The sequence below is a fragment of the Helicoverpa armigera genome, chromosome 16 (assembly GCF_030705265.1).
Source record: "Helicoverpa armigera isolate CAAS_96S chromosome 16, ASM3070526v1, whole genome shotgun sequence".
Lineage (NCBI taxonomy): Eukaryota > Metazoa > Arthropoda > Insecta > Lepidoptera > Noctuidae > Helicoverpa > Helicoverpa armigera.
In genome coordinates this window covers 5,695,223-6,271,938 of record NC_087135.1, presented here as the reverse complement: position 1 = coordinate 6,271,938, position 576,716 = coordinate 5,695,223, and the positions used below count along the sequence as shown (strand labels likewise).

Genomic DNA, 576,716 nt, shown 5'->3' with positions numbered 1-576,716 from the left:
AAATTGCACTTTAACTACATTAAACAGTGCATGATACTGAATTAAATATTCATTATTTATTTTAGTTCTAGGATACCTGTATCCTACCAACGATTAGTATTTCTTTGAAATTATAGAATTTCTAAATTATTATTCAAGCATACGCTTAAAATGACTGAGTGCAAACAATTAGCACAGATTCAGAATACCTGAGCGATTTGATTGCAGCAGAAACAATTACACGTACATATATCTGTATGTAGGCGAGTTAGGCCACTTAGAAATACATACCTATTCAGATAGTGTCCTGGCGGGAGAGTTTCCCGGGATAGTCGCGCCAGCCATCCGCCCAGAATGCAAATTCTGATGAACTGCTTAATTTATAAGAGGGAAGAGATTCCATCTGAATATTACGCCACTCATTGCATTAATGCAGTTGTGAAGATTTTGTACTACAAGATGTAGGAATACGTGACATGAAAATATGTACGAAAGTGGGTAACTTTTGTGATATAAAAACTGTGTCGCTTCAAGCAAACAGCCGAGGAACATGTAATTTTATATATGGAGCTTGATAAGCCTCTGTAAGTACATCAATCTGATTCTACAACCAAGTTCAGGTAATCCCGCTTCGCCGATCACTTGCACCACACGGCAACCGCAGGCAAGCCAACGTACGCTTGGGCTCCACTAGTCCTCATTTCTCTTCTTTATGCTTTGTAAACAATATCTTGGTCCTTCGTATAAAATTTTGTTTGAATAAAAATCAGATCAAACTAACCTCACAGATGAAAGAAAAAATGGTAAGTTGGCGTAACTTGTCGTTTCTCACTAAGGTCTGCTCCCCAAAATGGTAAAAGGTTCCTTCTACGTGAACAATGCTACAAAAAGATAAACTTCAAATGAAATACTGAATCGATTGCACAACATTGATGTAGATAAAAAAGGTAAGTGGTATTGTGTTTGTATCCCATTTCAAGAGCGGAAATGCATGCCAATATTTCGGTGTTTGCGTTTTTTGTGTACGATATCGACTCTTATCTTAGTTTTTGTGTACAAAATAAACTCCCTTTTCTAACTTTTATGCTGACTCGAAAATTAGGTAACAGCGTTCCAATTTATACTTCATTTGCCCTACAAAAATTATCGAAACCCTTTTACTATCGTCCTCATTAACCAATTTTGCATCCATTCATTCAATTTTACTTCACATTTACAAAAATAATAAAGGGGAAAATAGTAAAACTAAGTATCAAAAAATTCATCCGCATGGCTGTCATCGGGGATCCATTCATTATAATGTAACTTCAATTATAAACTTCATGACATTTTATTTAAAAGAACGAAACCTATCAATTAACTAACTACAAAAGAATTTTCTCCAACAATCCTGAACACTCACGTAACAGATTGTTAAGAATAAATAACAACAAGAAAAGTCAGTAAAGTGCAAATAGATATTGCTTGAAGAAAATATGACTAAGCAGTATTGGAAGTGGTCACGTGGAAAGTTTGTCCTATAACAAGCTCTAGACGCCGTGCACGTGAGATGACCGCATATTACACCGTGGTAAATGGAATTATGCATTAATATCAATAATTGCACGTTACTTACACAACCAACTACTTAGGTACTTGTGTGAAACAAGATTTGTTTATGGAATTGTTTACCTCTATTTTTATACATTTTTAACAATATAGTTTTCAATATTATTTTCTCTAACCTACTTAATTTTATGAAATAAATAAGAATTGCTCTTCATCTCAAGAATTTCAAATAAAGCTAGAGAATAAATCAGGAATATATTTTTAAAACTCAGTGCTTCGTTGGAAATGCTTTATTTCTTTCCATTCCTAGATTTCAGCATTTTGCGGCAAAAATCAAATCTATTTGAGCTGTGTCATTCGTTTCAGCTTGTTGTCCAAAAATCCAAATGTCGAGTGTTTTACGACGGTAGAACATTTGGCTCGCGTCGTAACGCTTCGGTCTGATAGGCAGCCTTCTTTACAGTCCCACAGACAGATTGCTGACGAGTCGCACCATTAAAAGTTTCTGATTCACTGATACGTAGCTGCCTATCTAAGTATAAGGAATTCATTCTCTTTGAAATCTTCACAAAATTTTGGTTTACAATTGTAAACTGGGTCATATATTGTTAGATAAGAACACCTAATTACTCACTCACCGTTTCCTCCAAGGTCAAATCATCAGGTACGAGTTTGATCTTCATTAAATCACCCCATAACTAATTAGTACCGTTAAACATAATTATTACACCATTATTTACTCGTTCATTACAAGCGCCGATGGCCGTCGATAAACATAGATCTCCATGCAAAAAGTCCCATATTTGCATTTAACTTAACGAGTGTAATAGAGTAAATAAATAAAGCAACAAATTAAAAGGCATTTTTAATTGAAGAGTTCGATAATTAAGCATGAATGTTTAAATTAATTAATGAATTTCGTGAAATCGAACGGGCGGAGCGTTCCCTATCGACTGTAGTGTTCGCAAAACGAACATTCTTAATTAATGTGAACAGAACAAACGTTTCATTGTAGATGTTCAATAATGTTAGCCAATTTTAAATCGCTCCATTTAATCCGTTGTTCATTTAGATTGATTAAGTTAGAAACGGTGTGATTAAATACATGTTTCCGAAGATCTGTTGTTTTAGACAGTTACCGTATTAATTTAGAGAGTCTTAATGTTTATTTTATAACTTCGGAATATAGCTAGCAGAATTCTGGAATGTTATTGTGATGATGTCCTCCTAGCCGATTATCGGCTACGGCGGCTGTTCTCATTTAAGGAGATCAGCCAATTGCGCAGGACATATTATAGTGCACAAGGATTTGCGCAGACACAGGTGCACTCCCTATTCCTTCACTCTCATAACCCGATGGGACGGCAATCCGACACGACCGGAGAGAGATCAGGCGCAGGACCGACATTTACGTGCTCTCCGATGCACGGGTGTATCAATCACCAATTTCCAGGCTCCGGGCTGCTTTGTGAAAGTCTTCTAAAACCCACAAAGCGATTTCGGCCCGACCCGGGAATCGAACCCGAGACCTCGTGCTCAGCAGCCGCACTTGCGACAGCTAGACCAACGAGGCAGTTTAGAAATATTAACGAAATATTAGTTGTATAGAAATATTAACGTATGAAAATGGTCCCCTAGCAGTTATTCGAGGAAAATATGACGGCAGTGTTTAGCAATCCGTATAAATTTCGCTAGCGAGCAGAAAAGAGAAAGTAAGTGTGTCGGATACGCGTCAGCTGGACGACATTAGTCAGGCGATGCGAGAAAATTTAATAAAAGCACTCCTTATCGCCCTGTCCGCTACTCAGAACAGTTTTTGCAGGCTGCGAGAGTCGCTCGAAAATTTCAAAATGGACAATTTGTTGAACAGCTAACAGCCACTGATGTACTTTTTATTCCTCTGACATTACTCCGGCTTTTTGAAGTTGAATAGAATTGTTTTAAAGTCGGTTAAGTGTTTGGGCGGATTCGCCGTTACCTCTCGTTTTTGTCGTATCTACTAAGTGTATTGGTGTCGCGTTAGCTTATTAAGTACTTTACTCTGTTTCCACACGCAAAATATTCAAATAATGTTGCTTTTAATACCATTAACGAGGCTAACAATTTCCGCTAGCAACATGGCAGAGCTGGCAACATTTTAATCAATAATTACATTTAGTACAATTTTATTATTATTGTATAGTGTTGAGGGCGATGTCGCCGTAGTGAGTGCTCCCGTCATTAGTATTCAAAATGCAAATTGCTGGCAGCACTCAGGGCAATGCACCCGTCTCAGATCTTACTTTCCCAGAAATAATTTCATTAACATCTGCATACTTGCATGTTCCTTGCAGAAATTCCTTTCAACTCGTCTACAACCTCCTTGGTACGTCTAGTTAAGTGTTTGCATTGTGGACTCATAGAAAATTCAGTTTGTTATAACACGTTTATATTATGTTAACTAGATTCTGTTTGTCTTAGCGCTTTATATTCAAGCGGAACGTTTGCGCTGACCGTAATACCCATTAAATAAAGTCTTCTTTGAACTGTTTGTGTAGATCAGAAAACGCCTGACCGATTTCTTTATTCCCTGACCTACTTTTTCAGAATGGTCTGTATCAGCTAATTCAGCGTTTGTTTTTACTTTTCAGATATAAAAGTAGATAAATCTTTTTGAATTTGCTGGCTATGCTGAATTACTGAATAAATGTGTTACTGAATTTATTTTTATTTTTGAGCGTTTGACCAATTTTATTTAATAAATCGTGTTTCAACAAATATACTCCGACTTTCTGTAACAAATATTCAGTAATTGCATAACAATGCAGATTTCTCGCGGCCAATGAAATTATGTTGCTGAACCCTGTGTCACTTAAAATAAATATTTCCCCTTTTCAGTTGACGTCATCAATACCGAAAAACTCGAATAATTTAATATTTAAATTATGACCGAAAAGATTCGTCTGAGCTGACGTGTTTGCATGACAACGTTGTGATTGTTAAATATTTATATCGTATTACGTAGCCCGGTTGATTGCAATTAACTTCGGCCATGGGATATATTATCAATCTTCTCTCACAAAGGGATATGAATTGTATTGTAACAATATCAGACGTGGAACAATACTATAAGCTGGGCTATTGGTCCGTTGTAATCAAGAGAGCCATTGCTTCATTAATCAGATTTCAATTTGATATGCACATACGCAAAGCAACTATGCGCAAGAAATCAGAGCACAAACATCTTTTTAGAAACGAACACTTCTTTGTATTGCCTTGTAATAAAACTAATGGGCAGCTTGCCAAACTGACTTAGTTACATCTGCGAAGTTGCAAGACACTCAAAAATTTTGTTGCCTTACTCTAGGACCTCTAGGATAACAAAGACTCATCAAACGGTGTCAGGAGCTTGTCAGTGCATTGTCACGTCATCTCCGTACTATTGCCGTGGCAAAGAGAAGTGACCTCGTCGACAAAGCAAAGGTATCATATGATTAGATCTCAGTGTTTGCTCAAACAACGATGATTAAAGGATCTGCTCCATGCACGTTAGGTACTCTCAGGTTATTATTATGATTACAAAGTACCTACATACACGCATGAAAACAGACCACAAGCATCCATTTAGAAATCCAGACTTCTGTGTATTGCCTATCGTAAAAAAAACTAATGGGCAACATGCCAAACTGACTTAGTTACATCTGCGAAGTTGCAAGACACTCAAAAATTTTGTTGCCTTACTCTAGGACCTCTAGCAACAAAGACTCATCAAACGGTGTCAGGAGCTTGTCAGTGCATTGTCACGTCATCTCCGTACCATTGCTATGGCAAAGTGCCGTGACCTCGTCGACAAAGCTGCAAAGGTATCATATGATTAGATCTCACTGTTTGCTCAAACAACGATGATTAAAGGATCTGCTTCATGCACGTTAGGTACTCTCAGGTTATTATTATGATTACAGTGATGACCTAGTTCTGTATTCGGAGCAAGAGGTGTTACACTAATTGAATGGTTTGGTATTGACCAGCAATTCGTGTGGTGGGAAGGTCTGAACTGTTGGATATACAGAATAATAAAACGACGAGATATGTGGTGAATTGTTGTTATTTTGTATGTGTACTGATTAAGATTATTTCTTAAAAAAAATACTAGATTCATTTAAGATCACTGGTTTTATGTTGATAAGTGAGAAACACGTCTCGTTCATTCAGTCTTTACTGTAGTGTGTGCTTTTGGGAGTTTAGTAAAGACGGACATTTCATAGGTATTTTAATTTTAAATGGATTCAAAGAATTTTAAAGGGGTTCGCTATTCACATTTTGAATAGCTAAAAAAAGCTTTAGACCCAAAATTAAATTGCGTTTCAGGTGGCATTGTTCGCCCTAACTAGAAGGGTGCAGCAGTCATTAGTTAGTGTAATTCTCACAATCAACTGCTTAAGTAATCCTACAATTGTGACTAAGTGCTAGAGCTTCATTTGACTTTGATTTAATTAACTTAAGTGCATTTGCATTAATTTTAATCTTGTCAGATGTTAATTTGTTGCCAGACTTAAAGCGACTAGACTCTTGATCTGCGAATAAATTATCATTTATTTTGTTTGGAACACTCATATTTTAGGTTTTGTCAACTCGCTTTGTTTGAGCTGATTGCTTAGTTGTTATTCGGTTTGGATACTTGATGTGTTTTAATTTTGTATAACAAAACAGACTGAAATGTGGTTAGGACTTTGTTTTCGGACTCACAAATTAGTCAACAATCAGTTTAGAAAGTTACACAAATGAATTTACTTTTTTGAGTAGGGAACTTGTAACTTGATAGACTATTTATTAGATTTTTTCCAAAAATTACTTCACCCTTTCTTGTATCTACTTACGTAATTCTAACATCAATTAAGTAGTAAATCTAAGCTTAAATAAATAACCTTCTACGATCAAAAGTCCAACTTAAGATCATCATAACCAGCATGCATAATCGACAGATGCCCGGTAACTTCAATAAATAATTCAGACTTATTACGTACACGATATGAGCTGAGAACCACGTAATATACTTGTTAGTACATATAAGTAATGCTGTTGACAGAAATCCGATCAGCTTAAATCTAAGACGTTTCGAGATCAGAAATCCAATTTTACCCTCATAATAAGCGCGTCTCGTATCACTAAAGGAATGATGCCTACTCCTTTTAGAGAAAATAGGTGCTTACCTTTTAATAAGAAGGTAAAAAACGTATTTGGAGAGTTGCTTGTTTCTTTTTAGTAAAGTTCAATGGACTCTAGAGACACATGTGTCTTCGTGTTCTATTGTCACACATATGCTATTGTCTACGTTTTAAGTAATTACGCAGCTTAGCAATGAAAAAAACGATTTATTAATTACTCAAAACTGAGAAGGCTTTGAGAGGAAATCGAAATCTTAGAAGTCCAAGCCCGACTCTACTCACAGTATTTCTTGATTATTTCAAAACTTGAGACCTTTCTAGCTCAAATACTTTATATTACTTTTTGCTTGCTTGCTTCGGCGAAATTCACCGAATACTACTGATATTGTGTATATAAATATGTACATCATCAGTAGTGTACGAACTGAATTAATTTATAATGAACTCGGTCCAAATACGAACAGTTTAAAGTACATCTGGAAAACTTGTAATTGTAAGTTGTTTTCTCACGAGGTTTCCTAACATCTGAACTTGATAACAAATAAAGCATAGGCCAAAGTTCAACTTCGTGTTCTAGTGCTCTGTATGAGGTAAACACTGTTTAAACACATCGACTAATAAATGTTCTATGTTCCTTGTTTTAGAATGGCTTAAATAGGTCAACGGCCTTTTCGTAAATGTTCTCAGAAATTTGCTGAAGCTTAAGGTTTTAATTGGCTTACTTCTAAAGTTACAATATTATAATAGACAACACAATAATAACGTCTTGCCAGTATTATAAATAGATGTGTATCTATCGGAATAATATTCTTTTCAGAGGGCCATCTTACAACTGCCCGTATGATATATTAATCTGAGCTGCATTTGCACACCAAGTACCTCCACGCAGTACCTACACACATAATAATTTCCTGAAATATAACAATCTTTGGGGAAAAACATAAATAGGGACATTGCGAATCGTTACGTATGAGGTAACATTGAAAAGCTTCCTTCAAAACAAGCGTCATTATTATCACTTGAAAACTTGCAATGACTTCACAAGCAACTAAACCCAGCAACCATGTTCATACCCGTAAATACCTGCCATTTTTACAATACCCACGGGCAAAAACACTAGCGAAAATACTCAGGATACTTCTGTCTAATAAAGATTCTCTTTAGAATCCAATTTGGTACAAAACAAAAGGTTTGGAAAGAAGGTTGTTCAACAATTTATGCGGGATCCTTAGGGATAGTACGGTTTTCGTTACACTGAACAATTCATATGCCAGTGTTGTTTGAGGCCACTCATAATATTTGCTAGGGAAAGTCACTTGGGTGGAATTAATGTTCTTTTGACTATACTTCTGTCTCCCTATTACTAAAACCTGGGGCTTTTAGAATAGACAATGGGTGGAGGTTAAATAAATGGGTGGAAATTGCTCGGGTCTATAAAAATATTATTTTTGGTAGGAGGCAGTTGGTTCTAGATTTTAGGTCAGCGTTGGTTTTCCAGGAATTGTGTTTATTGTATTGAACGTTATAACAACAATTTATTCTAAATAAAGTTTAGTTACTTCAATAAAGCTTTTAACAAATTTATTTAATCAGTTTGCCCTGTTAATAGTTAATTTTATTCAATCAAAAAGAGAATAAATAAATATATCTAGATTAAACCTTTCATGAACTGTGAATTTTATAGCAATATAAAAAACATCAATGACTATCAAGTGTTTCATAAAACAGAAAAACTTCAGCTATAAAGTTTTCCGCTACCCAGTATAAAGATAAAGCGGATAACAGAATCTCAATCACCATTCAGCACTGTCAGAATTTATATGACTAGTTGAACCGAATAGAATACTGATGAAGTATCAATCAACAGCTACCCACGCTATCGGGGGATTCAATTCTATATTAGATTCATATCTTAGTATCGAGTACCTGCTAAAAGAAATATGAAAGGGACTAAGGCCGCGGCCGTGTCCAAGACACGCAAAGTCGCAGGTACGTGCGTGCAGCGACAACGTAAATCGCAACTCGTAATGTAATGAGGTGACGCCAAGACGCATGGTCGGCGAGTCGTGTTGTGCGTTCACGCCCTAAGTAATTTTTATGTGCTATAATTTGCAATTGATGAACAAAATGTTTGTTGTTAATAGCTGAAATAACTTGTGTTGAGTTTTATTTATTTTGTTTCAGTTGATTTTATGTGGCTGTTTTGAATTTTTATCTGATTTTGTGCACATATCAAATTACGATATGTTAAACTATCTGTAAATGAAATGTGAACATTGAAAACATGAAACATTTTCCATTACCCATAGCAATTTGCATAGACAAGGACAAAAATATGTTGACTATAAAAACCCCTAATTACTAAAAGAACAAAATAATGAGATGACAGTTCCTTCACTCCATAAGCCCTTCGGGAAATAATTAACAATACTTTATTGAAATCCATTTGATTATGCGCCTGCGACTGAGTGCACACGTGCGCTATAATGAGCCGATCGATGGACACAACGCATGAGTTGCTAGTGTGCACACTGCCTTACCTACCGATGCATGTTCTATTACATATAGTAAGCTATTTGCTGTATATTGCAGCTACATAGTTTAGATTAAATGTCTCGTATATAATAGTGCGATGCAAGAATGCTCGGCGTTCTGAAATTGGAGATGCTTGTTCTCTCGTAACATAGGTTTGCTTTGAAAGTGCATGTTAGGTTTAATTTAGAGGAAAGATACTGTTTTAATACGATATCTGTCTAAACAAGTACACAACACGAGTAAAACTATTGATTTTTTTCATAAATGAGTCAAGGACTTTTGAAGAAGATTTCTTTTCCTTTTTGCATTGACTATTTTCGTTAACCTAACTCTGTCCCAATATAATGCTTAACCTCTATTGGATAAGACCACTTGGTGTCACTTTTCCATAAACCATTTTACATCGATTAAATTGTCATTCCTCTAACTCTGTCATTTTTTTACTTCTAGAGAAAACTACCTCATCCGTACATTCTAGGCACGTGTTGATATCTAAAACGGCAATGGATATACCTGTCCATTCAGAATCTAGTACAGTCGGTACTTCAAGTGTCAGACATTCATCACTGTGACTGACAGCCGACTAAGTGAGCCGATGTCCCGCAATCATACGTTTTATTTATACAATTATATGTTCCAATGCTAATCGCGGGATAAAGCTGTACTGGATAAAGTGGCTTGTTTATCTTTCAACGAAAGGATTTCTAGGAAGACATGTAATATATTTTTAATGGAGAATGTAAAAGGATCCAAAATATGACTGGTATCATTGCCAAGTTGCGACTTCTTTCCATCCCTATATTTAGTCTAAGAATCCAAAACATCAAACAAGTCTAACAACCAGTAATTAACCAGTAATCCAAAGGGGTATCGGGTTAAGAAGATCAGATAGGCAGCCGCTCCATGTAAAACACTGGCACTCAGAGGTGCATATGTTAGACAGAAGCCGATCCCAACATGGTTCGGAAAAAGCAAATGATCCAAATGATCCAAAACATATGTATTTTATTACTAAAAATAGCTGCCTGGCTGCCTGGATGGCTCAAAATATCAGTAGATAAGTTTACTAAGACTCTTTTCCTTCAAGAAAAAGAACAAATAACACAGATCTAGATCCAATAACACAACAAGAAATACAGTCCGAAACGTGATCGAATCTCCCAGCCTACTTACGTAACATATCAGTTACGAGATATGTCCTTACAGGGCGATTATAATCAACAATTCATTCCGAGAGCATCCAGTCTCAGGCGACTGCTCTATACTCGTGATCCCTACATAAATCCTCCAAGTAAAGACAAATGACTTGACCTTTTTTTCCTTTGGATTCCCGTAGGATAAAGGGTACCAACAAATCCTTAGGAACGCACCTTTTAATGGAATGATTACGCATTCCTCATCTATGTGTGTTTATGTGTGCTGGTTTCTGATATGCGAGGAATATATTACAGTTACTTAGGAAAAACAAGAGATAATTTTCATTGCAATTGATATTTTTACGGAGCTACCCACAATCCCTGTACCTAATTATTCTTCTAAAATGGAAATAATTTAAATTTCATTCGAAGCCTAAAATAATACCGACAACGTAAATATCAAGAACATAACAAGATAATGTTTCTAATTCAAGAGAAAAACGTTGAACATAAATTAGGGATGTTCGACTACGTACCAAAGTAAAGGTCAACGCCTAAGGGAAGACATGATACTACATATGATTCTAAGGTAACACGTGCCTTGCCTTCGGGGTATTCTCTAAATATATACGACTACCTGTTTTCTCTCGGTTTCACCCACAACCCGGGAAAACGTCTTTCCGTCATCATTATCATCAGACCTCCTGCCTGTATCCAAATTTGATTTTGAGGTCGGCGCAGCATATTTTCTCCTTCCATACTCTTCTTTTTGCCTTCATCTTACTAGTAACATTGTTTCTAACTCCTTCCCGAACCCGGACAAAATAGAGCCATTGTTTCAACTGTGAAAGAATTTTTGAAATCGGTTTTGTAGTGTCGAAGCCACAAACAAACCAAATGTTTCCTCTTTATTATGTTAGTATAAATATATAAACAACATACATGCTTGTAATCCACTGAGAGTAATTACGATAGAAAAGATATATGCGCAGGTATAACTTTGTTTGTACTCGCTGTTTACAAATCGGAATTTGTGGATAGCAAATAAGGGTACCTACATGATCAAGATTAGCTTTTGTGTCACGGAATGAAGTAGGTAGGGTTTGTAATAAATAATCCTTACTAATATCATAAACGTAAAAGTAGCTTTTTCTGTCCAGATTTCACGTCAAACCACTGAAGTGATATAAATGTATGGTACACAAATTAGACACTACTTTTTATCCTGGTGCGGGAAGTTCTCTCAAAACACGAGTGGAACTCCGAGGATCAACTACTCTTCCGTAGACATGATTATATCTAACATTGTCTTTGTTCCGGAATTATGAATGCGATACGATAAATTCCTATTCAGCTATCTAAACAAAGAAAACTTTTAATGTCAGCTTATCTACAGCAGTACTAACAACTTCAAAAGCTTAACTAGATATTCTTTATTGTAATGTTCACGTCCTCCCCTTTTGGTAGAACATTCATTACAATGGAACTAAATACGCATAATGAACGTCGCCTAGCGATTCTATTTTAGCAGTTTTACAAGTAGATAGGATCACGCGATTTATGAATCCATTGTCTGAACCAACTATTCTCATTTACGTCTACAAGTTGGGCGATGCACCTGAATATATGGATGATTTTTATTTTAATTTGTCCTTTTGCTTTCTATTGTAAACCGTTTGTATTTCTTTGTTTACAACTGCGTAAGGTTCTGCGTAATTGAATGCAATTTAGATGTTTATCGAAGCGTGAAACTTTATGCGGCGAATGGTCAATTTGCGGTAAGTTACAGAGCGAAAAATGCATTATACCCGACGTATTTCATAGAGCTTTTAAGTAAATGACGGCACCAACTGCTGCCAAATAACTATAGAATAAAATAATAACGCACATTTTGGGCCACGTGTAGCTCCATCCATCGCGGTAATTGCTGACAGGCGGAAGATAGCTGGAGAGTTATGACGTCACATAACGTGCTAATGACGTCATAACTGCATTGCCCCGAGCGCTCGCTGACTTACGCCTCTCTCTGGGTGCAATGGATGCGATGCAATTTACTAAGCAAATCCTGTGCGCGACATTTTAACTGGTTTTACACCTTGCCATTAAAGGCACGTAATGACATTACGTGATAAGTGCCCCTGATAGCTGATACTCGTGTCATTTTTTTGTCTCCCACTGCAAATAAAGTGGTCATAGTCATGCGTGTTGAATGTTCAAGATTTTTTATTGGAGCAGATGCTTCAGATATTCGTGTTACATTTAAAATAAATATATTTCTGCAGTCGGTTGTTTAAATGGAAAGTGATATGCAAGCGATACAGATAGCGTTACAAATATAACGAGGATTTATTAACATGCGAGCTTATTTGAATGAATTTATTGCTAATAAATAGATCTTGTTAATTGAAGTGAGCCGTATATTTCCAGTTATGAATATAAAGTCAATGAGCAACGAATTATGTTTTTGTAATTTGAAGACCTACACATCACTTGTTCTAGTAAGCTCCACTTGTTCTGATAGAAAAGTATGAAACCAATACCCAACACAAAATGCTAAGCGAAAAGTCACAAATACACCGTCTAACCCCCAAAACGCTGACACGGAAAGTGCACAACATATTGTGACAAATAACACATTCGGTGCATAACCGTACAAAATTGCTAGTGTGCAGATCGAGGGCTATTCTGTGCAATAAACGTCAGACGTCAGGTTGAACTACTATAAATCTACTACGTCGCCGGTTCCTTCATGAATCACCCGACGAAATGCCAACTTTTCTACTACTTCCATTTGGTAAGGAAGAGTTGACATTTTGTGTGTTTAAAAGTAGATGGTAGATCAGGAGTGCTTGCAGATTTGGGTCGCGGTAATATCATTTTAAGGAGTCTTTTTACCTGGGTGTGCCAGCTAGAGGGTTAGGTTTTTTTTTTTGGTTTCGCTTGCTTGTTTATGTAAGAGATTGTAGAATGGTGCTAAAAATTATGCTTGTGATATCAAAATAAGTTCTGAACGGAATTGAATCGATCGTGTGAGAGTGAAGTTTCCATCAAAGCAATTTGTTTTGTTGTAGAATACTAATATGCTTAGTTATTGCGGATTGCAGTAAATAACCGTGGTTTTCAGCCAAGGTTTGTATGAAAATGTACTAGAAAAAGGAAAATACGATTCAATAATTCAATTTTACGAGCAAATGAAATAGCTGGCACGTCATGCTCCTTTACAACTGCCATAAAACTATAATATTTCCAGCTTAATGCATAAGGTAAGCATACAATACGAATTCACGCAATGCAATTAAAACCACCCACAAACTTGGGGTAGAAACCCCTGTTACGATACTAAGTTACTTTAATATTCTTAAGGGAAAGAAATACTTTTATTTATTTTCTTCTAATTTTTGCGAAGGGCGATTTAAAATATTTTATTCAGTGTGATGCTTAAAACCAAACTAATGTTTTATTTGCATAGCACTGTAAACTTTAAACGATAGAAATAGATTTAGAATACCTAATAGTATAACTGAAGTTCTCTGTATTTAAAGAATGCAAGTATGCACCGTTCACTTGCTATAAATATGTAATTTTATTTATAGGAATCAATTTAACTCAGTTAATGGTGTATGATGAAGTTTACCTAGCATAAAAAAGTAATTGAAAAATTCTCAGTAATCCTGATTATAGTCGCGGCCACTGTGTTTACTGAAAAAATAATAACCTACCGCCATTTGTGTACTTCAAAAAACACTTAAAAACACATTACACTCACCTAATAATTAGTTATTTTACCCTTAGCTTATAAATGTTACGGAAAAAAGATTACGAGTGGCCGGCATTCGGAATATGTGCTATTAACATACTGACTGGATATCTGATAAGAGGCGTTTGTGAAAATTTAGTGGAGCCCGGTAATTACAGGATCGTGATAAGATCGCGACGACACGCCCAACCGCGCGCCTTTACATATATCATGGCAACAAATACTATGTCTGTATGTACCGCCAAACAGTTTTTATTGAATTGTAGTTTAAGATATATAAGTTACTGTAAGAATAAGTTACTGTAAGATCAGTTAGGTGCTAAGTATTCTTCTTCCCGACATAGATAAACAAAAGAATCGTCAAAAGGAATACCTCAATGTGTCTGACTTTGATCTGATGGAGACTCCATATTGGTCTCTGTTGATTTCGAAGCCATAACTTGATAAACTGGAACCACCGATATAACTTTATAAAGTCATCCTAACTACTAACCCTTCAAATGCTGACCATCAATGTTTTGCCTATTTTAATACATTTTATTGCAGAAGACATTATTTACAAAGTTAAGAAACTGAGCATGAGCTGTTTTGAGTATGAACTCTCACAGCTAGGACAAGCTATTTTTAGTAAAAATGTCACGACAGTAAAATTTTACAGCAACATATTTTTAGTTATTTACGCACGGACAAAAATAAGTTCAGATAAGAATCAAAAATTCAATGCTCGATATTTAATCCGCATAATCTGCAAATTGCAATAACTTTAATATCCAGTTTATGTTAAGCATAAGCATACCAAGAGTTAATTTTATCATAATGATTTTTGATGTTATGAAAACTATAAAATTTTATACGCGATATCTTCAGTCTTGGTACTTCACTACTTGAAATTAAATGCGCATATATGCTTTTGTACATAGAGATTTTGGATATAAGTACCTACACACTAACATTTTTTTTTTTCAGATACCTACATCTATGTCTGGGCAGGGCCAGGACAGCTGTTACATATCCAGGAGCTCTTCAAGTAATGTATACCATGTCACAACTCAATAAGTACAATCAAAACTATCAATAGATTTGCCTGAATTATTTGGTCCTTCGATTTTGGACACAATACTCGACTTTAACTCAACCTCTTAGGTTTTTTAATGTTCTTTGCAATTCAGATCGGATGTTGTCATGATTCCACGAATTCTTGTACCGCCGCTTAATGTTTTAATTAACCCGTGGTTAATCTCGACTGCCAAAAAGACCCAAAAGTCTATTTTTTTTCGTTTCGGAACCAACGTCTCGGCCACTTGTTGCCACTTCCCACGCAAGCGATCTGCATACATTTGCAGGCTCTTTCATCCTCGTACTTAGCATAAAACAAGCCCGACACCAAGTCATTATGCAGTCTCGGATTTCGAAGTACGACTGCATAAATTTACGCCATTATCAAAATATCGTGAATGAAACAAACCGAGCATGAAACGGATTTAACCAGTTTAGGGGTCATTAACGCACGCAATGCGTATTGTTCGGTGTTTATTTGCACGTACGCGTTCGTGGGGTTAATACGAATGGAAATTGACGTAATATGATGAATCGTTCAAATTAATAAATACGTAATTAAAGACAAATTAGTGAAGCCGTTTATTTGTGGAATTTGTATTTGAATTTGGTAAAATAATAGAAATTGTTGCGTGTTTTGCTCGAGTCTATTATTTAGTGAAGTCACACTAAATTATACTTGTGTGGGCATAAAATGAAAAATGATGAAGTTCCCCTCATGTAACCTGTGTAGGGTGCTTCAGATCTAAAGACGTTGGCGCCCACGCAAATCCTTTGCTCGCTTGACCTAAGGGATCCGTGATTCCACCTCAAATATTTGGCACATTTCTCCACGAACGTTTAGATCAAAGAGCATTGAGCAATGACCGTCAAAAACACTCATTGTTAACTCCCTTTGATGATCAGTACTCGAGGTACCTACTCCATTATTATGAACGCCGCTCGAGGCGCCGGCCGCCCTAACAATTCACTCAAATACTTAGCTTGAGATAAACAGACGAAAATTCGGCTTAGATATACCCAACCGGCTGTCTTCCCTAAATCCAATGTTCATGAAAGAGGTTTATTTATACTGTTACTACTATTATTCGCTTAATTTATTATTTAAAATACATGTTTACTGTGGACTAAATAAAAAAATAATTATATCGAAATGTACGGATTTACGCGACAACTCAATCTATTAGAAATCTAATAAAACATTTTGAGTTCTCAGAAAATATAGATGACATTATGACCCCATCGATTACAATCCCAAGCGACCACAAAACTGTCACCGCCATTACAAACACATTACAAAAGCAATCAAACGGCTAATTACATCGGCAGCTGTACACCAACAAACCGTCACAGCATTATCCTTTGATATTGTTTAAAGCAATAATCGAATTTCACTAAATCCCTATAAGACAATGAATATTCATATGTGTTTAGTGATGCCATTAGTAAGCTAAACGCGTCGAGCCGCTCAAATCTGCCGATCGTGCAATTTGGACGCCATCTCAGAAATTATACGCAACCAAACGGGTTGTGCCATAAAATTAATGTACACGATAAAGTGACCAAACAGTAATTATGTCTTAAATCCTTCAACGACAGTTCACTTTAGATCATATTATCAAGTTGTTAGTTTCGCCACGACTCCATTGAGAACCCTGCTATCTATGCCAATTTAATGGAAGCGAAATTTGAGCAAAGTAATTTTCTGAGCTATAATGATGTAAATAAAATTTACTAAATTAATTATAGGGAACGTGCCAGAGAAGTATGTCAAGGAGTTAATTCGGGGATAAGTTTATTAATCTGTAACACAACGCAAAATAATATATTTCTTGTTTGAAGCGAGCGATCTAAAGGGAATGCTAAAATAGATTTTGATAATAATATACGCATCATTCTAAGAGAATGAATTAATATTGGATGTGCCCGTGATAAATAATACAAAATAACTTCTGAGTGAAGATGATTTCGGCGCCTTTGTATTTGCTTTGTTTCGTATCACGATTGCCAGGTGGCGACAATTCCAAACTTTTCAATGGGGGCCGTCCTCTAATTAATTCTTGGTTGTAATTCTCGGAGACTCTATTCATTTTAAGTCTCGAGCTCGGAGTATACAGCCATAACTCATTAAAAATTTCAACCAGAGAAGTATTCCGCGAATGTTATTATAAATTCCGCTCGGTTCGGAACGCTCCACCGCCGCTTAACTTCACCACAGTTTACGTGTAACGAAATTCGTGTCATTTTATAAAATTTCAGATGGTTAAAAACTCTGGAGGTTTGATAACGAACGCCGCTGAAATTTGCGAAGCTCAAACCAGAACAAACATTTCGATAAATATTTTAAAGTGTTTCGGCAACTTTGCCATTACGCTACCACAGAGCCCAGGGTTTTAATTATTCAGCAATGTTACCAGTTTATCCAATACAAAACCTGAATTAATTGAATCTAAACCTCTATAGGCTTGGGTCTAGTTTGTTTAGGCTACCTACACAAGTAATATAAATGTACAGAACTTAACCACGCAATTGTTGTCCATCAGCCACTAATTGGTAACCATTGCCAATATTGCCCTGTATGAATACGTTTATTCTATCTAAAACACAATTTAAACTCAGTATCAGATACTTCTCTTTAGTAAATAACATCAAATATAATTTACTACACAGGTTAAAAAGGAAAATTACTATCGAACATTTATTCTAGTTAAAAATATATGACCGTGGAGAGGTGTTATAACATCTATTAAATTAGCTATAACATCATATCTTAAATAAACAGAAATTCCTTCAACACAAACAACGTATTTCCGATAAAATCCACGCAGGAAACTTATAAGGAAACCTAATCAAGTCCGTAACTAAACAACCTATTCGAACACATATGACCTAGCCTAACCTAGATTCTGTAGAAATTAACCGAGTCTTAACCGAGCTATATAATAAAGACATAAGTAAGACAGGTTGGATTGAAGTGTGTTCACGACGTCATAAAATGTTTTTAAAGGCAATCAACGTCATTTCAGCGTGAGTCCCTCTCTTACGGTTTACGCACAGCCTAAAATATGACGAGAAATCTCAGCTGAATTACGTACTTAATGTTAGATGTCCAATATATCACACGAGCTGTTTGTAATGTCGTAAATTGTGTAATGGATAAATGTCAACTGTGAGAAGGTTGGCAATAAAGAATGTATGAAGGTTGTATGTCATGTTTAGCTAAGAAGGTATGTTAGTGAAACTACTTAGGCTGTCTAAGAAGTTTTCAATTAATATGAAAGATGTTTTCTCATTTCAGCCTGTTGGTTAATGGTTACTCAAAATATTCTCATGTAATTTACTGACTACTAAGCACTTCACAGTCTTGAAACCAATCAGAGACATATCAAGCTTTAAGTTGAAACCACATGTCCGACGAACCAACCGATCTCTGAACCTTATACTTTACGACTTCTAAACCATTAAGACACCCAATTACAAATACACCTATAATATAATTAGTGACTACAACGTTCTACAGTACCACATGCTTATGTGACTGACATACACATACATACATAGCATATGCTGTGGCTTTCCTCGGCGTGTAACCGCACGTCGCAAGGCGTTGCATGAATCTCCCAAAGATGTGCTTGCCAGCAGCTGCGGTAGACCGACATATTGCTGGCAGTGTGAAGCTGAGATGGCTCACGTGGTATATGCATAGTAAAAGTAATATAATCGGTTGTTGTATTAGGTCAGAACTAGGGTTTCACACCCATTAGACATTAGCTCTTAATTGTATGTATTATAAAATATTATAAATAGGTCCCCAAGGCCTCGGCCTCGAATTTTGCGTGCAGCGGGGCGGCAGCGGCGGCGGCGCGGGAGCGGCAGGATCTTACGCGTATAATCAAATGGACCGGCCCTCGAATACAGCGGCGCGGGAGCGGGCAACGAGCGGTGCACTCGGTGACCGCCCGCGCCGCCGCCGCTGCCGCCCCGCTGCCCGCAAAATTCGAGGCCGAGGCCTTAGGAAGCGGGTGAAACCGCTGGCGGAAGCCAGTGATAATATTAAGCTGCATTACATTACGAATCACAAGAAAGAGTTTACTTACTTTTCATGGAAACTGTACCTAAAGGTAAGGTTAATGTTAGGTTCTCAAAAGCACAATAAATATTTACCACTGAAAGTCAATAAGTATACGAAAACAATTCCAAACAAATGAAGCTCAACACATAAAATTACATGAATAAATAAAATGAAAACCTCTAATACTATTTACTTAGCAATCTAAAATAATAACAATACAAATAATGAAAGCTAATAACAAATACTCCGTACTTTATATACCTTAGCCACGAGCCTCATTCTTATTCAATGGGGCTACCGTTTAATCAATCTAATTCTAAGGTTAGCATAACTAGGGGATCGGTTGCGAATACTAGATACCCTCTGAAATTACGTGCTTTCATTGTAAATAGAATACTGTTGCTGTAAAGTTACCTTAAAGCTTGTGGCACATTATAGCAGCACGGCAACAGCACGGCTGCAGCACGGCGTCGCCTCGAATTAAGACTACGGCTAGCCGCCAGCGCGCCAACCACGCGCTGTCCGCTCGCCGTCGGCGCGCCGGCCGCGCGCCGGCCGCGAGGTGTAAGCTTGCTGTCACCGCAAACTCAATATTATTTTAAGACGATTATGATTGATGTTATGATTGAACACGACGTAATGACGTTGTTTCGCTGCCGGCTCGGAGTCGGCGCGCAATTAGCACGCCGTCGGCGCGCTGTACGCATGAGGACCGCTCGCTTGCAGCACGCGGGCGGCGAGTCGAGTTGTGTGGAAGCGGCAAGCACGCCGACTGCTCGCCGTTGGCTTTTTCATATTGACATTACGAAATATATTATAATATACACGATTTAATGCTCTAAATTGAATGACAACTTAAATGCTGGTGTGGAGCCGTGCTGTTGCGGTTCTGCTGTAATGTGCCACGTCCTTTAGAGTATCTGCACACTGCAAACTTTTAGTCGGCCGATAGTTTGATCGAACTCATGAATGGAGACGAATGGCAGTACGGACATTACAACAATCAGGTATTTAGCGGGATTTTTCAGACCGACTGAAATGTTTACTAAAAGTGGCAGACATAAAAGTAATTCAAAATAGTTTTAAATTATGGGAAATATGTACGACGCATCTTTCAATATAAATATTTTATTGTAATTCCAACAATTCTTAAACAAAAATTGCCATCCGAAAGGTCAATTAATGTCGGCCGACTGCTAAGACTGTCTGTAGTGTGCAAGTATTCCTAGATAGATCGAAGCCTCTAAAGCTCTATTAATAGATTGGCACTGTCCATCTACACAAATTGCTGAAACGACTTTATGCAATTCTACTGATGAAAAGGAAAAGATTTCATTACATATCGGACCGTTATGTACACGTAAGCTATGTTACTATTATAAGTACTTTGAAAATCACCAAATAGGAAAATCTGTTCGCAGAAGTTTTCTTCATTCACAAAAGCAATTACAAAATACTGAAACAGTTTTTCATTCGAAAAAAATCTGTTTCACGAAAAACTTTTTGGATTCACAACTGCCACTAAATTGAATTTTTAACTAAAATAGATTCTTTATTACACAAATAACTGTAAATTAATTAACAGTCTGTATGTCAAGACTTATATAATCAAAAGTTATAAAATTATTCGTTTGTTTGTATAAATGCTCCAAAAATACTGAAGGGATGAAAAAAAAATTGTCGTTGTTCGAAAACTACACTAATTATTTTATCCGGGTACAGGCAGCAATTCTGACGGGACACGGGTGAAGCAGCGAGAAAACTGCTAGTTACAGAAATAACACAAATGAATAAACAGTCTAAATTCTCTTGTATGATATGAGTAAAGTCTAGTAGGTCTTATTAGCACTCGCTACTCGTCACATTCGCATCACAGGCTAACGCGAAGGGTGTGCATAGTGCATGATAAATCTTACTTGTTAAGTCCTCTGATTTTACACGCTAGTTACTTACAGAGATCAAAGGTATAGTAAGTTGAAACGTATGGAAAATCAAGAATATTTATTTACGGCTTTTTTTTTTAAGATTAAAAAAAAATCTAAAATATTATTTTTGTGTCGATTCGCAAAAAAAACATAGTTTTATATTTCCAGGTACATACCTCATAAAAACTTGTATGAAAACCCGAATAAATCATGAAACTGATAAAGCTGCTGTGCACGGTTTTGCTTTAAAACAACGCTTATCATAATATTTTAACCGAGTCGATTCGCCAAACAGAACCAATGTTATAATCGGTTCAACAAACTAAAACTTTCGAACGATTTTCCAGCGTAATAAAAGTGAGCAAAACTAAATTTTCACCTTCCATTAGCACTTAATAACCTACAATTTGGTCGAACTCGTTATCCAGCTACACTTTCAATTTAGTAACAATTAAAAAGTACAAAAAAATCGTAAATCACTAAGACATGCGATACTCGAATTATGACATTGGCGGGAGTTCGCTCGCAGGGTTGAACAATCACATAGGTAGCTGAAAATAGGGTTAACACGCTCAAAACATTTACACGATCAATATTTGTACCCACTTTTATGCAAATAAATATTAATGGTGCAGATATCAGATTTTCAGTGAACAAAACTCTGCAATTCCAGTTCCTGGAAGGACTGATTTTTGTTTATCCATATTTTATGACGTTTTTACGGATATATTTTTAAATCTTTTTCGTTTGCAAGAACCATTCATTTGTAATCGTGCATGATTCAACAGCTCTTATCCGACTATATTTTGGAATATACACAATATGTTCAAATCACTCAACGATAATCTGCCTTAAAAAGATCCTTAAATCACTTTTAAACCATCCTCCTTAGACGCAACTGCCAACGGCAATACCTAGAAAGTTTGTTTAACTTTTCTTGAATTCGCTCACCTGTACCTGGCAGCCCTAGGGCTCACGAGAACCCTCCGGTACGGTGTAATGACTGCGATTACAGCCCACCCGACTGTGGGACCGACTCCACTATTTGTCTAAAATCACTTTAAAAACGGCTGCATGTTACTTAATGTACGTGTGTTTGTATTAGCTCTAATCTGTGTCTTGAACTGATGTTGGATGACTGGGAATATTTTTACAGTTATTGACAGTTACGCATGTGACATTACATAGGTATATGTCTGTATATGTACCTCATAGTGAGTTATGCAACTACTAAATAGGTTATTCAACACGAAAAAGATTACTTAAAAATATAGCCAAAAAATACGTTTAATTGCTTCAGTAAAGCATAAATACTTTTGTATTGTAAATAATGATATTACAATATGTACTTGTTGCGTCCAACTGCTGTTAAGTCTATTTATCAGAAGTTCAATAAAATACCTATTATTCGTATTAGTTGTTCGATTCCTGGAAAATTTATAATACGTTTAAAACAATGCTTATTTACCGTTGTATTCATTGAAGTGTCTACGAGAATTTTCTCAGTTTTCCAGGAAAACAGGAATTATGAACCGTTGCATAGAGAAGTATTTCAATGAACATTTACTATACTGTTATTAGGTCTTTCATAGTTAAAATATTGTTTATGTTTTTTTTCCATAATTTAAGAGATTACAATATTTACTTTATGCAAATCATGATCATCTAAATCTAAACAGAAAACAGTTCCTACGCAGTCCTTAAACGACATGCCAATAAATAGCATTGTAAAGATAGTAAGTTTGCCGAAATGGAAATAACTTTGATTAGCTAATATTTTTATTTGGTCACAATATCCTACCACTATTTATTAAAATATAACCTACGTTACTCGAGTAGAGCTTACCAGCAGTGAAAGAATTGTTCAAATCGGTTCTGTAGTTTCGGAACTTTTAGGGTAGGTACAAACAAAAAAAAATACTTTTTATTACATTGGTACAGATAACTTTGATTTTATTGGTCTCAATATTCTACTAGTATTTACATTAAATACATAAATAGGTATCTCACGAATTAAAACACAAATAAATTCGCTTTTTATAATACCAGTATGTAAATCTAACTAGATAACTACAATTTATAAACATGCAGCTATATGAGAAAAATATTCATATTCCCTTTGACAATTTGTAAAGTATGAATCTCGTAACATATTTATTTTTACATTTTGTGAAATGAAAACTGACTTTAATATGCTGTTTGAGTTTTACGTAATATTTTGTTTCTACATATAAAAATTTCAACGTTCTCTAGTGATGGTTGGTACAATTTTAGGTCAATCTTTGACGATAAAATACGAAGAATAGACATGGTCAAAGACTTGTATAGGTACTATATTATGATAAAGTAATATTAAAATACCTATAAGTTATAATAGAGCAAAAAGAGCCGATTAAAATTGTTAGTAGATTTCATTAAAAGTCCTAATGTGAATACTCTGCTACAAGTAAACAATTCAACAGTCAATTTCAATAATTAATCATCAAAGGCTTCCCCGAACGCTTGCAATACAAATAAAAACATAAACATCACCAAAAATGTCCCTTATATTTTCAATAAAACACGTGAAAACTAACGAGCGAGTTAATTAAGTTTTTCATACACACAGGTAGGAAATCGATTTTTCTTCAATTTCCTAGAGTTGAGATAAAATGGACGGTGTTATTTCGTTATTTCCGTATCGAGTGAGTTAACGAGTGCATTTATGAGGACCACCCGAGTGTGGGAACATTACTGAAACTGTAACCGTTAACTGAGCAACACGCGGTTATTTGTACGGTAACTGTTTGGCGCACTACCGATTAACTTTAGCAAATTGAATACTAAATTGCTTGCAACTGATACTTTTAGTCTTTGGTTGCGTGTGTGGTGTGTCTTTATTTTATTTATGCATATTTATGCTAATTTCTGTAGTTATCCTATTTGCTAAACGGTTGTGGAATTATTTGACTCTGGTTTAAGTTCTAGTAATAAGTGGAAACTAATATACAAAGTGTTTGTATGGACTTGCCATTTTTTTTTTCAAACATTCTTTTATTGTATTTAATAATCTATTCACGCATTTCCTACAGAGGAATTAAACCATAGCCAATTTTTATATTTTCTATAGAAACAATTGACAATCCAGCCCAAAATCAACGGCCGCAAAAAAAAGACAAAACTTTCGAAAAATTAATTCAGCCCCCTTTTTCTCGGAACGACCGACGCGGGGAGGCACAGAGATGTTAAAGCAAATAAATCATACAAACCTTTATAAAGTTTATTCTGTCCTCCGAGAGCTTGTTATCATTTGTTTATTGTTTGCCTAAGCCCAATTCCAATGTTTGCTAAGCCCTCTCCGAAATAGCTGTGGACACACTAGCGACCTCTGTGTATTTGCAATTTAAATTCTTTAAGCGTTTCTTAGGATCGTTAAAAGAATACACAGAACATATGTCAGAAACATTTAATTTGTGGGCTCTGTATAACTCAATGTGCCTTGAAAAGTACATTTGAAAAGAATGGTCTTTTAAGTGCATAAGTACCTACCTGATAATAATCACTCTAATCTTTTTACGTAATCGTAACTGCATCGTAATAATCTCAGGATATCTCTTAATTCGACTTATCTATACATATAATAAATCTGTAAAAAAACTGTGTCTGTACATTGAATATATTAAAAAAATAATAATTGGGTGGGGTTTAGAAACAGTAATGGAACACAAATCCAAAAAAAAAATTCTGTCTGTTTGTCTGTATGTCTGTATGTCTGTATGTCTGTATGTCTGTTTGTTTGTACACGCTAATCTTCGGAACTACTGAACGGATTTCAATGATTTTTTCTTTGTTGTATCGGTATTAAGCCTGGTCAACATATAGGCTATAATTTATCTTCGAAACTTGAAGACCTGATGCAGAACTCCAACAGACCAACAAAACTATAAGAGATACAAAAATGGTGCCATGGCAAAAATTGTTTCATGTGATGAGCATTTTCAGCTGAGATAATAAATTTTAAGATCTGGAACACCTGATGTGGAACCCCAAGAGCCCAGCTTCTCTGTACCATATACAGGTATGACGTTTTAGCAAAAGTTGTTCAATTTGATAAGCACTTTCTATTGACTTATACAAATTGAAGATCTAAAACACTTGATGTGGAACTCCAGGGGCCCAGCTAGACTATAGTATATAGAGGTATGACGTTTTAGTAAAAGTTGTTCAATCTGATAAGCACTCTCTGTTGACTTATAAAAATTGAAGATGTAAAACACCTGACATGGAACTGCAGGGGCCCAGCTAGACTATAGCATATAGAGGTATGACGTTTTAGCAAAAGTTGTTCAATCTGATAAGCACTCTCTGTTGACTTATAAAAATTTAAGATGTAAAACACCTGATGTGGAACTCCAGGAGCCCAGCTAGACTATAACATATGAAGATATGGGGTTCTAGCAAAAGTGGTTCAATCTGATAAGCACTCTCTATTAAAGTACAAACATCGAAGATCTGGAACACCTGATGTGGAACTTCAAGAGCAATACTACACTTGAAATTTATAGAAATGAATGTTATGAAATAGGTATGGTGAATCAAAAAAAGTAATTAGTTCTCCCTGGAGAACTCAGTATATATAGCAACGCGGGGTCGCTACTCCCCGTCATCAGCCTCAGATGTCCTGCGGTGCTTATATCTCATTATTATTGTCGTTATTATCTCAAGAGCCTTTGTCCCAATTATGTTAGAGTCGACTTCCAGTCACGATGCAACTGAGTACCAGTGTTTTACAAGGAGCGACTGCCCAGCTGACCTCCACAACCCGGTTACCCGCTCAACCCAACACCCCTTGGTAAAACTGGTCAGACTTACTGGCTTCTGACTACCCATAACGACTGCCAAGAATGTTCAATGTCAGCCGGAACCTACAGTTTAACTTCCCCTCCAAATAACGGTCATTGGTATCCAAAATATACGTAGAAAGTACATACGAACTTAGAAAAGTTGCATTGGCAGGTATTTGCCAAACCTGGAATCAAAGACGCACGCTCATACTTGAGAGATTGGTTCTCTACCCACTAAACCACCAGGACTTCCACTAAGTTACCACGACTTTGTCATCTATTTAATGTTTTTTTACGTAATAATACATGTTATATTTTTGTCACACACAACTTAAATGCGGACTAATTAGAATCACTACTTTTATCCCTATGGTCACGTCTATTGCGGTTCAGTTCTCAGCGTTTTGTTTAGTCTGCTGTGCTTTTGCCGTTAAACTACAAAAATTAAACATATGGAACGTTTCTAATGGTTATGCGTATTTCGTTGTTTTCAAGTCAACGGGCCCTTAAAATTCAATATCAGACTATTCAGATCTTTGATTTTGCTGACCCCGTAGTCGCTGGCATAAGGGACAGGATCCGCGTACGAAGTCGCGGGCAGAAGCTAGTGATAAAATAAGTCTACCTAAGCGTCTGGCGATCTTTATCAAACTCGAAATCAACATATCTCCGAACCATCAAACAAACATCAACAAATTCCGTAAAAATACCCCACAAACACGCATTTAACTTCTTAAATACCTCACTTGTTGCTTCCAAAGTCCTATTATACCAAAAAACAGCCTTTGAATTTTCGAATTTCCGATGGATTCACAATCCATTGATTAAAGCCAGGAGTGTGGCCACCGCGAGTTTGTCGACTGGCTATTAGACTATCATCAATCTTGGACAACAATGATCCCCTAACTAAGAGTCGATGACACCGAATCATTCAGGGAACACACAACATCTATCTACGGTCACAAGTTCGCTCGCCTCTCTCTATCTACAGATGAACTTTGTGTCAACATCGTGGGTGTGTGTGTGTGAATTTTCTCCCACCTACATCATTTAATTAAAGGTAAATAGTTCTTGGAAAATGTTTTATTTACATACGTATCTTTTAAGATGGGTATGTGCATTTGCGAAGTACAAATATTTTGTGTGTATTTTAAGTATTTTGCTCCAATGTGAATTTACTTCATAATAATTTAAATAAATAAGATGATAAATTGTACTAGAGACCATTGTATACAAAGTGTTCCCGACTGTTAATTAAATAACTAGTCTTGATCAACATAACAGTACTTTTGACCAACTGCAAAAAAGTGTGGTATTTTTTCTAATCTAACTGATTAATAAAAACATTACTCACCGGAGACCATTCAATATTTCATTTATTCAACATTCATCTGTATGTGATACCCAACTAAAGGTAAACAGTTTTTATTCGGCGCATAATCTAACTGACTCATTTATACAATGGAATATCATTAAAGATGCGTTCACACGAGATATTGCTAGATCTTTGATATCACGAAAATTTTGATTAAACATAGGTTGCTAAAACATAAATGTTTAATATACCTTCCATTCTATTTGTGAAGCTTTTTAAAGAACAAGCAAAAAGGCTGAAACGGTTTATTGCAACTAACATTAATGAGGATAAAATGGGATACTTACTGGAATACTTTACTTGATAAAATATTACAAACATTATGAATTATTATTGTTATAAGAATGCAATCTTAATCTCTACGCGAAGTGGTATTTACCCAAAATCGATGACGCTGATGATGCAACTTATGCCTATATTATATGGTATCATGACGCACGCCTTTACACTATGTGATATATGAAGCGTATTTTGAGATATCTCGATATATAGGTACACTCTTTTTTTTACCCAAAATAAACTTGCAATTTAAAAAAAAAAATACAAAATGCGTAGCTGAGTAAAGAAGCCTTTGTGTTTTTGGAACTCATTGATCAGTCTCATTTATTTAATTAATTTACTAAAGGCAAAACTGTAGCAATCTAATATCCAGTGAGTACCCATCCTTACATACAGTTGAAGCAACGGTAATGCTCTGAGCGCCATTAATCATTAGAGTTCTTTCTCATCAGTCATTCATTCAGTGTTTATTGACTTAAAGTTCACTAAGCTGTGAGATACTTTCACTTAAAGACGTTGTATTCATCAGATGAGTTTACATACAAACACCTTTAGATACCTTGATGCTTATTTCTATTTGTGTTTAGTGAATAATGAAGATGGGTACTATTTAGGTATGTTTTAAGTTTGACAAAGGAATTTACGAAATTCCATTTGACTAGCCAATTACGGACATGATTTTGATTCAGGGAATCAGGACATTCGTTTAAAGAATAAAATATGCTATATTGCACACAAATCAATCAAACTTGGCGCATAATACTTTTAAATTCATGGATATGCAATTTTCAGACCATATTTAAAACAGCATGAATGGCAAATAAACTACCATTTTGCATTATAAATAAGAAGAAATGTATAAAGATGAGCCAAGCATTTAATTCGTATGCCTACTTGTCGATGAAAGCGGATTATAACACATTTACATGTCAATCTCAAAAGCAATACACAAAAGGGTGACGAGCATTAATCTTTAACAATTTTATTTCCTTTCATTGCAAGATTGGTACAGAAAAAATACGGACCTATAAAATTTTATCGATCCTAGAATTCGTTAAGCTTGAACATAAACCCTGAACGATGTTCTATAAAATCAACAATACCTTGTACCAAATAGGTATTCGAAATCATTACTCAAAAGTGACATGAACATTTTATAAAAAATCGATAGTGGTACACAGTGGCTATATCGATACCTACAACAGTGTATCGATTGAGTGTGTAATCGTTGCCCGCATGAATATTTATTGTTAATTTGTAAGCCCGATGCCCCGATAGTCCCAAGGCGCACTGAAAGCAATATTTTATAATTTCGACATTATTATATCAGTGTTTAATGGTCCCCGGTTAACCGTTCGAGTTATGTTCGACTTTCAAATTCACATTAATGGTCACGAATTGACTTTGCATCGATATTCAACTATACGCAGTTTATTTATGAGTATCGTGATTCAACCGCGAAGTCAGTTCGATATTTTGTGTTAATTGAGAACGCTTTGCGGATGATACATACATTATAACCTGCAACTAAATTAAAATCATCAAATGGGAAAGGAATAAAAGATTTATTCGAAATTCCTGCAACTTAGTTCCATTAAAGTACCTACTTATTATTTTCGCTACTTTAGCACTGCAGTGTTACCTCTAAAATAACAGAATAATAACCTAAATGCAGCAACTAGCCTTACAATTTATGTCTGCATTAAGCAAATTTACTCAAGTCAAATCTTGCTTTATGCGTCTATTTGATAAACGGACATTCGCAGGACCGCATTCAGTTTGTAAACAAACAATAAAAACATAGCGTGGGCGCTTCATAAAGAACTTTAATCACAATCCTTCGTTAATAGAATAAGACAGGCAGCGCGTGGGTTGAATCGCTTTCGATTTGACTCGATTGTCTAACATCGATATATCGAAACCAATTGATTAGGGCCGAGATCAAAGATGTGCTTCCGCATGACGGCAGCTGATCGTATTCCTACGATTAACGAGTGGGCACTGAGATGTAAGGCATCATGTATACGTACATGCACAGATACTTGTTGTGTCTATAAGTACAGTTTATAATCTCCCCTGCAGCTAGATAGTAACTTGGGTTTTATGCGTTTAACAGTCAGTTTGTTCTACTCAAAATGTGATAGGGTAACTTCTGTAAAATGTTCAAGTTTACTCTGTACTAATAGTTTTCATTTCTTTTAAAAATAACTATATAGTTTAAGAGATGTCAAGTCACATAGTAAGTGAAAACAATATCAATTTTGTAGAAAATCTTCAAGAATGTATTAATTTATAAGTCTCTTGCTAAACGCAAATGTTCTTGTTTAAAATTCAATCCGGTGCACATCGATGCCTACATTGGCTTGCGTGTCACTATCTCCTCTGTTGGTACCTCTAAATATCGGAAAGAATTCCTTGGAGCCATTCCGACTCTTGCAAAGATATCACGGTGCGAGCATCTCGAGAGCCACAGTTAAACCGGTTGTAAACCCGTATCTATATGTCACAGTTGTACTGCCCGATCTGACTTACCACAATACGCTCGCAAATGACCGCAACTAAAGCAAATAACTTCAATTTTTTTATCAACATCAATTATTAAACGTACACATATCGATTAAATATTTATGGTCTCCCCGGCACCAGAGCTATTCGCCTGTAATTTCAGGTTTGACTTTCAACTATGTAAATCATACCACAATAAGGCAAACCAAAATACAATGTTGACACGAGATTTCCATCATAGTCGCGTGTATCCGCAAACGTCGGCTTTGTGGCAATTTAGCAAACGCTCGTATTTACAATTTGATAGCAACAATACAAGCCCTGAGCGGACGGTACTACCAATTAAATATCTTAGTTTTATTTATGTGCACCGTGTTAAGTAACCGTGTTTGCTTTTATACGCTTTTCGCTCGCGATAACTTCTGCTAGTTTATTCTATTTAGACAGCGGATAATAATCTAGTATTATTAAAGCTACTGCCAGGATGAAAGTTACCCGGGACGAGCCATCAATTAATTTGCATTAGCTGTTCTATTAAACATGCTTCCGGCACTTAGTTCGCATAAAATCGCGTTTTTTATTCGATCGCGAGCGAAGTTATCATGCACATATTTTATTCGTTCGTTAATAGCAGCTTAGTAAAGTAGATTGAATTAAATGTATCCTTAGTTAATTAACTATCGCAATCTCGATCTTATGTTTTACACCGTGTGAAAATCAAACACCAATCCACCGCTAACAAGTTTACTTACAAGCTGTAATTGAACTGCATCTTACAATACGGCGAGATGGTATCTCGTCGGGTTAATTGATAGAGTATTAGTTACTGTTTGTTTTGGCTCCCCATCGTAACAGGGTTAACTGGCGCAAAACACTTATCATCATCATCACATCGTGACCCAATAGTTTTAATGAAAGCCAACCGGGGACCAGTAAATCGATTAGTTCCATCTAATCCGATAGCATCGGTAGGTAGTTAGCTATCATTGTCCGCGGTACGGCCCGTTACCGGTAGTCCAGAGATTAATGATACGAGCCTCATTGTTTGAAATGTTAGAAAAATCATCTATTAAATCTACACCGTCCATCAATGACACGACTCCAGACGATCTGAGTGGGTATTGTTTGATTATATTCTGATGACGTGGCTAGAGGTACTCGCGATAGCTAACTTATGAACTTTACGGAATATGACAGCGGCAATTATTAAAGCTTGGATTCACGAGAGATTCGAGGTTGATAAGGAATCATTAGTCTGTGTCATGCCTATATTTTGGAATAAAAAGATTAATTTCTTCGCTTATTCAATTTATTTGGAAGCTCCAAAAAAGTTGCGTACCATTATTTATTTAGAAATACGTGCCGTCAAAGAACTATATAACTCGTCTAACACAATTTGAAACAAAAACTCATCAAAGGAAGTTTTAAAGCTCCTCACTGGACGTCCCCCGGTAGCATAGGTCCACACTGCGCGCCGACTCACTTTGACGACAGAGCAAAACATTTTTCGATCAAACTTCGAAATTAATTTTGAAGTTTCCGTCTGACCAACGTTCAGCTAGATCCAAGAGCCAGTCCCAACTGTCGACCCGTCTGCAAGTTATAATTTTATAGCCAAGTTGAATGTTACGAAAATACAAAGACTAACTTTTAGTGCGACTAAGCTTATACAGTCTTATATGTACCTCGGGGTGGTGACAGACAATTTGATCATGTTACAGATAAGGACCACGGTACATGCTTTATTTGTATGAATTATGATTTTATCTTTTATGTTAATTTAATTACGGTTGTGTGCTGGTAGTTTGACGTTTGAAATTGCTTACACTGTAATTTAGTTCGCCAGCTAACCAAAGGTAGTATTGTAATGAGTTAGGAATCTGGTTTTCAGTGAAGAAGAGGCGGTGTAGAACTCCATCTTGGAATGAAATCTGTATTACTTTGAGGCAGAATAATGCTACTGGTGATCAAGAAAATGAGATGACTTTAAGTGCGTAAGCTAAATTTTTCTCAATAAAACCTAATTATAATTACAATTCATAGATTATTCGTCTTACAAAAAAATTACAGCCCAATAAAAGTCCATAAGAAAACCTTATTCATATTCATGAAAATAAAAATCTGGCGCAATGATACTTGAACGGCATACAGTACGCGAAACAAATTCACCATATATTTTTATAATATTCCCAATTCAATGTTTCAGCGTCCATTTGCAATTTAAATTCCCTCGCCTGGGAGACGCGTGTCTTCAATATTGACTCAATGGATAGAAGAACGTACTCGAAGCCATGAATATATTTCACTTACTTTCCGTATGAGTTAAATAAACTATTAGAAACCGACTGTCATCAAATTATTCAGAGAACCAGCAAAGTAAAGCGCTGAATGTAATTTCAATGTTCGAATACTTGGAAAGAACATATAAATTAAATACATGGCATAATCATTCCTGCGCAATGGACATTTTAGAAGTAATAATGCAATTTCGAATAGAATTGAATTAGATGATTAATTCATATTTAAATTGGAATCGAAACAAAGAGACCGAGAGAGACCTATGTCTCTCATCAACTGTCATTGTCAACTACTTATTATGTATTTACCAAAATTAAAACCTATCTGCCATCGGTAAAAACTGTCACTTATCTACAGTTTTTGTAAAAAATAGGAAGATCGTATTCATTTGATCGTATTATTAAATATATTTTCCCACGGAAGTCCCTTAAAAGCTTCGGCGTATAAGCGTGGTCTTACTATAATAAGAACTATGGGTTCTCGGTAAGGCACGCCTGTTTCTTCACCTGTGACCAAATTTACATCCCTACGAAGCTAGGTATATTTTTATACAAATATGCTAATGTAAATATGTTACATGTAATTGCGCAATTTTTATTGATATCACAGAAACAGCAAAGACAGATAACTTGCAAATTTAGCATATTTATCAATCGCGCTCGCCAATATATTAAGTGAAAAAACATAAAATTATTTTCTTCACACATATTTCTACGTCAAATAATAGATGTAAGTAAGTCCGTTCACCGGCTGCATATGACGTAGCGTTATTAAGAGACTGCATCATCCTCAGAACGCAAAAAATAGATTAAAATCATAAAGAGCTTGCATATGAAAGTAATTACTCACACGCTTTATGCATAAATCTTCGAAGATAAACATCGAGCTTATCCTTAAATGTACTGCGAGCAAATGAACTGAATAAATATAAAATTCTAGAATGATAGCGCGTTGCTTGTAAGCATTAGGGTTGATACTTTCTTAAATTATCTTTTACAACTTTTTTGTTGCAATATTGTGCTTCATATTCAACGTTTTTTGTTAATCAATAATAAAATTATTGATTAATTATCTGCTGTAGGTACTCTGTCTATTCTAAACCAAGTGGTATGACAATTTCTAACGTGTCAATACAGAAATTACTCCTTTATTGAATCCATTTGAAACAAAAGGTGATTATATAATTGTATAACTCATATAACAACTTAGTTCATGGTATACCTATATCTTTGAAGAACTAAATAAAATAAAAGAAATAAAACTGTCGAGTATGGATTTTCATATTTTTATTTTTACTTTACTATAGTTTCTTTTTTATTGATGAAATTCTTAGTTAGATAGTGGCTTCCCTTAAACGATAAACATGAACCAAAAGATAAAGTACCTATCCATCGATTAGATTTGACATAAATGTCGTTTCATGAGTGTTACAGTCGAGAGTCCACCTTAAACAGCAATATAGCCGTTACTCCAACCAGTTCCCTTTAATTAAGTATGCGATATAGATTTATTAATATACTAAGTACATATACGGTAGGAAATCAACGGTGGTGCGATTAATTCCAGCTTAAGATTAAGTGTTTCCTAGAGGTTACGACAAGCGCCATCTTTCCAATAAGAAGTGAACTAGGAAGGAGTAGAATCTATCTGTTGCTGTCTATCACGTTGTTCGATCGATAAATGCTCTGCTTTTAATGACTAGTATACCGTTGGGTAAAATAAATAGGTAGTACCTATAATGGGGAAGGTAAGATCGCTTTAGCTATAAGCTGTGAGATTATAATAGTATATCGGGTGTGTCGTTCATAATCACATTAAATGAAATGCGATAATATACTGGTTAATATATGTCGATTAACAGAAATAAAAAAAGAAAAATACGTAAAAATTAAAAACTGAATTTTTCAAACAAAGTAAATAGAATAAAAATGTGCGAAAATTAGAACACCATATAAAAGTCAGTCATTACAAACAACTGAAATTCTCCCTTGAAAACTGACATCTGTCAACTGAGCAAAACATTCGATACTCTTAACTTTATCTCTGCTTTACACATGATGTTGTAAATTATAAAAACGAAAAATGACTCCTGTGGTTAAACCACTGAATGGTTTAGGTTATTTTTATTACAATTCGCCATAGAATATCATAAAGGATATTTGGTAGGATTTAATGTGATTATGAACGACACACTCTGTATGATAACAGTAAAGACTTTTCATTTTTTAAGATCCGAACTTTTGAACTACCTATTGACAAAATCAATAAAACAACAAAAAATAAAATGCTTTAAACCTGCCCAAAATACAGAACAAATGTTAATGTGGAAACACAACACATTAAAACACAGTTCTCTAATCAAAAGTAGGTAAGTTAACTAGCAGTACCGGCCATTTAGAAAACGGTTTTCCCCATTCTAAATTCAAATGATCACCACTAACAATTAAGGAAATGACATCATTGCTGAAAAACAATGGCCGAAAAGTGTAGCGTTCTAAATTCGTATCATTCAAAAGTTGGATGTGGCCGTTTCATTAACATTCATAGGGCGTGTACAGACGGCCCGGAAATACTTTTCGGATATCCGCTGGCTATGCATCCCTCTTTTCTAGTGATAGATTGTTTTTACTGATATGAACGTTATACTTTGGTTTATTGATAAAAATAGTTGTTGCTTTGAATCACATTATTAGCGATATTACATAGGCACTTATTTATGATTTGTCATAATTTTGATACTGAAAAATCTTTATATTAAAAGACTAAAGTTATACGGTAAGTAACGAAGAAAAATGGAATGAAAGACGGTAAATGTTTTTAAGTCTTATCAATGCAACTAATGAATGTTTTCTGATTGACTGTGTATCGTTATCTTCTTGTAGGTATTCTGTAATACAGTGCAGTTTGGACTATGTAACTTATTATCTTTGATATCCCTACGATACCTACTCTTACTAAAGATAATATTTACAAAAATCTAGCAAACAAGTTGATTTATAATGTTCAGTTAATACATCACACCTTTACTTCAAAGCAATTACAAACTAATGAATTAATACCAAAATTCCAAACTAAATTAAATCGACGATAGGAAATTGTCGGGCCACGATAAAACCCCGTTTATTTTCCACTGGCAATAAATTTCATAATATCCGCCTCTGGTTAGCAAGTCCCGGTAGCTTCACTTAACTCGAGTTTATAAATTAAAAGTCGTTAAAGAACCAAGTCGATCGAGTACCTTCTATTCCAAAAACATATTCTCGAATAATATTCGAAATTTCGTAATAAATACGCTTGTTATGAATTTACCCCATCTCTTGTAATTAAGAAAATGAAATTAGGTCAAATTGATTCTTCAGTGTTCTCGACCCATGAGCAGATTAACTTGTCTTGGAAAAGTAATTAAGGACCACCAGGGAAAGTAAATAAATCATATTTAAAATCCTAATAAAAACACGAATTTCAATTTATCCTATAGGTCGTAAATAAGGATTCTGTTTCTTTATATGACTTACGTATACTGGGAAGGTGTAGGCTTATTTTTATACTTTTATAAAAAATACACGTCTAGGCGCGATTCAGATGTCTTTAGAAACGTAATAAGTGTCATCACAGTGGTAATGTATGCCCATTGAATATGAGAACTGCGTATTATATGTAGATTTTTCTAATTCTCCTCGCGAGGCCAAAAAAGGAGATGAAATTGTATTTTATTTCAACGCCATCATAAATCTTCTCGCACACGCTTTCAAATGAAATACCTGTGTGTATATATGTATATTATAATATACATACATATATAATTTACATTTTCAGTACACGCAGCATTACAATGTAATTTCAGAGCCATTTTCCATAACAATGAAACTACATACGCTAATTAAAATATTATAACAACATTACACGTGCCAACAAAAGTGCTGTATTAATTTCAATTGTAATTATGTTTTAATAATTTATGGTTGTGGGTAAATTAATTCGAAGAATTCTCTGTAAAGAAATTTTTACTTAGCAAATATACAAGAAAATTCATAATTAAACATTCTTTAATGGTAAATTAAAGACGAAAGCACGTGTAATTCGAGTCAGAGTTGAATTCATGACCTAGAAACATGACGTCACAAAATTATTAAAGGGAGCCGAGGGCCTTTAAATTGAAGACACATCTAAAGCTCACATACGAAGGTGGATTGAAAATAATCCAAGTAGAAAATTAATCCTTGATTACGTCCCACTCCTGCTTAGATTTGAGGGGTATGTCAAAGATGTTGCACGAAAATGGATGTGATTTTATTCTAGAAGAATTTATTTTCTTTTTCAATTTTAGAAAAATATTCGTGATCAAAATTATACTTCCTAGCGTCTGCGAGTGCATTTATAAATTAAAAACCATTTTTCTTTTCTCTTTTCTTAGGCTTCCTTTTCCTAAGCTCAAAAATGTATCAATAGTGGTTCTGGAGTTTGAGCATGATAAAAATGTCCTTTGACCACAAATAACATTAGTAGTCGATTATACACACTCCATTTCTTTAAAGCTAATAATGTTTCTCTTCATTCTTACATGTTCCTAATTTAGTGAGTGTCAGGAGATATGAATAGGGAAATTTCCACGAAGGTCATTCGTATATCACAAACTTTTGCTCACACCTCAGAATACCCTCATAACTCCTCATAATATATAAATTTCCTTCCACACTTTCGCGCTTCCTGTAATTCAGTATCCCGGGCTTCAACCTGCATATATTTAAGGAAATCGAAACATTCCACCTTACCTACTTCATCCACTGGAGATACTTTAAAATTTTCAAACGTAATCCTGCTTGGTTATTTTATGGGTCCCCCCTTTATGGCAGAACTTTTTATGGCATAATCTTATTTTGCATACCAACAGTTGGCATAACCTTCATTTCGCAGAAAATCGTGTGGCATACACTCATTTCGCATAATTTAAAAACGCATAATTTTGGCAAGCAGAATTATCTTTAGGCATAAATTTCATATTCATAATACTTAAATAGTAGAAACATCATTTAGCAGAAAGTTGTCAGTCAGAATTTCCTTTTGGCATACATCTCGTATAGTCATCAAGCATGCAAGCAAGCATGCAGAATGCAAGCAGGCATGCAGTATGGAAGTAAGCATGCAACATGGAGCAAGCATGGCTTCTGTCACGGCTCCGGCGCTGCGGGGCTCCGGCGGTACCATGCGAGCTTATCGTCGCAGATGGTTTTCACGCTCACCACCGCAGCTTCGGCTTACTGGCCGGCGAGCCGGCCAGCCTCAGCCGCGTCGGCAAGCGTTAAAACTACCTGCGCCTCAGCTCGCAGGCCGCCTCGCCCCTCCGCGCCTACGCGGTTTTGAATTGCACTCTAGGGGTAGGGCAGACAAGACTACGTGGAGTCGGTTTTGCAGCGATTCGTTTTCGTTACTAGCTTCAATTTTTAATACAATGTTTTTTAATTGAAGGTTATAAATGGCAATTTGCTAAATAAATTGAATCTAAATTAAATTCTTCCATCTTCATAGTACGCCAAATGAGATTATACCAAATAATAGTTTCTCAAAATATACATTATGCGAAACGAAATAATGCGAAACTCTAACTATGCCAAAAGAAATTATGCGAAATAAAATTCTGCCATCTTAAAAGTATGCAACTGTAAATTCGGGCATATAAATATTCGGTGAAACAATAATTATGCTAAATATTTTTTATGCCTTAAAAACATTCGTTGAAAAAAAATTATGCCAAGTGTGTTATGCCAAATAAAATTCGGCCAAATAAAATTCTGCCAGATAGAAGGAACCCTTATTTTATACCTTCTACTTTATATCGATGTAGATTTTTAATTAAAAACCTCATTATTCTGCGGCTTACCTACATACGTGTACTGACGTTTGTTATTAATTAAGTAGGTACGGTACGCTTCTTAGTTATAGGTTGCAAGTATATGGCCCATTGTGTAGTAATGAGTTACGTGAAATGCGGACATTGAATTGCATGGCTAAGTTTAGTATCTGCTTAAATTAATTTGTGACTGCTGTTTTTGTAATGGCTTCTATAAATTAAGTTTATTAACATTTAACTACCAGCAGTAATAAAACCTACGACACAACATCATATATTTGTTTTCTAAATACCAAGCGGAATATTATAGCCGCTTACAACGAATAAACCCAAATCTTTATTTACCTAAATATACTGTACCAATAAATAATATTTACTTCTGCAGGATTATCAGTCCAATGGCCACGAAAAACCAATTTCCCTCAGTTCCCTAATAACTCTCGCTTGACAAAATATTTTCCTTTACCAGTAACTATTGTCGCCCTCCGCTTAAGACAATCGTTAGGCGAAATACAAATACTTTGGTGTCCAAATTTCAACGTTGGAGCGTAATATCAATAGGATCGCGTGGCAATTTATATTTTCGTTGAGGGATCCCCTCACTAAAAGATCAATTTCGCGCTTGGACAAGTTTAATGTAAACTTAAGTGCCTAGGGGAGACACCGCCAAATGAAAGGCGGCCCGGTTGCGCTAACAAATGTCTCTATGTTATTGAATTTTTCGCCTCGAATCAGGGGAATGCTGGGCGTAAATTACGTCCTGCGTTTATAACTGTTTACTCGTGTAATGGCTGGAATTAAATGCAATGCTGACGTTATTGCTAATAAAACTGCTGCTAATTATGTGCTGTATGAAATGAAAAAATGTCCTGCACCAAGTCATGAACTTGTAGAATATTTTTGAATTCACTGAAAACTACGATGATATTTTTATTACTAAATCTTTTGATTTCTCAGCTGAGAGAGCAACGATATTTTATGAAATATAATCAAACCTCTTCACAAGTCATATTTCAAGGTCTTATGAGAAAATACAGTAAATCTGAATACTGAATGATGTGAGCGGCTCTAACCTAAAAATCTTTGAAAATTTTACATAAAAATGGCGGTAAATCAGAAATTGTCGTATTTCCAGACATGGCATTTTGCGGAGAGATGCCTACGGTCGTAAACTCCCACTTGTCTGTAGACGATGAAACGGAAAACTTTGATCGAAAACCGCACGTTGCAAGAAACCTTGTAGCAAGAGAAAATGTTCTCGCTAGGGGAACTTTCATGGATTTTATCGAATATGCTGCAAGCAGCACACTCTAAGCCAAACAAGTTCGGAACACTTGGCGTGTTTGATCTGAGATACTCGTGAGATGGATTCTGATTGATTTTATCCAGTCATGTTTGTGTTAAGAAAAAGTTGCGATCGTCATACCGATATGTTGGGGATGTTCGCAAACTACGTAACGATGTGTCTACAGTCGTCAGCACCACCAACACCAACTCATTAAATGAAACGAAAGTTTGTATGTGTAACACGTATGTTCTACATTTGTATATCTAACTACTTTGTTCGGACCTCTGTCTTTATCTAACAAGGGAATAGAGGGGAACTTGGAAAACTAGATTGTAACTTTACTAGAAGTTAGCATTCAGTTTATAAGTCGAAATAAGGTTTATTGACTTTTGAATAAATACGACTATCTAAGTTCAACAAACTTTTACCATCAGTCTGAAGTCTTGCAAAGATAATACGCCTACAAACACAATAATTTGTACCTCTTTCCGCTCCTCCCAAAAATATTAATTTTGTAAGGGAACACCGATACCGAAGGATCGAACCACATTAATAAACCTATAAGCAAATGTCTAACAATAAGCAACAGGACGAACACCGATTAAGATAAAACTAATTAATGGCAAAAACGTCAAACCGAACAGCAACATTTATCTGTGGACAAATAGCCCAAACAGCAGGTGTAGACCCTAATAGAAAGCCATTTGTTTACCGTCGGCAAACTTCACCTCGTAACCCTAAAATCTAATTGGATTTAATTCCATTAGCAAAGGTCCAAACGGGACCCCTTAATTGTGCTGACCGATGCCGGTTTATTATATAGCCTGGACCTCGGCTGGAACGTGCGTCATTTCATTATGGAAAACATTTGCAAACACGAACATTGGCTGGTATTAGGCATGCTGTAAATTGTAATGTGCGCGCACCTTTATATCTGCACGTGTATCGTATTAATAAGATCCGTGTATTCCGGATTACGTTGAGATAATATTTTGGGTTCTCACAATAAATGGGAAAACATGAACCTTGTCATTATAGCAAATGTACGCTTGTATCTGTTTGTTCGTTGTATGGTAAGAAGTCAATTACGCGTAATTAAATTTGTTGCGAGGAAATTTAATTTACTTTATATTTTCCGTTTAAATTAATTATATTCTACGCTTATAATTAATTCGCTATTTATCGTAATTAATACAATACAGTATTTTAACTAAGCACCAGTGGCTAATCACAGGAGTCAATAGCCTAGCTAGGCCATAGTTTCGCCTATAAATAACCTTGTCGAATTTCTTTTTTCGTCCATCACCCGTGGGAAGTTTAGAAAGCAAGGACTACATACAACTTATAACACTTCAATTTCGTTTGTCCCTATAAAAATATAGCATAATAATTTAAGTTTGAATGTTGGTAATTGAAATTCACTCGAAACAAATAAATAGTTCACATTGTGAGCCTAATACAGAAACGACCTGAACATTAATTAACATTGCCAATAGGACCTACACCCTTCTAATGACTCTCAATTTTAGATACAGCTTAGGTACGTAATACGAGAGGTAGCGACAAAAAAAGCATGTACCAAACATATTGTTAAAAATCAATATTAAAATCGGTCTGTCCGTTTAAAAGTTACAGCGCCACAGAAAGATACAGACCCGCAGAAAGACACGAACAGACAAACCCACCGCAAATATATATCTACTATTCACTCCAATTGTGTCAGGATTGCACATAAACAAAACATTTAGTCATTTTATTTAAATCGTTTTTGTAGTTTTGTTGTCATGAAGCATTTCGCCAGTGACTGAACAATAACCATTTTTAGGTATCAGCGGGTAGTGGAGGTGCGGAAGGGGTATGGCTTGCTTTTTCAAGTCTAGTTTTCAAGGACTTTTCTCGTGGAAAATTAAATTAAAATTCCATATTTCATAAACGCAGAATCTTATCACTAACACCACACCCCATTCTAAGAGGCTTAAACTCCATTACTTGGAACCTAAACATTGAGCGTTAAATATGCAAACCACACTTGACCTGCATTTCAATGAACCTTCGAACCTCACTCAACGGCAAAGATATTAATTGTAAGCTACATATTTACAAACGATCGATCTTTATATATGTACTGGTTTCTATAATATATCATTCGTCAAAGCTAGCTGCAGAGTTCAGTAAATTTCAGAGAGAAGTAGCTATATTGACATCTAGAAATTTTCTATTGAAGCTCTAAGTGATCTTTTCTCATGTAAGATGATTTTAGTCTGGGTTAGGGTTAGTCTAAAAAGGCGTTATTTCTTTATATACTTAAAGTAACGACTATCATTACGGATGTTCACTTATGTCTGTATCTAATCTATATCCTGTGCAATTTAAAGATTATATTATATTACATCATACAGTACACCTGAAGGATACGAAACGGTCACTTTAGAATTATAATGAAAAGAATCCTCCTGCCAATATCTAAATAACCTAGTTTTAAATAATTCTGATTATCTTGATAGCCGCTAATCTTTCATTAATATTTCCCAACTGTATGTCAATTTCGATCTACAAATAACTTGACTGGCATTTCAACATGGACGGTCGAAGCTAGCGCGCAAAAAATGATGGTATAGATAACTCAATGTGCCCAAAATACTCATAGTGTGTGATAAGAACTGTGATACATTTGTTTAGTGACATTTTAGATAGAAAATCGGAACAGTGAAAATGTCTTCCTCAATGTTCACTTATGAAGAAAATAATATAGTAAAAACTATTCTGTCAGGCTGCAATGTGTTGGTAAACTTTCTTATGGGAGTTATAGTGGCACTGCCTCTCCTCTTTGCAGTGGTAAAGGATTTCAATGAACCTTCAGCACCAGATAATATTATAATGCTTCATATTCTGCTGTGTGTACCTGGGGTGAGTTTTTCTTATAAAATACATCACTTATCATGTTGAAAAAAGTGAAAGATTATAGATTAACATGTCTTTTAGTATCTGAAAAACACCATCTTGAGAGAATTAAATGAGGTAGACAAAAATCTAATTCACGAAGACAAAGAAGGGAAAACTCGAATAGTATGTACCAATCACTTTTTTTCATGTAACTTGACTTTAATTAAGCTCTTTTGAATTACTATCGCACCGCCCATGATTAGCTTTCTCTCTCTAAAGAAATAAAGTTTTAACAAAACCCAAGAAAAAGTGATCCTCTTGCAAATGATGCAAAAATTAATTTAAAGGATTAGGTAAAATGTCGATAAAAGAAGTCGGTCAAAGTCGATACTTCAAAAGAACACGACAACACACTAGCACGTTCACGTCCGTTGTATCATTGACGATTCCAGCTATTATACGAATGTTTAATACCTTAAAAAATGTACGAAACTTATCAACCTTATCTTGGTTCATGTTCTGATAAAATAATGAACTGATTGTGGCAAGCTCATCGCACATACCTTGTTTGATAATATGATTACGTGGCGAATTTCTGTTGCTTCAACCAATATTTACGATAAACCTTATCGATATGGGTAATTCCAACATCCGTGAAGCGGAATTTGGGACACAATTTTCTAGTACTTAAAATTAGGTACGTACCTAGAATTGGTAATGACGATTTAGAATATTACATTAAAGTGTACCTATAGTATGACTACACATTAGCAGAAAGACATTTTTTAACAATCGCTGTAGTCATACATACAGTAATGTACCTACCTATTCTTAGTTAAATGACTATGAAATAAAATGTAAATACCTGAAACACCGTCATAATTTTCCTTTATTTTACAACCCATACCTTCCTGTACCAACAACGTCATGCGGTACATTTTCCGACAGTGAAACTTATTACCCGTTATTCTCTTTTCAGTATCAACTGCTGATGTCTCACTCATTTCTCAGTCTATGCCCCTACAATTCATGGTCTTCAACACTCAAAAAGGCTAACCAGAGACGAGCGCATTGGATCCTGCAGCTGTTGGCATCAGGAATGGCAATTAGTGGCAGTATTATTATTATGATTAATAAAGACACCAATTTTACCACCACCCATGGACGACTTGGTAAGTTAGAAATCCCCTAAATGAGTAGGCGTACAATATGATAAGTGGTTCTTGGCCAGGATTTGTATATAAGTCATAATACCTTCACTAAAACTTGTCTTATGAACCTTAGGTACCTATTGGTGAAAACTGCTTAACAATGCTCGAATAGGTAAGAAGATAAATGTTCATAAAAATAATCCATCTCTAACGTAATACTATGTAATATCTATATCGTAATTTCTAGAAGTTTTCTATGTGTGTTTACTAACTACTGATAAAACCTGCTGATAAGCATTAGAAGATTGTGAGTTTATTAAGCTGATAAAATTATTATCTAATAGTTACCGGATTTAGAAGATTAATATCCAGGAATTTCTTTTGATTATAATTCTTCTATCATTTATCTAAGTATCTAAAACTTTGTACAAAAAATTGTACCAAAAAGCAGATTCTCAATAAGGCACACTTAGAATAATAAGAAAATGAAATAAAATATTTTTACGTAAGATATATCTATCTACATTATCTTATCTTACCTACTCTGCGTTACACTTACAAGTGCAGATTACAGATCACAACACATAAGTGCACAGAGACGTAAACACAATAGACTTTAAAATAAATGACTGACCACCATAATGACTGTGCAATGTACAACCATGGTCCTTTTGAATGCCAAAACGAAACAGCAAAATAATATTTTTTTGTAAAACATTTTCATGTAACTTATTTTATTTTTTTCTTCCAGGTCTAAGCGCCCTAATTTTCACAATGCTGAACCTCATAACTGGAGTGCCAACGCTCTTCGCTCATTCACTAAAGAGGTTCATTCCAAAATCCGTCTTCAAGCTCATTCATATTATCCTGGGTATCACTGCATTCGCCTTAGCCACCTCTTGCCTCTGCCACGGGTATAACAAGGAGTCTTTTAGAACCTGGACCAATGATAGAGTGACTTCTGGCATCATTGCTTTCACTGTCATCTTCACATTCTTGATGCTGGTCAACCCTTTGATCACTTTGGGTAAAAAAGTTTACAGACTCATAGAGGAATATAGGATGAGTTATTAATAAAATTTTAGTAATGTGTGTTATTTTATTTAACAACCTCTTTATTAAGGGAGTCAAAAGTCTACTAGTAGTAGATGAAAAGTCATGAAGGAACAAAATACTTTCAATAAAAAATTCTAGATCACGATTGTTTTAAAAAGGCCTTTTGACTGACATGTTGATAATGAAGCCATATAATGTTAATTTAAGTATTCGTTTTAGTATTTATTTTATTTAAAAATTGTACTTTATGTTGTAAAATGAAAAAGTATGTAAGAGATTATAATTATGGAATAAATAAATTATTCAATAAATTAATAGCCTTAATTCAATAAACTGTTTTCAGCGGTGTCAGGGCGCACTGACAAGCAATTATTAATCTAGATTGTTCCATTACCGATTCAATTACTGTTACAAGGTGTTTATGATATGTGTCTGATGTAATAAACACTGAATGTGAGAAATTAATTTAGGTCACCAGACTACCAGATTACTTAATTAGATCTTGGATGATATCGGACAACGAGATTCTTTAAACGTTCTTTCTAACAGTAGCAGAAAACATTTGATGACTTTCCACCAATCAGAAAAAAGCGACTTTGGCCACTGAAGTAAAAATCTAGAATTCCAAAGCTTACTGCGATTCTCTTCGTCAACATACATATATGTATGTATGAAAATAACACTGTATACCTTTCACGCACATCTACGCCTGATTATGCGATTTCAATTAGGAGTATGTATATGTATACCTCACAACTTTCTTGAAACTCCTTAAAAATATTTGGCGCGTAACATGCTACAGGTACCTACCTGTATTTCGATGACTCATTTTTTTTAGGCATAAATTGATTTCATGTCGATATCTTGTACTAAACAATTGATTACAAAATGCTTATTCATTGTCATAATATGCATTAATTACATAAAAGTTTATCGTTGCTACAACTAGATGGGGCTGATAGTATCGAGAAAGTATTTCTACGATTTTTTATGAAATAATGTAATAATATGCTTATATTTATCTAAATAATATACTTATACTTACCTGAAGAATATTTTGGGGGAATAGATTTGTTGCTATAATAAGAATCTCATAATCAGAACATACTTTTAAATTTTATTCGACATAATGATTTTGAAATACAAAATCTTTTTCTACATCATATTGCAGTAAAAATTATACCAGTTTGTGGTGATAGCTGTTTCAATAACATTCAAATTAATATAATAATGGCGTCCACGGCCGATTTCGGCCACGGCGGCTTTTCTCATATAAGGACGTCAGCCAGCTGCGCAGGACATATTATAGTGCACGAGCATTTGCGCAGACACAAGTGCACTCACAATTCTTTCACTCTCATAACCCGATGGGATGGCAATCCGACACGACCGGAAAGAGATCAGGCGCAGGACCGACATTTACGTGCTCTCCGATGCACGGGTGAATCAATCACCAACTTCCAGACTACGGGCTGCTTTGTGAAAGGTTTTAGAAAACCGACAAAGCGATTTTTACCCGACCCGGGAATCGAAACCGAGACCTCGGGCACAGCAGCTGCGATTGCGACCACTAGACCAACGAGGCAGTTGATTAATATAAAAACTAATTACATTCCACACACACTTATCTTATATTTTTATCTTTTTCACTGATTTTGCCGTCTCGTCTACATATCATTAAAGGCATTGTTGACCAAAAATGTTGAATTCAGTTTTTTTTTTCTGAATTACATTCTTTGGATCAATTATAACGAACCCTTGTTAACTTAAAAAAAATACATAAGTGATTTGAAATGAAATAATTGGTACCTAGTTATTATTTGAAACCATGAGTGAGTAATGGAATTAGGATTCGATAAGATTAGCCATAAGCGTAGAGATTAAATGTTAGTAGCTGGGCTGAATTTCAACTCATTCTTAACACCTACAAATAATTCGAGAAAGGTCGATGTCTGGCATAGATGAAAAGTAAGGTTCACCAAAGACTTTGGCGACCTTTTTGGTTAAGCCTTCAGAGATAGGTAATCAATTCATTAGATATTGTTTTCGATAGCAAACTACCTCATATTTCATTCTAATTTCTGAAAATAATACATCTGAATGCGGCTTTAACTGTGTCTCTACCATAAGTTGTCGATACGTTTTATATGAAAAAATTTACAGCGCCTCTAGCGGTTGCCTCCGGAACTATAAATTGCCCTGCAAAAAAAAGTAGTAATAGGTATCGAGTATCGACATATACTATAGCTTGTGTATCTCGCTCCAATAAAGAATTCGATTATTTTTTAAATCTCACGGTAAAGGTACAGATCCAGGAATTCCGCCTTTGTTATGAACAGCGATGCCACATGAGATAGATAATTATGATAATAATAATTATCTAATTATCTCGATGACGTATATCGACGTGACTGCAGGCATGCATTGTAATAAACTGATACTGCATCTACTATACAACAAGTCACTACTAGGTACTTTGATTACCTGCATTGGTTATCTTTTTATTATTGCAACGAAATTATCGTAATCCCAAGCGATATTTCCGCATAATTACACTTGAAGCTACTTGTACATATTGCACTGACCTACCTACTAATTCTTTTATGAAGGAACTACTTCCCGCACTAGCTAGTTAGTAATATGTGCCCGTACTCTGAAAAAAAGTAGCCTATCTCTCACAGCCTGTCTCTTTTCAGGCTCTAGAATATATGTGTACCAAACATTTAAATTGGTTCAATAGTTTTGGCGTGAAAGCCCGACAGACAGTTACTTTTTCATCTATACTAATATTATAAAGAGGAAAACTTTGTTTGTTTGTTTGGTTGTAATAAATAGGCTCAAAAACTACTGGACAGTTTTTAAAAATTCTTTCACCATTCGAAAGCTACATTATCCACGCATCCAAACTAATATTATAAATGCGAAAGTAACTCTGTCTGTCTGTCTGTCTGTCTTTCTGTCTGTCTTTTCTTCACGCCTAAACTACTGAACCGATTTGTGTGAAATTTGGTACAGACATAGTTTGAAACTTGAGAAAGGACATAGGATAGTTTTTATTAAATAAATAAAATAAAATTATTCCGGACATATAGCGCCATCTATTGGTCAAATCAAAAATCTGCTGGTAGTCACTATTCCACGCGAACGAAGTTGCGGGCAAAAGCTAGTAGGCTATATTTTATCCCGGTACGGGCACTAGTTACCACGGGACGCGGGTGAAACCGCGGAAAAATGGCTAGTTCATTATATTTTTGGTAAGAAGAAGAGTCTGTATGACACAACATTTGTTTGATTTATGTTTTTTATTCACGTCATATACACAGGTCAATCTTAAAACCTAGGTAGTTCTACCACCCAATCTCTGCAGATAATGCAAGCGACATGCACCAAGAAAATGAACTAACGTTATGATGAATGTAGGTACGTTAACTTAAAACATGAAATATATTGATGACATAATAATGAAGGTATCTAGGTACACACGGCAGTGTGTCCGCCAAGTTCGAGCAAAAAAAGCGACACACCGGCCGTGGGTTATATTACACGAACCATTTCGGGCCAAATTCGACCCCCCTGTAACTCAAAATCTATTTTATTTACGCATATCAAATTTCTAGTATCTGTTGAGACCCCCTCACTTATCTAAAATACAAAATTTCATTAATATACCTATTGTAGGTCTTGAGATATTGACGTCAGAAAATCGCTATTTTTACTATACACTCACTGACTGATTCACTGATTCACTGACTCACTCATCAAAAACCTAGACCACTTCCAATGGTTGTATTGACTTGAAATTTGGCATGGAGGTAGGTCTTTATGTCAAGGTAAAGGGAAAAATCTGAAAATGGCCAAGTGTGAGTCGGTTTCAAAATAATGAAGGTGTTTTATACCCGGTGTGAATTTATACCCCTAAGGAACTAAAACGAACTAAATTTATCTATATTTATATAATATATCTTCGAATGGTACAAAGATTTGTATTTAGTCAAAGTAAAGTAAAAATCTGAAAACGGCCAAGTGTGAATCACTTTCGAAAATAACGAATGTGTAACTTTGATCCACGAACATAATATATGATAACATGTCATGTCAGTCAGTTGGTAAATCTAGTCATAGTTAATCTAGTTCATTTCTTTGTAAGAAACATAGTGCATATTAAAAATCTAAAAGATAGTATAAATGAGACATTTCTTTAACTAACTTCATCATAAGAAAAAATAAAATAAACAACCTTACAAAAATAAATGAAATCCCACCCAAAACAAAAATGTGAAAGACTGCCAAGTTCGATAATATGGAATGCTTCGCCTATAAAGTGAGATCTGAATAAGTACCAAGTTCCATACACATACCTCAGTTAAAAATAGTTACCTTTTAATGATGATTACTTGGCAAGTTTTAATAGAAAATTAAATACTTGATTCATTGCGTTTAGTAGGTTTATAACAAGGTGTATGAAAACTTGCCAAGTAACATCATTAAAAAGTAACTATTTTTAACTGAGGTATGTGTATGGAACTTGGTACTTATTCAGATCTCACTTCTTTTATAGGCGAAGCATTCCCATATTATCGAACTTGGCAGTCTTTCACATTTTTGTTTTGGGTGGTTTAACTAAAGCGAAATACTTCTAGTAAGTTCCATAGAATTGACGCAAATAATGAAAATCATGATGTTTTTGGGCGTAGCCGGAATTAGGCTGATTGTACCTAGATTAATGAAATACTTGATACTTTTGTGATAAATTAAAAGGACATTGCCACCCGTTGGGCCCCTTATTTGTGATAGAGTGTCAAGAATATTTTATTATTAAAAATCAAGTCCTAATTTTATAAAACTAACTATTTTTTTTCAGAATTTCTTGTACCCTAGCATTGAAAAACATAATTAATATTTATTTTATTGAATCTAAGCTAGTTCCGCCATTAAAACTTAAAATGAATGTTGCCAGGTAGACGACAGACTATCTCATTTAAATGAACGAGGTGATCGATTGAAAATATCGATATAATATATAGCATTTTTCTCTTATATCAAAATGTACAAGTATATATATTAAGTATGCACTCGTAAATAGTAAACAAGAAAAGAAGAAAGAAAAACTGTTTATAACTGTTGCACAAACAATAAAATATCAACACTAACAAAAGTCACCACTAAACTATATCTATAAAACGGTTACACCTAACACCATACATGGAATACAACAATAACACAATAATTAGTAAATGATATTATTTATAACAAATCGATTTAGGAAATCGATTAACAAAATATTTAACATGGTAACATCTACTCGGAACGCGAGTCTATCTGTCAAATCAATACGTCATTCAAATTGTTTTCGTGCCGGTTGTTATGTTATGCGTAGAGTTGAATTTATTCCTCCGTATTTGCTTCTGATCGTTACAATTTGCGTAAAAACTGTCGAGCTGATCGTTTTCGTGCCTCCAGTGGTTTTTTTTTAGATATTGGACTCTTTTCTTAATGATAAGTGAGCACATTGACTCGTGAGCATTGGACTCTTGTTTTTAGTGATATTTTTGTTTTACTCCGGAAAAATGTCTGCACCTGGTAGAAGTCGAGTAAACTACTCTTTGTCTCGCCGGTGTGTTAATTGCTCTTTACGTATAGCGCCTAATCTTCGTAGACGTTAAATTGAAGAAATAGATGAACCAATGCTTATCCTTCTAAGATCCTGGGTAACACCTACATTGGTAAGTTTGTTTTATTATGTTTGTGGATTTCACACGTCTCTAAACTGTCTAAACTACCTTACATTTTATTTTGTCATTTTTTCCAGATATCTTCTGATGATATCCTGTGTATGAAATGTTTTGTATTATTACAAAACCAGACAGCATCTAACTCAAATCTGTCACTTGTATCCCCTGCTCGTGGACACCTAAACATATGCTACGCATGTGGCTTGTCAATAGCAAGTCGCAGAACTCATAGAGTCAGTCAAGATAGTTCCTCAAAGGAATGTTATACTAAGATGGACACCAGTACATCACGTAAGTGTTTATTCTTATTTATTTAAACTTAATGTATGAATGCATATGTATGTGTGTTGAACTAATTAAATATTAATGAATATCAAGTATCTAAATATAATATTTTTGTTATTAGGTGTTGCATTTGGAATGAGTTTGTGTTCCTTGTTGGGCGGCTGCATCAAGACAAGTCCGGAGGCAACCCGTTGCTGGCAGTAGCCAACACTCTGTGGAGTCTGCACCGGAGACTGGTATCATGGATGGAAACATAATTACAGATATGATGATTCCTGTACCACCACCACTGCCACCGCTTTAATGATATAAGTGCTCCAGCACAATTTCTAGACAACATATTCCTTGAAGAATAAATGTTTATTATTTTAATTGGTTGTGTTTTTTCTTATTAAACATCTGTATAGCATTTACTATATTTTAAACTCCTTTATAATTAAGCCCTTTCTAAAATAAACTACAGCTAATCATAGATGGCACAGGGATCTTACTAAGTAGCAGGGCAGTGATTTTACTATGTCGCTTGCAGGAGATGCTGTCATATATGTCATACATACTCGTATATACTAGGTACCTAGCAGTTTGCCAACAATCTTGGGGTCGGCGTTTAGTCTAACCGATGCCGCTGAATATAGTATTGCTCAAAGAGTGATTGCCCATCTGACCTCCATACCCGATACACTGGGTTATAACATGTTACCTCTTGGTAAGTGGTTGTCACACTTGCTGGATTCTAGCTACTCATAACAAGTATAAATAATGCACCCAGAATCAGCAGTTTAAATGTAAGTACTAGCAGCCACCCAGCTGAAGTTTGTAATGGATGGTCACCCAAGTGCAATCTGACCAAGTAGCTTAACTTAAGATATCTCCTTGTGGTTGTTGTAACGTAGCCACATGCTCCTCCAACCAATTTAGCCCTAAGTATATTTATTCCTACTGGTGCCAGCAAAACCTACTTCCGCTGACTGCAAGATAAACAGTTTAACATATTATTTAGCAAGAAAAGATGATATCTGATGTTTTTATTTCATTTGGGAATCAATATTAATACTAAAAATATTTTATTGTTTTAACGCAAATTGTTTTTGAAAAAATATTGTCTAATAACCTCAATTTCTTCATCAGAAAAAATTCAATAATTCTCGGAAACTAGGGTGAAAAATTATAAATTGTTTTCAGGGTCTGAAAAGGTAATTGTCGTTCTTCAAAATAAAGTTAAAACCACCATGGCACGCAATTTTTTTCTGGGGGCCCAAATCTCCTAACAAAACGGGCATTCTCCTTTGTCATGTTATTGTATTTTGTTGTAAGCATATCTATATTATTAAAGGTCGTTTAGATATAAAATTCAGATGATAATATTAATCCTACGCATTCTTGAAGCCAACTGTTTTTAACGAATAATAAATCATATCTGCCAAATAATGGCATGGCCATGGAATTTCCAGCTTGCGTGATCATGACCTGAATAATGACATGGACATTAACAGACATATTGAAACAAAAATAAAACAATGAGAATTATTCCGCATTTTTCTTCCGCTACTTACCAAACACCAAACTTTTCAGTTAACTATTAGTACATTATATACTTACTAGATAAGACATGGTTATGTGATCCTTCAAATGAATAACTCTTGATGATTAGCTCATTTGACTGCTTACTTCTTGGACTAAAGTTTTGTTTTCAAAATATCTAAACGAAAAGCTGTGATCGGGCTCGTGTCAAAGATAGATATTTAGCAGTATGTCCTTACATCACACATTTCAAAAGCCGATTACTGTATGAAAAACAATCTCACCAGTGTGAACAATAATACCTATGGGTACAATTTCTATGAGTTGCGTGAAATCTTATCAGTCAATCGAATTTAGTGACAACTTATCTCTACGCATCGCTAATACCCAATATTAATAAAAATTTCACAGTTTTGTTGTATGTTCGTAAACCAATATTCAAAGATTTCCTATAGTAGTTATTTTAGAGAAATAAAAAACTTTTCGCCATTTCATATCAACGTGTTTAATTTCTACTTTTAAGTGGACAACAATTACGTATCAAATGCTTGAAATACATAGAGTCAAAAAATGAGCACGCAAAGTCTAGTCAAATTGTTAGTCTGTGATAAAATAATCATTATATTACTTTGTCGTTATTTCTACTGGCGACTTCATTCACAGTTTGAACCTCAGGGTGTCGATAGTCCTAATATTATTTTTAATTAAATAAATAATTCTGTGAATCATGGACACCGAAAACGGCAGAGAGGCAAAAATTGCAGCACCTTTGGATAAAAATGAATACCATTTGAAGACATTCCAGATTTCTTTGAATTTGTTTGCCCAATTATTAATAGGAATAGTAGTTGGTGTTTTACTCGTCTTCGCATTAAAAGATGGATTGCCGTCCAACAAAACATTCATACACATTATTTTATGTGTACTTGGGGTAAGTTTTTTTTAATATTAATTTCTTTTAGTTCTAGATAAATTTGAACAGAAATTATAAAGTGACTTTTTTGAAATAGGCACACCTTAAGTTAAAATTATTTATTAAGTTTTCAATTTGTTTACAGACTATGAAACTTATGTTCCAACAATATATACCGCATACAAGTTCCTTCTTACTATTCTCCAATTGCCACAGCTATACAACTGAAACAACTCTTTACTTTTTATATTTTAATTCAAACCTTTCTTTGTTCAGTACCAACTTCTGATGGCGCATGCAATCCTGAGCCTGTCTCCGCACAACAGCTGGTCTGCTCATCTGAAGCCGGTAGACAAAAGACGCGCGCACTGGATCCTGCAATGTTTGGGATCCGGCATGGCTATCGCAGGCAGCTTCATTAAGATTTCCGACAAAACAGTGCATTGGAATACTCTCCACGGACAATTTGGTAAGTTACAATAAATGCCTTTATCAATTGTTAATTAAGAAAAAAAAATACTGAAATAAAAAATAATTAAAGTATCTTTATTTTATAATGGACTTGACCTAAAATAAAAAAAAATAATTGAGTAATCAAAGTTTTGTGTAAAACTGAGTTCTTTTCTTTTCTATATCGTACGACTATTTTTCAAATTATAATTATAAATCTCACAAACTAATTAAACTCTAAAACAATTTTCATATGATAAATATACTAATTATCGTTTATAAACAATTACGTTGTTGATAACCTTAGGTTATCTAACACGAGACAAATTAATTGACTATAATAGGGGAATTTTCATCTCGGAAAATCCATATTGTGTTATTGTAAACAAGAAATCTATTTAAAGTAGTACTTTACGGTACTATCACAGTAATTAAAGTTAGATTTTTTTGTCCACCGCCATTCACCATTCGCCACCTGCAGTAATTTTTCCCGCATTTGCCCAAGTTTACTGAAAACATAAACGTCAGTTTTCTTAAAACGTCTGTTTACTACGATTTTTTATATTCAATTTTAAAAGTAAAAGTTGTTTAAGTAAAACAGACGTTTATGCTACCGGGACCTTGAGCCTAAGCAGTGTAAACAAAACAACATCACAAACTAACATTACCAATTATTCTCCACAGCGTTGGTAGCCCTGGTGTTCTCAGTAGTCAGCATGGTCAACGGGCTCGCATCCCTCTACGCCTACGAACTCCGCAAGTTCATTCCTGCCTTATTATCCAAACTCACCCACATTTGCTTCGGAATCGTCGGCTTCGCTGCCGCTGGCATCAGTCTTTGTTACGGCATGGAGAAGGGCTTCTTCAGGTCCTGGGTTGGTGATGCCTGTGCATACACCCTGATGGGTTTCGTCGGAGCCTTTACAGCTATCATCATCATAGCTCCACTGATCACCTTCTACTCGAAAATCAAGAGGAACTAAGCAATCGAATTTTAAAAGATTTGTTATGTGAACACTTGAGTTTTGAAAAACTGTTTTTATAATAAAACCGCCTAAATGTAATATTTTTTTTGCAATGTGTGGTTTCTTATTAATAGTATTTAACATAAGTCTTAGTTTAAGTATTAAATAAAACGTGTAAGTGACCTCAAACAATGGATTCCTAACAATAACCTATTTTTACAGTACCTATATAAAATGAAAGATATTGTTAATTTTAAGGTTTACTTTGATAAGAATATACCAATGTTAATAATTATTTTTGCTTGTATTATTTGACACATTTTACCCATTTGCCTCTTATTTTAACCTACCTTGAGTATCATTCCTTCCTCACTAATGTGATCGGACCTGAAAATTAGTTTTACTCTAACATAAAAACGGTTTAAACATTTGAAATTAAATTCCCAACATAAGTAGCTCAGAAGCAGCTATTATAAGTAGCTAATAGCAGTAGACTATAAGCAGCTCTGAAAATGATTGGATAGGTACATTTTCTCCGAGTACATGTTTTGGTGAAACTACGGGGAACTGCTAAGTAGTATTTTGATGAAAGTAACCTACTACTAGAGTTTTGAAAACCGGAACAGACCGGGAAACCACTACAATATTTTTCCTTGTTAATGGTAAACTCGACAGCCTATGTATCTTCTTTGTACATGTTGATTTCTGACACTTACACGAATATAAAACACTAGCTTCCGCCCGCGGCATTGCCCGCGTCGTGTTCTGTTATATCGCGTTTCCAAGGGAACTCTTCAAAAGTCCGGGATTAAAACTATCCTATGTTCTTTCTCAAGGTCAACTCTATAAAAATCAGTTCAGTGGTTTAGACGTGAAAGCGTAACAGACAGACAGACAGACAGACAGAGTTACTTTCGCATTTATAATATTAGTAGGAATTTAAATCTCGCAGTTTTGTTTTCTGTGTACATGTAAACTTTTGTCGCAATATAACGTTATCACATTCAATGCACAGATGTCACCTACTGAAGAAACGCTGATGCATTCTTAAGTTAGTCACCAGATTATAAGATAACAAAGACATACGCCCTCACCGTGTAATGCATTTTTTTATTAATTTTATTTATGCAATTTTGTTTAATTTTTTTCATTTATTGCGGCAGTGATGATCATTTTTTTTTATCATTCCACGTCAAAATCATAGTCTGATAACAAGTAAAGTAAATAAATTAAATAATTATTACTTGATAAATCATGTTTAAGTAACCTTAACAATTCAATATCTAACTGAGATATTAATCTACAATTGACAAGAAAATCCTTCAGAATAATTCAACTGAAGTTTAATATTCCTCCACATTTAACTGTTGAAGGTTTGATTAGACCTAGAATCTAAGAAACCATGTGTAGAAACTTTTGTGCCAAGAATGTGACAGAGTGAAAGAGTTTTTTTTTTGTTTTCAAGGAAGGTCCTAGAAGCTTAGATTTACTATTGTTTATCATTACCAGTGAGCCATTCATGACAAGTTCATGAAAGCGACATATTTTACCTGTGAAGTCATAACAATTAGATAAAAATGTGTGACCACTAGACCAATACTGCAAATTCAGATACTGTATTGTTCAAAAACGTAGCTAGCTTATACATACTTGCATAGTTGTTTGCAAGTTTTCTGGAATTCGCAATATAAAATTTTTTAACGTTGATTGATGTTTTATCTATTTATCCAAAAGTTGGCTTTGTAGATAGTAAATAATGAGTTAATGATAAAGCAAAATGTTTTTCCGATATCAATGAAACAACACGGTTACATTAAATTAGCATTTTGAAGCAGTTAAATGTTCAGGCTATATTAATTCTTGATAAAAATGCTTTTAGTAACATAAAATTGGCACCAAAAGCTTTTTTTAAATCGATCAAGTTCTGTTATATGTTACCTATTTATTGATAACTAATGCACAATGAACTTTATCATATGATTGATTAAGGTATTAAATTGTTTACCTACTTCCTTTCTACTTTGATAAATATACAGTTTTCCTGTAGCCTAACTTAATTATGATGGTTAGTTACTGACTGCTGATAGAATAAAATATACAACAAACTTACCCCAAGTACACTTATTAATATTTATTTACTTAATTTTATACTCCCTAGTCTTGATACAAACTTCGTAACATTTGTAGAATTTCGTTATTTTTTATTTAAATCTAGGTCCACAATGTTGGCATATTTTTCTAACTTCTTTTATATAGGTATGTATATAAATCTTTCACGGACTAATTTTCTTATTGTGTACGAGTAAGGAAGGTAGAAAAATGTGTCCAATATTATTATGGAGCTAGTAAAATTGAAAGAAATTACGAAATTCTTCAAGTTTGTATTAAAACGGGCGTATAATTACTATATATAATTTTTGGTATCCACGATTTTTCACATACTATTAAACTGAATTTAACTATCTACTCTTATCGGAATGGCTTTCAGACTCCGAATGAAGCTGCCAGTCAGAGCAACGGAATGAAATCACCACTCATTGATAATTTTATCTGAACCGAAGGTTTTTGATAAAGTCATAAAGATTTTCATTTCATATCACGATTGACATATAGATTCGTATTTTCCTTTTACATATATTATTTATTGAAATAGTTACTCACTTCAGTTATAATCTGAAGCTCAGAGCGAGTATACTGTTTAACTTTAACAGTTATTTATTTCTGTGAAAAATGGATTCTGAAAACGGAATTGCAACTAAATCCGAACCAAAACCTTTTGACAAAAATGAGTACCGTTTGAAAACGTTCCAGATTTCTTTAAATCTTCTGTCTCATATATTAATTGGTATAACAGTGGGTGTAGCCATAACTTTCGCATGCAGAGGAGGATTACCATTAAATGCAACATCAATCCACATAGTGTTATGTGTAATTGGGGTAAGTTGTACCTATATATCTACATCTAGCAAGATGCCTACATAATATTAGTGCATGTGTACCTAATAAATATTTATGAATGGACCGACAATACAGCGGTATATGGACTTGGGTTCACAGTAAATGCTTTAGAAAATGTATTTATCACTACCACAACAGAATCGTCAGTTAAAAATCTATTTTCACGTTCAGTTTTCAAAGTAAACTGTTGTTTTAAAAAAAACGTCGCTTATGTAGTCGAGGAAAAGGGGCCTAATTATAGAGATATTTTTATTTTCTCATGGACTCATTGAATCAGTTTCTTCATTTTTTTTATTCAGTACCAACTCTTAATGGCACAAGCAATCCTGAGCCTGTCTCCGCACAACAGCTGGTCTGCTCATCTGAAGATGGTAGACAAAAGACGAGCGCACTGGATCCTGCAGATTTTGGGCTCCGTGCTGGCTATCGTTGGCAGTTTCATCAAAATTGTGGACAAACCTATTCATTGGAATAGTTACCATGGACAATTTGGTACGTTGATATTTTTCATAATTAATGAATTCAATTTTCTCACTATATTTTTTTATTCTCATTTTTTTATGAAATCATCAAAATATCGCCATCGTTCATTGTATACGATCATTGTCATCGTACCAATTTTCAAAAAAACACTTTCCTAAATAAAAGTTCTCGCAACTAAGTATTTAAAAGATTTTCAAAGTAACGAAACTCATCATCATCCTCCGAGCCTTTTCCCAATATGTTGGGGTCGGCTTCCAGTCTAACCGGATTCAGCTGAGTACCAGTGCTTTACAAGAAGCGACTGCCTATCTGACCTCAACCCAGTTACCCGGGCAACCCGATACCCCTTGGTTTGACTGGTGTCAGACTTACTGGCTTCTGACTACGCGTAACGACTGCCAAGGATGTTCAATGACAGCCGGGACCTACAGTTTAACGTGCCATCCGAAACACAGCCAATGGTATCTAAGATATACTTAGCAAGTACATACAAACTTAGAAAAGTTGCATTGGTACTTGCCTGACCTGGAATCGAACCCACGCCCTCACACTTGAGAGGTTGGTCCTTTACCCACTAGGCCACCACAACATTCTAAGAACGTAACGAAACAAGAAAATTATACATTTATATAATTTCATGTTTATTTCTCAGTTTCGTTTTGAAAGTGAACGCGAACGCAAGCGATAACACTAGTTTATCTAATACAAGAAAAACATACTTATACTCTTATCATACTCTTCATATGGGGAATCCACTTCTATTCAACATTATCATCTTTTATACATCACTAAGTTAGCCCCCTAGTTTTATCACAACATCTTTATCTAGATAGGTATTGGAAACCCCAGAAAACTTGTATTAACTATAACTGCAATTTGTCATCTTTACCTCTTGCACATTTATATAAAATACAATAAAGAGAAAACAAGCTCCAAACTACTAAACCAATTTGAAAAAATAATTTCACTGTTTTATCCCGGTATGGGCAATAGTTCTCACGGAATGCGACTGACACGGGAAAATAGCTAGTATGTACTTATAACATAAAGAACAACAATCTAAACCCTTATTTTCCTTTTTCTAGCTCTGGTAGCCCTCGTATTCACAGTAGTGAGCATGGTCAACGGGCTCACATCGCTCTACGCCTACGAACTCCGCAAGTTCATTCCTGCAAAGCTATCCAAACTCACCCACATTTGCTTTGGAGTCGTCGGCTTTGCCACGGCTGGCATCAGTCTCTGCTACGGAATGGACAAGGCTTCTTTCAAGACCTGGGCTGGTCTCGCTAATACCTATACTTTGATAGGATTCGTGGGAGCCTTCACAGCCATCATAATTATTGCACCATTGTTAACTTTCTTCTCAAAATTTAAACGCAACTAGTGAGAACCTTATTCCGAATCGACTCGTATTAGGTACTATTTATTTATAATGCCGATGAATAACCTAGTTTCATAAGTGTACAAATGTATATAGAAACATCTTTAAAATATTTTGCACGATGAGAGATATTGGTAATTTAAGTTTACAATAAATTAAAAATCAAACCTCCATTATCTTTGTTTTGTTTCATTGCTTTAAACCCGTTACGCTAAAGCAAAAGATAAAATAATTAAACAAAGGAAGACACACCACAGAAACTGCGGACACAATAAAAACTAAAAGCGATATCGTTAAATTCGATTGAGAACAGGTAGGTAACCGATCACCAGAGATAACTGGTCGGTGCGCTACCAGCTATCTTTATGGCATCTAAACATATAAAGGAAACTCGGAGAAGAGTAATGGTTCTCGATACGCACATTCTGGAATAGAGTATTGTTGCCATTGCTAATGTTTGAGATGTACGACCATATCTTTTGATAAATGCGACACTAGGAGCGGGTGTACGGACCTTTGACCAGGAGCCCACTGTGACATTATTCGTATTCTATCGGCGGATTTGAGAGTCGCTAACCGTAGGACATGGCGTATTACGATATTACATTGTCAAGTCAGGTGACACGTACTAGATAAAAGCTAGCTATGAAGTAAAATATCTTCCAACAGAATGGTGTATTTAAAAATAAAATTGGTACTAAACTGGCCTATTAACATCGAGAAATAGCCTGAATCATCAAGGATAATATACAATTGAGAAAGTAAGTACTAACTAACTAACTAACTAACTAATCAGGAAAGCAACGTCGGAAAATGTAGTTTTTTTTTAGATGTTGTCACGTAGAAAAATTATTAAAAACTTTTTCTAATTTACTTTATTCACCAATGAATCACGTCCAATATTTCAAAGTTCTGTAAAATACGAATGTTACATTCAAAGAAAATAATGAAACCATTTTGCTTAACAGAAACGAGTTTTCTATTGTATGTGAATATTCATCCTCCGCAGATACAAAAGCGATTATAAATTATTATTTGTAAAGAATTCAATGGTATTATACTCAGAATATAGGCTACCTTACTTATGTTTGAAATGCAAACGTGAATTTGTTTGTTTGTTTCGCTTTTCCGCAAAAAACACTCAACCTATTTTTAACATAAGTGTCTGGATAAAAATCCCACAAAAGAGGAACCGAAGTTTCATCTTTCAATAACCTGAATTAAAAAAAATGATCCTGGAAACGAGATGTAATATAATTAAAGGTAACTTTTAATAATCGGTTAAGATAGATAAAACTGTGATTAACAAAGTATTCAAACTTAAAGCTGAGATTTGTATCTCACACAAAATCAATCAACTATGTACGTAGGAACTGCTGAGCAAACTTCGAAATCTGCATGGGTTTTTGACATGTCTTTACAATTTGATAAAAATAATACCAATTGACAAAGACTCTCAGAGGCTCAAAGAAATAAAAGATAATAAAACATGTTTAGTCTGAGAAAAGTGGGCAATTCCCTATTGATAGTATCGTATTTTGTAGAAATAAAAGAAAAGCTAACTAAATGAAACAAACCCCTTTATCCAGATACAAAATTTTAATATAACAAACCTAAAAAATATAAAAAACTTAAATCTTTTGTAAATACTTTATAGATGTTGTAAGAGTTATTAAAAATGTGTAAAACACTACAAAAATGAATAATATTCCAAAGACTGTTTTACCGGCCCATATCCTAAATTCGTCTTTGAATAACCCTGAACACAAGCATAGAGAAGATGATACAAAACATGGAATACCAAATGACATGTGTGCTAGATGCGCTCTGGGAACCTTCCTTATCGCAAATGGACCACCTGCAAACGTTGCCACTGTTAAAACTAGTGTCAGCATTCCTGGAAAAAAGTTTAAACAAAATATAACAAACATTATGTCACAGGTTGATGCATCTATCAATACTAATGATATAAACTACCTACTAGTCCGATTTGAAAAATCCGTGCAGTGTTAAATAGACAAAACGATGCGCGGGGAAAACCTAGGTTAACTATAGGTAGAAAAAAACAAAATAGCTTTGGGATAATTCAATACTTTTAAACAATGATTCATTTTGTGTCGTCAACGAAAACTACATATATTGATGACGAACAAAAAGATAAGCTAGCATAATATTTTCAATAAGGCAGAAGACCTACTAAACCATTCTTGTTGACTACTAACATTCATTTAGAACAACAGGCGTAACTGACCTGAAACTAACTAACCTACATTCAGATGAGCGTTTGAGCGTGCACCTGCATTGTCTCAATGACACATAGCCGTAGATTTGTGCACAATACAGGGCCGATGATATATAGTAAGGCGAAAGCGGTCAATGCACAATCGTAATATGAGTAGTCACCTGTTATACCATGAAAACCCCTTATTCTTCCTCTATCAACCACAAGCTCTATTGTTCCAATTACTGCGAAAACAAGTGCACATATTTGAAGAAATGCATGAACATATTTCCGATGCTTCCACCGCATTGGAGTTGACCACCCGTTGACGTAACTTAGAGTCAGTATCGCTTCCGCAGAAAAAAAGTGATACTGAAAAATAATGTTTTCTTTAATATTACGAACAATAATGACGATTGCATTAAAGTATTTAAAGAAATCATCCACAAAAAAACTAGTACTAAGCTGACCAGGTTGTACTGAAACGCGACCCCATGTTTCATCCTAAATGAAGCCCATGATGGGACTTCTACTAAATATTACCGGTAAACCGCAATTTCTCTCAAATCCATACAGTATTTTTGGCAAAAAAAGAATCAATGAGAACGAAGCATTAGTTCACTCGTTGGGAGAAATATTGATAAGGAAGGAAACTTACAGCAAAAGCAAACACTGCTGCGTGAAAGTCTCCTCGGTGAAACGAATAAAGACTTATTGACATCACAACACCGCCTATGAGCAAACGGGCGAAGCCCTTCAGCATGGCCATGTAAACTGATTGGAAATACTTAACCCCACTATTATCGATCACTCGAGTCTTTACACCCCAAGCGAACCTTGCCCTATTAGTACTTCCCACTGTAATTCTACTAACATTGTCTGCTGTCTCTTCTATTTGCATTATAACATGTGATAACGCGTAATGTGTGCAAAAATCGGCATTATTTTATATAACTTAATCTATCTATAGATTGTTGCTGACATTTTCAGTAATGACATTAGTGACATTGAAGAGTCACTAAAATCCATTGACTAAGGGCTGATTTTTCAATCATCAGTTAACCTCTATCTGAGGAATAAATATGGCGGTTTGACATATTTTCCATACAAAAGCTGCCAAAACGTTAAAAATATTCCTCAGATAAAAGTTATCTGGCGATTGAAAAATCAGCCCTTATAAAATCATTCTGTTGATAATTCAAGCATGAAGTTTAGATGCATGGTCTCTTCTCGTCTTTGAAATGCTAATGCCAATCATGCAAGTATTTTACATGGGCAGTATTGTCTCAAATCGAACCTCAGTAGCAAATAATCCTTCTCTAATTAGCCTCTATTAACACACATAACACCTGTCCAGACAACCATGGCTACAACCATATATGGAGCGACTGCCTATCTGACTTCCTCAACCCAGCACAGTTACTCGGGCAACCCAATACCTCTTGCTGAGAATGGTTGTCAGACTTTCTGGTTTCTTGCTGAAACGGTGGTTGGTTCTTCTGTAACCACTGCCAAAAATGGTGAAATAACGACTGGGACCCACTAGTTTATCGCGCCTTCCGAAGCACGGAAGAACTCGTCATGGTCACCCGTTTATGGACCAACCGAGCCAAGCGTTGACCTCTTTTCTAGATTTAAAAGAGTTATGCCCGATTCGTCATTTTAGTGATTTGGCATCCATAAAAAACGTGTCCCAGTTGGTCATTCAATAAAATATTTTATTTTGCTTAGTCCCAATTGGTCATCCGTACTTTATTTTGTAAAAAGTACTGTCAACAAGATAAGCTTTACAATATTGTAATATGTTTTTTTTTTATTTATTTTGATTATGTTTTTTCCGAATATGGCAAGACGCTATTAATAAAATCGCGATTTCAACGGCGTCACACACCGCACGGCCAAAACCAAAATACCAGGATCGCATAAATCAGATGAGTAATATACCAATCAACGAGTGTCCATGGAACTGCCCACCGTGTACTAGGACCGCATAACTTACAGGAGTATAGCAGTCAAGAGTGTCAGGATTTTACGTTTTTTTCCTAATTGTAGATAAACATACCAATTTACACCATCATTCATCATTTTTATGTATACAATCTCTTTGCTAGTTATGGGCCCCTGGTACTTTTGTTACCGGCACAAAAAGTATCGAGTCACATTTTCGGGTTTATAAAATACCCAAGTTGTCTTCACCTGTGTTTTAATGTAAATTTTATTATATTTATATGAGAGCTCTATACCTTTACCTACATCGAAGTTTTTCATTTAAAATTTCTTCTAACACTTTTATTTCTGACGGTACTCTGATACGTGAAATTTTATGCGGGTGACGAATCGGAACTCAAAATTTAAATATTAAATTATTTATTTTGTTCGAATGACCAATTGGGACTTGGTGTATGGAAAAAATAGTTGGTGACCAATCGGTACTAATGACAAATTGGGAATAACTCATTTAAACATACAAATTGGAAGAACAAACTTACAGCTATTGTAAAAACAGCGGCATGCGACGAGTCCACATGGAATGAATATATCATTATGGATACAATAACAGCGCCAAGGAGTGAATGTGTGACTCCATTTGACGCAGCAAACCATAGTACTAAACAGTAGGAGTCACCACGAGTCTCACCAGCAAGCAATCTCTTTAACATCTTATGTCTTTTGGCCTTTGATGAAGGCCCAGAGGTGCCATCTTGCTTGTTTTTGTGTAATCTAGTCACTTCGTCCTCGGGCACAGGCATGCTTGTTCGCGATATTTATTTTAACTATTTAAATATTTAATAAGAAAACAATTTGGACAGTAGTCTTTGACATCTTTGTATGACAGTGATCATTTATGGTAATACACAGATAGTATTTTTTTAAGAAAAGGAACAATGGATAAAGGGCTTTTACAACGCAGGTTTAACTGCAATCTTATTACTTTCAATATGCTTCTGCAGTTTTTCTGCGAAAATTATCAATAAATTAATATCATCTCCGAATAATTTCTATAAATACTGAATTCATATTTTTTAATTGAAAAAAAAAACTCATGCCCCGTAAATTCTGTGCTCGGGGTACTCTCTTTTAGCAAGAGCCCTATACATACAACGTAGATTGCAGTATCAGGTTTGTTACTGTTACAGCCTTCTTTTATCGTCCTACTGCTGGGCTCAGGCCTCCTCTCACACGGAGGATTGAGCATTAATCACCACGCTCGATGCAGGTTGGTGATTTCAGACTATATAGTCCAGGTTTCCTCAAGATGTTTTCCTTCACCTTTTTATCAGCCATTGGTGTCCAAGATATACTTAGAAAGTACAAACAAACTAAGAGAAGTTGCGTAGGTACTTGCCTGAACTGGAAACGAATCGTACTCGAGAGGTTGGTTCTTTACCCACTAGGCCACCATGACTTCTGAGGTCTAGGTTTAGGTCAGGTTTATGATACAGGAATCCTTATAAAACATTACGATCACACCATCAATGAATAGGCTACGAACTGCATTCTGATAAAGGAGGTTCTAAAAGGTACTATTAATAAAACAATGTTTACTATTCAAACTTTTAAGTGCCATACATAGCCCTCAATATAATGGAAACCATAGTAACTACAGAATATAATACGGTAAAGGCAATTAAGATATAATGTAAATGTTTGATTGGTGTCCATTTTATGAAACTTGCTTTCATTAGCCCCAGAACAAAGCATACGGTTAACAATATGAAAGTTGGTATTACGAAGACTCTGTGCGCATTCTTCTTGAACAGGCCAAACTTTTTTGGACCTGTGAGATATACTGTGGGACCAATTACACTGCTGAGTACTGCTAGGATTGCTCCAATCAAGCCTGAAAGGAAATACCGTTTACTTCATCAAGTATGTATTAAATATAGGGCATCCCGTAATACCTTTCACTCTTCTAACTTTTCCCTACCAAGTTAACAATTTTGGACCGATTTAACTCATATTCATATTGAATATCCTTGCATAGCGTTGAGTAAATAGATCCACTATACTACGGAAGCCATAATAAAAATATTTATTATTATTAATTAAGGTAGTCTGTAAGAGATGGCTCTTGGTGCTTAGTCCGCCCAAGCCACCTATCACCTACCATAATTAGGTGTAAGATCAAAAATGAAAAATTTGGTGCACTTATTAAAGCACAAGAGGGTATAATATATATCTATATATTTAAATAGGTACCTGTAAGTGCGTGCACAGTTAGTTCCTGATATTCAATCATGAGGAGGATTCCAGCCCAGCCAATGAGAAAACCAAATACTTCTAAAATTATATGCTGCACCTTTCTGTCATCTGGTGTCAGGTGCATTGATCCACCAAATAAAGAACTGAACATCAGAATCCCAGTCGTCGTAAATAAGTGAAACTATAACAAATATTATTATGTAAATAACAAAAAGAACAGTCGCCTGAACATAAACCAAGTAAAATAGTAAATTCAACAAATTGGCATCTAATACATAAATACACTGTATGACAAGAACTTACTCCCATAGTACATAGCACCACGTGCAAATTAACGAACAATGGTAATTTAAAGGACAAAGTAAACAAAAATACTGCGAAAACGGTAGCTCCCATTAACATCGTGGCCAATGTAAATGCAGCTGAACCCCAGATTTTGCGTTGATAGTCAACTGCAGTTGATTCAACTAACACTATCTTTACTGGGCCCACGAATTCGTGCGTACACTTGACCGGTTTTTTTCCACATTCAAGATCACACACCTTATTAGCATAATGCATTGCAATACTCTTTAATTTACATGTGATACATCTGTAATCATTTATTGTAAATCATTTACTTGTAACATTATTGTAGTACAAATATTGCGTTAAAGTATTAAAGTAACAGTCAAAAAAGTTGTCAACACAAATGACAAACTGTAAATCATTAACATTCCATGTCACGCAAAATATTGCAACAGTCTGAAATCTAAGGTAATGCTTTTGCTTTTTATTATTATATATCATTCTTCTTAATTCTTCTTAAAAAATATATAGTATCATTGTTATCTTATCCCATGGTTTTTCAGTAATTAACTTTGTGACTATGTAGGGATCAGCAAAAAGACAGAGATATCTTTAAAAAATGTTATCAACTGCTCTTAAGGACCCACCCTCAGAATTATAAATAGTTTAATTAATTATAAAGGCATCTCCAAAGTTAAAATCTTACTGACGCATGCTGAACAATTAATATTTGAAGAGAATCCAATGTTTCGCGCAATGCCGGCCGGACGGGCCCACGGGACGTTTGAGAGTTTCCCGTTTAGCACAAACTTTTATGCAAAGTTCTAAACTAGAATTTTCAACTTTATTCCCAAGTATTAAAGATTCTAGGATGCACATAAACAAGTTTGTGTATCAGTAATTCAGTTATGGGAGCGTGAAAAAGCGGATCGCAAGCGTACACACATGGCGCGATCCCTTGTCGACGATGTCGCGCGGAAAGGCAAACTTCATTTCAAAATAAAAAAAGCCTTTTCAGCGTCCAAAAACCAAAAAATATGTGATCGGCATTCAATTTCACCTTTGTTTTGTTTTAAACAAAAACACACCTGGCTTACAGCTACAAAAAAAAAACGAGTGTAAAATGTTTTGCTGTAAAAATATTGGTAACATAAATTATGTAATCACCACAATTTGGGTATTTGATAGAATTACTAAGAATTTTATACTCGTAGATAGTGCAAATGGTAAATCGGATTTTCATAGGTGTTTAAACTAGTCACGCAGTTTCATAATCTCATTTCAGGAATACACGTTTTATACGTATGACAATCACAAAGACATTATTGGACAGACATCAAAGCAATAAAACTCAAATACTTTGTTACGATGCCATCACTATTTTAAATTGTAAAACATATATCACATAATAAATACTTTTATGAAGTCACATACACACTTATCGATACAATGGATTAATTTCAGTGTTAGGTAAGTTGATTTTATTCATAAAACAACTAAAATCCGTACCGTATTGCTAAGGTTATCGACTCATGAATTGCGATCTGATTATTTTCGTTGTATTGACGGCATGATTTTATTATCAAAGACATTTTTAGTGCAGGTGTCGCCAACGTCATCATGGTACCCAGTATGCATATTTTGTGAAGTGATGCCAGTTTTAATATTAAAGACTCTACATAAGAAATCAGTATAAAATCCTTTCGAGTCTAACCGTTAGTTGCAGAAAGACCCATTAAAATTAAAGTGTCATTAAATCTATTGCTCACTCTTTTTATCTTGTCGACAAAGAAAGAGTCAGCAATAGCTTTAAAGAAGCTTTAACTTTAATAGACCTTTCTGCAACTGACGGTCAGTAGATAATTAACACAGTTCGTATAATTTCTCCATCGACGTTTAATATGGGTAAGCAATACAATCAAACAATCACTTGATTCTTCTCACAGCAAAGAAAACACGTTTATTCCCAAAAAATATGACCCCTGAAATAATATTAGGTCAATATGGCGTTCTTATATAGTAACAAAAGCAAACTATTTTCCTCTTGGTGCACCATTCCACACACGCTTCCGATAAACTAGAATATTTTACTATTGTTATTGAATGGGGTTCGCGTGAATCCAGTAGTTATCATAAAAAGTAATGATGGTTGCCGTCATATCAATATCAACAAATTGTTTTATTTTATGATAAAATCTCCATCAGCGTCAAATAGTGTGTGTATAACAAATGGTGCACTAGATACCAGATCTGGATAACGTAATCAAATGAACGTTAGGTACGTCTGGTTTACTCTTTGGAAATGTGAAATAATACGAGTGCTGTGATAAAGTGCTTTGAGAATTGTTTATCATATTATGAATAATACATGAAATGGATTAGTTAGAAAGTGTCAAATGGAATGATTACCCCAAACTAATTGAAATTAGTAAACAGCAACAATGTACTGTATTTCTTCAATTGATGTCTGATAGATGTTTGGCTCGTATCGCACAATGATCTACTTTTGAGCACCCTTAACTTTTAACTCTTACTCAAATAGCTTCTTATAGTATTTAGTTTAGGTACAAGTACGAAGGTTTAACCTGTACCTTTTTCTAATTAAACTTTATAGACATGTCCACCTAACCTCGGTGTAGCATCGCCCTCTTTTAATAAACATGAAATTACACGGAGACAGTCCGAAAATGACCAGATTGTTGTTTTTAATGCTCATTCGGGGATGAAGCTATAATCCTCGACAAAATGACTCCGCCTCAGAGATTCAACCTGCCAGACAAAACGATACGACGGGCCGCAGCACCATTACCTTTTATTACTGCAAAGGTACATGAGTTTGCTTTTTTGACATATAAATATAAGAAATTGTCGTAATAAAAGTGAATATCTCGGGTCTCCTTAATACAAAGAATAATTTCGACTAAACCTTAACAGTGTCCCGGAAAATATTTCGAGCAAATAGACGCTTGTAAAATTTTTATGTTTGTTGGACGAAGTCACATTATGGTTTATGATAATAAGTAATTTTCGCGGTATTGTTGGCACAAATTAGATGGATATTTGATGCTACTTTTATGTTCTCACCTTTAAAGGCTGAACTACACAGTTCCTATACTTATAACGAAATAACATACATTCAACATAAGAATGCAATATACCAACAAATGTTATGACATTGCCTCCTTGTAGTAGTTGTATTACCTCCTTTAACTGGAGGGAGTCGAGCAAAAACGATAACACCATAGAAAATAGAGATCCCGCCGCCAATAAACAAAGAAACATTTATCAAACAGCAATAAACTTCATATACCCCATGATACACGAACACTAGCAATTGTTATAAATTCCGAACAACATTACATAACGTTAAACAATAAACATTCAAAAATATGACCACTATAAACACATTTTAAACTTATTGATAAGCCGGTGGAATCAATTACAAAAACTGTATCGTAAAATACTAAGCGAAGGAATTAATTCGATTGGCAAAGCAATTACGGGCGGTCACGATGCCGCTTGATTCATGATCTTCATTACGACGTAAATCATTTATGGTGGACGTGTGAATTTACATAGGCCCTACAAGAATTTCTATAAACATGCAAATTGATAAGGTGAAAAATTTGCGTCGAGTATGTAGCGTTTTTATTTACTTATCGTACACAACCGCTGTTGTTCATTAATCGTGTTGACGTAGTGATTACATTGCAAATCTTTGTAGCCATATCAGATTTTACGTGATAAGACGTAAGATTGGACGGTTGAAATATTGGTATATAAACTGCCATATTTATAATCTAGAAAACCATTTACCATTTTTTTTTAATTGTAAAACTTCGCAGATAATAAGCATTTCGTACTTTACACGCTTAAAATTACAATTAATAGGTAGATACATGTACCGACTAGATTGTAATGGTTTATAATACCTAATATCCCCAATTTTAATATGTTTTCAGGGCACGTACAGATAAGAATTGCTTTTATCATTTCGATAACAAAATGATAGTTGCTATCTATCTATTACTTATTTATGCAAGTCATAACCATTATCAATAAAAATAAAGTGTAATAAACTAGAATAACCGTATTTTTCTCTAGACCTGCATATGTTTATACATATTTCCGGGAAACTTCGGAAAAACTCTTAACGGAAAATGTAAATATATGAGCTGTGGACCCTCCCACATTAGAATCTGTTAAAAGCATTGTCTTGTTTTCCCGCGCAATGAGATGTCGGGGTCTTAACGGCTTTCAAGATTCCTTGAAGTTGCTAAACTTTCTCTCACATATGTGTTTTCCGTTTAAACGATGTATCGTCTCTTGAACAACATTCTCATACTTGGAAGTTTCATAAAGTATGTAGCTGCATTGATTTAGCAAGTTTGGTAACGGGTGATGTTTTTGAGAAATCTACCTACATGACGAGTTTTGGTATGTTTATTTTTGATTTGATTTTTTTTCGTAGTTTTTTAATAAATTTTTGACCCAGCTGCAATTCCGTTTATCCTTGAGGGACTTCAAACCTGACACATGCATAATAAACCAAGTTGAAAAACAAAAACCGGTCAGTTCGGCGATATTTTAATGATGATCAAACAATCTGCGCCACACTATCCAGGCGTCACCATGATTGTTGCTATAAATCTCACCGCGTGTTTCAACAATAATTGCGTCCATAAACTTCACGGTTGACATGCAAAAAGTAATAAAAATCCGTCCGAGCACAGCTTTAGTGCACTATAGTTGGATGAAACTGCGTATAAACTACGGCTGCGTCGATAGTTACATTGTCAGCTGATTTGTGCATTGTTAGCTTTTATTGTGAGCCTCTGATCTATATCAGTAGCTGTGTTGAAGTTAACACTACAAATATACATAAAGCACGCAAGTCTCCTGTAAATAACTGCACCTATATATTTACTACAGCAGTATAAGTCAATGATACTGTATAATATGCATACCATGTAGCCACACATACAGATGCACAACTCGATATTCAAGAGAAACTCGTTTCAAAATGTTACCACTGCATTGTTTCAACAGAATATATGAAATATAGACGAACCCGATGAAATACCGCCAACATTGTGGAAACTATTCTTAACAATAGAGGTCTTTGATTAAGCCGCACTCCATTCGTGGTACACCCAATCTATACATAGCAGAGGGAATAAAAACGTGCGCTTGACAAAGAACGTTACATTAACTTTGCCAAGTCTATAACAGCCTCGTTCTCCTTCAATTTGCGTACACCCTCTGTTCAAGTTCCAAAGCAGTTTTTGTTTCATTAAGTTCGCAAGCTAGGCCGAGAATATAGGTCCTGGGCCATTGTTGTCTCGTCTCATTGTGATATTCAGGCTAGTGGCAGTCAACGAGCAATTTTCTCATTCGCCATTATGCGCTGTTATTATTCTCTTTGTTTGAGACACATACTTATTGTCTTATTAACGCACGCTCTAGTGCGCCAGAATAGCGGGGCTGAATAGAAAACTATTTCTCTTACCTATTCGCTGCGCTTAGAAGTAAATACTACTGAATGTTGACACTTAACATTTTTCAATTAACTTTAATCTCATGTCCATCACCATTTGGCATTAAGTTTTAGTTATTGGATAGTTAATGATATAACATTTTCTTGAGTTGTAAACATTCCATTAGGAATTTGATGTTCTTTTTGAGGATTCATTTTCGCAATTTATGACCGTCTATCCTTTGTATAGTCGGCTATCTATGAGGAGTTTTTCCGCTTATTATTTTTAACAGTTATTTCCCCTCTGACCCGGCGCTATCGTTAGTGGGGCGGCGACCCTCAGGTGCCATCCTTCATTAATCTTATTCCCTTGCGCGGAACTCGAAGAATCTTAATTTGAAGTTTCGACGCTCCTCTTTATCAGAACTATGCGGAAAGAATCCTTCGAAGGTATTCATTATAACGAGATAAGGGCAAAAGGAAAATTTTCATTGTTTAAAATTTTCTTTTGGCCTGTCGGCTAGGGACTAGGGTCTGTTTGTGCTATAATTAAATTCATTAATTTAAGAGAAGTTCATCTGTATTCATTATATCGAGGCAAACTGAATTTTCCACGAAAAACATTGCAACGTAAGTCCAAATACGCTGTAATATAAAAGTTACACGGAACTCTGCCAATACTTAGCAACTCGCGTAAAAGTGTGACTTGTAACTCACTAAGCTTCTTCGAGATAAAATAACGAAAGTGCTGGAGGTAGGTACATCTTTAGTTAGCAACAATTAAGACGGCATCTAAAGGTGCTCGAGCATGTCTGAGAGCCCAACTTTGACCGGTGCAGGCAAACCGTAGCGTCTTAATGAACTTCTGAAGTTTCCTCCAACACCCCCGCGATACATACACAACCCTACGGCTTAGATAATAAGTTTGTAATTGCTGTGGCAAGCCGTGAGTGATGTTAAATTTCGTGGTCAGTGCAGAGTTGTAGTTGAGGTTACATTGGCTTTATATTATACAGAGATGTACATTGTTACTGCTGTATAATGGATATAGAGCACAGTTGGGAATTATTTAGTTTGGGATTACGTACAGCCCCTAATCATATAAGTGCTAAGTAATTGTTCAGGGTTCTAATAGGGCTTCGGATGTCATTTAAAGGCTTCAGAATTTAGTTTTAGACTAATTATTAAGTTCCATTACTAATCAGAAGTAAGACACGTGTGGTCAGAATGAGCAAGTCTTTCTGACCCATTTCTTGAGCAGAAAGTCTTACCGCATAAAAGCTTTTCCTCTTTTATTTTCCAATCAATTAAGTGGTATACTTACTAAAATAAAATCAGTATTACGCTGTAAGCTCTAGACCTTCCGAACTACCCGCATTTTGTCCAAAGCGCTCCGTTCTCTTTCATTATATAAGTGCTTTCTAAAAGATAACACTAAGGACTGAGCGCCTTTAGATACTAAAAGAGCAATATCGAACAATCGTTATTCCGTTTTACTTAAGAACAGAACAATTGAAAAGGTACTTGCTGTATCTTCTAGTTGTACCTATTCATTCCTTTGAAATGAATTGCAAAACAGAATACTCAGCCCTCGTTTTTGCCAGTAACATGGACATTGTTCAAGATAAGTATATTGAGGTAAGGTATATAATAAAAGCATATAATTCATATATCAGAAGTAGTAACAAAACTAATGACTACTCTACAAATAAAATGTTCTTGATGCGTTCCCGCGCACTGCAGACTCAAAGTCGGCAGTTGTTTATTTTTTTATGAAAATCTTGGTTCCAAACAAAGCTTCAGTCGGTCTAATTCCGGCTGATTATCTGGTCTTTGTAATGTGCGTACTAACAATCTTCTTCATACTGATTTATGAGCCCCAACACACTATCGGCCGACGAAAAGTTTGTAGTGTGCTACTCTAAGTCAAACCCATAACGTTATGTGGTAATTTCGTCAAATATTATTCGCACTTATAGTAACTCGATATTTATGACGTAGGATGTCGAAAAGGCCTTTGAGTTTATTGTTTCATGCTCGAGGAGAAGCGATGAATAAACTTGGCAATTTATAGCAGCTGTAAAGTTAACAGTTACACTAAACTCAAAATAACAATCGCGCAAATCTTCAAAGCTATTCAGTGCGTTCTAATTGTCAGCCTAGTATAAAGCCTGTGTAAATTGTTCAGAGATATTGTAATGTTTTGTTTAGAGAAAATATTTTGAATATTTAATTGAGACTTACATAAGTTTCTGTCTAGACTTAATGTCCTTCGTAAACTAATACAAATCAATTTGAATTATTCTAGACGAGACATATTTGTCACCGTGTATGTCGTTTGTCGAATCACATCAACTTATATACTGATTGTGTCTGTTATAAAGTAATTTAAACAGGTAATTGATGGTTACAGTACCTAGGTACTTTACAACTTTCATTTTATGATTTTAACTGTAACAAAATCTACAACAGTCAGTTTTAAGAACACATACCTATAATTCGTTTTTAAGAAAGCACATCAAAGTTATTGGCATTTGCTGTAGTGGCAAAATAAAACAATAGTTATTTAATCTATTATGACGTAAATTGCGTTATCTCAATTTATCTATCCGTTCATATTTTTTTAATCAGTAAGCACCCATTATTATACATTCCTTCCGTATCTATAAAACCTACTTCTATGATAGTGTTTACCTACAATGTACATTTAGGGTTCACTACCCCAGAGCGCAACTTTGTCACAGTAAATGGGTCACCCGAGGTTCCCGATATAAATATGCGTCGTGGAATGGAGTAAACAATGCAACGTGCTTGAGTTATGAATCACGGAATTCGGGATTGCCACTCGCTGACGTCATTTGGAACTACCCTTTATTTAATTTAAGCTTGCATGTTTCCATAGACACTGTTCAAGAATAGAACAAGAAAGAAGTCGTAGCTGAAAATAAGACTTATAGAGGCAGTTTTAAAACTATACCTGCAGAAAAAAATTAACTAGCCTATAATTACCCCTGTCAAATAATTTTTATATGTTTTATTATTACAGCTTTGATACAGCTTTGATGCACCAATCACTCCGTTTTCTACTGAAATATTCTACAAATGATCCTGTAATTTAACTGAAAAATGTAAAAATGTCTTACGTCACATGTAAAGAAAATGAAGCCATTTATCTCAATAAAGCGTAAATTAAGTACATCAAATTCAATATTTCACCATATGTGTTATTAATACCTAAATCTACAAATCAAATAGAGCAAGATTACTTTCAATATAAGTACTACGCTAGTACATTGAGATAACAGATTTAAATTATCGCCCTTGATTAAAGGTTCGTTTGCCTATCACGCAAATTAAACATGCTAGATATTTAAATACAGATAGGTATCTATATAGGTATTTTTATTTACCTACTTTGATAATTTATTAGGTATTTAAACACATTAATTCTGAGTCGTTGCGTACTTTATTTGCAAGAGACTGGAGATACGGTATTTTACGAGGTGTTCAATTATTTTGTACATATCTCACCGTTAATTAAGTATCTGACTATATAAAAAAAAAACATAATATGTAAAATATATTAAATAAATGTTACTTTTGCGAAAAGAAAAACGCAGTACAAAAACGGTTACGAAAAATATTTAGCAGGTGAATCAAGAAAAGTTTACCAATAATGAATGATTAGCAGAATAAAGTACCTCCCAATTCAGTGGATGTCGGTTATCGATTCGGGTCAATGTCAGCTACATCAATCATTGCCGGGGGTTCCGTAAAAACTGAACGTATGGATCGCCTCGAAGCCTCACTCATATATCACTCGGCCTCTCGTCACTTTTATGTGATTGGCCTAACTTATAGCCTGTAGCGGTGCTAGGCAACACTCGAAATGGCCTCTGAATTTTCACGCAAAACCGGTGACAATTGGGGAAGCATCGTTTTTCGTAAAAATGTGTAAAGAAATCAACAAATGCTTTTCTGGTTGCACATAAAAACAAGATATATCTGTTATCGATACAGGTATGCTTATCAACACTTGTCAATTATAGACAGACCAACATCAAGAGATACCTACAGGCAAAAATTAAGTAACATTTTTGTCATTTTTCATTCGATAAAGGCAGCGTCGACTGATACGCAGCGATGACAACGCGCACAACGCAAAGAATTTCTGGTATGCTTTGTATGAATATTTCTATAGAACCCCTGGAAAAATATTCTACACAAACATTATTGGCCCGTCGAAGCATACCTTAAACGAATATTTCTTGAATATCCTACGCTTACATAACTAGCAAAGGCTTTCTTGTAACAATAGCATTTAGAACTTTTACACTTTACTAACACTTTATATTGTGTAGCTGAAGAATTTCATAAACTTGCTACCTTTATTTACATTGCAAATGCCAGTTATAAACCGTTTTATTAATTATGATAATAACTATCGGTATGTTTAATAAAGGGAAATGGGTCACTCGTTAAAAAGTTAGTGTAATTTAATGTATGTGCATAACTTATTATTCACGATGTGTATCGCGTGATTATCATTGCAAATGCTCACGCATAGTCGTGAGGGACCGAGCAGTATAAACGGACAAATGAGATTAGCGTCCTAATTCCTTGATTGATGCTAAACCACCCCTCCCACGAACCGGCGCCGTATGCATAGTAAAGTCATAATTTGAGCTCGCAGAGAATTATGCTAATAATGCTAGATATGATACAATATTATGTAACAACTGCAACTTTATCAAAAGATTGATTAGGAATCAATCAAATGCGTCATGAAATTAAACCAAAGTGCACACAGATAAGTGTTCAAATCATTATGAAAGAAGTTTACATTCAATATGGTATTCATTCGCGTTTTTGAGCTTGCATCTTGCAATCAAGATTTTGGTTACATATTGCGAGCACAGACGCACCTAATAAATAGCGGCGAAAACACAGAGCTAAAATTAATGTGCAAGAACACAAAAACAATGGCATTCTTAATGAAGGTGCGCGTATAAAAATATTAACAAGCTCTTCCAGTGATATTTTATTATTTATTTAGTGTAGTGTGCGCGGGGCGTCAAAACGAGCGTGCGGTTAATATTTCACAGTGCCGACGTTAAGTCGACGGAGATTTATGGCGCGGCAATGGCCTGTGTTCTACAATTAACTAGCCTCGAAACCTGGAACCGTTTGGCCTATTGGCTGCAACGCGCACCAATAATTAGGGCTGGGCTCGCTAATAATTTAAGAGCAACTGTTACAGCAAACGAGGAATCAATAGCTTTGGATATCGATACAGCATTGTATCAGAGTATGCCAATTCATTCTAAACACTAAGTTGTAACATTGTAATCTGATCTGGTATAAAATGTAGATATAGTATCTGGCAGAAAGCTTAAAATTGGTTGTTTATGAAAGCAGCAAGATGATGTGATGTGGTTTTCACTCGAAGAATAGTATACACTTAAATGATCCTTTAATGGTCATAGGTTTGTTATTATTATCGTCCTTGTCAAAAAATCCACGCTAAAATTTGCAATCTCTGCTAAAATGTACATACACATTTCACATGTATCTACATATATCCATGTACAACTGAAAAAAATATTGAAAACCTAAAATGCTTACATAAATTGCTTGTATCAAAATCGGTGACATCAGCTAAATCACACGATACGTGCAATATAGCGATTCAATTGAATATCCAGTCTAAAATATTGCTACCGAACAAAATTCGGACACATCTATGTTGCAGATTATTTGTACTCGGAATAGAAATGGCATTGTGACAATTAACCGGAAAATGCTTCATTGTTTCACGGAAATTTCACGAGACATTGAATTCATGTGAAAATTCCCTCACATGTGGAAATAATAATTTGATAGACCACTTTCCGAGGTAAAACTTTTATTGTTATCTACAACCATATCTTGAAATCGAATCAAAACAAAATGCGGCTAAAACCAGTAAAATAAAATCCACGGGAAAACCTAATTGATTTATGTAATTAATGAAATGTACATTGTACCTACCTAAACATCTACCTTTACTCACTTTTTTATCTTATCCAAATATGCCGTACAAATAAATAATAAATAATCAAATCTAAGCATTTAAGTAGATGACATTGCATAGATTTTCATATAGGTATAATTGAATTTAAGGTGAACGTCACAATATTCGGATAATGCGGCTTTGAAGATTAGCGCTAGAAACCTGCATCGTGAACTACTGCAACAGAAAACCCTGCTATGCAATACGTTTATAATAAGACAGTGCAGCAGATATAACTTGAGTCGTCTTTCATTAACAATAGTTTACTCATATTCATAATCTTTTGACTTAATTGCGAGCAACGCAAAAAAAATGCTACGGCTACCTAAATATATTTATCTACCTAAATATTTATAGGCATAGACTTGTTATACATATTTTACTGCAATATATAGCCATGACTTAAAAGCGTAGATTCACAAACATATATTTGAATTTGAATCATCATCCTCCGAGCCTTTTTCCCCAACTACGTTGGGGTCGGTTTCAGTATTGTTTCAGTATATTTGAATGCATTTGAAAAAAAGCCTTTCCTAATAGACACGCCTATTTAACACGAAGTCCACGCAATCCATTCCATAGGGTAATCCCTTTGCACCACCCTAGGGAACTCCAGATTTGTTACCCACAACCATTAAACAAAAAGGGCACGAGAACTGAGATATTTCACCCATCAATACAGGTAAAGTCCATTACGAGTATAACAAACAGCAGTAGTCCTACCATCCCCTTGTGAACGTAACCGAGATAATAATAATACATTACTTTTTATACGTCCAGTAATTAGCAGCTGTTTAATAATCCTTTTAGCGTTTATCGCAAACATTTTACGAGCAAATGGAAATGGATCGGCCATATTAACTTTTATATACCTACTTACATGCTTGCTATGTATGTATGTGTAAGTGAAATTGTATTTTGTATTACTGGTATTATGAATTGCGATTTATATTTAAGCTAATTGATATAATTACAAAATATATAAGGGATAATTACCGTGCCAGGAAACCATACAAAGATAGTCCAGTCGTGGTTAATCCAGATTATAAGTTTATGACAAACACACAGTCAACAAAGATTCGAACAAATTGAAAGCCTCCTCCTTTCTGGCAAGTCAGGTAAAAATTGGTGTATTGCTAATATTTTTTCAGCATAATGAATTCTACGAAGTCTACTCAAAGTCTAGCCAACTCATAAACTGAAATGATAAGCGTTGGCGTACACAAAGGGGTTACATACGTCAGTAGTGTGGGTCAATTTGTCTGGCAGCATATTGTGTTCATCTTTCCAGTACAACACAGGGATTATCCTCCCACGTAAATGCAGTTATGGTACAATGCTTACGTAGGATGCAACTCCTACAAGCATGTAACAATGACGTCATTTCAAGTGGGGTGATTGTGGGTAAAGAATCACGTAAATGACTGATTCAATCAACATAGGTATTCATATGACTTTGACTGATCAAAGTCACATTGATTTTGCTTCCCCTTTGACTTTTTACCAACAAACAAATAAGAACGCAAAGATACTCTTAACTTGGAAACCTAATTCAAAGTTCGAATCCCATTTCACCGACAGTTGATAGAACTATCCGTTGACATCAGAGATTTAGTTCCGACCCTAGGGATACCACGGGGTTGACCAAACTAGCAAACATTTTTTTTTTTGTATATCTAGTAAAAGTTTTAACTTGAGCTATAACTCCATGGACGTCTATTACTTTCTCCTATTGAGCCGTGGCGATAACTTTTTAACCCCAGTTGACGTGGGGTGAATAACTCGCGTTGACAGTTGTAAGGGGTTCGAGGAAACTTTCCTCCCCTAACGCTTATTGACCTCTTACCCTACGAGAAAATGCATTCTCCAACTCCCGGCCAAATATAAAGCCGTATCCTTGACAGGGAGATGGAAATTCCAATGGAAATCGACAAAATAGCATTTGTGTTATAATATTTTGGTTAGGGGAATCGAAAGGCATAAATCATTTTATCTATTTTACGATAGCGTGCTATCCAATTTTTTTATTCTAATGTGCCCTATTTCTATGCTGATCTCTGGATATTTTGCTATAAAATTCGTTTTTAAATCATATTTAAGATGGAGACGTCGCTGGCAAATTGCCACTTATAAACCCCAAAAACTTCCACTCGCAAAACCAAACTTCAGAACTCGTACAACATTTTATTTAATATTTATAGAGTACACGGCAAACTCCTTTGAATTTATAGTAAAGAGAAAAAAATAAAGTGAAGATAAGGGCATATACGTCGCCTGTAATGTCACGCAGCGTGGTTACATTAAAATGTATGCCACCGTTTGTGTAATGGGGAGCTTACAGGTCGGGATAGCGGGTGTACAAATTACACACCGGTGCAACAGTGAGTGAATGTGGGCTCTTGACCCATTTCGATGTCACATCTAGTCGCTCTAAATTACAACCGTCACTGGCTTCCACCTAAATGCTAGTGAAAAGCGAACTTTAGAAATTTCGGTGCTAATTTCTCATGAATTGGGATGCAGTTTCGTTAAAGCTCACAGTTTTCAGCATGGCATTCGTTTGGTATACGCCATACCGTTGGAAGCAAAGGTCTCTCTTGAATAGTACACGCTGTTTGTCGATTTAGATTTAACAGTTTATTTTCGAAATACTAGCGCTTCTAGGGATTTTATCAACGATGTCACTATGTATATTTACAGCAGTTTCCTGCAATTGAAATATTTATTTATATGGTACTAACACTTAGAATTTTCCCCCACAGGGGTCCGATGCCCTATCCATTAGGAAACCCACGTAAGCCTCGCTTGACTCAGGCATCATAGTTTGCATTTACACTTTAGCACTAGAAACATGATAGTTCTCCCCACAAAACCGTTCTCCATATCCGAGAGGTAAAAGAGAGCCTGATAAACAATCTTAGTAATTATGTGATTTAATTTAATCTTAACCACAATTAATCAGGCTAAGATCACAAGAGCGTCATAAGAGTAATTCAATCTGTATTGTTACCTACACATTCAATAATTTAGATTTAATGATATGATTAAGATTTCCGGATCTTGGGACTTCATTTATCAAAACCTTATGAAATTTTATTTCGGAAAAACCAAAATCCCAAAGATCAACTTGAGAAAACAATCTACATATTTCACCAAAAAATGCACGTGTTGTGTGCAAAATTTTAATTTGTTTATCTAACACATGTTGGTACATAATGCGGCGTCGTGGGCGTGCATACCTACGTGCTGCAACTTGTTATTTCTAATATCGGAGAACTGGCGCAGCTAGCTCATTTCATTTGTATTCCACAATGTGGGCCACATTTCGTACAAACATTGGTAACCTCTGAATTGAATTCTTAATACTAGCAAAATGTTTCCTTGGTTTTATTGTGGCAGTCAGCCTGTAAAGGTTTTCTGCGCTCTGAACATTCAAGAGTAGAAATAAAATAAATAGAATTAGAGTTTGTTTTGATTGATTGTCTTATTAGCTTATTAGTTTCAAGAGCATGCGGAAAGCGTTGACTGCGTTTGTCTTATCAGGAAAAAAGTAATTCGATACATGCAATTCTAACCAATTATAAACTTATAAAGACATGTTTTTCTTCAGTAAGTACTTCCCATTATTTCATAGATACGCCATCGATAAATTTATTGAAAAAAAATTGTCGTTTCATCTAATAAGCTTTAGTCGCCATCGAAGATATCCAGTTTTTCAAACATAACTAACGCATGTACCAGTCATCATTGGTTGTAATGGCTACCAGATACAACATGTATGATATTGTATCCTGTACAGCATAATCTGAAAAGTAATCTCAGATTTAATGTGTTCGAAGCTAAAACTTAATGCAAACTAACACGGAACCAGCTTCATCTAATCTGCTAGCTACTGTAGATGTGACACAGTGTTTTGTTGGAAAACAGAGGGTCCGCATTCTGTGCTCGTTACCTCAGTGACATGTGTCAGCTGACTCCAGTTTATACCGACTCGCTATTACAGCGCAAACTAGTTGGACTGTCGCAGAAGATGGTCTGTGAACTCTAATAATACGGGCTGAGTGAGTCTTTAAAGATTTATGTGACGTCAGCTCATCGATACGCCAGTGCTCTTGTAGCTAACAAAGGTATGTGAAGTTTGTATTCAACTGATAGTAATGTTGGAGACTTTTTTGTGCGACTGTACTTTGGATGTGTGATCCTTTGTTATATTTTTATGGTTTTGTCTAGGTTTAAGGCACAATAGAAGATTCACAAGAGCATTTCAAATAAATGTGTAGTTTTATTTATAAGTAGAAAAAAAAATATTTTCCCAGAGCCTGATTTCGAAAAGCAACCAGACCTTCTATCAACAATATCTCCCTAGTCCAACAACCAGCTGTGATTCAGCTGTATCTCGCAAATAAGACGAGGGCATGTCAGTTGACACAGCCTCGTGTTAACTGTCAACACGGCTCACCTACAACGCAAACAAGACAACTAGTTTAGCACCCGATGACAATCCGACAAGACGCAGAACCCCTGACGACTCATTCAATCCACTAACAAACGATTATGGCCTGGTCATTCCACATAATTGGTTTGGACGTTTCTCTGCTGATATTTGAGAATTTATTCAAAATGGGTAACGTATTTTGGAAGCAATGAAATTGCAGTCTGGTCACGTGTCTGAATCTAGGCGTATATTTGCTGTTGAGGCGCTTTCATATGTTAAGAACGGGAAAATATTTTATTGTAACTCTAGGTAAAATCTTATTTGCATTTAGATCGCCATGTTAGGTACAGAAAAAATTAAAGAGTTAACCATTTGAACGCAATTAAGACCATAACATACACGCAGTTTCAGAGAGAGAATAACAAAAATCTCGACCACATTACATAACTGGACTGCAGTATAAATGCCACACAGAGCAATCCTAAAGGGATATTGCATGCAGTAATTAGCTCGCATTGCAGCCTGATTGGTAACCGCAGTACGACACAGCTGTCAATGCTCCTAATTTGACATCAAACACGAAAGTAATTGGTCAAACCAAGACCACATTGGTACATTCGATACAAAATTATCGTAAGAAAGTTTCAATTTAACACATTTATCTAACATTTCATTTACTTGAAAAAATAAAAAAATGTGCAGCCATGAACCATGCTTAGGGTCTTTAACACTAGCATACAAGGAGTGATTTCCATAAAACTACATCAATAAAGAATGAAAAATATTTCTCAACTGCTGAGCGAACACCGTAAAGAAACAGACGTCGTATCTTTTTACTTTACGAACTCCTTCAGTATCCGCGATGCAGACACAATATTTAAACAATTTGCTCGCATCACACAAAGGACAGTAAAACTGTTAATATTCACAACACTTGCGTTTGTAGATAAAATTAACAGTTTATGGCTTCTAACTGGCCGGAGTCCACTCGGTTCCACTCGTCCTGAACAAAATGAAAACTTACGATGCTTAAAAGCACCTTAGCCAGGAGAAACAAAGAAGTAACATAACTTCAACGTCGCCCACCGCGCTAGGAACTAACTTGTAAGTAAAAGTTAAAAATTATAGTGCCTACTTAGTCTAATATAAACCCTACAAGAAACTTAAGACTTTACTTAACTTCGTTTTCTTAGAATCTTGATGCTATAATATGCTTAACAAGAATATTACAGAATTTAAATATTGTGAAAGTTCTATCTCTAGATAAAAAATTTACTTTCTGAATCTCATAGTAGGTATATTTAAGCGTTGGGCTGCCATCACAAGCTGGATGGCTATGTGCGCGACGGTGGCGACGCGTAGCGTTTACAACATTTGCGGAAGCTGTCAAATAATAACCATGTAAACATTATAATTTTCTTTGCAAATATAAATAAAACCAAAGATTAAAATAGTGTTGTTGACATTATTTAAGTGCAATTTATTCAATAGTTTTACTGTAAAATGAATATAATGATAAAAACCGGGTTTGAAACATCCGCATTTGTTTCCAATTTCTGCCGTGTTGTGCGCTGCGGTCTTTATTGTCCGCAGCTACTCGCTTTGCACATAGCCAATAGTTCCAACATTCATAAACATATGAAATCACAGTTAAATTATGGTACCAGTTTGTTTCATGCTACAATAAGCTGACAATATAAATTCGTAACTCTGTGCCACGGTGTTGCCAGAGTAACCAAATTATATAAGAAAATCCTATCGGAGCAAAGAAAAAAACAATATTTTTATCTCAAATGTCTCTATCATTACTGCCAAGTATAACATAAAATAACTACAGGTCACATACAATTTTGTATAAAAAATATCTACACGATGAAAAATACACAACACGAAATCATTATATTTTCATAAATCAAACACGTTCTATATTTTACATTCCTACCACTCCAAATTCTAATTCTATGGCATTGCGAATGGCAACACCGGTGTGACCAGCGAAGCGTCTCAAACTAACGCATCGTACGTAGCGAGTTTATGCGACAGACGCGCTGTTTATTTGCCTGTGTTGCCACACTGAATTTACACGATGCACTCATGAATGGCCGGCTGTGGGCTGACTAGCTATTCTTTCAGTTAAATTTACTGTTTTCAGATGATTGAGTAACGACTGTATGAGTTTATTGTTATGGAAATTGTGTGAAATATTTTGATGGAATTTGCTGTTTTCGGTTATGACGAATGTTAATTTTCGTTGTCATCGTTTTGTGAGTGAACTGTTACCTAGGGCATTGGCAGATGTAACTAAAAGTGTTAATTTTATCTGTATATTTTAACGAATAAGTACATACATCTGATGAAACATAGCCAAAGCATATTAATAATACAGTCTGTAAACAGGCAATATGCACTTGACTATACAAGCGATGCAGATGAATGAAAAGAAACGGTCCGAAGAATCTTCCATCTCAGCTTCAATACATCATCCGTGAAAATAATGAAAAAAGCAAATCAAAATGTCAATTTATTAAGGTGAAAATAAAAGACAATCGGAAAACGAACGGTCATATTGGAGAAACGCCAAAGGAATTGACAGTTCTTGTCGACAATAAGTAATCAGATATCATTTACGATATTAAAAAAGTTCTTTTATTTCCTTGTTACATTTTCTTGCTGATTTGGCAGCGGAAGAGGATCCTCCATAGTTGCTCTATTACAACATTTCAAGTCATGTTTATTTCAGACTTCATTGAGTCCAAAAACACTCCAAGTTAGTTTAATGTACATTATACAATTTGGCGCTTTTGTCAACAATCTTTTGTCTTTGCGAAAAGGTGACAACACTATTACTTTTGTTCAGTAAAAATACAAAATTGATACCCCCAACCTAATAATTGCCAATTTTATCCAGGCCAAAATTTCAACACGTATTTCAAGTAAAGAAGCTTACCACTAAACTAGGAACAGCTCACTTAAAAGACTTTCAAAGAAATTACCTTCAGTGGTTAATACTAAAACGCTTTAGTAAATAACAACTCGTTTCCCGTAGTACGTGATGCACTGAATAGAACACACAAATGCCACACTTTTTAATTTTAAAAAGCTCTCAACTGATTGGTCTGTAACAACTGGTACTTTGCAAAGTAAACTTGGGTTTTATCTTGAGAGATAAATCTTTGGGTCATTCGCTTTAGCCGAGTACACTGAAGAAACAACAACAGATTTTATGTGTAAGAGAAAAAATGTACCAGCTCTTATCTCCACAATAGTTGAATAAGTTTCAGCGATATATTTATTTGATGTGCTTGTCTTACTGCGTCAATTTTTCAATATGAGAGAAATTGATACACTTATGAAGAAAATAAAATACGACGATATTACTTTTATACGAGATATACCCCAGCAAAACCTTCAAATCTGAAATACGTAATTTGAGCCATTACGACAACCCGTCCAAGGGATGTCGCCATATGATGTTAATATTCATATTGAGATTTTTGAACAAATAGCTTCGCACACGTCCGCTGATTTGGACAGTGAGGCGGCAAGGTATATCAGTAAACATTATATTTTGGTCGTAAAACATAACAAGCTTATAAAACCGCTACATAATCGCGAGGGGTCCCGATGAGCGTCCCGGAGGAACCATTCTGTGTGGCTCGCCCCTAAAATTACTCGGCCAACGTAATTTTGAGCTTTTTCCTTTTGTTATTCTTTAAGGCCTCCCGAGATTTGCGACGTTATGATCTCATTTTGAGTTATGAGAAAAAACTCTTAGTTGGTCCCGCTTCGCGAAATCATTGTCCATAGGATTAGCTGCTTACTGGGAATTGAGGGTATTTTATGAGGAAGATTTCTTTTGTTTTGTGCTACAATTTCCTCGTTTGGACATATTTTAATTATTCAACAAATTGAGTTATGCTTTTATGTAAGGCTTTTTATGATCCAGGCTGAAAAATACTGTGTAGCAAAAGAATAAATAATGATCTCTCGAAATATTTCAGTAGCTGGCATTTTGGTACTTAGGTACTTGAAACCCCAACATATTTCTACTATTATTGATAAGCAAATAATACATTAGGAATATTACAAAGTAAAAGTTAGTTGGCGGCTACTTGAGCATATCTATTGGGAGTCATAAAGAACTATTTCCCTTTTATTACAAACGTGTCCCGAAGTTAGTGGTAACTTGGACTGCCTTTCTTATTACCAAAGAAAATAAAACCAGAACTTAGTGCGGAAGTTTCGCCAGTCATTCTTGCACCGCATCTCCGAACGATACCTCTGGGTCGCATTTTGTCCAGGTTTTATCTATCTTACCTATTTGTTTTATATTGTATTGGCGAGAGTAAGTTTGTTACTTTCTCTTCTACAATAAGAAAGAAAAATAAAAATAACTGTAGTTTATAACAAACATGTACCATGATACCCGTTCTAATTGACGCACTTTATCGATATTTCTGAAAACGAGTCAGAAAGGTCGTTTATTTATTGTGTCACAAATATTGAACTAATACAAAAAACAAACAGTGGATGATCAAAATGAAACTGCTGTTATGTGCCGTCAAATATTCCGGGAAAGCGACAAATTTTAAACGGTTCGTTACTACACAGGGTTTGTGTGGCAAACCGGGTCACAGCAATTTTTAAATTCATAGATTTAAAAGAGAATCCGGTTCGATTCACACATTTGTTATCGCTCCAATTTGGTGGGACGTTTCGCTACGGCGAGTGTACACTGTCCCTCGGCATCCGCGCTGTGGATGAAAGCGGCAAATCTGTTGTAACATCGGCTTAACAGCTTGAACTTGACGCGTGGCGCAAGTTACGACCTAAGTTTAAGTGTGTGTTTTAAAGTAACGACCTCACTTGAGAGCTTGTTTTAAGGTTTACTTAAGAATTAAGATGTTCTGTGGCTTAATAATATGTTTGGGGAGGTTGAATATCTTGAGTTAAATAGTACAATAGGAGGAACATAGAACTTAGTTATGAAGTAAAATCAGTTGGAACACTGCGGAACACATGCAATTAAAGGAAGTTATACATAAGCTGTCTCAACTGGGCTTCATTTGGTTACTGTGGACCCACACTCGCCTTCTAAAAATCCGAATCATTTAATTATTAGCGAGAAAGATAACGTGGTAATTACTAATTCCATTTTATTCGTTGTAACTGATTTCCATTGTTGCATCCCCAAAAGGTTCAAAGTCTATTTCTAGGAAATTCCTTGCACTCTTCAAGTAACATTTATGCAAACATATTCTGAATCTAATGGACTTCAGAATATGTTTACACCAATTTCGCATCGCCATCCGCTCTTAACTTGTGGCACACGAACTGGATAAAAGCACTCAGCACTGGCAGGCAAACCCGCGCGTCCACTAAAATTGCAGTCTGCACCAACAACAAAACTTTGCCACCGTCTCAGTGACAACTAAACTATGTCCTAATCCGAAACGACATAAAACATAAACATAAAATAAAAAAATATATACGTCACCTTCCCCGTCTAAAGTTTTCATACGGGGAAGGTGACGTATATATTTTTTGTAATTTAACATTATCATTTGGTCGAATTAAGCATGCAAATTTAAAGGATACGATGCTAGACGTATCGATATGTCATAGTATAAAAATGTTTAGGTAATTAATCGTAATGAGTCCTATGTAAAAAGGCAATGAACTTTCAGATCTTTGTTCTGTTCCAATCGACGACTTATCAACATATTGTTAGCAACATGGAAATAAAAATAGATACCTACTTCTATTGTTATATCGAACTTGATAATACAACCACAGAAATATGCTAATGTAATGTTAAAACATTCTCACAACTCGTGTCTATGATGTTTCACAAAACTGTAAAAGCAACAAGTTTTGCAAACACTTGGTAAATTGAACTTGAAGATATAGATAAACGAAATGTATTTCAACCTATTTATTGACAAGGAAATGGTAGGTCTTATCTTTACGTACAGGTCCCAAGAGACAAATTAAGGAAACGCGAGTTATTCACGCCATTAAATAACTAGTTTCCTCTCAGTTGTTCCTTGTTCAAGATACGAACAATCTATAGGGCTCAGGTGCTCGATCGATTTGAGTTGGACAACACAAGTCAATGATTGGAAATGTAGAATACCACTGCCCACACAACTGACTTGGCTAAACTGTGCTAGCTAATTTAAACTAACAACAGGAGGTACTCGTCTTTTAAATGGGATTTAACAAACAAGCTTTTATTTTTTTCAACGAAGTATTCAGAATACCTTTTCATACGTAATTTGATCGTATTTTCCACGGGTATTTTCACACCCCCACTCACATTCGAGATTCATTTCAAATAAATGTTCTCATTGATACGAACCTAATTTTATTTTACTGCACTTACAAAGTCGATCGAATATCACCTCGTTCTAAACTTTTCTATATAACATGAAGGAATCTCAAAGTTTTTGATCGGAGGAGGTAATTCGGTATGATTGGGATCTATACAATTTCACAGTGAGTGAACGCAAATTTCTTTAAAAATTTCTTTGTAACCGTACCTCGGTCCAGACTTTTATAGTCGTCTAGTGTCGCCGGGGCTGCCAACACGGCCCGTTATCTTCGGATTTGTGAGGAAACGAGACATAAAGCCCGCCTGAACGGAGCTCGAAATAAGGATTTTGGTGACACACACAGATTCCTTGTATTGATTGCGTATCAATGGAAACGTCCGCGTCTTGAGAGAATAAAGTTTTCGAACAGATTGTGGCCGATTTTATTAACAACGTCCGGGTTCTCTGAAAGATGGAAAAGACTTTGTTTTAAATTCCTTAAGCTTATGTGTAAGACTTTTGTCATAATTTATATACTATACTCACTATTTCTGACTATAAGGCTCCTTTATATTATGATACTTTGTAAGTAGGCAGAATTATATTCTCCAAATAAAAATATTGAGGCCTTTATCGAGAACACATTAAGCAATAAATTTCGGCAGTCTTTTTATTCCTATGGTCATCAAAACTATGCCCAAAACTGGCTCTACAATAACAAAAAGCAACATAACATTTTGTTCGTGATCATACATTTTATAGTCTCCAAAAATCTTAACGATTGGCCCCTTAAGGAGCACCATGAATAACAAGACTTGGACGATGAAGATTTGATATGAATTTAATATGAACTTAGCTTTGTCGAACAAAGGAATTAAATATTAATAAAATATCTCACATGCATGCTTGAGATTGCCAAAAAATACATCCAAAGGTGTCAGACGCTTCATTATGATTTATAAGTTATATTTTATGTATTAATTCATGTCTTGTCTGCTTCTTTATTTTATAGAAAGTTATTTATTTGCGAGTTGGGAAATCTCATGTTATATTTCAAGTTGTTGAAAATACGACTAAGTAACAAAAAATATTGGAAGAAATTCGTCTTCATAGTTTTACATATTATTATCTTTCTTTGACAAGTTGATAAATATTCAGAATAGGAGTTCATGACATTTTCAAATTAGCATAGAAACACTCACTACAAAATCCTTTGGTTTGGAGACAATAATGACGACTCAAATTCGCCATTCGGAAGCGCTACCTCACAATTCTCGCATGAATATGGAATAACATCGGCGCTAAGTTAATATGTATGAATGTAACTTGTTAACTCGCACCAGCCCCGCCAGATGGCATCGAGTCCCCCAAATGTCCCACCTCACTCCACTTTATAATTCAAAGATTTGCTCGCGACGAATAAAGAGGCGCCTTCGCTAAATTATTCATGCTTAGACACTCTGCGTGCACTTGTTTGCAAGAGTTTTAATGTTTCTTACCAACATTTTTACAGTAGACACTGCGACTTGGAACTGCATTTGGGTGAACTTTGCGGCGACTTCAAATTTAATACTGCTTGATAAACTTTTGTGCAAGAGCAGTTCAGTGCGCCAGACGCGTTGGGAGGGGAAAAGTAATTTGGCCAATTACTAGCTAAATGGTATTCTTCAAGTCTTTGCAAAATTGTGAAACGCTATACTAACCTACCTATTTGCTGATACTCAGAACGAGACTCAAGTATTAGGAGGTCCACGTTGAAGAAATCAGACAAAGTGATTAAATTCCTTAATACTTTTCCCCTCTACTCTAATGCGTTAAGATCTGCATTCTCTATAAGAATACTCCGACAAATGAGACTTATATTTTATTTAGACACTTACACATTCAAGAACACAATCAAGCACCAGCACTCGTAATTTATTGACGACAATACTTTCCTCCCGTAACGCGACAATATGTTAGTGCTCAATATCGAATCGGTCCCGTGTAGGCGTCGTTTACCGAAAAAGGAGCGATGTTACATCCACGAACGATAAATCAGAAGCCTATTGTTGGAGAAAAGTCGCAAATCGTAAGCAAAGCCGACTCTGAATATTGTAAGACCGCTTGGAGTTGCCCTTCAATAAAATCTCACAAATAAAACCGTATTTAGGGATGAATCTTGGTCGGATACGTTCATTATTTGATTATTGGGTTATGATGGGAAGGCAATATCGAATACTTTTTCAGAAAATGTTGACTATGTTGTATAACAAATGTGAGAAAACATTGTTATTTTATAAGGTCTGCTCTCTAATTTTAGTGTAAATAAACTGTATCGAAATAATACTACCTAAATCATTGCTATATTTATCAAGTGGTCCGTACAAATCACAATCATGTTTTCAAACGGTTACTCAGCAAAATCAGTGTGAATATAAAATGCAAGGAGACAGGCGACAATACAAAATGCTGTGACTACTTCAATTGGGGAGATTGTGCGCGCATTGGATTCTCGGCGCCCCGGCTAGGACACCTAATATCGAAACCAGTAGAGTGTTGATTTTATCTGAAAAGGACTCCTTTTTTCTTACTAGTGAGTTAATTTTTGAACACTTAGACTTATATCACGGAAAAAGGCATAGCAGCTTAGCTTAGCAGTCAAAAGGCACCATGCGTACCTATTGATAATAAATTCATGAATAATTAAGTCTTTCATATTACTGATGTTAAATAAGACATACATGTTCACTAAGGCCATGTGCAATTTTTTGTATACCGGCTCGCTCTTTCCTCTATTGTTTGCCTTCAGTCTGCGGAAATATAAGAAAAGTTTCAAAACGTATATGGCGTTCATCATAACCTGAGCTGAGTTCATTTTTAATTTTTTTATTGCAAATTACCTCTAATCATACAATATTAGTAAAAATACAGTTTTCTGTATTATCATACTGTTAAAACATTTTTCTTGAACGCAGTTTTTGTCAGGAAAATCAATATAACTAGGTACGAGTTACTATAACTATTTACTAGTATTTTTACCGACCGTCGCGTCGCCTTTCCCACGTTCTTATAACACCTCAAAAGAGATAACGGGTAAAGAAAACAATGGCATATCGTAGATATCGCAGCATTTAGCAATAGTATCCCAAGATCAGGTCTCGGAGCGTGGAGAGCAGTGCAATGTGGCTTCTTGTCTGATGCCATTCGAAGCGCAGCGCTGTCAAATTGTAACACCGCACTTTTATTTATTACGTGTAAGTATTTCCTCGGTTTCTTAGTGTTAGTATTGGAAAATTTGTGGGTCATTTTCTTTTTAATTTTGTTTTACCAGCTTGTTTCACCCGCTTTAAGTGGGAACTGTGCCCATACTGGAATAAAATATAGCCTATGTTACTCGGAAGGGCTATAGCTTACCAACAGTAAAGATTTTTTCATACCGTTTCAGTAGTTTCAGAGCCTTTAGGGCACAATTGAACTAAAAAACCTCTTTATTATATGTATTAGTGCTGATATGATACAAAGCAGGGAGTTCAAAAGGCTTTTTTTCGAATTTTAATTGCCACGTCCCCTTTTGAATAATTTACAAAAATAAATCTACATTTTTCTTAAAATTGCCTCTGCGCCATGCATGCGAAAACAAGAAAATATGAAACACACAACGGCACAAAGCAATGTAGCATCCATAATTCTGTAATGATATTTGCACCAAAGCGGAATTGTAGCAGATTGCTTATTTATTACATTTACTTGCGTACCGTTCACACTTCTGCACGAATTTTATCACAGCTAAGATTTTCCCAGCTAGATTTTTACTTGAACATTAGACGACTTACGTACTACTCTATTATTTATTCTAGTAGGATTCTAGGTACTAAATTTCTTTTTCATAAGTAGACTTTTTTATTTCCATAAAAATATTTAATTTATTTTACTGTCTCATAAATTCCCATTGACGCACCCAAATTCCATTACATTCAGCTAAATTTAATTTTGGAATGCCTCTCATTTTAAAGCATCCTTCAGGAAAGCCTCAGAGTAACGTGGCGTCGTCTCATAAAGGTCAGTTCACACTCGCAGGCCGGGCACGGCACGGCGCCGCGTGCTACTTCGTGAATAAATTCGAGCAATTCCCGACCTGCCTTTTACGAGCTGAATGAAGTATGAACTCCGTACGTGCAGAGCTTCTCTTTACTACGCAGAAAATAAAAAAATCTAATGAACCCAACTTTATTGCTGTTAATAAAACGTAACGAAAGTAGTTCGCGCCGACGACACTAAAGGTTACACCTCATAGTTGCTCGATTTGTTATAAAATTGGCCTTTCTACTGCCGGGGAGATAACGAGCCAGTTTATGCTTCGTCCAGGTCACTTTCTTTTAGTGCTCGTGAAAGATCATACTCTTAGGTCGTAAAGTTTAACTACTGAGTACAGCCAGAATATTACATGTGTGCAAAATAAACTTACACGCGTCTTTTCTGAAGCCTTACACGAGAGCCTCCCTAAATAAATTATTGTTGTGATAAAATCTTTTTCCCGCGAACATTTTCTTCTAAAATTCTATGATTTACGACTTGGGGCTTTGTTGTATAAAACTCGAATCGTTCGATCTTCTTGAAAAGAATCTTGGTAGCATAATATTAATAATATGTTCTCCATAGTGCTCCATAGAAATATATTTACAGTAGACTTATTCATACAAACTTATAGTTATCGCTTTTTATATTCGTAGGATGCTGCACAAGCAAGTTGACTCTAATAAAGCTCAGAATATACTTTTATATATTGAGAATAATCTAGTGTTTTATACGTTTTAAAAGATCATAAATATGTCGATGATACAAACTCCTATAAAGACAAACCCGTACCTATCGTTCGCAATGATTCAATGCAGCAAGCATTCCCTCAACGCCGCAAAAAAAAACAAATGAAAGGAAAACTTAAAACAATCAACGAAAGCCAGCCAGCAGCCGACTGATACAAACTTAAACACGGCACACACGCCATACTTCGCTTATTAATTCCGCTCACGTACGGCTCCGGATTATATTTACTCATTAACTAAATCGTTGGACTGATCGTTTTAATTTTTGTCTTCCCATTTAATTTCGTCGTGTTTTGCTATCTGGATAAGCCGTTTTAATCTGGGCCTGGTCGTTTAATTTATTATAACTTGTGTCGGAAAGTATTGGTATAAAGTAACGGAGATAAAAGTGCAATTAATTCGCTATGTGTTATCTTTCATAAGATAATTATCGTAAGTAGAAATTAAGGGGGCTGCTTAATCGGGCAATGCCGTTTTACTGTTTTTTCATTTACTTGCTTGTCTCATTCAGGTACATATAGGGAGATGATTCTGCTAATATAGCCTATATGAGGTACGCTTCCAAACACCTACGATTATCTGATTTTTGGCAATGTCTATAAATCGGTGAACAAGGAAGAAAACTCGCTGTCAACACGTTGTAGGATCGCTTACATAAATCAACAGCAACATTAACATCCTGTATCGTTCTTTGTTTTGTGAAAACACGCCATTTATTTCGCTTTACCTTGCCAAAGTCTATTTTTAAAGCAACGTTGTTCAAAACGATCCTTTGAAAAACAATTTCCGTTGGCCCGGCTGTGTCCGGGCTCGCTGTACAAGGAACAAGATAGATAGCCATATAAATCTCCCATGTGTCTAATTGACGGGTACGAAGTGAGGCCACCCCGTCCCGGCCAGACTTGTAGAACTGATTCACTTACCTCATTTGGAAAAAGTGTTGTAAGTAATGTTACAGTCTCTGTTTCCACCTTAACTATCTAGTTCAGACGCGGAAAGTTTCAACGTTCCTCCGTGAAATTGCGAGATTAGTGCGGTCAACTTGTAAGGTGAGGTTCAGCCGATTGAAGACGTGGCTTTCTTAGGTGCTCAAGTCTGTCTTGCCTAAGTTTATACAGCAGTTAGAAACATACAGAAATAACAATTGTATGAACGATGGAAAATACCACTGAAACTAGCTCCTAAATCTGAGAATGTGGATATTTTAGTTGAGAAAATCTTATCAGTGTGACAATTCAAGCGGAAAATAATTACACGCATGGCACTCCGACTTTAGTTCAGTAGCTTACAGACAAAGGTGTCTGCTATGTAATGTCTGGGAAAATAGGTAAGTACTTACTACCTATAATATACCAACAATCTCGTTTATTCACCATCATTAATGGAGCTTTTTTTCTTCCAATAGCGCCGTGTAGAAGCTCTTAGCTCAAGTGCACATTAAATATTCTCGGATAAGTTTATGTGGCTGTTCGCGCCCACACTAAACTTACTAAAACCGGGCGGATGTGTGCCCGGCTCTACGGGACGCGAGGGGGTGGAGAGAGGGACGCGGGCGCAAGACGCGCGCGCTGGAGCCACGCGCGGCCATATTGCTAATTACGCCACCACAAGAGCATTGTCGAAATAATACAAAATTAATATTAAGCGAAGACAGTGTCGCGTCGTCCGTGTCCTTATACCTGTATTTATTTTATTTTAATTAAATTACTTTTCTTTACATATACAAGAAGAAGTATTATTTTGTCTCCGACAAAAGTGGCGACCGTGACAGGACAAAGAAAAGGACGCCGCGGCGACGCCATTACGAGCCACATATAATCCGACGCGCCGGCGAGGAAAGGAGTGAAGGTGGAGGACATCTGAGCTGCTCGGGAGCCTACTGGAGCCACAGGAGGTCTAGCCCACAAGGAGAGTAAGCCCTGTTCCTTTAATCTGTCCATAATCCTAAATATCCTTTGTGTGTCCTCGACTGTGCGTAGCGGACGCTTGCTACTCGAGCGTTAGGTTTATATTCCTAATCTAGCTCCCGGTGGCAGGCTGTGCACGTAATTATAAACATAGCGCTTCGCCTAAGTTTTCGACTCGGCTATTTACATAAAAGGGTGTTGCATTTTTATAACGTTTAAGCATGTGTGTGTGACGTTTTCATGGCGTCAGCTCTATAAAGTTTTCTAGCTTGAGAGTGAGTTTTAACTGTAATACACGCACGTTGCACGTACCTAATTTTCACGCAATTATTTATAACTCATTATTTCGATTTTCACGCTAATTCCATAGCACTCACAACGCTATTTATGTGCAAATACTAAGGTGTATACCTAAGTATATAAAGCCTTTCTAGACTTTTCAATACTCGAACCGCTTTTTCATTTTATTTGCCGACTATTCCAGCTTCCCTCCCCTGTTGGGTGGAGGTCGACACGGCGTGCTAACGGGTTCATCGTGTGCGCGCGCGGCTACGGGCTGCTGGCCAAGCTGTCTGCTCGGCGTGAGCTTCAGCACCGGCACCAGCAGCGCGTGCGACTGGACCTGAGCTTCTCTACTTCCCGAAACGGGTTTGAGTGCACATAGTAATTTATTATTACTTATTATTTTCGTTATTTGCGTTTGTGATTATTGTATAAGTGCTATAATATGAGTGAATCAGAGCTCAAAATGGAATTATCCACCTTAGTTAAACAGCGTGGAATAATAAAAGGTAGATTAACAAGATTTGAACAGTATGTAAAGGAATTAACAAGTTTAAAGGATATACCTGCTCTAAAATACAAAGAACTTGAATTAAAAACTAGTAAAATACAATCATTAATAAGTGAATTTGAAGAAATACAAAACAAAATTGATATTTTACATTCGGATCCTGACGAGCAGATCCAAGAAAGAGAAATGTTAGAAAATAAGTTCATTAATTTAATAGCAATAAGTCAAGAATTATTAGATAATAGCGGTGTTAAAAAAGAGACAGATCATAATGATCAATATTCAAGTAATTATAGTTCTCATAAACACAGCGGGATCAAATTACCCACTATTAAACTTCCCACTTTTGATGGAAACTACCTAAAGTGGTTAGAATTTAAAGACACATTCCTGTCTGTTGTAGATAGCAACTTAGAAATTCCACATATAAATAAGTTTCATTACCTTAGGTCTGCGCTTGAAGGAAGTGCAGCTGTAGTTATAAAGTCCATAGAGTTTAGCGCTAAGAATTATAAAGTTGCCTGGGACTTATTGTGTCAACGGTTTGAAAACAAAGATATTTTAGTTAATAATCATTTAACAGCATTATTTAATATCGAACCATTAAAGAGGGAATCATACAAATCTCTGAGATTCATTGTTGACCATGTCATGAAGCATCTCAGAGCACTTGAGACGCTAGGCCTGCCAACAAATAAGTGGGACATTCTCATTATATTTATGATTTCATCTAAGTTAGACTTGCATACCGCCAGGAAGTGGCAAGAACACAAAAGTAAGTCTAGTGAACTTGTAATGTTGACCGATTTCTTTGATTTTCTTCGCAACCGGGCTGACATACTTGAGACTTCCTACTTTAATAATACTCACTCAGACAAAGTTCCTGATCACAAACATAAAACAAACACACACTCCAAAAGTTTTGTTGCAGCTGTTGATAAGAAAGTAAATAATAATGAATGTCTTGTGTGCAAGGAAATTCACCCACTTTACTTGTGTGATAAATTTAAAGGTATGACTGTGGATGAACGTCTAGGTGAGATTACTAAGTTTAATTTATGCAAGAATTGTTTTCGAAGTGGTCATAATGCATATCAGTGTAGATTAAAGGCGATGTGTCGTACATGCAAGAAAAAGCATAACACATTAGTGCATGTCACACAAACAGAGAATAGTGAACAACCATCAACATCATCTTTACCGGTGTCACTGTCTGTGGTCAGCAGCGACCAGGTGTTATTAAGTACAGCTCTTATCCAGGTTGTGAAAGATAAGAAAACATACACAGCCAGAGCCCTGTTAGACACAGGAAGCCAATCATCCTTCATTACTGACAGTTTAAAAGAAAAATTAGGTTTAGTGATTAACCCGGGAGGGTCTGTAAATGTTTGTGGTATTAATAATTCTAATTGTAGTATTAAGCAAAGTTGTAATTTAAAGCTGAAGTCTAGGTGTAATTCTTTTGCGATTAAAGTTAAGTGTTTAGTTGTTCCCAGAATTACTGGAATTTTACCAAATTCTTTAGTAAATACTGAATATTTGAAATTACCAAATAACATTGATTTAGCTGATCCTAACTACTTTTTCCCTTCTGAGGTAGATATCCTCTTAGGGGCAGATGTCTACTGGGACATAGTAGGCTCTAATTTAATTAAATTAGGTAATAAAAATCCTGTTTTACAGGAGTCCAAGTTTGGGTGGCTAGTGAGTGGCCCAATAGGTACACAACAGCCAACCTCACAAGTTTATTGTAATTTCACTCAAGAAATAAAGGAATCTTTAGAGAGGTTTTGGACAATTGATGACCTTCCAGTTACTAAAACATATTCTGTAGAAGAACAGCTTTGTGAAAACAATTTTATTGAGAATTTTTCTAGATTACCAAATGGTAGGTTTGCTGTGACAATGCCTTTTAAGGAGTCCCCTGAGGAAGCTCTTGGGAACTCATATTATATAGCTAAGAAGTGCTTTTTAAATCTAGAGAAAAAATTTGCTAAGAATCCTAGTCTTAAGATTAAATACAAGGAGTTCATAGATGAGTATGCTAATTTAGGACATTTAAGAGTTTTAAAAAATAAACCTGAGTTCGGATATTATATGCCCCACATACATAGGGAAGTTGTTGCTACTCTTGATTCAGCACAATTGCCTTTAAGAAAATTCAGAACAAATTGTCCTAGCTTATTTGAAAATGATGATGATACAGCCAAATTTGTAGATTTTAATAAGGAATCTAGTGTATTAGGTCTTATTTGGTGTCCTAAGTCTGATAATTTACTATTTTCCACAGATTTACAGCATTCTGCTCAAATAACCAAACGGTCAGTAATCTCTACTACGGCCAAAGTATTTGATCCTTTAGGACTATTAAGCCCTTGTATTATAGTACCTAAAATTTTACTACAACAATTATGGTCTGCTAAACTGGACTGGGATGACCCAGTACCAGTTGAATTTTGTAAGGATTGGTCTAACCTTTTGAAAGAATTTTCATATTTGTCTGATATTAATATAGAACGTTGGGTTTTATGTGACAATCCTAAAACTATAGAACTACATTGTTTTGTCGATGCCTCACAACAAGCCTACGCGGCATGTATCTACTTGCGCTCTGAAGACTGTACTGGAAAAGTAACAGTTAGGTTGTTGTGTGCTAAAGCACGAGTCGCCCCAATGAATCCAACCACTATACCGAGACTGGAGTTGTGTGGCGCACTCCTAGGGGCTCGTCTATGTTCAAAGGTATTAGATTCCTTACAATGTAATATATCCCGAAAAGTTCTATGGTCTGATTCGATGGTTGTGTTGGGATGGGTGCAAACTCCACCCAGGGATCTTAAAGTATTTGTTTGTAATAGAGTGAACGAAATAAATCAACTGACACCGGGATTCGACTTTAGATATGTACCAACTGATCAAAACCCTGCAGACATGGGTTCTAGAGGTGTGTCTCCCAAGCAGTTAAAAGCTTCTAGCCTTTGGTGGGCAGGGCCTTCGTTCCTCGCTAATGACCCTACTTGTTGGCCTACACAACAACAAATCCCTAGTTTACCAGAACTTAAAATCCCACGCAACATTGAATGTCACACCACAATTGTAAATAATATAATTGAATTTGAAAAATATTCTAACTTTAATAAACTCATTAGGATCTATGCATATGTGCAACGTTTTGTACGTAATTGCTTAAATAAAAATAGTAGAATTAGTGGACCATTAGATGTTAAGGAATTAGATAAGTCATTATTCACTTTAGTTAGGTTAAGTCAGTTGGATAGTTACTCTGACGAAATTAAATTAATTAGTGATAAGAAAACTCTTAATTGTAAGTCTAAATTACTGTCGTTGAATCCTTTCTTGGATGACAACAATATATTGAGAGTTGGTGGTAGGCTTCAAAATTCTGAATTTGATTATGATAAGAAGCACCCCATGGTTTTAGAGTGTGCGTTCGCGCAGCGGAATGTTGTTGAATTTAAAGATTTTAATTATGCAGATAATTAGTGTAAGACGTCCTATAATTGTGTATGGTAAATAAAAATTTGTGTATGCAGCCATTGTGGAGAAATTCACCAAAAACAGATTCCGCTGGGCGAACGTTGGCGAACGTTGTCCTGGCGGAACTTTTTTTAATCCATAGACTTTAGAAGAAAAGAGATGTGTCCGAAAATTAGTGTGTATTTGTGTATAATTGATTATGTATGAATGCAATCAGTGCATGCATAAACTTCGGAGAAATTCAAGTTTCCGCTACGCGAACGTTTGGCCATTAGCTAGTTTTCATATAAAGCGCTTACGTAGAGAGCTGTAGATTTTTACGTACGTTGTTTTGAATTTGTTTATATTTGTTTAAAAAACAGATTTAGAAAAAGTCGTAGGGTTTAAAAGATAAAAATATAAACGTAAAATACACTTATTAGGTCTTAGTTCTTAAAGTATGCAGTTTGGGGTCTAGCTTTTCACGTTTACACAAACCTTGTAAGTGTCTCCAACATGTTGCCAAGTATCAATGATATTCCGTTAGTAATTAAAAAGTTATAGGATATTTTACCATGAACAGATCACTGTTTACAAAGCAGTCGAATATCACGACGTTCTAAAGTAATTGCATGGTAAAATGTATGCCAATAATTAGTTTAGTCATTCAACTATTCACTTGCAAAATTTCATGTCATTAAATTCAGTAATTAAAGAAAGACAATTAAAATATCGAAACCCTACATAATCCGACCAAGTTCGGATTGCTACCAAAAGCGCCGTGCCATATGTCTAAGCAACGTTCTTAACTTGGAAGGTTAGTATATTTATTAATATGGTACAGTTGCGTACACAAGCGTTAGGAAAAATAAAACAATTGCATTTCTTGAATGAAAAATATTTTTTAATAATAACGCCACTATCTACGACATTTTAGTTAAAATTCGTAACGTTTATTAACGTTATTTTTAATCACGTAGTTAAGTAATTTATGTAAGTAATAATAATAAAAATATTTTTGTACACTCATATTTAAATAGAGAAGTACTTGTTAATTGAAGATTTATTTTTATCGTAGATAGTGGCATTATTATTAAAAAAATGTTTATCAATCAAGACATACAATTGTTTTATTTTTTCCTAACGCTTGTGTACGCAACTGTTCCATATTAATAAATACTAACCTTCCAAGTTAAGAACGTTGCTTAGACATATGGCACGGCCGCTTTTTGGTAGCAATCCGAACTTGGTCGGATTATGTAGGGTTTCGATATTTTAATTGTCTTTCTTTAATTACTGAATTTAATGACATGAAATTTTGCAAGTGAATAGTTGAATGATTAAACTAATTATTGGCATACATTTTACCATGCAATTCCTTTAGAACGTCGTGATATTCGACTGCTTTGTAAACAGTGATCTGTTCATGGTAAAATATCCTATAACTTTTTAATTACTAACGGAATATCATTGATACTTGGCAACATGTTGGAGACACTTACAAGGTTTGTGTAAACGTGCTAGACCCCAAACTGCATACTTTAAGAACTAAGACCTAATAAGTGTATTTTACGTTTATATTTTTATCTTTAAACCCTACGACTTTTTCTAAATCTGTTTTTAAACAAATATAAACAAATTCAAAACAACGTACGTAAAATCTACATCTACGTAAGCGCTTTATATGAAAACTAGCTAATGGCCAAACGTTCGCGTAGCGGAAACTTGAATTTCTCCGAAGTTTATGCATGCACTGATTGCATTCATACATAATCAATATATACACACTAATTTTCGGACACATCTCTTTCTTCTAAAGTCTATGGATTAAAAGTTCCGCCAGGACAACGTTCGCCAACGTTCGCCCAGCGGAATCTGTTTTTGGTGAATTTCTCCACAATGGCTGCATACACAAATTTTTATTTACCATACACAATTATAGGACGTCTTACACTAATTATCTGCATAATTAAAATCTTTAAATTCAACAACATTCCGCTGCGCGAACGCACACGGTTTTAGATGCAAAACATCAGTTCACTCAATTATTATTCAGGCAAGAACATGAACGTTTATTTCATGCAGGACCGCAACATCTGCTAGCGTCTATCAGAGAGCGATTTTGGGCCATAGGAGGTAGAAATTTAGCTCGCAGTACGACTAAGAAGTGTCTACTCTGTACTCGCTTTCGAGGAAAAACCATTCAACCAATAATGGGTAACTTACCTTCGGAAAGAACTTACTCAATGTTTCCTTTCTACACATGCGGTGTAGATTTTGCTGGTCCTTTTACTATTTCAAGTCGCAAAGGTAGAGGAAGTCAATCCTCAAAATGTTATTTATGTTTATTTGTATGCCTCTCGACTAAGGCGATTCATTTAGAATTAGTAAGTAGTTTGAGCTCTGATGCATTTATATTGTCTTTAAAAAGGTTCATATCAAGAAGAGGCAAACCTAGTGTCATCTATTGCGATAATGGCACTAATTTCAGAGGCGCAAATAACGAAATGTGTAGAGTGCTCAGGTCCAATCGTAAGTGTACTGATAATTTCGCGAATGATAATGGTATAAAATTCGTTTTTAGCCCGGCGTACTCGCCTCACTTCGGGGGCATATGGGAAGCAGGAGTCAAGTCGGCAAAGTTTCATTTAAAACGCACGGCCGGTAAAGCTTCCTTGACGTTCGAGGAGCTTGCTACGTTATTAGCACAAGTCGAGGCCATACTTAATTCCCGTCCTCTGTCTCCCCTATCTTCCGATCCTACCGATCCTACACCACTTACCCCAGGGCACTTTCTTGTCGGGCGACCTCTCACGTCGTTACCGTCGGCACCTATTAATACGAAGAGTCCAAATCGTTACCAACTTATAGAGAAAATCAGACAAGACTTCTGGCAAAGATGGCGCCGGGAGTTCGTCGCGGAGCTGCAGCAACGCACGAAATGGAAAACCAGGCAGCATGAGCTTCGTGTGGGTGATCTGGTGATCCTAAAAGAAGAAAATGTTCCCCCACTGCAATGGAGACTCGGCCGTGTCACACGTTTGTATCCTGGGACGGATGGAGTCAGCAGGGTGGCCGATGTCATGTCTTCCAGAGGCACAGTACGAAGGGCTGTGAACAAAATGTGCATCCTACCAAGTTCAGCCCCAGCAGACACGACACTGATCAATGATGACAAGGATGCTGCCGAGAATAAAGAAGCTTGAAAGCTACCCTTTCAACCCCGGGAGGATGTTCGCGCCCACACTAAACTTACTAAAACCGGGCGGATGTGTGCCCGGCTCTACGGGACGCGAGGGGGTGGAGAGAGGGACGCGGGCGCAAGACGCGCGCGCTGGAGCCACGCGCGGCCATATTGCTAATTACGCCACCACAAGAGCATTGTCGAAATAATACAAAATTAATATTAAGCGAAGACAGTGTCGCGTCGTCCGTGTCCTTATACCTGTATTTATTTTATTTTAATTAAATTACTTTTCTTTACATATACAAGAAGAAGTATTATTTTGTCTCCGACAGTGGCTACTCCAAAAATCCTTCGTAAGAAAGTTATTTATTTGTACGTTCACCTCACTTAACCTTGTTGCTTAAATCACCACGCTAGTTAATGAGATGGCTCTTATTTAGTGCGTCCTCGCTAAGAAATATCGTGCAATACAACTTTACTTAATTGTATTCCTGCTTTCCAAGTACAATGAGATATCTTACGTATACATTATCTTACCGAATAATAATAAAGTATTTCACTAACCAATTATCTTACCTAGAACACTTAAGCAGCCATGCGTACAATTAATTGTCGTTGATTGCAAATCCCATCAGTAATTTTTCTGAGGCAATGTATTACGGTGGGAGCTTAAATGAGAGAGCTTGCCATTTAATCATCGTAAAAGGGACATAAATCCCAATTACACGGCTTATTATTTCGAAAAAGGCTCAGAAAGTCGCGATGTGACGGAGTCCGAGGCAGGACAATACGGTACCGCTGAAATATTAGCTCGGGGACCAATGCGATGCCGAACGAACATCTAGTCAGCCTTAGCAACAATTTACTACTAAGACTATGTCGTTTTATTTCAGACATTGTCCATCATTCATTCAAGACCAAATAGTAAAGTTTTCCTTATTAAGATCTTCCTCAGTTTAGTTGTGCTTCACCTTATCGATTTTCAACTTTATTGTCGGGTATAATAATGTTTACTGTATTCTTGATCAAACAATGAACCCTTTGGTTGTTACGTCTCAACAAGTCAAACACTCGGTATCACCCTATGGATACTTAAAGATGGTCCACAAAAAAACTATCCGAATAAAATGTTTGAGGTCCAAGAAACCGCACTGATTGCACAAAGGGGTCCCGCGGGACTGAATTATCGTCACGTACTTCTACCACCCCACTTCGTTAGTTCGCTTGATGACGTGTGCCGAAACATCCCCCCATACATTTGCAATTCCATTCACAAACTGTTACCATCATCGCGCATTTATTTGCTTTTACTTTTTTATCCGCTGACTCACGAAAAATGACGTCGATAGACAAGGTACAATACCTAAGATCCTTCAAGGAAAATGTCTTTTGTTTTCCAAAGAGAATAGAATATATCTTACTGTTCTCTAAAAATATATCTAAGTATATGACGATAACTAATAAAATATCCTTGTCCGCTTACACGTGGCATGTATCAGATAATTGAGCGATGTCGACGAAATGAAGGCAGTATTGAATCAGGCTTCGAGATCCGTAGCGCGAGGCTGCGGAGTGGTTACATTAGATTACAGTAAATGAATCGCAGTTGAAATCATGTTTGACTATTCATTGTTAAGTGAATCTGATGTGGAACTCTGCAGATAGCTAAATTGGAAAACATACCATATCAAGAAATTACATTTTCTGGTTTACTTAACTACCTTCTGCAAAATGTCAAGAACTATGTTTACGTAGGTTAATAAAACTGTGGTCGTCGTAACAAACTCTCCGGATATAACCAGGAAATTAAGCTCATTTCGAATCTACTTTTTTTTTGTCAACATCCTTTAATATCATCCAGGACTTACACTCCCGTGAACAGATTTGTGAAGTTATTGTTCTTCGTAGTAGATATCTTTACTATCCTCTTGCTTTCTTTGGGTAAGCAGACTTACCTGAACGTTGCTGACAAGTGACACTATTGATTTCTTAGTTGGTTTAGTTGGTTGGTTTTGCAATTTACCTACTATTAAAATGCTCGCCATTCATCATGCAAAAGCATAGTTTGTTCGTATTATGGATAAATAGGTGTTTAGTACAATAACAGTTCACCATCCGAGAGCGAAAATACTCATCGAGATATATTTTCCACTGCTTTTAAATAAACCTCCTATATTTCCTCTTTATATTAATGTTGTTTAATTTTACTCCGCTAAGTAATAACTTAATCAATATCACATGAAGCCTTTTAATGAACTCAACATTTTCAAATGCCTATAATGACTTCTTTTAATTAACTCCGGCAATGCATAAACCGTTCGTTGCTAATTAAAACACAGCTATATTAATTAGAAACCCTTTTGGAAAATATAATTACTTATTTTAACAGCGTCGGCTGCCTAAATGTAATACAGGAAAGGCGTCTAAAGAAAATTCCCGCGGGATGGGAATAAAAAACACGCGGTTTACGTTAAAATAAAGTATTATTCGCCTAATTAGGGAGTTTTTATTATGAAATGTTCATCGTAGAGGCTTTGTGGTGAACTACAATGCGCTAGGAATTGCATTTGATCATTTTCTGTGTTCTGTTATTAAGAAATGTATACAAAAGAGGACAATTGCAACGATAACGAATGAGAGGGGAGAGGAAGGCGCTTTGTGCAATCAGCGCGTTTTATTCGCCGTCGACGTGCCGGGGACTCTTCGCTGAGGGTAATTGTGATAACACGATGTCGTCGACTCTCCAAAAACGTGTCTGCAATCGCGATCATCATTTGCACGTTAGGAAATCTAAAAATCTTGGCAGCTTTACCAGATCGCATATAGAAGCGGAATGGGGGAGACCTGCTTCTGACCTATCGCGCATGCACGCATGCAATTTAGCATCAGTTGGTTTAATATCGATAGGTTTGTTGTTTAAGTGCACTCAAAGCTGTTAAACCACTGTTATAATAATCAATATTATAACAGTTATTCGAATGTTAAACTAATATTCACATTTATACAAAATACCATTTGCAATATTATTTACAGCTCTATAAAATACCACTTTAGCTAATATAAAATCACTGTAAAACGGGGTCTAAACGTGCATTCGGTGTGTTTTGGTGCCAAAGATAACACAAACAGGCTGGAACCGCACAAATACTATTGCTTCACGCATACTAATGTGTCCCGAATGGCTATCGGCTAGCCAATGTCCTATATTATATCGATTCGATAAGTTTTACTTTAGTATCGATAGTAAATTGGGGGATATATAGCCGGTTTGTGCGAGTTTATGGCCGATAAAGAAGTGTTTTGCATATTGTCGCGACTACTATTTCGCAAAGGAGGTTAATTAGTAGAACAGTAGACGTGTCTTGAATTAATTTACTTCTATATGGGACAGTCGTTCATTCTCTTTGTGTAAGTGTTGCTAGGCGGTATTTATACATACCTACTAAGCTAATTTCTGTCTTTTGCCTGCGGCTTCATTCAGATCACAATTATCCATTTATGTTTTTCTCCAAGTGCCGAAAAAGCCCTCTAAGTACTTCATAAGCATTTTAATATGTATGTAACTACCCAATACACCTACTTACTTACTTCATGAAATTTGGTTTTGGCTGGTACAAGTATCTACAATTTTGCAGTGCCATATGAGTATCTCACTATTTATAAGTTTTCACCCATCTCACAAACGATTAAACACTAATCATTCAATTCAAAACAAAATGGAATGACAGGCAAATAATTATTTTAACCTGCAATAGTCGAGGAATGGAGTGAAGTAGTTAAAAACATCGTTAAGCACATTGTCGGAGGCGTTTAAGTCGGCTGAAGTGAAAGTTTTCACGTTACGAATACTTGAAAAGTCCATTACACGGTTGACGGCGCCGACGTCGACCTTAAGACGCCAAGTTGTTTGTAATTACACAGACATAGCCCCGAGATTTCATTTAAACTTCGTGACAGCACCCGCCGTTGACAGCTCTTTCTGCAATTGTTAACTTCTTAGAAAAATATTATCATAGTCGGACGGTGGTGGCGCTCGGGCGCTCGGGCGCTTGAGCGCGGAACACCTGACTTGATACGGCTACTTTATAACAGCTATTTGCGGTAACCAAGACTTTGATTATGAAGACTCTCTTTTGCAGTCCCCGGAGAAACTTTTCTGTGCTTACTATAAAAGAGTTTCAGTCGGTCTGTGCAGTAAGAATATCTCTATCAAACGGCACTCATAATTCTTCTATTTTTAAACTAATTTAGCATACTTAAAGCTTTTTAGTTAGCAGTAGTTTTTGAATAGAAAAGTTTCCTACGCGAGCACTCCATTGTGTCGTACCAGCAACGAACTCAATAAACATTGGCACATTTGTTCCACAGCGTCGGCAGTAGCGCGACAGTAAGCGGATTGGCGTGCCTACATAGTTGTGTAGTGAATTAATAAGTTAGTAGTTCATGCATATTAAGGCTGTAGACAACCGCGGCTCTCCATATTCATATACAGTTTCAGACCCAACTAAACACCTTGAGAACGTTTGAGCTGGGAAAATTTAAATGAAGCACCTCGATCGGTTGTAGTTTCTAACGCGATTGCAGGTAAATACGAAAGGAGAAGCTACTTCATTTTGTATTTTATGAAGGTATCCGATAAGGAGTATATATTTATCTAACATTTATATAAAATATAAATACAAGCGAAATTACAGCTCTGATACGTTCACAGGTAGAACAGCCTACCGAGACCCGCATTACCGAGAAAGCAAAGTAAACATTTAATTTAAACAGTAAAACATAGCCATTAAATACGTAAACGGAATTAACAACAGCAATGGTAGTTTTATACACTGATTCCATCTTTATACTTAAGGATATCTAACCTGACAATATCCACCTTCTCACATTTTATGACTGGTACAAATACAATATCGAGTTTATACCTCTAAATAACATATTTTCTCATCTCCATTGTAATAGGCATTCTATAAATTGTATTCCCACGTCGTAACTTCGCACAACCGCCGCGGTAACTTCCTTAAGTATGAGGTATATTGTGTCTAACTAGAATACTATACAAAGAGGTGTAATAAACATCACATTCTCTCTAGGTTATACAAATAATTGACGATCAAAGGAAACAGAAGTGGTGTTTAAAGGAGAAATTATAATGAAGGTGGATATTATATGACTCATAGCAATAAGTGTTTTATGCATGTTTCCGACTCTAAGGACGTCGACGAACTTATGTCTTAAATTATTTCGTCTTCAATTAATGTAACGGTCATTTATAGTAAGTAAATAGTGTAACTTCCAAAGATCTACATCGAACTTACCCCAATTCAGAATCCAACCAAAAAATCTATGAATTCGTGCATATTTTTACCTGAAATGTAGATGGATCACTCAAAAATTGGTTCCAATTAAAATTCGTACGGTTTGAGTGGCGCAGCTACCCGCTTCGGCGGGCGCGGGCTGCGATCATCGCCAGCCAGCGTGGCTTGGTGCAAACCTCTTCGGAAACGTACTCTATGCTAGGTATTAGGTACTTCACTTTACACCAATTTACCACACTGTGGTGATTTTGGGTTTATTGTTTTGTAAATAGTTACGTTAGAAGTGTAAATGTTACCCTGGTAGGATCGACATTTAAAATAATCAAGGGAAAGATAATTAGACACACCTTATTTCTACATAACAGTCGACTATATAGCTGTAAAAAAGAGGCTGAAACGAGAAAAAACTTCTAGTTTTCCATTGAGTAGGTAGGTACCTATTCGAGCGAAGGACATTTGAAGATAGCTTGTTTCACTTCACATTGAAATTCTTGAATTAATCGTATATCCAGCAAAGGAATTGGCGTACAGCCAATCTACAGCATCATTTAAATAAAAAGAAAATACCTAAGACGCTGTGCTTCTTGTATTTGCTCCAATCTCAGCATCTGACAAAATAACAAAGCTACGTGATATTCTGACAACAGCCAAACGAAAATAATCCGACATACAACATTATTATTGTTCGTAAATATATTGTTGATTGTGTGTTACTATGTAAGACTGACTTCCACAGATATCTTATCTTTATAAATAAAATATAAATAACACGACATTTTCCTCCCGATACGTTATTTACATTGAGAAAGTATTAAGTGAGTATCTACTCAAATTACTCGAAGAAAATATTTGAGCTTTTGACTTTACTTCATAATTTATGAATAAACGGCGTTCTTAATTCTTTCCTAAAGTCGGGAATTCAAATAACCATCATTATAATGATTTATGAAATCTCGTCCTAATTAGGACAGTCGGCGTCTCTCAACTGAGCTCTACGGGGACTTGGGTAATGGACGAACAGAGGATAGGGTCATCCATTTGACGTCACAACTTAATCGGAATCTGCGGAAACATTTTGGACTGGGAGCGATTGATGTTAACTGCATAAATTTTCAAGTATTCTGATAACTTTCAGCAGTCTATCGGTCTAATAAATGCTAGTCTTAAAGCCAAATTAAACAGGTTGTAACTTACCTGTTTCTTTATAAGTGAGTGAATAGGATTGTATTGAAATATTATACCTGCACTGATCGGTACCTACCCGTACAGGTTTGTCTGTACCGGAAACCTGTTTCTTTATGTAAGCACCCTAAGTAGGTACCTAATTAAGTTCTTGGTGATATTTAGGTAGGTATTTACTACGTAAGCAGTTTCCATTTAGACAAGTAGGATATCCATCTGTAATCCATCAATCCTATCTTAAAACCAACAAACCCGAATGCATTCATTAAAGCCTGAAATATTCATGCACCTTCAGTGTAAGGATGAGTAGGTAATCGATCTCAACACTAGGCTAGCAATAGTAGCTTTAGCAGCACTTTGAGCAACCTGAGCACTACCTGCAATACGAAGGTATATGTAGCTACATATAGGTATATCTAGGTACATTAATATTGCTTCGAGACCAATAAGGCTGTTTACAAACGCGCTTTGTACTTTGTGGCTGGCTTGCAAACAAGCCTGTCCCATTATTGCACCATTGTGTGCCATCCAGTGTCTGGAAATTTTGCAATTAATATGGGCTTGTAACCACGCTACCGTATAGCTGATTAAATTCATGACGTTCCTACCTACCTGTGACAATGCAGTGATGTTGATCAGATTGATTAATATTGAGAATGAGAATGCCTACCTTTAATATACAAAATGTGTTATAGGTACATAATTAACTACATTAAATTAAATACGTTAACAACCTGGTTAATATTTGTCAATTAATACAAAAATAAAAAAATCCGAATTTTTCGAACAAAATAGATAGAATAAAAATAATTTACTGACCTGTGTTGTAGGAGAGCAGCAACATCGCATCGCAACAAAATGTCGGCGAATCAAATGCGGCAAACTTAAACTATTTGAAATCCGATTCAGATTCAGGCTTGGCCATTAGGCGTACAAATTTTAATGTTTATTTCATTATCTATTTTTGCAATAGGAATATAATAGTTATTTGTTATACAAGAGTGCAAAGTTGCTTTTTAACCGCGGGCTCAATTTTGATGACCGAGCAAGCAAAGGATTCTAAAATTGAAAATTGTTTCAATGTTGTTTCAATAATTAGAATCCTGAGCGATAGCGAGGGAATCAAAAGAGCACAAGGTGAAAAATCTTTGCACTCGAGTGCAACACGTAACTTTTCATCCCACCTCATCGAGGAAATTTCTAAATGCAAAAAAAAAACAAAATGGCGCGCACCATTAAAGTTCCTTTATTTGAAAACTCAGTTTAAAAATGGAACGAGGTTAGAGATATATTATGTAAAAACAATATTACTTATTTAATTGAATAATTATTTTAAGCAGTATTTTATTTATTTAATATGTATTTGTTTGAAAAGTCTTAGCAAGATTGTTACAAATAGAGTATTGCACACGATGTTCTAAATTCAAATCACTTTGCCGCTCTAGAGGATAAAAACGGCTTTTGCGCTCAGATATCAAAGGGTAAAACTACTCTTTCCGAGATGGTGGGATGAAAAAATATAAAAAGCGCTGCAGTACCTAGGTAATATATTCTTTCTTTTAGTCAAAGGTTTTGTTAAGAACGGCAACCTTTATTTTGATAGCTAGCCGGGGTCATTGACCTTTACACGGGTGTTCCAAATCTAAATTATGAAAACGAAAAATAATTCCTGCGGCTAAACTGAATGGATTTGTTTTTTTTTTGGAATTCGTAATAAAATAGGTATGTGATAATATTTGATGTGATTAGGATTTCATCATTGGACAATCCAAGTGTGCAGTTTGATACTTTAGCTTTTAAAAGCCTTTTTACCGAAGTACCAGTACACGGGTGCAAATTAATTGAATGTTTGTAATAAGTTATTAGATACAAATACCTATACTACATAAATAATATTTGAGCAGAATAGTGCAGAATTGATTGGTTGAGTGAGACCGCGGCCGCGCGGGCACGCCGAACTTTCTTAATTAACTCGTTATTGTGCAGTGCACGAAACAACGCTAGGTACGTACCTATAGCTTAAACCCGTCCACACTAGCTAAATAGCACCAAGTTATTATTTATTGTATTTCACTTGTTATTGTTCCGATGCAGTAAATTATGTAAACCCACAGCAACTTCGTTATTAGTGAGACTAGTGTGTGAAAATGTTTCAGATAAACCATCAACTTGTATTTTCTAGCATGTACCTATGTGGTTAAAGATTTTATAGCAGCATAATCTTCACTATAGATAAAATAAGGATAAGAATTCGATCTTCTCTTGTTCTGCGCTAATGTTAATTAAGTTTGTTTCTGATATCACAATCTAAAGCCCCTTGATACGAAACGTACAAAAGAACTAAACATAACACACCAACATTAGAGAGAAGGCTTCGAACCCATTCGGATAATAAGGAAACCCTTCGCAGTAGAAAAGGTCGAATTAATTATGTAGACCGTATCGAAAGGATGGGCCGACGCAGAATCAATGTCAGGCTTTTTCAGACATACCCATATTTGTCCCCGGCTACCATCACACAATGCTCTTTAATCTGATCATTAATGACATGGCTCTCACCACCCCACGCCTTATTAAGGGCCGCACTTTTATTTTTATAGTTCTCTAGCAAAAAATTCACCTTCATGCAAGTCAATGGTGGTGACAACGGTATTAAATCCTCATTAATTTGAAGCCATTCGCTATTCCGCAGCCGTAAAGTCAGAAATTGATCGATTTTGTTTATATATCCTGTGTGCACAGACCACACATTACATTGCACCACATTGATTGGATAAGTTATCTAGATATAAAAGAGTAATGCGTAGAATAATGTTTATTTCGTTAACTGCTGTAATAAATTGAGAATTGGTTGTGTAAAGAGGTAGATCTACCTCAAAGAAGGTTGATCTACTTGTCTACCTACATATTTAGGTAGTTTCTGTTTGGACACAAAAATATTGGCAATAAGGACCTTTCCATTTTGTGGAAGCTCACACTTTTGTCCATAAAATTATATTGGGTAACTATTTAAATGGTTATCTGAGCCTTTACTACGTAATGACCAAAGAAATGTAGATAAAGCGAGATAAATGAGGCACTTGCACACTGCCTTCAACTCCAGTCCCCGCACAAAAACAAGCTTAGCTCATGGATGGACGGCGCCAACTACTACAATATAAAGAATTAAAGGCCTTATTTATAAGAGTACATATAGGGTCATTACACAGACTTGCACATCACCACAACAAAAATTAATCAGTAGGCAAAGCACTTGCCCGGCTACGCACCACAGCCTAGGCCACAAAAACGCTCCATTAAAACGATAAGTTTTTCAATGAGGGATTTAGCAAAAGCTTCTTTTTTCATCCACTTCGTTCACCCATAAACGAACGCTGTCAGCCATCGCCATTGAAATCGGTCTCCTTTAATTTTGAAGCCAATAAATTTTGTAATCCGCCAACTGAATTTATATCGGCCATTTAATGTCAATAAAAGAGAAGACGCCAGCTCGCGCTTTTTGCCGGGCCCGCCAAATGTCACCGAGCTCATTTTACATACAAAGGTGATGTGTCAATGATTATAGTTAGGTAAGTTGGACCGAGTTGCGAGGTCCATGCATTCCATTACAAGAATAACTGAAGAATTTATTAAAATAAACAGGTAACACACTACGCTGTGCCTACCTCTACCTACCCCCAAAGATTAAACGGGTCTAAATACCTCTTCATTGTTTAATATTGTAGCTGCCTATATTACGTATATTACGTAGGTATTTACTTAACGTAAGAACAATTTTATTCAACGATGAACGTGTCTCTACGTAATATTGAAATCCAATTTTCACTAAGAAACATATCCGCTCAGCAATCACATCACCGAGACTGAACGTCAATATTTGCACATTAATACAAAGCGTATTGTAATTACATCCCGATCACACACCTACCTACGTATAGGCAGGTAGGGTAGGGTGGTAGCCAATGAACCACCAAAAGTTTGGAGATCTCTAGCGCGCTCGTTTTTACAGTCTAAGAAAATATTTTTGTCTCAAATGATAGGTTATTTAATAAGCTGCCAAATTGTGTTGAAATAAGTGGAAAACATTTGCTGTTGCCTAATTTATACATGTTTTTTTAAAACATGAGAAATGGTTCATAGCGTACTCCTAGGGGTACACAAAGAACCGGGGGGGTGGTACTAAATGAACCATGTGGTACACAATGAATCACGGTAATATAAAAAAAAAAACAATATTGTTTGTTTTAAAGAAAAATAAATACACTATTTATAACTTTTTATAATTATTAAGTTTCGGGTTATACATACGTTTAAGAACCAACAAATCAGCCTTAAAACTTAATTTTTAACAATAATTATGAACATCTTAAAAGTTACGCACAAACTCTTTCCGGGAAAAAAGAAAAAACATTTTGTACTTGTATATTTATATTAATTAAAATGCTCTTAGCATTATAAAGTCGACGTGTTTTTATCACATTCAGACTTATGTTTTTTTATTGTCCAAATCACAAATTGTAACAATCAACATTTCTTTATGCTGTCTTCATGTTGGGCAGTAAGAAATTTACTTGCATCATAATGGGGCTCTAGTCTACAAGACGGATTGTTCCTGTACTTTGTTTGTGACATATCTTCGCACAAACACTTCGCCTGTCGCAATACTGGATAGAGCAGGTTGCAGTTTTTGCTGCTTTTAGAATGCTTAATCCCGACCAGTGTTTTTTCTATACCTCTTTGTGTAGCTTCCGCGGTGTGATACCCTTTTTTACGTGCTTTCCTCCCTACCGTGTTTCGCCCCATGCTGAAATAGACGAATAATGGTTATTAAGTATAGGCACATTAACACTTAGAGGTTAACTGTCTAATAATACTTCCCACCTCATCATATATCATACAAAGCACTAAGATGTGGTACACAATACACAATGAACCGTGGTTCATTGCTTACCCAGTATAAATGGCTCACAGCGTACCCACCCCCTCTTAGGAAATGTTAGGTCATGTTTTACACAAAAACCGTTGAGAATTAATTCCAAAAAATAGTCTCAGATAAGCCTAATGATCTACATTACACATACAATTCACACATAGTTAAGTAAGAGTTAAATTATTAAAGTAACAACAAAAAGAAACTCACCTTTTTTTGTCGTTTTTGCTTGAGTAGAAGACTAAGACGCGGCTCATAGGTGAGTATATCGCGACAGACCCACGGCGAATAGACCAAACTTCTTGACGTGGCAAGGGAGTCTCGACATAATTTTTGCGCGAGCTAGCAACGTTAGGTATGGCCGGTAGGTACTATGGTTCATAGTGTACACGCGGTTCATTGGCTACCACCCTACCCTACTATGTAAGCACATATCGCCATCTCGTTTAATTACGTCTGAGTACATAATACGCAGATGTCTAGTCATATAAGACATCACTCAGGTTCCATTAAACCGTCGATGGTAGATTGAGACCTCGGTTGCGTATGACAGTATACTTGTTCAAGTCTAATCGCTTGACGAGGGAGTCATGTCGACACGCACGCAAATTGCTCCGCTTGTTTACGACACTGTACCTACCTAACTCAATTTGCGTATTGTAGTGAACAACACTACCTACTTAATCGCTCCGGTAGAGGGTGGTGGAGCACTGAACGTGCTTTGTCTTGTTGCATAATACGGGATTGGAGTAATGAGTGGCAAATCGGAATCGAACGCCGATCCAATATGCACCTGATTGTGACGTGAAAAACGTTTTTGTTAACTCCAACAATGCTGCTGTTTGCAGCTGCAGTTTGTGTTGAGCATTTAGATGCGATTTTTACAAAATAATGGAAGAGACGTTGAAAGTATCTTGAGAATAATCATCTTTTTTGAATGGAAACGCCAAATGGCATTTCCATTGAGCAAATGGTAGAGCCGTGCCGCTTTGTCGTCAGCCATTCGCTCCGGATTGAAAGGGCTGGATTCGATATCGTATGGAGCAGCTAACTGCCGATCGTAGCGACGAATGAATACCTACACCCGATACAAAGAACTGATCGGAATATTGAAGCTTACTCGAGTAGCGAGTCAATAGTATCGGTACAAAATACGAAATTCTCATTTAGATCTTGCGTAACAGCTTTGAAAAAGCTCTCTAAGACTATTATGTTTGCTTGAAGATAAGATCTAGTAGATTCTATTAAGACCTTAAAATTGTAAACGGACCTTCTTGATAGAATTACATTTTGAAATGGTCGATATCTTTTTCAACTTGCCGAAGGTTGTCAAATTAGACATTTTCACTACAAAGCCAATATTAGAACCAATGGTATAAAAATTGCGGAGTGATTATTTTTTATTTTATTTTTTTACCATCTTTTCTACAACATGTTGGTTAAGTCGCGTATAAAGTGCGATGGGTGTTTCAAGCCAGTAGCGCGGCGCCTTGCTCTGTTCCAAGCAAAGGATGAATATGAATGTTACGCCGAAAGTTATGTCAAATGTTTTTGGGGACTTTGCGATCTTCACAAAAGCAAAGAGAATATTGTTCCCACACCAGGCATTAAAGGTGAGCCTAGAATTGTTTAGGTAGGTAGGTTTGCCATCTAGCTTCGGAGTGACCCAAAAACTTTGATAAATCTGTAAGAGAGGACCTTTAGCTAAGGGATAACAACTTCACTTGAACTACTCGTATCTACTTTCATTACGGCTTTGTCAGTAGTCCTTTAGTCACAGTGCGTAAGACATTGATCATCTATTGCACTCTAGCAAAAAAAGCATCAACTTAAATTTTTAAGATATTCAAGAATCATAATAACTACATAGGTACCAATTATTTGTTACAGTTGTAACAGACCAACCAAGAGCACAGGAGCTGCCATACAAAAATCAAATGATAATGCACGACTTAGCCATAAAATCTTGAAGAGTGATCAAATTATACAAAAAACAACAACAACAATGTAAAAACTGTATATCTTTTATTTACATCATAATAAAAATTATTGCATTAATATACTGGTCTGGTTTTCATTTAGTACTTGTCGTACATTCATATTTATTCTTGATTCTTTGATGTAGTCTTTAAATCTATGCCACTTATTGTCAATATTTTCTTTCATACTTAACATGATATCTTCTGATTGTGAAATATACTTAAAATTAATATTTTTACTATCAGGCATAATTATTTCTGTATCTAATACATCCCATGGTGAATCTACGGCAGGTAATATTTTTGGTACAGCATGGTAGCAGAGACGAGCCTCTTTTGACATCACCACTATGTCCCCACTGTTAATAAGGAGTGCTGAAGGTTCTACTGACTTGTCTCTGCCTCCTATTAGAAATATTGCTGACTGGCCAAAGCTGAAACAATAAAGTAATAGCTTAGTCAAAATTAAAATAGCATATTTTTAGCATGTCATATAGTTAAATCCCAAGGTTTAGCTACATCTTGTTCTAACCATCTAAACTTACACACATTGATCTAGCCGGCAGCTAAACTTAGCTGCATCCTTTTAATTTCGATTACAACTTGGTAGTCTTCATTATTAAAATAAAATACATTTATTACCTGAAGGAAAACAACGGTGCTTTCAAATTGACTTCCGAATGATCAGTATGGGCAGACAACGTGGAGTTCATGTGGTAATAATTTACAATGGCCGCCTCAGCGGTGAAGTCTGAATAACCCAGATATTTTGCCAGCACATCTGATAATTCTGCCAAATCCTCAGGAAACTTGGACTTGTTGCTCTCAGTGTAAACCTGGAAGGATTTAAGATGATCATTGTTAGTTTTAATTTAACAGAATAATAAGGCAAATTATATTTGTTTTCTTTTAAGTCATAGAAAGCAAGGCAAATTATATTTGTTTTTTTTAAAGAGTCATAAAAGCAATGATAACAATATTAACATTTTACTTTTGTATCCCAGTTGTGGTGATAACCTAATGTTGTCCATCTAAGTTTCTTTTGTAATTGTTTTTCACACTCTCCGTTCCTAAAACATTCTCTCCACCAATCTTCCAAAGTAATTTCTATATCAATGTTCAGTTTGTTAGGTTTCTTGGGGTATTCTTCTAAACATTTTCTTATCCAATATCTTTGGCCTAAGGCTGTAAATGGATTTCTGATAAATAGTAAACCTGGATGCTTTTTCAAAGTAAACACTTGCCATTCTCTCAAGTTCTTTAACCCCAACAATTCAGCTCTTGGATCTTCAATAACAGTATTTGCAGTAATATTTATAACCTGGAATATAATATGAAAAGTTATAATAGTCTGTGAATCATTAACTAATTGCAAAACTTGCTAAAAGATTAATGGTACCTGATGATCTGAACACTTTTCCGCTGTAATAACATCTTTCAGAGACGGTTTAGGCTTATTAGACTTAAAGTATTTAAATGTCTTCATAAACCTATCTTCTGTGATAGGTAAGGATGTATTTTCTTGCATTTCTTCGTAAAATTACAATCACAACCACATCACATGTTTGTTGTTTTGATTTTTGACATTTTTTTTTGACAAATCCACATTGACTGACAGTTGCATCAGACGTCAGACCTTAAAATCCGGAGAACTCTCCGAAATCTTCATAGTATTTAGAAAAATGATGGAATATTCTGTTCCCCTCACCTCGGTGCGATTACAGTTCAAATCTTTGATACTTTTGAAAAGTTTGAGATAAGACATTTTTTTGAACATCAACACCATCGCACCGCCCACATCTTGGCTGACAATTTCGATGATGACATTGACAATGACATTTCAAAATTGTCAAAGAACAAAACATTGGGTTCCAGTTGAGCTGATTATTTATTTTTAAATAAAATATTTAAAGAAGTACAGTACTAAAATAAATAAAACATGAGTGATACAACTTCTGAACAACCAATAGACACTATCAAGGTAGTAAATACCCTTTCTTTTACTAATTTTTGGTTATTTCACATACCTTTTGGAGGTCCTGGCTGCCTACAAGTGTTCATTATTTAATTCAAGTTAAATTACAATAACATACTTTATATGTGCCACGGATATAAACTATATTATTCTCGTTCTTTTCCAGAATGTTGAAGATGGTAAAGCGAAGCTGAGGAAATGGCTAAACATGAACTTCAGAATAGAGATGACTGATGGTAGGGTTCTAATTGGAGTGTTCTTATGCACAGATAGAGATGCCAATGTGATATTAGGTAAGAGAAATAAAATAGTCTATATTCTGTTATTTATTTTTATACACTGCCAACATCTAAGCAACCAATCAAAGATGCCAGAAATAATTTTGATATTTTCTTGTGTTTCAGGAGCTTGTTCCGAATACCTCAAAAGTAGTGATGGTGAAACAGAAGAACCAAGAGTACTTGGCCTCGTTATGGTTCCTGGGCGTCACATAGTCTCCATTCAGTTAGACGACACTACACCACCACAAATGTACTGTTATGATGAGTGATTCCTCACCACCCTCCTTGGTTTTGTTATCAAATACCCCTTTCTGTTAATAAGTCTCATTAGTTTGACATTGTACATGATATTTATACTGAATACTGATACTAATTAAGTTAGAAAGAAAACAATTTGTTTTAGTAAGATAGGCAATGATTTATTTATGTATTACACAGTGTTTAAGTTTTCAATCATTTGTCTAAGTACATCTGGTTCGAAGTAAATATTTTTGGAATTATTTGCAAAAGGATTGTATTCATCAATGACTTGACTCGATTGTACATTGAATATTTCTGATAATTCTTCTAAAAGTTTCTTAACTAATATTTTGGACCCAAACATTTTATACAAAAATTGGCTATTTAAAATATTTCTTAAACAAATATATGGTTGCACAACTACTTCATCTTTACTTAATCTATGATAAAAGTGTACAATTAAGTTTCTTACATCCTCATCTTCATCTTGCAAAAGCAATATTGCACATTTGGTTGAAGTAACTTTAATTGAATCGGGTAACTCATAAAATTCATTTGCAACTTCATTGTTAGCTGTTGCTGCTATACATCTCATATCAACATCAGAATTATCAAAGTTACTTAACTTCTGAATAATTTTCATCAAACTCAACTTATTATCATCGGAGATACTAGAAATGTTCCTTGCCAATAAGGGAATAATGTATCTTAATATGTATATTGATTCTTTTTCACATATATTTTTCAGGAGCTCCTCTGCATCTAAGTAACCAGATAAATCAGTTTGCAGTGATATTTCATACAGTATGTTCCAAGTAATACAGCTGCAAAATTTATTTTCAAAAGATAGCAAAACTTCAACCATCTTCAATAGAACTTCCTTTTCTGCATGGCTGGTTTTAATTCTCAAGAATATAAATTCAATGTACTTTTCATAATGACTTTGTTTTAAAATAACTTTCAACAGTGCTAATATTTCATCCCATGGACACACATTTATAAACTTTTTTAGTCTTGCTTCAGCCCACAGATTTACACCTGGCGAGTGTAGATTATCATTCAGCTCAAATATAGTTTTCTCAATATCTTCAAAATTAAAATTGTTTACAAAAATATCTTCGTATAGTTTTTTGCTAAGATATGAGTGGTTTCTGTTACAAAATATTGCTTTGTACTTGTTTCTCAATCTTTCAAAGTGCTCTTCATATGCCTTATTTAGTGAATAATATTTATGGCAGAGGTTGATCAAAATTAGACTGCCATGTAAATAATTTTCAGACAAACAAGTATGGTTCAGTAATACATTATGTATGTCCTCAAAAGCATGAATGTTAAATATACATTTGGCTGTCAATCTTCTGACTGTATGTAGAGGGCTGTTGAGAAGCAGAAACAAGTTTTTCAATAATTCATCATCACTAGCTTTCTTGTCCGCTATATCATAAGAAAAGCTGTATCTTTTTGCACTGTTTGCCAGTAAATTCAAAATAGGTACTAAGTTTGAGTGTGATTGCACTGTATCAGGCCCGTGGATTAATTTCAACTGTAGCATGATGAATTTCCATAGCTTTGGTGAATGTGTTCGCAGCTCATCACAAGCCACTGTTGCTGTTGTTTGCTCATCACTGCTTGACGCTTTCTTCTCACCTATTTGTTTTGGAATTAAGGCCCCATACAACTGCAGAGCTGCGTTTCTGGAAATAAGACACCATGGTAAGTTAATTTATTTTACTTAAATCCAAAAATTTTTTTTTTAAAGCTGTATATTTTACCTGATTTGCCAATGTGGACTAGTAAGGTTAGCAAAAGCAAGTTCAGCTAATTTAGCAAAATAAAACATCATGTCTGAAGCCAAACTGCTGTCTGTTACAATTCTCGTCATAAAATGAATATAGATAGCTTTTGGCAAGTCTATCTGATTCTCATCATTTTTCTTTGGAGTGTCCCTTGTGGCGTTACAGACTTCTAATAGCGTGTTTATGAAGTAATGGAATAACGGCTGAAACAAACGTAAAAATGTATGTTAGATAGATATAATAGCTGTTTACACCAAAGTATGAAAGTAATTTAGTAACATACTTTTCCCTTCTTCATATCACTTGAAACAATTCTGTGTACCATAATAGAAAGGCCTGCACCTCTTCTCGTAATAGACGCCATCTTATTTGTCTCGGATATCAAATCATTGAGTTTACATTTAAGTAACTTGTTGGGTACTTCTGAGGCTTCATTTTCTTCAGGTAAAGACGTCAAATATTGAATGGCTTTTCCTGTTTTAAATCAGAATTAAATATTTTCATGTCACTAAAAAAAATATCAATCTAGATGTTAAAATATAATTTACCAAGAGAAGCTCCTGCTGCTTCAATGGCTCCTTTGTGCCGAGAAGTCTCCAAAACGTGAGTTATTATGTTCAAACATTGCTCACACATACTGGCATCATTCTCGTTCAGTTGCACCAAAATAGATGCCAAGTCTGATGATGCCTACAATTGAGATTATGGTTTATACAAAAGCCACACGCCAAATAATCAAAATATGTACGATATATTTTTAAATATTACCTTCACATTCAACCAAAGAGAGTTCAATACAATCTGATGGTAACCAGATATTTTCGTGTGATCAGTATCATCACCAAGACTAACACCAGAGTTACCTATAATGTTTTCTACCATCTCATTCATTTTTGAAAAATCTGAACTTGTTGAGCTTTCCTCCTCCCATGCAAATTGATTGGATATACTTCCCAAAACATTCACAAATTCCAGCATATTACTATGAATCTTGATTTTATAGGAATGTATAATACAAGTTTCTATTACAACAAGCAGAATATTCATAAAAGAGTGTAATTGTTTTCCTGATTCAATGGATTTCATGATGTTTGTTTTTGCATTGTGTTCAGAAATTAACTGATTATATGCAAAATAAAAAATGTCCTCCACATTCTTGAACTCTGCTATGGAATGTTTATCTCTTATTATTAAATAAGTTATTAATTTAAACATGCTCTGGCCACAACTGATTTCATAAAAGAACTTGCTCCTCATGCTACTTAGAGCGCCATCTACTAAGTGCTGCATAATATTCGGTTTTCGTAATTCTTCAGAGAAGTGGTTTTGCAAAAGCCTTATCGCATTTTCTCTAACATCATCCGTAGGCGATGTCAGTAAGCTTACGAGCTTCAAAACAAATTCATCAGCAGATAGAAGCCAACATCCTTTTTTCTTTACATACTCAATCAAAGTTATGTTTGCCTGTCTAGTTTGACCTTTTTTCTTGTTTGGTATTTCACTAAAACAACTTATGATAGCATTGCATAGTTTCACACATGTAATATTCCTTTGGTAATTACCATTGAATTTCAGTGAGTCAACAATGAAATTCTGCATTTTTTTACAAAATTCCAACAAGTCTTCTGTATTATCTTCTTGAACCATTACATTTAAAAATACGGAATGCAATTGCGTTAAGAAATTGATAAGACTGTTAAGCATGCTCAACCTCAATACAGTGCAGTCTGAATTCACATTATCATATAAAAAGTCCAATATTAAATCATACTCTAGGTGACTTGGGACTAACTTCTTCTGGGAGACACAAACAATATCAAATGCTAACATCCTCATGTAGTAATTACAGTGCCCTATTCCAATTAGGGTAGTCTTTTCTATATGGCCAAAATTTTCAGAGGAACTCCAATCTTTTTCAAGAAGACTAAGTTTATTAGCTTGTTTCATTACACACAACTGACTGCACAGATTTTGCTCTGTAGCAATATGCTCTTTTAATTCATTGAGTAATATTTGAGGTACTGTAGGAAACTTCTTCATAGTTATAAGACACCAGAAGTTATGAAAGTTCTCAATAGCTTTGCTGCTTGACCCATTCAACATTTTAATAACTGGCTCTAGAAATATTTTACACCATTCAGTGTCAAAGTTGGTTTGTTTGAGCAATGCATAGTACATATCGGCACCAGCAGAAACTAAACCTGGCTTGTGTAGACTGTATATTAGGCCATCAACCCAAAGATAATCATGTACCAATGTGGACAGGTTTTTATTTCTGTGTTCAATAATTTCTGAAAGCATTAAATACTTTGCTTTGTTCCAGTAGAAGCCATTGACTTCCTTAAGCAAAGTATCATACAGTTCATCATCTAGTACTGATAAAAGAATCTGAAATATGCTCCTGTTCAAGTCTCTAATACCAGTTACTGGATTCTCCCAATTATGGTTGACAAAGTTGAGCAATTTTATTTGCTTTTCTCTATTGAAGATGCAGTCTTGGAAAACTGTGCCTTGAACCTTTTTATATAATTTCATAGTTTTGAAAGATATGAATGTATACTGAGAGTACTCATAACCCATTATGAGTAACAATTCATAAATAGAGTTTAGGACAGATGCAATTTGGGGAACATTGTCATAAGATTTTTGTGTAAGGAACGTTGATTGATATATTCCATACATCATTGACACCACATTACAAGTTTTAGGAGAGTTTTCAGCATTATCTTTTTTGATGATTAATTCCTGGTCAATCATTTGAAGCAATTGTGTTAGATAGATATCTTGCTTGTTTGTGCGTGGTAACACTGTGAAAAAGCATGTGGCACAAAGTAACTGATCATCAAATATTTTAAATCCTGTTTGTAAATGGATCCACAATATCTCTGACACTTTATCCCAGAAGTCTTGGGTGATATTGACATTTTGTTTGGACAATTTTAACACCTCCTGAAAATAAATTAAACATTATATTATTATCTCTCAACAGATTTTTATGTATCACACCCTTATTGTAAAACAGGAGTATTTAATCTAATGGGACAATTTTATACTAATAAGATTGTTTACCTGTACAGAAGTTATCTTTATTTCACTTGTAGAAACACTAATCTCTGCTAGAACTTTATCATATCTTTCCATTATGTATTTCAGAACTGTAAAAAAATATTTAAGGTATTACATAATTGTCAAGGAAACAAAAACATTCCAAATAAAATAATAATTACTTTACCTACTAAGATGGTGTTAAATAAAATTCTTCAAAGAAAAAGAACCAAAATAAAAGACAATAAACATAATTTACTACATAATCTATATTTACAATAACATTCAAAGGATAACAACACTATGAATCTTTAATGGGTTCATATCCCTCTTTCTGTATTTTCTCTTTATAAACGTTAAAGTCTCTCTTTCTATCAAAGTGCGAGACCCACTGCGTAGGGCAGGACTTTTCGAACATTTTCCTTAGTTCCAAACATGCTTTAGGTTTCTCTGAATTGTCTTTAACATTTTCCTTATCTAGGCATTCCCAGTAACGATCTCTGGAGTCCCAGCAAGTTTTCCGCTGCTGTCTATCGGGAAACGACATTTTTCACCGTTTTTGAACACCTATAATGTAAATTTATTTATTTTAATTCGTGCCGATACTTGAAATCAATATTTTTGTAATGTTGTAATGAATTCAAGGAAACTCACGCAAGAACACTCCAGAAATGATTACTCGAAATAATATATTTAATAATGATTATTTACCACTATTTTTATCTGATGATTATTAAATTATTTCAGTTTCGCTTTATACCAATCAGCCCACCATAACCTAAAATTCGCTTGATATTTGACACTGACAGTAAAGTCACATTGACAGATGAAACCAGAATTTACATTCCTTTTAACGCGTTAAAGTATTAATTTTAGCGCATTTAAAATATTTTATATCTACGACACCTGCCATCAGCCCATTATTACTTTAGACTGGGCAAGTCAATATTTCTATTCATGGTATATATTCCATCAGTTTCCGTAAATGAGGAGACTTCGCTGGGAAAACATCCGGTTATCTGAATCAGTCCGTGTGGAATCTTCGCCAAAAGCACTATGGTGTACACAGGACCTGAAGTAATTTCTCAAGAACTACTTTAAAAGTTATTTTTAAGCCAGGCTCTACCTGGGATTTAAAAGAAAGAAATAAAACGACTAATTTCAGCGAAATCAATTTATTTGTTCAATTAATTTTTGTATGTTATCCAATTTATTTATTGTAAAGAAATGGAAATGTGAAGTGGTGCATTTAGAGCGCAAATTTTCTATTAATTGCTTAATTAATTCGGTACAAGGCTTATCCATCTTCTCGTTATCATTAACAGCTTCCAGCAAATCATCAGATACTTTTATTCTGCACATTCTTATAAAACCTTCTAGCTGTTTAAGCGTTTCGAATGGGAAAACTCCAGGAATAATAGGGGCATCGATGCCCATCCTTGTGAAACGATCCTTAAATGATTTGAATGCTTCTACATCGAAGAATGCTTGCGTCAAAATGAAATCTGCTCCAATCGCGATCTTATCTTTAATTTCTAGTATTTTTTCTTCAGGACAACCGGGGAAGCCAGCAATACCAATACAAAAATATTGACCAGTTTTCTGCCTAATAAATTTTATCATTTCTGAAGTGCTTTTGAAGTCTGAATTGTCAGGTTCGTATCCCTCTGAAATAACAAAAGATAGGAGTTAGTTATCACCTATTAAAATATTACATAAATACTTGAGTTTTTACAGGTTCCAGAGCTCAGTTTCACTTCAGTGTGGTAGTCTGGACTACCGTACCTACTCAATAAAAATCCAATACTAACATCCGCTATCGACCTTACCTACCAGTTTTTGCGATCATTATAAATCGCCTTTCAAAGTACTTACCTACCTAGATTCTTAAAACTCTACTTAGCTTCGTGTGGTTTACAAAACCTAGATAAATAAAGGTATAAAGAACTTACCTCCTAAAACAACGAATAAATTGCATATATTTTTTTCTTGAAACAATGTTAGAACTTGTGTCAAATAATCAGATTTCATCTTATCACAGGACAAGTGCATGAGAACTTGTTTTTGTTTACTTCTCAAAAGACTGGCGGTTTTGATAGGGTCTATGTCCAAGTCTCTGCATTGGTGAGATTTTGCATGCCAAGTCACCGAATAAAATAAGGGATCCACCTTTAAGTTGTTAATATCTTCTTCGGATACATCAGGGGTAACCTCAAACGAGTAGCTGAACTTTCCTTTATTCTTGATCAGTTCTGTTACCTTGATACCTTCCATTCTAGAATCACCGAAAGAAATAATTTGTATGTAAACTACAAAATATTGAACTAATGACAACTGTGGACTAAAATGACACTTGAATTTATTTTTCTTCACTGTCTACGACTGGCCAGTTATCAGCAAGGTCCAGTTTTGATGATTAACCTCTTTGTTGTATCTGGTAGGTCACGATTGTTTAAAAATAACTTGAAAAACAAAAGAACTCAAGCACCACACAAACACTGCACAAAGAACGGAAACGAATGGAAAGTGTCTGCGCTGGGTGCGTCTACGTCGAATGCGATAAGATGTGGGGAAGTAATATAAATAATAATTCTAGTTGTCGATACGTGACATGATAACAGTTGCACCAATTAGTATAGATTTATTGATTATAAATATACTTACCTACCTAAATGAATTTGGAACAAGGCACCTCCTCACACAAGAACTGAATACAGTTACTGCCTGCCAAGATTAAATACATAGAGTTGGTGTTCAATAATATAATACAATAAGACTTAAGATTTCATTTTATTTCGAGGAATCGGTCACTTTCAAAATAACTAGTCAATTTGTTTTTGATAGAAAGGAAAGGATAATCCTGGGTAAATGAAACACAGCACTATTAATTAGGTATTGTATTATGACTGCTCTATACATTGATTAACAATCAGCCATTTATTTTATCACAACCCAAAAGGTACAATCAACAAAAAAAACTGTAAATAGGTAACGTCACTACAAAAGTTCAAATGAAGCCGTTAAGCCGTAACATGTCGTGTAATACTCATACAATAAACATATTGCTGTCACCTACATCTTCTACATTCTCCATTATATAAAATTGTCTACTTATCTAATGACCTAAGATTAATTTATTAATTGCGAATAACATGAAGTCTGCTCGATAATGTCAGAATATAATACAAGTGGCAATATTCTAATTGTGTAAAAGCCTCCAAACACCTATTCTACTATCCTCTACATTAGTAATGACTTATTGAAAACTAGTTCCAATGTAATAATAAGATAATTCTTACGTATGTAAGTTATTGTTACGGTTCGGTAAAGCTTCATAATGATCAGTGTGGCGCTGATCATAAATGGTAATTTTGATGGCGATTCGATTATTTTTATCTACTTAGTAGATAATAAATGGACAATGATACCTAACAACAATTAAATGCGTCGATAAAATGCTTCGCTACAATGCACGTGTATTTGGGACATCGAGACTATACTGTTTATAGCCACAATTATTTGGACACGTATCGTGACTTTTAAAAACTACAATACGTTTTACCTTATGATTTCATATGAAACGTTGCAGATTTTTAAAAATGTCAATTTGGGTGAAACAGTGTACTCCTGTTTTAACTACGCTAAATTATCGTGCTGTGACGTTAACTAACAAACTGTGATATGTCCTAACTTTAACCGTCACAAACACATGCCACTGATATCAATCAATCTGTAATGCAATGTGATCCTAAAATAAAACCGTCTTGTGTTTCAAAATAACAAAAAATCTTCGACTTTCGGATGGTATCGTGTGACAATACATTGTTCTGAATTGACACTGAATTCAGTCTTGTATTCGAAGTTAATTAGAGGTAGTTTATTTACAAGGAATATTGTTATCTAATACAAGATCGACATTTGGAAAATTATACAGTCAAATAAATTAAAAATATCAATAATTTCCTAAGTTAAGAGCAGGTTATAAGGTCTTCAACACTTGATTAGTTGTGACACCTTTATTTACGTTTTTCTACCGTAAAATGGTGTCCCAATCCATTGCTCATAGTTTGCTATACTGAACCATTATTGTGGCGCCATAAATATACCTACCTAGAATTGGCTATAAGATAAATCGTCTAGCAATAAAGATAGGAAACCTACATCATATCAGTGTATTAGGTACCTATATCATCAGTTTTTTTCTAAAATTAGAAACAAAACTGTTGACAGTTTGTTTAAGTTTTCTACGACATACACAACTAGGTAATAACTACTAAGATTAAGAAGTCATGAAGTCAGAAAATTACCCGCTAATTTCGGACATTGTCCTTTCTCCATAGTATAGATTGTATCATTAGTTAGGACAAAAGGTGGATACCTCAGGTGATTTTTAGTGTTATAATGTAATCCTGGCTATGTGTCTCCTTGTTTTGCAAGGATTGCGTCTAATGAGCCCCTTAGCAGAAGTAGGTACGTCAGCCTGCCCACACAAATTCGTATCTAATAATTTGCTTTCGTAATAACCGCAAGTCAGATATGCACAATGTGGACACGGCTTACGTTTATTTAGGGTCGGCGCCCATTGCGGCACAGGATAGCGATGGATACTTCGACATTCGTCTTCATCAATTGGAAAACCGAATTGTCTATCTTACCTACACACGGCAACAAACGGGCTAAATAGGACCAACCGCCAAATAGGCAGTGGCCTGCATCAGTCCACCTGGGGCAGTATATCACTTTGTCATTAGAGGTTTGGGTGGGCGAATAATGCCACAGTTTCCCGAAGACTGCCTTTTTATCTGCATCCCCCGGGATGCAGATTTTCATTATGTTAATTTATATGTTTTTGTTCGTCACTTACAAATACCGTGCCGTCAATGGGTGCCGGCTTCCAGAATATGTTTAAATTCGAATGCATTAAATACACCTAGGAGATACAAAAGTAAATTCATTTGAAAAATAGAGTGCAGGTTGATACCTACATGCATTTTTAATTTTATTGTCCAAGCAATCATAACGAGAAGTCAAGAAGAGTATCATAATTCATAAGAGATTTTCAAAGTTGCTTAGAAAATTAAAACGCATCCACGTAACAACTTAACCTATGGATATTGTCGCGTTATTTATCACTAAATTAATTTAATATTTATTGGAATTGTATCCAATTTATTGGCTAACATAGTGCATGTATACTAACAATAATAAATGTTTGTGTGTACTACAACGATCGCGTTATATTACACTAAATAATGGTAGTGTTGTCAAGCGTATCGGATATCAGTTGTATTGTGTCGTCGATGAGGACAAACCCAGGGTTTTGTCCGTATAAGTATTTGCTGGTTTCAACGGTACGGCCGATTACCTATTTATAGCTATTGGAAAATCCTTTGACCAATTAAAGAAAAAGAAATACCAAAGTTTTATTTCCTGTTTCGATGGCTATGTTACCTAACCGATATTTTGTCATTTTTCAGTACCTACGAATTACCAAAAGTCTTTCAAGTTATATTTTCTCAAATCGACGACACAATACGACCATCGTTATAATATTAACAACGTTTACAATTTCCTAAGGTCTACAACTAAATGGACTCCATTTGTTCGGTGAGCTCCAAGATGGGGCTCTCGCTGAGAGGTAGCATGGCTGTCGGCGGCAAGCTGTGGCCTTGCCAGTTGGACTGGAAATAAACATTACCAATTATAAATTAAGAGTTTAAACAAATAATAGGAAATTACATATTATACCGACTTTCCAACCAAAATTAATCGTGCACAAACGTTCTGAAAAGGAAATACTTTTCATATTCAAGTTTTTGTACGATGAATTTTCGCAATTAATATGAGCAAAACTTCCTAGAGCGAGTGAACCACATTAGGTAATCGGTGTGCGTCACATTGCCGCATACCGATGGAATCTCGCCTTTTTAGAAGAAGAGTCAGTTTTAGAAGAAATCCGTTGGAGGACTTGAAAAAATAGGTTTCATACCTCTCAACTACTCACCTTTTAGATCTGGGTTATAGTAATACCACCTTTCGTTTTGGATGCTTCCGTCATTATGAATGTATCGATGCTAACCAGCGATCTTTCAATGGCGTAACTACCTTTAATTCGCTCGTCGAGTTGGGACTTGGGCCCTTTTTATACGAGAATGTAATTGTATTTAAAGCGAGCGATAAAGATACGGTAGGTTTTGACCCACTAGCTTTTTGGTACGACACAAAAAGTAAATGTATTTCAAACAAGCGGAAATAAATAAAATGCATCTAATGCAAACGTGCACAGCAAATGTGTCGACTACTAAAAAGCTACTAGCCAAAAATAATCAGGTGTCAAAATAAAACTATTATTATAAATTTACAGTAACTTGTATTTAAATAAAACTTGCCTCTAAGTAAAGCTATCACATCTTACATAAATTATTTCATAATTAGCAAATAATAACAAAAACTATACAGACTTTCACAAAGAAAAAGTACAGACTCATACGTTTTACTTACAATATCTATAATAAATAGATACTTACATCTAATAAAAAGTAATGTACCATGGAGAAAATAACGAACATAATGTAGGAACATTCTCACGTGATGTAGCACAAGTGGGCAAAATGCAAAACATCAGCTTCTAAATTAATACAATACTTGGCAAGTAAAAACGTAAAAATGGAATAGCTAGGCATAGTACATACTTATACAATACACTATAGTGATGATATATTTGCTTTACTCGTAAGTAATGAACAACAGGAATGAATACTTTGTAACAAGGTCTTGTATATTTTTAATAAGTACCTTAATCGGACATTAAGTGCATCTATTATATCGATACAATGCTTATTATGCTAAGAATACATGACTATTTTATTGGTGTTTATCATATTTTTAATAAAAAGGTACTATCGGCAGTTTGGATTATATGTATTGCAGTGAACCACAGATCTACTGTGTAATATATAATTTTAAAGCACTAGTTATTGTCATGCACTCTAAATATACGCAATATATCTGTGAAATTACAAATTTCTACTGACTTACATTCTCACAGTACGATGCTTTACAAAATATAAATCATAATGAGACCATTCTTTCATGTAACGTAAACACAGACATGGAAACCGAAGGTTTCATACCCAGAGATCAGAGTCGACGTCGTGTTTACGCTATGCACACTACAAAATCTACAGCACTACTCTTTACGTGGAGTACTACTAATTGATCTGTTGGAATACCTGGAAGCAGGGCTGCGGCTGGAACAGCGAGGCGTTCCACTGCGCCGGCCACAGCGCCGCGTCCGCGGCCGCCGCCGCCTCGCCCTCCCCCTCGCGCGCCTCGCGCCGCCCCGCCAGCTCCGAGATCTGGCACGCGCTCTGCAGGCTCGACGGCAAGTTCGACCAATTCTCGTTACCCAACCTTTCCTTATTCATGATGCTGATCTCCATCGATCCTTGATATGCGAACTTCGGCTCCTCTTGGCTTTCATCGGACTTGTGTTTCGGTGTTCTGTTCGGCCCTTCCACTAAAGCTTGGAAGGCGAGCAGATCTCGATTCTCCGTTTCCGTTAATGGCAAGGGCGGTAGGATTTGTTGTTGCTGTGCTATCTTGTAACTTTGCTGCCGTAGCATTTGTCGCCTGCTGAGGCCCACTTGCAGAGTATGAATGCCCATCTCGTGAGAGGGGATGTTAGGTGGAGTCATTTGCTTCTGTAATAGCTGTCGCTTTTGTTGGAACAGTCTGTGTTGCATAAGCTGCTGCTGCAAAGGAGGTTTGACTTGTGAGGCAGCGTGTTGCAACTCTACTTGGTCCTGTAATTGTGCTACCATTTTGGGGCTGGCTGGCATAGGTGGCGATGTGCTAGAGTAGTTAAAGGTTTCGGGAAGGCTGATACGCTTAGGAGTCGGTGCTTTTGTCTCTAAGTAGTGTGGACTGAAACTTGCCGCGAACTGATTATGTTGTATTTGTCTCTGTGTCATCTCTTCTGCCGGTATCGTTGACTGGTACTGAGTTTTCAACTTTTGGGCCTCTTTTTGCACAAGGTGTAGTTCTAAAACCCCTTTAGCCTTACAGTTTTCATTCAACCGCTGGCTATTAAAAGCAAGACTATTCTTTTGCGATTCATTGGACTGCGCAGCTTGTTGTGCTACAAGGCCGTCACTTGCCCGACGACCTTCCCGAAAGTCAACCGGACTCCGCGTGATTGCTCGAGGACAATTCTTATTATTGACTGATTGATAGTTCAATGGATTGTGTCTCGCAATGAATCCCACGCCCGGAGTTTTATTGTTGTAAGACGATATGTAAACGCATGGGTGCATCGGGCTAGTGTTCACGAGGGAATTATTGTCGTAGGCCAATTTTTCTTCATTAGACGTACAGCTTGGCAGGCTACTGGCTAACTCACTGGAACAGTCGGACAATTGGTAATCCAAGCTCTCAAACGTTGAAAAATTACTTTGTGACGAATCGCAACTCAGGTTTTGACTTAGACTTTTGTTGTTAAAAAATGTGACTACTCCGCTGCTAGAGCTTGAGCTTGCGTACGAACTCAGTCTGTTTTGAACTCCGCTTGATGCGTTCGCGACGTCCTCCATATCTGTCTCGCAGCCTTCGTCGGTTGACGAAGAATACTGTTGTTGAAATTTTGTCGTCTCTGTCGTATTGCCGCTACCTTGAAGATTTTGGGAATAAGTTTGTCCCGTTGTATATCGATTAAGAGAAAATTTGCTGTCTGGTCTGTATAGTCCGGTCGGAAATAAATCACCGGTGCCTGCAGTAGACATAGAAAAATTGCCATCAGCTGTGCTCGATATCGGAGGCAGAACGGAATTTTGTAAATATGCATAGGCAGGAAGATGATGATTCATGTAATCTTTAAACGGAGGAGTACTAGTTTGAAGACGATTGAGATCTTGTTGTTGCGCTTGTGACACAAGCCTTGTGGATTCCAGAGGCTTTGGTTGTTCTAACACACTGCTGAGTTTGGATTCACCAAGCTGTGAAGGGATGGGGCTTGTGCTTAGGTTCACAGTTCCCTTTAGAGGTAGAGGTGACTGTTGTAAGGTATTCATAAGTTTAGCTGCTTCGGAACACATAGTGAATGTAGTTGAATTAGGTAACTTCATAGTATCAACATTGAAATTAGTGGCTGAAGCCGAATTTTGTAGAAAACTCGCTATGGCGTTATGATCAGTCGCTGAAGAACTTCTTCCACCATCAATAGCACACTTTGAATCAAAACTAGACGAAGTAAGCAGTCTAGTACCGTCGATAGTACCTTTGCTAGTTTCAGGCCCCACAGTTGTCGACTGCTGCAACAGCCGTCGGCAGTCTTCGCTTGATTGTTTTAGTATGTTTTGTTGTTGTTCGTAGGTTGAGGTGAGGAGCCTATGTGTGGGTATAGTAGGCTCGTTAACTTTAGCACCTAGCCTTTGGTTTGATTGAGTCACATCAATATTTCTCATGGACAGTAGCCTAGTTGATTCTGATTCATGACTTCTGGAGATAGCATCAAGGTTACTGACGAGAAAGCTCCGGTGCGTATCCGAGGGGTCGGAGTTTCGCTGGAGCAGTCTTTGTTCAGTCATGTTGACGGCCGCGAGGGACAATAGTCGCTGCGTTTCGGCAGACGATGAGTCCGCCGGTGCAGCGGATATTGTCGGTGTGGCTCTATTGTAATCCCTTGACTGAGAATCCCCAGCATGAAGTAATCTGCAATCAAGAAACATTAAAATGTAGATTGTCTATCTCGCTTTTTCCTCGTTCAGTTAACTAAAGCATAATTCATTTTGGAATGGTTCTTAACCTCGTTAATAGTCTTTGTAATCAAAATATATCCTACCTAGTATGATGTTCTCGTCTGGCATCATGAGCTTCTTTGGCTAATGCTTGGTCCGCCACTGAGGATGGTCGGCGTGATGGCCTAGTACGAGCTTCCACGGTTGACACACTGGCCCCGCTCGCAGCTCGGGCTCTTAGCCTCTCTAGTAGAAGCAGATATATGGCCGCATGGTGGTCATAGCTATTCGACCTGAGGCTCTGAAAATTGAAAGACAAGAAATATAATACACAACTTCCTATTCAAAAATAATTATTTTGAATACAAACAGTCCGGTGTTTTTTCTCTAAAATGACCTCATCTCATAGTGAAGTGACGGGCCGAAGCGACGGGTTAAACCCAACATAAACACGTGACTTGATGAAACCGTTAAAAACTAACTATCATGTTTCTTACGAAAGGTCATTTCACACTATACTTGTTGTAAGTTTTTTTGTGAATTGTTATATACAGACAATGGTATATTCAACGGTAAAAGTAGCTTTAAAAAGTGGTCCAGGTTATACATCTAGGTATGGCCTTTTCTCTTGTTATATGATTCAACTTTTGTTCAAGATGTTGTTGGCTAAAAAAAAATGTATTTACATACCTCTTTGGTTTTAATGGGGTCTATTCCTAGGCTCTGCATGAGCCTCAGCACTTGGTCATTGGGCTCATTATGCGCGGGTGCATGCGCGGGGCTCCGGGCTGGGTCTGCCGATACCACAGGCACTGCGTAGGGCTCCGCTGCCATCCACCTGTGCTTCTTGATCTGCTCTATCGTGTACCTCTTCATCGGCTCCAAAACAAGCATCTTGCGAATCAAAGACTCGCAATCTGAAAAGAGGATTGGAATGTGTTCAATACTTTTTAAGTATTTGAAAATTGATCTTCTTGATTTGTCTTATTAGGTACAAGTGTGAAACCTAGACACTCAATTATCCTATTTAAGATATCGATAGTCATCTTAATCAAATCATCCTGCAAAAATGGTTAATGATGCAATAATGAAGTAATAACTCTTCTTTACGGCATTTTTTGTAAACTTAGTACGTATTGACGTTGGTAGATTATTCATAATCATAACCTTTGACGTTAGCTATGTCTGGGCATTGTTTTATATTGCGTAGGTACGTCCATTAGTGCAATGTGTTTCTCATAAAGCAATTGACGTGCGGTACAACTATACACACATTTTGTAGATATACTCGTAGACCAGTGACGTAGCACATAATCAGTTCAGTTCGCGTTAAGAGGTAACAAAACGTTTAGAGTGTTTGGCTCTTTGTCAATTACGTGCTGCAGAGTTCAAGTTTTTATCAGCAACGGTCATTAACCTGAATAACACCAATCAGAACACGGTGAGACGTAATGCGACGCAAGATAATAAGCTACGATTAAGATATCTTATAGGGATTTAGTAAACAGGTTTCTTTTTGTTTGATTTTCGGCTATAAACATAATTACTTCACAAGTCATTACGTATTTAAGTGTTTTGTGTTTGCTTAGATTTGTAACCGATGTGCCTTTTAACTTTTGCAATAAGTACACAGCACAAGGAAAAATTAATTGGTTTTCTATTGAAGTCACTGGTGTACAAACTTTTCAGACCTCATTACCAATAATCGACTTTCTTGTACCCGACTGAATTACGCTCACTTAGAACTTTCATTAGTTAGCTTACAGACGTCAGATCAAAGTCCTAAAGTTAATCCTCAGTGACGTCACAGCTGAAGTAGGTGAGCACGGCAAGGTGGTCGCAAAACGCCGAAAGGTCACAGGCCGGGTGACTTGGTAACGTGTATGACGTCATAGTCCCCCGTAGCCGAGCAAATTCGGTCGTTGCGCCAAATGACGGTCACATCCGTTGCAAAATGTACGGAGCGAACGAAACTCTAACACCTCTTTAGTAGTCTTTAGTATGTAACCTCTTTGGGAAGGTACCGAGGTAATTTTCAGTGTAATAGAAGACGAGATAACAATATTATGTGTTATATCCTTTTACTAGCTAGTCTTCATAAATAGCTGTCAGCCAGCTCTTTTGTAAATATGTATATGTTTTCGCTTTCACCTTGTGACATTGGAGCCTAAAGTACAATGGACGAACTTAGGATAAAAATAAACCTCTAGACTTTGACCTCTGAGTTTTTTAGAGAAACGTTCTTTAAATGCTGTGTCAATGTGTTATTGGGTATATAGGTCCATTCTAAAGTCTATAAAATAATGGTATCTTCTACGTAAAATTATGGAAAGGATCCTTTACGATTTGCATATTGTATAACGTAGATTGCACAAATGAAGGCATCGACATAAGAAACTCCTACGTGTTGGGGAACATCGTTATCCATGACCTTTCCTTTGTGAAAATTTCATTGAAAGGCCCCATATATGGTGATTTAGCTTTTATATAAAATCTACGTAACTCCATCGCTAATTCAGTTACAAAGGCTACGTTTGCGTCACACGGAGTAATGACATCAACTCTGGTATCAAAGTACATAAGCCGGATCACAGTGAGCCGATGACTGCGCCCACAGTACAATAATAATTATATTAAGGCCTAGAGTGGGTGTCCACGATTCCACGTTTTTTGTGAGAGCCTACAAGATGAAAAGACTTGACAGGCAATCATTAAAAAGCTCAGTCCAAAGTTTAAGTGTTACACTTCAATCGTCGCGCTTGCTGGGGTTTCCCCGGTAATTATTATGCGGTAATACCTGCCTATTAATTTTGAATAATATGGATTATCCGCTTTTGTGGCTATTCGAGACATATCCGGCATGGTTCTGCCTTATATAATGGGTAGATATGTTTAGTCGATATATATTTGTCAATATAAAAATACCCATGGGGGAAAATAAATTTAAAAAATCGGTAGGAGTTTTCGCCTAAATCCTAATAGACCAAAGAGAAAATTGTATCTTGAACTCCCTCAACTGACAGGCCTACAGAAAGACGTGAACCTTATACAATTCTTATGATAAAGCTGGATGTTTGCCCGGCTAAAGCTGAATAAAAAAACTGAATGAAAAATATATTATGATACAAATATATCTAGATTATAGGCAAGATAATCTATTTAGAAAATTGTTGTCCTTTCCAAAACATTGGGGTCATGCGTCACTCCATCGAAAATACGTATAATTGCTTTCATGTGGCGAGGGAGAATGACGCCCGTTGAGAAATAAATAAATCCAATACCGAAAATAATCTTATGTAAATATTTCATTCGCAGTACTCCCTCTTTACTTAGCACTAACAAAACATAGTTTCAATTGGAGTGACGAATACGATTATAAATATTCGTTTAACCGCAGTTGCGGCTGAAAATAGCCAACGCGCGTCCAAAATCGCGCTAACAAAACACACCACGCTGAGAGTAATTCTGAAGATACTATTTTATTTACCTTCCTTCAGTGCTTTCTAAAATAAAGTCGATGATTGGTCGACTTTTTGCCAGGCGAATCTATTAATAATCGCTCGGACGCAAATATCGCGTGCTTGGCTTGACCATTGACGCAATCGGGTGAAAAATGTGCGGGTGTTATTTAATGAAACGGTGGAAAGTCGGTGGGCGGCCGGCAGCGGGCATCATGGTGTGCCATGAACTTGTGCCGCTCCGTCACTCGCGCCCGCCTCGCTGGCATTGGCCCGCCGCTAATACCGCCAATTATTCTACAAGCCATAAAGTACATGTAAACATAGCCATAAGTCACTTGACGTACATCCAACAATGTTCAATACAATAAAAATCTCGATGAGCTCCAGCACTCAGACAACTCTGCGCCAAAATATTACATGTAGCTCATTGTTTGCTTTTCAATTAGCACCATGCCTGTAAGTGACGACTTACGTGTGACGCTTCTGTACAACGAAATGAATGTTCAAACCGAAAGCAAATATTTCGTTTTACCTAACTCAACAAACATCTCCAGTCTTGTCTATGTAAATTAATTATAAGTTTATTAAGTGGATAAACAAGTCGTTAATTTACTTTAGATTCCCACTAACACAGATTCATCTTTTTACAGATCTCCAAGAGAAAACGTAGTCTGAACGTTCTCCACGAATGCAACGTGCAGCTCAATAATCATTATTGTTGATTCAAACTGTCCGGAACGAAGTGGTTACTGCGTTTTTAAATTAACTGCATAGCATGATGCATTTAATTTACGATAGGTTTTTATTTGTATTTTTAAGTGCACATAAATTGGTTTCTTATTGTTTGAGAAAATACCTAATAGTTTTGAAACGAATCTCATTTGCATGAAAAGCCAATATTTTGACGTTGTACAATGCTGACGCACGACAGAGGAGAGCAGAACAAGCGATCGCCTCTGAAAGAAAATACATTTTTCATAATGTCCTCCATTACTTATGACGACGAGAAGACAGGCCTGCGGATAATGTATTATGGACTTAAACCGGCATTGTGCACGTTCGTCTTTTTAGGGATTTTAATAATTTTTCTAGAATCAATATTTTCACCGAATGTTACAATACCGTTATGTGTGGGAGTAGAGGTTTCGTAAACAAGCCTTGAAAGGTTTGTTTTTAACTTTATCTGTTTATAATTTCTGAATACAAACTCTTTTGAAATCCAAACTAGGTAATTTAGGAGTGTGCCGACTTTCAAATGAATGACAAAAGCTATGATAATGTTTTTGTATTTCCGCTGAAGTCACTGTACCTACCTACACATAATAATGTACAAAAGAAAAACGAAGAAGTGAAATACGTGCAAACAATAATTAACTGAAACTAAATAGCGAATAATTACAATCAAAATAGCTGGTTGTTTGTATGATACCTAACCAGTTGTTACATGCACATTGATTAGATGTTTCATAATCTCTATCCGCAATCTTAATGTGCACAATACAATGCACACTAGGTTAATACGAAACATTAGAAACATGCAAGCGGGACCGTCTAAAGCAATTAATTTTGCAACGGAAAGGAAATCGTCAACGTACATGAACATGTAGGGAAAAAGTAAATTATACGCACCTCAAATATACTCTGTTTGAGGCGTTAATACCGACACGCAATGCTTTACTATTATAAAAAGTGAGACATTACTGCTTACTGCTAGTCGCGTGAGAAACGCTACCGATTGCGCCTGTCATATCCGGAATGTGGTATTAAATGTCTTTTATTACTTTATCGTAATACAGACCGCTTTTAATAACGTATTTAGGTGGGCTGACTGACGTACACTGTGCACGGCATTCAAGTTATTAAAATATTTATTTGATTGAAGTACCACCTAGTTATGATATTGACCGCATAAGCATGCATGATTGGAACTGAATGGACTGAGCGTCAATAGAATCAACACAAAAGAAGGCGTATATGTAATTAGTAAAAAAACTAAAGACATGCCCTCTGACCCCCGATGATGTTCTCCGAAATTCACATCAGGCAACATAAGGAAAACTGCGTAAGCAGCATTCCAAAATGCAAAACAGCAATCTTTGGGCCGTAACAATACGCTGACAAAAACAATTGAACCTAGACAATAACATTGTTGTTGAAAAACCTTTTAATAATAATATAACTGATTGACTAACAATCGACGATCGATGGCAAGTTGGGAACAAATTGAAACATCTCAACGTGTTCTTAAGAAAAACTCACGTGCAACAAACATCTGCCCAGTCCACGATATGTTTGGGTAATAAGATGCCTATGACAATATAAACATGTTTTTCATGGAAAAGTTGATGAATTTACTATTCTAATGCTCTCTACTTTTAATACATTCTTTTTCTCAACACTGATTCGATAAAAATGTTGTGTCAAGTTTTCAACCCCTAAATTCGATTTAGATTAAACAAAAAATTTACAGGGTTTCCTTTTCTTCGCTCCTCCCGTAATTTGTTTTACGTCTGCAGATCTATTTAGTTACAAAAAACTTTCTGTAGATACAAACAGAATTTACGAGTCTTCTTACACTTGCCTTGCGATACTAATCCACAGTCGCCCAATCCAACAAGTTTACAATTGAGTTTTAAGAAACTTGTTTTGCTTCCTAGTTTCCTACTTAATTCAGGAAGGGTTTTCTCGAATTATCAAAACTCGTAAACTTCCGAAGACAAGACGAAATTTTCCACGACACGAACTTCCTATTAAGAATCTGAATAATTCATAAAATAGCCTCGCTCGTTACCCAAATATAAAACACTCTTGTTTTTCGAATTAAAAGTTTAAAACAGAAGAGTAAGGTCATTAAAATATGTAAGAGCGTAATCATTTTCTATGTCAAAAGTAAGGCATAAAAAGCGACGATCAAAGCTAGAGATTACATCCCCCGAGCGACCTCAATCTTCCCATGGAAAAGGAAATAATCCGTTCGTTAGCGCTATAGCGCGGGGAAGGATGGGCAGCATTTTTTTAATTTGTTGAAATGGGCACGTTCGCTCCCTCTGGCGAAGTTACAAGCACTGCTCATGACGAGGACGCAGACAAGGTGCTCCGTGGGCGAGGGGCATAAAACGCCCGTAATAGGGCCACAGCCGACTGACTACAACGGTCTAGAGGGCGTTTTCAACCGCACTCGTCCTCTGTAAGCACTCGACGAACTGGACTGATGAATTTACGACCTACTAAAAAAGTTCGGAGACCAATTTAAAAACTTTGAATGGTTAACGAGACTAAAGATAAAGTGACTTGCTTTTAATGTGATAAATTATATCGATACTTTTTATCACTGCTAGACATATTGGCCTAATGAATGCCCTTCACAGTTTCTTAGTTTTTCTATTAACAATTGGTATCCGCGTCACGTAACATCCTTTTCCACTAGCAACATTAACGGAACAAGACGGAATCCTTGAAAGTCTTAGAAATGTTCCCTGAATAAAATAAAATAAAGTTGCTATTTTCTAGTGAAACATCGGAAACTATTATTTATTTATAGTGTGGAACGAAATGAACAGAGTTATTCTAAATTGTGAGAGTACTTTGCGTCATAATAAAAGAAAAATATTCTATCGCTTGAGTCATAAGCTTTTTATTTATTTAGGACTTAGATTGCCAAGTGCTGACCTTATTTGGTACCAGACAGATAGATAGGCAGACGATACCATATTATACAATATTGTGACAGATTTATTTCTTATTGAGAGAAACTGTGTACCCCAAATATAGCAAGTCATGAAGATGTTGTCTTAAAGCCTTACTTATTAGTTTGACCTACAACCGAGCAATAAACCCAAATTATATAGAACATCAACCTTGAATCTACTATTATATTTTGTAACTTAAGATTACTAATAGCTGGAAGATCGTAAAAGCAAAATTTAAACAACAAAGGATTTCAGTGGACTTTTCAAGAATTTTAATAACTTCTCATTTGCTCCTTGTTTATACAGAGTCATTAACATTTGTTGCGTCAAACCTTCGGCGGGAAACGTATCGACGTTGAGCTAACGTCAGCAGCCACTATTTCTGGATCGCCGGCCGTCATCAGCATCAAGGTGCTCAGTGAATTAACTAAAAAGGACATGCATAATGTGAAAGACGTTGCCCTTTTTAAGTACGTTATTAGGGGTGACTTTGATTCGTCATCTAGACAACATCTGAGGTTATAAAATAACATTTATTTGATAGCTAGAGCTTCGCTGTCCCGTGCACGTCAACTATGAAAACAATTTCAATTAAATTAAAAACGTTTGCATGGATTTTCTTCGTAATCTAATCTCACATGCTTGCGTCAAAGCTGTTTATCTTCTTTTGTTTAGTTTAAATACAAACAAAGTCACTTATTATGTACCTGCCTGAGTACGTAACAGGTGACCTAGTCTTATATTTTCATGACAAAGATGTTATCATCAATTTAACAGACGTATCTGTATCTTAAGTACAAATACTCGATAACTTCTACTGACTATTGTTTATTATTATTCACTGTTAGCATCGAATATTTAATGTTAAGAGTTTTCAAAGAAAAGACCTACATGAATAATGTCAGCTTTTTGTATACTTAACTAATAAAAACTTCAATATAAAGCAAAAAGCTTTTGTGAATGCGATGTAATGAATATCAATATAGTGTCACACTCTAGAGTGAATTAAGTTCAAAAGGAATCGTTTCAAACTTTCTTATCAGTGTAATTCATACGCTTGAATTACTCAACATAATAGAAAACCAATGCTCCTCGGTAATCGAATCTGAATTAATAGCTTTTGGCGTTGGCCCATTTCGGGAAAATTTAAATCACAATTTCATTTTGTACAAGAAATCCTACAAGTAGATCGTGCCACTTGGAAAGTTCTAATTTAATAAGGACCAACGAAATGGTTTTCATGTCAATCGTACTACAGAAGTGGGATGGCTGTAATATTGTTTCAACAAATCTGTAAATAAAGATAAACGCGAGATATTCAAGTTATTTCCACAAGAATACGTGTCGGCCAGTCATAATAATTTATTGGTCGGTGTTCGCGGTCGGTCCACGGAATGCATGATTGAACATGCCGATGACGCAAGTGGACGGTGGCTTATCGATTTCATTATTTTTTATCTTCCACGTTCACAATAGTTTCCAGGCTAGTGTAATGCTTCATTAATACCAACTAATTGCGAGTAATCCCTACGGATTTAAAAACGTCTGACGTAAATTCGTAAACCTATTAGATGTGGTCGCGGTTTTTATTTTTGCGTTTCTCTTTCAGTTGGCGAAAATAAAAATGGAGCTATGTTTTACGGATTTCGACATCCTTTCCCGATTAATACAGTTTTCAGGAACTGATATCATCGGAAAAGTTTTGAATCTGTTAACGTAATGCGCTCAGTACTTCAGCAACTTTCGATTCCTATTTAAGGTGAACATTTTTCCTTAAAGGCGCTAAATTAGGAATTGTTAGGTAACTTTTATTTATGGGTCAAACTTTTAGGCTATTTCGAGATCAACATATTTTTAGCTTTTTAACACGTTTCCTCATCACGTTTTTGGTCTTAAAATGGAGTTAACATACCTTGACTTTATTTTTATATTTCTCTTGTTATGTCATAAAATCCTACTTTTTATAAGTAGGCTAAAAATAATCATACAAAATCATACTCTGACTCAACTGCGAATATAAAGTTGCTGTCTCTTTAAATACATCTAACTTCTTTTATTATTGAACGTTTTGTTATGGTAATCTGTAACTTATATTTAGAACAGATAACCTTTCCTGTAATAGAATTGAGCTAAGTTTAACTGCATAATTATCATTTCACTCAACAGATTACAATGACAGGCACTATTTTCCTGCGTTTCATCAAAAAGAAAATGATAATTTTCAATGTGTCGTATCAAAGCAATTAAGATAGACTCGCAGACTATAAATAACCTTCTTAATTAGAAGGAAAATTGGCAGAGTGAGTGGAAACGTGTCAGTCAGTCCGAGCCCCACTTAATCTCTCGGTAACACGTTGAAACTTGCTCATACAGAAACGGTTTTCTTTTCAAAGTCGACGCGAGGAAAGTGTCATTGTTCCTTGCATGTATACCTTTTTGAGCAAATGAGTTTTCGCCTACATCGCCCTTTAAAAGTAAAGCAAAATTGTTAGTTCGCGAAGGTATTCCAAATGAGTACCTATTCCTACGTGTAGAGACTTAAATGGGGCGAAATCTCGAAGAACGTTTAGTAAGAGTCATAACGAACGGCTCCGACGCTAAGCATATACGTCATCCATTTGTAGAGCGTCAAGGGTAATTTAGTTTACAGTTTCGGTACGATAGTCGGACAATGCTATGACGTATCAGCAACCTTGAACGATCTTCAATGAAGAAAGCAATGTCGAGGCTCAGCGTACAACAATCACGGTGCACTATGCGAGATATTTTTCCTATCCGCTCTATGTAGCACAATCTTCGAATAGAAACGCATTGTTATAAATTTTATGTAGACCGTCTGGAAAATTTCTCGGATTAAGCCGTTGCGTATATCAACGTCGATAAACGTCATAGTAATACTTTGATAAGTTTCAAATTGAAATATAATGAGTTCTCGCTTACCTTCGCTCATAAAATATGGTATCCTAAATCTGCCGGAGAGCACTCTGTCCCTTAATGACTGAAGAGTGGAGCCGTCGAAAGGCAGTGCCCCACATACGAGCACGTATAACACCACGCCGAGACTCTGAGGAAAGTATATCATCATTAGTCTTCAAAGTTGCGTCGTAGCCTATCTACGAGAGAGAAAAACATACTTTACTAATATATTCTCAAGAACTTGAAGTTTATCACGTAACTCTTAAGCGAGTATGAAGCTTCTTAAAATATTTCTCTCATATAAGTTTTTACAGCATATTTTCACAAAAATAAATCATTAGCTGTGTGTGGCTGTATTAGTCACGCTAGGACCTAAACTGTAGCATGATACTGTTTTATTTTTACATAGTAACTGCCTCGTTGGTCTAGTGGTCGCAAGTGCGGCTGCTGAGCACGAGGTCTCGGGTTCGATTCCCGGGTCGGGCCGAAATCGCTTTGTGGGTTTTAGAAGACTTTCACAAAGCAGCCCGGAGCCTGGAAGCTGGTGATTGATTCACCCGTGCATCGGAGAGCACGTAAATGTCGGTCCTGCGCCTGATCTCTCTCCGGTCGTGTCGGATTACCGTCCCATCGGACTATGAGAGTGAAGGAATAGGGAGTGCACTTGTGTCTGCGCAAATGCTCGTGCACTATAATATGTCCTGCGTAGTTGGCTAATCTCCTTACATGAGAACAGCCGCCGTAGCCGATAATCGGCTAGGAGGACATCATCATTTTTACATAGTATACTGTATAACAAGTTGTTATAAAAATAATGGATGACATTTTATGTTAATGTCTCATAAATAATAGAGCAGTCACCCACAGCTATGACGTTATTAATTTATAATGAAAGTAATGTCGTCTGTATGTCGACAATGATGAAAGTAGGTGCTCAATTACGTCTGTGATGAATAACACAGCTGAGAAAAGTAACTCTGACTTTAAAATAATATTTAGAAACATCAAATGATTAATTAGAAGCGCAGTCAATTAGTGACTTGCATAATCCTTGGGAAAGACCCATAAAGCGTCACAGCTGTTTTTACAGTTGATCTAATGTATTTTTAAAGGTCAATAGCTAGGGATTATCCCCGACTGAGAACAGTAAAAAATGGAATGAAAATAATTGTGACTTACCCATATATCAATTTCTGGGCCGGTGTACCTCTTGCCCTCGAAGACTTCGGGGGCAGCATAGGGAGGAGATCCACACCACGTCGCGAGCAGTTCTCCCGTCGCATAGTAGTTACTGAACCCGAAATCCGCAATCTTGATGTTCATGTTCGCGTCCAAAAGTAAATTTTCCGCCTACAAGAAAAAAATACTTTTAAAAAGTTTGACCTACTTAAAAAACGTTTTTACAATTCACCTCAATCGTTGATGAGGAAATAAAAAATCTTAATAATAGTGTCGCCGTTTTCCCCTGAGCTATAAATAATAATTATTCAAGTCGCAAACCATTTCAAGGTGCTAAGTTACCTCTGATCAACAATATATTCCACTCATAGACGAACTAGAATAGGTACCTTATTTAAATTCTGAATTATTTACTGTAACATCGGCCTAATCAAATCAATAGAAATATCTTAATAACTTTGACTTTGTCTCTCTCTTTATAATATCAATTTTCAGTGCTATTAAGTGCATGCAGAAGTGGTTCTAGTAAAATGCAAAACTAATCCCTGCCAACTAAACTATAAGTAAATTCATTCAGCAACAACAAAAAAAAGAATATACTCATTCTATGTTTAAAATTGGTGTAGTGTAAATAAATTCTGTTGGCTGAGCGTAAGTGACTCCTGAAAGGACACTGAAACGCCTCGTAACTACGCTTTAACACTAAAAGCGCGGGCTCGGTATACTGCTCCACGTCGACTAACTAAAGTGAAGTTTGATAGATTTATGCAAAATGCTTAGCGAAACTGTTATTTTAGTCTAGTTCCTAACTATGTTTAGTTGTACTAACCACTAGGTAAATTTCCGTCGGGCGGGCGTCGGGAATGTAGGAATGTATTTTTCACGTTAGGCTGGGGCTTACAGTCCCTCGTGTAATTAAATATTATGCCGGTCTCCGCAGCTTACAATGATATTTATTTTTTAATTAACCTGTGCCACGTCCCCGGTAGGTATACTTATACACTGGGTATCTAAATGGGTTAGTGTTCCAAGGCTTCACGCTTTACTTGGCCGCCAATAAATTACCACGAGTTATTTATAGGTGTTAATGAAAGTAATACCTATTTGTTCAATTAAGCATAAATAAAACATTTACATATTTATTTCCCTTTGAGTAATAAATTTTTCCTATAATAATGAGACTTTGATGTTTTATAACAATAGAATTTCCTCGAAAGCTCGTTGTGGTAGTTTCAGCAAAATACACGCGTTTTGTGATTGTTAGCCGTGTATTTGAACAGCTGGAGGAAAGTCTAGTGTCCTATATGTGCCTGTATTATGAGCATGTATCTGTCTGTCTGTCTCCTCACCTTGAGATCTCTGTGAACGATTCGCCTCTCGTGGCAGTACTCCACAGCAGAGAGGATCTGCCAGAACTTGCGCCGCGCAGCCTGCTCAGCCATGCGGCCGTACCTCGCGATGTAGTCTGCAAGCAACATGTTGATGTTAACCACAGAAATCTAAACGTTCTGTCTCTGTGATGTTAATCAACATTTCATAAAATAAAAGTCTTTATGTATACAGTATAAGCCTTGCCGAGATGCGGCTTTAGCAAAACGCACAGTGCGGCTTTGAGCACGTTCCGAGGGATTTGCTTGAACGACTTTTCCAAGTAAGCAATGATGAAGGCAAGTTGATGAAGTAGCTATAATTTCGATGGTTATAAAATTCTCCACGTAATAAATCCAAGGATATAAACTATATGACGAATGTAAAGCCAACATGTGGGTGGCATACAATTAGATACCACCCAACATACTATTTACTTAAGCATTCTGATGATGCAATTCTTCTTTACATTACCTATGTATTAGCTATACACATACCTAACCTATATAGTAGGTAAATACTACAAATACGTCATCGTGACAAGTTGCCAGTGCAGAGAATTATCGTTTAGCACACTGTTATTAAGTACGGGGAGTTTCCGGTAAAATGATGATGTATCTCGATACAAAGGTATCTAGGTACTACATCTCTATTCTATATCATTATATGTATGTACCGATAGTACTTACATAGAAACATTTATTATAACAAAGAATAGAGATAAGTATGTGCGTATTCTCCGATGTCGCTCGCTGTATCTACGTCATAAATTGATCGTAGGACTGATTATAAATATGTCGTGGACGAATGTACCTATCTATCTACTTTATAAATAAAGAAACTCAGTTATTTGATTGCTTACCGGACATGCTTATATTTTGTCTTTAAGTATATTTTTCATCAGTCATTTGACTACTAAAGCAAGGTTAGACAGGGAATCAATTCCAAAAGTTGGTGTCACTACTCACGCAATCGTTTGGTTTAGTTCCCACATAGATAAAGAGATGACCTATGTACACATTATTATTTTTATTACCATTGCACAAAAATACTGGTTAGTATCACCCAGGAAATAATTGTTTTATATTCATCTCCACATTTGTCATTTGAGAATTTAAACTCCGATTATGATCTCTTCGTTATAATTCAGTATGTATTAGGTATGATTGTATCATCATTATGAAAATGTTAACAATGTGAACAAACTATTACGTAACAACAAGCAAGTCTGTTGCAAGAACAAAGAGCTTATTTATTATTAACTTTCCGTACAGATAAGTAACTTTAGCACCCAGCTAATTAAAAATAATAAGTAATAATAGGCCTACGTACAAAATATTTACGTAGGTAAAGAATATAAAGATTGTAATGTTTCGACACAACGCGCACGTTTTCCATCCAAACACTAGGGAACCCGTCCTGTTTATTATTAAAGTGGGTCAGAGTTTATCATCCACTCAAACTGTAGATCCACTAATAAAAACATCTATAGGCATTGAAGGCCACAGTTCGATTCCCAGGTTGATAAGTCAGTATGAAAATTTCCCAGCCCGAAATGGGAATTATTGACCCAAAAATAAAGCTCGACCTTAGGGAGGTAATAGGTTGTGTGTGTGATTGGTCCCTATGGACCTATTTTAGGCTTACCGTTCATAATGATTACATTAAGTAGGACATGCGGTCTAGCCCCTTGGGAATCATACGCTTCATGTTATGTTACGGCAAGTGTCGAACCTTCGGTATTTAATAACAAAGCTGCATGTACGAAACAGGAATTGTAATTCACCCGCTTTGAAATGAAAACACCTGACGCAGGTGTTGCATAAAGCCAAACAAAGTGCATATTGTGGGACTGTTTTCTCATCGACATGCAATCGAGTTTTAATTTCTTGTTATGTACACAGGTAGGTACGTAGGTACTATGCTCACATCTGTTTGAGAAGATGGGACCAAAGTGCATGGGACTAAATGGCAGGGCGTATCGACTATCGGTGGAGCCATGAAATTAATCTCGTTTGCGAGATATATAGCCTCAAAGCCACGTGGGCGTCACCTTCATAAAATACAAGGGAATTGTGACCATAATGCCTCTTGGACCATCATTTATCATTATATCTTTACAAAGCATTTCAATGTTATCTAACTACTAATCTGTTAAGTGAAGCCCTTGACGTTTTAGGTAGACTTTTACAAGGCAATGCCGACTTTAATCCTTGGTAAGTGATATTAAAGGAAATTAAACAAGGTTTTCTCTTTAGCTAATTTTAATTAAAAGGAACCGTATAATAAGTGTGCCAATTAGTAAGACATTTCCCTCTCATTAAAAATGATGAATGTTAACAATTACCAAAGACTGTTAGAGCGAAACCTCCTTAGTATTTTTTAAGCTTTAAAATTGTTACAAAAACGCTTCAATTGCTTTCCAAAACCAGGTAAACTGCTTAAATATGTATGAAGCTGCCTGGAAATCAGAAACACTCGTTGGACATAAAACTCTTTTGGCATGAATCATAATCTCTGATGAGTTCATATTTAATGAAATTCATGCAAAAGAACCGGGATTCGAGCCTTGGAGATCGCAGTTGGATTTTGGGGGAACGTAGTCAGCTGTGCGCGAAATTGCTTCCCTCTTCCACCCACTACCCCTACCGGCGTCAGCGACACCCTGCCGGTGACGTCACGCCAGGCCTGCTTACGTCAGAGACAAAGCGGCCACGAACTTACCAAACGAATACCCTTAATCGATTTCGAGGTTATTTACTACGTTATATTTTCGGTCGCGTTTACATGAGAAATATTGTTTACTTATTCATTGAATAAATATGAATATGTTGACTCACAAATTCATAGGTGTTTAGTGAATCAATCCGTGAGAATTAGAAATGTTTGCTTGACTTTTTCGTAACCAAAGGGGCTCGTATTAACATATTTATAACATTTCGGTGGCAACAAGATATCAAGAAAAACTTCAAGGGTCCACACTGAGAGTTATGTTAAATTCATGTAAAACAAAAACATGTGAACATGGCGGGCTACGCGATTACTAAATAAGTAAAGATTGATGATCTCATTGAACGTAGGTATACTGGAAACTTGCCAGTGGTAAATACTTAACACAGACTGTCTGAAAAATTATGATATAACTAACGAGATCGTATGACAAATAAACAATGACGATGAATACACGAGTTGGTATGTGAAAATTGTTTTATGTAGGTATGTTTGCTGCAAAATTATCTAATGTGTATTGTGTATAAAAGATGGATCATTTAATTGGTATATAATTTCTTCTTTAGATGGAGAAAAAGACGTTCAAGGGGGCCTGTACTTAAATTTTCTGAGTCGATACTTTATAAAGTCTGAAAACACTTACCAAAAATTTCGCCTTTGCTTGCATACTCAGAAACTATGTAGATCATGTTCTTCGTCTCCATGACCTGAAACAATTGAAACATAATTTAAGTTATTAATTTACAAGTTAATTGTCCAAATTGTATTCTACTGGTCTCTCAAAGTTTTCTACGTTCAAATAATATTTAAGTTTAATCCCGAAAACTGCAAAGTTATGTAACTGAACTGATTACTAGGATAAGTGGTAACCGTTTATTTCAAAGAGAAATGGGTAACGCAATTAGAGTAGCCATTAACCATTACCTCCCTAGATAAATGCTAATAAAATGTTCTGAATTAATGTAAGTACGTTCTACTAATGATTCCTTTCTAATAGCTCTAGATCCTGCAATTTATGTGGTCCAAACCAAACTTGGGCATATATTTATTCCACTTATTCATAAGTCCGTAAGCTGGCTAACTGCGCAGAAGTAACTTTACTGCAACCTTCGTACATTCTTTATGTGCTACCAGTAATTACAGATCTGCTGGCTTACATTTACCCATGAAGTCATAATAAGACCTAGGGTCCTCTTGTTGTACTTAGCCTTGTTTAATTAAATCTTCGGACGAGTAGCTTTTACTAAGCAGTACGTTAGACTACATTATAAGTATTTAAACCTGCGCCGTGTAACCTTTTTAAAAAATGACCGTCCTTTTGTTGGATTCTCCTGGTAATATAGAAGTTACAATGTTATATGTATTATTTTTCATAATTTAATTCCATTGATACAGAGTAGGTACGGAGTATAAACGTGTTTAGTAATCAAACCTTATTATTAAGTACAATTATCCTCCCGATATTAACGGGGAAAAACATTTGCTGAAAAAGCAACTAAAGTGCGTGAAACCTTTGCGTTTCATTAAAATTATTGTAATTGGTTTATTTGATACAAGATAAATTATTACAACATTACAAGGTAAATGTGTATAACAAAAGTAAAAAAATATGCGGTAATTTTAGAAGCGTAACGATACCGATTGAATTCCGATTTTTTTATTACTGGCCTTTGACTTTTTTGTAAGTGAATACATATAGAATGTCGAAAATGAACTCATTATATTAAATGACGTCATAACTCTTCCCTCGCGCTGCGCAGTCGGGCAAAAAATACATTCGTATCTTGAATTGTTTCCTAATGAAATTCATATTCGCACATAATTTACTATTTAAAATTGCCAAAAGTAAAATTATGTTATAATAAAACCTGTTCTCTTTTATGGTTACGAGACCATAAATTTAAAGAGCCATTATTATTTCAATTTGATAATAAACACGGCTGTTAATTATTGTTACATTTAAATAGATATATTAATGTTTTTTTAAACGTTTAAACTAGCAACATAAGTAAGACAAATATAAAAGTCAGTCATTAAAAAGTCTGACACCATAGACAGTTTTCAGTTGAATAAAGACGTCTGACAATATTACATCCGTGTGAAAATAAAAGTCAACAGTTTGTGAACATCTTATTTGAAGTGTAGTTAATTGCTTTTGCTCTTAAAGCCACTTTAATCATTTCGATGGAGAACTTCGTAGCGTATTTACAGTATATACATGGCTAGTACGCAAGCGTGTGAAACTAGTCGCGAATAGATTGGAATTCACTTTTTATACAAAGTCTTCCGATGTATACAGCAGTAGTACGCAAATACTCGCATATATTTTGTAGCGGCCAAAGTATCTTGCTTTGTTCCATAATATACAGTGCTAGTCCGCATGCAAACTAATCGTGTATACATTGGAATAGGCGCAAAAAACTTTACGATTCCAATCTATTCGAGCAGTTGCATGCACGCCATTTTTATTAGAACACGACCTAGCATTTAATGTTAATTTAAATATTAATAATGCTCGTTCAATTAAAAAACATTGTATTAAAAATTGAAGTTAGTGACGAAAACGAATCGCTGCAAAACCGACTCCACGTAGTCTTGTCTGCCCTACCCCTAGAGTGCAATTCAAAACCGCGTAGGCGCGGAGGGGTGAGGCGGCCTGCGAGCTGAAGCGCAGGCAGTTTTAACGCCCGCCGACGCGGCTGAGGCTGGCCGGCAGAGCCGGCCAGCAAGCCGAAGCTGCGGTGGTGTGCGTGAAAACCATCTGCGACGATAAGCTCGCATGGGACCGCCGGAGCCCCGCAGCACCGGAGCCGTGACAGAAGCTATGCTTGCTGCATGTTGCTTGCTTACATTTTAAACGTACTGAGTAAAAAAATTAGAAGCTAATAAAATATATTTTATGATGTCATTTAATAGTATTTTAGAAGTTTACTGTTAGAATGCCTGCTACAAAAGATGCTAAAAAATAACCATCATGCTGAGTTGTATTTAGAGTGGTTTACTTAGAAGATAACTAGTGGCTAAGATAGTATTATTTAGATGCTCGTTAATTGTGGCTGATTTAATAATTTAGAAGGCAACATACATTTTTGGGGGCGAATAATGATATTAAAAAGAAGCCTGTTTAATTAGCATTTTTAATAAACAAACTCAGATTCAAAGCCATTTTTATTTAATGCTTTACCTAATATAATTTTGTATAGTTAAATTTGACCGTGTATAAATTGGAAAGATGCATGTGCACGTCTAAGCTACGAATTATACGCGAGCAGTACGCAAAATTCGTGTATACTTTGAAATCACAAATTAAAAAACAGCATTACAAAGTATCAGCGAGCAGTTTCCTATGGATGCGTTTTGGCTATGTACACTCTGTAAATACGCAACTTCGTAACCCGGCAATCAATGAAGGCCTTTTACTCGTATAAAACCGGCCAAACTTTTCTATTTCCAAAAAGTTTAATTTGTCATTGCTAATCCTTCTCTTTAAATGTGTTTTTGCTTAATTGCTTTACATAGATATATGAAGATGTTTCAGTATCTATTAATAAATATTCATTAATGGCTCAAGACATGTGGATTGTGGAATGACTGTTCAAATATCTGAAAACTATGACCGCGAAATGACCGATAGTTTTCGAACCGTATAAAATATTTTCTATAGTCTGATTTTTAATTCGAGTCAGTAAAATGACATTTCCAGTGTTGCACAGTTTAAAAAAAATAGGGTCCCAAATAAATAGTCATGTGGCAAATCGAGATTTTTAAATCGAGAATTAAAAGTTAGTATAGATTACATTCATTTATTTATTTGTACATACATTAAATTTTTTTATTAATATCAAATTGGCTTTATATTAACATAAATATGTAATTTACGGAAATTAAACTGAAAACATGTAATTAAATATTACATAAAATACTGTTATTATATTTTTTTTTGTTATTGGCAGGACTAAAATCATGACTAAACTTCTAAGTCGATCGATTGTGGAACATCACTATTGTAGTGGGTCACCCTTTTTTGTGAAAGTGACAGTTGCCCCTGTCATTTTACTGACTCGAATTAAAAATCAGACTATAGACATTTTTCAACGAAGTATTTTTTTGCGAGGACTACTTTGTTTATGGAAGACCATAATAAAAGAAATAAGCGTAGCTCAAACCGGTCTTGGACGATTTCCTATAGTATAGGTAAACTACTCACATTTAATTACAAGTAGAAAGTATGATAAAATCACGAGACCTTGATACATTTTCATATAACACTGATGTCCTAGAATTTGGTTTGTCATTATTACCTGCCTATATATTTTCTTATCAGTAGATATGTACAAAATATTCATAACGTCATCAACATATCAGTATTCTACGTAGTTTATCTATCAGTAAATGGAATCTATTAAGGAATCACCACTTAGGCCCGGAGCACTTTAATCCACTATTAAAATAGAAGTTTTCGAGATTAGTCAGATTAACCGCGCCCGTGACCTCGGCCTTAAATTCATATTTATCACAAAAATACAAACATGACTCAGTATTTCTGGTTTGTCTTCTGAGAACGGCTTCCAGCTGTTCAGAAGTCATCAATACATATGGAAATGAATGAAAAGCGTGCTCAGTGTTGTCTGTAAATAAACATTGTGGGTACATAACGTGATTGTTTTGTAACTGAAAACAACGGATACGGGTGTTTGGATGTATAATGATAACATCTCAATAAGCGGAAACGTTCTCTTCCCGTGGGTTAAGGACAAAGCATGCACACTAAATGCCATTCAAAATGACAATGTTTGTACACAAGGAACTTGGTACCCCATTCAAGCTTTTAATAATAGTATCAAACCCATTCATACTTTGGCACGTGTTACGAAACGTGATTACGTAACATTGCATTGTTCAAATTACAAGAATTGGTATTGTGCTGCACTGTAACCTATTTGCCTGGTTAGTTTCATCTGTAGGACTGTTACTATGTTGAGATCAGCATGCAAGCGGGATTACTTCGCGCATACTATAGCAACAACTGATTTAAGTGCCGGTTTCTTAAGTAAATTCCTGGCTTTGAATACATGGCTTGGGAATGTGTTTATTGAACGCAATATTTTCAAATGATTAAATCCTCCAAGCCTTCTCATTCATTCATAATGGTTCTCAACTTTATTAAACACATTCTTTATTGTCTGCCATTACTTATGTATGTATGAATCAAGTGGTGCTTTCTATTCATAATCGCATAGCACTAGAAAGTATAATGCTGCATGCTTGCTATTATAAAGTCCTGAGATCATCTACCTCATCCCACATGAGTTCCTATGACGCATATCTAAACATTTATCTTTGTTTCTCAATACACCTTTATCTTTCAATTTTAAGTGGGTTTATCGTTTTCTGATTCATCAGGAGGCAGACGGTTTTTTATGATAACCAGTTTCTCAAGTATGAATGTCTATATGCCAAGTTCCGTTGACGTCAATTAATTAAGTTCATCATTAAAACTGGACGCTATACTCTCTTATTCCGGAATTTGTGAATTGTGTACGTCATCTTATTTCCTTTCCTTTTAATTAGGATGGTTCTGCATCCTAGGGGCAATCTTTCTGTGGAAAATCCCGTCAAAATGTTCATAGTATCTGAATGTATACTGTATAGCTTTGCCTACGAGCGATGTTGATTATTGATTTGTCACCTGTCGTTCGCTCCAAGTGTTCGTTAGCTGTAACGTGAGGGTGATGCAGGCATCTAATCAATTAGTTAGGCGCGCTGCGATCGGCACGAGGCTGCCTCCTCGCCTTCAATGCCATTAGTCCTTTCCGCTCATGTATTACTGAGCAAGGACTAACTTAAATGCGTTTACTTCGCTTTTAGTTTTAGCCTTTGACTTTGTGATATCGGAGTGCAGGCTTCACAATATTATATTTTTCTCTACTTTGCCTAGCTACGCCAGTAGCTTCATTAGCCGAAAATGGAAGGTGATTTTATACAAAAAATAAAAGGCTTTTAGTTCACTAACCGTAAACATAGCCAGAATTTATCGCGTCCTACGTAAAATAAGTAGGTAAACCCATAAATAATAAAACTGCCGACAAAATTACATGTTCACTAATGCCATGTTCTAGTTATTTGGTTAGTGACAATTCATAAATAATGTATTCCCATTACCTAAAGCGGCCTTAATCCCATTTAAGGGTACCCATAATACATTGGAGCTACGCGTTAACCTATTTTTATCCTCTCCTTTATGAAAGGTATACAGTGAACTACCAAATTTCGACGTGAAATATGAGAGCCAAACATGCAAGTGCTGACGTAAATTGCCTCATACGTAAAAGCTATTCACATTGACTAAGTTTCTGACGTAAAGAACATTTGAAAGGCAAAGTGTACCATGATAGGCCGCGGCCAGTTTTTGTTTAGTTACGCATGTAGGAAACCGACATTTCTTATCATAAACGGCGCAGAACGAGTCACATACATAATGTGGCTGGGTGGTGTTACCACGTAATCCATATGAGCAAAACATGACCTTAGTAGCAATAATATGCCTGCGAAGCCGTCCCATTCAACTAGTTTCAGCTGCCAACATGTAATGTCACGCGTCAGAACAGCTAACGGCTTGTCGTACTAGTGGCTCATTTTGTCTGGCTAATGGCATTATTGTCGCATTATTCGGAGCGAGTCATGTGCACTACGTAACATGAACGGAGTCGCTCCATCAGGTCGGTAAGACTGCTAATTCACACGCATTAGTTCCACCGCTTAACGGTGGCCGCAGGAGTTTCTCTTACAACCGCTACTGACCTATGTCGATCCCCATAACCGTAAAGCAAACCGTTTATACAATAGTTTGCAGACCGACTATAAATCTCGTATGAGATCATCATCATCGTCATTCACTCACGGCTTGTATTTACTTACATATCACGCTACTAGTGGGTGCAATATAAGACTCGTTTACCCACATCTTACAATATACCATACCGCAAGCGTATAATTTTAGCACTTATGGACTATGTTATTTATTAGTTTTGTATCTCACCTGGTAAAGCTTAATAATATGAGGATGATCCAGTCTCTTCATGATGTCCACCTCTCTGTAGACCTTTTGAAGATTGCTGGCGTCTAATTGTGATTTATCTATTATCTTAATTGCTACCTGCAACAAAAAACAAATGTAACATTAATGGACACGTAACTTTGTACACATTATGGGAAAATTTAATCTAAGTACGCCTTTTGAGTGATGTATTAATGAAACGTGTAGATTTGAGTACCTACATTTTGACGAGCATTTTGATAGTCGAAAATAACTAAAGATACCTAATCAAATCTAAAGAAAGACTAATTAGCTCACATTTTTGATATCCTATATTTTTACGAAGTCATCGTGACCGTTCTAACAGAGCGCTAAAGGATTTTCGCACGTAGCGTGGAAAGTCCCAGCTGCTTCATAGAGTTTTTCAGCAGTCGTAACGGAACAATACCGTTAGTAGTTCGTGAGTTTCCAGACTTACAAGGGGGCGGTGACGTCAAAACGAGCGTCATTCCCCAACGATCGCAGCAATTGACGTGATTGCTCCAACGGATCCGTCCACCGCAGCTAGGTTAAATTATGAGACAGCAAAATAACCCAGGAAAGAAAGCTGTACATAACCATTGCAATTTTTGTAACGTACAATGCAATCCGCACAAGCCAAGAAAATATATCCGCGAGAATAATGGAGAGATCCTTTAACATGGATGGATGAATACGAGCTTCACAATGGTTTCCGAATGTTTGCATTTTTCATTACATCTTCTCGGTTTTCGGGGTAAAACATTTCGAAATAATATGTGGAACTCTCATTCAAAAATATTATTCCTGTAAATGTAAAATACTATATTTCTGAGTGGAAAATATTTTGCCATCGAGGATATGAGTTCGGCAAACAAGGTATTCCAAACAATCCATATTAATACAATAGAATTACAAGGAGCAGCCATGCATTGTTATCGTTTTGAATCTATATTGCTCATCACAAGACGGTCAAGTATCTTGCAAAATATTTTGATAAAGCAACCGCATCGTTCCATCGCATGTACTTCATAAATAGTGTCAATTATGTGGTGTTGTAGTGCGTGACTAGGTTGCTTACGCATAGATTTGGAAACCATGGTTCAAGAATGTACAAACCAATTATTTCGAACTACCCAATTGTATCTTGTTAAAGAATAAACAAGAATAGAAGTTCTAACGCAATTTACCAGACCACATGCGAAATGCGTGCGTTTCTAGTACACAAACACGTTTTCTTGGAGATAATATTATTAGACCAGGACACAGGGACAGTTACGATTGTAATTGCAGTAATAGAAGCTGAACTACCGGTCAGCTGCTCTGACATTGACCCCATTGAACAGATAGCGGCATTGCGCACACGACTCTCTTACGTCACTACATCGGAAACACCCCTCTTTCCAGATTCATATACATTAGAACTTACGTAACTTCACTAGGAGAGCCTTCGTCTAGCGGTGACGTAGTTATTCCATCATTCCCAATACATACTTTATGTAACTCTTTTCTATTCACGGGAGTGCCAAAGCTGTTAATAGCTTAGAAAATAATTATTGAACGCAATAGTGTTCGCATAATGCTAATGAATGCATCTCTAAACTGCATTCCTTGTAGATTTTAATGTTAGTCCGTGAAAGTGACACAACACGACGTGACAAATGAAAGAGAAAATGTAATAGTCCAATTAAGTGGCAATCTGTTAATTGTTGTATAATACTAACATTAGTCACTGTCCACGTGACAGATTACAAGCTGGTCGTTATAATGCTCTATTGTTCGCCCATTCAAGAAAAACTAAAGAAAATTGTCCAATTACAATAACAAATCAATCATTTGTTAATTGATTCAGGAAATCGAAAAGAAATCATTCATTATTAAGATATTTAAAATTGATAGAAATCTATCTTCGGAACGTTAATCAGGATAACATGCAACAAAACGTGTTATCAATTCAAAATACGCCTAGCTTGGATGGTAACTGGCAACCGAACAAGAGTATGACCTTATTCAAGTATGTACCTATGCGTCATGTGTCACATGTTACCAAGCATTTATTTCCTTTAATAGAATTCGTTTAAAATAAAGTAGGTACCTAATTATTTCATCGTCGCCACTCGAATATATTATCTGTAGATAACATAATACCACAACCGTCACCTGGCACACAATATAACGATGGACATAACATAATGTTATTAAAACACCGGTGCAACGATTTCTCAAGACTAATACGGCCGGTAATACCAACAACGGTTGGTTGTGGGTACGGGTGGGTGGCCGGCGTGGAATCTCGATTGCACAACGCGGAAAGACTTTTCTAACGAAATGAACCGAGGAGTTGCCAGGCTGCCAGTACAAGCTGCCTATCCGGATGTGGTGTATCACGGATACACTTCAAACCTCCGTTCATCATGCGATAACCTCTATGGTTGGGAAACTTGGGGTCGTTGACCGCAGCCTCCATTGTTCCAATGTGTCCTGGGTATTTAACTTGAAACATTGGGTGTTGCAAGAAATATTCCCATAACACAAACCGAACGTGAAGAAACTGAGCATTGTGCACTTTTAACAAGTAATTAAGACTACATTTATGAACATTGCTTAAGTTTTCCTCAATCCTCAGGTTATTTAACTAAACAAGACTATCTCTCGGCTCTCGTAACATCTCACAGGAGTAATTAAGTAATTTTAGATCGATAATAATAATTGCTCTGGAGGAAATATTAAATTTACATTATTTTAATTCATTTGGCGCCTTTCGCTTATCCTTAAAACAAAGGGAAAATAAATTAACTTCTCTTGATACTGATGTAGCGTGATGAAGATAGTAAGTAACGCGCAAAAAGTGTTCATAGAGTCGCGGGGCCTATTGATTTACTTACCTCATTAAACATTGAATTATTTATACTAAAACAACAAACACCGTTTTTGTATTACATTTAAATATTAAATAGCCTACACATAACCTGAACTATTAGTCAGTTTGTCAAGAATTTATTAGGTATTTGATTACCTAAGAAGGCAGACATAAAAAATGCAGGTAACCTGTTTTAGGTAGTTTACTGTTATAGTCCGAATTTATTTGTGTTTAAAACATTCACGTTTCATTAATATTCAACGCATTATGTTACGATTTTCTAAATCATCGATATTTATAAAGCAGACAAGAAGACATTATGGCAAGAAAAGCCGCTTTCCAATTTCCTTGTGCCGACAGTTCACAGCCAACTTTTCTTAACATTTGACCTCATTTCCAATGATATTCTGTGTCCATATAGGATATTCTGACGTAAAGATCACGGCAATAGGCAGTAGAGTTTTCAGGCGTACGTAGTTCCACAATCAAAAGATGAAGTACGATAGATAAGCCGCAAAAAATAGTAAAATATCAATTTACACTACCGAGAAACGTAACCATAAATCTCCAAAGAGATACTAGATTAATGATGATAGACCAACGAAAATTACCTGTTAGATCTTATAGTTAACTATTAATAACAGTGTCACCGCTCACACAATACCTATGACGCACATCGGCCATTAGTTTCCTTCAGCCCCAAACCCTAATAACTATAATTAGGAGGCCAGTGATAAATTAGCACTAGTCTCCTAACGTAGCGACAACGAAACTTTATGATTCGCACCTCCTTGTTAATCATTCGAGATGACTCGAAATACGCGACTCATTGATTGACAAATTGACATGATTCGCTATGGGGATTTACCAGAACACGGCTTTGATTGTAGCAACGATAGGGCAAATAAAGACGAATCTTCAAATATAAGGTTTAAGTTGTCATTGTTTAAGACACATTTTCTTTCCCTTTGTCCCGGCCGTAGTAGCTTTTGTGCAGACATCATTTGATTGAGAGTTAATTTTTATACGTAAGAAGGTTTTTTGTTGCCTAAAACGGTCTTCGTTACTGGCTTCCTCCTTCAAATATACTTTAATCAATTCTTGCACCTTTGCTTCCTCAATTTTCAACTACAGTTACTGCAAAGAAGAGTCCACTTTTCTACTAGCATCCACTGGCTATCTCTGGGCTTTCTTCAACATTGAGTATTGAACCAAATGCACGCTCGACGTAATGCTCCCAGAAACTTCCTTCAATATTCTGTCGCCTGCACCTGACTTTTTGAATATCTTGCAAAGTATCTACATAGAGAGGAAATGTTTAAAGTAGACGCAAACTTTTCCATTTTCCATAGGTAATGGTCAGTACAGAAATGGATCGTAATTTTCTCTTAAACGACATTTCGTCGAATTTTTAGATTGTATTTATTATCAAAACAAAACGCCAATAACATTTTTACGTCAACACCAGCTGGTAGATAATCTGTGCATGTATTACGCAAATAATATAATTTATCAATCATGCATGTATGTGACTATTTATCATAATTAACTGCGATCTTTATCGCCTAATTATGATAATTCTCATAATAAAAGCTGTTCGATTATCCTTCTGTCGTTACTTACGCCTTTTATAAAGTGAGTTCGATCACACTCAGAAATGATGTCAAACTAACTAAGGATTATGACGACAGCAATAAGAACATTAATCAATACGGTAATGCATGTATCGGTTGTCAGACTATTGAATTGATTTACAATTATCATAAAGAATTTTACATAACGCAAAAACCATCGAACAATGTTAAACGAGGAAAATGCTTTGCGTGAAGTTTTCCTTCTTACTAAATATTAGCACTAAACCGCAGATATGTGTCTATACTGGATTCATAAGTTTTCAGAAAGAAATCTCGTAATTTAGCTACAAAATATGTCCAAGCTTCGACCGAATTCAGGGACGTTAAGCCCTTCAGCCACAATCAACAAGTCTAGACGACGATCAATATACTCGCCAAAGCGAGACAGCATACGTAGGAAGAGGACAGACGATGTTCATTTTCTCCTCTGCTCTACAGTCCTTAGCAAGGCTGTAGGGGAAATTCACAAAATGCTGTGTCGTAGTATCTTTTGATAAACGCTTTGAATAGAAGATAAGATTTTACAATCTACGATGAAAAATGTAGGCGCGCTGATCAAGTTAAAAATTAACTAGAACGCTGACGTTATTTTTTTAGGTTTGGAGGGGTGGGTTGGCTATAGTCTTGAGGATAAAACAATTGTATTTCAATAATAGCCTTTGATAATAGCAAAATGGATCCTTGAATGTCAAAGAATTGACGCGTTTTTACGTAACATAGGGCAAGTCTAGGTTCTGTATCTGACACTGAAACTCTGTCTGGTACTTTATAATCCATCAACATAGCAAAGTTGTTACGTACAGCATTCTGCCTACGCATTTCATAACAATGGACGCAAGAGTGGGCAACTTCTAGTAAATGTAGTACGAAGCGACGTCGCGTCGGGGAAGCGTAGTACCCTCCATTCTAGTGCCCCCCTTCCATCATGTCGTCCGTACCACTACAGACGACTTTTTCAAGGATAAAAACGGGAGGCATCACATAGAGCATTCAATTTGTCAGCACATATGTCTTCTTCCCTGTTACACCATTCGTTAGGCAGGAAGCATGAGTAATACAAGAAGGATTCTACACTTCACATTCAGCGTTAATGTGAGAGTAATTAATTACATGTAAATGTAGCACTGGTTCCTTAGAATAAAAACGTAATAACAATCAAAACATTTAATAATACGTCATCGCACAAAGCATACCTACCAATTAAAGAGATTTGCACCGAACATAAAATTTTATTAACCATTTTCAATTCGAAATGAACAATTGACGTCATGACAGGAGATAACTACTTATCGAGAGCAAACAAACACGCGTGTCTCCACGTTATCATGCTGAATTATCTGTTGATAAACGGATCCTAGTTGCGAGTAGTTTCACCAGTGTCTATGAATAGTTTATTTTAGTCATGTGGAATGAGAAAGTTAGGAATAGAAGACGAAGAAGACGCTAAGGGTGACCGTCAGACTGCAAAGTGTAGATAACAACCAACTAGTGACGCAGAGCTCCAAAATAGATAACGCATTTGCGTCAAGCGCACATTTTTAAAGCAGTGTAAACGGAGCGCGTGCCATACATGATTTCCTGGCAAAATATTCGCCAGACTTGTGCCGATCACGCATCTCCTTGCTGATCACGCTTTCTTTATTTTACCAAGCGCAACGCAATGATTCAAACTGTCTAGGCCCCATTTATTATCTATTTTACTCCAAGATGGGTTATTTGTGTGGAATTTGCGTTTACTGCCTTTCGTATTCAAATAGAGACATCGAAGACTAAGTACTATGTAAAACAAACTAATATCCGTTACATCTACTCATCCATCTGAACGTAGGTCACTAAAGGCAACAATGAATGAACAGTTTCTCAATGTGAACTACGAAACCAGTGACCAGACATTGGAAACACCGAATATCTGGCCGTCACCTTGGTGTTAACGTCTCGCACTAAAAAAGTTAAATAATAAAAACAACACGATGCGTGCACCGGAGGCAAGGTCGATGCCGTGGTATTTCTGGACGCGGCAGCCAGCCGCCGGCGCTCGTTTCGACCTCATCCAACCGACTACGCTGAATCACTGATTGATAGCTGCGTTCCTTGAAACGAAACGTTTCGCCAAGTTTTTCAAATTACTTTTTTGGCGCTTTGTTTACATTTACCGGCCGATTTGCACCACTGCTGAATGCTGCTCATACATTTCCCAGTAAATGAACACGATTGGATAAATTCGCGAAAATATTTTCTGCCAAAGCCGGTAAATTTAAACTAGTCAAGATTTCAAAGAACTTGAGCAGTGCTGCTAACAATTCTTCTAAATGTATAAAAAAGCTTTGAAAGCTTTCCTCCATCTAAAGCGAGGCATCTTTTTTGAGATTGTGTAAACATTTAACCGGATTTACGGTATCTCACTAACTTGTTAAAAGCTTACCATGTACATATCAAACACAGTAAAGCAGGCTGAGGCGAAGGCCGAGGGCGTCAGTTATGTTATTTTGGTGCATTCATTCAACGTCGCGTCCTCGTAAGTCACTTTCTGCTGGTGCGTCATCTTCACCGTCGATTCTAAACAAAAGTCTTTATTTATATTCCGCTTTATAGTGGTAGGAACCCTGAAATCGATGTAATCGCCAGTTAAAAAGTCGTTCATAAACGACGCAGGCCGTGCGCCGTGAGTCATTTACGACGACGACGAACAGTATTCGGCCAATGACCCACTTCGGTGCCATAGACTCGTATAAGTAGACTTATACCTGATGGCTATTGTCGTGAACACTTTGACAACATTCATTGAACATCTTGATTTCAGCAATCTGCGTCTATGATGACCCGTATGCATAGCAAAAACGTAATTGAGAAAATTGAAGATTTTGACAATCAGACATACTGAGCTTGCTGTCTTTCATATCAGATCAGCTAAATGGACTACGCTAAATAGAGACCATTAACTTGACCACGTAAAATGCAATCAACGTACACCGTATCTCCTACAAACATACTTCAGTTTGAAGTTTACAAATAGAAAGTGACCTTTGCAGCGACATTTTGCTCCTATCGCTCTTGAGTAAAATTATATTTTGAAATCCATTGCATCTTATAAAAAGCAGAATAGCTATAAAGCTTTCTGCAAGTTTGAAAATGGCTATCATTTATTTATCGTACAAAACCTAAGATTTTAAGTACGCATGTACTTTCAAAAACGGTTTTTACCGCTATTTAACAATGACATATTCGCACGGTCGCTGACACTTTAAGAAGACTCAATCGTCTGTTCTATATCCCGCCTGGTTGCTATGCAAGCACTTACTCCTCAGATAGGACGTTGGCATACATTCGTTCCTCAAGTCAATTTAGGAATGTCGGTGGCACAATAAATAAATTCTAAATTAAAACATAAAGTTCAAGTTCTTTGAGCGAAGTCTTCTAAAGTAAAACAACACGATTGAACAATGGTATTCGTATGTTTAATTAGTAAACTAAATTCAAAACTTGTATGTACCCCAAATTGATCGGAGTTAAGCATATGGCTTAGGAACGTGACCAAGTTCGGCAGGTTGGTTTTAGTTGAAAATGTGATTGCGGTTTTCGTAAGCCAATAGTGATTAAATTAAATTCAATGATCCGCAGGTTGGTAAAAACCTCTTGAATGGTGTAAAAACACGTAAAAGAGTTTTTTCCATCTTTGCTTGCCATTGATTTGTGGTATTACTTGGGAATCCCCGCCAAATTTTAGTAGGCAGAAAAAGTTATGACACGAATTTTGATGTGCTCTTGATTCACTATGAGTACAATGCGACTTTAAAAGGATACATTTCAAGATTTTAGAGATACAATGAATTAGGGCTTGCAACTTTAGGAAATCATCGAATTCTGATGAGTGTCGTAAGACGTAATTCAGCTCAACCCAATTACGTCTTGTGACTTAATGATCAAAATTGGTATCAAACCGAATTAAGTATTTGTTTGTTGACGACGTAATGTGACCGCGGAAAACTTGCTATGGGCAGATTCTGTTTTCTGTCACTGCAGGCCCCTTTGATGGTTTAACATCCATAGTAAATAAACGAGTAATGACCTCTCAGATACCTACTTCGTCAAACGAGTTTAAACTGACTTTTCCTTATAGACTGTGTTTAATATCTACACTTCCACAGGTATTTCATTAGGCTCCATCTTTTTCATGTTTGCGACAGATTCCGGATTATTCAATGTTTCTTTCGTTATCTTTTGCGTCATTCTGACGATATTCGTGTGCTGCCATTAAAATCATAAGAGATATTAATTTCAGGTCCCTCTTTTGCTGGTATGTAGATAGAATTCAAATCCATTATTAGTCGTTCGCTTTCTCCAGTTAAGATACCTTCGATAACGTTATGCATGGTTACATCAAAAAATTCTTCATACATAATCGTAAGTCTTATCTATTGTGATAAATATCGACGTAGTAAGAATTTACATTGTTTACAGGGCACCGATGATCCTACCTATTTTCAGTGTAGGTATATGATTTATTAAGTGCGTAGTGGTATTTAACGCGACGCCGTCTAATTCCGATGTTATTAATTTGTCAAACAGTTTAATTTACAGATTATAGCTCCCGTTTGGATTTCGGTGTGTTAATTGCCTAGATAAATTAAATAAGTTTCAGATCCTAAGTAAAACGTTATTGTCTTAAAGATTTTAAGCACTCTGGAGCTGGTGTTTTTAGATTAGAATAGATAGGGAATATTGTGATATTTTCAGTTTATTAAGCATATTATAAATAAATTATCCCGTGTTAGCAACTCCTTCGTCATTTCGATAAACGAGTTGCGCCGGATGAAAAACTTGAATGATAGTAAAATTTCAGTACCAACCACTGAAATAACATCAAATCTTATCTTATTAGATAACTATGTAGGTAGGTAACATGTTCTTTAGTTGACTCGGTTTGTTTGTGCTTTGTATGTTTAATTTTTAATCAAAACTTGGACTTCCCAATACGAATGAAACCTCAAATGTGTAACGTAACAAAGATACCTGTTATGTTATTGACACGATATTGAAGTTCGGTAAATCCAGATAATAGCAAAAAAAGGATGGGTCTTGTTATTGTTCGTAGACGTAGTGATGATGCCTAGTAATTGACTGGTGTTTGATAATGAGGAGGTAACATAGTTTATGAATCAGCATGTAGGTACTTAGATAGATAGCATGTGCATTAGGTGTCGTAACTATCGATTGGCATCCCTTACCTCAGTCTTCGTTATTCGATGTCGTGCTAACTTAACGACGGCAAAATTTCCCTTGCCAATGGTCCTCTCGATGTCATAAAAACCCACCCTAATAGGGGTTTTCGCAGGACGTTCCCGGTCCGCCATTGTTATTATTTTATTATAATCATCAAATTCCACTTAGATTTTTTAACACTTCGGAGGATTTATACAAAATCATCCACAACACTTTTTTGTTTTTATCCATCGAAATCAGTCAATGATGCACACTAAAATTAGAGCGAGTAAGCAAGCACACAACATAAAACGCATGTATAATCCCTTAATACGTCATTCAATAAATAAATACCGTGTTTTGATTGTGAATTACGCGATTCGTTACTCCCTAGTTCGTATCAAAGACACTACATAACGTGTTCCGTATAAATAAACAACACTATTACAGATTGTTTTAAAAACAGCATAGGTAATCACATGCTGAACAGTTAATATTCTTTATTGTATACAAAATTTATTTACAATTTATAGAAAATCGCGCAGAGGCGGCGTGCGCGTATAACACGCTTGGAACACCACGTCACGCCGCCGCCTCACCGGCTGTCAACCGGGTACTGAACTCGAGTCTCGGTCTACAGTCGATCGAGTCGAGTACTCGTAGAACCAAGCACACCACCTAACGCGGCGGTACACGCGCGCGCTTTCAGTTGCCCGCCAGCCATGTTGATTCTCTTCATGACGTCAACAAGGCGTTCAGCGCTAAGTCGCACTACATAAATACCTATAATGCATGCTTTAAATAGTGTAGTATAGTACTTTTAGGAGCGCTACCGTTTGTACAACTCTATACATAATTTTAATTCGCTACTTAACAAAGACAATCGCTTTATCAAACTCTTGATTGATGCATTTCCCCGCATTGTGTAATTGCCTCGCTTTTGATCCAATTTCCTACAAAATCATAACAGGAGTACCTACATAAAATATTCAGTTAAGTAGATGGTGATGCTCAATGCCACCTTTTGTTTTTTGAGTAGTAGTTCGGGTAGTTGTATTTTTTTTCTAACCGTACCAAATAGTATTGCCATGTTTCGTATGGATTCATTGCGCATTCAACTAAGCGAATTCATGTCACAATCAATGCAATTTTAAATAAGTTAATGGGGGAAATACTCCAGTACATCCTATGAATGCGTTAAATACAGCGTAAACCACAAATAGATAAATCTGAGAACAATTAAAACAAATGATAGTCACCTCTCACAGTCAGATTTAAATTGATGATGACAGGACGTGCATTCTTAAAATTCAGAATCTGAAACATGATAGTTTCATGTTTCTAAACATCAACATATAAAAACCGGAATAAAATTCTAATTTTCTCGGTTGCACTGTGCGTTGAAAAGATAATTCTTCAAGTGTGGAACTCAGTTTTGGACTTTTCGTCGATCATGATACTGGTTTTATAGTTATTCGTGAATACAATGAGATAAATTATTTAATAAATACTGAAATCCGTTGCCATTGAAGATCGAACTTATCTAAAGCATAGTATGCATTTGTGATAATTTATTTTGTTTATTTCCTTTTGGTAGCAACACTAGCTCTACTTTTTCACTATTAGCAACATTGGATAACGTTTCAGGTCAGAAATGTGTAGTACAATTTAAGCATTATTAATTTTCTTTCTTTGTCTGATTGCCTACATTTTCCGATAAGAATAAATGAATAACGACTATCCCAAATATACTACAGTTAAATAGTATTTGTAATGCGACTGATATTTTTTTGCAATGTGATTGTGGAAGGCATTGGACATATTACAAATTTCGTATATTTTCAAGAAGTATTTTCAGAATTCTTATTTACTGTCTCATCATTTTACTAATATATGCCTATTTTATTCTAAGAACGCACATAGATACAGTCAGATCAAGTTTATATGGGAACTGTTGCTTTTATACTTACCAAGATGTCGGTGATACTCTTCTACAATTTTGACAAGAAAAAGATGTATGTATCGTCATAAAAGCTAATGTGGAATTTATATGAGCTTATAATCGTTTGAATGTGTAAATAATTATAGCTAGAATAACGTCAATATGAATCAACTTACCGAAGAAAATGTTCAGAATATGAAGTGCAGTCAAAAAGGCACTAATATAAAAAACAAAAGTAAAAAGGCCAAAGATCCTTCTGAAAATCCGGACGAAATAAGTATATCTAATCAAGAGAATTTAAGCGATACATTAGCCAATACTCTTCATATTAATAACATCAATAGTAACCTAACTAATGGGACGAGCGATCATCCAAACGGCAGTCCCGAAGGTCCCAAGGATAAATCGGAAACCCGAGAAGACGCCACGAGCGGGGACGTGCAGGATGTAAATAGTGTACAGTGTAGTGATGGGATATGTAAACGAGAGTGCAAGGACGCGCCTGCCCAGCACACAGGCAGGTGTATTTACGATGATGCTTTAGAGAGCCTTGACAATGCTATCAGTCACGAGGAGCACGAACCTCAAGATGAAATTGAAATAATTTCCTATGAATCTGAGCTACAAATGCCAGAGATCATGAGACTTATACAAAAAGATTTGTCAGAACCCTACTCAATCTATACATATAGATATTTTATTCATAACTGGCCTAAGCTTTGCTTCTTGGCAACTCATGAAGGGAAGTGCATTGGTGCCATCGTTTGTAAGTTAGATATGCATCGCAATGTTGTGAAAAGAGGCTACATTGCTATGTTAGCAGTCGACGAAAAATATAGAAAGAGAAAGATTGGCTCTAGACTGGTTCGAAAAGCAATACAGGTATTTATAATGTTTGCTACTAAATTTGCTTACAAATAATTTTAAATCATAATGTATAATAATTACTAGACTTAAAATTTTGCTCATTCAACATAATCACATATTCCAATTAGTTTCAAATTGCTTTCTAGTGAGAAACCCGTTGAAAGTAAATAATGTTCCATCCAATTGTTTCAGGCAATGATAAACGACAATGCAGATGAAGTAGTTTTAGAAACTGAAATCACAAATAAACCAGCACTGAAGCTCTATGAGAATCTCGGCTTTGTGCGAGACAAACGCTTATTTCGATATTATCTGAATGGTGTAGATGCATTGCGATTGAAATTATGGCTTAGGTGAAATAAGTAGGTATCTAAAGAGAAATTCTCAATGTTGTGTTACATACTTCTGGAGGCTGTACAGTCTCAAGCATATATAAAGCAGATTACTGTTGTTGAAATGGTGTAACCTTCTATTGCCATCCATGAGGATTTAGCCAAATGTATAGTTTGTTTCAATTATTTTTTAGTCATGTGATAATGTTTATCTAATTTATGTGTTGAAATTGTTAATGAATTTTTCACCAATTATTTTATATTTTGATTGTAAGATTTTAAAGTGGTTAATATCCAATCTAAATACACAACTTTGAAGAATTATACTGTAGTCACTGTTTATTTATATTTGTCACCCAACTGTATGTTGATTTTTATCAATGCAATCAATATCGTTTTTTTTTCATACTAACTTGACAAAGGTAGACATTTGTATCTACTTGTCTTTTATGTAATGTTAAATAAATAAATATATGAAGTCCTTGAATTCATAGTAAAGTATTTGAACAATAGTATACATTAGATTTTATTTTTGCCCTATCTGAATCCAGAGTTAGTGATTGATATAAATTAAATCCCATGATTTTTCGAATAATTTATTATTTATTGAGTATTTATTCAAAATGTAAATGTAGCAGTGTTGGTTGAAGCAGCATCATATATAAATGTATTGTTGACTGGTTTGTATTGTTTGGTAACAATTTTTATGGCTTCATGAGCCACACAGCCTCCCAAAAAGGCTGATACACTATGTATTTCAGCACCCCCATACCGGCACATCTCATGAACATGATCATCCTTTGGGAATGGAGTGCATGAGACATCACTGAGGAGCTTGGTCACACAAGCCTTTAGCTTTGCAATATCACCTTCCGGTTCCCAATCACCTGGAGCTCTGCAATGTTCTGATACAAACATTTCTGCAGCTCTTAGCAATATGTAATGGACCATCATAACATCAGGTTCTTCTAGGTACCTGGCTATATAAGAAGCCACAGAACTGGACAGTTGATACTCGGAAACAATGCTTGATCCACTAATTAGATGTAAATCGTGTGCATGCCTGCAGAACAATTTCACATCAGCCTCACTGATGTTCTCACAGTGTAATTGGGCAACAATTTGTTGCACTTTCCTGTACACAATTTCTGCATCCATTGAAGATTGTGTCCTGTACAAGTTTTGTAACTTGATGTAATGGTCTGTTGATGCAGTCATGTCTGGCAGGACACCTTTCACAGGAAGTTTACCTTTTCCTTCACCTTCTACAAATCCCCTCAAAGCTGAGCACATGATCCAGAATGGGGCACTTTCTTTAGTTAGATTTGTAGCTGCACTACAGTATAAAAGCTCTTGACTCTTTGCAGGCAAGTATGTAGGAATTAGAGCTGTATTTACTGCTCTAAGAGCTTCTTCAAAGTTTTCTTCATTAATTGGGCTGTCATTTTCATCTCTTCTTATAAAACTTTCAATAATAGCTTTGATCTCGTTTTTCTCCTTCCTGCTCAATGGCCAGCGATTCTGATTATCAATTTGCCATTTTTTGACTGCTTTGTATACAATTACAATCCATGGTATGTGGCCATGGTCTTTCAAATCAACAGTATCAATATCAAAACTATCTAAGAAGTCTGACAAAGCTTGAAATGGTGCATCTAAGCGTAGATCTGTTTGTTCATTATCTGGGTGGGTTTCAATTACAGCATGTTCCCTCATTTGAATTCTAAAAGATCCTAAAAACCCAACTGACCTGCATAGAATTAAGGGGACATTAACATCCCATAAATGTTGAGCTAGATTTTGTATAGTTGTTTCTCCAAGTGTAGTAGCTATAACTACACTAAAGGTCCTAAAGAAATCTGGGTTTTCCTTGAGGATTTGGTCTGGGGGTTCCTGCACCGCATGACCTTGAACTGCTGGATTTAGTTCCAGTAATAGTCGCAGCGTCTCTGATCCTCTGTTCAAGCCTTTACTAGAACACTCCAAGAAAAAGTTACTTCCGATATCTTCATCGCTCACTATTTTATCATCAACTATAGTGATTGCACCAACGCCAGGTAATACTATAGACTTTAATATTTCAGTACCCAAGGCTGTGGCGTTTATTAAACAGATATGTGCATGTTCAAGAGCTGATTGACCGTGGTCTCCCCATAAACGAAGTTGCCGGTCGTACTGCTTCGTCTTTTCACTTTGTTCCGGCGATTTAGGTGACGGCGAAGCCATAATAGTAATGTTATGAATAACTTTCAAATGTGTTTAAGATGAGCACCTGCGGTATAGGCAGCTTTTTCAGAAACTACTGTCTTCCCCTTATAGTGTTTATTGCAAAAAGTACAAATTCTGATCCTAAGCTTCATGAGACGGAACGACTTAACTTGACTTTGACAGTTGTCATACGTCAATTAAACAATAGATAAAGCAGAAGATAGAGATGTACCCTTCAGAATTGCGTCCTTCTAGCCGATTGTCGGCCAAGGCGGTTGTTCTCTCATAAAAAGAGATCAGCCAGCTGCGCAACACATATAATTATTCGTAAACACAGGTGCACTTCCTATTCCGTCACTCTCACAGTCCGAAAGTGATGGAAATGGAAATCCAATGCGACCGGAGAGAGATCAGGCGCAGGACCACAATTTCCAGACTCCTGACTGCTTTTTAAAAGTTTCTAAAACCCACAAGACGATGTCGGCCTACCCAGAAAACGAACCCGGGACCGAGGGACCGACGACAGCGCACTTCATAGGAACGCAATCAGCAAGTATTGCGAGAATAGCAGTTCGGCGTTGACAAGCAAGAGAATGATAATTATTATGTATTTGTTAACTGTGGAATGGAAGTCCTGACGCATCTGTATTCTGTGCTCTGTGATTCTGTGGTTCACTCAGATAAAAATGGAATGGCTCTTGTGTTGTGATTTGTGAGATTATCAAATAAATCCAATAATTCAGTCGTCAAGACAAAGTTTTTTTAAGTGAGATGATAAAAACATTCAACATCACGAATGTGTATGGAAATGAATTTACAAACTTTATTTCAGGATTTTAATCCTAGGTAATGTGTGTTTAATTTGTATGTTATTGAGATGACTGGTAGGTGATTAGCAAAGTAAAATTGTTTTTGTTTTTCACAGCAAATTCGTGGTGCACAGCTGTTTACTAATATTTACAGCATTATTAGCTTTAAAGTTAGATAACTCGATAACATGGTCTTACTGGGCCGTGTTTACGCCAATATGGGTGTGGAAATTCCTAGTAGTTCTTGGAGCCACAGTTGGCACATATGTTTGGTGGCAGTACCCTCACTTCAGGTAAGTGCCATAATTCAAAATAATTTATATTTGAATCGCGTATCCACTTACAAGATGTAGAACAAAAATAGAAAGTAAATAAACAAAATGATACCTACTGTATATGAAATTATGCATATTTGATTTAAAAGTTTACCTTGACTAATAATTTGGTAGGTCACATACAAAGGTGATTTTATTTCATATATTTGTGAATGATATTTTACGAATTTTAACTGTTATATCTTTGGTGAACTAGTAAAGCACAGTTAAAAGTTCAACATAGGGGAAATAAAAAATGCTGTATTATAATAGAAGCTTGTTTTTGTCAAATGTTACGACTACTGCTTAGGATATGTTCTAGAAAAACCTACATTCATTCGTTAAATGGTAATAAAATTGAGTATCAATAAAAATAAAAAGGAGTAATCACTTAATAATTGACTTTGACTGTAAAAAAATTACCATCTTTACAATGATGACAGCACCATAGTGTAAATATATTGTTCTATTATTAAACTAGACCAAGTCCCAAATAAATAAACATGTTTCACTTCACTTCAAGTACAATAAATATGATCTCAATAGATTATTGTATACTAGCTTCTGCCAGCGGTTTCACCCGCATCCCGTGGGAGCCTCTGCACAAACCCGGATAAAAAGCCTAAAGCCTTCCTCGATAAATGGGCTATCTAACACTGAAAGAATTGTTCAAATCGGACCAGTAGTTCCTGAGGTTAGCGCGGTCAAACAAACAAACAAACTCTTCAGCTTTATAATATTAGTATAGATGTATATGCCCATAACAGGTCAGGCCATAACTTTTATACCCTGTTTGGAATGCAGATTGTTACCAATAAAGAAATAAAATTCCAGGTTGGAGGGTGAGGCGTACATTCACTACAAAGCTATGCTCATAAGTCTTGCCATTCACCTTATACTGCTGATGTTTGAGTTACTCGTCTGTGACCAGTTGACCACGGGCCGCCATGTCTGGATACTGGTCTTTATACCACTTATCTTTATAAGCATAGTCTCCATTGCCATCTGTATATGGTCTGTGAAACATGACCGCAGCTATGAGGTATGTATTATTCTTTATATATATAAAAACCATACCCACTTGCCATTTTCTGTTGTAATTTTATAACTCAAGTACGGTTTCACCTATCCCAACCAAATGTGAAGACTTTGTTTGGATTATTTAGTAAATGCTTTTTGTGAAGTTTGCACGAAATTGGTACAGTGGTTTTTCATTTATCACATTTTTTGTAACAAAAAGGTGGACTTTATACATAAGCATGTACCGCATGCCACCAGTTACTTTAAATGGAAATAAATTTACATTACGTTTCCTTGTCCTCGTTGTTAGATAAGTATTTTATTGAGACAGCTAGAACACAGACAAGACCATCTGTTTGGCTATGTTTAGTTGCAACAGTAGATTATGAACTCATGACCCACTTATCGAATATTTGTTGGTAAACATTGTAGTATCCAAAGTCCAATTATTACTGGTTTAAATGAATTAACTATGGATGAATAGTTATAAGGTAATTTATAGATCAATTTCACATGGTTTCAAAATGATATTAATAAAATTCATCTTTTAAGAACTTCTAAGAAGTGTAGAATAGATTTCATCTATGTATATTTTATTTTAGCTATATGGAAAATCTGCACATTCGATGATTGTGCTCTTGATAAAAGATTTACAACAACAACAGTATATTATTCTATGCAATGCTGAATTGCCAAAGACAAGAATATTTTTTTAAGGACCAAAGTTGTATGTCAAAACTAAGCACATAAAACCTTTTTGTTACAGTTGGAACTATTTTGTGCTGTAAATATACTCCAGTTCATATTCCTAGCGCTGAAGTTGGACGAGTTCATCAGCTGGTCGTGGGAGGTGGTGTTTGTGCCTCTGTGGATATTGATGTGCCTCAGTCTTGTAGGTGAGTGTATGTACGGCTTTATTACTCATTCTATCAGTTTCTATTAGGTCACATTATGGATTGAAAACTGACCTAGATTCCATAGAGATAAATGATCTGATAAATATCTTCTCAGCACAAAAAAAAAGAGTTTTTTTGTTTGCTATAGCAAGCTAATACTGTAGCTATTGGTCCTATGTACAAAATTATATCAATGTTCGATATGAAAAGTATCACAGGATAGGGTTTACCTCAGAAGCTAGTCCATAATAATTTAGGTGAATTGCCAGATTAAAGTAAAGGTTTTTTCAGTATAGATAAACAATGGTTAGTATTAGTTCCCTTAAATCCTTAATCCATTAAGCCAGTAGCGACAAAGCACTACCAATTTTTGCATAAAAATTTAAGAAAATTTAAAAATTTAATTAGCCTACTTAACGTACACTGATAAAAATGTTATGATAGCACTGATACAAATACAACAATATTTAGTTTTAGGATTGATCTAGTTTTGCAATGCTGATAATTTTAAAATAGCAAATGTTTTTATACAATTGCTTTGAAATTGAAATAATTTAACAATATTCATGACTAATGAGTAATTAATTATACTGTGTTTCCTTATTTGTATTTCCTTCTAAGCAAATGTTTGTTACATACGATATCAACAAGGAATATACAACTAACTTAATTCTACATTAAGGTTTGTTTTTCTAAATGATATTATTTATTTTCCCAGGGGTCCTGTACAGCATAATATTCGCTGGGATCCTACTCCGCACGCCCGAGGTGAACATTCAGCAGCGACGGACTAGTTTCAACTCGGCTCTCGCTTACACATTCACGGTCATACCTATATTGGTGTTCCAGGTTCGTATCATGACATGGTTATTCATAGAATACTAGCAACTAGCTGTTAACCGCGGTTTCACTCGCGTTACGTGGAGACTACTTCCCGTACCCGAACAAAATAGAGCCTTATAAAAGTCATCCGGGAATAGAAAAGCTTCCCAACAGTGGAATATTTTTAAAGTCAGTATTTTCAATACAAGTAAAGAACAGATGTATCCTCCTTCATGGAGGAGGATGATGGGTCTGTTAATTTCGATTGCTATATCAACAGCACATTGCTTGGTTGAAAGTTTCAATAAGATAAATGCTCCTATGACTATTATATTCAATTATAACTAACATAAATTCTAATCGTGGCTAAAGAAAAATAAATCTCTTATATGATGTCATATGGGAACAATTTCCTGAAATAAATGATTAGGTATCTAATTTATTTAAAAGAAATGATTATGAATTAAAGACTTGCCATTTATATTAAACTCGCGTATTGTAATTACAATAAATACATTTGAATGTTCGCGATGAGTTCGTGAGTAATGTATGGAATTTGTTGCCTCATTTTGTTCACGTGGGCCGGTTGGCAATACGCCAGGGCTAAGGAACGTTCTAACCTGGACGCCCCGACTTACCTGCTATTTGGTATTAATACCTAGCGTTTTATAACTGGGCACATCTTTGGAACAATGTGGCATAAGTAACATTTTTGCTATAGATATTATTTAAAAACACATAATTTCATTCAAAAACTTAAAAGTGTTCTTGACTATAAAACATTTTAACCGATTTACCAAAAAGTCGAAATATTCCGCCGAGATTCACAAGAGAGTTGCTACAATATCCTGGCTATCCAGACACTTATGTGCGAAATATCTTCTATTTCCACCAAACAACAAATTCAGCTGTTTTTCCTCCGAAGGGTAACAAATCATATAGCATAAGCTCGACTTCAAAATAACTCAATTATATACATTTTACACATACTTGCATCAAATCTGACCTAGTCATCTCCCGTTCTAATTACCTAATACTCAAATCTGCCATTTGTTCCCTTCAGGTGCTATTAACAAACAGGTTGGACGATGGACTTCCACTATCATACACGGTGGTCGTCAGCCCGCTGTTCGTCAGCTATGCGACCCTTATCATCATGTCGTTTAGCTCCAAAGGCGGTAATAAATGTAAGTAAAATTTGAACGTGGTCGAGAATTTTTGTAGTGAGTGTAACTAGAAAATGGTGGTAAAATCAATTATGCTTTTGCACAGAGTTCATTTATGTACTCATTTAAGGAAAGGGTAAATTAACTGCAGTTTATTTTTCATAATGAACCACTATACAAAATTTCTCTGATGTAGTTCAGTTGCAACTCCCATTTTTGCGACCTTTTCTTTGAAGAATTGTGCCGTTTTATGTTTTTGCTATTTTCACGAGATTTTTCAAGCCTGTTCATTGTTCAGCCGTTGCTACTTCAGTGATATATTGATTGTTTTAGCATTTCCCTATTTTTTATTAGTGAACATTCGCAAACCTTAACGTTTATGTTGTTGGCTTGTTATATTGATTAAACTATTTCAGTCCTCTGTAAAGACGATACATTTTATAGCCAGACTGGCTATAACTCTCTAGACTGTATTTTATCGAGATCCTAAAGTACTAAACGTGCACATCGATTTAACGTCAAGATGTAAATGAGTTTCGCGATAATATATTTTCTTTATTGAATTTCCAGGGTGGTTTGGTATCAGAAAAGATTTCTGCCAGTTCCTTCTATCAGTATTCCCATTGCTGCAAGAGTATGCAAATATCGCGTACAATAATAATGCGAATAGAGGTGCCAACGTGGTGCCCAGCGAACCACCAGAGCCTTACCGCGACGAGGAAACTCACAAGAAGGTCAAAGAGAGCAAAAAGTCACAGAAAAATCAAAAGAAGAATGAATTCATGAAACCAGTAGTGCCTATTACGAGTATAGACATGCCAGATTGATGCTTAGCTTGGTAAGTGCTGAAATGTGTGTTCACTCGTTAGACGATACCTTCTGTAATCGGGCTTCTAAATATGACAATGAAGCAATATTAAACATTGTTAAGTTTGATATTAGGGCTAAGCTACACGTTCCGTGTTTAGGTTAAATTAGAAAAAAGATATTACATTGTGTACATTATTTTTTATTGTTATTTCTATGTAGGCTAATTCATTGATGTTTATTATAGTACAGTTTATTTGTTGCTATGTTTCAACCGGCCTTATTAAGTTTTGTGTCGTTTAATTGCCCTACATTCAAGTTTTTGTAATACCAAATACCAACCGTTATTTTACTCTTACATGTTTCCGGATCAATAAAATAAGATTTTACATAGACAATACTGAATATTGATGAATTATTTTGGTATAGTATTTTTTTGCAACATGATGTAAAAGTGATAAAATTTTAAAGTATTTTTATAGGAGGTACCTGTGAATTAATCTCTTATTTAATGAAGTGGCTTTAGTATTAAACCTGGCAGGTAATGGTGATAATTGTTAGTCATATCAAAATAAGCAATCTTGCTGTGTAGCGTCTAGTATTGTTGGTTCTCGTCACATTTACGTCTTCTATCATATTATCCAAGTTTTAAATCATATTTTGCCATTATTTTTTAGATGCTAAAATATCAAGTCTCAACTTTTAGGCGTACGAATTAATATTTATTTCGCAATTATGTGCTTAGGTAAATTTTTGTAGGTTTAATTTTATTTTTAACTGATGGGCATGGAAATATACTTAACAATGTAAGCGGACGATTTGTCGTTATGACAATACATAATATAAGATTTATCATTCAACTGGTCCTAGAAAATAACTAGAACAAAAAAGTAAAATAGCATGACTACAAATTGACGGTGAAAGTTTTTTAGAGTTCATATATCCCATATAGCCACTATCGTTAAAAATATTCGGCGTTTACCAGATAGCCTATTTCTGAGTAGTAAATTAAATAGCGAATTTAACAAAAAATATAAACTTAGCAATAATAATAAAGAGATTGAATTTGAATTTTGAATTTTCCTAAACTTGTAAACGCTCTTACTTCTTATTGCGTTAAATAAAAAAGTTATCAAAGGCTATGCGGCATGGTAGGGTATTATTGACTTAACATGACGGTAAACGTCACAAATATTGCTACGTCATAAGGCTTTAATGACAACTCAATTTTTTTTTAGTATGCACTAGTTGACCATAAATCTGATGCCATTACTTTTTTTATTGTGCTTTACTTTTGATTTGGGCTTAGCTGTCCCGTATTTGTATGAACTCATCAAGTTTTAAATGGACCTAGGTCTAAAATAATGCTTCAATAATGCAATTTTAAATCATCTCAAAGTTTTAGTCTTTGTGTTGGGTGACTTGGTTCACTTTGAGTGTTTCAAGGTGCAAAATTGTCTTATTCTTGCCAGATTTTAATTGTGACTAAGGCTAGAAACAAAAGCACAAATGATTATTCTAGCTCAACATTCAACATTCTACCTAAAATACAGATAAATTCTACCTATAATAAAATCGAAGTGATTAGCGGGAAAATACTCTGCCTCACAGAATTTTAAGCGGATTCTAAAACTGATTGAAAATTATTGTGAACTCTAAGAAGCCTGATAGATCAAGTAAGGAATTAAATGCTATCTTCCAGACAACCTTTTAATGGAAAGGGCTGATTTAATCGCTAAGTAAATTCGTGACAAAAATAAACAGAGAAAGTATTGCAATTTGTGGGATCTCGAATTTATCAAATTATTCATTTAAAACAAAATAATGTGTGTTATCATTATTTCTGTAGTCGTACTAACTCTGATTTTTAACGTATTGAGTAAAAGTACCAATACATTGTATGATATCTTGTCAGACATACACTAATAAAGAATTTATATAGCGTTAAATTGATAAAAAATACAAAAAAAAAAAAAACATATCTTTTCATGAAGGAATTGCTATAAATAACGTAGTATTATAACTGATATTTATCAGTTAGCATCTTAAAGTGTTATATTATTTGTAATTCAATAACAAAAATTCCTTGATGTCTCTAAATAGTAAATGCGAACTACATGACCGGTTCAAAAGTACAAGTAACGTGATAAAAACCCATCTGTGTTGTATGAAAAATGTCATAATATTTTCACTCTGTGGCGTTAGTGACACCCAGAATGGTACCGCTCACGCACCACTCTATGATTTATTGCCGCCAAGCTTTTGTTTTTTTTTTCGGCCAAAAGGGTATGTTTATGAGAAAAAAAATTTTGATCGTATCAGAGAAAAAGTAAATAAATAAAAATGTGCTAATATAAAAAAAAAGTCTCTGATAAAATAACACCAAGTAATAAGTAAGAAGGAAATTAACCCAAGCCGATCGTAGCGTGTCTGACAAGAATAACACTGAATTATGTGTAATGTATACTTATTTCCAAATTCAGGAAGAAATAAACCATTTTCAAAGAAATAAAAATGTCTGTCTTGCCGCGTCAATGAAAAGCTGAAGTATTTTGTACTAAAAGCTTCATGTACTAACTTTGTACCTAATGAAATAACATAAACTCTTTTGCAAAAAAAGCGGGCACCTATGCGAAATCTGAGTTTTAAGGACTTTACGTGTATTTCAAAGGGTTTTAATGATTGGAGTATGTTTCTAGCATCAAAAGGGTTAGCCAAGCATGCGTGAGAGTGTATTCTAAATTTGAATTTTGTACAATTGCAAAGAAATTGGTTAAAGCTTGTTTTGGACTAATTGCTGGCAGAAAGTTCGTCGGGGTTTTGAAAAGTTTTTGAAGTCATTTTCAGAAAACTGATAATGCAGTTTTAATAAATGATTAATGTACCTTTTTGTTAGATCAAAACATTTTTGAAAAACTATGCGTATTTGATAAAATTTTCACCTGCTCTAAATGGGCTATACTGATGATTGATGGCGATGTTAAGAGCTTCGGTATTTTAGTGTAAAGCATTCTACTGTTTAGATATTGTACCCACGTGTTTTAAAATATCGCTTTTTCATAATTAAACACTATTTAGAGGAGAATCAGTACATTGGGCTGCGACAAAACCAATTTAAAGTAAGCAGTGCCGATCACAACTCGTCTCCTTTCGGACTTTGACATTTTTAAAAGTCTTGAAATTCTACAAAATACAGAAAATAGCGCATGGACTGTAAGCACGAGGTCTTAAGGTCTCGTAATCACTGATTTTCAAAGACCTCGTCTCTTGGGAAACTCCGTAGACCTCCGAAGATCTGTGAGTCTGAGCGTTCAAATAGCGTGTTTTCTACTCCACATCATTTTTCACGTGGTTAATTTTAACATTTGTCACAAAATTTGATATTTTTTAAATGTCAAAGTCCGAAAGGAGACGACTTGTGATCGTGCCGATCACAAGTCTTACTTTAAATTTGTTTTGTCGCAGCCCAATGTACTGATACTCCTCTAAATAGTGTTTAATTATGAAAAAGCGATATTTTAAAACACGTGGGTACAATATCTAAACAGGAGAATGCTTTACACTAAAATACCGAAGCTCTTAACATTGCCATCAATCATCAGTATAGCCCATTTAGAGCAGGTGAAAATTTTATCAAATACACATAGTTTTTCAAAAATGTTTTGATCTAACAAAAAGGTACATTAATCATTTATTAAAACTGCATTATCAGTTTTCTGAAAATGACTTCAAAAACTTTTCAAAACACCGACGAACTTTCTGCCAGCAATTAGTCCAAAACAAGGATTAACCAATTTCTTAGCAATGAGGGTTTTCTCTCCTTTTTCTGCCACCGGGCGGCGCCACGTATGCGTCTGGTCCAAACAGCTGTCAAATAGTATGGAATTGTAGGGTCCGAACTTATTGTTTATTGAAATTCTGTTATATTGAAAGTGTTATTGATTTTATTATGGACTACGGTCAGAATAAGCTTTCCGGACTAAAAATTGAGCTTAGAAAGAGGGGTGCAAAAGTCACTGGTACTAAGGAAAAGCTCGTTGAAAGGTAAATAACGTAATGTACTAGAATTTGTTTACAAAATATGATTTAGTTTTTTATCTTCTCAACCGCAATTGTAAAACAATAATGCAGTGCTTTAATTATAAAATAAAAAATCAGTAAAATCGTTCACTTTTCATAGTAAAGATAAGCACTTTGACAGTTACCTGGACCTGACGCTCCAGTGCTGCCACCTCGTGGACGCCATTTTAGAAAACCCTCATTGTACAAAATTCAAATTTAGAATACACTCTCACGTATGCTTGGCTAACCCTTTTGATGCTAGAAACATACTACAATCATTAAAACCCTTAGAAATACACGTAAAGTCTTTAAAACTAAGATTTCGCATAGGTGCCCGCTTTTTTTGCAAAAGAGTGTAGTTACATGAAATAACCTTTATGCTGTACGTACAGGGCTATCTATAAATTATGTTACTGTGATACTCTCTTCCTATGATGTCGCAATACGCAATATCGTTCGAACAATTACCTGAATATTTTGTTAATAATAATGTTTGTTTATATTGTTTCGCAAATTATTAAAAATACTTATCAACTGTACATATTTTGTGTTTTATTTTGTTGCCTTGTACAGTCAGGACAGGAGTCCGCTAGTAAAACAAACGAAGACTGATGATCTTAAGATAAAAAAAAATAGTCAGCAATGTTTTAAAAACCAACAGTAAAAAATCCAAAAATACCAACATAATTAAGCCAATGGGTATTTTCCATTTTCGATAATGTGAAACAAAAATTGGCAACTAAATTAGACTTATATAAAAGGCCGATAATACCAGCAATAAAGATAGTTAATAATATAGGAAAGGAAACCAATTCCACTATGTGCCTCGTTAACCAAGGACGCATTTCGTAAGCAATGCTGCTGAACTTTCCTTGACCCGTCGCATAGAAACGCTATAACTATACTTTTTTAAAAGAGCCGTTTAGATTCTAAAGAGCAAAAGACTCAAAAACTGATAGAAGAGTCATAACTTAACCCAGCATTACACACTGCGTTTTGGTAGAACAATGGGCGTTGGCGACGCTATTTGCAAAGAAATGCATCTAGTTAAAAGTGAAATTTGAACGTGGAAACTTAAACGATTCAGGAAGCGTTTTAGCTAAATCGCTGTCATATAATAAAAACGAAATTTAATAGCCAATTTGTTCTGTCAATAGAAACTTTTTACAACTTTGAAAAGGAAAGTCCTCAAACATTTCGCTAGTCATAAATCCAAGGTTGAACACCAATAAAAAGTTTAACGATCGCATTTCGCAAGTTGTCCAGCAAGGGTTTAGACGCTTCGTGGGCCGTCGGAGTCACCCTGGAGGCTGGCACCGATGTCTCTACACATTGATTTTGTACACAATACAATGCAGTGATTCAGTCGTTACCATGATTCCTACCAGCTAGTACGACCCTTACCGTACCTTTTTATTTTTATTTTCGCCGTAAAATATTTTTTTAACCATGCTATCGAATAAAGTGACGAGTAAAAAATGGATTAGCGAGGAAACGCCGGACGAAGAAGAGTTGTTTGCTCATTGCCGAGAGATGGAAATGGTTTGTTTTGCAGTTACTAAAGTGATATTAGATTCCGACAACAAATGGAAGGGTGCATTGGGAAAGAACAATTCACATTCGTTGTCCAATCGTAACTACATTATGGAATTAGTGAATATACAGGTAAGCTTAATAATAAAATATGAAGGAACTTCCTTTGTTAGCATGAGGCTTATCTTTTGATAATTGTCTATTAAATTGGCATTTGTACACTAAACTGATAATCAATAGCTGTAAAATTAAAGCCCCATAAGTACAAACCCTCAAGGAGAAGAAAGCTACCTTGGTCTACTACTAGCGTGACTTGAAAAAAAAAACACTGAGACAGCTGATTCTCATTCAGTTTCATGATAATCGCTAATCGATACCGTTATAGAAACCAAACGCTACGATAGGTATCACGTTGCATTATGATCCTCTTTTCAATTTCAGGTATTAGATCAAATAATAGAGTATTTAACGAAATTAGTGAAGTCATTTTATAAACTGAAGCCGAAATTGGCTCGATTGAAGAAAGACAACGGTCTACTGCTGAGTAAATACGATCATATTTTTGATAAATTGTGTAGCATACGATTTGTGATGTTACAAGCTATACACGGACTTATAAATACGATACTGAACACATGTCTCCATAGAGAGGATTCGAGGAAAATGATTGAATCCTGTTTGAGGTGAGGTGAAACTTGAGATATCTATTTACCAATATTTATTTCTGTCTGTGTCATCTATAATTTTACATTATTAAAAATGCTTATTATAAAATGACGCATATTTCCTGCACGGTGTTAGGGACAAGTGTACCTCAGGGTCTTATCATAGGTACGACTCAGTTTCACAAAATACTTCACGACTCGGGCTAAACCTTTTTAGACAATCAATAATAACCCACCTAATGTTTTTCAGCTTGGTTGGAATCTATAACGACTTGATTGGACTGAGCTACAAAAAATTCGCTGCAAAGTTCAATATCGGGAGCAACACGTATCCTAACATTATTAGCGAAACTAAGAATCTCACCCTGACGAAGATTGTACAAGTAAGTCACATCCCGAAATGGTTTCGATAATTAATTGTAAAAATGTATGCTATGCAATGCAATACATAGGTAGGTAGGTACCTATTACTTCTCACCTGATAGAGATGTCACCGTAAGATTACAAACATCGTTAGATTACAATCTATCTCGAGAGATTGTAAACTGTCGGATTATTGTGAACCGTAACATCTGATTGCAATTTAACGTATTCTTTTTCGCTATATTATAATCTATCGATGAGAAATTGACAAATTGTCAACTGTCCGAAAGCTCTCCCTGATTGGTCAGTCTTTTTGTAAGATCGACCAATCACGACCAGCCATTCTGTTCCCATTCACAATAATTCGAAAGTTTACAATCTCTCGAGATAGATTGTAATCTAACGATGTTTGTAATCTTACGGTGACAGAGACAACATATGATTTCAAAAAGTATAAATTTAAAATTCTGCCTAAAATCTTCCTAATTTACAACCCCTTCCTGATTTTATAACAATCGATTCTGTTATTCAGATAACACGTTCACGAAAAGGAAAATATTAATATGATGCCAATGACTTTGAATCCCTGAAACCTTGTTAAATACCGTTACAGTTATAGGTACGAACAATAGGTAGAAACATATTCAGCGATAAATATTACAGTTTATGCTCAGTGAGTTCTAATGAAATATTCATATCACTATTGGAAATGGTTAGATTAGGTATACATATAAAGGCCCTAGAGATAAACCGTACTATTGAATTTGTAACGGGAAGTCATTATTTACTATTTAGATGGGAAGTGGTTGGCTATACGATTATGCATAGCTAGCGTGGCTATGTACCTTCAACTGTTATTTGTGACGTCGGCAGATAGAAGAAATTTAATATGCTGCATCGACCCCACATAAAATTGGGATAGGAGCAAGAGGATTATTAAGTGACACAACTGTACATATAAGTTAGATACTACAAATTAAAAGTGATCTAATTTAGATGTAACCTGTAATCAAAGAACCTTATTTCTACCAAATTTTCAGGTCCTCGCCAAAAGCCGAGCTGAAATCAATTGCCAACGTTTAATCAACTGCTTAGTGAAAGTTTATGAGCCCCATAATCATTCTGATAATGATTCAAGTTCAAGCTCTGCGGAGAGTTTAGAAATCTATCAGTGAGTAGTCTCATATCCAAATGTTCTTTCAATAATAGACATTTTTTTTTTTTTTGGCCTCAATCGACTGAACCAACTTGAAAAATTTCTTTCACTGTTGGGAAACAAGACTTTCGCAGTATAACTACTCCGGGTAGTTCCCCATGAACACGGGTGAAACCGTGGGAAACAGCTAGTCTATCATAAAATTAATCATTCATGTTTTAATTTCCAGCACTTTAACGAAACACATCACCCCGCCCACTTCCACAATGTCTCGCAACATGACTGTCGATAAACGTCGAGACGCCTTCATAGTGAACAAGAAACTCAAAATGAAGCAAGCGCAGAGTCTCATCGATTTGAAAAACGAACACAATAAAAGACTAAATGAGTTGGCGACCACGCAGAACTCGGATGCGGAAGTCCCTTATATCTCTCTCCTGACAAATGAATATACTTTAGAACATATATTTAATAACGAAGGTAGGTACATATTTAATTTCTTATCCTAAGGATTGAGTTTTCAATCATCAGTTAACTTCTATCTGAGGAATAAATATGGCGGTTTGACATATTTTCCATACAAAAGCTGTCAAAACGTTAAAAATATTCCTCAGATAGAAGCTATCTGGCGATTGAAAAATCAGCCCTTAGTCAAGAAATCAAATAATGTCATTGGTGACTCTTTCATACATTTGTGTTATTTTCAGACAATATAAATAGTATACTTCAAAGCGAGGAGATGTACATAGAAATACTTTTAGATACAGTGGCGAATATGTCACCAAAGCTACTAGGGCAGAATGGTGTTAAGAAGTTGAAAAACGGTACGCTATTCATTCATTCGTCAAATGACAATTTTAAAGAACGCACTAAGATTAAAATCATGGATGATGTCGGTTCTAAAATATTGTCACTTTACAAAAGCACATCAAGCTACTCCTATTCGTCTTTTTTTTATCAATTAAAATGGAACCCTATACTTTGGAGATAAAGTTGAAAATTATTATTTTTTCCTCAGGCCGTATTCAAGCCAGCAAGAAGGCAGCTCACAAAGTGACTGACTATTACCAGAACATTCTCTGGGGTGATGTTGGGAGCTGTCTCGAACACATTGTTCTGTGGTGGTCTCATTATCCTTTAGCTATGAGGTAATTTCACAACTATAAAAAATAGGTAGAGCAGACTTAAATGCAATGCAATTTAAATTTTAATTCTATTCGTTATAGGTCCCCAAGCACAAGCCAAAATCTTCGTGAATGGTTATTCGCAACTTTCAATGTGAACAGTAAGTATACTTTGTTCTTAGAGTCCATTCAAAAACCGCCGGGTTAACTTTCATTATTTACATATTTCAGATACCCCGGAATTAATATTATCAGCTATAAGAATATTAGCGGATGCTCTCGGTTGCCACGTAACATCCACATCTTGGGATAAAAATTTTGGGTAACTTTTGCACATTCTACTGACAAAACTTCAGAACTGTTTTGTTTAACAACATGTTTGATGATTTACAGCGCAACTTTGACTACTAATTTACAATTGACGACGCAGAAAGTGAATCCTGAAATATCGTTATATATTACCGAGGTAAGTAACACCAAATCTTATCTTATCATCAGCCTATAGCAGTCCACTGCTGGACATAGGCCTCTCCAAGTGCACGCCACTGAGATCGATTTTCGGCTTCTCGCATCCAGCTCAGAATACCATACTAATCTGGTATTTCTATATTCTTTATTTTCTTGGTCTTACTAATATCCCGTTTATGTTTTCAGAGCACAGAATCCGGGGCAAGTTTTGCGTTAATGTTGCAATCGCTGGTGATGCTGAACAACCAATGTGAGGTGACGTGGGACTATATTCTAGGAGCGCCTTTGGAAGACTTGCCTATTGTAGAGCAAATACCTATCTTACATCGATTGGGTAAGAAGTTCATGTACTATGGCTGAAATAACACATTAAAATTTGTAGTTTGTATGTATTTTTGTCTGGGACTACTGGGGCCCGATTCTCCTGAGTTAATAATGTCAAAACGAATAGAAATCGAATCGCAATATGATCGCAATAGTAGTTTTAACCATATCGGGCATTCTGCTACTAATAAAAGACCAATCGTATTCGATTGACATTTGATTGGTCTGCTATTTTGGTAATTTTGGTCTATACGGTAGTTTGCTGTGCAATCATTTTGCAATCGTAAATCATTTGCAGACAAAATGATTCATTATTGAATGACAGAAAAGGATAAAAACGTTTATTTCAAAGAAAAAATAGCGGAATGCCACATACGCGTAATCATTCAATCGTAATCGAGTCGGGATCGGATCTCAGTCGAATCGAGTCGAACGTCAATCGTATATTGCTTAAGTAAAATCAGGAGAATCGGGCCCCCTGGTCCGATTTGAATAATTACAAAAAAACTAAATATATTTCGCAAAATTGATGGTCCTACACTATAATTGAGACCTACACAGATCATCATCATCCTCCGAGCCTTTTTCCCAACTATGATAGGGTCGGCTTGTAGTCTAACCGGATGTAGCTGAGTACCAGTGCTTTACAAGGAGCGACTGCCCTATCTGACCCTGTCTCTCTCTCTCTGTTAGACTGGTGCCAGACTTGCTGGCTTCTGACTACCCGTAAAGACTGCTAAGGATGTTCAATGACATGTTAGACCTTCACAGATACATTATATAATTCGTTCCGTTCACCCCTTATGTTCGGTTTGTTCCCACTAGTTCTACTGCTTAGTTCTACCGTAGAACTAATGGGAACTTTTTTTCCCACTAGTTCTACTATTTGAGGTGTAACAAAATAGTAGAACTAGTGGGAATTATGGTTTTTATTGGTATTCCCACTAGTTCCACTGAACATTGGCAGTAGAACTAATGGGACATTTTGTTCTACTAGACAGAAGAAGTACAGTCGACGGCCTGGGTGACATCTGGCCGTATCCGTGGTTATCTGTAGTTGTGATTTTTTTCAGAGCTCAAAATCGATAGCAGTCAGAAAAACTTAGATTTTTTTCATGAATTTCAACAAAAATCAAATGTTTTTCTTTATAAAAGTACTAGGGCAGCAGAAATAAAGAGGAGCTATTTAATCTTTTTGTTCATCTAATTTTATAACACCTCTGTGGTAGTGTTTAAAAATCAGACATTGATAAAAAACACGCTTTAAAAAGTTTGTTAGATGTGATTGTTGTGTTGGAAACTAACAGTCTTATTACAAAAAGTTAAACATCTGTTGAACACTTGCCTAATAAAAGTGTGGCTATAAAAGGGACCTCAGTTCAACGTCATAATTTGTCATTTTTTAGACAAGTGTTCAACAGACGTTTAAAAGCTTTTGTGGTACGACGGTAAATGTGCGAATTATTTTGTAATGTTTAAAAGCGTTTTTTTTGGATGACAGCAATTGTTAGCTGCAACCAAAAAAAAAACGAATGTAAACGACGCAAGTAGTTTTGTTTTCCTTTCTATTTTTTAGTTATATATTGTTTTTGTTATTTAATTATAATTCTATTTTATAAATAAATCGACGACGGGGGCAAGGTTCACGCACAAGTATACGAACTTTTTGCAGCACTGGCCACATAGACCGTTTTGTTTTTTAGTTTGTGTTTTGTTTTGGAGCTGTCATAAGCATAAATACAGTCCCCCTCAGCGAGCACCACATTAATATTAATTTGTAATTATATAGATAACAATGAGTGAACATGTCATAATTTCTAGAGGACGGGGAAAAGTTTTGCTACTATCGGGGCATCAATTTTACCGACAGCGAATTTATCAAAGTGGGCAATCCATATGGAAATGTAAGAGGTACAAAGATAAAAAATGTCCTGGATCCGTAACATTGACCACGGTGAGAACTTTACAGAATAACATCACGCTTGTGCAAATACAAAATATTGTTTGGCACTAATATTGTGGCGCCCCCTAGTGAGTTATAGCCATGACACCTATCTAAGAACATAAACTCATCGAACACAAAACCGTTTAATGACTTTTTAATGAAACAAGTAGTTTTACTTAGTAAAAATAGCAAAAACTTTAATAATTATCTAGACACACGGCAGTGTGTCCGCCAAGTTTCATATACAGTACACCGGCTAGTAACGTCCACGGAGCAGAGGGAGACCATAGATTAAAAATACAAAACTATAACTATGCTGAATGGAACAAGGGAAATTGAGTACAAGGCGCTAAATCAAAATATTACAACACCGTTATTGAAAACCGCATCAAAATCGGATCATTAGTTTAGAAGGTAGGTGGGAACATTACTTTGCACAAACGCACACACAAACGCACATCTCTCACCCTAAACGCATATACCTGCTCCGTTCCGTCGTGGGTAAAAAAGATTAAATAGCTCCTCTTTATTTCTGCTGCCCTAGTACTTTTATAAAGAAAAACATTTGATTTTTGTTGAAATTCATGGAAAAAAATCTAAGTTATTCTGACTGCTATCGATTTTGAGCTCTGAAAAAAATCACAACTGTCGGCCGTCGACTGTACTTCTTCTGCCTAGTAGAACAAAATTATGTCCCATTAGTTCTACTGCCAATGTTCAGTAGAACTAGTGGGAATACCAATAAAAACCATAATTCCCACTAGTTCTACTATTTTGTTACATCTCAAATAGTAGAACTAGTGGGAAAAAAAGTTCCCATTAGTTCTACGGTAGAACTAAGCAGTAGAACTAGTGGGAACAAACCTTATGTTCCAGATCATTCTATTCACACGTACAGACTGTGGTGTTTAGCGGAGACGCGGCGTCTAGCAAATCTGTGGGAAATGAGAGACTTCTTCCGTATAGCTCATAATGATATGCAGTCTTGTATGGAACAGCTTATCAATTTGAGATTTGCTGATCATACTGTTACTATTGAATCAGGTACATTCTTATAAAAAGTAGTAGACATGTTTTAAAATATTGTAATCGATGATTTTCTATTTAACTTTTTTATAATATCAATATTAATGTTTAAGACAAGGCCAGCAGTCGAGAAATTCTATTAGGATCATGTTTTCAGGTAAAATTGGAGTTCATGAAAACGTTTGCGCCAAAATGAGAGAGAAATTAGTTTCCGAAGTCAAAGTTAATATTCAAAAACTGAAGGTAAGAAATATCTTTTTATTAAGAGATCATATTACGGCTGTATATAGAGATGCATAGTAGATTATATTCTTGTTAAGTAATGTTAATAAGTAGTGGTGGCCAAGCGGGTAAAGAACCAACCTCTCGAGTATGAGGGTGTGGGTTCGATTCCAGGTCTGGCAGGCAACTTTTCTAAGTTTGTCTGTACTTTCTAAGTATAACTTGGATGCCAATGGCTGATAAAAAGGTGAAGGAAAACATCTTGAGGAAACCTGGACTGTAAAGTCTAAAATCACCAACCCGCAATGAACAAGCGTGGTGATTAATGCTCAATCCTCCTCCGTTTAAGAGGCCTGTGCCCAGCAGAGGACGATAAAAAGGCTGTAACAGTAACAACAGTATTCTTGTTTTAGGAAGCGATCGAAGAGATAGTTTACGTGCTATCATCGGTTTGTGCTACGACCAGTTTAGCGCATTTGACTATGATATTCCCGAGCAACGCGGAGTGGCGACTGGTCACAAGGCCACCACAAACTGTGCACTCTATTTATGTGCATGAGTTTTTAAGTAAGTACTATTCCATGCAGTTAATTGTTTTCAGGAACCAGTCAAAAAAAGTCTTTGAATATAATTTTTTTGGAAATGAAACTTGCTTTGAACCCATTTTATTAATAACAAGGCAAATTAAATGACAACGTGTAAGATCATTATTTTTTGTCAATGCGTTGATGACCCAGATTGAAGAATCATCATCAAAATATTATTTTTTACTGTAACATATTCGACCAGAGCGACAGTTCTTAATGCTATTTATTAGTTCATCATATCATCAAATATTTCTACTGTTACAGATAAAATGTTGCTACCAGTAATAATGGCAACACAAGACATAACGACATTGAACATGGTGCTCAGAATTATGTGCGAATCGTGGCTGCATCACATCTACGTGGCTAAAGTTAAATTCACGTATGTTTATTTATGAACTATTTTTACCGACTTCAAAAAAGGAGGTTAAATGTTGGCTTGTATTTATGAATGTTTGCTTGTGTGTAAATATCTTACGTTTGGCTGAACCGATTTTGATGCGTAGACGTTTTGACTTAGATGGTCTTACTACAAAAACTTAAACATGTGTCAAACACTTGACTAAAAAAAGTGTGGTTGCAAAATGGATCTTATTTCAACGTCATAATCTGTCATTTTTTTAGACAAGTCTTAAACTGACGTTTAAAACTTTTTATGGCAAGACAGAGAAGGTTTTAGGTAGGTATATTATTAAAAACTGTTTTTTTTTTTTTGTAAAAATGTTTTTATATATTTTTTTTTGTCTAGAACCTATTCTACTATTTTTATAATAAAAATTATTTTCAGTAAAGACGCAGCAATGCAACTGTTGCATGATTTTAACGAAGTGAGGAATTGGCTGAGTGAATGCAAACCACTCGCTACCGCATCCAGAAAACAGATGCTGCAAAACGAAGTTTTGAGGTATGAAAACAATTAGTATTTTCTCAACGAAGTTCATTCTTGCCCACTTACTTTAAATTTAACCTGAGTTGATATTAAAAAAAAAGTAATTTTACAAAATACAATAAGCATGTGCCCACTAAAAATAGATAGTATATTTCTTAGAACTCTAACGGCCAGTTTCTTCATCAAAAGTAAAAGTTAAAGTAATGTCTAAAGTAAAAGTAACGGTCAAATTCGTTTTTTCAAGGCTAAAGTGACAGCAAAACTAATAGATAAAATGAATTTGACCGTTACTTTTACTTTAGACATTACTTTGACTTTTACTTTGGCTTTTACTTTTGATGAAAAAACTGGTTGTTAGAGATATTGTAATATAGGTACAATACGATAATATACGTTAGCATGACAGAGAGACGTTTTTGCTGTATTTTCACCAATGATTTAATTTTTGTATGTGGTAATTAGAAGGTGTGAAGGTGTGGGCAGGTTGCTGTTACACGCTCCGGGAGATTTGATATCGATGCAAGACTCCACGTTGCAGTCTGCCCAGCAAGTTCGTAAGGAGGGTAAGCACTATTTAAATTTTTCTGTATAAATAATATTAGATTGCGTGTGATGATTAATTAGTGATCCCTTCAAAAAAAGAAAAACTAAATCCATCACAATGATAAAAAGTTTTAAAGATAAGCCTTTGACTTCGCCAATCAAATTGTTTGTATATTTTCAATATTCCGACTCCTGAAGGTCAGTTATAGAAGGCCATTTTTTCAGCTATTATTTTCTCAAATTATAGATTAATCTTTAGCAAAGCAAGATTTTGACCACAGTTTTTCCTTCCAGTATCAGAAAACGACACTCCAGAGCAGCTAATGCCAGCTGAGATGTACGTCCCCAATCAGAAGCAATGGCTTACGTTACGCGCTAAGAAAATGAAAGGACCAATCGCTTTTACATTATGCTGCATCGTACTCTGTTGATGTAGTTACCAATAAAACTATATATCTATATTATAGCATAGCATTTTATTTATTTCATTGTCCTTAGTTTAATTTAGATATCTTAGTATTAAATGATTCCATTTTACGTCAATGACTAATCGAAGACATATTTTGTTTCTAGTATTTTGTCAGATAAAAATGTATTAGATATGATTATAAAATTCATTTCTGAATGCACTGAGAGACTAGAATAATGTTCATGTTAAAATGTTTTGTTTGATATTCTTATCATATTTGAAACATTTATCGGATACAATAAATAGTCAATGTCGGTTAGCAATTGATATTTTCTGAAATGATTAAACTCGAACTAATTAGTCAATACAGAGAGAAGAAATCAGTTTATAGTAAAGCAAAAGTATCAGTAGGTGTGTCATATTTAAGTACAAAGTATTTCATCAAATTACTGAGCACTACTTATAATAAGAAGAAGTTACATTTCTTTAATTCATGTAAAATATATAACAGTCCACTTTACCAGTCATAAGCATTGTATGCTTCATCAAATCAAATTGCCTACGCCCTACATCACTATAAAGCTTTATTTTATAGAGACAAAAATATATAAATCTTAAGCACTGGAAAGAGTGAAAATTAGTCCTAAATCTAAAAACTATAACTTACAATCTAATTTCACTATTCGTCATCGTCGTCGGATCGCCGACATTTTTCCTTCAACTTTTCATACTCATTCCGCCTAATAAGGTCATCCTTTAATTTCTGCATATCGCTAAGAAGGCTGCTTACTTGAACATTTTCGAGTTTCTCCGTTGGTTGAGAGGTATCACTGTCTAATCCTGAATCGTCGTTAGATTTCTCAGGAGGAACAACTTCCTCGTCTGATAATTCTTGAGCACTTTCTTCAGAATGGTCGTTTTGCTTGTCAAGTCTGTATGCCTTGGGTACTTTGTCGTTAATTTGTTTGCGTTTGGGGTTGTTCCCGGAGCCCTGGGGACTGTTACGCCCGTCCGCGCGTTTCTTCTTTTTGCGCATGCTCTTTGCTATCACTCGTTTTTGGTGGTCCAGTTGTGGGAATAATTCTGTTGATAGAGAAAACATAATTGGATATGTGCTACGAAAAGTATATACATGTAGATTTCAACAGCGCAATGAACACAAGAACAATTTTGTTGTGATCTCACATTGCAGGTTATTAAAACACGTTATTCACAATAAAGGACAGGACATAGTCAGAAAACAAGTAGGTATTCAAAGAAAATGTTGTTACTTGCAGATACAACTCCTAACGAAAGTTCACAACCCGATTTTTGCCTACCCTCAAGTAGTAAAAACATTGATCACTTTACAACTACCTATTTCATACTGGTGGATTCTTAGAGCAGAAAAAACCGAGCGACATCGCTTGGTCGTAGATACAGACAGTGCCGCGCGGTAAAATAGGTACATAGACTTTATTAAATTATTTATCACCGCCATTTACCAAAGTTTATTCTAAAAATGGCATTTAAGTAAATTATAATGCTAATACATTTAGATACATACCATGTGCACAGCTGAGAGCTTTCTCTGCGGCGTTCATCTCGGCCTCCTGTATGGAGTGTCCGCGGGCGGCGGCCAGGCGGGCGCCGCGGAAGTACACGCCGACCGTGTACACGCGCGTGTTCGTCGGGCCCAAGCACTCGATCACCCTGGGATAGAGAGGTTTTTGAGTATATAATTATTATAGTTAGGATACTCTTTAATATTGTGTATGGTCTTGGGTAAAAAGGGCGAAAAAATCTGTCATTGTGATAGATTCTAAGGCTGGAAACAGTGCTCAGTGGTCCGTCGCACGAGTACGCTGAGGGTACGCGTGTGATTTTGTATGTGATTCGGTCTGAACGTACGGTCAGCACTGACCGTCGGCCGAACACTGTTTCCAGCCTAAGGAATATCCTTCTCTGTATTGGAAGAGGTCTATGCCCGACAGGAAAAAGGTGATGATTTATGAATATTAATTTAAGTTTCAAGATTAATTAACAAGTTCAATATAACATCAGCATAATTAAAAAAAAATCCTTTTTTTTTTTAAATAAGCTGTAGTCATTATTTATGGGTTTTTAGCTCTCTTCAAGAGAAAAGGGGAAAGTTCTCTAAGGGAGTGTATCTTTTTTGTCGTCTATTTGTACTTCTTCCTGCCCTGTGCCTGTAACTTGAAGCTAAAACTATTACTGAAACTCGAGAAAATATCAAACGAAGCATATCTAAACAAATGACATACTTATAAACCGGTATATCAGGCTCCCCTCCCTCCATGGACCGCAGAGTGAGGCAGCACTGTTGCAGCTTAGACTTGGGGTCGTTCCAGTCCTGGTTCATGATGAACTCCTGCAGGCGCGGGAATAGGCACGCGTTGCAGAACGCTTGGCAGTAGTCTAAGTTCTGCGAATAATAATAAAGTATTGTTAATAGAATTTTTGTGGTATGTTTCATTATTTTTGAAGAATTATGTTCATGTATTCGTTAATTTTTTTATGTGTTGACACCAACTTCCTAAGTAAATAAGTTTTATTTTTTTAAGTTAACCATTTGACTTACAGCACATTCGAGATATCGTTAAGAAGCTTTGCTTGTCCGAAGTTGACAACTATTGTCTTCACAACAGTCAAATAATTAGGCGATAATTAGCTAGGCGCGGCCAATTACTTCCGCGCGTACTATAGTCACAAACGATTGTTGTACTGTACTCACTTTATCAATATACAATGCGCCAAGGAAAGCCTCAAGCAAATCAGCCTTATGTTTCTTAGCGGTAGGCTTAGCTTTAGGGTTGTTGTATATCGCGTACGATGACATATCGAGATCATCGCACACCATCGCTTGTGTCCGGTTGTTGACTAGAGATGAACGGAGTAGCTGGAATCAAGAAAAATAAAATCTTAATACGATCATGACTGGTGGGTACCTACTGAAAATGACTCTTACAAGGTGCCCTTGCAATTGAGTTGATCAGAGAAAAAGGTGTCTATGTATGATATTACGGTTCTTTATTAAAATATATATTAGCTATTTTACAGGAAATTTGGTCATTCTATATAATCAACTCCAAATATTCCTTTAAAAAGAAACTACGCGACCACATTCACAAGAAATTGGCAGAATCGCTACCATAGCTTGTTTTCTATTTTTTTTTATTTCTTTGTCTCTCATGGCAAATGTAATATGTATGTATATATATTATGTTTATGTATTATTGTCCATATATTCTATATATTATATATTTTTTTCTTTTTGTTTGCGTTTGTTATATGGGAGCCCCCCAAAATATTTATTTTATTCTAGTTTTCAGTATTTGTCGTTACAGCGGCAACAGAAATACATCATCTGTGAAAATTTCAACTCTCTAACTATCACGGTTCATGAGATACAGCCTGGTGACAGACGGACGGACAGAGGAACGAAAACAATAGGGTCCCGTTTTACCCTTTGGGTACGGAACCCTAAAAATGTTCTTCTTTTATCAAATTATATAACACGTTACTTACAGACAAATGTCCCTCATGATGGTCAGGGAAGTGTCGGTACAGTCTGTCAGACACTACCAGCTGTAGCACTGTGTCGCCGAGGAACTCCAAGCGTTGGTTGGAGCCTAGCGTCAGGTGCGTGAAGCCCACTGAACGGTCCGTGAACGCTCGGGCTAGGAGACGAATGTGCTTGAATGTGACACCTATAAATAATCAGAAGCTTTTAGGAGCATGTTAAATTCTCCTAATATAGTATATTACGTGGACACTTCATATAATTCAATCGAAGTTTTGAAATTTGGTACAGAGATAGAGTTGACGTTGAGAAAGAACATAGGATAGTTTATATCCCGGACTTTTGAAGAGTTCTCTTGGAATTGCGATATAACCGAACTCGAAGCGGGCGAAGCCGCGGGCAGAAGCTAGTATTATATAATTTTCAAAAAAAATAATTCCAACAGAACATACCTATAGAATTTTCGAAATTAACGAGCCTTTGTAGGAACTCGAAGTCCTTGATATATTTCCTATCTCCGAGTGGTTCTTGTTCTTGCAAGGGATGCGCTCTGTCCTTCACCCATACTTCGAGCAAATCTGGTTCATTATGCCAAAGGGCTAGGGCGAATACACGGTCTGCCACCTGGGGATTTATTTAGGACATTAATACTATATTAAGTATAAAAAAATTATAATAATCAAGGACTATAAGAAATCTGAGGGCATGGCAGTGCCTCAGCCAAGTATAAATTTTCTGAAGATAATAAACTGTGTTTGATAAAAATATCCATAATTTTGATTACCTGATGTATGGTTATGGTTTGACCAGTAAGTATAGTTTAATTTTTATACTGTCTCTGAACCTACATAATATCACGTTTTAATTACAATAAAATTCTACCTAGGATAATTCTGAATTTATCTTGTTAAGCTTTCTACTATTGAATGAAATTGTACGCGGGTTTACACCAAATATTGAATTATTAGAAAAAAAATGGTGTTATTTTTTGAACATTCGTACTGACCTCTATCCCGGCATCCAAGAACAGTGATCCCATGAGTGCTTCGAAGCAGTTGGCCATCGCGTGTCTCATCACCACGTCGCGACACAGGTCTGTCCCGTGAGTGGCGTACAACATGTACTGCTCTAGCTCTATGTTCTGGAATTGGTAAAAATATCCATATTAGCGTAAATAAATAAAATAACGTTTATTTGCAAGAAAGTAACATAACATTCTGGTAGTTGACGTCGAGCCACAAACTAAGCTCGGCTTGTGTCTTGTGGCTCGGAGTGCGATGTTTCCTTATTATTATAAGTTACAATATCTTGGAGTTACAATAGAGAAAATTATCAACTAATAGAAATTAAATTAGGGTTTAAATTAAGGTCTAGTATAGTCTATTAAGGTTCAAAATAAGTTATGACGATGTCCTCCTAGCCGATAAGCGGCTAAGGCAGCTGTTCTCATGTAAGGAGATAAGCCAACTGCGCAGGACATATTATAGTGCACAAGCATTTGCCCAGTACTTTTTGAGTTTACTCCGGACGTACCTACAAACAAAAATTCTAACAACTACATATTTGGGTTCGGAATCTATTATAATTATAGATCATCCCGAAAGTATTCTTTAAAAAGAATTCAATGTACAGTTTTGACTTTCCTACGATTTTATTTTTTGTATAAATTAATCGCATACTTTCAGAAGCGCTGGTAGTGGTTGAAAACTGAGTGGAAAATTCGTCAGTTTGAAAGCGGTCATATGCCCGTAATTTTTACAAACTCACCTTGGCCAGTTGAGCTAAATGCTGGTTCTGGACAATAGAAGCCCTGTATGTAGCTAACCCTCCTTCAGCCAGTCCCGGAAACATTCGGAACAGGTGTATAGACGAGAGGAACTCAACTACAGCGTCGCCTAAGAACTCTAGTCGTTCATTGTGCTTTATATCCGATTCCGTTTCGCGAAGTTTGCCGAAACGGGACATTATATTTATTAGGGTCACGATACCTGGAAGAAAATAGAGAAAATTAAATCTTTGGAATAATTTGCGCATTAGGGTGCGTCCACATCTGGCGAATGCGCAGCACGCGAGCCGATCGCGAGCTGTCCGCGAGCTGCGCGCGTGCAGTCACTGCAATAGTTCGGTGCGCCTCTTTAGCGCAACTCACGCAAGGCTCGTATAGAGCGCGCGAGCGGCGCGCAATCAGTTCTCGCCCGCACAGTTCCGTATATTGGCTCAGTACTATCGAAGATGGCAGACGTCACGCGCGAGCTGATCGCGTGCGGCACATTCGCCAGATGTGGACACACCCTTAGGGAAACCAATTTTTAAAATTTATAGTAATGTGGATCAGGCTCGTTCTCTCTAATTATAAAAATATAAATAACTTTGTATCTCTGATGTCAGCAATAAGATAAACATTTAGCCTATTTTGTTATCACTACTATCTAACTTTAGAGGAGGGCAAAGTTGTTTGATTTGAGCTGTAAACACATGAATCCCGACATTTTTATTCATCGACATAAAAAGAAACATCATAACAAGAACAAACACCGACAATAAATCAAAAACTTACCTTTCTTCCTAGTATAATGTATCCTCCTGTCTCCATACTCAGGTTGCCTAATCCCGCAGTTGGTAAGACTGTTTCGTGCATGATCAGGATTAGTTCCGAAGTTCTCTCTGTACGAGGGATGAGTTAAGGCTGTTTGTAACAATGCTCTTTGTTTGAACACGTAACCTATCTTTCTTTCGAGACTGTCCAAAGATTTGTGGAAACGAAGATGTCTTACTAGGACTGGGATTAACATGGCGTGCTGAAAAAAAGAAAAAAATATATTTCATTCATGGTGATACACCTGCAGGCTACTTCGAAACATTATATAAAACTAATTTTCGTTATTTAATCCTTTCTTCCCAAAGTAATTGTGTCTGTCTGTTGGGCTTCCACGCCAAAACTAATAAGCCAATTTAAATGAAGTTTGATACACAGATAGCTACTACTTTCAATCCGGTTGCGGGAAGTAGTTCCTTTAAGTCGCGGGTAAAACTGCTAGATACTTAGCTAAAACTTTTCTATACAACTTTTGAGGCTGTCAAAATTGCCACTTACCTGTACTACATCACACATGAGTCCAGTCGTATGGAACCCTTCAGACGATATAGCAACGGTAACATCCCTCTTCATCTTACTCTGCGTCCTCATTTCCTGCAGTTTGGCCTCTTTAGCGGCAAGCTTCTGTCGCTCCTTGAACGATGGCTTGGCCATGTTCGCGATCAAATGCCTGTACTTTACGTAGTAACGCCACGCTTTTTGGTACCTGAAATTTTTTACGCCATTTGTTTTTAAGCCAAATGAACGCTCATTATATCACCACCTATATTATTTTTAGGACAACGAAAGAGTGTTTATTTAAAATAAACAACAGTTGATAGTATTTAATAGGATAAACATATTATATAGGACTTGCGGTCGTCCGCGACTTTGTCCGCGTACAATTTTTTTTTATCGTAAGCGGGCTAACTGCAAATTTTAAGACTATAGTTTAGAACTCCTCTATGTATTTTCTTATGTCATTGTACACTCTATGAACGACTCAAAATAAAAGGATGCAAATAGGACATAGAGAGAGACATGAACTTCGACCGTTTGTTAAAATGTTCACAAATTGGGTACAACTCTTACCCTCCAATTAAAAAGTCATACTATAAAAAAAAACCGGCCAAGTGCGAGTCGGAATCGCACACGAAGGGCTCCGTACTATTATTTAGAAAATAAGCAAAAAATTTACGTTTGTTGTATGGGAGCCCCCTAAAATATTTATTGTATTCTAGTTTTCAGTATTTGTTGTTATAGCGGCAACAGAAATACATCATCTGTGTGTGTTTTCGGTTCATGAGATACAGCCTGGTGACAGACGGACGGACGGACAGACAGAGGAGCGAAAATAATAGAGTCACGTTTTACCCTTTGGGTACGGAACCCTAAAAAACATACAAAACTACTTACTCAGGGTTGCCAGCATAACTGAATTGCGGAGGTCGAATACCAAAGTGAACAATCTCTGGGTAGTAAGACTTCTTGTCGGTAGAACAACCTGGTTCGTCGCTCGAAGTGGGCGGACTTCGGTCTATTTGGTCTACTCGCACCGAACATGGTTTCTTGCCAGGGTATGTCACTATCATACCTGGGAATATAAAGTTTTGTTAGAGGTATAGTGATATTTATGTACTGAAATTGAGATCTTCAAAATGAGAGTACAGAGTCCAACAAAGAGGAGCGGACGAGTTCTTAAACAACCAATAAAATTTCTCCGATCAGGGATGCTGAAGTGTATATGAATTATTAAAATATCATTAGTAGTAGGTATCTTCTTCTTCTTTTCGTGTCGATGACATGTCTTATAGTGAGACTACTACTTTGTCAGCCCAATTTGCCGCCACAGCGAGAGCACGGCCGGATGCACTCATGAGGTCCTGCCGCGAGCAAGTTTCAGGGCACAGTGGACATGCGATGAGTGGTAGTAGGTATGTATTAGGTGTAAGTAATTAATGTGAGTAGTAATAAATCGGATTGATCTACAAACAGGCGTAGGCGAAATGTTTGAATAATAAGATTCTATTGGTTGTTTTAAAACTTCTCCGTTCCGCTCCGCTGGTGGCTAAATGAACTATGAACTATGAACATTGCTTATTTAGTTGTACACATTTTTGCAGTTTGTTTTACATTCCATTGTTCTAGTAGTTAATAACTAACTTCAGACCTGTAAAGTTATTTGACAAGAGCTATTATTATCCATATTTTAGTTTATCTACTTGCCTTTAATTCTATCAACAAACTTCTGCCAAGTATAATGATCCATATTATGAACATCTTCCAACTTGTCCGGTGCAATCAGCAGTCCACTCTCTTCTATTAAGTACTTGAGAACTTCACACATTGACAGCACCTAAGATTAAAGAATAAAATCATACTGTAGCATGTCTCAATAAAACTTTGATAGATGAAAACATGAAATATTTGATGATTTGGGATGGGAAAACATAACATATTTTATTTCTACTAACTTTATGTTCTTCTCATTTATTTCTTGATTATGTGTACTAACTGAAAATGTGCGGTAACGTAAAGAGCACACACACTGACCTTAGATGTCTTCATAAAGGTAAGGTGGGTTGTACACGCGCCGGTGTGCATGTATAAAGAGAAGGATAAATGTGGAACAAGCAAATGAACTGTCTAAACCCAACGCCCTATGTGAGCGACAATAGTTCTATAGTTGATAACTTTCTGGTTAGCACGCTAGCAAAAACTACAAGGACTCCTTAAATCTTATTTCATTGCAGCATTTTGCAAGAAGTTACCATAAAATAAAATTACTAAAATACTCACGCTTGATGAAGGACAAAGTGTTCTCATAAAAGTATTTAGTATCTAAATTGGTATCTAAAATATATTATTATCTTAATGTAGAGACATTCCACTACATTAGTACAATTAATTTTAAAAATATGTACGTCATTACACGTCATTCCTATAGGTATACATAGATGATAGAGGAAATGATGAAATCCTTTGCTAAAAAAGTCGCTTATCACCCAGGACGAAGGGAAGAGGGTTGTAAAATATACCACAGCTTTTAGGATTTATGATTATATTAATGATATTATGAATGTTTTAATTACGTAATTTGTTTGAGGAAACATACCTCACATCCTCCCTCGGGTAAATATCGTACGAATCTTGGCATGAAGTGGAACTGTGAACATGTTGTGTCCGTGCCTTTGCCCAGGTCCAAATCTATGAGCTCCAGTAACTCGTAGAATAAGAATTCCTCTGAAAACAAACAAGAGGTCTTTTAAATTGGAAAAAGAAAGTGAAAATGCGGAAATTTTCGCTACGTGCCTGCCTATCTGACCTCCTTAACCCAGTTACCCAAACATTACAACACTGAATCCTCCTGTATGACAAAGATGTACAAATGACATGAGTATGCAGTATGATCTACTAGCTTCTGCCAGCGGTTTCACCCGCTACCCGAGGGAAGTATTTCCCGTACCAGAATAAAAAGCAATATAATATTACATATAGGCTACATTAATTTTATCCTGACCTGTCAACCAAATTCCAACATGAATACGTAATTTATACGCGAAAGAGGAACAAACATCTACATATGCACCTAGCCATCTATTCCGCATTTTTAATATTAGAAGAAACTGCGGTGGTTGAGTGTCGTAAAGAAAGAAATGAAAATCTGCGAACTCGAAGAGGAAGATGTCCAGGATAGAGCGAAGTGGAAGAAGAAGATACGGAAAGACCCCGTCACAAGGCGGAATAAACGCTAAGAAGAAGAAGAATAGCAAAATGAAATCTTACCAAACAAATCCAACTCCTTGATAGTAAAGTTCTGAGGCGGTGGCTCTTCCACATACAGAATGGTGTACTCGATATTGAACCGTATAACTTTGCATGTCGGGAGCTTAGCTAGCTTGTAATGAGAGAACATTGAGAAACCAGAGAATAGGAACTCGTGTTCATCGTGCGCTATTATCGTTGGTGATTTTATTAAGAAGTTCGTTGGCGGTGAAACTGTTATTCTGAAAAAATATATAAGATGTACATTTTATGTTTTCTAACATGGTTTTTAAACTTTTAATTTATTTATTTTTGGGATGGGATTAAATTTCTCTCTGAAATAAATCCCGCATGGTATTTGAACAACGGTATATTTGCAAGAACAACGGAAATTAAAAGCTCTGTTATCTGTTATTTATAGCCCTTTTATCGTCCCACTGCTGGGCACAGGCCTCCTCTCACACGGGGAAGGATTGAGCGTTAATCACCACGCTTGCTCAATGCGGGTTGGTGATTTCAGACTTTATAGTCCAGGTTCTTCGAGATGTTTTCTTTCACCTATTTATCAGCCATTGGTGTCTAAGGTATAATTAGAATTAAAAGTTATCTCATACAAATACGAAATTGATTCCTTTGTTCGGATTTGATACCATCAAGTAGTAGTAGCATCAAGAGAGATTTCCCGTCATTTCGTATTAGGCACAGCCTGTGTATCAAAATGTTATTTACACGAATTATTATTACCTGTTAAACAAACCTTTAATTCTAATAATCTACGAACCTGTAATGGTACAGCTTGTCAATATTGCTCTGCGTCGGCACACATTTAGGAAAGGCCTCCTCGCACGCATACACGCCGTGTCGCATACCGAAGCGCCGAGCTCTAGCGCTACAGCGGCAGAGCGGACCGCTATTCATTTCGCCGGTGTTGTTAAACCTGAAGGGTGAAGATACAGAAAATACGGACTTACAGTCTAAGTCAAGATGAAGCCCTAAAAATGGATAAGATGTTGAACAAATCGTGTGTCTTCATCGGAAAACGAATTTATTCACCCCTCATGATTTTGATTTTTGATTTAATTACTCGTATGATACTTATTTCTTGTTTGTTTTTTAGACCCTAATGGCTCCGAAACTACATGCTCCGAATTGATTCACTGTTGGGCAGCAGATTGACATAGGCTATATTTTGTCCAGGTACAAGCAATAGTTCCCTTGGGAAGTGGGCGAAACCGCAAGAAATAGCTAGTAAGTTCTATTTAATTTTCTTCAATGATTCAACACATCAAGCATGGCAAAACTTACCACATCTCAGGGTGGAGTCTTCTAGGATGGCTTTGTTTCCTCTGCAACTCCATCATTATTCTATCCGTGTAACCTTGCAGGCAGTCTTCGTCCAAGCACTCATCCTCACTCTCAGATGAAGAACTTCCATCCACAGCTTGAAATAAATAAATAAATGATGTTGGGACACCTTTTCACACACGGTTGGTTAGCCCCATGCTAAGTTATTGATTAATTTGAGTTATGGGTGCTAACACAACTGATAAACAGCGATGAGGAGAAATATTTTGACGCTTTTTAGTTCTAGGTTTTTTATTAGAATAGGTTTTAATTTGAAGTAGTAAATATTTGTAAATGAGATAAATAAAAAGTTAGAGAACGTGCCATTTTGGATGCCTGACTGAGGGAGTAGTCTTGTAGATACAATCAACATGGTTATTAAATATTACAATGAACTTACATCTATGTTTGCACATTGCTACTTTGGAAGGCTTCAAAGGTGGCAGTTCATCGACCTCAGGCCTAGCATTCCGGCCTCTTTCAATGAGCTGTTTCATGAAAGTCTCACAGATCTTCTCCAGCTTACTGGTCTGTTGGACTCCTGGACCATCTTCAACTTGCTTGTAGTATAACTCCGCTGGTGAACTTCGGTACCACATTTTTGATGCCTAAAATCAGGTCATGAGTATAGCTGTTTTTATTTCTGATTTTTAAATTGCAAAGGAAAAACTAGAAAAATACGGAATAGAAGTAGGGTTTATAGTTCTGTATAATATTAGAAAGCCAATTATATTGTAATGTCTCGACTAATTTCCGTTTTTTTAAGAGATTTTATCAAAAGACCATTTATTACCTCTTCTTCATCTGAATTGTGTTCTTTTGACCACTGCTCCATTTTCTCTATGAAGTCCTCAGAAGTCTTGCAATAGTTTTTCCTTTAACAAAAATTTTACACAGGAGATTTTAGTAGTCTTTCCTTCAATTCTCTTCAAACTTCCAGATGTTAAATGTACATACCTGTATTGTTCCAAAATTTTCTCACGATCTGTCATCGGTTTTGCAGGCTCATTTCTTGATGAATGTGACAGCTCCCGTGACCGACTGTGAAGACGCGACTCACGGCTAGGTGACAGATTGCTACGTCTACTAGGAGACCTCAGCCTTCTACTGTCACGGGGATCATAAGCCCGACTGTGACTCCTATGGTCTCTGCTGCGGGAAGGACTATGACGTCTTTCATATTCACATCTTTTTCTCTCATACTCTCTTCTTTCATCAAATCTTTGCCTGTAAGATCGTTCTCTATCTCTTTGGCTTGAGTGTGATGGACTCCGACTCCTGTGACTATGACGACTTGGACTGCGGCTGTATCTACGTTCACGGTATCTCATTTCTCGTTCCCTGTCCCTTTCACCATCCCTGTCATAGCTTCTATCACGACCGGGTGAATAACTTCTATGAGATGTTGAACTACGGTAATGTCTGTCATGAGAATCTCTGCTTCCTCTTATATCTCTGTCACTGTGAGATACTGGTAATTTGCTTTTCACAGAACTAAAACTTGAAAGTGGATCAGACCAGTCTCTAGAGCTGCTTGCTGCCTGCCTCATATGACTGTCACTGTAGTTCATTTCAGAATAACTATGTGCATAGTAAGGCGGTGGTTGTGAGTGCATGTCCAAGGGCATCATAGAATAAGGTCCGGTAGGTGGAGGTACGCTCATTGGAGGAAACGTTGCCATGGTGCCGTATGGTGGTGGGGGTGGCGGCGGCGGCTGATCGATAGCAGGCAGCGGTGGCGGCATGAACGGTGGCGGATGGCTAAACATTTGCGGCGGCTGCATCGGAACCGGCGGAGGAATGTCCAACCGTGGCGGAGGAATACTGTAGTTTATAGGCGGTATAGACATTTTCATTCACTTTTTATGGACTTTTTATTATTAAAAACACAAACAACCGATGCACATCCTCATTTTTATTATATTTTTATGCATATCGGAATTAGAATACGATTCATTACAAAAAATCGCTAAGAAGCAATAAGAGCGATCCCATTTTCTTTGAGTGGAAACAGGATAGCAAACAATGCAAAGCACTAAATAGAAAATATCCGAAATCTGGACCACAATACAAATGCATTTGACACTGTTGACACTGTTGATAAATAAATTGACACTGACATTAGGCTACAGATATTAAAATTATTGCAGATAAAAAAGAATAATAAGATATGTGTTAACCAAGTGGCCAAGAACATCCACCAGCAGCTTGCTCTGCTATACAACCCAGTTCCAGTATGCGCACGACCCAGTTCTCGAAAAGGACCATATCATGTTGTACTGGGATTGATCTATCATCACTGACAGAACTATTGTAGCAAATAAGTCTGATATAGTGGTGATAGATCGATTAGCGAGCCGCGCGATGATAATCGATGTCGCCGTTCCGCATGACGAGAACCTCGTGAAAGCTGAGAAAAAGAAACAAATAAAATAACTTGACTAAGCGCACGAGGTCGTTGCATTGTGGAATGTCGACACGGCTGTTATTGTGCCGATTGTTGGCACAATAACATGGCCAATGGTCTGATAATCGAGAGCCTCGACCAACACCTCATGAGGTTCTCGTTAGACGGCTGGATCAAGGGACTGATTCAGAAGGCAGTACTCCTTAATACGGCGCGTATTGTGAGGTTTCTGTCTCTGGGACCCTAACCACCGGTATCTTGGACCCTGTGCCTTATATCGGTGGCCATCTATTTTATATATTTTTAATGTATTAAAATAATTAAAAGCTATATTATCTGCGAGTAAATATATAATCCCGGTGCGGGCAGCTCCCACGGGACGCGGGTGAAACCGTGGAATAACGGCTAGTTATAAATATAATAAAAAAAATAGATTTTTTATTGAAAAATGTTTATGTAAGCATGGGGGAAGGGGTAAAAGCTTTGCTTACTTTTGCTGACAAGCGGGATGGGGGGGGGGGAATAATTGTAATAAATCTGCTTACGTAATAATTGAACGGCCCCTTATATCTAAAATAATAAAAATATATAAATGTCAACAACTTTATTCAACAATAACTAAACTAAATTATGACAAATGTTCTTGATCTTTGCACTCCCAAGGCATTCTCCATCTTTATACAGTACTCCAAATTGGCCTTCTGTTAATGCCCTTAATTTATTATCTAGTATAATAGTCAGCCCTTCAGCATTTCTGACCACTCTACAGGCTGTGAGTGGCTTTGTGTGTTGAAATCGAAAGTAGCAATTCAATACACTATTATTGACTAATTCTGTGGGTTCACTATGTATCCAATGGGGTGGGCCTGTTAAACATATATTATTCCAGAGTGCTGGGTGCTTAGTTCCTGATACCTGAAAATGTTTTCTTGATTATTTACTGGTGTTCAAAATAATTAACCAATTCACATAGAGCAGTTTGAAATTTTTTGTACCACATAAATATTGTTTGTATCCAAATCTTTTTTAAATATGAAGTATGCTTCTTTATGGCTTGGTATGCAACATCTTTGACCAACTGTCCACTTGTGCAGACCTCCATGTTCTCCCACTACTTGACCTGTGTCTATGTCTATGAACTGACCTTTCTTTGTTTCAATGTACTGTGAAAAAAAAAGATGTACATTAGTTTTTATAGATTAAAAAAATATTTTATTATGATTTTTTTTTCTCCAAAACTTACTTCTTCAATGAAATCCTGAAACTTATTTTTTCCAATGAAACAGATACCAGTGCTGTCTTTTTTACCAGCTACATTCAACAGGCCTTCAGATTTAGCTATTTGTCTCACCTCTTTCTTGAACAACCCCGCTAAGGGAAACATACATTTTCTGAGTGAGAATTGTTTCACTTGTGATAGGAAGAATGTTTGATCCTTGTGTTTATCGGCAGGCTGTAACAACCTAACTCCTGAAAACAAATATCAATTCAACAGGTTAACCACTCAATAGGTTTTTACAAAAATAACACTATGTGTTAATGCATCAATGGTAATAGAAGGTACCTTCATTCTCATTGTACTTTTCCAAAAACGGGCCGAATGATGTATTTGCATAGTGACCCGTTGCTATAGCATCAAAGCCTAAATTGTTCCTGCAATGTTGGAAAAAGCTGTCAAATTTAATATATCTATTGCACAATATGTCCGGGTTTGGCGTTAGACCTGTCTCATACTCTTCAAGTAACACACTGAACACCTCATTCCAATATTCTTTAATAAAGTATACTCTATGCAAAGGAATATCGAGCTTACGACACACAAATGTTGCGTCTTCGAAATCTCTTTCATCTGAACAAAAACCAGCTTCATAGTTATTGTCCCAATTCCTCATAAACACACCTTCAACTTGGTATCCTGGAAGTATTACATATTTGTATACTACTTTACTTTTATTTACATAAACACAACACATAATACTATCACATGAGAGTTCAGAATTTACCAGCTCGCTTGAGGAGAAGTGCAGATACGGCACTATCAACGCCTCCTGAAATACCTAATGCTATTTTCTTAAACATCATTGACGTTTAATTTAAACTTCCTTAATCGTAATTGAGGATTTTCTTCTTCATTTTGTAAATAACCATGCTCATGCATGCAGTCAATGAAATGTCAATTGTCAAAAAGCGAGACATAACGAAATACGTTCAGTTGCACGCATGACATTGCCTGCCTACAGTGCCTACTAGGATTCCGACAAGTTCTGTTATAACGATAGGAAGTACATAATAGCTATTCAATAAATTAGCTCAGCTGCAGTTTATCCTGGCTATTTTGTATGCGTGACTTATTCCTAGTATGTTTAACTAATAAGGAGTATGTAAACAACCTTAATAATCGACTAATTAAAATAATCGACTAATAATAATTGCTAGTTTTAAAAATCATGTCTTAATATGTTATCTGTGACACTCGGTGATTTGGTGATTTGACAAGATTGAATAGGATTGTTTGTTGAAGTTTGCTTGCTTGGTAGGTTATTCTTGCGGTCTAGGAATTTTGGTATATATTTCCACCAAAATGTCGAACATTAACTTGCAATGTCTATTAGGGATACAGTGTAATGATTTCGTAATGATAGCAGCCGATCAGAGCAATAGCCACAGTATTATGGTGATGAAAGACGGTGAGTTAGCGGTTTTCGTTATGAAGTATTATTTTCATGCTACCTGCATTAATGTTTTAATTATCTATTTCTTATTATTTCTAGATGAGGAGAAGATTCACAAGATATCTGACAAACTGATAATGGGTGTGATCGGTGATCAAGGCGACTCTACTCAATTTGCTGAATACATTGCCAAGAACATCCAGTTGTACAAAATGCGTAATGGATATGAGCTAGGACCCACTGCTGCTGCTAATTTCACTCGCAGGAATCTCGCCGAGTATCTGAGAAGCAGCGTAAGTATCAGATGCTACCAGCAATGTATGGTTCTTAGAAGCTAACACTTGATTTTCTAAGTTAAGTGGTTACCCATCTTCAACTTTTCATTTGTATCACTGTTTATATTTGTCAGTATTATTTATTTTGTGTGCCATATAGTTATGCTGGTTCTATTTGTAACATCCTATTATCAATTTTTCATATTTTCATCCTCAATCTAATTTATGTGCATAGCTTTTCATCCCTACTTCTATATGTAGCTTAAAGTTGTAAAACAAAATTGAATCCAGTTGTTGTTTGGTTAGATAGCAGCACTTACTACGATATGAGATGATCTCTAAACTCACTATAATTCCATATAACTTCTTATGGAATAATATGAAAATATTCTTTACATTTCAGACACCTTACTTTGTGAATGTTCTGATGGGTGGCTATGACAAAGAGAATGGTCCAGAACTATACTTCATGGACTACCTTGCATCCAGTGTGAAAGTACCTTTTGCCTGTCACGGATTTGGTGGTTACCTCAGCTTGAGTATTATGGATCGCTACCACAAAAAAGGTGGGTTGATGTATTAATTTGATGCAATCACATGGTATCTATATTAAAAAGTGTCTCCTAAATCAGTGAATAAAAGAAGATTTTCTGATTTACATCAGTTTAATATGCATTTAGTTGTAATAGCTTACGATTATTCATTTTTCAGATGCCACTGAGGAAGAAGCTTATGAAATCCTGAAGAAGTGTGTGAAGGAGGTTCATAGGAGACTGTTTGTCAGCCTGCCAAACTTCCAAGTGACAGTTGTCGATAGGAATGGCATTAGAGTACTGCCTGTTATTAACTCTGAGCTGTTGAAGTGACTTTCTCAATAAAGTAATATTTTCATCATAATTGTTTTATTAACAACAGAATTAGGATTAACCATCCAAAAATCCAAATTAAATATCTGGGGTTCTGTTGAGAAATTATGAATTGGTTGTTTTGGATTTTGTGAATAAATCTAGCTCGCACTTTCCGGGTATTTTCAAGTAAAAATGTATTTGAATAAAATAAAAACCAAATAGACTTAAATTGTATTTTTATTTAAATACTATGTTTTCTTAGCTTAGCCTTAAAGAAGTCTTGATAAGTTTGTATTTATCCACCAGCTTTGCTCCGTTCTGGGCTAGATGCCATACTTGTATCAGGGTTGTCCATTTGTGAACTATTTGGGTTATCACCATCACCCATATTGTCAGCTTCATTGTCAGATTGATCTGCAACAGACATTTTATTAATTAGTAAATACTCTTTATGTACTACCCTGTACCTTATAATTTCACTAATGTTCTCTCCCTTATGTACTTCCCCTAAGTACCTATGTGCTACTCCTGTTAATTTCCCTGAGTACTTCCCTTATGAAACCATTTATGTACTACTTCTACATACTCCCTCATATACCTACCTGAATTGAAAAATGCATGTGAATTTTCTGCCACATAGTCCTCAACCTGATAGAGGGTGATGATCTGTCTAGTTCAAATCTACATAAACAAATATCAACAACAAACACATTACCTTTCTTGTCAGCTGGCATATCTTCAGTTCGATTGTTAACAGCAAAGTGGTACTCCAGTTCTTCAAAATCAAATACTTGGTCTGTAGGTAACAGACATGGTAAGTATGCTGGGAATGTTGGCTTGCAGGCTATTACTGTAAAAAATAATATGAATGATGAATAAAATATATAAAATAGGGAGAGTATTAAAAAGGCTTGAAAGGACCTTCTTTTCAAGAAATTACTGCATTTACAGTAAAAAACTTACATGGGAACACCTGATTATCTTCAGTATTGAACAGGTTGTGTGTTTCACTAGTTTTAGCTAAGAACTTAGTTAGCGCTCTCTCAATGTCCCTCTTTTGTGAGGCAGCCTTTTCTCTTATTGCTTCATATTCTGTCACTGGCTGCTTATGGGTCTGAAAGATTTTTGAAAAAAGAATTAATGTTAAGGCACAAAAAATTATAGCGACTCGCCAAGATAAAAAAAAGGCATAAAACATGGTAAAAGCTTGACCATAGACACTTATGATGTGGAAAGAGGTTCTGGTTAAGTTCATATGGTACTAACTGGTGTCCTTATGTAAGCATGTGGATCAGGTAGTGGAGGCAGATGGAATGGTATATGAGGAGCAGCCTTGGCCTTAGATCCTGCAGACAGCATGGCTGGTGTCCGAGGAGCTGGGGCTTGCTGGGGAGGCTGAATCACATGCCTGTTGGGCCGAGCAGCATATTGTTCCAAGCCTTGTAAGTTGATGCCTGTAAATTAAGGAAGTCCACATTATTTAAGTAACTGATACATTATTAGATATAAACCTTTAGCCTGTCATCCTTTTACAAAGCAGTTTTTTGGAACTTTCGTTCACACATTCTTTGGAATGTGTGTGACTTTTCATCAAAACAAGACTAAGACAAAATTAAGACTTTTGTTGGTGCAAGCATATATTTATGTAATACTCCAAAATGTTTTTAGACACTTCTGAGTTTAGTGAATTAAATAATAGGCCAAGAACTTGCGTATGTACTACTTAACAAACTTAACTACTACATACCCATATTGATTAGTGCCATATACACATCTCCAAGTACTGGTTCAACTCTTCCCGATAGCTCACAGTATCCTTTGGCTGAGTTACCAACCTCTGTAAGAACTGAAAATAAGAAAAAAAAACAGGTAATGCTTCTAACTCTTTCAGGGGAGCATTTTAAAAATCACTATCAGATTCTATCGTATAATTATGGTGAGTGGCGTTGACAGTGCGTACAAAGCGGAAAGAAGGAAATAGGGGTCGCGAGCATTTAATATCTGTTACTTAGTTCAGAGTAATTATAAATCACTTACAACACTGAAGCATTTCTGTAAGAGTTTCTAGTGCCATTTTTTCAGCAGACTCGAAGCCTGTTTCCAGCAAAACAGTGGATACAGCTATGTTTAGTATTCGTCTCCGTGCATCTAAACCACTTTCTACTTTCTCAGTATTTTCCGCCATATTGTACTATTCAATATTGTGGAGTACCACAAAGTTTTGTAATACAGTCAAGAGTCAACAAGTTGATACGTTTTTATCCGATTCAGACGACAAAAAATATTTTGTATGGTTTGACAAAATTTTTGACACTGACCAACACAACACTGACAGATCACAGAAAAATTATATTTTTTATCTGCCCCGATGGCAGACTCAGCTAAAGTTGTCTGTTGACTAAATGGTCGACTATACCGACTAAAGAAAACGTAAAGTTAATTAGTTGAATGATTTTTAATTAATCTTTTATTTTACTTCGAAACACAAGGTGCTTTTCTATTTATAAAGGTACAGTTTGATGAATTTGATACGCGAAATCTGAAGAAAAATAAAGAAACTTTACTTTGACATTTTTGAAGTATGACACATTGTCACTGCGTATTTGACGTTACGTGCGTAAGCATCGAGCAAGCATCGATTTCATCACGAAAATTACATATTCCTTGTTCTTTTTGGTACTTGTTTAATTAGAATTAACTGATTTTGAATATAAAGTAATTAAGAGGATCTGTGTGCAAGTTTCGATGAGAAGGTAAATTTAAATTAACATATGTGTCACTTATCAAAGTTACAAATAGAAGAAGCAAATTGGGTAAGTGCCTTGGCTAATCATTATTGCATTTGTATAAATCTCAATTTCATGCCTAATAGATCCACCTACCAGGTCACCAAAAGTTCTTGATGTCATGTGTCTGAATGCTATACGTGTCCAAATTCTTATTATCTAATAAAAGCTCTTGCTACTACTTCTTTCTTAGGAATTAGAAAGTTACAGTTGAAGTTAAACTTTAACTATCAATAATAGTAAAATTTACATTTGTGAATCTTAATGTTTCAATTTACTCACTTGCATTATGTTTTATTTAAATTTCAGTCAATTTGGAGTACCTGAAGCAGTTAAATAGTTATCAATATGGTGAAAATTTATGCACTGGGTGTGCTATACAAAGGAGTCAACAGTGCGACACTCCTTAAAGCAGCGTACAATCTACAAAGCTTCAGTATATTCCAGCGAGGCTCAGTTCAAGAGTTCATGGTGTTTGTTAGTAAGACAATAGTAGAAAGAACCCAGCCAGCGTCTCGGCAGTCTGTTAAAGAAGGAGAGTATATGTTACAAGTCTATGTCAGAGCAGATAATTTAGCAGGAGTTCTGATATCTGACCATGAGTACCCTAACAGAGTGGCTCACACACTGATCACCAAAATACTGGATGAGTTCACAGCAGCAGTGCCTGCTACCCAATGGCCGACAGGCAGTGAGGACAGAATAGATTTCCATGTGTTGCCAGAATACTTAACAAAATACCAAAACCCCAGGGAAGCTGATGCATTGACAAAAATACAGAATGACTTGGATGAAACAAAGATCATTCTCCATGATACTATTAAGGCAGTGCTAGAAAGAGGTGAGAAATTAGATGATGTTGTTGCTAAGACTGAGAGTCTATCGATGCAGAGTAAATTATTTTACAAGACTGCCCGAAAGACTAACAGCTGCTGTAATTTCTAAGGCATTCTGATGTTAGACCTGACTTGGCCATAGTTCAATTATTTTAATATGATTTTAATGTTATTGACGGCTTGATTTCATTATTGTGGCCATTATTATACCCACTGTAAAAATTACTAGATAAAATGTTAGATTTATTTTTCTGTCATTCTTTACATAATGTCACATGTATTTGATTAAGTAGGTATTACATAAATGTTATGTTTTTTGGGGTTTCCTGTATTATTGGACATATAGTGTAATGTTAAATGTATGTGAATAATTTTAGGTAAGACAGTGGTCAAATAAAATATTCTCAGTAAAAAAAATGCTATGATGCCAAATCAGAAATCATCACAATGTTGTAATTAAAGATACTAAATATGGTATCATTTGAAAGCTTTCCCTGTGGCCTAAGTGTTATATTACAATAAACTTTAGTTAAGGCTGCACACATCCAAACTTCTATGGGTGCAAGTTATAGACGTATGGTGTCTGAACAAATATTATTTAGTTATTACTTTATAGTAGGATCATAAAATGTATGATTTGTATTCTGCTTGTGTGATAAAAATAGCAATTATTGAGATCTATAAGTAAATTGTTTTAAGCATATCCACCTGAATATATTGATGCAATTTGGTTCATTAAAAGATATGCACTTTGACGGGAGACCTAGAGGTTTAATTTCTTACTATTCACTAGCAAAAGTTTGAGTTGGAGATATTTTGGGTGATGGATGTGTGTAAGCAATAACCTTATATTATGTATAAACAATAAATGTCCTTAATGTAGTACTTGTTAAAAAGCTAGAGTAGTATTGAGTCATGAGATTTAAATGTTTGAAAACAGGAAGTAAAACTTTATACGAAATACTGTCTGAATGTAAAAGATGTGGAAATGAAATAGGTACCTGTTTACTCAGCGCACAGTTTATCACTATATCTTTGGTTTTCATATTTGTATATATGTATCTTACATTTGCTAGCTGTACCTATCTCTTATCTATTTGGGAAAGTGTTTCATATAAATAAACGTTTTTCCCACATGCTTAAGAAGTTGCCACTTATCTTGTATCTATTATTTGTTTTTAAATCCATATTTTCATGTGCTAATGAGTCATTTAGGCAGTGATTCATGCTTATAAGTGGTACCCATCGCTGCAAGGCAGTGATAGTACAAAGGTTATGCTCTTATAATCTATTCTGATATGATATTTCCCTGTTAGAGGTTCAATATTAATTGCGATTCTTGTCTTAATTTAATTCAGTACAGTTAATACGATGTTTTAAAGATGTGTTAAAACTATTATCATAAATGTCTAGAGAGAACAGATTGTCGGATTTGCGACGCAGTTGTGTGACGTCACAATCAAAGGAGTATTTTTATGGTGCATGCTAAACAGATGATACAATGCATTTTGAATAGTTAACTTGCATACATCCTGTATGGTACGGAAATAGGCTTGAGCAGTATTTTTTTTTAAGTAAAAGTATTGCGTTAATACTTTACCTAATGCTAAAGGTCATGGCACACATGAACAGCACAGCACGACGCAGCTGTCAGGTAGCTGCAAAGTCGATGTCATCCCGCCATTGGCTTTTTAAATTGACGTTATAAAATGTTTTAAATATGAGATACGATTTAAAGGTCGAATCAAATGTAGTTAATCGCTTAGTTGAAGCTGCCGTGCGCTGCCGTTCATGTGTGGTACCTTAAAATACTGCTACCAATAGAATATACAGCTATCCGGGCTATATGTGTTTGTAGCGGCACTACAATTTACAACACCGCCATCTACACATTCGAAGATGCAACTATCATCTACTATCCTGCATCGCACATGCAGTGTTCGCGCGCACAGTGAACACAGACAGATCACCCCGACAACAACTGCCGGGCAGTAGCCCACCGGACAAAAACACCTGTCCGGTCGGAGGATCCTCCCTTTAGTGCGAGGTATGATGAGCTTTACTCTCTGCTCTCATACCTCCACATGTTCAATAATGACATTTTACTCATTGTGCACTCGTAATGTTTTACATTTCAGTAAAAGCTAGAAAGTATCAAAGTATACTGCAGTATGAATCTATAACTGCCAATTTATACAGATAAAACGGGGTGGCGGGTGCATTGACACAAGGTCGCATACCAACCTTTAACCAACCTGACCTAGATCCTTGAGTGATGACCTGATTTACGTAGTGGCTGCATTCGATTATACGTCGGCATTCGGCATACATTTATAAAACAAAAAATACAGCTATACATTCCTACTATGTAGTAAATTAGATCTGTATATTGTACACGGCAGCCGGGCCTTAGATAGTTTGATTTGATTTGTTTAGTACGTAAATCGTGTTTAGAGGGAAAGTATAATGTTGAAGTTGTGGGAGCCAACTTGATTATATGGTCGGTACATGTAAGTTAGAAGCTAAACAGTTGCCGAGCTTTTCTCCACTAAACCCCATTCATCTACGTGTGCCGACTTGATAGAACACCACAAGCATTTTGCACCCATATTTATTTTATAATGCATCTTAAATTGAGGACAAAAGAAGTAGGAATAGGTAATGCGTTGTGGGTAAAGTGGCGTTTATATTTAGATGTCTGTGGCGATAATAAGGTTATATAATATCTTTACCCTAGTATTGATAACGTTATAAGGTTATCCTTGAGAATTTTGGATGTGATTTGAAAAATTTAATTGATGTGTAATATCTACTTTGTATTAACATGTTAATGGAAGTTGGATGTTATTTATTGTATACTTGCTTCATGACGTGTTAGTCTATAAATAAATCGATATTTACAATTTATTTTGGGCAGTTTTATTAGTGCTTGGTACCAAAAGACACAATACAAAGCACGATTTAAATGTTTAGTCTGCCCGCCCATGTCAGACTTTGTGAAACAGATAATCGGGGCCATTTTTGTAAGACTGTACTTTTTATAGGACGTTGTGTTGAACTATTTCTACCAGTGTGCTCTATTTTCCTCCTACAAAAATCTGTTACCGGTTATAGGACGTGGGCGGGAAACCTTGCCATATGATACTGTTCATTAGCGTAGATATAAAGATGATGGAATTATGTTAAATTTCTGTCCAGATTCTTCCGATCGGGTTCTCTATGTAGGTAGGTAAGCATTGTCGTTGGAAATGAAAATTCAAAGTTGAAATAAAAATACATATATTAATTACATCAATATTAAATTACAGCCAACATAACTATTTAGTTTACGATAATAAAATATACCTATATAATTTTCATTGAAACAAAATAAATAATAAAAACAAGGTATTCTTCCTTATTAGTAGAGCTAACACTAAAATCATTGACTATAGAAGGTTGCAATCGCACTTTGTCCAGGTAACATTTAAAACAATCCTCCTACAAGCAAGGGAGAGCTCACTTATAGTAATAATAGTATTATTATGGAATTTACTCATTAATCCTATGATTAATTAATAATGAGTATTGATGTCGGGAGAATCAGCACATGAGTAACTTGTAAAGAGCGTCCATTTGTGGGTACTTTGTGCTCTAGAACTATCACCTACACAGACTACGATAAATACAGTTGCAAGCATGCTAAGGGGTTCATTAGTTTTTAATTAAAACTGGAGTTCTCATTGGACCTAGATACTAGGTATGGACTATAAATATTAGCTGGAAAGAATCAGGCGCCGACTCCCCCGTCATCCTTTAACCTAAATAGAAGGAGATTGGTATTACATCATTACTGAATAATAGATTTTTCGCAGCAAAATTTTTGGCATCAAGCAATGATAAAGAAAAAAGAACATAGAAAACTTAAGCTTTGGAATAGACAACCAGTGAGATTGTGCCATACATAACTTATGAGAATAAAATAACATAGTTTATGCTGTAGGAACACAATGCCTTAAAATTAGTTCTAGAAGACATAAGTTTCGGTTAGTCAATACCATCGTGGTTATACCTAAAGGTATCTGTATATTCAGGTAGGTACTACAATATACCAAATGTAAATAAGGTACAGCTTAAGAAAGGAAACGAAAAATACTGTAGTGATGCCTGTTTGGTAGACAATGATATTGTATGACTCTAAAATTTCTATTTATCTATCGTTTAACGGAATGCACATTTCACATGAATCGTAGAGAATATTACCTCCATTTATTTGGAATTATCAATACAGTTAGCGTTTACAAATCTCACTGGATAGATAACAAATAATAGCAAGTTCTAAAACAAAATTATAGTATTTACAAAAATAATAGTCAACACAATACAGAGATACATTGTAGGAAATAGTGAAGGCAGGAAGTGACGTAATAGGTCAAATTGAAACGTATAAATGCCCTTTTTAATTTTCCACACGGGAAATATAACGTTAAATATAATTCTTTATTTCGATCGCACTACTTAAAATTATGTTTCTAATGATAAAGAGATTTCACTATTATAGTCTTACAATATATCTCTTTAACACCAAAGTGTTTTTTTGTTTACATCTATGCTCTAATATTACATTTAAAATATGTTACAATGTTCCCATTTGTTATTTTCCGTAAATTGTAAATATTGGCTGACGTGTAAATGAAATAATAAAAAAAACTTTGAATTTCCATGAAGGTAATGTTGCTAAATAAATAAAGTAAATAGGCAACATGGTCATTTTTGCAAAATCAGTCTTCCTGTAACTACTCTGGACCGGTCCTACTTAAAACAATTACTTCCTACTTTGGATGTTAAAGGCCGAAATGCAAATTTAAAATCAATTCCTTTGAAGGCAGGGTTAACGTTCATCATATTTGCGTTCTATCCATTAATTGATATTATTAAAAAGTTTAAAAATCTACTGCGGATACAAACACGCGGACGCGCCTACGGGTACGGAGATAGCTTGTAGGCGGGCTCTACACAATACGGAACTGAACTGAGGCAACCTTCACCCCGTTATCCGATTAAAATTACGTTCCTATTACATTAAATTATAAAACTTGCAAAATTTGTGATGTATCAATAACTACTTAATATAAAATTGGTGACTCTTTGCAAGAGTCGCGTATATTTTAGAAACTTAAATAGTATGGTTTGAAACGATACGAGTATCGCGAGCTGTGGCGCCCTTGCACCTGTCTGTGATGTACCAAACCGCGAACAAATATACAGAAGAGATCCAATCGCGACGATTCTGACATTGCTCACGCGCATCTATGTGCTCTTAAAAAATAAAAGAATAATTTAATATAGACTCTACCTTGACAACAATACACAGACAATATAACTCGATAATGTCTGTGCAACAATATAACAAATAGGTACATAATTAAACATAAATTGTAATAATTATAAATGCCTTTTCATTTTCCGAGTAGCCAATCAAAACTTAAAAGTCATACAAAATCGTATCAGCTATTACAGAATAGCCATCGAATCAGTACTCAGCTTTCTCATCACTTTTGCAGGAGTGAGAATAAATAGGACATTCGCTCATCTTAAATTCAAGCAAAAAGAAAAATATATTGCTATACATAATTATGCATCTTCTTCAAACATGATTTTCTTACAACTACTTACACATTATAAAAGGCATCCTTTGATACAAATAATTATTCGTCCAAATTATTTGAATCGCAAATCACTGTAAATCTAAATACGAAACAAACTTCTACGACAAATCACGACACAAGCAACAAAACTGACCGATCGGCGATTACTAACACAACGATTACGTAGTTTATTTTCACATAAAATGGCCACAGGTCACACATTCTACGATTTGCACCCGGGAACGCGTTTTTGTACTAATTTAAAGGTTTGCGATGAGACACTACTAGATAAATGATCAAGTCCGTAGAGGACTGGGAGCGTCCATCCGCCGTCACACACCGAGCATCATGACGTGCCGCCGACGTGCTAGTTTAATCTTCGAGACGTTACTTTGGTGTTTCACTTTCTTCAGGTAAAATACGTTATAAAAATTTGTTTTGGCGCTACCGTAGCGCGTCGACGTCTCATGTCCGGTGCACAGATCCACACAGATCTTACGAACGATATCCAGAGGGTACCGTGTGGGAGTTCATTTGTTGGGTACGTGTATTTTCTTGGATCTGAAGTCGTATATCTTTCGGCAGAAGAGCACGAGCTCGGGCGACACGGAGGGCGGGAGGCGGCTGTCGTTGGGTGCCACCGCCGGACTCACTTCGCTGGCCGGCATGGGGGGCACGATCGAAGGCCCGATAGGTACGCCTTCTTCAGCCGCTTTTAGCCGTTTGCGATACCTGTAATGACAAAGAAACTTTATTAGATCAATATAACCTAATGCAGCTGTCTACTGGTGGCTGCCTAAGCCATCCCCCTGTGTCGGTCACTTGGGCAATCTCTTGGTAAGACCTCGGAGTATTTGTAACTCTTTGTTCGGAGTACAAGTATCATATCAGCCGGCTTTAGAAAATATGTACGTATTATATAAATAGTACTAACCGGCAGTACTCGTTAAAGGTGAGCACATAACATTTGTCCTCGATGCAGGCGACGGAGTTGGCGTCGCGGTGCCGTGATGCGAACACTTCGTCGGGCGCGTCCGTAGGCTGGCGGCCGTGTTCCGTGTGCTCCGGCCGGTAATACCACACCAGGGACACCATCATTTCACCTGGATAGGAAAAGATGCACAAATAAGTATAAAATCGTAAATAAGTAAAAAAAGGTTAATAAAGGGTTTTTGGATAGGTTTACAAAGCAGTCTGCAAGTTGGTGGTATTCTAAGGGACATTGTGGCCAACGTCGTTAAAATAGAACTGAGAAAACTGACACTGGGCTCATTAGGTGATTAAGGTTTTGATTTGGCTTGATAATTAAGTATGAATGGTTCTCACGGTTCTCACCATCATCAGGGTTCTCCCATAGACTGGCGACCCTGGCGACGTAAGGCTGGGCTCTCGCTTGCGACGCTCGCAGCAGCACGCAGTCGCCTCGCGCCACGCTGTCGCCGCTCGCGTGCGTCATGCGTGACCAGCAACGCGCCGTGCGATCCAATCGGGAGTCGTTCTGCAATCGTAAATAATATAAAAAACTCGAATTTCTCCACAAAAACATTAGATACGTATTATCTTTCAAAAATTGTAAGACAGTCAAGGCGTTACTTTTTTGTGATCCCTATCACAGAAGGCTTGTTGTATACTCACATTGAGGTAGACTTTGGATAGGTAATGTTCTCCGTCCCAGTTCCAGCCGTTGCTCCAGCGCGGGGGCGCATGTGGCTCGAGCGCGGGCGGCGCGGGAGGCGCGAGCGGGCGGCGGCCGCGTCGCGACTGCCCCGCCCCGCGCCGCCGCGCCCGTCTCACCGCCGCCCCAGTCGGCGCCGGCGACGCACAAGCCTCCTCCACCACCAACGTCGCTTCATCCGTCTTGATCGCCGGCCTCTTTGACACCAACAACTTCACCACCTTCTCCACATTCTTAGCCTTCAATTCTCCATTTGTCAGCTTGCACCGCTTCACCGTCGTCCTATCCAGTTTCACTGGATTTAACTTCTCTTTTTCAATGTCTAACATCTTTTTCTCCTCGTCTTCTTCAAGTTTATCCGTGAGGTCTTCCTCAATTGGCATTTCCTCGACGTCTAGTTCAAAATCTTCTTTTTCCTTTGAAGCTATGGTGATTGAAGTGATTTGTGCAGGTATCGTTATATCCAACGCAATAGCGTTAGTAATATTTTTATTGTCTTTTATTTCTGGTACTTCCTTATCGACTTGTGGTATAATAACATCCGATTCAGTTTTGGTACATGGCATGAGTTTGTCATCAACATCGTCAGACTTGCTTAGGGGTTTACGGTCTTCTTCTGGACCTGGTTTTACGGTGGGTGTTTTTAATACTGATTTAACTCCGTTAGTAACTTTAGAATCAACTTTTTCTACTTTACATGCCATTTTCTTGCCTATTAGTTGAGAAACGGCAGCTAATGTATTGGCTCGAACTCCGTTTACGGTGTTTGCATTCTCTACAATATTGTTGTTGATATTCAAAGTTTTCTTGGCACAACTTTGTGCAATATTTTCAGTAGGAGAGAGAAAAAGCTCAGCAGGATTGAGCTCAGCATCTAAACCCTTCGCATCAGGCCTGTCGATGCTATTTTTGCGGATAAGATTATCGAGAAGTAGAGCGCTTTTATTTTTTGGTTTTGTAGGTAAGGTTTCTTCTACCACTGCAGCAACATTTTTTAGTCTGACGTCCTCGTCAGCAGGTTTATCGAGAAGCATTTTTTTTGGTTTTGAACCTCCGGTAGTGCTTTCTGATTTCCTTTTTGTACATTTCTTCTCTGCGGGTGGTGACTTGGGTGTTCTTTTAGTTTGAGTAGGTTTTTTCTTGGGTTCCTTAGTGATAGTTTCTATCCTGGGAATTTCAGTTTGGTCGCCTGAAACTTTCCTTCGCTTCTGAAGTTTAACATGTTCACCAATTCCGTTTGTCTTGCAGGCTTCCTCAAGTTGAGTATCCTTCATATCGATCTCTAGTTTAGGCTTCGAATATCTTCGCTTAACTGCTTTAGCGGCATCAGGAACAGCGTTGGTATCTAAAACCGTGGTGCTATTATGTTCTCTGAGTGCCTGCGCTTCTGGTTTTCTAGCAGTATTATACGTTGGACCTTCGTTCTCTTTTTTTACATCGACTAAGGGGGTCGACCTCTCATCCGAAGAAGATAAGTCAATAGGGGCACATGTGGGAGGGGAAATAGCGAGGACATCATCATCGGCATCGCTGTGGTGTGCTAGGAGAGCTGGTTGCGGCGTAGAGAGGAGCAGGCCGGTGTCGTCGCCGGCGAGGGAGCGCCGCGCCATGGCCTTGCCGAGGCGAGCGCGGCGCGGCGCCACCGGGGGCGGCTGCGGCGCGCACGCCCCGGCAGACCCTCTCGCGGGAGATGGAGGTCCGAGAGCTTCGGCCGGCCCGGGTATGTCGCTAGCGATCCGCAACTTATCCCGGACGTCATAGATCTCACGTTTAGGCGAGACCCCACCCATGGCGGGCATAGCACAAGGATGTGGAGCATCCGCCGCAGCTGGTGGTTCCAGCTCTAATGGCGGATCCTATAACAAAAGAAATACACCATTAGGTACTCTGTCTATGTATATGAGATGACATAATTTATATTTTTCAATTAATAATGACGCTTTGCTAATGCTTCTGCCATTATTAAATCAGCGAAATATAAATGGAGAACTAACCTTGCCGCTGCCATGTGTGTCGGCGGCAGCGTCGATGGCGCACGCCCGCACCTTCGGTCGGAAGGCGCCCCCGGGCGGCGCGAGCGCAGGAGGTACGTCTGGGCCACCACCGGCTGGGGCTTTACCAGTAGCGGGCCCAATAAGCACGTTTTTTGGACACGCGTTTAATGGGCACGGGCATCCGCGATATTCTGTAACAAATCGTGATCACGTAAATATGCTGATTTAAAGCTGGTGAAGTAGTCCAAAGACCAAACTTAAACAACATAGTCGATCCTAGATAGCTGTCATATCTTATCCAGGAAGATCTTGATACTTGATTAAGTAAAGGAATACTAATAGTACAGGAAAAGGAAGGAAGGCTTTGCGACTCACCTACGTATGGTATTCTTTGTGGTGAATGTTGGTAACATGGTGGCGTACCATAATACTGTGGTGGTGGTGGGTACGGTTCACTACCGACGCCAACCATCTGGAAAAAAATGGTCACCTGGTAAAAAATGTGTTTGTGTGATGTTCGTGAAAACCCCACTCATTATGGTGGGTTTGTCCACTTATGTTTGAGTAAATTATGGTTGTTTTTGTTATGTTGTAGGTACCTGTGCATCCGGCTGTGGTGGCGGCATATGGTAGGATCCCGGAGGCCGGTAGTAGCGGCCGTAACAAAGGTCCGGGTAATAAGGTGGTCCATATTGCTGTAGTACCTGAAATAAAAGGTTTCTCTTTAAACAGTCGGTAGCCTCAAAAGTTCTTTAAGTATTTAACATTTTTCAACAGGTCAATTAATTCTTGACATCTGTTCTTAGCCAGTCTAGTACTTGAAAAATGTGTCGAATAATCGAAATCTCTATACATATACATCCATAGTTTCCAATACAGTCTGCGCCAATTAAAGATGCCCAAAGTATGAGAGAAATGACCGACTGATTGCTAAATAAGTAGGTAAGTACGTAGTAACTATTTAGTAATCTATGAATAACCTCGAGGTGCCGACTTCTACAGAGATGTGTTTCACAAGCGTCCATTTTGATCTTTTCTGTGTTTTTGGAAGTTGCTTCAGTTCTCTAATACATAACACATACATAATAAGTACTATGTGACCCTGGCCTACTAAGGTATTCGGATTCAAAGTTTTAGGCACCACGGCGAACGACGTTGTGGTCGAAAATTTGAAAAGTCTATTTCTATGTTCCTAGTAGGTCCTAGTTCTATGAATGTTGCTTACCGGTGGATGAGGCGCGTGGTAATGTGGATGATATCTGGCGAGCGCGCGCTCTGCGTCTGCGCTCGTCTCTTTGATCAGCGGTCCTGCCGGCTGATAATATCCTGAAACAATTGAAATGAAGTTTAGCACTTTGAACATTATTTGTAACTATTGATTGAATAGTAATTTGTTTCGATCATAAGCGATAAAGGTATTGTGATCTTCGATTAGGTAAAGATTAGATAGAGACTTCCTCCACGAAAGTGCGAGCCTATACAGATGACATAATTTATTGTCACTTAATAATTTCGTCAATTTGTCAAAATACAGAAGGCAAGTCTAATGACACCAGTGTCTGAAGTTGCCAAGAGCTGCGCAGTAGACAAAATCGGTTCCAAAAATTGTACTGCGGAGCCAAACAGCCGACTTCAGACCACTTCAGACTTGGTTAATGTATGACGGTTTTCGTTTTTAAAAAAAACCGGCCAAGTGCGAGTCGGACTCGTGCACGAAGGGTTCCGTAAATTACAGTTAAATCAACCTATCTCAAAATCTATAAGAGATACTTTGATCAAACCAAAAATCGTTGAAAGAGTTAATTAGCATGCATCACCTCTATTTTTTTTAGAATTTTATACCCCGTAGTTATAAAAATAGAGGGGGGGGGACATACTTTTTACGACTTTGAGAGCTGATATCTCAAAAACCGTTCACTTTAAGAAAAATGTTTTTTAGAAAACTTTATATCATTTTAAAAGACCTTTCCATTGATACCCCACACGGGTATGTACATCGAAAAAAAAAATTTCATCCCTCAGTTACATGTATGGGGGGCCCCACCCCCAATTCTTTTTTTTACTATTTAGTGTCATATTTTTGTAGCGGTTCATACAACACATATTCCCATCAAATTTCATCACTGTAGTACTTATAGTTTCCGAGTAAATCGGCTGTGACAGACGGACAGACGGACAGACGGACAGACGGACAGACGGACATGACGAAACTATAAGGGTTCCGTTTTTGCCATTTTGGCTACGGAACCCTAAAAAGGAAGGTACGAGTTTTTCTTTTGTTTAATATGTTCATAACTAGTGATATAAAAACAAAGGAAGAACTAGTAACAGTTTTATCGTGTCTGCGTGTACATCTGTCGGATGTGGTCAGCAGAACGCGATGTTAACTTCTAACATAACACCATTCGATGACTTCGCACCGCATTTGTAGATATCTAGTGTTGCCCACTACTTCCGATTGTGTAATGTTTAATTTTATTTACATTTATAACTGTTTTATTTAATTATGTTCTGGTTTTGAGCAGGCTTGACAAGGAAATATCTAAGTGTAGGTAAGTATATTATTCTCTACATATATTTTTTTATATCGAATATTTAACTCTCGACATACCTAAATAGTGTTCATTCAACGCTCGAAAAAAATAAAGATTTTAAATAATTTAATGTTCATTATGTAAACATTAATTTCAGTCAATTGGTATAATACCTACGCTAATTTATCACTAATTAAAAAACTGTTATTTTAATCCAAAATAATACAAACATCTCATCAAGAAAACATCGCATCAGTCAACTGTCGGCAAATAGTTCCGGTAAATTCCGCGCGGCGCTGGCGTGCTCTCGTACCGTTATTGCGAACTGCGTGGTCGGCCGATACGAGGGCGAGGAGGCGGCACTAGTTTGGAGTACGGCACTCCAATTGCACCGCCTCTCGAACTGTAGCGGGCTTTGTACGATCTTTTTTTACATAATTTGCTTTACGAGATCGCTGTTTGTTATTTATTTTTTCGAATTGAGTTTTTTAATTTTAGGTGAAGAGACAAAAATTTTAATGAATGAATGTTTTTAAATTTCTTTCCTATGCGATTTTTGATTCCTATGGTTAATTTAGTTATGCAAGTACCTACAATAGATACTTGGTCATCTCGGTTATCATACAGGGTGTTAATTCATATAAACTCATTACACACAGCAAATTGATGATCAATAATGTTAGTTTTATTGCAAATTGCCGTTTTATGCACAATTGTTATCTTGAGACTGAAGCAGGCTGGCCTATTCGTATATTAATAAACGTAAATAGGCAAATCATTTCAACCATTTATTTAAGTATCTAGACGGTATGGTCGAAAGACTATAGCCTGCTCTGTAGGCAAAAAAAAAAGCATCCAAGTAACAGTATTTGTTTTTTGACATTACACTTGAAATTAATATCGCGATTTATAGTTTAAGCACTTACATGTACAATAAGTATGTTATAAAATTTAGTCATCCGAAAACAAAAGACAATAATTTCAAGTAGGTAAAATAAAATTGAAAAAGTTGGCTATCAAACCTGACAGGTCTCGTAACTAACGAATACTCATAAAAAAATCTTACAATATCGTAAAACAACAGCAGTGTTCATTAATTCATTCAGATCACAATCACTCCGGTAATAATGGCGGTAAAAAAACATCTGATATTATAGAAAGGGACAGACTTATGTTGCAACGATGCACACGATAAGGACGGATGTATCAAAGTCGCGGGCAGGTGCGTTCCAAGGAATAAAACTACGCAGAATTGCGAATAAGTGAACATATTTTAACTTAATTCTGTTTGACTTGAACCGACTGATGTTCTAGCATCCCAATAGAGTATCAATATTTAAGTTTCTCTTTCAGAGAACATTTTTTAGGTAAGCACTTGATGAAGGATTTAATAAACCCATTCCATGTTGACATTAACGACTACAAAAAAACTATGTGCAAACAATCTTTACGAAAAAGGAACACATGTTCGCAATAAATTCTATAATAAATAATAATGGAGCAATAACACCATTTTTGTCGTCGGCTTGCGTTTATCAATTAATTAACTTCAAGTGACTTCCATTACCGTCCATAAACTAAGATGGCATTTTAAACTTATCCGTGGCATTGTAAGCTCTAGTCTCTTTGGTAAAGAGAAAAAAAAAAACACAATTTACGTTGCAAAACGGGGCCTAAAAGAAGCGGGCGGTTTGCCTTGAGCCGGTATGAGGGCAGCTGCAATTCTATAAGGGGCTCTATTTCTGAAACAACTTTTTTTTTTCTCTTATTTTATTTATCTACAGGTTTCATTGTAGTGTTACAGTCTGGATCGGGAGTTAGGAAGATGCGCGAAACATCGAGTAGCCGTTTTTGAAAAAGGAATTGTCATTTTGAGGACGCTTTTTAAAGTCGGATGTGTCTCGTGTGAGCTAATTAATTTTTTAACATCATTATGCGAAGAGCATAATTTAATTAAACTAAATGCGATACACTACATAAGTACCTAGATGAGCCCAACACTACTAACGCAGAACCATCCAAAGGAAATGAATCAAACATAGAACATCCTATTCTAGTACTGGAAAAAAACCACAAAATTCGCAAATCACATTTAATAAGCCGCTTAATCGTTTAACAAACACCGCTTGGACCGGTACCGACTAACCGTTCAATTAGTGACAGAGCGGCCAATTAGGCTCGCCGCACACTGCACCACAAAAAGCGGCGAGCAACCAACGGCCGGTCGACACTTGCTGGCGATTAGCAACCTAGTACGGACTACGGTACTCTAGTACGTATTACAACAGACGATTTTGAGATTAAGTTTGTGCTGGGTTACTTGAATTTAGAATCCATGGTTTGGTTGGGATATTCCACGGATTTTCCAATTCGTACGCGAACAAAGTCTACAGCAAAAAATCTAGCCAAAATATAAGATAAACATGACGTTAAACTAATAGGTAGACTACCTACAAATTTTGAAAAACAATAACAGCTTTGTTCTGGGACATTTTAATGAAAAGCAGGTTTTCTTATATAAACGGACAATTGTTGTTTCCATTCCCTTGTTTCTATTTATAAAATGTTTCACAAGTTGCAGAAGTCCGTTAAAATCCAAACTTTACCGGCCCTGGACGTTAGATTGCTCAACACTCGTATAGAATGTACAACACTATTTTGAAGTCCCGATTTAACCTCCAGAGGATTCTATCATTAATATTTAACTAGCCAATCTTAGCTTTGTTTCGAGTTGGAGGAACTTTTAATGTTTTGTACAATACACAATATTGTTTACTTTGTTTGAAAATAGCCTGGTAGGTAGATACAGTCATCGCAGACTGATTGGTAGCCTTCTATATGGAATTATTTAACGAAGTTGTAAACATAATATATTGTGGTAACAGTATTTATTATTAGCATTATTTTATCCAACATTAAAATGTCATTGTTTATATATTGTGACATTTCTATAACACGTGACGATCACGAAACAAATGCAGAGGCTTTTAAGGTGTACAAATGTAGTTTAAATATAAATCTTTTGATCCAATACTATAGTTTTATGTGATGTTAAAAGCGTGGATATTATAGTGTACACTCCGACTAGATTGATGGCAAACTTGTGTACGTATGATGTCATCGGACTAACAAACGGCGAATCTGCTTTCTATGTTTGCCTACATGATTCTACTATGTAATATTCTTCTTTATTCAGACGTACCTATAACGTAGGCAAACGTGCGATAGAATTGATTGCTTTTATTTGATACTGCCTAGGGCATATAGGCAGGATTTGAAATGAAGTGATCACCATATCCTCCCCTCTGCATATATTAGAAACATGGGTCACTATGGCGGCTAGACACACTAGGCCCAAGTTCACTGATAATATAAACGCCCATTTTCCTTAAAACAACTGTTTACTTCGTGAAAAGCCATAGTAAACACTTTTTATTTATTTATTTCCACCAAACATACACTATTTTTACAGGTGCCACCCAATGCAATAGCGTAGTTATTTCTACATACACTTATTTAACATTTACAAAACTTAATACCTACTTAACCATAAAAAAAAAACTTGTATGAAGAAAACTGGCGTTTAGGTTACCGATGAATTTGAGCCTAATACAAACAGCGAACTACGTTTATTGCTGAAAATACATTTCATATTATTCACCCTTTACAGCTGAGAATTGTCAATATGCCAAGTATCTACTCGTAAATCTAGATTTTCCTTATACTTGCGAGTTTTCCGAGGCCAATTGTCAAAATCTACAAGGTGATTTTGAATTTATCCAACAACGGGTCTTATTAAATTGAATTGTGCAGGAAAATTGTTATAGGTACCTAATGAAGATTTAATGTCTACCTTGACAGCTTTTCGCATGATATGGGCACTTGTAATTATACCTACATCAATTATGTCATGCGTGAATTTGGTTCGCTGTCTAATGGATGTTACTAAGTTAATTTTGCCACCGACTTCTAGGCCGATGCACCTAAAAATAGTTTTTTTTTGCTTTTTAGTGTTTTGGGAAGTCGGTTTATTTTTTTTGTAAAAAAGTTTTTTATTTAAAGCTTTTCAGTGATACGAATAGTTGTCACTATCCATACAAGTGGGAAGTTCTCATCAATACAAAGAATATAAGTCCAAATACGAGGTATTTTACATATTCAGTTGTCGAGTTCCCTCGACTTTCTCTGGTCTCCATCATCAGGTCAGCTCCAAACCTTCACTGTTGCAAAGGTCTTGTCAATACAAATAATTTAAGCCCAAACACGAGGTAGTTTACATATTCAGTTGTCGAGTTCCCTCGACCCTCTCTGGTTTCCATCATCAGATCAGCTCCAAATCTTCACTGTTGAATAGTGCTTTTAGGCGTACACCTGAGTGTCAAGTTTTTACCCTATGTATGCCTACAACTTTCGAAGGTTGCCCTCGATTTCTCAGGGTTTCCATCATCAGATCCTGACCTGATGACTATGGGACCAACTGGCAGCTATTCCGAGTCGAACAAAAAAAGAATTACGTAAATCGGTCTATAAACCTCGGAGTAATCGATGTACATACATAGAAAAAAAAAACATACCGGCCGAATTGATAACCTCCTCCTTTTTGGGAAGTCGGTTAAAAATGCACTGCAGACCAGCTGCAATAATTAGTCCTGGTCTCCTTAAAGTTTATTTCCCTTATCTTATTCTAAACCTATTGGATACTATTGGTAAGCCTTAAATGTCTTCTAATATTTAATTTCACTCAGCGGACTCTAGGGTTTCTTGTTTTCTTACAACTTTTTACATAAATCCCTGCTATTGGGGATATAAGGTACCAACCTTCCAGAAAAATATTTCTTCCAGAAATATTATCCGAAAGAATCCCCGCGTCGTAAATAAAGTCTTCGAAACCCCTGATTCGAACTTTCAGACAGATTAATAAGCCAGACGTACGATGTAATCTACGAGCGATTGAATGAACAAGATTAACCGAACGAACGGTAGCGGTATGATCGCGTACTCACAACCGGCGTTTTAGAAAATGATCCCGGCCCGGCTCCGATAGAGGCATAATTTTTCAAACGCGAATTTGTAACGGTCTCGCTGGAGCGTAGTGTGCGGACCACCGAGGTTGATGGATGATGCCACCGTGGCAAATGCTACGATCTATTGTATAATTGACGCTTGCCTGGAACGCACACTTTAAATAAACGTAATAGACGCAAATTATGCAAGTTGTGTTGAATGTCGAATGGTTAGAAAATAATAATTTAAAAATTAATTTAAATAAAACCGTAATCACTTATTTTGGTCAACGAATAAATATAGAAAATAATAATGACATTAAATATAAAAACAATAAAATTGAATCAGTTGCCTCGACAAAATTCTTAGGCTTAATAATAGACCAAAATCTCAACTGGAAATCTCACTTAGAAAACCTAGCTAAAAAACTAAGCAATAGTGCATTTGCCTTATATAGCCTATCACAAACAGTGAATGCAGAAACATTACTAATAGCCTACTATGGAATAGCTGAATCTATCCTTAGGTATGGCTTGATATTCTGGGGCAATTCCACGGATTGGGAGACCATTTTTAGAGCTCAAAAAAGATGCCTGAGGTCGATGTTCAAATTGAAGGTAACTGATAGCTGTAAGCCGTATTTCGAACAGTATAAGATCCTTACATTGCCATCTCTATACATTCTCGAAGTTGTCATGTTCGTCAAATGCAATCCTCATTTATTTCCGCGTCTCGAGGATGTAGCACATCGAAATAGACGTGATAATACCAAACTCTGTCTTCATCCGTGTAAAACTGCACTTATGCGCAGAAGTATATTTTGTATGGCACCTATCGTGTATAACAAATTGCCTAAGATCTGGAGAGAACTCAATACCGAAGCTCTGAAACGCCGGCTCAAATTATTTTTAGTACAAAGAGCATACTATAATATTAAAGAGTTTCTCGATGAAAAAAGATTAGATTTTAAGTAGAAAATGTTTATAGTATTAGTGTTATAGTTTTTAGTTTATAATTAATTTTGCAAATATTTGCATGCCATGGCAAATGGCAAACATGTTTTTAAGCACATATTTAATTGTACCATATTACATACATGCACCTGCGTGTGTATGTATGTATACACATGTTTATGGCAAATAAATTATTCTTATTCTTATTCTTATTCTTGTATTTTAGTCGCGATGACTCGCTTGCTCTTTGTGTACACACAAGACTTTTCAGTGGTTGCTTCAATTGTACAATACAATTTTGTTATGCTCAGTTCTTTTTGTGGTACGAACGAGCACGTGATACGTAATCGGCTTTTGCCGAATATTTGTCATCCGAGATTTCGCAATAAGCCGATTTATGCCGAGCACCTCGACGACCGAATCTCGACGTAGGGTTCGGCAGTCGCGTTCCCGAATTCCGAATCCTAGTTCAAAAGTCTGGAGGACGTGTAAGCTGGCATTTGGTGAGGTACCAAGAGGAAAATTACCGTCGTTCTTATTCAACCATGCCCTTTTATAACGCTGGTAACGTTGATGTTGGGACACTATCGGCGTTGGACGGATGAGAAAAACAAGTTGATAAACCACCGCTTTGAACAGAGATCTCAACATTCTAATTCAGTCAAAGCAGAAAGCTTTTTCTTTTTCGACTGGAGCCTGAACTGTACTGTGTCCAAGTTGAAAGCAGAAAGGATAGTCAGAGACTAAAGTCACAGATTTGGTAGTATTCAAGTGCGACATGTTCAATTTATAGATTTGATATTCTGATACCTACAAATGGTCGATACAATAATTCTAAACATTTTATAGAACTATAAGATATATTGAAATAAAACTCTAAGGGGATACATAAGAAAGTCATAAAAGATTTTCAATACAACTTATCAATGAAATAATAATGCTCGCTCACCGAATACCTTTTTATAATAAACCTAAAATAAATAATAGCACTGTCGATGACCGTAACATCTCTCAAATCGATATCAATAAAATGTTAAACTGGCCCACAGAAAACGCCGAGCGCTTTTCGAATTTCGAATTGGTCATTCGATATGATTTGAATTTAGAACCGTGCCGCGGAGTTTATTCACACTAGTCAGATCGACCGTGAAATGAAAACAATCTAGGTACCTATATCGCCAACGATTCGTTCCGGTGCAGTTGAGATATTAGGTATGTAAAAAACGTAAATGATGTTTTTGGGTAATATATCTAGCTGTTTTTACATTTTAATTACGAAAGATGATTTTGTAATTGGAATGAAAAAGCTGTGTGTGATCTACGCGGATATGAATTGCAAATAAAGCGCCCGAATCGATAATAATCAGAAGTAATAATATGCGCTTCTTAATTGGCCGTTTATTCAATTTGTATGATACACAAAACAGAACTAAATATTTTCCATTAAGGATTTTGGTTAATTGCTGCGGGCGTTAGATAGTTTCGGTTGACGGCTCGTGGGAATAACGTTTCTATAGAGCGAGGGCAGTCGTTAGAAAAAACCAATTACCTCGTACAAAAGTCAACATAATAACGTGATCGAGTGATTGCCCACTCACCAGGAATCAATCTTGTAAACAATTAATGAAACCAGTTAAGAAAACGTAGGTATCAATGAATTTTATCGCGCAAAATCGATGTGTCATGTCTGGCTGTTATTCTGTATTTCTTATAAAATAATTGGATAATAAATATTAAATATGTTTGACAGTCCGTCTAATAAAACGACCAGTGTGTCGCGTTTTATTAGTTTTATATTTAGCAAAGATTTTATTGGCAAGAAACTTTCAGCTCGATGTTTAAAAGCGAAAATCTGAATTTTATAGAAAACGTGGTTAGTTTTATTTCATGTATAGTGCATTTTCAACTTTAAAGAGATGTTTCTTAATATCGAAATACGTAGCTAATAGATCTAATTTTAATTAATTTGGGAGACATTTCAAATAGAGCGTAGCTGTATAAGTATAAGTCATCAAGGAATAAACTTTCTGAGCGGAAAATATTGTAAGTAAGTAGTCGACAATCACGGTTATTTCAATGGGATTTCAGTCAGTTGGGGTCAAGCCGCAATGTGAACGACCGCAGCCAATTGTGTGGCAATCGTATAATGATTCAGAATAATGAATACTTAGTGAAAAACACCCATTACAATAACAGTGTTGCCAGTTCATGTTTGTTATTAATCCGATTAATCCTTTTTTGTAAGACTCAACTTTTAAGAACGCTATGTTTTATTCAAATGTTTTGCGTAAGAATTATACATCTGTTTAACAATTTATGCTTCATGAATAACACACAAATAGTCGTAGACAAACAAATTGTGTAGCAAATTTTTTATAAAAGTTGGCGAATTTTTCGTTTTACGACATAACAATTAGGATTTTCACACATCCGGCTCGCTAACAAGAGCGCTGTTAGCTTACGTGTGGATTGAATAATAGTGTCTTTTCATAAGTTGCAAATTGAATATCTATTTATAGAACAAAGCGCATAAAGGAGTTCATTGTAAAAAGTTACACGGGTGACGCACGGGTGTGTATCCAAATGTGGAATAGCAAAAAGTTAGTAGGTACTCGGATTCGCGAGGTCATTGCCCTCAGATTGGTTAGACACGACTCCACGCTTGTTGTTTTTTTATCGCGACTTTTTGTCGAACTCGCGTGCGTTACCCTCACTTCACTGTTTATAATAGGTCTTTTCGTCTTTCCGTCTTTCCTGTAACAGTCTCATCTCTCTGATTGTGTTAAATAAACTTCGTAGGCAGTACTATTAATAAATTATATTATTGACTCTCAGCCAGATTAGAGACACGTGTGGGAGCGATTCAGTGAAAAGAAGACTGGAAAAATGTTATTTTAGAGCGTTTGAATCGCAAAAAATGACGCTTATTGAGGCTCTATTAGAGTTTTCCGAGAAGTCTCATTTCCTTGTGAAATGTGCAGTTTAAAGCACTTATGTTGTACCTACAAGAAATATAGGTACCTAATATTAAATTGTATAGAACAGCAATGATTCTTTCTCGATTCGTTTTAATGTTTCCTACTAAAATTGCTTTAAATAGCCTAAATAGGTACCTACCTATCTTCCTACATACCTGGATACAAAAATAAATAGGTACCTATCTATTTAATAATCAAATGTGATGAACTGATACTAAACAAATTAGTCATGATGTATTACCTACTAATACATCACTTCTATCTACAAAGGTATAATCTCTGTCATGATAATTGATAAGCAAAATATGCATGTTAAATCCTGTCAGTTATTTAAGACCTTTTTTATTAAGTTTGTAACTATCTCCTTCAAGACCCTAATTAAATTAATATAACCAGTTAATTAAAACGCCAAATTATTTTTAATTAAAATCACAAAAAATATCTATTGGAAGCCTAATCTGAACTCAAACAATTACGTAAATAGGTAGTTATATTTCTATCAACGTCTGTTGTTTATGTAATAAAAAAAGAATACCATAGACAAGAACCGAATGATATAAAACCTACAGACACGCGCTCGCATCCAGATGTCATATTTACAAATCGGCTGTGCAATAAAAACAATTCGTATGATCGCGTTTCGCGGAAAACGTTAATAAAAGTCGTTCGTTGAAGCGGAACGTTCGTAGTTGTAGTTCTCTGTAGTTCTGTAGTAGCCTGTACTTATTTCGATTCGCGTCGAACAGTATAAACGTGGAAGGCGGCATTAACTTGGACTATGCCGACTTCATTGCGGCGCGGCGGCGAAGTGTTAATTTGCATTTATCACTTTAAGATAGGTATAACGTGTTGTGTTGTTGAATAATTGTGCTGTGTATTTATTTATTATATTTAATTTAATTGTTGAATGTGAATCGGATTTTGTAAGTATTATGTAAAATTGTATGTAACGCATAATATATCAATTTAAATAAAATTTACATTACCTATCAGTTTACTTCACAATCACAACACACCTGTTTACCTACTTTATTAAATGTTACCATTACCTACATACTAACCTACCTACTTATTCACCAAGTTTTATTAAAACATAAAAATAAAAATCAATAATTCCCACGCAATCGAAAAGCAATTTGCTGAAAAATACAAAAAATAGTGGTGTAACGATGTCACTAAAACGTTTATTTATTCAGAAAGGTAGGTTCAGAAAGTACAAATATAAGAGGCGCGCATCGTAAAGCGTGTAGGTACATAAATAAAACAAATCGTATACACTGTGCTCACCCCTGCGACCTTGAGCGGGTAGGGTTGGCCCCCTCCGATGCACGAACCGATTCATCGAGTGTTATTATCGTGCAGTAAACACTGTACATAGTTAATGGTTTTATAACTGTAGCCACCTACATCACTTTTAACCGCTTTTATGAGGCACGAAAACACTTCCATCCGAACTATAGAGCGCGACGCGGACTGATTTACAAACACAGAAATTCCAAATTATCAGAGATAGAAAAGATTACATTGTAATGATAAGATAATTTCCTTTTGAGGATATTAGTTCGATGATTAAAGAAATCTAAGTTTTATTGTCATAAGAATTATAAGGCTTAACGACAAAGCCTTGAAAGGAGCAGATGGCGTTTTCGGATACGCGGCAGTTAAATTTAGCAAACGGCTTTTTTAAAAGGAGTATAGTTTTAAACGACGTAAGTTCGACACTAAATGGCAGTGAATGTTTAATCAATAACAATATCCGGATCCAATCAGACAATTAGCAGCGAGTGACGAGGAGCAGGATCACGGAACGCTTTTATCAACGTGGGTAGATCGACGGCGCTGACGTAATTATCTACTTGAAAGTTACGTTTGACATTTGCACTGAACACCGCCCACAGCGCTATCAATTGTGCTTTGACAGAGTAAACTTTAATTTAATGTCATAAACACTACAAAATGGTACATAAGTAATTTTCAGTTTTCACATTATAATCAAAGAAGCGATTCATATTTGTCACACCGTAAACGACACACATTTTACTTTATTGTTCATAAATACGATTCAAACGTACATTGCACATATTTCACAGAGAACCACTGTTGCACGCCAACAAGTGGTTTCTGGAGATTCTTTGAGAATTTTAGTTGTGCTCAGTTTATTATAACTGCACTAAAATAGCGAAGAGCGCTTTTATTATCTGTTTACAAATAGAACAAGACGAGCACTTCTTATTTTCAGCAGAAGATATTAGAACCACTGTTGCACGCCAACAAGTGGTTTCTGGAGATTCTTTGAGAATTTTAGTTGTGCTCAGTTTATTATAACTGCACTAAAATAGCGAAGAGCGCTTTTATTATCTGTTTACAAATAGAACAAGACGAGCACTTCTTATTTTCAGCAGAAGATATCATTATGCTGAATGTTATATTCATGAGATAGATATTTTCGCGTCTACGCCCCGTTCTAAATATAATCTCCTAAAAAGGGAAGTATGTCGATGTCCTGAATGTAAGTGGGTAGTGGTAGTGGGTAGGCAGAGTATTGACAATGGGCTTGTCAACAGCGGCGGGCAGTCGCCTAGTCGCGTCTGTGCGCTAAATGAGAACCCCGGGGCGCCGGCGACCCGCTCTATATCCCATGCCTAGGGTCACCAACGATCATACCCTTCTTGCAATAAACGATACCAATACTCTGCAAATCGACCACAATTGGTTCGTAACAAGGAAAAATGGTAATAAATGTATGTATGTGTTATATGCAATTATTTTCAAAACAGATTTCCTGAAGTAATCGAAAAGGAAAATAAATGAGTGTCATGAAATACGAGTTAGTGTCACGAAATTGTCTGTGCTAAGATAAATGGGTTGGTAACGGCTATCAAATAAAAATTGATATCTATGGGTATTATCCGAGCATAAACGTAACTCAAGTGTCGATTCGGTAAAAGAATACACAATTTAAACCATTTGAGTGTAGCAAACGATATAATAAAGATCCTAAAACTGCTATTTCATTGCGGTTTCAGTAAACATTTTCCTGTTCATATCGGTACCGTTTACACTAAAACTATTAGCTGTTCGGAGACTTCGATACGGTTTATAGGATCGGGCGAATTTGCCGAATGGATATTTTCGGATATTCACCGAACGTTCACCTCGTCGCACTAAAAACTAGGACGACGTCCGTACGATGGAACGGATGGCAGCCCTAATTGCGACTAGACATTTGAGTGATCAGGGCGAAAGAGGCCGTCTGTACATATTGCGAACGATACCTACTTGATACACAATATGAACAGGCACGATTTCCTCAGGGAAAACGCTGTGTTGTTTCTTCATTCAAAGATGCCATTCGCATGTAAGTGCTTACACACTTAATAGGCACTTATCGTTATGTTACTAAGCGCCTTCCGTATCAAAAGGATTGATTGCGTGAGCCACGCTTTTTACAGCGCATGAAAAATTTCGCACGCCAATAAAACGTGTACTTAATTGTGTGTTTACAGTTAACGTGGTTATAATATAAATATGCCTTTCATCCTAAATTACTACAGTTTTAATATATTGCATGATATAAATCAAGTGGTCAATTAGCATCGTAGCTTTGTGTTGCGTTGAACATAAAATTGGTCGTTCCAAGGCCAGTGGGTAATATGTACACTTGAGTAAACACTGTCTGCCTGAATCTTAATGAACGCCAAATTATTACTAACTTCGATCACGTGTCTACCACGTAATTGATGCGTCGCATAGACGGACCTTCAATACATTTCTACATATTTAATTTTGCATTGTTTGGTAATTTAGTCAAACTTCCGTAAATTGGAGTCAATGTTAAGAACTCAGAAGTTAGGCAAAAGATTCTATAATTTAATGACGGAACTCAATAAAAGTTACTAAAAAAACGGCGGACTTCTTAAAAACGTTACTTTTATATCCTTAAAGGCGCCAGTCTACATAGTAACAATTTTAATACCACATAGAAAACCATAAAAATCGTCATTTAGCAATACATAATCCGTGTTAAATTATTGTCATACTTTATTAATGTTGACTTTACAAAAACAGGCGCGTGATTTGCATGAACAAATCATTGACCTTGGGCTTTTGGCGGAACATCATCGTTACGATAAAACCCATTTGATACCGATATGATAGACCTAACTGGATATTATATTTGTATATAATACGAACTTGTTTTATTCGTTTTTTAGTAGGGATTAAGGAAACATTATTACTTTTTTATTTATTTTAAATGGCGTAAGCTCAAAGAATTGAGAGTTTGACTGACTTCTTTAACGCTTTATCGGAGTCTATATCTTTATATTTTAAAATGCGGTATGTGTTAATTAAACATAAATAACATACAAAATTGAGTGGCACTATAAAATTACAAAGCGTAATTGTAATAAGCCCGTAAATACTGAAAGCGCAAAAACCACATAAAAAAGCCGTTAAACTTTAATTAGGTACTACAAATACGTTTAATAACATAATTACCATAAGTATTAAATATTAAGAGTTTAATAAAAATGGCTGCTACTACCTTCTGCAATCGTAACGGCAATTAGAAACTTTACAAGTTGCTACAGAGATGGAAGATAAAAGAGTATGTAAAGTCATTGGCACATCGTGCCGGCTAACACGACCCGAAACCGTTTGAGATAATATCTAATGTTTTTAAAGTTGTCCGTCTTGTTGCTCCAGTGACATTGTATTCTACTTTATATACTTTATATGTGTGGGTAGTTTGAGCCTGGTACTCTATTTGTGTAGCCAGGTAACCCAGGTCCCCGGTTCATCCCTAATTTGATTGGCCGTGTTGGGGCTGAGTGACCTGTCAGTTTGATTGTTCACTAAAAGGAACAAGAATTGCTCTACGCCGTAGCCAGGGCTACGAGATTTAACACTAAAACTTAATTATTGAAGTCACCAGTTGTTTGGTAGGAGTTAAAGCTACGTAAGTATTTTTTTGTCAAAGGTTAAATGAATATGCAACGATTGCCACTGAAGGCAATTTCCTTCATAGCACTGCTTTTGCAAATAGTCGCCATAAGTCTTCACCTTGATTCTCCTACCGTGCAAATAACACAATCCAAGAAGTCCGTTAAGGTTAGTTTCGTAACTAATCCTGAATTTAAAAAACGAATGCCGTAAAAACATTTCCCGTGTTGCTTTTTCCGCGAGCCACAGCGGAGTTCACCGCGGAAAATGGGTTACTAAGGAAGGTATTCTAAGGCGACATTTATTAGGGCGAATAAACTGTTACTACTTATTGCAACACCCCGCACTGAATTCTTGGAGCTTTGGCTTTACTTTAGCTTCCATGGAAACGGTAGTTTAACAGATTTTCAGAACTAACTTCGTGTGTAAATGCTGCTTACTTACGCTTACCTTGAAGGTTTGGCAACGATGCTTTTCTAAGTCCGATAGTTTCAATTTTACTTTGGAGTTTACTTTCCCAATTTTCCCAATTTACTTTATCAGTTCAACTAACGCGTTTATCGATGAATACTAACACTTGTTCCGTATTTTTCTAACAAAATGTCAGTGATTAAGTAGCTCTCTGTCCGGTCAATTCGCTAGAGAGCCAATGACAGCGCTGTTAGCCGACGGCTGTCCAAATTAAATCCGAGTCGACAGCGAGCCGCGCTGAAATGTTCGCATACCTAGGTATTTCACATACAGACGATCTAAATATTAGCTGGAAACCATTTTTCTCCCGTTATCACAATGCATGTTCGATGAAACGATAAATTGTATGAAAGACTTATGATTAAAAAGGTTTATAAAAACGAAATATAAACAGTAATTTTAATTTGTTATGAAACTTTTGTTCTGTGTTTTAACTTCACAAAAAGGTTCCAACATTCTTGCATGCCTGTCGAATATGGTCCTGCCCCCCAGAAGCTACAGGCTAAAGCAGATAGACTAGCGATACATCAAATTCATCCAAATCAAGATGGTGGCTATAAAAAGTATTATGAATTCAAAACTGGCGCCAAGTGCCAAATCCCTGACGGGCGACGAATTTTAAACAACACACAGTTTCGTGTCGTGTGTCGTGTTTTATTTACCATTCTGTTAAATGTGCCCGAGGCAACTTTATTGAGAATTATCGTTTTGGATTTATGGTACATCATCGCAACGAAAAACTTTATTATTGTCGTAAAAGTTACATTCTAGATTAATACTTGGAATCTACTCATAAATGTTAGTGTGCTGGCTCGAATAAGTGCTTTGAAATGCGAATTGAAAATCTTCATTTTGCGATCCACTTAACATTTTATATTCATGAAACGCATCCCGACTTAAGTGGGAAAACAAAATTATGCGGATTTTCGGTCAACGAAGGTTAAAACAATTTATGTTGTAATAAATCATATTTGAATGTATGACGCAGTTAGTGTATTATCTCAATGTAATTGCGGAAACAATATAATGTATGCGACATCATAATTTCATTGTTGGTGTAAAATAATTTTCGTGTTCAAGTTCAGATTCGGCCAGTTAATTTACTTTGCGAGTAGCCTTGCGCTGGCATTTGCAACATAACAGGCACATCGCAATACTCTTGAGAACTCAATATGGTTGGCAGAAAGCTTGAAACATAATTAACTAAATATATCTCATTTATTTATTACTTTAATCAAAAAAACATTGAGCAAATTGGTACCTTATTAACGCTGACTGAACCCTCAAGAAGGTACAAGGTTTCATAAGCTATTAGAAAGACGTGCAAATATTAAACAAAGTAAAACACTGCCGCCTTACATAATTTTCGTAAAACTTTGCTCTTTAACCCAAGTAAACCCAAAGAAAGTTCAATTCGAGTGCGGTGCGCGCCGTGAGTGAACGACATTGAAAGTGACAACCCTATTTACAAGGTGCTAGAACATGTTACCCGCCCTTTGATTCATAAGAATTATAAATAATAATTAATAGTCTGATCACACGTACAACACGCCACTTTAAATGATAATTTTACAGCTTACGGTTGAAAATAATTATCACGTAAAGATAGATTGATTGTGCCGACCATCAATTATGTTTCGTAATTAGGTACCGACATCGTACGAGTTTCGAAATAAAATTTTGCAAGGGCAATAGAGAGCTTACGTTTTATTTCTATATTATTTTCCGATTTGTCTATCACTTATTATTTTAAATACAACCTTCTAATTTATTATTGCAAGTGCAAGTCACTCTCACAGGGGCCTGCAGAGCCTTAAAAACGATACGTAAATAAATAATAAATTCAATTTTAATTTCCATAATTTGATACAAGAATTGCATCGAATCGATATGAACCGAGGTTAAATCTAAAACAAGATATGAATAAATTAAGTAAATATACAAAGTAGGTATGAAGTTATTCGTTTTTAACGTTATTGCATAGGTACGTATTTGATTACAATGCATTAATATTATGACGGCAATTGAATGAGACGGCGCTTCGCCACTCTTGTTGATTGTTTTTATTGAACTTTTCAATTGTGTCACATCGCAGGTCAGTCTGACAATGTATGGAGTACGATCAAAGAACTTTATAAATGTCAGCTAAGAATTAACTGCAGTATCCGTATCTTTTCTTGCTATTTTTTTAAACCTCAAGAAGATTACTGTGACTTACACATGGTATGAAATTAAATTATAAATTTAAAAAAACCCCCGACCCAAAAAAAGTACGCAATAATTATGACAAAAGGTTAAAAACGCTAAACCCTATAAAAAGGAAAAAATAACTTTTAACACTACGTAAACTAAATTTTGTCGTGTCGGGGGACCGCTCTAATTCATTACTTTAGATACGTGTTTTTTTTTTTAAACGAATGTTGTAATTAGGTAGGTGTCATTTGATTTACGTAAGTATTTGTGAAGGTAAAAAGCGGTCCCCCGACACGTCAAAATTTAGTTTACGTAGTGTTAAAAGTTATTTTTTCCTTTTTATAGGGTTTAGCGTTTTTAACCTTTTGTCATAATTATTGCGTACTTTTTGGGTCGGGGTTTTAAATTTATAATTTAATTTTATTTCATGCTTTTTAAAGGAGCTATTTAATTTTTCCTTCTTTCATTTAATTTATTTTATCTTAAGATGGGGTCGCTATATGCGATCTCGGCCAAAGGAAGCTGTTTAATAATCCTCATGACTAACTGGCTCTGGGAGAATTGCACAGATTGAGAAACAATAAAGACCTTTGGACATTCTAGATTTTCAGCAAAAATATAAATCGGTTTATCCGTTTCATTCCGGTATTCCAGGGTTTCATCCGCCACATCTCATTTCCAGCATCAGGTTCTCGTCAATCAGAAACATGAAGAGAACTCGTCAAAACAAATTCAACGAGCCCAAACTCGATGGGTTTACTAAAAGGCAGTTCAGGGTTACGTCTCCTACCTTCGTGTCCTAACAGCAGACCAGCTCAGTGGCTCCAAAAGACATTAGTGTTTCAAATTTCAGATCCCACATATACTTGCAAGTAAACTGAGCGTGTAACATTCCTATCACATCTAGCAAACGAGCTGATGACCTTGAAGACCTGAACCGATTTCCACCAAACATAGCTAAGAACACTCCCGACTGACATACCTTTTAAACAAAAAAAACCGCATTACAATCGGATCATCCGTTTGGGAGCTACGATGCCACATACACACACACACACACACACACACACACACACACACACACAGACACGTCAAACTTATAACACCCCGTCGTTTTTGCGTCGGGGGTTAAAAAGTTTCTTTCTGAATTGATTATTACTTAACTCCCTTTAATCACAACGAAATCCTTAACTAGATTTATGTAGTAAGCTACATCAAAATAATGTTAATAAATCATTAAGTACTGAATAGAGTTAATTAAATTAATGTTATTTCAGTTATTTAGTTAAAACACGTGTAAATGGGAATGTATTTACCGGTTTCGATAACAGTTATCGCCAATAATGATGAATGAGCGCCTATGCCTATTATTAAAATAGGCAATATTGGTTTTTAACCCCCGACGCAAAAACGACGGGGTGTTATAAGTTTGACGTGTCTGTGTGTGTGTGTGTGTGTGTGTGTGTGTGTGTGTGTGTGTGTATGTGGCATCGTAGCTCCCAAACGGATGATCCGATTGTAATGCGGTTTTTTTTGTTTAAAAGGTATGTCAGTCGGGAGTGTTCTTAGCTATGTTTGGTGGAAATCGGTTCAGGTCTTCAAGGTCATCAGCTCGTTTGCTAGATGTGATAGGAATGTTACACGCTCTGTTTACTTGCAAGTGTATGTGGGATCTGAAATTTGAAACACTAATGTCTTTTGGAACCACTGAGCTGGTCTGCTGTTAGGGCACGAAGGTAGGAGACGTAACCCTGAACTGCCTTTTAGTAAACCCATCGAGTTTGGGCTCGTTGAATTTGTCTTGACGAGTTCTCTTCATGTTTCTGATTGACGAGAACCTAATGCTGGAAATGGGATGTGGCGGATGAAACCCTGAAATGCTGAAATGAAACGGATAAACCGATTTATATTTTGCTGAAAATCTAGAATGTCCAAAGGTTAATCTTTATTGTTTTTCAGTTTGTGCAATTCTCCCAGAGCCAGTTTGTCATGAGGATTGTTAAACAGCTTCCTTTGGCCGAGATCGCATATAGCGACCCCATCTTAAGATAAAATAAATTAAATGAAAGAAGGAAAAATTAAGGAGCTCCTTTAAAAGCATGAAATAAAATTAAATTATAAATTTAAAACCCCGACCCAAAAGTATGCAATAATTATGACAAAAGGTTAAAAACGCTAAACCCTATAAAAGCAAAAATAACTTTTAACACTACGTAAACTAAATTTTGACGTGTCGGGGGACCGCTTTTTACTTTCATAAATACTTACATAAATAAAATGATATTACAACATTCGTTTAAAAAAAAAACGCGTATCTAAAGTAATGAATTAGAGCGGTCCCCCGACACGACAAAATTTAGTTTACGTAGTGTTAAAAGTTATTTTTTGCTTTTTATAGGGTTTAGCGTTTTTAACCTTTTGTCATAATTATTGCATACTTTTTTGGGTCGGGGGTTTTTTTAAATTTATAATTTAATTTTAAATAATATAAACAAAGTATTTAGTTCTAGCTTCTTTCCCGCGGTTTTACTCGCGTCTTATTCGTGGATAATGTAGCTACCCAACAGTGAAAGACTTTTTCTAATAGGTTGAGTACTTTCGGAGCCTTTGACACAATTTAAAGAGCCGATCCTGGTGCCTAAAGAGAATAACAACTGTGTCTTCGATAACTTTTCTTGTTTTCAAATAGAATAATTGTCAACCGTTAAAAATATTTCATTAATTCTATAATTGTAAATGAATACGAGTTAATTTTAATTCATTTGTGTAAATTAAATTACGTATATGTTGGCTAAAGTACGGTAAGTATTTATCAAATACCCATGGTATCCATACTATTTATGGATTTAAATAAAATAGCAGATGTGAGTTCCAATAATAAAGTAGAAGTTTAAATTAACAGGAAAAGCCGTTATTTAAATATTTCACTAGTATTACATTATCGCCTTCATTGTTTATTTAATACGCCGATAAGGAAAAATATTGTTAAATAAAAGTCAAATAATAAGTGCAAAATCAATTTAAAAAATGCACTTGACACTTCCCGTATGTTTATAAACGCGTGTAAAAAAATGATCAAACATTCAAGGTCGAACGATACAACGAGCGAATGAATGACCGAACGCCAGATGAATGAACAAACACAAAATAGCGTCCCCAGAGTGAACAAAAAAAATCGATAAAAATGGACTTACTGGCGTACAGCTTTTTCCACATGTCAAGTTAAAATAAAAATGATAAGTAAGTACTTGCAGCTTAGTATCTTGTACGCGTCTAACCAGGGCAGTAGGAAGCCACAGAAGTAAAGGCTATCAAAAGGCAGTTAGTGCGCATATCAAGATATCACGACAATGATAAACGCGAGGTCGAATCTGCTTTTTGCGAGGTCTCGACGCGGCCTTCGCAAAAATTAGCGCGATTTACATAACGCATAGGTACGTACATTATTTACATTATCTAGAAGAGTACGGATATTGATAATATAAATGGAGATAACGGGTGAGATCATAGCAAACGAAATATGAGGAACTAGGAAATGACTAGACAAGACCGTGTTCAGTGTTGGTTCTGTTATTTGCGACACTAAGATCTTCAGCAAATATTGCGCGGAGTTTTATATCCTTAGACAGAAACATCTGAGAGGAATTATAGCAACCTGTCTCGCCTAGGTGCTTTAAGCCGTCGACACATTTTAAAGCAGTCATTACTGAATGTTCTACTCTAGAAAGCGTACTTAATTTGATCACGAGATGAACCTAATAGGTTAATTTAAATAAATCACCCAACATTGTGTTGTCAAATTATAATGTCACTCAATTCCCAAGTCTGTCATTACCCAGTAACGAAATAACAGCACTATGAATAATAGAAACAAAACATGTAATTACAAAGTGTCTCAGTAAGTTTTAAAATAGACGACACGTAACCCCAATCACTATTTTTAAAACATATTTTAACACGCGTCGAGTTTTCGTATAGCGTATGCGTAGAATATTAGTGCCATGGAGAAGGCTCCTTCTAATTAACCTAATAAGTTGTCCAATAATAAATAATGATAATTTACCAACTGATGTATTAGGAGGTGCTACATTCTTGTTTAGATTAATTGACGATAACCTACACGTGACGCGCCTCCTGTTATTACCATCGATATATAAACACGACCTAAAATAGATATTTTATATCGCCAGATGAACGATAAACGCTCCTAAAGAAGAGTAAGCAAGATTTTATTCAAATCGTAAAAAGGTACCGTGGGTAGCGACGCTGCGATTGCCTCGTCAAAGTATACAGATGAGATTCCCTACGGCTAATTATATCGACAATCAATCGAGAAAGTGCCGCTTGCGACACGAATAGAATCGCTATAATTATAGTAGTTGAAATGAAATAATGCATCGGGTGTAGGAGTGCTTGGCCGATCTAAAGGGACGCCGCTTGTCGATACTATCATTCCTTTTAAAGTTATTAATGTTCATATGCGGGCACACAGCTAATATTATTTATTAATCAGTCGATGGAACCGAACGATGCTCAACCCCAAGACGTAGAGTTAAGTTTACCGAGGGAAGCAACCGGTGCGTACTTCCTCTCAACGAGACGAGGGTTGCGCCAACCAGAGCCGCACTGAATTGACGAAATTAAATTGCCGACAACATTGAACCGAGCAATTAGCGAGCGGGTAACTTGGGCCAATATTAAATGAAGTTAAATACGGAGCACTGTATGATTAAAGTATATGTATGTATGGGGAAACATGATATGCTTCGCTTCTGGAGGCCAACGAAACGCATTCAACTATGGTTTACATTGAAATGTGAAAGGATACAATCGATTTAATTGTGAACATGATTGCATTTGTCAAATCATGAAACACAGAAATAATAGAGGTCAATGCATATCAAGTGAGAGACTTCATAAACAACAGACGTATAAATATAAAAGACTCCGCGGTTTATTCCACGTCGATCTATGATAATCTCACGACCAAACAAAATAAGGAAACGGGAAATAAATGAATTGCAAACGTTGAACGAATTCGAAATTTACATTTTAGTATCGTGGGTTGGCAGTGAGACATCGCGCGTCGTATGGTGGTATCGTTCGGGATAAACAAAAGAGTTTACGTGGTGCGTAACATAGGGGTGAGATATTTATTGGTCGTTTGATCGTGAGTATAATATTGTGAATATATAACATGGGAGCGCGGTGGTGGGACGATGCGGGCGGGCGCCGCCGCTCGGAACGACCCGTTGACCCACTCTCGTACCCACTTGATTACTGCACCGAGGATTCAATTGGACAAAGGCTGAAAACACGGTTAATGCGATTATATTCATAATGTTCCCTTACTGTGCCGGTGACGTTAAATATGTAAATTGAGCTTCGTAATTTGCAACCTTTGTCCAAAGTGCTTGAGAGAAAGGTCAGGGTTATTTGTTTTATTGTGAAACTCACCGTAAGTCGAGGTTCTTGGCATTCTGTCACATAAACTGCATGTGCAAGTCGGCTTACCTGAAACAATATGCACACTCGTTACTCAACCGTATAAAGCAGACTACCTATGTATCTATCTAAAAGTGAACTAAATTACATCTACATCTGTGTCAGAAGCAGTAATAAAATTAGGAGCACGTATTCAATTTCGCATGACGACTGAAATTATAACGTAGTCGCAGTAGTTAAGTCTGTCTGAGCCTATAGTCCAACAACTTTCTGCATAGGAATTGAATTTCTATTGTATTGTCGTCACATAACTATCTATAGTTTTATATCCTTGTGCATTCTAAATGCTACAGGAATATCGTTTTCATATCAAGCGAAATTTCAAATGGTAAAGTTTTAAGATTTTACCAAAAGAAGGGCCGATAAATGTAAAGAGAGTGGGGTACTGCATGTAAAGAGGTCCATTACTGTGAAAGAGTTTTCAAAAGACACGTTTAAGGCCAAGCTTAGTTTACCTTCAAGAGTGTTTCTCGTTGATGCTCTAGAATTGTAAATAGATTCTGAATTGGGAGCTGAGGATTGTAATTTAACTTTACAGCATGATAATAAAGGTGATTGAATAAAAGAGCTTATTAAGCCATTTTGAAAGGCGGGCCATTTTTAGATAATGTCTAGGGAGATTCTTTACAGCTAAAATATTCCATCTTCTTGCAACATGTGGTGCAATACAAATAATAAGATTTTATAAGCCACATAAAGTATAAGACATGTCTATTTGCGCGAGGTTATTAAGATTCTAATGGATTCTCAATAGAATACCGTCTGTATGCATACGTAATGTGTAATGATCGGCTACGAGTGCTTGTAACACAACGCCTTAGTGAACGATAGCCTTTCATTTAACCAATTATCTGGTTAAATATTTCTAACACTTGATTGGTTTTTTCTTTCTTTGTTTTGTTTGTATTGTATTGCTTGGAAATACCGGTAATGCTTACAGCTATACCAATACCGGGTGTTACAGTTCCCTTGTTAATATAAATTAGTTTGTTAGTTAAAGAAGTTCCGTGTTTGTTCGCTCCAGTCTTTGTTTATACGAAACTTTTAGTTTGTAAACAACTTAGTTGCTTGATTCCCATTTAAAAACATCTTACCCAACATAATTTGAATGATAAAACTATTAATTATTGTTATAGATATCTGTCAGTTTGGACTTAAGTTAATTTGTCGGAAACATGTTTTGTTGTTGCTCAATAGTGTCGGACACACCCACGAAATGTGTAACACGACAAACAGACAAATGATTAAATGTCGTTCAACATCAACTGCTATTACAAGTGGCCGTAATATTTTATGATATCTATAATTTAATGCGTGGCATTGCAAAAGCCGCCGCAGTCAACACAGTAGATACATAATTAATTACGTGCCCTTATAAACGGCGCAGATAGCTGCCAACAAAAATACGTTTCACTGCAAAAAAGGGATCCTGGGAATTTAATGATTTTGTCGATTCGTTTATTCCAGGCAATTCCATTTTTATAACGGCCCATAGATGGTCTAATTAGTAATTACGTATTTTACATTTATTGAATAAAATAACATTACCTACCATTGGATTAAAATATGTGAACCTTGCAACGGAACATTTAATTTCAGTAAAATGCACGAATGTTTTATTTAAATAATATTCATGTACGTTTTTATTGAAATTATAAAAAGCTTTTTGCCTTAGAGCGGGTGTTTAATGTTTACGGTTGGAGAGAGAGGGCGAAGGGCTAAAGGGCCCGCTCGACTGATTATTGTTTTACTTAACTTTTTATAGCCCATCACGCGGCCACCGACGCCCTGTTCTGTAGGGTTGTTCATTCCCTAGTGCTGAGACACACTCCGTGCGTGATCCCAAGTTATTTTAGTAATAAGAATAGTTTTTAACTTTTAATCGAGTTTTAGTTGCTTGCGGATATGTTATTTGTAGATTACGGCTAACGAATTGAATATGGTTTAATTTTAATAGCATTAGGAAATTACTTCTCATTACTTATTTAATTAAACTCGCAATTTTTCTTTTTTAGGGTTCCGTACCTCAAAAGGAAAAACGGAACCCTTATAGGATCACTTTGTTGTCCGTCTGTCTGTCTGTCTGTCTGTCTGTCAAGACCCTTTATCTCAAGAACGCGTGGACGTATCAAGCTGAAATTCACATGAAGTACTCAGGTCTATTGTCCCTTTAAGCTGTGAAAATATCAAACTTCTAAGCCAAGCCAATCAAAAGATACAGCCGATTATGTCGATATTTTCAACAAATTTTCGACACTCGCAAAGGAATCAAAACCTACAGGATACTTCCCGTAAACTCAGAGTCTTGAAATTTGGCATGAAGCATTGTCATATAATGCAAATATAGGAAAAATTACGAAAATCTCATTTTTTTAGTTATATAATGTAAAAAAAATATTTTAGTAAAATGAAACTTACTACCTTATTTCTCACGAACGAATAAAGGTATCAAATTGAAATTTATACCAAATACCTAGGTTTATTGTCCCTTTAGGCAGTGAAAAAATCAAACATCTAAGTTAACGCGATCAAAAGATACAGCAGTTATACCGACACCTTAGACGAATTTCCGTCACACGCTAGGGAATCAAAACCTACAAGGTACTTCCAGTGAACTCAGAATCTTGAAATTCGGCAAGAAGCAACGTTATATAGTACAGATAAAGGAAAAATTGCGAAAATGATAAATTTGAAGTTACATAAAATATTATCAAATCAAATCAAATATTTTCCTCATTTCAATGGGGAATTTAAACGACCAAGTTTGACGGATTTGAGAAATCATTTCTTTGTAGTAAAAAAGTATACTCGCCGTTTATTTCCATTGTCATCAGGTCAGGATCTGATGATGGAAATCCTGAGAAATCGAGGGCAACTATCAGAAATTGTAGGCATGCAAAGGATTAAAACTTGATTCTCAGATGTATGTCTGGTGATACTATCAAACAGTGAAGGTTTAGAGCTTTCTTGATGATGGAGACGTGAGAAAGTCGAGAGAACTCCTCAACGGTATGATTTAGTAACGTCGTGTTTGGGCTTATATTATTCGTATTGACGAGAACTTTTCACAAAAGTTAAAAATAAAAACTTTTTACAAAAAAAAAAAACAACTTCTAAAAACAACAAGAAAACTGTTTATATGCATCGGTCTAGATCTCGGTGGTAAAATAAATATAGATGCATCCTCTAAACACCGACTTCTAGACCGATGCACCTAACATCTTTTTAATTTCTTTCTTGCTTTTGTTTTCTTGTTGCTTTTTTATATGTTTTAAGTTGGATTTGTTTGTAAAATGCTACAAAATAAAATAAAGCCGACTTTATAAAACAAAGAAAGGGACAGAATTACACTTTTGTCAAGGCTCTAGAAACATACTACTCTCTAGCAGTCGTTGTTACAATTCGACAGTTACAAGTCGTCAGGCAGTTTCGAAAAAAACCTGAAACTGGGACTCGTTAGGTGATTAATCCCTCAAAAATAAAAGATCCCATTAGTACTGAATTCTCATCACCTAAAATAAAATAAGCTCCAACACAAGGTTACGTTATAAATTGTAAAGGAGTTCCCATAACTATATCTGATCTTTGCTATCGATCCCACAATGGCAGTCAAAACCTATCTATGTGGATAGTTGCGGTTGGCGCGAGACTCGCTTTTTATCTATACAGGATTTGTACGGAACCCTCGGTGCGCGAGACCGACTCGCACTTGGCCGGTTTATTTTATATAAATTAACTTAGAGCACTGAATTGCATGAAAAAAACATCATTACATATTTTTTCATTAAAAAATAATGAAAAATAAATAAAGAAAATATCGTCCAAAATCCGTATAGAATATTCCCGAAGGCAAGTGAAGGGTCTAGTTATTTCTGTTCCCACTAGTCGAACGTTCGTGAACCAACAGTTGGATCGCGAGAGGCGGCACTAACCTGGAGTAGTCGCCATGCATTCAATACTGTTATTATTTTTCCGATAGAATTCTACTACTTACTGAATCTTCCGAGTAGTTTTATATTGGATATGAAATATTTGAATAAGTTTACGTGTTACATGTAGTAGGATGTTTGAAATAAATGGTTCAGATTTGAAAGAACTGAGTCACTTTAATTCTTTGGGATCTGCGAATTTGCCATTGCATAATAGGTATTTTTTTTAGATAAGGATTTAAACTAGTGTACCTAGGTACCCGTACATACGTGCTTAATATATCTACATAATATTTCGAAAAACTTTAAGTTGTAAATGCTAACATTCCATGAAACAAATTGTAATACAACTCACCAACACAAAAACATCTCGAACACAAAAATCACATTAAAATATGAAAGGACTTTATTTAAAAAAGCGTATGAATGAATAAAATTCAAAGAGAGACAATCCACTTTCTGGATGATTCTAGATTCGTGTGAATTAATTCAATGAGTTGATTATTCCCCGACCGTTTCCTGGAGCAATAAGAGCGATAATGTCGGCTCCATCTCGCTCACTCGTCAAACAAACACTGAAGAGTAAAAGGGAAGAAGATACGGGTACAGATTATGTTGGTGAGATTTTGTGAGTCATCGCGCTGGGGGACTACCCGTGACGTCATGGACTCAGGCTTCAATGTAAACATGAAGACCAATTTAACTGCCCTATTGATTACATCAGTAAGTGCCTTTACCGATATAACAATGGATGTTACGTTTCTGTCATGAGCTTAATAAGGCCTGATGAAAATTTAAAATTTTGGGGAAAAAACGGTAATAGGTATGTCCTGAAGTCGTTAGTTATCTTGCAATAATGTTAAAAAAATCATCGTTTTACTACGAAATAAAAAGAGTGGTTTAAATTATGACAGAACGAGCTTGAGAGCCTGTTATCAAGCGCAGCTAATGCCGCTATTCATCATAATTATCACTTATTATGATAGCCCATTAGTTTATAGCAGATATCAATTTAATATCAACGGCACGCTATCTAAATAGTTAATCTAGGAGTACATATATCCAGTTAAGCTTGAGCGTCATCCATCGATCTGTACAAGATATAATGTGACAAGTTTACTCGCGAACAGACTTGAAAAGAAATGTGGGCCAATCGTCTATTACTTAGCATTCTCCCGTCAGTTACATGACGATGCTAAATGACGGGTGCTGACAACTATATTGTTTGTCATTGACGCACCGCACCGTATCATGGTTGGAATAAATCTAGAAGTGACAAGAGACATTCGAATAGATCCGGATTCGCTCACGGATCTGTGCGAGGTCGGTTCACATCGTGCCGACTACGTATAATTTGCGATAACATTGGAATAAACTAGATAAATGCATCTATTCCCCACTAGTGCTTCGAGCTTATCGTCCACATTTACAAATTCGAATCGTTAAATATTTCACAGAAAGCAATTAAAACAAATGAACGTTCTTTACCGAGTCCGCCAGTCGCTTTCATAAAAACATGATTGCAGAAAACTGAGTAATCGGATAAACTGTGTCGTCATTTGCGTTTGTGTTTCTTGCTTTTATACTAAATCGCTTGATGCATTAAACCTTTGATCTAAAGTTAGTTTATCGGATACGATAGTCGCCTTGTTGAAGAGATTACTAGTTATAAAACAGATAGATTAATGCCTCATATCAGGTTTCTCTACTATGTATCCTTTATAAGTGTGAATTTATGGCGTCGTGGAATGCGCAAATCCCTGTAACGAGTTATTGGAATAGGCGCATAAAAATCGTATTATCGACATTTATCGTTATGTTATAAAAATGATCAAACGGTCAAATGTCTAGATTTGAAACGTTATCCTAAAAATGGCTCGATATGAATGGAGGCGATGCCGGATATTAAACGCCAGCTTGTCGATAGTTATATTCAAACTTGTCGAGTGCCGTGTAAGTTTTTAATAAAACTTAGTTTCCGTAGTTTTGATTTATACCTATCTGCACTGAGGTAATATGGTGACATTTTGCGGTTTCTGTCCCATCTGCCTTAGTAAGATAAACAATATATGTATAACTTTTAAGATGCTAATCATATTTTTTATGAATCATAAATTCTATTTCTAAGCTCGTGATAGTCTATCTACAATATATTAGTTCGTGATTCGAATAAATTAGTAATGTAGCCAAACATCGACGCACCAGGATGTGATACCAATTAAATCAATTCATTCCAGTTTTATCCGTAACATATTTCCCCATCAAATTATAATAAAAATCTGTATTTATATCGTTTCCTGTGTCTAGCCGACTTACTGTAAAAAATGTATGATAAAACATGCGTTTACATTATGCTCGGTGAGTCACCGAGTTGCATTTTAACCCGAGTAGTACCTACTAAGTATGATGTTTTTACAAAGTTTCAGTTCGAAATTACAAAAAACATTTTTGTCTTGTTTTTTCCGCGATACGATCATTGCGTAGTATATTAACAAAGCGAACAGACGGACAATAGTTACCAGCTTATGAACAAAGCATCATTGACGCAAATTATGCCACATATTTATGCGCATACACTTATATAAACATAAAGCGCTTTAATATATCACTGTACGCTGATAGACTATCTTTGTAAAATGACATTATTGATTGAATGAGGTATGATGCTCATGTTAGTAATTTTCGGCCATAAAAATGATAAATGACGATGTAGTTAAAAAAACTTTTTAATTACTCGTCGTAGTATAGAACTTTTAAAAATGAATTAGTAATCAATTCGCTCATATTTTGAGCGTATTTTTATCGAGTTCTTTTTATAAAGAAAAAACAAGCTGGGATATTTATGGAACAATTGAAGACGTAACTGGCCTTTTAAGTTCCTCAGATTTGTCAGCGCGTCTGCATTCGGGGAATACAATGAGTTCCAACGACGTCTTTTGGGAATCCCAAATTCAACTCATTAATCTCTTCAACGTTGTTCAAAATAAATACATACTAATCAACTTTTGGTGTACCGCATTTTCTTAGACGAATCTCGGTTAATACAAGATTCGGAAGTCCTGTTTATGATTAAATTAAACATAACTTATCATAACTACAAAACTGTTTATTTTCAAATACAAAGGAAATTAAATTCAAGTGAGAAAGAAAATTCCACAATTAACATAATTAACAATTATCATTAGTACTTATATCTAATGTGCGTTGTTAGTGGGAGGTGATATATCAACTCAGTAGTTAGTGGTACGGGTGTTAACAGTAATGTGCGAAGTAGGGTGTGGTGCACGATACTCACCGCTGTTGGCGTAGTAATCGTGAAGCGTATACAATGGATAGTCACCTAGTTTGAACAGGTACGCGGAGAGGAGCACCGCGTCGTGCCGCGGGTCCTGCCCCGCGTGGCTGGCTGCCGGCCGCATCAGCGACGATATCGAAAAGTCCGTCATCCCCTGTGCAGCACCACCCCATCCATTCACACTACACAACTTACACTCCTCCTTCATTGTTCCAATAACACTAATAAATATACTCTATAATCCGTTTTTTTTTGTACTCGGTTTGTACTGGGCACTAGTAAATCACATATAAAAATATCCGTGGGCTGGCTCGCACATCACAGAAGATATCACAGCAGCGTTCGGCGCCTGTAATCCGGTCCTATTAAAGTAGGAGAGTATTGGGGCATCTGGATCAAATGATGATCCAGATACCCCAATACTCTCTTTTCAAAATGAGTACTGTATTCAGAATTCTCTTTTCAATATGAGACTTCTATTCAAAAACCTTTATTCAAAGTAAGACCTCTATTCACTGAATTAAATAAATATCGTATCCAGAATTCTCTTTTCAAAATGAGACTTCTATTCAAAAACCTTTATTCAAAGTAAGACCTCTATTCACTGAATTAAATAAGTATCGTATCCAGAATTCTCTTTTCAAAATGAGACTTCTATTCAAAAACCTTTATTTAAAGTAAGACAACTATCTTAGTTACTTAGAGACCCATCTATAGTAAAAAGGTGGTCCCTCAATACTTACCTTGTCTTTTAGGTAACTTCAATTTAATATGTTTCCTGAATTGCATTCCCGTATATAATTATATCACGTTTATATATTGTACGTTATTTATGTTGCAACTGCTTACAAACAGCATTTATTTAAACAAATCGAATGAGCGGTTCATACTAACAGACAAGAGCTGTTCTATGTCTTTGGAGAGCAAAACACAATATAGCATTTAATAAAAAGCATTTACCTAATAATGATTAATGGTTGACAATAATTATAAATGATCCAACTGGCGAGCGTTGCTAGGTGCGTTAGAATGTTTACATATTCCCGTAAAGGAAACTGAGCGCATTCCATTCTGATTCTACCCATCATAGGCCTCCGTAACTATACCAATGTATGTTTATTCATATAAAAATTGCTACTATTGAATATGATTCAATCAGGCTTAAGTTCATAAGATATGAGCAGATATATACTCAAATAGGTACCTATACATCAAACAATAGGAATTATGTTTGATAAAACGAATAGGTAATTAATTTATATACAGTTGAGTAGGTAGGTAAGTAGGTACATAAGTGAGCAATGCTTGTTTAATAATAGGTTAATCTGGTAATTAAAAGACAGACATCAGTAATATTGTTTATTTATGAATTATTTACAGTTTCTTTTGAATTTTACTTATCATATCTTTTGCGCACTTGTATATATCATCGTTAAACACATTTTCAACAATATGCTGAGCGCATACATTAGCCCTACACTCACATAATTTAGAACTTTTTAAATCTTCTGCATCATAGATTTGGATCCGTATTACTTTCGATTGTAAACCCTTTGCAGGCTTTTTAATGTACGAATACAAAGTTTTGGTCCCTCGTTTTTTACTATTAGGAACTCTTTCAGGGCCGCTGCTGCTCGGTCTTTCTTCGAATTGAAAGGGTCTTTCTCTTGATGCTGCTGGAATCGGAGAGTACGATGGACTCGATCTTATTTCATCATACCGGAACGGTCTTTCCCTCTCTAGGTAGTTCAAAACATTTTGACGTAGTTGTTGCGCTGCCGGTATTTGGGAGCATGATGAATCATTGATGAAAATATCACTGGAGTTCTGAAACAATACATAATTAAAATTATTATTTTAAATATCAACTGTTTCTATTCGTAAGTATACAATGGTTAAGTAGAATTATTATGTAGATATTATTTGAATAAAAGTATCAAAAATAAAAATAATGTTTGATTATTTAGAAAAGGCTGACTTACCGACATTGTAGAACGAGATATTCAACGGGAATGTGATTTCTCCAGGATTTTATTCTGGTTTTATACTTACTCGCATTTTGTTTTTTCTTGTCATTAAGGTTCAAAATTATAAAATTAAATACATAATTATACATTGTTTTTAAATATACTATAGAAACGTGAGATTCAAGTTCTTATTTGGGTACTCCACGTGTAAGAAGTTGAAATAATGTACGCGAGCGTGCAAACCGCAGCGTTTCTGCTGATAAACATATTTCCTACCTATACATGGAAAAAGTTTATAAACTGCTTGTTTTGCGTCGATCGTGGGTAGAAGTTGCTATACATCGTTTCTACAATTGGTAGAACATCTACATAATATGCGATTTACAAACGATTGTCTGCCTGACTGAGCTACCGAAAACGCTACAATTTAAACGCTCGTATGCACCATCGCAAATAATCTTTATATGGCAGCATCTGCAGTCTCAGCATTTCTCTACTAATATTATAAAGAGGCAAGATTTGATTGTTTGTTTGTTTATTTTTTTGTTTGCCGCGAATAGGCTCCGAAACGATCAAACCGAATTCTTTCACTATTAGGTAGCTACACTAAATGCGTTGAACATAGGCTATATTTTGTCCTGGTACGGGAATTAAATCCATCGGGACGCGGGTAAAACCACGTGTGACAACTAGTTTTTATTTTTTGCAAGCGTGCATTTTTACATATTTGGTTAGAATGACGTGATTTTTAGGCCTATATAAACGGCTCCCGAATAACAACACAAATCACTCCTGAACTAAATCAGCGTGCAAGTTTAATTTTATCAAAAGTGTTAACCTATTCAATCAAATCCTCAAGAATGTAAGTACCTACCTGTATATCCTGTTATTATAATACTCATCTATTCATTCATTACATGTCCTGATATAATTACACTGGTCAACAAATTATGTTTTTTTTTTTGGTGCAAAGGTGAAATATACAATTTCTTGTAGGATATTAGATACATAATCGAAGTCCAGAACATAAAGTTGCACGATTTAGAGATATACCCTCCTAAAGTACCAAAAACGCGTTTTTTTATGAAATTTGATGTCATTTTTTGGGGACAGCAGAATTTTCTAGGAATTTCTAACTAAAGCATCATATAGTACTACTTTCCCCGCATTAATTTATATTTTTGCGAGTTTTATTTCCCGATATATACCATTTTATAACTAAAGTGGAGTTTTTTCATACTAACAGGCCAAATGAAATATAGGGAAGATCGATATATCGTAGCTGTATACATATTTCATGAAAATTTAAACTCTTAGCGTTGGAAATAAAAATGAATTTCAATTGGGAAGAGTAGTACTATATAATGCTATAGATAGAAACAAAAAAAACAATTTTGCTGTCCTTCAAAAAAATCGTCAAATATCGTTAAAAAACGCGTTTTTGGTACTTTAGGAGGGGTATATCTCTAAATCCCTACGTGCTAGTGCAACTTTATGTTCTGGTCTTTGATTACGTATCTAATATCCTACAAGAAATTGTATATTTCACCTTTGCACCAAAAATGCTGTTGACCTGTGTTATCTATTAATCTGTTATTTTTATTATATAAAAAATAATAATATTGAATGATTCTAATGAATGAACAGAATAAAATGTTTGTATAGATTCAATACAATCACAATGTAATCTATTTCTTCATTCGAACTATTCACCTTTTTCGATTATTATATTCGAACTATTTACCTGTGACTATGGTATCTGGGTACCTAATCCTTTTTTATTTTATTGATTCTAATTATTTTATCTGTATTTTTGTTCAGGTCGGGACCAACTTCTGCTGATCACCTCTTTCCCTCCGAAGACGAATATGAGGAACAACAGACACGGGTGAAACACGTGAAGGATTCGTCATCAGCGTCTTCATCTTCACGCTCCGGCGATGCTGCTAAGAGAAGCGCCAGCAAATCATCGCATCCGGACAGTAAGAAGAAGAAGCTCAAGACGATGTCGCCTACTGTTCATCCCATCAGTCCTGTTATGAAGCCCCAGAGAAGCGATATGAAGACCACGAGCCATGACTTATTTGGTAGTGACAGCGACGATGATCGTGAAGAGATAGCAGCAAGTAATTTAAAGGGTAATAAAAATAACTCCCTTATACTCCTATTTCACACGTAGGGTTGCAAACGGCTTAAGCCGGCAAACCGATGAGTTAAAACAGGGCCCTTACTACATAGAATTAAAATTTATGATGTGAAAACGATAGAACATGTCGCACCTATAAATCGGTGGCGTCATTCAATTATTTCAATAAAAATCGCACTGAAAATAATACGCCAGCATGGGCTCGGCTTAAAGACTTTATTGACGAGACCAGGCGGGAGTTTAAGAACTGTCCTTTAGAGTTTGTAAGCAGTTACTATTAACGTTTCTTTATATTTACGATTTTTTTTTTCTATTTACAAAAAACTTTAAAAATACTTATAAATGTAATAGGTACATGTAATCTTATATTTCTTTTATTGCTGTTTATTTTAAATGATGACTGACTTGAAATGCTTTCATGTCAATAATGTAATCAATCAGTATTTACTCAATTACTTAGTTTGTAATTACAATTTATTCACGTATAAAAATACATTTAGATCTATTATTGTTTTATTTTACAGCACCTCGAGTATCTTCCTCGCGGAAGATTGAAAAGAATCGGAATTGATATCAATGAACCTAATAATGAATTAATAGAAAAAGATATTGATATCCATAATCCTAGTAATGAATTAATAGAAAAAGAAATTGATATCCATGATCCTAACAATGAATTAATAATATGCAAAAAATGTCAGATTGAATTACCGAAAACTGAATTGAAATATCATTTAAGAACTAATGTACATAAGTCAAATAGTTTAGTTCAAAGCCATTTTAACAATATCTTTGTAATTGCAAGTGCTTTCAAAACAGAATCATAACATATCGTTTAAACCCTGCACAAGGTGTTGAATACTGTACACCCGAAGCATTCTTGTGTGAGAATACGAACGATGTCCTGAAACTTATACATATGTCTTTATTGAAGAATACTTGTGTCAAGATTAACTTCGAGTTGTTTGCCCACTTTGTGTTACCAAAAACAAGTGAGCAACAACTTAAGTCGTTTAATACGAAATATAAAGTTATTTGTAATAACACGATTTTAAGTGACTTCTATTCGAATGCTATTGAACTTTTAAAATGCAAAATGTCAGAATTCGAACACAAAGAATCTGGATGGTCTTTTAAATCAGTGAGCCATCTTGAAATCAATGTTAATAAATATTGTCCTATGAGAGGTGGTACTTACCTTGAATTACCAAAAACTTAAAAACTCGAAAAGTTGTATTAATATTCAAAATAATGACAATTGCTGCTTTTTATGGAGTGTAGTAGCTTCATTATATCCCGTTAAGAAGAATGTATGCAGGACTAATTCGTATCCACATTACAGTTCTATATTTAATATTGAAGGGATGTCTTTCCCTGTTTCATATGAAGACATAAAATTATTTGAGACCAACAATAATATAAGTATCAATGTCTATGGAGTAGAAAATAAGAGCGAAACAGTAACCGGCCCTCTATATTTAACAAACAAAAGAAGATCTATACATGTAAATTTGTTATATTTAGAAAGAAAAGGAATGAGTCATTACTGTCTTATCAAAGACCTGGCACGTTTAGTACGAGGACAAGTAACAAATCATAAAGGTAATTTTTTTCTGTGTGAGTCATGTTTACAATTTTATAGCTGTGAAACTAAGTATAGATCTCATATCTGTTCTAAAACTTTATCAATTTTACCTGATAAAAATAGTAAACTGGGTTTCAAGAATTATGAACGAAAACAAAAAATCAACTATGTAATTTACGCAGACTTTGAAAGTCTATTGGTAAATTGTTTCGAAAAGAAATCTGAAAACACACATAATTTAAAAAAACACCAACCTTCATGTTTTGCATATTACATATGTTGTTCACATGATCCCCGCCAAAATAGATATGTAACATATAGAGGTCTAGATTGTGTGGAGGTATTTATCACTAGATTAATAGAAGATGTGAAGAAAATAAATGATATATTATTAATTAAAAAACAAATGATACCTTTAACTAAAAAAGAACAAACCCAATATAACAATGCAAGTACTTGTCATATTTGTGATCGCTTGTTACTCGACGATAAAGTGCGTGACCACGATCATGTGACAGGAAAGTATAGAGGACCTGCACATACTCAATGTAATCTAATGTTTAGAGTATGTCCATTTATACCTGTAATTTTTCATAATTTATCGAATTATGATTCCCATCTTTTTATAAAAGAATTAGCACGAAAACATAAAGGTCATATTAAAATAATACCCAAAACTAAAGAAAAATATTTAACCATTACTAAATACATAGATCATGATAATAGTAACCGTCCTGTACAAATTAAATTTATTGATTCGTTTCAGTTTCTAAGCTCAAGTTTAGATGCACTAAGCAAAAGTTTGACAGATAAAGATTTTTTGCATTTATCAACGGAAATGAGAAATGATAATTTAATATATTTGCTCAAAACTAAAGGTATTTATCCTTATGATTACATGAATACTTGGAAAAAGTATGAAGAAACAAAACTTCCTCCGAAAGAATTCTTTTATAACACATTGAAAATGGAGCATATTACCGATGAAGAATATAAGCATGCAAAAACTGTATGGGATGCATTTAAAATAACAACTATTGGCGAGTATACTGATCTATACCTGAAATGTGATGTTTTATTATTGTGCGATATATTTGAAAATTTCAGAAATATAAGTTTAAAATATTATAAATTAGATCCTGCCTACTACGTAACTGCACCTAGTTTAAGCTGGGATGCTATGCTGCTCTATACACAGGTTGAGCTTGATTTAATAGATGACTTAGAAATGTATCAAATGCTAGAGAAGGGCATACGCGGTGGTCTAGCACAGTGCTCATTACGTCATGCGAAGGCTAACAATAAATATTTGCCAGAATTTAATGATCTAGAACCTTCTAGTTATTTGATATATCTCGATTGCAATAATCTGTATGGTTACGCAATGACTAAAAGTTCCCAATTACAGAGTTTCGTTTTCTAAATCAGAAGGAAGTTAATTGCTTTGATGTAATGAGTATATCGGATGAAAGTCAATATGGTTTTATATTAGAAGTAGATCTCGAATATCCCGAGCACGTACATGATTTTCATAGTGATTTACCTTTTGCTCCTGAAAAGTTTATACCACCAGGGGGAAAGACAGCTAAACTTATAGCTAATTTATATGATAAATTTAATTATGTAATTCATTACACTCATTTACAGGAATGTTTGAAAAACGGACTTGTTTTAAGAAAAATCCACCGTATTCTAACATTTAGACAAGAAGAATATTTAAAAAAATATATTGATTTAAACACTAGCCTGCGTCAAGCATCCACAACTACATTCGAGAAAGATTTTTTCAAGCTTTTAAATAATTCTATTTTCGGTAAAACGATTGAAAATAAACGAAAACAAGTAGATATTAAATTAGCGACAAAATGGGTTGATGTAGATAATATTACAAATAAGCAACATGGTGCTGAAAAGCTAATTTGTAAACCTAATTTTAAATCTGTATCTGTATTTTCAGAAAATTTAGTAGCAGTTCAGCTAAAACCCGAGAAAATTTTTTTAGACAGACCAATTTATATAGGCTTCAGTGTTTTAGAATATGCTAAATTACATCTTTATCAGTATCATTATAATATGAAAAAGAAATACATGAATAATATAAGACTTTGTTACACAGACACTGACAGTCTACTCTATTTAATATATACAAAAGATATTTACAGTGATATAAAAATAATTTAAAAGATTTTGACACAAGTAATTTTCATTTAGATAATCCTTATTTAATACCACGAATAAATGAAAAAGTTCCTGGACTCTTTAAAGATGAACTAGGTGGTGACGTGATCACTGAATTCACTGGCTTAAGAGCGAAACTTTACTGTTTGCTATCTTCCAAAGTACAAATAAAAAAAGCAAAAGGTATTTCAAAATCAGTTACAAATAGACTAGATATATCGCATTACAATAAGGCATTATTTCATAATGAGAGTAAATCATGTAAAATGAATATGATTAGGTCAATCAAGCATGTATTATACACACAAGAAGTGAACAAAGTGGTGATGAACAAAAACGATGATAAACGATACATACTCCCAAATCAAATTGAGACATTACCTTGGGGTCACTATAAAACTCTATTTTAGTTAATGTATTATAGTTTTAGTATTGTGTATTAATAGTTTTAGTATAATGTATTAAATACTAATATTGTATTTTATAATAACTGTACTTTAATTATAAGTAAAAATATACGTATGCTACTTACTCTTTGTTGATTTTTATTTGTTGATAACCTGTAAACATATAAATAGACTAGTAACGTTATTTTGCCTCACTTTTCACAATGAAGTTCATCAAGCAACCCCAGACTTTAGAAATTAGTAATATAAAGTTAGAAAATCAATCACACAAAATAAAACACAGTGCACTTTTGCCTAATACAATCAGATGTATAATATGTGGTCCATCTAACTGCGGGAAAACGAATGTAATGCTCAATTTAATATTGCATGAAAACGGTTTGAAATTCAAGCATATATATTTATACTCTAAGACAGCTTTCCAGCCAAAGTATTGTTTTCTAAAACAAGTTATGAAGAATGTTCCTAGTGCTAAATTCTCGGTCTTCAATGATAATAAAGAAATAATACATCCCAATAATGCTTTAGCTAACTCATTAATGATTTTTGATGACGTTGCATGTGAAAAACAAGTTAACATTCGTAATTATTTTGCAATGGGAAGGCATAAACACATAGATTGTTTTTATTTATCACAAACCTATTCCAAAATACCTAAACAACTAATACGAGACAACGTTAATCTTATAATTATCTTCAGACAGGACGAGAAAATTTAAAACATATTTACAATGAGCATGTAAATACGGATATGGAGTGGTTAAAATTTAAAAAACTTTGCTCTATGATATGGCAGGATCGGTTTGATTTTTTATTAATAAATAAAGATTGCGCTCTTAATAAAGGAAGATACAGACAAGGCTTCGATACATTTATATGCCTTTAGAATATGCATATATACCCGCGCAATGGAAAAACATATCAATCGACTTCCAATAGCTGTAAATAACAGTTGCGTATGATTGAAAATCAAACGATGGATATTAATATTAAGGAACAATTAATAAAATCAGCAGATACTATAAAAAATAAAATAAAAATATTACAAGATGAAGAAGATAACGCTAATTTAAAATTTAAAAAGGCGTTTAAACCAATAACCGATCCCTTGGAAACTTTAGTTAAAGTGAATGATAAAGATATAAAGATATTTGACATTTCTAAAGATGAAAACAATACATTTGGAAAACTCAGCTCATCTCTAGATTATGAAAGTTTTAAAGAATTTATAAAAACAGACCATAGTGCACATTCTGAATATAAAGACACTCTATCAAGAAATCATGTAAAAAAGTCCACCGATTCACTAATTTCACTGAACAAAGAAGATATGATGGAAATTTATGAGAATAACATAAATGTACCATTTGGGATACGTAGTGAAAACAAAAATCTTATGATGGGAAATTCTAAGGTAACACTTTCTCTTTCAAATAACGTCAATGATTCACAAAAAACAAATATAGTCACTATAAACAATAAGCATTATGAATTAACACCAGGTTTAAAAGAACTTTTGCTACGCAATAAACCCAACCTAAGTTTGGTAACTGAAGTAGATAAAATTGTCTACAAAGATATGCTTCATAATACACATGCACACAAACGAGACTTTCACTCAAATGGTCAAATAAAAGGAGACAAAAGTTTGAAATATCGTCAAATTATCAAACCTTTATTTTCACAACAAAATGATGTTCAAGTAGAAGAGCAGGTAATGCAACCAAAAAGTGGTGGCAACTTACCAACCTTAAAAAAATATAAAAGCAATACAGATTATGTTTATTGGGATGACCCTAATGAATTAATTGAAAGATTGAAACTCCTGATTTCTTCAAAACATGCTGGTCATACAAATCATGACAATGAAATTCTATCCATAGTAGAAGAGTTAAAAGAGGCTGGTATTATAAAAGAATAATAAGCTTTGAAATATTCTCAGTTACTTACTTTTACGGAAGATGAATGAACATGTACATGTTAATTATATTCACACAGAACAAACATCAGTCAGAGCTGATAGTAGCGTAAATATTGAGCGAATTGAAAACACTATTGAGGAATCTAGTAGAAATAAAATTATTACTGAAGAGCAATTTATTTTAAAAGTTGATGGTGCTTTTAAAAAAATTGAAGAATTGAAGAAACTAATTTTAAATTTAGACTATAGGATAAGAAATGTTGAAAAAAGTATTGAGTTAAAAGAAATAGCAGGAAAATTAAACAAGCATTATGAGCAAAGTAGACGTCATAAATGAAATTCATAAATGTGCAAGAATTAACTTTCCGAGAAGGCAGGTCATACTTAAAGATATTGATGATCTTTGGCAAGCTGATTTGATGGATATGCAAGCAATTTCGAAAGTGAATAGTGGTTATAAATATATACTGGTAATCATTGACACCTTTTCAAAATACGCTTGGGCAATTCCTCTGAAACGAAAGAATAAGCAACAGGTATCAGAAGAGTTTAAAGCTCTATTAGCTAAAGGACGTGTTCCAAAAAATTTGCAAACAGATCTAGGAAAAGAATTTTATAATGATAAATTCAAAAATATTGTGAGAAAGTATAAAATCAACCATTATTCTACATATTCCACTAAAAAAGCCTCAATCGTTGAAAGATTAATAAGAACTTTGAAGAATAAACTATACAAAGAATTTAGTCTTAACGGAAATTATAATTGGTATAATGGAACACTCGACAAAAAAGTAAATGAGTACAATAACGCTACTCATAGAACTATTGGACAATCACCAGCTTCTGTAAACCATATCAATAAAAGGAACATATTGCGGAGATACATTCACCTAGCAGAATGTAGGAAGAAAACAACGGGTAGGAAATTTAACATCGGTGACTTTGTTAGAATAAGTAAATACAAAGGATGTTTTGATAAAGGATATTACCCAAACTGGTCCACAGAAATATTCAAGATTAAAAAAATACAAGAAACGAATCCAAGGACTTATTTGTTAGAAGATGCAAGATGTCGTCCTATACTAGGAGCTTTTTATCCACAAGAACTTCAGAAAACCAACCATCCTGATGTATACTTAGTTGAAAAGGTTTTAAAACGAAAAGGAAACCAGGTATATGTTAAATGGCTCGGACTTCCTCCTAGTGAAAACAGCTGGATCGATAAAACAAATGTATTATAAGTATACTTAAGTGAAAAAAATAAATAATTCTAAACTGTATTTAAGGAAATACATATATGATTACTATTCATTACGGATTTGCTCTTTAAACAACTAAGTCCTGTATTTGTTTCGAATAAAATTAAATTGCATTGCTATTTCTTTGGAGAAAATTAAAGAAATAACAATGAAAATAAGACGAAGTGACATAGCAAACAAAAGTAAGCAAACAACCTCAAATAAACTCACCAGTCAAACAAGATCAGGAGCTGGTTTTAAGAAAACTCTTAAAAAAGTTGTTTCTCATACTAAAAAGCATATAAAAAAAATTAAACCTTCATGTAAGAAAGCATTGATGGAATTAGCTTACACAGCAGCTAAAGACTTTGCATCCGATTTTCCGATAAAATTACCCAGGATAATTCCAGTACCAAAAACTGGTGGATTTCTTCCGTTAGTACCGATATTTGCTGGATTATCTGCTGCAGGCAGTTTGGCAGGAGGTGCTGCTGGGATTGTAAAAGCTATTAATGCATATAAAATAGCCAAGAAACAATTAGCCGAATCGGAACGACACAACAAGGAAATGGAAACGTTATTGATTGGAAGAGGGTTACACCTCAAACCTTACAAAGATGGTTTAGGGATTTATGTCACAAAGAAAAAAAACTAAACTCTCGGCTACCCAATAGAGCTTTAACCAATATTGATATAATTAAGCATTCAAATAATATTCCATTCTTCCGAGGTGTATTTATGAGAGATAAATTACCGGATAAAGTTTCATCAATAGAATGCGGAGTGATCAATCTTGACTCTTCTAAAACACCGGTACTCATTGGGTAGCCTATGGCAAAATAAATGACTACATAGAATATTTCGACAGTTATGGTAACTTAAAACCTCCTAAAGAATTTATGAAGTACATAGGAAAGAAAAATATTCAGTATAATTATGAAAACATACAGCGTGATCACTTGTACAATTGTGGACACTTGTGTCTAAAATTTCTGAAATCATTTTGGAAAAGTAATAAAATATCGTAACCTAATTAAAGGTCTTTTATTATTCTATATTACAAAATTATTTATACCCTTGTAACTCACACTAATTATAAAATACTTATTTCTTTAATCATCTTCGCATTCTAAGGATGTAAGTGATGACAAGCACTAGTCGTGTTATTTGAATTATTTAAGATACCTAATCTCTTTTGTAAATTTAGAATAAAATGTTGGTCTTCTATAAAACAACTAATGTGAGAGGAAAATGTAATATTTCCCTTCCTATCTTCAAAGAAGAGAGACGTCTCAAAACGATAAAAATAAAAAAGATTACAAAAGAAAATAAACAATTTCTACGAGATATTGGATTAAAATTAAATTAAAAAATGCTGCAAATAATGGATTTACCACAACATGACAACTCTATTGAGAGCTATGAGATCCATAGCTACAATCCATATACTACCAGTTTTAAAGAAAATGATGAAATCAGAATACCCATTCACCAACAAGATTTGTACTTATTACCATCAGGAAGTTCCATTTATATAGAAGGGTATGCAAGTGTATCTAGTAAAGATCCTGCAGGAAAAATAGTTAAAAAGGATGTTGTTTTTATAAACAACCCCATGTCATATTTGTTTCAAGATATTAGGTACGAATTGAATGGTGTTGAAATCGATCGTATTAAAATGCTGGTATTACAACAACCTTAAAATCATATGTCTCAATGAATGAAGGTGAAAGTAAAGCTGCTGCAGTTTGGGGATGGAACTTAAATGGTACAAAACTAGAAAATGGATATTTTAGTGCTATTGTACCATTAAATAGAATACTGGGATTTGCAGAAGACTATGACAAAATTATTATCAATTGTAAACATGAACTTATATTACAACGAAGTAGCTCCGCATTATGCTGTGTGCTTACAGAAAAAAATGATAACGTAGAAATCGACATACAGAAAATACAGTGGCGTGTGCCGCATATTAAAGTTTCAGATCGTAATAAATTATTATTGCTCAAGAGCCTAGAGAGAGATCGTTCCATACAGATAGCATTTAGAAATTGGGATTTGTATGAATATCCATTGCTGCCACGAACAACGAAACATTCATGGTCAGTTAAGACTACTTCCCAGCTAGAGAAACCCAGGTTTGTGATATTTGGTTTGCAAACGAACCGAAAAGCAAACAAAAATAGAAGCTCTGCCTTATTTGATCATTGCAATGTAAGCAATATTAAATTGTTTCTAAACTCGCAATACTATCCGTATGACTCTCTTAATCTGAAATTTCATGAAGGCAAATATAGTATATTATATGAGATGTTTACTAATTTTCGTCAGTCTTACTACAACTTAGGCGTTGATCCGTTGCTGAGCTTAAATCAATTCAAAGAAATAGCTCCAGTTTTTGTGATTGATTGCTCAAGACAGAACGATTCACTTAAAACGGGACCAGTTGACGTGAGAATAGAAGTTGAATGTTCTGAAGATATTCCAGATAATACATCTGCCTATTGTTTAATTATAAACGATCGACTTTACGAATACAGACCTTTAAGTAATATTGTGAGAAAACTATCATGAATGTTATCGTTGACGTCCAAGGGTTTAAAACTGAAGGAAACAATTTTATTCCAAAAGAAATAGCAATAATGTGCAAAGGACGCATTCAGGTTTTATTGATAAAACCACCTCAACCGTTTTATACTTTGTCTAAAAAAGAACGATCGCGAATAGCTTGGATAGAAAAAAACAAAGGAATAAACTGGAACGAGGGCTTCGTACCATATTTTAACTATAAAGCTAATTTCGGTAATTTTTTTAAAAATAAATCTGTGTATACTAAAGGTAGTGAAAAAGTGGTATGGTTAAAAGATATCTTAGAAATAGATAATGTACATAATTTAGAGAGTAAAAAATGTCCTAGTTTAGAAACATTGTATAACACTTATTCAACTTCTCCAGATATTGTATGTTGTTTACATCATAACAATATATGTGCTTTAAGAAATGTATTTTGTTTAAATAAGTGGTGTGTAGAAAATAAAGTCTTTATTTAAGAACTCTATTAACATAAATAAATCATCATCTTACATTAGTTTCTAGTTTTATTTCCGGAACACCTATGATTTTAACATCAAATAATGTTATTTGCTTTCCAAAGACATAGAACAGCTCTTGTCTGTTAGTATGAACCGCTCATTCGATTTGTCTAAATAAATGCTGTTTGTAAGCAGTTGCAACATAAATAACGTACAATATATAAACGTGATATAATTATATACGGGAATGCAATTCAGGAAACATATTAAATTGAAGTTACCTAAAAGACAAGGTAAGTATTGAGGGACCACCTTTTTACTATAGATGGGTCTCTAAGTAACTAAGATAGTTGTCTTACTTTAAATAAAGGTTTTTGAATAGAAGTCTCATTCTGAATAGAGAATTCTGAATACAGTACTTATTTAGTTTAGTGAATAGAGGTCTTACTTTGAATAAAGGTTTTTGAATAGAAGTCTCATTTTGAAAAGAGAATTCTGGATACGATACTTATTTAATTCAGTGAATAGAGGTCTTACTTTGAATAAAGGTTTTTGAATAGAAGTCTCATTTTGAAAAGAGAATTCTGGATACGATACTTATTTAATTCAGTGAATAGAGGTCTTACTTTGAATAAAGGTTTTTGAATAGAAGTCTCGTTTTGAATAGAAAATTCTGAATACAGTACTCATTTTGAAAAGAGAGTATTGGGGTATCTGGATCATCATTTGATCCAGATGCCCCAATACTCTCCTACTTATTAAACACACAATTCCTGTTCAATACCGCTCCCAAATAGATATGTCTAGTATACGTAGACTATAACTATTTAAGCGAGAGTTTGGAGTTCGGGCTAACTTCAGTTTCCACGAAACGAAATCAGCCCGAACACGAAGTTTACCAACACATACAAATAGCCTGTCGTACATTCGCCAAAATCTTAATCGTTGTATATTTTACACTTTTGACATTACAACAAATTAATGATGTTGGCGACTGTATACTGTAAGCTGACATTTCGCAGTAAAACAGCTTTGGGACATATCATCTCTATCTCTCAATAATTGAACTATGACCTTTGACATTGAAATGTCATCACACGACTGTACCCAATATGTTCCTCAATTTGGAAACTGATAGCTTTATTTGCGTCAATGCGTCTGCTCTTACATAATAAATATTTCTAGATGAAACTTTAAAATACATATTAAATTGTTGCATAATTACTAGGTATGTATGCGTTTTACTCTATGATGTGGTATTATGCAGCCGTTGTACATTATCGGCTATTAAAGGCAAGTTATTGCTCAGTGTTGGCGACGTTTGCGAAGTGAGTTTATTGAGAGATGGCGACGATTATGCATGTGATGGTAAACAAACATAAAACGTAGTTTGGTGTGGTGTCGGCGAACGCTGCATTGCGGCTTTGCCGGGTCAAAGGTGCAATGCCGTTGGACGATTTCAGTTGCGAGCGATGCGCTATTGTTCCTCATCCCTGATGTTATAGCCGAAGCCTAATCAACATACTTTACTTAGTATACGTTATTGTCTAATTTAAACTGCGTCGTTCATGTGCTCGCATTGATCGTTGTTCTCAGACAGCCTTGACGTCATCTTGACCCAACTGTTCTCAATGCAAATCGAAATAGAACGATACCTACTTAGTGATAAATGGTTTCAAAATGGTAATAGTTTTTATGATCACTACAAGTCGGTCCTTGTGACGTAAGTTTGAAGATTATTTCTGCTCAACAAGATAGCCCGTGATCTGCATCATCCATCAAATTAACCCGCCAACCAAACCGCTTTGAACAGTTAGCTCGATTTGTATCTCGAAACTCAATTCCTGTGAATTCCACAATTCAAGTCCAGCGATGATTCATTGTTTGTTTACACCACAACTTGTGGTGATTGTATCATGTTATAGCAAAACATTTTCATCTGATTTGAATCATTTCAAAGAATTTTGGTACATTAGAGCGATATTGTGAGAGTTGGGCTGTTGTTTGATTTTCAGAGTTGTCAGACTATTTTTTATTTCGCGTTATCCATCGCTATTCGCTTACGTGCACGGAATAGCGTCGCAATAATGCACGTGGCCTTGAGTCCGTCGGTAAACAAACGTCACGTGTGCGCCAGTGGAAACATATTAAAAATCGGAGCTCGCGATCTTTTCCTCCAGTTTTGTTAGTCTTCTGCGCATGTGAGTCACGTGGTTAGCAATAATATGCAAAGGATTACTTATCATTTGCTGTAAAAGTGCGGTGATAATAAGTTTTCGTGTACGTGATTACCTAAACATAATTTGTACCTAATCATTTTTATCTGACAACCTTTCACGCTTGAAAAATACGATAGCATCTTGAATATTTATAACGGACACTATTACTCAAAAGGGAAGCAAACTCACATTTATTGGAATCTTCCATAACACTTCCAAAGATTTCCAGAAAAAATAAACTTAATGGGTGTAGTCGCACGTGCGATCGCTGGGCAGGCAGCTGCCATGACAGATGTTGTCGACGGAAGGTCCCTGCCGCCCTCTCCGCAACCCCTCCCCTGACTACCTGCCCCACCTGACTTACAACCTCACTCAATTCAACATTATTGTATTAAGTACACATCAGTACTCAGTAAACAAGATTTACCCTAATTATTTAAGTTCGTAAGTGCTTCAATTAGGTTTCTTAATGATCTATCTAAGCATGATAAGTTTTCCAAAGAAATAAACAGAACTTTCTGCAGTCTTATTTTAACTGCAGGCTGTATAGCATATACAGTTCTGCGAATAAAAAGCTATTTTCCCGACTTTGATATTGCTGAAGGAATTCTTCGTATTGAGTTCAATATAAACTGAAGCTTCAATCCGAAGTTCTAGCATTAGCAAATGGCGACAACGCTGTAAATATTTTGGCAATGTTTTCTGGCGGCCTCCCAATAGGACAGGCATTCAATAAGGTCTAATAACAAGTACCCGGCACTTGATAGCTCAGCTTAAACGATGAGCTTTGGTTGACGCGCGCACATGTCGCTAGTGTTTGCTCTTCAATAATATATGAGTTTGCTAGTTTCGTAGACTCGGTTCACAATAACTCTTGTAGTTAAATTCTTTTGGCAAAGTTCCTTGGCGGCTTCCCAGAGACATCATCACCAATTGCCGATGCAGTTTTATTGTTTCGTTCCGGTGCTACTGAGAAATGCTCGGTGGCATTCATATGCTGTTCAATAAATAACAGTTTTCAGGTCAAAAAAGTTCCGTTGATAAAATCAATCGCTCGAAAGGGCAGGCCCTTCGATGCAGTTGGCAACCAATGTTGGCTAGAACCCAATTTGTGCCAACTACGGCTGTACACTTGCATCCACTCGGACTAGATATTCTTATGAATGTTACGATATATTATTTATTTATCAACTCATACCGTACTTGTAATAATTTATTTTTAACTGTGTCTATACTGCCTATGTATGTAGATGATTCATTGTGCTATCCGAATATATTATTGGGGTTCGTGACCATGTACTCATAACACACTTATAATAAATTCGACATTATTTCTGTGATAAGTAGGTACGTACCACGTTTAAGACACAAATTCAGTGAGAGTTGCCTTATCGATACAGCATTATCAGTATCGATTACTGCTATCGTGACAGTGCGATAACTTAATACAATGAATAATAAATAATCTAACACTTTCCTTTATGTTTATGTGTGGCCTTTGATTTGTGTTTCATAAGGCCGGTTTGTTAATTTCAGGAGAACAGTACAGAAACAAAATGATTTATTGAATACTTTGTCAGTAGTTGTTTTGTGGATGCTGATTGGTAATTTCAAAGAGCATTATGATCTCATTAATCATTATTAGCAATTTGTCGATGGCCACTTCTCTGTAACCCGAGTAACGAAAGCACACCGGTTGGTTTCACAAGAATCACAAACTGCTTACATAAGGCATAAGGCGTCTTGCGTAAACTCCACTTAGGTGCACAGCTCTATCGTAAGTTAGCTTTAAGTTCACGTACGTCGGGCCGTGCGAAATAACAGATCGATTATATCGGCCCTCCTTATTGCCCAATCGACTCGATAAATATTAGAGCTCGTTGAAGGCTGTTGAAAAGAATCACAATGGAGCTTGAATCTGATACTGGGAACTTAGAAGGTATTAATGATTTATGATGTTTTAAATGTTTGTATTTAATTTTACTAACGCGTTACAACAATGATTTTTGTAACTCGATGACTTGATGAGGAACTTTTTATATGCTTTCAAGTCATTTGAATAAAATTTAGTTATTCTAGTAATGTGGTCACGGTAATTGGTGGGAAATTATATCGAAACAAAATTGGAGACTAACAAAGCGATTCGTGACGACCCACATACGTGAGGTAGAAAGGAGCAATGAAAACTCTCTCGATGTTGGACGAGCATCGGACCGTGACACTCACACTAATTTGTGCCAATCACGAGAAAATCCATTTTTGTATTGTATGTTAATGTTTTCGAATATAAAAATGGTCTGTAAATAGCATTATCTGAATTATTTTAAAGTTCTTCAGATTACTCATCATTTTGCCATTGATTTGTCAAGGAAATCCAGTATAACAAAGTATTTAATCGTCCCTAATTCGAAGCGAATATTAAAGCATAACAAGTCCTTACTGAAAGGTAAAGGAAAGCGCAAGAGATAAGGTTTCTAAAGCTATTTATCAATGTAATTGATAGCTATCGGTGTTAGGAGAGTGTGAAATTTTGCAATAGAGCTACATCGTACAAGAGGGCCGGAGGGCTGGAGAAAGTGAGCCTTTCACTCGGGCCTACCACGCTCCGCGGCACTAATTTAAACAATCATACGCAATCATGCCTATTGTTATAGCTTCCTATTCATTTCAAGATCAAAAGATGCTTAATGTTCCACAAAATCACGGAGCATTCTCAGTGCAACATGGTTTTGAGGTTTATCGATTTTAATGCACTTGTTTTGATACTTTTATCCTTGTATCTGCAACGCGAATGCGAAAGTCAATTTATCACGTTATCTAATCGATAAAATCTTGAAAGTTAATATGAGTTGTTTTATGAAAACAATGTTTTCCTGCATTTTCACTGAAAACGCCAAGTTGGTGATTTTTTGACGTCAATTTGTCGTTTTTGAAAATTAAATAAAAAGTTCTGTTAAAATAATATTGTCAGATTACAATAATCTATACATATAATAAATCTGTAGAAAAGTAATTTTTGTACATTGAAGAAATTGACAAAAAAAATAGCCAGCATGTTAAAGGATAACTAACAGAACCCATTTCCATCATTTTTGTCATTTTTGTCTGTTTGTCTGTTTGTTCGTTCGGGATTCACGTAAAATCTACGAATTCAATGCAGACAATGCTTATATACAGAAAATCTAAGTAACTTGGGGTATTATTTAGTTTTTGTTTCATCGAAATCGATTCACTCTATCAAAAGATATGATTAATTTTGTGAATTCAAGATGTAAAATATTACGACACGCAATCTGTTTGTCAAAACTGTACATTTGAATGTTGTACTTATATTAGTTGATCGGCCTATTATTAACCTTTACACAGAAAATCACACCTTCATAAGTAACTTCGGAAGAAAAAAAAAATATGAAAATTTTGTTTAGCCAAGGTTAAAGTAGCTCCATCTGTGGTAATCTGTGGTAAATAAAATACATCAAATTTGTCAAAGGAGCGAGGTGGTAAATGACAACAAATTACCAAACATTCTTTATAGAGGATTATTATTTCAACAGATGGAGTTGTGTATTTTCCGTAATTCACCATATTTTAACACTTAGTGTAATTTTTCGATAAACATTTCAATAGTGTTTGTCAGTTTGCCGTGCCACATCAAAATCCAATTATAATTATTACCTTGATGAAAGGAAAATTAATAGTTCTCAGCCAAATTTAAAACGGTGCCATCTAAATTATTTTTTGAACATTATGTCAAAAATGATGACTTTAGTGGAACAATTAATTATCATTTAAAGTTACAGATGGAGTTCATATCAGGATTTTTTCATAAACATAGTTTAGCTTATCTTCCACTAATGTGGTGGCCTTAAAACAAATTACTTTGAGTGAGTAGTATTAAGTAGACCTTAATTATTTTTTCTGATGCAAAATATGTAAACTTAATCCTAGAAGAAAGGAGGATCTGTCTCTCGCAAGCGCTGCTAAGCATGAGGTAGGTAGGTAATGTAGGATTCTGTAGCTTTAAAAACAAGCCCAGATACAAAGTGCAGATAAGAAATGGGAGCTTTCTCGATTTAATACCATACACACGTAAAATGCTTTATGCGTCTGAAAACGTACAAATTGCGCGTCGCATACCAGAGACATGCCTACTTTCAACTTCTGATCGCAAATACACTGGTCACGATTACGAACAGTCTCAGTAAGACCCGAGCCAAGTCTAAAAAAACACCTTTTATATAAAACTACGTTTGATGTCATTCAATCACAAAGACAGAATTGTTTTCTGTTGCAAATCCTATCCACCTGTATCCTATCCTAATCCAGCATGCATTGCAGGTGTGCATTGCACAAAAACCAATGGTATCCTATTCAAGAAGTCAAAAGAGTGGACCTGCCAACGTCAGCTTCTGCGCTAAGCAAGTGTTCTTAATAGTACCATCAGAATTACATTCATCGTTGAATGAGGTGAATAAATTTTCAGAAACCACAATAACAGTAGGAGCCAAAGCATATGATCGCTTCATAGAGCTCTGATTGGCCCCAGGTGACCAAGTCAGGTCTGATTTGTTCGTTCATCAGATCTTTGAAAGCGTTTCGGTGGATACTTACTGTCGTCCTGTGTGACACAAAATATGGTATATAAACGTCCTCCGCAAGAGCGAAATTTTCCCGGTGTGCGGTAGTGACGCACAGTATACAATACTTATGTTTCTTTCGATTTGCTGGCTCCACCAAGAAATGACAAATTGCAAGCGTACATTTTGAAAATCTTGGCAAAACTGCAGGTTTCAAGTACGAACACATGAAGTGGACTCTCACATATACGTACATTTTGCCTATTCGTGAACTAATGCAAACATTTCGGTGGAGTCCCGGCTTAGGCCTCCCCTACATTAGGCGTGCGCGATCCTCGGGCGTGTGAGTAGCGCGGGCGCCGCGCGTGCGTCGCGAGCGCGCTGCGTGAGCGTCGCGTTTTGCTGCCCTGCGGCATTTACCTACAGCGCGCTCGCGGCGCGCACGCACCGCTCTCCTTGACGTTTAACTGCTAAGGCGTTTAGCGGGCGGCGGGGATAGCGGGCGAATTGGTAAGAACGCAACTCGAGCGCCGCGTGCTCGCCGCGAGCGCGTCGCTTGCACTCTTCACACATGCCGCAGGGCAGCAAAACGCGACGTTCATGCAGCGTGCTCGCGACGCCCGCGCTACTCACACGCCCGAGGATCGCGCACGCCTAATGTGGGTCAGCCTTACCATAGTGAGTAAGTGCACAGAAAATCCCCGTCATACAAGTGTTTCTCCCCAGTAGTGAAACTATCCTACCCTATGCGCCTGCTGATGATGATGACTCATTTTATCATCCATCCAGCTATTCCCCAACTATGTTGGTGTTGGCTTCCAGTCACCGAATCTGTTTGAGTACCAATATTTTGCTTGGAGCGACTATCTACCTACTTATCTTCAATCCAGTCAAATACAGAAGCTGATATCCATGGTAAGACTGACAGACTTTCTGGCTTCTGATTAGTCGCAGCAGCTGCAGAAAATGTACAAATGACAGCACTAGCAGCACAAACTCAAAGCATATAGACATAGATTATAACTGTTTCCTGTGAAAATTACTTACGCACCATACGTAATAAATTTCCAAATTGGCTGACTAGATCCAGAGATATTCACAACGTCACAAACTTTATTTCTTTTGTTTAGATAAATGGCCACATCCACAACGCAACCTTGATCAATGAATATATGCGACTGTTAAGTGCTAATCCTAATTATACTGTCACGTGAAAGAATGCACCTACGGGATAAGTAGTATTTTGACTATTCTATATTGCCCACGCGGACGAAGTTGCGGGCAACAGCTAGTTATCAATATTTAGACTAATAATATGATAATAGTCAGCTAATTATGTAAGTAATTGTTCCTCATTTATAATGATAACAATGTTTAAAGTTTCTTATATCAAGTCATGAAAACAACATACGCAAATAACAGCTTTATTTATTTGATAAACAATTATGAAACTTCAACGATAATTTATTTTTTGTACGACCGTATACATCTTCGATCCAGTTATGCAAATTATAGTGGATGTTTTTACGATTTTTATTTTAGAATCATCATTTTAGTTAAACGGGATAAAATTAAACTCAACAGGCTGTGGTTTGTACTATTAAAGCAAGCTAAGTAGAAGATTAACTTGAGAGTTGAGAATGGCTATGTGAGGTAAAGTTTAAGGACCACAAAGGTTGAAGTTTGAGTGCAACCTGCAGCTACAGACCGCAAACTCGCTAGTGAACACACAAAGCCCTAATGAATTACATTAAGGATACCAAGTCCGTTATGAACTGAACTCATGTTAAAAGAAAATATACGGCTAAAGCGTTTGCAAAGTTTCCTCAAAGCAATTTGCTTCAAATTAGAACAGGCGGTGGTAGACATATTTTGATAATATGTACCGCGGAATCTTGCTTTGGTATTTCAAGTAGCTTTGTGCCAGCGTTTAAGCTATCTTTACGACTTTAGTGCTTTGTTACTATAACTTTAATAGCTTCATTCTCTATACTAGTAATTGGAGAAATACGAGTAGGATAAAATAGATTTCAGTTTTATGAAGCGATTTATAGGCAAAGTACAAATTAGAAATGCCTGGCGTGGAACAATAAATTGTGAACTTAATAGCATCCTTAAAGCCTATGAGCGAGTAGTTACCTCTGGAGTCTCCAGAGAAATTCCTTGCTAGAAATCTTAGAACCCCTTACGGAATGTGGGTAGGTGCCTAATCGTTTACATTGCTTGTACATGAGAAACAGTATGTATTTATTAATTAAATAGGTTTATCTTTTCTTTTTTGAAACAAATGATTACGCTTCCCAAAAATTAATGTTTTATTTACTGTAAATAAACAAACAAGAACGCCGGTCGTGTTTATATCGTTTATCGAAAAGGCGCTTTTGGTTATTGCTGCAAATGGCAATCTTAATCTCCATAATCCTAAACAAATTGATAATACTGGCATATTCAGTATTGGTATTTAGTGGAGAGCCAATGCGTTCCAAATCGCCCCTCTATGCCGGCGTTATAGCTTGTTTACCGCCTTTTGTCTAACTAGGGCACTACCTCGATGGCATTAATTGATAGCATTGACAAGCTCGGCTTACAGCACAGATTCCACGGAGGTTTACTCTGGATACAGCTCGGAATTTCAGGCAAATTCAAGGATCTTGTTAGAATTCATTTAGATGCTTCTTGTGTTTACCGGTTGCTCAGAACACGCCAACCGGCTTTATCCCAAACGTATTAAGCCTTCTCATGTTTGTAAACAATTTTGTTTTGGTAAATAAGATTAGGGGAGACCTTGAAATTGTTGATTATTCTTCAACAAGTGTAATAAGCTTTCTGTTCAGATAAAACGTTTGCGCCATGATTACATGAGCAAAGATAACGTAAACAAGGTATTTTAAATGTGTTTCATTAGCAATACTTAGATAGGAGTTTGCACTGAAGCTGTTCTGCTGACCGAACTAATATTTAATCGCTTGTTGACATTCTGTGAATATTGTAATGTGACACCGTGTGCGGCGTCCATTTACGTCAAACAGCTTATTTGATGATGCCGCGCGATAGCGATCATAGGCGCGAGGAAAGCCGGCCAGCAACACCCAGTAGCCTTATGTAGATTCGGTAGCTTTTGCGAGCTCGTCCAGCAAACAGAACCCGTTTCGCACAATACCACAATGCCCACAATTTCTTTGCACGATCTGATCAACGGCACTCGCCGGCCGACACCACACCGCTACATACGCGACACTAGTGACATTTACATGTATTGGAAGTTCAGTTACGTTTCACGATCCATGAGAGTATGAAAACATCCACTGGTTTGGCACAACACGACACTAGATGCGAAATGTTTCGCTGAATTCAGGTTAAGTCGCGAACGGAAGCACTGCTCAGATAGTGCGTCGTGTTTACAGTTGGCGCGGCGTTTTGCGGTGTGAGCGTGCGCGGGACGTTCGCTCGCTTCCGTGGTTGACAGTCGACTGGCGGCGGTCGCGGACGAAAGAAAGCTGTGTCGTGCGCGGCGGGTCGGGAGGCGCGGGGCGGCGTGAGGCGGGGGGCACACCTGCGGGCGGCGGGAGCGCCTCTTGCCTCTGGCGACGCGGCGAAGCTTCCCGCTGCTACGCAATAAACGCTCGATAAACTTTCTCATTAGGCGCGCCTAACCGTGTGACCGTAAGCTCGTTTCTGCTTGCACATTAAATGCAATGCAATACGACAACATTCATGTAGGCAATTCACACTCGAGCATGCTCTGAGCTTTCGCCTCGTGCGCGAGCTTCCCGCCGGAACCGATGCGTATGCGCACTCTATTGAATTTCAGACTTATGTTAAACAAATGGCACATAACTCGATGAATAATGCAGGCGCTGAGATGCCCAATAGATTATTGAATAGGTACCTATGTTTAGTAAAGGTGAATACACCTCGGTATTAGAATTACCACTTGTACCCGTTACTCGCTGTTGTTGGTAAGTAAACCCTATTTGAATAAATAACCATAAGATAAACATTTATTGTAAGCACCTACAAAGTTACTTCAGATTAATTGTATTCTTGATCAAAGACAAAAGCAAAACAACATTCAATCTGATTAAATAGTATAAGTAAGTACCTACTTAGGATCAGTAGGTAAGTATCTATTTACTTCTCATAAACTGCGCTTCAATAGATTCTTAGTGAGTAAACTAAGGTCCTTTACTAGTTCTAAACTTATAAGATAACGTCAACACAATAATTAATTGTTTTGGTAAAATAATACTCTTGTAAGCACACGTCAAAACATGTAATTAAGTAGATATTTTTCTTTAACCTTTTCAGACCAATTAGTGTCAAGTTTCGCTAATATCGAAGGACATAGACTAAATACGAGAGCAGAAATATCAACACAAATCTCAACTTAATCTTATTACGAAGAAGAATGTGAAGAATCAATGATACATTTTCCACGAATCAGTCGAAGCTGAATTTACTGAAGGTTTCACGGAAACTCGTGTGAGGATGGTAGCTTTAAATTAAACCTATTCTAAAGGTCGTGGATCTGACCTAAATAATGTAATGAAAATGCAGTAACAGTAATACATTCATAAAACTGACAATTCTGTTATTTTGTTTTTACTTTTTCAGGTGGGCAGCCAGTTAATCGAAGTTTTGAAAGAGGAAAACTCTTTGAATAGAAATACTTTATTTATACCTAGTTTTAAGGATTAATCATGATACATTTTATATTTGAATACATAGTTATTTCCCTAGCACTTTTAATTTAAACAGTTACGGACCCTATGTTACACCCATGTATTTTTAAAGTAAAAAGCTTATTGTAACCAAATACAAAAAAAACATCAGCTTACGCCACTCTTTAATCAAACTTCAGTTAGGCTTAAGTTTTAAGTTTCAACAGGAGATAAGGCACAGGTGGCAAAACTACGACTTTTATGAGTAAATAAACGTGCATAAGATTGAAATAACGCATGTTTTCAATATGACCAACCAACCGCAACGTTTTATATTACTGCAGTCTGCATATAAATTGATTATAAACTAGGTATCTACGAGTTTTATGATACAATAGGTGCACTAGACAGATAGGTGGTAAGTATTATGAATATAGAATGCAGCGGTTGGTCTGAGCGTTAGGCGTTAGTCACAACATATCCGACTGTATATCTTCACGGCGGACACCACGTGGACAAAGCACGTGCACCGGCCACGTGCCCGACTGACGTACGTACGACATGCAACAAACACTTTATTGTGCTATCCCATTACACTTTGTCTAGTCCACAATAATGGACGTTAACAGCTCAAATCAATTCAATCATATCCCTTTTAACTGATTAATGAATGGCAGCCTTAATAAATCAAACATCTTTCCAGGAATTGTTAGATTTTCCACTGAACGAAAATAGAGCTGACGTCATTGCTGTACTGCGTTACATTTTACTACTCGTGTTAACTAAACCCAAGGAGATCAATAAAACACCTAGGGCTCGACAGGAATTGTCCTAAATGAATTACTCTGCCTTCTCGGCAAATCGATTATCTAAGAGGGGTTGACATTCTAAACCCCAATTTCCTCAAATGAATCTGTGATTAAGGCCGAAAATGAGGTTGAAATTAATAGACATTTTCGAATAAAAACGATAGGTATCACATCTCGGAAACGGGTCTCGTTGAAACTTAAGACATTGAAGAGGCTTAAGCTTCTTAAATATAAGAAAGACTGTACATTAAAAGTTAAGTGAGTCTTACTTGGAACGAAAAATTTCATGATGTCAAAAGAGAAGTATGCGATATTATAATCTCGAGATAACGGTATTCGAGCTGCTATGCAAACTTTATGATTGTGATAAATGGTATATTAGTAAAAATGATTTTAAGATTGGCTCGATAAGATATGATCATCTTATATCGTTGGAGCGAGCGCATCGGAAAAGGTAAGTATGAGTTTAGAAAACTTGAAGCTGAAGGAAGTGAAAAGTTACATGTTTGCTATGACAAAGTATTAGGGCAGGGAGAGATTTACGACCAAGTTTCCTTGGATTGATTGACGTTTGATCTTCACAAACCCACCTCAAATACCCTTAAGGAGATCTTTCTCCTGCAAAAGCTGTTTGTTAAGATTTGAACCTTTTTTGTAAGTATTCTCAAAGATAAAATCTAACATTGTTGGAGCCATGTTACAGCATATTGTTTGTAATAAAAACAGTTGAGCGGAAAACTGTATCATATTATTGTACCTACGTCTTTTACCCGGAACGCGTAATGGTGAATATGAGTTTTTATGAAAATGAAAATAATGTCGTTTCCAGTGAAGTGTAAAAATAACACGGAATATTGTTGTCGGTGGTTATTATTTACTGACAGATTCATATCTACGATAATACATTAGTTACAGAAATACATAGACGATTACAGTCAGGAATAAAGAACATCATTCCTCGAGAGATGAACTCTAGGAGTTCTCTTTGGGAAAGGGAAAAAATCAGAGAAGGATTTTAAACGTCTACCTACCCATTTTGATCTTTTCGATCACTAAGCTGCCTACAGGAAAATAACCAGGAAAGTTAGATGAAGCTACCTACTTCTCTGTAGGATTTATTAAAGGGCACACATTCTTCTAAGATGGAGTCACTTCCACCTGTGTTTGATGATCGATGACGATGACTGTCTATGACTGTGTAAATCATTTGTATATATTTCCTTGTATGGTGCTAGGTAAAACACAAATCAGTTATATAACATTGCGATGGCGCAATTTTTCTCGGGAAACGGTTGACACCGGGAAATTTACGAAAACGACAAGTTCTTAGCCTAGAACCCTACATTTAATACAGTGGTTAAAACAAATGGGATTTTTAACTGCTGATCAGTAGAGGTATATATAAAAGTAATGTACTAAAGTAATACTGATGAGTTTAATAGAGCATACCGAGTGCGCAGTACAACGACTATAAATTGATAATGCTCGTTACGATGCATGCAAGTCCAAGGTCAAAGCATCCCGAAGGTCGATAGGTATAGCTTGGTGAATCAATTCCAAATAGCTTTACACGGAATCGTAGTAGGAATGTAATTTTTATACTAGAGCTTTCTACTTTTACTTTATTTTCGGATTTTAGAAAAAGTAAGCTAATGAAATTTTTGTAATAATGCCTTCTACTTATTTTTAGACTTTAGAAAATAATTGCAGGTAAGCAGTAATCAAAACTAAAGCCTGGCCAGTTCACTATATGTCGCAGTGTTCGTTTTTCAGTACCTCTACATTTTAACTTGATCTGCTCTTTTTTCGTATCATATACCTAATTATGTCTGCATTTCCATTATTCTTACTTCATGACAACAATAAAATTAGCTAGCTTTGCGTTTTATAATAAAATTACTGGTAAAGGAGAAACATAGTTGGGTATAAAATAAAATAAATCTCGTACCAAGCTATTTGTCATTCCCAGAAAATGTTTTAGCTTGGCTAATTTTCAGCAGAATTTTCAGAATGCAACCACAGACTGTGACTTTCAGACTGGACTTTCAGAAAGCTTTTGAAACTTTAATTACTAGAATTAGTTAGGTATACGTAGGTCCTCTAGGTATACCTACGCGAAATGATAAGGAAGGAAGGATTGAAGACCTTGCGGGTTTTGGATCATGTTGACCGTTTTTGAGATTAGAGTAAATACTTTGATTTTGATTGTAAAAGTCTACAAACAAAGTACCTATGTTATTTTGTATCTTCTGTTTGCTCCAAGACGTTTCAGGAAAGGAAATTATTTCGGGGAGTAAGCAAATTATGTTGTGTCTTAGGTAATGCATTACCGCAGCCGATAAACATAGTCCAATTAGCAATAATTATCAGATTTATTTTATCAACATTATTTAATTTGATAAACTAAGATACAGGTGTTCGGCCATCACGTGATGTTCATTAATTATTTTATTGTAATGATTATGATTTATCATATGACTTTGTATTGATTGGATTGTTGCATTTAAAGAGTTTACTTGGTTTTTAACCCCCGACGCAAAAACGACGGGGTGTTATAAGTTTGACGTGTCTGTGTGTGTGTGTGTGTGTGTATGTGGCATCGTAGCTCCCAAACGGATGATCCGATTGTAATGCGGTTTTTTTTGTTTAAAAGGTATGTCAGTCGGGAGTGTTCTTAGCTATGTTTGGTGGAAATCGGTTCAGGTCTTCAAGGTCATCAGCTCGTTTGCTAGATGTGATAGGAATGTTACACGCTCTGTTTACTTGCAAGTATATGTGGGATCTGAAATTTGAAACCCTAATGTCTTTTGGAACCACTGAGCTGGTCTGCTGTTAGTAGGTAGGTGGCGTAACCCTGAACTGCCTTTTAGTAAACCCATCGAGTTTGGGCTCGTTGAATTTGTCTTGACGAGAACCTGATGCTGGAAATGGGATGTGGCGGATGAAACCCTGAAATGCCGGAATGAAACGGATAAACCGATTTATTCTTTTGCTGAAAATCTAGAATGTCCAAAGGTTAATCTTTATTGTTTCTCAGTCTGTGCAATTCTCCCAGAGCCAGTTTGTCATGAGGATTGTTAAACAGCTTCCTTTGGCCGAGATCGCATATAGCGACCCCATCTTAAGACAAAATAAATTAAATGAAAGAAGGAAAAATTAAGGAGCTCCTTTAAAAAGCATGAAATAAAATTAAATTATAAATTTAAAAAAACCCCCGACCCAAAAAAAGTATGCAATAATTATGACAAAAGGTTAAAAACGCTAAACCCTATGAAAAGCAAAAAATAACTTTTAACACTACGTAAACTAAATTTTGACGTGTCGGGGGACCGCTTGCTTTTTACCTTCATAAATACTTACATAAATAAAATGATACCTACCTAATTACAACATTCGTTTAAAAAAAAAACACGTATCTAAAGTAATGAATTAGAGCGGTCCCCCGACACGACAAAATTTAGTTTACGTAGTGTTAAAAGTTATTTTTTGCTTTTCATAGGGTTTAGCGTTTTTAACCTTTTGTCATAATTATTGCATACTTTTTTTGGGTCGGGGGTTTTTTTTAATTTATAATTTAATTTTAATCCAACAATCAATCTTCTTACAGGGATATCAATAAACATTATTTAGGTTTAGTCTTTGTATATATTTTTTGGAATACTCATGTAGAATCTATACTAATATTATAAAGCTGAAGAGTTTGTTTGTTTGTTTGTTTGAACGCGCTAATCTCAGGAACTAAGTAGGTACTGGTTCGATTTGAACATTTCTTTCAGTGTTATATAGCCCATTTATCGATTAAGGCTATAGGCTACTCTTTATCCCGGTACGGGAAGTAGTTCCCACGGGATGCGGGTGAAACCGCTGGCAGATGCTAGTATGAGATAAATTTAACACAAAATTAAATACAATGACGTTAGTAGTTGGGTAAAATTAAAACTTTTCTTAATAAATTAACACTGATTCAAGATGTCGAGACTAAAAATGGTAGGTAACAGTAGAGTCTAGGATACTAAAAAACAAATGTTTACAATCCAACTGTAGCCCACAAAGTGCTCAGCGCCATTTAATACGAACACAGTCATATTAACATGAATAAAACCGTTCAATTCAATGCCAGAGCATATCAAACAACAAATATTCGACCAATCACATCGGATACCGCGGCAGTTCAACTTCCATCGCTGTATGCAAACGAATACATATTTTAAGTTCAACCAAGTTGTATAGACTACAAGCTACATGACCGTCTCAAATCTGGGTCAACACGGCATGAAGATACAATCACTACACGTCTTAACTTTTGAACTAGAAAAAAGGTTGCGATACCCTCTTCAGTAGTTATCACAAGTTAGGTTAGCACAAGTTTTTTTTTATTCCTTTACATCAGGCAACTAAGGCAAGCAGAAAATACAATAAGTCAATAACGACTTATAACCTTATATACATATAAAAATAAAAACCAATTAAAATCTACGTGCTGACACAAGTCGTTTATGAGAAGCGCTTGCAGTACCTATTATGTCCTAGACTTCACATAGAAAAGTCATCGATGTGTGAAGTAAATTCCCATACATCTAGAACAGAAGAATACTAAGAAGTGACATTGTAAATTGTAATTGGCATTGAAAACATTCATGCTACAAATAAAAAATATAATGAGTCTATCTAATAGGATCAATCTATATTATAAGTGTGTGTCATGTGTATAAATTAATTGAACTCGTTTTGCTACTGGTTTTTCCATAAACATAGCTATAACATTTTTTTATCTACTATCAATGAGCAGATACATCTCGGTAAATTTAATTATAATGTGTCCCTATTAAAAGGGCGCTCGTTTAATACCCCATCGGGTTGATTTTTTGTCGCACGACTTGTCAGGACCTCATAGCCGTTGGCATCAAACGCATGAAACTTCCTATCGTAAATGTTTTCATTATCAAACATCTGTTAATGACACGAGGGTGGGCGCGCCCGATTGATTTTAATTGGTTTTATGACTAACCTTGTAAAACAATTTTAACGCGAGGGTGTCATCTCATAGCCCCCAGGTAAACCAGTAATCGCGAGGATTAATTGTTAATATTCACTTACTTACTTCATAAAATCCGTAACTTTACTGATGTGATCCTCCTCGTGAAATCAATATTCAAGCTAATTAATAATTGGCCGTATTCGAAACGATTATTTCAACAAATTACAGGTCCTCGACGGCAGGAGCATAATTTAACACGCATTCTACTGAGGCGTATGCTTCATTAACATTTTCCGTTCCCATTACGGAAACAGGCGCGGGCTGTTCGAAGCTAAACCGCGCGAAACGAACCTCTTTTTGTCTGTGGAAAAAGAAAAAGAACAAAAACACAAAAGTTCCAGCCAGCTGCGCCCGAGCATCCTGTCGACGTCACTACACCTTTTTGCATCCATTGATCACGACGACATGCAGCTATCCTTTGCTGTCGAACCGAGCTATCCCGCGGGGAAGCGAGATGACAGTAATGAGTGGTTTCTCCATCGAGATAATAACGGCAGTCTTCCGCAAAGCGCCTGTTCTTTGATAATGCGTTTTGTTGCAGGCCTTGTTGATTTTTATTTGGGTGTAAACGGGTCCGGGGCGCCGGGACAAAGGGTGGTCGCTTGTCAATAAATTGTCATTGTTATGACACAATCGCTTAACACTTGGGGTTCTCGGGCTCATTATATAATTTGCAACCGCTGCTAATTGCGGAACATTGTCTGTCAAACGTCACTCGAGCGATCGAGAACGAATTGAGATAATGTCTTTGATACGTACCATGAATGAAGCATATCGATTTGGTATCTGTTTAATTAGTTAAATAGACAGCTACATAAGTCAATTATAGATATTAATAAGTAGCATGTCTTTAAATACGTATTATAAGGTATTATAAGGAATAATCGCACTCAACTGCGTAACATCATTGTTATCAGTTTCTTGTCACTCAAACTGATACTGGACATGAAAGGTGCCCGGTTTTACTTAGCACAGTTTATCTAGGGATGTATCACTCCAAGGTCAATAAAACTTGATACATAATAACATTTAAAGTCAGTAATGAATATCAAATAACTTTAAACGGGATAAAAATATTTATAACGGTTTAAACCGATTTATGCCGATACAATTATGACGCACCGATACGGGAAAGACTGTTAATATTTTATTAATTCCCGGATTAATATTTATTATATTGTGAACGATTTCGTATTGCAGTTAATAATTTTCGGAGAATCTGGATGAAATAAAATTTTACATTAACTGAAATAAACGCTGTTAATTAAATTATTTTAACACTCATTTAGGTGCATTCCAACGATTATTTTTACAACAAAAATACTTTAACACCGATATTTATTTCTTGTAAAAGATAGTGCCAGCCCTACTCACAATCACAAAATATTTGTCGTTGACTGATAACAAGAGCGTGGCGGTTAAGGTCAAGTTTTATCTCAGTATGTCACCGCAATACGAAGTATGAATTGAGACTTAATATGTGTCAGTCCACGGTAACAGGTACCTTATGGGTGTTGGCACTTACGACATTATGTTTTTTTAGTCTAAGCAAGATTGTAGAATTTGTATCTCCAAATGACTTAAGCGCCAAAGTCTATAAGGTACCTTTTGTCATGAAATGACACAGATTACGGTTAAGTACTACTTATACGTAGTTAAGTTACGAAGCTTAGGAAGAGGAAGTTAGCAGATACTTCAAGGCTCGTTGCGACGATCAAGTATTAAATTATACTTTAGTGTTCCGGTGTGGAGTTATCAATAGAAGTAACGGTCAGCTTCCTCGTTGACGGGTATACCGTTGTTGGTTTTTGGTAATAGGCTTGTAAGTGTATTGAAAGACTTATACATTGCACATTGATAAACTGAGAGGAACCCCTATCTTGGAGCTTAATGAATTGCTAGATTTAAAGTAATTGGTTCATTACAGAGAACGCCTACGATTTAATGAATTAGAATTTTATTATGGTAATGCTAATGGTAAATAATGAAACTACAATTTATATCATGGCCGAGATTATTACTAAGCATCTATAAATAGCCGCGATATGTTCCAGGAATCCGTGGAAATTCCAAAAGTGGTATTGAAGTAAACAGGAATAAAATATTGATAATTATGTAAAATGATAATTGTTTACAATATTTAAGTATATGGGTATTTTGATGTTATGAATACTGAGCTTAGTGACAACGTGTAGATTATGTACTGGTTTTAAATGTAATTTAAAGTCAAAGAAAAGCAGCTCAAAACTCAAAATCGTTTAATCAAATAAGGCTGATAAATCAGCACTTTTCGAACGTCAAAAACAAAAGACAGCCCTCAAAACGCCCGCCCTTCACCACTTCCTATGTGTTTTTGCTGGGAAGAAGAAGTGGTTAGTTTCAACCTTAATTTCCAAAGCATTTTCCTTCTTTAGAACAATTATTGCAGATTAACCTTCAGTTATAAAAGGAGGTGCCATAACCCAACACTAGGAATATTGAATTGACTAAAAAGTTGTTGTATGTAGAGTGTACCTATGGCTAAATAACTCGTTCCTCGGGATAAACTTACAACTTCAACAGTCAAATAAATCTTGTTTTTCTTTTATTACCAAGACAGCATGGAAATAATTTATTCGAGGCTGTGTTTATGTAAATATTTATATTGCTGTTACTGCATACAATGTTACATAATTTAATGTATAAGATGTGTGTTATTTTGAACTTATTGGTATAAAGTTATGATGATGGATTGCTTTAAGGTGTTCTGACAAACTGGTGAATTTATATAGAAACATTTGTAAGAAACTAGTTTTTATCCCTTCCCTTTAATCCTTCTCCGTGTGAGAGGAGGCCTGTGCCCAGCAGTGGGACGATAAAAAGAAGGTTGTAATGGTAAGTCTTTATCCCAACTACTTTTGGGCTTGGCTTGAATTCCAACCGAATATACCTGATTACCTACAGGTGTTTTACATAGAGCGACTGCCTATCTGACTATCACAACTCAGCTAAGTGGGAAAGTACACCACCTATACTGGTGGTAAGACTTTTTGGCTTCTGACTACAAGGAATGACTGCCAAAGGTTTTTAAATAACACGCACTAATTTAACGTGCCTTAAACCCTTTTCTCAATCAGTACGTCCTAAATAGGTATTCATTAGGATTAGAGAGTTCCGTGATAAATAATATTCTCTTCCAAATAGACTAAATACTAGGAACGAACATAAATGACTGTAAGAGGCTTCGGCTACTATCTTAATGGATGCCAATAATTGTGGCCTGTAAGACTGAATTTATTTCAGGACCTATAAGTTATTGTTAAGCACCTCTGAAAGCTAATATGATTTAAATAAGGATTCGTTTTTATATAACATCGCTAACATTGAGTTGCTTGAGTTAGTATCGCAAACAATTTGCTGTCTGACTTATCTTTTAAAGCTTTACTTCATTAGGATTTTATAAATATTATTTATATACAGTATACTTCTAATTCCGAAAGGTAAAATCCATCTGATCATTCAATGGAATATTTATATTTAGGTCAATTAGATTTGTGGCTTTGAGTCGTATTGTGTATCTTACGAGTACATAGAATAATACAGTACAAGCTTTTATCAAGAGAAAGGGACAAAAAAAACGATAGCCATCTAATTGCTGACAACCATAAGTAACGGTACCATAACACAATAGAAAACGAATACAATAACAAAATAAATAAGGGCACCTCCACATTGATTCGGTCATTAAGGTTAGCATGCCGCAGAATAGAAAACAAAAACAGTTACATAGATTTAAGTAAATTATAGCGTAACTAGCCGTTTTTCCGCAGTTTCCCGGTGGAACTACAACCCGCACCGGTACAAAATATAGCCTATGTTACTCGGGAAAAGTGTACCTTTCTAACAGTGAAATAATTTTTCAAATCTCTTCAGTAGTTTCGGAGCTTTTTGAGTACATACATACAGACAAACAAAAAACTGTTTACTCTTTATTATATTCGTATAGATATAATATAGCTAATAATAGTATCACTTGGCCTACTGTACACGGAAGCTGAAACTCCCCTCAGGGGTTCGGATCTCGGCAGGTACAAATGGCAGTGTTACTACGGAACCAGTTTAACGGTCGGAGAGCGGACCGTTAACTGCGAAATCGCTCGTCGCAGTATCAAGAGCTCTCTGATAGTTAGCGCTACAGATTGTGTTGTTACTTCTGTTTCGTTTAACTGTTTTGTTTTTAACTGTCAAGTTAACAGGTTTATAAGCTGATTGATGTCTTGTTTGATTAGACTAACTGTTTGAGTGAAATGAGATTTCAAAAGTTAAATGGCACCTACCAAATATTGTTTTCGTTATTTTGGTTAGTTTTTTTATTTTTTATTTTTAGAGGCTTAAACGCTGCTGCGTTATGCCAGCCTCGTAAGGTTTAACACAAATAATAAATATAAAACAAATAATAAAATCCATATAAAAATTAGTAAATAAAAATTGAATTACTTATTTATTAAATAGTAAGTACTAAGTAGTGTTTTTTTAAACACCTACTCATTAACGATATGTGGTTAAGCGGTTTAGTCAGAAAAACAAAATGAGTAAGTACCTAAATTAACTACGTTTTTCAATGAGCATTTCTTAGAATAATTGATGAAGCAATAAACAGTTAGCGTTAAGTTGCAAATTAGGTAAGCTACCTACATCTCTTTAAATACGCTTTTCATCATTTGGCTGTACAAAATATGTTACGTATTACGTAGGTACATACACAGGTACCTTCATCAAAAGAACCAAATTCCTGACTTATTGGAATTGTTTACATCGGTAATTTACCGAATCAACTGTAATAAAAAGTTTATAAGGAAAAGTATGATGATGATAAAACTAAGTACGAATATTTGATGTAGGCAAATATAAAAGTAACTTCATGAAATGGATATACATAATATCAATTAGGTACTTACCTAGTTTATGTTAAAAACCGGTTAGTGATTAATAGTTTTTATCACGGTATTTTTTTGTTGAAGATCCGTGTTTTCCATCTTTAATATACTTTATGGTGTTGCAGGCTTCTATAAAAATGTCTTATAGAAATTTACATTCAATCCACATAGGCGTTATACCTACGAATATTAATAACTTAATTCACATTTTAAAAAAATTCTTCGACCAAATTAATTAATTCGAGAACTGGTTTCAAAGAAAATAACACTCACATTAATTTTTCACGTAAAAATGTTTAAACAGCTGATTTCAGTAACAGATACGGCAACAACCGATAAGAGAAAATTAGGACAGATAAGATATCACTGACTTTGGGATTATAAGACGATACCGTCTGACGTAAATAATTTTCTTTTTTTCTGAGAATCAGCTGTTTTTCTTTTGATTTTCGGACTTCAGAGGTTTGTAAGGTTTCCACAAATTGAATTTCCAGTGACTCTGGAGGGAACTCTCCTATTTCTTTTGGTGGTAGCTGATAAAGATACCTGAACTCAGTTTTCTACATTCCACTCATTTATTGCATTATACAATGTCAACTAGCGTACAGCATCTGTGGACGCTACGGCGCGTGCGAAAAAAGGAACTTCATTTCGAGACCCAAAATTGTGCAGATCATACTCATTCATATTAATTAATAACAAGTGAAACTAGCACTAATAACTAAAGCTCGTTACGCCACGTCCCATCTGCGTGCGACTGTTGATCCCAGCTCGCGATCTATTTGCCTTGTTAGCGCACTTTACGCCTTCCGATTTACGAAGCGCGTAATTTGAGCACCTTTATAATTGCTACTACAATGAGGAACACATTAATAGTGTAAATTAATTGTATGGCTTATGTTATTGGTAAGTAATGGTTTATTTCCTATTTAACATTGAAAACTTGTTATATGTCGGGTACCGAGTTCCACACATTCCTTTATCGAGAGCAAGATTTTTATGATTGTTAAGTGTCGGGTTGTACGAAAGGATATCGCGTTTTAATTCATAAATAAAAGGAAGCAGACAAAATCGCAAATACAAATGTAAATGTGTAGAGGTATAATTACCGCATATTTTCAACATATAAAATAAGCATTTATTATACAGGATCTCCTGTTGTTTTGCGCAAATTAATTACATCATGAAGTAAACGACCTCTGGGATGTCCAATTATTATTTTTGCATAAGTCAATGACTCTTATAAGTTGTTGGTCGTGATAAAACAATTTATTGTGTAGATAGAATTATGTTGTAACATAGTGTTTTATGAAACAGCTTTTGAATACCAATGCACGATTACGAATGATTGCTTTATTCTGATAGATTTTATTCAATGGTGGGCTTAAATTACTCCTATTTGCCACTCCGTGAACGTGGTGTTGAGAAAAACCTGCGGAAGGCGAACGGAACAAACGACTGACAGCATTTCGAACATTTTTATACAAATTCTTACTACTTGATGTGTTGTTACAATCACGGTGCTCAGAAATCGGATAACAAAAATCAAATACGGATGCGGTATATCTTCTTTATACATGGAAATGCATGGTTACAAAGCAATAGAACTTTTATAGATCAACTGAAATGCTCATGAGTGTTTAAATAATAAAAATATGTATATTTACTATTTGTTTAATTATTATATGAATGCAACTGTGACTTCTGGGTACAACGGTTGGCAAATTGTTTATGTTTATGTGAGGGTTATTCTGAGAGGACCCTATACTTAGTTTGTAGTCCGTATTTCTGCCCAGTTAGTAGAAAAACATGCTCACTAAGTTTAAATACGGATATCAACATAATTGGCAAACAGATATAATGTGAATATCATTTCCACGAATACACAGATATAGCTATTCATTTATCTGCGTTTCCCTTCTAGGAAAACGGGTGAAATGATGACATGTTTATTAGTCTACTTAATTAAGAGTAATTAGATTAAAATACAGGTCCAAATTGAATTAAGCCTCGGCATGATCCGTCAAATGATTGTGAATTAAAACTTACCGTAGCGAGAGCAAACAGCAACATAGTTTAAAAGCACTATCACACACACACACACACACATATACACACACACTGAAGGACGTTAATCGCGTGCAAGCTTACGAAAATTTCTAAGGCAAACATGCTCAGAGCTGTTGTCGTAGCGAAATAAGTTTCACAAGCGCATTATTGTAGGTACCTGCATCTAGTTAGTTTTACGTCGTTAATAATTACTTTGTTTTTAGTTAAATAAGTTTTATGGACATGCTATTAGTGTTGCAACTAAAATATGTGTTTTTTAATCTGTGAAGCTTAGTACAAAGTATCATTACCTATATGAAAAAGCTATCCTATTAAATTCAAATTATGAATCATATCGCAAAGGTCAAATTGTATTGTATTGTTTTCGAAATGAATTAGTGGAAATAAGCGGTTTCTTGATAAGCTTTTGTTTACTCATGTATAATATACCAATTATTTTGTTTATGGTGTATATTTATCGGCAGAGATAAAACACCTAAAACAGTTTCAAAAATACAAAAAAAAAAAATCGGGGAAAGAGTGAAAAGTTCTTTTATTCTGTTTTTTTTACTCATTCTGGATATAACAAAATGGAATAAATAACTATGTAATACGTAATATTACAATATTATTTCCTAAATCTCGGGTTGCTCTGTGTTATCATAAAATGATTTCCAGGAATCTATTCTCTCCGCGTTCTACTACCGAGAATTCATCTAACAAGAAATTCGTAGGATGCTCCATTTACTTATACCATAGACTAATATTCAGATTTTTTCAGTGTAACCTTCGAAATATGATGGGTGCATATTGAAATCAAAACATCGCGTTTTCCAATTTCAAACCACGTGTTCCTCTTTCAAAGTCAAACAAGTATATATAAAACTGCGTAGGGGAGTGAGTGGATTGGTGCGTCCGTCGCGCCTGGCATTGTCCGGCAATAGTCCCGTCCGGAATCCCGACACAAAGAGGGATGTGTTTTTATTCCTGATTGTACCCACAAAGAGGTCCAGCAGTCGAGCATTCACTCACTCTCCCAGGGTTGCCATAACTATAAACAAAATTGTTTTATCCTCCGAAAAGAGGTTTGTTTGTGAGCCGTTCGCTTTAAGGGTCACCATAAAGATGAGGATGAACGAGCAAAACGGAGTATGTGGTTATGTTTTGAATATTTGGCAACATATTATACTGCGTATTTTTAAATCAAGATAAACTATTTTTCATCACAAATATTAGTCATGTGTTTAAAATCAACATTTAACGTAAACATTAAAGTGTTCGACTATTAAAAACATATTGGTAATTTTATTCATATTTATATAAAAATCGGATGTGGCAGCCCTACGTCATGTATATTTCTACGGGCTGGTTCCGCTAAACGTCACGTCGACAGCATTATAAAGCCGGAGCGGATTTCCGAATGCTCCTCAAAGCTACGAAGATAACATTTTTGCGTACAAACGGATGTAAGCACTCGCGTTACGGATGTTGATATATTTTTAAATCGATTCATGATTCCCTTTAGCATCACTTTTTACGTACAAAAACGATTCCTATCTGAAGGATTGTACGGTTTTATTGAATACTCAAGGGATTAAACTGATTGGGCGACATGAAAGACACTTTATCAGTATTTTGCTTGTTTAATATATGTATTATAAAATTACGTGCGATATGATCTGTCCGAACAATGTTATCACGTAGCTAATTGATAGTGATTATATAAATTGATAAAGGAGGACGAAAGGTGAATGGTGATGTAAAACCAAACAGATTGGTCACAATTTATTTAAATTCTGTGTCCATGTAATTTAGGATTCCAGCGTAAAATATGAATCTCTATACCGAACACGAGTATGCATAAATATTGAATTGGGTAATTGCGTTTGAAACGTTTTGATTAAAATAATATACCTATCTGAAACTTTAATTTTAAGTTGCAAATTGTGTTATTTTTCATAAATAAAACTGATTATATATCACCTACACGTCTGCGGTAACTAGTAATCGCTTTCTCGTAAAACAACTCGGACAATTTTGGGGAAACCCAATTCTTTTCAGGCGGATTAATGAAATAACAGCAATCTAATCGCATGATGAGTTGATTACATCAGCTCATACATTCTTAGAATACCAGGACTATAGACTGTGCTCTAAAGAAACAAACTATTTCAAATAATCAGGGTCCAAATGTTCACAGCAGAAAAGTCAAACTTTTTTGCAGCTCTATCTGACACAAAATCCAGATAAGTTTCCGTCTATTGGCATTAGATAAAACAAAACACGTGGAGCGGATACAGCTTTATCAGATAATAACGTGCTTATGATAAACGCTGATTTGTCTATAAATTACAGACACGAGATAAGGAAAAAACTCGTAAAAAATATATTGTTCTCGGGAGCTTTCCGAAGATTTTCCCTTTATTGACATAAATGAAAGAGATATTCGTCTACCGTATAATATACTTACTGGCATCAAAAGAAACTGCTCAAACAATTTTCAACGTGTCTTACCTGAAACAAAAAGGTTGAGTTTAATTTTCTGAGTAGCGCAACAGAAATAGGCTTGCGTGGGACGAAACGTAGTCGCGGACAGTTCATAGTGGGTGGATAGATCTTTAGAAAGCACTTTTTATTGACATAAATGTTACTGTTAGATCTAATAAGCAATAAAAAGTTAATACTTTCTTACTTATAGCATTTTGATTGATTTCCTTTGCTGTAGGTAGCTTTGGTAGAGAAAATGATTAATTTCTAGTATTTGTTAACTAGTGCCGCCTCGTAAGAGCTGATGTTTTATTTGTAAAGTGAAACGTGTGAAAACCAATTTCCCAACCAACTAATATGTTATTATCTTTAATAACAATATCCCTACCTACTTATATAATTTTCTAGAAAATTCAATCTTTCAGTTTAAATGCTTTGAAAGTGCAGACTAGACCAGTATATGCGCTCATAAATACATATTGCATACGCATCGTGGAAACTAACAGTTTTAGACAGTGACGCGCGCAGTAGAAAAAAATAGAAAAACAAAACGTTTTATATCGCAAAGATTATGTAAAACTGAACACGATTTCATCCATATTACGTAGTTTTTTATAGAAACAAGAACATAAAATGGCAAACAGGCAATACGGTGTCCGCTTGGGTGTTTTATGTGTTCGGCGTGTATCGATAATGTGTAGGACGGAGTCAATGAGTCACCGCACTATTTTTGTAGTTTTCCGTAGACCGACATTGAAGATCGGCCGCCAATGAAATGTTGATGCTGTAATAGATTATTGTTTATTTGATTTTTATTTTTATTGATGTTGTTATGAAGGAAGATCTTATAAAATAAAGCAGTATAAACGATTTATTAATCATCGTTTAAAGGTAGAACTGAAGTTCAATTGCGTAACACTTAAAGGCACACCTACTTCAAAATGTAGTAAATATAGACTTTAGAATACCTATGCAACTATATTTAGATACGCCTATTTGACTCATAAATAATTAGTACGTTCTACGAACTGATTAACAACTACGCTCATTCGTGTGTAGTTTATGTTTGTGCAGTGGTAACACTCAAAAGAAAATCTCTGCATTAGTTCTGGAACATGCTCTAATCTGAGTCAGAGGATGAGTCACGGGGGAGTGTTGTAAATATTTGTGAAACATTATGACGCAATTCATGTTCCTAAAGGGTCTCTCTTAAAAGCATAAATCACCTTTAATTATGTGAGAACAAGCCTCACAATTTGTCAAACCGGCAAAGGGCTCAACAATGAATGACGGCACGACTGCTAAGACGCGTTCATTATTGAATACAGAGGAGGCCGGCGCCCACTAAGCCATTCATCTACAAAAAATATTTGTAGGAAGTCCCCGGAGCACGGGTGACGTCTCGGGAATCCCGGCGGCATATTCCCGGCTACCTGTCCCGGGCGCCTGGGTGGGATACGGTACTAGATCCTTCGATAACCGACAAATACAAACAGTTGCGCCGCCCGCCGCCACCCGCTAACACCGTGTAATATGAACATTGTGCCACAGTCCACCCCACTGTTCCCATTGAACAACTCCTTATTGTACTTGTGTATGTTTAAGCTAAGCACATTCCATTTGCTTTGCTCCGGGATAAAGCTATTCATGGAATTCCCTGAAACGATAACTTACGTATGTAAAACCCGTAGCACTTTTTATTGTTATCGCTATATGATTTTTACCGAGTGAAACTTTACTGCAAAGTGTGAACTTTTTCATAATGCTTCACATATTTCATGTTACGCTTATTTCAATAAAAAACCTAGCACTTTTCCTGTAACATAAGAGACAAATTACCGTTTTACACGCAAAAGGTGCAGTTCAATTTAAATCACGGCATGGGGAGCCACAACGATATCAGGGGAATAGAAAAAAGGGAAAATGTGGGTGCTACTTTTTCAGCCCCTCTCTGAAAAGCCTCACGTATCACGAACAAAGACGTGCAGTGCTAATAAAAACAGCGGATCATTTGAAATACAACAAAGCCGCGGAACAACGAATGGAAATCAATCACTCACCATACAGAACCAGTTTACGATTGCACGTCGTACGCCGACTATGAGAGAACTTCACGCTTGTAAACGTGAACTTTAATTGGTCCAATGTTTTGTTTGTGTTTTGGTTTGTTGTGTTATACTAGATCCGTCACACGACTGTACAAATGCAATTGATACGCGTCCGGTCTTCTAAGCGAGAACTGCGATAGTGTTGAATTTTCGGACTTCCCGATAAACATTGGCGTACTCGACTCATATAAACGCGCGCTCGTCACAATGTTTTATTTGGAAAAAAGTATCAAGTTTATTTTAAAACGGTGAATATAAATGTAGAGTAATTTATCCACTTTGTAGAGGCAGTGTGAGTTTACGGTCAGTAGTCTGCCGGTGACAAATACCATGTCCAACTGACGCATGTCCGACTGATTCATACGAAATGGCGACCGCATAAGTGTATTGTGTTATAAATAGCGATATAAAGGGTGCAACAAGTGAAAGGATGTTATTTTATAAAAGAGGAACTGTAGTGAGTGCGGTGGGAACGCTGTTTGTTGTGGGCTTTTGATATGTTATCTTATCGAAGCGAGCAAGGTCACAGTCATGCTCAAGCTTAGTGGTTTTGCGGACTGCTGTCAGCAATGTAAATAACTTTGTTACTCACATAGCTATAACATACTAGTTGTTACCTACAGCTTCATTTTGTAATCAATAATTTGCTGTAGTCAGATCCTGAAGTTTCAACACTTATACTCTATTTCATCATCACCAGATAAGTTAACATATCTGGCAAACAATAGGTATTTTATATACAATACATAAATTGATAGTGGACCTATCCAGAAATTACTTACTGATGATCCTATATCCTCAAATAATTTTGCAGCTATGAAGTTGGTTCCTAAGAGTGAATTCATGATTGTCAAACTATGTTTATGAACAAAACCTCAAGAATACCTGAAAAAGGTACCAACTTATGCACGAGTCGTTAAATGGTTGACTTCAGAAGCGCAAACTTATTTGAAGAGTAAACGATGTATTTTATTTCAAAGACTTTTCCTAATGTTTCTAGGATAGCGGAACTAAGTCAAAGTGTATCGTAATTAAAGATTCTGCTCTCGAACTTATCATGATACAGGATAATAAAACTTGTGTAAACATGAATAGGCAATGTAGCTACCTACTGATATTATCTATGTAGGTACGTAAGAGGTAGCTTTGATCTGAATCATAGTACGTATGCACAATATGTAATGACGCCTACACAAATCGTGCAATCGTGTTGAAATCATGTGAATATTTTACGTAATGTTTTTCAAAGTGATGTTTAATCCTAATACAATAAATAATATATCACGTGAAAAACACGTGCGATGTATATGTTACCGTAAGATTACAAACATCGTTAGATTACAATCTATCTCGAGAGATTGTAAACTGTCGAATTATTGTGAACCGTAACATCTGATTGCAATTTAACGCATTATTTTTCGCTATATTATAATCTATCGATGAGAAATTGTCAAATTGTCAACTGTCCGAAAGCTCTCTCTGATTGGTCAGTCTTTTTGTAAGATCGACCAATCACGACCAGCCGTTCTGTTCCCATGGAGTTCCCGTAGAGTTAGGAATGAAATAGAGGTGTCAGTTAAATAAAATAAATGCTCTTCAAAAATTCTTCAAGTATTAAATTTATATAAAAATAACTCTTGCATGGAAGTAAGCATGCAACATGCAGCAAGCATAACTTCTGTCACGGCTCCGGCGCTGCGGGGCTCCGGCGGTCCCATGCGAGCTTATCGTCGCAGATGGTTTTCACGCTCACGCAGCGCTGAAACTACCTGCGCCTCAGCTCGCAGGCCGCCTCGCCCCTCCGCGCCTACGCGGTTTTGAATTGCACTCTAGGGGTAGGGCAGACAAGACTACGTGGAGTCGGTTTTGCAGCGATTCGTTTTCGTCACTAAATTCAATTTTTAATACAATTTTTAATTGTGTGTAATTTGAGTCTTAAAAATTAAGTACAATTTTTGATTTTATAAAAAATTAAACCGTCACTTATTTTTGCACGTCAAAGAGCTGTGACACCGGGAGTTTTGACCGCTCTACATCGCTCTCGATCTTACAAAAAGACTGACCAATCAGGGAGAGCTTTCGGACAGTTGACAATTTGACAATTTCTCATCGATAGATTATAATATAGCGAAAAATAATGCGTTAAATTGCAATCAGGTGTTACGGTTTACAATAATTCGACAGTTTACAATCTCTCGAGATAGATTGTAATCTAACGATGTTTGTAATCTTACGGTGACATATATAAGTTCTTGTAATAGGTAAAACTGCGTAGGTTGGTGAATTTACAGGAAAACCAATTAGGTACTAATTTTACAAAGGTAATAGGAAAAATTGCATAAATTTTTAGGTTGTTGATTAAGTTTTCATAATACATAAGCATTTTATAATAATAAAGTTTTAACTTCAAAACAACTGACATCTCTTTCGAATCTTCTATGTTTAAACACTGAAAATGGTACATAAGAAAATTACAATATAGTTAACTTAACCCTGGGAAAAACGAAACGTAAACGATATCTACAGAGCATAATCGACAAGCGTTTCCCATAGACGCACAAAGGCGACTGTTATATTTATTTATCCAGTATACATTTAAGTGGAACCAATCACAAACTATAGCATAAATATGGTCTCAATTAGCAACATAACGTGAGCTTTGTCCATGGGTAACGCGGTCAATGAGTCACTTCACACCGCTAACTGCCCATTGTTGCAGTATGCTGATATTTCAATATCGAGCCTTAGGCATTTTAGTTATTTAATGTTGGCGAGTTTTCCTCGTAGGAAAATGGCCTACCATCACTTTTAGTCCCATAAAGGAGCAAACATGTCTAGAAATGTGTTAGAAATATGAATCAGTTTTCAAACCCCAGAACTAGCCTATTATTCTGTGGCCTAGCTGTCTAAGCTGCTGCGTTTTACGACAGACATACCAAAATATTCTGATTTGGATCAAAACCTCAACTACATATAATTTTGGCCTTAGGCAAATCCGCATTTTATATTTTTATAAGTAAATACATTATCCTGATATCCATATTTTCATCGAATTTAATGTTAAATTCGTAGTTGGGCATGACTTTATTAATACCTAAGTACTTATTTCAACTTTACTGCAAACAAGTCCAAACAGTCAAAAACAACACTACCGTATAAAAACAACATGGAAACACTTTTCGAAAAGATTAAAAGAATCAAAAGATTGTTTAAACATTGAACAACAACCCGATTCTGAACACACCTTGACCCAGTTTATAGGACCCCGCGGGAAGTAACTTATGACGTTCAAAGCAAAACTTTTGTTTCTCTTCAACACTACAGGTACACTGAAATTGACCATGAAATCAGGGCCGATTGAGGATAAACTACATATATATAGGAAGGTATTAAAACTTCATTGATTTAATCTATACTAATATTATAAAGCTGAAGAGTTTGTTTGTTTGCTTGAACGCGGTAATCTCAGGCACTACTAGTCCGATTTGAAAAATTCTTTCAGTGTCACATAGCACATTTATTGAGGAAGGCTATAGGCTACTTTTTATCCAAGTCTGTGCAGAGGTTACCACGGGATGCGGGTGAAACCGCTGGCAGAAGTTAGTAGCTACATGAATGGTAAACCAGTTATGTTGGAATCAGATAAGCTTATGATATTATGAAGCCGTTATATCTGGAGTCATCAAGTGCATTCTACAGTGATGCGAGATTGAATCTAAGTGCCATTATAATTACATACTACGTGTTGGATTGAAATATGCTGGGCATACGCCATCATTTTATTCAATGAGTTTTTTGCGTACTTGAAGTGAAGACGAACCAGTTTTGAAAAAAGAATAGAATATTTATCCAAAGAAACAGTTTTGAAAAAAGAAGACAATACTTATCCAATTAGCTAATAGGCATAGTTTGTGAGGCAGACGTGCAAAAATGTTTGCATACGATTTGTTCTCGTAATATCTAGTAGTTTTTAAGAAGTCCTTGTAACTAGTTCAGAGTCGCGATAATTGTACAGCACCGGCCGGACATGACGTCATGTAATCTTTATGACCACAACATTTAAGCGTTGGTACATATAAACTCTTTAGAATAGATTTCAAAGAGCTTCGTAATAACCGTTTTTGAAATTTTCGCTCTATGAAAGTATTTGAATTTAATGTTTTGCAACGTCACGTGATGCTGTTGTTATTAGGTTAATGTTCGGTTTTATAGACTAGTAAACGACGGCAAGCGGTCGATATGAAACTTGGTTCTATCGTATGACCCGTCTTTCATAGAGATTAACATACTAATAATAGAGGAAAGTTCTCTGTTCTATTGAAAATCATAATTAAAAAGGTGCATAACAATTTAAACTATCATAACAAATACTAAGCTAACCCAACCAAACAGTTCACCGCTCTCAACGAAAACAAAGAGACAAGACTTGCTGTGCATGCATTATTTTAAAAATTTGTACCTCTAAAATTGCAGAAACCGTGAAAAAGGCGAGTGGCGACTGGCTAGTGGGCGGTGGATGGGAGCGTGCCCTATCGCGCACACGTCGCGACGGCTCTCTGTGTTAGCACCAGTATTACTCATTGTCTATGTGTGTGTGCACTTGGCTTCAGCTAACATCAGATTTTGGGATTTATCTTGAGGTGTATTTGGATTTAGCTCAGTTGTAGGTTTAAATGATTTTAAAGCTTTAACCACAGCTTTTACTTTCCTGCACACTTAGTACGAATTGTCGTTTTCAATACCTTGTTTATCATCATAACTTTTATCGTAGTCTTCATTTTTTTTTCTGTCACAAACATCCTTCCATATTTATTTAAAAATTACTCGCAATTTATTATTGTTGCCCTAACTTCTTTTGTTTTTCATGTCAGTGCTTGGAAAATCCGTTCAGCTAATGAGCTTAGTCAGAATGTAAAAAAGAAAGTATTATCATAAGGTTACTATAAATAGGATCCCATCAAAAACATTAAATGTAAAAAAAGCCAATCCTCTACGCAGTTCCTCCACCGTAAAAAGTTTTGAGATCGCATAGAAGCCAAGTCCTGTTCAACTTTAATTGTAATAATAAATCAACATTTTGTGACTATATCAATTAAATAGTTTTGTTCACATTACAATAATATTGACTTGGCCATGAGCACAATAAACTACAAATATAATACAGCATATCTTGGAGAGGTGAGAGTCAAACATGGAGTTTAATATCACAGAATTAAATACATTTAGTTTATTCAATCGTTACTAAATGACAGTCAGTATCATCCATCACTGAACTGCACATGTACTATGGCGGATATTTAGTCCATGGTGATCTCAAATTCTAAGTCTTTTAAGTCCTTGTCCTTATAGTCCTTATAGAATTTATCAATTCAATGGTATTTACACATTATTACAAGGAGCGACTTTTAACTTGTGCTCATGGCCAAGACAATATTATTGTAAAATGAACAAAACTATTTAATTGATATAGTCACAAAATGTTGATTTATTATTACAATTAAAGTTGAACAGGACTTGGCTTCTATGCGATCTCAAAACTTTTTACGGTGGAGGAACTGCGTAGAGGATTGGCTTTTTTTACATTTAATGTTTTTGATGGGATCTAATTTATTTTTTGTAGGTCTCTTTCTTCTCTAAGTATCTCTTTCTTCTATAGAATACCTACAAATTAAATTAACTTACATGCAACTAACTAAATATATAACAAACTAAATATGTACACCTAGTTAGCACGTAAACAACATTTTTTTAAAATAAACTACTATTTCTCGAAATAGTCGAATTGTTGAATCAAATATCTTTTAGAACAAAAGAGATTTATTTCAGAGGTAGATGGCGCTATCACATGTAATTATTTGATTTTTTTTAAAGTACTACTTATACTAAGCTATGTAACGAAACCATAGCGCGATTTAGACCAGGACAACGCCATCTATCGAGCGAGCATTCAGTATGTACCGCACTGCATTAATATGAAAGATTTTATCATTGTTCATTTCATTTTAACCTAGCTTTTTTATTCATATGTATGTATATTTAATACATAATAACAATATACCACACTACGTAACAATAAAACAAATAGTAACATTTTGTACATTAATAAATAACAAAGTTATCAATGCAGTCAAAATTCATACACAATGTTCTTGAAAAACCGCAAATATAAATTTGTTTCCTATTTTTTTATTAAGTTTTAAGGTTTTTATAATTTTCCCTTTATATGTAGCTAGTAACCTATCTTGGTGCCAAATTTGAAGGTTCTAAGTTTGCTAGAAGTACCTTAGACTTTTGATGATCGGTCAGTGAGTGAGTCAGTGACAAAATGGTGTAACTTTGATCGCTCATAACTCGTAAACTATTTATTCAAATGTCTTGTAATTTTGAGACTGAGCTTGTTCTAATACTTACTCTTGGTCATCGAAAACCTAAACTCATAGCTTTGTTCACATGGAAGTTACAGGGGGCTGAAATAGCCGCGAAACGCTTCGAGAAAAGATGGTACGGCCGTGCCCGCTTTGCTCGAGTCTTGGCTGGGGCACTGCCGTGCCCTCAGATAGACGTCAGTGAGACGGCTCACTGTAGACGGCATTGAATCAGTTGTGTTTCTTGTGTTATTTGTCGGTACTGGTAGACTTCTATTGCTGGTAAAACAACTGCATTTATTTTTTGAAAGACTTACCCTGGGAGGTTCCTATCCTCAGTTTAAAGTCTTTTTTACCACAGTCTCATTCAAAAGAATTTGGCATTTAACTAAAATAGGGGCAATGGAATGTAGTTTGTCGATCAAAAGACGTTGAGGTAGGTATGACTGGCAAGTTCGAGCATGAATATTCAAATGTCGTAAATGAAAAACATTTATGCTAAAGCAAAATGAATTCAGTAGTTTTCACAACGAGCGAACATTTATTGAAAACTTTGATGTAAAAATACACGAATACATTTCTCTAAAATAACCCTAAGTGGTGGTGAAGCCTTTAACGAAATCCAGTGGGCTATTTGCAAGATTCCTCCGGATGCATATAGACGGTACTGTGGAGAGCAAAGTGCTTATGTACCACAAATGGCTACCGTGAGGGTAGTTCACACTACTAATGCTTTGGCTTCAATCTAAATCTTGATGATACTGCCGTCGTATAAAACTAACACCGCTTTCTTTAATTTACTGATTTGCATATTGAGAACGTTAATTCGAATTATGTATTTCAAAAGAGTCTTGAGTGAAGAGCTGCCCAAACTTCACCGAACTAAAAAACATGACACCAAATCATAAGATGACAAAAGTAGGCATATCAACACTTCTCAATATTATATTTACCTATTACTTACGTCCACCGAAGGTTAGCTTTTCATACCAATACGAACGATAACAATGAAATCCTAATAGAGAGATGAAAGAACGTCGCGTATTCAATAACTGGCACTTGAAGCTCAGCTATTGAAAACACCACGACTGCTTCAACAAAAGATTTCCTATTCAAAAACCCCCGACCCAAAAAAAGTACGCAATAATTATGACAAAAGGTTAGAAACGCTAAACCCTATGAAAAGCAAAAAATAACTTTTAACACTACGTAAACTAAATTTTGTCGTGTCGGGGGACCGCTCTAATTCATTACTTTAGATACGTGTTTATTTTTTAAACGAATGTTGTAATTAGGTAGGTATCATTTGATTTACCTATGTAAGTATTTATGAAGGTAAAAAGCGGTCCCCCGACACGTCAAAATTTAGTTTACGTAGTGTTAAAAGTTATTTTTTGCTTTTCATAGGGTTTAGCGTTTCTAACCTTTTGTCATAATTATTGCGTACTTTTTTTGGGTCGGGGGTTTTTTTAAATTTATAATTTAATTTTATTTCATGCTTTTTAAAGGAGCTCCTTAATTTTTCCTTCTTTCATTTAATTTATTTTATCGTACGATGGGGTCGCTATATGCGATCTCGGCCAAAGGAAGCTGTTTAACAATCCTCATGACAAACTGGCTCTGGGAGAATTGCACAGATTGAGAAACAATAAAGATTACCTTAGGACATTCTAGATTTTCGGCAAAAATATAAATCGGTTTATCCGTTTCATTCCGGCATTCCAAGGTTTAATCCGCCACATCCCATTTCTAGTATCAGGTTCTCGTCAATCAGAAACATGAAGAGAACTCGTCAAGACAAATTCAACGAGCCCAAACTCGATGGGTTTCCTAAAAGGCAGTTCAGGGTTACGTCTCCTACCTTCGTGCTCTAACAGCAGACCAGCTCAGTGGTTCCAAAAGACATTAGTGTTTCAAATTTCAAATACCACATATACTTGCAAGTAAACTGAGCGTGTAACATTCCTATCACATCTAGCAAACGAGCTGATGACCTTGAAGACCTGAACCGATTTCCACCAAACATAGCTAAGAACACTCCCGACTGACATACCTTTTAAACAAAAAAAACCGCATTACAATCGGATCATCCGTTTGGGAGCTACGATGCCACATACACACACACACACACACACACACACACACACACACACACAGACACGTCAAACTTATAACACCCCGTCGTTTTTGCGTCGGGGGTTAAAAATGGAGACTTATCTTTAAAATTTCAAAATACCAGTGGTTTGGCATTAGACTGCAACTTGTACGGAGGCAAAATTGATAAAAATTTCAAGGGGTTTAAATCAAAAGCCGGTTGTGGTGGAGTGCACTTTATTATTTGTGAACATTTGCTCTTTGGAAGTTTTGTACATGCGGTTGCATCAAAAAGTATGAAGTAACAGATTCCTAAAATGTTGAAGTGGCTGATTTTATATCGCATTTATTTTATTTTCAAAAGCTACTTACACGATCATTTTGACTTCTTCCATCTTCTTTTAAGATCTCCAGATATGCTTTGAAGTAGTATTGAAAGATCCCTTGGTATGAAAAACTCCTGCAAATGATGCCAATTATCAATATGTTTTTGATGCAACCAGTCCTTGCTGCTTGAATTGACAATTGCTCCTCGTTATGCAAATAAGTATTTCGTAGAATCTCTGATACGGAGATGAATAATTTGTTCCAGGAATATGATAACGTTGTATTGAACGATCCCGGGGAATGTAAAGTGTCGTTATCCGACAGAGATCGGTATATTACATGTCATCATGACTATATTCTCAGAAGGGGCAGATGCGTATTTCTCCAGAATTTAATACCGCTGTAATCTAACTTGTTTTTGGGACACAATCTCAAAGTTTGCACTGCGGGCTCACAACTCCTAGAAAAACCAAATGACACTTTTTCTCGAAGTATTTTCAAGCGAAAGTTCAGCTTTTTGTTACTAAGACAGCTTGGAAAAACAAAGCAGCAGGTGGTATTCAAGGTTGTATTGAACATTTGTTGTTCAACATAAATCATTCGTGCCTTTAGATCGGAAAGCTTTCTGATTAAGTAGTGGAGAGTTCTTCAGACATGAACATTATGTATCGGCAAAGAATGAACAGGGAACAATGTAATCAGTGCTATTACCCGCAGTATCTATGCCCAGCCTGACACATTTACGAGGACTACGACCCACTTAGTTTACATTAGATATGGACGGCAGCACTCCAACTTTGTAAATAAAAACACTCGGTTTCAAGTTTTGTATGAGTAACCCAAATACAAGTAACAAAGGGCAGAGTCTTCGAATTTCGGCTCTCATTCTTTGCAATAGTTTCAAAACTTTAAAGCTTTTGTAGGAAATCTATACAGTTACAACAAAGTTGGGTATCATGTTAAAAGTCGACTGAGTTTTCAGTGTTGCAATTATATCGTAAATAAATTCCAAAATATATTTAACAAATAAGTTCGGTGTTAATCCGCGAGCGGGCCGCGGTTGATAACTGCTTAGCAAGGCTTTCCGCTTAATGAAAAGCCAGTGGTTGCTGGATGCGGCCCGCTTTTCTCTGCATCCTGTATTCCGCCGGCGTAGTTGCTCGGTTGCATTTTCGAATCGAGTACACCCTCATCACTAATGCTTACTGGGCAGTATATTATTTAAATTAGCTTTGCATTTGTGCTTTTATACGAGTTAAAAACGTGAACATAACAGTCGCCCACATGGTTTTTAAGAGTCAAATTAGGTGTTGCCCTTCTTTTGTCTTCACATAATAAAAGTTAAGGTTTTCAAAAATGCAATACTTTATTTGTGACAGATTGTGTGTGACCAAATGCGAGCCAAGCGCTTTTAAATTCAAGACTAACCTTTTTCGTCAGTTAGTTCTTTCGCCTTGGACAAACAGAAATACTATTGTGTTAGTCTTTTGTTTTTATATCGCCCTGAAGTTTGAAACACAAGGTCAAGGTTATTCTAGCTCTAGTGAATAATGTGTTGTTATTTAATGTTTAAATAAAAGTAAAAAACAGGTGTATATTTTACTCAATTGGCTCTCGTTATGCAAAACACGCTATGTGAAATAATTCCAATAAAAATATGAAATGTGTGAAATAAAGTTTTTTATTTATTTTCGAAATGAAAATATTGACCAATTTAAGTCTGAATAAAATTCACGACGCAAATAAAGCATAAATACTGATTACTTCGTTAAAATACATCGGATTAAATATTTTGTTTTCTTTACTCATTAACTTGACAGACAGAGGTAAACTTGTATAAATTATGCTTTTGATTAAACACTCACATTCATTTAAACAGCGGCCCGTTTTTTGTGTTAACTTAATCAATTGGTTTTTTATCGATTACAAATTGAGACGGCAATTAATCTAGGTATCGATACGATCCGAATGATCTCGGGTTTTAAATTAAACGAAACTCAATCATTTGATTTTGTGGGTGTGTTCGATTATCGATTATGACATAATGAGTGGTCGTTTTGCAATCGATTCTATCTGCATATTTATTGTAGAACTTCCCACAATGTTTTAATAGTTCTTTAACTCAAAAGGCATTTGACATAGATTTACGACTTTGGCGAACAGTGACATAACGCATCTGATGACCGCGATGATTGGTTTGCTTCAACACCTTTAAATAGAAAATGACTGGTGTTTCTGAAATTGTATGTATATAAAAAATAGTTTTATATAAGTTTGATATGTTTATTTTCTAATTTCAGTCAACGAGGCGGAATATCTGTTGTAAATTGTGTAAATAATTATTTTCTATGAATACCGATTACATGTTTAACTGAATTGGAATTGAATAATAAATATCACGGCTTTTCCAATCGTGACAATAATTACTGAATAAATATTAAAGAAATCAAGAAAATATTAATTAGAAAGCCGACCAGCTGGTTCTTCAGAAAGCTCGATTAAATTCATCGATATAGTCAATACTCGGTGTTTATTAATTGATCATTATAAATGAGCGTTGACATTTATGGGTTTTTAATTAAATTATTATAGCTGTGAATCTTTACTTCAACAAATGATTTTGCTACGATACCTATACAGTTTTAGTCAGATGTGTAAAATACTATTTTTGTACTAGCGAAAGAGGTACCTAGATATTAATAACCCTCAATTATAATTGAAATGAAATGAGAAGTTACTTTACATTTGTTACATGTATATCTACCAAAAGCAGTGGAGGTCCTGATATGGCTTTAAGCTTTTTATGTCAATCACCTTTTATTCAGAACGATTCTCACGGACAAGAGTTCAAGGCTACAACGAATTATTTTCCCACAAAAACCTTATTTTTTACAGCTATTACAACGAGAACTCGGATAAGTTTCAATAAGCAATTTGTCTATTTTTTGTAACGAAATCAAAATACTATTTCTTGGTAGATTTTTTTTCAGTTTTGCTAATGATGACTGTTTTCGAAATTATAAGATAGGTAAGGTATGACTAATGTTAACAATACCATGAACAACTAATAGTGTCGCAATTACCAAATTGATGCATTATTCACTAGCTTTATAAACATTTCTAAACGCAATCAACAAATGTTAGTAGTATTTACTGGCGGTACTTTACGGGCTACGTTTAGTTAATGGCTGGCTATATTTATTGTTCCGAGCGATAGGGAAGCGGATAATTGGTTCAGGTAAACAAAATTAACACTGTTTAAAACCTGTTTCAAATTAAGACGTTCAATGTTGGCGAGCTCCATTTTATTTGGGGACGATTCGAGTCGGTTTTGTAAGTTTGTGTCGCTTTTGTTAATGAAGTAATGAATTTTGTTCCTTCGTTTGAAAAATTTTTGCAAGTGTCTTTTTAATGTTGTGTCAAATAAGAAATTTGTTTCAGGAAATTTTTATATTTAACGTACTGTTTTAAATAATATTGTACCAACAATTCATGTCATATTGAACATTAATAAAACACACTGCGATAATCCGTCATCACAAAAACAAATCATAACAGAGCAAGTTTATTTCGATTCGTTTTTCACGCCAATTTAGATTCTGAGCAATGATACGGACTCACCCCAAATGAAAGGGGACGGTTGTCAACGAATTAGTGAGAGCGGACCTTTATTAATTTTATATGAACAATGTTTTTGCTCTCATGAAAGGTGAACTGATAGGTCGTTTTTCTAAAGGGTGACTGAGTATCTGTAGATATAGAATTTTAATTTGATTTGATGTTGTTTATTCGATTTTAAGTTCGCGTAAACAGGTAAAAGTTTATGTAGACAAATGCGTCCCGCTAAAGGTTAACATGTAAATCTATTCAGCTAAATAAGTGCCACAAATTTTAAAAGGCCCACAAAGGCACAGAAGTGGAACTAGATAATTAATAGTGGGTTTATGGCAAGGGAAAGTCAGGCGGACAAACATGGCGTTTCGTTATTCCACCATTGTGACGAACAATGGCGGAACCGCGAGCTGTCAACCCGTCGCCGGAGCACACAATAAGGACACGCCTAGTGAAAGTGTTGATCATATCGTCATTGAGAGAGTATAGGGTTAATCATATGTCGTTGTTTTAAAGCAAATAGATTTTGATACGAGCTTTTAAGATGAGACAACACCTAGATGCTAACGAGTTGATGTTTCGATTGATTGAAAAACGATTGAGCTAGTGAGCTGTTTTTATGAATTTTGATAGATATATGTACATAAAATACATATAAAAAAATAGGCATCCCAGGTTAGTTAATATTTTCACAAGTTTACTTTCAGGAATATTATTAAAAAAATCTAAACTAAATTGTGCATCGCTACCCAGGTATTGCCACATGTAAAGCCAGTATATTCCCGTAACTTCGGTTATTTTTCGATATATTGAAAGTGTTGAAGGGAGGATGATAGTGCAATAAATAAGGTTATCGGTATCCCATAAAATAACTTATAGATTCTACGAGATGCCGGTATACCAATATCAGTTATGCCTTTACTGATAGAATATAGAAGAGCTTAGTAGGCACTTTTATATTGCGAACTTTGCCCCTTTTAGTCTTAGTTTATTTAAATTTAATGCTTCTTATTTGTGTAAAAGACAAGACATAAATCAACACATCGTAAACGACAATGGTGTTAAGATAAGAGCTAAGCGACTTATGGTCTACCATTCAGATAATAATTGCGTCTTTATTGCACATTATCTTTTCACGAGCTTTGGCCTGTTTTTCTCTCTAGTTAATTAAGTTCAGCTTGCGTGAACTTGTTCATTCAAATCCTAAATTAGTTCTAAAATAAACTACAATTGTTTGAAGATGAATTGAGATGAAGCCGGCGATTTACTTACGAAAGCTTTTTACTTAACTCTTATAAATGAAAACGCTAATATTTTTTTGCTGTAATTTGGGGTTCATAAAGAGCGTTTTATTCTGAAGAAAGTTCGGTTTGTATTGTCTATCAAAAGCTTTTGTTGGAGAGAAATCAAGGGTCTGAGATCACGTGTACGAAAGAATATTTGGGGATGGTCACGAGGCTATGGTATTGGGTTAAATAAGAGTACAAGAATCATTAGTTTGTGTTTATGTTAAGTTTGCAATTTTGAAGTGGCCCAAACGAAGAAGCTATGTATTTATTCCATTCTCTCTCATGTTTACTAAGTTAAAAATTTTGATCAGCAAATAAAACGCTGTGTGCAATCAGCCTTAAAATCTAATTTAAATAAATGCTGAATGCATGTTTTTATAACTAAAATACTAACGAACACAATCTGCAGATAAAATCTAGATTTATTATAACGACTATTTATGTTAAAATGTTGCTGTTACGAACTAAAATGTTTACCATCCTTGGTTTTAGAATAATAAGGATGCTTCAGATTCCTATCAGGCATGCATATAATTGCAATTAGTGCAAGCACTCGTGGGCAGGCACTACTTTAAACAATGTTGGACGTAAATAGCGTAGGTTTGTCTGCGCTGGGAGATTGTCAGACCACTCTCTGACTCCTCATAGATAATGGCTTTTGGAAGAATAAACAACAGAGATGGTTTCAAAGAAGAGATTATTGTACCTATGTTTTCTTTTTGTTTGTTTGCTTATTATTTAATCTTATAGAGATTTAGTTATAAGCTTTTATGACTCCGTGACATAAGTTTTATTAATTGTATTAGTTGTGGTATAACTCTAAATATTGTAGGGCATTTGCATTCGAAATTCTATATTTCAATAAATATCTTCGAAATCCAACAATAGCGCGTCAAAAATAAACATCTCAAAATGATATTAAAAACACAATTTCACTACCGCTACATCGATTCGTAGTTAAAGCACTCCAGGTTGAATTACTTCTTATTTTTTTGTGAGAAAATATCTATTGTTGGTTCTCGAAAACGGGCAGAAAGCTACCGCACGTTTTAATTATACAGTGGAAGGTAAATTAAAAAGCGGCCGTCCGTACCGATCGGAATAGTAAAGGAGGCTGTAAGCCCGGCCTCATCTCACTTAATGTTTGCTTTTTGCGAACGGTGAGCCTTTGTACAAACAATTGAACGCGAACCTTAACAAAAGATTTCATGTGGTGTCGCTGTTTGGGCTAGGATGCTAATGTCGGCATGTGTTATCATAACAGTAAGGGTTTAGTTTTATTTTATGGCTTGTATCTATTTGCAAACTACTTACGCCTTTTTACTTTGTTATTTCTTTTTCGAATTCCTATAGTGACTGACAATAGACAAATGAAGACTTCATCATAAAGGCATTTCAAGTGTTAATAACTAAAATATTATTTGGACGATAGAATACAAAATAACACAAAGAGTTCAATAAATATTTTAAATAAAAATACTCTTTTGCAATATTTATTTCAATGCAGTTATTTAAAAGTATTTTTTAAAAACAATTGAACACTTTTGTAGTAGCAGTTATCTTTCAGAATTAAAACCGCATTGTACTGAAAACCGCATGATACACCGCAAATACTCCGTTTGCGTCAATCGGGTGGTAAGTACAAATTGTTTTTATATTATTTCAATAGTAGCTCTATTCAATTGCACTACTACCAGTTCTATACAATGAAAGGATAAAGGATAAATTAAAAGTTATTTAATTGTACCTAATTACAACATGGCAGTATCAAAGATCGTAGGTATATAATACTTAGAGAATTTCTTATTACCTATTTTTCTTACAAAGTGTTAAAACCATCACCCCATTATCTATCTATTTACAGCTATCACCAATTTACTCCTGATTTCGATAAACTCAAGCCTATTAAAATGACAGCTTATTCAACTTCAATATCTTAAATGCTCACATGAATGAAGATAATAAATCGGCAGCTGTGTTCCAAGCGCCAATCTCCCCACTCAATAGGAATATGGGAAGCAATTGGGGAGTAATTTATTGCCCAATTAGGACCCTTCGATGTTCAGAAAAAAATATGAAAATCAGACCTTAACTAAGCCGATAATTGGTTATTTACAGAACTCAACAACTTCCCTGGACGTGATGGAACCTTATTTTTTTGGAATTTGTGGCCGTTCCCATTAATCTATGTGTAGTTTTGCTCACTAAAGACAGGACTTTGAGATTACCTACTTGAATGACATTATGTGGAAATTCTATCTCTAGTAGCAAATCAACAGATAGTTAGAATATTGGAACGGCCGTTAATGGCAATTTCTAAAGATATCATCATTCGCACGTTGATATCAACTAATTAATTATTTGAACACCAGTAAAGTTCGGACTGCTAAATGAATTCTGATTTAGTCAAATAGGAATTTAATTTGCTGATTAACTGTTGACAAATTAATATTAAATGGAATTGAAACGACTAATTTATATGAAAATAATTATGGAATGGAGTGGAGTGGAGGTATGAGAGGGTCGCAGTGTTTGTATTTCACTAAAATGTATTTGTTGAAAGTTTGATGTGAGCTTTTAAGCGAATATTAAATGTTGGTAACTGATAAAACTATGCACAGTTTGACAGTTTAGGTACCTATTTGTGATTGTGGTAAATATATTGTTGTACTTATTTTATTTATTTATATCAACTATTGGTCATTTACAATGAATACTGTTTGTTTTAGTTATTCGCATTTTAAATCAGTCCAGCCATAGCAGCATAGAATTTCTCCCAAAATATCTATACTTATAGATATGAGTCGTAAATCTTGTTCAGATTAGTCGGATAACGAGAAGCTAAAACTGTTTACATAGTATAATGTGTCATCGATAACGCTCCATTCGTTTATTATGTGCCGAAGAAAAAGCTTTCTGACGTCGATAATTCCTTGAAAATAACCTTATCTCACACCAAAGTTATCTCTTACAAAAAGCTATTTCTATGAATTTGAAACGCTTTGTTTTTCTATCGATACAGAAGTTGCGAGATAAGATAGATAAAGATAAAATTTATGTTGTTTGGAACTTAGATTCAGAGTAACCGCCACACTGAAAACTTTTAGTCGGCCAACAGTTGACCCTAAGATTGTATTTTTTTTTTCTGTTTAAATATATTGAATTTAATTAGAAACTTATTTACATGAAACTTAAAATAAACCTAATATAATGATAACAATAATAAGTAATCGTGAATTAAATCAAATTTTTCAGTCGGTCTGATGCTACTACCTCGTCTTTGTAATGAGCGTAGGTACTGCCAATCATTTCCATTCTGTTTTTTAAGCCTAAGAAAACTATTGGCCGACTAAAAGTTTGTAGTTTACAGGTACTCTAAGAGAGGTAGAAATTTTATTAGAGAAAGTGACGTGTTCTTAAAATACTTTCTTATTTATCCAATTAACGAGCATCGGATCAGTCTGTTTTACTTCGGACAGTCGGTTTAATTACCGATAAATTATTGTAAGAGAATGTGCCGGTAACTGTGGCTTAGGCGGTTAATTATGTGTTTGACATAGATCAGTTAATGTGTGGTATTCATAAATTCTGTTTGTGGTCGGTAAAGGGTGCTTTTTAGGGTTCCGTAGCCAAAATGGCAAAAACGGAACCCTTATAGTTTCGTCATGTCCGTCTGTCCGTCTGTCCGTCTGTCCGTCTGTCCGTCTGTCACAGCCGATTTACTCGGAAACTATAAGTACTACAGTGATGAAATTTGATGGGAATATGTGTTGTATGAACCGCTACAAAAATATGACACTAAATAGTAAAAAAAAGAATTGGGGGTGGGGCCCCCCATACATGTAACTGAGGGATGAAATTTTTTTTTTCGATGTACATACCCGTGTGGGGTATCAATGGAAAGGTCTTTTAAAATGATATAAAGTTTTCTAAAAAACATTTTTCTTAAAGTGAACGGTTTTTGAGATATCAGCTCTCAAAGTCGTAAAAAGTATGTCCCCCCCCCTCTATTTTTATAACTACGGGGTATAAAATTCTAAAAAAAATAGAGGTGATGCATGCTAATTAACTCTTTCAACGATTTTTGGTTTGATCAAAGTATCTCTTATAGTTTTTGAGATAGGTTGATTTAACTGTAATTTACGGAACCCTTCGTGCACGAGTCCGACTCGCACTTGGCCGGTTTTTTTAAATTCGGAAAAGGTTTCAGTGACGTATATGTTTAACAATTATTGAGCTATAGCCATTTGCTTGCCCGTAATTATAGGATGATATAACATGAATTGTGTAAGGCAGCATTCAACGGGTTAATGCAAAAAGTTTTCGTTTTACTTTATGGCTAAATTGTATAACTTATTTACGTAGCAAACTTTTCCTTAGCCCTCAAACGCTTCACAGTCCCATTTTTATTCATGCTCAGCTTATAACACCACATCTTACGGTTACAGCCCTCAAAACGCCCATCAGTCATCCCTTCAAGCGATCCGGATAGCGGAACCTCATTTCTTTACGTGATCTTCATTCAACCACATTGTTATCTATCAGATTTAGGTAACTAACCGTCTGTCCAAAAATACGGAATAATTCACTTGATATATTGACCAAAGTGACTTTTTGTAAGTAAATGTATTGTGAAAAGTCTTTGACAAAAAGATCAGTTGAGGCAATAGAGTGTATCAATTTGTGATCGAAATTATTTCGATTGATAGAAATTGTATGGGACTTGAAAAGAAAAGTAAAATAACTGAAGCTCTTGACAAAAAGCTTTAATATTAGATTTTTTTATATGATGTGTAACTCAATCCAATTATTTAGTTTTTAGAGTTCCAAATTGAAAATAAACCAGTTATTTAAACACATAATTTTCGAGTCCATTAATGTCAGATACTCAGTCGTATTTTACGGTTCCTTATCAGATAAGACGAAAGCTTTTAAAGATGACACTTTATTGGACAAAGTTGACTTGATAATTTATCAACAGAACATGTTGAAAACACCGATATAATGTTATCGATAAAAATAACAACACTTTTGACTCACTACATTTTACCCCCGATTTCGTCTGTGTCCCGAGGGATCTATGCCCACACGCAGATAAATAGTCTACAGGGAATCCTATACTCCATGCTAATTCATCTCAATGATGATTAAGCTCCCTTAATGTAAAAACATTACTAAAAAAAACACTTTCCACTTTACAAAATAATATCGGTAGGGATGTGACGGTATCGACACTCGCTCATCGATATTGTAATTGTCGATTGACACGTAAACATTTTGCGATGAAGCGGCCTCCCACCGTTGTTATGCTCCTGTCACAACTGGGTCAAGGCATATTGAACTGGAGACTATAAAACTTTTTATTGTCGTTACGGTACGTAAGGATCGCATTTGTTCGACAGATTTTAATCGTACCCTTAAAAAATCTTTGCTCATTCGTTGTTGATCGATGAAATAAAAATGGCAGAGAATTGTATTGTCATTCTTGGTCAGCTTTATTGAAAAGTAAGGATATTTTATGAAGTGAAAAATTAATTATCCTTTTACACCGTGAATAAAAAAGTGTATTATTTTACAGTTAACACAACAATAAAACACCCTTTGTGATTTAATAAAAAACAAGCACTTTCATGCTTATAAGCTGTGTAGTACAATCCATAAACATAATTAATTTGACACGGTCAGGCGACATATTTTTCATAATGTCATCGATGTATTATAAAAATAGTGTAAGTGAAGTGACCAATCCATTATCGGAAATGTCAACCAATTTGTCGATGATGACGAAACATCTACAACATAGATAGACATCAATGCCGATAAAAGTAAAGAAAAGAAAGTGCAGTTGTGTCGCATTATGTCGGTATATTTGTCAGAAATGTCGGGAATACTAGAAATAATTACCTGCCCAGATGACCACGATAATGCGGGTCTAATAGTTTGCCAAGTCACTTTTCTTGAAAATCTATGAGTTTGATTTAAAGATTATCCAATATGATACTAAAACATTTATGTTCCACGTATACAGGTCAAAAACAAAAATTGTATAACTTTACTTAAATATGATTTCTTTCTTTATTTAAATTAAACAAGGCTCCAAGTTAAATAAGTTGGTTATTAAGCTCGATGAGGAAACGAATAAAGTTATGTTAGCATCTGAAATTCGGCAGAAATCCAAGAAAGTTGGATGTGATTCGCCAACTCGGGCCCCTAAACTTATCAAAGTGATTTGGCAAACTTTGCGTGAATTCTTTGAAGATGCCTTCAATCGAATATATATAGAAATGTGTAGTGAATTGAGAATTTTTCAATAGCATTGACGAGTACTTAGAATGTTACCTTTTTTCTAGAGCTGAGATGAACTTACTAAGTTAGATTCAAAGTTAGCAAAGAACGATTCCGATCGCTAAACTCGATTAGCTACAGTTTGTTTCGGACCACGCAACAACAATAAAACAGTAGTTCCGGCGAGCTACTCTTTTGTTGTTGTGATTCGAAAGTAGTATCGGGGCTAAGCTTTAAACTGGTATCAACACGAGGTGTATAAACATTGAAGCTCACAGCTTCACAGATCACAATACTGACTTGTTGCTGGCTCTTTGCCTACACGTTCTACAATAAGTTTTCCTTGAGTGGACTCGCACAACTTGCACGTCTTGACAAACAGTCGCTTTCTTTGTAAATATACGATCATAATAGCCCGCATTTTGAGACTTGAGTGTGCTTACAATACTCGGAATCGATGCATTAACTCGATCGGATTTTAAATCTTCCTTCACCAAAGTTAATATCAATATTTCACATCGCGTTAGCTTTCAGTTTTTTTTTCAATTTATTTCGGCAGCAGTTTACGGTTCGATTGTTTTGGCGAACATTCGATTATTTGTGTACACTCGCCCACACCGTGGGCAATCAGATCTAAAATATTTGTTGGGAACACAGTGCGCTCGGAAGCTAATCTCTGCTGATCCTTGCCTCACAATGTTTGAATTGGCCGCGTTTTGTTGTGATACGTGTGTCGACATTTTTATGAATAAGAGTTACGTTTGATTGATGTTGAACAAATGGGTTTGAAATGCTGAATTTTAGGAAGGAGAATGCGTTTCACCGTAAAGGGAATTACTTAGAATGTTTCGAATATTCAAGGCAATTGTGAGTACTCCGACAATCTTTTGAAGTGGGAGCGCTCGAGCTTGTAGACTTATATGAATGTTTGCAAGAAGCGTTGACAAAGAGCTTTTATATGAAGTGCTACTTAATACCTAACTTGTGCTTATGTGTAATAGCTGTACCTAGTAAGTAGCTAACTTTTTGATGAGATGTTGATTAGCTGTTTTACTATTACGTCTAACGCTGCCAATTTTTAACACACCTAACTTACACATTACCTATTTCTGGGAATTATGAGAATGAATAGCCCCCTGAACATATAAAGTTAATGTAGCTGTCAAAAAGACTTAAACACATTTAAATTTTAAAAGCGATTCAGCAAGTTTATCGTAGTCATAAAGAACACCTTATATAAACAAAGGCATCGCAATCCATATTCCTACTCAATAACAATTTCCGAAACTGTTACGGTCGTTGGTTCAGCAAATTTAGCGCATCCGAAGCTAGATGACAGCACTCGTAAATATTTTGACAGCCCCAGTTGCCGTTTGAATGCAAATGGGCTATAATGCGATTAGCATCGGTTACAAATCACATGACGGATCCATGCTCATCAAATCGTAAGGAAACTCGAATATGCAGTGATCGATATAGATAGACGATCGATTTGAACTGTTTAGTAGGCTGCCTTCAACAATGCAGTTAGCGTTACTGTCTATCGTGCTGACTGGTTCATAATTTTAGTATAATGTAAGCTATTTTTAGGGGCATGTGTCGATTCGATAGTGCTGTCTTCTCTTTCGGAAAATTCCACATGTGTACATCATTAGTGTTCGTTCAAAGCAGCTGAAGTTTATTACTGTGTGGACTGAAACCACTCGGCCAGGGTACAATCACGAAAGGATTTGTTTACAGGTGTATTTTCCTTACTATTACGGTTACAGCATTTTTATCGTCCCACTGCTGGGCACAGGCCTCCTCTCACACGGCGAAGGATTGAGTGAGTATTTTCCTTAAATTTGTAAAATAGTCTTCTTTGACAATTCCATTAAAATAAAGTTTCTACAACAGCTTTGCGGAACGTTCATCATCGCTTAACAAAATTGGCTTACGTGTGACAAAAAGGGTCTTTACATAATAATTAATGGTTTCTGAAACGATGGTAAAATAAGGCATAAGAGCCTTATTAGTTTGGCTCTTATTCTTGAATATTTGGTTTCAGTTACATCAGACTAGGAGTAATGAATTCAACAGCTACTCCGACCGACTTCGTAACTGTATCGTTGGAGCGAAACTTTGACGTCTTACTTACATTTAGCCCTCGTCTTTAGACTTAAGTGCTGAATTGAACCGTATACAGTAACTAGATGTATTTATTAAATTAAGAAGTCGTTGAATTCATTTGTTGTGTTGGAGACAACATATATACAAAGAAATATTTAGCCGATTCTCAAAAGTAGGTATAAGATGCTTTCAACTACTTCCCTAATTTTCATTTTTTAATTTCATCTTTAAACCATAATCGTTTCATTGTGAAATAACTAGATTACTATACCTAATGACTTAAGTCAAGAATTTTCGGAGAAAAGTTGCAATAAATACTCGTTTGTACAAACGCCTTGTGCTTGTTACCACTTTTTATTTATCGTAGGTAATATCCTCGTATTATGTGACTGTCATTTGTTACTCAAAGTTGTGATTGTTTGACCCTATTTATTCTAAACGCAATAAGATATTGTTTATTACAATCGTATTTCACGTTCTTCGTTTGTTCTCCTAAATCTAAAAGATTGTGTCAGATGTGTAGTCTCAAATTAGGCGTCACGGTTTCCCCGGTGAGGATAATTTTTGTTCTACTGCTTTTCCAAAAATCGTATACAACTAAAACTTAAAATTAATAAAGCCAATAATTTGATCTCCTACACTTTTGTGCCAATCCGTAATCTAGGACGACTTACAAAGTAAAATTAGAAAAAGCAAAAACCTTTGCGAAGTTATTCAAAAACTTCGTAAAACCAACATTATCAAAAAATCTAGACAACTTCTTCTAAAGTGGAATATTCATACCTATACCTTTTTCAATTTCTGATAAATTCTCGTTAAAGTTTTACTGTGAAGTTACGCTAGAGATTTTTCCGCTCTGTGGTTATTCCGGCTAAGTAAGCTTGAAACAAATATCCTTTGGTAAGGAAAGTGTACCAGCCTTGTGGGGAGCTAACGTTACGTCATCCACGAGCTACTAACGTCTTTCATCCTTTATAAAAACCTTTTAAGTTTAAATTCTATACAAGGTGACGTCAATAAAGTTTTTTATAGAGTTATAGATGCTTTATAACGGCGACGTATAGAGCTTTCTCATCGCCGAGTCGTGACAGATTTCCATAAGCAGTTGAGTGTATAGCAACACACACAGACGAACGAAAGCCTCGATTAAAGCACATAAATAAGTAGGCTAATGATGTAGAAATGTAGATGTGTTCATTCTGTTCTAACGTTTAGGGCAGTCATTTCAATTCAATGACTTTAAGTTGAGACATAGTTACGTGATCAACTAATTCATCCAATTCATTCGTTTACATTGTTTAAATACACGCTTTTATATGTAAATAATAACAACATCGAACATTATCATAGAATATTCGAACACAATTTTCCGGAAACGCGCAACAGTTTATTTATTAAAGCTCAAATTGTATTACTTAAAGCCGTCCATTCATTGGGTGACCTCACAGCATTATTTACAAACAAAGGAACAGTAACACCCTGTGCACGGATGTCACCAATTTTCCTTGTAATGATATACTTGTCAACGGTACCAGGAGCACAAAGATCATAGGAAGCACTGCAATAAGCGTAAACCATATTCATTTGCTATTAATTGAGACGTGACGAGACAACCGTCGACGAACACATGTTACGTCACTATCTCTCACACATCACCCTTATTTACGACACAATAAGGTTCATTTCTCTCCTGCCAATTGTCACCAGGGTTGTGCGATGGTATCGGGCAGCAGAACAACAACTGTTGGTTTGTTCTCACGCCCTATTTGTGGCTTTCAAAGCCCTGCTGTTGGCAAATATAGATTCAATAAATGTTTTGACTCTCTCTGATTGATCGGAATTTCGCAGTGTTCGGGAATGTTTCCGTTTAAACAACTTTATTTCGCTTTTAAAGTACATTTTATATATTCGGTATTCTTGGTAACCTCTTTGTGTTTAAGTGCGTCGTTTTATGTGCTGTTTTATTTTATTTCTAGTGGTTTATTGTCATACTGTAAAACTTTAGATAGTGTTCACATTGTGGTTTTGTGTGTGAATGGGGTCGATAAAGTTAAATGAAGTGAACCATTTCAAAAGAATTTACAATTATTTCAGGCTCCGAGTTACTTATGAATATTATAGTTATCGGCACGAATCTTGAGCTCTAACCCTAACCTACATCTACGCAGAAGTGATTTTTTAGCAAAGAACCAATCCCGAGTGACGGCTGTGACGCGATGCACTGCGAGCCAATCACCGCTTTAGCCCGCCCGGGCGCCCCCGCGCCTCACTTCATACCACAAAAGGGACCCAATAAATTACTTCTGCGCAGGTGAAGGTCAGAGCTCAAGATTCGTGCCGATAACTATACTAACCCACAATTAGGCTAAGTTTTAAGGCTATATAAACTCTCATATATAAAGAATTTTACTTATTAATCCCCCTTCTTCCTCCTAGGTGAGAACGGGGAAGTCCCCGTAGCGTAGCCGACAACTCATAACATTATACCACTTATGTCTCGAGTTAGCTCAGAGTACACAAATACTCCCTGTCAGACTACAGTTACGTCACCCAGCACAACATTCCCCCCAGTTGATTCTAAACGACGTTTCCGTGGAAAAGCGGATAACTTACTCTTTTCAGTTTAAACTGCACTGAAGAACGTGTTTGCTTTATTCCTACGTTTTGAGGTGTTTATGATACTTAGTGTTAGTTAACGTGTGGACTTGCAGTTCTTGTGTAAGATAAATTAGTGGAGATAAACGTTTTGGCATCGGAAATGACGTACAAGTCATACGCGTTTGGGTTTTCATGATCTGGGTTTTCTTCAGCTCGTTACGTATGCATTTTGGTGCTGAATCGACAGATACTCTATGTCCTTTTGTAAGTTCAATAAAACTAAAAAAAAAACTAAAACAAATTTCAAAAATATTATCCAAATAAAACAACATTGTTAAATACGCAAAAAAACTGCCTAAGTATAAAAGAGCAGAATAATTTTCCCTCCAGCATCTGGTAAGTCTCGGCCCTGGAACGCCAGACTAGTATAATTGAGGCACAAAGACTGTTATCTGTAGTCTGTAGGCACCGGCAGGCACCCCATTCAGCCTTCTAAAGTACTAACTTGACGTACTATGTTGTACTTACTTGAATAAACTTATTTAGTTCCGAGTAACGTGCTACTTAGTCAGCGTTTTACTTGATAAAGATGTTTCACGGGGGATGGATTATGTTGGAAAGCTTTCTTTAATAATTTGAGGGTAACAGATTAATTACATAACAGATGTTCGTAATGCAGTGATCTTCTAAGTGACGGAATTACGCCAGGATCATTTGTAACGAGTGAGGGTTGCCGTTTAGAAGGGTCGACATGTACGGGTTAATTTGGCATGACGATAATCTTCTGCCGTATATATTCACTTAAGCGTTTATTTACATAACAATAAGTAAGATTTTACGATGTATATTTTAGAAAAATAGAGTAACGTCTCTATTCAGTTTATTTTTATATGGTTTATAAAAACTTTATGGACGCGACGGAAGACCGCCAACAAGGCTTTGTTTTACTTTGCAGCAAAAACTGAAAGGACTTCTGTACGAATATAGCCTTTCCCGCACAAAAGTGTGTATTTTACGAGAAAGGGAGTGCAAGGTTTCTTAGCCCTTTATTTCACAAAAAGTTTACGATTTACGCAAGTAAATTATTTAGAAAAACATGGCGCAAAAAGGGAGTGCGTAAATAAATTAGACGTTTAGCCCCACAAATTGTCCCTATTTACATACGCAATTGTACACGTACTAAATGTAATTCAGTAGCAATGACGTATTCCCTAAAACGCAAAACCACCCTCATCCAAACAATATGAAACAGCAAAAACGGGAAACAGAACGTTTACAGGATTGTCGGTGTATAAAAAGCGATTTTCTACATAGTCGGGTTGGCGGCGTAATGGGCCGCGCAAAGAGTGTCGTCCGTATTTCGCAGTATCGAGTTCACGCTTGCTCTCTCCAAATAAATTACCACCCAGATTGACCTAGAAAGCTTCTGGCTGTGCGGAACAATGATCTGCACTACGTTCGATAAAATCAGTTGATTTATTTTCAGTTTCCTATGAAAAATACAGCGACGTGCTCCTTGTGGGCGGTAATCGTTTGTTTTGTAGCCCCTTATGTCTGCTTGACACTAATCTACTGTTTATTTTATAGTTCGTAGAAAGCTCGTAGATGGGGACAGAGATAATACGCAGACGAATAATAATGTCGTTCACAAATTAAATAAGAAGGAAATAGGTTTAAGAAGTGGCTACAATTTACTGAAAATATGACAGCTAAAGTTTATGATTAATTGCGACCTATAAACTAATACTGTTGTCATATAAAAGTTAACAAATTCTGGCACACGTTCAACTTTGCGTTTTTCAAACTTTTTCACAGAATAAACTACGAGCTCGATAAATTCCTGTAAAAAATAGGATAAACCGTTTTGTATCCCAATATTTAAGTAATTCGTTTGTTAGCATATTTTCAGTTATATGCAGCGTTGAATTTTATTCCGGGCGCGTTGCGTGGTGTAATTTTGCCGAGTATTTACGAATGTCGCGTGAAATGTTTAGAAGTTTTGTCATCTAAATGGAAATAACAGCTGAGATATTTGTTGGCGTTGTAAGTTTTCCTTGTAAGCTTACACATGAGAAAACTTGAAGTGGGATGAAGTGCTCATTTTATTCGTCACGGCTTGACAAGATTTTTTACCCCATTGCCGCGGAAATATTTATGATGCATGTTTCGTTTGTTATTAAGTATCTAATAGAAAGATGTATTTATCGTATGTTTGCCAGCGACCTAGTTGTAAGTTACCCGTGGTTAGGAAAAATGAACCAATCAGTTGCGGGAAATGGATCGCTTCGGTAGTCGTCCGGCGGTTGGTTGATCATCCTTCATGTTTATGCACTACACCGACTTTTAATCGTTCGATTATAAATCGTATTATTGCAGTTTCTATGTCAAAACTTTTGAAATATAATTATTTTTTATATTTATAGAAGCATTCCTATATGGAAATATTACATTATGTTTTATAACAAATGTTTCTTTGTCAAAATAATGATAGGCTGATTTGACGCGCCGATTAAAGCCGGAGTAGGTCAACGATTGAATTATGTAATCAACAGATTGAATATCTCAATTTCATTTAAATTCAATATCGATTACATAATTGATTTAATCAATGTTGTTATCGATTTACAAATTGAATTCGATAATTGTGTAATGTAACTTGCTATGTACAATAAAGCATCAGAGGTTACGCTAGCTAGATTTATAAACAAAAAAGCCTGAATTACTTAACAAAAAATCTGCACGAATAACTCAGCACTGTATTAAAAATGAAGGAGTATGTTATCGCAAGAACAAATATTATTCGATAAAGGTGTATAATTCTCCACATAACTCCGGGGTTTGAGCGCATGAATATGAATTATTTATGTAGGTAAAGACCACGGAGGAAGGAAAGACGAATGGAGATATCTCAAGGAAGGTAGGTCAGGCGCTTTCTCGTAGGTCATGCAACGTACGACAGGCATGATCAGCAGTTACTAGATTTAACGAGACGTTCTGGTTCCATGTCAAATCAAAACTAATCTGTGAAAGATATATGATTAATTGGTGATTTTATTTTGAAAAAAATTGGGCGGGTTCCAAAGAAGTGGTGCAAGGGCAGAGCTAGTAACGTTCCCCAAAGACCCGCATTTTGGCGCGCTACTACGTATACGTACTACTTATTCTAAGGCCCGTACGCCGACAGCATAAATGGCCGAACAACTGTTTACATCGAAAAAAAAAACGGTTGCTTTAAAAAAACTGATGGTTGTGTTGTCAATGAACTTGTTTCTTAGGAGATTTTACGTTATGAGATCTCTGCTAGTTATTTTGTTCTCCTTGAAACGGAGTGAGGCGGACAGCGATACGCGCTAATAATGTTACGATGTTCTCCCGTACCGTTTACGTCATAAACTATACCGACACAGATCTAGGAGTCTAGAATATTTGGATAACGTTTTTATAGATGGATTGACTCTGTGCGTAAATCACCGTAATGCCTGGGACCCGATTGTTTTCGTAGTTTGTGGCTATTCTTCAGCATTTGTACATTTTAGTGTATTATGTTATTGGTTTTTATACCAATCAAGTACACATAAAGGCTTTTTTTGTAATTTATATACGCTTATTTTTTTTACATAAATACTACCGCTTATAAAACTATTAGTAAATAAAAATCTACTAATGAATTACTTAGGCATGTTTTGCTACATAGTAAAGTCTCATCCTATTCTAACAGAAAAAAAGGGAAAAACATACGCGTTTTAGGTAGCACTGAAAGGGATTCAGTACTAAAAAGGTCATTCACCTTTCCCTAAAAGCGCGCAACGAAGCATTTCCTTCATAAAAAAGGCGGCAAGTTTCAGGCGGCTTACTTTCTTCTAACTTATACTAATACGGACATTTAGCTAAATAAATAGTGTATATTTACCATTACCGTCAAGTAAAGGAATGGTTACAGCACCATTTGAGTATTCCGAGCCTATTGTCACAGATTACTACAGATACTTCACTCAGTAGAAAACTTCCAATACCTATTAAGATAATTGCCTACTCCTTCGCGTCAGCAACCACTGTATGCTAAAATGCGCCTAAATGCTCAAGCGTACAGCAGTGATTGCTTCGCACCGCGCGATTCCACAGTAATCGCAGGGCTGCCTCTTCGGTAAAATTAAATTAACATAACTTTTTATCTATGTTATTGAGAACTGTGAATATGTTCTGACTTTTATGTGGCAAAATATTTAACCAACTTAAAAAAAGGAGGTGATTAGACATAGGTACAGGCCAAACTGAGAAGTTTGACTTGTATGGTTTGTAGGTATGTATGTTTGTGCGCGATAATCTCGCGTTTGACTAAACCGATATCGATGCGATTTTCAGAAAAGGATTTGTTACATTTAGGAGAACGTTTTAAAATAAGTATAATACTTCTTAGTTTGATGATGATCTTCGGAGATGTTCACTAGAAATGAAAAAAAAAGCCTTAAAAAAAGAGAACCGACTTCAAATAAGGCACAAAGCCGTAAGAAATAATTTGTTTTTTTTTTTATGTTGGTGCTAACAGCTGGTAATTACGAATCGAAAAAGCACCGACATCAAAAAATTAATTATTTCTTACGGTTTAGTGTTTTGAAGTCGGTTCTCTTTTTTTAAAGTTTGTTTTATTATTTTTGTAAGTTTGTTTTGTTTTATATACCTATTGGTGCTGACTGTAGAAGAAACCTAGATAAAACATAATTATATACATCAGTGTGTAGGTAAAATAAAAAAATCTTTAAAGTTACAGCACATAAGCACCACACGGCATCGTAATGCGCGTACGAACGATCAGCACTATTAGAAGTCGGTTAAAAATTGAACGGCGTGCGCGCGCTTCGCTTGCGAAAACCGCAACTGAATTTGATCCGCCGGCGGACCGAGACCGCTCGGCTGGGCGGTAGGCACTTATAGCGCGCAAGTACATGGAGTGACGGAGGCCTGCTATTGTGAACAAATCAAATAGGTACTTAGAGGAGTTAAGGTTATGTTTAGCATTCTTGTATTTACTAGAAACTTGTTTGGTTCTCAGATCAAGGAAATCTGTGTTTTGAATTTTGCTATAGTCATATGATTCTTCTATTAAGCTAAGACATTAGTTATGTAGTTAATTAGTGTTTATTTATTTAATAATTTACATACAAACAGTTAATAATACAATTGGAAACAAAGGCTTATTTCTAACCGCCAAAACTGCAAAAGGAAATTTAGGGAAGAAAAACTTTATCTTAGGAAAGTTTATCTTAGGAACTACTGGTCAGATGTGAAAAAATATTTCACTATTAGATAACACGTTTATTGAGAAAGGCTAATGTTACTGTTTTATCCGGGTGTGTGAAGTAGTTTTCACCGATCGCGGGTGCAACCACGGCTGATATTTCACTTATGGCATGCTATGGAATTTTCTTAGACAGCTCACACGCATAACAGATAAAGTTATTGTTCTACATTTGTTCAACCAATATAACAATGCGTAATATTTATTCGCTTCAACAATAAACATGGTAATTTGTATTAGAGTAGTAGGTTCACGTAGCAACGTTTCCTTACAATAATTCAAATGAAATGGGTATGTATTATACATGGCTGTTTCCGTTATTTTTTGGCGCCAGTCCACAATTCCCAGTTTATTATACGTTTTTGAAGAATCTTTATTTTGTGAGTGGTGCATGTTTTATATTTGAAAATTGTTATGACTTTAAAACGTGCGGGAATTATTTTGAAGATTGCTTCTCACTGTTTTGCGGGTAGCTGGGTTGAGGAGATCATACAGGCAGCCTCTTCATCTAAGACACTAATACTCAGCTAAATCCAGGATAAAGGATAGGCAGATGATGATTCTCATTGCGCAATATAGGATAATCTTTACCAACAATGATTTAAGACGTTTTATACGTACACAGTTCTGCGTTAGAAGACCTACCGTAGATACATTGTGTTCTATCATGATGTCATTTTTATTAAAACACGAAACAGCCGATAGATTCCAAAAAGCTTATGAGCACCGCAGAGTTGCCCAAAAGTAAAGCAGCTTATTTCCAAGCCGTTAAGATGTGAAAACAAAAAATGTAAAACCGATGCTGGTGAAAATTCAATTTAATTTTGAAAGTGAATGATATGAAAGCAATTTAACGTGTCCATCGACAAAATGAGCGTGCCGCGAGTAAACCGGGTACCTGGCTATTAATGTCGGTTTCGTATTACTGATACGCTGTTAAGGGGCAAATTCACTTGTAAGGTCATATGATATTTAATGATGAATTTATCAATTGCTGTTGTAAGCATCAGCTTAGCCATTAATCATAATGGCTACACTCAATACAAATATTGTTATATCAGGTATTCAGGTCATTTTATTTATTTGTGCTTTTAAATTGCATTATAAAGAGAAGGTGAAGTTCGTATATTTTGTGGCTGAAAGTCACCATAAACTCATTTGATTTCAAGTAGTATTATGCTCTGTTATTTTATATTTTACTTGTCCATTCAATTTTTCAGTAGGACTCGTTGCTTTATGTCTCCAGTTTATAAGTATACTTACACCTATAACAAGAACACAGTAAGTTTAAAATCAAAATAAAAAAAAAACAGAAACATTAAAATGCTTACACTTCCAAGCAATTCATATTAACACAGCCATTCGCCGACTAATAAATACATAACTAACAGACACTTCAATAGAATTTCTCATTTAATGTTCATATGCAATGGCCAAGTGCATAATTAATATCCTGGATGACGTTCGCATAATGCATCGCGTCGCATTCTGGCTTTACGCCGCCGACTTCCGATACCAAGGCTGGAATAAGTGCACGGACTTCAATAGGAATTCAGACAGACTAATCCTGTGTCTGCGATGCGGTCTGGACTATAAATAGATGGTGTATAGTTTGTATGTATGGTGTCCTTATTTATTAATGTGCACAGTTATGTTTTTAGTGTTCATAGCTGAAGCAAAAATAATGTTTTTTTTTTTAAATTTTCAGTTTTTATTATTTATTACATGGTTTACTATCATTTGGAGGCAACAATTTTTTTTATACAGTTCGATTGGAAGATGCTTGTTTTTTGTTTGTGGGGCAAATGCTGCTTATTACAGGCCTAGCAATGCAATGTAAGTTTTTTTTGCTTTCGAAAAAGGTGGGTTAGGAACACACTCAACACTAAATTGAATATTGATATACTCTAAAACAAACAGTACTTTAATATTAATTCAATTCGCAAGTGCCATTCATTCAGCCCAGTGCATAAGAACCTTAAAACTGTTGGCAGTATTACCATGTATTACGGAGTGGGCGGGCGGCGTGGGCTGTGACGTCACGGTCGCCCACCGCAACCTGCAACTAGATTACTTTTTTATACTTTTCAACCTATTTGTTAATTTACTCAGAGATGTTGGCGGGTGTTTTTATTTGATTTACTATGTACTCGTGTTGTTTAATGTTCGATTAATGTCGCCCATTAGGTACATTGTTATGCAATCCGATTGTTATTCAAAAAGGCACACATGATTGCCTAAGAAAAAAAAACTTAAAAAAACCGGCCAAGTGCTAGTCGGACTCGCGCGCGAAGGGTTCCGTACCATTATTTAAAATCACGTTTGTTGTATGGCAACAGTTTCAGTATTTGTTGTTATAGCGGCAACAGAAATACATCATCTGTGAAAATTGCAACTCTCTAACTATCACGGTTCATGAGATACAGCCTGGTGACAGACGGACGGACGAACTGACGGACGGACGGACAGAGGAGCGAAAACAATGGGGTCCCGTTTTACCCTTTGGGTACGGAACCCTAAAAAAATTGTTAAATACGTAATAGGTATATCGAATGTATTTACAGCCCAATCTCTAACTGAAATAACACTGAAGTTCAGGCCACAATTACATTTAAAATAACATAATACTGCAACTGAAGCGTCCGTGGGCGTCCTAGCTGACATTTCCCAACACGTGGGCCGGTGCACTATAATAATCACCTTGTGACGTCTGTTTTGTACTTAGTACCGAAATATTGTATGTACAATAGGATTTATTTATAGATATTTGCTTCAAATATAGTGACGTTCCCACTTTGTATGTACAAAAGAGTTTATTTATAGACATTTTCCTCAAATATAGTGAGATTATTACTGGTATTTTGGACTAAACTTTTTTGTTAAATAAATTATATTGTGGTAAAAATATAAATGGAAGCAAAAAAATAGTTAAAAAAAAATAGTATATGGAAGCTTTTAAAAGCCCTTAGCATAGCCTTAACCTTGCAGATTGAATTTTTATTAGATAACATAAAGAAAAACATCAATGCTTCTTTTTCTCTATCGTAAAAAATTGACAATGATGCTGAACCATATTCAAATAATTTACAATTTCATCTTCATAACTTCTACATAAAACCTCAATAAAATTCCCAATGAAAGCGCATTTACTACCGATACTTAACAGCGTAATATGATTAACCGTATTGCAATGAATAAGCCTGGCGGCGTAACGTACATTTTGACATTTCCATATTTCCTCGTGTATAGTGCACGTGGAAAATGAATTTAAATCCTTTAATTACGTATACTGATTTTACTTGGAAATATCAATAACAAACGTCTGTCTAAAGTGGTATAATTTCGAGTTATTGGGATCCAATTATCAATTTGCAATATCGAGGGTGATTCTCTGAAATCGTTATATATCTTAACTGGATACAAAATTATTATTCTATCTAAATTATTAAACTACTTAAATGAATACAAACGATACCCTTCGTACAGAGCTTTCCACATATAGAACAAGATATTTTTATACTTCAATAATTAATAAGAAAATCATGATACAGAAAAGAGGCAGTTTCATTCGGCCCTGATTTATTTAATAAACCTAAAAATATGATTGATATACTTAATTAAATAACCAGCAATCCCAACCGATGATTCAAATTCTTCCACGATAGGAATTTCATACATTTTAGTATTATGTTAATTGAACGTTATAAAGACGATATTATTCGTTGATCCGAATTTTCGATATAAGGAAGCAGTATAAAACCAATCAAAAAACAAGAATGATAAGGTAGCATTTTCATTGAACCGGTTCTGTTTATATTATAAACGGAATAAATTACAATAAAAGTCGTGGATCTCAAATTACATGAGAAATCGTGTGAAAAACTCCGTTTAGTCATAAAATTGTTAATAAAACGGACGTAAAATCACGGAATGACATTAAGGATGAGCTTTAGTGCGAGGTTTTAAGCGCTTTTCTGAAAAAAGTAAGTGGCGAGCGAAGAGGTTTTACTCCTATCTAGTGTTGGTAAAGTTTTCACAACGAATTTGATCTAGATCTGTAGACTTGGATTGAAGTGCTGTGATTGAAAACGTAAGTTTGCTCTGAATCTTTTATTATTAAAATAGCAGTTCTTCTTCAGCACTTTTCAATTTCTTTCATATTTCGATGAATCGGTAAGAGACGATTTTATTTTCTCATATGAACTACTTACTTTATTCATTCAGCGCAGTATTTTTAATTTCGATGACAAAATGGAAATTCAGGCTTTTATTTCAGTTATCACAGAGTTATGGAATTCCCTATATTAAGTTTTATCACTACCTTCTAGTGATCTTTATCTGAACTAAGACGAAACATTGTCATGGGAAGTAAAGCTCATTAATTATTTAGAACGAAATAATAAAATAACATTAGAAGTAGCAATCAGTCACAGTTCTACGACAATAAAACAATAAATAAATCACAGTGACAACTCAATTCTGATTTTTTGTCGGGATCATGTCAACTTAATGTTTTTTTAATCAAACAAAAAGCGGTGTTAAGTACATGTTTGAATAACAAATTGTCACGGATATATTTCGGTGATTATAAGCTTTGTGGTCGAGATTCTGTTTAGGATTAATATATCTAAATGTTTATCCGTGTTTTGTTTCCGATTGTGAATGAATAATGATATATTACTTTTCGTCACCATGCAAACAATTTGATGAATGTGTGTGTAGGTTTCATTGTGGCTTGTTTTGAAATAAAACATACGGAACTGTGATTTTCGAACCTATTAATAGGGTTAAAAGTCTATTTATTTTCTCTTTTTGCCAAATGCCAGACAGCGCAGAACTTATAGTCGATTGGCCAGTATGTCACAGGTCAACATACCCTTATCAGCAAACGAGATATAAATAAAAGCTTAGTTTCACATGACCTTTGCGTGGGTGTTCCTCCGCTCGTGACCTTTGACCTTTGGGGGAGAAAGACGTGGGTGTTGGGGAACTGGGAAGTAGCTACGTTGTGGGCGGCACACACGCCGATACTGTTGTGTTGTTTTACGCAGAAACTTGCCAATACGAGTAATTTTAGCTTAGTTGTTCATAAAAGCCTGTTTACTTGTTAAGTACTGTGGTGTGGAACGAAACAAACCCTGTCCGAGAATTTTCCCGAAATAGGTTTCTTCGAATTGTTTTCGTAATTAATATCTTGAAATGGATATCTTTCTAAAAATATGAAGATTAAATAAAATAAATATTTTTACCGCGAATACAGTCTCATTGACAATAATTTTAGGAGTTTTTAGGTCTATTTATGTACCTAGCATATTCTCTACAACATACCTATGTACATAAAATCATCTAACAGTTATCGTAAAGGCATATCTAGGAACCTGTCTACAGAAATTTCCACTACATCATTACCGTCATCAGCCCGAGATGTCATTACCGTTGCATTCCGCGTCTGATATTTCAATTAAAACAAATGAGACGTTTGACCAGACACGACAGAGATAAGCATGTGATAAACCACACGCGACAACACTAGTAATAACATAATCGATATCGATAAAAACATAGATGTATAAATACACACAGCGGACAAATGGACGAAAGGTGCGCCCGCGCCGGTTGCGACACTTCCGTTGTATGCATATGTGGCTGCCATATTGGGTCGTGGCTGATGTGTCGTTTCATTTAAATTAAATTCGCCTAATTTGGCACTGAATGTTGCGTTTTATTGTTTATTTGCAGTGAGGTAACTTCTTTAATTGAATGTTTATTTCGTCATTGATCAGATAGAAGATGTACAAATTAGGTGTCGGCGGATTTCCTCTGTCACATAATGTTAGTAAATGTTGGTAATGTCTGGAGATTCATGTCCTTACAAAAGCGTCTATGTTGTAGAAGCTAAGAGTAATTTTTCCCCTTTAGTACTAATCATATTTATGATATACGAGTCATATAAACCTTAACGAACCTTAAAAGAGTTCAGAAAAAACAATTTCAGCGGCCAAATAACTTACAATAAGAACAAACCTTTCCAGCTTATTACTTTTAAAAATGTATTAGGCAAAGGTACAGGCTATAAAAATCCTATTTGCGGGCTTGGAAAATTTGGCCGAAGCGAACGTAGTGCGATCGCGGCGGCGACGTATTTTACGATGTTCTACAAATTAGGTCACTGGAGAGGCCCATGTTTAATTCACCGTATAAAAAGTTAAAACACAGTTTTGATTATAAAGTTCTAACGTGAATTCGTGTTTATTAACTGTCTGATACACCGAGTATGTTATTTTATTGCGCTCGGCGCAACTGCTGCCCATTTTAAGGAATCCGTTTAAATATTTTATTGGTTTTTGAAATGACCGTGAAGCTTGTTTTTCGGGCATTCTTTGAACGTGTATGATGATCATTAAAGTTAATGACGTTTTTAACATGTTTTAAATGCAAGGTTTTGTTAGTGAATACTGTTTAGCAATAAATACACTTTTAGAACACGTGAAAACTTTTAGAACAAAAAAATATCGAATTGAATTTTTTTACAATTTAAAATTATACCAAACTAGCAGACCCGGCGAACTCCGTTTCGCCACCGATATCTTTCATGAATTTGAAATGATTGAGATATCGCTTTTCTTTATACAAAGGAGTTATAGCGTCGACGGGAGATTGGAATACTCTTGTAAGTTATGCCGTCCTGGTACATGGTGAGTAGTTGCATCGAAATTCCGCGATCCCGATGGATTTGGTTCATGTATTTTATTATGCTGTCCTAGTACATGAGGTGAGGTGGGCAATAGCGTCGATACTTGAGAACTGGTAACTAAGCTAAGCTCTTGTAACTTATGCTATCCTGGTACTTGGTGCGCAGATGTATCAGAGATGGCGCTGTATGTGAAAAACGATTTACCCACTTTTCTGTTGAATTATTCCTGATTATTCCTGAATTTTCTTTACTATAAACCTCACGGAGCCCGAGACCTTTCCAACGAATGCAAAACCGTGGAAATCGGTTCGTGCGTTCTGGAGTTATAGCGTCAGGGAGGAAAACCGGACTTATTTTTATATAGTAGATTCCCAATGCACTAATTGTTAGTAAATTTTTAACAAAGAAGAGACGTCTAGATTATTCAATAAAAACGATTTTACGACAAATGACATGACAGGATTTTTTATCATTTCTACGTAGGCAGGCTGCACGGCCGGGTCAAATTAATAAGGTCGATTTTATTGGAACTTCTAATAACATTTAAAATAATCGAAATGAGATGGATTCCACGAAGTTTAATTACTTCAAAGTGATTGAGGGTATGGCTTTTAGATTGCAATTTACAATGAACTGAGTCAACGATATCAATAAGCCAATAATAAAATCTCATAATAGTATATTCCAATGAATTAATATTGTTTAAATGTAAGAAAGAAATGGTTAAATAAAAATATAATTATATAGTTATACAAGTACACCAACTACATGAAACTGCGTAGGTCTTAAAAGATAATCAAGATTTTACGCAGAAAAAGTAAGTTCAGCATTATGTAAAAAGCGGAGCTAAAATCAGGGGACGAAATGTAAGTAATATGAAGCGTTTTCACAAGGTTATTTAGAAGTTACATCGCGGTCTAGATTGCCAGACACTGGGAAAAACTCTACTCTCAATACAATACGTTGGGAAGAAGTTTGATCAAAGTTATAATTAGATATTTCGTAGAGTCGTGGACATCGATAGGTATTATTGATTTGCTTTTGACTTTGATATTTAATCTTATTAATCTGTTATTCCGATTGTAGGTCAAAAATTGGCTTAAAGATATGTATTTCGCGCGCTTTTGTCTGAATACAAATAAACAGCTTAATCTCCATCAGTTATCGGCCTCCATGTGTATAAAAATAGCAGTTTCACAAAGAAATCCCTTAAATAAATCAGACAAAATAAGTGGCGTACACATCAAATCTTTAAATAACTATTAAGTTTACCCAACGATATTAAACAGTAGCATCGCTAGCGGTTTCAGGTACTACGCAGTTTTGTAGGAAAGCGTCGGTCTAGAGGTCGCGCCCGTGTCCTATCTGACCTTTCTGTCCTGCGACTTAATAATGTTGTACCAACACACGTTATAAAACTGTTTAACTACAAATACGTTTCAATTGGAATTTTTAAGGAATTTTCTAATAAAAAATGCCTTCCAAAGTGTAAATATGGAAGCAGAAAAGCTAAATGTTTGAAGTGTAGAACAATGTTTATTATGTAATCAGGGCCAAAAAGGTTCTATTTTTGAATGAGAATTATTTTTAGAGGTAAAAGAGAAGAGGTTTTGACGATAAAATCTCGAGAATTGGAGAGTACCGAATAAAAGGGTAACCTTAAGTATTACATTTAGAATAAATTTTGCTTTGTGATAGTAGATAAATGAGGATGACCCACTGATAGATGGAAATAAATGAGTCAGAAGTACTGACCTCTCTCAGAATTTTCGATAGTCTAGATTTTTTATCTTATCGTTAAAATCTGGCAACACTAAACCAGACACTAGGACATGAAGCATCAACAAACTGTATTGTAATGCTGATAATAATCGATGGCTATTAAGGTCACAACCTTCACTGCTACATGTATGAAGTTGCGTATTTCGGCCTAAGTAATGTAGGAAACTAGGACGTTTCAGCCAAGTGGGACATTTAGGAAAAGTGGAACGATAATAAAGTATTGAAATGAAAGGACTTTATTATCAAACTCATCCCTAAGTGGAGTCGTGTTTAAAAAGCTTTAGCTTCGTTTTTAAATGCACTCATTTAGTTGGTCTTCTTTCCAACCCTGCTTTTATGTACCCCTGGCTTAATGCGACCCCTTATTTAAACAGTGTAACCTTGGTATTAATAAACAGATTCGTCGGTCAAGGTTGCAAGGGTTGCTAAGCTCGTCTATTTTGTTATTGTTAGGTCTTTTCTCTTTTAATTTGATTAAGAATCTGATGCTCTTTGTTAGGCTGGATATGGGCTGTATGACTTCTTTTCTTTGCTTCAAAAATAAATCAAAGTAAAGAAGAGGGTTATAGGAATATTTTTAGTATAATTTTCCTCTTCTTTTGAGCTTATGATTAAGATAATAGCCGCCATTAATATAATCAGTCTGGACCAAAATAATAACAATGTGAATTTTTCCTTAATACATTAATTAAATTATTATTGTGCTATTTTAAGATTGTATTCATTGTCTCTATTCGACATCGTTCGTATTATGTCTACAAATGGCGGTATTGTCAATTATATCATGGTAACTGTAACCCTTCCATCACATGTCATTTGTCCCCGTAATGGGGCGATGGTGTTCACGACTCCATGACCGAGCGCCTCTAATTATCGCACGGAGTGGAGAAAATGGCAGGTGTACGACATCACAAGCTTCATTCATTCATTCATTCGTTCGATTACCCGTCACAGAACTATCATTAGTGCCTCCTTAGTAGACGCATAGACTCCGCCCACAAGAAAATGTGCATAGCAACCAGTTATCGCTCTTATCTCGACTTTTTTATCAAGAACCACAATCAAATTATAGACGGTGCTTATTTTATAATCCACTTAATTCAATTGCAAATAGCTTCTGCGGTTCGAAATGCATTTCTCAGAATATTATTGTAATGGAGATTTATTTATTAGCTTCACAAAGATTGCAGTTTGATTCGTGTGTAGGTTCAACTTTATGACTATAGCATTCAACGATATAAAATAACAAGCTTCGTGACTAAACATTAATACAACGCGAAGAAGAAAACAAATCTACTTAAGCTTAAAACTTCTTAAGCAACATAAAACTTGGCAATAACTCGACAAAAGCGTCTGCTTATCTGCTTAACGTGTGGCGTAAAGAAAACAAAATGAGTGGAAACAACACGGCTTCATATCAATTAGCGCGGAGCAAACAATTACTTTCCGTCACTTGCGAGACGCTCAACAGACTTTGTTTTGTGGTTTACGTAACAGACACATTATCATGTTATTTGCGTAATCTGTTGCGACTCATTCATACATGTATACTTGTTATTTCTCTCGTCGTAAATCGACACCAAATAGGGAAACCACATTGTAAACAACGAGCCGGGAAAGCAACAAGTCGCGGAGCGGTGTGAGCGCTCCCGCACGACCTCTTCCGGCCTTTTACGACATTCACGATACCATCTATCCTTATCCACCACCCACGAGTTATACGGATCAGGCCCACTGATGCGTAATAACCCCAATTTTCATATCAAACAGATGTAGGCAAATTTCAGGAAACTGGCGGTCGCTTGGAACTCTGTCAAAGCACCTAATTGCTCATCCACTTTTTTCATGAATGCACTGAAAGGAACAACACGCAGTATACTATACGGCGTATGTATGTTGTACGCTTACTACGCCGTACTCGCATCGACAAAAACAAATAGTGCAGTACCATTAGCGTGTTGCATGGCGCGGTACTGCGTGACAGAGTCGTCGCTGCGGCTGCAGTGTCGCTCCGTCGCTTGCAACGGCGGCAAGTCAGCGATCATCGTGCCTGGGGATTTGTTTTGATGTCGAGCGCGAGCCGCGTGGCGACGCGCCGCGGCGAGCAGTGCAGACTGGCGCGCAATTCACTAAAAACGAATAAGATGCGAGGCACGCATGCGCGAACACAAACGCGGGAAGCGGTTTCTAGAAACGACTTCCGCAAACATGCGCGTCGCGGGGAAATGCGAGACGTGGCCGACACTCGCCATTCGATTTGGCGCTTTGAAGGCTTAAGGCCTTTGAAACTTAATTGTTATTTTTCATAAAACCTTAATACTTTAACCTTTGACATTATAGCAGACAAAAGCTTCAGTTGAACTTAACGGTGACAGCCCACGTACCTAATTTGTTGACTCAGGAAAATATTATTGTAAGAGAGCGCACTTATTCATGAGGAGATCGAAATTGGGTAACTGTTACGTAAGACGGAGTTCACGTTTGGGTAACATAAAATTGGACTCTTTTCTTCTTTTATTTTTTTGCTGTCTTTAGAGCCTGAATACACGGACTACCGTATTGTGGTAACTGAAAGAAAACACGAACGGGCTTTTGGCGAACCGCTAAGTGGCACAATCCTATTGTGAGAATCATTTCGACAAAAAATTAAAAAACGTTGGTGATTTATTACGCACTGATAAAATAAAATCGAACCTTTAATATCGTAAGTATTTACACAGCCAATCAAAGAAACTATGTCGTAAAAAGAAAGCTTTCATTTAAAAGCAACAAACAATTAGGTATTTGATTGTCAGGCTTTAAGACCTTGATAAGCAAATTCAGAACTTTACAAATATAAGTGCAAGATTTGAACTTCCAATCTTTGTGACATAAAATTCACAATTTCTGTTTGTGGGTGCAACACATGTATTGGAAACTGTTGTTTGAACTCAACTTTGCCTTTTCGCCACCGTAGCATTTCCAGTCAGTATCTAGACAGACGATTTTTGATCTGTGTTCCACCGACCTTTAATGTTCTTGAGACTTAAAAGCCACTACGCATCTATTATAGTAAAGATTCCTTTTGAAGTAACATTTTTACTGCAGCTTCTATTCAATCATCATGATATTTTTTAAGTGGCCATTAAATACTTAATGTACCTCTACATAAGTATATTGAATTTTAATGTCTTCTTTTGCATAAAATTACAAATTTTCACATTTCAATTGCGAGCGTGTCTAGCAGTTATTCATTTGCACCTGTGCACTGTCCGCTATTTTAACGTAGTCTATCCTACTTAAGTATTAATATTATTTGCTTATTAAAGTCCAATTACCTATAATGCATTTTCGATAAAATATATAAATAAACATTATCGTAGTCTAAGTTATTTAAAGCTTTGATACTACATAAAACTTGTGGTAAATTTTTAATCTGTTTTGTGTAAAAAGTTAGCGGATGGCAAATTGATTAGTTTACGCGCTCCAGTTTCGCCACGCGCGGTTTCCATTATAAATTCTTGGAGGAAACCTACGAGTTAATAAATTACTTAGACATTTTTGTAGAAGCCTGCTAAGTAGAATATTGGGTCAAGGATGGTGAAGCGTCCCCGGAGTCGATTCCTTGACTAACTCAGCTTCATTATTAACTAGTTTCCAAGTTAAAATGTTCTTTGTTATAGCCACAATTTATTGCTCAACTTAGTAATTGGGATTAATAAAACAAACATAGGTTAAGGCGAAGTTGAGTCGTTGTCGGACGCTCGGGGATTTCCGACGGAAAACAGCGATCATAAATTTTTCACTTAGAAAAACAGATGTTTTATGTTTTTTTATTGCAATTTTAGACCGAGTTTAATTGCTTTTGCATATTTTTGTTCCATGAAATAAAACGATAAACTTCCATTTTGTAGGTTACATCTCTAATCTCTTCCACACAATTATGTACATATGTCGACACACCTACTTAGGTACGTCCTTAAATGACAAAAATAGAATACAAATACCTACAACATAGGCACCTACTTACTTACCTTAGCATCACCGTTCACAGAACAGATGCAGTTCTCAGGATAAGCGACGCCAATTGTCTACAATCCACTCGAGATGATGTCTTTCATCTCGAAGGTCGTTTACCATGGTCGAGATCACTGATATTACCCTAATATAAGTGTAGTGGATGTTTTACGAGGCATTTGGCTCGGAGACCACGGAGATAATTTGCGTGAACGTGTGATAAAATCGCCCGGGACCTTATTTAAGGCTCGGTGCGGACGAACTGACCCATTGTGCTGTTTAAGCGACGGTTAAGTGGTGATTAGGGGGAGTACACATCTGTGATACGGGCCCAGATAAATATCAATAAGTAAACACGGGTTACGGTATATTTATGGCTTGAGACGTGCAAGAAATGCTTTGGTTTTACCTGTTGTTGGTTGAAGAAATTTATGTTATTTTATTTATTCTGTTTATACACAGTGAGTATATTAGTTTTTATTGCTTGCATTTATGTTCGAAAAATATAAAAATGATCAGTTAAAAACTTACCTTTACAAAAGCTCGATCAATTCAAAACATAGAGCTTACCTGAAACAAAAATAAAATGTTCTATTTAAATAACTAACAAATCCGAGTTAACGAACTGTAAGTGAGAATTTCCATAAAATAAATGGTTGTATAATAAAGAGCATCGCTTTAACTATCGGATTGAGCCATGGACACCGCCGGTTACGGAAATATTTGGTTTTATTTCCGAACGAGCCGTGCCGTTTCCGAGCAAAACGCTTAATTGAAAAATGCCTGTAGTTTTCAATCTATTTTTGTTTCCCATGTTATCTATGAGCATTGTGTAAATCTTTTTTATTGGAGACCGATAAACGGTGCCGAACAAATATGTTTGCTGCGTATGAAATTGTCAAAACAAAATATTTTTCAGTCTCATTTCTCCATTTATTTATTTTTAATTCTTCGTAAATATCCTTTTGTTTTAGTTTTAATTTATTTAAGGTTACATAGGTATTCTGCAAATATCGAAAAATAAATACAAGTATATAGTTTATCCATTTTATTTTTACCTGAAATTAAAATGATGGCCGATCAGATTTCGCACAGGTTCGATTCCCAAATGGAGCAAATATTTGCTAGGCACACAGATTTTGTTTCGGTTCTCAATGTTTGTGCATGTGAGATTTATAGCTGTAAACGCACCCACGGTTCAGGAGAAATGCTTCAGGGATGGAAACTGTTTTTGCAGATAAAAAAAATGCAGATGATTGATCGATTGTTCTCGTGTTTGCGTGAAACACGTTAACGGGGTTTATAGGAAAAAAAAGGTTGAATGTTAATTAAAATTTCAAGTAAAACTACTTGCTACTTGGCAGCAGACAATAATCAAAACTTCTAATAAGGATGATTAAGCCATGGGAACAGGACAGGAGGAAGAAGAAGAAGCCATCTCTCGCGCACAGTCACAAATGTACTCAATAATCTGCATCTGCATTTCATCCTATTTTTATGTCATGAATTTTAGAATTTACAACGGGTTATATATTTGATATACAGTAACCAATAACTACAGTTTTACACCGTTTATACGCAATCGTTACAAATAAAAATCTAAAAACAAAACATTTCTGAGCTAACAAAATTGTTATCGCAGGACAAAGGTCGCCTCGTCCCTGAAAGTCCGTAAAGCAGAAAGTATGAACCAAATATCGGCTCTGTTTGGTTAGGGCGGGCTGTCTGCTAAACTAAGGCTATTATTCAGGTCCTGTCAGTTAATGAAATATATTGTGTGCGAGTGCCCTTTTATATCGATGTCTTTGGTTTCTTTTTAAATTGGTGTGATGTTTGAGCTGGTGGTTTACAATTACATATTTATATGCACATCATTTATATGTGTTCCACAAGTTTTTTAACAATGTGTTATCTACAGAAGGCTTATAGCTAAGGACAATGTGTACCCTGTTGGGGTAATATGCTTTCAATGTTTTGGTATGAAGAGGTCTAAATAAATAATAAATCTACGCATTTGTAAAATATGCATGTTCATATAGGTTCTTGCCAAGTATAGCTACACTTTTGCTTAAACCAACAAAACATACGTTAGTTTATATTGGAAGAGAAGTAATGTGATTGTAACTGATTAATGCTTTAGTAATACAGTCGTACTTCAGCAGTAAGTCAGTGTATAAGTGTAGGTATATTAATTTTCCTTCCTTTTGGCATGCTGCCCGGAACATTATCACAATTCACTACACATAGCTGAATTAATAAAATGTTTAACTCCATTATTTTTCTTTACATATGACTAAAATTAAATAAAGATGTAATATGCGTGAACAAAGTCGTGTAATTATTTAATTAATGTTACGTAAGCGTTCATTATAAACGTCAATTAAAGGAGAGATCTTTGTCTACTCGTATTTGTAAGCAATTACGAATTCTATTGTAATGGGAGGCATTTAAAACAATCAGAAATTCCTATCGCATTGTAAGCTATTTACCTCGGTAATTATGAACTTAGAACGGTCAGCTAATGGCGCTAACAGCTTTCAATTAAACGGCGCCAGTTCACCGAATACTGCGCGATTTAGCTAAAACTGTGTTACCAGTAGTGTGATAATTACGTACCTATTAAAATACGCTGTATCTGTAAACAATGAAAGTAGGGTAAAGGCTGCCAATGTTGGTCAGAAAATATAATTCAGAGCTTTCTGTTCAAGGCATATTATACCAGTCGATGCCGTGTAACGAGAGCCTACGTAAATACGAATGCTCGCGACAGCCCACCAATTACAAAATCATTAATAAACACCCCGAAATATGAAGTGGTGAAATAATAAAGTCGGATCGAGTCGCCGCCTGGCGCAAATTGTCGGTTACCAGCCGTTGCTTGCGATTTATTCATAAAAGTAAATTGGCCACGTGTACCCAATGCTGGTTTATTGGATAGCCACTATGTAAAGAGTGTTATTATTAAGTATATTTGTCCCTTTGGTGGTATCCGCAGCTTGAAAGATTAGGGAAAGATGTGATTTTGTCACCAGATTCAAGAAATATTGTCGAATTGATAAGCCTAGGTGATTTCAGATATGCCAGGCAGATTTGTTTAATGTAATGTCTTAGTAATCGACATTCTCATTTGTTTTGTTTTTAGTATACTTACCTAGTCTAAGAAAGTTATGTTTATTCATGAAAAACATAGCAAACATAACTTAAGAAAACGAGACTGTGATTACGGCTCAAAGAGATGTTTAAAAACTTTATAAAGTTAAAAGTTTATGCCTCGATGCTAGAGTTGAAAGCCAGGAGCATTCTTCACGACTTCTATAAGAGTTGAACTACTCTAACTAATATTTTAAATGAGTAGGTACCTATGTGAGTTATTGCGCTTTCATTGTTAAACACATAGCTCTCAACTCGTTTATAAATACTCATATAAAAAAAAAAACATAAATATGTATTGAATTGAGAACCTCCCCTTTTTGGAAAGTCACTTAAAACTGACTTAGACTAAATTTCGTGTATAGGTAGCCATATTGAACTTGCGACGGGACATAACATTACACACTTACTTCTCATACAAGAAGTTTATTTGCGAAGATATAATCGTAGTAAACAGCTAGTTTTCCAGATTAGGATTAATATTATTCCTAAGTGACAATGCACGTGGCAATTAATTCGCTAAGTTAAACATGAACAGTGTCAAACAGAATACGTTTACTAAACTCGCTCACTATTATGCCATTAGTAAAACCAGATGTTACAAGTCTCACGGTATATTGCTTTCAATGATTTAAAACTACTAAAACTATAGGTACGCATTTTTAGTACAGTAATTACTAATTACCTAAATACCACTTATTAGTTTTTCCCCACGGTTTCACCAGCGTCCTAGGGGAATTTTTGTTCCCGTTTCTGGGGTAAAATAAAGCTCATGTCATCCAGAGATAGTATATTTACCTACCCAGCTTTGCAACGGTTACAGATTTTTTCAAATCAGTACAGAAGTTACGGAACCTTTTGGTTACAAAAAAGAACATTTCTATAATGCTTATTTAGATTACTATTTACCGAAGATTCTGTACTTAAATGTTGCAAAAATCGCTTGAAAATGTCATCAATTCGATATTTTTACATTCTATTAACAACAATTTGTAAGTAGGTATTCTATCTTGCAGTTAGCAACGACATTTGCTTATCGACCCTTCTAAAGCACTTGTATAAATCGATTTACAACACGAATCTACTTACGCATACAGATTCCCATAAGTATTGAGATTTACACCTCGTTATCGCCTAAACTGTTTTCTTTCTAGCTATCGTAGATCTACTAAAGGATAATGGAACAAATATTTGTGCTAACCATATTTATGGAGATATTCCATCTTGAGCTGTAAACCCACGTCGTGTTTGTTATCAAGATTAGCTGTAATTGGGTGCTTCGTTATATTGTCAGCAAAGCTTGAGGTAAAGAGGAATATTGTTGATCGCTTCTTTATTGCCTAACTGGTGATGAGAAGAATGTATGAGGGCCTTATCGCACTCTTATTATAAAGGCAAACTTTGTGAGTGTGTGCGTGTGTTTACGGATTGTGGTGAAACTTAAGAATAAGCTTTTACATCAGAATAACATACAGGCTACTTTTTGTCCGGGTGCGGGAAGTAGTTCCCTCAGGTCTGCCTCATAAACAGCACCTAAATATTAATTAATTGTTGTTATTTCTAACTGTAAATATTTTAAGGTTACTTTAAGATCGTCTCTAAAAGAACATAAGTTAATAAAAAATCAAACTACAGAAAAACTGCGAATTTTCATAATCATCTTTTTCATACGGTAGTACTTAGTATATCATACCCTTTATTTATTGCATTACTATAGCTTGCTCATATAAATGTGCCATTTTCTTCCTTATACAAGCAACCCCTTTCATTCATCTATCATCCTTAGAGAAGGGGAAATCAGGATTACTATCATAACAAAATTGTTGGACAAAGCTTTGTCAATTGCAATAACATGATACTGAATTATGCATACTTTTTTACCTTAATAAATATACATACATAGTATATGGCAAAAGGCGAGAGATTTATCCAAATTCATCATCAAACTTGAAATGTTTAACCGACATAAAAAAGAGGAGATTCTCATTTTATAATACCTATCTTTATTAAGGTTTCATGTAACGCGAAGCTAGTCAATAATACCTATTGAGTTCCTATTCCAGTTGAACATTCAATGACTTATTGTGAAATGTTCGTTCAATTTTTGGTCTAGAGTTCATAACCTCATGCTTTCTACTAAATCTGTACAACAAAACATTTCGGTTCACAACCAGACAAAGTGAACTAAAGCATAAATTATTCCGTAGTTCCGAAGCGCAGTTGTCATTATGTATTTTTACTACTAAAGATACAAAATCAATTCCGTTGCAGACATTGCCGCCAATTTATGGTAACAAGTTTCGGTTTTACGATACGCAAAAATAACCGTACAATGGTACTACATAATGTTATTTTCTGTACGAGTCCATTCCATTCAAGTAGGGTATCTTGTTGTTAGATACTTTATATTGAAAGCCTTATAGAAATAAGGTTTTATGTTAGCACTAATAGAAACGTCGCAGTTTGCAGTGAACGAATGATTTGAATGGAACGTGACTGTTTTTGAAAGATATGCGAATTGAGACTGTTATTTGAGATGAAATAATTGAATGTGTCTAAAGTGGGGATTCGTTTAAATTATATCAGCTATAAGTGAGATGAGATGTGTATATGTTTATGTATATTCATACTATACGAGCAATTAATAATAGCGGTGCACCAAAAAACAGCAAGCAATGCATCAAAAATTTAATTAAACGGTCTGTGAGTAAATATTATTTTTATTCTTCAAAATATTGGAGCCGTTCTCGGAACTGATTTTAACAAAGTGTCCGAAATGAAAAGCCATTGAAACGGTCGATGTTTTCGATTTAATTTCGTGCTGAAAAACCTTTAAAATATGAAAATGTATCTTAACATTTTTTATTACTGAAAGGTATTTTTCATTTGTAATTTAAAACAAATTAGTAATAATTGATAAATCTACGATGCAGTTATTTGTAAGAATTTTTTTAAAATGTTAAGTCATGTGCTATTTCTAAGTAATATGCTTTATTTAATTTATATTTAATTTATTCATTGTAATTTTACTGTTCTGCAAATGTACATATTTTATGTTGATATTTCGTATTTTTTTTTTGGTAAATGAATAGATATGGAGATACAATTCATTGATGCTTAAGTAACGATTGGGGTTTTTTTCACATGGAACGGTCCATGTGAAAAAAAGTGAATTATTGTCCTAACTTTCGGAAACTCTGATATTATTTAATGTACTGTAGTAGACAGGATCATATCAAACTTTACAAAAGTGATATCATCATTTTTATAATACCATAGGCTCTTATCGACTTAAGCATCTCCGATCTTTAAGTGTTGCATAGGAGCACGCGTGTATAATTGACTATAATTACACTTATATCAAGATCGGGTAAGAGTACGTTTCATTCAATATCCTGTTTAAATATGAAGGGCAGTCATTAATTTGGAATTAAATACTGACTTTGTAAAGCTCACTCGGGTATATTATACTGACTGTTTTAAGCTTTTAAAATATTTTAAAGATAGTTCTCATTTTGGTTTATAAATGCGTTCTCAGAGATTTTGTTCGAGCATAACGTATTCATAGCTACTCACATTTCCGTCGCAAATTTTCCACGTTTGCTGAAAATAATTAATAAAGTCTACGTTGCCTTTCCAAGTTTCAGTTTATTTGTCGGTCGGCCAACCGGTTAATTACAGTTTTATGTTTTAAATTTTTATATCCAATAAAATGTTCTTACTTTTATTTTTCCTAGAATTTCTGTGCTCACATTCTGCTTTGTTACTTTCATCTTTTATATTTTTATGTTTATAAGAACGGTTGAAGTTTCTAGCCTTTGTTGAGTATAAGTGTGCAATGTAGGAAAGAACTTGCGGAATTTAGTGGTGTCTAGTTTAAATAAACATATAATATTTTCTTGGTTAACTTTCATCGTGTAGTGCTTCTGAACGATTCTCTTTTGATATCTACATTGGCTTAAAACACAATGCTAAAGACAGTTTTTTACTGAAGCACATTATACGAGGTGCAGAGTGGTAATACCCACTAACAATGAAATAAGGAGCCCAAAAAAGCATTTCATTTTGTCGTTCACTGTGAAGAGACGGCGAAAACAAGACAGGAAAAATAAATAATGAAGCCCAATTAACTAAGAAAAGAGCGACGACAACTGATTACGGATACTAGATGAGCTACAAAGGAAAAATGATTTTCTGAACTGCGATCGAATGTCACTATTGTAAACCTATCAAGCTGTTTTATATTTTGTTACAACCACTTTATCTTCCTTTCTTTGTGTCTTTGTGTTTTGAGTTTATATTAAAATATTTAGGTACCTATTTATTAGCTTAACACCATAATGGCAAACTCACAAAGTTTTTGATGTATAGTTTTTTAAATCCGGAATTTTGTGATAAAACGCTCGTGCTTAGAGATCCATCATAGTGCATTCTTTAGCGCTAAACGAGCGTCGGTAGCGTCAATAAAAACCCCTGCAGAAGCTTATGAGTATGCATAACAACAAATTTTAACTTTATTTAAGTTTTTTATGACAACTTACTAAACTTAAGCACTAAAGTTTTGCTGAAGTTGGATGGATGCATTAAGCTACTAAACCAGGCTAGGCTATACTAAAATAAACTTCAAATTCTTCTCTACAAAGACTTACCTAACAAATGAATATTTAATACTTCATGAGCTTTGTATTTCCTTCATGTCGATACAAAATACAAAGCTGGGATTTACGACGAAAAGTATTTATGTCGAAGCCATTTATTTCACTTCATTTCTTTTTTTAGAGGAAAAACGCTTATTTTATAATAAACACATATTTCAAAAGTACATCTGAAACTATTTTTATATATGTACTTTTACAGCTGTTTTTATCTTTTAAATTTTACTTTAACTTCTAGTTATTTTGTATCTGTGTTAGTCTCCATAGCCGGTGTCCGAGATATTTTGTTGACGTAACTCGGAATGCCTGTCTTTGTGCCTAATTTGTGCCTGCACAGGATTGTGCTTTAAATAATAAAACTCAATTATTCTGTGCAGTTTTTGCAAGGACGCTTTTTTGGAAAGTCTTTGTCTAGGTTAAAAGATTAGTGCATGTTTTAGATTTTAAGCCGGATTATGAAATGTAGTACCTAGTGCTAACAAAGTCGGTAATTTATATCAAAAGAGATTTTTTGTGAAATTAATGCTTTTAGCTGGCTTTATGCTTGTTTTAGTGACTGCATGCTTTGTATCCTTCGAAGTCAGAGGTCGCTTTATATTTGTTTTAGTCACTGCGTGTTTTATATCCTATCAAGTCAGTGCAGCTAACATCTCAGGACGTGGGTGATACGCCGGTTCTTGCTATTATTCTTGCTGATGAGAAAGAAGTAAAAACTTTTGTTTTCATTGAATGTCTTAGTTAAAGCTTCGTTTAGCAAATTCTCCGTTCGTTATAAAGACTCTATTAAGGATCTGCTTAAGATGGTTATTGCAATTCCTACAAACAGACCACACAAGTCACTTAGGATCAAACTATTCTCCTTAAACTATTGAACAGACACAAACGGTATATCATTGTGTAGCAATTCAATCATCTCTTTGAAGATCCAATAACATGCCCAGCATAGAAACCTACATTAATTGAAGCTTCCACGTTAATATAACGAACAGTTTACTAGGAACTAATTAAGGGTTAGTGGTCACTGTCCATAGAATTACTGGTCAATCGGCTAATGACGTTTGTAATTGGATATGTATTGCATTCCGCATATTAATATCGGCTCTCAGGGATTACTGTGTCTGCATAGCAAATGGCGTAGCTATGTCTTACGGTACTAATTATAATGTTAATTTGAGTAGCGATTATTGGAGCGAAATGATTTGTGTTACGACTGTAATTGTTATAGAAAATTATAATATGAGGACGCACCTATTCACCTATGTGCCTAAAATGAAATTCACAATGAATTCTGAATAAATTGGAATAATTGGTCGACTTTAACAAGTATCTGTGCTATTCATATAGGACAAAACATAGATCAAATGGTAAAGTACCTATATTTACGATATTATGTGTGTGCAAATGTGTAAATAATCAAATCTGCCATACATTTTTGTTAGAAAAGAAAGATAGCGCTAGTGAATCGGGTTAGTTTAAAAACAACAGAATCACTCCATTGTGTCAATTTCCAACAAGCCACAAAGCTTACTGAATATAAATACAACCCTAAAAACCAAAACAAACCTTTTCCGGGTAAACAAAAAGAAACTCGGACGCATACAATTTCCAGTTACCCGTCAAATGATCCCGACTATTTCTCTACGAACAGACCCAAGCAAGAGGTACTCGAAATAACGGTATTATCATGTTAAGAACAAAACAAAGCTTTTCTATTATCTCCGAGGTAATCACGAGGACGGCCGAGTATTCCCGAACCATAGCGTCCAATAATCCTTCACGGTGAAGAGTTGAGGCTGACGTGTTGTGGCATATTCCTGAGCGTCGTTTCCTCAATAATTTGTCTCCATGTTAAGACTGACTGGTTGTAACGTTGGTTTTCGAACGTGTTTCACTTTGAATTTGGAATTGTTTTATGCGGCCTGTTACATCCATAGAGAAAAATATTTAGATTATTGAATGAAGCACCGATTTTGATTTTCGAACTTTAAGTGTTGTTGTTTGTGTTTCGTTTTTAAACAGTGAACGCTTTAATTTTTACATTACCTAAACGATATTCTTTACACCTTTACCTTAGGTGTTTTTTTTTGAGTTTTGGCGTCTTGGCGGTGTCTCTTGACATCGCCAACGCCTTCAACACCCTTCCCTGGAGTTGCATTAGGGAGGCACTCCGGTATCACCGGGTGCCGACCTACCTTCGTCGCGTGGTCGAGGCCTGTCTGTCGGATAGGTCCATCATCTACCCTGGTCACAACGGGGAATGGAACCGGCGAGAAATGTCGTGCGGTGTTCCGCAGGGGTCGGTACTGGGGCCGCTCTTGTGGAACATCGGCTACGACTGGGTGCTGCGCGCCGACCTCCCTAGCGGCGTCAGCGTGGTCTGCTACGCTGACGACACGCTGGTTCTGGCACAAGGGAGGTCGCACCAGGAGGCGGCCGACATAATGACGCGCGGGGTTGCGACAGTCATCGAGAGGATCCAGCTGCTGGGCCTGGAGGTGGCCTTGCACAAATCCGAGGCCATGTGCTTTCATGGGCTTCGGAACGCGCCACCTTCAGGCTCCCAGGTCACGGTGGGGGGGGTTGCCATCGGCGTCGAGAGGGCGATGAAGTACCTAGGACTCGTCCTCGACGGCCGGTGGAACTTCGTCGAACATTTCCGACGTTTGGGCCCCAAACTGGAGAAGACAGGTGCTGCCTTCAAGCGGCTCCTGCCCAACCTGGGAGGCCCAAACGCCCCCTGCCGTAAACTCTACGCGGGAGTCTTGCGGTTCATGGCCCTTTACGGGGCCCCGGTATGGGCACGTTCGGTACGGCCGCGGGCTGTACACTACCTGAACGTGCCCCAAAGGGTGATAGCCATTAGGCTAATCCGGGGGTACCGCACGATTTCCCGCGAAGCAGCTGGCCTACTTGCTGGACTGCCACCGTGGGATCTGGAGGCGAGGGTCTTCTTGCGCCTGTACGACTGGCGCGAGGAGGCTCAGCGCCGGGGAGAAACCCCGTTGCCGCGGCAAGTTGTCGCGCAGCGGGCTGAGCTCCGGCGCGATCTCATGGTGGCCTGGAGGGAGCGACTGTCGCAACCCAGTGCAGGGCACGCCACCATCGTGGCGGTAAGTCCCTCTTTGAGGAGTGGCTCGGGAGGAGTCACGGCGCCCTCACGTACCGCATGACGCAGGTCCTCACCGGACACGGTTGTTTCGGGAGGTACCTGCACCGCATCGGTCGTGAGGAGGCGCCCGGGTGTCACCATTGTGCGGACAGCCCCGAGGACACGGTGGACCACACAGTCCAGGTGTGCCCCGCATGGGAGGCACCGCCGGGTCCTCGTCGAGGCTTTGGGCGGCGGCGACCTCTCGCGTCCGGCCCTGGTTCAGGCCATGGTCCGGGGCGAGAGGAATGGGATGCCGTCGCCTCCTTCTGCGAAGCGGTCATGCTCGAGAAGGAGGAGGCGGAACGCCAGAGAGTTCGCACCTCTCATCCCGGCCGCCGCGCTGGACCAGGTAGACACCATGGGCGCCGGGTGTCGCGAGATGACTCCCGGCCACCGTAGGCGTGGGTCTGTGGGCGGTGAGTTCGGGTGGCTCATCGTCCCTCTGTCTTTCTAGACGACAGACCCGTGTCGACGGCGCGCGTTGTTCCACGCGCTCCTCAAAGAGATGTCAGCAACCCCAGCGGGGCCCAGCAGGGCCAAGGCCTGCCGGGGCTGCGGGTTGTTCGAAAGAGATACCGCGGCCCTGGTACATAAAAGGCCTATGACGGAACACGACGATTTTAGTCAGTAAGAGTCTGACACTCCCTCACCGCTGCTAACCCACAGCGGGAGGGGTCATTTGATGATTTTACGTCGATAAAAAAAAAAAAAAAAGGTGTTTTTTTTTAAATAATGATGGTGAAATTGAGTAGGTAAATATATACCCATATTTTTTGTTCAGTGTTATCTGATTGCGGAAAAGTACGCGTTTTGCCATTTGTTAACAAACACTGGGTATGATGTAGCTTGTAATATTACGCTTTGCGTGATGTAATTTCTTAGGGATTTTAACCACATTGCGGTTAGTGTTTTTATTGTAGTCATCAAGTATTTTTTGTCGATGGTACACGGGTTTTTTGGCGGAATATTTGATCTTTGATAGTAAATTGATATTGATGTTATAATATGGATAGGAATGGAGGCGTCATTTATTATGTAGGTGTCTACTAGTTATTGCTTTAATTTAATCTTTAATACCAGCCTACGGCACTGGCACCATAATTGGTGTAAATAAAGTAAAACCAACCTTTATCGCAATCCTCAGCTACAGCTAACTGGGTGTAATTTGTATCATTATTAATATCGGATAATCGATTAAGCCTATTATATGCATCCTCAATAAACATAATCCCCAAAATTTTGATTATGAAACAGTAGTTGGGGTATCGGGAGAGAAAACTCTGGGGGAGGGGCCTACCCTTCCGGACTAGGTCAAGGGTCAGTGGATCCTCGGGTCGACAAGGGAGGCGCCGCCCCAATGTGTATAGAATAACGATAATAGCCCATTGCGGCCTCATTACACCACTATATTGGATCACTTATCACGTTCTCCAACATTTCATCATTTCAGATTGTTCCATTTATTCCATCATTAATTTATCGCGCATACAGGCGACGTAATACCGTTTGTAAACAAGTAATCGTCGGTTGAAATAGAGCAACAAACGCGCGGTATGTGATAAAGTAAAATTGTGGTTTGCGCCTGCTTGATATCAAATATTTATGCCGAGCATGGAAAGCCGCGGCCAGCGAACGCCTCGCAATGGCGCGGAAAACGTATAAAGCGTGTTATCCGACTACAAAAATAACATTTTTAGTGAAAAATAACATTGGGTAACTGACAATGTTTGCGCTAAAGTGGTCTTCAAAATGAATTGACTTTTCAGCATTTCACCGATGCTGTCAAACGAGAAGGAAACGCAATTCTGTATATTTACCTTTATATTTTCAAATTGCTACACAGATGTATCTTTATGAGATTACGGAGCAAAGCAGAGTTAAGTCTCGTAAACCTCACGATTATGCGAAAAATTGATAAAAATACTTTAACCGATGTAATGCGCGCCTAAATCCGGCTTATCATAAACCCGCTGGTATTTGCTCGTTTCTGAGAATTATTGATATCTACAATAAACTGTTTATATCAATAGACTGGAAGACTTTAACCCAGATATTCGTAAGTCATGAAAGAGCAAAATAAACAGCTTTCATTATTAATTAATTCTTTGTTTGTTTTGTGGATCTAATTAGCTGATAAAAGAATGTTAAGTAGTTTACGACAGGTCTAATTTATGTGACACTGAATTACGGTAGCTGATGTTTGGCGGTTAAATATAAATTCCGAACGCGTAACAGAATATTGCCTTCATAATAAGCCTCTCCTGGTCGGCGAGACGCCATTTTTATTCGAGTCTCGTTCTCACTTCATTTTATTTTTAGACAAAACACCGCCATGCATATTCGAGCTTTTCGGTTGTTTAACCGCTGAAATCATTGCTTAGACGACGGGTGAATTTTCAGCGGAGTTTTTTTATAGCTATTATAGTTAATTGTTTGAATTGTTACTCTACCCGGATAATGCTTACTGCGGGAATTTTCCTTTTCAGCTGAAATATGCGACTGTCATGGATATAATCGGATGTAACATGAAGCTAAGGTTATTTACTGATTCAATGATGTTGCTATTTGTTTTTACAAATTGTGTAAGTTGTATTTAAACTTTAAAGCGGCGGGTGTGAAATAGGTAATCTTAGATCATCGTAACACCTCGCAGAATCTTCTAGTTCTAGGCAAATGAAGTGAAAATAGCCAGCATTTTCATCTAGTACGACTACACTAGCAGGTACCTGTTCATGTAGTTTTAACTGAGAAACCCCATTTCTTAAAGATCTCGACCGTAGCTAATTCAGAGTTCACGAGAGACCAAAGAAATTCAAGCCGTTTACGAACTAAAGTCCCAGTTTTAACATTTCCAAGTGCAAACAAGTCTGTGAAACTTGTTCCTAGTTGTGGGACCACACGGGACGTGTTTATTGCAAATAGGAGCTCAGGACGGTAGTGGAACTAAACTAAGCGGGGATTTCGTGCAGTGTGCGCCGACCTCGCTCCTCACGTCTGTTATTATTTTATTTGCTTGATGGATATTGCTTGTATCTCTTAAAAGTGTATGAACGAATCTAAAAGAATCCGCGGCGGGCCTTTGAACTTTGTTTGTTTTGCTTTTCTCTTGGGTAATGGTTAGATTTGATGATATATGTATGAGACACACACTGTTACTCGTGTAAGGGTTAGATATACATGCGAGTTTGTTTTGGGAATAATACAGGCAAAGCTTTTTGGAGGTAAATCAAGCACGTTCTTTTGACGCACAGTTAGGTATTTTTATGTATACAAATTGTTATAAATTAGTACGTAATTTGTTGTTTTGTATAAATGATATAAGTAAGCTCTTTTCACCGCTATTTAAATGTACAATGATATAAACACAAAAGATGCAAACAATACAAACAGGAATGAGTTAATTCTCATTTAATTGCAAACGGTTAACGTAATGTTGACTGATGAAGAAGATCTTAAAAGCGAAGTGATGTAAGAATTTCTGTGTAATTGAGAACCGACTCAAATATTTGGAATCGTTGCGTCAGATCATTAAAATAAAGGATTTTAGGTGTAAATTACATTGAAGTGTGCAATAAATAAATTAATTGAATTTAAGTAAAAAGGTATCTATTCACGTAGTTTTGTTTATGTTGTTTAACCTAAAAATTTGCATTGTAATTAACTTTATATCTCTTCTTGTAGTAGAGCAAAGCGAGACTAAAAGATGCAGCTCAGGGTCGTCAGATACAGTAAATCTTTACCTATATATTTGCAAGTAAAACTTTTCATAAATTAATAAGTACTTAGTCGACTAATCATTAGGTAAAAAATACAAAATTTCCCAATACCGTTAAATCAATGCAACATCAAATAATTCAAAGTCTATAACGTCGAAGCTGACTTGTAAGTGATTTATGCAAACCTTACTGCAAAAGAATTAATTACTCAATGGAGTGTCAGTAGGGAAAGAAGTTCTCGATAAACTTGCAGGCAGCTGGGTACCTTGAAGTCTGTAACTTTATGTGACGTCATGCTAATGGCGGTTAGTCCATTTAATTAGGTGACCAGTACCTGCACTTTACCTTGCACTTGTAAGAAGCTTGCAAGTTGTTAAAAAAATACTATAGCTACTTAAGAAGAGGTTTCAAATATGTTTTATAGTAAGTACATTAAGTAAGGCCGTAAATGCTAGCAGTGGTAGAATTATTGTACGTGTGACAGGACCACGGAGAACAAAATGACTAGAGGAGATGTCATAACGCAAAATCTCATAAGAAAGAAGCGAGTCAAAATGCGGGTGTACGGGGTACGAGAAACATTACTAGTTCCATCCTCATACGCCTTCTTAAAGACCCGCCTATTTTTTTGAAGAACAAATCACCAATCAATAAAGAATCTTTGACAGATTACTATTGATTTGTCAAGGAACCCCAAAGGCTCATTAGTTCTAGTAACTGATCACGCATACCGTACGTTACTTTGGCCTACAAGAAGACGTTGGACCTACCTGCCTTATAGCATCTCTGATTAATTTCCTTCCTCTGTGGACAGGACGATGTAAACGCGTGCACTGTTTGCAATGACGTCATTAGCACGCTTTTGTTTTGAATATCGAACGATAGATGTTTTTTTCAGTTGTTAGGATAGTCGTGTTTTGTTTTAGTTTGGTTTGTATTGATGATATAAGCATTAGAAAATTATTGTACGTGCTATTTTACCCTAATTTAAAAACAGGCTTCTTTCTTTCAGAATTATTACTGGGATTTAGATGTACCTATAAGCTTTAGGTATATATTTAACTTTTTTTTCTGCCAAGATCTTCAAAATCCGTTCAGCTGTTTACGAAGTAATAATCACACATACTCACTCACAAACCTTTACAATGTTACTGAGATTGTCGCTTCAGAAGATACATTTAAACAGGTATTTTTAATTTAAAATAATGGAGCTTTCACAGAAGGTAGGCTAATTATAATTCCAAGAAAATTAAACGTCCATATATTTAATCTATTTCCTGAAACAGTTACACCACTATTACAGTTGAAGATTTCACTACACTGCAGTTTTACAATTCCTTTACCCACTTCTCTATACTTAGCGATTGAATAATTCAAGCAAGTTAATTATTCATGGTTGTTGTATGTACATAATTGGCTGTCAATAAATATCAGTTACGACTGCAATTCTATTGCGCGTCATTAAAAGTTCTAGCGCTATTTCTTTTGAAGTGTCGTTAAACTTTTATAAGTTGTCGCTTAGGAAGGCTGGTTTGGCATTTTTGTAATATTTTAAATTATCAAAATAGACTTGTATACAGAGTGTGTATGCGTACCTAATCACATTAAATTAAATTCATTAAGATACTGGTATAATGTATGTCGATTAGCACAAAGAAAAAAATATCAAAATAAGCAGCGCATATTAACTGTTTCCCGTCGACTGTAATTCTAATAGATTATTTACGTATTTTATGTCAACCTAGTGAAATATTGCACAAATGCAAATCAATACCTTGTATGTATAAAGAGCTTTTTCAAATACTCCATTACTTAAGTATGTAACATGACTAATAAGGTTGGCTGTTCATTTCACAGCTTAAATACGACACTTCCATAAAACAAAAGAAAAGCGACCAGGAACCTATGAATAATATTTATTTACAAATCTGTAAATTATTGTAACTCACTACGCTCACAATTTCGCTTTAAATTGAAAAATAACGTCTCTATCAGAAGAAAGATTAAGCAATTTTCTATGAACATGAGAAATGCGCCTTCTACGCAGAACAGGCCATAAATTAGTTTTGTAGACAAATATTAAATGAAACCTTGGCTATAGATCATTAAATTTGTCATACCTGTAATTTATAGAACGTTTACGACTCAACTATTTGACTAATGCCTTACAGTTTACATGCAGTGTCGTAATTGTTTATCAAATTTATTCAGCATCGAATATATTGCGATAAATTCTTTGGAATTTGGTGGGGAAATGAATGAATAAAAAAAAAGCATGCAGTATTCAAGAATAGATTTTAAATTTCAGATAAGATATAGGTGCCTAAAATAAGTTTTATTTCTATTCCAATAAAAAAACATGTTTGCTGAAAATTAAGTGCTTTAAAAGATTTATCTAAATAATCACCGAAAAATAAGCACATTTTTGTGTATTTATTGTAGACATAAAATATACGCATATATTTACCTTATATGATATTTAAGTTTATATGCTTATGTTTATACGATTATTTACATATTTATTATTTACAAATTAAGTTAGTACAAACCTTGTTCATGATGAGAAGCGGTGGAAGGCGCGGAGAATGCGCTGGAGCACCCGGGGCGGCGCGCTAGGCCTCCCAATTCTGGCACTGCGCACAATACATTACTTACATTAGCATTACTTTAGAAATATGTGTAAGGGTTAGCAAAAACAATTACTTATTAAATGAAAAGATGCTGTTCTTTAGAATGAAAATTTCTGTTAAGGTACTTTTACTAAAGGTATTGATTATTATGCTTACTAAGGCTTTGATTGCGATTATAGGTATATATTATTTAAGTTTTATTATTCAAATAAAGCTTTCCTAGATTTGCATATATTTACAGCCTAATACCTACAAATGTAGTTTTATTTCATTGGTTTTACTGACCTATTTCCCCCAATCTCAGATTGAAAACCTCATAAATTTCAGGCATCCTAACAAAAATATTATACTCTTTGAATACAGATAAAAAGTTTGTGCTTCAAGAATTCAGCATGAATGTTCGTAAACATTCAACAAAAGAAAACACTGGTATTTCCTAGAAGTCTAGAATTCAGCTCGGAATCTATTTAAATACAGAACACTTTTGCTTTGCTTCTACAAATTCTAAACTTCCTTGAAAAAAATATGAGGCACTTTTTCTAACACGAAACCAACACAAGGAGCGCGGTTTAAACAAAGAAAATACAGATAAATATAGTTCAAACATATCTCGGAGTTGTCATACATTTATCCCGACAGCAAACAACACAAAAAAGTGAAGCCAGAGCGGCGTATGCGGAGCGATTAGCGTTCGGCTTTCATGATTAACTCGCAGCTCTCTTCTCTCTCGTCCTTCGCTATTTTGTTGTTCGCCCGTCCCGAGAAATGTTCAAATGGTTTTTCTCAGCAAGATAACAAATAGGCCACGGCCGCTTAGACAGTAATCGGGTTTCACCGAAATGGGATTTCGCTAAGCTATGCAAATTAAATGCTCTGCTCTCAAATTTGAATTATCCCGAGAAGAAAATTAAATAAATTCAACGTGACCTGTAATTTAAACCCCAATCTGAGCAAACTTTCCTCTATCTGAGTGAACTCTGCTGTGTGACTTTGTTTGAATTGTTTTGTATTGGCGGATTTCCTGTACAGTTTGCACGTGGTTTTCCTTACGTACAAGTAATGAATAAGCGAGCCTCGACCGGGTCATTATTCGTGCAAAAAACAGGATGTAATATTTTGCGCTGACGTAATTATGTGCCTAAATCGGTTAAATTACAAAGCTTCGCTGCTAAAGTGCTGTAAAATTTCACACACGTATGCGGCTATTCAATTTGGAATTATCTCGGAACGAAATTAAATTGAATATCAAACAGTTGAGATAGTGCTGATTTGGAGTCTGTGCGGTGAGCGGCCGCTTAGATAAGTGGCTGCTATTTAATATCTGCAAGATAGGGGGCGCTGGCGCCGTGCCACCGGACCGCGACGAGTTACAAATAGGCATATCTCATAACTCCAAAAAGCAAGAACTTTACTCGAACACTAGCCAAATAACTCATTACACTCAAAAGAAACTGATTATGATGCTCGAGACGATTTTATAGAGGCGATAAAGTAATGTATTGCGTATTACCTGTCAGAAATCGCTTAACAACACTTGTTATGAAGGGAAAAATACCCAAGGAATAAAAAATATGAAGACTTTTTTATGTTTTGCTTATCGTTTTGTCGCAAATTATGCTATTAAATGACAAAAACGTTGGGTATTTTCTTAAGTCTTAATATGGGCTTATTTTGTGCCTTGGGAATGTTTTTTTGGCGTTTAATAAGTGTGAAACGATTATTTGGAACAAAGGTTAGCAAAAAAACAGCGCAACTTCTTCTACTTTTCTACTACTAAAAGTAAGTAACCCATAACTAACGAAAATGTAGGTAAAATATCGGAAGTTGTTTAGTTAATTCCTATCCTGAATGATACTAAATACCTGTAGGAACTAGTTAGGCCTGTAGGAGGTCTATTGTGGAGAAATTAATCTGTAATCTGCCCCTACTGGGCAAAAAGCGACACGGGAACAGTCACAAAACGTGCTTTTCAAGAGACCTTTGGGTACACACCATTGTAAAATTATATAAGTCCTCTTATAGAGTTTCCACTATAATGGATATTAGAGGATAAAAGATCTTACCTGGTATGAGTTTAGGCAGACAGCCTGTCACAGAAAGTGGTGGGGCAGAACCATGTCCGCACTCAGCCCCCACTAGGGGAAACGGGACAAAAAGAATAAACACGTTTATAATCATTTTTAACTTTGTACCACCAAGTTAATGTTAGGAATAGTGTACATTTTTTGATAATATAATCGATTATTAGTTAGTTATATGGATATGGGGAGAGATAGACGGCTTAGCAGACAACGAAATACTTGATAAAATTTTAGGAATATGTGAAAATCATACAGATGAACCGAATGTCCCAGAGAGCGGAGTTAAAGTAAATTTATCGGGTTATAATTAATCGGGTAAAGATGTTATGGTTTAAGTGCCAATTATAAAACCAGAAAATCCATTCAAACATTAAATGAAGTTATAAAAATATACATAATTAGTAATCACAATTTCACCACGTATTTACCTACATAGTTAGTTATTAGTGACAAACTTCCCATTTATTAGATAAGGATGTTTTTCTTAAGCACCTATAAGCCAGTTTAGTTTATTATACAGGTCCTCAGTATGGCATAAGCGGCTACCACCTCTGTGAGGTAACAAGATCTTACCTGGTGCGAGGGTAGGTGCGCAACCTGCTACGGAACGCGTTGGGGATGCTATCAGTCTGGCTTCAGCCCCCACTGGGGGAAAATGGACAGAAAGATAACGTACATGTACTTAAGTATTTTTTATTTTTATTGAATTGAGAAATAAAAAACATTAGTCTTTCAGCCGAATATTCAGCCGAAAGACGTCCACTGTTGGACAAAGGCCTCCCCCAAAGTTCGCCCCAAAGATCTTATTAAAAGTCCTTTAATGATTTCTATGTTTATACCTAAAGTTTCTGAAAATAACCTGGCTAAATCGTAGGATCCCCATTTACCTCATTGTATAACAAATTGTAATCAGTAAAAGCGCACTCGAGACCTACAGACTAATTCACCTACTCTAGTTAACCCATTTTCTCAAAATAAATTTAATAGCGAACTTCAAGCTTCAAGTATTACTTACAAACATTTAAGTACGAAATTATGTGAGCTTAATGCCACTAAAACTGGCTGCTTTACAGGACTAAGATACATACACAATGTGGGTTTCTCTTTACATGCCATTAAACATATTTCTTGTGTACATAGCTTTGTAATTTCCTTTGTCTTAAGTTCTGCTTGCAACTGGAATATAAAGAGCTGCTTTGTGATCTTTACTTCGTACTACATATTTAAATCTGCGCGGGTACTTAGATCGTTAATGAAACTAGCACAACCAACGAGCATTATTACATAATTTACATTTCACAAAACAGTAATTCTCACTAAATATTTCATTTTAACCGCTTCAGAGTAATAACAATGTCCAATTTAATTAGTTTGTAGTTTCAGTATCATTATCGCGTCATTAAAGTATTTTTGTTTGTCTAACACAAAGTGTCAACTATAGCGGAGTGGTGCTCACAGCGGTTTTAATGTTTGAGCACAGTTCCAACTAAAGGGATTAAAAGTTTATTTTGCAGCGACAAACACGACCTCTGTCGGTCAATATTTGTAAATGTTGGACCTATTTCGAATAGAAGATTTATTGGATTAAACTGAATTAGTTGTTCGTTTAGTGACGCGTCTGTTGTTTGTAAATTATTCCGGAAGTATTTTTCTAAATGAGGCATGCATACATGGGCGTAGCCAGCTTTGGGCTCAGGGTGGGGCAGCAGTCAACCTATCCCCCGGGGTAGTGCGGGGGCCCTCCGATTTTTTGTCTCTTAATTTGAGAGTTTATATTTTCAGGTACAGAAAATAAACAATCACACACAGGACAAAAAACAAAAGTAAGGGCATGTAGTTCTTGAATACGCGAGCGAAGCGAGCGCGAAATTTTTATCGGACTTAAACCAAATATTACGTAAAATTTAGCCCAAACGTACTTTACTTTTTGTTTGTTGACCAATGCAAAAATGAGGGCACATAGTTTCTGAATACGCGAGCGAAGCGAGCGAAAAATTTTTATCGGACTTAAACCAAATATTACGTAAAATTTAGCCCAAACGTACTTAACTTTTTGTTTCTTGACAAATACAAAAATAATATAGTTTCTGAATACGCGAGCGAAGCGAGCTCGAAATTTTAGTTATTTTTTAAGACTTAAAACCAAAAACTACGTAAAATGTCGCCCAAGTATACAATGGGGGGACTAGGTACGACACACCCGATTTACGTCCATACGAAAACTCCCTCGCTCGCATAAATAAGTCGATAAAATAAAGTTAGATACCTAACGTATAGCCACGTCGCGCAGCTAAGCTTCGCGGACCACTCGGAATGTCTCCATTGACCACCAGTGGTTCGCGGACCAGCGGTTAAGAACCACTATGCTAAACGATCGTTCTATTGTACAGGTCGTACATGGCTGGGCAAGCAAAATAGCGAGCGCGGTTTTTACACTAGGATAAAATTGCATTTCCGAAATTTTGATCACATCACATCTACCAGTTCCATCTCCTTCAATGCATTATTTTTTGGATTAGACGGACGGCTCGGCTCGCTACGCCACATAGCAACTATTCTTTTAGGGAATACGGCTCGCTTTCAAATGACGCGCGCACCGCGCACCTTCGGGAACTCGAGCGTGCATTTTGTTTTGATCGCGCTCTTTTCAAAGTCGACAATTTTTTTGTTCAATAACTTACGGATAATACATATGATTGTTGATGTTGTTAGTTAGAGTTAGTAAAAAAAACATTGTTTAATTAGACACCTTATAGGTCAGAGCCAGGGCCCAGGGTGGGGCAAATGCCCCAGCTTGCCCCAGTGTGGCTACGCCCATGCATGCATATAAAACCGTAAAGTTATTACATGAAGATTTCAGAACTCAGGTTAGGTATTTAGATTAGGCGATGACGACAACATTGTATAGAGCAACATCTTAATGAAAAATCAAGAACATACTAAAACAACAAGAACAGACAAGACACCTAAATTGGTCCAAAGCGTCTACATTTAGTCTACGGTATTCATAATTGACACATCAGAACAAGACACAGACCACAGACTAAAACTACAAACCGAGGCAGACATGTCTGGGGATCACAGAGGACATTACTTGGAAAATGAGACTAAAACCTAAGAGATTATGTTAATAGGTGTTATAATATTCTCCGGGAAGAGCCGGGCAGGCCAAGATTCTGCTTCGACATCTGCGGGCTTGGCACTTGGCCAAACTAGTTGTTATACCTACTTCAGTCGCTACTTAACTTATACTCTGTTTATAAAATGTTTAGAAGGGACCCAATTGTGCCTAAAAATATACATTTTTCTTCCAAACATAATTACGGCCAACTGCTGCTAAAGTCATTCAAGAGTGTCATCTTCATCATGGTGCAATTTGGTTCAGAATATCATTAGACTTGTAATTTTCGATGTGAACGTGAATGATTGACACTGAATGAGTTTTATTTGAGCATGTGTCATGTCCATTCATACGTTTAAAAATAAGCTCGGTTAAAAACGTAAATAAAACATTTTGACAAGAAGACACGCAACAAATAACAAGCCGACATGATATAAAAATTAATAACCAAAACGTGAACAGTGGTGGCATAACCAATGAGCGAAGAGAAACAAACAAAAAACGTTCGGCGTGTGTGAAACGCGACACATCGCTTGCGCCCGCGCCGTCCGCCGCCGCTGTGGCGAGGTCGCCGCTCGGTGAAAAACATTGACCTATTAACGTGCGATATGAGGCAACCGGTCACGATGATAGACACTGGAATCGAGATCTTTTTGATTCTTCAGCACAAACATAAATTCACAAAAAACCTTATGGCGAAAAAATAGTTTCCAAAACGAAAACAGCCGAATCTAAGAGAAGAATTCTACTTTGCTAAATAATTCCGGCACATAAAAAATCTGTCAAATAAAGGCATTTTATTCTCTTTAAATTACACGTTTTGGCATCCGACAGACTTAAATAAATTAGAACTATGTGTCCACAACACGTTACTGGGGATATTTATGGTCAATGAAAAATATTAATAAATAATGTTAAAGGGGCCATTTGAACGAATCTGTTTGGCTGTCTGTGACCCAGTCCGTGTAATAACCACATTTCGGTGTTCAGGTATACTTTTGGTTTTTTTATTAGCCGGTCCTAATGGAAACGTTGCTCGACTAATTGATCAAATATCCTTTGTTTTGCTAACTCGTCGCGTGTTAGGGAAATGTCGGCGAATGAAGCTGAGTTGCTTACCCAAAAATAATGACAAATATAAATAAAATATAATGGACGGTAACATTAATACATTTTTAAATTCTCAGTCCTCCACCGCCTCATAAATAAATACAAAAGGGATCGGTAACAGCAAAATTACCGACTGGTCAACTTTGTCAAAGGGAGCGAAACCGAAGCCAAGAGCTAGATTACAATCTAGACAATATGATGCATTACGTACAAGCTAAAGACCTGCGTGCACCGTATGTTCTAAAGATCTTTGATAGGGTGCTATAAGTAAGGCAAATGTTATTTAATGAGGAGATCAAAATCGCTCGTATGCGTTCAAGTAAGTATTGGTCAAGGTTGATTTATTTATATGCTCCAGACGTCACCTTGTCAAGAGGTCTCGTTTGAGAGAATTCAAAACTTAAATGATCGAAAGATTTTTTCTAGTTGAACGAACATACAAGAAGGAGGAAAAACTGCAGCAGACGTGTTGTGAACATCATTACTATTCTATCGACCCTTCTACAAAGTGTTCACATGACAAATGAGGCGTAGAAGTTTTGAATTTAAACCACGATTGAATCTATAAGCAATTTTTGCGGAAGCATTGCTCGTTTTGTATCCAGGAGTTCGATCAATCAGTCAACCGATGAGGCAATGGGTGTTTGTTGGCGTTGTGGGCCAATATGTGGTTAGTTTAAAAGTCATGAGGGCACGGCTCAATGCTCGTGTTAACACCACTTTAAGCTTAGCTAATCCCAGTCGGAAAAAACTCAATGTGAAAAGTTTTAGTGACTTTAAACATGATTGATGCTTTCAACAAGAACTAAAGCTTTGAGCTCATGAATGTTATTTGCTACAACATGGTTAAGGTTTTTTTAGAAAGTAAATTAGTTTTTGCGGTACTGTAGGTACCTTGGGAAATTCTCGTTTCAGAGAGGGTACAGAATAAGTCTTAAATCAACCAATTTTAGCATAAAATAATACAAATTGCAAATGTTTCACGTATTTCCCGCTTAGAAACCAAATAAAAATAATATACTCTACAAATATTAATGTGGCACGTGGCGGAAACTCCAGCGTTTATGTAATATTGTAATTCAGATAAATAAATTCCTGTTAAACGGTTTTCCTCTGTTATATGTATAAATAAATAAACGCGTATTTCTTGCAGATTAAACTCAAAATTTCGTGAAACTTACCTTATGATTTTATTACAAAATTACTTTTAAACAACAGTGTCAAAAAGAGGATTATTATCATTAGAAAAGGTTTACCTATCAAAAATTTATATTTTAAACAAAACTTGTATGATGCGATGAAACACGTTATGAAAATGAAAGTAAAAAAGTTTCACTTGTTTTTCTATGAACGTTACACGGAAAATTCAAAACGAAATGACATCAAAGCTACAAAAAATATTCGTTAAGAACTTTTTTCGGCTCCGGTTACTCGAAAACAATCAAATGGAGTTTCACAGTTTTCACTTTTTAATAAACGAGGTGGAACGCGGAAGTCACGTGTAAAGCCAGTGGGTATTAATATAATAGGTAAAACGAAGGGTTAGCCGTTTTACTTTTTTACTCAAATATGACATATTTAAATTGATATTTTATGAAACTTTTATGTTTTTTTACCTAGTCGATGTTGCGATTCGTTTAACTAGTCGATTTAAGTTAAGGCATTTTATGGTAGGTTAGCTGATTGGTGCTTTCGGAGACAAATAATGGAATATCGTTTCTATGTCAATGACCTTTTTGTTAGTTTGGGTTTTGGAGCCACTTCGATTCAACGCATATTTTTACGGTATATAGGTAAGTACACTTGTGCTAAAGAAAGATGTGGATTCCAACTGATGATATCTTTTGATTTTACTTTTGTATTAACAAATTTAATTTTACTACAGTCATTCATAACTAACGGAAATATTACAAATGATTTTGTAGAGCCGGATACTTTACCGAAAGATAAAAAGTTTTTATAATCGTTCGGTATAAGTAAAACAATTAAATGGGGTGATCATGGTAAACGCCTGCCGGGCTTATAAGTTTAACGAGGGCGTTAATGCCGTTAATAATAGCCAAACTCGAGTCCAACTTATAATATATTAATTATAGGAATTATAATTAATTAGTTGCATTATTTTTTTTTAATTCCCGACCAACTCAGATAAAATGAAAATAAAGTTGGAATTAAGGAAACTATAATTCCGGGTTAAACATCTAAATATGTGCGAGAAGTGCACAACTTAATAACATTTAAAATAATTTTCTTTGTTGAATGTTTAGATATTTTTATGAAATTAGACAGTAAATATTGAACTCTTTTGACGCTTAAAAAAAAGGATATTTGTTCTAAGCTTTACTTTAAATAATAAATTATAATAATGAAAACATAATAAACAAGGAAAAGTTTACATTTTCCTCATAAACAATACTTAATAGCTCTTTGCAAAATACATCAAAATAATATTCCTTATATATGTATTTTGAACATATAGTTTTTCTCTCTTTCCTCTAAATAAATAAACGAAAAGATTTACTTTCAATAAAGTTATTAATTAGCTTTAAAAAAAACTAGTCATAATAAAATCCTTAAAGATTTATGCGAGCTATCCATAAATCCTGAGTAAAATGAAGATTTAATAATATAATGTTACAACGTGCAAGAGAAACGAGTTTCGTAGATATAATCGCAATTAATCGGCTACTGACTCGATACATATTATTACGTATATTGGCTGTCTTCACGAGCATACACTTTGCAATCTGCCGCCGGTACCGGCGAAGACGATATCTTGTGGATCGCAGAAAAATCTGACGATCTAAATTAAAATAGCGCCACAACCAGCGATGTGCATATCGCGAGCCTACCAATTTATCTGAATGCTTCGAAATCTTACCGATACCTCGCAGATAGATTGAACAAAAAGAAACCGATGTTTCTTTCTTATGTATTTTGTAACAAAGGAACATCCCTATCTTTTACGGAGAATATTACATTTGATAACGGCGGGTGAATTTTCATTTACGAATATGATACGAAGCACCTACCACCAACGCTGAAAATACCTTATTCAATATGTATGTGTTTAATATTCAAAGTATATTTACCTGGGTGTGGATGAGAGTGTTCTGCCGGCGGTTGCATCGATGACAAGGCCGAGAGTGGAGTGTAGCGGGCCCCATCTTCACGGGAACACCCCTCCTGGTAATTTATAACACTATTAGCATTTAAGGCTTAACCGCAAATCATGTAATCTAGTAATGATATGTTTACCCAAGTAATGTAGATAACCAAACTTATAAAGAGAGAGAACATCGGCGCCGACACAGATGGGATTACATTACGCCTCCGCTCGGCGCAAAAAAGGGCTAAAGTGAAAGATACCGTCGTGACTAAGGTATCGTACGTAGATCAACAAGCTTGTATTATGCATATCTATTTAGGATCCCAGGCGCTTCCGAGAGTTTAACATAACATTAATAAGATTTAACGCGTCAGACGATATAATCTACGTCAAGGGTAACACGATGGTTACTCCTTTCACGCGTAAATTGTTCACGCCTCAATTGATAACGAGTATGCAAACGAAAAACAACGTTCATGTTAAATACTAACAGCTTATTTTTCCTTGTAGACTTTCGTAAGGCGAAGCGATGAAGGATAATGTGTGGATGAGGTCCCGAGGCGTGTTTACATAGAACTTACTTCATTACAGCCCATTAATGAGTACCGAAGCGCCAGCGGGTATATAGTCTTTATTACGTATGAGTAATACGAGCCTCGATTTACTAACTTCCCCAATTGAAAGGGGTTGACTAACCCTGTGACTCATATCAACAAGAGCCACTTATTCGAGTTGGATTTCAGATTAGAGAGATAGATGTTACTGACAAAATAAACAGAGCACTTACCTTTTCGCAGTTAGCTGTAGCTGTCGTCTGGGTGTGACTTGTGGACGAAATGCGGTACTGCATTCCCGACACCGTGCAAAACCCCTCATGATGGTGTGTAGAATATACCCCAGTTATTGTGACATCAGTATCTTGATTAACTATTACTTCAACTTTTTGTTTCCTATCCGACACTGCCGATTCATCACTTTCTGATTTAGGTTCATATTCGTTTTTTGATTCCGACTTAACGCCGGAACTTACCCCGTTTTTTGACTTCTGAGAGTAAGATTCATCGCTACATGAGTCTGATGTAGTATCATCTTTATTAGATTTTGGCGAACGTTTTTCATAACTAGCCGCGAGGATAGCTGTGGCGTTGAGACTTGCCATACGTTTTTGCACGACCATGTCCTTCAAATCCATTACTACTTCGTTTCTGTTGCGCTTTTTCTTTACCGGTACACCGGCAGTCTTTTTCATTTTTGCTGGAGGTTTGTCAGAATCTGACTTACTGGAAGTGGCTTTGGGCGAAGCTTTCTTTTTTTCAGAAGTTGTTACTTTCTTCTTAGTATCTTGTTCACTATCCTCGCTGGAAGAGGTGGAAGATTTCGGATCCCAATACTTGCCTGCACTTCTAATGCCAGGTACTCCACGCAATGATCTCTGAGGAGGGTTATCGTCAGAACTTTCTGAACTATCTTCTTTCTTTTCCCTTTTGGCTTCATATTCGGATTCTGAGGTGCTTTCCTGTTTTTCAGTTTCTTTAGGCTTGTTATCTTTCTTTTTGGGACTCACAGTTTTTGATGTGCTTGGTAAAACTTGTCTGTCAATTGTTTTCATTAGACCTAATTCCATATGTGTTCTACTTTCGTTTTCGTACAGGCAATGAACTTTGGCTATTGCATTAAGAGAAGCCATACGATGTTTTTTAGGCCCAGTCCACATTGACAAAAGTTTCAGCCGCCTTTTACTCGGTTTTTCGTTACCCAATAAAGCAGAACTTTCTTTGAGATCAATTAGCGAATCTTTAGACAGTTCTTTTAGTTCTTTAGAAGGGGGCTTCTTTGCACTATCAGTTATTCTATTTTTCTTGAACTTTTTATTTTTAGCCTTTTTATTTTTTGGATTGTCGGATTCGGAAGACTCTTTGGTGTCATTATCATCGTTCGATTCACTAACGCTATCTTCAGATGAAGTATAGTGGAAAGTTTTAGTATTGAGAGCGAACTTAGAATTATCAATATCTTCATCCGAAAGGCTACTTTTCTTTGTTTGCTTTTTAGGTTTTGCTGGAGTTTTCTTTACAGCAGGAGTCGGCTTTGCAGGTTTTTCAGTTTTCTCAGTTTTACTTGCAGGTGTTTCTTGATCAAGAAATTTTATTGGGCTAAATGGTTTTCCCGTTATGCTTGATTTTCGAGCTACCATTTTATAGGACTTACTAACAATAGGTTTTGGTTTTTCTTCAACTCCTGCTTCATTATTAACCGCATTAGTTTGCACAGTTGATGCAGTGCAAACACTTTGTGTTTGGTTAGCATTTAACTCTTCTGATCGTTTATTTTTTAACTTATTTACGACTTCCTCGATAGGTCTGTGAGGAGAATACTTTTTCTTTTCTGATTCTGTTTTCTTGTCAATAACTGTTCCCTTAACTCTAGCAATGGGCCGAACTCTGCCAATATTTTTATTAATAGGACTACGAAAATCTGACAATATACTTTTTGGAGAGTCTACCTTTTCCGTAAACGTATAAACATCAATCTCTGGTCCTTGTGACACTAATGTGTTAGATGAACTTTTATCTTTAGCATTATCCGCTTCTTTTGTTTCAAACTTCATTGATACAAATCTTTCCGAAACGCTGAGATTTCCTTTCGAATTTTTACAACATTTAACATCAATATCCACCATGCGCGGTGATCTGGTTGAAGTGAAGAATTTTGGAGGTCTCTCTGTCTCAGTTTTCGGTGTCTCTGGTTGATTGGTTGAAGAAGATTTAGGAGGTGTTTTACAAACTGCAGATTCGGGAGTAGTTTTTGGATCAGTTTTATCATCAGATTTTTCATCACTTGCAATCTTATTTTTACCACCGTCTTCACTTACCTCGGTAGTTTTATTCGTACCGTTCTCAATAGAATCAGCAGAACAATTTTTGTTCCCTTCGATTTCTTTTTCCTTTTCAATTGTTTCTGGTTTTGCCTGGGCTGCACCTTTTTTCTTGTCATTATTGGCCGCGTTACCTTTTTTTATTATTGTCTTAGCCTTTGAAAATTTTGGAGTTGCCTTTTTAATAACATCTTTATTTATTTTGTACTTTATGTCTTTTTTCGCACCCTTGGCGCACTTTTTTACATTGGGCTTGACAGGTTTTGTTTTTTTGTCAGCCTTTTTCGTAATTACCTTCTTTGTAGTATCTACAGCACTTTTAAGCGTGTCCTTCTTCTCCTTGGGATCTTTCTTGGACTTTTTTGTAGGTGAATCACCGCGTGACGTAGATGGTTTGCTTGTTCCAGGCTTGGGGTCAGTTGAAGATTGATTTTTGTCACTTTTTGCGGCATCTTCTTCATTTTTGATATTAGATAAATCATCTTTGGAAGAAGTTTTCTTAGGATTCTTGATCAATGATTTGTTTACCAAATTCTTAACCTTTTTAGGCGACACAGCTTTTTTAGTAGCTTGTTTTACAGTTGAGCTTTTAAACGATGTTTTACTCAAGTCCCCTTTCTTAGGTGAGGGTTTTGAAGCTTGCGACCGCATTGTCTGCTATAGTCATATGAATTTTGCCGACATCGATGAAGTGATTCTCGCGATCACATTCTGAAACAAATGAAAAAATAAAGATTATTTTCAACGAATTTATTTCGAAATACGATAGTGGTTGATAAATAATTAACAAACATATAATTGAAGGAGTGGCAGCTGCAACCCGTTTCTAACTATCAAATCTTGCAGCCGTCTTTAATCGAGCAAAAAAACCTTTTGTTGTATGATTTGCCCCACGACAGATGGCTGTTATTGTTACGCTTGGTTTTCTTTAAGTAACGGAATTGTAGGTAACAGAGAGAATGAAAAAGTAGTTACGCAAGCTTGGGATGCGAAGTTTATTTAGAAAAAGAGTAAGTTAAGCCACACAAAACAATACTTTAATTAATTAATAAAAACTTATTTTACGAAGCTATATAACAAAAAACCCGTATAATAATATAATACAGATAAAAAATAATAGTCTCTTGATAAACACGTGCTAAGGGCAATATATAAATTCTGGCCAAAGCAAACATCTGCTCTGATAACGTGCGCTCACGCATCACATAAATAAACCGAAACTACACGAGGTTTTAGGGTGTTTTTTTGTTCGAAAGGGACCGAAACTAACCGAATTTTATACCTGTGAGCACGTGCCGTCATTAGGGAATAAAAAAAAGATAAGATAGCCGCTGTGTGCTAACAGAAAAATAAAATTTGACAGATTGTGTAGTTGGCTGTCAATAATGATGGATATTGCTGGAAATGTCGACTTTAAGAGTTAAAAGTATCACAGTTATATAAAAGATATCACAGTTTTTTGTTACTAGAATACCTATGTTATTATGTAAAAAAAATAAAGTTACAATATGTTAGTAGATTATGTTTTTCTGAACTCATCTTCGGATCTATAAAAAATCAACCAAAGATTCCAGCGCATATATTTCAAAAGTCATGACGACGTACACGCAGCATTCCAAAGTGGAATTTTTAAGACATAATATTATCTACGCATTGCTTGTAACAGAGTCGTAAAAAGACTGATGTTCATCGAGATTTGAGGTCAAACATTTAAACCGAAAGCTTCAGTGTAGCAAAACTATTTCAATAAAACTTTTTGAGCGGCCTTCACTGCTGTTTCAGTGAATATTTAGTGGCGTTGTTTTGTAATGTTTTATTAAATATTTTGGTTAAATATGTGCTGTCTATTTTGTGAACAGAATTTGCTCGAGGCAATGTTTAATACTCCGGTGAATTGCGTGGGAAAGCACCTTGAATGTTGGTGGGTAAAGTTAAGGTTAGATTTTTGATATTACATTCAAGTTTGTGTGAGATACTTGTACAACTATATCACAAATCTAAACACGAGTGTCTATTGAGTGTCTTGCCGGTTCTTCTCAATAAGACTCAATTAAGTTTTTTTTTAAATAGGTAAATATAAAATAAACATTTTGATTTTGAATCGGTTCGAATTTGGTTTTATTATTTATTTGATATCAGTACATTACAAAATCAATCAATATTTAAATATACCTAGTGTGATAAAAATATAAGTAAGCAGTTACTAAATAAAAAAATCATTGTAAACTTAAACAGAAGCAGGGTTTCTAGGACATTCCTGTGAAACCTAAGCCGTCATAATAAGAATTGTTGTTTGTAATAAAGGAAAAAATAAGACTTCTTCCGCATAAGGACCGACTCCATTCTACTATCATTTTCTACTTTTCCAAAGGAATATTGTAACATTATTGTTTTATTTAAAAGTTTACAGACTTTAAGTGGGTTTCAAAGAAAACTAACAACTTCTTTACCATTTTGCTGTTTTAATTCAAAAGGTTTAATTTTTATTCAGTCTGATTATGATCTTTCTTTAGCTCATTTGCTGTGACAAATTGCGATAACTCCTTTGATGTAACGACAATCTAATTACTGCATTTATCTTTCATGCAACCAAACCTTCACTAAAAGCATTACGTTGAACATTAAATAGACTGAACTCGTTTACGCACGAACCATTAATCCGGCCGTCATAATCATAAACGGCTTTCCTTCCTAATTACAGTCCAACAGTTGTTACGATTCGCTCTCATTTTAAATGTCAGAGGTATCACATAGAGTTTGTTCTCTGCGGTAACTCGAGATCAATCTTATTATGCAACCAGCTTCCCTCGGGGCTTGCGTGACCTTTGACATTGGGAAAAATGAGCTCAAACGGAACGCACGCCGGTTTTCATGCGGTTAGAGTATCATTGAATGAGGTTGCTTTACTTTATTTTAGGCTATTTTTTGGTGTCTATGACTTTACTTTTCATGTAATGGTTATGTGACAGTCTTTGCTTTTCAGGTATTAGATTAGATACGATTAGATACTAAATAGTTACCGGCGTCATGGGGTTGTTTTGGTTAACGTATGGAAACCACATAAAAATATTGGTTGGCGGCCGGTAGACGGTCATTGGTACCAATATTTCTAATAAAGAAAGCACCGTTTATGCGTCACCATTACATAGACAAACAACATTTTGTTTTTAATACATCCAGTCAATTTGTTAGTTAATTAAAACAAAGAAGCGCGCAATGTTTCTCGAGCCAATGAAAGACAGTTAAGTAGAAAAGAAGAATAAGTTAGGCTTGAGCTTATAAGCCAACAAAAGAGAATAAAATTAAAGCAGAACTTCCACAAAATATAATTGAAAGTGCAACTCGTCTCATAATTAAGCGTCGAGTCTTTTGTGAAGTTCACCTTATAAGAGCCACAGACGAGAGGACAGTTCTCGTTACTGTTTCAAGTACACTATTTTATTTTTATCTCCGACCAACTAAGAGTTATCCCGCCAAGTGTTTATTTGTCAATGGACTTACAATACGCGAAAATGATACTTCAAAGTTTGTTTGCAGAAGTTTCTTCAATTGTTTCAGTTCGTCGTTCCTTTCAAGCAATTAAGGTGTGACGGTGTAATTACGATAGTTGGAATGCTCGTTTCATTAACAAGCGTATAAATGATGTGTACATTTAACAGGGTTTGATTTAAATTAGTAAATTATGTTATTCGAACAGTTAATTGGTTATTTCAATCGGTGAACTACTCTTTTGAATATGCGCCGATGTTTAATTAATCAATTCGCTCCGGTATCATAGAATAATTGAATCGGAATAAAATCTCCAATACCACTTTACTTCCCCTGAATCAATTATGAAAATGTAGTATCCCGTAAAAAATTAAGAAGGAAATGGGTTGTTTTTCGCTATTCAAAAGTTATGCCATGCGTGGCCAGCGCTGTTATTACTTTATTACATTTGCCGTATATTTGCTCAACGTGCTGTCAGTAATTTGTTATTTATTCACAACCTACTTATATAGAGCAGCCAGGCGGCAAATTATAGGATATATTTACCGCCCTATATCTTCCCCGAGGCTCGCGGAGGTCAGACGGGAGTTGGTCCCTATTAAATCGGTAATTTGCCATAAATCATGAACAAAGAAATGGTCTTACGCATACTAATAGGCGAATGATGAATTATTTTGGGCCATCCCTGGCATTTAAAGATATTGCTATCTTCAGTTCAATAAATTCATTCCGAGAATTGGTATCAGGTGTGGATTTCTGAAGATAAATTAAATGACTTTCAACAAAAATCACGACTCAGACGAAGGTAAAGAGGATTGATGATGCTTTAGAACAAACATTAAGTATAAAGATATTGTCTTTTCCACACAAGTCCGACATAGACTCGACTATGACAAATGAGTCTAACTCCAGACTGGAAACTTCATCTATGACTTATGGGAGTTTAAAGACTTTAATGGAGAATAGTTGTCACAGGTGGCCAGCCTGTCGCTTGCAAAGGCTATTAGGGATCAATTTACTCTGCAACGTCCTCGATACCTTTAGGTTCTAGTTCGACAAAATCTTATTGGAAAATATTTTCCTCACTGACTAAAATGTTTGCACAATCCGATACCGGTTATTTACTCTTTTGTATCTTCGACGATATTGGAGCGAAAGCGATGTTGCTCCACGACAAATAGAAGACACCTAACATAGTTACAGGTAAAACGATGCCAGAATTTGAAAAGGATCAAGCTGTGCTTTACCATAATGTAAGCAGAATGCATAGGGATCAGTTGGATACAGTCCACCGCTTCGCCAATGAAAGCAAAAAGACGCGACATCTTATTTTGCTTTAAAAGTCTTTTCTTTCTCTGCTTTGGCGGGAGTGTTAATTTCCTACTTCACCAGTGTATCGTTAGCGTCTCTAGTAAGCCACTTCATTCAATCTGTATTCTGAACGCGAGTATTAATGGCAGTAGGTATTATATGTCACCTCGATCGACAACTTTGATTGGTATTTATTGCTTTTCCTAGAATTGCTCGCGATTCCTTAATTGGCTACAGAAATACTCTATTAAATGAGAGATTTATTCAGTACAGGTAGAAATATTTCAGATAGAATTCGAATGTTCGAAATTCAAAACGCATTTTACTGAATCACTTCAAATATACGGTCGAATGCTGAACTCTAGCTTCACAAAGGAATAAATATTATTACAATAAACTATTCCACACAGATTGTTGTGATCCCTTTGTAAATAAGTTGAGCATTTTTCAAAGCCAGATTTCGTGAAAGCATGGTTGTTTCTAGGTGGTGGGGGGAGGTAATACGCGCGCGAGAGGGGGGGAGTATCGATCTGGCTTGCGAACCAGCGTCCTAACATCGGAGACGCCTCAGATTCACTTTTACGCCACTTGGCCGTCAATTACTGCCTAAGCCTGATGGGCGAGTGTTGACAGTGCCCGGGTAATGAATACCTTGTTCGCCAGTAATGAAGGTTGCACTGTACAATTTACGTTAGCTTTACAATTTTGAATAAACTCTGTTCTATTTCGTGACTTTAATTTTGGGTTACTGGTGGCTATCTAGTGTCAATCTTGAACTAGATTTTTGGGTCAAACGAAGTAGAATTATTTCGCTCACTATTTCAGATCTAAATTAAAACAGAGCTCCTAATATGCTTGCTTAAAATTTCCTAGAACTTCATCTAAACAACTGAACATCAATCAAAACTAGTTCATATGTCTGGATCAATTTAATAGCATTATCTGTCTTGCCATATCCAGTCAATTACTGCAAGCTTGATACTGTAGCGAGTGCTGACAGTGACCGGCTTACGTGTTTACTCAGCAATAATGGACGCCATGACCCGTCTGTGACGTCACACCAAATAAGGTTAAACTCAACTAAGTTGGACTGACTACGATGGATTGGATTTGCCTGCAGGCTTGTTATATTGACGTATTGGCGTTTGCGGTAATTAGCTTTGTTTATATTGGTGACTAGCCGTTTTCCCGCGGTTTCACCCGCGTCCCGTGGTAACTACTGCCCGTACCGGGATAAAATATAGCCTATGTTACTCGTGGATAATGTAGCTTTCGAATGGTGAAAGAATTTTTAAAAACTGTCCAGTAGTTTTTGAGCCTATTCATTGCAACCAAACAAACAAACAAAGTTTTCCTCTTTATAATATTAGTATAGATTAGCTTTTGACTTATAGGTATAATGTTGAGTTGCATGACCAATCAAAAGATGTCACTAGTGTGAAAGGACACTTCAAGAAATCTGCAGTCTAGAAGATGCACATGGGTATCTATTAGTTAACATTGTCCGTAAAGCTAATAGGAGTCTTATGGGAATATAGAGGAATAATATTGGTAATCTATTCCACTTTCAATTTCGAACTAGACTTTATTAGATTATAAGTGTTATATCACCGACTACGTCACAACGGAAATATTTTAACACGGCTTCCTTGAATCTCCCAGAATTTAAGGGAAACTCTAAAAATAAATTGCAAAGCTAAGTTTCCTGTAATTACCAAGTAGATAATAAGCGACAGGACCTAAAAACGACACGTGTAAACGCACAAGGAAATTATACTTAACAACTAAAACGTTGAGGAAATGAGCCACTCTACTTAATATACTTAAAGCGGAACGTTCAGTAAGTGGTAACAGAAACTGCCAGTTATTTAATTAGTGCAAATGACTGCCGATCTAAGAGCAAACGTTAATGAAATCGTCCATTGCGCCTTCAGTCCCACCTCAAAGCTTTTGTTTGCCAACTGAAAGAGAAATGAACTAAAAGCCCCGCGATATTTTCAATCGTTTCTTTGTCAACCTGTTTATTTTGATTAAGTCTATCGGATTAGCCTTTTCTGCTGTAGAGCGTTGAATGGATAATATCTTCCAGCCGACTTGCTTAAAACTATAGTTCTGCCTATACTCAAGAACAAAACTGGAGATTCAAGTGACAAGGGCAACTACAGACCTATTTCTTTGGCAACTGTTATTGCGAAAGTGTTGGACGGTTTGTTTGATCGGCAGTTGGATAAGCACCTCACACTTCACGACGCCCAATTTGGGTTTAAGCCTCATTTATCCACTGAAACAGCTATCCTCTGTCTCAAGCAGACTGTTCGATACTATACAAGCAGGCAAACACCCGTGTATGCTTGTTTTCTGGACCTTTCCAAGGCCTTTGACCTAGTGTCATATGACTGCCTATGGGGGAAACTATCACAGGTCACAAACCTTCCAGGTGATGTTGTAAACATGCTGAAGTATTGGTATAACAACCAATACAATTATGTCAAGTGGGCGGGTGTCCTGTCGGATGCATACAGGTTGGATTGCGGGGTAAGGCAGGGGGGACTCAGCTCACCTAAGCTTTTCAACCTGTATGTAAATCAGCTGATTTGTGAGCTCAGCAATACTAATATCGGGTGCTCCATTGACGGGCACTGTGTCAATAATATAAGTTATGCAGATGATATGGTGTTGCTGAGCCCATCAATCAGTGCACTGAGGAGGCTTCTCCGCGTCTGCGAGGACTATGCGGTGACTCACGGCCTTAGGTATAATGCTGTCAAAAGCGAACTGATGGTTTTTAAGGCGGGTAACAAATGTTACGACATAGTGCCACCGGTCACCCTGGCGGGCACTCCGCTTACCAGAGTGACTCAGTTCAAGTACCTGGGGCATTGGGTCACCGATAGCCTTTCGGACGATATGGATCTGGAGAGGGAACGCAGAGCATTAGCGGTCCGCTGTAACATGCTGGCTCGTAGGTTCGCACGCTGTACAAAAGAAGTAAAAATCACACTTTTTAGGGCATATTGCCAATCTCTGTACACGTGCGCACTATGGGTCGGCTATACAAAAAGCTCGTATAATGCTCTGCGAGTCCAATATAATAATGCCTTCAGGGTGATGTTGGGGTTACCGCGCTTTTGCAGTGCGTCGGGCATGTTCGCAGAGGCAGGCGTGCCTGATTTCCACGCCATTATGAGGACACGCATAGCATCCCTGATGCGGCGAGTGCGCGATAGCTCCAACAGCCTGGTGGCTATTGTGGCCAACAGACTGGACAGCCCGATGATGTGGCACTGGATGACGACACATTGTGCGTCATTCACTTATATTAAGTAAATGTATTTATTGTATTTTGTTCTGTTTTTGTAATTCTATGTATGTCTTATTGTCTTTGTATTTGTGATTGTATGTATGTGTTCTTTTTTGTATAATTGTAATTTTGTTATTTTTTATGGACCCTGGTCTGCAATAAAGTTCTTATTATTATTATTATTATACAGAGTTTTTTAGGATTCTTCTCTTGTAAGAGAGTATAAAAACCTTTACATGCGGGCCGGGGCCAAGCGTGCAAGGGGATGATTAGATAGAGATTGTGGAAGATAGTGTGGATGAAGTCAGAAATTTTCTAGTGATGCGGCAAGTGTTAAGAATGGTGGCTTTTTGAAGCATGTGTAATGTATAAGGAGGCATTTGTAATATGTTGAGGCTTTGTGTAAGGGTTTTAGGTATGATTCCAGTAGATGACATAACTACAGGGACTATGTGGACAGTCTGTGCTTTCCACTGAGTTTGAATTTCAATTGCTAGATCTTGGTATTTTGCAAGTTTTTCTGAAATGGTCGTTTGAATGTTGTGTGAGTTTGGGATGGCAATATCTATTAAATAAACTGTTTTAGTGGTTTTGTCGTGTACTGTGATGTCGGGTCTATTGTAGTGAATGGTTTTGTCTGTGATTATTGTTCGGTCCCAGTAAATTTTTTGGTTCCCATTTTCTAAAATGGTTTCGGGTTTATATTTGTAGTAAGGGATCATCTTGTTCAATAGTTTATATCTGTAGCCTAAGTGCTGGTGTATAATGGCTGCAACTTGGTCATGACGGTGTTTATAGTCCGTCTGTGCTAACGATTTACAAGCTCCCGTTATGTGTTGGATTGTTTCAGATGCACTGTTGCAGTGTCTGCATAGGTCTGTTATTTGATTTGGGTCTTTAATAATGTACTTTCTGTAATTGCGTGTTGCTATGATTTGGTCTTGTATAGCGAGCATAAATCCTTCGGTCTCCGGGAATAGTTCGCCTCTCCTGAGCCATTCGTTCGACTTTGTCTTATCGACGTGTGGCTGGCTCAGGAAAGCTCGGTGTCTTCCGTGTAGAGCTTTATTGGACCATGCTGCTATCTTGTGTTGTGTGCTTGTTAAGTTTTCATTTGTTTGTGTGTTTCTGTCGTTTAGGTTGGGCGGTGTAAGTTGTTTGTCTGTGTTGGTTACAAGTCTGTGAAGTGGTGAATATTCAGTTTTGTTGTGGAAATAATTTCTAAGTGTAGATATTTGTTTGTTGTGAAGATTGTTTATATCTATCAGCCCTCTTCCCCCTTCTTGTCTTGGTAGTACGAGGCGTTGTACACATGATTTTGGGTGGTGTTTTCTGTGTTTAGTGAGTTGTGTGTTGATAGTGCGTTGTAATTTTATAATGTCAGTATTAGTCCACTGTATAATGCCAAAAGAGTATGTGAGAATGGGTATCGCAAACGTGTTTATAGCTTTTGTTGTGTTTCTGGAATTGAGATTTGTTTTTAAAATGAGGTTTAGGCGGTGTGAAAATTTTTTCTGCAGTTCTTGTTTCGTCAACTTCTGTTGTATTTGTCTGGACTGCTTGAAGCCTAGGTATTTATATGTGCTATTTTGGTCTACCGGTTGAACTGATTCTCCAGTTTCGAGGGTGTATGTATTGTTTTGGATCTTGCCTTTAACAATTGACAAAACTTTGCATTTGTCTACCCCAAATTGCATACGTATGTCATTCGAGAATGTTTGCGTTATGTCGGCTAACTCGTATAAGTGGTTTCTATCATCTGCATACAACTTTATGTCGTCCATATACATTAGATGTGAAAGGGTGTATTGTGTGTTGTCATCTGTTAGTGTATATCCTATGTTAGCTTTGTCAAGTAAGTGTGATAGTGGGTTTAGTGCCATACAAAACCACAGTGGGCTTAGAGCATCTCCCTGGAAGATACCACGTTTAATAGAAATTGGTTCAGTAGATACCGATGAAGACCCTTGATTAATTTTGAGTGTAGTTTGCCAATTTTGCATGGAGATCTGCAAAAATTGTTTTAGAGTTGGATGAATTTTGTAAATATTTAATACGTGTAATAACCAGCTGTGAGGGACGGAATCAAAGGCCTTTTGATAGTCGATGAACATAGCATGTATCTCCTTTTTGCTTTTGACCGCGCTATTTGTGGTGATAGCGTCAATGATCAGTTGCTCTTTGCAACCTTGGCTATTCTTACGACATCACTTCTGTTGTTCAGCTAGTATGTTGTGTGTTGTTAGGTGTGTGTACATTACTTCACTTATACAGGCGGTGAGTATTTTGTATAGGGTTTGTAGACACGTAATTGGTCTGTATTTGGCTGGATTGACGGTGTCGTTTATATCCTTCGGGATCATATACGTGACTCCCTGTGTGATGTATGTTGGAAGTAAGTGAGGTGATTGAATGAATGTGTTCAGGTGATTGTGTATGAGTGGATGTATCCTAGTGAATTTTTTATACCAATAGTTGTGTAAATTGTCTGTGCCTGGTGATTTCCAGCTGTGTGTACGTTTGAGGACATCTATGAATATGTCTATTGGTATAAACTCATAGTTCATTTCACTGATTTCAGATGAAACTTGATTTAACCATTCAGCGTTGTTGTTATGCTCTACTGAGTTTTCCCATATATTTGCCCAGAAATCTCTAAGGTTTTCGGGGGTAGGTGTTTCAAGTGTGTGTTGATTTGTGTTGCCGTTAGATGTAATATTTCTGTAGAAGATTTTCTCGTTATTGGTGAATTGTGCGTTTTGTGTTTTCCGTTCTGTACATGTCACGTATCGCCTGAGTCTACTAGCTGCAGCATTAAGTTTTTGTTTCAGTGTGTCCAAAAAGTGTTCTATTTGTGTATTTGAATCTTCGTGTTGTGCGTGTAGTTGGTATGTCGATTTTACTGTTTCTACTGCTGTTATTACTTTGCGACTTCTATTGCCTCTACTGTATTGTGTTAGCCTACCGATGTTTGCTCTTAGTTTGTCTATTTTCTTTTCCAGTCTTATCCGCCACTTTGGTTTTTTCTGTATGTTCCTTCGATTTTGATTTTGTATCTGTTCTGAAATTTTGGCTCCATTGCATTTTGCTGCCGTCCATGCTGCGCAGTATATGATGGACTGTAGAGTGTTGAAATTAGTGTCAGCGTTTACGTTGTTAGGTAAAATTTTAGTATCTATGTAGTTCACTATAACTGAGAATTTTTTGGATGTTTTCTGTTTCGGGATGTAAGGTCTGTTGGTAGGGTGTGTGTCTAGGAAATATAGTTTTGCTTGTGTGAACGTGTCTTCTATTATGGGGTTAAATTCTGAGGCAGTGTTAGTATTATTTTGGGATGGGATGAAAGCTTCAATATCAATATTGTTAATTAAATCGTCTTGGCCTATGTCAAACGTAATATGCGGTTCGCTGTGAATTTGTAAGTTTGTGTTTTGTGTATTTGCAAGCTCGGTGTTAAGTGTTTGATAGTCATCGTTGTAGTTTTCTGTGTTGGGTAGTGTTTGCGTGTTTGATTGGTCTTCGAATCGGTTAATGCTAATCCTCAACTGTTCGGATACCTGTCTTTTAATTTCTGCTAATCGGTTACTGTTTATATATTTGTTGTTCACAATGGCTCTTTGTTGATCTGATAATCTTTGTTCTGTAATATGTGATAACTGTGGATATTGGCTTATAAACTGTTCGTGTAAATATTTTCTATAGGATGTTTTGTTTGTTTCAAGTTCTGTTATTGTATAGTAAATTCTCATTATAGATTCGTTTAACTCGTTACCCCATTTCATTCGTTGTCCAGTGTTGGTGTGTAGTGTATTGTTTTGTGTAGAGTGTTGTTGGGTTTGAGTGGGGGAAACATGTAATTGACCTCGTACTTCTTCATAAATACGGTCTATTGCATCTTGTGGTAATAGTTTCTTATTAACTATAGCTCTGCGTTGATCCCCCACCCTTTGTCGGCTTACTTGCATGTGTGGGAATTTTGATGAAAACTGTGTGTGTAATGGTTGAAGATATGTTTTGGTATCGGTTTCCAAGATGGTGAGATGAAGATAAGTTCGTAGAATGAATTCGTTCATTTCCTTAGTCCATTTTCTACGAATTGGTGCAGTGCTAGTGTTGGGTACAGGCTCATTGACAAAATTTGTCTCCTGTACAACATCCACCGACTGTATACTGGCTGATGATAATGATGGTGATGGTGAGATGCAAAATGATTGTGATGATGATGGGATTGATGAGAAAAGTGAAGAGCATGATGACTCATCGTCATGTGGTACTGCAGCAGTCTGAGACTGAGCAGTTGGCTGCGATACGGTGCCCCCCCCAGAATACGAAGGGCAGCCCAGGCTGGAAGCCGTGGGGCGGGATTCTCCATCGCGGTTAGCTCCGGTACCCGCCTGGGGTAATACTCTATTACGTAGTCGCATTGCATAGGAAGTTAAATTAATAGGTTTAAAACCCATGAGAAGATATTCAAAGAGACAGGATATATATTATAAGAATGAAATTATGAGAATAGAATATTAGGTAGGTATCCAAGTCATGGTAACACCTGAAGGTTTGAACCTTCAGTTTCTTGGGAGTTGGAGGGTGTAGATAAAGATAAAGGAAGGGATAGGTTAGGAAGTTGGGACCGTTAGTTGGAAAGGGTGATGTCAGGGTGTTAAGACAATTTAATTTAGTTTAGTACCTCCTGATTACCTGATGGCACAGGGTTGTCATGTTCGTAGTGACAGTGTTACTGTTCATGCCTTCCCACAAGCCCCCCCACCACGTCAAGGTGGCCCCTTGGGGGGGTATTATTATTATTATTATAATAAAGGGAGGAAAGCGATTAAACTCCTTTTATTTTACGTAATGTTTTTATGAAATGGATATGGTAGAAACTTTTTTGTAGCTGATCTGATGATATAGCCGCCTGAAGTTTCAACCATTTGATAAATTAGATGAGTTACTTGCATCATGAACATGGGAGTTTTAATGCGTATACAGAGTTCAATATTCTGGAACATTAAAATTATAAGTATCATAACTTTGTATACTTAAATTATTTTGTAGAGAAACCTATCTTTTTCAAAATCTTTATAATAAGGTGTTTTAGAAACCAAAACGTAAATAAAAACAATTTGAAGAGCCATACAACGTGAAGTTTTTATCTGATCCTGTACCTACGCGTTTCGTTTACAAGTTTCCATTGCAATTAAGTTCAATTAAATAACAATTGTTACATTGTAACTGTAGTCATTAAACAGACCCTGCCATTACCTAATGTTACGACACGTTACAGAACTACCAACAAATATTCAATTACACCAATTACAAGGCTATTGTAATTACTGTAATTTACACATGTTTACCTTTGTAATTGTGTTACAAATTGTAATTATAATTATTTTATGGTGGCCAATGGTGTAATAATGTAGTATCGACTGGACGCGACGTGAGCTCTTTTTAATGAGATAATCATTTGAAACTTTAATGATACGTGCAGCCATCAGCGCTGATTATTGTGCACACTTTTATTTGTGATTTTTAATTATAAAGCAGCGGGATGCCTTTGGAGAAAGATTTACGAGTTTTGAATAAAGAAATCAAGTGTCAAAATTATACGTTGCCGTCGCGGGTCGCAAGCGCACGCACGAGCAGTCTTTTATCACGGTTTATTATACGTCCGACATTCATTTTCACTTTGAACTCGCAGCGCGTCTCTTGACAATTTTTCTCTCTTTTGTTAGGCTAAGGAGGCGTGGAGAGCCCACTAGATGTGAATACTACTCTTCAGGGAGGACTCACTCAATCCGCATCCACGTTATGAACATGAATTGAATGGGTAGAATTCACGCGCGGTTTCCACAAATGAATAGTCTAAAGTTACATCTCTTGATTAAGCGATTTGATTCTATTGCATTCGAAGTTAATTAGCTTCAGATTTAATTGGTTACTTGGCACAATAAAAAGCCCAAGGCACTTGAATGATATTATAAACAGGTTTGGTTATTTGAAATGTAGATTTGAGAATCTCAGTAGGTATAAAATACGTTTCTTGAATAAATGTTTGTAGAATTGAAGTAAGTAATCAGAAGTTTTGGGGCTTCATTATGTACTCACAAAGCATTTGATCAGCTTTTATATTTTTAAAAGGATCATAAATCTTGGAGATTCTCTTTGGATAATAGAAGTATAAAGTAGAAAACTTTAAGTTGTTATTTATTTCTTTCATGTTTGTTTTTATGACTTGACTTTTAAGAGTTTTCAACGTGTTTTGCACTCCATTAATAAAAAGGTTCTTTCATACAGTTTTATTGGTAAAAAAATATAAAATATCAGATAACAGTTTTGTAGTCAGCCAGGTTTTACGTTTTAGATATGCCACTAGTGTTTCTATAGTGATTGATGATATTATAAAATCGATAGCTATTATTTTCAGGCTTTTAAAGACCTGTCGGATAGCTTTTTAAAAGCCTACGCTACTGTCATTCTCATATTGGCTTAGTGATTCATAGCACAAAAAATGAATGCTTTTAGGATCTGGGTTATTTGTAGAACTTTATTGTGAATAAATAAATGCCTATGCTGGGATATTAAATGCAGACCTCTCATATTTTCTCATCTCATGTTTTCTTTTTCGTACCTGTCTATTGTTCTCTATTTTCTAAAACTGATTGCATTACTATTTTTTTTTTAATAATTAAAAACAAAGAGCTTTGAAAGAAGCTTACTGAAAATTCTTCCGATGTGCTATCCTGCATTTTTTTGTAATTTACGTGGCTTATTCAAATATCGCAGCTGCTTAATAATATTTCATTATAACCACACTGCTTTTCATTTCATCATTACATCTTATTTCAAGCTTAAAACGCATAAAACTTCAGCACACCAGCATAAAAAATAACGCGGCTATTCTATTAAATTTTCAATCACGTATACTCGAAGTTAAAAAAAAATTTACAGAATCAAAACCCGGGCAATATATTTTTATCGGCATATCCAAGTGCACGGCCGTGGACGTGATACAATTTGAACGAGAATAACTATACGGAACCCGTGGTTGGCAATTATCCGGTAAAACGCCTGTTACCCGACAGTATCCGATTAACTTAATATACAATTAGTTGGTAGGAAATTTTAATTAAGGTGTATATTGTATGCTTTTATGTGCCATCGAGTTAGGCGCGTATGATGTTTGCCGTTTAGCTCCGTTTTATTATGGTTTCATGTTTATTTTCATAGTGAGTGTTTTAGGTTATTTACCGTACTTGTCGGTGGGTATACGAATGTTTAAGTTGCCTTTGTCAGCCTCCAAGGGCTAATGACTTATGGAAGATTATAATCCGAGTCTCTATACCTGACCTTTTCACGGCAAATGTAAAGTTGCATTCAAAGCTTTGTTTCATTCCTTGACTAAATGAAAATATTATATGCTTAAGTTCATAACTTTTTAACTAACAAGGATCTAGTTAAGGCTATTTTTCCCCAGTGTTACATTTAATACACAAATCAAGCTAATTGATAGTTCTAAACATGGCAGTAAGTTCGATTGCATGTCACCGGCTCTCGTGACGGCAAGGCAGAATGTCAGCTTAGCGATTATTTAGCAATAGAAATTATTGCCACACACCTTAGCGTTGTTACCATCATAATTAGCATACATAACTCAAGACCTGTTCGTTGTAGTGTTGAAATAAATCCTTATACTTACTACATTGAACGAGCGTGACTGCACAGACTTAGTTTTTTTCAGTATGTTTTTGCTGTGTTTCTAAGCTTTTTCTTGGAAGTTTTCAGTTCAAGTTAGAAGCGTGTATGACTGGTGGTTATATTTCAAGCTTTATTTTAATTAATTACTTACATTGAAAGCATTATTTACATTTCATTAGCATACAGTATGATTTCTTTAAACGCATGTTTTAGTAAGGATTGTTATTCACAGTTACATAAGTATCTGGGCTTAGAAAACTTTCAGATGTTAATAAAAAAATATTGTTCACCTATTGTTCCTATTCTCACTACAAAAAGCTCAAAAGTCTATACATAGATCGATTCAAATAAAATCTCTAACAAAAATCCATTCCCGTAACGTTTCACTCGGAACCCCATTTCCCCCATTCTTCCCGTGTTTGTCATCAAACGTACGTCACTACAAACAGTTGACGATCGCTGTGACGTCCTCCTGCGGGCGGTGATGACGTCACAACCCGCGATCACTGTCGACGGGTCAAGTCTAACAGGGCTTTTACACATTGCGATTTTGTCGCACGTATATGCCCGGTGTTAGGTACCACGTTCGACATGGTGCGCGGCAAAAATCTGTCGCGCGATTCCAGGTATCCTTTCTCACACTGATACTTGTTATTTTTGCGCGATAAAGTCTGCACGATCCGAGCGTTGACGCGCGGAAAAATCGAGCGGAAATTCCACTAGTTTGAAAGCTCTCTAACCCTCGACCGCGATTACAATGGCCGCTCTGTATATCTACTCCCTTTTATCGGCCTTAGAAATATTCGAAACGTAGGCAAAGGTGAAATGGGATATATTTATTATCTAAATCTCACCTTCCTTTTGATTTATAGCAGTGATTGCTTATAAAGTAAAAGTTTTGCGAAGGTTAGGGGAGATTTATACGGGATCAAATTGCGTCAAAATTTGCTTATAGGGACGATATCCTTTTTCTAGTTTATGATGTTGAACCAAACTCTTAAATCATCATAAGTCATAAAAGAAATTCCTTCATTACCTTATATATTTTTATTTAGTCTTTCAAAATACTACACCGAGTCAAAACGGTTTATTATGGCCAGACTCAGACGGTTCTATGAACTAGTTAAAAGTTTGAACCGTAGCAAGTTTATCAATTGTAGCTTGTATTTTAAACCGGAGATTTTCTATTTTTATTCCAGCAATATTTTTCATTAAATTGTTGAACAAAAGCGGGTTATACGGTTATAAATATTTATTTCCCTCCAATTTCACCAAATAATTGCCGTGAGTTGAGAATATTAATAAAGTTTTCTTTATTGTCGCTTATTATTCTAAAACAAGACCCGCTATTTAGTACCTCAGATAACAATAGACTAGTTTCAAATAAGCCACAGTGTCACTACAAGAGTGCATTGACATTGTCATTACTCACTTTGTCTAGCGATAAAACAAATGAATGATAGCCACATCGGCACACGAGAAGGAAAACGCACATTTTCCTGTAGAAAACCTGCGGTTTAGCAAAGCAAATTAATGAACAATAAGGAAAAATCCTTCTCGAAAACAAGCACACATTTCCTGAGACCCTATGATTTGTTAAAGCGATTCCAGATTAGGGCCCACAGCCGGTGTCGGGGTAAATTTCGATTTCCGTCTATTGTAAAGGTCTGTGAAAATGAAATCACTTGTTAGGTTCCCCGAAACAGAATCACTTTTACGCCAATTCGGTTCTGTTCAGCCAATATATCCGCAGTCAGTTCAAATGGCGATTTTGCCACCATTCTCTCGCGATTTATTCATGACGGCACACTATTATATGAACGTGTATTTTTTCGGAGCCTTTTTATTTATTCGACTGCGGCTGAAGTGTTATGGCTTATTGCTAGACTTTTACTAGATATTGACAGTTTTATGACGACAGGAAGGAATTACTGCCGCGTGTCGCTTGCAAGTTAGGGTTAACTGTCGGTTAAACCATGGTTAGATATACCTATTGATAACAGACAATACTTAGACATTTTGCTTTATTTGTTTTTACGTAAATGTTAGCTTATAAATTAACATTCATTAAACAAATTATACTCTGAATTCGTTCTCTCAAATACGGAATAAGTACGGAGTCTCATAAAATATTAATCAAATATTTACCTTAAAACATTTGGTCATTAGCTATTTATATTAAATGTTTGTGCTCAAAATTTCGCTCTTTGTATACCTATCCAAAACTTAAGAAAACGAGAGTATTACGTTAACTTTACTAAAACAATTTAAATTATAAGTCGTGCTTATGTTTGCACATCTCTTTGAAGTAAAGTCGGAATATTTCAAGAAACGTAATAGCTAAAAGAAAGACAAGAAGTTTATTACTAAAGTTTATCTTATTCGCCTGGCTTGCCGAATTGCTTATCAAATAAAACTTTGGAGAGAAAACAAATGTGTTTGGTTAAAAGGGAGGGAGTACGTAACTCGGGTTACGTTCCTATTATTTATTTACAGACTTCACCTCTGAAATTCGGATAAGTGCTATTAATTTGAGGTAGACAGGCAAAGCCGATTTGCTATAAAATACTTGGATGGTTTTGGTTTTGTTCGTTTTAACGTTTCGACTTTTGAAGTGCGACTGATTTTGTGATGTGTGATGACGTGTTTTAATAAGGAACTTCTTAGTAGTCTGGATCTTATGTATCTTACAAGTATTTCTATCAAAAAAACGACTACAAATGTCGACCACGAAAATTGAATTCTTACTTTAATAAATCTCCTGAATAAATGTTAAAATACTAGTACTCAGTAAATAAACTTACAGCGAAGTGTCTGAAAATAAAAAACGATATTAATGATCTTAAGATTAAAAAAATATCTCTGGAAGTAATTATCGGCTGGCGTATCAAAGAGCCGTGTTGCCTAGAAAAATACTCGTGATACTCGAGGGAGAAATATTCCAGGCGCCTTTATTATGAATTTATCTTCCATCCTATCAATTTATTTTGTTCACCTTAAAATTATCCCTCGCTATTTACGTATTTTTTTGTTAACTTAAGAGGCCTTACTTCTCATAAAATAATGTTTATTTACTGTATTTTACTAAGAATCTAATATCTTCAATTAGTATTCTACTAAGAATAATTTATTAGCTGAATTCAGCCTCATTAATTTACGAGTAGACAGTCGTGCCAAGCGAAACAAATTTTCATAATATCCAGGTAATAATTAAGGCATTTAAGCAAACTGTATAGTTTTATATTAACGTGGTACAAATTAGCCTATCAACCACCTGAATCTTAATTTCTACTTCGCGCGGGAGTTATCTTGATGGCGCACGACTCGCGAACGAGTCGCCGTGCTCTTGACTACACGAACATCAAAAAACAATACGTTAAGTACCCGAACATGTCAAAACTTTCCCCTGTCTGCCAAGACCCGAACACATGTTGACGCACTCATTTAAAATTCGCTGTTGTAAATCGTCTGTCGAGTTGGCACAACGTCAAAATGGCGGAACAATTACGTTGTCAAGTCCATAAGGATTACACGTCGTCACGCCACGTTTCATGTCGACCAGACAACTTGGCTCGTCATTTTACGTCAGATCCGGGAGCCGCAAGCTCTTTACCACTTTTATACCTCGTTTTATGGAAGATTGTCAAAGTTACGCGCGAAAACAATGGGAGAGCACGCCAGAGCACGCCGAGAATCGCTGAATAAAAAAAGAATTGCTAATAAAATGATGATGCCGGATGTTGTTTGTGGGTGAACGTCAATTTTTTGCTTATAAAAGCCCTCGTGCTTGTTTGTGAATTGCTGTTTATTTTATTATCACATTTTTCTGTCTTCCGAATGTTTAGTTAGCAAATTGTTTAAGGTCTCCCCCTTTTTTATCGAGTTCAGTATTTTCGAGGTTAAACATTATGATGGTAAAGTTTTAGATTTACAACGATAAAAGATGAAAAATATATTTGTCGGTGGCGTTTCTCGAGTACTTTTAATCTAGACACGATGTTCTTATTACTTTGAGAATGACCAAACTTTTCTCTCTTAAGATCACAAGGGATTTACAGTGAGTACTCAATTTAGCCAATTATCCCTAATAGATCACGAAGTCTTTTATCGATTTAATAATGCTTTGAAGGTTCAGAGGTTTAAGAAGTGTTACTTAGATGTTGAAAAAAACATTGTTAAAATATCGATCTACTTAAATCTGAAAATTATTTGAGAGCAATTTACGATTATATTGTAAGGAGGAAAATTGTATGAAGACTTAGTTTGGTACACAAAGCGGAATTTATTCAAGCAAAAAACAGACACTATAATTCTGTCAGAACTTCCAGGTATTGGTAAGCTTGGCTGGGCAAGTAAATTAACGGTGGATTACATTTCTATGAGTATTTAATGCATAAATAAAGCAATATCCCAAACTTTCACTCCTTTTGTATCGATTTTCATGCGAGCATATAGTTTGCTATCTTTTGGAATTTTCCCTGAATTTTATAAATTAAAGACAACTAATTTTTGTATTCTAATATAATTAGTTAATGTATTAAATAATTCTCTTAACCATGACTTATTTGATTTATTATAGTGACGTATGATTGTTATTATACACGACGTATGATTATCATCACAAGAACGAGCGAATCGTTGGTGAAACTATAAATACCGCCCACTGCCCGCCTTCGCCCCACCCTCGAGCGCTTGGCAAAATATAAAAACAATTAAATTGTTTACGTAGCTATTCTAAATTCTGAAAATATAAGCTGTTTAGAAGCTTTATCTCTGTTTGTTCAACAAAATATAGCTGCATTTTTAAACTCATTCTATTTTATTGCTGTGAGCTTATTCGGCAGCTTTTCGCTGCAGTTCACATAAACTTATTTAAAAACATTTATTCTGTTCTCATATAAATACTGATACATTACGCGTAGGATGGAAGAGGTCATTAAACTGCATTGCGAAGTGGGTGCCTAATTAGGTACCTTTCGTTACGTCATGCCAAAGTTCTTCGCTGTCGCTACGTCGATATCGAAAAAACAAGTTTAACAGGTTTCGGAAAATCATCATTATCCTTGTTGTGATCGAGAAACTGAAAAAACGAACGCAGTTTGTCACGTATTTGTAGTTAATTCGGAATGAATACTTTGTAAAGGCACCACTTTTGTTACATTTTAGAACACACAAAAATACCACGGTCATACTAATCAGGGTCTATCTACGGCCGTAAGTATTTGCCAAGGGTGAAAGACTGGGACCAGATTGAGAATTCAAATCTAATCAAAAATTGGCCCCTAAAATTACCGTCCGGTTAGCTAAATCCAAGTGTCCATTACTCCGTCTTTTCATCTATCCGTCCGATAATCTAATTCCCTTTGTTGACACAGTTATGAAGCTGAAACGTTAACTTTACGATCAACCTTCTAACTATATCGTCCGAGGGAATTCGATTATAGCGCGTCTTTAGACCTTCGATTTAAAATCTACTGACCTGTTTAGTCAGTTTACATAATAATCGTACTTCTCGGAATTCGTAACCACATCCGAGTTCTATCGATAAAAAATGACTCGATTCTAATCACAATCGCGACACGTGTTGCTTATGAATCGGATTTATAATGGACGCGCGCGCAGTGAGTACAACTCGATTGCACGTACGACGCGACGATTGAAATACTCACTGTTGACTCATAATGCGATATATTATATTGTTTAATCTATAATCTAACTATTGTTTTTATGTCTATTAGTTCTGGCATAGCTTTACAGTGATAAGTTATTTGAAGAATTTTTCTTATTAGCATTTAATACTTCACGTAAACGTAGTGTTTATCTTAAATATCCGATTATTTACCTCATTAAGTGGCGACAAAAACGTTGATTATGTTACTTCTTAATGAGATAAGTTATCATGCAATCATACTCGGTTCTATTGTTTTACTACATCATTATAAAGACGTAAATAAGTTAACTGGTCGGTAAAGTAATGGCGAACGGTTTGTTATTGGAGTAATCTGTTCAAGTAACAATTATGACGGCTTGTAATTGAATGAATGACTATTTTATGACACTCGGCCTCACTCGATTGTTAGCCGCCAGTCTTGAGGGAATTATAGTGGTGGTATTGATAACGTATTATTATGAAAGTATTTCTATGTTGTAAAGAAATACTAGTTTTGTTGTGAATGAAATGTATTTTTATTTAACCGTTTATCGTCAAAATGATTTTTGTAACGGATTAAAGAAAAAAGTAAACGAAAATATCTTTCACAAACTCGAAAAATAAATAATTACCTATGATCGTTTCCGTATGTTTTGTGACTGACCCGGATTCATTTCTCTCTCGAGTAGATTGTTCTCAGAAATATCTTCACTCCATTACAATTACGTTTTGGAAGCGATCCCAAACTAGTCACTACGAAATGAACCGAAATACCTGTAACATATTAATATTAATCTCTGTTCAATGTATCGTTAAACTCTACTTAATATAATTCACTATTAAAACACAGATTAATCACCAAATTATGCAATTAATCTATGAAATAATTTACGTGCAGTTGATATTATACGAACACGAATAATAAACAATTGGCTCTCGGTATTTCAGTGGCACATAATGTTTCAACAAACGTTATGATAATGAAAAGTTAATTACTTATTTGCTACTGTTTGTGCACTATCTATTTACGAATTGCCATGTTTATTAGATATCAATCAACATAATTAGGGGTGAATTTCCCGGGACCAAAAATTGCGTGGCATCGATGAAATCGGTACTAAAAATCATTGTTATAATATTCTAATATTTTTTTCTAAGTAGGTGAAATAGTAATCTATGTGTAGCACAAAATATTTTGTTAATAGGATTAATTGGTTCTCCAAAAAAAAAAATTAAACCTCAAAATCTTTCATTGCCGTGTTTGTCCACACGTCACCTTGATGTGTACTAGACCTTATTGATAAAAATGTATTAGTTATTTATATTAAAACCTACTTTTATTTGATTCGTGAATAGTTAAAGTATTGTTACGGACTACATTTGTTCAAATATTTAAACAATACAACAAATGGTAAATAAAAAATAGTTTGTCCCAGAACTACCATTCATCGCCATGTCCTAAACATATTTGAGAATATTGCTTTTTCTAACGGTTTGTATCCCTCCCACTTTGCGCTAAATGTTGCATATTAGTGGACGTCAAGTGTTCGACGTGGAATGATGTGTGCACGTGCCTGCGTTTTCGCGCCATAAATGCAAGTATGCAATTTTTTTATCACTGGACATTTTTTCTTTCATTGCCGTGGATAGGTCTTACTTCTGTTTGAATAAGTTTGTCCTCTTAATTGATCATTCGGTACAATGCCATCTATCTTATGTTTATTTGTGACGTGTTCATTACTGTGAATTATTAACAGATTTTTAGATTTTTGATGTTTTTGCCTTGATATTCATTGCCGTGCTCTCATTGCCGTGGTTTCCGTGGTCAAAATTTGCTATGGAAATGAAAAAAAACACACAGCAATGAAAAAATTTTCATTGCCATGCCTTGTATAACAATTTCGTTTCATTGCCGTGGCCGCGTGTTTCATGACCGTGACTTATGTTTTCATCGCCACGGCATGATTAAGAAAAAAAACAATTTGTACTGTATAGTCAACTACAAAAAGATATTTCCACGTTCACCTCACAAAATGATAAACTTACACCCACACCACTTCAGGTTCAGGTTCACTTAGGTTGTTTTACTAGAGGAGTATATAAGAAAAGAAAGAGAAAGATATGTCAAAACGATGGCTGCAGGAATAGTTTTCATTGTCATGGACGCATGTTTCATTGCCGTGCTTGCAGGTTTCACCGCCGTGGCATGAAAATTTTAGTCTTGTATATCTCGTTAGTTTTTTAAGCTATCTACTAGATATTAAGTAAGAATACATATCTTATCAAAAACTTTAGTAAACACTATTTTTTCTTGTTCTAAAGTTGAAGTATAAAAAATCCACGGAAATGAAGATTTTATTGGACCTGTTGAAATTCACCCTTAGGTGATGTCACGGTAAACACATTTCATTTGTAACAAAGAAGCTTAAATTACATGAAATAATTATCGAATCGATAGTTATTTAAAAGCAATGTTCAACAGTCAAAATGAAAGGATTTAGAACTGTCATTGAACGAAATTGTGTTACGTAATTAGGATACGGGCCGTAAAGAGAATTTGGGAGGAATTTAAATCTTCAATTTGAGTTAACAAAAAGGTCGGTGGGATGTGAAAGCTATCTTCCACACATAAATGTATTATGTATAAAGATGTTTCGTAAAAGGGATGAAGGCATCGTTTTTCGGGTCCGGAAACCACTGCCTTTGTATCCGAAGCGATCAAAAAGTTGGTACACATGCAAGTCGGAATATTTCTCACAAAAAAGCTTTTGATTACAATTTCGACATACGTATTCAAACTTACTTATATCAACTTTTTGTTGCTGCGAATATCTTCGCATCTTTAACATTTTTATACATTGTAACATAACCGATTTTTATGCTTGGGAAAATATTGAGCTGGCTTTTTTTTTGTAAAATAAACAAAACGATCAGACATTGTTCTTACATATTTTATGTAGTTTTATATCAAAAGCATCTGCAATCTTTTTACTGTTACTGTTACAGCCTTTTTATCGTCCCACTGCTGGGCACAGGCCTCCTCTCATACGAAGAAGGTTTGAGCATTAATCACCACGCTTGCTCAATGCGGGTTGGTAATTTCAAACTTCATAGTCCAGGTTTCCTCAAGAGGTTTTCCTTCACCTTTTTTTTCTCTCTTCCTACTCTTTGATGCAAAGCAAAATGAAGTAAGTAGCTGCAACAAGAGGGTTACTAGAAGCATGTCGATTCGCCGCGGCCTACAAACCTGTTACAATCACGACCTTTAGGCTCAATAACTTGGAATACACGCATACTGGTTCTTGCATCGCATCGTGTGAAATCGATCCTAAAGGAATAGAGGATTATTAAGTAAGTTTATGGTGTTTTATTGATCGGTGTGTGGTCTTGGTTACATTTTAGATTAATCTATGATTTTATGGGTATTACTTGGTGTTTACTATGGCTTTCACATAATTTTAACGTTCCAAAGTACATACAAATGCATATTTGGGGATATAAAAAAGAGGTGCCTAAAAATTGTGTCACTGTCTGCAACCACCCTAAAACTGACAAAAGTGTAGGATAAAACATTACGTCATAGATTTCATGAATGGGTTACCTACTCAAACAAATACAGGTAATATCTAAAGGTTAAGGGTCGGTTCATATCTAACGGAATATGCGTCGCGTATTATCGGTCGCGTAACGCCAGAACTGACAAATATACGGTAAAACATTCAATCATTCCCACATAACCGATGATGCGTTAGTGCGTCGATTTTCCGTCAGATATGAACCGACCCTAATTCCACCATAAATCACCCTTAAACCTGTTGTAACAATCAATGCGTTTATTAACCAGAATGACAGACATTTCACAGGTGTGTAGAATCCTCACAGTTGAATCGGATACAAGCCAAAAGCCTGCATGCCAGGCATCCGCTATCCGAACGCATGCTATCCTGTTTGTGTGACTGATCAATAATTCCATTCATCCATTGTTTGTTTATGACCAGCCTATAAGTATATACTGCTTAATAATATTCAATGGACGTGTAATAAAACATGCCCTTTTAAGTTCATGTTTGAAGAGTTACAATCGGGTGGTGCCAACTTTAGGGATGTCGTACTATTAATCGGCTTTTAAAGTCTAATTTTCAATTTGTGACAAATAGATAACGACTAAGTTTATCTAAAATCTAAAGATACAGACTAAGGCTTTGATAGAATATATTGTCATGAAATACCCAGTGAAGTTTTTCTGAGAAAAGTTGGTATGTACCTAAGAATATTTTTCCACGGTCGAAATACACGTGTAGAACTTTGAATAGTAGATCAAAGCCAAAAAAGTTTCACATAACAAAGACTCTGAGATGTTATTTGAGTAATTCTGATGATTAAGATTCCACATTACGTTAGATTAAAATAATACATACCTATGAAAGTACAAAAACTTGTTTCTACAACTCCAATCCAGTTTAAAAGGGTAATTTATTCAACAGCATTTATCTATATTAAATTCCAACATTGGAATCTCGTAATAGTGGTAGTCGTCTGGCCCTATTCCTTTGAAACCGCGAACCATAGCATTTGAGACAGCCAATGAAATAGAAGTCATAATTGTATGTAATTTACGACTGCCTCCGTCGATACGTAATGACTTTATAATAGTTTGAATATCAGTGATGTTTACATAATTGAAATAATGACTGTATCGATACTGTGGTTAATGAAAGTTTCGATTTATCGATAGATTTTTAATATGACAATGCAATTTCTGGAATCTTTTTCGTGTAGGTTTATAGTTTAAAAATTCAATGACAACGCGCCTATTGAATAACTGGCGAGCGATCGGCATCCATTTCATTCAACAATAGCGCAGTTCAGCGCATCCATACATCGTGAACAACCGACATGTATTAGCATTTCTCATAGCCCAGTTAATCCTATCCGGCCTTAGATCACACACGCGTATTTGCACCTGTACAATAACGTCAACGGTTCCCTCGTTTACATGTACTGAAACAAAGAGACGAGATTCACCTACTAACCTATTTCGGTGTAGTTATCTTTGTATAGCCACGAATTGACTGGCTGCCCGTCGACCTATTACGTATCCACTTAGTCAGCGAGCAACTGCGATTGCTGTTGCTATTGCCAATATTTTGGATGTGTACGCTTATTTTATATGGCATTTGGGAATTTATGCGCAGAAATAAATATTTATTAAATTTTAATTTAAATACCTAGTTACGTGCCTATATCATAATATTTTTCGGTTACGTATTTGATTAAAGAAGTCCTAAATTAGTCTCACCAAGTAAATATTTATCCTTAAAGCAAAACTTTTATCTCTCAACAACAAATTAAACAATAAAATAAAACCAGCGCAAACAGCTCGTCACACAATAAGGTTATCCAAGCAGAGATAAGTCGGTACGTCAAATGGTTATCTAGTGACGTATGAATCGCGGTCGCTAGTTACGTAGTGAGGCGGGCGTGTTCCCTCCAGCCATACAGTTAATTACTCGTGTACAACCGCCGTTCAACAATATTGGCTCGTGTTATCCCCACAATACGTGTATATGAATAGTTTTAGCTTACATGCTCGTTTTTGTTTGTAAGTTATAGACGTGAAATTGTGTTAGGTACAGAAATGGAGATTTTCGCTAGATATTTTGTAGTTAAAAGTTTGTTAAAATTCATAGTCAGATTAGGTAAAGAAAAGTTGACGTTGTCATATGAAAATTAGTTTTAGACCACAGACTACTGAATAGACATAACAAAGGACAAAATATTGGACATTTTCTGAAGAAAAATAGTAGGATATAAATCCGATCTGTAGACATATATGCCCCAAAAAGTCAGCTCCAAAATCGTACAACACAGGTTTACATAAAGAGCTACAGCTATCCATTTGCTGCCGCGTTAGCTTCCAATCCCTGAAGGCATATTTTGAAGAATATTCCCGCTCACATGTGCGATATTGGAAAATCCATACTATTGTGATTGTGTCGTAGGGTTACCATTTTCCTGCAATTGGTTTGTTGTAGGCGAAATAACAGTTTGAGCTGTCGTGATTTTTAAAAGTGCGTTATAAAATTAAATTGCGTTTTTGGTAATACCTGCATAGGTATATTCCCTTTAATTTGTTTTCTTACACTTTTTTATCCAAACGCTCTTCAAAAGTTCAATTTATTCGTCATGGCGACCATACTGCGTTTTAACAAAAACAAAAAGTATTTATTAGCCACTCCAAAATATTAATCAACAGATTGAAAAACAAACCAACAAATTATATAACAGTAACAAACAAACAGATCGAAAAGGGCGGTGGAACAGCGTACCTACAACAGATGTTCTGGGTTAGTCCCGAGGGATGCTCCTAATAAAACAGTATTAGTTCCAACTAATATCGGTAGCCATCCCACAAGCTGTGGTCTACAGGAACCGATTAGACACGTGAAGTGATCGCTTAAATGGTTTATTAATGGGTATTAGTGGGTATCTAATTGATATGAGATTTTTATTTATTTGATGTACTTTTTTAAACTAAATAAAACAAATGCTGATGCTGAAAATAGCTTGCTATACTCGTAAAAAGTAATAGTAAGCTAGAACTACATGGTTAATTGAATAAACTTAACAATAAAAATGAACAGGTGAATGCAATATTGCCATAAGTATCTATTGAAACTCAAAAGTCCGAGCTTACTAGAAAATTAGGAAAATCGGATATTGTAAAGAGAAGTCCTATCACCATCATGCATGCCTAAGTCTTTACTTAGTTTACTTAGTACTTTAAATAAGATTGACTTTACCATACACCCGTAAATGTATAGATCAATAAATAAAGATCAATAATAAGGTAAGAATATCGTCACCTTATACGGAGTCAATAGTTTCCGTAATAGGAGCCACACGTGTCATATTACCGGATACATTTATCACGAAGAACTCTAGTAGAATAATGTTCCCGACCACCTACGAACATTCGGCGATTTATCGAGCAAATAACAAAAAAAAATATCCGTCGTTAGCAAAAGTTAAGGAAAAATATGTCTAAAATGTCTTTATAAACGCGGAGGATTTTTTGTTTCTAACTAAATTATGTTTGAAGTTTGAGGTTACTTTTTTGCGTAAAATGCATGTAATGCAATCTTTGGAAGATATTTTTTATTTATTTTATAAATGTCGTATAAAAACCGTTTAAAAGATCGTCCAATAAAACATCTAAAGTAGATACAGCTTTTATTGATTCTATTTTTAATCCATTTTTATGCCATTCAGATAAGCCAGTTAACATATAAAAAATGGTCTAATGAAAGTTACATTTATTTTTTAGAATAATTAATACAAAAATAATTTAATTCACTCATGACGCCGACCGTACTCACACAAAATTAACTCGCAGTAAAATACAGTTTCCTTTGCGGCTTATAACTTAATTAATTTGTGTTATAATTACATTTTATCGTGACTATTAAAACCGCTTATAAGCACAATGTTTTTTAATTTACATTAACTCTACGATAAATTTTAATTATCGGTCACGTTAATGGAGAGATAAACAAATTCTGTATACTTTAATTATTTATGCAAATTCCATAATTTCACAATATAACAATAATACATTTGCCACTTAAAAACAAATATTCATTCATCAAAATTTGCTAAGTCACAAGCGGTTGCGATTACACTAAGATAACGCTAAGTTTGTCTGGTCGCTATCTACCGTATAACTAAGTCTTCCATAATTTAAAAACTTGATAAACAGCATTTCTCACTGAAGCTCAGTATCATAGTAGCGGTTTTTCTTATCTCATTCAACCACAAAGGAACGGGCAACTTCCCCTTTGTATATCGTACTTTCGTGTAATCCCGAGAACGATCAAAGTCAACTTAGTTGAAAACAAATTCAAAGTTGGAGGGGAAAGTCGGGCTATGATGCGACTGGTCTTTTACATCAGTTTGTCAAACTATCGTGGTGCAAACAACGAACACGCACCGTGGTTTCGACGTGGCCATCAATGTAGGATTGTATTACAGGGAAAGTGTTCTTGTTTGTTTTTCGTTCACTGAGACTTTTTATGGTAATGAATTTTGGTGGTATTTTTTTGTATCGAAAGTTCTTATAGGAAGGTATTTAAGTGAATAGAAAAATATTGTAAGTTAAACAAGCCTAGAATAAATCACCCATACACAGTAAAGTATGTAGTGCGAACAAGAGCGCTATATCATCGATAACAATCTAAAGTCATATGCCAGCCCTAACATCAACAGTATACAACATTATCTCAATCTTAAACACAGCATGTACTCCTTGCCTTGCCACCATATAATTTAACAGCTAGTACGGCGCTCACCGCAACGATGATTTACGCACCAACTAAGCTCCATGTCTTAGTAAGCTACCTAATCTTTGGTGGGACACCCCTAGCTTGTCACAACTTTAACGCATAGGTTTATACTGTGATAGAGATGGCAAAGTCGACGGTGAATATAGGAAATTGTTGGGGGTTCAGCATTGATATACAAAGGGTTTAGTATTTAGAGTGTTCTTTTTATGTTAGTTTGTACTTTAGAAGTTCTTTATGTTCGGAAAATATCTATACTTTAAATAACGAGATAAATAACATAAAGTATAGGCAAACCATAAACTAGGGAAAAATATACAATTCCTTTCTGTAAACCGAACAATAACCTTACTAAAAACAGTAAGTAGTTTAATTAGTGAGCTCACCGCAACGATGATTTACGCACCAACTAAGCTCCATGTCTTAGTAAGCTACCTAATCTTTGGTGGGACACCCCTAGCTTGTCACAACTTTAACGCATAGGTTTATACAGTGATAGAGCCGGCAAAGTCGACGGTGAATATAGAAAATTGTTGGGGGTTAAGCATTGACATACAAAGGGTTTAGTATTTACAGTGTTCTTTTTTTTGTTAGTTTGTGCTTTAGAAGTTCTTTATGTTCGGAAAGTATCTATACTTTAAATAACGAGATAAATAACATAAAGTATAGGCAAACCACAAACTAGGGAAAAATATACAATTCCATACTGTAAACCGAAAAATAACCGAATAAAAACAGTAGTTTAATTAGTGAGCTCACCGCAACGATAATATAATTTACGCACCAACTAAGCTCCATGTCTTAGTAAGCTACCTAATCTTTGTTGGGACACCCCTAGCTTGTCACAACTTTAACGCATAGGTTTATGTCGAGGGAGAATATTGAAGTGAAATAGTTGAGTAGAAATTGTTGGAGGTTTAGTGATATTTAAGGTTCGGAATGTTAAAGAAATAGCTTTTTACAATGAGATCCAAACTAATAAAAAGTGTTTACATTAACCTTAATAACATGAAATATAGGCAAGACAAACCATAAACTAGGAAAATAAGTATATAAGACTTCCTTAATAAAAATAACCTAACTAAAGACCGTAGTTTAATTAATTAAGCTACAAACAAATAAAATAGTCAAAAGACTCATTTGCACGACACGTAGCCCAGACGCCGTAGCATTTCAAAGAAAAAAGAAAAAGTTTTACATTACATTACTAACTTGTTAGTAGCAGGAGTAACTGTGTGTGTTAATTTAGTTACACGTCTTTCCTTAGTGCATTTAACTTTATTTGCTCGGAATTAAAACTGTTCTCCGTAGCCAGTTCTTAGCAAAACAGTCATTTTGTCGTGATTACCAGTGTTACGCCCAGATAACCTTTTTAACGCTCCGTCAATTGTTCGCCACGCGATCAATTTAAACGGCCAATTAATCGGTATTGAAAGACGTTATTCATACTTCTATTCTATAAATAAAACTCGTTTGTAGCGCAGGTCGGTTATGCAATTACCAATTCCGATACTAACATTGATGTCTGATTGAAAGTTAAACCACATTCAACTGTTAACGTTTAATATGATACAAATAAATTATTCGTGCACAAACTCGCAGGTCGAACTGTTATAGCTCATAATTTAAATGTATCGCAATTAATCCGAATCCGCTCAATATTATAACAAAGTGATTCGGTTACTACATTTTCATGGCTGAATTACCAAACTGATATTGACGGTATAAATTGCAACGTTACAAAATATTTAAAGCCACAATTTATCCTACTATGTGTTAATGTTATTATATTCATTCACTTTGCTGCTTTATCGGATTTACATAACCATGTTATTATTGAATTTATATCTTGGGAAAATTCATCAACGCAAAACTGCGGTTCAGTTACATTAACAGTTGAAGTATTTTTGATTTATTCCAGCAAGTCTATGATCTTGACAAGTCAAGTTTTAATGTGCTACTTGACATATTTCAAACATGCACCTTACGTGCAGGCTTCTAACCTCAAGGCTGCCCCAGAATACAATAATTCAATTCGTAGTAACAGATAAGTATCACGAACATAAAACGATTCTCCTATTTAATCACAGAAACTTTCTCAAACAATACAAGTTTCTAAACAATAAATAAATCTGCGGTGAACTGCTTAGACCTAATAAAAATAAAGAAGAGTCTCTGATCACAAGTTGCGATTAAACTCGGTTGCTATAAATCTTCTTTATTAAGAAGTATTGCTTTATAAGTCCACATTAAAGGACGGTAATGGCCGACAAATTGGGTGTGGACCAGCGATCGGGAGGTCGCCATTAGGAATCTGACCCCAAAGAGTCAATATGCGCCTATTTCAACATATCTGTACGTTTAGCTGGGTGATTGGCTCCAACTCAGTCTAAATAATTAACTTTATTGTGACATTTATTACCAAATATAGCAAGCAAAATAAAACATATTGCTGTTAAGTGAAATCAAAAAAACAAAGAACTTTAAATGTACAGATGGTTAATTAATTTCAATTTGTTTATCACAAGCTGGTCTAGCAAATCGCATAAAGAGGCAAACAATTAAGTTATTTCTTTCTTCTATTTAAAAGATAATTTTAAATTCTTTCTTTTTGATACAACTACAAGTTAATTACTCACTTAATTAATCATCATTATGTCCATTAATTATTCATTCAAAGCAAATATTTTTGGTAGAAAGCAAACTACATTAAGGTAATTCAAACTAGACCATTTAGCTATACCAACCAAATAAAATATGAAAAATTCTCGGAACCCGATCGCGGTAACATCTTGAACTTTGACTTGGTTCGAGGCGAATCACCCTCCACTACAAACACGGTTTGTTGGGCAAGTTAACAGGAAAACTAATAAGTAAACTGCTACGTCAGTTGGATTTTAAAAGCTTTTACACAACCAACTTTATTAGATAGTTGAAATTAATTCGAGAGAATTTTATTGACGCATGTGTGTATAAAATGTTATACTGTAAGTTTTACGTACTTTGTTTCGGTCGTTAAATTATTGTGTTGTGATGTAAGAAACTTGAAGTATTTCAGCACATGTAGTTGGTACGTTCGACATTGTATTATAAAGTTTCGTATTGACATAAACTGCACAGTTATACATGGTTTATCTTCAACGAGACAATGTATGCGTTGTACAATCTTTTGTTTCTGACGTCATAGAATCAATGATGCATAATATATAGCTAAAGAACGAGCCTTTCAGAAATGATGTAAGTGTAAAACAAACGGTGACCTCAAATATAAAGAAGAGGACGTTTACAAGGTTCTTACGTACTTATAAGCGTATATATGCATGTATTCTTGTATTTTATTGTGTTCACTTGTCACGTGCTTCCTTTTTTGTCTTGTTTTTGTTCATTCATGGTATTCGTTCCATTTGTCAGTAGCGTTAAAGTGGATAAATAAAATACTGGTAATTTTTTTCGTGTTTTAATTTCGCAACACGTAACCTTCAGGTGATCGATTTGTGAAGTTTAAGAAATGTCAGACATAAAAATTCATTAATATTTACAGCCTAAAGCAAAAATAAATAATATGAGTGATCTTTATTTATTGAAAATTAAATACAAGACAAGAACTAATTCGTAACATAGGCATGTTCCGAGTCTCCATGAATAGGTACGTGCGTGCGCGGAGAAAGCTTGTCTTATAAATCACATTTAAAACTCGTAAAGACACCTAATGGGATAATAACACGTTTTAATCATCGTTATTGTGTATTATAATTATCTTACAATGTTAAGAGGACCCCCGTGACTGCTCTGATGAATTTGAAGTCAACTTAGAACATTTATAGAGCTGTTAAAAATATTTGTGATGATAAATGTCTCAGTAAATCAAGATTTTTATTTTATTTACATATGTATTCTTTTAATTGTTATAATGTGTTTGTACGTACCATTTAAAAAATATATGTATTTTCGTTATTTACACAAACTGTTCATTTTTTTTACATGAAAAAGAAACTGAAAACTAATAAAGGATGTCGAAAAATTAGGCAGTGAACCCATCCAGTGTGTTGGATGGAAATGCTTTGAACCCTTTTCTATATGAATGATGTCAAAGCTGATACCTTGATAGATACCTATTAACATCGTCATTGTTACTAGCAACACTGCAACTATTAACATATTATATAGGTGCAAATAGTGTAGTTCGCCCGAACAGATTAAGATGACGAATAGCCGTCCGATTGTAATCCACAGATTGTCTATTAATTTATAGCGATGAATGCTACGCTATCTCCGGATAATATCTTAGATAGATTGATGCTATATTGCATGATCTAGACACACGGCAGTGTGTCCGCCAAGTTCGAGCAAAAAAGGCGACACACCGGCCGTGGGTTATATTACACGAACCATTTCGGGCCAAATTCGACCCCCCTGTAACTCAAAATCTATTTTATTTACGCATATCAAATTTCTAGTATCTGTTGAGACCCCCTCACTTATCTAAAATACAAAATTTCGTTAATATACCTATTGTAGGTCTTGATATATTGACGTCAGAAAATCGCTATTTTTACTATACACTTATTCACTTATTCACTTATTCACTGATTCACTGATTCACTGATTCACTGACTCACTCATCAAAAACCTAGACCACTTCCAATGGTCGTATTGACTTGAAATTTGGCATGGAGGTAGGTCTTTATGTCAAGGTAAAGGGAAAAATCTGAAAATGGCCAAGTGTGAGTCGGTTTCAAAATAATGAAGGTGTTTTATACCCGGTGTAAATTTATACCCCTAAGGAACTAAAACGAACTAAACGAAAATTTATCTATATTTATATAACATATCTTCGAATGGTACAAAGGTTTGTATTTAGTCAAAGTAAAGTAAAAATCTGAAAACGGCCAAGTGTGGATCACTTTCGAAAATAACGAATGTGTAACTTTGATCCACGAACATAATATATGATAACATGTCATGTTAGTCAGTTGGTAAATCTAGTCCATTTAGTTAATCTAGTTCATTTCTTTGTAAGAAACATAGTGCATATTAAAAAATCTAAAAGATAGTATAAATGAGACATTTCTTTAACTAACTTCATCATAAGAAAAAATAAAATAAACAACCTTACAAAAATAAATGAAATCCACCCAAAACAAAATGTGAAAGACTGCCAAGTTCGATAATATGGGAATGCTTCGCCTATAAAGAAGTGAGATCTGAATAAGTACCAAGTTCCATACACATACCTCAGTTAAAAATAGTTACTTTTTAATGATGATTACTTGGCAAGTTTTAATAGAAAATTAAATACTTGATTCATTGCGTTTAGTAGGTTTATAACAAGGTGTATGAAAACTTGCCAAGTAACATCATTAAAAAGTAACTATTTTTAACTGAGGTATGTGTATGGAACTTGGTACTTATTCAGATCTCACTTCTTTTATAGGCGAAGCATTCCCATATTATCGAACTTGGCAGTCTTTCACATTTTTGTTTTGGGTGGGATAAATATTTACTGACAGCTCAAGTTAGATAAACATTCATGTAAGGTTATTGTTGACATAAATTATCGACATATTGCCAAGTTATTAATTAATTAAATGGGATGAAAAATAATTAGGTTTTAATATAAGTCAGTATTACAGTAGATACTCATCTGTATTGACACAGCGTATGTCTAAAACGACTGTTGAAGTTTAGTAGAGTACTGTATGCTTCATTCAGACCATGGAAAAGTAGCTAGGAGCATAGGTGAATAACTTCTGGAAATATCCTCAATGTTCGTATATAACCTGAAACTGTATGTCCAGGAAAGTCGGAAGCCTAAAAGTTTGGTAACTAGTCTAAACTTTGAATACCGGTATTATCCAGTATGCACGAATTTGGATTGTGGAGGTCGAAAAGCAGTCGCTCCAAGTAAAGAATTGGTATTCAACTGCATTTAGGTTACACTGCGAATTCAGAATGTGAAGAATATAGTTAGCCTACCCAATATACATAAGTTTATCTGTATAATCTAACTTTAGGAACGCCGTTTCCAAAATTTACTCGGTCAAGAAATGTCCAACAAACGTTGTTGACATTAAAAATAGCTTGGTTATCAGTGCTTAACTTCACAAACAACGTCAAAACGACAAAAATTATACCAATGTGCCTATCTAAATCTAAGGAATTCTACATTCTAGAAATCAATTAGTGCTGAGTAATATCAAAAATCTAATTGCTCTTTGCCGTATCTTGGAATTTCACCCACGTCTTCGTGTATAACAATACTCCTACGCCCAAGAAATCCAAAAAAAAAAACATTTTTACTCCAACCATTTCAAATCAGTCTTTCTTAACGCTAATTGGTCTAATTCTAAACTAAAACCAATAACAAGAAGTCTAGCCACAAAAAAACCATAAGCTGTCAGACGTCATCAATTAACGCCAACATAAAAACTTTTCATTAGCATAGACAGGAGATTATATTTGTACATAAATAGGGCAGAAACTACACATGTTGTGTTGTGTCGGGAACACCGCGTGGTACTCTAAAAATACCTCGGGCACCTCGGGTCTACGATAACTGCTCGTGTCTTGGTCACGAAGACTGAGTATCAACGCTGGATTAATCTTGGGATATAAATAGAATGCCGTATCTGTGATATAAATAGAATGCCGTATATATGATTACGACATATGAATGTGCTTTTGTTGTGTTCCATTTTTTTGAGCGTGGAGTGTATTATTTTGTTTAGGCACATGTCGATTTGTTTTTGAGTTAAAAACACATGGTGAATAATTTTAATTCAAATCGACATTCAAATTGTGTTTTAAACCCTATTTTTTGAAGGATTAAAAATGTCAAAATAATTATAATTGTTCTTCCAGCCCTTTTTCCAAGTTACTATTTGTATAAAGGTTGGCGCATGTTTTCGATTTCATTCATGTCTGTTAACCGTCATAAAATGACATGATTCCAGAAATAAAAAATACTTATTTCATGTCATAAAGTTTCAATTCCAGAGAATTTGCAATTACAAATAATATAAAAATTAAATGTGTGTCTAGGACAAAATGCGTTTCACATTAATTATGGATTGCAAAAAGAGAAACTTTGAACACGCCCATAATAACTTTTAATTAAATTGATAAATTGGCGTTCAAATGTCAATTATAATCGTTCCATAAACATGATATAGCTACTTACATAATTTGTAGATACAATCGAAACATTATTTCTCTGACATTTAATAAAGCTAGAGGCACAGAAACTCTCATTAAGACAAAACGCAAAATTATTTTCAAGAGAATATTATTCAGACTTTACCGTTTTATAAATTTTAGGGTTCTAAAACAAGATCCATAAATGGTTCCATGACTGCGATAATCTGTCTTTCCGTAAACACATGAATTAAAAATAAACACTTATGTCCACATAAAGCTACATGATACGCTACGCAAGGTTGTCCGAAACAGTCGTCATAATATATTTGTTTTTATTTTTTGTTTGCATTTTACCCTCTCATGTCGCCACGGTACGAATGAGCGTTTGTGTGGCTCGTGAAGTAGCCATAAAACACAGCAATTATCAAAAGTGCAGGCGCGCTCGCTTCGAAAAAACAAATGAAAAAAGTTTTAGGACATTGAGGGACACACAAGCATAATATTGTAGGCATAAAGTATCCAACTGTGCTTAATGTTTATACACCAGTCTGTATGCGAATGAGAAAGTCATTAACGTTTTTATTTCTTGATTTATGTCAATGGTCTACGCAGCGCGTGCCAAGTATTTATTACGATGATTGAAACGCGGTTAAGTATCTAAGTTCGCCTCGCAAGAAATACAAGCCTCATAAACTTTCGATTTCTATCCAAGTTTTTTTTTCAGAATTATTACAGCCGCTCTCGCGAAAATTTTTCGATGTAAATATTATCCACTCAATTTGCGATGAATCGCTCGGCAGATTCGCTGTAAAAACATCACTTTCATCATGTGCTAATGTTCCCACGCAGAGAGAGTCCCTCGCAGACGTCACGCTGACAGTTAATTAATAACAAGTTAGAATCTCCAGTCCGCAGACGCAATTCGCGGCGTAACACTCTCATTCCTAATGTAAAGTCCCTAAGTACTGTTACAGACTTTTGATTGGGACTCCGGGGACAGTCGCCGGTACTCGGCGACGAGGAAACTCGCCTATTTGTCGACTGTTTAACGAACGAAATAATTTACTTATGCCTTAATGATAGCCGGAGCGATCTGTCACCGTGTTGAGTTATTGAGACATTTATTACGCTCGGTTGACATTTCAACGTGGCGGGAGAGAATGATATTAACGATGTATGTGCTATTGGACGCTTGTGCCGTTTTCTAAACAATAAAACGTGGCCGTCGTCAGCTAATCGATCTCAACAGAACGCATGAATTGACTGGAACTGACTCAGCGCTGTATAAAGTGGCGATAAATTTACTCGGAGTAACGAGTCTAGCCAGCGGTCCCAAAGTGACAAACGAGAGATTTGCCGGCGGTTTACTACACTGGCTTCAGAAGATTAGTTTCTACTAGTTCTCCCAGCTTATTGGAACTTGACTCTGAAACTTAGTTACGCATTGATGTTAGATAAATAATTGATTTATTAACTTTGTAAGCCTTCGCCTAACTTTAATTGAACAATATTGTCACCTACACATCTCAGCTGTGTAATTAAAATTATCATAAATCTTAAACGTCACTTGTTGCTCGTTAAGGCGGTACGTTCGTGAAGTGTCTTGATAACTTAATGTTTGGTTAAACGTTCAAAATAGTCGTGTTGACATTATTACTGTATACATCTTCCGAATGCTTTCAAGAACCGTTTTGTTTGAAAACAAAACACGCACCACGTAACAAGTGACGATCTTTCTCGTGTAAATAGAAAGGGTTCATTTATCATTATCTAAGTTGTGTAGGCCGTTTGTTTGTCCGACAATACGCAGTATTTACTCAGGCAAATTAAGCGGTTACTGATTAATATCTAGTGAGATAATCTTGAAACAAGGCGGCACAAGTTTGATCAACGACTTAACTTTCCCAATGACACCTCGTAAATTTCCTAACCGAGGGTACCTTGCGAATTAAAGTTAAAAGGCTTTATGGTCGTGAATAAAACGTGTCCAGGGTGCTATTTAGTTTTCTAGTTAACTTCAAATTATGCGCGGAACCGCCCGAATTTTACATGTAATGTCCTCCGTTTATTATGAATCTGTGAAGATCGCGCTCGTCTATATACAGAATAGGTTGAAAGCTTTAAAAAACCATTAAGTTCAAACACAGGTCTCTCAATTAAGTAAGCACTTCTTAAACCTTAATGGACCACAAAATACGTTTGACAACAAATATTTATTATTTAGCTAATATCCATAGGCTTTCATTATTATAAATATTCAATTAACCTAATGTGATATTAGGACTAATTAAACAATTAAGGTTGCCAGTGAAGTTCCCACACCACGGTAGGTAATATCAATTCCCTAAGTAAATCTCTTTAACTATATTATCCCAGTAAACCAAGTTAGGAGATATGGCACGAGTTACTTACTAAGCTTTGGAGTACGAGTTACTTACTTACTTAATACACACTTAACAGATAAAGTCAATTAAATTAATGAAATGCGCATACACTTTGAAGTTTTAACACTAATCAGAAGGCTATGAAAGCTTAACGCGTAAGCTTAAAAGGTATTGATTACTCATCGTCTAGTTAACATAGTTTTAAGCTAGACTTCATTATATAGTCAAACGCTGAACTGTAAAAGGGAGATAAAAATGAATCTTTTAACAAGATTTAAAGTTACCTTTTTGACTTTTACAATTGCAATGAGTTACAACGTTAACACTTCAAAGAGTCAATTAGGATTAGGATCAACAGTAGGTAATCAACACATGATTCTATTTGAAGAGAAACATTGTTCGCACTAATAAGTACGCGATACACGTAGCGAGTGCACCAGCCAATATCAAATAGAAAGTTAAAGTATTAAAACAATAAAACAGCAGACTTGCTTTATTGTTTGGCGCGTGAATGTACTCAGTAAGCGCTCACAACTTTTCTAATACTCCGCTCCGATCGGAATCCAAAACCGAGACTTGACAATAAAGTTTTAACCTCGCATACATCAATCGCAGACGCCACAAATTTGCCGGTACGCTTCGGATTACACAACAAACAAATAGATCCGGGGACATTCCGACTATCTGTCGGATACTGACGGGTCGAATCGATCAACTCGGCCCCCACAGATAATATTTAAACTAAAATGGTCGGATTTCTGTTGGACGATTCAACTTGTAGCTCGGACAGGCGCGTAACGCCCGGTAACTTGCTAACCGAACTATTTGTGCGGTGAAGCCGCTATTTGTATAACTACGAATGCATTTCGGAAGCAGAATATTAAAGGCACGACGCTCAAGTTCATTAAACTGCCGTTTGAGAGAGGTTTCACCTGGCTTTGTTACAAAAGTGATGCTTCCAATTATCTCTGCACAGTTTGAAGACGGATCTAGATGATGAACAAATTGATTAAGTAACTTAAATAGCGAGTTCGAATTACATTTAAAGTTAGGTTTATCACGCTCTAAAGTATGATAAAGCAAAGTTACAAGTTCGATCGCAGCATTTGAGCCAGTTACAATAGATGTCGTGGGTGCCATTACGGGTTTCCCAGACATCGTGGATGTTCTGCAGGGAGGTGTACATTTACAAGTGCTACGAGTGAAATGGCCGTCGCGTGACTCGAACCGGCTGAACGATAACACTTCTTTAAACTACAAACGTGCCAGTACATTTACCAACACTTCAAGTTTGGGGGAACTAAAATAAAAGTGTTTCGTTCCTCGCTTATCTTCCAAAGTTCTTTGTCATTTGGAGAAGTGGATTGTTTTATTGGTTCGAACGGGTCGCCAACCTGACACGGTTTGTGGTGTTAAAACGATGTCGGCTCTGCACGAAATGATCTATGTCGGCCGTATTTCATTTCCAACATGCGCGTTGGTTACTAAATTAATATTTGTTGGATATTCTGCGTGTGAATAGAGATGGTGGACTGTCGCCATCAATATACGCTCCTGCTGTAATTTGATACCTTAACTGGTTTCTCTTCCGTTATTTCCCGGTCTATTTTATATTTACTGATACTCAGCTTTTTAGTTTCGACATTTGTGTACAAATGGATTTCTTAATTCCCCGCTGTGGGTTGTCCCTAACGTTTCCCTTTTCGATTGATCGGATCGAATATCGAAAAAGTGAATAAGACATTGCTATTTTTTGTATGGATTGTTTCAGTGAGTTTACGTGACTTGGAAGTTTAATAAACTGTTCAATACACCTCGTAGATTTAGACATTGACAAATAACCATATTTTTAAATTGATTCATGATTGAAATTCAGTAATATCAAAGTAAATATTATCCCTTAAGGGATGTCGACGTTTACGACCTTCAAAGTTTTGAAGATGATTTTAATTTGAAAACATTTTATCTAAAGGACGATTACTCGATTGAAACTCGCAAACGAAGTGAGAACATTTTATAACGTTTGATTTGAGATAGACAATATTGTAAAGACAATTCTTACTTCATTTCTTAATGAAAGCTCACATCATCTGAGTTTGATTTTGGGCAGAAACGATTTACTAATACATATAATACGCATGAATTTGCAAAATCTATTTTATGACATTGTACGATCTAAGAAGAATTTTTCAAATTACGCTTTTAAGTTTGGCATTAATGATTCTAGCATTGAGATTTTAAAAACATCATCATCATCCTCCGAGCCTTTTTCCCAACCATGTTGGGGTCGGCTTCCAGTCTAACCGGATTCAGCTGAGTACCAGTGCTCTACCCGATACCCTTTGGTTAGACTGGTGTCAGACTTACTGGCTTCTGGATTTTAAAAACAAAAGATTCAAAGGAAAAGGCACATAAGGTCCTTCTTTACATTACAGCAGAGTTTGTAAGTTTATTATTAAGTATAAACATGTAACCAGCAGCCGTCCCATAAAAAGATAAGTGCTGTCTACCCTACAAGCATTGTATTCAACAATCGTTTACTACACAATAGGAACTACACATCGCGTGCGCCTATTTCCTTTACTTACTTTCTACGTTATATTATTATTTTCTAGAATAAGAGTGACGACAGGGCAAAAAAATAGTGATTATAATAAGTTCGCATTTTAGATTGGCAGAAAATATTAGACTCATATTTTTTTATTTTAACAAAACATTAACCGTCGTACCAGAAAAACTTTTAAACGTCAGTTTAACGTGTGTCTAAAAAAATTACAAATTATGACGTTGAAATAAGGTCCATTTTGCAGCCAAACTTTTTTTAGACAAGTGTTTGGTACATATTTAAGTTTTTGTAGTAAGACCATAAATATTTACTAAGATATAACGCAACAAAGATTAAGAGTGGGGGCTAGTGACGTCACATCTGTGTATTTGTACTTAGAAATGACGTAACACAAAATTCAATCGTGCTATATCTTCGTTGTTATTTGTTTGTGAGAGAAAATAAAAAAATAAGTGTCCATTATTTTAGGGTTATCTAAAAGATGGACCTATTCCGTCTTACCACAAAAACTTTTAAACGTCAGTTTATGCCTTGTCTAAAAAAATGTCAAATTATGACGTTGACATATGGTTCATTTTGCAGCCAAAATTTTATTAGACAAGTGTAAAACAGGGTTTAAAGTTTTTGTAGTAAGGCCCATTATATTTAACGTTAAAAATAAATATTGAAATGTGTAGGTATGTAATGTCAGCTATTAGCATAAACAGACGGGAACAGCACTCAATAGTGGTCAGCGAACATAAATAACAAGATCCACACCGCGAACTACAGGGTTGTCGCGTGTAAAATGTTATTATTATAGTCTGCGCGGCATTTAAATAAATAATTACACGTGTCTATTGTAATCCTGGTTATGGCCGTAAAGAGATGTGATAATACTCTATAGTGGTCAATGGTCAGTGTGTGTAAATAACTGGATTCGCGTGGCCAAATACAGGGCTGCTCCGTGGTTCTTTTACATTGGGACTTTTTCGGAGTACTTATTTTTGTTGTTGAATTTAGAATTTAAGTAAATTCAAAAAAGTCTAAGATGTGACAACTTTTAAGTAGAATGTGCAATTACAACCTCTAATTATTAAATTCAATATGGGAACAAACAACCTTTGTTCTGCGACCAAATATACCTAAACTTATATGTATGTGATTATCTTAAGACAGGTCTCATCAGAAAGAAAACAATAGAATTGAATGCGTGCCAACCCTACTCCTTATTGCCTTTTGTTTCGAACACGTGCGCTCTTTGTCTATTTTCTAAACTTGGAGTCTTGTACTAAGCAAGATATTGTACGATTAGGTATATGTTTGTAGATAATATTACATTTCTCACGTCTATAAAACAACATTTATTTACCTGAGTATGGTTCCAAAATGCTCGATGTGCGATTTTGTCACAATAAATAGAATTAAACATGTAGATACGAAAGTAGTTAGGAGTTAAAGAGTTTAATCTTTATTTTACTACGTAGGTTTGTATGACATTTAAACGATAAGTCCTCAATATAACTTATTTATTTATCACTTGTACGGTAGACTGCACATCAGTGGTAACTGTCATGCACCTTAACTCAATAGCAGCGGCGGCCCTAGCCATTGCGAGGCTACGTGCGGCAGGTCTATGCGAGGCCCTTTGTCCTACGTGAAAAGTATATGTTGCGAGAGTAGGCTGGTGTTTTGATTTAGCTAATCTTCATGTTTGAGGAGAAATGCTCAAGTTAAACAAATTAATAAAATTTTATTTTTAATACAAAATTAACAAATATTAAAATGATCTAATGCTTGCGACTTTTCTGTCGTGGTGGCCTAGTGGGCAAAGAACCAACCTCTCGAGTATGAGGGCACGGGTTCGATTCCAGGTCAGGCAAGTACCAATGCAACTTTTCTAAGTTTGTATGTACTTTCTAAGTATATCTTAGACACCAATGACTGTGTTTCGGATGGCACGTTAAACTGTAGGTCCCGGCTGTCATTGAACATCCCTGGCAATCGTTACGGGTAGTCAGAAGCCAGAAGGGGTATCGGGTTGAGGAGGTCAGATAGACAGTCGCTTCTTGTAAAGCACTGGTACTCAGCTGAATCCGGTTAGACTGGAAGCCGACCCCAACATAGTTGGGAAAAAGGCTCGGAGGATGATGATGATGATGCTTGCGACTTTTCTTAAGACTAAAATCTTTAATTAAAGCAAAATAACCGAATGAATGAGCAACGTCATTTTCGATTGAAAGAATAGCAGGGGCTGAAAGTCGATCTTGTGTCATCGAATTCCATAAACATGTTTTAATAATTTCAAGCCTCGAAAAACTGCTTTTTCTTTGCTCAAGACTATTTCGGTAGTGGGATAAATTTCAGTTAAATTATTTTCTAAATATATTTCAGCACCGAGATAATATTCAGCTCTTCGTATAATTGATTCAGGGCCGTCTCAAGCTCATGTAGCGCCCGGGTGCAATCATGGCCCAAGCGCCCCCTATGTATTGAAAGATTGTGACTTGAGTAGTTCGAACGTCGTAAATAAGAAAGTTCATACAGAAAGTAGGAGTTATTTTCTTGTTAATAAAAGGACTTAAAGGCGGCGCTACCTTCTAGGTTCGGCTAAAAATTGATGAAAAAAAGAAAACAAGAGGGAAGAAAAGCAGGCGCGAGCGAAGCGAGCGCAAAAAAGTTTTGAACTTTGGGTCACTAAATTAAACCACCTAAACTTGTATAACAAACAACAGTGCAAGGTGAAGTCGCGAACGCAGCGAGCGCGAAAATTTTTGAGTTTTGGGACATAAAAGTACCTACTCTAATCAAGTTAGAAGGAAAGGTACTGTCAAGTGAACAGCCGCGAGCGTAGCGAGCGCAATTTTTTTTTAATTGTTTGATTAAGGACTCTCAAATTAAACTCTGAATTAAGCACAAATAAAAAGAATCCGTGACTAGGTCGAGAGCCAGTTTTTTTTGTTACTTTGGTGTTCTAACTTTTTGTTAAATTGAGGACTGAAAAAGTAAACGCAGAATGAATTAGAAATAAAGAAAAAGTCTATTTTTTTCTGGGACCAGATATATATTTTTTAATTATAATTTTTTATATTAGTTTGGGTCGTAGCGCGAGGCCCCCCCAAGCGCGAGGCCCTGTGCGATGGCACAGTTCGCACACCCCTAGGGCCGCCACTGCTCAATAGTAATAAGTACGATTTTCCTATAAAACTGTTACCACTGACCTGAAGTTGACTGTACAATATGAATCAGAAAGTGAAAATTCAAATTGGCCAACGCAATTGCGTATCATGTGTTCAATAAATCATTAGACAAAGTGCAGAATGCAAATTAATTATAAATGATTGTAATATAAAATTATAATACTCATGAATATTGCGAATAAATTAGCAAGTCAATAGAAGGAAACGATTAGTTAAATGTTTCCTTGCACATTGTGGGAATATTTGCAGCTATAATATTAGTTTGTAACCACACTTGCAAACTGGGAATACTAGGCTCCGTGGTTAGGAAGTGCTAACAAATGTGGTGGAACGCGATCTGATGTTGCCAGATCGGAGATAGATTTAAAAATGCACATCAAGTATTTCAGTTATATAAGTTCATTTTTTTATTTCACGTATTTGTACATACTACTTATTATATGATTTATTTAATGGTCAAGATAGAACGTTATGACTCTGAACTTTTGAAAATTTTCTCATTTTCTTATTTCTTTTTGTTTTGAACTACTAATGTACTTGCCTCTATGTAAGGAGGAAACTACTTATATTGTACTTATGTATATAGTCAGCTGCATCTCATCTTATAAGTTGTCTTGTAATGATGACAAGTCACTTTGAATTAAGAATGACCGACACAAAAACATGTCTAGGAATTCCCCATAGACAAGAGAGCTAACCTTCTTCCTCATCTCATTTGATCTGTTAATAAAACATTGTTGTAGAATTTTAAGGCATAACTTTGACCGCAAAATTGAAGCTAAATATGTATTTACATATAGGTATTTTTCAACTTTAGGTATCTTATCAAAATCATTCCGTATTAGTAAATATGATAAAAGATTGCCAGTCATTACAAAATATGCTTATTAATTGTCACAATAATCAATCAATTTGATAATAAAATGACTAATTTTAGCATGATAGTATGAAGTAAATATAGTAATGATTTACTACGATTGTAAACATCGTATCTAATAGTATATACCTGACTCATTTCACGGGTAATATATTAATTGAGTAAACAAAAAAATAATTAACAATTAGGTACCTATTCAAATTATTTAAGGCATAGCTACTTGTGTCGTTTTTAATTAACATAAAATAATGTAGGTATCCAAACTAATATTATAAATGCGAAAGTAACTCTGTCTCTCTGTCTGTCTTTCTGTCTGTCTGTCTGTCTTTTCTTCACGCCTAAACTACTGAACCGATTTGTGTGAAATTTGGTACAGACATAGTTTAAAACTTGAGAAAGGACATAGGATAGTTTTTATTAAAAAAAAAAATATTCCGGACATATAGCGCCATCTATTGGTCAAATCAAAAATCTGCTGGTAGTCACTATTCCACGCGAACGAAGTTGCGGGCAAAAGCTAGTAAACAAATAAAATAATAGGTAACTTTATCCGTAACTCATCACCCTTAAATATACATATAAAGTAGACTTAATAGCTCCAAACCTTCCTTAATAAACGACGGAAAATCCCATGGCAATCCGATTTGAGGTTCAAGATTACGGACCCTTCCGCAGTTAATGAAAAACGTCCCTTCGAGTTGTAAAAAACAAGATTTGATATCTGAATAAACGGTTGCTAAGTACCTATTGGGAATTTCATATAAATCGGATAAGTATAGACTCCGAGCTGACCAATCAAATGTATCCCTCACTGGTGGTTTTCGACCACAATTATTGATGACCACAGCTCCGTTTATGGCATGAGAACACACCTTTATCCTACCATAAGACACAAAATGTACCCAACTACGAAGTCAGGACTATAAGAAAACAGATGGCACCTCTATTTAAGTTGTCATAACAACCGCAGCTCTGTAAAGTGTTACATAAGCCCGGTAGTTGCCTTACCTACCAACAACTATGTTAATTTAACTGCCTACTTGCCGCTTGATGCCTCCATAACTGATTAAAATTAACTTTAATCGCAGTTAATATCAATCAACGGCGTGTTTCGCATCCGATAAAAACAGGAGCATGGGCGAGATTCTAAAAATAATTTAATTGCTTTTTTGTACAACGTAGCTTTGGCTTCATATCAAGGCAATGAAAATTTTTGCTCGTAAATGAAGTTTCAAAAAAGTATTTCGTGAAACGCGTTAAGAGAGCCATATCATTTTAAAAGTTAAAATTTGGCATTATAAAAATGTAGGTAATTCAAAAGAAAATTAAGAGTTAATCCTTCTAATGAAAGAAACACGGGGAATTATTTGCTCGCTTCGCATTAATGAAATCCCGAGAGATGCGGACGATCTGAGATAAGAGAATTTAAAAATAACACTTTTCAACTCGCATTACCGAGTTGAAATTGTTGAAAATAAGTCCTAGAAAGACTTCACTATGAATATTAATTACTTAAGCGATCGCTTTAGTCTTATTTAATTAGAATTCCAAGCCAGAGAGTGTTAAATTAAAAAGTTATTCAGAACCCTAATTGTGGTTGTCTCTCAAATTGTTTTAACAATTTTCACTTCGCACCGAATAGATCCTTTTAAATCAAATCCATTTATTTTACCCAAATGTTTTTAAATACGGACGAAAATAAAATTAGCTATTACTTGCGCTGAGTTCATAAAACTTTGTGGAATTAAAAATTTGCGGGAATTGGAACTGCCAGATGGACTGATCCGAGTAAATTGGATCGTTCCGTTATTTTCTCAATGCACCAATTTTATGTTCGGCTTAAATCTTGTTTGTCGTTTATGTAAGAAGCCATGTCGGTCTAAATTCATTTCGAACGTACCTATGTACCAGGTTGACCTGATTATGCAGCCGCATTGCAGTGGATCTCAGTAGATTTGGACAACCTCTTATAATATCAGTGTTCGTATAAACAGCTGACTGTACTGATTGTACATTTTTAATTCCTCCAAGTTTATCGCTTCCCGCAGTTTCATTTTGTTCTGCATTTAACGCGAGTACAGTTGAAACATTACTTTCAGTATTGTTCGTAATAAACAGAATTTCTTCGCCTGGCAGAACAGAATTAAAATTATTGCGTTGCCACTGCTTTAACTTCTGCATGAGAAAAATGACGTGTATTTTGGACAAACAATTTGAGTAATCTCATCACGTAGTGCGCAGTGTTATGTCAATCTTCATATAGAATGGTCCTAAATAATTGCAGTAATCAGCGTTGAGACAGACCCATATACGTCAAAGGATAAAGGAGATTTAGTGCTTTCCCAAGCAGATTAAGAGACCCATTCAAAGGAATCTTTATTAGGTGCTTCTAATTCATTTGAATGGCAAATAATGACATTATCTTTAGAGAGCAAGTCGTTCAGTTAGAGTTTACTAAAAGCCCGCGCTTTATTAACGTAGGTGATTTACGAAGCTATTTTAAGTAACGCTAAGTAAGCAATTTTTATAAAATGTAGGCATTATCGAGCTATTGTTAGGTGTTATTGATAATAACAGTCTTAGTCTGGATATCGTATAAATAACTTATGGAGAACAGAAATTGTATCTCATAGATAACAGGCAACGACGTAGAATAATTTGAAAAAGTCAAACAGATTTTAACAACAATGAAATGGCCGTTTTTGTTACAGCAGCGAAGCGCGCACAAAAAACTAAAAAGTTTACTCGCTCGCACACCGTGCCAAGCCGAAATGTTTCTCCATTAATATGTTCTGTGTGGATTTTAACATTATTACGTGGAATTCTACTTCTTTTACTGTAATTAATTATTCTTAGCTCTTATTTGAAAGTAAAATTTTCTTTGTTTCTCTTTTGTAACTTCAAGATGTTTATTGGCAATCACATTATCATCTATATGAACATCTGTTCTCACGCGCTATCAATAACTCTTCGCTAAATACATTTGCCTTTATAAGTAGTCAATGAATCCAAGTATTTATAAATATTCTTATCTTATTATGTTGGCAATGTTCTTTATTTATAAACCCGCTAGAAGATCTTACAACTCTTTTGCTTTTTCCTTTTATTAAGAGCAAAATGCCTTGACAGGTGAGATTTATACGCGGAAACAAGTATTTATATTAGCTGTGATCTCTTCCACGATTTCTACGAGAGGAAATTCCTTCGGGATTCATAAAATGCTTCGCTAAAGAAATATTTTTCTTATACTTAGATCTGATATTTGTGGACAAAAGATATCATTAGTATTAAATAACTAACGTTTTTTTTCCTATTCGAAGCGTTCAGTTTAAAACTGTACCTATGCATTCGTTGAAAGAGCTTTACAATATTCCCGGTATTGGGTAAACCACGGATATTCAGGCGAGCAAATCGAGGGTTGAATGCACATGCAGTAACAAAATAAATATTGACAAAAGTCTACGTTTGGTTACAATAACTACACAAATATAGATAGGCTTTAGGCAGCTCGCGTTCGCGGTGTATGAATCAATTTACATAGTAATACATTAATTGACCGAAGCTATGCTTTAATTAATGTTTAATATAAATATTCATCACTTATTGCCTAATTTGGTGAATTACGTCACATTTAATTTATTTAGAGACTGAATTGATTTGTTTATTGAAGATTTTATATTGTGTTTACTTTGTTGGTTTCGATTCTAATAAAGAATTAATTTATCACCACTGGGTATAAAAATGAGACCTTTTGTATAGAAGAAAATTAGATTGTAGGAGCTTTTATTCAGAAGGCGCTCTTGATCATATCAATAAGGATTAATACTTATTTATCAGATATAATAAGTCTTATAAGAAACCTCAACATACCTATCACTGTTCCGAATCCCATCTCAGTATAGTTACCGTGAGAAAAAACTACTTGGTCCATAAAATATATAACTCAAGCACTATCTTAGTCCTGAAAAACCTCGAGTGTTTGAAGACCGTAAAAAGGACAAAGGATACATTGAAATTTTATGGCCAAACCCATGTTTAAACTATGACCCTCGGTAAAGCGCCCATAACGTTACACAGACCGACCGCTTTTTTTTCTAATTTATTATTTACAAACATGGTTTTGTGGCTCCACTTGAAACACAGTTTAAGTTCTCTAGCAAGTTTGCTCTAGAATTTGAAACTTATAAGTAAGAGTCACTACAAATTAAGAAGAAGTCCTCAGTGTCTGCCTGTCTGTGATAAGCTCAAAACCATTGAATGAATTTGAATTTTATACGGGATTTTCTCACAAAGGAATGAAATTATTATAATTTATACCCTTTAAGCAAGGGTTGTTTAACAGTTAGGTACGGTATAACATAGGTTCTAATGTTTTTTAATGAAATTTGTAAAAATACATAGATTTTCATACTCATTTCAAACCCTTGAATTAAAACAGCTTCCGTGCATGCAACGTAAGTATCACTTAAAAAACTTAGACAGACTTATACTTATTTCATAGAGGAAGTAACCACTTATTTACCGAAGCTACATCCTTGATTATAAATTAAATTCAATCTTAACGACCGTCTAATTTATGAAAATATTCGGTGTAAATATTTACTTGCGTCAAATACCTATTATTTGTAAATTCTTCGTATCCTTAAGGTCAGCCTTGTGTTAACAGTGATAAACTTCATAAAACAATGCGTACGTCATCACCTAGTGATGCTTATGTAATCGATATCGTCATCATTATCTTGCTTTGGTCCTTAATTAAGGTCCATCATGGTCCAATGATGGTCCATCATCGTTTTTACTGTCAATAGAGATCTTATTGTCTACATTTTTACGTCCGGACCATTTGTTACTACCTAGTAAAATATACCTACATAGGAACTTACGTTTCTTTGCTTTGGCTTCAGTATCTTTTACTAATAATTTTAACAAAACGTTTCTTTATTTATTTACACTTTTTTTATTTATTTACAAGTAGAGGCAGACAATTTAAAATATTTGTTACCTACTTGTAAAACACGAGGGCAATAATTATTACGCATGTAGATAGTTAATTTTACACTTTATTTTGAGATTTCTTCGTTCTTTTATTTAAATTGAAAACATTTGATTTAAAAATCTACATAGAAATTAAAAAATAAATTCGAAATGTCAGCTTCAAAGAAAAGTTTTCATTCCATTTTACCTTCTATGAATTACCGCACTCGTGCATTTTAGCTTCTATTCATCAATAGTTGAAGATTAAAAGTTATTGGTTTTAAGTGATGGAAAGTCGTAGAAAATGCCAGTTTTTAATGAAAAACTCTATATTTATGTAAAAGCTTTCATGTGTCGATTAGCGCGATTGATTTCTAGAAGCACTTCAGTGTTGCAAATGAAGCAAATGCGATTACTGTTCTTGGATACTTATTTCATCGTTGTTTTTTTATTTGTGTGTTCTTTTTACAAATGTACAGGTGTCAAATAAGAAATATGTCAAATTGAAAGTTCTAGAAAAATGAGTCTCAATGAGAAAAAAAATGTTCTCAGCTGGCTCTATTCGGTTAAATTAGAGGCCGACCCTAATTTAGTTGTAAAAAGAATAACTTAAAAAAAAAAGATTGCAAATGATTTGGAGAAGACGTCAAATATTTTAAGACATACCTTGGGATATTTTCATTGACCCGATTGTCAAAAGATTACTAAATAAAAACGACTGAATCCAGCAAAAAACAAAAGATGGAGCAAAAGTAAAAAGAAATACAATACAATATAAAGGTGATTAATAAACCGAATACAAAAGCGATTGAGCCAATCATCCGAAACAAAATATCAATTGGCCGTCACAAATGGTTTGTAACAATTACAAAAGAGTTTTGATACAGCATTTAATTTATATTCCACATTTTATGCAATATTTTTGTTTTTACATTTCAGTTTTTACTGAAACTAAACTAGGGTTCTACCGATAACAATTTTAATTAAAAGTTTCGGCTTAGTGAAGGATTTTTCGATTTTGTTTAAGTGTTTATTGTGATACTCATTTTATGAGTAAATTCTTTACATATTGGATTTTTGTGTTTAATATAGCTAGTGGCAGTTTTCGTTATTTCTATACCTACTGGTCGTATCCCGCTACGCAATACAATAAAAGAACTATGTAAAGGTTTCAATAAGTTTATTTACCTAATCGTATTTAGAGTATCTTAATTACAAGTTTTGAAATAAGTTTAGTTGATCCGTAGTTTACTCATGACATGAACATTTAAATCACAGAGAACTAGTTACTGCTTCAACTGACAACTTTTATTTATAACCTTAGAGCAATGATATTAATACAGTTTCACTATTTTGTACACGTCAGGAAGTATATTTGTTTTTTATTGTATGTAAAGTAATAAGTTCGTTAAGCAGTTACTGCAATTAAGTCAATTTCCCTCGTAAAATATTACTGCAGTAAACATTTCCTGGGATCTGTTTATTGAAAGGAAATACCTAGAATGGACGAATAATATTTATTTTACGTCGTACCAAATTATATCAATTGATTAACTTTAAAATATAATATTTTGCATCGGCGTTTGAAGTTCGAATTTTGTTATCGTTTAGGTAACAATTTCACCTATCTGTGAACGAACCTTTCGAACTTTAATTCAGGATTAGAATACATAAGACTTTTCGTCTCAAATTTACATTAAGTATGTGGGTAATCTATACTAATTTGAGAAATGTTTTTTTTTTGTTTTTGTTTGCCCCCCTTAAGGCTCCTAAATTACTTGAATAATTTGAATGATTCTTTCATTTTTGGAAACCTACACTCTTCCTGAGTTATATAGGCTATAATTTATCCCGGCCCGGGCAGTAATTCCCATGAGATGCGGGTGAACCCCCACCAAAATGGTTACTCTTTCATATTTTCAGCACTTGAATCGAAAAACGAATTGAAACAAGAGAAGTCACCAAACCTTAATTACGTCGTTTTAACAAAGGAAAATCCCGACTTTTATCCCGACTTGTTAATGAAAGAGATACTAAAGAGAACCGTATACCGTAATTAAAATAAACGTTACAAAACAATATGTAGCGAGCATATAATTTATTTGGGTATGCGCACATATTTATATCAGCTTTTTTCACATATTATGGACGTTGAAAAATATAATCAATTTTTGCTTAATTGCTAGAACTATAAATATTGAAATTACATGAATATACAGCTACTAGTAAAGACCGATAAATATTTTGTGTAAAAAAAAATTGGAATAGGCTTTATTTGTAAAATAAATAACGCTTAAATTGTAAAAAATGCACGGGTGTTTTATTTTTATTGCAAACTTCAATACAACTTAATACAAAATACCAATATTTAGCTTTTCAATTTTTTTCACAAATAATTCAGTTTTCGTTTACGCGGTCTGCATAATTTGTGTGTAGCGCAAAAATATTAAATTTAGGCTTTACTTTTAGTCGGACTTGGCTCTAAAAAACCTTTTTACGTGGTACAAATTCTTGGATAACTTAATAGACATTAGTTGTTTTAAGAAGCTTTGCCACTTTCGAATAAATAGAAGATGGGGGGAAAGGCGAACTTGCTTACTTCAGCAATGGTCTGAGCCACGCCGAAACGTGACTTTACTATAGAATGGATTAGCTATGCAAATCAATGGAATATAAACATCAATATAGTAACGATTAAGGTTACTGATTAGAGCCTTATAGACATGGTTATTATTTAAAAAGACAACTGTTTAATAATTTGAAAAGATTTTGAATGTATAAGAAACCATTTTAGCAGTTTTTTTTTGAGAAAAAAGCTTAACAAAAACTTAGAACGAACAATAATTTAAAAAAAGTAAATGATGGGAATTTTTTTCCACTTTATTTATAAGTAGGTCTGTATAACTTACGTTTCAAAGTTCTACATTTGCTCAATATGTTCTCATATCCAAACTTTTCAAGTTTTTTCAACAAGGTACTTCGTAAACACCATCAGAATTATAACTAAGAAAATAAAGTTTCTCAACTTTAACAAATACTTACCGTAAAAACTAGAGAACATTCGCAATATTAAGAAGATTAGTAAGTCGGAACATTTCTCGGAAAACAAGACAATTGAAAAGCTGGAGTCTCTATAAAGTAATGTACTAGACTACAGAACGAAACAGTTTCTATGAAATGTGTTGTTAATATTTTAAAACGTTGACTAAGCCCTTTGAGAGTCGAGAGAAAAATATTTCAATGAAACTAAGAGATTGAAAATTCATACGATTTGTTCGGGAGTATCTCGAATACAGCGAGGAAATAAATTGGATATCTGATTTCACGTACCGTATATAAGTTCAATTGATTTAAAGATTCTGCACTACGTAGATATTTACAGCCGACAAACAGACGAACAAATGTAATATGAGTAGAGGATAAATGCCGATAGAGTGAAAACCTTTGTCTTCCTTGAAAGGATACGTGAAGGTGTTTATACTCGAGATTTATTACTGACAGTATCTGTTCAAATATCCAACAGTAAATAAATCCCTTCCTTTGAAAGTATTTGCGAAGGAATCTTGTTTGTTTAGCGCTCTCCAAAAGGTCAGACACGTTGATCTCTATGAAAATTAAGACTACTTAACTTTGGATTCGGTTTGTGGATTGAATTTTGTGGGATTCGTTTTCGATTTTACAAATATTCCGCCCGAGTATGAATTGCTAATTTAAGTATTTCGACCGCCCTTCTCTTTTACTTCGTTACTCAAAGGGTTTATTCTCAATTTATCTTCTCATAAATGGATTATTCTGCATTCAATCTATTCAATTTCTAGACAATTTGTAAAGGTCTTATACCAATATATACAAGGGACATTACTTAAAGACGTAATAAAATTTAAGCGGGCATTATTGTTATTATTTGCATAATTCGGCATTTCGCTTTGCATAACGAGTCCAGACCCATGAATAACGTAGTCTACTTGTTCATTCGCACTGGCGCACTCACCCTCACTTCACTGAAAATATTATACTTAATTATACTATACAGTATGAACATTTACATAGGGTACAAATTACGAATTTATGCAAAATTACATTGTTTTATTTTCACACCGTACGGGGCTGTGATTTAAATTTTCTCTCATCGCGGCCAAATTAAAGTATCGCGGAAAATATTCGTTACAAACGAAATTCCCGGCAATTTGACTCAAACAGGGTTCAAAGGAAGTTATTACCAGGTGGTCCATGAATGATAAAATCCCATTTTCCACGGCATTAAGCACTGAACAGGACAAAAGATTCGCGGCAAATTGTCCACACGAAACCACGTGCGGCGCGGCCGGGTACCCAACGTCTAACTGCGCACTCTGGCTGCGCGGTTACCCTTAACGTAGGTACCCTCTTATTAATAACCTACCCGACCTCCTAAACAAAGGAACTCAAATCAATTAGGGTCAAACCGGCAGCCTTACAATTAGGACGGAATCAAGCCGTCGCATACGAAATGCATTCGTTCATCGAATACACTTTTGAAACAATCCAAACTACGCTTATGCTTCGACACTGGCATATGACGCGGCAAAAGAAGAAAAACGCGCAATATGCGCCGAAAAGAGACGGAACTATACGTATTAGCTGTTCGTCAGAGTAAGACAGCATCAGACATTTTGTAAGCTGATAACCAGAGGCAGCGAACAGAGCGAGGGGAACCATATTCTCGCGCGACTCTGCATGAATGTAATGAATTAAAATTCAATGGTATACAAGCAAGACTTTGTGCGTGAGTGTGAATCGCTTTTAACATAAAGCTCGCCGTATTCCTAATATGCTTGTGATTTTATATTCTTTGTCAAATGGCGGGCTATACAAAACTTTATTGGAAACCAATTAGAACATGCAAGATAGATTATTTTTATTCAAGATTTTTTTATCTTTTGTAGTAATTATCGGTACTATATCAGGTTATCAGAATCTTAAATCTAAACTGCACGTAACACAATGAACCATGAAGGAAAACATTACATTTCGTCAGACCAAGTGTTACTCAAGGTCCAGCCAACCTCATTCATTAAGATAAGGAAACTCTAAACCGGAAAGCTCATAGTTTTATTCTCTTTCTAAACTAACGTTATCCCTATCGATTCAAGGATACATCGTTACACTAAAATCCAAAGTCAGTGTAAAAAGTAATACTATTCCAGACAAAGAACCCACAAACGAATTGGTTAATTGTGCACTGCACAGTGGGACAACGCGCAAGTAAACGTGAAAAAAAATTGCGGGTGAATTTTACCTATACATCCATGGAAATGCAATCCATCATTGGATCCTTGCGTATCCACGGCCGCGGCACGCACACAGGGGCGCCAGCGCGCACACTCGCGCACCGCACCTCCTCACGCGAAGGGAAAATCTTCACACACGACACAGATAAACATGTCAACTGCTAGACATTGTTACCCTAAAGTCCTTTCACGTTTTTCACCACAAAAACACCATAATACACTTATGATAACACAAACAGCATAAATTAACACAGAAACACTGGATTATTTTGCAATATCACCCGCGTTCGAGTCACGAAGCCGACGGTTTCGACAAAAATACGCGTAGATATTGTAGTGTCGATTCGGCGACTGTTCTCCCCGCCCTGTTCCAGAGGCGAATGGCGCCGCCATATTGAATCTCGCTACATCGCCGCACAGTGGAGCATCTAGCGGCAAGTATTGGAACCAAATCGAGTGCGCCCTGCCGACACAGTGGTCATAATCTGTTATTTTCATCTTGTTTGGACAAAATAAAAATAAACAAGAACTAAAAATCATTGCAACATACACATCGTTACCAGTTTTCATTTATGAAATCACAAATAGAGCTGTAATAACAGCGTATCTTGTAATCAACAAAGAAACCGGTGCATAATGCTTGAGACTCGGAGTTTTTGGTATCGCGGTAAACCGCTAGATAGCGCTGACAAGGTCATAATAATATACAATCACGATATAATATCAATATTCATGTTTATGTATCAGATCGCAATATTATGGCACGCGCTTTGTTGTTCGAAGGGTTTTATGTAATATGTGATCCTGGCGATGTAACACGTACATTACTTATATCGGAATTTTATCAACTGCTTTAGGATGATCATCTACTGTTCCAAAGATATTGCTTTTGGGATTAGGGTTGTTTTAGAAAAGTGCTGACTCAGCTAATATTACCAGTATATCAAAATAAACAGAGTGTGTACTGTAATCAACTTTCAATTTATTGCTTAGCACAGAATTTAATAAAAACTTCATCCGGATTTGTGGTCGGCTGCCTTATTCTTACGAAGATGGAATATTAAATCAATGGATGTAAGTTGTTATAGCATCGATTGCGGTCGACCCACATGCTTGGCTGCGTTACGCTCACGACGTGTTTTATGCTTCTCCGGTGATAAAAGCCTCGTCTTTGCCTTCCTTAACCAAGATATTGACGTTAAATTAGCTGTCAGCGGCAAAAAGTAATAGGTTCTCGAGTCTGTTTGAAGCTCCCTGCGCTTGAAATATGTGATAGCTAAATAATGGCCTGTTTGGACGATATCATGCTTTTTGCAAGCGTCTTGAGTGTGTTTTGATTGACACGACGATGTTTTACTACTCGATTTTATAACAAAGTTTCAACTAGATCAAATACACCAGTCTCTAGAGGTAAGCAGATATCTTTATTGCTAAACACATTTTGTTTTTGTTATATTCGAGTCAGCAAAACACACATATAATGGTAAATACATTCTGAGAACTTAAAAAATATACGATGTCTCTTTTGTAAATCTCATGCAACAACAAACGGCACAAAAGCTTCACTTAATTTTGATTTTTTCGTGTGTTTTCTATAACATTCATTGTAATTGAATTATTTGTAGACAGAAATAAATGGTACAACATTAGCAAAAAATCCCATATTAAATTTTTACTACTTTATTTCAATAAAAAGGTTATAAGGGTATCAAAGCACCTTTATGGTGAAAGAGTTTCAAATGAGACTATAAATTCCCACAGAGAGATAAAAAAAATAAATTGTGCCTTTTATCACATATTTAAAACTTGCCATTTAAGAATAAATTCCAAACTTTCTCTTAATAAACGAAACAGTTTTGCATTGCCACAAAAGTCTTTATTGGCAATAAGCCAGTGCTAATATAGAAGTGATTGTGAGTTTAGTCAGTAAGGACGAAGAGTTCGTTCCACTGTGCAGGCCTTTTGCGGGCTGTGACTAAAACTTGCGGGTTTTGACCACTGGGCGCGGGTGGGTGAAGCGTCATTACGCTAAATAAAGCAATTACTTAAAATAATATTGTTTAAATTAATTTTTCAATTTAATATTTATTTTTCACATTAAAAAATGTAGTTATACTAGTTTGACGGTTTTGATATGATAAATTCTGAATCTTGCAGAGATAAAAGGTAAAAGTTGATCTCTCTTAAATCTGACCGAGTGTAATCCCGCTACTGTAATCGTAAACCATCTCTTAAAGTACAACATGATCCTGTCAGTCAGGCTTTCAAAATTTTTCTTTTCACTGTGTTAAGTTACTACTAGGTACCTACTAGTTAAACTGTCTTACTCCACAAACTCTTCATATCTTACGACAAACGGCACTTAATCTTTTTAACCATGTATGTGCGATGTCTACAACTAAATGTTTCTCCTACTAGGACTTCCTTATTTGTGTTCTCTAGAACATTCCGTTCTTTGTTGACATTGCAATTTGTAGACGTGTTTTGTTTTCAGGCCTTTCTTCATAAACAATACTGAAGAATTAGGATTAAATACCATAACTATAGGATGCATCTACACGGTGCAAGCAGCTTGCGCATATTGAGGCAAACGCGCAGGTTACATGCATTATAAAAACGCGCGGGTCCTGCGACTCGCGCACTTACCAAAGCAAAACACCCACCCGCGTGCTCTTGTCACTTGTCACTTGCGCATGTTAACTTGCTTCAGCTACATGCACCCATAATTTCAACACATAATCAATAAAGTAGGTAATAAAAAAATCTTGTAATTCCCACTGTGACATTGCGGAATGCCTTTGAATATTAGTAGATTGGCTACGGCGCACGATTCGATGCAGTTGCGGCTTCTCAAAATATCATAATTACGTACAAACTTTTATGTTCATGACGTTTAGAAATCGCATATTTTATGATGTGTGAAATTATTGTTACAGTAGTGTGCATGAAAAAGATTTGTGATTAAATTATAGGTACTTCAATTTGCATTAACGAAGGAACTAAAGGTACTTTACAATATTTAAATTAAAACCTATCTACATAAGTATGCTACACAGAGACCAATAAAATCGTGATGCCTTCGCATATTTTCAATAAAATATCCTCAGAAGATTCCTTGTATTATTAGTATTTACCGTACCCTACTTTACCCGCCCGTACAAAGTCGTAATTTCAATTAGGTCGAGTCGAGTTACTACTTTTCCCAACTTGCAGTTTCCACTCAAGACTTCTTTACTCCAAGATTCAACGGTTCTTCAACTGAAAAGTTACGATATTCCGTAAGTAAGAGAATCTAGTTGTAAAGTACCCGCATACTACTGACTAAATAGTAGGCCAATAGTTGACAGTTTTTAAGAAAATCTTGATTCCAATCAAAGTTATCAGTCGGTTTCATACCGGCTTAATACTTGGTCTTCATAATGTGCGTGCTACTCATCTTCATACTGATTATGAGCCCAAATAAACTATCGGCCGATTAAAAGATTGCAGTATGCGAGTACTCTTAGTGGAATATATTCCGAGGTAAACTGTCTGACTGTTGATGTTTGCTTTGGTTATGCCCCACTTTATATGCTGTTATGTTATTGTGAGCTATTAGTTATGCACTATTGGCATCTCGAAACCGTATGCTTCACTACTTCAATAAATCTATACACTTGCGTTATATACCGTCTTTGATTTACGCTAAAGAGGTTTCAAATCGAAAAGAATCGAAACAGTTAACTGGCTGAAAATAAATATCTTAAAAAGTTACAGACTTTTTTTTCTTTCTAATTTCAGATTTCATTTATTTATTTTATTTAGATATGCTATAGAGGTTTTCCCCCAGAATTCCCTTACCATATTGTAAGCTTATAAATGTCAGTTCTGCGCCTGATCTCTCTCTGGTCGTGTCGGATTGACGTCCCATCGGGCTATGAGAGTGAAGGATTAAAGAATAGTGAGTATACCTGTGTCTGCGCAAATGCTTGTGCCCGCAAATAATATGTCCTGCGCAGTTGTCTGATCTCCATATATGAGAACCGCCGCTGTAGCCGATAATTGGCTAGGAGGACATCATCATTGTAAGTGCCGTACAAATCGGTAAATAATAGAAGTCAAACCAGAATCAGATAGCAGGTTTCGGCTTACTAAACGATATACCGGTAGTTTAAAATTCCCGTGTAACTGTTTAGTTGCGATTAAGTAAATGTTTAGCTAATAGAGCCAGGTGTTAACATTAAGATATTAAAACATTAAACAAAACTCGTAAATTATTTTATAGCACGCTATAAAATTACATGATGTGTAAGATTTCTTCCTTTCAACATTATTTTTATTTATATTTCACTTTAGTGAAAATTCCGATTTCGAAACGTAATAGTACTCTAAGCTTTATACATACATACATGTATGTATATGTACCTAAGTGTGTGAAACAAAGTCGTGTTTGTTCTGAGAACATCTGAACCGATTTTGTGGAATTTTGTATTTATGTACTTTCCCAATAGGAGAATTGATATTTCAAATAATAGAAGCAGATGAGGTTAAAGTCTAGGTCTGAATAAATTCTCGTTCAAAAGATAGTTCCTGAAAAAACAGTCTCCAGTGTCAATGAACTACTATTGTTGCATGCGTGTCTATAACGAACCATATATTTCAAATTACGAGTAGATTTGTGTGTAGACTATAAAACTTTCTTTGTGTGGTTTTATGACAGCAAGTTACAACAATGTTTCGAGCTGTAGAACATTTATTATACACTGAAGTACGGGTGCCATACTGTCTGTGAAATAACTACGCATTACCAAACCTGAAATACTCAATAGGACAGGAATAGTAGTTTAGCTTTAATGTTGGAAATGAGCTCTTAAGTTGTGGTTAATCATATTCGAAGTCGGTATAAACTGTAAGAGATTTATCTGAAAAAGAATCCAAGACTTGATCGTAGATTTCAGATTTAGTACCTAAACGTAATTCGTTTTTCTACCGAAAATTATAACAGGATTCTTTAAGTAATTAAATGTAGCATAAGTTATACTGTACAATTCTTTCAAATACAATTAGAGCATTCTTCCTTTTATTTATGTTATAAAGATCCTTCATAATTTGGTAGTGTAATGACGGTTATGAACACGGTTCTTCTCAGGGTTTAAATATAACCGGTACCAATAACTGAAACCTTTTACCGAGAAGTTGGGACTTCTTATGTACTTAAATAAACCAAACTACTGAACCGCTCACATAAAATGAATATTTGGTTTCTAAAACGCGATAATGTTGTGTGACAAGGTTTTTATATTATTTTTCATTTGTGTCAATTTGTTGGTTACGCTAGTAAAAAGTCGCAATCGCTTGTCGCTAATATCAAACCGTTGTAAAAAGTATGAGGAACATAAGTTTGGAAAAGCAAACTCCCGCGCACTCCTACACTTGTTTTTTGTAATTAACAGTGCAAGCTACGAGCGGTAGCGGGCGCGGGCTTCGTATCAAACAAAGAATATTAATAATACAAGTGCAGTTTACAGTTCATATAATCGCTTTACCCTTTTGCATCATCTGCCGTTTTTGTTCTCAATATCTCATCATCATCATCCTCCTGCCTTTATTCCAATTTGATTTGGGGTGGACGCAGCATGTTTTCTCCTTCCATATACTGTCATCATCTCACAAGTAACATTCTTTCTTACCATATCTACTTTCACACAATCTTTTTTCTTAATATCTTCCAGTACACATGGCCATCATGTAACTTTGCTAATGAAAAATTCGTCCAATTAACACCTTCAGCCCACGACCTGATGACATGAAACGAAACTATTGTATGTTTATATTGTCCTGTTTGAACAAAGGATTCATCTGAACTGCGATGCTCTATTATCGATACTCTATTATAAACAGCATGATGTCATTGCACTAGGGATATGAAGAATAGAAGATTGTTCTTCTAAACCCTTGACCCTATAGTATAGGTATGTCTCAGTAAATTGATACAGAATATTGAAACGTCAGGCTAAACTGAACGGAACACGGTTTTTAGTCGGTTAGAGTCTGACACTCCCTCACCGCTGCTAACCCACAGCGGGAGGGGTGATTTGATGATTTTTTGCGTCTTTAAAAAAAAAGGCTAAACTGTTTCAACACATATATTATATATGTGTTAATATTTGTGTGCACTGTCACCAAAGCATCGAATAGAACAATCATCAAATGCATCTCAATCATCTATCATCACACAAAATCAATACTTAACTTACAAAATCTTCACTAAACATTAATATCCCCAAAACGCTAACTCAGCGGGCATTCCAAAAGCCATTTGCCAAAGTAATAGCCGTATTTCTCATGACTCGGTCCACACATTATGATTCATGCTTCATTGGGCCCATTATTGTTGAACAATTTGCATGGTCGCCCCAGCCATGCAACGGCACCCTCCAGTCACACATCCTATTTCATATCACTCGCTGGATCAATGTAATCTCTTTGAAATATCGGATTTCAACCGTGATTTTTTTGTACGATGATTTTATTTGTGTTGTTTTTGCGAGGTTACTTGATTTACAGCATATTTTCTTTTGGTTCATTTGGTATGTGATTTTCTGTTTTAGTATTTAAAGTAAAATTATAATCTAGAAAGATATTTAACTTTTCCCTAGGTACTTGGGAACGTGGTTTGTCTAGTAAGGGGTCGAATTCGTTGCGATTATGGTTATTCGTCGTATGGTTTCACGTTAGCAATCACAAATGATAGAGAAAGCTGTTTTCAGTTTTTACAACTACGCTATCGTGTGGGTTTACTCATTTTGTGACGTCATTCGATAAACGATCGAGAATTTTTGTCAGTTCCCCATTTTATGTGGAGTTTTTATTACTAACAGCAGCTACCAAAAGCTCCATACGGGTCAGATTGTTGCTCTCGTAAATAAAAGTTATTTCCTCCGTTTATTACAAAACGCATTAAAGATATATTATGCACAGATGCGAAACATTTGCCTAAGTAATAAAAGTATTAATATTAGTCAAACTTCATGGATCATTATATCGTAATCCTTGCCCACATAAGTAACTAGTTACATACATCTCTCCCTTGTGAACCATTCGTGCGAAAAGCAAATACATAATTGTGTTATTGTTTGCGTACTTCTATTTTCTGTTAATATGGGTAAATTAATCTTTTTAATACATGCAAACGAACAGACACGTAACAAGCCCGTTTTTTTATTATGTTACCACCTTTGTTTTGACTTACTCCTTATATTAATATATCGAGCTACTATTTAAATGATAGTCCAATAAATCACTGGTTATGACATATCTATTGAGACAATAACATTAATTTATGATTGAAATCGTATGACTCATATTAATTAATTGGGTTTAGTATTACTAATTGATGTAAATTAATCGTTCGTGATCTGTGCAAGCGGTGGTCGCCTGAAAACGATGTTCATTATAGTATCTAATATATAGTAAACGTATGTTATATAACTTAAATATCTTATGTCCACAGGACTTACCAATGGCGGCAGTAGCACGAACGTGAACCAGTGCTGGAACGTTAACGAAACGGACACTATTGGCCAAAGTATCAACCAGGGTGTAGATAACAACGAAACCAAGACTGAGATTGAAAACGTCACCGAGAACATTAAGAATAACGGAACCCAGGTTGAGGACGTCAGCGAAGATTATGGAAACAACGGGACCAATAGCAAAACCGAGGAAGAGACTGAGAGCACAAGCGAAGTCAATACGATGGAGAACGAAAGTCAAAACAATATAGTCAATGGAACTGAAAGTGAGAACACCAGTGAAAACGATAAGAAAAACGCGACTGATATAGTGAGTAAAGATGAGGCCGTCAGCGAAGACGATAAAAAGAACGGGACCAAAAGCGAAAGCGAAGGTATCAGCAACACATTGAATGCGACCGAGAGCATAAGCGAAGCTAATGACAAGGATAAGGATAAAGGGCCTGAAATTGATAGCGAAAGCCAAAACAATACAGTCAATGGAACTGAAAGTGGGAACACCAGTGAAAACGATAAGAATAACGCGACCGATATAGTGAGTAAAGATGAGGCCGTCAGCGAAGACGATAAAAAGAACGGGACCAAAAGCGAAAGCGAAGGTATTAACAAGACAGAGAATGGGACCGAGAGCATAAGCGAAGTCAGTGAAAAGGATGAGGGGGCCAAGATTGATAGCGAAACCCAAAACAATATACTCAATGGAACTGAAAGTGAGAAAACCAGTGAAAACGATAAGAAAAACGCGACTGACATAGTGAGTAAAGATGAGGCCGTCAGCGAAGACGATAAAAAGAACGGGACCAAAAGCGAAAGCGAAGGTATTAGCAAGACAGAGAATGGGACCGAGAGCATAAGCGAAGCTAATGACAAGGATAAGGATAAAGGCTGCTGCAAAACAATACAGTCAATGGAACTGAAAGTGGAACACCAGTAAAAACAATAAACGCGAGAGATAGTGAAAAGATGAAAAATCAGCGAAGACAATAAAAAGGACAAAAGCAAAGCGAAAAGTCAGAATGGGACCGAGAACATAAGCGAAGTCAGTGAAAAGGATAAGGATAAAGGGGCTGAAATTGATAGCGAAAGCCAAAACAATACAGTCAATGGAACTGAAAGTGGGAACACCAGTGAAAACGATAAGAAAAACGCGACCGAGATAGTGAGTAAAGATGAGGCCGTCAGCGAAGACGATAAAAAGAACGGGACAAAAGCGAAAGCGAAGGTATTAGCAAGACAGAGAATGGGACCGAGAGCGTAAGCGAAGCTAATGACAAGGATAAGGATAAAGGGCCTGAAATTGATAGCGCCAAAACAATACAGTCAATGGAACTGAAAGTGGGAACACCAGTGAAAACGATAAGAATAACGCAACTGATATAGTGAGTAAAGATGAGGCCGTCATCGAAGACGATAAAAAGAACGGGACCAAAAGCGAAAGCGAAGATATTAGCAAGACAGAGAATGGGACCGAGAGCGTAAGCGAAGCTAATGACAAGGATAAGGATAAAGGGCCTGAAATTGATAGCGAAACCCAAAACAATACAGTCAATGGAACTGAAAGTGGGAACACCAGTGAAAACGATAAGAATAACGCAACTGATATAGTGAGTACAGATGAGGCCGTCATCGAAGACGATAAAAAGAACGGGACCAAAAGCGAAAGCGAAGGTATCAGCAACACATTGAATGCGACCGAGAGCATAAGCGAAGTCAGTAGCAATAGCAGTCAGATTGGTAGCGAAACCCAAAACAATATACTCAACGGAACTGAAAGTGAGAACACTAGTGAAAACGATATGAAAAACGCGACCGAGATAGTGAGTAAAGATGAGGCCGTCAGCGAAGACGATAAAAAGAACGGGACCAAAAGCGAAAGCGAAGGTATCAGCAACACATTGAATGCGACCGAGAGCATAAACGAAGTCAGTGAAAAGGATAAGGGGGCCAAGATTGATAGCGAAACCCAAAACAATATACTCAATGGAACTGAAAGTGAGAAAACCAGTGAAAACGATAAGAAAAACGTGACCGACATAGTGAGTGGTGATGAGGTCGTCAGCGAAGACGATAAAAATAACGGGACCAAAAGCGAAAGCGAAGGTATCAGCAACACATTGAATGCGACCGAGAGCATAAGCGAAGTCAGTAGCAATAGCAGTCAGATTGGTAGCGAAACCCAAAACAATATACTCAACGGAACTGAAAGTGAGAACACTAGTGAAAACGATATGAAAAACGCGACCGATATAGTGAGTAAAGATGAGGCCGTCAGCGAAGACGATAAAAAGAACGGGACGAAAAGCGAAAGCGAAGGTATTAACAAGACAGAGAATGGGACCGAGAGCATAAGCGAAGTCAGTGAAAAGGATGAGGGGGCCAAGATTGATAGCGAAAAAAACAATATACAATGGAACTAAAGAAAACCAGTGAAAACGATAAGAAAACGTGACCGACATAGTGAGTGGTGATGAGGTCGTCAGCGAAGACGATAAAGAACGGGACAAAAAAGCGAAAAGGGACAGAAATGGGACCGAGGGCATAAGCGAAGCTAAAGACAAGGATAAGGATCAAAGGGCTGAAATTGATAGCGAATCAATAAAATAATGGAACTGAAGTGAAAACATAAGAATAACGCGACCGATATAGTGAGTAAAGATGAGGCCGTCAGCGAAGACGATAAAAAGAACGGGACGAAAAGCGAAAGCGAAGGTATTAGCAAGACAGAGAATGGGACCGAGGGCATAAGCGAAGCTAAAGACAAGGATAAGGATCAAGGGGCTGAAATTGATAGCGAAAGCCAAAACAATATAGTCAATGGAACTGAAAGTGGGAACACCAGTGAAAACGATAAGAATAACGCGACCGATATAGTGAGTAAAGATGAGGCCGTCAGCGAAGACGATAAAAAGAATGGGACCAAAAGCGAAATAAGACAGAGAATGGGACCGAGAGCATAAGCGAAGTCAGTGAAAAGGATGAGGGGGCCAAGATTGATAGCGAAACCCAAAACAATACAGTCAATGGAACTGAAAGTGAGAAAACCAGTGAAAACGATAAGAAAAACGCGACTGACATAGTGAGTAGTGATGAGGCCGTCAGCAAAGACGATAAAAAGAATGGGACCAAAAGCGAAAGCGAAGGTATCAGCAACACATTGAATGCGACCGAGAGCATAAACGAAGTCAGTAGCAATAGCAGTCAGATTGGTAGCGAAACCCAAAACAATATACTCAACGGAACTGAAAGTGAGAACACTAGTGAAAACGATAAGAAAAACGCGACCGAGATAGTGAGTCAAGATGAGGCCGTCAGCGAAGACGATAAAAAGAACGGGACCAAAAGCGAAAGCGAAAGTATCAGCAAGACAAAGAATGACACCAAGAGTATAAGCGAAGCTAATGATAAGGACAAGGATAAAGGGGCCGAGATTGGTAGCGAAACCCAAAACAATATACTCAACGGAACTGAAAGTGAGAACACCAGTGAAAACGATAACAATAACGCGACCGAGATAGTGAGTAAAGATGACTCCGTCAGCGAAAACGATAAAAAGAACGGGACCAAAAGCGAAAGCGAAGGTATCAGCAACACATTGAATGCGACCGAGAGCATAAACGAAGTCAGTGAAAAGGATAAGGGGGCCAAGATTGATAGCGAAACCCAAAACAATATACTCAATGGAACTGAAAGTGAGAAAACCAGTGAAAACGATAAGAAAAACGTGACCGACATAGTGAGTGGTGATGAGGTCGTCAGCGAAGACGATAAAAAGAACGAGACCAAAAGCGAAAGCGAAGGTATTAGCAAGACAGAGAATGGGACCGAGGGCATAAGCGAAGCTAAAGACAAGGATAAGGATCAAGGGGCTGAAATTGATAGCGAAAGCCAAAACAATATAGTCAATGGAACTGAAAGTGGGAACACCAGTGAAAATGATAAGAATAACGCGACCGATATAGTGAGTAAAGATGAGGCCGTCAGCGAAGACGATAAAAAGAACGGGACCAAAAGCGAAAGCGAAGGTATCAGCAACACATTAAATGCGACCGAGAGCATAAACGAAGTCAGTAGCAATAGCAGTCAGATTGGTAGCGAAACCCAAAACAATATACTCAACGGAACTGAAAGTGAGAACACTAGTGAAAACGATAAGAAAAACGCGACTGATATAGTGAGTAAAGATGAGGCCGTCAGCGAAGACGATAAAAAGAACGGGACGAAAAGCGAAAGCGAAGGTATTAGCAAGACAGAGAATGGGACCGAGAGCATAAGCGAAGTCAGTGAAATGGATGAGGGGGCCAAGATTGATAGCGAAACCCAAAACAATATACTCAATGGAACTGAAAGTGAGAACACTAGTGAAAACGATAAGAAAAACGCGACCGATATAGTGAGTAAAGATGAGGCCTTCAGCGAAGACGATAAAAAGAACGGGACCAAAAGCGAAAGCGAAGGTATTAGCAACACATTGAATGCGACCGAGAGCATAAACGAAGTCAGTAGCAATAGCAGTCAGATTGGTAGCGAAACCCAAAACAATATACTCAACGGAACTGAAAGTGAGAACACTAGTGAAAACGATAAGAAAAATGCGACCGAGATAGTGAGTAAAGATGAGGCCGTCAGCGAAGACGATAAAAAGAACGGGACGAAAAGCGAAAGCGAAGGTATTAGCAAGACAGAGAATGGGACCGAGGGCATAAGCGAAGCTAAAGACAAGGATAAGGATCAAGGGGCTGAAATTGATAGCGAAAGCCAAAACAATATAGTCAATGGAACTGAAAGTGGGAACACCAGTGAAAACGATAAGAATAACGCGACCAATATAGTGAGTAAAGATGAGGCCGTCAGCGAAAGACAAAAAGAACGGGACCAAAAGCGAAAGCGAAAAAGCAAGACAGAGAATGGGACCGAAACATAAGCGAAGTCAAAAAGGATGAGGGGCCAAGATTGATAGCAAAACCAAAACAATATATAACGGAACTGAAAGTGAGAACACCAGTGAAAACAATAAAACGCGACCGAGATAGTAAAGATGAGGCCGTCAGCGAAGACGATAAAAGAACGGGAAGAAAAGCAAAGCAAGGTATTAAGACAGAAATGGGACCGAGAGCATAAGCGAAGTCAGTGAAAAGGATGAGGGGGCCAAGATTGATAGCGAAACCCAAAACAATATACTCAATGGAACTGAAAGTGGGAAAACCAATGAAAACGATAAGAAAAACGCGACCGATATAGTGAGTAAAGATGAGGTCGTCAGCGAAGACGATAAAAAGAACGGGACCAAAAGCGAAAGCGAAGGTATTAGCAAGACAGAGAATGGGACCGAGAGCATAAGCGAAGCTAATGACAAGGATAAGGATAAAGGGGCTGAAATTGATAGCGAAAGCCAAAACAATACAGTCAATGGAACTGAAAGTGGGAACACCAGTGAAAACGATAAGAAAAACGCGACCGATATAGTGAGTAAAGATGAGGTCGTCAGCGAAGACGATAAAAAGAACGGGACCAAAAGCGAAAGCGAAGGTATCAGCAACACATTGAATGCGACCGAGAGCATAAACGAAGTCAGTAGCAATAGCAGTCAGATTGGTAGCGAAACCCAAAACAATATACTCAACGGAACTGAAAGTGAGAACACTAGTGAAAACGATAAGAAAAGCGCGACCGACATAGTGAGTAGTGAAGAGGTCGTCATCGAAGACGATAAAAAGAACGGGACCAAAAGCGAAAGCGAAGGTATAAGCAAGACAGAGAATGGGACCGAGAGCATAAGCGAAGTCAGTGAAAAGGATAAGGGGGCCAAGATTAATAGCGAAACCCAAAACAATATACTCAATGGAACTGAAAGTGAGAAAACCAGTGAAAACGATAAGAAAAACGCGTCCGATATAGTGAGTAAAGATGAGGCCGTCAGCAAAGACGATAAAAAGAACGGGACCAAAAGCGAAAGCGAAGGTATTAACAAGACAGAGAATGGGACCGAGAGCATAAGCGAAGTCAGTGAAAAGGATGAGGGGGCCAAGATTGATAGCGAAACCCAAAACAATACAGTCAATGGAACTGAAAGTGGGAACACCAGTGAAAACGATAAGAAAAATGCGACCGACATAGTGAGTAGTGATGAGGTCGTCAGCGAAGACGATAAAAAGAACGGGACCAAAAGCGAAAGCGAAGGTATCAGCAACACATTGAATGCGACCGAGAGCATAAATGAAGTCAGTAGCAATAGCAGTCAGATTGGTAGCGAAACCCAAAACAATATACTCAACGGAACTGAAAGTGAGAAAACCAGTGAAAACGATCAGAAAAACACGACCGAGATAGTGAGTAAAGATGAGGCCGTCAGCGAAGACGATAAAAAGAACGGGACCAAAAGCGAAAGCGAAGGTATTAGCAAGACAGAGAATGGGACCGAGAGCATAAGCGAAGCTAATGACAAGGATAAGGATAAAGGGGCTGAAATTGATAGCGAAAGCCAAAACAATATAGTCAATGGAACTGAAAGTGAAGTTGCCAACGAAAACGATCAGAACGACGTGGCCGAGATAGTGAGTAGAGACGATTACATTAGAGAAGACGATAAAAAGAACGGGACGAAAAGCGAAAGCGAAGGTATCAGCAACACATTGAATGCGACCGAGAGCATAAACGAAGTCAGTAACAATAGCAGTCAGATTGGTAGCGAAACCCAAAACAATATAGTCAACGGAACTGAAAGTGAGAACACTAGTGAAAACGATAAGAAAAACGCGACTGATATAGTGAGTAAAGATGAGGCCGTCAGCGAAGACGATAAAAAGAACGGGACCAAAAGCGAAAGCGAAGGTATCAGCAACACATTGAATGCGACCGAGAGCATAAACGAAGTCAGTAACAATAGCAGTCAGATTGGTAGCGAAACCCAAAACAATATAGTCAACGGAACTGAAAGTGAGAACACTAGTGAAAACGATAAGAAAAACGCGACTGATATAGTGAGTAAAGATGAGGTCGTCAGCGAAGACGATAAAAAGAACGGGACCAAAAGCGAAAGCGAAGGTATCAGCAACACATTGAATGCGACCGAGAGCATAAACGAAGTCAGTAGCAATAGCAGTCAGATTGGTAGCGAAACCCAAAACAATATAGTCAATGCAACTGAAAGTGAGAAAACCAGTGAAAACGACAAGAATAACGTGACCGATATAGTGAGCAAAGATGAGGCCGTCAGCGAAGACGATAAAAAGAACGGGACCAAAAGCGAAAGCGAAGGTAGCAAGACAGAGAATGGTACCGAGAGCATAAGCGAAGTTAATGAAAAGGATAAGCTCAAAGCGGCCGAGATTAATAGCGAAAGCCAAAACAATATAGTCAATGGAACTGAAAGTGGGAATGTCAACGAGAACGACAAGAACAACGCGACCGAGGTAGTGAGTAGTGACGTCAATGAAGCCAATCAAAAGAATGGGACCAAAAGCGGAAGCGAAGGCGAGGTAGGTAACGAAACCGATAAGAATAATGGGAACGAAAATAACAGCACAGATATCAGCAAGACAAAGAATGAGACCAAGAGTATAAGCGAAGCTAATGAAATGGATAAGGATAAAGGGGCTGAAATTGATAGTGAAAGCCAAAACAATATACTCAACGGAACTGAAAGTGAGAACACCAGTGAAAACGATAAGAAAAACGCGACCGATATAGTGAGTAGTGAAGAGGCCGCCAGCGAAGACGAAAGCGAAGGTATTAGCAAGACAGAGAATGGTAGCGACAGCACAGGCAAAATCAACGAAAATGATAAAGACAAGGCGGACAAGACTAAGAGCGAAAGCCAAGACAATAAACTCAACGCACCTGAAAGTGGGAACGCCAACGAGAACGATAAGAACGAAGCGACCGAGAAAGTGTGTAAAGGCAAAAATAAAAAAAGTACAAGTAAAGGCGGAGCGTGCAAGAGGAATAAGAAGAAAAAGCGAGACAGAAAGACTAAGGTTAATTACTGTCGCTCTCAGTGTCCTTCTAGCTGCGAAAACCAGTGCACCGAACGCTGTAGCTCAAGTTCTATCCAATCTAGCGCTTTTCTTAGAACCTTTCACTGCTCTTGGTACGCTGGCCCTCGTTGTCGAGCTCGCTGTCTTAAATTCTGTGGAGCACGATGTCGGAAGGTCTGCTGGTGGCGCTGCCGCAAATTGAAGTCTGACTAAGGGCAAATGGACAAAGGCATTGTGAGCCAGCGTCAACCATCTGTGCTTCATCATCCTAAAACGAACCTCTCTTCGTTCATCAACATAAGTATTACCATCTCGAATTTCTTTAAGCATATCATTAGCTAAAGTACCATTAACTAAAGTTTTAACTTCAGTCTTCGTGTGAACTTTCTGAAATAAAAGTGATTTAACCTCGACTGCTCCGTTTTAGGAAGTTGTTGTTGCAACATTATCAAAATTAAAGCAGCAAAGAAAACCTGCTCAGATTAAAAATTATGAAGGTCGTTTTTTTTCCTACGCATTCAATCAATCAATGGACCTATGTATATTGGGTAACTCGAACCAGTCCTGTAAAAATGCTAGTTCTGTATGAAATTGTAAGTGCAGTGAAAAAACACTGAGTCAAATATTATGAGAACAGTATAGGAATTCAATAGTAGGACGTACGTGTGTTGAAAATGTTCATTTTGTAGTTTCTTAAAGTCGATAATGTAGGACGCATTTCATGGCTGATGACATATAAAAGGATTATAATATTATGTGTTCCTCTAATTGTAAAACAGATATTAATAAATATAGACTCTGCCGAATAAATGTTTCCTTTACAGCTTTTCTAATCTCGTCATTCGCAAAATGAAGTCACAGAAGAGTATAATTTTTGCAGTTTTTTTTATTATAGAGTTATAAACTTTGATAAAAGATTGTGGATGTGTTTTGAATAATTGAAGCAAAGCTCGTTACATTTGAGTAACATACGGTTTTCGACCCACTTAATTACATTTACTCATGTAATCATTTTTTGACATTGAATGGAACTGGTTGGTCAGTATGTTAACCGTGGCCGAGATAACAAATTCATATTGTGTGCAATTATATTTTTCTTATGAAATATTACTTTATTATACAGCATGTTTCATTTGGTATTAAGTTTAGAACTGGTTATCGTAGGTACCTTCATAGTTCTTTTTAAACGACTTTTTTTTGTCATTTATTTATTTTCAAACATATAATTTACATTTTTAAATATTAAATGTAAAAATAAAAAACATTTAAAAGTATAAAAAATAGGTTGCCACCGATATCGGGCACAGGGTCCAAGGTAGGTACCGGTGGTTAGGGTCCCAGAGACAGAAACCTCCTCACAATACGTGCCGTATCAAGGAGTACTGCCTTCTGAATCAGTCCCTTGATCCAGCCGCCCAACGAGAGCCTCCTGAGGTGTTCGTCGAGGCTCTTGGCTATTAAACCATTGGCCGTAACGACAATCGGCACAACAACCCGCACCTGATCCGACAGTCTTAAACGACTAATAATAACATTTAAAACTCTGTTATATTTATTTTATATTATTCGCAGTTTTTAGCTACTCAGCGCCTCTCAAGTTATGAAAAACGCATATAATTACATATTTTTTCACGGTCGCCTGACATTTACTATTGGTTATTATTGATCCAACTAGAATATAATATAAAAACAAGATGCTAAGAAGTATTCCTTAGAAAACATCCATAAAAAAATACTGCCAGACACTACAATTTGAAAAATCATTGAACGATAAAGAAGAAAATTCTTCACAAATACCGACTAGAAAGTAAAAACACATATTCTAGTACGAAACCAGTTTTACGTAACAGCATACAGGTTTACATGTAAAAGGTCGTAATTCCCCTGTGTGTGTTACGGCTTGTTTTCATTTTTAGGGTTCCGTACCCAAAGGGTAAAACGGGACCCTATAGTTTTGGCTCCTCTATCCGTGCGTAGTAAGAAAATAAAAATTTTCAAAGATGATGTATTTCTGTTGCCGCTATAACAACAAATACTGAAAACTAGAATAAAATAAATATTTTGGGGGGCTCCCATACACCAAACGTGATTTTTTTGCTCATTTTCTAAATAATGGTACGGAACCCTTCGTGCGTGATTCCGACTCGCACTTGGCCGGTTTTTACTACTGTGGATGTGAAGCCTGACGGGTTACAAATAAACTCTAGTACATTTCCCACTATTATTTATTTATTCCTGTTTTCACTCCATCCATCCTCCGAGCCTTTTTCCCAACTATGTTGGGGTCGGCTTCCAGTCTAACCGGATGTAGCTGAGTACCAGTGCTTTACAAGAAGCGACTGCCCTGCCTGACCTCCTCAACCCAGTTACCCGGGCAACCCAATACCCCTTGGTTAGACTGGTGTCAGACTTACTGGCTTCTGACTACCCGTAACGACTGCCAAGGATGTTCAATGACAGCCGGGACCTACAGTTTAACGTGCCATCCGAAACACAGTCATTGGTGTCTAAGATATACTTAGAAAGTACATACAAACTTAGAAAAGTTGCATTGGTACTTGCCTGACCTGGAATCGAACCCGCGCCCTCGTACTCGAGAGATTGGTTCTTTACCCACTAGGCCACCACGATTTTTTTTCCTGTTTTCACAGAAAGAAACTATAAACTCCTACAAACTTGAAGGGAGGTAGGTTCTTTATAGGGGGAAGACATACATTAAGGATCTTACCAAAATCTATTATTTATGGGGTTAAACGGGGGTTGATAGTTCGTATGAAGTGAGGGTCGCTTACGATAAAATAAAATTGTACGCGGACGAAGACGAGGGCGACCGGTGCTAATCTATACTAATATTATCTCAGGAACTACTGGTCCGATTTGAAAATTTCTTTCAGTGTTAGACAGCCCATTTATCGAGGAAGGCTATAGGCTACATTTTATCCCGGTACGGGAAGTAGTTCCCACGGGATGCGGTTGAAACCGCTGGCAGAAGCTAGTTCATAATATGGAGTTAAGTTTCTGATGTCAAATACATTATTTTATGGGTTATCAAATAATGTGTAATCGTAAGTATATATAAATGAAAAGTGTTGTTTAGATCCAGATGCGTCAAATATTTTAGACAAAACATTAACGGTAGCAGACAAGACATACAATTACGACAACAACTACCATTTCTAATACATATATTATTATTTAATATAATATCAGATACATCATCGATTTCATCACATTACCGAAAAGACATTGACCTTAACAGCAATTTATATACAGAACTGAATTATGAATATTTATTCTGAAACATTTCATAACAGAGCGAAGTTCGAGCGAGTGAATTGAATATTGTTTCAATAAATTGTGTCGCTTGCGGGCGTGGGTTAACATTCAAACCTCTGATTGGTTTGTTTTGTATCTATTTTATTTACGTCCTTTTGCGTCGCTTTGTTGGGAAACGAGTGTGTTTGTGCATTTCCCTCACGTGCCTTTTGTAAAATATATAGGCCAGTTTTAATGAACCCGCTTGGGAAAAACAAGTGACTTTATTCAATGGATTTTGAAAATACACTGCGGCTGCAGCTTTCCATTTATGAATGTTGATTTGAGTGGAAAGCTCGTAATTTTATTGCATGCGTGAAATATATTCATGCATAATACTGATGAAACGCATGACTTCTTTATTTGTATCCTATTTAAATAAAAATAAATAATATACGGAGCAAGAGGGAATGGCAAGAAGTCCTCAACTTATTTTGCGTTAATCTTATGCTATCGAACGGCAGATATACCTAAGGAAAGTAAGTACGTTAGACGTTATCACGTCACTTGACAGCCGAAGCTGCGGGATTGTTCGAAAGAGTGACAGCGGCCCTGGTACATAAAGGGCTTAAGAAGGAACATGGTGGGTTTTGAAGCCATGGTGAATCAGTAAGAGTCTGACACTCTTGGTCTTTTAACGATTAAATATTTGGTAATTTAATGATGAAACCTCACTTGACAGAAAGAGACTGAAGCTACTCAACTATCATTAATCAATTCGTTTAGTACCTATTAAATAGTGATCCCCATCCAATGACCAAATTCGAGGCTAGGAAAGATACATAAATTTTTACGAGTATGAATTGTAGATGAAACGATTGAAATCAGGTAATTACTTATAAAATACCGGCAATACTGCGTAATTAATATAACGTAACTACCGCAATTAATAAAGTATCAATAACCGTTAATTAAAATTACCTAACGCCTAATTATGATGCCGAACAACCTGATCCAAAACTTCAATAATAAATAACATGACGTTCAAAATGCGATTGATGATAACGAAATTGTTTTTACTGATTCCGTAATCGATTTTCACGCGATTATTGTTCTCATAAATGGCTGATGACGAGTTTTTAAATAACTGTTTAAAGATTGAAAAACACAATCAATTACAAAAGCCGCCATTTTGTTATTATTGCTTGGTACCTACCATGTTTATCCGCCTTTACTCCTATCAAATTCCCTTTTCAATCAATTATGTGTGTATTGAGTAAAAGAAAATAAATACTAACTGCAGTGTATATTCTAAAATATTTCAATCTTATATCGTCTATAAACTTATAAACATTAGTCGTCGATCTAATCACAAAGTTCGTTCACCTCAGAGAATGTTAGGTGTTTCACTTTGCGCAGATAAAAGTTAAATTACGTAACAAAACACACTAGACAATTTACTGTTCGAACAAAATATTCATTATGTAACACTAGGAGAACTTTTCAACAAGTTTTAATACTAATTTGGTTTTGAAGATTTCGTTACGTAGAACCTGTGTCGTAGATAACCTGAACATTTGTCGTCTAACGTTATATAACCGCTAGTAATTTGCCTTATTTTTTTATGATTTCAGTCGACTTCTCAAAAGGGGGAAGTTTCTCTATTCGGATGAAGTGTATTTTTTTTTTCAAAACTTGTCTTCTTAATATTTATGTACATACCTATATGCTCCCGTACGTAGTATCTACTTACACATTTACTTAATTTTGTAGTTCCTTATGAACTAACTCTATGCCGTTTTAAATAATTACTTAGTGTCCACTGAAACTTTCTTGAAAAATATTTGTAAACATTTTGTTTTACTTACATAAAAAAATGTTATGATGGTGGAAGTAGTGAATTCCAATTATTATGACGTTTTCTAAATAGTTCTGACAATGCGTTGCTAGGCGTTCAAATAATAGAATAACGTTGTATAATCAGTAGAATGAGTTGTGTATATTTTCCAAAATGTTTGCTCTTAAAATATAATTATAAGCATCTCTATGGAGTATTGCCTCAACTACACACGCAAACATAATGTAAAGTAAGTGATTAGTCTCAAACAGCCTCTTTTAAATCCGTTCCACATTTGAAAATTCCCGGCTGCCAGTACTTAGTGCCAGTTTGAAAACGGCACTTAATTTCTAAATGACCCTTTGCCAGCCAGGGAGCAACTAGGTGGCACCTACTTATCGTAAAGTGGCCGGACACTGAGACTACCGCATGCCAGAGCCCGCCAATCCTGTACCGAGCGGGAAAAAATCCCGCTATCTCTCCCTTATTTAGAGTTACACTACACAAGTACTGCATTTTGCACCACGTTACAATTTTATCTGAAAGTCACGGTGAGCTTAAATTAAAATTCTTGTGTAGGTGTGTTCTTTATGCAAGGTTGTGTAAAATGCTTCGGGGCAACAAGAGTATTTTAAGTAATGATTAAGTTTAACCTGTTGTGTATTGTTAAAATTGTAAGTTTATTTTCACTGAAATTATGACTTTCAGGAACTTAAATTTTCAGTTGATTGGATATTGGATCCATAATTTACATTTAAACCAAAACAATATTTTTTATTTCCAACAGTAGCATATAGGTATAGTAAGTTCAACTCAGTCGTGCGCGCGTCCTTATGTGTGGGTAACCCTTGTACATATACAGTGACTTTGTGTGCGTGACAAGAGGTACAGTCGAGTACAAATACAGTTATTTAGGGGTTGTATACGGGTGTTTAAAGAAAAACAGTTATTACGTAATTTAATGTTTATTTATTTATAATGATTCTGAATCGCTACTTGAAAAATCAAAGGAGTGTAGCGAATCCGAAAGATTCGCTACACTCCAAGGTGAATTATAAATTCTGACTCCATGTCAAAATGTCTATAGTATTCTTCTTTTTTTTCTTTTGTACATGTCGACAAGTATTACCCCACATCCCTTCATCAATTTGACTTAAACGTTCATTTATGAGTTTCATTATTTCCGTCTTATTTTGGTCGACATTATGCGAAGCAATATATATTTTTTTTTTAATTCCCCACTATACTAGATTATAGGTCTTTTTACATTCTTAGGGTCAATTCCCACTGAAAGAGCAGCGGCCGTAATTGCAAGGGATTGAGCGCGAGCGCGGCGGGCCGCGCGGCGCCGCGCGGCGCCGCTCCGCGCCGCGCTCTTACATTTTCCGTGCTCTTACGGCCGCTGCCGGCCGCTGCTCTTTCAGTGGGAATTGACCCTTAGTCCACACTTTTATTTACTGTCCGCGTACCCCGAGCTAGAAAATATGTAAGGAGTATTTAATTCATCTTAGATATTTCACCTCATTTATTTCTTAGATACTGTCAATGTCCATTTGAAAAAACATATGAGAAAATAATGAAAAACTATTAAATATTTAATAATAAAAAGCTTTGAATGTTGTTTCATTTTTTGAAACGCTTTACCTGACTCCTTAATAATTTCTCCGTAAATAACTAGTATTTTCGTAAACGACTGTACCCATAACAAAAAGCGATAAGAACACGTCATGCTCGGACGACGTCACTGTCACACGAATGAAAGTTGTATATTTACTAGCCGACGCACACATAGGGCCGCGCGCAAATCTGAGTTGAACTATCTATAACATGATATTTTTTTTATTTATAATTCTAACTAAACAACTCAGTTATTAATGTCTTCCGAATAACGGTAAGTAGTGCCAAAATAATGCGCCCAAAGAAGATCTAATCAAGCCATACTCATAGTTAATTCTTTATAATTCTTCCATCCATAAATTATTATTTATTCTTAAACCTGCCTCAAGTTAATAATTTCGTTGTGTCCATTGTAGGTGAACAACAATGTTATGGCTGGAGGCAAATCAGTATTTTATTTTGCCGTCTTGTTTTATCTACCATGTGAAGAAAAATAGCCGACTTGCAGCGCGGCATTCCTCGGCAGGCAACAGCCGTAGTCTCAGCCGGAGGCCTACGGTACGGCGACCACTCAGTTCGAAAGTAGACTCACGCTTGTGTAGACGCCATCGCGTTAAACAAACGCGCACGCGCGCTCTCGGATACGGTGGAAATCTAAATTCAAATCTGACATATCGGAGTTTTATTTTTCTATATTCTACAAAAAGTGGCCAGTGCTGTGTTTTGAATTTTTGAATCTAAATCGATCTGTACATTCGACACCCGAATTGGATACCGATTAGCGTATCGATACTTCGATACCCATTGGATTGTTTATTGTGTAAGTAGCCATCATTATGTGCGTTAATTGTGTTTGATTACAGCGCTACGTTTAATAACCGGTGTTTCAGATTTCAAAACAGATTGTAGGTAATTTAGTTTGGAGGATATCTAGTTCGCACGCATCCGCAATTTACTCCAGCATATCAGTGTAGAAACTAAAATTGATTTAAGCCTGAATTAGTAGGTACTTAATATTCAGGTTCGTTCTACTTTTCAATTGACTTGCATAAGTTAGGTACTTAAAAAAGTAAAACACGGCGGCTTTTTTACCATTTCTGCAACTGTTCAGAACGTAATGAGACCTGTAAAAGTCGTTACTTAATCACGCTGCTTTCGAAGTAATCTGAAGTAACATAGCAATTACATTATCAAAATAAGAAAATTAAAAATGTAATAGATATTCTGTCATCCGTGAAATTCAGTTCGATTTTTCATATGTCCGTGTCAAAAATTCTATTTAAAATACGCAACACAGCGTAGAGCAAAAACCATAATATGAAAATATCCATCATCAAAAAGTATATTTTTTGCCAACCAAAATCCTACTCCACATTTACTCCCATCAACACCAAAACCTTCAATCAACCTCTATCATCTCGTTTTTATCGATAAGTATTTATAGCAGATGATTTCGCTCGTAAAGATATTCAAACGCGTCTAAACATTTTCACTCGCATACTTGTATTCGATTTGCATCGGAATCGAATATGTTTGTGGAGTCGATTTCACGCGGACTCCGGATGCTGAACGCCCTAGATGCGGTTACCGTCAAGTGCGAAAACTCAAGATATGAGACAGTATTATTTTAGTGTTATTGTTTCTTGGTGTTGTAGTGAATAGAATAAGCGGTTTGGTTATTAAGTCAAATACCTACTTCGTTGTTTTTGGTGGTGTATTTTAGCATCTATGGCTTGATGTGATTATTGGGTGTTCTGGATACTTCTGTAAGAGTAATAATATACTGTCCAATTTAAAAATGGATCATTGATATTTATGAAAGAAGAAGAAGAAGTAGCTACACTACCTACTTAAATATTATAATTCTTTCTAGAGACCATTAGCTTGATTTTATTCAGTTTAAAATGTATTTTTAATAACTTAAGTAGCTCAACGCAGGGATATTATAAAATTAAGATTCCAAGTTTTCCAATTCGATCTCAGTGGAGTGCACTTGGAGAGGCCTATGTCCAGCAGTGGACTGCAATAGGCTGATGATGATGATGAAGATTCCAAGATTTTCTAAAATACCTACATAGTTAGTTACAAGTGAAACTAATACCGGGTGTGTCGTTCACAATCACATTAAATGAAATGCGTTAATATACTGGTTAATATATGTCGATTAACACAAAGAAAAAATAAAAATACGTAAAAATAAAAAAATGAATTTTTCAAATAAAGTAAATAGAATAAAAATGTGCGAAAATTAGAACACCATATAAAAGTCAGTCATTACAAACAACTGAAATTCTCCCTTGAAAACTGACAGCTGTCAACCGATCAAAACATTCGATATTCCTAACTTTATCTCTGCTTTACACATGATGTTGTAAATTATAAAAACGAAAAATGACTCCTGTGGTTAAACCACTGAATGGATTAGGTTATTTTTTTTTTACAATTCGCCATAGAATATTATAAATGGAATATGGCATATACCCATAGGATTTAATGTGATTATGAACGACACACCCGATATAAGCGTGTTAATAACTTTTCCCGGTAATCTAATACATAATAACATATTCACTTTCAAAATACTCATAATATCCAGGTACCCATATGAGTGTGTGATCATCCCACCAACAGTTTTCAAACACCGGTTGTTTTTATACATCCCGCGATCACAATACCATAGATTCTCTTACAGGTATAAACTGTATAATATTATGCTACGTATACCTATTATTACTGTATTAAATTACCTATACCTACATCCTATAATTGCCTACGTCGGTGAACTTACCAGGGAGGTAGGTACTCACCGACTATTTTATAGTCACTATTAATACAATACGTCGCTACTTGTAAAACACTGGTACTCAGAAGCCGGTTAGACTGGAAGACGACCCCAACATAGTTGGGAAAAAGCTAGGCAGATGATGATGCTGAGACAACACAGAGCATAGCATACAGACTATTTTAGTTAAATTTAGACACCTGAATCTTAGTTTATATAGCTGGAAATAGTATGTATCGGTGTAATATAAAGAACTAATCTGGCAATAGTTATTTATATTAACCCATATACACACGCACATTTTCAATCTCTACTATCAAGTTGTGCTCCATTTCAGCAATTTTCAACTAAAATACATGATGATACAAATAATTTTATTCACTAAAATAAACAGTTTAGTATCTTCCAGATACGTAGACATTAGCATACCACTAACTTACACGCCAGAGTAATGAAACTGTCGACACGGTATCCTATTGTTTCGCTAATAATAGGCACAGAACAATGTCTTAGGTAATAATTATAATTTTAGTACAAGATACTATTAAAATGTTGACTTGCTATCAAGAAAATTCTTCAAGATGGCACGTTTTAATGCTTACTACGAAAATTACAGTAAAATGTTCAGAAAGGTTCAACTTAAAGGTAGATAAATGCTTAAAAGTGTAAATTTAACTTTGAAAAAATCTGCTAATATAATATTTTCTAGCAGCTGTCACATTTAAACGCACATAAATAACAAAGCAATAATTATTTAATTAAAAATAGTATGAACGTGCGTGACGTGATCAATTTTGCCTGCCAACGTGAAAAATTTGCCCCAGTTGCAGCTCTTATGAACATTTTCAATTAAATATAATTTGTATGTATAAAACACATTCGTGTATTATACCAATATTTTATGCGAAGACATGACTGAGAAGCATTGAAATCAAATCAATGTTGTTATTATTCAAATTCATTTTATAACGAACCGGTCTTTATAAGATTATAGAAGTGTTCAAAAACATTTCGTTTAAATACTACCTACTAATATTGCTTCTCATCTGTTAACGATAAAAAATCCTATTGACAGTACCTATCTAAATAATTTAATTTTTATTTGCTAAGCTTTTATGAAAGTTGCATAATAAGTTGTTTGGATGACACTGACAAGTTCATATAAATGTCAATCGCGAACTCGAATTTACATTTGACACCGAATCCAAAAATTCTTTAGTGCTTCACTTGCTCCCTATTCATAAATTAACCGCAATTTATTCCATGAACAAATGCCTGCTACAAAATTAATTTAACAGCAAAATCTATAATTTTCTTCCACCATTCGCTTATAATGGCACTTTCAAGCATGATTTGTCGATTTTATGCAACGTCGTCGGTCGCACTTCATATTTTTTTTATATTTTTTGTAAAAGTGATCAAATAATTATTTAGAAAGGTGTGATTTGATGGTATGGCTATTGGCTTACAGTTAACAGTTAGACTGAGACATAAAATAAAAGGATAAGTATCATTAGGTTTTATTGCTTTAGAAAACCTCTAAAATAATAAAAATGCAGCTAAATACAAACTTACGATTGAAATCAAGATATTTACAAATATAATATAAAATACCCGCATGTTCTTAGCATAGTTTATTCGCTAAAGCTAATTGATTTGTATGAAAATTTAATGACTTTGTAAGGAGAATGGTCTACTTATCAATTGTAATTGTGTCCTGATGATAATCACGACATTGTATGCAACTTGTTAATTAATATGACCTGCCTAAGCTTTAGATCATGCATAAGACATGTTTCTTTAGAAATACATTACATAGGTATAAGCTAGTTTTCCTCTCTGCCTCTTGAAAACTAAGCATGACTGCCGTACTGTTACCCTATCTTCACCATGATCATTGTATTTTACCTCATCGACAACCTTTTGTCTCATGTTTAACTCCTGTAACATCAAGAGAAGAATATATTTTTAAAGAAAGTACACCTTGTAGTTACGCCCTATATTTTTCCCAGTTGCCAAGATCGTTAAAAGCGCAGATGACTTCACAGAAACACCAACAAATGTTCTGAGAGCAGCTGACGTAGGCATAATGAGCACCAGTTAATCTGCCGACCTACATATAAATACGAGTCGTTAAACTTACCGTTGCCCATATAATAGCTGGCCGCTGCTTTTATTGTTCGTGACTTTTAGCGACCTCCTCGATATAAAATAAATTGTTTTATACGTACATACTTACGTCTAAAGAAGCGTAATGTAGTTTTTGCAGCAATAAAAATATCAATTTTTGGTCACGAATCAACGTGCTATAAAATGTCTAAAGATAGCTAAATGGTTAAACACTCATTTCAGAATGCACCCACGCTAAAAACGTATTAAGAATTCCACGAGAATTCTCCGCTCAACATGCTACATCAATCATCATAAACCTTTATTCAATTAAAACCCGACGAAAGTAAAGAATGTGAAAATGAACTGAATTAATACATTTTGTAGTAATCGCATAAACATCCGCCGTAATAATTAGTATGTCAATTATCTGTGCGAAGTGCAGGCCGAAGTTTTGTGGTATGCTAGAAGGAGTTTCCAATTAAGTTATGCGGAACGCCGACTCGTGAACATGAGCGATATATCATGAAAACTGGAAGATTCTACATTCTAGCGTTCGTGGCACGAATATCGTTTTCTTTGACGTGTTAATAGATAAGGCTGGTTGCACGAATGTTTGCGATTCGGTATAACGCGAACGAAAATGAAATGTAAATTTTCTGTCAAGGAATTTTCGGGGAAGGAAGTTTTCCGTTTTTGATCAAGTGTTGTGGTAACTTATTTGTGGAAACGATTCACTTTTATGTTATTCCATGCTTTTTCGTTGAATTAGAATTAAAAAGCCCATCCATCAGCCTTTATCGCGTCTTCAAACCTTTTATAAAGTCATAGATTGACCTATTTTGATTCAAAACTATTTGTTTCACGACTCCACTATTGGCTTTACTAATTTACTTGCATACAAACAATGCCTTATCAGGTTATATCAGGCAATTTTCAACGCTATCTATTATACAATAAAGGTCATTGTTGCTTATTCTGTAAACAATATAGAATCGTGTCACAGTTTCGACTGTTCGTAATACAAAGCTTTTTGTACTAAACATTACAACAGTTATATTAAGAACTGTTGTTTAGCGTTCATTAACTTGCCATGTGGATGAAGATATGATGTCATGCTGGAATAATCAGTGTAGTGTTCCTAATGCGAGATAAGTGAGTTTCATCATTACTAGTCTCAGCTTGAATGACATGACTACCAAGTATGTAATTCTTTTGTAACTTCTATAGTTAGCAATCATTATACTGCACCACTGTATAGACTCGCATCCACTATTCCTCAGGTTACTGCAGAATAAAGTATGAGAGCTAAGTATATGTGCTTCGTAAAGAGAGTCTAAGTATGACAGCAGAATCCAATTTTATCTAAGTCTTCACAAAGGCATAATATTTCATACTCTTTCTAAGTAGTGCCTACCACACATGTCAATCAAGTCAGAATCTTCAACAAACACGCCTTTCTGCAAAACATTAGAAAGTTTGACCCTTATCCGATTCCATGCTAATACCATATGAATCTGACCTCTTGACTGACAACAATTTTGTCACTGACCCAGTTTTAAGAAATTCCTGTGACTATACTTCCATAGAATTTAACAAAATTTAATAATAACACAAAAGTATGAAGCTGTAGCCGGTTGTACAGGAAACAGGGGATTACTCAGATACTTTTAACGTTACGCGAGTATAAAAGAATGACACGGGAAGTTGAGTGAGAAGTGACTGGGATCGGATAAGATGGTCACGATGATGTAAGATCACTGTCGCAAGTAATGCTGGAAATTAAAGAAAATTATACCGTTGTTCATAGAAAACTTTAAGGGAAGGTGAAGAGCAAAGAAAGGTCGGATTGTGAGAAAGATGTGGCTGGAAAGAATTTCTTACATCAAAAAACTGAGAAATGTAGAAAAAGAAAACATGTTGTGCTGACCCTAAATAATAGATGAAGAGCGGGAAAAATAGGAATCATAAAATTTATTTGAATAGAAAAATTGATTCAGCAATTTCTCAGAAACGTTTGGATGTAGATATTTGAATCATAATCTTGAACTTGTTCAGTGTTGTTTGATGAAATACCTACCTATTATAACAGCTATGGCAAGATCGATATTCACGAGAACAATGAGTGAGTCAGATATTTAAAAACATACAAGTCACTGACCTTATTGAGCTTGAAAAATTTAAGATCTTTAGATTTAAAATTTCTTCTTGAAATATTCAGGTTTAGTAAGTACTTTGGACGTTTCTAGTTAGGCTTATATTTCGAAAGTTGGTTATCTTTACTGTTAGTAAAATAAATAGCAAAACTTCAATTGGATTACCACTAAGTAATAAAAAAAAATGTTTGTTTTTGTTAATTCAACCCAGACCTAGTTTGTGAGTTTTGTTTATTAGAAATAGATACCCAAATTTAAAATGGGTAACTAGGTTAAAATAACGTTAAATGTGTTACACTATTGATAAACGACTATGGGATGGTTGTGTTGTTTTAAGGTTTTATACGATTTGGCGAACATAGATTTATTTTTTTACTCTCATTACATTTTTATGATAGCAACGATAATACGACATTCTCTATGGTCCTATTTATCACTAAGGTAATTAGGTTTAGGTACTTGGAATAAATTCAATCATTAATTATACCACTTTTTTTAAATAATTATTTGAAAAAGTTATTTTCACGATAGACGATTTCTGTGTCTTATTCGTGTCCATAATAATTTATTTAACCTAAAATTAAGTGGCTATCTAAACGATTACCGCCAATCAGTTACAGGCGATTAATCGGACTAACTAAAGTGTGCAATTTGTTTGCACGATAATCTTTAAAATATTTTTAATCAATCTACACTTTAACGTTATTAAAAAAAAAATAGTGATATGTAATTTTTGGAATTAACTAAACGCATTCATCCGACAAAAACAGCAGATGATGTATAAATCTAATAAAAAAAAAGAAAAATATTCAAAAAATGGAACAGATTTTCAAACTTCTTTTTTATTCTTCACAGATAAACAAACGGCCTCCATTCAGGCATTCCGAGGTTTACAATAAAAGTTAGTGCACCAACTCACGCGCCAGCGCTTTCCTTCTAAGTAGTGCTAAGTCTTTTGGCACCTGTACAAGTTTCGTTCGAAAGTGTTCCTAAACCACATTTATTTTCTCTTGGCCTAGTACATGTGACAGTATTGGTTAGGTTTTCCGATAAGAGTATATAAGTACCTAAATAAGATTGGTTTGGGGAAATCCAACTCCTAAGAATTTTTCTAGACTGTTGTGTGGATTCTTTGACTTTTGTACATTCTGTGTTTCTGAAAAAGGGTAAGTAACCATTTCGCGAACATTTTAGAAATTCGTTACTTCAAGAGAAATATTTATGTGCGTCACAATTTTGCACATTGTAGCACAGCGGCGGAATCTCGCCTTTAGGATCTATCCACTATTTAACTGTGTCAAGAAATGCAGAACACACTACTGCAGCACACATACCTATATCGGGTGTATCGTTCATAATCACATTAAATTAAATGCGTTAATATACTGGTTAATATATGTCGATTAACACAAAGCTAAAAGAAAAATACATAAAAATAAAAAAATGATTTTTTCAAACAAAGTAAATGGAATAAAAATGTGCAAAAATTAGAACACCATATAAAAGTTAGTCATTACAAACAACTGAAATTCTCCCTTGAAAACTGACAGCTGTCAACTGATCAAAACATACGATACTCCTAACTTTATCTCTGCTTTACACATGATGTTGTAAATTATAAAAACGAAAAATGACTCCTGTGGTTAAACCACTGAATGGATTAGGTTATTTTTTTTACAATTCGCCTTAGAATATAATAAAGTATATGCGATATGATTTAATGTGATTGTGAACGACACACCCGATATACAATACATACTATAGTCCTACTAATCAACAAGCCTCCTATTTTAAGAAATTACATAACAACCTAATCTAAACTCTCCAACAGTTGCAATCCAATCTGTATGCAGTATGTTCTCTTCGAACACTATACCCGCAACTGACTCCGGCATTGTAACGTGGCCTGTCTTTCAATAGACAATGTTCTTCGGTTCGTTTTCGCTTCATTATGCTATGGAAACAAACTGGGCGTGCTCTTGTCTTGTGACACCGTTAAGGCATTAGTGCCAGGAAGTGTTAAAAGTAACAAGTTGTTGTCGATAGCGGTACCTACCGAGTGTGTGTTATTTATTTTGAAGGAGACATTATAATGCATGGGATTTACTGTCAGTAAGAGCTTGGGTCAATTCTGCTGTACTGTATATCATGCTTATCCTGCAGGTTTTTCTACATTTGTTATTAATTATTTCCTATGAGGAAATTCTGCAATAACCATTGATGCTTTGCACAGCACAGTTTTTTTGCCTTCGAGAGTCTTTTCTGATCATTCAATGTTATCACGTACTGGGAGACCTTCAAATATGCGACCGTCTATGCATATCTATCCTATTATTACTTCATAATACTTAATACCTACTCGTTAAAATATTACGAGTAAAATATTAATTACTAATGCTTATATCCCCAGGCGTTTATTAGTCAAGCCTTTACGAGAAAAATTATGTTTCGACCGTTTCACCTTTAATCCTGCCGAATGCGAGGCCTCTGACTGTTTTTTGTTTTTACAGTATTCATTACATTGTTTTTATAGCTTTAATCGGTTTATAATGAATATTTAATGCTATAGTATTTCGAGTACAACAAAAAATACGAGGTTCGCAAACGAAATGTATTTGTGTTTTTATGTAATTTGAGCGCCCAATTTTGGCGTAGGATTGTGATTGATTAGTTTAGTTTCTCTTTTATAACTTCTTATTAAATATTTCTGTTTTATATGATAAAATTCATTCTTTCATCATAATGTCTTAAGTAACAAAAAAACATCGATCCCTATCACGTACTCACAAATGAACCATGACAATTTCATCAAATTCAGTTGCAAAATCGTTTCGCTTATAACTTGCGCTGATCCGGTAAACCGCGTGTCCAATGGCGCTGCCGGCGATTTGTCGTGCATCGCTTAACAATAAGCACACGTAAGTCGCAAAGTCGCACTGTCGTAGTGTCGATGTCGGTACTTAGCTTAGAGAATTAAATCAACTGGAGACGCCGCAGTCGTGCCTCCTCTTCCAAAGGTATAACGATCATACAGGAGTCAAGTTTGTGCTGGCGTTTGTCAATTGTTTAGTGTGTTTGTGAGCGTGATGATGTGATTGAAAATACATGAGTGATTAATCATAATTTATTGCATTGATTGTCTCGTCTCCCGCGCGTAAATAGGAAGACATTTCTATATAAAGAGTGGTCATGCCGGTTCCTGTCGGTTAAATGCTCTAAGGTACTTAGAGAGCAAGGCAGTTCGATTTCACGTTGTAAGCGGTCTAATAGGTCTGATCCGTTTATAGTATTTAGTAGTGCCGCGGTGGGTGACCGCGTACGATTTGACTAGGATAGCAGAAGTAATTGGATCAGGTGTTAAAATACTCGCTTTAGCACTTTCATTTATTTCACTTCAGTACTTGGTAGTAGTAGTTAGTATGGTTTTCTTTTTTTGGAAGGGACTAAAAGGTATTAACTACTCTAAGTACCTACTTACGTGTTTTATAAAATCATGCCTTATTTTATTTAGTTACAACGTTAATTATGATTAGTTTACAACTAGCGGATACTTACAATAAAAATAACAGTAAGAAATAATAAAATTAATAAGAAACTTCAACGCCTTCCGAGGTTATGTTCCCTCATTAAAGCATTCTAACATGAAAGATAAAACACTAACTATGCCAATAAGAGGAAGTTGTTCATTATATTACCTACTCTAAAACAATCTAATTTTGTAACAACGAAAACAATAATTTTAACCTAACGCAATTTCTTCCGTACTCTTTAACATTATTACAAAACTCAATTTCCCAAAGAAAATTATTTAATAGCAAGAATTCGTCTATAGAAACATAAAAGGCAGCCGTAGGTCAAAAGTTCAAGAGAATCGTTCGTGAAAATGTGAATGAACTAAGGAGGCGCGCACACTTCCAGCGTGCGAAAGAGATCAGTCGAGCGATAACGACCAAGGCCAGATGATGATCTTTTTATAAGAAAACCACGCCTGGATTATGGCTTGAATTGTTTATATGATGTGTTATATGTTCTTTGCCTTATGTTTTTGTTTTTATTGGTGTTGGTAATAAAGCGTCTTCCAGAAAGTACATGTTGCTAAATTGATGGATGTAGGAACTTGATGATGTCGAAAATAGGTGGTAAAGCAATACAAACTGGTAAAACAAAATGTAATGAAATAGAACAGAAATCCCGTTGTTTTTATCCTAAATCGACACACTAATGGTAACACTGTGGTGATACAATAGAATATAATAAGCGCAAGAAATAATACCAAATAATAATTTTATTTTATATACCACCATATGCTCTTAATGGCACATCATATTTCAGAGAAATTTTTGATTAATTTATAGGTTAGTAGTTCATAATCATAGTAAAAGGTAATAAACCTATTTTCCTAAAAGGAAGTACAAAGGAGTGTCAAGCAAGGAGTATCGACCTCCATCTCTTAAGGAGTGAGAGGATCGAAGCACATTCACTCCTTTCCCGGCCCGTCTAGTTTACTAGATCAGGTAACTGCAACATTGCCTTATGTTATCGAGAATGCGATTCGATTTATAGTTATTTCTAACGTTTATACCGGCTTCTGGGCCGTTGAGATAATTATGTGCGAAACAGTGTGAATATAAATCGAGAGGAACGGCCAGTTTTTTTGAAACTGTATTTCTTAACTGATTTGTGGACTCAAGACATCTTTCAAAGAGAAAAGCTAAGTTTTTTCCACTATAGACTCTACTAATAGTTTATCGATACAGGGATGTTTAATTGCAAAGTAAATACTTGAAATACTTTGAAGACTTTGCAATTTATCTCCTGGAATATCGGCATTCAACTTAAGTATATATTATATGACCGCCTAAGTCTATAATCTGCCAAGTGTTCCATCACAGATCCAACGAAGCGCTGCAAAAACATTTCTAAACATGGCGACGTTACTACAACTTTACAGTTCATTTAAAAATCGACAAGTGTAGTCAAGAAAGCGGAAAACTAAGCTATTTGCGAGTGGGTGTTGAACGTGAGGTTATTGCGATCCACGTACGTGACAGTATGCGCCCGCGCACCACTTGTTACCAACTCCCGGGAGAGTTCTGCTATTTAGGTAAGCAGGCCACTGTTTGTTTACACAGTACTTTTATATCTTTGTGTCAACATTTTTTTTTATTCGCGTTTCAATTTTACTTTCCGTTTTATGGCCCTTTAACACGTGCAACTTCAAACCGTTGCGATATCTTGTAGGCTTTAGATCATGTTCGGTTTCTCTTGCTTTAGGGTAATGAACCTCTTTGGAACAATTTGTAAGAAAACCTGTAAGTATGTGTGGAAAGGCACTTAGTTTAAACAGCTACGTACTCAGAATATGTATGGTTCTTGGAATGTTGACTTACTATTGTACGATCGTTTGTTTGTTACGAAATTGTGTTTAGTTTCGCATTCCACACATACTTAGGGTCAATTCCCACTGAAAGAGCAGCGGCCGGCAGCGGCCGTAAGAGCACGGAAAATGTAGAGCGCGGCGCGGTGCGGCGCCGCGCGGCGCCGCGCGGCCCGCCGCGCTCGCGCTCAATCCCTTGCAATTACGGCCGCTGCCGGCCGCTGCCGGCCGCTGCTCTTTCAGTGGGAATTGACCCTTAATGTCACTCAAAACAAGATTTCTAAAGATTTTAATCAACTTTTAGTGTTTGTGACCATCATCATAAGCAGTTCAGAACAACTTTAAAATCTAACAAAGAATTTAAAGTATGATTTTTTTTAAAACTTCTCACAGCCAAGATGTTGTGCAATGATATATATGACATGAGCCTTCCCCAACAGCTGATTTGTTGCAAATAAAACCGTAAATACCGTTTTGCAGGTTATTTCACGACCATTTTTAGAGCTCAAGAAGTTTCAAATGATCTAACATCATTGCCACAGTGGTACATTATGAGTTTTTATAATCGTTCGGTTCGATGACCAGATCAAACGTGACTCCGTTTCGATCACCGTCGGGTAGCTAACAATTACCTTCAATCATGAGTTATCTTAATAACACGGTACCTCTTCCAATCACGAAAGATGTTCTGGAGCAAAACATTATTTGAAAATGGCGGCACGCAATGCTATCATTAACTGTATCTTGGTCGTCATTCTTTCATAGATACGGGAAATTAAAAGAAAATATCATCACATATTTTCCTGTCAGTCTTTTATGAGTAATCCGGAGACTGACACTATTAATGCTAATGGATGTCAGTGAAAGAATTCAATACCCATGCAGCGGATATAAGCTAACAAAACACAGAAACAGCAAACATCCAAATTGAAAACCGTCTCCCTTTTGACAAGTCGATTCAAAAATATCGGCACAGGCAAATGAATCACCATTAGGTTGGTACTAAATACCTGCCGGGGCTTCGGGATTGTTCGGAAGAGTTACCGCGGCCCTGGTACATAAAAGGCCTACGACGGAACACGACAGTTTTTAGTCAGTAACTGTCTGACACCTCCTCACCACTGCTAACCCACAGCGGGAGGGGGTCATTTGATGATTTTTGACGTCGTAAAAAAAAGTTAGGTACATAACAGGTGACGTAGTCACAGCCAAAGACAAACAAACAAACATTTTCTTTATCAGATATGTACAGTATGACTAATAGAGAAATGCATTGTGTAAGAGTACGCGTAACGAGCGATTGATCCTAATCAGTCAGTTAAATGAAAGCCGGCGTTACCGAGCGGTTAACGTAGATCCTTATCATTTAATATGGACTTCCGTAAGTACCTAACGTTTACGTTTTGTGAACATGAAAATAATTTCTTAATTGAGAATTATTAAAATAACAGGATTTTCAAGATAATTATTAACCTTGTGAATTTTCTAAGTAATACTTAGATTTTTTTGTTTTGCGTACAGGTCACCAACATTACTTTAAAATCAATAATAAAATAAGCTAGGTACATTGCAGGGGTATATATGTATGGTATACTATGGTATTTCTTTTCTCCTATTCTAAGATCTTTCTTCATCGGCGATGTAAATATAAATGTAAATCACATAACCTAGGTATTTTATATAATTCCTATGCACTATTCATGCATATTTATGGAATATATGACATAATTTATGCAAATCTTGTACAGTTATGCCTCACTATATTATGCATGGAAGAAAACGTTTTATCAAATGCTAATCCATTCACGACCGGTTCATTAAAGCGTACCTATACGTACGTAGGTATCTAGGTAATAGATATTATGTACCTAGGTATAAAGGAAGTGGGCGATAATTCATTTTGATGCACCACTTATTAATTTGGAGGAAACGTCATTAACATATAAACCTCTTTAAGAAAATTGAGACTGAAAATTAATATTCAAAATAGTTTTTCCGAATATTTTCTTTATAAAAAAATTATTGCGATTTATTTCGAAAAAAATAAAGATATATTTAATATCCCTTAAAGATTTATTTAGCTCCTGCCATCAATTTTAATACATTCTTCCCTACCTAACGCTGAAATATTTTTTCAAATCAAACTTTTCTAAGTAATCTCAAGCAAGCAAACAAACAAAGAAATTCTTCAGCATTATAATCTCGTTATATATAGATAGGCATTTGCATGCTCTTAAGAAAAGCCACACTAGTTCAATTTTTAAATAAACCCAATAAATGCGCAGAACTAAACAACAAACATTACGCTACACTTTTCGAACCCTCGGACCGTTAAATAAATTCAGCGTTAAAACTTGCGTTCACTTTACACAAACAAACAAAAAAGGCCGTCAAACGGTTCAATGTAAGCCTTTGCTTCAAAACTGCAATGTTGCGGAAACAGCCAAGGAAAATATTAGAATAGTGTTATTTCATACCGAATAGAACATGAACGTGTTTTCTTGTAACGCTAGTTTTTTTAATACCCCCACACACTACAGACTAAACGGTCAACTGAAAGTTGACCCGATCATACCCATTTTTTTTAAAGTATTTATTTATTTATTTAGCCATTTATGTACACACAGTAAACACACACGAAAGAAGAAGAAGTAGCATAAAATAGTACAAAGGTACTGCTTATTTCTAAAGAAATCTCTTCCAGCAGACCCGTAGTAGGAGAGTTAGAATAAAGAGATGTAGACAGACTGTGTAAAAGAACTACAGAGGACAAATAAATGATAAAGTATCAACTCTTGATTACAGTCAATGTTTTCAGTTGGTCTGATAGCGGCTAAATACCTTTTCTTTGTAATATGCGTACTACCATTTATCGTCATATGAACCCATAAAAAGTATTGACCGGCTAAAAGTTTGCAGTGTGCGATTTTTCTGTCAAGGCTTTTAACCTTGCAACTATATTAATTGTACTGAAATAATTAGTTTTTATTTTCATAAACATTGAATGTCGAACAGGAATTATTTTCAATGTTAATATGCAAATTGATTTTTGAATATTAATTGTGAATGTGCTCTTGAAACTTAGTGCCAATTTAAAAGGTGATATGATTTTAATTTACATCGAAAAGATCTCTCCTGAGACTTTGATACAAATAATTATTTGCCGAGAAAAGGATGATTCAATGTATGATACCAAGAGATTCCTGCGCATTATTATGAACAACTTTTACCAGATACTTTTACTTTTGCCTTTAGAAACCTAACTTTGGAATCACGTAAATTGTCAACCTTTCGAGTTGGAGACAAATTCAATAAGTATTTATAATAAATGCACCAATACAATAAATATCATTTATCATCGCTAGAAAAGCGTATTCTGTATATAGTTGAATGGTTTCCGTTGGCCATATCATAAGCTGTTACTTGCTGTATAAGGGTGTCATTGCGCATGCCTGCCAAACAAAGACGTTGACTATGTTTCCGATAGCTTTACCATCGATAACCATCTACAATATAGCTTCTGGAATAACTACGAAATTCAATAGAATTACTATATCCAATACCGAACATTTTTTTCCCCTATAGAGTTAATTTTATAAGCGACTTGCAATCTTTAACTTCTTTATTAAAATCTTTTAAGCAGCCAAAGGTTTTAGCTTATAAAACTGCAAGGGTTAATAGCACCATTTAACTATAACGATAACCAAACCATAACCAGCCGTATACTCACCGCTCATGGATCAAATCGGCGATATGACAACTGAAAATGGTTCAGTTATCGTTATAGCTAAATAATGCAACTCACTGTTAGATCAACGTTCATAAAACAACTGAGCATCAAAATCCATCGCGTAGAACATTAAAAAAAACAAAATAAATGGCGAAATTAGCAAAAAAGCGAAGCTGCTACATTCAATTACTGGGCGTACGTTTACACAATAACCAAACTGTCTATCACTTTTACTGAGTTAGACTAAATTGAGGATGACATAACAGATGATAATAATTTGGTAACAGAGCGATAGCTTTAGATTCAAACACTGTGTAGTTACGTAAGACGGAACGCATAGTGGTTTACAGATGTTGGATCGAAGGGGAATTGAAATCTATAATACTGCAACTAATATTTTAGACATACCTACTGTAGTACTTTCACCTTTGTCAAATTGTTTAGTACGTTTACCCACGTATTTATGTTTTTGTCTAAATGAATACGGGGAAAAATGTACTTTTCAGATAAGTTGATTTAATTAAATATCTCTCTAACTTGTCTTATAGGAAGTTTCTGACTGGTACTCAAAAGATATGACCCTTTACATTTTATCATAATACGATCACGTCCAAAGCCATTTTTTCTTCACACACCACTAAAAGGCCTTGATATAATAAACAAAATCTAGTGGCTACTTGTGATACGTGACTCCGATGAATAGACCATAACATGTCACCTAGAAATAATCGAATGGAGTATTCAAAAACTTAACACATTTGTAATTCCACAGATCACATAACACTTCGTAGTATACAGTAACCGGTGGATGGACAGATATAAACAATCCGGCCTTTTCCGTCGAAATGATAACAAATCCAATTTTTTTTTCAATTTGTCAACAGTCTGGGAAATTCATCACAGGATTGAATTACCACGAGTCTCTTTTTTACATAAACACACGTGACTCCATTTACTACATCCTCCGTGAGACCGGTGAAGCGAAGCGTTGAATATGAAGTTATTTATATTCGTTAAGTCAGAGGCTTCCTCTTTCCCTTTCCGAGGCAGTGGATGTAGCTTACTTAATATCAATTATGAATCAACGTAACCATAATAATTTATGTCAGAGTTACAACCGGCCTGTGAATACCTACGAATGTGGAATAAATAAACGGTCATTTTTTATGAAAATTTTGGCAAGCATAATTTTTGATTCATGTACCTTTTGCACCTGACTTTTCAGAAACATTGCATTGAATGAAAAGTAATCATATAATGTGTACAGTCACCATTAGAAAGTAATAACTTATTAACAATAAATAAAATTCAATCAAGACGAACTGAGAATCTACGAATTGTGCAGATTCATATTTGAATCTATCTGAATGAAGAACATACAACTATGTACTTTTTAATCAAACAGGCTGCAGTTTCACATCTAATTAATTTATGAAAATTCCTAGCCGTGGTATGTCAGACTGCATAATAAATACTTAATAATAAACCACTTTGTAAGCACTTACAATATGTACATATCAATTCTGAGCTTTTTGTAGCTAACGATAATGGTATTATAATTTGAAATCATTAAAATCTTTTTTGGTTCTTATGTCCGTCCGCATACGAGTAAGCTTGACCATTTTAATTCAGAGACATACATTTATTTGTTCCCTTGTTTCAGGCAACTAGACCCATAGTAAAACGTACTACACAGTACAAACACAATATATAAGTAACAAAATATAACAATATTCATGAATTAATAGATACAAAAAATAAACAAAAAACAACGACTTAAAACTAATTCTTAAAGTATAATCGTTAGTTTTAGCTTTTAACACGAAGGCATAGCCAATATTTCACACAAATTATTTCTACTACAGACACAACTCAAGTTGTTTTGACAGGCGGAGACAGGTCGTTTAAGTTTATGTGACCACATCAATCAGCTATAATAGGCCCAGTACATAAGCTAGAAATTATCCATAGATTGACATGACGAAAGCTGAGTTATATTTATAATGCTTCGTGTAATATCCATAAGTGCATCATTTACCTGTGCATAATTATATGGCAGACTTAGGTAATATCTGGTCTGGTAATATCTCGTTAGGATCATGTCCAATTTACTCTCCTTTCACATTAATGTAAATACTATCGAGATCTATAATTTTAATACCATTTTTCATTTTCACATCTTTCTATTTATATCAATTAATTATTATATATTTCAATCAATGAATTATCTTCTATCAGTCCAATCGCATTATCTCGTATGTAATCATCAAATCTGATTCAACAGACAAAACGCGACGCTTATCAATCAATCACCATCAACAGACCTTTTTGTTCGCTGTCAGTCATCATGATCAATTGTTCGCACCGCTTCCAAAGGCCCGTTGACTAATATCGATAAACAAATCCGAATAGATTTGCTGACGCCGTAATCGATTTACGAGATACCTAGCCCAAGTCTGATCTCATCAGGCATAAACCGTGGCCTTGACTGAGTTGTTACACTAAGGTCATGCGCACGTTTTGTACACAATCTTATACCTGTACATAATACTATTAGTCAAGTAACTAGTTCGCTTTGAGGCACATTTTCTTGTAATCGATCAGCACCTTCCTTATTGGCGGTAGATAGTTTTTACTCTTTAAGAACTCTATTGTTGTAAGACCGTGAAGTGAACTCTTGCTTTTTGCCTATCATCTTTCTTCGTCGTTTACATTACAATGACTTTATATGATTTAATTCTGATTAACAACACGACCTAAATCCTCAGCTTAATTTAAACAATCTTCGAATTAAATGTTCATTTGTTGTTCTCCAAAACTAAAAGATAAACAGTCGTTAGCACGCAAAACTATCTCATTCACATAGTTCGCGTGTTACGTTCTCAAGTTGCGAAACCGAACAAAACCAAAGCTGCGTTATTTGCTTCAATTATCTCTCTGCCAACATTTGGTAATGTATGTTCGGATAGCAGGAGAACAATGGGGCCTGTACTAGAAGCATGTTACGCATAGAATACGGGACTGGTTTACAATTTATTGGTTTAACGATCTTGGAAATCGATAATGTCAATTTTGTTTACACTGATTTCTCGTAGGGTCTCTGCCAACGAATTGTACCATAAGTAGTATTACATTGAAACTTACTCATGGGATTAATTACTTGTACTATTAAGCAGTAAGTGACTTTGACTACGGTCTTTAATTGGCTTGCTTCTTTAGTAACATTAACCGGTTCCATGGGTTCGTTATTTTGAGATCATTTGATAATTGCGTCCTTCACAATTTAATAGTTCTTCAACAAGATTGCTTTTGACATTAACAGTGGTTTCATCTTCAGAGTAAAATTGTAATAGTATATCTGATTCCTCCTTATAAAAAGTTACATTATTATCAGTAACATTTATACCTTCTATAATTTACTCGACTTTCATATTATTTATTACCTCCTTTAAACATTTACAAGGGAAACAATCATTAGTAGGCCCATAAACATTCAACGCTATAATTTGATATTAACAACTGAATTTTCTAAACAGTGAACCGTTTCCTAATTAGTCATACTACAAGCTATTTCCCTCGTTATAAAGGTCTGCAATTACATGCGTGCCTGTAAAATAATTATTTCTATTTGTATATTAATTAAGTGTTCAACGGATGCGATTCGAATCTAATTGCTGTACGATGAGCTACTTATTTACGTAACACTGAACGCATGTTCTGAACATATTGAAATACGGCGTAACTCTGTTTCGTAATGGACCGAATATCAACGTGTTTTACTGTTAAATTGCTAGTCTCTGTACTAAGCTAATTAGCGTGTTGCAAATATATGTATTAAGAGTAGTTCCTAATCTCGTTTTCGAATTGCTCGACCTACTTATTTTTGTTTTATTACATCGTCAATGCAGGTGGTCGATTTGTTGCAGCACGTTTGAACATCTGTGGTTTTAACAATATTTTCTGTTTAATGTATTTACGTGTAAATTCAACAGTTTGTGGTTTGAGAGCACTACGTATGCCAATGCCATATTTTTTACAGTTTTCTCAGTTTATGTTGAAACTGTATGAAATTATCGGTAACCACGTAACTTGGACTATCTTTTTACCTTTCAAATACGAACCACTCAATTGCAAACTACACACCTAGAAAACGCTGTCAACGAAATTATCTATTGACAAATTAATTTTAATAAAACCTGTGCATACCATAGGTCAGTATATGGCATGTCCATCAAAACGCAGTTTCCCCTTGCACTTATGAATTGATAACCAACGACCTTCTTGATACGTTGGCATGAAGTCGGCCTCGAAGCCCATTGAATAGTAATGTGTAAAGAGTTTCCATTGCTACTAACGACACGTCAATACAAACGGCTTTCTAGATTTTGCATTGGTAATTTTTATCTTTAGAATTTGCATATCTTCGCTGCAATGAGTGTTTATTTAGATTTCAATGATGCTGTCTTAGTGCTGAATGCATCCTAACATTAAATTCTGTTTGCTGTTTTATTTACTTTAGCTCTTCTATGTATACTCACGGATAATGACGTAATATGTTCATATGCATGCATAACAGTATTTTTATCACCAAATCTCACTGCATCTGCAGTTATATCTGCAAAGAGGCATTTTCCTCCTTTTTACGGAAGTATGTCTTGCATAAAATTTGTTAGCTACAGAAATAAGTTGCGGTCGTCAGTCCAATGGAATTGCGTAAATTATTTGTTTGTAAACATTGAGCGTTCGTCAATGACAATTGACCTAGTTTAATCGAGCTTAGAGTTCTAATTAACTTGCGATTTGGAACCTTATGTCAACTGAATAAGGGGTATTACTTCTGGTACGACAAATTCGGGTGGAGAAAATGACACAAGTCGGAAAGATGGATGAGTACTAATGCATTTTTGGACGAACAAGTGTGAAGATCTATTGTTAGATTACCTATAATAAAGAGGAAATGTGTAGATTCAGCAATAAAATTTATGTTGGCTACATAAATTTGACTGTGATGACTTGAAACTATCTAATGATCAAAGCCGTAGAAACTACGTGATTCAAAACTTTGCAGTGAGCCACAAGAAATGTTGTTTTAGTAAACCTTTGTTGATAAAAAGATAACTATAACTATAACCCACTTTCTACAGCCGACATTTGCGATTTCCAAAAAATAACGCTCGCGAGATAGAATACGTGTTTTTGTAGAAACTATTATTTTAGGTTGTCATACGTAAAATATTCCAAAACACTTGATCGTAGAAGAATTCAGTTTTAAGACTAAATTCTTGTCACACTAAACTTTCAGATGCCTATTTAGTGCCTTCATATAAAAGTAGTAGGTAGTATTTTTGAATAGAAAGGCCTGGCCGAAATTAAATTAAATTAAATTAGATAATCAAAACCATCACAAACCCATCATTTTAACTCTTTGGGCAAAATTACTAAGAAAATAACATACAATCCAAAAAAATCCTTACACAGAAGTAACAAATAATTTCAAAGCAATTTAAAAACAAATTCATAACAAAAAACACTCGATTCCACCCTCAATAAATAATGAGTTAATTACAAGTTTCGTTCGTAACGACTGTCAGTTAGTAAGTAACAATTAACCGAACGTGTGACGTGTCGTAACCAGTTACCGGAATGTGATCATGATTTACGACTACCTATGTCTCAATGTCTGTTTGTTGCTACAACTAGTTTTGGCTTCGAAGTTTTTTTATTTCTTTAGGTTATAACTCATGTATTTCTGGTTCACTTTTTACTTTGTCATGGAAAAGAAACTATACTACTTCTTACAAAAACTTAAACATCTGTTGAACACTTGTCTAAAAAAAGAGTGGCTGCAAAACGGACCTTATTTAAACAAAATTGTCTATTTAAACCTTATTTGTATTTTTTTAGACAAGGGTTGAACAGACGTTTAAAAGTTTTTGTAGTAAGGCCGTTCATGTTTTTTGAGATTCATACTTGTAGGCGTTTGCCATGCTATGAGGTTGTAAGTCTTGTCTTGTAATACTTGTTCACCTTTTTACATTGTGAGCAAAGGAAACTTACATATAAAATGTTTTTCATGATTCATATTTGTAGGTGCCATGCCGTTCCCATTGTTGTCATGGCAACAGCAGCACCGTGTTGAATGTAATTACATTACATACAATACAACGCAAGCTTCATTCACAATAAAATAAGTGTGTCTTGCTCAACCTCTCATATCCAAGAACATTTTTATACGAGTTTAGTTCAAAATCTAAGAGACATAAGAAATCTGTAGAGAAATCACTGACATTTACAATAAATAATCTGAAAAAAATTGCCAGCGTGTCAAAGAATAGCTGACAGAACTGAGCATTTTTTGGAGGTCTTGTGTAAAATATAAATGGAAAAGACTAGCCAGATGATGATGGATTAGCAAAATGGTAAAATGTGCAAACGAACATCAGTGGTAAGTGCCAATAACTTCAATGTAGTACAAAACTTAACAAAACCATAAATCTCCATAAGCCGTAACGCATAATAAGTTGGTAACAGAAAATTTTCTTAATAAGTGGTTTATCGTATAACAGGAAGCCACGGTTGGCAATACGGCACAACACTAAGAAGGATAGACGCAGAAAAGCTACTTGTTACCAAGTATTAGTCAGTAACAGGTTTAGGTAAAAAGACTAGAAAAAAAGAAATAACCTATTATTTTGCCGATAGTTGCTACCATGTTGCTACTCACTGGGGCTTGCTTTCAGCAGTAGAAGGCAATATATGATGATATAATTATGAAATTTACTCAAGGAGGAATCAGTAAAATATGGGCAATTACGTAAACCCAGGACTCATAGGCAAGGAGGTATGTTCTCGGTTTTTTAAATTATAATGACACGGCAAGAAGTAACTTAAATCTTTTCCCATAGAAAATAATTCTAAATTCGAATTAATTATTATTCTACATAATTTCTTCTTTTTTAATTTAATATATACTTAATAGTTTTCTCCTATGAACCTTCTCCAGGTCTCCATTTACAATGCCAGAAACAATTTCCTAGCAAATTGAATGGTGACGTGAAACAAGCGTCGCGTGACGACTCCGTAACGATGTTGACAACAAAATACTGTTCACCAACACTCATTGAGTAAAGAAATTTATCGAAAATTGTTTCCCCTATTGTGTAAACTGTTTTACTCCTGTAGCAATACATTTTTATGCATGAGTTTGTAGATTATGTGATTTGTGGTGTTATTGATGGGTTCATAATTTTTTACTTTGCCGCATTTGATTCTGGTTTACAGTTCGGCTATTGGGTTGACAAAGCTGATTATTATAGTATGTAAACTGTGTTAAGTGATTTAAATGAACTTGACATACAAGTTCCCAAATACATTTGTTTTTCAGCGACCATTTGCCGAAATGTTAATGTTCTGCATAAACTAGAATTATGCTGCATAGACATTCGCACGGTATGCAGTGCCTGATATCGTCATGCTTTATTCACATGCAAATGCAGAATAGGCATAAGTCCAAGCGGAACAGGAAAAGGACGTGCGATGTAATCACTCGGTGTTTAGAACAACATAATCATTTTCTTAGATTGTCCCTGCAATTTATAAGACTTTAAAAGACCTACAACCATGCCTTTTTGCACATATCAATGTAGGTGAATAAAACTGCTTACCTTGACGATATTAAGATCGGTTGCGTTATAACCACTCCTCAAAATTAAGAAATACAAAACACAAAAACATTCTGACAGACAGTCCAATCAAATATGTTCTCAGCTGTACAAATGCCAATAAATTGTCAAACTACAACACGTAATTGTGTGTATAAGAACTTCAGGCAATGAAACAATGAAGTAGCCAAAAAAGAAGGCATTGTATTTGATCTAGCCGAAGCCCTATTCGCACCAACGTTGTTCTGGCTAAGAATGAATATCAATTCTATTCCTTTGTGTAGAAGGAACGTTAGTGAAGTGAAGAGTACAGGGATTCACAGGGCGTCGTAATAGTTGGAGAAGGTCAAGCAATCAGACTCACCTTACAAATGATCATAAAGAATATACTACAAGGTAGTAGTCATAGTCTACAATAAGCTGGTTGAATAGTGAAGAAAGGAAAGACCAGGGAGAGCGATAATTTAAAAAGAAAAGTAGACTTCGCAATGAAACGCCAGGAATTCTTGTAACATTATTAACAAATACTTTGAAAGAGGAAGCCTATATTTGAAAGACAATTAATTATGTGCATGCACGTATATTCCACTGTTATATGTGAAGCAAGGCGATGGCATCGCTTGCGCACGCGACCTTGCCTCCATATTTATAATTACACGTAACATTGTCCCACGAGGTAACTATACTTACTTCATTGCTATGCTGATGGAATCTTGATAATGCTTACACTAGTTTATGTCTACAATGAGCTGTTATTTGTGTCAAATACTGTTGTAAATTTTTAGAAAGCTTTTGTTTTTTTTTTTGCATGTTTTTCATATTCCTATAGGAATAATTCGTTTTGCTTGCAGACTGTCTTTGAGGTTTGTCCGTAAGTAAAACAGATCGTTTGCTGTTTATGCACATCAGACACTACGGTTCGATAAAGCTTGGAAATATGATACCTGTAGTTGTTCAAGTAAGTACTACAAAAACTTGGCCATTGTCAGCATTAATTTAAAAGTGTAATCTACCATGGTCTATAAAAAATTACTCAATATAAAATTCAATCTCCACAGGCAAGTCATGTAACAGGCTTCACAATCTTCGATGGTATCGAGGTTAACCATGTACCATAACTTGTATGTAGCCAAAAGGTCATATGAACTCAACGGTATATACTATAAAATGGTCCGTTATTATGTGCTTCGCGATACCCACTTGTTATACAATACTTTTTTGGTTGGTTGCTGATGTAGATATGCGACATACCAATATTTTTAATTTGAAAGAAGTTTTTTCAACTGGATTTTGTTAGAATTTTCTTGATATATTGTTAAGATTTTCCTCTGGACCATCTTGTTACAACGATATGCCAAATAGGACTAATAGAATAACGTCAATAGATGCAACTTCAATTAACAGCAATTTATCCCAGCCATTATTCAATTAATCACTTTGCAATCTAATTGGGTCAACAGTAACCATTACACGTATCCTACACTATACATATGTGTTTCAGTAAGTACCGTCAGCGACAAAAGACTATGAACAACATCAAAATTACAAAACACTATATCCAAAAAAAAAAAATAAGTGACTAGGTACCACGACTACAAAACAAAATAGTGTAGACAGACATCCTGGGGAGTTTGTTCCACCACTTCTTCTTCCAAGCAAAAACACATAGGAAGTGGTGAAGGGCGGGCGTTTTGGGGGCTGTCTTTTGTAGATTTGACGTTCAAAAAGTGCTGATTTTCAGCCTACTTTGAATAAATGATAGACTTTAGATTATTTTTTTTATTTGATAGGGACTTTTGTGGCTCACTGTACGTAGGTATAATTTCCTATATTGACTTACTACACTTCTAAAAATGCGTGGGTCCATTTAATCCCGAGTTTATCATTCAGGGATGGTAATGACGTCATGTTAGCAGATCAATCATTGTTTGTAACAGTACCTTGTCACGTTGTCACCTGTCATTAGATATTGCCACCCACGTAAATGATGCTAGGTGCGCATAATTAGGACCTCACATAAATCTTGTCAACAAAGATTATCACGTAATTTTATTATGAGGTGTTACTGAATAAGTGCTTATGCAAGTTTCACCCAGGCAAAAGTTCCCAATAGGCCTCTATTCCCAATAGATAATTTGTCCCAATATTGGGAATTTTTGGCCTATTGGAAACTTTTGCCTGTACCGGGATAAAACATAGCCTATGTTAGTAATGAAGAGTATAGCTTTCCAACAGTAAAGGATTTTTTCAAATCGATTCAGAAGTTTTGGAGCCTTTAGGGTAAAAACCAAATAATAAAAAAATGTTAATTCTTTATTATTAGTATACTAGCTGTTGCCCGCAACTTCGTCTGCGTAGGCAATATAGAATAGTCAAAATACTACTTATCCCGTAGGTGCATTCTTTCACGTGACAGTATAATTAGTAATATCTCTGGATCTAGTCAGCCAATTTGGAAAATTATTACGTATGGTGCGTAAGTAATTTTCACAGGAAACAGTTATAATCTATGTCTATATGCTTTGAGTCTGACAAAGCTGTCATTTGTACATTTTCTGCAGCTGCTGCGACTAATCAGAAGCCAGAAAGTCTGTCAGTTTCACCATGGATATCGTCTTGTGTAGTGAGACTGGATTGAAGATATGTAGGTAGATAGGTAGTCGCTCCAAGCAAAATATTGGTACTCAAACAGATTCGGTGACTGGAAGGCAACACCAACATAGTTGGGGAATAGCTGGATGGATGATAAAATGAGTCATCATCATCAGCAGGCGCATAGGGTAGGATAGTTTCACTACTGCGGAAAAACACTTGTATGACGGGAATTTTCTGTGCACTTACTCACTATGGTAAGGCTGACCCCACATTAGGCGTGCGCGATCCTCGGGCGTGTGAGTAGCGCGGGCGCCGCGCGTGCGTCGCGAGCGCGCTGCGTGAGCGTCGCGTTTTGCTGCCCTGCGGCATTTACCTACAGCGTTTAACTGCTAAGGCGTTTAGCGGGCGGCGGGGATAGCGGGCGAAGGGGTAAGAACGCAACTCGAGCGCCGCGTGCTCGCCGCGAGCGCGTCGCTTGCACTCTTCACACATGCCGCAGGGATCGCGCACGCCTAATGTGGGGGAGGCCTAAGCCGGGACTCCACCGAAATGTTTGCATTAGTTCACGAATAGGCAAAATGTACGTATCTGTGAGAGTCCACTTCATGTGTTCGTACTTGAAACCTGCAGTTTTGCCAAGATTTTCAAAATGTACGCTTGCAATTTGTCATTTCTTGGTGGAGCCAGCAAATCGAAAGAAACATAAGTGTTGTATACTGTGCGTCGCTACCGCACACCGGGAAAATTTCGCTCTTGCGGAGGACGTTTATATACCATATTTTGTGTCACACAGGACGACAGTAAGTATCCACTTTCAAAGATTTGATGAACGAACAAATCAGACCTGACTTGGTCACCTGGGGCCAATCAGAGCTCTATGAAGCGATCATATGCTTTGGCTCCTACTGTTATTGTGGTTTCTGAAAATGTATTCACCTCATTCAACGATGAATGTAATTCTGATGGTACTATTAAGAACACTTGCTTAGCGCAGAAGCTGACGTTGGCAGGTCGACTCTTTTGACTTCTCGAATAGGATACCATTGGTTTTTGTGCAATGCACACCTGCAATGCATGCTGGATTAGGATAGGATACTAAAGTCGTCATTTTTGACATAATGTTCAAAAAATAATTTAGATGGCACCGTTTTAAATTTGGCTGAGAACTATTAATTTTCCTTTCATCAAGGTAATAATTATAATTGGATTTTGATGTGGCACGGCAAACTGACAAACACTATTGAAATGTCTATCAAAAAATTACACTACGTGTTAAAATATGGTGAATTACGGAAAATACACAACTCCATCGGTTAAAATAATAATCTAAATATATAAAACTCAAAGGTGACTGACTGACTGACATAGTGATCTATCAACGCACAGCTGAAACCACTGGACGGATCGGGCTGAAATTTGGCATGCAGATAGATGTTATGACGTAGGCATCCGCTAAGAAAGGATTTTGATCAATTCTACCCCCATGGGGATAAAATAGGGGATGAAAGTTTGTATGAAACTTTGTCAATTTTAAACCGATCGGACTGAGACTTTGCATGCATAAAGCTCCTATGGCGTAGGCAACCCTTAAGAAAAGATTTTGATAACTTCCATCCCTAAGGGGATAAAATAGGGGATGAAAGTTTGTATACATCTTCTTAGATTTTATGAAGAAGTCCTGATGACGAATCAGAATTTTATGATGACGTTCGCTTAAATACGATTTTGATTAATTCAACCCCCATTCAACCCCCACGGGTGATAAAATAAGGGATGATGAAGGATGTAAAATGTATTAGTTTGAACCTATCAGTACGTAATGGAACGAACATAATAATGTTTAGTTCTAAATGTTGAGAAGTTCTGCCTACCGCTATTAGATGGCGCTGTGCATTTTCGTCTCATTTCTGAATCGCGGTGTTAATAACGCGGTTAATAAAAATACTTCTTAACGCGAGCGAAGCCGCGGGCAAAAGCTAGTCCTCCATAAAGAATGTATGGTAATTTATTGTCATTTACCACCTCGCTCCTTTGACAAATTTTATGTATTTTATTTAACACAGATTACCACAGATGGAGCTACTTTAACCTTGGCTAAACAAAATTTTCATATTTTTTTTTCTTCCGAAGTTACTTATAAAGGTGTGATTTTCTGTGTAAAGATTAATAATAGGCCGATCAACTAATATAAGTACAACATTCAAATGTACAGTTTTGACAAACAGATTGCGTGTCGTAATATTTTACATCTTGAATTCACAAAATTAATCATATCTTTTGATAGAGTGAATCGATTTCGATGAAACAAAAACTAAGTAATACCCCAAGTTACGTAGAATTTTTGTATATAAGCATTGTCTGCATTGAATTCGCAGATTTTACGTGAATCCCGAACGAACAAACAGATAAACAGACAAACAGACAAAAATGACAAAAATGATGGAAATGGGTTCTGTTAGTTATCCTTTAACATGCTGGCTATTTTTTTTGTCAATTTCTTCAATGTACAAAAATTACTTTTCTACAGATTTATTATATGTATAGATTAGATAGTGCAGATGCACACAGATTATATTATCGATTTTGAAGATGACCGCTTTGTTTTCTATATTTTGTTTCCTTATTTCCTTTCATTTGGTTATACAAGTTTATTTTATTATATGGAAATACAGGTCTTTTGAGTTCTTTATGCAAATTAAAAAAGATTTTGTTCTAAATATAATGATTACCTAATATGTGGTTTGACGTGCATAATACATATTTATAATGGTGAGCTTGTCTGAACCTCTGACCTCTATGCCATTTTTAACGTTCTAGTCTAATAAAATCTTTATGGAAGCTACACAATACCAATTTTTTTGGATTCTAGACTTTTCAAATTAATATTGAAAACTAAAACACATAAATATCGTAACATGCTTAGTTCTATTTCCTCTAAAATAATGAGCACGACCCTTTTATCGTCAATACTAAGTAACTGAATATTTTTTCCATATAAAGTTCAAGTACATAATAAGTGTGTACTCAGACGGCGCACCTACATACTTAACCTACATGATACGATGCCTCTAACTAAGGGCATATGGGCCTCAAATGGGCGAAGGTAACTAACTACACACTAATTATAGTCGTTTTATCGCTTCACTGATTTGTCGGTTAAGTGCTTTTAGACCTCGAGAGACAGTGAGAACATAACGGTATTAAAAATAGCCGCACTGACGCACAGAAACAGTGTTGGCCCTGGGTTAATACAAGGATGGGCCACTATTGAAAAAAAAAATGATCTTTAAAGAGGGACTTCTAGGGCTGTTTTTATTGATCGAAGGGGCAAACAATTTCTGACAATGCTAACCCAAACCAGTATTTGTATACTTGCACTTAAAAATAAAGCATTTTATCCCTTCGCAGCCCATAAGCGAAACATTGTTATATTGATTCCTCCACACAGCTCATAAGACATTCCTGTTTCTCGTGTGGTCTCCATTACCATCACGTTTAGTATGTATGTCGTACGTCGGAATGTATGGGAGTGGCAATACGTTTGGCTCCGAGCGACCGCTAACAACCGCGCTAAGTGTTGTCTCACGAACTATGGGAGCACGCGAATAATAGAATATTTAAAACGGAACTATTGAATATAATAGACACTAATAATAACATACAAACAAACAGGGAAATCCGAATGAAAATGAGGTAAACATAAATCAACGCCTGAAATGGTCCCTTTTTCTGACCCTCCTGTCCTTTTGCCAATCTAAGGAGGGTCGCAAATGTTTTTGCAATACGACTCTATCAGCTGTCATCTAATCATTCGGGCCCTTTCTATCCACGTTGTCCAAACCATGAACATGCTATCAGAATAAATTATATTTCAGATCCTACTTATTCTACCTATGACAAGGTCTTTAGAACCTGTTGATTTATTTGACCTTAGTTAAGGACGCAAATAAAATAGCATAATAATTAGAATAAAGACTAAGGGCCAGATGAAGATGTTTTTTTATTGAAATGGTACAACTATGTGCTTCGAAACACTTAAATCATTCATGGACTCCTACAATATGGCAACATTATTTGCTAATATAGGTAAACTATCACTTTACAAAATTAAAGTGAAAACGTTTACACACTGCAAATAGATTTTAATTACTTATTTATCAGGCTCTTAAAGTTGATGAAAACTTTAATAAGCATGAAAAATCTTACCGAAGATATCCCATCATTCTTGCGTTGTAGGCACGTTTATAAACAGCAGTTATGCTAGCAGGCAAATACCGATGTGTTAAATGTCAATTTGATTGCAAGCAGCGAAGATTCCACAGACCTTGTAAAGGCGAAACCTTATACATTTACGAAACCTGTTTTATGTATTGAATTACAAATATAAGTAGTATATGTACATAAATGTTTGTACCTACGTAATACTCGGAGGGCCTAACACCAATAATTATGTATGATGATGCCAGGAATTCCCTTGTGAGTAAACGCAAGCAATTTGATATGTGTTGGATAGAAATCTTATATTGACCTCAAAAATAGGGCAATGGGAATGGTTCGAGTCACAAGAATTTTAATGAGCTGGCAAAACTCGATTTCAATTCTTTACATTATTTCATACCTCAATAGTTCACACTTGCTAACAAAGTTATATAGGTACTTTCTAGAGAAAATCATTCAATTCTTTTTATCTAAACTAATAAGGCCATCTTCCTCTACTTTAATTGAAATATATTTTATCTTTAATTTTTTTATCGTCTTTAAAAATTGCTTTAGTTTCTCACTAAACATATACTATTATATCTTTATATTCTTCACGCTTTCGACTTGTCGGCAGATCAGTTAGTGGAACAAGTATGGATCGTGCCTGATCAATGTTAGTGTTCTATATAATATAACGGACAAGTAATATGATGCAATTATCTACAGACCGGCGGCAAATTAATTAATCGGAGCTCAGTCATTCGTTGTTAGAAATATCTTCACGCATTTCCTTCTAAAGAAAATTTATTCGGATAAATTCGCTAGCCAGCGCACTTGCAAACTCTTGTAGTGCCAAATATAGCTCGCACCTCGCCAGGATAAGCTATTTTTATTGCATTTATTTACTTGTCATTTAAAGATTACCTACCTTAGGTATTATTTAAAAATAATTTTCGTGCGTCTTAACTTAATAAAAACACGTGTTACGTATTGCTGATTTCAGCAAACGGGACTTAAATCTATGAAGCTCTTATTCGAACCGCTCGTCCGTACAAGATTGAATTTCAATAAATATTACTAACACAACGGTGCCTGAACTGCTAATTTTTTAATATAAAAGCTAGTATAATTAGCATACATGTATAAAGTAGTTAGTATTTAGTCGTTAGTGGTAAATAGTTAACTGTGCGGTCAGCTGAGCCGCCATTACAGTATATGAGCACACCGTCGATTACACGCTGTTTAAAGGCACTAAGCGGCGCGAGCGCAGCTTTTCTTTTTCACGTTAAATGTGTGTGGTATACACTCGGGCGGTTTTAATTAATAGTATAGGTAGGAATGGATATTGCAATCCATATTAATGAGGTTTTTATACACAGAAATATAGCCAAATGGCTCTGGGTAAATTAAACTCGAAACCAATCAAGAATACGATATCTGCTGAGTTAAAGTAAACTGTAATATTTGAGCCGTAATGTAATCCTTCTTATGTGCATATTTTCTCTATTTGCCAGTCTATGTTATACGACGAGAAGTTGACTGCATCAATATTTATATTACCGGTTTAGCAATATTTGTTTCGTACCTACTAAGATTTTTTACATAACATCGCATCGACGCTTTCTTGTTTAAAATCTATATGATCTGAAAAGTATATAAAATAAATTGTGGGTAACGAATCGATAGAATTAATGCAACTTTTTCTTATTGTGATATCTTATATTTATTTGATGTGTTCATCTTCTCTATAACGTGAAACGAATTCTATTCAATTTCCACTTGGGTGCTGATGGCTGTTTTAGCTACCGTCCATTAAGAGCGCGAACCACCAAAAACATTTCCTACCACACCGGTATGTAGGTAAGTACACGAATGAATTGTAGAATTTGTTCGAGAGATGCTCTTCTTCCTCCGACCCTTTTTCCCAACCATGTCGGGGTCGGCTTCCAGTTTAACCGGATTCAGCTGAGTACCAGTGCTTTACAAGATCATATATTTTCGCAAGTACTCACTTCCCTCAACACGAAAGATTTTGATGTTTGCTTCCTCGAATTTGATATCATTCAGTTCTATTTTAATATCGGAAACCACAATCTACTTGTAATCGTTTATTCCTAATGTTTATATTATCTACTCTAACTGAATTTCATTGATCTTTAAATACATTTTAGCCATATTTTTCAAGCGCTGCCGGTGGCAGTTCAAAGTGAACGTTTTTATGACCGTTCGCGTCAAATGTTTGATGTTTTTAAAACGGTAGTTAACTATCTATACATGGTAGGAGCAATAAAGGCAAGATATAAAATGAAATTAGATAGAGAAAGATAGTTTAAATTGATTAAAATTACCGTTTTGAACCTAGTAATAAACTTCTGACATGGTAAAACATACCTACGAATGGACATATAGATAGAAAAATATTTTTTGTTTGCTCTTGTCATAATATGTTGTTCTTATTTTTCACTGAATTCTAAAGAGGTCGCACTCTTTTGAATTCGTGAAAAATTTGGTTTTGATAAAAATGCTTCTGGTTGATACTGAGACAGTGAATTTAAGTTAAAGTTGTGTAAATTGATACTTGAAAACGTATTGCTATAATAATACTGTGCACAAAAAATATTAGGTATATTTGTCCAAAGTTTTATGAACACTGGTCCATAAAATAACGGTGTCCGCCTAAATGGAAAATGGGGGTCATCAGATGTGATTAAATATTTGTAAGGTAATTAGGGTTATGAACACAACTAGCCTTTTATTATTTCAAAATATCTTGATTTAATAAAATTCCCAAACTGAAAATTATGTCATGCAAATAATTAGGTACGAAAACAAATAAGTGCTCTGAGTTAATTTTAATTATAATCATAAATTAATCGAAGCAGATGTGTGTATATTTATTGAGTCAGGATTTACTACTCAGTAGAGACCAAGAAATAAAAAAAAACTCAAAAGGTATTCTCCCTTAAACCTTGTTGCTATTTATTCAATAGACAATTTCCGTTCATTGTACTTTATTAAACGTATTATTATGTACTTAGAAGTACATGGTCCATTTCCTCCGATTCTTCCTAACCCCGCCCACAGTTCGAGGACGCTTACCTCTGGGGGTCGTTGAACTTCACTCTCTATGAGAAAGGACCGACACGGTCATTTGGTTACAGCCTGTACATTCTCATCTTACTAGTATGAATTTTCAGTGTCAACCATGATATTATTATATACTAAAGTATCGCTTCGAAAAATTGTATTGTATTTTTTTCTGCTTTACAATACCGCTCACATTTTCAATACAATTCTCATCCTTGCTATCCTACAAACAAATCATTCTCAGGATGTTCTAGTTGACTACAAAGCCAGGAATGTGCCATAAAAAATATTTATAAGTCTTTAATGACAGCCACATTAATTAATAATCATTATGAAAGATCCAATTTTAATTAGGTACAATCATTATTCTAAAATCACGTAGTAGGTATTTACCTACATACTGCTCTCTTGTATTTACTAACAAATATTATGTTATACCTAATGACGTGCATTGTGCATTTTCGTACAGCTTTCTAACGAATGGTGTGTCATCAATTCCATTTGAAGACTTCGGTGAAAGCCGTCTGTTGCGTCACAACGTAAATAATATATCCAATGACTTGATCAAGTTTGTTTAACTTAACTGTTTCTTGTGTGAGATTTGACTTGTTTTTATAACAGTTATGTAATGCGATCTCCATGTTTTGGTTCCCTATATTCAGGATCGTGGAAGTTGCTGAATTTCTAAATATTATTTGATTAACGTATAACAACGTATCAGTTCTTGGGTACTATATTTAAGTCTCATGTCATCAGCGGCAAGTCATCTACTTGTAGCTAAGAAACTATGTGTACCTAGTTGTTATGAAGAGGAAACAGACGGTACGATATGGTACCCAATGCTTAGCAGCAACACTTGCAACCACTAGACCACGGATGCCGAAAGTTTCTTTATTTATAAACTACCACTAATGGCCTGACGGAAACGATTCCGAAAAAAAACAACATCGGCTCGACGGGATGTTACACAGCTCATACATTTTAATAGCTAAATTTCCTTTTGTACGTCTGTATAAATCTCCATTTTCCCTATCAATCAAGAATTCTATACACCGACGTTTTTAACGCAAGAAAACGCGACATTGTCCGTAGGAAAAGTCGCGGGTCCTTCGCTTTCGACTTTCACTGATGCGACTGGACACACCCACTGACCCGTACGGACAAACAATAGTAGTACTATGTATGTAATATGTACCTCTATAATTGCAAAGTTACAGCTTCACAAATCAATAGATCAGAAGGTTGAGCTTAGTGTGTTGAGTGCGTGGGTAACCATCTAAGTCATGATGTGTTCCTCTGTATTTTGACTCCTCAAGCGTGTTGCGGCTATTACTTTGTGAGGCCCAAAAGTCTGACAACAGCCACCAAGGAGTATGAAGTTTCCCCGTGATCTTGGTTGAGAAAGTCAGATAAGCAGTCGCTCCATGTAAAACATTGGTATTCAGCTGTATCCGATTAGAGTAAAACTGGCCCAAAAATGTGAAAAATGCTAAGCATGACGAAGACTCATATTAAATCACCTACATTGTTTACCTGAGGAATGTTATAAAAAGAAATTTCATCTTGGCCTGCGTAGCTATTGACAAACTCGTTCTGTTTCGCTGGATAGGCCCGCTTTTACTGCGTAAAGCAGCCACAATGAGTTACTTATAATGATTTCATGCTGATTAACAACTTGCGTAATACCAGATAACTTGCTTTGCACTAGGATTACAAACTGGCCCCAACTAAATCATCAAGTTTTATATGAAGCAGTGATTGATTTAGCACTAGTAATTAAACTTAATTAAAATACCTGACCAGTTTTTACAGGTTCTATTAATGTTTTTGCTGACTGATAAATGGTTGTTAATCACTTGTGGTGTCCATGTGTCCAGTAACTGGAGTTATTACGTAAATAAATGACAAAATAAATCAACATTATAACATAACAATAGAAAAGTAAATAGTTGTAAGGCATGCTTTTTTTCTTCTTTATAAGTAACAGTTTTTGTATAAAAAGATATCCACACATCTCGTAACTGTATATGTAATTAAAAAGTAATATTAATATACAATAGACACCGGACAATGACGATGATATCTCAGCGCATGATTATGAAAACAATGGAATTTTTAGATTGTTTGTAATTGTTATAAATTATGCGATATGCATCTAATATTCTGTATCTGCTATGCAATTTATTGCTGCAACTTAGGATGGTACATTTCGACCAAGGCCTATGTGAGCTAATCTTTCCTAGATATAGACGGTCTGTAAACTTCAGTAGAATTTGAACATATTAAGGTACATGTAAATTGACCCCATTGTGCTATAAAGAATGAAATGATGAAAAGGCTGATGATACCAGATCATCATCAGCCTTTTCATCGTCTCACTGCTGGGCACAGGCCTCCTCTGACACGGAGAAGGATGAGCGGTACAATACCAGATATCTCTTATAAAATTTGCATCACCACAGACCACTTATAAACGCTGTATCAAGCTCTTACTTAAGCCGCCTAAACTGTTTAACATAAGTAATTAAAATTATAATTAAGTAACACCTATTTAAAAACATATTTTCATACTTTCGCGCTAATTTCACTTTTACTTAATCATTTTTGAGTAATTTGTGGCCGTAATCATTATTTAAAAGTTTACACACAGTCACGGTCAGTAAGCGTATATATTTTTTCACACATTGGGTAATTGAATAATTGCACACACTGTTAATCTTGGAGGCACTAAAATGCCGCTTAATAACGCGTGAAAGAAAATGGCAGAATCTTATTTTAAATATTGAATTTATTTTATATTTTCTCTCCCTCATTTTCGTTTGAACCGGGGACACTACGTGAGTCTAATAGATAGCAATTTCCGTGACAATCGCACATAAGTTACAAGAATTATTACCAACAGTGTATCATTACCTGTCAATTACGGGTTCTTATTATATGTTGAAGTAAATCCATTATATCAATTTACTGACTTGTGGTGGCATAGATTAACAATATGGTAGTGATTCTAAGAATCAATTGTGTTGAATTACGAAAGCAGTAATGCCTCAATTTCTTCAGGAGATTGCGTCTATCACACACACAGGACTTTAAACAGCAATATAAGGTTCCTAATTAGCGTGGTCTCACTATCGGACTCCGTACAAATACGATTATGAATACAAAAGTATTCAATACAAAATACATCTTAGTACGAAAACTGAACTCATCATCATCATTATATAAGAGCCCAGCTCTTGTCGGTGCAGCTCCTTCCATTTACGTCTATCTAGAAAACTGAACTAATGCCAGTAAATAAATATTTAATGACTCATCGATGACAAAAGACAGGACCGACACATATGTACATATAACAATCTCACTCAAACAAAAAGTGACAAATTAAACAAACAGCAACATTTTAGTGCCCCTCGTTACTCAACGCGTTTATTTGGATGCGCTCGGACTCTTTCAAAGTTTTTGTATGTTTTGTGGCCGAAAGTGAAACTAAACAATCGCACAGTCGTCAGTTACGCATTCGGTTTAAAAAACGCACTATGTTTGACGTATTAGGTAAGTTATGACCTGTTAAGTTGTCACTTAGTACGTTGTCTGTGTTTGTTTATTTGTTACGAAACGTTTTGCCTGTTAATGTGATGTTACATCGTCAGAATTCCTGAAATTACAACTTCCTTGATAATTTCATTCTTATTTTGCTTGGAAACTTTACTTACTATGTTGAGATACTCCACAAATACCAAAAATTATAGACATTATGCTTAATAAACGAACAGTCTACCCATGTACAGCCAAATGGAAATCGTAACGTTTGTTCATATTAAATAAATTCGTAACCTAACGACCGCTTACAGAAAATTATCGCAAGATCATAACACACTTAACATATAAGTAAGCTAAAATGTTATATTTATAGAGAACTACACCTACTCCGGATAAACAAGTTTTATCTACAAGCCTTGGTGACGTTATGCAAACATACATAAGTAAATGTGTTAAAAAACTTAAAATACATTTTCGCGTATCTACAGTTATGCAAATAATGTGTATGACACCGAACATGCGTGCTTAATTTCTTCCAGTATGCACTACCGTAAGTAATAATTTCTGTACATTACTGCTAACACTGTAACCAGGACATCGACATAGAGAATAAAGTATTTTTTTTGAAAACACTATGTAGAGGATCCTCAAAAATATTTTATGTGCTGATAGGAAACTATTAATTATGATCAATATCATCAAACCATTTAATATGTGAATAACAATAATTATGAGCTCATGGTAAAGTGTTAGAGGAATTTGCTATAACCCTCATAGCATGTCAATCATAAATAGGTTTTAACCCTATCTGACTACTCTACTATGAATACCTCAAAAGTACAGACGCCATCAGGTCAACCTACCCGAATCTGTCAAATTTTACCAATCAAACATAAGGTTGAAAATCAATCTGTCTGTTCAAACACGTCATACTACACTACACCCCCATTAGTCCAAAAAGAAACTTCTGGAGGCAGCACAACAATCGATTTGGTTGTGAAATCAAAATACTTCGGTAATGCATAAGTATCATGTAGTAATGTGTGGGCGATATAACACGCCGACTGAATATTAATAACTGTCAAGGGTGCTTATATGGATGACGTTGTGTGGTTTAAGTTAGGAGACGAGAATGAAAATTTATTTTATGTGATTATAGAAAACTTTAGAAACTTGAAATATACATCAATTGAAGCTATATAAGATTAATCTTAAAGAACGAAGAAAAGTTGCTTGTTCAACGTAGAAAAGGCACAAATTGCCAGCACATACATGCCTTAACTAACCAGTCAGTGGACTTCGTCCAAATATCTGAGATTTTTTTCCAACGCTCGTAATCTATATGACAATAATAATCACAAAAGGGACCCTATTACTAAGTCTATGCTGTCCATCTTTTCGTTCAAGCTCAACTCAGTAGATGTGGCTAGCTAAAACCCAACCACCATAACGAATTCTTTCTAAACCATCACCAACTCCAGATTTACTTCTCTAAAGCTGCTCCAATCGCGACTTCCCACAACTGGCACCATCATCACTGGGTATTAGGCAACGGTAACGTGTCTATAACGAAACGGTCCGCAACGCTTGGCCAGAGCGCATATCGTACGGACGTGTAATAACTAATTGACTGCACTTAGCTTAGCTAGGAGTATCATTTGCATCTACGAGTATCTATGCCAACGATTAAGTTATCTGATGGTTATTGTAATGAATGAATTCTTAGCATGACTTTGGTACCAGTCTGGCGAATTTGTTGGAATTATTGTTTAATAGGTATCTACAGCAACGGTGTTTAATTTGAAACTTTCGGTTGGTGAATTGTTAGAGTCAGTTTTCCAAATTGTCACTACGTATATTTCTCTTTTATGGTCTAAATCATAACTTCAATCATCATTAGGTGGGGACATGCATCTGAGATAATCTAACAGCCAATTGTTAAAGCCATCTCTCAAACAATACAATTGATAAACATTGAATAACAACACTTCATTCAAAATAATAAACACAAAGAATCAATTGTCTTCGCAAATCTATTGCTTGTTAGGAAGCTGCAATCATAAATATTATGAACGACTATCGTAACAGTCACTATTAATAGAGGTAAGGCTATCTACGGGGTTTATAACTGACAGAAATATTATCCAAAAGCATATGAGTCAATTATGAGTACCATAAGAAAAGTTGATGAGGATGATAATAATGAATTAACTTCGACTCTAAAATTACACCAAACCGTTTCAATTCGCAATGGATCATAACCCAAAGCTCTCGTAAGTCATTACTCGAATTCCAATAACAGTCTAAATACAGCCGGCTCAGTTCTGAGAACACATAAATGCTGGTACTCGTATTTTATTGCAAAACGAACAACTGGAGTACTGGATGAATATCGCGACAGACTCGCAGGATATGCTAATTTTAGCTCAGCATCCATTTCGGGATCTCGCTTCAAGCGGTTTTTAGTCGGGTGCGATTTAAAAGCAAGTTGTTATAGGGTTGTAAAGTGTAATTCATCGAGATCGTGGCCATTTTGTATTTTTAGTATCATTCTAGTATCTTTGCGCGCACTTCATGTTGGTCTTATATTCGATTTTGCTTGACGTGATGATAAGCTTTTTTTGTCAGACATTGCAATTTATTTCTTCGTAATCAATCATGTCTAGTTGATAACACTATTTATTATCAGCACGCAACGTCGTAATGCATTTCTAAATTTTTTACGGCTGACCATTTTTTATAACAGTCATATAATTTTAGACATCGTCGTTCACGTCATTTCACCAATTTCTCTGCTTTCAATATGGCTTAAAACGTATCCCTTAAGTATTGTACCTTTAACCACATCTAATTTATCTTTCCTTTATTCCCCATCCTCATCTTCAATGATACACAATCTATAACCGTCCTGGTAGCTACATCTGAAAGCATCTCTCGAACTTATCTTATTTCCAATAGCTGAACGAATGCGAATCAGTGCCGTGTAATTCACGCAACTGATTCATATCAAAGGAAAATACATATAAACACCAGAAGTTTATTACGTACTAGAACTAAAACAACTGTTTAGTGCACTGGAATTAACTTTTATAGACGTTTACTTTTAGTCCAGGGTACCCACATGAGGTATATTTGTTTCAGCTTCTTTTACCGATTTAACGAAAATAAGATTTGATGATGATGATGACTTTATTTCGGAACATTTGTCACTGAAAATTGTCACTTAATAAGCATAAAAGGCGGTACAATAAATCTAGTCAAATAAGAAAAATATCTTGGAGTAAAATAACTTTACAGTCATCCTAAGACAAAAATTCTAGTAATTTTACAAATTTCAAAATTACTCGTTTAACAAACCGTGATGATGTCTCAATGTCAGCCTCAAGTCTAAAAAGTGCTAAAGAACATTATTATCAATCACTTCCAACGTTTAGCCTTGATCTTGAGCTTATGATACAAAACAAAAAGAATACATCTTCACACAATGCATCTCCCACGTTTTTGTTCGTCTGAAGTTGTATCATGTCGCGTAATGATAAACATCATCTCCATTCCACTATTAGTGTCTTGCCATCGGATTTACAACGTTTTGTTAGTTACTTCATAGCTTATGTACCTAATCACTGTACGTTTTGCATATTTTAAATAACATAATCCAAAATTTTCGATCTCAGTATTTGATGGTCTAGAACACTTCAATAAAGTCAACGTTGACTGCGAAAAACTACGTCATGAAACATAGCATCTATCAAAACAGTTTAATAAAGTCACACAAATTACTGCCACTTAATGCAAATGTGACAAACACCCCAATATCTTAAGTTCCAATGTTTTTATCCGCCTCTCTCATGCGGAACCGAAGCGACAGTTCATCGAATAGAAAAGGACTTTCATCTAATAATAGGCCCCTATTACGAGAGAAACCGCGCCAACCTGATCAATGGTAATGGCCGGCACATTTATATCGATTATTTCATTCGATTGAGCATTATATCGAGAAAAAATAGTGGTTTCGATCTCTCCGATCATTATTTACGCGGGGGTTATTGATAGGAGTATAAACAAGTTTATGGGGTATTTAAAAGTTATTGCTTCAATTATAGCAAATAAAATATGGTAAAAGCTAATGCTTATGGACTAGATATTCACAGATTCGAAAGTGCAGTGTTTACTCGAACCTCAATGGCAAAAACACTTAAAAACTCAGTATTTAAAGCTTTTGTTTCCTGAGACAGACAGGCATAAAGCGTGCTAAAGTGTGAGTAACTCTTAAGTAAATGTTCTGACTTGACACAATGCCAAGTGAGAACATCGTTCCGCTATTATGGTTGAAGAAAAACAAAGAAGTAAACTTCTCGCTTGTGATAGACTCAATTGAAACTCCTTCTGGAGTTAAAAGTTAGACTTGAGAGCTGAGGATTAGAATACTTTTTAAACACGTTATTGATCAGTTACCTAATTTCAATGCAGAAGAAAACAAGTAAATAATTTGGTAGTTACTATATCTATTGCCAACATCATATAGCCAGAATCTATTAATCAAAGAAGAGGAACTAGTTTACTGCTATCTGAAAAACAAAAATGATAAATAGACACCGACTAACGACGAAGGTAATACAATAGCTATGCACAATATCTACAGATACTCTATCGATGAAATCGAAAGGAATGCAGGAATGACAATATATGGGAAATACATTGTCTTACCAACAGACAATAACAAATAAAGTGATTAGTGTTTACGAAGAACACATCCGACACATTTCTCGCTATCTGTAAACAAATTAATACTCACTCAATTGACGTTTCCAGTGTATTTACGTTTTCATCGCATATTTGTAGTAAGTGCATAGCTGCGTAGTGATAATATTATTTCTTTAAAAGAATGTCTATTTTTGATGTGAATCATTTTTGCTAAGAAATACCTACTTTTATAAGTATGTAGTGCTTATTTACTAACAATTCCGAAAGGTAGACGGATAACGAAAATTCTGCTATCTTGAATGGTAACGTAATAAAATTACTTAATCTGTACCGTAATCTTGACATTGACATTGTAAACAGCTAAAAAGGTTTTGTTCACATTATTTTTAGCAATGCATTCTCCCACGCACTCTCAACCAGGTCAAATATTTCAGATTCTACTGAGTACAAACGAACACGCAAAGTACCGATCAAGATGGAATGTAATACTGCGCTTTAATCAATTGTTCATAACCCAGATTCCTTAATTCAATAACTAACTATACGATCAATCAGTAACGCGTTTTACGTAATGATCCGTGACCAGTGTTGGTTGAGGCATTTCAGTTACTTTGATTCATATTTTGTTTCTTTACAGTAGCGTCTACAATAACGTAATTTTTGGTAGCCTACGCTCAACTTATACCTAAAATAACTTGGAGCCAAAGTTTATAATTAATGGTGCTGTTGCGACGCCTACCATTATGGTGTAATCAAATATAATTAAAGACGATGACGCAACGGTTTAGACTGAAGATGATTTGAGCGTTCTGAAATTCTTTAGATCACACAAGCAGATAATTTTAGCCAACTATGCAATACGACGAATAAAAATTACAGAAAACAGCACAAGATTGAGATCAGGCTCATGTCTAAATAGACGAAAGTAATGCCAATAATCTAGCTTTGTGTAAAAATAAAATCTACATTACCTTCAACCAATGCTCCCTTGTTACAGATCAAGGAATAATGTTCGCGCACTGAGCCAGCAATGGACGCGCTCACGTGGTTGTCACTCGGTCTCCAGTTCGCGGCACTATGCTCCATCGTGGGGGCGTTGCTGCTGTACCTGTTGAGGAAGGTCAGGGTAGCTGAGGTGCTGCCTGCAGACAGCGCTAAGACAGTGCTCGTCACATCCGTTGATACGGCACTTGGATTACAAGTAAGTGTGATGGAAGATTCGGATATGTCCATTCTGGGCTTTAGAGTCATGGTCTCATGGTTGAAGATGGTGGGATAACTTTTCGAATTATAGGAAGCCAGTTCGTTAAAAAGTGTTGCGAAGGCAATTGCAATTTCGTAAGATCATTGCTGCTGAAAATTTATGCAGTCTCAAAGGGACCAGAAAATCAAAACAGAACCGCATTTGATCACGAATACACAGCATAAGTACTGTTAGTTAGACTAACCACGCTCGTCTTGTTTTTGTGACCGCAGTAAAAGTTATAGCTTCCAGTTAAAACTAACCGTGTGCCAGGACACGGTAGACTGATTCAGTTCGATTTCCAAGATATAGCGAGACAAAACACATTAGTTCCTGACAGCTGCTTTGGGAAAAAGTAACTTAGAGTGGGTTGCATCATGCTAGTAAACGATAGCCAAACGGCTGTTTCAAGGCTTGTTATGGGTTATTTATCGTTATTAGTTACATGAGGAGCAACTTTACTGACCGTTAATTGTTAAAGACCGGATAGTATTACCTAGAAGGCTATGTTACCTACGTACGTAGTCCTGCATGCAGTTTCTACCTATTCTCCTACTATACATAGTTTAATTCGCATATCTTCACATATATTTTATTTACGTTTCCCTTCCATAGATCGCAACATACCTGAGTAGTCGAGGATGGCGGGTCATCGCTGGCTGCAGGACGGGAGGCCTGGGCGCCCGGCTGGCCGACTCCTGGCTTCAGGCCCACATCGCCACCACTCCCGAAGACCAGCCGAAGCCGAGGCTCGTGACCCTCGAGTTGGACGTGGCTAGAGAAGATTTGCTGGAGGAAGCGGCTAGAGCTACTGCACAGCATTTGCCGGCTGGAGAACACGGTATGTAGACGAGGAATATAAAACCACAGAAATGTCTTTTCACTCCAGTACATGAAAAAGTGCGTTCTCTTGGTTCAAAGATAAAGAAAGCTAAATTTCTCTTCGCTTGACGACTAGATTTCTTCAAATTCCGTAAATTGATAACCAATGTACGAAGCACGAATAAAGTTTGTTAAAACACTTATTATCTTAATTTATTGCACGGAACGTCGAGGTGACAAGGTGACTAGTAAGATTCAATAATTATTTTATTCATGTACCCACCCGTACGATTTTGTATTCAAGTAGTGAAACTTATGCTTCTGACGACATTGGGTATAATAAAGTTAAACTGCGTAGATTTATTTAACGATGTTGGCTAACTTAAGCCTTATCTTTATTTCTTGCAAAATAACTTGCCGTATTGTGCTAAGATCGTTAAGATAGACGATATTATGCAAATGAGTGTTTCCTTTAGACAAGCGAAAATGTATAGGTACATTCGTCTCTGTTATCACATAGTTAACTAAATGTTCATACGAGAATGTAAAAAATGTAAAACGGGCACAAAATAAAAAAATATTCCTAATCTTGCTAACGTGGTTTCTAATCTATCTACAAAGTGGTAAAAGTAAGTGCACTGCCCGGGAATCGAACCCGGGTCGCAAGAATGGGAATCTTGCATGATACCACTACACCAGCAGTGCTTGATTTAGAAGGTTCAAATAGTTGTTCGGTATCTGTAAATAGTTTTTAACATACCAAATTATTCAATTGAGTTTGGAATATTTTTTGAAAATTTTGTTATGTAAATGGATTTAAAGGAAAACTTTGTTGAAGTATCATATAGTGTAGATGGTACATAAACGCCATCTAGTAAAGTTTCCAATAACTAGCTACTCGCATTTCCCGCTGCGGAGTAATGTGATACGCGACACGATACGTCAAGTGACTGATGATGTAATCACACGTCAAACTAGGTGGCGCTATTTTCACGTACAAAATGATCTGGTTTTCTCATTGATTTTCTATTTTAGATTTCTTTCAATAAGTACACGCTCTTATTAGATAGGAGGTACATACAGGGTGCTGAACTTGTTTATCTAAAATAATTTGCCCCTATGGTTGTATCATCATCATCATCATCATGATGATGATGATGGTTGTATACACCTGCATAAGCCATTGAGTATCATGTTTTACAATGCGAAGCCAAAAGCTATGGTCAATCATACATTTGCTAATGATGGGATGGATAGCTAAAGAGACTGATAAATTGAAACTCCACTTTGATAACTAGTAAACTAGGTAGGTGCTAAAAACTCAAATATAAATAAGTCCTTCCAGTTCGTTGCAACTGTTGCAAGGAGAATCTTGAAGTATTTACTTATTAATATCCCTTTTGCAGGCATCTGGGCGGTGATTAACACAGCAGGCAGCAGTGGTCGCGGCGGGGCGACGTGCTGGGAGGCGGCGCTCCGAGGCAACGTGCTTGGAGCCCTACGCGTCGCCCGCACTTTCTCGCCTTTGCTCGCTGCTGCTGCTGCCGACCATCCACATGCTGGCAGGCTGTTTTATATTGGTAAGCTGCACTACACTACCTACATTTTATAAAAGACATGACGTCAAGAGAAATAGCCAGCTAGATAGGACCTTAAAGCGTTTTCATTATGCAAATAAATTACCAAATCCTTGGTAAGATATTTATCAAGAATCAGGGTGTGGTGCCTAATATAACAGCTAACAGCTACACATTATATTCTGGCTGGCCTGCACTACGTACCTATGTAGGTACATCTGAGTTTTATGACTGGCATAATATACTTAAGTATCAGGTACCTATCTATTCCGTTAGAATTCTTAAATAGATACTTAAACCTTTTTTCTCCTCCATCGATCAAGAAATAGACCTCAACATTTTCTCATTCCTCTTCCAGGGTTAACATCAGACACAGCATGTGAGAGCCTGTCCCGCGTCGAGGCGGGTGAGACGGGCGAGAACAGCGCGGGAGCCGCGGCCGCGCGGTGGGGCGTCTGGGGCGCGGCGCGAGCGCTGCGGGCGGGGCTGCGCGCGCGTCGCCTGCATGTGGTGCTGCTGCATGCGCCTGATCTAGCAGCTCACGAGATTTACTCGCCACCCGCGCTGCTGCAGCCGCCTAGCCAGCCAGCTAGGTAAATTCTTCCAATACTTATCATAAACGCTAAAGTTTATATGTCATGCTAACACACCCAAATGGAGTCTTAAAACTTTGCGGTAAAATATCAGAATAACATAAAGGCTATCCATGTGCGAGAGGTAGGAAATACTGATAAAAGAAACCTTTGAAACTTTTAAACAGTCTTTGTTGGACTTGTAACTATGTCGAACAGGATTGCGGTTTTCACAACCATGTTACGCATTCGTATCGCTTCACATACTGAAAGCCAGTCCAACTTTATCGCTCTAATACTTTCCTCTTATTTTTCAGTCGTCCCGAAACACCAAGTTCGGAAGTAAGCGCCGGCACCGCGAGCTGCGCAGTCACAATGCCAGGAGAAGCTGCTGAGTACAGCGCAAAGATCCTGCCAACCAGTGCACTGAAGGTTCTAGAAGACGCCCTAACAGTGCCTTCACCAAGAGACTCCTACTACCTGAAGGTCAAACAAGACTCCTGGTTCACCAGGATGCCTTCATTGAGAGTCGCACACTGAAGGAACAGTGTGACCAATCATTTGTACACTGCCAATATAGGTCGCATGTCACAACCAAGTTATATTCTGATAAATATCCGCACAGAATGCATGAACGTCTGCTTAACTATAAGTTACATGATTGAGATATTCATAAGACAATGTGTGTGTCACTTTATTTTTTGAAGTCGTAGTTAAGCTTACGTTATTTTGTTAAGGATTTAATCAATGATCATTGATGTTGAATGAATATTTCTTGTCTGATTTTTACACACGATCACCACTATTGAGGTGAAGGGTCCAAAACTTTCTAACATCGAAAATCTAACTTGTCATCATATAATTGTTATTTTGTATGCTTTAATTGAGTCAGTTTTTAATTTTATATTTTATTAAGTTTGCCATTCGGGCTGATTTTGCAATTTATACTCATTATCTGTACCTAAATATAATATTATAATCTATATTGTAAGATTTTAGCGACCCGTTGCTCCCTGATAGATCGAAGATATGGGAGGACGGAGATAAAGCGCTTGCAGTGCTTAAAAATATAAAACGATATATTTCTTAGAGTTATATTCCTTGTTATTTACACTTGGAATAGCCTATCTTACACGGTGACTGAAAATCTTTGCTAAGTGTAGCATTCTTATTGCATAGAAATTTTATATGTGGGAATTGTACATAAGTATTTCAAGCTCACATCGTGCCAATTATAAAACTTTTGAGAGTATGAAAACTGTATACTATACGCTATGATATCATCCAGTGAAGCCAGTATAAAATTACGGTTTCATATATTTCTGTAGTGTTTGTACGATTTCTGAGTTGTTTGTATTAGGTAGTCGTCACTAGCGTGTTGAAGCGATATGAATCATAATCATGTAAATAATGTTTGTGTTGTATAATAAACATTTTATCTATAAATATAACTTCTTTATTATTTCATTTACACCACTTACATACATACATATAAAATTAAAATAAAGTTTGGATGAAGAAACACTGTAATTCAGTCAGGATCATAATTCATTGGGATATACTATCCACATTCAGGTTCTTTTACTTTAAAATTATCAAAAGAGAGCCACACTTGGAAATTGAAGACGCAAGCAATAATTCCTCCTTTGGAGCTGAGTGATTGGTTCTCAACGTTGCCGGAGCAGGCCCAGTGTTGACCTCTACTACGACCAGGTCTCTGCCACACCCCAACCGTGCTGACGGCGAAACCCATGCTATCCGTGGCATTGTCTATGTAGAAAACGTGCTCCGGATACTTTAGGGATATAGCGTCGATATTGCGTAAGCTGAAAATATAAATTAGGTATATCATTCCGGCCTCACTTAATACCGTAAAAATTTACAGCACCAGTCAGTATTACATGGTTCACTACAATAAACATGCAGAGAACAAGAGTTTCTAATACAGTCCTTGCAAATCGCTACCGATCTCAACGAAATACGATAAAAAACGCATCGATGCGCTTTGGATGGGTACAAGATTTATGCAAATAATAGGGACAAGTTGTATGAGTGGAGAAGATTCCAAGTAGAATAAAGTTAGTTAACTAGGTTAAAATGATAATTACCTGTACGTTTTATCACAAATTGCATTCTGATGTTCCCTGTGGCCATACACGTCCATGACAATTCCTTTAGTTTTCGCGAAACTCTTGTAGAGGCAACGAGAATCGCCGGGACTCCGAGCTAGCACTATACCACGCAAACTCTTTCCTTTTGTCATAAATGGCAATATTTTGGTTTTCCTCCTGAATAATAGAATTACAGGTCGGTAAGTTAGAATCATCAATCCGTCTTTTTAACCGACTTCCCAAAAAAGAGGAGGTTCTCAATTCGTCGGGATCTTTTTGTCCTATGTATGTTCACCGATTACTCGAAGACGCCTGGACCGATTTGCAATTATTTTTTTTGATAGGGTATACCTTCCAGGTGGTCCTATAATCACCAGGTCAGGATCTGATGATGGAAACCCTGAGAAATCGAGGGCAACTTTCGAAAATTGTATGCGTGCATAGGTTAAAAACTTGATAATGAGGTGTACGTCTGATAACACTATGCAACAGTGATGAGAACTTTCCACAAATGCGGATAGTGACAACTATGCTTGTCACTGAAAAGACTTCTAGGCCGATGCACCTAAGATTAGTTTTTTTTTTGCTTTTCAGTGTTTTTGGGAGTCGGTTTTATTTTTTGAAAATCAGATGTTAGACGATTTTGAAAGCAAATAATCAAGAGTGGGTCAAGTCAATGAATCAACTGTTGACCTCTTGTTTGTTATTGGTATAAGTAGGTAGGTACCTTGTGATGTCTAGTTTGAATTAACAACTACCTAGGTAGGTACCTATGACCAAGGTAAGAAAAAAAAAATCTGTTAGAAGGCCCAGACTCCACCACAAGCGAAACGGTGTACTCAGTAGTATCCCTGATATACCTATTCTCGCAAGTGATTTAGTGAGAAAGGCATTTATTATAAGAAAATATTCTTACACAGCAGTCTTAGACGCCTTCACTTCGGGCTCATCGTTACCCAATAAATTCACCCAATCTGGAAGACGGTCCTTCAAACTTTCTGGTATGATCAACCTCTGTATATTAGGCTCAGTCTGCTTGACGGCTATAGCCAATGAGTTCATGGTCTGCAGGTCTAAAGACAGGCACATAATCATATGCCCATTCGGTAGCTCTAGCGTGGGAAATATCGGTTTACCCTCTGAAAGGAAAAAAAATATCAGCGTTAGGTACCTACTCAAAACGCTTTCGGACGGTTGGAGGACCTCGCTAAGATATGACCTATCCACAGTTTGACTCATAAAGTAAATAACCACTAGAGAGCGCACTCGCTAATTTCTTCTAAGAACACGACTCACCACTGCGGGCGGGGGGACGCGACATAATCCGCGGCTACTATTGGTCAGTTCACGGTCGCTACTAAAGGATCGTACTGATCGTAGCCTTATAGTACGCGCAAAATCACTAACTTTTGGCGAGCGTCGGGGCACTGTATGCGCAGTCAAGTGGTTTTATAGTCTTTGGTTTGACTGCACTAACAATCTACCTATGTTTTCCATTTACTCAAAGTATGTTTTCCGAAAATTCATAAAATTCTATCTGTTTCATAATGAATACGTCCTCATGCATACCAACGGATGCGATTCAGAGATTAGATTGTGCGTTAATCCTCCATAACATTTTGCATTAGAACTAAAAGTTTACAAACTGGTTAAAGCCGGAAAGCCAGGTACTGTGTGCCCTATCCACACGCCTCCCATGTTGTTAGCCAACAGTACGCCAAACGCGGCAGATCCTTTGAAATTCTCAGTGGGCCGTTGTTCTTCGTAAACCACTGACGCCACATAGTCTCTATATGCTTTCTGTAACGTAGATGGTTAAATGGTAGATGTAAGTTAATGCTTCATTAATTCTTTACGCCAAATAATAATAAGGAATATTTTTTTTTTTGCTGTCTTCCAATGACAGAATTCCAGAGTAAGGCTGTTGTCACAACTATGATCACCTGCGAACTTCCATCTAAGATCCTAGGAGTTAAATCCAAGAGACTGACAATTTCTTCAGCTTTTGGTTTTACAACTATTGCTCTTTAATTTCCATCAGAATAATGATAAATAACAATTTTGGCTGTTCTCTCTAGGGATATTAGTTAACTGCGCGGGAAATATCATAGTATCGAGCAATTAAGCAGGCACGAAGGTACTCTCTATTCCTTCAATCTCATAGATCAGTGGAACGGCAATCCAATACGAACGGAGAGAGATCAGCAGGCGTCCATGATTATTTTGTTATAAGTTTATAAGATATCAAGTAGGCTAAAACGCTTACTTTATACATAGGAGCCAAGGTGTACTTCAGCAAGGATTTGCCAAATATATGGACACGGGAAGCCTGCCAGCGTCCAGCTATGTTCGCTGTAATGTACGAGAAGTTGGCCCCAGAGTTCATGTCCCCGCCAATGTTACTCGGAGGCTTGTATACGTACCACCTAGGTAATAAGGCATATTATAAGACTTATATGACCTTACAAAAGTCGTAAGTAAATGCTGAACGCAAGCCGGTTTTTACCGGTTCGTTTGGAATGGAGGCCATGTTTAGCAGTTGAGATCCTATGGCTGTTGTTGAAGATAATAGAGGATAGTATAGTAATTACGTAAGAAGCAAATCTATGTAATCGTCGTTTAGTAAGGATTAAATATTTAGGTAGTCCCTTACAAAGGTATGGAACAGCGAATAAAGTTAAAGAGGGTTAAATCTCTCTAAGCTTCGTACACAAAATATAATTTGTGGTAAACCGTACAAGTTTCTAAAAGGAATATTAGATAATGTTACCAGTCCACCGCTTCATTGTCGTTATCCCTGCATTGCACATTCAAATATTCCCATCCACCGACTAGTTGGCAAAGACAGTCTAACAGGCACAGTAAGAAAATATAAAATAAATAAAAATACGACATTATTCCACCATAAGTTCGAGCATACCACCCAGTCACGTATTTTTATCCGTTTGTTTTCAATTTAATTCTTTATCGAGTCATAAAAATAAATTCAGTGCAAGGTATAAAATGTCATGTGTACTACAACATAAATAGATGAGCGTAATAAAAATGCAGCTATTTTGAGTAATTTGTTTTATTACAAAATTAGCCTAACAACTTATAGCTTCAGATTCTTAAAACCACATTATTTTAGAAACATATTAATGTATCAAATAAGGCGTTAAAAGATCAACAACCAATGCTAATTAAGGAAACTAGTATATAGTCGTAAGTATTCGATATTTAAAAAACACAGACTTTTTATCATAATTTTGGATCCACTTGCACCACTGTTCCGAAAAAATTGATATTTTAGTTCAGCTAAAAATGTGTTTCGATATATTTATCTTCAGGAACAAAGGTGCAATTAAACCTTATTACACGAAGCATACGACACATTTTCAAAGAACTATCTTACTGCTAAAATGACACAATCGTATCCTATGATCACAGATCATAACACACACCTTTTGTACTAAAACTATATTTTATTGGCGTATTATCTTATGTATTTCTTTTCAAGTTGTGTGTTTTAGGAATGTTTGAAAGGTTCACATGTTGATATACTTAATTACTTATTCTATTCATGGAATACTGCACTGTGGGCAGAATTCTTACCTCTTTTAACCATCACAAGTAATCACTACTTATAATAAACTGCTTTCTACTTCTTGTAAAAGGGCGCCAACGTCAAATCTGACTCTAGGGCGAGATATTATTCACAGTAAGAGCTCTGCCTCACTAAGACGCCATGGAGAGGTCGCCAAGTCGAGTGGCCATGGCGTCTCGACAGTCTATTCATTAGTATTTCTATATTTCGAGTGAACGTCACAAAATGGCAGCTGACTGGCGACCACACTGGCGACCACACTGGCGACTGAGTGAGGGAGGTGCGTTTTACCGTGTACATTATAATGGCAACCGTGGCAACGTCGCCAAGCTTCCACAGTAGCCAGAAGCCCCGTAGGGAACTGTAGCTCGTGCCACGCCTCCAATTTGACGACGTTGCCAAATCCTCGCCAAGTGAGATAGGTACCATACATTTCAATATTAACTGCTTGGATACGTAGCCGGCGACGTCGCCATGGCATCTTAGTGAGGCAGAGCTCTAATAGCGGCAAAACAAATCTGAGATAAATTTCCCTATATGGAGAATTCTACAAGTAATATCGTCTAAATAAGTCTAGCCAGCCTATATACGTTTGGATTGGTTGGTATCATTGGACACAACGCTTAAACACTCTCATAAACTCTCACACACTACTCGAGTCTAATAAGCACATTTATAATCTATTAAGTACACTTAACTTTATTCTGGCAGCTTTCTTAATATTTACACATAGGTTTGTTATAAACAAACATGCAAGTTACAAACCCAAGTATGTAGATCATGTTACGTGCGTCCGGCGCACAATTTTTGACAGTTAAAACTCCTTTTAGTAATAATAAACGTATTTTAGTTACACGTCTGTACAGATTCTATGAGATGAGCGAAGTTTCCCCAAAGTATGGGGCCTGATGTACACACCGTGCCGCCACCCCGCGACTCTTGTGGTAACTAGAACAAAACATACAACATTTTTATATCATTCAGACGACACCAAAAAAACTACTCTTATATCTTTTTTTAAAGTAAAAATGTTATGAAGATTTTTTCTTAAACTTGAAATTCGGTAACAGAAATTGTGGTCGCAATATGCGTAGGTACAAAGGTATATATGCTTTTAACATAACATAATATTTAAAGCTTTTTTTGTCATGAAAGTACATATTACATACTTGAAAAATATTATTATAATTATAAAGTAGTAAAGAAGTTTTGTTTTATAAAGAGGATTTTTTTCTTGTTTTTTTTTTAACCTAAATGCTCCGAAACTACACAGTCTACGGTTGCCAAAGTCTACATTTTATCAGTTACTGATAGAAGTTCCAACGGCGCAAGGGAGATGGGCAGAGCACATAGTTCGTAGAACAGATGGCGGATGTTGCAGAAAATTTCTAGGGTGGCGACCTGAACCCCACATGATGGTGAAAGAGCAAAGTGGCAAACCTTGGGGGAGGCCTTTGTCTAGTGGACGTCTTTCGACACGACGACGCGACGGTGGAAGCAGCAAGATGGAAATGAAACACAGTACGGTTGTACTCACCGCTCTATTAATATCTCCGACGCAGACCCAGTAATCTGCGACTTTGGTATCTTGACTGTTGTGCATCTTATGTGCTACAGCCACGGCCCACTTCGAGTGGTCATTGTGTGAAGTGAACGACATCTTGGCTATGGGGAACTTGAGTCGCTCTATGTTTCTTACTCTGAAATAAAATTAAATATACAGGTTGATACAAAAACGAAAGGGGACTAAGGGATTGCAAGGGTAGACTATATTTTTGGCTTTGATAATTCTTTCTTAACACATTTGTAACATAGAGAATGAGACCGAGACTGAGCTCGGTCTTCAACTATCCTAGGAGGATAGTCGCGTATTACAGGCCGAGTACATCTAGGAAAAAGCCAACAACAGCTAGTATTTGCAAAAAATTCAAAAGATGACACTAGGTTGAGTTTTTCTTTTTTCAAAGGCTAAGTCACATGTGAATGATAGAACATTAGCAGAACTGACATCTGAATAGCCAAAAATCTTGTTATCATGATCTGATTTCAAATGTTCACCAATTTTTCTATGGGGAATAAAATATGTTAGAAACTCACTGGAAATTCCGACTGCACTCCGAATCTAGCGTGCCAGGTCCATTAGTCCAGGATTCAACGAGTAGATCCGACTGCAGCACTTCAGCTACCAACCCACTGTACAAATCATCATTGAACATTGCACTCTTCGCAAAGGACAGGAACTTCCGACCGACCAGGGTTTCGAAACTCTCTATGTGGTACCTGGAACAACGCATGCCAAAAAATTGCAAAATATCCTGAAGGTATATAAGCGTATTATTTACTATTTGTAAACATAGGGATTCGGCAACGAACATTGCATAGCACATATTCATAATAAGGACGTTTTGATTGCACAATCCGTTGTTATGAATTGTTCTTAATTAAAGAATCGCACTGACTCATTGATGATACATTATATGTGCCATGATCACATAATTATGCTGTAATTCGATATTATGTTATCGATAAGGTAACAGTATTGATTACGCGATATAAACAAAGGTTTAAATTTAAGAACTCGGTTGTGTTATTTTAATAATTGAAAACTATTTTACGTTTGTATAATTAAACCGTCGCGCGCGGGTAAAATATTACAAGACATGGTGTAAAACAAAGGCTATTATGACACAGTTTATTATATTCAGAACTTCAATAAGTAGTCCTCGTCATCACCTAAAATCGTCCACTGCTTGACAGAGGCCTCCCCCAGTCGGGGGAATTGCCAAAAATCACCGCGCTGGGCATGCGTGCGATGTTGGTTTGCCCCCTAATCCAACATAACTCCAATGCAAATGCTACTATACCATCTATTATAGTCCAGTTTTTCTCGGCGCCCTCTCTCTTCACTACATAATTTATTTGTGATACAAAATGAACTTGCTTTTTTGCTGAATTTTTAAGGGTGATGATATCTGTACCCATTTTTGAATCACCCAATCAGTCCCTAACTCCGGTTTTTTCCCTAACTTCTTAAAAATATAAAGAAATGATCTCTACTCTTCTGTCAACTCTCTTTGTTATCTACGCGTCATGTTTTCGGAACTCTTTTTCTTTCTTATTTCTATCCATCTCTCTTTATTTTTCCTTCATATTTCAAGTTCAACGGTGAGGATTGATAAAGCGTAAACACCACGTGCATGCATTATCTTTTGTTCCCAAAACAAATACAATACAAGACCACGTGGAGTTTACCTTTCAAGATTATAAATAAAACACCGTGTCTCTGTATGTACTACATTCTTAGTCTGCACTCCTATTTTTTTTAAAACGAAAAAAATAAGACGTTGAGTATAGCCTGACCAAATTGTTTTCTGGTATTTTCTTTTTAATTAATTTAAAAAGTGTATAAACATTGGTGACAACCGATATCAATACCAGGGTTCAGAGTTCAGGGTAGAGGTCCCAGAAATAGAAACTTCTTCGCAATATGCGCCGTTTCAAATCGTACGCCTGAATCAGTCCCTTGACCCAGCCGCCTAAAAGAGAGCTTCTTAAAATGTTGATCGAAGATCTTGGCGATTAGAACATTGGCTATCACAACAGTCGGCATGACAAAATAACCAAATCGACAATTCCGCGTGGCGTCAACCTTGTCTAACATTTCTTTGTTATTGTTTACCAATCGACTAGACTCCATTCAGTCAAGTTATTTCATAAAGCCAATTCTCAAGCCTAAGCCGTGGGAACTAAATAACTTTTCCCATTCAATGGATCTAACATTAAACATAAACATCCGTGAATAGTAAACTTACCACGGCGAGGCGTCAATCGTCTTGTTTCGGACAACATCGACTAAGTTCGGCAATTCAGTTTCAAACTCTTGGGGTATGTGAGTGTAGACTAGAAGGGGTTCATTGTACTTCAGTTGGGTAGCTATCTGGTTCAATGTGGAAGTCTGGACCGACACGCAGAGGAAAGACTGGCCGTATTTCATGCCAGTGGACGGGTAGTCGTAACCGGAGACGTTTAGGCCGTTCATTACTGGAAAAGAGGATAGTAAGTATCAGAACAGACATGATTCATTTATTTCCTGACTCGCTCTTTGATAAGAATGAGGTATGAGGGCAAAATCTAAATAAAAGTTACTGAACACTTCTCTTGATCTATTTAACATATTAAAAAGAAGTTAAAAGAACTTACTATCTGGTAGCGGCGGAAACCTTGGCACGGAATGCACAAGCCACAGTGAGGTAAACTTGTCCCCCAATATGACTCCTTTGGTATGTCCACTTTCGACTCTAGTCTTCATAAACTTAGAGTGCATTTTGCACATTTCAGCCAAGTCATAATCATCATAGTATTTGTCACCTAGTTTGAACTTTTTATACTTTTTTACTCCTGCTTGCTTCATTTGACCTGAAATATTTTAAGAAATAGACGTTTTAGACGATTTTGGAGTGGTCGATTTTTATACTTAATAGGTACTAGTTTCAGCACGTCATCAAACAAAGCATATTTGTTTGTTTTTAAAACGATTAGAAAAGCAAAACAGGAAAGAATTTACAAAGGTAATGCTTATTTGTAAAGGAAAATATGAATAACGAAAGATGCGGACAATATGTAAACAAAGGAAAGGAAATAGAAATTAAATTGTAAGACAATAACTGAATATTTTACAAACATAAACATTAAAATAAACATAGTAATTATATATGTGTTAAGCAACCAAATTCTTTAAGGACCTTATTAATAAACACAGATTAAAGTTACACCAGGAATAACCATCCATTTTCTAAGGGGATAGCATGGGATAGCTTTACTCCTAGTTTATTTTTAAGGGGGTAATAGACTATGATTCTTACCTCTTTTACTTTTTGAGTACATATCCGCGACGGACTGCAGAATATCAGGTTGATTTTCCGTAGCTGGCGGTTGGTCGTTGTATATGAGAGAAATTATGTTTCTATCCTGCTAACCAAAAAAATATATCACTTAGATATTTGTTATATTGCTAAAAATAGATCAGTAGGTAAGTAGTAGGTATGCAAGGGAATTGGATATTAAACTTAATGAATTCATCTAAATTGGTTTATGTGCTGATGTTTTCAAGCACTTGAGAAAAATGTGGCACGAACTTGCTTCTTTATACGATGGTATCTGGTTCGAGAAGGTCAAATAGGCAATCAACCCATGTAAAACACTGATACTCAGCTGCATGCGGTTAGACTGGAAGCCGACCCGTTGTTGGGCAAAAGCTAGCCAGAAGATGATGTCTTTAAAGAGAAAACGAAAGGAACCGATTTGAAAAATTCTTTCACTGTTGGAAAGCTACACTCTTCCCGAGTAATATAGGCTATATTTGTATGTCCCACGAGACGCGGGTAAAACCGCGGTAAAACGGCTAGTACCTGATAAAGTGGCGATAAGGTCTTTCCCACCATCGACCGTGGGTCACTGATGGCCAAGTCCGACATAATCCATCCTCCTCTTAGTTTTGAAGGCGTTAGGTGCATATACGCAACCCCTCGACGTACTAAGGGATTTAAATGGTTTTTTTCCCTCGGCAACTTGTACACGTAAAACCTGCAAGGACATGGAAATCATAGAAAATGTTGATAGCTATACCTAAAATATAGAATCATCAGAGATAGAATTTTGATGTATTCTGGAGCGATTTTGGAAATATTAATTTGGCAAAAGTTATTCCCAAGTGTTCCCAAATTATGGTATCCTTGTGTGTGTTGTGTCAGTTAGTCTTGAAATTCACACACAAAGGATACGGACGGCAGAAATATGTAGGTCATGCCTAACGCTTCGGTCGCCTAAAGCTTTCTTTTCGATGTTATTAGCCATGTGAAAATGACATCATTATTATGGGCTAGGCTAGGCTATACTTAGAATGTGGAGTTTACATTTCTCAGTATTGTGTAAACTAAACTTGGAGGTACCAAACTACTTAACTAACCTAACTTTCAATAGTGTTTAGTATCTGTTTCCCTATTGTCATTGCGCCCTGTGGATGTTGGATGTATGCGCAGTTTACAACAACAATATAAACACATACATAATTTCAGTGCATACTTGTGGTCGCAATTTTTGACACATAAACAATAACTTTTAATATCAAGACTCTTATAACAATATCTGGCAGAAATCATAAATAGCCTATATCTGGCAGACAGCACTAACTATCAGATAACTAACTGACATTTTATGGGTAGCCAATGAAACAGGGCCTTAGTCTTACAGAGCATTTTTAAAATACAGGCAGGCGCCGATTTCCAATTGGGAGTGAGCAGTAACATCAGAACTGCTCTCACAAGGTTTTGAGCAAATATGTATACTGATTTTGAAAAAAAAAATGTCTCATAAACAAAACTTAACAGCCATCTCTGAAAAAAAAAAATAACTAACATACCGAATCTAACATTTACCTAGTAGCTTTAAGTATTTAAATAAAAACATCAATATTATTTTTCTATGTAAGTATAATAGGAATCCAGCCGTATGAATCACTGAATAATAATTATTAACCGCGTTTTAGAATATGTAAATGCGTAAATACGTATTGATTCATCATTCACTGCTAGTTCAAGCGAGTTCTTGTCCTTTACATTGAACAGTCATACTTCAAATAAGGCAATCAATATAAATAAATAAATTGGCTGGGGCACTGCCGTGCCCTCAGATGTAAGACAAAGACACTGGTTTTATTTAACTACGCTTTCAAAACTAACTGAATAACATCATCAATTAAACTCTTAACGGTAAAAATTCAAATGTACAATGAAACCCTTTGGTAATAATAACAGCAAACAGTAGGGTGTTTGTATTTTGACAAAAGGAAATCAAAACATTGGACAATTGATTCAATAGCCTTGAGAACTCCTTTCATTTGTATTAAATTCTGAATCCTAAAGTAGGTCACTAAACATAAATTTATTATTAATTATATTTACTTCAAAGTATCACAAAATGCTATCAGTTCAAACAGGAAAACCATAACCGCAATAGCATGTAAACAAAGAACCACAATAGGTTATAGGCAGTTTATAAATAGGTGCAAATATCATTAAAAAAAAACACAAAAATACTAACCAATCCACTGGCTCTCCCTTTTCATTCCTACATTGCGGAGTCAAGCCCGTACAATCGGTCACAAAAATGGTAAACACTAAAAATACTATGTAAGCACACATCGCGACGCGTGTATGTTGCACGAATACTGCCAACGAAGTAACAAGAGACCCAGGAAGTTCGCTCTACTGGTGTTTCTGTGACGTCATTCAACACGATAGCATCACTACCGCCAATTTATCAAACAATTACTTTATTTACACAACATCCCCAATTATTTCCCTTCGATCATTACGCACGCTTGCCGAAATCACAATGATTTCATACGGTTACATCCAACTGTCAAACCGTTGCATCTGACAAAGGAACGCTTCTACAAGTTTGTTATGCTGGCAGTAATACGTAATATGGTCTTTATTTGCATAGGCATAAGAGATGTTATTGAGATAATCAGCGTCAGAATGCCTCGACCAATGATATAATCCCGTTTACGATTGGTCCAGTCCATGTGCGCACGGGCATTAATCATCACGCGGGTTATTTAATACGTGTAGTTTTACAAGAGTAAAATAAAAAGGCAAATTACTGTAACAATTTATATGTTTAAATTACAAAATATGTATAAAAATAACATTATCCTTAACATACGGAAGACATACATGATAGGGCGCGATACAAAATATATTAAGGTAAAAAAATAAATGCTTTAAAATCCTTGAACACGTACAAAATTAAATATGTTTCAGTAGTAATTTACTTAGTGTTGTGTTGGCATAGATACGGCAGCCTTTGCGTGAGATACGTCGCTCTGTCTCCATAGAGAGACAACTGTTTTCAATTCTGTGAAGAAGTCAATGCCTTGTTTGCCGCAGAAGTGGTTGGTACCTAAGAAACTGCCTCGGGATCCGGTGAAAGAGAACATGGAGAGGGGAACAGGGATTGGAACATTTACACCGACTTGTCCAACATCGATTTCGTTGGTGTACTTCCTGGCGGACGCTCCGTTGGTTGTGAAGATGGCTGTTCCATTGCCGTAGGGGTTTGCATTCACCAATTGGATAGCTTCATCTAAGGTATCAACACATAAGCACACGAGCACGGGTCCGAAGATTTCTTCCTTGTAGCATTCCATGTTGGGTTTGACGTCGGTAAGGATGGTTGGTCCGACAAAGTTACCCTTTTCGAAGCCTGGGACCTTGACTCCACGGCCGTCAAGCACTAACTTAGCTCCCTCCTTTACACCTGCAGAAATAAACGTGTTTTAGACTTTCATTCAAGACAGTACATTTGTTTTGTCATTCATGAATTTCTATCTAGTACTGTCTAAGCAAGCACCATGTTTATTTTTTTAATTAAAATAGCCATCTACGTTTCTACAACTGAGAAAATTACAAATACTGAACTACTAACATCACCTGATTAATTCAATCCTCAATTTTTTGAAAATTTCTCTGTCTACATTTTGGAACAGAAATTCGCAGCCACTTACATTTCATGGACTTTAAATCGAGGGGACAAGAAAGGTCTAAAATTTTGGTTACTTTCGAAAAACATGAAATAAGTCACCATGGTCGTAATGGTGACAATAGTGGATTTTACTTTAGCTACCTATTAATTTTACCATGTTAAAAGCAGTAATTTTTTATTATTTTCGTATATTAGGTAGTTAATTAATTACATATTTATTTACCTGATTCCACAAGTCGGATGACTCTTTCTTTAGCCTTGACGGAGATGAGTGGTCCTACATCAGTGTCGGGTACGTGGCCGGCGTTCACTTTGAGTCCCTTGGCGCGCTCTACTAGATCGGGGATCCATTCCTTTGACTGACCTAAAGGTGGAAAAATTATAATTGAAAAATATGGTGTTTGTAATTTTTTGTTGATAGATTTTTTTAAGGGATTTTTCCATACTTTTCATAATACATATAGGTATTATAAGTATATACAAGCTTACTATCAAAATTTTAATAATACCTAATTAAAACACCTCAACGCTGCCCTGTTTAACAAAATAATTTTGTAAAATGAATTTGAGTTTGTTTCAAGTTCAAATCCTTCATCAGTATTTTTTACATTGATTTTAAGCATTTACTGCACATCTATAGCCCGTTTTCAGGGACAAAATAAACGTCCGCTTTTCTTAAAACAACTGTTTATCTTGGAAATTGAACGTAACAATTCATAGTAAACACTTCTTTTGAGCAAAACGGACGTTTACGTTGCTGCCGTTGATTTTCCGGTTAACAGTCAAACATTGAATGGCGGGGTCGGAAGTAGTAGCTATAAGCATGATATCATCATCCTCCGAGCCTTTTTTCCAAACTATGTTGGGGTCGGCTTCCAGTCTAACCGGATTCAGCTGAGTACCAGTGCTTTACAAGAAGCGACTGCCTATCTGACCTCCTCAACCCAGTTACCCGGGCAACCCGATACCCCTTGGTTAGACTGGTGTCAGACTTACTGGCTTCTGACTACCCGTAACGACTGCCAAGGATGTTCAATGACAGTCGGGACCTACAGTTTAACGTGCCATCCGAAACACAGTCATTGGTGTCTAAGATATACTTAGAAAGTACATACAAACTTAGAAAAGTTGCATTGGTACTTGCCTGACCTGGAATCGAACCCGCGCCCTCATACTCGAGAGGTCGGTTCTTTGCCCACTAGGCCACCACGAATAGCTATAAGCATGATAATGGTACAATTCACTTTGTTATCAATGCAATGTTTGTTGCAATAGATTAATCTTTATCTTTATATAATTATAAAGAACTCCCGAAATGACGTCTTTCTATTGGATTTTGTTTTCTTAAATTCCGTCATCACGCCGTCATACTTACTTACGATTGATGACCACATAGGTACACATTGACGAGCAATACTATTCAGGGTTATGTAATTCAAAATATATTTTGCGTTGCCTGTTTTAGGTACATGAGGGGACTGCCTATGAGTAACCGTTCAACTTAGAAGTTAACATTTCTCGATTTGCCTTGGTAATGTCTAATAGTTATTTTTCCGAGTTTGATCAGCCACTTCATGTTCCCAACAAAAACATTGGACGTGGTGAAGGGTGGGCGTTCTTGGGAGTTTCGGATTTGTTGAAAATAGATGGTTTTTGACTTTGACATATGTCATTGGTCGTATAGTGTGTACGTTGTAGTATGTAAGACGGAGAGACTGACCGACAAACACCGCGACGCTGAGCGCCATGCAGCGCTGCCCCGCGGCCCCGAAGGCGGCGCCGGCGAGCTGGTTGAGCGTGTGCTCCTTGTTGGCGTCCGGCATTATCACGCCGTGGTTCTTCGCGCCCATGTTGCTTTGGACGCGCTTGCCTGATGACAAATTACAACAACACATTATTTTTATCGTTTATTACACAGTATGTATAAATCATCATCATCCTCCGCTGTGGGTGCAGCGTGAGGGTGTGTCAGACTCTTACTGACCAAAACCCACCATGTGTCCATGTGCCCTGTGCCATGGGCCCTTGTGTACTAGGGCCGCCTTAACTCCCTCAAACAATCCCGCAGCCCCGGACCCGATCATCATCAACTTCATGCCCTTAAAGCATTTATTTGTGGTCGACGCATCTGTACTAATACCTATTATAAAGCTTATAGAGGTATCATTGACCGCGCTAATCTTTAGAATCATAGGACCGATTTGAAATTCTTTCAGTAGGTACATACTTGTCAGGTTTTGTCCTTTTTACTGCCGATTTTTCAATCATTAGTTAACCGCCATCTTTGAATTGGATAAAAACCCAAATTTAGTAAACACACCGTTAGCCGACGCCCTGCTGTAGATATGTTTGCCAGCCGCATCACCTCCGACGAAGGACACAGCCTTAATGTCAGGGTGATCGCAAATGAAGTTCACTGGGTCCCGAGTACCGTGAACAACCTGAAACAATAACCGTCATAATAGGGTTAAAAACAGTGTTTAAGCAAAAATATTGGACACGTTACTTGTGATATGACGGCAGATAGAAGCGGAGAAAACATGCTGCGCCGACCCCAAAAAAATTGGTATAAGGGCAGGAGGATGATAATTAAATATTTACTAAGATAAAACGCAATAAAAATTGGACGAGTGGGTCCTGTTGTAAAGTACCTAACAGTGACGTAATAAAATATCAAACATGTTGTATCTTCGCTATTATTTGTTTGAGGGAACAAAGAAAAATAAGTGTCTGTCCGTACGTGTATGTATGTAGTAACAAAAAAGGCTAGGAGAATTATGAGAAATTTGTAAGACAGCTCCAGTTGTGGTGAAATGATAATCGACAATTATGTCATCCACCACCCTTTGCTTTTTTTTGCTTTTGGGGAGTATTTAGGTACATAGATGTTCATGTACTAACATTAACAACGCCGGGCGGTGCTCCAGCCTCGTTGAGCAGCTCCATCATCATGAGGGTCGCTCCAGGATCCTGCTCCGAAGGCTTGATGATGCAGGTGTTACCGGTAGCCAATGCAGGCGGGAACATCCATAGGGGAATCATTACCGGGAAGTTGAATGCAGCCACGCCTGCAAAAAATATATAACTTAGTAGCCGTTTTCCCGTGTCCCATACTACTGCGTACAGGGATAAAATGTATCCTACGTTACTCGGGAAGAGTGTAGTGTAGTGAAGAAAGAATTTTTGAAATCGGACCAATCGTTTTTTTGAGTCAATCCATTATAAACAAACAAATAATAAGATATTATCGACATCAGTCTTTTTATCTTCCTACAGCTGGGCACAGACAGAGAAGGATTTAGCGTGAATCACCACGCTTGCTCAATTCCGAATGGAGATTTCAGATGGTAAAGTCCAGGTTTCCTCGAGATATTTTTCATCACCTATACCACGACACACTTGGAAAGTACATACAAAACTTGCAGAGAGAGCAACGAAAGATGCCCCTTCTGTTTATGTGGCAAAAAATAAAATTCTGTGAAAGACCTTTACTGCTTTGTTCCTTCGGTATAATTATTAATTATGGTCACTTAGATTATAATCAATGCTTCAATCATTTGAAACAAGCAATAATTGGCCCTATTGTATTATATGTAGTACAGAACTTTGTCGGTTTGGAAACATTGTAACATACGTAGGAAAAGCGACAGTTGTTTTGATAAATATTTGTTTGTATCAGCTTGAAACAAATAAGATAATTACTTATTAAGTGACGTCAGACTATTTATCTTGTTTAGAAACAACATGTAGGTACGTATTTATCGTTGTCAATGCAATAACTACTACCTACATATTTATTTTCCAAAATATTTATCTTATTTTGTTCTTTATTTAGAAACTAGCTTCTGCCAGCGGTTTCACCCACATCCCGTGGGAACCTCTGCACGAACCCGGATAAAAAGACAGAACATCTTTAGCAATCGTTTCAGGTAGCCAGAAAATCTGTCAACCAAAGGAAATATCAGGTTGCCTAGATAACTGAGAGTGGCCGTTAGACTGGACGCTGATCCCAATTTAGTTGGAATTGGAATCGCTAGTCAGATGATGTACTTATTATTGAGAACTATACTTACTACTTGAGTAGTTATGGCAGCTTGAAAAAAAAGCAACGTTATTATACTCAATTATAAAAATGGAATAGGCTAACTACATAAAACAATTTTGTTAAACGCTTTTTTCAACTATCGAAAACAGTTTAAGCAAACGTTTAATTTCATATGCCGCTGTTTTTTCTTGTGTTTCTTTTTTTATCTAAATAAATTATTGTTCTTTCATCTTCTCTCTTTCTAATGAGTAATTTTTGTTCTTACCTCCGACAACGCCCAATGGCACTTTGTAGCTGTGTGTGTCCATGTCCTTTGCGATGTTTTGGATGGAGTCGCCCAACTGAAGAGTTGTAATACTGCAGGCCTGCTCTACTGACTCTGAAGATTATAGAAAAAATATACATTTAGAAACTATGCAAGTAACATACCATTCCATATAAATTATTTCTAGGTAATTTTTTGTGAACTTAGGGGTATGAAAAAACCGGCCAAGTGCGAGTCGGACTCGCGCACGAAGGGTTCCGTACCGAAGCAAAAATGAGCAAAAAAATCACGATTGTTGTATGGGAGGCGGCCAAAATATTTTTTTATTCTAGTTTTCAGTATTTGTTCTTATAGCGACAACAGAAATACATCATCTGTGAAAATTTCAACTATCACGGTTTATGAGATATAGCCTGGTGACGGACGGACGGACAGAGGTGCGAAAACAATAGGGTCCCGTTTTACCCTTTGGGTACGGAACCCTAAAAATAGCCAGAAGCCGATTCTCAGACTTATTGAATGTGCATATAAAATTTGGTAAAAATCAGTACCTAAACACGAGAACTTTATATATGTCACCGTAAGATTACAAACATCGTTAGATTACAATCTATCTCGAGAGATTGTAAACTGTCGAATTATTGTGAACCGTAACATCTGATTGCAATTTAACGCAATATTTTTCGCTATATTATAATCTATCGATGAGAAATTGTCAAATTGTCAACTGTCCGAAAGCTCTCCCTGATTGGTCAATCTTTTTGTAAGATCAACCAATCACGACCAGCCGTTCTGTTCCCATGGAGTTCCCGTATACTTTTATATTACTAATTCTAAAGATATAAGTTATTTTCAACAGGAAATCAATTTATAATCACAAATAACACAGTTGTTTACACAATCGACAACAAACAAAATAAACAAACAAAAAATGGCGAATGCCGGAGCGGCGGGGGCACATTACGTTCTACCAATCAGCGCGCAAGATGCATTCCGTTCTACGCCAGTTGACAATTTGACCGCTTTACATTGATAGATTATAATATAGCGAAAAATAATACGTTAAATTGCAATCAGATGTTACGGTTCACAATAATTCGACAGTTTGCAATCTCTCGAGATAGATTGTAATCTAACGATGTTTGTAATCTTACGGTGACATATATAAAATGGAAGATAGATAAATACTTACGAATGCCTCTGAAAACATCGCCTTCAGCGTCGGCGAGTGTCTTGCCCTGCTCCTCTGTGATCTTGTTGGCTAAATCGCACGTCTTCTCTCTTAACAGACGGGCGAATCTGTGAAATTACAAAATAATATGTTTTTAACGGACTTACTAAAAAGAAGATCATTTTCTATGTTCGTTATTTTTAATCTTATCCTTTACTACCGAAGTCATTTTTAAGAAGTAACCATCCTCAATTAGTAATAAGGTAATGAAACTATGTAGTCCTCAAATTGGGAAATTCTAGTTTCCAAATTCGGTTAAGTAAGATTCTAAAACTCACTGCAAAGGTATGAAAGATGAACTCCCTCATATACTAGTAAATGAAGAGCGACTACAGAATTTCAGGAACCATTTCCAATATTGGTAATAATACTTAAATATTTTACGGATGCAAATTAAGAATTAATTTGGTCCAACTGGAACCGAATGGCGGAATAAAAATCGACTATAAAACAGGCATTATATTATGTTGATACTATACCATGTAATGTTACAAACCTGAACATAAGCTGTTGCCTGGTCATGATGGTGCTCTGACTCCATGATTTGTACGCCTTCTTGGCCGACTCCAATGCAGCGTTTAATTCGTCCTGAGTTGCCTCTGGTACCCTGTAAATTATAAAAAATGTATATGTTAGAAATAGCCCATATGAATTTGTCTACAAAGAATAAATACTCCAAGTACCAAAAGACTTTACCAAAGTTATTTATGTTGCCAAATTATATGAATACAATTAACATATAGGTACGATTTATCATGTATTAATACATGATAATTTGATTTAATTAATACATGATGAATTGATGATAGGTGTGTCACCTAGTTGGTAGGTACAACTCCAGTTAAAATTGTGTTCCAATAATTGTAGTTGTCATAGATTTTAGGTTTTTATCCAATACAGAAAGAGATAATGAACATCATGCTGCTTATTTATATAATATTTTTTCTTAGAATGAGACAACCTACCATAATTATTTCACCAAAAATATCTTCCTATTATGTAGGTTTTATTACATAACTATTGAAGATAAGCATAAGCTATTAAATACGTAATTGTACATGGAGGCAAATTATATGAGATAGCAGCTAAAAACTGTGTTATCAGTAATCAAGTCGGCATGTGAGGCCAGATTTTAATATACGTACTTATTTGATAAGAATTAGTGGGGAACGCTGATTAAGGTGTGTCGCTATGCTGCGGGTTGTTCGAAAGAGATACCGCGGCCCTGGTACATAAAAGGCCTACGACGGTACACGACGGTTTTTAGTCAGTAAGTCTGATACTCCCTCGCCGCTGCTAACCCACAGCGGGAGAGTCATTTGATGATTTTTGACGTCGTTAAAAAAAAACGAAAAAGGTGTGTCGCTATGTCACAGTTACAATACAATTATTCTAAGTAATTGCATATTAATAGCGGAACTTGAAATTTCGTTCACAAAAATAAATTAAATGTGCATATTAATTAATGAAATACTTTTTTCAATGAGTATTATCAGTCTGTGTGTTCCAAACATTTATTAATGGCTGCTATAATGACAGAATAAATAATTGTATAGTTAACTATGATGGCATGCTATTTGAGGCAATTTGATAACAGTTCACCACAGTAATTATTAACTTGTTCCATTTAATGTTAATTTGAAGAATGTGTTATCATTTTGCACACTATTTATAATGACAGACAATTAGAAATCTACAGGAACACAAAATAATTAGAATGACTGAGAGGGCAAAACCATGATTTTTACTTGATTCTTTTACATAAAAGATTTCCTTAAAAATAATATTATAAAAATTAATACTTTGAATTACCTGCCAATGACCTCATTGTTAGCTGGGTTGGTAAGATCAATCCAGTTGTTTGTCTTGGACTCCACAAACTGTCCGTCGATGAAGAGCTTTGTGGTGGGAACTGAGCTACTGTAACTCCTATGCAGTAGCAGCTGAGACTGAAAACCAATTAATAAATATACTGTAATACATATGTACCTACGTTTATTTTGTTATATACATACAATACATTGTCATTGGAAGGTGCCATAGTCCCCATAGTTTCCCATACCCACTAACATCCCGTCATAATAGCCCAAGTAGTTTTATTCCATATTTAGCAATAGTTTAGCATAGACACTGGAGATTGTCCTTGGGTACCTGTCCCACGTTCGCCTTCCAAACGTCCGGGACTCTGTTGTCCGGTGTGCATGGCAGACATACATAATAATATTTACATTTATATAGGGATATAATTATAAATATAAAGGGTGATTGTTGTGTCATACATATTGCGTCACTACTTTAATGCAACTATTATATTCTGTTCTTCTTATCATCAGTATTGATAATGTTGACCCAAACATGTTATTTTAACATTGATCTTATACAACATCAAGGTTTTAAAATTTAAATAAAAATTTACAAGAACCTACATTTTATGTTACAAGTATAACATTTTATGTTGACCACTATTTTTAATAGTCAATGTCAAACAAACACCCTTATCACTAGAATAATTAGATAAAATAACATTGATTAAAAATTTTTATCTCTGCAATCTCAGAATTATTATAAGAGTGTCGTAATATGGCCCCCCGCAGTGACACTTATACCAAATAACAAGATAGGTACTAGAGGTAGGCACGGGGCACATGAATTATCTAAGCACACCGAAGCTAAAGCCAAACTCAAAGTGAGCACAATAAGTTAAACGAAACTTCTATGTACTGCAGTTTTCCCACAGTTTCACAAGTGTCCCGTTGGAACTACTGCCCATACAGGGATGAAAAATAGCCTATGTTACTCGTAGAGAAAGAATTTTTCAAATCCGGTGATCTGGGATTTTTCAAATCAATTTTTCAAATATGGTTTTGGAGTCGTTAGTTTCCCTTTTCTTCAGCACTATAGTCAGTAGTATCTTCATTCCTCGCACCCAAAAGTATCATACGTACCCACTACCCATCTTCTTGAAATCAATATTACGTAAACTCAATGAAATTTTAATAGTGAATAAATGAAAGACATGTTGAAACTAGAACATCAACATTCAACTGCGCAAAAGCCTATCGGTATCGGTTATAAATAATGTAACCAGTTTAAATACCAAATTATGTGAATGTATAAACCCTCTTTGTTTGTCTATAAAACAGCTACTTACTGTCAGTAAAAGGGAAAAGAAAAATCATGTATGACATACTGAAACCAATATTTATTGGTTGAATAGGAAATAATTCAGCGACTATATTTTTTCATAAAAAAGGTATAGATTATAAGGGGAACTAGCTACGTGTATTATTTACGCACTGATACTTAAATAATACCGCACACAAAAACGCGACATGCGTAGAAGGTACATAGCAGTTTAATCTTTTAGTTTTGCTCGTATTGTAATTCCTTTCTCATAATTTATAATACCGGTCAGAGCAGTTCTTGTTTAAATATTTATAAGCCGATAACGTGACTGCGCACAACGTGCAGTGTATAATACACATGATGAATTAAAAATAGCCTCTCTATGAATAAATATAAAAATTATACAAACTTACTTCAGCTTTCAATAACTTCAGCATTGCAGAGGCCATGGCGTTTTTATTATGTCGATAAACAGTAAGATGTGTGAGCGGCCCTCAGGCGTGGAGGGGGCAATGCCGACTGAGGCTGATTAAAATACATATATCTGGCCTTGAATTGATAAACTTGAATTTAATTTGTCGTCATGTATGGATTTGTTTTGATTTTTCGGATAATTATTTCATTTGACAAGAACGGTCCGTTTTAGGATAAACTTAGTTTTATAAATTATTCAAGCGTTCAACAACATACTTTATAAACTTTAAATTATACCTCATTGACAAAGATTAATAGTTTTTCAACATTTCTCGCATTTTAAGTTTTTACTTGTAATTATAAATTAAAATCCATGCATTGATAACTTTAATGTAAACTAGCTAAAACTTTTGACGTGGGACGGAACGTATTTCTATTGACATATCATTGACATATACAAATTTGACACTTACCTAACTGACATTAACAGCTACTCAAAAAATCTCGGATTATTGATTAATCTGAGCATAAGGTAAATATAATAGGAATAAAATACTAGTCACATTATAACTACATATTTAATTTTTATTTCTCAATCAAATGTTTATCCTATCAGTATCAGTATTCAGAAATATAATTTTTTGCCTGGCAACTTCGAAATTAGATATTACATATTAATAAACCTGTTAATTAACAGAGGGCGCTGCTAGTTCGAAATGAATATAAATGCTGAAATAAACTATGATACGTATTAAATGTGTTGTAGGCGTTTGATTCAGAATTTAATTAGGTACCTGTAAATAATGAAACCAGCAAAGGATTAATTTATCGTCCCTACTTGTGTTGTTCATAGTAGGTATTATAAAAATAATTTAAAAATAGTCCACAGGTCCTCTGTCAGGATGAGTTTGACAATGAAGTCGTTGACGAATTTTAAAAAGTTTTTACATGAGTAGAACTTGACGACAAGTTGGAACATGCATGTAAAATATTTTTATTATTTTAGAAGCACGTTTTGCATCCGGTGGGGTTGTCAGGGTTGCCACAAAGACCCCGTTGATTAACTGGAGAACAGCGGTCCACTGTGTTGATAAGCCAACACTTGATCAAACAGAGACATAGTAACTCGACTGTATAGTGTATACGGGGTATTTATTAAATACATAATAGGTACATACCAACATATTTTATTTAATACATAAGTTCATATTCACCATCAACTTGCAGCTCTCAGCAGCACCAATTGCAATTGCAACGTCCGCGTCGTGTCAGAAATTCTTATGCAAGGATCGGTAGCCTACATACCGTTAAAGAGAACGTAGTATTCAGATAGGTATACCTACATATTAATATTGAACTAAATATTAAAATCTTTGTTCTTTAAAATAAGTATCTATTAATCGTTTTAATTAGCTAGGAGGGTAGGTACGTAGGTACTTAGAAAGGCAGACAGACAGCTTGGTTTTGTCAGTATTGGCAACTACCTACATTAATGAGGTGGTAGGTACTAGGAAGGTTTTAATTGTGACTTCCTAGTAGTACCTAATGAAATCATATCGCCGCTAACTATGTAGGTTTGAGGCACATCTAATCAATATAAAAATAAATAGAATTGATAAAAAGAAAATAAATAGATAATTTCTCCTACAATCAACGAACAAACAAGTTTATTATCAACAGTGAAATAATTTTTGATTGATAATTAAACTGTAGGTACTGACGCATGAAACAGGTAAGCTAAGAGCCAAATACACAATAGGTATGTTCTCAATTAATTAGCTAAAGAAAAACCGAAAAACGTATCCATAAAGGTTTAGTTTATGGATACCTACGTAGAACTTCGACAAAAGGAGTTCAGAAATCGACCATAAGAAAAGGATCTTGCCGTTGGTCTTTCATACTAACAGATTTTTTGCTCGGTACTTCCATGCGGCACCTTCGGCTTGTAAATAACTATATAAGTAACAACAAACAATTTACCGATACAAGTGACTGTAGATACCTGACACGGCTACAGGATTTTCGCCATGCTGAATCTGTCGCGCGTAGAAAAACTGAGCGTAGGTACCTATACCTATGCGCGACATAATCAGTTAATTTGAAAACGGGGCTTCATTTTGTAACTAAGAGGCCTGGTTTACACATTATTTGGGTTTGAACTCCGATATCATTTAATTCGTTTGGGTAATTCTAAGGAAAATAACCACGATGTTGCTAGGGCAACTACTTAATTTAAATTAAAATTGGGTTAATGTAAACAAGAATTAAAATTCAAAAGTGAATTAGATGACTTAACAAATTCATTGGCTTCACAAGTAATGTATGAACTTAGTCTATTCAATCACTTTTAAGATATCTGAACTAGGATTTAAGCTCCTTAATAATAACATCAAATTCGCAATCTGTCTGACCCGAAATTGACTGATAACGCATATCAAAATTCATTCAGCATTGTCTACGTTCAGTGGGGCACGTAGGAAAGTTTCGTACACTGATCTAAGTACGATAGGAGAACACTGATTATGCAAATGTCTGGGTACCTAGATGGTAAAGATCATTCAGTGCAGCGCGGAGGCGCACGTAGGTAAACTGATAAGAGGGTCAACGACCGGCCTATCGGTCATGCACACAACGACTCACCGTAGCGAATGAGTCTACACACACATACACTGTAAGCGAAACAACTGATTGAAAATGCGGATGAAAATTTAATATCGTAAAGCAGTTTCCATTCGCTCATGGTGTAATAAAATAACCAACTTACCTCTGATTTGAAAAAAAACTCATTATAAAGTGGAAGTGCGCAACATCATTTTAATTCCAAGTTGTGTAGATATGATTCATTTTCCGACTAGACAAAGAAAATACCTGTAGGTACATCCATTTAAAAAATAAACTCTGTGTTAAACTTCACTTACTTACCTATAGGTTATTTCTGATTTCCGTAATAGAATCGCTCAACAATCTGTAAACATAAAGCCTATTTTTAAATCAATAAAACAATACCTCATTACAGACAGAAAATCAAAGCTTCTACCACACGAATCAAATAAACGTTGTGGCTACCGTTCTTTTGAACTATCTACGGATAGTGCTGACTGACAAATGGATTAATCCGTTAATAGTTTAAACAAAGAAACAACATCAGTCTCATAGCCAGTGTTAGGGAAATATGCGCCTTTGATTTTTCAACAAAATAGGTTAAACTACATAGGTGTTGGTTCAACTGCATTGTAAGTGAAATAATCAGCAATTCTGCAGCGCTGCGTTTGTTTCGCTACTTCAGTTGAACATAAACCATTTTATCTCACTTTATTATTTCACGGATATAAATCAATTATGACGCTACAAGTCGAAGACATTAAAATGTTTACATACTATTACGCTCCTAACATAAAACTTTCAGGAAGTTAAGAAATCCCGATAAAAACTTATTAATATGTGATAATGTAAATATAATTAAACTTAGATAGCCCTCAATGGAACCTCTCTCAAACTCAATAACTAATTACATTGAGGCGTAAGTAAAAGGGGATAAAAAATTTAAACCAATTTTATTTATAGAAGAATTAAAAGCCACAATACATACTTTAAACTATTTACACAAAGTAATTTATAGATTTATGGGAAAAAGCATTACTGCGGTTGGAAAACCCATACTACAATAGTGTTTAGTTTTAATTAAATCATGTTTCATTAAGCTGTCGTGAATAAGTGTGTACATTCATTGTAATGAACATACGTATAGGTAAGTATGTGCCGATATCCCGATAAGGGAATCAATGCTTTAATGACATTATGCGTTGATATTGCACAAACGCATGCAGAGCTAGTACATAAACTACTAGCCGTTTTCCCGCGGTTTCACCCGCGTCCCGTGGTAACTACTGCCCATACCGGGATAAAATATAGCCTATGTTACTCGTGGATAATGTAGCTTTCGAATGGTGAAAGAATTTTTAAAAACGGTCCAGTAGTTTTTGAGCCTATTCATTACAACCAAACAAACAAAGTTTTCCTCTTTATAATATTATAGTTCGGCCGTTCAGAGAATGCGTTCCTGACACCTATCAGTTAGTCAGGACTAGTGATGGGCACAACATAACACTGAGTTCGTTACCGTTCCCCCAAAATAAACCGCCGCATTATTTTAAGATTATTTTCGTTTTAAATTGGCGGAATCATTTAAAATTTATATTTTAGTTATTTAAGTGGAAACCAAAAAAAGGTAATATTCATATAATAAAATCGTTTTATTTATTCTTTGTTACAAAGTTACAATCTGTATTTCTATGCAATAAAGTAAGTACATTGAATTGAATGTGCGTACAGAATATTAATCAGACTCCGATTCGCTTGAGGAGGTGGTGTCTTCATCATCATCTTCGCCTACGTGTATATTACGTGTATATTAGGTATTATCAATAACAGAATCAATCCTGATATCTCGGTCAAAATCTTCCAAAATCAGGTTTTTAGAGCTCTACCTCACTGGGACGCCATGGCGACGTCGCCAGCGGCACAGGTCTGGCTACTTCTGGCATCGAAATGTCGCCAAGTCGAGTGGCCATGGCGTCTCGACAGTCAATTGTTTACGTCGTCGCTCAAGAAATTGCAAGCTGACTGACGACCACATTGGCGACTGTGTGAGGGAGGTGCGCTTTACCGTGTACATTATAGTGGCTACTGTGGCCACGTCGCCAAGTTGCCACGGTAGCCAGAAGCCACGATACTGAATAGGGAACTGTAGCTCGTCGCTGCGGGTTGTTCGAAAGAGATACCGCGGCCCTGGTACATAAAAGGCCTATGACGGAACACGACGATTTTAGTCAGTAAGAGTCTGACACTCCCTCACCGCTGCTAACCCACAGCGGGAGGGGTCATTTGATGATTTTACGTCGCTAAAAAAAAAAAAAAAAAACTGTAGCTCGTGGCCACGCCTCCAATTTGGCGACGTTACCAAACCGTCGCCAAGTGAGTTAGGTTCCATACATTTCAATACTAACTGCTTGGATACGTAGCCGGCGACGTCGCCATTGGCGTCCTAATGAGGCAGGGCACTTAGTCTTAGCGCACGAAACGACAACAAATGACTATTTAGCGTCACAAAATGACGGCCCATGATACCATTTGGGGTTACCATTTTCAACCTAAATATAAAAATGCTACTTTCTTTCGCGCGTTCAGTTTGATCATAGTTTTATTTTTATATTTCATAAAAGTTATCCTATAGTCCATTATTTTCAAATTCTTAAAAAGAAAAACAAAACGTATTATTTTATATTATAAGTATAACTGTATAAGAACCATCAACCAGAACAGATTACGATACTTGCCTGTTATTTTTAGCACAGCACTACAAATATAAAGCGCTGACATAACCTTGTAATAGCGCAGTATAGATTTAGAAAAATATTGTTTACCAAGTTATTTGACACTCAATTTGGCACAAAATTACAACATTCATTGAATATTATTGATATAATAATGTTGTTTTAATACTCAACAATTGTTAAAACGATAAACAACCAGCAAAAATATTTTTATCGTACTGCAACGCCATTACAAAGTTACGTCGTCAGTTCAATCGCGATGTGTCAGAAACGCATTCTCTGAGCGGCCGAACTATAGTATAGATACACATATAAATATGACAATGTTTGAAGTCTCACATAAACAGCTTCTACGTAGTTGTCACTTGTCTGCAATTGATAATCGCCTATTATTGTTAAATGTCGCTGTTTATATTTATTGCTATGACGATTGTGTTATGTCTGTTCTTTGTAACGGGGTTTGTTTTAAGTACCTATTTACTTTTATAATTTAATGAAATATTGATAGAAATATTTTATTGAATACATTTTTGATATATAACCCCGTGTAAATGTATTATGTACTGCGGGCCTGGTATAAATAAATAAGTACTTAGTCTTAAAGTTGTATGTAGTTGTACCTGTTCATCGTACTAAATGCTGTGCTTTATGTTAAGGCATAGAACGTGACAGAACACTTAATAGCACACTATACTAACACTAATCGAAAAAAAACTCATTAAGCACTTACCCACGCAAAAACTTAATTTGACAAACGTCATTAAAACAACAGCGCTACTAAATTACCCATAAAACGTTAAGTAGACATAGCGTGGCCAATACATACAAACTGTAATCTTGAAGTCAACTGCTAACTTATTACCTCATTATCATAATGAATTTCTCGACAACATTGTTGAGGACTCCTGTCGGGATAAAGTTGGGTCGGGGAGATAACCCGGCCTCGTCTGCGCTGAAGGCATGCAAATTCGTCCTCACTCGAGTGTCGACGCGTCGCTTGCATGAGATTTTACAGGAGATGGGTACAACTTTCTGACTAAAGTACATACTTAACTACTTATTTTGAAAAGCTGTGCAGTCTGTAGGTAGTCTTGTGAGCTAGGTACTCAGTTCTAAAATTAATTAATGTCACGAACATTTTCAATGATTAATGTCATATGTAAGAAAGGTTGTCCAACTTCGCGTAATAATAATATGTGCTGCGTAAATTTCCTATCAAACAATAAAAGAAAGTATTTGCGATAAGTAGAAAGACGTATCATTTACTTACCTAAAGGATAATGCTGTTTACCAAACAATTAGGTATTTTGTTTCAACTTTGTACGATTAGAAAAGATAGAAATTAATCGTTGATAACAATAGGTACGATGTACTTACACAAAGATGAATGACCTTTTGTTGTCAAGGTAATTTCATGATTTATTATGTTAGAAAAATAAATATTATGAAATTTTTTCTTGCAAATTAGTCAGTCTATTATCTTAGAATTGATGATGAAAATATAAATAACTTATCGACTACTTAATTCGCAATATAATTGTTTGTGACAAGAAATGAAAAGCATTATTTATAGCGATAAACGTCTATCTATACTTTTAAGTGAATTCTTTGTTTGTCTAGAAATTACAATAACATTTTCATATTACCTTATAATATTACATCCTATTGTGTAAAACGTGTGAATTCTGTGAACTTATGATCACAGGAAAATCGGTGAATCTTTCAAAATGTAGATAACGTTGTATCATCTCATTACTAGGTACTCGAGAATTTTGACTGATACCGTGCTCGAAGCATTTGATAACAATGTTTTAAATAAACAATGAGTACGTGTCTTTTTCTATGTAGAAATTGTTTTTCAGTCTTGCCGGATGCAGCTGAATGCCAATATATTTCAGGGAGCGACTGGCTAACTGATTTTGGCAACCTAGTACTGGCTTCTGATTATTATCCTACCTACAGAAATATGAATAATAAGGCTTAAGGAACCAATCACAAAGAAGTAATGATTAAGGCAACCATTTATAAAGTGACATACTTATACATATACATATGATATTATAAAGTACGTAAATCAAAAGTTTCGCGATATTTCGGCGAACACAGTCACAAATAGTTTACACAACTGTCGATATCTCACGTTAATAATTCGAACAAGTTTGAGAATTTCAAATAACATTAATTCCATATGAATATGCAAACGATACAGAATTTTATATGGTCGTTACCAGCCAGTAAAGTTTATCAGCTGTTTAGGAAATTCCTAAATAATAATAGAGACGTTTTATAAGATTTAAGACTCAACGAACTTAGATTAGAGTTTATTTGCTTTGAGATAGGCGTGGCTTATGATATATTGATAACATGATATAAATGTAACACGGCTGTAATGAACAAAGGCCTATTTAAATGTACGCCACTGTGATTGCATGTTTTATGTTTACTTATTTCATATCGTCTAGATTTCTAGAAATTACCAGCAACCCCTCAGTAACATATTGTTTTGAAAGAGTGAAAAATTCCATTTAACTCGAAGTCATGGGAAACTCCTAGATTTCCAGAACTCTTCATATTAAACTTATAATGCCCATTGAGCAGTTCTTAGTATGTACCTTTTATAACAATAGTATAATAACGTGATATAATATTATTTAAATACCATCTGAGCCGATGAGTTTTCCAAGAATTGACAGTGATTCATTTAGTGTCAAGAGCCATGCAAATTATATGTATGAGTCTTCCTGTCGTACCGACTTTGGTCGGCAGACAGAGTACATAATAAGCACAGTGATAGTCGCAGAAGATAAACATTTGAACTCAGATGAGATTGTACTACGCTTTATCACTTTGTTCGTCAGAAAAAGGTTGAATTTCTTGATTTTGTTTCCATTCTCGTGGAATTTTGGCGTTTAATTTTCATGCCTATACTTCCGTATAATATAACTCTTAATTAACATAGAACGCAAACGTCACAGCATTCAGCAGCTATCCAGCACCGCGATCTCGTAATTGGTGCGCAAACGCATATCGACGCACAATCTAAACGCAATACGTTCTCTATTTGAGAGCTAGGTCAACGCTCGCCGTATCGCTCATTTAGCTATAAACAAAGTTTATCGAACGCACTCAGCCCACACAATGGTGCTAAGCGACATTAAATTCACCTACAGTGCTATACCGCACAACATATGGCATTTTACAGCGAACTCAGATTAAGCGTGTGCAAATCCATTTTTCATGGACTGACTTTGCGACGTTTACTTAAATATTAATTAAAATGCTTACATATTTCTTACATTTTAAGTAGCTGTATGTAATTTAATGAAGAATGTCTCTACAATTTCGACAAGAACCATTTCTAATCAATTTATACTGGGATTATGGCAAAAATACTAGCCCTGCTTGATACGATCCTGAACGTAAGTTTAGTGCGTAAGTAAGAAAGATAAGTAAAGCAAACATCCGCAAACGAACTAGGTATCACAAATAAAACTACTAGATACAGCTTATCAAAGAAAAGAAGCCTCACGACCTTTTATCTTCAAAAGAAATTTGAAAACACTTTAATTAAGTATGCAATAATTTTAATAACAAAGATTACAAAGACTATGACGGAAGAAAATTATAATAATGTTGACCGATAACACGTTTTTATGTTGACTTTTGGAAACAACATATTGTCTCGTGAATTGTGGTTCTTAAAAATAATTCATTACATATGTACTATGTTAATACCATATGTTTTTGGAGCGAATGGTGGAACACTTGAGTAAATATCCGTATTGTGCTCATTCTGATACCCGACTGCTAGTTGTACCAGTAGGTATATAATATGTTGCATTTATTAGTTATTTTTCCTTTCAAGCATTATCATATTGGCCGTTCTTACCCGTCTTTGACAGGTTTGTTTCAGTTAAGATTTCCTTACGGCGAGCTTGAGGCTACGCTCTGAGATCAAAAAATCTGGGACGCCATCATGGTAAAACCCGACAACACTTACCAAACTGGGAAAAAACTTTGGATTACATTACAACAGTAAGAAATTAAAATGTGTGAGGAGATTTTTGTAAATGTAGGTACCTAACGCACCTACTGAGCAAGTCGTTTTTAGCACCTTTTTCTTATCAAAAACCGGTAAATCGGCACTGTTTAGTTAAATTTAGATTCGGTTGGACCCGTCGAACAAGAACTTTAAGCATTTATAAATCGAAATGTACCTAAACCGGATAAGAATATGCTTTATTAAAAAAACTAGGTGTTTTGTCGCGGTTCTACCCGCATCTAATGGTAATTACTTTGTGCACCTTTTTTTTTTTTTTTTTTTATCGACGTAAAATCATCAAATGACCCCTCCCGCTGTGGGTTAGCAGCGGTGAGGGAGTGTCAGACTCTTACTGACTAAAATCGTCGTGTTCCGTCATAGGCCTTTTATGTACCAGGGCCGCGGTATCTCTTTCGAACAACCCGCAGCCCCACTTTGTGCACCTGGATCGACAATTAAGTTCTTCCCTAGATCTTTAATTTATCGATGTAAGTACATATCAATTACCTTGATTGTTAGTTAGACAGTTTCATAAACCTATAGATGGAGGTGGAAAAGCTCGGCTATTATTTCCAAAAAAATACACAGTTGGTACGAACTTACCACACACAACAATTGACTAGAACCTATTCAGTTCAATCAAAGAGTGTGTGTTTACCCAAAGAAATGAAGTGACACAGGTGCACCTTTTATTTTAGTCTCGGCATACCATTTCCTAATGTTTCTATGTTTGCCTTGAACACACATTCACATTTTATAATGTCATCCCAACATTTGGTGTCGTTTGTTCTTCAGGAATGTCTTTTAATAATTATATACTTTTAATAATTATACGCAATATTTACAATAACAAGAAGGAATAAGGACGATATAATTTCGGGGAAAGAGATGTAATTGAATTTCTTAGAGATTTTTATCGTTTTACCCTCATGTTATTAAAATAATAAACCTACACGTTAATTAATGCGATCTTGAATTGCAGCTAATGGTACCCAATATAATTAACGATGAGGAAAAATTACGAATAAACGAAAATGTTGTGAATTATTTTTAGCTACATACGTTGTAATAATAGTTAGGTACCTACCTTTTCATATAAATAAGGACCTACTTATTTACCATAAACTGTTCTAAGAGACCCTTGCGCGTATAATATAACTTGCTTTAACAATTGCTTTCATTCCTACAATGCAACAATCTCCATTAGGTACTCCTAAGTTGTCATACAAACTTGTCTTGCAGACAATATGACTTATAAAGTACGTGTATTTAGTTGCCTGATTACTTATCTCTTTTGTCAACCGTACGTTATATACCTACCTATTCATTTCTTTCACTACATAAATCTTTTCACATTCTCAACCGTACCTACAAACTAAATAACAATTTATAACAGACGAAATTACCATAACACAACGATTGTATATTTTAGAAGACGCAGCCTTGAAAGTTCAAATTGAAATTTCTAGAAGCTGAATACCTAACAAAGAAACACATCGTTGGTGACCTTTTGTTATTTACTGAACGATAAGTCGTGTCGGCTGAGCAATAATCTTTTAATAGATAAATCATCGGAAAAAGTCGTTACAATGCTATCTTATCAATACCTACATAATTATTAGTACACAAACTTGACGTATTATTTCTTCAGCAATGTAATAAATACAGGAGTTACTTTGTGTCCGATAGATGTCGTCACAATCTGCTCTGTTTAGTCTGAACGCAGTTAATTCAAACAAAACTAATCATGACGTAACTTAAACGCAACGTCTATAAAATAATACTGAAATTGCATATAAATCATTGTGTTAATTTCATAATATTGTGTAAGTAAATAGTGATCAATGTTGCAATTACAACTATCATTACACGATATGATCGTAATGAGCGATGATTGCGTGTTTACTTGTTGATATCTTAGTTGCGTGTGCGCAGAAGCCACGCGGAACCTGCTAAACTTATGTTATGACGATTAATTTATTACAATGCTCAATGAATAGTCACCGAAAATAAAATCTCTTCTTGATGGGTACCGCTTCATTTGAGAGCGACAGAAATGTGTTGGAAAATTGTAGGTAAAAATAGTCTAAGATACAATGTCAAACCTCTTATGTCCCACAAAAGACAAGAATTCAAAGAAACAAACACTGAGTATTTAATTAACCTCCCTAAACAAAAGTTGTCGTTTTTGAAAATATAGTGTGAACCATTGTGACTTCAAAATCTTAAGTTCTCACTTGGTGAAAATAATTTCGTCATAGCAAAAGAAAACAAAATTATCACATCCCGATTGTTATCAGCAACAACATATTGACAAATGCTCATGTATCCTTGACTGAGAAAATTATTTCACAGTAAAACAGTAGGATCTTCAAAAGGAAGTTTAATATGAGTTACTTTTCATGATCGTCAGACCTACATTTCAGCATATCTTCAGACTATGTATAATCCTGAAATAACCATGTTAATATAAGGAAATAGGCATGGAGACAGTTCGAGTACTAGATTATATTTATCGGCCAATTCGCCTATAAATATTATCGGTATCACAAATAAACTTATCTGTTAAGAATAATTTTTCCTCCATAGTATTTCCACTTCATTTAAAATTATATTACCTTCTAAAGAACAAAAAAAATGTGTAAAGTTTTATAATGGTGAGTCAGCAAAACATATACCTACCTTCTCATATTTTCCGAGCTTGCAGCATGTGTTCTTTAGGTAGACAAGTGAATTCTTTGGAAAAGTCTTTCCACGTTGTAGTATCAATTGATGAAGTTGGATCTTTACACTAACAGTACCCAAGTACTGATTGTACTAAACATTGATTTATGATATTATAGTATAACTAAGCACTTCATTTGTTAAAATAAATTGTATTTTAATTAGTTTATAAATATACGTTGATCCCACAGTCAAACTGCTTTTACAGTTTTGTGAGACATTGTAATTAGTTCTTAAGTTTACTCTGTGTTTTTCCAATAAGTATAAAAAAAGTTTGTTTATAGGTTTTAAGCGCCATAACTATTTTTCGGCTCGCACACACAGGCAGGGAGTCACGGAGGGATATTTCAGCCAATTTTCTTGTCAACTTCAAAACAACATGGTGTCTAAAACATAAGTATATTTGTTAAAATTTTCCATTGTGAATTTGTGATATAAAGGTTTAATTAAATAGTCTGCAAACTTCTTTAATTATGTCACGTATTGCTTAATCGATTCCTATTAGATAACTCAGCTTACGTGTTTATTATTTTTAGCGAAATATATCTGATAACTCGCTCAGTATGTGGGTTACAGCTGTCGACGATAAACTATGCCAGGTCGTTGATAATATTACTTTACATTACATATTTACTTCCTATGCGGGCTCATAATTATGAAAGTAACATAATTATAAAGAACAATGGCCATTTATATAAGTAAATATAGCTACAGAGGTATCTTTTATCAAAATCAGCTCACACGTTTGATCCAAAATGTGCCACAAAGGTAAATACGTAAGATAGGCCAGTGCACATACTACCTTCCTTGAGTAAAATTTGTAAACACTGTTGGTATTAAAAATGGCTTGTAGTTAGTAGGTACTTACTACAGTTCAAAGGACGAGCTCCTACACAAAGATCTCAACTAGCACTTAAATTACTTAATGTTTTCTTTTCTAGTATTTTCTTACTTTGTAGTATAGGAGGTATGGGATTAAAAGAAATAATATACTAATTTGATATTGAAATATTTATTCTATACTTTAAATGGTACTTGGAAGCAATACGTCCGTCTAACAAGATCCCGTGACGCAGTGTGTGTAGAGTTAAATAAACAGTAGATTGTTCAGATAGAACAAAGAACAATGTTATCGAAAGTTAGGGGTATTAGTTTTTGCTTTATATAATCCAACACGCCCCCTCAAAAATTAATCCCTAACTTTTAGTCATTCGTTAGTTTACTATACAGTATCTAGTCTACAATTCAACATTACAAAGTGAATACCAACTTATAAATACGACGTAACATATTATACTTCCAAGTAAGGTCTGGGACAACTGTACAATAATAGTCCAACATTTGCTGCATAGGATCAGGGAAAACCCAGAAAAACCTGATCAGACCATTTCATAATGAAATTGTACTTAAATTAAAACTTATTCTATACCCAATCCTTTTCTCAGTCTTATAAAAGACACGACTGGTAAAGGTTTTGTCAACAAGTCTGCCAACTGGTTACCTGTGGAAATATAATTTAATTTTATTACATTTTTCTCAACTTGTTCTCTAGAGAAATGATATTTTATATCTATGTGTTTGGACCTTTTATGACTTGTTGGATTATTAGCTATGCTAATACATCCGTTATTATCTTCATATAAAATAATGGGCTTATTAATTTTTAAGTTTATGCTTTCTGCCAGAGACTTAAGCCATAATGCTTCTTTAACAGCTTCATATAAAGCCATATATTCGGATTCAGTAGACGAGACCGCTACTGATGTTTGTCTCTTTGTACACCATGTAATTGTATTTTGATCAAATAATTTAAACACATATCCAGTAGTGCTTTTCCTATCATTACAATCGTGGCCACCCCAATCTGAGTCGACATATCCACTTAGGATGTTATTGTAATTATTTCTTGTATATGTTAACTTCAAATCAATTGTGCCTTTGATATATCTTAAAACTCGCTTTAAGCATAACCACAATTCTTTATTGTTCTTATTTGTGTACCGACTTAAAATATTTACGCATGTACTTAAGTCCGGACGCGTACAAAGCATAATGTACATTAAACAACCGATCAGGTGACGGCATGGTGCGTCACACTTCTTATCAGCGTTAAGAGCTTCATAGTTTAATTTAAGCTCCATCGGTGTGTTTATAGGATTGCAATCACTCATATTAAATTTATTCAAAACGGTTTTAATGTAAGCACTTTGGTCTAAAGTAATTTTATCATGGTGTCTCTCTATTTTAATGCCCAAAATAATTTGATATCGTGTAAGTCGGTCATTTCGAATTTAGTCATTAAATATGCTTTGAAATTATTCATTGTTTGCAAATCTGCACATGCTATAACTAAATCATCGACGTACAAGATTACGTAAATATTTTTAGAAATGTCTCCTTTACCTTTCATATATATACACCTATCTACTGGGGAGTTCTGAAAACCTATTTCTTTGAGACATTGTTCAAATGTTTCGTACCAACATCTAGCTGATTGTTTTAAGCCATAAAGAGCTTTGTTTAATTTGCATACGTAATTATCTTTACATTTTACACCTTCAGGAACTTTCATGTAGATTTCTTCCTTTAGTGTACCATTTAGAAATGCTGTTTTTACATCCATATGATGAATCAGTAAATTATATTGATTTGCGTAGCTAATTAAGAATCTAAAGCTTGCTATTCTAGCAACTGGTGCAAATGTTTCATTATAATCACTAAGATATTCTTGACTGAAACCTCTAGCGACAAGACGTGCCTTATATCTTGAAGGTTGACCTGAAACGTCATTTTTAATAGTGAATATCCATTTACAGTCTACAATATTTTTATTTAATGGTTTTGGTACTAATGTCCATGTATTATTTTTCTTAAGAGAATTGAGTTCTTCTCTGACTGCTTTTTCCCACTGATTCCTATCGTTCAGAGATTTAATTTCATTTAATGATTTTGGTATATTACTTGTGATGGATAACGCACTATAGACATCATAGTCATTTTCATTATATGATTTACGCGAACATGTTTTCAGTCTTTCACTTCTTCGTAAATTTAAAATTCATCAGGTTTATCCTGATTTTGTGTTTCAAACTACTCTCAGATTCATTTTCAGGTTCATTCGGTATTTCATGACTACCGATTTTTCGAATTTTACTTGTACTGCATTCATCAGATTGAGAGCTATCTGATTTAGGGCCAGAACTATGAGACTTATAAGACACTGATTTTGTTACGGAGTCATTATCAGTTTCGTCTTGGGAATATGTATTATTACTCCGTTCAGGTCGTAATGAAGGCCTAGATTCGATAAAATTAGTCTCATCAATTACAACGTCCCTTACAGTTTCATATTTTTCGAATTCTGTATTCCAAACTTTATAACCATTGGGTTCATAACCTACCAGTATTCCTTTCCACGACCTATTGTCAAATTTGTTTTACTGGTTTTATTATGAACATATACAGTTGAACCGAAAACTCTGAGATTTTTAACGCTTGGTTTCCTATCATGCCACATCTCGTATGGTGTCTTTGATTGACTTAAAGCTTTCGTAGGCGTAATATTTATTAAATAAACTGCAGTTAAAACTGCATTTCCCAAAAACGTTTTGATGCTTTAGTGCCATTTAACATAGCACGAGCTTTTTCTGTTATTGTGCGAACCATACGTTCTGCAACACCATTTAACTGTGGGGTCCTAGGAACTGTTAAATGATAGCTTATGCCTCTTTCTCTACAGTAGTTTTTCATTTCGGTGGATAAGTATTCACCACCGTTATCACTATAAAGATTTACTACTTTGAAATTGAATTTAGCCTCACTTTTAGCGACATAGTCTTTAAAAGCTGTAAACACTTCTGATTTGTAAGTTAACATATACACCACACAATAATGTGTGTATTCATCAACAAATAAAACAAAATAATTTCTGTTATCTATTGTTGGAGGTGTTATAGGACCACAAACATCTGAATGCACAATAAACAGAGGGCGTTTAATGTAACTTTTGTCTTTAACTTTATTAAAAGGCAGGCGAGTCTGCTTCCCATTTATGCATGCTTCACACAACTTATCATTTGGAGTTACGGTATTTATTTCATCTAAGTCATCAATCATATTATGACATTTTAACTGCAGGAATTTAGTTTTACTTATATGTCCTAGGCGTTGATGCCATAATTCATATTTATTTTCATTAACATAACATGCTTGGGAAGCGGATTCCCTTTTATTACTGGTATTTTAAACTCTAGAACTATAAGATTATTCAATGTCTTACCTTTCATGATGATTTTACCTTCCTTTGTAATTTGTGTGCCTTTGTCATCAAATATTATGGTGAATCCTGCTTGCTGCATCTTTGATACCGATATTAAATTATATGGTACTTCGGCACAGAACAATACATTTGTAAGTATTCCTTGCACTCCTGTTTGACTGATAAGATTTATGTTTCCCTTTTAGTTGCTGAAATAAATGTATTGTTTTTAGCTACTGAAATTTTAAAGGAGGATTTAAACATTCAAACGATGTGAAGAGATCATCTCTATTTGTGATGTGATCAGACGCTCCTGAATCTAATAGGAATTTAATTGTCGAGTGGTCTTTTCATAATGGTATGCGCTTGTCATGAACGCAAATCCTGAAAAGAAGAATTCGAGGTCGTTCCCTCTTGCAGGGCAATAGTTTGGACTTGTCTTGTCCTTTCTGGGGCATTGTTTTGTATATTTGTCTGTCTTTTGAAATAGAAACAATCCTGTTTCTTGTGTCCTTTGCGTCCACAGTAATGACATTTCACAAATTTTTGTTTGTTTGTTTTCTTGAATGTTGTATTCTTCAAATAGTTTTGTTTTGTGCGATTGTATCTGTTTTTATTATATTTTTCTTCAACATGGAGTATCTTTAAACTGGTATCACGACTCTCGTTTTTTAATTTTACTTCGTGATCTAATAGTCTAGTTTTTACAAAACCGAGAGTGATATTTTCTTCAGATAGTGTCTCAATTGCAGTGATAACGCCATCATATGTATTCGGGAGAGTAAGTAATAAATGAGCTACTTTGTCCGTTTCCTCTAATTTAGCTCCAGCAGCTGATAATTCTGTCAGCAGATCGTCAAATGTTGAGAAGTGTTTGATCAAGGGTATATCGGCTTTTAATTTTAATCCCAATAATTGTTTTCTCAGCGCTAATTGAGTTGCTACACTTTTCCTTTTCCATACACTGTACTTTTCTCCATTAAAAGGCTTAATGTTTCTTTTCACTTTTTCCATTGTCACAACTTTATTTTTATTTACAACTATGCACTTTACTGTCACTACGCACTACTGAATGTTCTCACTACTAAATGTCCTTTTTCGCACTGGGCCCATAACCTATAGGAGGTATGGGATTAAAAGAAATAATATACTAATTTGATATTGAAATATTTATTCTATACTTTAAATGGTACTTGGAAGCAATACGTCCGTCTAACAAGATCCCGTGACGCAGTGTGTGTAGAGTTAAATAAACAGTAGATTGTTCAGATAGAACAAAGAACAATGTTATCGAAAGTTAGGGGTATTAGTTTTTGCTTTATATAATCCAACATGTAGCAGCAATCTATCTTATTACACATGCAAATGACATAATTACATTACGTACTTATGGGTCGCAATGTAATAGGTATAGTAAATATCCTGCAAATGTTTCAAAGAATACGTTGAAACTAATGGTTACTAAGTATAGTTAGTAAACTAACGACTATTAGCCTAAGGCTCAAAAATCCTAAGCGATCGTTAGGATAACAGCTAACCAATCGCAGCTCTTTGTAATGTCTAAATTATCTTATTAGGTTGTTAAGTATCATAGAAGGTAACTTAGTAACAAACGAACAGACGGATGGGTCGGTCGAACAAAGTTAAACATCGCTTGGAGCGTTGAATCCGTGGATGGGTGACCCTCTGGGTCGTCCCTAAACACCTTTATGTTTTGTAGCACACTAACACCACAGTTACGATAATATATTCTGTGCTAACACGTTAGTATTTGTATTTTAATGGGTTGACTTTAATGGATGAGCAGATGTCTAAAAGTCTCGCCAACTAAACATATCATCAAAACCCATACACGGGCATTGGGATTGATATAAAGCAGAAAGCAGAAGAGGAGAATAACCTAAGTTGTAAGCGTATTAAAAAATAATTCACGGAATCTTCACCTTTCAAAAGATTTTCAGCCTCTCAACCAAAAATTGCAATGTTATTTCTCAACATTTAAGCTTATTACTAAGATATATGATTCAGCATCCACATTGGGTAACTCCGCAAGATTACTTGTCTTATGACTTTCAAAAAGACCTGCTGACTTCTCTAGCTAGAAATTAATCACAAGCTATTGAGTAAATGACATTAACACAAGCGTCTGTAGACCATACTCGGACTTGGCCAGAAAATTGATTAATTTGTAATTTATGACCTCTTTTGATAATAAGACTTAGAATATTAACTCCTTGACTCATAAACGATGACACTGTATTAGTAAAATAATAAGAATGCAATTTATAATAGGGAAATATTAAAACTAAGTCTCAATATAAAATGCTTTCCTTTCCTTATTTCCTCGTACGACATTCCATTGAAGCAAAGATCTTAGTTTCTGTGGCTACGATCAAGTACAAGAATAATGTCACCAAGACTTGCTAGATGAAATCTCCAGGGTCGCAGAACTGCAGTTGCTAGTCACATATCAAGTACATAGCTATGCCAAGAAGCAATATTGTGTACGAACCCCAGTTATAACTACTAGGTTCTTCCGTAAACCCAAGATCAAACATGTAATTTCACTTAACGTGATCATACGGAAAATGTGCGCAAGATTTTCCAAGCATCTACTAATTAAAATTAATGACAAGGGTATTTGCTTTATGATGTTTATTTTTCAACGCAATCCTTGTATCAAAGTGACGTCAAACCATTCACGATTGAATTTATTTTTTCTGTTATAATAATAATTGATCTCAAAGCGTGTGAATGATGCAAAAAGCTGCAATATAATATTGTTTAGATGAATCACGTAATGTATTGACCTTTCCTTATGTACCCGTGTAATCCTTATTTGGAATGATTCACATTATTATTGAAAACGTATCATTAATTAGTAGGTATAGGTATGAACTTTAAAATTGCCTTGTCATTCGATTATGATGGTTTTTCAAACCAAAGTTGGAAATTAATAACTAAAGAAAGGTTCCGTTCCGAAAACGAAAATTATAGTGGTTCCGTGGTAGAGGTCAAATGAAAACCAATAGAAAACTTTGATTAATCTCAAGATCTGTAATAAAATAACACAATGGCAAAGCTTACGATTGTGCGGGACATAAGTTTTATACATGCTGCGTTTTATGAATCGGTAACTGGACACAAAGCAAAACCATTACTTCTTTGATATAAAAAAGTATTAGCATAGACAATGGGCTATAGCTTTATAAACCAAGGGCATTGTTATGAAACTTGAACTTTAAATACTTATAATTCTACTAACACTATATGGAAAAAAACTGATATGACAAACATAAATTAACAGTGAACAATAAAACACATTCAGTACTTCCAAGTATCGAATAACGTTGTCCTACGAGTGTCACAATGTTTTATGATAAAAATATGATGTATTATGAATATTAATAGTTTTACACAAGCGGGGACAGGTTTGCTAAGTCAATGCTTCGCGACGTGAGCGTCTGTCACATTATTTTCGCGTAGGACCTGTCTTGGGACCAAACTAAACGTGACCATGCTAACTTCGTTAGTATTCATTAAGTGATCCTCCCATTGGCAAGCTTATTATGTCTGAGAAAAATACACAAAAAACATCTGATAATACAGAGTAGGTATCTTAAAATAATGAAGTTCTTATAAACATGAACACGGTCAATAAGTATTTTGACGGACAGAATAATAAACAAAGATATAGTAGCACACGAAAATACAATGCTGTCAATTTAAATTAATCGATGCTGTGTGCATCTTTTTAGCAGAATAGCACCTTAACCATTTACATTCATCATTTTGATCGCAACTGTTAAACAAAATGCATTGAGAAAACGAAAGCGACTAAAATAAATGACACAATGTCTCGGAGGCTAATGGAGTGTGACACAGGATATGAACTGCCACTACATTTCACCAGTGCCAACGACCATGCTATTACTACGACAATTAATGACAATACCCTATAATTGACAGTGCGAGGCCTTTTATGACTAATAACTTGAGAAATTGACGAGAATAAAAAGTAAGCATTACACAAAGGTCGTACTAGTACAGAGTACAGGGAGTAATGAACAATAGTAAGCTGAGTCAGGCTAAGATGAGTAAGAAGTAGCCTCACAGACTGTCCGGTTGCGAGCTGCGGTCACAGCCACAGAACTGGTTCAATCCATTAAATTTTTATTTTTAGTAATGAACCTACCTCTGGCTCGGCCACTAAGAAGGAAAAAAACATACCATTTAATACGCAGTAGGTAATAAATGTATTGTTTATTGGTTCAACTTTCCTTTGAGCTTGTCGAAAGACAGATATAGCCGTAGCTAAGCGATTTAATTACCTTTAATGAGATTTAATGACTTAAAATTCCTTTTAATGCTCAATGAGTATATTGTATTTCTGATTCGATTGACTTCTTAATGCTTATCATACTTATGGAGTTTCTGTACCTTTGTTGCAATATCGCAGAGCGAATTCGTTAAATGGATGCAAACAGATTGCATGTTCATGTCGCGATTAATAATAATATAATTTTCAGATAGCACATAAATTAAAACATGAATTTAATTTCGTTACACGATGCCTCGTAAAGATAAATAATGAGTGTGATAACGCATACTGATGAACAAATGGACATTAAACGCCTGTCGGGTATGTTTAAACCTTTACAAATACGCAGTATCGTGTATATATTAAGCAGGTACACAAATCGTGATAAGTCGCCAATTATTGTGTTCTTCGTACGTTTACTGTAGCAATCGCGGTAAACAGGAAAATAATAAAGTGTACGTTTAATGTTAATTTTCATTCCTTGCAACGGCAGCTGTGATCAATTTGCTATACATAACTCCAGGGACAATTTGTGTGCGAAGACTTCGGGTACAGTCAGACGCATTATTAGAACCATTTTTTTAAATAATGTCTGTTTTATTTTATATAATTTTTTTCTCAAAGTTTTGGCAAATACAAGTATAAAGACTATTCCGCAAAAAATCTAGGAAATATGTACATTGTACATACATGTCAATTGTCAAAAGCCTTAACTAAATAACCTAAAATTTATGTCAGCCCTATTTTTGTACAAAGTTTAATTCATATCCGTTTTCGCTTTCTGATAAGTTACTCTAAGTGGGTCAATATTACGAATATGTTTAATTATTTAAAGTAAAAAAAAAACTGATAAAGCTTTGTTTCATTTGGTCAAATTGATATTGTGAACGAAAACAGTTTATTCGGTATTTAATTTACAATAACATTCAAGTAGGCATTTAAAGATAAAAGGCGTTATCTGACACTACATAGGATTAATAATAAACATGACCCAATTTTAGGCTGAAATTGGAGATTTTCTGTATAACGTGCCTACTCTGATTGATAAATGTCATGTAGAGCGCTGAAAATCATATTTTTATATTTAATATTTTTTAAATTTAATCTGTCTTGGATTGTAAAATATGCGCATATAGCTAATCAGACTTTGAATAAAAATATTTTTTATTGCTTTTTGTTACAACTTATTTACAATAAAAAATTGTAAGTAGATATCATTTCTTCAGACCGTACTTTAGAAATATGAAGTGCGAAATAATACCAATTGACGAACATTCGATACTCGTTAAAACACCTGTTAGCTTTGGTATCGTAATCGTGTGGTTTTGCTGCACGCAAAAACGAAAGTATTCTTGCAAAAAATTATTTAAGTAGACTGCCAAAATATAAAATTCAAACTATTATATAGATCTAGATATAAGTAGGTAGACCATTTTAGGGCTCTGGATCCAATGTGTAAAACGGGACCCTATTACCAAGACTTTGCCATCCATCTGTTGGTCTGAAACCAGGTCGTTTTTCATGAAAGGTGATAGTTAAAGAATTTTCACAGATGATGGCACTTTTTGTCTCTTCGTCTTTGAATATCTTTGTTGATGGAATGTGTCCCTCTATATAATGTAAAGTTATCTTCAGACCTGAGCGGAGGTTGTGCACTGCATGTTTTTTTACATCAGAGATTATAAATAAGACACTAAACTGCAATACCTATTGTGTCTTTACTAAAAAAACCTGTGACAGACTGTCATAAACTACCACGCCTTCAAAACTGAGGACATTGCCCAAATATTTATAAAAACGGAATATTATTCAATGACTACAAAATCTCAGTTCGCAACAGACATCTTGGTTTCACGGAATAATAATTTCTTGTTTGATTTTCACGGTTTTTACTTGAAGATGTCGAAGTCACTTAGCGGTTGCGGTTACAAAGTTTGCGTTACGTTTACCTATGTACTCGTAACTAACCAATTCAATTAGTCAAAGGTTAGTTGCCTCATTCAATCTTATTTTCAACTTGTAATTCTCTCTTACTCTCAAGCAAACGTATAATTCCCAATTATATTAATAACATCTTACCTTCAAATGAACTATGTATTTGACTATGAAACAAGCCTATTAAAAAACCCAATCAAGTATCTTTAATGCAATAACAGATGTATCTTCTTAAGAAGCCAAAGAAGTTACCTAGAAAGACATCCAAGGTTCTCATTGAAAGTCTGTACAATTTTCCATTTTAAACTAGCTAAAAGCTGCCAGTTAGAGCCAGCGGTTATCAGGTGTCGTTGTTTTTTCGCGCCAACACATTCAATCAGGCATTCAGTCGTAACAGTCGTTATGCTAACACTGGCCTGAGCACACGTATAATGCCTTCCCCCACTTATCGGCGAACTACGTAAATAATCATGCAACCATTGCCGGCTAAGTGTTGCTTAACTGCAGTGATCTAACTTAGTGACGATTACGAGCTTGGTATAGACCGATAGCTACACTTTCAATGCAGCTGCCACTATCCTAGATATGCTATTGTGTTCAATCGCTCATTTCAGGGGAAACGATGGCGAAATTGACTGCTAGATGTTTGCATAATGCGAACTTTTACACTGTAGCGTAACTTCAACTGATTGGAATATTATAATGTCAATATATTGTTTCATGTTTCAATAGTTTCTTGTTCATTAGTTGTGTAATAAATCGTAAGTATAACGTCAAAGTTCTACTGATGCTCTTTGAAGCATAAATCCAAATATCGCTTATCAAAAATCTCCCGATTGCTCAAGATTTTCAACAACTATAGAATTCCGGCTAGCCGACCTTTTTATCAGTGAATAAAAAAGGTCTTTATCGGTTACTTACTATCGTACTTTAAACGCGTTTTTATCATAATTATCATTAGCCAGCAATATATTACAGCGGCATTAATGGATCGGGGCAGAGATTATTTGAGTGTAAACAAAGTGTATGTAGGCCTTCACTGGCGCGCTACTTAAAGATTCATAAAAAGATTGACTTCAAATAACGAATCCAAACAAAAGAGCAATCGAAATTAAAAGGGCAATGACATACTAATTCATGATGTCTTTGAATGTTCAATTGTCTTGTATTGTGCTAAACAATTATACAGTTTTCTATGAGTAGGAAAATCCACTACAGCATCATGTCGGGGAATGGGAATATCCTAAAACTACGCTGCCACTTCCAGCAGATAGTCGTATGTCTCGGTATCATCTTTAGCAGCCGAATGTTAAAACTGACAGCACAAGGGAAACTGGTAACATGACATCATCGATACGGTGTCGTAAAATCGCGGGTTATCGCTAAGTAACGTAGCCGCAGCTGCCCACACACGGGAGCTTGATTTATGCTCAAGTTAGCAATGGCTTAATATTCTTCTGTTAAAGATGAATGCCAATTTGACCTTTCGTAATTAATGTACTCGCCAGAATGCGATTGCATCATTTTATTGTGCCGTAATTTAAAAGTGTTAACTAGTCTCGTGACAACGAACAGTTACCAGTTTGTCACGATTTCTTAATTGTCTAATCAGTAAATATTATTAGCTACTAACGTCATTCCTGAACCTGTAATTCATTTGATTATAATCTTTCAGCAACAATTTCTGCCGTATACATTTTGATGAATAACGGGAAGCCGAATGTCGTTGGCACATTTTAGAATTGATTTACGGTTTTTCAGAATTTTGATTTGTATCTTTTGCATGAACAAATTGAATATATTGTACTAATACGTGACACATTTCTAAACTGATTTGAGAGTTAAAATACGTAGTAAACTGTTATATTTTACTAACCTGAAATAAGAAAGCTTAAACAGATAAGATTTGGATATTTTTAGGGTTTGCTGAGACTTGCCTTCCCAGGAATATAAAGTTTCCTTGAAGTGTAATCAACATGAGAAAATGTGCAGTTATTTTCATAATAACATGACAAATTAGTTGGAAACTAATTTCAACACCTCACACAATAGTTCGTAACGGGCAATTAAGGTAAAACAAAAAAGTGCATGAACTCTGAACAGGGTTTGTTTCGCGGTGGCCGGCGAGTGCATACGAGTGCATGTGAGTGCGAGGTGAGTGCCTGAGTTACGTAAAGCGAGCGATACGTCCCGTATCTTTACGAGCCTTTGTCTCGATTCCTGCCAACCGTATTGCTCGAGTAAACTTGCCCACAAAATATTCAATTAACAAAAAATATGCACCTTTTGTTTTTGTACCTTTTTGTTTAAATGTGATTACGTGTTGGAATTAACAGTTTGACGCCAGGGTGCAGCACGTTTACATCGAGGCTGTTTTGTTTCTTTACGATTTGAGTGCCTACTTATTCCGTGATATTCGATATCATTCGAAGTCCGGTTCCAAGAAAATAACTTATTCATGGAATCGATTTGAAAGAATATGACCGAAGCCGAAGAGTGAACCCCACCCTTTCTAGATGCAGGCAAGAATTTACATGAAAACGTATTTGCTCAGACTTCAGATTATTGCTGATTGTAAATAAGAAATACTTGATTAAATACTAACCGTTCAAATCGTTTTATTTCTGCTGAATGACGCCACCAATCTTAGAACCTTGTTTCCCAACCAATTAATGTTTTGTAGGTTTTTTTTTTCCCATACTGAATTAAAATTAAATATTCTCACAGTACCGCATCCGATATGCTTTTACTTTATTTGTAGGTAATGTTTTTTTAAAGATAACACTTGTGTACACGTCAGTACGGGCATCGAGCAGTAAAATTTATATTGCGTTCACCCGGTAGCGGGTCACTTGTCGCCGTGCCTAACCGTTGATACCGCATTCTCTAAGCGCGGCTTATTGTTATAGAATAGTATGCGCTGCTACGCATTTACTACCACAATTTGTTCTACGTTGACTACAAGGCTACAAAACGTAGCAATATCGCAAGAAAATCGCACAATAATTACTTATACTTTGCACAATTTATTGGCGTATTAGCTACAGTGGTTAGATTTACCTAATTGCAAGGTCCTTTCTGCATAACAATTAGAGTGATCCTTTTTATGTTTGTATGGCTTATAAAACCGAGAAAACGCAACATTATTGAAAAATTTCGTCGCTAATCCAACTGTTAAATTTAAAATTACTGCGCTTAATGAAATCGTTTACGAATTTCACTTCATTGTTGAAGCACGCAGATCTGAGATCTTTAATTTGTTTCAAGAGAAAACAGTGGTGTTATATAATTTTGAGACAAACTCATAAACGTGTAATTTAGTGAGCGCGTTATGTTGTTGATATTGTTTAATAACGGCTTGTTTGTAGGACTGAGCACTGAACAGTACAGTAAATTAGCCCATTCGAATGTAGTAAAGTAACCACTCTGACAGATATTTATCAAGGTATGTTTATATACCTTTCAAGTGTCCTGTTCAATTTACTTAGTTTATCAGTTACCTTCACAGTACCCGAAGCTTGTATTTATATTTGTGGATATACAACAGTACCCTCAAATTCTGTTATCACGTCCGTTTGCCCTTCTGTTAATCCCTAAAATAAACACGGAACGGCCAGACTTGTGGCCTGCTAGTACGGAATGCAAATTTTGAGATTTCCTTTTTTACGACTACCCTTGAAAACGTGACTTTCCAAATATTTCGCAGCATTAACAGGGCAGGAAGCGGACGTAAGACATCCGTCATTCGGTTCACTTCACCTCTATCTGGTTAATGTCAATCAATATAAATAACTTTCAGTTTAATCCGTTCGCATGCATTAACTGTGGATGCGGTTACGTGGCTGCAATCATCCAAGTTTTATGCTTCATTTTTCTTTAGGCTTTTATAATTACGCATATTATTTATTACCCTGCAAGAGGTTCACTCAATTATGCATAATGCGGCTTCCAGTAAATTTCTGTAATGAAAATAATGCGGAAGATGGAGCTTCTGAGACGATCGACTCATTAAAAGTAATAAGTCATTACAACAGCATAATTTATTAAAATGGTGTCGGTCATAAGATGCAAATCAAGGTGCATTTCTTTAATGATATTTAATCAATTAGGTAAATACCAAGAACTTCTTTCCAGCACAGTTTATACTTAGTTCTGTTTGCATCATTATATCTCAAGTAGCTAGTGCCTCCTCAAATTGCCATCAATTTAATCGGTTTAGTAACTCCAGGTATATTTATACATCTCCTTCGCTATCTAATCAGTGTTCTGTACAAATATTAGATAATGTTCGCCCTCACACATCCAGCAGTAATTATTATTATCGCTAAACTAACATCGAGTTAAGTATTTACTTTCTTAGACGTGATAATGTCGTCTGATATACGGACGAATCGTTGATTTCAAGTGGTACGATGTTCTGGAACATTGGGGACCGTACGTAACTCATATTGGGAACATTATTTTTATGGGCATCAATTAATAAATACCTACTCCTCGATATTAAAGTCACGCGTAGCATAAAATGCAATCTCCAGAAGAAACAACGATGGAGGGAGGGCATTGCAGGGAGTTGTTACCTAAAATTAAGGAGATTTTAGGTAGTTCTGAAGTCTTCTTCTTCTCATAATATCGACTCATTCATGGCGTCATATTCAGCATGATAATGATCTGACTAGGAGCTAGAGTCACAATCAATGATCTGAAGGGGACTCTTGGTTGAAATGGATTTTTATAATGTTGTTGCTTCACTTGGAAAAAATATCCAAGTGGTAATATAGGTACTTTTTTCTTCCTTCGTTAGGTACAAAGTCATTAATTTAGCTTCCTGCTACAATGAGTCATTGTCTCAACGATATTTTAGTATTAGCTTTATTATTGAGCTAGCTACCTAATTAAGAGACTGATCTTATGACCTCTATACAAGCTCGTTCATTATTTTGTTCGTCGAGCACCAGATTATAACATCCGTTATACATTACTAACAACTTCATCGTTGCGTTTATAGAAAATATTTTGTGGGATTTTCGACTTTATGCCGTTAAGTTAGAGTAGTTTATAATAAAGAGGAAATTTACAATCGGCTGTCGTTACCATATAAGTATATAGAGTTTTGTCAAGGCCAGGCCTTATCTTCGTGTTGGGTTACAAGAGTCGCCGACTCAGCCAGAGAGCCCGACGCCTGGTTTCATTTTAAACAAGGATCAATTTACTTGCTTACTACGAAGTGAACCTTTTTGAACTTGCGCATGATTCGTTATATATTTGTTAACGTTATTATTTTTACGAAGATATAAATAACAATGAAAATTCTACTACACTGACTTCGATAACAAGTTATTTACTTATCCTATTAAAAAGAAAACTTAGAATAACAATATGAGGTAGTTAAATAATTCAATATGCCTGTATAGGACTCATAAAGCAAATCTGTATAGGTAGGTACTCTGCGGGCAACTCAAACAATTTTTTTTCTTTTCGACATTCTACTTATTTTCAATCTACGTTTCTTTTAACTTTAAACTTACCCTTTTCCTTTAACCTAAAATTATTATGATGAAATTTTAACAATAAACTTTCTACAGGCTACAGAACGCTTAAACAAAATTAAATAGCTGAGGCAATGGTAGTCATTTACAGAAGTTTGGTAACTTCCCGGCTAACTTGATAGACGCGTTAGATAGAAACCTGAGCTATTTTGTTTTGCGGACATACTTTGATGTGCCTAGGCTTGAATTTTGTGTTCTAGCGTAGCCATATGTTTACCTAGTCAAGGGTCTAAGATTCTTACCAATTCAGCTATCTTCATTTGCTGTCACTGGATGTCGGAGCAAATATTGTGGAGACAAAATTTAACATTAATAGGAAGTAAGTAATCCGAATGATTTGGTCTTGAACTTTAAGACATCATTGTTCAGTTTCCTTGTTTGCCAATATTTTTTTCTTCAACTTTTTTTATGACAAATTAATACTTACCTTTATCTGAATATGCTCGTGATAAATTGCCATATTTTACATATACCTACAATGGACTGTTTTCTTTATTTTCTTTCCATATTTTATTTGTAATCTACCCTCAATTCGGTACTACGCAGTTTGACTAATTCAATCGTTCGTTGTAAACCTAAACAATGGTTGGATATTGCGTCTAAACATTTTTTGTTCAACATTTCCTTTATTTTATTGCAACCGTTGTCTGAGTACAATGCAAGTAAAGTACTTGTGCCTACTAAGTACTACTTAGGCATGACAGACGCTGCACAAATATTCGCTTTTCTTACTCATTGCATAAATACAGGTTTTTTTTAAATGTTATACCTACGATACTACTTGATTTAAGGAAGATAAATAGGTAGGTATATATTTCCTATTAGATTATATTATTGATTTAGAACAATAAAACCTATGTTAGGTACCTACATTAATGATTTTTACCTACAAGTCATCCTCCGAGCCTTTTTCCCAAACTATGTTGGGGTCGGCTTTACCTACAAGTGTGGTACCTATTTTTATTCAAGAATTTTTGTTCACACAATAATGAATTTTCTTGTTTACCTATTTTCGTATTTAAAGAAAAATCTTTTAGTTTTTGTTTTCCTACTCAAATTAGTTAGGAAACTTCTTAGTAGATCACAGAGAACCCGATGGTTATCTTCAATTTCCAGCTTTCAGTGTAGACGCGAGCGTCTGAGTCACATCCTTATACAATAAGAAACAATATTACTTACTGTCTTTATCCACTTATCAACCTGCACAGCCCCTGTGGGATAGTCCGGGATACAGTATCGTCCCAACTCTGTCACACACCCGTAATATGTATAGCCATGTGTTCCTAAGGCCAAAGTTTATCTAAAACATAACATCGGTTTTTCTTAAAATAATTATTTGAAACTTGAACGTGAAAATTCAAATTCACGGTAAAAAAATGTTTTAAGAAAACTAATGTTATGATTTCAGTGTACTCGAGCCTTTGTATGCATTTCCTATATCATAGTAGGTATTAGTTAGGTACTTGAAGTCGCTCATTCAAATTAATAATTGTTTACTCATTCATGAGCAATTTCCACGTTATCAGTCATATATTTTAATCCGGGTTTTCCCTTTGTATTCATTCACCAAAAAAGTACCTATCAGCAGAAACTGTGTAAGAATATGACTCACTTGACTATTGAAATTAAAAGCCTAAACTATGGCTTCAATAATTTACTTCGAATAATACCCACCAGATAACTTTGGCGTAACAATTCTTACTGTATTGAAAATCTGTGTGTGTTTGGTTTGGTGTGTACCTATCTACCAGTGTACATTGTGAACTGTTTTTATATTAGACTAATATAAATTGGGTAAGAACAGTGCAAAGGATAAAACAAAGGGTGAAACAAAAAAAACATAAAATTAAACATTATTTTGACTATAATTCAATAAAAATGCAGATGAAAAAAAGTAACTTACAGGAGAAATGTCATAATTAAGCTTTATACTTAATTTTTTGTCCATAAGAAAATAGAATACGTAGTAGTCATTTTTGGAAGATTAACTTACAGTTGGAATTAAATTAAAAAATTAAATACTTAATTACAAGTGTCGTAGGTACTAAACTAACCTGTTATATTATATGACTCATGATATATTACTAACATTAAGTTACAAGAAGTCGTACAACTTAAATGTCGGTTTAAATACAAAAGAAATTAAATAAATCAGTTTTTAATGGTTTATAGTTTGTAATGAACTGATAATAAATAATAATCGTGATCTTTATGAACGCTTAAAAACTAAAAATTCCTTAACATTAGGTACAAAATTATTATCTTGTGGTCACCATGCAACGACTCGCTAAGAAAGGGAGAAAAACTGAAACTAAAAATAGTAAACAAAATAAAAAATACCATCTCGGTTCTATAAAGCTGAATAATAATTAAACACAAAACCAGTATTGGTCAAATGTCGTTTTATTGTAATACATTATAATAAAGAACTCGTAGATCTGACATGTAACAAAAATATCATCAATATGTGGCGCGAGGATACAGTCTCTTGGTAAGATTCGATAGCATACGATGGTTCTATCAGAATTTCTCCTAATCACTTACATTGGTCCCTTAATTTAAAGTTTAAACTTTGTTTTATATAAATATTATAAAATATCACACTTTAAATTCAAAAGAAAACTATTCTACTTGGAAACTAATCACTTAGCTCTGTCAAAGTAGGACTAAAGTAATAACTGTGCCAATTTGAATATTATATTCAAAAGGAGACAATAAATAAACAATATTCTATCTCGATCAACTAAAAATTAAATAAATCGATTTATCTCGTTTATAAAGTAAAAGGCACACTTTAGGCGGAGCGCGGGCGAGCGGGCAGCGGCAACGCCCGCGCCCCGCGCGGCGACCGCTCGCCGACAACAATTGTATAAACATGTTTCATATATTATTGTGTCATATCTTTATACAGGTTTATCGGTACGAGAGCTCGGGAGTTCGGCGGGCTAGTGCTCAGAGGCTCGGGCCTGGCGGTTTTTGCGAGGCGGACGCGAGCGCCGGGAGGGACTCGGCGCGACCACTACAAAAATAATCACCAAAACTTGGAACCGGTTTCGGGCCGCATCTCGTCCTCCTCGCACGAGACTAAAAGAAAAAAAAAAACTCTTGGCAGACTAGTCGAGCGCGGAGCGATCGTGCCGATAGTTCTCAGATGGGCCGGAGAAGATCGCTAGCGGTGTCGGCTAGCCGGAGATTATAGTACGGCACGCAGCCACAATTGAGCACTTTCGGTTTTGTCTGCCGAGGTCGACTATAATATTCGAGATTAATGAAACTGCAATAGTGACCCACAGGCCCATCGAGCTCCCGAGTGGTTGATCGACTGATTCTGTCCGTATCATGTATAGCAGTGACGGTAATAAAATAGTAACTTTGTGTGCTGGTGCAGAATCAGTCGAGTTAGTATATGGTAACGAGCCACGTCCCGGCGACGCGGGCCTCGTCCGTATGCGGTGCGGCATCGCAGCTGCTAGCTACAAAATAAAATAATTATTACAGTTAAAGAGACTCAAAATAAATAATAAATTATTATCTTAAACCCTTAAAAATAGATCACGAGCGCCTTCTCGCGGTACAGTACCGAGCGCGGATAGGCAGTACGAAATAAATAAAATGTTCTATAAGCTAACTTTACAGAGACCACCGCTCGGCGGAGGATCATCGGGAAGACTTCCGCGAGCTACACAATAAATATCTAATATTATAAGGTGCCATTTACAAGTGCGTGCCGATAACTAAAAATGTAGGTACAAAACCACTATACTTCACACCGCAAACTTTCGAGACGCCAGAAAACACTTCGTTTCGTTAACTTTATAAATTACAAGGCGAAGTAGCAAAATAGCATCGACAAACTGGAGATCATTTGTTGAGCGGGTGTGCGTGTGCGCAATGCGCGACGAGCGGACGCCGCTCGGGCGCTGGCTGGAAGACGTCGAGTAGGCACTAAGGTGACGGACGATCCTTATGCTATGTTCGGTATAAGTTAACTTAGGACTAGGCGGTTGCAAGGCCCTAGGCGATGACGAGATCCCCGAACGCCGACGAGAGACGATTGAACACGGGGAGTCGCTCCTCTTCGGGGTCGGGAGACTGCGTGCGACGGAAAGCGAATGCCGTGGCGTGCGCAGGAGGAGACATGGCAGGCGGCGAATGCGGCGCCAGCGGTGACTGCGGGGCCAGCGGAGAGTGCGGCGAGCGCGGCGAGCGCGGCGAGCGCGACCCGTCGCTCATGTACGAAGCCATGGAGCCGCCAGACGACAGGGACGCCAAGGAACCACCAGGGGACGTTGGTTCGCGGCGCCGCGCTTCTTCCGCATTGTGCACGAAGTGGCAGCGTGGCCCGTATGGACAGAACCCAACTGAGTGGAAAGTGCGACATAGCTCCGTCTTGTACTTAGGATGACGTTGTAGGTTGCGCAGTTCACGCATTCCATGGGCGAATTGGCATTTGTCGCCGTATTTGCACACGCCAGCTTCCTCGAAGGGTCTGCAGAGTTCGGTCTTGTATCTGCTGGTGGCTGGTGGAGGAGGAGCAGGTTCGCTTGTGGTGCGTTCGAGCCGGCGATGGCCCAGGCGGTCGAGCAAGCCGGCAAGAGCGCGATGTGCTGGCACGGAGGCGGCGCGGGCCAGCACGGGGTGCTGTTCCCAATTGACGGCACCAGATACAGCTCCGGCTCCAACTGGCCCAAGGGCTGCGCTCAGTGTGCCGTTCATAGTCTGCACTGGTCGAGATTGGTTCTGAAAAATGACAAAATATTTAATTAGTAAGAGTTTTGAAGTCTTCACGCGTACATTTAAACATTATAAAAACCAGTCACACAAGTAAATATATATCGTGCCAAAATGTACCTAAGTCAGTAAACATATTTTTCGAATTACTTTAAATGTATTTGTGTAGTCAAAAAAAAATACGGTCTAGAAGGGTCGGGTAGGTACCTGCTTGAGTTTACAAAAAGAAAGAAAAAAATCTACCCTAAGAACTGCTTTGCTCGTCTACCTGCTACGGATTCATCTCATTTCCATTAATGGTTTACATTGGTTGAAATGGTTAATGTTACCAATTAACCCAACTTTACAAAATGGTATTTTTGAAGCCCGAGGGTGCGTCGAATTTTAATTTTATGTTAACAACGACCCGATGGTGCTACGTCCGAAACCCTACCATGAATTATTTATTTTGGTAAATTTCCCAATTGCCATCAATATTCCCTTTCTAGAGATGTAACGTTTTGAGATGCAAATGTGTCGCGCATCTTTTGTTTTGCCAGAGCGTCGAACCTGAAGCTACAGAGCATCACCATAACAATACTGGTGTTCACGCGAGAGGCAGTTGACACGAGCCAGGCGGCTACAATCGCGGTGATTGTGCACTATTGTTCAGGCATCGCTACGCCTCGCCACTATGACGAATAATTGTCGCCGAGCTATTTAACGACACTTCGCGCGAGGGGCAACGGTCGGCGCGTGTCGTGTTAGATAACAGTACTTGGATACTGACTGATCTTTTAATGATGGACCACTCAAAGTCTATTAAATATTTGATCTGATGCCATAACATTACAATATCAAAAGAGTGGAACAGCAAAGCTTACCAGCAAGAAAGACAGCAAGGGAAGCTTCTAAACAATATTTTGGTGAAGTATGGTTTGCAAATGTTTGACAAGACAAGAGCATCCTGAAGGTCGGAGCCGATCAGAGTTCGACGCGGAACATGAGCTCTATACATAATGTATGATACGCCGCATCTTGTATGCGGCCTCAATCGATGTGAATGACACGTCATTGTATATTCTATTCGCCTCCGCCTCGTCCGGGGATCGTAAACACGCAAACACTTGTGTTTTGGAATATAACAGACAAATTATTATATGTTACTACGCTCTTTGTTAGCATGATGCTTAATAGCCATTAAAAATTTTCCGGTATCGCACCATTGGCAATAGTTCATACAACCCCAAATGAACATCTTAAAATTTTGGCAGGTATAGGCAGTCTCACCGTAGTTATTTACAACTAAGGCTGACTAAGTTTGCAGCAAACGGTAGGTAAACAATTACACACTAATGCTTTTAGTGCTGTATGAGCACCTATTGTTCACTATGAGGGCAATAGGCGACTACTCTTAAGGCTGCGTCTGCGCAGTAGCGATTTGTCCTTCACCAGAGATTGTTCGCTATGTACACATTACAGAAGGTAAAGGCAAGAAAACTGGTAGACAATGTAAGTAACAAAGGAAAGTTATCTTTGCCCTACTCCAAATATGTCGTTTTGTATGGAATTTATTGTTTGTAATATATTTCTGCCTAATGAAACAATATGGTCATGGAATAACGTCAAAGGCGAAAGTGAAGCAAACAAATGAGCGTGTCAGTACAATCACGGGTGAAATGTTGCAGTGAAAAGCCAGGGGTTAAGTTGGTGGCGGCCAAGTGTCGACGGAAAACGGTCGAGGCGTAATTAGAGAGTTATCAGAGCGGAACATTGGTTAAACGCTGCTTTCCATCGGACGTTGCGCTCGCGCAACCGAGCTCCAGGGAAAATTGTAATCACTGTCGATTTCAAATGGCCGCGGTCGTTGCGTTCGAAGCTGAGGGTAATCAGCCGGCAGCGCGTACTCCACGACTGCGCCTCGCATATTATAATAACACATGTTTAGACACTGGGTCTACGTCAACAGTTTACACTACCGGGCCAACAAACTAATCCATAACACTGTACTGGGTGTTTGTTTGGTAAATATAATTTTGGGTAAAGGATGGTGTAATGAACATTTCCAAAGATCCGGCGGCCAGCGGGCACAGGTCGCGCCTTGTGCTGTGTACTGTTTTGGTTAGCGCGCGATGTTGTCAACGTGACAAACACGCCGACCGCTCGGGCCAATGTGTTTGTGCTTCTCGTTACTAAGGTGGCAGCATGTTGCATAATGCTCTATGGCCAGATTATTTTAAGGCTTGTTCCAAGACTTGTTTACCCACACCAAATTAGAGATTTTTTTTTCATATTGGGGTGTATTTATTTAATTGAAGGGTGTATGTGAAAATGCTTGTCAGGCTAAGAAAATGAGTTGGCATGAATTGCTAAACCTAACTTTGAAAGAGTAAACAAACATGTATGTCACAAATATTCAGTTGTTAATACCAGAACGTACAAAGGGCAATGACATTTCGACAAATAAAAACACGAAACAAAATGTAAACTGTTGAGATTTTTACACAACGTAAATATAAGCAGTTGTGGTTTTATAAGACAGCCAATTCAAAAATATCTAAATTTAAAATTAGTTAAGATTACCTATGAACTAAGGCTTCGATTTTAAGATTTAAAGAAAATTTAAAAATATGTGTAGTCAGGAAGGTTATCGAACTCAGAGCAACGCTACGTATGCTCGCGTATTTACGTTGGCAATCACTGAAAATTTACACCTCTGCTTTACTGTCGATGCTTTCCGAACTCGAGGTCTCGCTAAATATATTCTCTTTCCAGATAACCTCTGAGGGCAACGGCATCGAACAACAAAGAACGCGAATTTAGGTTACTCATTTTCAGTACATAGGAACATATTCAACTTAATTCAAATGTGTCAATGTCTTTTTTGTGAAGGAAAACTCTATCATATGCCTAAAATAGTACCGTCTGATTAAACTGATCAAAACCTTAACCTATGGCTGCACATTCACAGTGACCTAGCCTGACCTTTATTGCAATCATTATAATTATGTATTGAATGAAGAGTTTCTTTGTGGCCATTTTGCTGGGTCGTCGTAACCGTCGTAAGTAACGTAACGAGCATGAATTCGAATCATTAAGACAGAGTGCCTTGCGACAATTGATACAGCTATATAACTCAAACAAGAGAACTGCTTAATTGAACGTTAATTGGTTCTAATCAAATGCGTTCTATATTTAAATGAACTTTTAACGATTTAAAACTCTCGGGCAGTCACAGTGCTCTCATCAGGATAGCAGTAAATAGTTAGCGACTAAAAAATACAGAACAAAATCATTAATTAACTTAATACCGTACAACGAACGTTGTGTTGTAGTATCAGCTATTAGAAGTAGTTGATATCTGAGGAGTCAAGCGAGGGTCTTGGCGATTGATCCCATCATGTTTATTGAATGATTGCGCGAAAACGATCGCAGTCGAGATGTTGCGGTCCCCTCTGACAGAGACCTAACAACAATCTCCTAATAATGACCAGAGTAGTCATTAACCTTTCAGTGTCTGTCGTCGTCGGCCCCTGCTTGCACAAATAAGTCGTTTGTTTCATTTTGTATGCAAGTTGCTAATTTGATGAGAACGTTGTTCCCCTTATGCATTTTCCTGTTCAAATAATGCAACATGGTATAGATTTCCCTCAAATCATTGAAATATAGAAAATACAGAGTAATGCGAGCTCACGCGAAATCGTGAACAATGGGTGAGTATTATGTGATTCACGCGGTGTCACTGCGTAGTTACTGCTCACTGGTATATCTAACACTTATGGTTATTTAAGTGGCGCATTTTACCACAATTAGACTGGCGTGTCGAGCCACGCTTACGACCAATACAATTATGAAACATATTAAAATAGAGACGCAAGCAATAAGTAACAAAGCGATACAATACAATGCTCTCCCACATTGTCCAGACATCCGTTGAAATGTTACCATATGATTTAAAACTGCGCTATAATTGCGTCGTTTGATTATTTTGTAACGCTTCATTATTGCACTATTATTGCAACGCATGTTTTTTTATATTATTAGTATTACTCATTAGCAAAGATTATGAAATATGATTAACTGGTTTAAAATTATTCAAAATCAGATAAGATATGAAATTGTGTTTTGAATGTGGTATTTTCTTTATAATAAGAACAACACAATAATATCGTTATTGTTGGCTGGGCTGTACAGCATTATGAATATGGTAAACGTATCCACGGCAGTTCACATAGTTAGCGACTGTTAGATGAGTAAGACCGGACGCCGAGCGTACCGCACGCATGCAGATGGGCACCGCGCCGTGATTGCAATGCGAGAACACACCGGCTAAGGTATAAATGCCATCACATGTCAACCGCTCCTCTTTATTTATATTACGAACACCTACCAAACGATTGTCTGCTGGTTTATTATATTAGACGAAATAATGGAAATGTATTTGAAGAAGTAAGAAGGTAATCATTAACATAGCGAAAAGGAAATCACGTAGTACCGGAGACAAGTTCCGAGAATTTGTAAAATTGCCCATTTGTAAAACTTTCCTGGTAAGCTGAACGTAAATTAGAATGCTTAGTTAATTTAATATTATCCTTGTTAGATACCTATCTTCCTAGAACTTTTTAAGTAGAAGCTATTGGATTTATTGGAAGTTGATGTAATGTTGTAATAGTGAACGAGACGTGATGTGAGTTGTTATGGCGACGGCGGGTGGGCCTGGCGAGCCGCATCACGCATACAGACGTTCACCTCGTCGTAGGCGCTGGCGACGCTACGGGTGCTGTGTTTATTGCGCGCGCGCCATAAAAGCTCGCGACTCGAGGTGAAGCGACCGTAAAGCAAATGTCAACAAAGGGCTTCGTTCAACTCGAGTATGTTTACCCCCCGGCCGCTCAAAGCGGAGGAAGCACGTCCCCCGGTCGGTCCGCTTTTAGCACCTCCTTATTTATAGATGCAACAAGACAACGCCGGCTCGGGGTTGATTTGCAAAACAGGACAGGTAAACAATTTGATCGTGGCAGTTGAAGACGTTCAGAATTCAAAAGCTTCTAATAATACAGCGTCTGCATAATGTTTACTATTTATGTCGTGTAGCGTGTCTTGCTGGAGCGTCATGACAACGGATCATTGTGTAGCGGTCATTAGTGACAAGCTGTTGGCCCTTACGTCAGCCGCGGGTCTAGTTGCAACAATTCCTTTGTCCGTGTAATTTTTATTGTTGCGTCACTACCGGGTTATACTTTCCCCGCAAATTGTTCGACATGTATGACTCACGCGAAGGTAATAACACAGATAAACACTTTCTGTGACTAATGCATCTTTGGCCCTTTTTGAGTCACTGTTAACATCGACGAGTATGGCATTAGGCGAGACCAGTCTATTATTAGTAAGCATGGATTTTGAAAGTTATGACTTATGCTGCTACTATGGGTGCATAGAACTAATTATCGTGTAGGTACCTAATTCCTATACAAAGAGATATGTGTCATGGGCACTACTTTCATAATCTTTACCAAAATGATGTATTTAAAAAAAAATACAGAGTAGTCCAGAAATGTTATTCTACATTTCTGATATACATTTTGCAATACTCTTTGTTTAATTTGATTTTGTCTAAGAATAGGTGTGTTGTTTTAACTGAACTTACAATGACAGTCTTTTCATCCAACTCGAAATCTGGACTCACCTGTGAAAAAAGAAAACAAAAATAAGTTGTGGAAGAAAGTTATTATCAAAATGAACAGTAGGAAAGAGAACTACATCTCGATTATCCCTTAAAGTTCCTAATAAATAAAACAAAACATTTTGTAAGGATTTTTCTAATCGTTATTCCTTATTTGCCATATCTAGAAGCTAGAATCACCTCAATTGGCCGCACTGAATGCAGTATGTTATGTATGATATTAGTTTACGAGCTAATAGTATACAACCCCAATATATCCAAGCAGTAGTAGTCTTAACCGGTCTCCGTTGAAAGCGATAGCACTTCCTATAAGAAAGTAAAACGTACTCCGCTAGTCGTCCGGAAAACTTACACAGACGGCCCGATATAACTGAACTGATTAAATTAGACAGAATAGACTTCTCGACGTTTGCCAAAGCAATGGTCTGGTTATAATTGAAAATAATTGCGAGAGTAATACAGCAATTACTGCTTTACTGGCGTTTTATGATGTTTTTATTGCAACTGACTACGCCTCGTGGTTAGAAGGAGTCAGAAGTGTTATGCAAGCATCTAATATCAGTAATTAAACTATAACGTTGGTCATTGATATTAGGCTGCTTATGGTATCAGCTTCTGCTTTATAAGTAATGCGATATAAATATGGTCTTACTTAGAAACTATTGTGTGAGAAGACGTTATGTCGCTTTTTAAATTATGCCTGTGTGAGTATACATGCTTAGTTGCGACAATCCACTGTGAATTTATTTCTTGTATCAGGCATTCAACATTGAAATTTCGATAGTACACATAGAATTAATTTACAAACGTCCTTCACACGTAGCGATACAATGCGATAATGCCCACATTTTCCGCTCCTAGTTACGAACGAATAAGTATCTACTTGTGTTCATTCCACACAATTAACTGCTAAGTTAGTTGCACGTGAAAATTACTAGCAACAATACTGATATTACGCCACCGCGTTTAGACGTGCGGTGTCACGACCCGAGCCGGTAATGGGAGACTTCGTTTCTAACGCAACTGGGTGATCTCTAATTGAACCCGGCAGCGCGCGAAGGTCTTGTACGGATCACGAACTTAGCAACACAATCTTATTGACCGAATGAGCTCCGTTGTTAGCGAGATCGTTGTAAATTGAAAAGATTTTACTTCATCGTTACGTAAAAGGAACTAAGTTTACAGAAAAAACTGCTGAATTGGTGATCGCGCTATTACAAAGTGAGAGTGTATTTGTTTACTTCCTATATTTATTTATTCTGCAGTGTTATCTGCAACAATGTATAATCCACCTTATCTAGCAATTTATAATCTTTTATTGAAATTTGTGCCCCACTTATTGAACCCCTTTAGAAATGTATCGTTATCAAGGCGTCGCCGGTCGCCATATTGTCTGCCAAGCATAATCGCGTCGACAGGGATTTGATGAGGCATTCTTTCAGTTGAGTGTAACCGCAAACAGTAACTTCAAGTTACGCCAAAAATATACTCGATGTTTTTGACAGAAGTTTAACTTTAATAATATCGACTACAATAGTGAATAGTTTTTTCAGAAAAATTCCCTAATTATATATCCTCAGATAATATTATGTAGTTCCAGAAATAACAACTAAGATGGTGGTTTCTAACCTAAGAAGAAGGGAGTTAAAATTAATTTACATGTCCTATCACTCGCTAATTCGTGAGTGTTGCGATGCTAACTTTACCCCGCGGCCATTTCCTTATTACAATTACAAGCACACAATATAAATTCATCATCACGTGTCTGGTAAAACGCAAGTATTCATGGCGCCTGGGTTTTGCGACGATCGTCGGGCAACGGGCTCGATCAACGAAGCAATCGGGGCCACTTGTACTAATGAAACACTTCAATTGAATTGGGGACATTAATTCAGCAGGCGTATCACGCTACTGTTTACATTGCCACTAAATAAAAATAGTTTGCATTGCACATGGAAAAGTACTGAATGCCAGACCCAGTAATAATTTAATAATAACCGCAATTAAGTGTTTTACTTTGCTCACTTGGTGTATTCTTAATCTTGTTCAAATACAAGAAATGTGGTACAATATTTGTTCCAACTAAGTACATAAGTGGATGACGAATAGACTAAATAACCCTTGTAGGAACATACTTTTATTAATGCCTTTATTATTTTTAGTTTTCAAGTAATTGCTTCACACGTTTTAGTGTTAATTAGTCGTGAGATTAGGTGGAGTCAGACAATGAACTCGTTTGCAAGGTTCTAGTAGCAGAAATCACTATGTATTTAATGTAATTTAATTTAAACCTAGAACCTGTTGTTAATATTTCCAACGTAAGGTAATTTTGATGCAAAAGTTCAGGTGTCTTTGTAAAATTCAATTATATTCTTTTGATTAATATTCCCAATAATCGTTTTACGGCAGTCAGGTAAAAATATATCAATCGATAAATACTAGTCACTTGCATAGAGCCTTGTTCACAATATTCAACAAACTAGTCTAATTTATTACGAGATTATCGCTGACGTGTTTGCCTTGTGGCAACCGAATGCTCGATTAAAATGGGTACCCTAAGTTTACATATTCATAACAAATTATGACTTGATCAACAGGATTGTTGATAGTGGCCTGGCATTAACACTGTTGGCTCCTATTACAACACAAATGACTATACCATTGCAGTGATTGAACTTGATTAATATTAAATTTCATATTTAAGTATTCAAGCACGCAATGGCGCTGAGGTAGCAAATGAGCGATGGGTCCATTCAGTGTTTGTAACCTTAACCCGTGGCCCTAATAGTGTCAATGAGTTAACATTTACAAGTAACCAGCACAAACCTCATAGTGTTAATAAATACATAATATGTATGTATATGCAAGGTACGAGTATGTTCTATTAAAGTTAGAAACGTAAAACGCCAAAAAAGATTTCGAACACCATCATGACGTTATCTTCATCTTATTTAGACGAAACAAAAACAACGTTTGGGTCTAGAATTTAAAAGCATTAACCCAGATTAAAAAACCAACCCACTGAAAAAGTTTTGAAACATACTCGTTCAAAAAAGTTCAAAGTTCAAAATCAAAGCATTTGACACCAATTGGTATTCAAATAAGATTCTACAAAAAACTTGAAAGCCAATTGACTAATATTGAAGATCAGCCGGCACGACCTTGAAGATACAAAGAGTTCGCCGGCCAAATATTAATTAATTATTTATAACATAACTCGTTTGGCCAGTCCGTGGCTTGCGTGTTGATTCTCCACTCCACATTAAGATCCGGACACTGATCGATGATATAGAATCGACAGTACTACGCGTTTAAGCTGAGTGCCTAAGATCGTCGTCATCAATGGATTTGTAAAATTGAAGTTTGAAAAGTTGATGACACAGTTTAGAAGCTTTCAATCAGGAATTAGGACCATAAAGAACAAAATGAGGCTTTGTTTGAATAAATTCCGATGCGTTACAAATTGTTATAATGTTACTGAGACATTAGGTTACGCGGATCTACGGTACGGTTAGTCCAGCGTGATGCACGCGACAGCTACTGCTGATGTTGCAATCACATGTAGAGACTGTCACGCAACCTCTGTGTAGCAAACGTTTTAACTATGGTTGGATTTCCTCGACCTATTTTTAATAGTATAATAAACCGACAATTTTCACAGTTTTAAGTTCAAGTTTTGGATAATAGAGCCGAAAATTTTACCATTCAGCTTATTCAACGGTTGAAAGCAGAGAGAAAGAGGATTTAAAATAATCATTATAACGTGATGTTTAAAAGTCTCATTCTCGATTATTCGATTTCATTTATAATCAAAGACTTGTGAAACGACGCCGTTTGCGCAAAGCTATTAAGCGGATAAGGGCTTGTCGATGGAAGACCTTCGAATGGCTAATGAAAATCCACCACAGCAGTAATTTTCGAAAGGAAGGTGGCATGTAAATTGTACAGCTAGAATATTTTTTGTCTAGACCCCGGAACAACATGAGTAAAAAACGTTTTTTACTCATGTGCCGGAACTGCATTTCGGAAGGTCGGGACGGGACGAGACGGCCTTGCCGCCGGCTGTGCCACTTTCTCCGCTGCAGATCAAGAGCCCACGTGCGTTACGTATACTCTACAAAACAATACATGTTCCACAAGCTCTGTTACGCCGACGCATTCTTTGGAACAGCTGACATAATCACCCAAAATTACAGCGTATCTATGCACGGACAAACCGAGGACAATACAGATTACATTAGAGGCGGTATCTTCAGCAACTTGGTTAATAAACGAAGCCTTGGTCTCAGACTGTGACGAGACATTCTCTTTCCATAACAATAATTGTGACCCAGTGTTTCGTCATAATGTGCGTATCATTTAAAGATGTAAGTATCTTGAATAGATGTGGGTTTTACCATCTTTGTATTTAAAAAGTGGTTTGTTTGAACATTTACGTAAACTAAATTAACACAAACTTGGTTTCGATAGCCACTTATTTCCCTGAGAGAATATTATCCTATCTTACTTTAATTAAGCTTGATTGAATCTAATTACCTTATTGTGAGGTTGCAAACGGGTTTTAAATAATTCATTGTGAAAAGGTTGCTTAAAGTGCAATAGCTTACTGCACAATCACTTCAAAATTCTTGCCATTCATTGAATTTGTGAATAAAATGAATATTGAATTAAACATTGTTGTCACGAAAATTTGCCTTTTTTGGAATTAACTTTTTACGCTCGATTTTGATACCGCAGGTACAAGCGTATACCTGATAACCAATCTGTCGTTATTACGTTAGAATAACGGTATCTATGTTAATATGTTTTATGTCATTGCAAAGGCCTGGGTAAAGCAATTTGAAGACCATTAAATTAGCCAAAAAAATTGGCTCAAAATATTTATGTAACTTGACCACAGTCGGCCATTAAGGCAAGTGTGAAATTGCCTTACTACGTAATTATCATAGAAACTGTGATTTACGTAAAATTTAACAGACGTGGTCATCGAAATTGGTTTTGACGAACAAACGCTATGTTGTGTCAAAATGGGTGAAATCGAAGGTTGTCGTGCAACGCAATGGTGGCGTTGCAGCTAGTTTCGGCAAGTGTTAGCAGTAGGCAGTACGTGCCGCGCCGCTAACCGCCGTCGTTAAGCAACATCAATTCACTGAAATAGTGGATTAGCCACATTTGCCACGCAGCCGATACGCCCACTTCGCCGCGGATTTATTGCCATAACATTTAAATTACTTATAATGTCCTCAAAAAGTTAAACTTGCCAGTAACTACAATAATAATTTGTCTAACATTCAGCCATGTAAAATAAAATCAAATCATTATATATTATGATAATGAGCAAACAAACACTGTACGCAGATAAAGTTGATCAACAACAAACTGTATGAAAACAAGAGTGTTTATCAGACAGTATTAAAAATAATACGTTTTAGCATTTTCGTTGTTAAAAGCTAACTGAGGTAGTTGATAATTGGAAATTATGTGATGTATGAAAATATGATGAACAGAAATAATATGAGTTGAAATACAATCAACGGTCGGCCGCGGCGTGGTAAGGTAAGTAGGTGTGTGAGTGGGTGACCTTCATAGGAGGACCAGGCGAATGGGCTCATCAACGCCGCTCCACCACTCTACACATTTAAAATGGCTTTAATTAATGACTTGAATGCTACTTTAATATTATTATTACCGTACATTTAAAAATGTAAGGCGATGCATTTTTTTTTGTTGCAACAGATCAAAATAAAGACCCGACAATTTTAATGGCTTCTAAACTTTAATTAATGTACTCTGTTCAAGTTAGCATTAGCATCTTATTTTGTTTTCCTGTCTCGGTAAATTGTCCCTCAAGTGGCAGTCATCAATTGATGAATTGAGCCCATAATAATAATTCAGTTCATTTAGGGGTCTTGGTGTGAGGGGTAAGATGTCGCGGGGGGCGACGGAAGCGGTCCAACGTGCGGGACACATTGTGCGAACATGGCCGCCTTCACTGGACGACGTCTTCCTTTGCTAATTACTTGTTATTATGTCTGCAACAACAGATGTGTAACATCCGCTCCTAACGCGCTTTAGTCCTTTTTCAGCGCAAATTCATTAAATGGTGTCTTCATAAGTCATAATCATAATTCCCTATGAGGAATGATTCTGACTCACTAGTTTCCGTCATTCAAGGAAAACAAAAGTTAAGTTAGAAGGTTATTGGTGTTAAATCATATGCTTTGCAAATGTAATTCATTTCAGAGCGCGTTTAAACCAAATTATTTATGGTGTTTAATTTAAGATGGCGGCGGTTGCGTACATATACGTTAGCGAAATATTGAAAACGAATTGTCAAAGGGTTTAAATCTTGCCGTAGAAGCAAAATAAATAATTTGCATAGTAAACTGCAGAGAATATAATGGAGCGGGATAGTATGTGCGCTGTGCAGTTGTTAAAAGCGAGTAGATTAACAGATAGTTGAGGACTAGGCAGGCAAGTAGTAATAGCGAGCGGTTCTATTACAAACAAAAATAGAGAACAAGCGGGCGATTACATCTAGTTTCACTTTCGTTGGAGGCACATGCGGGTCAGCGCGGTGCATCCATGCGCTTGCGCCGCACCGCCCGCGCACACCGGTGGCCTCGAGTTGCGTTCACATTGCGTGCACTTACTATTTAACTTGAATATTGCTAATTTACTATTGACAGGGCAATAATTTACAATATGTACCTATATTTCATTGATGATAGCCATAAATATTGAGATACGGGGCGAAATGATGACTTTTTGCAGACTCTGGTTTTTATAATATTTACTTAGTGCATTTTCTTGATGAATATTCGTAGCCACTACCTATACGTACTTTACAACAACTTCTTTGAGTGTAAGTCAATAAATACCGGCTCTTAGTTAAGTCACAACAAACATTGTGATGAAACGTAGCACAAGTTGAACAAACTGTCATAAAGTAAGCTCTGAGCAATGATACGGGCTCGTCGTTAGGTCAAATGAGATAACTTATGAACTGGCTGTACTAGTTTTGGATAAGTTATCAATGTGCGTCACAATATGATTATTTTTAAAAACTAGTCTACATTTCAACGTGATGTTACCTACTTGGGGCAAACCGACTTAAAATTTGATAGAGTAAAATGTTAATTGATGGGCGTGGAAACTTAAAGCATTTTTGTCATCCAGGTTTAAATGCAATTTTAGACAGCACTTGAGACTTATTCAGAAATCCATAAAAAAATCTTGTCGCTTGTTATCGACTTGATGGATAACAAAGGCGAAATGAAGTTCAATATTTTGTGGAGTCACGCGGTCATGGAAAGCAGTCACAATTACGTGAAACTGGTACCTATTCGTTACCGTAAGCCGTTTTCCACGAGTGCCCATCGAAGCATGGCTTTCCACGTCATGGCATAGACCACCCCATTTGTCACGGTGATGCTTCTGCCTATCCACTTGGCGTGTTCTGCAGCAGCGTATAAGTTACACAATCGCTTCATAATTCTTATAATCGGCAGTTTCTGCTGAAGGTAAGTTTTTGAAACGGCACGTGTATTTGCAAGAATTGCTAGTCGTGGTTCTTACCAGAATATGTCAGATACATGGTTAATTTATTAACATTTTGAGGAGGGTTAGGTAATGTTATGAGGTGGGTAGCAGTGGTGCGCATTTCACGGGCCCTTGAGCACGGGCAGGTACGTTCCACTCGCGGGAGCACCGATGCGCAAACGCACCGATTTGATAATGCACAGTATTGTTGCATAGAATGCAGTAAGGGCAAGTTCCACCTGTTTCAAACCTGTTATTAATAATATCACGCTCACTGCACTACTTAACTTTGCTCAATGATTAAAACATTTCTTACTAGGTATAAAGTGCACAAAAACGAGACGGCTAGACATTATTTCACTTAAATGAATGATCATTGTATTATTCAAGTGTTTCCACTGTATTTTTCTTTTCCTACTTCTTTATTCAAATGTGTGTCAAGGAAACGAAAATTATTTTGTTCACACTTAAACAATGGCTGCACCAGGATATATTATTATTAATAGGGCTGCACTAAGTGGACTACATTTTTAATTAGGAAACTTCACTTATACATGCGTAGACCCAGTGTAATAAATAAAATACATTCAAGCAAGATGAATAAAATTAAACATTGAATAACAATCAATTGGTGGTGGGTATAATATGATTGATACTCATGCATGACTGGCCACAATTGAATAATCTAAGCTTAGAAGTGTTACGGCACGCAAGCCTCAGCTATCGGCCGAAGCATCTCTAAGCTCGGATAGTAACCACATTACGTAATTAGGTTTTGTGGAGCTTTTTATATCATCTATTGAAGTTTCGTTAAGGATGTTGCACACTAGCTGTTGTAAATTGGTTTTCTATTATTATTGGAGATCAGTAAAACTATGAAAAAGAAATCTGCAAATGAATTAAAAACATTTTTCTTGACTCACGCGAAAATTTTACAAATATAACTTGAAGATTTATATTTACATCACGTTTAGGTTTAAAAGCAATTTATCAACAACAAAAACTCATAACCTCAAATGATTACATTAAATGTAATTTTCACGCGTTAAAAATTATAGTGTACGCTCCGCCTAAATAGACGTTTCGGTTCGTGCACGAAGCAGGAAGTGTTTGTGGCAGCGAAACCTTGCGAAGTTCAACGGCTGGTGATGACAAGACCCACGCACCCAGCACTGTGGCAACACATTTTATATTCGCTTCCGCTACAAGAGAAAACTGACCTATGAACCATGCTGCATGTTGCAATCAAACATTTGAGATTCCCTATGCATTATGCAACTACGACTGACTTCGGTATCGTCACCATTATGGTGAACTTACAGGATTTGTTGGTGTTTAATAGGAAATTAGTCATTATATTATAAAAGTTTAATTGGGTAATGTAGACCTAACCAAGCAACAGTCACGTGAATGTTTAATAAACCTGGTAAGCTTGAAATTGCTGCAATCGTCTGGTCGATAACATTTATGCAATCGATTATATTATAACGACTACTTCAACACGTTGAACATTGCGGTGTTAGAAACCAATAAAGTTAGCAATAAACTAAGAGGAATCATTAAGTCTGAAATTGACACGATGGATGGTGCAGTATGACATGGGTTACGTAAAGGCGAGTGGACCGACACTGACCTACCGACGACGGCCGGCCGCGCCACTTTCCTTTCATTATTGACACACTATCTATAAACGGGCAACCACTATCGCTAAGCTTAGGTACGTGATTGCCGATATAAACACGAACAATGCCGAGCGTACAAAAGATGGATACGGTTCAAAAGTGTTCATAAAAACCACTTAAAATCGCATATGCTCGCCATGTCAAACAATATTTACAAGTTTACAATACAACGGATGTGTGATTTTGGCCAGGGCAAGGCTTCAACTGAAGTTTACACTTAAGAATTTGTGAAAAATAAACAATGCCACATCCAATGTTTGGATCATGTTTTTACAAGGCAAACAATCTTAGTCTGCGGGTGGTGGGTCTTCGAGTGTTGCAAAATATTACACAGCAATTACATATATGTGACGTGATGTCCAACGTAATGAGGATTGCAGACGTTTGATACAACGCAACTTGTATACAGTGTGTGCGTATTTATGCTTTGGAACATTTTCAGCGCTGCCAATGGGCGTTTTTCCACTCACCGGCCCGGCACCGACACCGGCACGGTGCCGGTTCCGGTGCCGGTGCCGGGGAAGCAAAAATGTACAGAAAAGTATGGCTCGTTTTTTCACTTGCCGGCGCCGGCGCCGATCCGGCGTTGGTTCCCGCCGGCGTCGGCGCCGGCGCCGGAGTAGCAAGCTTCCCACCCGGTCCCGGCCCGGCAAACTGCATGTGTATTGCGTATGAATTGTAAACGTGTGCATGTATGAGTGTGCGTAATATTTCAAATAGGGTATAATATGTTCCTTCTAGCTATCTGACTTTCAGTATTGGATGAATCCAAAATTCGACGTCTCTGCGTCGGTATTTGCGTCGTAGATGTAAAAGATATAACAAATACAGTCGACGACTTGACGATAACATTGTTAGGTATCTACGCGTTGTACTATACGTGTAGTCGTGTTGAAGTCCGTGTCAGTTACTGTACCAGTCACCGGGCGTAAACCGGCATCGACACGGGCGCAGTGGAAAAACGAAGCCCCGGCGCTCGTGCCGGTGCCGTGCCGGTGCCGGGCCGGTGAGTGGAAAAACGCCCAATGGCTTTATTGTATGCCCTTACAGATATGATAGTAGATAGATAGCTGGCGTTGTTACAATAAACATCGACGTTAATAAAGAACGTTAATTTAACTTTTCTCTTGTTGCATGTATCCTATTAATCTGCATGATGTAGTGAGTATCTGGAACTACACCCAGTTAAGTATCAATTTAAGTAATAGATGTAACTATGTATTTTGAAATAAGGTCATTACAGAGCTACGTGCTGCGTGCAGCATACAGCAAATCAATTGAGTTCAGCTGATTATACCGAAGTGGCTGTTAAATTTAAATGAGTTATTCTTTGCAATGACTAAACATTAAACTAAGGTTAGTGGAACCCGGACACATATAGTTAACTTACAATACAATAATATATCGGGTCGAGTGACGCATCAACTGTGTACCTACATAAGGTCGTACGATAGCAACCCGGTTGCGTAGCAAATGTTTTAAAGTTTATGTTAATGCGTGTAAATACAATACACATAGGGCAATGAGTTGTTTCAAATATTCTACGTGAACGTACCTACCTAATTACTAATAAACATGGCTACCTTATCGGTCACGCTTGGAATGCGCCACACTGCTACGCGTATTTACATCCAAAAAGTAATAACTTGCTGCTAGAAAGAGAATTCAAATAGTTGACTGGAAGACAATTTTTTTCAAAGACACGAATGTACTGATTAAATAAATGTATGTAAGATTAAATGAATCCGAGTACGTTTTAAGTTTCCTTTAAAATGTTGTGGTAGCAATTAAGGTAGTGTAAAATAAAGTTGTAGTACCTAGGTCAGGAATATGACACCTACCATAAAAAGTGAAAGAGTTCGAAAGTTCACTTCCTGCAAAGCAGGCGCATAAGATATCGCAGCACGCGCGGATTATAATCACATCGCGATACCTAACTCCGCGTTTGTGCAACACGCTTATGCAAACTGCAATCGCGCGAAACATGTGCAATGTATGACAATTAGGGCTGCTGCTTTAGTGCCGCGACTTCTAATTAATATTAGAGCAACTTAAGAAGGCTCCCATAAGGACAGACTAGGACACCCTTGTCTGGACTGGCGTCTTTGGGCGACCATGAAATGTTACGGTGACCGATTAACTTAGTTCCGCTCCAAAGGCACGATCTGGTCCCTAATTTGAAAGAAGTTGGTTTCTTACCGTGAAATAACGAAATAACTGAGGGCAAACCTCAAAATGAAAAAGTTAATGCAAGTACGGTGGAGGAAGAGTGACGTCGGTGTCACCGGCGCCAATGCTGATGTTTCCAGCGACAGAGTGGCGCGGCGCTGGGCCGAGACAGCTCCTCTCCGCTCGGCCGTGTTATTACGAAACAAGAAAAGAAAGTTAAGATCGTTTCGGCCGAGAGAATGTAGAACCAGTGGGCTCATAGCCAGCACTGCAGCGCACTGTTGTGCCATATTACATCCTCGGGTTGTCCCCACTGCGCTCGTGATGTAATCGCGGCTTTACCTTAACTTGCACTTCTTTATTTGTTTACTTAATAACAAGCACACTTTAACTTGAATGTAATTAAAATTGAGAATTAAGTTATGCTACTTACTAAGCACAGAAACGAAGAAATTTATCATTTCAAGGTTTCAAATTATATTAAAATACATAAACTAGAAAATATGGAAACAATTTTGGAGTTGTGGATATAAAGTAATATAAATGTAGCAAACACAACGTTATCTGTGATAAAATTTCTGTAAAATCGCGCAATTCTAACACTAAACTAAATTATTGTGCAAAATCTAGTTCTACGACCTACAAAACTGACCCTCTTAAACTTAACCAGATTATCAGAATGTTTTGCTATTGCATAACTTGATGTGTTCTTTACGAGCAATTATGTAAAGCGGTGGATCGCGTCGAGCTCAAGTAGGTAGGCGAGAGGTTGCCGCGGCGGTAATGGTAAAAGTGTTACGCGGTGTGCCCGATTCTGCGCGCGCGCAGTGACGCAACGGCTCAGCGAATGTATGCCAAAAGTGCAGTCAAACCTTCGATATTAGCTGGCGAGATGAAACACATGTCTACACAGATTTGTGCTGTTACTAGGACGTTAAATTTAAAGGACTAAATTGTGTTTCATTCATTCAATTAATAAATTAGTCTAAGTCATCAGGCAATCCCCAAATATAAATTAGGTAACAGGTGCCGGTTTCGAACAGAAACAAAGTCACCTCTAAATAGATATTTAAGTTTTTTTTTTTGTAACGACTAATTAGACGAAACTATTCAGAAAACTCTAAATAAACCACGTTGTTTTCTCACACAACACTAATAATGTTTCCAGCCGTTTATCAGCCGCCGCGCCGCGCCGTGATAAGATACAGTACAGTACCCCTTTGTTTATGCATTGCACTCCAGTATAAGACCTTAGATAATGCATTATCTTCATAATAAGTACAGTAACCAGTTATTTGCTTACTCACCTAATGTACCTATACGTAGGTAGTCTTTGTCTGTCTGAATGTTAAATCTTAAATATTATCAAAAAAATCTGATGTCATTCGTATTACAAAGATAACATTAAATAAAATATTTTTTTAAGAACTACGATCAGAGGTCGCTGGAAAAATCAAGGTAAGGTCAGCATTAACCTATGTTAATGTCATCAAAAAGGTAACACGAATATTATTTAGACGCATCTGGCAAGGATCTTAAATGCTAATTATGATGATGATGATGATGATGTCCTCCTAGCCGATTATCGGCTACGGCGGCTGTTCTCATTTAAGGAGATCAGCCAATTGCGCAGGACATATTATAGTGCACAAGCATTTGCGCAGACACAGGTGCACTCCCTATTCCTTCACTCTCATAACCCGATGGGACTGCAATCCGACACGACCGGAGAGAGATCAGGCGCAGGACCGACATTTACGTGCTCTCCGATGCACGGGTGTATCAATCACCAAATTCCAGGCTCCGGGCTGCCTTGTAAAAGTCTTCTAAAACCCACAAAGCGATTTCGGCCCGACTCGGGAATCGAACCCGAGACCTCGTGCTCAGCAGCCGCACTTGCGACAGCTAGACCAACGAGGCAGACATGCTAATTATATGTAACAAATAAAGCATGTTTACATTAAATCGAGCACGAAATAATATTTAGTTTATCATTGACTACTAATCAACAACCTAATCGGACATCATGCGATGTTTCATTACTTATCTATTTATAAGAAAAGTAAAGCCAGTTACTAATAACCGTGTTGCCATTATGGCCCTTATCAGAGATATAATAATTTGCGTTACTTAGATAATACTTTGTGATGAATAGAATAGCAAAACATTACCTCGATATTCGGTTTCACTTTAACTTAGTCAGCATTTTAGCTCAAATAAAATTCTTAAGTAACACTTACATAGTTATTGAAACTGAAGTTACACAATTATATTACACAGCAACCGGTTTATACGTTTTAGTTTACTATAGTAAAAGTGAAGAATCACTTTCTACTTTGGTTACCTCTCTACCTTGACCTACAAAAACGCCGCAGCTTGTATGTCGGTCAAGGTTCAGGAATCAGAAGCATTTTATGAGATGCACGTATGCAAAGGTTTAAAAAATCCTGGAGTCCATCCCTTGGACATTATGCTAATTTTGAGAGAATGTACTCTTGTTATTATGATAGCACTGCAAGACTGTATCGCAATCGCATCGTTTTTATAAGTCTAGATTTGTAATCAAAAAACGTAATTATTTAAAATATAAAAAATACAGCCATAAAATATTTTTATAAATGAAATGTAAGTGAAGAGCTACTAAATAAAAGTCATCAAAGACAAGTTTGGAAGCAGCGATGGCCGCGCCCGTGGGCGCTACGACAATGTCGTTTGGCCGGCAATGAACTCTCGCATTTGCTCTGCCGAAACAATTAGCGGCGCGTCGCGAATCTAACGAGACTATTTACACAGCAAACTTCTTGACGACATTGTAAAGCCTAACTATGGCAGATTCCGGCTCTAATTTTCTGTTCTCAACGCCAAAGAGTAATAGAAAAACAATAACTTGTGGACACATCCAATTAATTAGAATAGACATATTATGTCTAGCAGCAGGTGAGTGGAAGAATTTTTAGCAATACAATTCATACGTATTGGTCCAGCAGCACTGGTTTCAAATGGCCAAAAAGTCAATGAATTTGATGTTAATAGTGTGCACGACCTCTTAATTTGCATGCTCGCCTTGCTTTATGTAGAGACATCGTTACAAAATGTCTATTTCAAAATGCAGGCATTAGGAAAGAACGAGATACATTAGGTGGTATGTTTGACCCATACAAATGAATTGAATATCATCAGGTTATTATAACTTTATGAAGCAAAACTGCACCAGCTAGACTAAGTATTATATGGTTTCCGGGTTCTTTATTATTTAAATAAAAACACAAACATCTTGTCTGTATTGTCAGAAGAACGTATCTAACAAATTGAATAGATGTGTCGTGTGAAGTATACATACAGCATTCACTTTTCCTTGTCTAAACAATTGGTTACGAAGGGGTCTTAATAATGCTATTCTCAAGATTCTGGTTACGTGAACTTGCGAGCAGCAATGGGTTTAGATACTGACTTCACGATATTCGGCAGAGGAAAATTTTGAAGATAGCAAAAAGCTAATTTTATTAATATTAGACTATTAGCATCGTGACATAAATTTTATATTTCAAACACGAGGTGCAGATGCTCATAAATATTTAATTAAATTCACTACTGCGCCGTGTGGGCAGCGAGGCGATTGTCGCAACTTCAATGACAGGCTGTTGTGTGAAACATCTAATCTTTACGTCAAATTAGAGTCTAGTGTTTATATGAGCGAAGCATAATGGCATCTCCACATTGAGCAACGAAACATTCAAGGCGAGCTACATATTAAAAATCTAAACAATATTGACGCATGTTTGGAAAGCGATACCTTGACGTTTTTTGGTATTGACCACATCTAAGGGGCGTGTGGTAAAGCAAACGGCCAAAGCCATCTTCATTTGAGGCCGTTGCGCTTCGGGGGAACAAAGGGTTGACTCACGTCCGGGCCCCAGTCGGCGGAGAAAGGAACCGGGCTAAAAATAGTACACTGGCAGTTACGAGTGCGGCCGTTGGACCTGGCCTACGCAGATCGCGTCTTATACTCTTGCTGACACAGGCTACCCAATTATCACGACCCAGCTTAACACATGCAAGCGACATTCATGAGTCTAAGAAAAACTGAATATCACTTTTCTTGATAATTGGGAGTACCTGAGCACTTAGTATTCACTGTCCAATGGATTCATTGAGCCATCTAAACTTGCATCTTTGAAAATAAATTGTTGCATGCCAATAACATAAATTTATTCCAGTGATTGTGTAGGAGGACTTTATCCATGAATGAATAGAGGATCTGAACAGCTAGGAAGGTTACAAGAAGCGCTGTGGTCACATGTCCCACGCGGCATCGCATTTCGCCAATAGAGCATGCGAGGAAATGTTCTAAAGTTACTTATTGTGTACAAACGAATGCTGTGCTAGCACTACTGAACTCCCACGATCGACACCTATTGTTTGCGCTGCACTCCAAGATTTCTGCAACGTCTAGATGTTGGGAAACGACAGTGGAGGTGTCGACTTTGAGGTTAAAACCGGCTGTTTGAGAAACCTTTCGAGTTTAGATTGCGAAAAGCGTGGAAAGCTTGTATTTACTTGCATTGAATTATACAGAAATGTCTAGTAAGGCATGACCAAACATTTGGCTGAAATAGGTAGGTATTAAGATTGGCGTTTTGCGTAAGAAGGAACACCGTTGCTAGTTGCATGATGATTGTAGTGTTAAACTCCCCAACCTAGCAGTTTTGTGGAAGTTTGCGTATGACGTCAGACAACATTTTGGTTATACAGCAGGTTGCCATACAATCAACGTTTATCAGCACACGTGGAGAGCTAATCGCGTCGCGTGACGACCTCACTACGCAACTACTCAAGCAGATTTTGTTGATTTTGGATGCAGTTAAAAATATCCAGTATTTTTAAGAAAATCAACACATTCAAAGACAGTCACATCAACTTTATTCGCCACTTACAATTTCCTCATTTTATAAATCGCAAATAGATGCAAAATAAAAGTGTAATAGATCTAAATAAGAAGTTACTTCAGAACTATGAAGAAAGAAGGATAAATAATAATTTAACTAGCGAATTGCGTGCTAGTGCAATACACATAATATAAGGAGAGGCGACTATGGATTTTGAGAGCGCGTCAGACTTATATACACAGGAGAATGGTTGCATCTTGCTTCTTTTTCCTGGGTTGGCCTCTGCGGTTACAATACCGGCAGATTAATATTGTAGTACCTATCAGTATCAATCTTTCCAGACAGCTATTTTGTTCTAATACATCTATTTCATCTACTAAATCCATAACTCCCCATGACGCTCAAGTTCCTATTGATCATCCTAACATTATCGCCTCCCCCATGCGTACAAGCATTTATTTCAGGTTCACTGCATATCGCATATGTATACGTGTTCAGAAACAGATACTCCGAAGTAAATAAGGTAATAGGTGATGTGTTGCGATTTTACGTACAATATCGACAAGTTGCGTGCAAGCGTGGCACGAACACGGTCCGCCGCCCCACGTGATTACACGCCTTACTGACCAACTAACTACTAGCGAAATAGTTAACACTACAAGCTGCTTGGATTTCTGCACACTCATTTATTAGTTTACCCAGTTCTAAGACCCAAGTTAGTTACAAACCAAACTGGTTACCTCAAGAAGGGTGGAGTAGGCTAATCGAATACTGCAAAATTTTAGGCCGATTCAACTCGAAAAAGACTTCGTTAATGTTTACGTGATAAAGCATTACTGAATTCAGTTAGGTATGTACTAGACTTATCCTTATTTGATGGGTCTTCATTTATTTTATACAGGAAGGTCAAAATCTTAGTCAACAAAAATCCACAATCTACGGAAACGATCCCAGATCAAAGAATTACACAATAATATAAATTGCAAACCATCCTTGGGTCACAATATGACACTATTATTAGTATGACGAGTAAGGAAAACGGCTCAGATTAAATTCATCAAGTATAGCACAAAACACCTATACACGTTTGCCTGAGGCAGACAAAATTCGGAAGATAAAGTATTATCAGGGCTTCCAACCAATAGTTTTTGGACAAAGGGACGTGGAACAAAAAGCTTTTTATCTGGAACTCAGAGTGGGACAAAAAAAGCAGCGGTTGTATTTGTAAATAGACGGCAGGTAGAAGGTTGTAGGTGTATTCAACGGTTTAAAAAGATTTTTTGCACCGAAATTATAAGTTGAAAAAATCCTACACGATGCACCTTTCGAAATTCCCACTGCACTTCTAAATACGTTAGATTTTATTACTGCATTGCAAATTGCCATCATTGATACGTTGCAAATGTTTAACGACATTTGGGTTTGGACGATTTTTAGAGTGCTGTGGATAATGTAGATCGCTTCGATAAATTATTTACAGGACTACTTGAATAATTTTGGCTTATTTAATTTGAATAACTTTGAATACTAATAGCCGTTTTTCATGAACAACATTATAATTAATTAAATGTTTGATGGTTGATGATTTTAATGTATCCGGATATATTGTTTTTTTTTTCAAGATCAAATCAATTACGAAATTCAGAAATAGCACTTGTTCAATGTAAGACATATATGCATTAAGCATGTATTTAACTAACCCTCTTCCCTTTTCACGTGGCCTATATACTACGCCATACAAACCAACACAAAACAGAATATACCCGAGCAACAAGTGTCTTTTACGCAAAGTAAAAGACCACAAAAACTCTGAGCAGGTAGCTTAAACGAGGACCAAACCATTTAATACCATACCGGGTAAATAATACGATCGGTTTTACTTCTTCAATACTACTAGCTACCAAAACAGGCTTCGTCAGGCGATTTTGATCCCTATCGGGGTTGCTTTAATAACGTTTCAAGGAATCGAAGACCTTGCCATACCACTTAGCCCGTCTGTAACTCACCCCTGCCGAGATTTGAAAAGGATCGAGCATTTATTTAAAAACATACCAGATAGGCATGACTATTATAAGAAGTCTTATGACTGAAATATGTTGAACTTCATTTATGAAAAAAAACTTTTAATCTAGATAGGTGGGTGTGTAGAAAAATAGTCAAAGGTATTACATACCTATATTGAATTAACTTCATTAAAGTAGAGAGCGTGCCCGTAATTAATTGCAGATGATAATTAAACCTATCTTTGTACAGCAAATTAATGTACAAACGGCTACCAGAGCCTGTGCGGTAATCAAACGTAACCTTATATTAGTTACTTTTACTTTCCTACGGAAACTGCCTACTACTAGTCGAGTCGTGTTGGATACCGCAATGGTGGATGCGTATTCTGTACTTGCATTATTTGATTAAAATATAATAATTTTATGTCCTAAATACTGATTACCAAAATAGTCATTAAATACTTTAGTCTTTAAAGAGAATTCTAGGTAGGCAGGGAAAACGTGTCCAATTAATTATTTACTTGCTTGGTAGATAAGTCTAAATAAATGGCATCCCTGTATAATTATGTAGTTACTAGAATGACGTGAATACATTGACTTCAAATCGTAAATAACTTGTAGGTACGGTTGGTCATGTACGTTTTATCGGTTTCGAGAATAAGCCCCCGTCTTGCAACTTTAGTAGCTACATCATGCGGGTGCACGCAAGTCACTGCAACTGGTTTTACTTATTTTCCGTATCGTGTAATTATGGTGGCAAGAACATTGACTTAGGCGGGAAATTAACTGCTCTTGTGATCACTACTCCAGAAACGAATTGAAAAAGACAAGACTACAGACTGTAACAAAATATTGCAATAAACAATAAAGCTTAAACGTGGGTAATTGAGTTCTCGGAACGAACGTTGTTACTGGTACAATTATCACATTCACAAATTATAATTTATGAGTTTTGTGACCCATAAAGGACCATTGTAGTTTATCTGTCCTTTGTCTTTCAACTTCGGAGCTTCTAGCTAAATACCAGATAGGTACCTACATATATTTTCAAATAGGTGACTTGTCAACAAATATAATCTTCCTATAGGCAGGCTACTACAGGCAGGAAACTAGGCAGGTTCTAAGACAAATTTATGTTTAGATTTTGAAGTTCGAGTCAATATACCTACCTATGTGTACCTAATTAGTTAGGAGGGTACATCTACCAACCTGTAATTGATTTTAACTATGAAATCAAATCTATGTTCAATAGGTATTTGCCTAATCTGTAATGCCTGCGAACCTATTCAGGCATAAACCTAAAGTTGATGTAATTTACTAATTTTAGAACTTCACTATTTTTCAAACAAAGTTAGAGATGATATTTTACATAGGTTTGTAGGTAGACTTACGATTTATTTAATGAATTTGAATTGATAAGTAACTTTAGTAGTCGTTTTCGTGAACATTTTCATTAGTGGTAGGGTTCCTAGAACCGTTGCAAACATAGGTACGCATTACATTAAGCCTGCCTTAAGATTTATGTTCATGTGTAAAAATGCATGTTTTTCTTTGTGAGTAGATGCATTTTATTGTTTGTCAGTAGGAATAGAGATAAATAAATGTAGGTATCTAAGTAAAGCTTCGTTCGTCGTGAGTATTTTGCTTTGAGGGTAGAGGAACGTGCAGCCAAAATCAAGTTTATACCTAGATTTCGAGCTAAGGGCTGTAAAATCCGTTGTCGTGACTATTGCTGTTTGAAGTAGGTATAAATATAAAATTTAGATAAGTGCCTACTTTATGACGAAGCCACAAATAAAATAATGGTAGACCTAGATAAAGAGTTGATAGACGAATACGTAATCAAGTAAGCACTCAAATACGTAGGTAAGTAAATATCTATCCATTGAGATAGACTTGCAAATAAATAAATTAAACATACCTTCAAGAACAGATCACCAAAGTCGTACAGCGCAGACTGATGCATTATGGCAGTAGACATCATGCAAAACCAACTCGACACTTAATCCAGGTTTTAGTGCTTAAATTTCTCGTATCAAAAATCTGCAAACTGACTGATCCACTGAAGCACGAATTTGTAAGGTCGACGAACTCACTGTAATTTTTAGGTTAACCGAGGAAAAGTTCACGATACTTTTGACGAGAATTTTATGAAAACCTTTATAAATATATAGTCCTTGTGGTAATCTAGTAAAATCGTTGCGTTTTTGTTTTATCGTTCGGTGACCACAGATTGTGTCCGAACGAGTTGGCCAGGGGCAGTGTTTTTTTTAAATTGCCCTCCACGATTGAGCCAGATCAGTATTTTTGAACACAATTTCGCAAACGTTGCGAAAATGTACAAAACAGTCCTTTGTTTCGAAATGTCTCCTTCACTTTTTTCGCGTCTATACGGAAATTCACAGATTTTGGTCAAAATTCTGCGCGAACTGTCACGAAGTCAACTTTTTTGATAAAAACTCTTTTCAGTTTATCGACTGTATACTCCAAAGCTTTTTAATTCTGGCCGTATAAATCGAAAGATAAAAAAATAAATCGCAGAGTTAACGTCCGCGCAAGACGCACCACACGTACATTCCGTATCACGCTTGCTCGCGCACTGAGCTCTGTGCCGCGTTGTTGTGTTCGCCTTCGCCCGTGAAACGCCGGCAGCGGGCGGGTGAATTTTGTTTTCAAATCAAACAGGGCCCCGATTCTCCTAAGTGAATAATGTCAAAATCGAATATAAATCGAATCGCAATATGATCGTAATAGCAGTTTTAACCATATCGGGCATTCTGCTACTAATAAAAGACCAATCGAATTCGATTGACATTTGATTGGTGTGCGATTGGTCTGCTATTTTGATGATTTTGGTCTATACGGTAGTTTGCTGTACAATCATTTTGCAATCGTAAATCATTTGCAGACAAAATGATTCAATATTGAATGACAGAAAAGGATAA

General features: G+C 36.0%; 26 protein-coding genes, 4 long non-coding RNA genes and 1 other non-coding gene across 40 annotated transcripts; 14 read left to right on the top strand and 17 right to left on the bottom strand.

The window, feature by feature from the left end:
- Nucleotides 1-42,110: 42,110 nt before the first annotated feature.
- LOC110376497 (transmembrane reductase CYB561D2) lies at nucleotides 42,111-44,692 on the top strand. Its single transcript, XM_021334992.3, has 3 exons — nucleotides 42,111-42,475; nucleotides 43,431-43,623; nucleotides 44,354-44,692. The coding sequence occupies exons 1-3, from the start codon at nucleotides 42,281-42,283 to the stop codon at nucleotides 44,674-44,676; spliced, it is 711 nt and encodes a 236-aa protein (XP_021190667.3). The 5' UTR covers nucleotides 42,111-42,280; the 3' UTR covers nucleotides 44,677-44,692.
- An 8,150-nt stretch (nucleotides 44,693-52,842) lies between these two features.
- Nucleotides 52,843-54,819, top strand: LOC110376488 (uncharacterized). The gene is made up of 3 exons (XM_021334996.3): nucleotides 52,843-53,127; nucleotides 53,386-53,578; nucleotides 54,244-54,819. Exons 1-3 carry the CDS (start codon nucleotides 52,924-52,926, stop codon nucleotides 54,540-54,542), a joined length of 696 nt encoding a protein of 231 aa, XP_021190671.3. The 5' UTR covers nucleotides 52,843-52,923; the 3' UTR covers nucleotides 54,543-54,819.
- Nucleotides 54,820-57,190: 2,371 nt separating this feature from the next.
- LOC135116543 (probable transmembrane reductase CYB561D1) lies at nucleotides 57,191-59,520 on the top strand. The gene is made up of 3 exons (XM_021334982.3): nucleotides 57,191-57,461; nucleotides 57,782-57,974; nucleotides 59,051-59,520. The coding sequence occupies exons 1-3, from the start codon at nucleotides 57,255-57,257 to the stop codon at nucleotides 59,347-59,349; spliced, it is 699 nt and encodes a 232-aa protein (XP_021190657.3). The 5' UTR covers nucleotides 57,191-57,254; the 3' UTR covers nucleotides 59,350-59,520.
- A 1,387-nt stretch (nucleotides 59,521-60,907) lies between these two features.
- LOC110376493 (uncharacterized) lies at nucleotides 60,908-64,389 on the bottom strand. The gene is made up of 3 exons (XR_010277284.1): nucleotides 64,057-64,389; nucleotides 61,750-61,939; nucleotides 60,908-61,243 (listed from the first exon to the last, which is right to left on the bottom strand). It is a non-coding gene; the product is annotated as an uncharacterized LOC110376493 (long non-coding RNA).
- A 734-nt stretch (nucleotides 64,390-65,123) lies between these two features.
- LOC110376498 (uncharacterized) lies at nucleotides 65,124-66,442 on the bottom strand. The gene is made up of 3 exons (XM_021334993.3): nucleotides 66,074-66,442; nucleotides 65,768-65,951; nucleotides 65,124-65,408 (listed from the first exon to the last, which is right to left on the bottom strand). The coding sequence occupies exons 1-3, from the start codon at nucleotides 66,329-66,331 to the stop codon at nucleotides 65,125-65,127; spliced, it is 726 nt and encodes a 241-aa protein (XP_021190668.3). The 5' UTR covers nucleotides 66,332-66,442; the 3' UTR covers nucleotide 65,124.
- Nucleotides 66,443-97,745: 31,303 nt separating this feature from the next.
- LOC135117968 (uncharacterized) lies at nucleotides 97,746-102,523 on the top strand. Its single transcript, XM_064038652.1, has 2 exons — nucleotides 97,746-98,161; nucleotides 101,902-102,523. Exons 1-2 carry the CDS (start codon nucleotides 97,746-97,748, stop codon nucleotides 102,521-102,523), a joined length of 1,038 nt encoding a protein of 345 aa, XP_063894722.1.
- A 10,745-nt stretch (nucleotides 102,524-113,268) lies between these two features.
- On the bottom strand, nucleotides 113,269-114,352 carry LOC135117981 (uncharacterized). The gene is made up of 2 exons (XR_010277285.1): nucleotides 114,145-114,352; nucleotides 113,269-113,808 (listed from the first exon to the last, which is right to left on the bottom strand). It is a non-coding gene; the product is annotated as an uncharacterized LOC135117981 (long non-coding RNA).
- Nucleotides 114,353-115,249: 897 nt separating this feature from the next.
- On the top strand, nucleotides 115,250-115,996 carry LOC126055401 (uncharacterized). Its single transcript, XR_007511435.2, has 2 exons — nucleotides 115,250-115,547; nucleotides 115,825-115,996. It is a non-coding gene; the product is annotated as an uncharacterized LOC126055401 (long non-coding RNA).
- Nucleotides 115,943-117,517, bottom strand: LOC110376496 (nucleic acid dioxygenase ALKBH1). Its single transcript, XM_021334991.3, has 4 exons — nucleotides 117,313-117,517; nucleotides 116,905-117,234; nucleotides 116,556-116,749; nucleotides 115,943-116,347 (listed from the first exon to the last, which is right to left on the bottom strand). The coding sequence occupies exons 1-4, from the start codon at nucleotides 117,439-117,441 to the stop codon at nucleotides 115,981-115,983; spliced, it is 1,020 nt and encodes a 339-aa protein (XP_021190666.3). The 5' UTR covers nucleotides 117,442-117,517; the 3' UTR covers nucleotides 115,943-115,980.
- Nucleotides 117,518-117,733: 216 nt separating this feature from the next.
- On the top strand, nucleotides 117,734-118,832 carry LOC110376485 (N-alpha-acetyltransferase 38-B, NatC auxiliary subunit). Its single transcript, XM_021334978.3, has 3 exons — nucleotides 117,734-117,894; nucleotides 118,055-118,181; nucleotides 118,293-118,832. Exons 1-3 carry the CDS (start codon nucleotides 117,853-117,855, stop codon nucleotides 118,436-118,438), a joined length of 315 nt encoding a protein of 104 aa, XP_021190653.2. The 5' UTR covers nucleotides 117,734-117,852; the 3' UTR covers nucleotides 118,439-118,832.
- Nucleotides 118,563-124,094, bottom strand: LOC110376484 (uncharacterized). Of its 2 annotated transcripts, none has more exons than XM_021334977.3 (7): nucleotides 123,962-124,094; nucleotides 123,275-123,360; nucleotides 120,974-123,154; nucleotides 120,754-120,895; nucleotides 120,489-120,679; nucleotides 120,182-120,408; nucleotides 118,563-120,103 (listed from the first exon to the last, which is right to left on the bottom strand). In XM_021334977.3, the coding sequence occupies exons 2-7, from the start codon at nucleotides 123,344-123,346 to the stop codon at nucleotides 118,600-118,602; spliced, it is 4,317 nt and encodes a 1,438-aa protein (XP_021190652.3). In that variant the 5' UTR covers nucleotides 123,347-123,360; nucleotides 123,962-124,094; the 3' UTR covers nucleotides 118,563-118,599. The 2 variants fall into 2 exon arrangements, with proteins under 2 accessions (XP_021190652.3, XP_063894613.1); XM_064038543.1 differs by lacking the exon at nucleotides 123,962-124,094 and adding an exon at nucleotides 123,438-123,460.
- LOC110376495 (5,10-methylenetetrahydrofolate reductase) lies at nucleotides 123,493-125,809 on the bottom strand. The gene is made up of 3 exons (XM_021334990.3): nucleotides 125,203-125,809; nucleotides 123,905-124,917; nucleotides 123,493-123,817 (listed from the first exon to the last, which is right to left on the bottom strand). Exons 1-2 carry the CDS (start codon nucleotides 125,522-125,524, stop codon nucleotides 124,421-124,423), a joined length of 819 nt encoding a protein of 272 aa, XP_021190665.3. The 5' UTR covers nucleotides 125,525-125,809; the 3' UTR covers nucleotides 123,493-123,817; nucleotides 123,905-124,420.
- A 1,039-nt stretch (nucleotides 125,810-126,848) lies between these two features.
- On the bottom strand, nucleotides 126,849-165,812 carry LOC110376479 (serine/threonine-protein kinase SIK2). Its single transcript, XM_049844407.2, has 10 exons — nucleotides 165,101-165,812; nucleotides 155,367-155,483; nucleotides 148,971-149,034; nucleotides 145,579-145,694; nucleotides 144,230-144,400; nucleotides 143,075-143,198; nucleotides 133,675-133,901; nucleotides 133,089-133,285; nucleotides 130,483-132,958; nucleotides 126,849-128,931 (listed from the first exon to the last, which is right to left on the bottom strand). The coding sequence occupies exons 1-10, from the start codon at nucleotides 165,224-165,226 to the stop codon at nucleotides 128,836-128,838; spliced, it is 3,714 nt and encodes a 1,237-aa protein (XP_049700364.2). The 5' UTR covers nucleotides 165,227-165,812; the 3' UTR covers nucleotides 126,849-128,835.
- A 1,013-nt stretch (nucleotides 165,813-166,825) lies between these two features.
- Nucleotides 166,826-168,546, top strand: LOC110376481 (N-alpha-acetyltransferase 30). The gene is made up of 2 exons (XM_021334974.3): nucleotides 166,826-167,898; nucleotides 168,076-168,546. Exons 1-2 carry the CDS (start codon nucleotides 167,179-167,181, stop codon nucleotides 168,238-168,240), a joined length of 885 nt encoding a protein of 294 aa, XP_021190649.3. The 5' UTR covers nucleotides 166,826-167,178; the 3' UTR covers nucleotides 168,241-168,546.
- Nucleotides 168,547-168,797: 251 nt separating this feature from the next.
- Nucleotides 168,798-170,619, bottom strand: App-bp1 (beta-Amyloid precursor protein binding protein 1). The gene has a single exon (XM_021334973.3). It carries the CDS (start codon nucleotides 170,439-170,441, stop codon nucleotides 168,834-168,836), a length of 1,608 nt encoding a protein of 535 aa, XP_021190648.2. The 5' UTR covers nucleotides 170,442-170,619; the 3' UTR covers nucleotides 168,798-168,833.
- Nucleotides 170,620-171,080: 461 nt separating this feature from the next.
- On the top strand, nucleotides 171,081-180,858 carry LOC110376487 (transmembrane protein 185B). The gene is made up of 7 exons (XM_021334981.3): nucleotides 171,081-171,269; nucleotides 171,349-171,525; nucleotides 172,381-172,588; nucleotides 173,333-173,462; nucleotides 174,181-174,311; nucleotides 175,348-175,471; nucleotides 176,021-180,858. Exons 1-7 carry the CDS (start codon nucleotides 171,220-171,222, stop codon nucleotides 176,275-176,277), a joined length of 1,077 nt encoding a protein of 358 aa, XP_021190656.2. The 5' UTR covers nucleotides 171,081-171,219; the 3' UTR covers nucleotides 176,278-180,858.
- Nucleotides 180,859-181,445: 587 nt separating this feature from the next.
- Nucleotides 181,446-191,630, top strand: LOC110376483 (uncharacterized). Its single transcript, XM_021334976.3, has 18 exons — nucleotides 181,446-181,984; nucleotides 182,294-182,535; nucleotides 182,768-182,900; nucleotides 183,921-184,051; nucleotides 184,266-184,516; nucleotides 184,744-184,860; nucleotides 185,055-185,184; nucleotides 185,263-185,321; nucleotides 185,392-185,482; nucleotides 185,554-185,626; nucleotides 185,815-185,962; nucleotides 188,774-188,941; nucleotides 189,081-189,166; nucleotides 189,559-189,712; nucleotides 189,997-190,114; nucleotides 190,520-190,636; nucleotides 191,084-191,184; nucleotides 191,459-191,630. Exons 1-18 carry the CDS (start codon nucleotides 181,769-181,771, stop codon nucleotides 191,593-191,595), a joined length of 2,472 nt encoding a protein of 823 aa, XP_021190651.2. The 5' UTR covers nucleotides 181,446-181,768; the 3' UTR covers nucleotides 191,596-191,630.
- Nucleotides 191,631-192,137: 507 nt separating this feature from the next.
- On the bottom strand, nucleotides 192,138-204,867 carry LOC110376482 (ribonuclease 3). The gene is made up of 19 exons (XM_049844410.2): nucleotides 203,738-204,867; nucleotides 203,574-203,655; nucleotides 203,181-203,388; nucleotides 202,742-202,877; nucleotides 202,218-202,373; nucleotides 201,458-201,678; nucleotides 200,787-200,914; nucleotides 199,898-200,027; nucleotides 199,088-199,265; nucleotides 198,191-198,398; nucleotides 197,654-197,894; nucleotides 196,864-197,084; nucleotides 196,103-196,237; nucleotides 195,549-195,720; nucleotides 195,102-195,283; nucleotides 194,308-194,472; nucleotides 193,838-193,998; nucleotides 193,120-193,265; nucleotides 192,138-192,656 (listed from the first exon to the last, which is right to left on the bottom strand). Exons 1-19 carry the CDS (start codon nucleotides 204,634-204,636, stop codon nucleotides 192,253-192,255), a joined length of 4,173 nt encoding a protein of 1,390 aa, XP_049700367.2. The 5' UTR covers nucleotides 204,637-204,867; the 3' UTR covers nucleotides 192,138-192,252.
- Nucleotides 204,868-205,776: 909 nt separating this feature from the next.
- Nucleotides 205,777-207,372, bottom strand: LOC110376499 (mitochondrial tRNA-specific 2-thiouridylase 1). The gene is made up of 5 exons (XM_021334995.3): nucleotides 207,191-207,372; nucleotides 206,752-207,102; nucleotides 206,431-206,657; nucleotides 206,183-206,350; nucleotides 205,777-206,102 (listed from the first exon to the last, which is right to left on the bottom strand). Exons 1-5 carry the CDS (start codon nucleotides 207,267-207,269, stop codon nucleotides 205,806-205,808), a joined length of 1,122 nt encoding a protein of 373 aa, XP_021190670.3. The 5' UTR covers nucleotides 207,270-207,372; the 3' UTR covers nucleotides 205,777-205,805.
- Nucleotides 207,373-207,671: 299 nt separating this feature from the next.
- LOC110376490 (proteasome subunit beta type-2) lies at nucleotides 207,672-209,031 on the top strand. The gene is made up of 4 exons (XM_021334984.3): nucleotides 207,672-207,874; nucleotides 207,959-208,152; nucleotides 208,538-208,700; nucleotides 208,846-209,031. Exons 1-4 carry the CDS (start codon nucleotides 207,769-207,771, stop codon nucleotides 208,998-209,000), a joined length of 618 nt encoding a protein of 205 aa, XP_021190659.1. The 5' UTR covers nucleotides 207,672-207,768; the 3' UTR covers nucleotides 209,001-209,031.
- Nucleotides 209,032-209,203: 172 nt separating this feature from the next.
- On the bottom strand, nucleotides 209,204-211,292 carry LOC110376489 (transcription initiation factor TFIID subunit 8). Its single transcript, XM_021334983.3, has 6 exons — nucleotides 211,020-211,292; nucleotides 210,730-210,828; nucleotides 210,249-210,436; nucleotides 209,946-210,096; nucleotides 209,698-209,832; nucleotides 209,204-209,396 (listed from the first exon to the last, which is right to left on the bottom strand). The coding sequence occupies exons 1-6, from the start codon at nucleotides 211,165-211,167 to the stop codon at nucleotides 209,278-209,280; spliced, it is 840 nt and encodes a 279-aa protein (XP_021190658.1). The 5' UTR covers nucleotides 211,168-211,292; the 3' UTR covers nucleotides 209,204-209,277.
- Nucleotides 211,293-211,564: 272 nt separating this feature from the next.
- Ykt6 (YKT6 v-SNARE) lies at nucleotides 211,565-215,511 on the top strand. 2 transcript variants are annotated; one of them, XM_049844461.2, is made up of 2 exons: nucleotides 211,565-211,735; nucleotides 212,078-215,511. In XM_049844461.2, exon 2 carries the CDS (start codon nucleotides 212,117-212,119, stop codon nucleotides 212,711-212,713), a length of 597 nt encoding a protein of 198 aa, XP_049700418.1. In that variant the 5' UTR covers nucleotides 211,565-211,735; nucleotides 212,078-212,116; the 3' UTR covers nucleotides 212,714-215,511. The 2 variants fall into 2 exon arrangements, with proteins under 2 accessions (XP_049700418.1, XP_021190673.1); XM_021334998.3 differs by having other exon boundaries at nucleotides 211,567-211,795.
- Nucleotides 215,512-215,866: 355 nt separating this feature from the next.
- On the bottom strand, nucleotides 215,867-425,652 carry LOC110376501 (uncharacterized). Of its 7 annotated transcripts, none has more exons than XM_064038615.1 (15): nucleotides 425,273-425,652; nucleotides 367,005-369,803; nucleotides 366,201-366,294; nucleotides 359,451-359,522; nucleotides 358,860-358,931; nucleotides 356,716-356,799; nucleotides 246,435-246,491; nucleotides 223,126-223,226; nucleotides 222,500-222,604; nucleotides 222,276-222,372; nucleotides 221,901-222,091; nucleotides 219,867-221,762; nucleotides 219,558-219,729; nucleotides 219,166-219,334; nucleotides 215,867-218,963 (listed from the first exon to the last, which is right to left on the bottom strand). In XM_064038615.1, exons 2-15 carry the CDS (start codon nucleotides 369,741-369,743, stop codon nucleotides 218,762-218,764), a joined length of 6,051 nt encoding a protein of 2,016 aa, XP_063894685.1. In that variant the 5' UTR covers nucleotides 369,744-369,803; nucleotides 425,273-425,652; the 3' UTR covers nucleotides 215,867-218,761. The 7 variants fall into 7 exon arrangements, with proteins under 7 accessions (XP_063894685.1, XP_063894687.1, XP_063894686.1 ...); XM_064038617.1 differs by having other exon boundaries at nucleotides 219,567-219,729; nucleotides 425,273-425,651; XM_064038616.1 differs by lacking the exon at nucleotides 425,273-425,652 and adding an exon at nucleotides 424,215-424,365.
- On the bottom strand, nucleotides 255,053-256,704 carry LOC135117949 (uncharacterized). Its single transcript, XR_010277271.1, has 2 exons — nucleotides 255,689-256,704; nucleotides 255,053-255,533 (listed from the first exon to the last, which is right to left on the bottom strand). It is a non-coding gene; the product is annotated as an uncharacterized LOC135117949 (long non-coding RNA).
- A 6,049-nt stretch (nucleotides 425,653-431,701) lies between the features above and the next one.
- On the top strand, nucleotides 431,702-437,699 carry LOC110376491 (myb-like protein X). Its single transcript, XM_064038651.1, has 6 exons — nucleotides 431,702-431,833; nucleotides 432,757-433,708; nucleotides 433,754-434,000; nucleotides 434,083-435,091; nucleotides 435,425-435,648; nucleotides 435,702-437,699. The coding sequence occupies exons 1-6, from the start codon at nucleotides 431,767-431,769 to the stop codon at nucleotides 437,697-437,699; spliced, it is 4,497 nt and encodes a 1,498-aa protein (XP_063894721.1). The 5' UTR covers nucleotides 431,702-431,766.
- Nucleotides 437,700-437,813: 114 nt separating this feature from the next.
- LOC135117967 (putative uncharacterized protein DDB_G0282133) lies at nucleotides 437,814-441,832 on the top strand. Its single transcript, XM_064038650.1, has 2 exons — nucleotides 437,814-437,821; nucleotides 437,877-441,832. The coding sequence occupies exons 1-2, from the start codon at nucleotides 437,814-437,816 to the stop codon at nucleotides 440,962-440,964; spliced, it is 3,096 nt and encodes a 1,031-aa protein (XP_063894720.1). The 3' UTR covers nucleotides 440,965-441,832.
- Nucleotides 441,833-447,984: 6,152 nt separating this feature from the next.
- On the top strand, nucleotides 447,985-495,066 carry LOC110380894 (uncharacterized protein). Its single transcript, XM_049844531.2, has 6 exons — nucleotides 447,985-448,280; nucleotides 490,399-490,602; nucleotides 491,260-491,485; nucleotides 492,873-493,046; nucleotides 493,402-493,636; nucleotides 493,933-495,066. Exons 2-6 carry the CDS (start codon nucleotides 490,432-490,434, stop codon nucleotides 494,153-494,155), a joined length of 1,029 nt encoding a protein of 342 aa, XP_049700488.2. The 5' UTR covers nucleotides 447,985-448,280; nucleotides 490,399-490,431; the 3' UTR covers nucleotides 494,156-495,066.
- Nucleotides 492,101-492,171, bottom strand: Trnag-ccc (transfer RNA glycine (anticodon CCC)). The gene has a single exon. It is a non-coding gene; the product is annotated as a tRNA-Gly (tRNA).
- Nucleotides 495,067-495,139: 73 nt separating the features above from the next.
- On the bottom strand, nucleotides 495,140-506,843 carry LOC110380895 (uncharacterized). Its single transcript, XM_064038390.1, has 13 exons — nucleotides 506,411-506,843; nucleotides 504,721-504,895; nucleotides 504,175-504,280; nucleotides 503,513-503,728; nucleotides 503,125-503,353; nucleotides 501,410-501,592; nucleotides 500,850-501,012; nucleotides 500,169-500,260; nucleotides 497,993-498,152; nucleotides 497,373-497,526; nucleotides 496,643-496,865; nucleotides 495,724-495,903; nucleotides 495,140-495,441 (listed from the first exon to the last, which is right to left on the bottom strand). Exons 1-13 carry the CDS (start codon nucleotides 506,509-506,511, stop codon nucleotides 495,177-495,179), a joined length of 2,247 nt encoding a protein of 748 aa, XP_063894460.1. The 5' UTR covers nucleotides 506,512-506,843; the 3' UTR covers nucleotides 495,140-495,176.
- Nucleotides 506,844-506,971: 128 nt separating this feature from the next.
- LOC110380893 (probable methylmalonate-semialdehyde/malonate-semialdehyde dehydrogenase [acylating], mitochondrial) lies at nucleotides 506,972-517,117 on the bottom strand. The gene is made up of 10 exons (XM_064038389.1): nucleotides 516,937-517,117; nucleotides 515,210-515,346; nucleotides 513,894-514,004; nucleotides 513,359-513,465; nucleotides 512,167-512,280; nucleotides 510,758-510,924; nucleotides 510,177-510,297; nucleotides 509,577-509,726; nucleotides 508,080-508,220; nucleotides 506,972-507,631 (listed from the first exon to the last, which is right to left on the bottom strand). Exons 1-10 carry the CDS (start codon nucleotides 516,970-516,972, stop codon nucleotides 507,147-507,149), a joined length of 1,569 nt encoding a protein of 522 aa, XP_063894459.1. The 5' UTR covers nucleotides 516,973-517,117; the 3' UTR covers nucleotides 506,972-507,146.
- Nucleotides 517,118-546,942: 29,825 nt separating this feature from the next.
- On the bottom strand, nucleotides 546,943-576,434 carry LOC110380892 (protein TIS11). Of its 2 annotated transcripts, XM_021341045.3 has the most exons (3): nucleotides 575,693-576,434; nucleotides 555,454-555,492; nucleotides 546,943-549,836 (listed from the first exon to the last, which is right to left on the bottom strand). In XM_021341045.3, exons 1-3 carry the CDS (start codon nucleotides 575,753-575,755, stop codon nucleotides 549,111-549,113), a joined length of 828 nt encoding a protein of 275 aa, XP_021196720.2. In that variant the 5' UTR covers nucleotides 575,756-576,434; the 3' UTR covers nucleotides 546,943-549,110. The 2 variants fall into 2 exon arrangements, with proteins under 2 accessions (XP_021196720.2, XP_021196721.2); XM_021341046.3 differs by lacking the exon at nucleotides 555,454-555,492 and having other exon boundaries at nucleotides 575,693-576,431.
- Between the last annotated feature and the right edge of the window lie 282 nt (nucleotides 576,435-576,716).

Bases quoted from the DNA above. Each gene is read 5' to 3' on its own strand.
- LOC110376497 (XM_021334992.3), top strand. From the start codon at position 42,281: ATGTCTTCCTCAATGTTCACTTATGAAGAAAATAATATAGTAAAAACT. The intron at 42,476-43,430 runs GTGAGTTTTTCT...TTCTCTTTTCAG, and splicing joins TTCTGCTGTGTGTACCTGGG to TATCAACTGCTGATGTCTCA. The intron at 43,624-44,353 runs GTAAGTTAGAAA...TTTTTCTTCCAG, and splicing joins CACCACCCATGGACGACTTG to GTCTAAGCGCCCTAATTTTC.
- LOC110376488 (XM_021334996.3), top strand. From the start codon at position 52,924: ATGGACACCGAAAACGGCAGAGAGGCAAAAATTGCAGCACCTTTGGAT. The intron at 53,128-53,385 runs GTAAGTTTTTTT...TTCTTTGTTCAG, and splicing joins TTATTTTATGTGTACTTGGG to TACCAACTTCTGATGGCGCA. The intron at 53,579-54,243 runs GTAAGTTACAAT...TATTCTCCACAG, and splicing joins TACTCTCCACGGACAATTTG to CGTTGGTAGCCCTGGTGTTC.
- LOC135116543 (XM_021334982.3), top strand. From the start codon at position 57,255: ATGGATTCTGAAAACGGAATTGCAACTAAATCCGAACCAAAACCTTTT. The intron at 57,462-57,781 runs GTAAGTTGTACC...TTTTTTATTCAG, and splicing joins TAGTGTTATGTGTAATTGGG to TACCAACTCTTAATGGCACA. The intron at 57,975-59,050 runs GTACGTTGATAT...TCCTTTTTCTAG, and splicing joins TAGTTACCATGGACAATTTG to CTCTGGTAGCCCTCGTATTC.
- LOC110376498 (XM_021334993.3), bottom strand. From the start codon at position 66,331: ATGCATTATGCTAATAAGGTGTGTGATCTTGAATGTGGAAAAAAACCG. The intron at 65,952-66,073 runs GTAAGTTCTTGT...TATTTGTTATAG, and splicing joins TGGTGCTATGTACTATGGGA to TTTCACTTATTTACGACGAC. The intron at 65,409-65,767 runs GTACCTATTTAA...ATTTCCTTTCAG, and splicing joins AACTGTGCACGCACTTACAG to GCTTGATTGGAGCAATCCTA.
- LOC135117968 (XM_064038652.1), top strand. From the start codon at position 97,746: ATGCCTTTTAAGGAGTCCCCTGAGGAAGCTCTTGGGAACTCATATTAT. The intron at 98,162-101,901 runs GTCAGTAATCTC...ATTCGTTTTTAG, and splicing joins TCTGCTCAAATAACCAAACG to CCCGGCGTACTCGCCTCACT.
- LOC110376496 (XM_021334991.3), bottom strand. From the start codon at position 117,441: ATGCAAGAAAATACATCCTTACCTATCACAGAAGATAGGTTTATGAAG. The intron at 116,750-116,904 runs GTAAAATGTTAA...AAATCCTTCCAG, and splicing joins ACCACAACTGGGATACAAAA to GTTTACACTGAGAGCAACAA. The intron at 116,348-116,555 runs GTAATAAATGTA...TTATTGTTTCAG, and splicing joins GCACCGTTGTTTTCCTTCAG to CTTTGGCCAGTCAGCAATAT.
- LOC110376485 (XM_021334978.3), top strand. From the start codon at position 117,853: ATGAGTGATACAACTTCTGAACAACCAATAGACACTATCAAG. The intron at 117,895-118,054 runs GTAGTAAATACC...GTTCTTTTCCAG, and splicing joins AACCAATAGACACTATCAAG to AATGTTGAAGATGGTAAAGC. The intron at 118,182-118,292 runs GTAAGAGAAATA...CTTGTGTTTCAG, and splicing joins AGATGCCAATGTGATATTAG to GAGCTTGTTCCGAATACCTC.
- LOC110376484 (XM_021334977.3), bottom strand. From the start codon at position 123,346: ATGGAAAGATATGATAAAGTTCTAGCAGAGATTAGTGTTTCTACAAGT. The intron at 120,680-120,753 runs GTAAATTATATT...GATTTAAAACAG, and splicing joins AGCAGCAGGAGCTTCTCTTG to GAAAAGCCATTCAATATTTG. The intron at 120,104-120,181 runs GTAAAATATACA...TCTTATTTCCAG, and splicing joins AGTCCACATTGGCAAATCAG to AAACGCAGCTCTGCAGTTGT.
- LOC110376495 (XM_021334990.3), bottom strand. From the start codon at position 125,524: ATGGAAGGTATCAAGGTAACAGAACTGATCAAGAATAAAGGAAAGTTC. The intron at 124,918-125,202 runs GTAAGTTCTTTA...TTGTTATTTCAG, and splicing joins TTTATTCGTTGTTTTAGGAG to AGGGATACGAACCTGACAAT.
- LOC110376479 (XM_049844407.2), bottom strand. From the start codon at position 165,226: ATGGCGGACCGGGAACGTCCTGCGAAAACCCCTATTAGGGTGGGTTTT. The intron at 133,902-143,074 runs GTAAGCGAGAAC...TCCTCTTTTCAG, and splicing joins ACCATATTTTATGAGCGAAG to ATTGCGAGTCTTTGATTCGC. The intron at 128,932-130,482 runs GTATTCCAACAG...GTTTATTTCCAG, and splicing joins AGCCGCAGCCCTGCTTCCAG to TCCAACTGGCAAGGCCACAG.
- LOC110376481 (XM_021334974.3), top strand. From the start codon at position 167,179: ATGAATCAACTTACCGAAGAAAATGTTCAGAATATGAAGTGCAGTCAA. The intron at 167,899-168,075 runs GTATTTATAATG...CAATTGTTTCAG, and splicing joins TGGTTCGAAAAGCAATACAG to GCAATGATAAACGACAATGC.
- App-bp1 (XM_021334973.3), bottom strand. From the start codon at position 170,441: ATGGCTTCGCCGTCACCTAAATCGCCGGAACAAAGTGAAAAGACGAAG.
- LOC110376487 (XM_021334981.3), top strand. From the start codon at position 171,220: ATGTGTATGGAAATGAATTTACAAACTTTATTTCAGGATTTTAATCCT. The intron at 171,270-171,348 runs GTAATGTGTGTT...TGTTTTTCACAG, and splicing joins TTTCAGGATTTTAATCCTAG to CAAATTCGTGGTGCACAGCT. The intron at 173,463-174,180 runs GTGAGTGTATGT...TTATTTTCCCAG, and splicing joins GATGTGCCTCAGTCTTGTAG to GGGTCCTGTACAGCATAATA.
- LOC110376483 (XM_021334976.3), top strand. From the start codon at position 181,769: ATGCTATCGAATAAAGTGACGAGTAAAAAATGGATTAGCGAGGAAACG. The intron at 184,861-185,054 runs GTACGCTATTCA...TTTTTTCCTCAG, and splicing joins TGTTAAGAAGTTGAAAAACG to GCCGTATTCAAGCCAGCAAG. The intron at 188,942-189,080 runs GTACATTCTTAT...TCATGTTTTCAG, and splicing joins TACTGTTACTATTGAATCAG to GTAAAATTGGAGTTCATGAA.
- LOC110376482 (XM_049844410.2), bottom strand. From the start codon at position 204,636: ATGAAAATGTCTATACCGCCTATAAACTACAGTATTCCTCCGCCACGG. The intron at 203,389-203,573 runs GTAATAAATGGT...ACCTGATTTTAG, and splicing joins ACAATTCAGATGAAGAAGAG to GCATCAAAAATGTGGTACCG. The intron at 193,266-193,837 runs GTATGTCATTTG...TCTCTATCCCAG, and splicing joins CCTGATATACCGGTTTATAA to GGTGATCGAGTGCTTGGGCC.
- LOC110376499 (XM_021334995.3), bottom strand. From the start codon at position 207,269: ATGATGTTTAAGAAAATAGCATTAGGTATTTCAGGAGGCGTTGATAGT. The intron at 206,658-206,751 runs GTACCTTCTATT...ATTTGTTTTCAG, and splicing joins AAAGTACAATGAGAATGAAG to GAGTTAGGTTGTTACAGCCT. The intron at 206,351-206,430 runs GTAAGTTTTGGA...TTTTTTTCACAG, and splicing joins TTCAGGATTTCATTGAAGAA to TACATTGAAACAAAGAAAGG.
- LOC110376490 (XM_021334984.3), top strand. From the start codon at position 207,769: ATGTCGAACATTAACTTGCAATGTCTATTAGGGATACAGTGTAATGAT. The intron at 207,875-207,958 runs GTGAGTTAGCGG...TATTATTTCTAG, and splicing joins TATTATGGTGATGAAAGACG to ATGAGGAGAAGATTCACAAG. The intron at 208,153-208,537 runs GTAAGTATCAGA...TTTACATTTCAG, and splicing joins CCGAGTATCTGAGAAGCAGC to ACACCTTACTTTGTGAATGT.
- LOC110376489 (XM_021334983.3), bottom strand. From the start codon at position 211,167: ATGGCGGAAAATACTGAGAAAGTAGAAAGTGGTTTAGATGCACGGAGA. The intron at 210,437-210,729 runs GTATGTAGTAGT...CTTAATTTACAG, and splicing joins TATGGCACTAATCAATATGG to GCATCAACTTACAAGGCTTG. The intron at 209,833-209,945 runs GTAAGTTTTTTA...TATTTTTTACAG, and splicing joins AGATAATCAGGTGTTCCCAT to TAATAGCCTGCAAGCCAACA.
- Ykt6 (XM_049844461.2), top strand. From the start codon at position 212,117: ATGGTGAAAATTTATGCACTGGGTGTGCTATACAAAGGAGTCAACAGT.
- LOC110376501 (XM_064038615.1), bottom strand. From the start codon at position 369,743: ATGCGGTCGCAAGCTTCAAAACCCTCACCTAAGAAAGGGGACTTGAGT. The intron at 222,605-223,125 runs GTAAGCAACATT...CTTTTATTTCAG, and splicing joins ACCACGCGCCTCATCCACCG to GTACTACAGCAATATGGACC. The intron at 222,092-222,275 runs GTGAGTCGCAAA...GATTTGTTACAG, and splicing joins ACAAAGAATACCATACGTAG to AATATCGCGGATGCCCGTGC.
- LOC110376491 (XM_064038651.1), top strand. From the start codon at position 431,767: ATGATTTTATTTGTGTTGTTTTTGCGAGGTTACTTGATTTACAGCATA. The intron at 431,834-432,756 runs GTATGTGATTTT...TTATGTCCACAG, and splicing joins ATTTTCTTTTGGTTCATTTG to GACTTACCAATGGCGGCAGT. The intron at 435,092-435,424 runs GTATTAACAAGA...CGACCGATATAG, and splicing joins GACGAAAAGCGAAAGCGAAG to TGAGTAAAGATGAGGCCGTC.
- LOC110380894 (XM_049844531.2), top strand. From the start codon at position 490,432: ATGGACGCGCTCACGTGGTTGTCACTCGGTCTCCAGTTCGCGGCACTA. The intron at 490,603-491,259 runs GTAAGTGTGATG...TCCCTTCCATAG, and splicing joins ATACGGCACTTGGATTACAA to ATCGCAACATACCTGAGTAG. The intron at 493,047-493,401 runs GTAAGCTGCACT...TTCCTCTTCCAG, and splicing joins TGGCAGGCTGTTTTATATTG to GGTTAACATCAGACACAGCA.
- LOC110380895 (XM_064038390.1), bottom strand. From the start codon at position 506,511: ATGTGTGCTTACATAGTATTTTTAGTGTTTACCATTTTTGTGACCGAT. The intron at 504,281-504,720 runs GTACTAGCCGTT...TTTGGTTAGCAG, and splicing joins CCTTATCGCCACTTTATCAG to GATAGAAACATAATTTCTCT. The intron at 498,153-500,168 runs GTGTAACTAAAA...CTTATTACCTAG, and splicing joins CTCATAGAATCTGTACAGAC to GTGGTACGTATACAAGCCTC.
- LOC110380893 (XM_064038389.1), bottom strand. From the start codon at position 516,972: ATGGCCTCTGCAATGCTGAAGTTATTGAAAGCTGAA. The intron at 512,281-513,358 runs GTAAGTATTTAT...TATAATCTTCAG, and splicing joins CGATGTTTTCAGAGGCATTC to AGTCAGTAGAGCAGGCCTGC. The intron at 510,925-512,166 runs GTAAGAACAAAA...TATTTTTTGCAG, and splicing joins GCCATTGGGCGTTGTCGGAG to GCGTGGCTGCATTCAACTTC.
- LOC110380892 (XM_021341045.3), bottom strand. From the start codon at position 575,755: ATGATGTCTACTGCCATAATGCATCAGTCTGCGCTGTACGACTTTGGT. The intron at 555,493-575,692 runs GTATGTTTAATT...CTTTTTTCACAG, and splicing joins TTGGTGATCTGTTCTTGAAG to GTGAGTCCAGATTTCGAGTT. The intron at 549,837-555,453 runs GTAAGTTCAGTT...GTCATTTTTCAG, and splicing joins TGGATGAAAAGACTGTCATT to AACCAATCTCGACCAGTGCA.